The sequence below is a fragment of the Diabrotica undecimpunctata genome, chromosome 3 (genome assembly GCF_040954645.1).
Source record: "Diabrotica undecimpunctata isolate CICGRU chromosome 3, icDiaUnde3, whole genome shotgun sequence".
Lineage (NCBI taxonomy): Eukaryota > Metazoa > Arthropoda > Insecta > Coleoptera > Chrysomelidae > Diabrotica > Diabrotica undecimpunctata.
The window spans coordinates 136,917,044-137,382,188 of record NC_092805.1 but is presented as its reverse complement, the minus strand read 5'-3'; the positions used below and the strand labels follow the sequence as shown (position 1 = coordinate 137,382,188).

General features: G+C 33.5%; 5 protein-coding genes, 1 long non-coding RNA gene and 1 other non-coding gene across 12 annotated transcripts; 3 read left to right on the top strand and 4 right to left on the bottom strand.

Moving 5' to 3' along the window:
* Window positions 1-10,520: 10,520 nt before the first annotated feature.
* LOC140437468 (uncharacterized) lies at window positions 10,521-400,291 on the top strand. Of its 6 annotated transcripts, XR_011950379.1 has the most exons (31): window positions 10,521-10,799; window positions 172,122-172,229; window positions 188,181-188,313; window positions 211,891-212,054; window positions 218,873-219,131; window positions 230,817-231,040; window positions 233,918-234,194; window positions 236,233-236,393; window positions 236,825-237,028; window positions 238,811-239,101; window positions 240,745-240,900; window positions 250,370-250,666; window positions 257,440-257,623; window positions 268,870-268,962; window positions 291,151-291,282; window positions 309,950-310,070; window positions 332,681-332,905; window positions 336,299-336,459; window positions 336,989-337,200; window positions 337,352-337,559; window positions 353,729-353,892; window positions 357,551-357,712; window positions 358,029-358,166; window positions 358,224-358,410; window positions 359,138-359,344; window positions 361,753-362,010; window positions 364,471-364,728; window positions 369,821-371,158; window positions 382,070-382,187; window positions 390,644-390,716; window positions 395,517-395,582. XR_011950379.1 is itself a non-coding variant. In XM_072527014.1 (30 exons), exons 1-30 carry the CDS (start codon window positions 10,695-10,697, stop codon window positions 395,647-395,649), a joined length of 6,633 nt encoding a protein of 2,210 aa, XP_072383115.1. In that variant the 5' UTR covers window positions 10,522-10,694; the 3' UTR covers window positions 395,650-400,291. The 6 variants fall into 6 exon arrangements, 5 of the variants coding, with proteins under 5 accessions (XP_072383115.1, XP_072383116.1, XP_072383119.1 ...); XM_072527014.1 differs by lacking the exon at window positions 382,070-382,187 and having other exon boundaries at window positions 10,522-10,799; window positions 395,517-400,291; XM_072527015.1 differs by lacking the exons at window positions 268,870-268,962; window positions 382,070-382,187 and having other exon boundaries at window positions 10,522-10,799; window positions 395,517-400,291.
* On the bottom strand, window positions 230,894-291,192 carry LOC140437472 (uncharacterized). Its single transcript, XR_011950380.1, has 3 exons — window positions 290,842-291,192; window positions 262,130-262,382; window positions 230,894-231,029 (listed from the first exon to the last, which is right to left on the bottom strand). It is a non-coding gene; the product is annotated as an uncharacterized lncRNA (long non-coding RNA).
* On the bottom strand, window positions 242,368-242,485 carry LOC140437956 (U4atac minor spliceosomal RNA). Its single transcript, XR_011950433.1, has one exon. It is a non-coding gene; the product is annotated as a U4atac minor spliceosomal RNA (small nuclear RNA).
* Window positions 244,101-249,857, bottom strand: LOC140437914 (uncharacterized). Its single transcript, XM_072527703.1, has 2 exons — window positions 249,830-249,857; window positions 244,101-248,296 (listed from the first exon to the last, which is right to left on the bottom strand). The coding sequence occupies exon 2, from the start codon at window positions 247,584-247,586 to the stop codon at window positions 244,101-244,103; it is 3,486 nt and encodes a 1,161-aa protein (XP_072383804.1). The 5' UTR covers window positions 247,587-248,296; window positions 249,830-249,857.
* Window positions 400,292-403,962: 3,671 nt separating the features above from the next.
* Srp54k (signal recognition particle 54k) lies at window positions 403,963-423,410 on the bottom strand. The gene is made up of 8 exons (XM_072527013.1): window positions 423,226-423,410; window positions 422,987-423,163; window positions 422,666-422,895; window positions 420,254-420,404; window positions 417,242-417,390; window positions 413,937-414,198; window positions 407,305-407,497; window positions 403,963-404,575 (listed from the first exon to the last, which is right to left on the bottom strand). The coding sequence occupies exons 1-8, from the start codon at window positions 423,301-423,303 to the stop codon at window positions 404,289-404,291; spliced, it is 1,527 nt and encodes a 508-aa protein (XP_072383114.1). The 5' UTR covers window positions 423,304-423,410; the 3' UTR covers window positions 403,963-404,288.
* Window positions 423,411-423,660: 250 nt separating this feature from the next.
* LOC140437466 (protein zer-1 homolog) lies at window positions 423,661-446,731 on the top strand. Its single transcript, XM_072527012.1, has 8 exons — window positions 423,661-423,821; window positions 423,882-424,928; window positions 430,775-430,977; window positions 431,885-432,059; window positions 432,271-432,432; window positions 435,576-435,737; window positions 435,881-436,283; window positions 441,331-446,731. The coding sequence occupies exons 2-8, from the start codon at window positions 423,882-423,884 to the stop codon at window positions 441,480-441,482; spliced, it is 2,304 nt and encodes a 767-aa protein (XP_072383113.1). The 5' UTR covers window positions 423,661-423,821; the 3' UTR covers window positions 441,483-446,731.
* Window positions 446,732-449,992: 3,261 nt separating this feature from the next.
* On the top strand, window positions 449,993-464,720 carry LOC140437465 (sulfhydryl oxidase 1-like). The gene is made up of 2 exons (XM_072527010.1): window positions 449,993-450,645; window positions 454,262-464,720. The coding sequence occupies exons 1-2, from the start codon at window positions 450,306-450,308 to the stop codon at window positions 455,848-455,850; spliced, it is 1,929 nt and encodes a 642-aa protein (XP_072383111.1). The 5' UTR covers window positions 449,993-450,305; the 3' UTR covers window positions 455,851-464,720.
* Window positions 464,721-465,145: the final 425 nt, after the last annotated feature.

Genomic DNA, 465,145 nt, shown 5'->3' with positions numbered 1-465,145 from the left:
AATCTCAGAACAAAAGAATGCCCTTCCACTTACCAGCTAATTCGCGCGAAGCCGTTAGCCAGTAAATGGTGGATTGCTTATCCCGGCAAACACTCGGACGTCAGAGCCTCGTTGGTTATCTATCAGGATGCACCAGATGACCATGATCTAGATCATCATACAAGCAGGCGAGGTTGACATTTGAATAGGAGCCTATATTTTGCACTAGCCATTACACCCCAATAAGGGATATGGTTGGTTTGAAAAAGTCCCACTTTGTTGCCTAGTTCTTGTTCAAGATTCTTTTCTACTGAATCATCCTGTTCTTTATAATCAGTTTGTCATCAGGCATAATTAAGTTTAATCTTATCTTCAATCTTTAAATTGAATTAAATGTTAGATCGTTAAATTTCTTTTTTTTCCAGATTTCTCTTCTAAATGTGTGAGAATTATACTTCCTTCTCGATTTTAGTCAAATTGCCTGTTTTATGCTCTTGTATGATTAATTTATACTTTAAATAATGATGCATTAAAAAGGATTCCTATAGCTCAATATTAGGAGCACTGAGACAGCTAAAACAGCCTTAGGCTCAGTTTTAAGCGTTACAGGTTATATGAGTATACTGATGACACCCATTTTATATACTCCCCATGTAATTGGGTTATCGCTCTATTTCTTTCGGAAACGACTCACTCTCCAACGCTATTCTTTCCTATTGCTTTTCCTTGTATAATGAGCTATAGCAACTCTTCTTTGGTTTTCTCATAACGTGGCCAGGATATTTAAGTTTTCGTATTTATCATCTAGTTCTGTTCATTTTAATAGTCTTTGTGAGACTTTTCGACGGTTAAAGTCTATCTTCGTACGATATTTTTAGATGTATTTTATATAGCTACATCTCAACGGCTTCTTTTTTATCGTGGATTTATTAGGATATTAAGATTATTAAGATATTCCTCATGATATAAGATAATAGTAAATATGTAACAGTTCAGTATACGGATTTTAAAATTTATGTTCAGAGAGTTAAATATATTTTGTTGTATGTTTTTGCCCTTTCTCTGTCTCTTAGCGTTTTTCCAGCGTGTCTACGAAGACTGAGTATTGTTGTTTCCAGTAGTCTCTTGATTTTTGATATTTTCGCTCTAATTTCTGCATTACATGTCTATTTTTTCTTTTAAATCCTTAATTTGGCTTCAACGCAATGTTATTGGTTTTGGGTAGGGATGATAATAATCTCGAGCTTAGCTAGGCTTAGCTCGAGGCTCAGCTCGTTTGATGAGTCGAGCTTCGAGCTCGGATCGGTTTGTTTCTTGCGAGCCGAGCTTCGAGCTGATCCAATTTTTTTTTCGAGCCGAGCCTAGTATCAAACCACCATGAAGAGCCTTTAACAGATGACAAGAGGGTTGGTACACAATATACACAACAAGACAGCCCTAAGATGACAAGAACACACCTAAGCTGAATATAAGAAGAAATAAGTGTATTCTCAATTCTTCTCACACATAATATTTCTAATGAAAACCAAGTTTTCAAGTCAATCCGTTTTGGACATTACGTTTATTTTGTGAAAAAAAAAAATGCCTGCATCCGCCATTGTCTTTCGCATGTTGCCCTGACCGTGAATCCTTACGTAATGACACAAAATTATTTCACATTTTATTGGATATTTACTAGGAATTAGCATGGGTAGATACAGCTCCTTCCGGTGTATTATGAGGATCGTCATCGGCAGATTGACATTGAATTAGCGACATCAGTTAATTACGAACAGTAAACAAGCAATTTCCAGGTTTTCTCTAGTCTAATTATATGAATGACTATGGTTTACCAGGTATTGATACATATCAATTTTCTTAAATTATATGATGATTTTATTTGTTCTATTGTCCGAGAATATGTAACCAACAATTTCATACTTGCTTCTCTTTATATATTACTGCCGAATTAATGGCAATCGAAGTTTGTTTGTTATTAAAAACGTGATCCCTGGAAGAACACAAATAGACATTAAAATTTATATGCTATAAACATAACTATTATGTTTTGGGAGTAAAAATTAATGATGTCATTAATTTAAATAATAACTAAAAATTACTATTAACATTAGTAAAAACTATAGACTAATTATATATATATATATATATATATATATATATATATATATATATATATATATATATATATATATATATATAATATATATATATATATAATATATATATATATATATATATATATATATATATATATATATACAATGTGAATAAGAATAAAATCTCACTGTAAATGAGGATATCGGTCAAGGAGAAAAAACAATTAAAAAACTATTTCAATCTTTTAATAGAAAACGTTTCGTGCAGTATTTCTGCACTTCTTCAGTTCTAATGATTGATCTAAAGATGTCAAATGCATAGGCTTAGGTGTTAGAAAATACATTTAATAACTACAATAAAATTACAGTAAAAAACACAATTTTTTTAAATTTTATACAAACTTTAAAAAGTCACAAAAATGTCACAGTATGTTAACAAGAAAACAATATAATATAATACAATACTTCTGTTCTATCGCTGATGTACAATATATGATGTACATACATATGAAACATGAAGCCAGGGGAAAAAGTAACTTGTTTTAATAAGAGCTTAGTAAACAATTAAAAAAAACTTTTTTATATAAAAAAGCCTGAAAAGTTAACTTTATTGTTGGAGACGCCAAAGCAATTAAAAAAGGCAACTATTTTTGACAGAAAGGGCTCAACTATTACGAAGAGAAAAACAAAATATAATGTGGCTTTCTATTTATGGAAATCAGACTTTGTACGAAAAATCAACTAGATAACAAAAATACTCGTTTAAGCAGGACAGAATAGACAAGTTAAATTTTTTTATATAACTCTGATTAAAAAGGAAGGTTGGAAATATAAGGTACCGATGACCATTGACCACGAAATTGTGTTGGGGAACCATGAGGTTGCTTTTGGAAAAGATTTTACATTGAATGCGATGTGTGAAAATTGCTGAAGTTCTCGTTGACGAGAACTCATCTGTGTTCTTCCAGAGATCACGTTTTAAATAACAAACAAACTTCGATTGCCATTAATTCGGCAGTAATATATAAAGAGAAGCAAGTATGAAATTGTTGGTTACATATTCTCGGACAATAGAACAAATAAAATCATCATATAATTTAAGAAAATTTTCGTCTGCGTTGGCCCAAAACGTAATCAATGAGCAGTTCACTATCCATGTTAAAGGAACAACAGCAAATGAGAGAAATTTTTATTTTCGCTAGTTTGAGTATCAATAGAATTTTGTGGAATTCCCAAATAAAAATCAATGAATTGCATTTGCATTTAATACATCTATTTTAGATTTATTCTGTCAAATTACCAAATCTTAGCGTTTTGCAAGGGGTTTATTGTCTATACTTGCCACGGGGTGCAGGTAGGCCAGTGATGAGTTTACCAATCTCTCGGGGTTCATTTTAAAATCCCTAGTTTTATGGCGGTGATAAGTTTGTACTATGTACAAGGGTATTTATGCTAATTGGTGATGAGTTTACGTGTAGGTACCCATAAATATCAGGTAAGGAAAAATCTAGAAACATGCTTTAGGCTATTGATTATGTTCAAAAAAATAGGGCTAAAAGGAACTACAACGTTAAAGGGGTCTTAGTGTTTCGTATGGTCAATGGACCCACAAATATGTGTGGAGTGCTACCATTTAAAGGAGTGCGTTTTTGAGAAAGGGGTGAATTTGTCCCTATGCACTAGTGCGCATTTGGGTGAATTCTATGCAGTTTTCGTACGTAAACATCTACAGAAAAGATGTTCAAAATTAAATTTCCTATCGAAATGTCACTTTTTAAAAGTAATAATATTTTTTTTACAAAAACATATTAAAAAAAACGAAGCAAAAAAGAACAGACACACACGCGATTTTTTTTCGTCCCATAACGTTTTCCCACGGGGGTATAGGTATAGACATTGTGTTACAGAAAAAAACGTTTATCCTTATTGTTCAAAATGACATTTAGTAGAAGTCTTTAGGATTCACAGTATCCGAGATACGATTTTTCAAAGTTCGCCATTCACACCATTTTTGGGAAATTTTTCCTATTTTTTCGAAAAAATTTTTCTGTAATTATTTTCTGCGCAGTTTTAGGTATAGGCAATTGTAGATTAAGTAGAATGAAAAAAATAATTTCCTTTAAAATGGTCTACAGTAGAAGATTTTAGAACTAATTTTAGGCAAAATACGGTTTTTCAAATTTTCTACTTTTTACGATTTATGCTGTTTTATGGCTATTTTTTAAATTTCTTACTATAACTTTTTTTCTTGCACATGTAGGTATATGCATTACCAAATAAAAAGAAAGCTTATTTTTTGTACTTTTAAATACTCTATTATAAAATATTCTAGGATTAACGGTAACCAACGTATGGTTCGTCAAATTGTGATACGTGCAACGATTTGTATAAACTTAAATGTACAAGGAAAGAATACTCCAGTCGCAGTCGTTAGAGACGAAAATGTCACTGAATCTCTCAAAATTATACGAACAAGCCAAATTTTTAGGCCCTAAAAAACATACAAAAAAGTTTGCCACTCCTCCCATAGGCTTCACCCTAAATCCGCCCCTCGTAGGGGAGGGGAGAAACTGAAAACATCAATTTACCAAGAATCTGTACGCCATAGAAAAAAATATTTTAAACAAAAAATGGTGCTAAAAAAACGTTGAACAAACATGCGTATTAGCAGTTTTTCTGTAGAATGAATCATTCTCTCATCATTTTTCATTTCTTTATCATCATTTTTTCATCGAATCATTTTTTTAATTAAATTTGTATCTACTTTTCTTCTTCTTCTTCATCTTCTTCTTTTTATGTAGACATGACTCTGTTTTTCAATGTGTCTCCAGTAACTTCTTGTTCCATCGCTTACGTGGTCTTCCTACTGATCGTCTTCCTATTTGGGAACCGTCTCTTGCCGTCTTTACTATTCTATTTGATGTCATTCGGCTTAAGTAATCGTTCCATTCTACTCTTCTATTTCTTACCCAGTCCTTAATGTTCTCCACCTTGCATCTACGTCGTATATCTGTACTTCTAGCTCTGTCGGAAAGAATTATTCACCTACAAAAATAAAGGGAATGTCACCGAAACTACTATTCCGTTGCATCTCCAAAACGAAATTTTTAAATAATATGACGTGCTCTGTGGGACTAAAAACCTTAAATTATTATAGTGATGACAAATTTAGCATAGTTCTGATTAATATTCGTTCTATAAGATATAAAATAGATGAATTATTTTTGTTTCTAGAGGAATTAGGATTTCTCCCGATAGTTGCGGTTACCGAGCACTGGCTTGAAGTTAACAAATAATTTTTGTAGAACAATATACCACAATTGCTAAGTATGATCGTCCAAGTTCAGCTCATGGTGGCAGGTGGCACCCTAATTCTTTCTACAAATAATGATTTCTCTCCTATAACAAAATATGACTTTCTGTTGAATGAATCCTTTTTTGAGTTTTCATTGGTTTATAACAACAATCTTAATCTATACATTCTTTGGATTTATAGATCACCCGATTCTTTCAAGGTACTATTTTTTCAGAACCTGTTAAGTTTGTTAAACGACCTGCCCAATAAAAGCAGAAAGATTCTATGCGGTGACTTGAATATTAATTACGTTGTTGCTTGTATTACCCAATTATCCTTGGTCAATATATTCGAATCGTATGGTATCACAATGCACGATAATTCTCCTACAAGTTTTACTAAAACAACATCTACCATAATTGATTATATTGTTTCAGATTTCTCACCCAGTGATGTACGTTCTACAATTATTAATGCAGGACTCTCTGACCATGAAGCAGTATATACCAAGTTTAACTCTCTTAACAAACAATCCTCGAAAACCCAATGTTTGTGCTTGACTTCTGGGTGGCACTTTCCCTCTTTGGATGTGGGCTATAATTTCAGCGATTTTTTACATAAACTTACATAAACTGTCTGTATTTTGAATAAGGCATTTCCTTTAATTACAATTGAGTCAAAACATCACAAACCCTGGACTACCAAAGGTATCCGCATATCAGCCAAGAATATGCGTTCACTACTATACATCAAGAAATTTACTACCAACGTCTTTTTTCACTGAATATATCTCCAAGTATAGAGGAACCTATCTAAAAGTTATCAAAACAGCTAAAAAAATGTACTATGAGAATTGTCTGGGAAGCTCTAAAAATGTTGCAAGGGAAACTTGGTCCATAATAAACGATCTTCGAAATAAAACTAACACAGCTCAAACATTTTCTCTTTCAAACCCTGAAAATCTAAATAAATACTTTATTAATGTGAGTAAAAATATAACATCAGCTATTTTGCCACAACAAGATCTCCCCAATTCAAAAAAGGTCTTGAATTCTTTATGAGACCAGTTGATAAATCTGAACTGATCCAAACAATCAGTAGTATTAAAAGGAAATCTTCCTGTAGTACTGATGGACTATCCATAAAAATGTTCTTAAATCTCCCAAATAATGTGTTGAAAGTCCTGGTCTCACTAATTAATGATTCCTTTGAAAAAGGTATATTTCCAGAGTGCCTAAAGACAGCCACTATTATTATTCTTCATAAAGGTGGTGAAAAATCTAATGTCTGCTACTATAGACCGGTTCTTACTACCGGTCAAACTTACTACCGGTCAAACTTACTACCGGTCCTATCCAAAGTTATTGAGAGACTTATAAAAGCCCGACATATGTTCTTTCTCGTTAAGAACAACATTTTATCACAAAGTCACTTCGGCTTTTTATCTAATAAATGTACCAGCAAGGCTATGTTTTCTGTACTACATGAGGTCTATCACTAAACAATAATCTTTATAATGCCACTGTTTTTTGTGATTATGCCAAAGCTTTTGATTGTGTAAATCACGACATTTTGATAAAAAAACTAAATTTCTACGGAATTCGAGGTATTTCTTTGAATTGATTCCAATCTTACTTGAGAAATAGGAAATAACTAGTCTATGATACTAGTCTAGCAAATGAAACTGACTTTAGTCACAAAAGCATTGTTTGTGGAGTACCACAAGGTTCAGTACTGGGTTTTCTGCTTTTCCTTATCTTTATAAATGACATCACTAACTTAAAAATCGATGGAAAAATTTTTCTTTTTGCTGATGATACTAGTATTACCTGGAGGAACTCTAATATTGCAACTCTTCATGCAATTATAACTTTTGATCTACTTAAAATAAAAACATGGTCCGACTCTAATTTATTCTTCGTCTTCGATACGTCCTTCCTTTTTGGGGTTCTAGTACAATTCTAGCCCAATCTGATGTTATTTTTAAATTACAAAAAAGAGCAATACGGTATCTTTTTGGCCTCAGTAGAATAACACATTGCAGAAGCTACTTCAAGAATCACGGGACTTTAACTCTTCCCTCTTTATATATTCTAGAAACTGTTTGTTTAATTGATAAACACGTACATGTTTTTCCAGCAAGACCTAATCATGACTACTCTACCAGAAATTCAAGCTGATTTGTATTTGCCAATCCCGTCCACTGAGTTAGCAAAGAAATTTATATTATATTCGGCAAAAAAATTATACAACCATCTCCCTTTGCAACTTAAATCTACAACTTCTTTCCTTAAGTTCCGTAAATTGACAAAAGCCTATCTATCTGAAAGACCATATTATTCAGTGGAAGAGTTTCTTAACGAATAACTAAGAAATTACAGTACCTACGTTTAGGTACAAGCAACAAAGTACATATTTTATATATATATATATATATATATATATATATATATATATATATATATATATATATATATATATATATATACAAACAACACAGTTTATTAGGGCTGCAGTCAGTAGGTTTGGCCGGGATGTTATAGAAACACTCTTTTGACTTTTGGTCGAGCTTTCGGAATTCTTTTATTCCTTCTTCAAGACACTGTAATTAGAAGAAAGTGTAAATATTTACAACATATCTCAAATTGTCATTACAACTTACTAGTCGTTGAGATTATTTTTCTAAAGCTACGACACTCAACATTAAAAAAACACATATAAAATATAACATTTAAAATAATGGACAATATATATAATATATATATATATATATATATATATATATATATATATATATATATATATATATATATATATATATATATATTTGGGTATCACATGCAGCAGGTTAAACTTATTCGTAAACTAGTTCTTAAGATTTTATTATGCAATTTGCAATAAAAAACTGTAGAAGAAATCCCTGCTTTAAACATCAGCATATTTTCATCTGACATATCCCTGTAACTGATGGGTTTTCTATCTTTTTTCGATACTTTATTGGCTTGCAAATTTACACTAAGTGAACATACTTTATGGTCACTGAAGTGTCCCTCGAACACATTTGATTTATAAAGATGTGGTTCGATATTTGTCAATATGTAGTCCAATTTTGTAAATGATGTTTTACCCACTTTATCTACGAAAACTCTTGTAGGAGCCTCAGATGTGACTCTCAGATTATAACTTACTAAAAACTCGTTAAAAGATTGCTTATTATTAGACATGACAAGATAATCAATGCTTAGATCCCCCCTCAGTGACAATAAAGCATGTTTCTATTCTATTCTATTTATTTTCCGATATTTTTATTTCTCCATATTGTTTCATTAAAAAACCTGCGTCTCTGCTTGCTCTATTCACTTGATCTTCCACTTCTGTTTCGAGCTTTTCGTAGCTAGATAATGTGATGCCTAGATATTTAAACTCCATCACTTGTTCTCTTATCTGGCCTTCCAGCTCCAATTTACATTTTAGTAAATTTGCTTCCCGACCTAAAACCTTGTTGTTATTCTACTAGTGTTATAATTACATTCGATTTATTTGTTATCACTTTGGTTGTTAATTTTAGTATTGTTTTTAATAAAGTATTCCTGTGTAATTTTTCGGGTCCAATTTGTCTCCCTTTTTGAAGAGAGGTATTGGAATGGGTCGAAAAGAGTTATAGAACAATTTTTGCAAAAAAGTTGGAAAAATTGTCCAAAAATGGTGTGAGTGGCAAACTTTGAAAAATCGTATCTGGGATACTGTGAATCCTAAAGACTTCTACTGAATTTTGAAGAGGAAGAACGAAAGTTTTCTTTCTGTATAGCAATGCCTATAACCTCGTGTGTTCCTCTTTTTTTGTTTTGTTTTTTGAATATATTTCTGTCAAACAAATTATTTTTACCTTTAAAAAGTAATATTTCGATAGGAAATTTTGAGCAACTTTTCTGTAGATGAATATGTACAAATGCACTCTAGTGCATAGGGACAAATTTACCGCTTCCTTAAAAACACACCCCTTTAACGTTGTAGTTCCTTTCTAAAGTACATAATCACTAGCCTACTTACAGAACGTTATGTCAAAATGTCACTATTTTGACCATTCTCGTTTTTTATATGTCTTCTTCTTTAAGTATTATCTTCTATCAAAGGTTGGAAATCATCGTGGCTATGCGGACCCTGTTGAACGCCGTTCTAAACAGCTCTGGACTACTGCATTCATACCATTCCCTTAAGTTCTTAAGCCACTATATTCTTCGTCTTCGTACATTTCGCTTTTCTCGGATTTTGCCTTGCATAATAAATTGCAATAATGAGTATCTTTGTCCTCTCCTCACATGTCCCAAGTCCTAAGTATTCATGTTTTCTTCTTTTGGTAGTCAATATTGTTTCACCTTCATTTCCTGTTCTTTTAGTAACTTCTTTGTTTGACATTCTTTGAGTCCATGATTCTTCTGTAACACCAAAATTCAAAGGCGGCCAATTTATTCAGATGCACTTGTTTTAATGTTCATGCTTACAAGACATAAAAGTAGTGAATACGTAACACCGAAGCATCCTTAGGCATAGTCGTAACCTTATATCCTGACAACAAAGAATCTTTTTAAGTTATCTATTATTATTAAACTATTTAAGTATCCATGTTCCTAAGTATTTGAAGGTATCGACACTCTTAATTATAGTATCTTCACAAAACATAAATTATAACATAAAATTGAACAAAAAAGAAGTTTTTGTTCGAAAAAGAAGAACATATATATATGTTTATTTGTAATAATCCCCTGTAATTGTAATTAAATAACTTAATACAATCCAATTTTTTATATTTTTATAAACCTATTTTTTATTATATTTTAATTTTTAAATTTATATTTTTGAATTATTTAAAGCACAATGTGTTGCCTATCTAGAAGTAGGCGCTCTCTCTTCAGAAAAATTCATCTACTTACTGTAATAGTGGTTGCATAAATTCAAGTTGAAAATTGTCGGACTTGAAAAGATAAATATTAAAAATGTTTAGAATCACTGGCGTTCAGACACTTGCGCATAATGTTTCAAAGCAACTAGCTACGACGTAAGGTTAGCAAACTGAATTCTATATATCAAAAAAGGATGACAATAGTGCAGTAAGTCCATGTTAAATCAGGTCAAGAATAATGAACAGTGGCAAAAAACAGCATTTGGAAGTTGTTGTCGGTTGTGTTAGTGTGTCGGTGTCTGCTAAAATTTGTTGTCGGAAATAAGTGGCAATTGTGAAAAATGCTATAAATTGAAAAATAAACCTTTATGTTTGTTTATTGTGTTTTTCCTTTAAGTGTTTGACGTGTTTTATTTGATTTACAATGGCTTTGGGCAATGGGAGCACCACAAACGGGGGTGTTACCCAAGAAAAAGCCCCAGTGGTCAATGGGACCAACATGGAAACACTGCCCAGAACAGGAAAACAGGTAAAAAATGCTCTTTTGTTTAATTTACGCACCTCAACATTTCACAGTAATTGCTAACATTCAAGCATTATTTATTGAACGACAGAAGTACTAAGTCGGCTATAACCTTAAATGGAAGTAAAGAAGTGTTATGTAAACTAGAACCAGTTTCGATTCTTGTAAAAGATTCACTGAATCTATTTCAATACAATATGCACGGAAAAACCGGCGAAGTTGTTACTGAATTCTAAATATAAATTCATATTCCTCAGTAAACTTGTCGCACAGGGTGAACCACCTATTCGGCACAATGTCATGTAATAATTTCAAAACACAGCTGCTGCCTTTACCAGACATTTCGGAGGTAAAATGTTCCCCTTTTTCGTCATTAACCTATTAAAATTACTCGTACGCAATGAAATAATTATTTGCATTAATATTAATAGCGCTCGTTCTACAAGGTCTCGTACAACTAATGAGAAAACTACATTGGTTGAAATTGTTGATATAACAAATATTAATAGTTAAACCACAAAACCTCTCCTAATAAATACTTGAATAAGTGACAATGGATAAATATTCAAAATAAACAGCGATTTTCCCGGATGATTCATAAAAATGTTTTTATGGATGTTCTCGGGAATTTTGGTAACATTATGTGGTTATTTTCATTTCAAATTTGCATAGAACATAGTGAAAGAAAAAGCTTATCCAACTTTTAAATGATGAATATACATATAATTAACATTGCGGTTCAATTGCCATAACGAATCTTGAATATAATAAACAGCAGTTGGCTGTATCGGGCATTCAAGTCGAATAAATAATCGAAACAATTGAGTTGTTCGTAATAAAAGCATTGAAGGAGATTTTGGAGAACCCGATCATTAGAGCAACATAGAACCGTCAACTCTAAATTCCACACCACCATTTAGTTGTCAAAACTCTGAAGAGAATTGTGAAAAACAGACCACTGAAGATGGATCATTGATTGAAAACTGTGTTATCTCGTTCAGGAAAAGTGTTTCGATAATGTTTTAAAAATTTATGCAAAATATATTGATCTTTATGGAAAGTATTTTTATACGACGAGTTGTTGACATGTGGTTGATATTTCTTCTCGTATTCTATCTAGGAAATAAGTCACAAGTGTCAGTCTCAGATTTAGTTTGATCTTTGCAATTTAACTACTTAATTATATACACATGAAATGTTTATATTTAAGAGAAAATTCGTATATAAAGTTGCGCTAATACTACTCTACCAATACTATTCCAATGTATTCCGCTAGCTTTGGTTATGTGATCTCTAGTAATTTTGCTTTTGTTACTCTCGTTTTTATTGCTGGTTCCTGGACATCAGATCGTCTGACCTATTTGCTTTATTTTTCATCCTCGCTACCGATTAAGTTTCCTGGTAATCTCCTTTAAGGTAGCAATGCGAATTCCTACATCTTGACCTCTTGTATTATTGCGAACGGACGTGCTCATTTTCCTGCCCCTCAGCCTTATTTCGAAGCATATATCTTTCCATTGTTTGGAATTGGTTTCCATTGGTTTTTTTACAGACCGGGTTTGGTTTTACTTATAAACGTTTTGGTTTTAAACTTACTTTTGATTATTATTGCTATCTGAAAGAGCCTCTACAGACTGAGTTTAATTTGTGTTGGCTCCTGTAGGGTAAATTGCTTACCTCTATTTTTACTTACCTATTTTGTGACTGTAGTTCTATCTCTATAGTTTATTTCCCGAATTGTATTTGCTTTACATCTTTGCGGTTTACCATTATCTTCTTCCAACTTTATTCTAGAGGCGAATCGCCTGTTTAAAATTTATCCACATCACGTTTGGATTCTCGCTCTACCTTTTTTATCTATACTTCTACATCCCGTTGGCTATATCTCGAGCGATTCTTCTTTCTTCCATTCCATTCTACTAATATGTTCATTCCACTATTTTTTGCTGTTTAAAACCCAACCATTCTGTTGTTTCATGCAATCTTTTAGTTTTTTAAAAAGTTAATGGGATTTAATCACAATTGATTCTAAAGAAAATTACATTTTTAAGTAACTAATATTTGACGTTTGGATTTCCACTCCGAAAATCGTTTACAAAAAAATAGATATATCCAAGAAGTTGTCCTTAGTAGGTTATGTTTTTCAAAAATTGATGGTTGAAATATTAATTCTGATTCTGGTCTAGTTTCTGCGGTGTATGTCAATATAGATCTTATAGCAGCTTTGCATATTGTCGATTTTGTATCAATGCCAATGTTTTTATTACGCCACAGGTATTGTTTAGACAGCCAGCTATTTTTGTTGCTCCCCTCGTTTGTTCTCTTACTTCTGCTTTAAAATCGCCATAGCGTGATAGTTATATCAAAGAATATAGACGCTTATACGACTTAGACGAATAAGCGTCTATATTCTTTGGTTATATGCCCAAGTATTTAAACTTCATCTCTTGTTGGCTAATTGATCTTTATTTTCGTTTTTGATATTTTCATTTTCGGTCCTACTGTTTGTATCGCTCTTTGTAAATCAGCAATCATTTCGTGTTAGTGTAAAATCATGGTTTGTGTTAGCTATCTTATTGGAACCAGTAAGATCTATGGGAATTCGGCTTGATGTGTCGGGATTATTATTTCCTCCCTTATTTCTAATATTCTTAGGCTACATCTCTGCCTTCTGTTTCTCTTTTTAATATTTGTTGCAATAACTCACATTTCCGATTTTTCATTGTCTAAAATATCGTACTTTCCTTGATTTTATGAAAATAAAATATATCTGTCGCTAAAATGTGTAAATATCTCTCTGTTGATACATATTCTTGTAAGAATCTTTCCATCGCTCATGTGTGCTCTTAACGCTATAGCCCAAATCGAGCCTTGGCCTTATCCAAACTATGCCTCAAACCTTGCACCTCCCGCGCCGATCTTCTCCAGGTTCTTACGTCTAGCAAATTTTTCGCGTTCGCTGCCACTTAATCCTCCCACCATTTACGTCGCCTTCCTTTTGGTCTTGCTCCCTGCATTTTACTATCTAATGCTTTTCTCAATCTTTAGGTCTCCATTCTCACTACACGACTAGCCCATCGAAGTATTATGAAAATGTTGTGGACCTCAATGTAGTATTCTAATGATTTGTTTAGCTATATTTCGGCAAGGAAAAGGGGTACAGGGCCCATCTTGGTGGCATATTTCATTGCTAATTAATTGCTATTGATTGGTACATTGACCAATCCCCAAAAACGAATCCAAAGTTTTTGGCGATCGGTTAATATACCAATCTACAGCAATTAATTAGCAATTAAATATGCCGCCAAGATGGCTTATGCTATTGCTATAGCTATAGCTATGCTAGCTTTACCGTAATGTTTCGGAAACGGCTACAGCAATAAATTTTTTCTTTCCGTAATAAATTAGCAAAAAATTAGCAATAAATTATAGTGTTAGTCTGAATTCGACCTTTTAAAATAGATATGCTAACTTTACAGACATAAGAAATCATAGGTTTGATAAATGGTATACCTACTCATAATTTAAGAAATAGTGGAGGATTAACGGTCAACTTATGGGGATGAATAAGGGCTGAAGGCCCGGGTGTTTTTGTTCTCCTACAGAAGAAAAATTAACAGGATTAAGTATATTATAAACATATTCCTGAGAACAGAATGATGCCATCAGTGGTCTAGGGATTCACCAATAACATTTTCATCTTCCAACATGACGATTGCCCGGTGCATACGAGTAGAATTGGAAGAAACTCATGATAATATTCTTCTTTGTTTTTCGTTAGTCCACACAGTGTAGTCATAGTTGACAAAGAAATTAAATGAAAGAAACGGTCACGGAACAGAATTGAACTATGGAAACAATTGAGAAAGCATGGAAGGAGATTGGTGCAAAGTTGTATTGATAATAATGGAGCTTCCACCAAATATTAATTTTGTTACTGTTTATGAATATATAAAATATATTTAAAATAATATGGGTATTTTTAACGCAGACTTCCTTATTTGCGTTATTAAGAACATAATCCGTTTTATTGAAAAGAACTTCTTTCTATAATTTCCATCTTGTTAAATTTTGTAAAATAGATCTATTTTATTTTGTTTTTTTTTAATGTTAATCAACGTATTCTGAGTCCGAAACTGGTAATTAATGTCACTTTTACATAAAATGTGCGTTGGTACAAGGTAAAAATTAAAAAATCGACCAAGTACTAGATATATTATGCAACGATGAAAACTATTTAATGGTCGCAGCTGTACCGTAATCAAAATTTATATATTTTTTGGAAAAAATCAATCAATCGTAAATAAAATTGCCACTAAATATAATACATTTTACTACAGTTATTTGGAACACATAATGAATCATAGTACACTCAAAAGTACACAGGTAAACTTTTATTATGATACATTGACTATAGAAGTGCACCTTGAATTACTTAATTGGTTTTAAAAATAGCACAGGAAGTATAAATGATTTAAAATACTTGCTAAACATGCTATTTTATGATGATATTTTATAAAAATGATTTACTGTATAGCATATTTTCTAGAACAAGCTGTTTTTCTCACCTTTGTCCCCAAAAAATTTGTAGATTTTATAATTTTATGACATTTTCAAGGGTAAAATAAAAATGTATTTTCTCATTACTATAGTAATCAAACCGAACGATTTCCGGAACTTTTTGTACACATCTCATTTTAAGAAGTACCCATAATATAAAATGTTACTTTTTTCTAACATCTTACTTAAATATCTTTCAGAGTATGACATACTTTTTATCATAAATCATCATTTACGCTTATAACAATTTATACCTAATTGTTACACTCCAAATATAAAATATATTACTTAAGACTAAACATTTGCTTACATAATTAACAGAAATAATTATCATCATCGGCCGTTTTGAGTCCACTGCTGAACATAGGCCTCTCCCGTAAATAATTCCATTGCATCCAATCTTGAGCACCATGAATCCAGTTGTGCTGGATGCGATTGATGTCGTCCGACCAACTTGTTGGAGGACGTCCTCGATTACGATAAAAATTATGTCTAGGACTCCATTGTAAAATTTTCTTGGTCCATCTCTGACTCTGGCAACATGTCCTACCCAGTTCCATTTCAGCGTTGTAATTCTTAACAGCGTTCGCAACACCAGTTTTTCTCCTAAATATTTGATTTGAACCCCTGTCTCTGAGGAACATACTCAACATTGACGTCTCCATTGCTCTCTGTGCCACTTGTATCTTATTGATTATTTTTTTGGTAAGTCAATGTTTCTGCTTCATACATTAGAACTGTTAGTATAGATTGATCAAAGACTTTCCTTTTCAAGCACATGGGAATATCTTATCTTAAGTCTTCCCTCAGTTTTCTGTAAGCTACTCATGTCAGTCGTATACTCCTGTTTAACTCTGTTGTCTGATTGTCTTTTCCTAATTTATTCTCGTGGCCTTGAGGTATACACTTGTTCAATTTGTGTTCCATTAGTTGAAATGTTTTTGAGCAGGACAAGGTTAATCATGTATTATGTTTTGGAGAAGTTAATTTTAACACCAACTCGTGTACAAGAGCTCTGTAGGTCGTGAAGAAGTTGGCAGTCATGATCTACCTGGTCTGCAATAAGGACTATGTCGTCTGCAAACCTCAAGTTGTTTAGAATCTCCCCATTTATGTTGACTTCAATATTTTCCCAATTATTGTTTTATTTCTCATAGCACTCTGTAATAAAGCAGTGAATAGTTTAGAGATAGTGTCCTTACCTCATACCCTTGTCCAAGGGAAATGTGTTTGTGTCGCCATAGTACATTCTCACTGCAGCTGTTGGACTCTTATTTATATATTCCGAAGAAGAGTTGTGTACCTATGGTCAATACTGCACTCTGGAAGAGTCAAATACTTTCTCAAAGTCTAGAAATATTTAATATCAATGGCTTGTTGTATTCTATAAGTTTCTCCATCATTTTATTACTTGTAGGTGGTCATTAGTTCCAAAACCACTCCTAAATCCGGCTTGCTCTAGTGGTTGGGGAAAATCGATAGGTTGAATGAAATTGATAGGTCTGTAGTTTCCAATTTCTGTTACAGTCGCCACCAAATTATTGTAAAATTTATTATCTGCATGTTATTATGAAGTCCTTTCTATTTGATGAGGTTAAAGATAGTTCAAACACTCCTGACCATGGAGCTGCGCGAAGGCGGAGTCAAATTCACGTAAAGGCAGAAAGGTTTTATTGTAAGTGGAATTATACAGTGCATAGTACAATGCGCTTCGCATGGAAGTGGGGACTAAACCAAATTTGGTCTACTGCGCCGTGGTCAGGAGTGCTTGCACTATCTTTACTAACAAAAGCAGGTAGCAGTAGCATTGTGTTCATCTGTGACTGGACTATTTGTTTATGGTAGGTACCTCTCGAAACTTAACAACACCACTCAAATACAAACGACTTTGTAATAAGCTTAAGATAAGGTTTTCTGTAATAAATCGTTGGCAACTATGCATCTTCTCTTTTATGTAATATCATAACGGGACTATTCCATTTTTCTGGTGTAATTACTTCAGAGGTAGGCCTTATAAGGAGTTAGTTTTTATGACGCATTCGCCTCCTAGTTTTATAATCTTTCTTTTTAATAATCTTCTCCAAGTGTTTTGTTGTTCTTTATACTTTTTAACGCTGATTTAATTTCCTCTTCGGTTCTACCTGGAAGTTCCTCTGATCCTTGATGTTGTACTGTTGAGTTTTTCGACCTCTGGAATGTGAGCATCTCGACTATATAGGTACGTAATGTTTTCTAGTACTCTTCGATGTTTTTCGGGGTCTCTTGTTGTTCATATATGGCTTGTCCTTGTTTATTTTTTAACTTATAAACATTCCTCGTTCCTGTCTTGAAATTTCGTTTTAGTGCTTTTAAACTTTTGTTTTGTTCTATGCTACTAGTTATTTCTTTAGTGGGAAAGTTCCTTATGTCTTTCCTAATGGCTTTTGAAATGTTTTTTTTTTAAATTACTTAGCTCTGCAATGTTCGTTGTGCACGTATCTTTCATTTCTCTTCTTTTTGCATTTAGGTTTCTTGTGCCTCCTGTGGGTTTTTCATTTTTCGTTGTTTATCTTTCATTTCTCTTCCTTTTGCATTTAGGTTTCTTGTGCCTTCTGTGGGTTTTTCATTTTTCGTTGTTTGCTTGGCTTGGCACTTCTTCGGTGCCTTCTTTAGGGTGTCCACCAACATTTCGTTAAGCTGCTTAATATTGTTTTCATCTGGCACGTCTTCCTGTTACCATATTTCTTCTTTTCTTCTTTACACTTAAGACAATCTTTGCTCTAACCATTCTATGGTCACTTCCGGTTGAAAATTGTTTTAATACAGTTACGTTTTGAACAGCGTCTTTTTTTTGTTGGTAAATATAAAGTTAATGTCGTTCTTGTTTATGCCATTTGGTGATTGTCAAGTCCACTTTCTTTGGGAGCTTTTTTTAAATGAGTGTTTATGACAAATAGCCTGTGCTGTAGAAGAAATTCTATAAGAGTTTGACCCTTTTTGTTTCTATCGCTATATCCGTGAGGTCCAAGTACAAACTCTGAATCATCCTAACAGAAATATCGAAGTCATAAAATAACTGCGTTAGATTCAATTTTAGTTGTCTGATCTTAAGGCTGTAGTCGTATTTGACATTAACTGCCAGCTATCTCATTATCTTTTAATGGGCTTTAAAATAATAATAATAATACCTTAATAACTCCCTTACTTCATTTGCTAGAAAGTTTTTTTAATGATTTTTTTAGTACTTTAAAAAATATACTACAGATTTGTCCAGTAAAATTGGCCGTTTTTCTGTTATTCTAAGTCGAGTTTTTAAAATTTCTTGTTATATACGAAATTGTCACCTTCAATGAGGTGTAACTAACTGTTTGCATGAGTTTTTAAGTTATTTGTGAAAAATCGGTTGAAAACATAAGAAAATTTGAAATTTTCAATCACAAATAAGTCTAAAAGATTGATTTTTCAAAAAACTCCAGAACATTTTTCTATCGATTCTTGAGATGATTTTTAATATCTCAATATCTCAGTTGGGGTTGGATTCCGTCCCACAGCCATAAGATAAAAACACACTTTGATATGGGGTAGATTTTGAAGTTAAGGATAAATACAGGTTAAAAATTAGATTAGATTAGCTTAGATCTAGATAGATTAGATTAGATAGAAATTAAAAATTTTTATTGTTTTTTTACTAGGCTAAATGTTGAATTTACCTTACGACTCCTCTTTAGTTGGCTCGTTGGCTGTAAGTAATGCTAGCGGTATAAGTTTTTTCCCACGGCGAGACATATATGTTTGATAATTAAATATAAAATAAACTTCACGCAGAACAAGCAAAATATTGACACTGCACAAATTTGATCAACGTCGTTTTCCGCTTAATGAGGAAAATGTTCACACGACGATCATCACTATGATAATAAGTTTTTTAAATTTGTGTTTTGACTAGAATAAGAATTTGCATAGAAATGCATGACTAAGCAAATCCAAAAACACTCAACTAGAACAAGATACAAGCAAAAGTAGACAGCATAATCATTTTAAAAGACCATTTTCCTAAACAAGATGCTTATATAGTGACAAACTCCGCGTTAAACTGAATTTTTAAGAATTTATGAATACGTACTACATTTTTCCACTTATTTTAAAGTTCAAAAATTCAATAATCCATTTCGCTTTTATAAATAATTCATCTAGATTCTAGAAGCTTGACCGACAAATTAGAATCATTTGGTCGCTAACCACCATTGTTTCAAAAGTTATTGTGCTTAAGAAAAAATGGCAAAGCTACAGTTTTCAATGACTTCTTGACGATTTTAATGTTTAAAAAACAAAATTTCATTATTTTAGATCAGCCCAAGGTTTTTATGAAAACTAATTGGACAATTTCAGTATAGCAACTGGTAGATTAGAGGTAAATAGGCGTCACATTGAACATTTGTTATAAAAGGTTTAGTTAAAATGTGTTTTTTGATATTTCCGTGTTATTAAAATTGTTCTTTTATTTAGATTATAACAAAATAGTTCTTTATCTTTTTTTTTAAATCTAACAATAAAACACGAAAAAATTTTCAAAACATCGACAAAATTTATTATAATTTATTTTCACTGCAGCTGTTTCGGCAGAGTGCCTTTCTCAAGTGATCTTTTTTTGGCATGCGTTTACACTTTATAGTCTTTGACTGGGTAAGATGAGGTAGGGAGGACTGTTTATATCGAGTTGGCCATTCAGAATTATGTCTGTATTTTTTAATTTGTTAATTTCCATAGATTCTAATAAAGATAGCTTAAGGCATTTATTTTGAATGTGAAGAATTGGAAATTGGTCATTACATGAATGATTATGGTCTAGGGGGTGAAGAGCATACGTAGAATTTGTTTTTCTAATATTGAAAGCCCCTTTGTGCTCTGTTATCGGTTTGATAAAAGTTCTACCAGTTTGACCGATGTAAGTTTTTGGGCAGCGGAAGACGAACAACAACATGTCTTGACGGAGTCAAAAAGGCAATGTTAGAGAGAGATCTATGACCATGGGACTAAGCTGGGCTGATATACGGCCATCAAGTATAATATATTATATATATATATATATAACCATCATCATCATCATTCTCAGCATATTCTACCAATTATGGTGTAGCCTCCCTTACCTGTGTCATGTTGTACCGGCTTGGATACCACAGTGTAATTCTAGTGGATCAATTATTGTCAGTTCTTCTCGCTAAATGTCCCGCCCACGGCCATTTTAAACATTTAATTCTATGGATTATATATATATATATATATATATATATATATATATATATATATATATATATATATATATATATATATTGTTATGATATGTAAAATCGAGAAAAATATTGGGTTGATTAAAATATTTCAAGGTTCAAAAACATTAAAATAATTCAGATAAGTAGGATAATAAGGTGAGGACAATGAGGTAGGACAATGAAGGCACTGAGGGTGTCGAATTTACAAAATGGTATTTGTGCTAAATTGATGCCGATATTTGAAGGTCCATATAGGGTCAATACGGAAAATGGGGTAAATAGTTATGAATTAGCGCACATAGAGACAGGAAATATACGGGGTATTTTTAACATTCACGACATCTATCAATATCATGAATAGATTTTAATAACATAGTGAAATAATTTGATCCTGGAAAACTTTTGTCATTTTTAAAATTTAACAAAGAGTTTTCGGCAGATCAAATGGCGGGGATTTGTTATGATATGTAAAATCGAGAAAAATATTGGGTTGATTAAAATATTTCAAGGTTCAAAAACATTAAAATAATTCAGATAAGTAGGATAATAACCAACAAACATTTCGAAGAAGGAAAGTTTTTAAATTCTTGGATTACCTGTATTAAACAAAATGTAAGCTATGCATAAATTATTTCTTTGTTATACTTGAGTGACCCGCATAATTTTAAGTGAAATCCAAAGACAATTGAACCGGGTTTTCCAAATACATTAATGCAGTGATTAAAGACAATAGAAGAGATTTTAGAAAGAGGTTTTTGTTAGTTTTTAAGAATTATAGAAAAATATTATTTGTAAATAAGTTTTAGGAAATTTTATAATTATAGGTAAAAATTTGTTTGTTATCGAAATGAAAAAATGGGGGAATTGTGACGAGTTTTGATTGGCGGAGATTGAAAAAGGTGGGATAGGTATGTAGGAATGAAAGTTTAGCTAGATTTAGGAGAGAGAAAAGATAATCAGTTGGTTTTCCAAGTCTGTAAGACGAACAGTGATTGTTCTCTGGCGGTTCCCGAGAAGTAGCAAGCAGTAGTGTTGAATGTTAGTGAGTTTTTGTGGAGTTAGTGTATCTGACAGAAGCTGAAGCAGCAAAATATTGTAAGTCATATTTTTCTACTTATATTCCAAGAGTCACTGTTCAGGCCAACGAGAGATTCAGTTTATCGTAAAGAGAAGATATTCCAAGAGTCATTTTTCACTCGGGCCAACGAGAGATTCAGTTTATCGAGAGGAGAAAGGCTATCATAATTTGAATGATTTGTGCTTTTGAAAGAGATCATTAAGGACGATATACTTGCAACAATCTGTTGTAAGATTGCTGATTACATAGGGAGCAGTTGAGGGGAGATAATATAGTCTACAAGGAACAAGGATTTGGACCACTCATCATCAGAGAGAGATATTTTTGTTTTCTGCAGTTTTTTTCTTTTATTGATAACACAATTTTTACACTTAATTTAGAAAGGATAAAAATATTTTGATTAGGAGAGTTAGAATAGTTTGGGATTTTGAGATTTCAATTAATATTGTTTGTATCGTTAATTTTGATTGTTCACGTACGTAGAACAAAATTTTGAGAATCATTATATGAGATTTGTTTATTGAAAACTTTTGAGTGTGAATTATTTCATTATTTTTATTTCAATATATAGTGTTAGATCATATGTGTTTTTTATTATTCCGGTATTCTTTGGACCTTACCTTTCACATGTAATAGCATAGATATTGAAGCACGAATTTAACCCTGAGATAAAAGAATTAAAAATTGTGATAGAGTCATAATCATATCATTTAAATAATTTTAATTAATCAAAAAAATTAATTAGCTAATTATTGCTTGGCGCACCAAGACTTTAAATATCACAATAATATATATATATATATATATATATATATATATATATATATATATATATATATATATATATATATATATATATATATATATATATATATATATATATATATATATATATATATATATATATATATATATATATATATTCTATATATTCGGTATTATATGCTGCGATTAGGAGACGTTTTTCGACACATATTTATCCGAACTTTACGGATAACAGTCTGCTACAATGTCTATAAACTAGTTTTATTTAGTTAATAAACTAATATAACCAGAATTATTGCAGATTAAAATCGATCTCAGGAGTGCAATAATAAATTATGGCACAAGATGCATGCAAATTATAAATATAAATATCCTCTATTGAAACCATACATCTCAAGGATGTTTGTTGAACGTGAGTGGGTACTGCCATAAATATCTTGTTGTGTTTGCTTTAAGTAATAACTAAGTACATTGTAAAAGATAAGATTCACTTTCCATTTTTAACACGGGCTAATTTTGCAATGTAATACCCAAATAAAAATTCAGTGTTTACCTTGTTTAAATTGAGGTTTTCTGTTTCCCATAGATATGTATCTTAATTATAATAGGTCTGATTTTGCAATGTGTACCAAATCAAATTTATTAACATAAAATACTAAAATATCTTTTTCAGAGTGATGATATCTTAAAATAGAATAATAGAATCAGGAAAGTTATATTGGGCCGAAAAATTTTGTGAAACCAACAAAAATGGGTTGAAGTATAGAAAAAATATTACGTGGAAATAAAAACTAAACAATAGAATTTATTATAACAGATAATAAAGCCGGAAGAGATGCCAATACCATCGTTATTACCTTTCTTGTTATACAACTTATTGCGTTCTCTAGTCGCCTTAAGAATTTTCCTTCAATTTTCTCTATCCATCAACGTCGCCAATAGCGTATTCCCACGTTCTTCATGTGTTAGCCGATATTATCAAGGAATCTTGTTCTGGGGTCTTCGTCTTTTCCTCTTTACAGTCGGTCACAAATAAACTGAATGAAATTATAACACTACCAGAGGAACAACAAGGTTTTAGGTCGGGAAGATCATGCACCGACGCTATATTTATAATGTGGCAAGTGCAAGATAAATCATTAGAATACAACAAACCGGCATATCTATGTTTCATGGGCCTTAAGAAGGCATTTGGCCGGGTCAAATTAAAGGACGTTATCCAGTTATTATACGCAAGAGAAATACCTCTAGGAATAATCAAAACGGTTGAAACACAATAAAAGTAAAGAACTAACTGACCCTATTGAAGCTGGCCGTGGGATAAGACAGACAGATTCCCTGAGTCCTCTACTGTTAACCTGATTATGGATGAAGTAATAATAAAAGTAAAAACTAAAAAAGGATACCAAATGGGAGAAAAACAACTTAAAATAATCTGCTATGCAGACAACGCAATACTATTCTCAAAGTGAAGATGATTTACAACGTATGCAGCACCAATTTAATATAACCGCCAGAAAATTCAACATGTTAATTTCCATCAATGACAAAATGCGTGGTTATAACAGCAAATTGACTAAGATGTAAATTGGAGCTGGAAGGTCAGATAATAGAAAGTGATGGAGTTTAAATATCTAGGCATCCTATTAGTTAGCTACGGAAAGCTAGAAACAGAAGTTGAAGATCAAGTGAATAGAGCAAACAGAGCGGCAGGTGGCCTGAATGAAATACTATGGAGAAATAAAAATATCAGGAAAGAAATGAAGGACAGAGAGGACAAAAAGGATGTTGGAAACAGCAGAACAGCAAGGACTAGGTAAGAAATAAAGAGTAGACTGGAACGATCATATAAGCCGAATAACAACAAATAGAGTAGTAAAAACGTCAAGAGACGGTTCCCCAATACGAAAACGATCAGTAGAACACCACGAAAACGGTGGAACAACGACTTAATGTAGGCATATTAAAAAACAGACAGAGTCATGTCTACATAAAAGCAAGAAGGAGAAGAAGTCTTAATTTAGATTGTATTTTTAGCAGCTTAGATCTTAATAATGGTGATAGGTAGTATAATTAGGCTTACCATAATTATGAAACTCTTAACCGGGACAGTAAATGGTGGATAGGGTAAAGTATAAAAAAAAACGATTAAGCTGCTGCCAAAAATTTTTATTAATAAAATACCTATTTTTTGTACCATTCATACGTACTTCTCGCTTGTATGTACTTTTTTTAATAAAATGTTATTTTTTTTTTATTTTTTCGTAAAAATCGTTACATGTCATATTAAAGTTTAATTTACAGTATAGTAATGCTTGTACGGTAGACTCCAAAAATACGGCTTCTATCGTCCGACCAAATATGTTTCATTATCAAGAAGACACGCTCTAAAGGAACGGTGAGCATAAAATATATTGCACCATTTTTACCAGGTTGGGTGTATCGATGTGTTGTTCATGAAAATGTTTAAATAGTAGAACCCATTTGTCAACATAATCAATTTGTATCGTCGTGGAATTCCATTCATCATTCTTTGATGCTATAAAAACTTTCATAAGTGACAGCTCGTCAAAAAGGTCAGTAGGTATTAATATTTTGTTGATCGTCCGAACCGTGTATTTTGTTTATAATTTCAGCAGGTCCTTCGATTTCGTTCCATTTCAATACGTGATTCAGTCCAATCCATTCGAAAATGTCAGCTCCTCCGAAACTGTCTTCCCACAATTCAATGTATGAAATGCATCGTCGGTAAAATTCAGTTACTTCTGTTTGAAATTTATCAATATCCTGGCTACTACCAAGATTCTTTAATAATAATTGTTTCGCTCTTTGTGGTACAAAATTGCTGTCCATGCATTCTTGAAAATTAGATTTCAATCTTCTTATATAATTCCAAAATAATGTCAGTCGCACTTGCTTCACTTTTTTCCATGAGTAGTACAGTCTTGTTAAAATTGTTTAATTGTCCATGCACAAACCAAAAATATAACTCACACGTTTCACTTTCAAAACAATCTCGCATTGCACGTGGACAGTTATCCTGGGAAAGGAAATATGCTTTTAGTTCTTCAAATATATTTAGAATTTTCTCAATTGGCGGCAAAAGAGAAAGAAATCTGGTACTTTCATGTTGGATTAGGTTTTTATATACCACATCTACAGATTTACAGAATTCCTTCAACTAAGTTACTCGAACTGTGTAGATATGAAAATGTTTATATATTTTGACAACTAGTGCTTCAATTTCGATTAGTAAACTATCCACAGTGTTTTGAAGTGCATTGTGTAAAATATGTGCGCCACATCCAATTCCTACAATATCTACACCGAGTTCTTGTTTAAGTCTTCTGTGTAACCATTTTTTTGTCCTCTTCTATGCTACTACTACTACTACTTGTCGGTTTATAACGTTCTCCGCCGTTTTCCGACTTCCAATCGCCACTTAGACCGGTTGTTCCATAGATCTTCTTCTATGGCCCTCTCTCTCAGTTCTTTATTTATTCCTTCGCTCCAACTTTTTCTCGGTCTACCTCGTTTTCTCTTTCCTTCTGGTTGCCACTTTAGTATTTCTTTTGGCATTCGTTGTTCGTCCATTCTTTGTAAGTGTCCGAACCAGATAAGTTGTTTTGTTGTTAGGTCATCTGTGATTGTTCGTTTGATTCCCATTATTTCTCTAATGCGTTCGTTGGTAATCCTTTCTCTTCTAGATCTTCCTGCGGCTCTTCTCCAAAAATCCATTTCCGTCGCTTTCAGCGTTGACAGTGTTCTTTCTTTCAGTGGCCATACCTCACAGCTGTATAAAGTGATACTTTTTACTATAGTCTCATATATCCTCTTTTTATTTTCTTTGCTGATGGATTGGTCCCATAAAATGGTGTTTAACATTGTGATGGCTTTTCTCCCTGACGTATTTCTCTCTCTTATGGCTTTGTCTAATGTTCCATCTTGTGAAATAGTGATACCTAGGTATTTGTAGTCACAGCAGTGCTTTATCGTAGTGTTATCGTCTAATATGAGATCTTTTTGTTCTGCTCCAATGCACATCCTCTTCTATGCAAACCTCCAAAATTTGTATTACAATTGTCGCTAGAAAATGCAGCTACTTTTTTTGTAAGGTCATGACGACGTAATGTTGAAATTATATTTTGAGTCAATATTTCCGATGTCTCACCCTGAACGGACTAAAATTCAATAGTTTCACATGTACACCTTCTAATGGTAAAAAGTATCTAACAATAATCGGTGTCAGTTTGATGTGCTTTTTATTTGAGGTGTCGTTAGTAACACGAAAAAAGCCTTCTGTAAGTCGGTGTGTAACTCTGACAAAGACAAAGGTGCCAACACATTTAAAATGATCGCTTCACATTTGGTTCTCGCAACCCCAAATTTTTATTCAAAAAATTTTGAAATCAATTTCGACGTACAATCAGATACTTTGAAGCTTATATCATGCATTGGTGCGTGATAAGCGAATGTGACCTCTTTAGCTGCAATAATTAAACCGTTTTGAATGGGATCATCATTTAAAAAAAAAAAATTTGATAGACAAAGTACTTGCAATCGCCGTTACACCAGTCTTGTGTTTTGCACACTTTAAGCGATCTTTAATATCTGCTCGCCCAGCGTGTGCAATTGAAAATTCTGAAAAGCATTGCTGGCATTTCACCCTGCTATTGTCACTACAAAGCTTTTTTATAAAAGGTTAATCTTTTTCAAGTTCGCTTGTGAATTTGCAATTTCCTTTCGGCATTTTAAATCAAACACAGCAATTAAATAAAACACAGTGTTTTCGTATTTTACTACCGTTCACAAAAAAAAACGAAGTGTAATCGCACTGCAAATGATTAGGGTAAACTGAGATCTGTTTTTTTGTTTGTTTAAGAAATGTGATACGGTGAATTGCTGAATTGGTCATTTTGATGATTTCGAGAATTAAGCACGTCTTCTGTGGGAACCCTATTAAAATATCTTGTCAATCAGATGTGCAGTCATCAATATTAGAATTATTGTTTATATAAGTAATACGAACGTAAATAATCTTATTTATTATCAGTAAATACGAATCCAGGAGGAAAAAAATCATTCCAGTGAAATTACTTAATAAAAATTTCAAATTACAACAGTTTTGTCAAACCGGGACAAAATGACAAACCAGCCGGGACCCCGGGACCGATGTCTAAAACCGGGACAATTCCGGTTAAACCGGGACGTATGGTAAGCCTAAGTATAATGCTCTCTTTGTCTGTGAGTCTATAATTATAAATAATGAAAATATAGAAAAGTTTCACATTAAATGAAAGTGTTAAAATCTAAATTAGATAATAAAAGTGCTGCAACTAACAGCTGACGTTTTAACTTACAGCAGTGTTTCGATGAGAGAGCTAACCTAGGGGAAAATTACTTACCATTTTTACGAGTTTTTAACGCCGTAAAATGAATTTCCATTAAAATAATGAATCAACGAACTATAAATGCTTGTTTGTGAGTGTGTCAGTGAATTTTATTAAAATTTTATCGAAGTATATTTAAAATTCTATTTATTTTCGCAACACAGTTGTATAAAATAAAAACCAGGGAGTTCTTCACAATTTTTAATTACAAAACCACACCTTAATGGCCGTACACACGAATTTATTTATTAGCAGTTATAACAAAAATATAGTTTTCATCAAATTAATTTTTGTCTAATGCAGGCGGATTAGCTGCAAGGGTGTGCTCCTCCCTTTAATTAATCCAGATCAAAGTTGATATGAGTCACGTCGGGAGCATAATGCGACCGTTACATGCCACGTTCGTCCCAGCGTCTATTAAATAGAAATTACACAGCTGCTTGTTGACAGAAAACGGTGTAAAAGAATCATGACTATCGCTCAAACGGCGAAAGAGGGCTTTATGGGTAGGTACTTTTAAAACCGCATAATGGAGGCGTGGAGCTGAATAAAACTTGATGCGAGAGGATTTATAATTCCTCGAGAAAAATTGAATGGTGTCGCTCCTAGAGAACAGTTTAATAAAAGAAGACGTTTAACACTAGAACAGCCGTGCTTCAGACATTACTGAAATGTCAGGGGAGCCCTGGCCAAATAAGCACGCAACGAAATAGTGTTATAAAGGCTTACAATGTAAATATATTGTTCTTTTTTATTTATTACTACTTTTACTTTTTATTTAATTTAACAACTATTCGTTTAGACGTATTCTAAGTACACCACGGGGGTTTTTGCAGACAGAATTTTCATATACTCCATATACTTCAAAAACAATTATTAATGTTAAAAATCTGCCAGAATTTGTAAACAGCTTATTTCAGGCTATATTCTTTAAAATTTTAGTTTATTTGATTTTAATTTAGTAAAAAAATATTTACTTAACTTTAAATGTATAAACAGAATTATGCAATATACATTGCAACAACAATGCTAACTCATTTGAACAGCCTATATTCCTTTGAGAGATTATAATTTCAATGTAGCTCCAAAATTATTTTCTCTTAATCTTAAATTTTAATAAAATGTTTTCTATTTCATACTGTTGTTTTCTTAGATCAAAAATCTAAATATAACCTTCAAATCGAAAATTGTCAAATGTTGACGGACATCAGTTTTAAGGTATCTTTATCCAGAACATTGACATGATATGATGTCATTAATATTATGATCATTTATCAGTTGTTTCATCAACCAAAAATATATTGACGTGACAACGTCTTAAATTAGGTTGTCGCTCGGAGTCACTCATGAAAAAGTGTAACGCCCGCTCACGTCTGTTACGATGAGTCACCGAACGAGAGAGAGGCCCGCCGGACCGGCGAATGCCTTGCGTCTCTCTCCCACTCCAAACATAATCGGTCCGCTGCGCGCGCAGCACTAGAGAATTGGGCGCGTTGAATCGGTGCGTGCTTGTCAACTACGTTAAAAGGAACAACCATCGACTTGACTTTCGCAAGACACATTACAGCAGAAACACTTCCTTTCATTTCATATTTCTCCTATCATCGTCCTATCCTCAACAAAATCACTCAAATAGAAATTAGTTAAGTTTAAGTTTACATGTACAATGTTTTAGTAGACAAAATATATTTCTATAGTTAAAATTTGTGCAATTCTTATTTTCATTCAATTCCTTGTCCCTATTGTGCAATTTAATAATATTCATATCAATAAATATTCTACCGAGAAAAAGACGTTGTCACGTAAAATCTTCGCCCGTAAAACCGACTTTACAAGCAACCGATTTTTTTTATACACTGTAGATATAACGTTTTTAGGTATATATTTCTTAAGAAACTTACATGTCATTCTTCAGTTTGTTGAAAGGTATATTACCTGCGACGAGAGCTTTATATAATATGTAACTCTGTATGAAACTCATTTCCAGAGGATTGAGGTGCTGTTAAAAGAGCTTGACGTGGTTCATCACGATTTTGTCTTGATTAGTACATGCATGTATTATGGGAAATTAGGGAATTGTTTAATATTGTTTGGAGGCAATTAGGGGAAGTTGCAAAACAAACGCCATACTCAAGAATACAGAGAACTTAATAAAACAATTAGAAAAGAACTAAAACGCGACATACAAAAATGGAACGAGAACTTAATAGAGCGAGTCATTAAAAACAACAGAGGCTTAAAATGTCTAAGACCCGCACTGGGAGTTCAAAAAATCATCAAAATTAAAGACGCCAACAATAAGGAGGAGAAGGACAAATATAAAATAACAAATATTGTCGAAGACTTCTACACATCCTTGTACAGCTCGCAAGGCCAGCCTAATGAAACAACAAAGGAGAACGTCAAAAGAAAAATAAAAAACGTGGGATCAGAAGTAGGGGAGACCGGGGAGAGTTCGGACCATTTTTAAAAATTAATTTTTATTAGAAAAGTGTATTGATATATTTACCTTTTAAAGTAGTTAACTTAAGCTTCCAAGGTTCAGGCATAACCAATCAAGAGCAGAATATATCAAATCAATAAATTAACAACAAAAATAAAAAAATATTGCAGGGGGTCATTTGTCCGAAGTCTCCCCAGAAACGGGGAGACTTCGGACTAGGAACTGGGAGACTTCGGACAGTACTGGGAGACTTCGGACAGTACAACATATGTTACTTATAAAAATGTATTTAAAAAAAATAGACATGTTTAGATATTAAAAAATTAATGCAATGAATAATCTTCTAAATCTGTATTAAAATAGATCATATTTTCATATCTTTGACGTGTATCTTTCAAGGGCTTCGGTAAAATACATTTTATGTCTTCAAATATAACAAAAGCATCTTCTTCAGTGGAGATAAACCGATTAGAAGTGGCATGTTTTTTATAAAATTTTACGTCGTATCCTTTTATCTGTTTTTCCTGAATTTCTGCAACATAGTGCCGAAATGTAGCTGGTGTTTTTCCATAAACTCTGGCAATTATAAACTGACCATTTGCAATATTTGTTTCTTCTGTATCCACTTCGTCATCTTGCTCTATGAAGTCAGAGGATTTTTCATTGCTCATTATGTCTTCAGAGGAAGAAGAAGAAGATGTTTCAACAATTTTTTTAGTGACTTTCTGTCTTTTTTTAGGATTTACTTTCCTTGTAACAGATCGTTTTAGTTTCCTGTTGGCAATTTCGTCTTTTTCTGCAGTATCCGTGGCAATGATACATTTGCCCTTAGGCCTCCCTCTATTTGATGTTTTACGTTCTGGCGCCTTGGGAAACGGTCTAACCATTTCTGGAGAAATGATGTTTGGAGAAGTTGAGTGACTCGGAGAAACTAAAACTTTGCTTGGCCCCGGTTTGGACAAGCTATCAAAATCTCTTTTTCCGAGTTCCGGTTCTGTAGTAGGCATTGGTCTATCTGTCACGTAAGAAGATAAGAACTCTTCTTCTCCGAATATATTCCTGTCAAAAGGCCAAATACCTGTACACTTGAAACCACTTTTAATATTAACTGGATTGGCAGCTCTGTCCCAAGCAGAAGAACAAATAGCAGGCAAGTCATATATAGAAAGTGTCTGACCAGGATTAGACAACATCCAGGAATTAGCACCATCATTAAAAAACTTTTTGAAAGGACCAAACACTGTTCGGTCCAAAGGTTGTAACTTATTAGAAGTATGAGGTGGTAGTGTCAAAACAGTAATTCCATTTTCTTTGCAGTAATCAAGTCCCTCCACTGAGAGATGGGACTCGTGGTTATCCATGATTAGTAAAATTTTATTAGTATCAGAGCAGAGTGTATTTTTGACAACATGTTTAAGTACTTTCAAAAAATTATCACTTGTCATCCATCCTGAAGGAGATACTAATCCTAAAGCAACTTGAGGAACCCCTTTCATCATGCGGTTTTCATCAAAACGTTGCCGTGGGAATACCCATATAGGAGGCAATGCTTTTCCATCAGCAGAAATTATGCCCACTTGTGTAACTAATTCTCCACGTTCACGTGAGGTCACCTGCCCTATTTGATGTTGACCTTTTCTTCCAATTATTTTAGGTACACGCTGAACTGTAGTAACCCCAGTCTAAAAAATAAGTGATATTAATTATCAAAATAACTAAACAAAATTGTTAATTGACTCACTTCATCTAAATTGAAAATCGCTGAAGATCCAAAAGAATGACGACGTAAAACTTCTTCTAATTTATTTTGAAACGTCTCAACAGTAACTTTGTTAAAACTCGTCATTCTAGCGAGACTAGTGGCTTCAGGTGTTCTAATAGATAGTACAGGATGACGTTTCATGAAACCTGAAAACCAGTCTGTTCCAGCTTCTTCATTTTCGCTCCATGTAGTAGGCATTTTAACATGGTTTTTCTTGGCAAATTCAAAAGCTAAACGTCTTGCAGCTTTAGGCGTTAGTCCATGAAACATGGAAGAACAATCTAATAAATATTTTTCAAGCATTTTTTCCATTATATCGGTAAACACTTGAGATTGCTTGAAATTTGGAGAGAATGTTACGTTGTCTATACCCACAGCTCTAGCTTTCTTTATGTAATCTAGAAGACTAGATTTAGGAACGCCGTAGGTTTTGGCGCTATTCCGAATGCTCAATTTGCCGTCAAGCACCTCTGATGTGGCATTTTTCATAGTGTCTGCAGAAAATTGTCGTTCTGTTACCCTTGTATATGTACGGGGCATTATGAGCTGTAAGAGAAAAATAGAATAACTACAGATCAGGGGAGACTTCGGACACACAGGGGAGAGTTCGGACACTGTGTCCGAACTCTCCCCTAATGCAAACATTGGTAATACAATGGGTTTATAAAAAAACTTACCTAAATATTGCAACAACATAAACGCAAATTAATGAAATAAGTATAGTAGATTACAGCACCAAAGTTTTATACGTGGTAAGTCTATGTATTTTAAAATATATCTTCTGGATTGCACCGATATTTTTAGAACAAAACTCGACAAAACACTTCACAATAGATAACTCTGTGACTACGACCGAAATCACAGCTGTCAATACATAACCTATAATTATGTACAAATAAGGTTGTGTTTACCAAATGACAACAGTGCATCTTCAAAAATGTGCGAAATTCAAATGTGTCCGATGTCTCCCTGTGTCCGAACTCTCCCCGGTCTCCCCTACTACCAAATATAAAGGGATTCGAAATAGAAAGAGGTTTAAAAGAGCTAAAAAATAATAAAGCTCCAGGACACGACGGTATAATTGCCGAGCTCTTGAAAACAAGCAAGACATTAACAATCCCAGTACTAACAGATCTTTTTAATAGATGTCTCCATAATAGGAAGATCTCTAAAGACTGGGACGAGAGTCTAGTAATACTCTTACACAAAAAAGGGAACAAATGTGATCTACAGAATTATAGACCTATATCGTTGCTCAGTCAAGTATACAAACTATTTATGAGAATTATTAACAACCGGTTAACCTACAAAATGGACAATTACCGACCGGTTGAACAGGCTGGCTTCCGCAAAGGCTATAGTACATCAGACCATCTGCTTACAATGAGAACATTGATAGAGAAGGCAAATGAATACCAACTACCCGTATTCCTTGCCTTCGTCGACTATGAAAAGGCGTTTGATAGTATTGAGATGTGGGCCATAGAACAAGCTATTAATAATTGTAGAATAGATTTGAGATATAGGCAACTAATACATAATATATATGAAAATGCAACTATGATAGTACACAACTAGACGAAAATACAAATCCCATCCCCATTAAGAGAGGAGTGAGACAAGGAGACGTAATATCGCCAAAGCTTTTCAACCTAGCCCTAGAAGACGTCTTCAAAACTACAAATTGGTCAACCTATGGCATTAACGTTAATGGCAACAAGTTAAACCACCTCAGATTCGCTGACGACATAGTGATTATAGCGAGCACATTCGAGGAACTGCAAATTATGATGGGGGAACTAGCAGCCAGCTCCCAATACGTCGGCCTAAAAATGAATATGAAAAAAACAAAAATAATGACAAACACAGATGACCCCAGACGCATAACTATAAATGGCAGTGGGATAGAACAAATCCAGGAATATATCTACCTAGGCCAAATCCTGAGACTTGACAAAGAGAACCAAAGTGCGGGAATTACTAGAAGAGCAAGACTAGCATGGGCAGGATTTGGAAAACTTAGTTGGATACTTAAGAACCGCAAAATACCCCAATACTTGAGAAGCAAAGTGTTCAACCAATGCATCCTTCCTATCATGACATATGGATGTCAAACCTGGACCCTAACCAAGGCAAACATGAATAAACTAGCCACAACAGAAAGAATAATGGAAAGAGCAATGTTAGGTATAAGACTGTCAGATAAAAAGAGGAACGACTGGGTAAGATCCAAAACAAAAGTCGAGGACATAGCAACAAAAATTGCCAAACTTAAATGGAGCTTCGCGGGCCACACTGCTAGACAAAAAGACCAACGTTGGAACACTACAATACAACATTGGAGACCTTATGAAAGTAAACGATCAAGAGGAAGACCACAGATGAGATGGTTGATGATATTAAAAGAATAGCCGGAAAAAATTGCAAATATGTTGCTCAGGATAGAGACCGATGGAAGGAGTTGGGAGGGGCCTATGTCCAAACATGGACGAAAGAAGGTTAAGAAGAAGAAGAAGATGGGAAGTTGGTTATTTTTTGCAAGTATGGCTAAAATATGCATTTTATGAATTGTTGTAGAAAATATTTCAAAAATACAAATGTATACTTATATGTTCTTTATCCTATTTTTATAGAGGAATATCCTTAATATTTTGTATACTGCCATCTCTATCGTTAAAGTGATTTACGTCGTTCCACAGTATTTGTACACACCTTTCGCATTTCCGTTTTCTGTTTAATATTCAGTGTGCAAATATGGACTACTGGTATAATAAATATTCGGCAGACGTGAGATGTATTCAATAAAAAAACGGTACTTAAATTGACATATACATAAAAACTTTTCGAAAAACCTGAACTCCTGTATTATTCTTTCAAGTGTAAGATAAATAGTCACTTCCCAAAATGAATCTACCCCTTTCGAATAAATATTTAACGAATCGTTCGTGGTTTTGTTTTCAATGTCGACGTGACCTAGTTATGGCGTCGATGGCTACATGTACTCGAGAGAAGTTTATTTAAAAAGTTGGCCAAACATAAAATGCAGTCAGTGTCAGTGTATAAGCTCACTGAATTTAAATCGGATATTTGAAAATCATTGTTGTTTTATTTAATAGTTAGGGATGACTTTAATTAAAAATCCAATTTCACCAAACGAGGAATAGATTGTACAGATAGATTTGACAGGCAAAATTATACAAGGAAACATTCAAATTCAATACAGACAATTTAATTATCCAAAAGGATTAAAAATTTTAGATTTTCATTCTTATCAGACTATCATCAGTGAAAATATATTAATAGTGACTGAAACTAGCCATTTAGCAAGGTTTAATAGCCCATAGATTACATATTGAAAATCTTAAATTTTAAAAATGTGACACTAGGTTGATATTAGAGGACTTCACTTTAAGGGAACATACAGATGCTTGCTCAAAACAAGAACATTAGTCCTACGGAAGATACCTGCCAACTCAGTTATATCATATATCATCATTATACTGGCTTTACAACCTTGCGTGGGTTTTAGCCACCTCAAGAATTTTTCTCCAGTCGTCCCTATCCATCGCCTTCCTTCGCCAAGAACGTGTTCCCATATTTCTCATGCCTTCATCGATGTTATCAATGAATACTGGTATATTCTAAAAAGTTTAAAGTTGTATTGTTTTCTCCACGCTTCATTATTCGCCTTAGTGCTTTTCTTTCGAATTATTCTAACATGTTTTCATTACTTTTTGTCTCTAAGCCATATGTTAGGACTGGGCGGATTATTGTTTCGTTAAGTTTTACCTTTTGAGGATTTAAGGAAATATATTTCCAAAATAGCGTCTATATCATATATAGTCATTGTTCGCATTACTCCGCTGAACTTCCAATGAACTTTTACTTAATATTATATTAATTTGAAATACAGATTTAAGCCGCGTTTACACGATGACAATTGGCGAGACAAATTGTCATTGGTCAATTGTCATCACTTGGTTGCGGATTGTCGGAGGCCAGTCCAGTTGAACGAGAAGATGTTTATACGGGGCCAACTATTGCCATGGCAGTAGACAGCTAAAACATGGCCGACTGCTCGTCATCTGTTGTGTCCGGTGAGGGAACTGGCAAAAAACAAGACAGCACTTCTGGCCTACACCGTTCACAAAGCGCCAATTGTCGAGACAATTGAGATTTCGAGTAGTGGGGGGTTCACTGGGCGCAGCTCATTGTCCTGTCTACTCCCGGAGACAACTGAATTTTGGGTCAATTGTGAGGGCAGTTGGCAAGGCAATTGGCCTGAAGTGTTTAGACGAAGACAATAATTTCATGCCAGTCAGTTGTCTTCTGACAATTGTCTCGCCAATTGTCATCGTGTAAACGCGGCTTTAGTTCCAGGATCAGACTTTCTTTTATATTTGCGCTTACTGAAACGAAAAAGGTTAATAAAAACCAATGTATTACTGATGGGGTAAAAAGGTTCAACGTGGACTAAAAAGGTCCACGATGGATCTTTCTTAATTGTTTTTACTGGCTGTCGTTCAAACTAACTAAAAACGAATAATAAATATGAAAACCAATAAAATCACGGATACTAATAGGAGTCTCAGCGTCGTCTATAAGCGACATAAAACATGCTTTGTTTGGAAATTTTGTCGGGCTAGGCTGGCAGTCCTGAAAAGTAGTTCATTAGAAAGTCAGAGGTAGCAGCACCCAAATTTGAACCATGCTTTCCAGCACCGGATAATACTCCTTTAGAAATAAATGCTGTAAATCTTCAATCGCATGCATATGGTAGCAAGTATATATCTGAGAGTATTTCCAGAGTTGTAGATCAGTCAAACTGAACGTATGTGGGAAAGTTCTTTTGAATGGTGCGGAAGATGCGGAAGTTTTTTTTTTTCAGAAAGTTTGATATCTTTTATGGGATATCCTCGGATTAGGATGTATTGGGAATGCAAAACCAAAGTAGAATGTGTAAGTAACCTCATACCAAGGGATAAAGATTTTTGTATACGAAAGAATCTAAAGGTGTATGGTGGTGACGTAATGGATGAAGAAAACAACACCAACAAGTTTTGGAAAGTAGAACCACTGAACAGGACAGTTAAAACAGGTAGTTTATTGAATCCAAGGCCCCAAGTAGGGACTATAAGCGCACAAATGATTTATTTCTTGGGGCATTGCCCAGCCAAACAAGTAATTAAAACAAAGCCAAATCCATATTGGTTGAAAAATTTTGCCATAGCTGTACCAGATGGACTGCCGCTTTAACATAAAACTCAGAGAAAAATTGAAATTAAAAAACAAAACATTTCATGGGACTAAGGAGGTTAAGCCTGATAATTATAATAATGCAAAACATTTACTATTTTTTTAGACGCTTTCGTATATTTTGTGTTAGTGATGTTGCTCAACTCCCAGCAATACCTTGTTCTTGTTATGTCTCTCGCGCCTCCTTTTCTTCTAAGCCCCGCTCTACCCTACTTATCACCAACTTTTATTTATTGCATTGGATGCTGTTGAATCTCATCTGCATTGATATCGTCCCAAATTCGACAATTCTGTTTGTTGGCGTACATATCCATCCAAAAAAGCATCATCGAAAACATATTGAATAAATGACAACCAGTTTGATAGATGTAGCGTTAACAGTATGGCCGCTACCAACTGTCAAAGTTCGGAAGTCTTTATTATAAGACCCTATAATTGCTGCTACAGCTACCTTTTGTCTGTGTGGCTAGAAGAGTTTCCTTTTCTTGAAATTCATTTAGTAAAATATTGATTATGAAAACATAATTATAAAAACATATTACATTTATATCTTCTAATGCGCAAATGTATAAACATCTAATGCAAGAAGTACAAAGTGAAAATAAATATTTAAGTAAAAATGTCTTTAAGAAAGCCGCAATTCCCGTCAGGTTTCCAATTTAAATTAAAAATGCAGTCCACCGGTAACTGTTCCCAGCCGTATGGGTGTTCCCAATCATCCTAAAAACAATGAAATAAAGAACTACTGTTTACATTCTCCAGTGTTTGATTTATTACGTCTAGATATAAGGCACCTGTTTTTTGTCACAGTCGAAATGATATGCTTCAAAGCGTTTTAAAATAACCTATTACTTTTATTTTCTATATAGCGTATCCGAGAAATTCGAGCAAGCAACTTGGGAAAAGAAAGAAATAAATATATGTATATACATAAATTGATTTTGACACAGGTTTAATTGAAATACATTTTGTGTTATATGTATATAGTGATGTTAAAAATATTACAGAAATAATCTATTAAATACAATGTATAATGTATATCATTGATAATATTTGGATCTATTTTGTTAAAAATGTAGATAGAGATGTAGATATTTACTGCATTTCAAATCATAATAAATAATTTTTAATTAAATAACTAAAAACATTTAATAAATAATTTATCCATTTCCATACCATTTCGTGTCCACCAGGAAGGAAAAAGAAAATTGGTGCATTTGTTTTTTTTTTAATTATAATTCTTCAATAGACCTACACTTATTTGACACGTGGTTTTGGTGATGCAGATTTCGTGAAAACTTCCGCCCAAGTTAGGTGGGCCACGTTATGGGATCGAAGAAGGTGATCCTTCTAAAATAACCGTATTAAATAGGCCGGTCGGAAGAAGAAGAAGGGGGCAATCTAAACTCAGGTATCTGGACGATCAGGACGATGTAAGGGAGTTTTGATTAAGGGGATGGAAAAAACAGACTCGACAGGAATTTTTTATATTTTTAACACATGACCTTATTTAGTTATTTTAATTATTTACTTCATTGTTTATCTGCTATACATTTTCCACGTTTAACTTAATTGTATTGTCCACAATACAGCTGCCAACGCAGCAACTTGGCTGTGTTGGCACATACCACACGTCTGTGGGAAAATATTAGATTAGCCCAAAACGTTCGAGATAAGAGCTTTTTAAAGATTAACTGCTTGAGACATATCTAACTTATTGCATCTCTCGAAAAGGGTGTGAACGCGATTTAAGTGGTAAGTGTGTTTCTTTTGTGCTGGTAATAATTTATGAGTTATGCCAATTGAATTTTTTTTTTAAATTATATACATTTCATTTTACACGGATTTAATTAATTAAACAGCTAAACTTTATATTTCCTACATAAACACTTTATTTATTATAAGTTTGTCTAGACGAAGATCGAATCTTTTAAATAAATTTTCCATTAAGTATGATCGTTGTCTTATTTATTGACTTTAAAAATCTAAAAAATATAGGCATGAGCGATTTCTGGACCGTATTTTTGTTTTTTAACTGACTTTGGATTGTCAAGGATTGGGTGGTATGATAATATAATATGATCTTGATGTTTGGTTTGCTCTAGCAAGAGAAACCTGAAGATTGGTTTGTTATTTAACGTTACCATGATAAACATTGTTTCAAAGGGTTAGCCACAACCCTAAAGCCCTACAGAGATTCTGCGCAGGAGTACGCCCCTCCCAGGATCCTGCCATTGTTGCTAGTTATAGCTGTAAAAGTTAAGTAGCCTACCGAAAACGAAAAATACGAAATTTCTTATATTAAAACTCAGTTGCCCCAAAAAGGATCTTATATCTATTAAAAAGTATGAAAAATCTAGTGATTAAAAGTTTGATATAATTTAAATATTTCTTAAGAAAAGCGTATATTATTATGAACACAAATAATTAGAATGACCAATGAGTTTCCTTTTGAGCGACTTGCAATATCGAAGTAAAAAACATAAAAAAAATAAAACAAAAAGTTTAATGCTGTATAAATACGTGGTTGCCATCTATCGGCTTTTATCATAAAACTCCCGTCTTAATCAATTTAAAACTTTCGGCAATTAGACCATTTGCGAATATCCTTTCAACAAGCACGTAGATTTTATTTATGCACTTGTGAATGTAGTAGAGTGGTTTTAGAATGGTGGGTCTAATAAGGAAGGATCTTATTGAAGTACCGATTCTTCAATTGGACAATTGGGGAGGTTTATGCTTTTAACTCGTCTAAATACCAGCGATATTTAAATCTACTGTTTGCATTAATTCAATAAAATATTTTATTTCTAGCGGTGACAAACCGCAAAATAGTTTATTGTTATTGGTAGTTACGGCTGATGCTAATATTAGAACGACGTGTCAGATTCAATTTTTATAATAGATTTATACCGAATTATAATCGCTAAACTATTTCGATTTGATTTTATGCTTTCTAAGCAAATATTGTCGTTGGAGAGATAGAAAGTGTTTGTGCTAAAATTTTATATGAATCTGAATGTTCTAAATGCAACTTCCACTGCCTTTTTACCATATAGAACGGTATTCGACAGAAACAAGCTATTTGAAATTATGGAAGAACAGAATACCCAGTAAACCTGAGCAGTTTATATATAGGTCAAGTGGCATTTATAGGTAATCAATTTTAAAGCTATTCCAATAATTATCTTTACAGACATACCATTTTTTTGCCTGCTTGAACATTAACTCGTTCACTTCAGTCTCGGTCAATGTGGCCGAGCAAGTAGCTTTCACATAAACCAGCGTGGTCAATATAACCGAGAAATTTTTTTCTGTGTCAGTTTTTTGTGTCCCACGAGCCGGATTCTCGACATCTATGGTTTTTGATCGTGTAAAGTGACCGAGCCGACTTGGAAAAAACGTTTCGCACGGCCAGTTTTTTGCGTACTGATTTAACAACTAAGAAATAGCAAATAAAAGAGTACAATCACATAAATGGCAGTTTTTATTATGAAAAAACGTGAAAAATTATAAAAAAGAATAAAAATCCTAAATTTGTAAGATATCACTCTACACTATGGCGATGTTTTTTGTTGAAACACTCAATGCATAGACCCTCCTTCACATCCTTTGCAGTAAGTTCAAGTCCAAGTCCTTTTCATATTTCGTACTACTCACCAGCCTTGACTTTGTTTTGCTGCCTCGTAATACGACTGACACGGTTTTCGTTTCTTTACCCCTTTTTCGTTCATACCGTCAACAACGATATCTGCTTGGCGTAGCGACTTTTGGCGGAGAAGGCGTCGAATTGTATAAAACATAGTTAACAGTTTTTCGAAATTCGAGGATACCTATATCAACATGCTTGACTTATTTGAACATCAACCATGCATTTACCATAGCAGTATTCAGCAAGATCTCAAACGCCAATTTTCTATACCACTTAATGGTTTTTCAGTGTTGATTGGTTGATGTCATTTGATGTGACTGATCAACGGTCCACGAGCATTTTCAACTTCAATTTAAGAATCTGAGTAATTTGTAGAGACCATCTCGACATAGCGCTTGTCTCAGGATAGTACAGAGATTCCCTTATGATTTTATTCTGAAATACACTCTCCTTCAGGCTTCAGCTTCTTGTTTGGCACTTCGCGCGGGGTTCCTTTGCGATTTTTCCTTCAGGTGCCAATTAGATGTGTGTCTATTCAACAACTGTTCTGCTAATGAGAGGCTAGTATACCAATTATCCGTGATCATGATTCTTCCGGAATTCAGTAATTGCGCGGCTAGTTTCATCACTATTCTAGATGGAGTGGTTAAGTTTTGATCAATATTTGCCATTTGCCAATATCTTGCCAGCGTAAATTTTTATATTATAAATATAGCCTCTATTGCAACAAAATTTTTCGATTACTTAAGTCATTTTCAATCATAACTTCCGAACTAAATGACCAATTATAATTTTTCTTTTAAATACTTGTCTTTTGCTGAACTTTCGACATAAATTTAGAAAAAGTGGTAATTGAAAATTCAACAAGTTATTGTATTTGTTTATTAGTATAAAAATTGTAGTTGTTTAAAAAATCCCTGGGCTCTCTTATTTAACTGATTTCATTGGTTCGACTTTTATTTGGAATCTTGAATGCCCTTTTATATGCAGAATGCAAAAAACTTTCAAGTATTTAAAACTGTTTGTGTTGGCGCTGCATAAGTTTGAAAATTAATAACTTTTTTTCACAAATTTAGATTGCAAAATTATTTTGCAACGACTACTTATTCGATTGTGTTGAAATTTTGTATAATGTTTTTTTATATCTTAAAGATTTTCTGGCTAAATTTTGAAAGTTGTATGTGTCTGCTAAATACCTGAAAATAATTATTCAAAAAACATTGATTTTTGGCCCTTTATAAATTGTTTTTGCTAATTTTGCAATAATTAGTATTATTTTTTCAGTTTGCAATCAATTTTGTCTTATAGTAAATTTAGTTGTTGAACTTTTTTGTCGTTACCAATTGTTTTTTAAATTATAGCTGCCGAGATATAGCAACGAAAAGGAAGAAAATAATTTTTATCATTTTTTTCACAAATTGTTTTATAAAAAATTTAGCCCACCTTTTGAAGTGTACGCATAGATAAATTATTATTCCTAATATTATTTCAAAGCGATTACACCAAAAAACTAGGATTATATACGATTTACCTAACCCAAAACAGGACAGCTTTTACCTTCCTTTAGCATCTGGTATTATATCTATGAATTGGCCGTCGACCCTAGCTAGCAGGTATGCATAAACTCAAAGTATATACATATTATGTACTAACACTACGTTATTCTATATATTTTATTTGTGAGAAAATAAGTAACGTCTGGGATCTTGGAATAAATTATGTTCCAAACTTGTCCCCCTTGAAAGTAAAATGACGTACCTCGGAGTATCTCCGAAAAACCTCTTCCAATGAAGGGAGTTTCTAGTGGATTATTTTAATAGGACCATCCAAAATACATATGTTAAAGACCAAAAAAAATATAACACTTAAAATGTAGGCCTTCTGCAATTTTATAATGTTCAAATACATCCAAAAACAATTCTAAACTTTTAACACCCACAATGATGTCAGTTGTTACCCTTTAGCTGATGCCCCACTTATTACACCCTGTATTATACAAAATAAATGATGATAAAAGGTAAACATACCAATAAAAATTGTTGTAATCCACCTGATGTTTCATTATTTTCACAAAATTAATCAAATACATTTCATGCATATGCAAATCCATATAGATTGTTATAGTTTGTTCAATAAATGTAATAGAAAATGACAAAATCTCATTAAAATGGATCAATTGGGTCATGCTATCTAGTAAAATGTGTGTATCGTAATAATTGTTGATTAAACAAATCCTCTCATATCTAATATTTTATTTATAATTAGATTTTATGTGTATATATTTAATGCAGGTGTGATTTTTCACTCGTATTTTTGGATAAAAAACCAAATTAGTGGCTTAAATCAACATACAAAAAATACAGAGAAATTCTGGCGTTGGAGTAAACGAGCTCGCATTCAGGTAGACAGTTGAAAGTCTTTGGTACCTTCCTAAACATCCAATACAAAATAGACACTTGCAAAGCAAAAAGTACTTCAAAACATTAAGTCAAAATATTTGAGCCAAATACTAACCCTACGTTCATCGGGTGGCCATTCTGAAACACTTTCGGTCGGGTGTGGACTGTGAGGACCAAAATGAAATTCCGCCTCCCGAGCAACAGCATACATTTTATTACTAATTTCGCATCAACGTGTTTTAGACAAATCATTTACTATATAATGTTTATTACAGAAACAATTTCAAAATTTTTTTAAGTTGTATTAGGTAAATTTTAAAAATGTTTACAATTTCAACGCATATTTTTTCAATTTTGTGAACAGCGACTAAATAATGAAAAATAACAAAAAAAACATTTAAAACTTTAATTAGAAACAAAGTACTACAAAAACATATATAAACTAAAAAATTCAATTGTGGACACAAACTACAGTGGTCAAACATTGGTGGTCAAATTTTCTAAGCAATCTTTGCAGCATGCCATTATGTGGTCCATACATAGTCAGAATTTGCAAATTTTGCAAAAAAAGCGAGTTTTGCGTCTTTTGCAATATTTACAATTTCCTCTCTTACCTGGCTGGGGCTCTGGTACAACGTCGACCTCAATGCCTGAAAGTCTCAAGGCCGAAGCACGTACACCTTTTGTCAGATGCGTGTCAACTGCTCTCCTTCGTATACTCTTCTGTACCAATTCCATACCTAGGTTTTTTTGGAATGATCTTCGCGTTTTGGAAAATTCTCCATCTGGGTTGTTGCCTTTGTAAATTACAAACGCATTTATTGCTGCGAGATTAAGGAGATTATAAACTACTACCATTGGCCAGCGTTTCGTATTTCTGTAAACATTATATGATGTGATCATTCTGTCTACAACATCTACTCCACTCTTTGTGGAATTATAAACAGTAATTATTTATGGTGTTTCTGATCACCGATATCTTCATCAATCCGGTCAACAGTGGAAACAGCAATCACATTTTTTCCTTTCTTCGGTATATATGATACGGCAGTGTTTTTATCGGTGAACTGGCGTATTTTCTCGGAACAACCGAATAATCCAGTTCACAAAAATGCACAGGGTTGCCAATTGAAAGAAGATTGCAAGAAAAATACAATTAAGAAGCAGTGCAAATTTCAAAAACAGTTTTGTATAAAAAAAACGAATGGTATTTAGTTTCTAGGAAGGTACTGAAAAGGTAAAAATTTAAAAAAATAAAGTGAGAGAATTATCCAAAATTTTTATTTTGTCGTAGGCTCACAGACCACACCCGATGAACGGTGGGCTAAGAGCAACAAATCGCTATGGATATTACAAGAAAATAACGGACGTAATACTTCAAATATTTGGGACAAATGCACACAAAATTAGAAATGTTTGGAAAGGTTTTTAAAATACCCGCCCATTGTGACGTCAGACTTCGTTAGTCCATTAAAAAACAATGGTCTAAATTGAAATAAGCTCCGACTGATCTTCAGAATCTCGAGTTATAAGCGATTTGACATTTTTCAAATTTCAAATCGCTTATAACTCGAAAACTGTCAACTTTAAAAAACACTTAAGGGAAAAATGACAAGAGACCATTTTTCAATCATTTTTTAAATTTCAAGTTAACTTAAAAATGTTTTCCGAAGCAAAAAAGGCGATTTTTGGAATTTATTTAAACAATTTCTGCCCAAAAATTTCGCCCGGCACTCTTCCGATTTGTTGAAAGGGGATAATAAGAAGCATTTTCCTACGAGAGCGGTCTCACATGAACTATGTAAATATTTTTGATTTGATAAATATTGGAAAAAAAAATTCGCAAAACTGTGTGTGCCATTCAGGTTCAGTTTCAGCCAGTTTTATATGTTTTTTGAAAGGTACATATGTGTAAAGTGAATGTACCTATGCATTTTACTGTTTTTATAACTTTCTTCTGTATTTGCACTTCGATAGTTGTTGCTTAGATTTATTAGGTTTCTTCTTCTTCAGGTACCATCTCCGCTACGGAGGTTGGCAATCATCATAGCTATTTTAATTTTTGAGGCAGTAGCTCTAAAAAGTTGTTTTGAGCTGCATCCAAACCATTCTCTCAGTTTCTTGAGCCATGAAATTCGTCTTCTTCCGATGACCACAGACAAAACGGGGGAAGTGTCATCTTCTGGGAATCCATTATGATCGGTAAAAAACTCCTTTATTTCCATTCAATCAATTTTAACAGCTCGCAGGGATGTTGATTTGGTTCTAGGACCTGTACGCATCTCCACATACCAGCAAAGTGACTGCAGTGTTCGTAGGAACAGAAGATATCACTGTTCTGGAGTGGCCTGCTGGCTCACATAAGCTTAACCCTATAGAGCTTTTGTGGGATGTGCTTAAAAGAAAGAGCTCGTCGGGATAATCCACAAAACACCGCACAGCTAATACAAGCTGCTCTTTACGAATGGAGCAACCTACCACAGTAAAATGTTGACAATTTGTTTAGGAGCATGCTTGCGCGAATTAAAGCTTGCATACGGTCTAGGGTTTGTAACAGTGACTACTAAAAAAACATAAATAAATAAAGGGTGATTCATTTGGAGGTACTTTTTTGGTGAGGATTTGATTGGAGATCGTGCATAAATACTGTCAAACTGACATTTCGCTTTTGTTTAGTATTGTTTGACATTTCATGATGGAAAGACTGAGCCCGGCACAGCGTCTAGAAATTATTAAGTTGTATTTTGAAAATGGGAGTTCTGTGAGGAATGTGTTTCGTGCGCTTAGAGCAATTTATGGTCCACATAATCAGTTTACCAAACGTACAATTCGCTTTACGAGTAGTAAGTTTGAAACCCAGTTTTCATTATTGGATAACACGCGACCAAATAGACCACATTCAGCACGTACTGAAGAAAATATAGCGGCGGTAACGGTTCTTCGCCGATTCTTCGCCGTTCTCAACAGCTTGGCTTGTCATATGCAACAACTTGGCGTATTTTACGTAAGGATCTTGGTTTAAAAGCATACAAAATTCAATTAGTGCCAGAGCTGAAGCCGACCGACCTTCCTAGTCGTCACCGTTTCAGTCGATGGGTTTTTGATAAGCTTTCAGAAGATCCGCTGTTTTGAGAAAAATTTTGTTTTCAGATGAGGCCCATTAATGGGTACGTTAATAGACAAAATGCCCGTATTTGGGGTGATGAACAACCCAAAGAGGTTCAAGAGTTGCCATTACACCCTGAAAAAACAACTGTTTGGTGTGGTTTACGGGATGCTGGAATCGTTGATCCATATTTCTTTAAAACAGAGGCCGGCCAGAATGTTAATGTGAATGGAGACCGTTATCGTGCCAGGATAACGGACTATTTGGTACCTGAAATTGAAGCTCGTGGTCTCGGCGACATTTGGTTCCAACAAGATGGCGCCACTTGCCATACAGCCCGTGAGAGCATGGCTTTACTTCGAGAACGATTCGGTGAACAAATTATTTCATGATTTGGACCAGTGAATTGGCTGCCTAGATCCTGTAACATCTCACCTCTAGACTCTTTCTTTTGGGGCTACCTAAAGTCCAAAGTCTACATAAATAAACCAGATACGATTGAGGCATTGGAGGCCAATAGTACTCGAGTCACTGGTGAAATACCAATAGAAATGCTGGAACGAGCCATCGAGAATTGGAACTTCAGAATAAACCAACTTAATCGTAGTCATGGTCAACATTTAAAAGAAATTATCATTAAGAAGTAATTGTAAAGAATGGTTCTTTTATACGATAATAAATATTTTCAAATAAAATTTATTATTTCATTGTTTTTTCTTGTTGAAAAAAGTACCTCTAAATGAATCACCCTTTATAAACCAATTTAAACATTATTCGTTCTACATTGATTTTTTTATGCAATTAAAAAAAAATGTTTCAATTTGTTATTTCAAGAATTTATTGTTTTTTCTTTAATTTATATATATTGCTGATAAAATTGCTTTAAAAGAAGTATTGTTTGACTTCGTATGTTGTTTTTTTTTCAATTTGCTGGAAATAATAAGAAATATCAGATGATTTTATATAAGTTTAGTTGTGTGTACTATCCCGTTTGTAATGACAGAATATAATGCATTGTTATATCCTTTTTTAAAAATTGTCTAATTAAATTATCGATAAAATTATGTATATGTATTAGTTAATTTACATATAACGCCAAGTGTAAAAAGGCCAAAAGATGGAAGCATATAACTTTGACAAGCAATGACCCAGAGTGAACCTAGAAGTGAAATCGGTGTGGAGGCAGGAATGTAATCGGACGAAAAAAAGTCCCACAAAGTTGCTGCTCTATCATGATTGGATTTATACGAGTTCGAGTTCGACTACGAGTTAACCCGCTCGCTGTAAGCGATTTATGACTCGCGGGTGCTGTTCACCTTTGCCAGCCTAATCGAATACGATGTCTTATGATTCGGGGTTTCTTTTTTTGACAAATTTACGATGGTTTTCCAGATGAGCAGGAAAGGATTAATGCTTTCGAAATCCCAATGGATTATCGAGTAACTTTAAACTAATGTTCAATCACTTAAATGCGTCGTGAGAAAAATATTGCCCAAATTGTCTGACACAACCGCTAGAAAGTTCACTATTATATTTTAATATATCTTCACAATTTAGGTAATAGTCAATGCATGATTGTTATAGAATTACCAGTACTAATACAGGCACTTTGAAAATTTGAATACTATATCTTAATTTATAAATATACGAGATCAGTCTGAAAAGTTCTCATAAATATTTCTTGTCTGAAGTTAAGAATTTGCGCTTAATATTTACCATTAATTGTCTCATCTTTCGACAGGAAGTCGATTTAAAAAAAAATGTTCTTTGCATTACCAAAAATTGCCAGGCAAAACATTTTTGGTCGATGAGATAATGCTGTCTTGGTGTAAAGTAATGATTATCTATGTTTATACATATAATGTAATGTTTATTTTAATTTATTTAGTCTTTGTTACAGACTTTGTAACATATTGACGAAACATATTTCTCATTACTGTTCTGTGTATATTTCTTTCTTGACTAACAGATTTCTTATTTAGGGCCGGTTCTCTAGGCCAAATTACTTTGTGGAATTTGATGAACTAGAATTTTTCAAACGCTTCCGGTTACAGAAAAAAACATGTGTTCAATACTAAATTTTATTGAAAATAAAATTAAACCCTTCACAGACCGGAATCAAGCTATAAGGCCAGAAACAAAATTCCTTTTTAGCTTGTGTTTTTATGCTACAGCTAACTTTTTACTCACATGTGGAGACTTTGCTGGAGTAAGCAAAACCTCTACATGTGTTATTGTCACCCAGGTCACTGAAGCTATTGCATCTTTACGGAAAAGATACATAAAATTTCCAGAAACAGGCATGGAACATTTGGAAGTGAAAGAAGGTTTTTATGCCATTGCCAGATTCCCTCATGTTATTAGTACTATTGACTGCACTCATGTTCGTATAATGTCTTCAGGTGAAAATGAAGCAGAAAGATACAGAAATCGGAAGGAATATATCTCATGGAATGTACAAACAATTTGTGATGCACGTTTAGAGATAATAGATGTTGTTGCACGGTGGTCTCGTTCGTCCCATGATCAGGTAATTTATAATAACAGTAGAATCAGAGAAAGGTTGGTGAATGAAGAATTTGGAACGAGTGTTATTTTAGGGGACAGCGGGTATGGTAATAATAATGTTTTAATCACTTTCTTAGAGCAGCCCGTTGCTCCTGCTGAAACACTTTTCAATGAATCACATATACGAACAAGAAATTGTGTGGAAAAATTGTGGTTAAATATGGGGTGTGGAAACGTTGGTTTCCTATCCTCTCGATGGGTATGCTGGTGTCATTGGAATATTCACACTGAATAATAGTCGCAACTGCCATTCTTCACAATATTGCGATATAGAACATGAAGAAGGGCCACCCAAATGAAGTTCATTTTGAAGCTGCTGAAGTACATTTACCAGTTGATAGAAACCAAGGTATTATGCGAGAGCAGAACAGAATGAGGGCTTCTCTCATTTTAAATTATTTTGATAACTTACAATAACTCAAAATAAAATATAAGACATAATGAAAATATCTTTAATTTAATTTGTTATTTAAAAAAAATGTGGTAAAAAAAAACAAAGCAAACAAAACAAAAAAACAAACAACTCATGTTTTTAAGCAAGTCATTTTTCGTTTTTTCTGCCTCCCCATTTTTTTAGCAAACTCATTGAAAATCTATATACTGTATGTTTTTTTTGCTAGTTCTTCATATACAGTTCTGTTTTTTTTATTTTTGACGGAATTGATTCCTTCTTAGAAAACCTTTTCCTCTTTCCAGTATTAGCAAAACCTAAAAAAATTACATGTTTGATATTATTGATTTTGAAATATAGAAAAAAATTACCTTTTGGTATATCAGCAGAGTTGACTGGTTCTTTTTCTACAGGAATTATGTGGAAGTTTTCCTTACTTAATACATCACACTCTGCATCTAGAAATAAAGAAAAAAAATGCTTATTACATGCTTTAACAAATCGCTTACCGACAGCATTCAAAACTTTTAATGCTTTGCTCATGGGCTGCCTAATCTGTTGTGGACTCCATAATTTCCAACTACAGCCTGCTTGTAAATACAATACATTGCATTGCAAACAAACCAGAACTAGTGATAATAAATACCAGTTCTGTATTTACATTAGTGTCATCAATCTCACAAACTGTAAATTCTTTATCGATGTGAATATTGATAATTTCAAGAGTTTACTCAGGATCTTGAACATTAATTTCTGTATCTGTAAAAAAATATATTCATAGAGTTCTACCTTTAATATTTGTATCTACAGGATAAAAAATAATGTAACATATTTTGCATACCAAAATCAAACTGTGATATTGGTCCTGTTGTCCCAACACCAATTATAGCTAAGCACTAATATGCGATTACTAGCACTGCTAAGCCCTAAATCGTTTTTTGACCCACTACCTGTTTTGTATAATTGTTGCTTATAATCACCACATTCCTTTTTTATCGATTTCTTTAACGAGTCCCATTTACTTCTCAACATTTTCACAGCTCTACCTGTCCCACACATAGAATTAAATTGAATTTCTATTTTTGTGTGCACTGTTCTTCTTTCTCGCTGTTTGTTATAGGTATCCGTTTTCTTGCAAGTCTGAATATTCAAAAACAGAATTTTATAAATTATTTTCCGACAATTTCTTTAAATTTCTCTACTAAACTTACCAACACATCAATTTCATTTTCGATAAAGTTGTTGCAACCCTTTTTTTATTTTAATAAAACAATGAGCACAAAATAATATTAACAAAATAAAGACAAACAATTATAAAGGTAAATTATATTATATTCCATTTTTCAAACTAAAAACGTTGCACCTCACGATTTATACAAAGTGACGTCACTTGTATTTAAAATTTCCAGAACATCAACCTTAGATTTCAAATTTCCCTAACACAGCTAATAATACGACATCCATACGGAAATGCTCGATCTTTCATAGGCGTCAACATGGTGTAGTAATCAGAAAAATGTAATCATGATTATATTGGGAAGTTTAATATTCTATAAAATAATAATTTTAATTAAATAAATTAGACAATCGTACGCCACTGATACGAGAATACTTCAAATTTCAATGACAGTTCATCGTTTGGCAAAATTGTTTAAAGTGTTGCCGCTTTTTTAGATTAAGAATTTGGTTTATGTTAGGATTTCTCACACAATTTAATTCACAATATATTATGTATTATTAAATTGTATTTGTAAATACATATTTAATTTGGCTTAATAGCTTCAAAAACTAATTATTGTTGTGTATTGTGATTGTGCTATGCCAAAAACAACTGAATAGTCTGTAGAAAGGTGGTAAGCTTTAATAGATTATTTTGAACAAAAATAATGGCGGGACGTTTTTACTATTAATCCTCTAAAAGAGGTAAGTTTAAAATTTAGAATATATAATTGTGTATTGAAATGTTTTCTTACGTGTTTTAGTGTGCTGCAGTAGTCTTAAAACTAAGTGTATCTACTGTTAATAATATTTCTCGAGCTGTTAAAAATAATGAACTTTTAAAATCAGATTTGTTGAAATTTTGAAAATGTGATTATTTTCTTTATTTTAAAAATCCAATTGACTAGTGTATTATATTCTTAAATAGTTGTCTTTTTAAAAATTCCTCACTTTTTAGCTATTCTGATGTTTTGGCAACGCTGTAGGATTCGGACGTCCTAAATCTTGAATGACGTGCACTCATTTTTATATGAAAAATTCTATAGGTAAATATTATGCCCCTGTCAATGTCAGGAAAATTAGCAACTCGTGTCATTCATTAGAACTACAAGGCTATTACTCTCGATATGCATACTGTCGTCGCTCGTACATTGTAGAACGCGCAATCAATTATACTTCCAGTAACTCTAGCTATAAGTTAAACCAGTAATAACTATACTGTATTTTATACCTACATTGTAGAACCGGTCCTTAGTAGTACAGAATACGCCTCTATACTATAATTTCCTTCATTATATTTACTTTCCTGGCATATATAAGAAAATCAACAAAACTTGTCATGTATAAGAAAAATATTGTTTACATAATATCTATTATCTCGACCCTACTTCACATCTGCATTTCAGTATTCTTTTTTTTTTCTATAGATTTGAATTGCCAGTTACTTTAGGTCAAGCTTTATAAAAAATAATATGAGTAGACCCTTTAATATATTCCGTCTATCTAACCGTCTTTTGATATACCGTAGGTAACTGGGATGGGTGCATTTTCCTTTTAGAGGGAGTGACAGCCGTATGGCTAAATCTGGAATAATAATAATAATAATATATTCGGTAGATCCGCACCTGTGTACAGTATTTTTTGTCGAAATAACAAATTTAGCTTTTCACCAAAGAGTAATCATTCAAAATATCAATAAAAACCTAATCTATTATTTACAATGTTGCCACTTTCTCTTCTTTATGATCGGAATAAGCCAACCGCATTATTTTTAAAGCTTTTCTTTTCAATTACTGTTTTATACCAGCTTTTGTGTCGTATATTTTTTATCATGACTTTCGCATGAAAATGTTTACCATTTCTTATCGAAATCGTAAACTTTTTAACATTTCGCGTTCTAGTTTCGATTAATTGTAGGAACAGTAAAAACAAAAAGTGATTCAGCCAGGCATACGAAACCGCGTAACATCCTGTAAATTACTACTAAATGAAAACACAGTTACAGAGTTGTATTAAGTGATAATTTAATACTCTAAGCATTTTGTATTATCTAAATTATGTTGTTTGCCGTTGATAGTAGCACAAGTAAAATATTTTTATACGCGAGGCATTGAAATGATTTTTTTTTTGAAAAAAGACGCTTTTTTAAGTTTTCACAAACTTTATTATTTGCATCTGGGTATATTTCTAATGGCTCTTTTACTAGGGACCTTCAAATGAAAACTATTTAGGAGGAAATTGTGAATATTTATTGTCAAAAATATTATAGACAACTACAGAATAATTCTAGAAGGCTTCTTTTTTTTTTCTCTTTCTCTGGGCCCATCTGATCAAAAAGATTTCCATTATCACTGAAGCTAAAGCTTATTGTGTTTGCATTCCGTTATTGTTTCCTACATCTAGTCTATAATTTTTGTACCCTGTAGAAGTTTGTACAGGTCTTCTGCTTGGCCTGTCCTAAATATAACAGGGTCATATCTTAGTTGCCCATACAGTTTTTGTCTTTTACGGTCAAGCGACTCGCAATCGCATAATACATGTTTTACATTTTCTAGTTGCTCATCAAAGAGTCTGCAGTTAAAGTCTCCATTGTAAATGCCTATTTTATTGATAGTACGAATTCTCTTACTAGTGCATGCCCGATCAACATTCCTGTTACTGTTCTCAGTTTGTTCCTGCCCATGTCAAGCAGTTGTTCCGTACTTTTTCTACATGGTCCACCAATGAAGATTTTAAATGTGTTTGTTTTGAGATTCTCTGCCAATGTCGCTTATGACACTCTTTAATCCAGTCCTCAACAGCCCTACGAACTGCAGCCTTCGGTATTCCCAGAGTTACCGCCGGTTCGTTTGATACGGTCGATCCTTTTTTTTTGCAAGATGATCTGCTTTTTCGTTGCCTTCGATGCCCTGATGTGCTGGTACCCAGACAAGCTTAAGATTAAACTGTCTTAAGCACGTTCGTTACAGTAATACGATAAAAAATAAAATGACTTTAAATGTAAAAATAACGATAAAAGAAACGTTAGAAGAATGATATTTCTTTGATGAATTATTAAGGTTAGTTGTTATTAAGGCTAATGTTGGCTATTTTGAATATTTATAAATTTTGTTCGATATATTACAATATGTTACTTAACAGTACAGTGTCCGTTTTATAATTTAAAGTGTTATTTTTGTTAATGTGATTCATCTCAAGAAATAATCTACTTTTGTAGTTATCAGTCTGTGCCAAAATGTGAGCTTTGTTATAATCTAGCATATGACCGGTGTTTTCATATTTCCCAACTACTGCACAAGTATTTTTTCCAAGCGACAATCATTTTTATGTTGTGTGATGCATTGTTTTAGCCATTGTGATGTTTGGTCAATGTAGCTGTTTTGACATCCCAGACACGGTATTTCATAAACAACATAACAACATTACTTTTATATAAGATTGGTACCGGGTATGGTATATATATATATATATATATATATATATATATATATATATATATATATAGTAAACTCTTAAATATTGGGGAAATCTGCAAGAAAGACTCTAATGAGTATCAATTGTTTTGCCGAACGTTTTCGCCAAAGAGAATTAATTTGGCTTCTTCAGGGCTGAAAGAGAATAAATTATAATTAGCTACCATATATTATCTATTAAAAACATTATTGATCTTACCGTAACATAGAATTGTAGAGTTAGAATGTTAAAAAATGTTTGCTGATGATTTAAAAATCTATAGAATTGTCGAAGACGTCTCAGATTGTGAAAAACTCCAAATTGATATTAACAAAATTATGGCATGGTGCAATTGGAACCAAATGAGCATTAATGTTGGAAAATGTCACTTTATTAGTTTCTGTAGAAGAAATAACAACCTCTCTTATAATTACAAATTAGCTGAAGAACCACTGAAGGCTGTCTCAACTGTAAGAGATCTAGGTGTTCAATTAGATTCCAAACTAAATTTTTGCGCTCATTTTGATTATGTGAATAACCAGGCATTTAAAATGTTAGGCTTCATTATTAGAACCTCTAGATGTTTGCATAACATTAATTCCATCAGACTGATTTACATTTCCCTAGTAAGATCTGTTCTTGAGTATTGCTCAGTCGTTTGGTCACCCACTTATGAAGTCCATATAGCCAAGCTTGAAAAAGTCCAAAATAAATTCATTAGGTACTTAAGTTTTAAATTACACAAACCTTTAAGCGACCATTCCTACTCAGAAATTAGAAATACATTAAACCTTCCTAGGCTATCTTCCAGACGGATGTATGCTGATGTTTTGTTTCTTCATAAACTACTGAATTCAAAAATTAATTGCAATGAACTACTGTCTCTAATCGACTTTAATGTTCCCTCTAGAGTTACTAGAACATCTCATAATTTTGCAATTAAATTTCATCGCTCTAATTTTGGTAGGCATTCTCCACTGAGTAGAATCATTTTAAATGGAAATAGAATAGACTTTGATTTGTTGCTGTGCGCTTCGGAAAATGTCTGTAGAATGCGTTTAAAAAAAATTTTGTAATTTTATGTGATTTGTATTTGCTATGTGCTTTATATAGTTTTAATATTTGTTTTTTTTTCTATATGGCTGCATTGCCAATTCTTTTCATACATATTTGCTATATCTTTGTAATTATTGTATCACTAGATAATACTTGTAATACTTTGTGTATATATTGAATTGGGTGGTATCCCGTTAATAAATAAATAAATAAATAAATAAATAAAAAAAACATTATTGATCTTACCGTAACATAGAATTGTAGAGTTAGAATGTTAAAAAACTTTGCTAGTAATAACATAGTGGTGTTTTTTGTTACTATGTGCAAAAAAAGTTTTTTTAACGTTGGAAATGTATGGTAGGTAGCTTTGAACTTAAAACGCAAAGGTTTACCCAATGTAACTACATTTAAAAGGAGGTAATTCTTTGATTTGTCGGCAATAACTAAATTTTTGATTGTTAGAAAGTTTAAATGTGAGGTTCTGTTTTAACCAGAACGCATGTGCTGACAATTCAAGTAGTTCTTTTGAATCTTTATGTCGTTAAGGTTCATTGGTCAAATATATATATATATATATATATATATATATATATATATATATATATATAGGCAATAAAAATGAGTAGCAACATACAGAAAATACAATACACAGAACTCTGTAAGACAATAAGGAAAAGTATTAAGGAAGGCATAAGAAAATACAATGAAAGACTGGTAATGAGACTATGAAGAAGTGAATTTAACTAAATTCAACAATTGTAAATGAGTTGATGGTGAACAAACAATACTTGAGTAAGTTGTATAAGGAACAAAATACATTGGTAGAGTTGCACCTCAATCTTGACACGCATTTTCGCCGGACTTAAACTCTATCGAATTTTTTATCTTGTGCTACGTGAAGTTACTTAGTATACGAAAATATCGTCGAAATTGAATAAGTCCAAGCCTGATGTATTTTCAAAGACATGTTTTCCATGAGAGAATATTGTAGAACGTGCTTACAAGTAAACGGCTAACAGTTTCAACGTTCTTTAACCTCTTTGCTGCCAATTGGCTTATTGTACGTCCTCTTTCTTCTTCTTGCATTCAGTATCTCCTGCGGAGGTTGCTGATCAACATGACTATTTGCACTTTTGAAGCTGTTGCACGGAATAATTCAACCATTGCAATTCCGAACCATTCACAAAGGTTTCGCAGCCAAGAAATTCATATCTTGTGCATTTAGAGACGTGGCCAAGGAACTTAGACGTCCTCCATTTATTCATAGTACCTATTTCTGAATTATGGAATAGCTGTGACAGGTTTAGCAGAAGGATGAGTTACTGAAGCAGCCAAGGTAACTTAGTGACGTTAAATATAAATCAAGACAGTTGAAATAGAAATAGGGATGTAGGTATAGGTACCGACATCCCTATTTATAGGGATATATCCCTGTAAGTAGATGAAAATAAGAAAGACCTAGCGGACGTTGGAGGAACGTTGTGCAGAAAGATCTAAAATAGAAAAAAAATTAGAACTTGATCGTAAACGCAAAAAAAAAGGAATGATGGACGGAAATCCAATGACTTGAGCTTAAATGGTAAAAAAAACATATGAATTCTAGGTTATTATATGCAATGTTAATATATATATATGCTAGGTTATACGTAATGTTAAGTAAAGTATTGTCCGCTTTGGTGGTCTTATGCTTAGCTGTTAACCGATAATTCATTTTCTATTTTGACTTGCTTTTTGTCTTGATACTCATTCTCAAAAATCCTCCACTATGTTAATGAGTAGCAATACATGTATCAGAGACGGTCCTGCGTTAATTCACTCTAGTAGACTACTTTAAAATGACAAAGCTACAACATTATGCCAACTGTAACTGATGTGATGGTATTCCTTTTTTCGGTACGTTCGTTCACCTTTTTACGCTACAAGAATATAATGCACCTCGTTAGATTTTGAAGCCACGTGGACTACCAATTACATTAAGTGTGTAGTCAATTTCACTTCTAGTTTTTGTAATTTAATTTGTGAAATTAAGGCATACAAGTTCAGCTTGAATAGTTCTTAACAGAATTGTAAATAGAATGAATGTTACAATCACGAAAAACTTTTAACTGCAACTATTTAGAAACAAATGTCAAACATTTAAATGACCGAAAACATTAAATCATAGTCAGAAGGGAAAAGAAAAGAAGTGAATTTAACGATTTCAACGGAGTTATGCATTCAATACCTATTGTAAATGAGATTAGGGTGAACAAACAATACTTTAGTAAGTTGTATAGAGCGGTATGCAACTATTGAAGAATACATTAGAAAAGCGATCAACCCGGCATTAAAAAATCGAATCAAATTTTTTGTAGATAGATCTTATAATTGGCTTCATTAATAAAGAAGAAAAAGACCAAAATATGCAGATTATAATGCACAGAATACACAGTTAAAACGTAATACAGTGAGAAAAATGTCAGAGATTGACAATCTTAGAAAATCTCGGGCAAATAGCTGAGAAATAAAAAATAACGGGATAACCAAGTGCAAGGAATAGATAGATAGAGATAAACCACAAAATCTATTCAAATAACAACTGTCGTTAGACAATTAGACGCTAGTGATGTAACGAATGTCAGTTTTTGAACATTCGCGAATGCGAATATATGCCACCGACATTCGCGAATACGAATGCGAATGCGAATATTCAGTTTTTTTTTAATTTGGTAATGTTAATTGTCTTCGGCACTACCGGCAGTCTCATTTGCATGAGGTGTGTAGTTAGACAAGTTCAGATAAATTTAGTAATTCAGCAATTTTCAGAACAATAAAATTATACAAATCATGTACTGTATCACATTACAGTGTAGTGTACATTATAATATGTATCTTGTTCCGAAAATTGCTGAATTAATAAATTTATCTGAACTTATCTAACTGAAGTCGAACTGTTTATGTTTGTTTGTTTAAAATCTTTACATAAAAACACATAGACTATTTTTGATTTGTAGTTTAATAATTCTTAGACTTTTTCAAGATGATTGTCTAAAATAAAAAACTTTTGGATAATAAAAGTTTCAGAGAATAATTTGTTTTTGTTTGTTTACACTGCATCATTTATTTTTTGTTTTCTAATTTTATAGTTTTCTAGGCTTAAGGTAAAATAAAGTGAGTTTTCTTAATAAAAAAACTGAGAAGTGAATGGATTTTTATTTTATTAACCTAATCCTCAAATTATTTTTTTTTCTTATACATATTTATATTCGCAAAACATTCGCACAAATTTCGCGAATGCGAATGCGAATATGCAAAAATATGCGAATATTTGCGAATGCGAGTGCGAATGCGAATATTCGTTACATCACTATGAGACGCACTACATAAATACAATTATATTTACTGTAATACTGTGCGAGATGATAAAACAAGTGATGAAAAAAAATGGATAAAAAATGGGAACAAAGCAATAAAAGTTGTATGTTAGGCAGATGACGGAACTTTAATAGCCGAGAATGAAGACGACTTTAAATGCTATATTAACGTCAATGATAAAGAAGGATTCAGGAACCAGTAGTATTAAAAGAACCAATTCGACGCAAGCTCGAGATTCATGCCTTAACGATTAAAGCAGAATAGTTACAATAGTCCGAGTTAAGTCACCAATCGGAAGAAGAAGAACAGGTTTTTCTAGAAAAAAATGAAATGATAATGTTCTAATACCAAAGAGGAAAAGCACCCAATATATCGTAAACAAACTAGAAGAAAATGATCGTATTTTGTTTCGTGCAGCAGTCTTAAAGGGTGGACTAGCAGTCATGGTTAATAACATCAGTGAAAAAGTCGGAGAAGAAACTGTCACTCGGAAGGAGAAAGTTCTGTATTATTATATTTTAAAAGTGGTATCAGTAAAGCCCATATCGATTCTCATGGGAATTACCCAGTACGTGAAGTTGTCTTTCGAATAAGATGAAGATGAAGACAATTCATATTTCTGTGACTCATTAGAAAAACAGGTGAAGAAGTATATTACAGAGGTTAGTGCAACATAAGACAAAAGAAAAGGTGAATGATGTAAGTGGTCTAAATTATTCACTAATCTAGAAATTGCTTTCAAACCCTTTCAAACTTTTAAAAGTACCTGTGCTGCTGAAATAAGTTATTTGAATGCTGATGTGAAAATGGAATAACGATTATTTAAAATGAAAAACTATTGATAGTATAATACTGTATATAGTACACATTTTTTGTTATCACATCACATCGTTAGTTTCAATTTTTGGACATGTGAAGCAGCTTTCGTATAATTTTTCTGTTATGTGCTTTTTAAAGCTGTTAATGCTTCAAGTCGCTATTGATTTATTCATTTCAAGCGAGTGTATTCCTATAACAAAGGAGTTAATTAATATTAGAAATTTAAATTTTACTATTAGGAATTTTACTTGTTTTTATTATTATAATAGTAAATTATCCTGTCTGTAGACCGTCATTTTATGACTCATTATGGGTTGTGTATTTCTTTCAGTTGTTAAATTATTGCTGCTTGGGTCATTATTCCTATTATAGTAATTATAAAAGATCTTAAAACTATGTATAGGAAGGGAAGTAACAATCATAGGAGGTAGCTCTCTCGAACGTCTGTCAAGAAGTCAATGTTATACTTCAGATATAGTAAAAAACACTATTTTTAATTACAGTATGAAATTCCTATTATTTAAGAAAAGGAAGATTAAAATGTATAGCGTTAGGATGTTAAATATATTAATATCAAATAAAACAAAACTAACTGGAGGGGGAGGTACAACTATAAGATATACCACAAACACCAATAGATATCTGGTGGTAAAGACGTGATATCCCTCATAAAAGTAGGAAGACTAAGATGAACAGAACATCTAGTAAGTTCGTAGCAGAACAATCCTCCTAGACGAATCCTTAGGTCACAGCGGGTGAGAATTAGATGGAGAAGTAGGCCAAAGCTTAGATGGAGGGTTGATGTAGACGAAGATTCTATAAAAATAGGTGCATCAAACTGGCAACAAAACTAACACAAGACATACATATAACTCCTTATTTTCCCATCTAGCGAACTAAGTGATAAATGTATAGATAGTCGTTAGTGGGTATATGGAATTGTATGATTTTGGTCACAAAAACTATTCCAATCAAGAAAGAAAAGATAACTGTTGGAAGGATTATCAGATACGTGAGGTAATTAGTGAAATGGGAAAATGTGAAATTCTTTCTTAAGAGTTACCGCTAAACGATCTTCTGGAAGTGTTTCTAAATGTTGTATTTTGTTTTGTGAGATCAGTATAATATATAAGAGATCTTGATATTTTTCGTAACCCATTCTGAACTATTGATAAAATTTGTCTTGATGATTGATTAAATCAGAAAATAAAGTAGCAAATTCACTTTCCCTGTTTCGCTTCTTACAAATTTCATACACCCATTTATTACGCTTGCTTTTAAGAAATTTATTTTGTTGTTCCTTGAGTTGTTGTTTTTGAGTCCATTCTGCATTAAATATGTAAATCCACTTACTAAGCTGACGTGATTTTGCCGATAAATGCGCGGTATGGCATTTAATTCTGGAGAAGAGGAACGAAGACTCTTCGGTTCCATCTTATTATTTGAGAAATTCTTATAGTTCGGATTGTCTGGGGGACATGTACTGGGGACTCTGCTGACAAAGGGGTGCTACTGGCAATATCGGGTACTTTAACAGTTCGATATTTCTTACACTTAAATATATATCTTACATAACAAAGGTTCAAGAGTACTCTACACTCAGAAGGCCTCGATTGTTAAACAAAGATGCAGGTTCCTCCAGTCTCGATATGCAATCGGTACTATCTTCCTCAATGCGTAGGAATACCAGCAAAGTGTTGAAACTTTGATTGTTTCGCGAATTGCGAAATAATATCAAGTGCTTTCGAGAATTTTATTTATTTCGAAAATAATAATTCAACAGAAAAGTGTTCACTTCGCCTATTTACTCTTTGTGAAATAATTCCCTTTAGACTTTTATTGATTTCGGACGAATGGTTTAATAGCAAAGTGCTACTTCAACTGGTTCACCAACTCGAGAAATAATTCTAAAGTCCCTTCAGACTTTAGTTAGTTCTAACTGTTGGTGATATAGGGAAGCCCTTCGACCGTTCGATAATTAGTAACTCTTTTCAGACTTTTATTTATTTCAAACAAATGATAACAACGGCGAAGTGTTCACTTCGAGCTGTTTGCTATTTGCAAAATAAAGTCCGCTTCAGATTTCTCTTAATTTCCAGCAAATAATATCGTAACAGCGAAGCGTCGAATTTCTTCACTTGCTATTTGCGAAATAATTTCAAAGTTGTAAGACTTTATATTTATTTGCCAGCACATTTCTAAATATCGAAAGTTTTTGTTGACCGAGTCTAGAGGTTCGATGATTGGAATAGGCGAGAAAATAAAACGTTGAAGCGAGTTTCGTTGAAATGGGCTACTCAGCCCAAATAGGTCTTGCTTGTTGAGATTAAGAACTAGCCTGTCCTCCGGCCGAAGAATCCACAGTTCTTATCCTTTTAGTAATTGCATGTGCGTAGTGATCTTTCCGTCGAAGGACCAATGAAATCAAATTGGTCCACACCAAATTGGTGATACTGAAAAATAGTAAAATCAGGTAGCAAGTATATATAGCCAGGTATATATATATATATATATATATATATATATATATATATATATATATATATATATTAAACTTAGAGCTAAGATTAATATTATTATAAAAATTAATATTAAACTCACCAGTCTTCCGGGTTGAACCGCGTCGATATCCATTTTGCCGAGCTTTCGACATCCTCTCTGATGTCTTCTTCAGGGCTTCCGAGGTCTCAGTCTCCCGAGCCCCCAGACACTACTACACTCACTAGTCACTTCTAGTTCAATCACTAGTTCACTACTACATAATATATATATATATATATATATATATATATATATATATATATATATATATATATATATATATTTATTTATTTATTTATTTATCGAGAAATATACTTTTAGTCTCGAAATTGCATCTGAGTTCAACATGTTTCCTCATAAATATGCTCGTTTGCTCATTTAAATAAGCTGTAATAGAAATATCGTATTTAATTATTCTCGAAGCCGTAAAATTTTTGTTAACATTCTATTTAACGTTGTAATAAAATTAAATGGTCAGTACACATTCAGTTAGTAGTTTTACTGCCAATAATTTTAATTCATAGAGAATAATAACATTAATTTTAATTATTAGAAAATATGTACAATGATTAACTGGACTTCCTAAATGAGTTTTCAGTTATGTGTAAGAGTTATTTACAATGCATGAACATTTGGTATTTAAAATGTCTTTTCTTCAATTTTACGAGGCGCCATCTTTGAAAATCAGTAGTTTCGACGACAAGCAATTTTAAAATGACTTACGGCTTAGTTTTTGTATAGTTTTACTGTATCACGTTCTATAAAGATATAATAAAGAATAAGCATATGTAATAGCGGTGATTATCATAAACAAAAGTACCAGGTAATTTATTTTTCGTACTTACACAATCTGCATTATAACAGTATACTTAAAATGTTTACTGTGTCTTATTACTATAAAATAGCATATCTGCAGAAAAATCTTATCTACCAGGTATGGTTACAAAATATGAGATTGATGCTTTAAGAACTACAGTAGAATTAATTAAAAACTACCACAGAAAACTGTCGCTATTCGATTGATTTTATATAGAAAAAAAAACCCGTAGAGTTTATACCAATGTCGAATGATTTAAAAACTGCATAAAATCGGTCAAGACTTACCCAGGTGCCGATATTTGATCAGACCATAATGTGTAACTATTTAAAAACTGCATAAAATCGGTTAAGACTTACCCAGGTGTCGGTATTCAGACCATACTCCCTGTACTCATAATCAGTCTAGGAGAGTCTGTAAAAATCAGAAAACCTCCATTATATCACTAGATGCATTCTAAGAGCCATGCGTTCTAAATAAGGTTTCTCAAAAAATTAACAATTTTTATAATAAAAGATACCAACAACATAGATGATTGCAGGGAACAAATGATAACAACAATAATGACTGCATCTCAAGAAAATCTTTTATGACAACGAAAAATTAAAAATGACTGGATGACACAAGACATCTTAGACATAATGGACGTTCTGAGGTAGTGCCGATTCATATAGAGAGAAAAATACGATGAAATACGAGTACATAAAGAAATCCGAAACAGAATTAAAGTAGCAAAAGACAAGAATTATGTTTAGAAATTGAGAAACTGGAACAACGACACGACAGTTTAGATTTGCATATAAAACTAAAAGAATTAACAGTCAAAATATATTGCAAGACTCTGGTGGTAGACTTTTAAATGATATTAAAGAGAGCTGTGCCGAATGGGAAAATTACATAATAGAATTATTTAAAGATGACCAAAGATTCTACTAATAAATAACATCTAATCAAGATATTGATCCACCGTTTCTAATTTCAGAAAGCCATCGATCAAGCAAAACCAAGTTGCGATTATCACCTCCTTCTTTAACAAGATACACAGCAGCGGTAAATTACCAGAGAACTGGTTAGAATCAATATTTATAACTATGTATACGCAAGAATTAGAATAGTCAATTAGAAATGCAAAGACCGCAAAATCAGTAGACTCAGATCAGATACCCACTGAGCTAATTAAATGCATTGACGAAGAAACACTGCATATATTTTTAGATTTGTTCAACCAAGTATATACAACAGGAGTAATACCCGAAGGATTGGTTGCTGTCTACGTTTGTAACACTAACAAAGTCAGTACATGCGACATAATGCTCCCAGTGCAACAATTTCCTTAATAAGCCACACACTTAAGATATTTCTCAAAATAATACATGGAAGACTATACAAAAAAATAGAAGAAGATATAGATGACACCCAGTTTGGTTTTAGAGGAGAAGTAGAAACGAGAGAGGCTCTGTTCGCTTTTAACGTCCTCGCTCAAAGACGACTAGATATGAACCAGGATCTCTATGTCTGCTTTATAGATTAGCAAAAGACTTTTGATAGAGTACGACATAAGAAACTCGTAAAACTGTTAAAAGAAAAGAATGTGGATAGTCGAGATATACGGGTTATTGACAATCTGTACTGGAATCAAAAGGTAAATAGAATCGAAAATGTCGATACAGAAACTATAGAAATCAAAAGAGGTGTTAAGACAGGGTTGCGTGCTGTGCCCATTGTTATTCAATCTGTACAGCGAAGCTATTTTTAAGGCAGCAATATCAGAGGAACAACAGGGTATATCAATAAATGAAAAATCTTTAACAACATAAGATTCGCAGACGACACCGCTGTTTTTGCAGACAGTCTAGAAGCACAGCAATACTTGTGGACTACAAATGAACGTTAAGAAATTGAAGTGCATGATTATTTCTAAGAAACATACAGTAGGAAGGCTAGATATCGAATTAAAACAAGTAGAAAGAGTGAATAACTACAAATATCTGGGAACCTGGGTAAATGAAAAGGTAGAGAAATAAGGACACGCATTGAAATTCCAAGACAAGCATTTATCAAAATGAAAACAATGTTTGGTAATCGAGACCTTCCTATGGAGCTGAGGATAAGAGTACTAAGATGCTAAGTGTTCTCGACTTTGTTGTATGGAATGAAGAGCTGGACACTAAAAGTGGATAATATAAAGAAGTTGGAATCATTTGAGATGTGGTGCTATAGAAGGATTTTGAAAATACCATGTACCCAACGAGTTACAAATGCAGAAGTGTTAAGAAGAAATATAAAAGGATTGCGAGGTCATAAAGCACATCAAAACAAGAAAGCTGGAATATTTAGGCCACATTACTAGAGGTGCGAAATATGAGATATTAAAGCTTATAATGCAAGATAAAATCAAAGGTAAAAGATCCATAGGAAGATGAAGAATTTCCTGGCTAAGAAACCTAAGAGTGTTATAGTTGCAGCTCAGTAGATCTTTTCAGAGCAGCCGAAAATAAGGTACTGATAGCTGTGATTATAGCCAACCTTCGATAGCAGAAGGAACTACAAGAAGAATACCGAAGAAAAAGAATGTCAGACAGTGTAGCGACTATCGAGTTTTAAGTTTAATGAGTCACTCGCTCAAATTTTTTATAAAAATATTGCATTGTCGCATATAAAAACTTTGTGAGAGGATAACTGGTGACGAGCAGTTTAGTTTCCGAAACAGTATGGATAATCAAGAAGCTCATTTTTACATCCGAATACTCTTACAAAAGAGCATTGAGTTTAGGAACAGTTAAGTATTTTTTATAGACTTAGAAGAAGCCTTTGATATAGTACCACATACACTGCTATTTAAATGCTTGGACTCAGTTGTTCTCGACACTAATGACATTAGATTGCTCAAAAATCTTTACTACAATCAGACCGCTTGTATTAAGGTGAATCAGAGGGCTTAACAATCAACGCAAAGAAAACAAAATGAATGGTGGTTGTAGAAATTAATATCGAATCGTTTGAGTTGTAGTGTTACAGTCGCATGCCCAGAAACCCGTGGACAGCACACAGTCATATCTAACGAACGTGTATTAGAGCCAATGCACAAATAGCGAGAATTGTTCAACATTATCAAAATGAGGAAGGTCCTATACTTCAGTCATATCATGAGAGGACCTAACTCTTACTTAATAACCCTTAAGCTTTATTTCATTTGATCATTCAACACAGCGCTGTGGACAGCACACAGTCATATCTAACGAACGTGTATTAGAGCCAATGCACAAATAGCGAGAATTGATCAACATTATCAAAATGAGAAAGGTCCAATACTTCAGTTATATCATGAGAGGACCTAACTCTTACTTAATAACCCTTAAGCTTTATTTCATTTGATCATTCAACACAGCGCTGTGGACAGCACACAGTCATATCTAACGAACGTGTATTAGAGCCAATGCACAAATAGCGAGAATTGATCAACATTATCAAAATGAGGAAGGTCCAATACTTCAGTCATATCATGAGAGGACCTAACTCTTACTTAATAACCCTTAAGCTTTATTTCATTTGATCATTCAACACAGCGCTGTGGACAGCACACAGTCATATCTAACGAACGTGTATTAGAGCCAATGCACAAATAGCGAGAATTGATCAACATTATCAAAATGAGAAAGGTCCAATACTTCAGTTATATCATGAGAGGACCTAACTCTTACTTAATAACCCTTAAGCTTTATTTCATTTGATCATTCAACACAGCGCTGTGGACAGCACACAGTCATATCTAACGAACGTGTATTAGAGCCAATGCACAAATAGCGAGAATTGATCAACATTATCAAAATGAGGAAGGTCCAATACTTCAGTTATATCATGAGAGGACCTAACTCTTACTTAATAACCCTTAAGCTTTATTTCAGTTGATCATTCAGGGCAAACTTGAAGGAAATGGTTGGGTCGGAAGAAAACAACTGTCCTGACTGCGTAACAGTAGAAAATGGACAGGTTGAACGGTCGAGGAATTGTTTCATCTAGCTACCGACCGAGAAACATTTCATCAGCCTGTTAATACGACGATAACCAACGTTTGAAAACAAACACGACACTTTGGAAGTATAAAGGCCGATTCACATTATAGCTCAGGTCACGCTCCGCTTACGCTCAGCTTAAGGTTCGGTCAAGTATTCTTACACGCACCTTAAATGGTGCTATTCACAGTAAACACAACGCTCACGTTCCGTCCCGATCTTTTGACCGCGGCGATTCTCCAGGAGAATAGTTTGATCGTGACTTGATCTGAGTGGAGCGGAGCGGCAGGGTAGTGTGAATTAGTAACAGTCAGGTGAAGGTACGATTTTCGCAGCTCGATGGATGACGAACAGTTGATTGAATTGGTGCGCTGCTGTAAGGTAAAAAGTAATAGCCTCCCTAAAGGTGGTATTCTGTTTTCTCAAGTTGGCCGAAATTTTATTCAAAATGTAATAAAATTTATGTTTTGTCATTCGAAAGTACTGAAAAAATTTTGTTTCATCGTTACAGAGACCTTTATACAGAGTAAAAAACTCCCCTTCTCTTTTCCTTGTTTTTAAAATATTGTGCACCCATATTCTTGGCTATTTATTGGTTGACTGAAGCTCTTCTTCATCCAAACATAAAGCAATGACAGCCAAATCACTGTTAGAAAAATCTTTAAACATGTTAAACAAATTTATATATGCAAAGAACTGTACCTATTCTCTGAGTCCCGCCAAATTGAATAGTATACCGAAATTCTTGATCGTGAGCGGAGCGTCACCTGAGCGCCTACTGTGAATAGTGTACACAATTCTTGATCGTGAGCGGAACTTGAGCGGGGCGTGACCTGAACGCCTAATGTGAATCGGCCTTAAGGAATAAGTTATAAAGGGTCGCATAAAAATTATTGCGTTCTGAATTGAATAGAATAATGAAAAAATATAAGTTCTTTGGATCGTTACAGCTCTTTAGAATTATCGTTCCTTGGGGCTTCTTTTATTTATACATATTGTTTATTAATCATTCTATGTAGAACCATTTATCATTTCTAGCAGTTTTCGCTTCCTTGTTTTTGTATACTTTACGCTCTTTTCTTTTTCCTCTGTATTAATTGTTGAGATTAGTTTCAACTTTATTTTTTCAGATTTCTGAATTCGGTTTTTGTTAAATTTGTTGTTATTTATTTAAATTCCTTTTCTTTACATTTCTTGTCCATTGGCCGTTCTGTAAGTTCTCCGTATTACATTTTAGGCCACCATTTAGGTGGCCTGTTGAAGGTCACCAATGAATCTATAAAAGTATCCTCTTCTATGCATTTTTTTTCTATCAAGATCCGAGGAAATTAGTTTGTCGTTTGTTTGTTTTTTGTATTAATGCGGATTGTCTGCCCACCATCTTTCCTCGTCGTAATTTGTCTTAATATTTTTCCCATTATTTTTGTACAAAAACAAATTATGAAAGTCAATCCTTGAGAACTGGAATTATACGTACGATGAAACGAATAAAACAAAGATGAATTATTAGCTAACATCTGCTGTAAGGCGGCATCTAAAATCGTTACTATTTCTGTTACAATAAAACGAGATGAACAGTCATTTAGAATAAACTTGTTTCTTGATCTTGGCAAACTTTATTAGATCTAAAATTGTGCATGCGTTAGCTAACTTTAGCTTATTCTGCTGGATTACCTGAGTTCGCTATTAAGGGAACGAGTTGTCGCCTCTACTTCAGATTTATCTTCCGGATGCTAAATTTAAAGTCACTGGTCTTAATAAGCTTATTTTTGAGATAATTAGTTCGCGTTTTATCAAATACCCTTTTGATATAAACCACAAAATATGAAATAAATTCTTTATTTAATTGCTACATTAGTTGTTATGAACATAACTATAATGTTGAGTGACGTTATTGGAAGACACGTTTCTAAATCAGCATGTCACCGAGAGGCCATCAAATTAGGATTTGATACTTACAAAGTTTTATAGTTGAAAAAATTAGTACGAATTGGTTTTAATAAATTTCATTTTAGTTTAGGCTAAAGAAAAGCCACTTTTAACATTACAACAAAAGAAAAATATACTAAGATGGTCAAAAGAAAAAGAGCATAAAGATTGCAATGGGATTCAATACAATGAAGTGATGAGTCCAGATTTTAAATGTGTGTTCGAGACAGTAGCAGTCGCGTTATTCCCAGTAAAAATGAAGCTCTCCATCCCGACTGTCTAAAGAGAAAAGTCAAATCTCCTGCATCTGTCATGATCTGGGGCAACATTTCGTCTAAATGTGCGGGAAAGTTACATTTTATCGATGGGATTGTAAACACGGACAAATATTTGAATATTTTAGAAGAATCTCTTTTACCGATTATGGAACACTGTTTAACATCAGCGGAAGATTTTGTCTTCCAACAGAACGGCGCTGGTTGTCATACCTCACAAAACAGTTTAAAGTGGATTGAAGACCATGGCATACCAATTCTGGAATGGGTTTCTAACAGTCCCGACTTGTCCTCGATAGAGACTTTGTGGCGCGAAATGAAAAAAGCTTTGAGAAAACATCCTGCCAGATCCGTCAACGAATTGAAGGAAAAATTGCAAGAAATATGGGATTCGTTTACATTAGAATTTTGTCAGAACTTGGTAAAAACCATGCCTTGAAGAATTGTGGATGTCATTAAAAATAAAGGGGATGTAACTCAGTGGAAAACTTTCACTTTTTTTTGTTAATATTACATATTGTATGTGTTTTTTTTTTTTAAATTTATTATTATTCTGTTTAATCAATAATTTTCATTACGTTATAAAATATTTTCTATAATTAGGAAATTCAAAAATTTAATTTTCTTATCAATCTAACGTTGGACCAACTGATATGGGAAGGGGCTCGTAGATATAGAGACCCTTTCGTCAAAATATAATTCAACCACTTCTCAGCCAAGACGTTAACAATTTCTGGCAAAAATTCCGAATAGAAACCAAACGAAAACCAAAGTTTAACTTTTGCTCCCAAGTTATCAGTTAAATTGTTTCAAGCAAGCAACAATTTCGGAACAGAGTCTATTATACAGTGAACGGCTTACTTACGGAATATCATGAAATATTATCATTATTTCGAGAACCGTCGAGTTTTGAGGGAAATCCCGAAACAGGTCGATTTTTGTTATAAAATACCCATGTTACAACGTACATCGTTAATTTTTTTTAAATATAAATAGGTATAATGCGACACCTCATTTAAACGAGAATTTAATTTAAGTTAAATCTATTTAACGACATTACATTTTTAACTAAAATATTTTTTTAAGTGTACAAAAACAATTTTTTTTAATTTAAATTCAACTAAATTACAACTAATGATTTAATTCATAATGTACTTTAAAGTAACCAAATTATGCATAATAATTATTTTAAATTAAATGTTCGAAATGTTATCCATCGGTTTCTTGACAATATGCGAATCTACGGACACATTCATCAAGTACATTGCGGATGACTTCTGGAGTAATTAGACTCATGTCATGCCTAATTCTATCTTTCAAGTCCTGCAAGTTTTGGGGTCTATTGACATAAACTTTTGATTTTATGTAACCCCACAGGAAAAAGTCTAGAGGTGTTAGATCTGGCGACCATGCTGACCACTCTATAAAACCTCGTCTTCCGATCCACCTCCTGGGAAAGCAATGTTTTAAAAATTGACGTACTTTACGTGCGTAATGCGAAGGCTCGTTGATAGTGCTCTATCTTGTTGAAATCAGATATTTTCACTAGGTAAATTTGGATTATTGGCATTTGGATACATGTTAGCAAGGACAGGTATAAGTTGATTTCTCAAAAAAGTTAAATAAGGTTCTCCTGTTAGATTTTATTCAAAGAAAAAAGGGCCAATGATTCTGTCATTAATGATCCCTGCCCATACATTTACTTTCTGAGGATATTGCGTGTGTAACTCAGTCATCCAATGTGGGTTTTCTTGACTCCAATATCTGCAATTTTGATGATTCACGGTACCATGTATAAAAAATGTGGCTTTATCGGAAAAAAGGATTTAATTGATGAAATGTGGATTGCGGATACATAAATCCTGCATAATTTCAGAAAATTGAAGCCGGCGATCGGGATCGTCGTCGTTTAATTCCTGATGTAGTTGAATTTTGTAGGGATGGTATTTTTCTTTTTTTTAAATACGTAATACCGATCGTTGGGAAACTCCAGCATATTCACCGATTTGTGTTGAACTACTGTGAGGATTGTCATGTACATTTAATAAAATATCAAGTTTCACATTGTCTTCAATTTTAGGACGCCCAGTGTTTGGAATATGTTTAACGTGCCCAGTTTCTCCAAATTTTCGGACTATTTTACTTACTGTTGATTGGCTGATGGGTCTGTCTGGATATTTTGCGTTGAATAAATTGCATACCTCGTTCTGTGTTCTTTTTTTCTCTCCGCATCCACTAAGAATTAATATTTCTATGCGTTGTGTTTCATTTAGGTGAGCCATAATTTAGTATCCAAAAGTAAAAATTACAATTGACAACTGATGACAATTCACAAAATCAAAACATTTACGTCAATAAATATTACAGTATAAATGCCACTATCACTTGCTTGAATTAACATTTGACAAAAAGTTTCAGTGTTTATGAGATAACTTTTTGTGTCCATTATTATTTTTATTTATTTTTGCTTTTTTAAGTATTTACTTCAGAAAGTCATGGCAGGAACCGATGGATGGCATTTCGAACATTTAATTTAAAATAATTGTTATGCATAATTTGGTTACTTTAAAGTACATTACGAATTAAATCATTAGTTGTAATTTAGTTGAATTTAAATTAAAAAAAAAACTGTTTTTGTACCCTTAAAAAAATATTTTAGTTAAAAATGTAATGTCGTTAAATAGAGAATTAAATTCTCCTTCAAATGAGGTGTCGCATTATACCAATTTCTATTTAAAAAAATTAACGGTTATATCACTACACCCACACACGTCATCCCTACTCCATGTACGTTATAAGATGGGTATTTTATAACAAAAATCGACCTGTTTCGGGATTTTCCTCAAAACTCGACGGTTCTCGAAATAATGATAATATTCCATAATTTAGCCGTTCACTGTATAACCTCGATAGCAATATATCCTAATAATCAAATTATTACCTCTAATGAAGAAAAGACTAAAATATTAAAAAAATCACAACAACCTCCATTTACCATAAAACCCAAAATCCGTTCTGCAATTTAAACCAAGCACAAGCTTCCCATGTATTCAAATGTATTCGTAAAGAAGAAAGCGTTGATCATCCGATAGTGCCTCCTAAGGACCTCCTACTGTAAAGGAGGTGCGTTGCTACGGTAAAAGCACGGCCCAGTCCACAATCCACAGAAAATGCATCAAAATACTGCTGTAGTAGTATATTACCAAATCACAAAAATATCCAATGCCAATTTATTCTCCCTGGAAGATAACAAGCACTCCAACATCCAAACTAGAAAAATCCCTGATCAATGTTGCATTCTATAGACAAATTTCGTTCCTTAAACACACTAAGGAAAATTTATTTCGAATTTAAATGTAAGTTTATTTATCAGGCTAACCAGATCCTTTTAAATTTTTCCTCAAACCGTTTGTGCATTATGTAATATGAGAAGTTCTTAATATAGTTTTGATATTATCAAATGAATAACTAATATTCTTGTTTTTAATAGAGTAAAATATTCTTATAAAGCCTGGATGAGAAAAGATAAACCAAATCTACTAAATCGCAAAGTTTCCTTATAATATACCACAATTGTTTTAGAGATGAATTCCGACTGCATCCGAGAACTGTAGCGAAGTTACCAGTATACGTCAAACCACGACAAAGGCCATGTTTAATAAGGGAAATTCAATCGTCACAATAGAGGATCCACAGCGAATTGGTGAAACTAATTTCCACTCGAGTGCATTAGATTGGCCACAGTGGTATAGGCAACAACCGTCCTATTTAACGAACGGATATTAATACCGCCATCTTTAGCTTTGAAATTTAAACTACTATAGACCGTTATATTATGATCAGAAAGAGTCCAAGGAAGAATACCAAAAGAGTGTCTGTCAAATAGGTTTATTTAAAAAAATACAAATATTCGTTCTTCTTGGTTTAAATTACGCAATTTTCTCAAAGCTAAATGTAAATTAATATTAGTCATCCACCTATTTTTTTTTTAATAAAAATCAAAGAAGACTTCTTATATATAATTGTCGAGAAATGGTTACAGTGTGACATGATATTAAATTGTAAAACTACTGAGCCATCGAAAAAAAAAACGTAATTATAGTGTATTTTTATGTATGAGAGAGTAATAAAACAATAAATTATGTATGCAAATCCCTAAACTGTTGATACGGGTGACTCAATGAAAAACAGATATTTGTCAACAAGTTTACAGAAGTATATAGGAAAACAATTTTAAATTGAGTATGACCACCAGGTATAAAGGTTGGAGCAGAATAGAATACAATAGTTGTGAGGGTTACTAATCCCTAAATAAGGTTGCCAGTGTCGGAGTGATGGAGGTTAACAGGTACTAATGAATTTGCAAGAAATGTAAGATGTTTATTTTATTGGTTATATATAACCAATAAAAGTTTAATAAGTACCTACCTATTTGAAAAATAAAGTAATTCTTTAGATAAAATAAAACGTTTTATTTTATCTATTTGCAAAATAAAGTTTAATTCTTTGCATATTTGCAAAATAAAGTTTAATTCTTTAGATAAAATAAAACGTTTTATTTTATCTGAAATGAGTGCATTCCACGAAGTAAGGGTTTCAACAATCAAACATTTAATTCTTTAATTCCAGGAATCTACGACAGTAATTGACTAGATAATTACCTTCTAAACTTATTCCACAGAAAATGTGATAGTGAGTTTTTCCATTTTGTATATAGGAAGGTCCAAGTGGCGTATTCAAAATTCTTAACAGTTCACTAAAAGTAGGTACTTCAGTTGCAAGGTGCAGTTTATTGTGTATACTAGTGTTATGGAAAATTTGGAAGTGCCGTGTAAACGCCGAAAAATTGGTCCTCTAACAGTTAATGAAAAAACATTAATATTTAATTGTTTTAAATCATTTACAGACAAACGTTTATGTGAAAGTGTTGATGAGACCGTTGAGTTAGTTAGCAGTACACTTGGTGTTGGGAAATCTACGATTTACAGAGTTATTAAAGAAGAGAAATGTGGTAGTTTTCAAATGCCACGTAATGCTCCAGGGAAACCAAAATTTCAAATAGAATATCATTTTAAAGAAGGACTTCGACGGAAAGTGCATGAATTCTTCTTTAGACAAGAATTTCCAACATTGGATAAAGTTCTTGTCTCAGTTCGAGATGATAAGGATTACCCAGAAATGAGTCGAAGTACGTTATGGAAACTTTTAAAAGAAATAGGCTTCCGCTGGAAAAAGAATCCCAGGAAGTCTATTTTATTAGAAAGAAGCGATATTGTCATGTGGAGAAGACATTTTCTAAGAACCATAAAGGAAATGAGAAACCAAAAAAGAAAAATATTTTATCTTTATGAAACATGGATCACCGAGGGTCATACACCAAATAAATTTTGGCAGGATGAAACTGTTACAAGTCAAAGGCACGCTTTTGTAAATAACTTATCTACTGGTTTAAACCCACCATCAGGAAAGGGACGCAGGCTGATAATAGTACACATTGGCAGTTCAGACGGTTTTGTTGAAGGTGGTTTATTAACTTTTGAATCAACTCGTACCGGTGACTACCATGAAGACATGAACGCTGATTTCTTTCAAGAATGGTTCGAACAAATGATAGATCTTCTTCCTAAGAACTGTGTAATACTAATGGATAATGCAAGTTATCACTCCAGACTTATAGAAGGACTGCCCACAACCAAGTGGTTAAAAAAAGACTTGCAGAATTGGCTGAGTTCAAAAAATATTACGTACCATCCCGGATCTATAAGAAAGGAACTTTATTCGTTGTGTGCCCTTCATAAAGAAAAATTTAAAAAATACGAAATTGATGAAATTGCCAAAAATCGTGGAATGACAGTACTTAGATCCCCACCATATCATTGTGAATTAAACCCGATTGAAGTGGTATGGGCACAGATAAAGAGTGAAGTTTCAAGAAAAAATATCACTTTTAAAATTCATGATGTTAAACAGTTGTTTTTGGAGGCCGTAAATAATGTAAAACCTGAAAACTGGGAAAAGGCAGTAAATCACACTATTAAAGAAGAGGAAAAAATGTGGAAGCTGGACAATATTACTGATAAAATGATCGAGCCAGTTATTATAAATCTTGGTTCTGAAAGTTCATCTTCTGAATCTGATTTGGATTTGTAACAAGTAGCTGTAAGTTTTATATTAATATTTTTATTCATCTATTTAACATACCTTAGACGGTTTTAAAAACTCTTTTTCTCTTTTGTAATTTTTAAAAATTAAAAAAAATGTGAATTTTTTGAAACCCTTTTTAATGTAGGCCAGTCAGTTCTAATATAGTGTGTGATAAAAGAGGTCACTTTTGTTTACATACACATAACACTTTATAACACTGAAATAATTCATTTATTTTTTACAATTATTCAAAGTAATTTTTCAATTAATCTTGAACACGCCCATGGAGTGGTCGGCTACCAGAGAAAAGAGGCTACGAATTTGAAATTTAAATAACGTAGATCGGCAATTTAGCCATCCGCTAACTATAAACAAATGATATGACAGTTACGATTTGATAATGCCAAAATAAAGGTAATTTGTAAACGTACAGTTTTTTAAGAAAATTTAATTTAAACGTGATATCTAACTGTAACGATGAGCATCGCCTCCGTCCCGTCAACGCACCGTATACACGCACTCCCACCACCGAGTTCCACTTCCATCGATGCGCTCTAAAGGAGATGGAAGGCCGACGACCGTATAAAACAGGAACCGCTGCACGAAAGAGGAGAGTTTTGTCAGAGTGTTGATCTGTGAACAACTCCACTGGTCCTCTGATGTTGACTGAAGACCAACCGCTACTGCTAGAGTGTTGATCTAGTGGCAGTTCCTTACCGGTCTTAGAGTGTTTATCTGAGACAGACCTATTCTGGCTAAGTATTGATTAGGCACTTCTTGTCGGACGGAGTGTTGATCGATCCGTCCACCTCTGACCCGTCCTTTTTTTTCTTCACCGTGTGTGCATTCACACCGTAATTGTCGTTTCAACTTTATGACATTATATTTTATTTTTCGCAGGTATTAAACAGTCGGTCCTCGAGTCGTGCGTCGACACCGTCGCCGTGGGATTGGCATATCAATTCTGGACATAATATTATCTCGGATATAATTTTATTTTGTTATTTATTTGTTTGAAATATATTTTTTATTTGAATTAAACCTGAGTGAGTTTTACTGAGTCTGCTGTCTAAAACAGCTACCCGTCACACAACACAGCAACATTGTAATGTAAGTGTCAGACTGATTAATATGCCAATCTGCAAATGCAGCCTCACTAAACATGACAGTCGTTGGCACCTATTTTGAACGCAAGAATATAAGGTAACCTGGACCTCTAGTGATGGAAAAACAACTAGTCATATTGATCACATCTTAATAAATTCAAGAAATGGAACAGACGAAATAAACTGCAGAAGTTATAGAGGCGAAACAGAGACTCAGACCATTGCATAGTGATCTCAACATTAAGGGTTAGATGCATACCATGGTATGCATCACCATATGCAGAACGAATAGTAGGAAAATACTAGGCTGGTTTCAGAGGTGGTAAATCGAACATTCATCAGATAGCAACTCTTAGACAAATTTTATTACAGGAAAAGTTGTTCCCAATTTCTGAAACTTAAAGCAAACTATGGTATTGGGAACAATCTAATCAAATTTGGTGAGTCGTAAATTACAACGTTTTGCTGCATGGACAACGATATTTTTAAGGTACTACAACTAGTACAGCGAAATGACTTATCAATATTTCCAGAGGTTCGAAAAATTATTTGAGAAGACTATAAAGTGTTAATGAATTGACGGAACCTTAGGGGATTCCACTGAACAATCTTAAAACTTATTGTTTGTAATCGTTCGCCTTTTCTCGGACAGTGAACTGGTTTTTCAACTGACTCACAGCAGTGTTTATCCTATAACAATGGCGTATAGATGCACCGGATATCGGTCCGGTGACCAATCTTCAAGTGATGTACATTCAAAACAGCGATGTGTCTACTGTTAAAGGTTAATACCGTATGCTCCAGACACCAAATATTTATAAAACTTCATTAAATTACTCAACCTTCAATTACATTTAGTAGCAAAAATGTAATAGAGGAAAAATATTGTTTTGAAAAAGTTCTCTCTAATACTGAATCTAATAATTTTGTCCCTATACAAAACTATGAATACCAAAAAATTTGTTCTTAAGGATACTCTGACAATTATGGTTCATCTCTACTTTATAAATATTTTAAATTACTCAAATTACAGCAATCTTCTACGTACGTCATTAATAGTAGTTGATTATAAGTAGTATGCATTTCCTGATCTTCACGTGGTCGCCATATGCGATAAAAATAATAATATCTGTATGAGATGGAGAACATATTAAAAAATTACTTAATGTTTGGTATCATACAGATATTTCAGCCTCTGCGGCCGAATACAGACGGAGACAAAATTTTCTAAAGAAACTTCAACTTTTGCATATATAAATGTATAAAATGTATATAACTAGATATATTTGCGAGTTGTAAAATATAGAACGTAAAAAAACAAGTGAGTTAGTCTATCGAACATAGCGACTTAAAAATGTGACAATTTTTGTATCTTTTTTTTTTTTTGTTCTTGGCTTGGACAATTATTGTCATTTGCAGCCAGTCGCAATCTGCATGAGCTTTATTATCGAATTTAAATATGTATATAAATATTTAAAGAATTAGTGAAACATGATTAATATAATAATAATATAATTATTCCGTACTTAGCTAATGTACATACTATGTTAATAAATACTATATTATACCTTGAAATTTTTGTATCAGCAGCTCTATACAGCAAGGGAATGAGTTCGTCAAATACATACGACTTAAAAAATGTTTTAAAATTCGACAATTTTTAAAATTGTGTGTATTACAATAATAGTACAGTTCCATAGATGAAGTTGAATACAGAAATGGTGTGTAAAACCAAAAAGACTTTGATGGTTGGGACTCTGCAGAGAATGGAAAAAAGCATAATATCTAAAATTTACCTACTGGACGTTCCCAATAAAAAAAGCCGGCTAAGATTGGTATAAAAAGGTTTTAGAAGATTTAAGAACTATTGAAATCATGGATTGTAAAAAGGCTACAAATTACAGCAACAGAATATAATTATTGATAACCACAGTATGCCAAACGGCAATCATCATCAGTGGCGTTACAGCTCTTTATGAGCCAAAGCCTTCTTCAGAACAATCCTCCATTCGCCCCTGTCTCTGGCAACTCTTCTCCATGCTCTAATTCCGATAGACTTCAAATCATTTTCTAGGTTGTCTTGGTACCTAAGTCTCGGTCTTCCTCTTCTTCGTTGTCCGATCGGCCCTCTTCTTTCAAAAACTGTTCTGACTATGGCATCTTCCTCTCGTCTGATTATATGAACTATCCATCTGAGGCGTGCTACCTTAATGAATTTTACAACGTCAGGTTCTCCAAATCTTCTATACAACTCAAAATTGTAACACCTGCGCCACAAACCTTGTTCTTTTATGCCTCCAAACGGCAATAGACTACTTTAAAAAAGCGTAATCGAGGAAATTATTAAAAATAGACATTTACTGGTTTACAATTCTTCATATATATGAAAATACGTCTGTTATACCCACCTTAAAGTACATCCCTGTGGTAAAACTACCATATATTGTGTATCAATGAAAGTTTAACAAGATTGTTACAATAATTATTTATTACTTTATCTCTAATATTTAACTACATATAATGTTCGCTAATTAAATATTTATTAATACATAATATGAGATATCTATAATTATTATGTTACATAACTCAAAATATAATCAAATCTGTGGAATTAATAACTTTCATAATTTCCAATAAACATAAACACAACACAAAATTCTGGCAAGATAACTTTTTGGTATTTTTAGATCCTGACGTATATACATACCGACTCTCACATATTTTATTTGATTTAATTAAAGAATGATTCATTGTACAGAGTGTTTAATCTTAGTGTTGCATTTCAGTAATTATGACAAAATATGCTTTCCGAAAATAAACCAATGGAGCAAGAATTTAAAATAATAAGAAGAGAATGAGGCAAAGATGTATACTTGCCCAATAATAATATAAAAAACAATAATGCACAATTTTAGACTTACGAGACACATTGAAGTAATTTTTTGTAGAGATATTAATATTACAAAGTGCAAGTATACTTGCGCTCGAACGACGCGCTGGGTGCGAATCGAGCGCACCACATTTCAAATTACTGTATTTTAGCGAAAACTGCATCAAAATAAGTTTAGTAAAGCTCAAAATGTTCGTTTTCTATTGTACTATGGACCTCACTAACATAAGACTAATTTTTTCTGATGCCGTACCACCGAAAAATCGTTATAAACAAATTCGTTTTTTACAATTAAAATTGTATACTTCAACCTTCGTCAAAAATTGACAAAATTTAATTTTTCAGAATTCATTTTAAGGCTTATAAACATTGCTTTAAAATCAGGTGCTTTAAATATTTTTAAGTTAAAGGTCTCACGAACCAGCTGTTTTCTCTCTATAATCTAGCAGATCAAGATGTGTATTATCCAAGTAGTGGTGTTGCCCTTTAGCATTCAGTCCGTTTAAAATAACAAACAATTATTTGCTTTCGTCGCTGAAGAAGCACTGGTTCCTTTCTTTCATTCAGTTGTAAAGTGGTGAATCTAGGCTTAATCCAATGCAAGAATTGTTTGCATGTAATTGGTTGGATTCTTGTTAAAAAGATACAGCCATAACTGAAAAAGTTGATTTATATTTTTTATCGGTAAAAAAGTTAGATCTAATTAAAAACTGTTTTAGATCCTTAGATATTTGTACATTGTTTCTATTTTTAGTTTGCAAAAGGAATCATTCAGCTCCCTTTCTTTCAATAAAATTTTAAACATATTGACTAATTCCAATCCTGTAGATTCTCACTTTCAAATTTTACTCGGTTGGCAGATACGAAGTTAATACATAAACAACGTAATGTACTGTATGTGGCTAATGAAAATTTCACAGTTGGAAATAAAAACCTGGTTTGAGTATAATCAAACTGTTTAAAACGTGTTCACTGGTTATCATACAGGTTGTCCGAAATACAAAAATATAGAACATGACATAGGGACAATTATATTTCTGTTTTGCTTTTTGATTTCACTTATTGCCGATTTCATTAATGCGTTCAAATTAGCCAGCTATGTTTGCTGATATTCAAAATGCATTATTTTGTTTATGGTTTAAATTACCTAACATATATGCCATTTTTTTGTATTAATCTAAATAATACTGATTTAATGAATTCATCCACAACAGATTTTTGTTCTTTATTGATTTTTTAACACTTTTATGGCAGAAAACATTTTGGTTTGGTACATTTGGAACTAAGATTAATGATATCTTTTGGCAAAAAAACATTAGTCATTAGAGAAATATTTTATTTTGAATAGGTAATAATAGTAATAAAAATATCCGAATATTTATCGGAAGCAATTTAGTACGGTATGGAGGTTAGTTCCCTCCAAAGTCTCTCGATAATACAGTGGGTGGCCAAATTATTAGGGACAGAAAAATGATTTCGTAATATTCTAGTTTAACTGAATTTTTTTAGTATTTGGCTTTAAGGCTTTATTTTTTTGTATAACAGAGTGTAGTATTAAGGTCTTAACAGTTTTGTGAGTTGTGTTAGTAAAACCATTTATTTTTGACGTGACAACGTCTTAAATTAGGTTGTGGCTCGGAGTCATTCATGAAAAAGTGTAACGCCCGCTCACGTCTGTTACAGTGAGTCACCGAACGAGAGAGAGGCCCGCCGGACCGGCGAATGCCTTGCGTCTCTCTCCCACTCAAACATGATCGGTCCGCTGCGCGCGCAGCACTAGAGAATTAGGCGCGTTGAATCGGTGCGTGCTTCCGTGCTTGTGCGATCATCGTCCTATCCTCAACAAAATCACTCAAATAGAAATTAGTTAAGTTTAAGTTTACATGTACAATGTTTTAGTAAACAAAATATATTTCTATAGTTAAAATTTGTGCGATTCTTATTTTCATTCAATTCCTTGTTCCTATTGTGCAATTTAATAATATTCATATCAATAAATATTCTACCGAGAAAAAGACGTCACGTAAAATTTTCGCCCGTAAAACCGACTTTACAGGCAACCGATTTTTTTTTTTACAAAAAACAATTTTAACCTTCTTCTTCTTTCAGTGCCTATTCGTTCCGAATATTGGCAATCATTCTGGCTATAATTATTTTATTGACTGATGCTTTAAATAGATTCGTTGTTGTTGTGGAGAACCATTTCCTCAGGTTCTTCAACCATGATATTCTCCTTCTCCCAATTCCTCGCTTTCCGAATACTTTACCCTGTAGGATTACCTTCAGTAATCTGTATTTAGTGCTGTTTCTCATTATATGTCCGAGATATTCCAACTTTCTCCTTTTAATGGTATACATCACCTCTCTTTCTTTGCCCACTCTTCGTAATACGGTCTCGTTGGTTATCTTGTCTGTCCATGATATCCTTAGAATTTATGGCCTGTATAGCCACATCTCGAAGGCTTCAAGTTTTTTCTCCATTGCTTCAGTTAGTGTCCAGGATTCAACTCCGTAATACAATATTGAGAAGATATAACATCGTAGGAGCCTTACTTTTATCTCCAGATTAAGATTGTGGCTTTTAAAGAGTTTGGCCATGTTATTGAATGCACTCCTAGCCTTCTCTATTCTACATTTTATTTCCTGTGAGTGATCCCATTGTTCATTTACTGTTGTTCCAAGATAGTTATACTGTTTTACTCGGTCCACTGGTGTATTATTGATAAGTAGTTGAGCGTCTCTAACTTTATTTTTGCTGATGATCATAAATTTAGTTTTTGTTATATTTACTTGAAGTCCAAATCTTTCACTTACTTCATTTACTTTGTTTATCAGTTGCTGTAAACTGTTCAAACTGTCTGCAAAAATAACGGTGTCGTCTGCATAACGGATGTTGTTTAGGCGTTCTCCATTTAGAAGTATTCCATGTTCGCATTTTTCCAAGGCTTCACTAAATATTTCCTCTGAATATAGATTAAATAGTATAGGTGAAAGTATACAACCTTGTCTAACGCCTCGTAGAATCTGGATCATTTCCGTTGGTTCACCTCCAAAATCTTCTCACTTTATTTTTTTTTAAATTTTAACCTAAAATCACAAATTTTAATATTTAGTGATGCCACCTTTTGCTGCAATTAGATCTTCTACATACAAGCTTCTACATTGTTTTTTAAGTTTGGGTTAGGATACCATTCTTTAAGGGCTTCAATCAACTGCCGCTTCGTGGTGATAACATCTTTGACATCGACCGTTTGGTTAACTACCACATGTTCTCTACGGGGTTCATGTCAGGTGAGTTTCCCGACCAAGGCAGAACTGCAATATTTTCTTTGGTCATAAATGCAGTTACACTCCTAGCTTTGTGGCACGGCGCGGACTCGTGCATAAAAATGTATTATTACCAGGGAACCATTCTTTGAGCTGGATTAGTAGCCGAGTTTTAAGTAATCACTTATCCTGCTCCTGTCTCATTGTCCCGTCTACCATGTATAAGCGTCCCATACTCTTGGCCAAGATTACAGACCACAACTGGATGTTTAACCCTCTCCACAATACAATCTGGATGGAACTGCTCCCCAGGACGTCGTCGGACGAACGCACTATTGTCCCCCAAAATCTGGAATGTTGATTCGTACCTGCGAGAAGCATACCTGCAAAAATGATAATATTCGCTGTCCACGAAGTCCATTCGTTAAAAAAAGTTGTACTTACTTGACCCCAGTCTTCAACAGTCATATTTCGGTGTTGTTTGGCCCATTGGAGTCTCTCTTCATGGCTTTAGTGAGCCGTGGCTTTTTCATAGGCCGTCGATCTAGCAGATTCTCTTTGGCCGGTTGTCGTCGACCTGTTCTAGAAACATTAATTTCTTCATTATTAAACATTGTAGTTAGATGTGCCACACTATTTTTACGATCTTCGAGACAAATCAATTAGTACGAGGAGTAGTGATCCTTTTCCTGGCAAATTTATCAACACAGCCCGGTTACAATGCCTTGCTTGAATCTATTCTTATTTGTATTCAATTAATTACATACTTTGAAACACCTGCAGCAGTTTGGTATAACTCTTTGGAAAAGTGCGGTAATAACGTCTTTATTTCTCTATTTTTTTTAAAGACAAGTCTACAATTTTGCCCATGCTAAAAAAATAATTTTTATTTTGAACATTTTTTAAATAAAATCGTGCCATTAAATGTACCTGTTAAATATATCGGACACGAAAACCTAGCGAAAAACAATTTAAAAAACTTTTAAACGATTTGCAAATATTTTTAAGCGTGACTGCGATAACAGCAGATGACCAACTGAGATATAACAGCAATTATTATCTTATACATAAGCAGTCTAACACTTTTGACCTTATCAAAAATTTTAATAATCATACCAGAAGAAATACCAAATACAGGGTGTCTCGAATGGATTTAAGATTTGAAATTATTCTGGCGCCGGTCCTGCGCTGAGTAGGAGGGAGTTGAGGTTGGATAGGTTGCGCGAGCATGCGGATTTCAGTTATGATGGCACCGTTGGCAGCTTTGTGAAGGTGAACAATTGCGTGAAAAGATTCCAAACAACAGCTTCTGTCATAAATCACACACCAGCTGGTAGATCTGGAACCACGAGAACGCCAGATAATATTGACAGAGTACGGTGCGCTGTAAATCGCCATCCCAGGCGTTCGGTTCGTAGATAAACCTCCGCAGTCATTGCAATTGGCGCGCGCTTGTGTTCAACGAATATTGCGGAAGGACTTAAACTTTCACCCCCATAAAATTCAGCTTTGTCAATTTTTTAAGCCGAACGACCATTTAAAACGGAAAACTTTTGCTGCGACAATGATGAACAATTTTTGGAATGAAAGGGGTAAACATTATTTTTAGTGATGAAGCTCATTTCCATCTTAATGGATATGTGAACAGGCACAATTGCCGATATTAGGCCCAAGATAATTAGTGGCAAAAACATCAACTGCAATTACACTCCAAAAAAGTGACCATGTGGTGTGCCATGTCCGCCTGGGGCATAATCGGGGTACTTTTTTGAACCTACTCCAACATGATTCATAATTTTTCACTCCAATCCTTGCGACAGTTCCCTGGCTATGATGTCAACGGAACGTGGTTTCAACAAGATGGTGCCACGGCACATACTGCAGCAATGTTAATCAACAAAGTTACAGAACTGTGTCCTGGTACACTTATTTCCTGTAATGGAGATATTCCATTTCCTCCATGATCCCCAGACCTGACCCCCTTAGATTTTTTTCTATGGGGTTATCTAAAGAGTATCGTCTACACCGATTTAGTACCAGAAACGATGCAACAACTGAAAAACTGCATTACCAATGCTATAGGTGACATACCCATTCAGATGTGCCAGCGAGTTTTCCGCAGCTTGCGCTTAGACTAACAGGCTGCTACGAAGAAGACAGCCAGCATTTAAACGATGTTTTTTTTCAACAATAAATCTGTCTAAAGTGTCTTAAAAATGTTCTACAATGATTTGAATGTTTGTCTTATTCCTTTAAAACGTTAAATCCATTATGAGTCACTCTGTAAAATACAGATATGAAGACCAATTTTTTTGGTCAAAAAATAATTTAAAGTAGAAAATACAAAAATATGTGAGTGTCCCTAATAATTTGGCCACCCACTGTATATAACATGTTCGTGGTCATATTCCAGGTGATTGAGTAAATAATGGACACCAGCTTGTCTTGTCATCGTTAATATGATGTTTAGGTGGAACTTTTGTCAGATGACGTTAAATATTTTTAATTTGCACCATCTTTTGATGAGTGTATGTTCACACACAGCTGGAAAGGAATAAGAGATAATTCAAGTCCAATTTTTCACTTTTGTTCAAAACTAAACGTTTCGCCTCAGTGATTTTTGGCTTGTTAGTTTTAATTACAATTTGTTTAATTATAACATGTCAAGTCCCAACAGTTAGAACGATATCAAGAAAAAGATTTGATTCAAGAAAAACAATGGTTTAAATTTTACGTAAATATCTTTCTAGTATACCAAATTAACGATCGATAGGATTGTACGAATGTCCACCCACTCGATTTTGAGCTGATATTTACTTGCCAAGACAAGTAACATAAGCAGCACTGAATAGTTCTTATTTTGAGAACAACAGCTGTCATAAAAGTCATATATGCTCTATATTTTTTTTCTTCAGAATATACTAAAAAAGTTTCACAAATATGATGTTACTTCGGTAGAAGCTCCACCACCACTGATTCTAACCATCTGTAGAAAAATACGTTATTCTTATTTAGTTTTCCTTCTCCATCACAAACAATAATCAGGAAGATAATACCAAATTTGCCGGTTATAGTATATTTCACCGTTTTGTGTTCTGGGTACAGGCTGTAATTCTTCTCAGTACTCTCATCTCTGACGTTTCCAGTACCCTTTGCGTTGTGGCTGTGTCGGGTCTTGTTTCTGAGGCATATATCATTATTGGTCTTACACTGGCTTACACTGACATTGGTCACTGTAATGTAATGTACAAATTTATAAAATTTCTCTGTGAATCTGCTCATTTTATACTCTCAAAAACGATTGTGAAATGTGGTAATTTCAGTTGTTGTCAACTACGCAACATTTTACAGGTGTTTACAAGACAGTTTAGGGATCAGGGAAGCTTTCTGTTCGTATTTTTGTTTCTTTAAAACATTCTTCCACGCTGACTTGTCACTTTTTCTTATTTTTGATTTACTTGTCGGTTCTACATTTCCAAAAAACTCCTCTTTAACATTAATCTTACTTTTATTTAGGTAATATGATAAACATTTTGTTACACAATTTTTTTTAGAAACAGTTAGACAATCATAGACATATAATATAAATAGATTGAGCGTTGCAATAAAGCGTCGTTCCCCAGTAAGACAGAGAAAACTGACGCAAAGCAGTCCCTGCATCATTTCTAATGGGCCGGATTTTTTGACCACGTGGTCTAAACGACCTCAGTCAACAGACAAAAAACTCAGTCAACAGACAGAAACTTCTACAGGCTATGGTGGAATTTCAAATGCCGCTTCATCTTGTTCAACTAACGGAACTTACACTTACAGGCGTATAGGGTGTAGTCAGAATGCAAAACGACTTTTCAAGACCCTTCCATTATAAAAATGGACTGAGACAGGGAGATGGACTGTCGTGTCTCTTATTTAACCTTGCAATAGAAAAAGTAATTCGAGAGTGCCTTATCAATACGAATGGTACCATCTTTAATAAATCTGTACAAGTGGTCGGATATGCAGATGACTTAGACATTATTGCTAGGTCCACAGAATCTCTGATCGAAGTATTTGATGATCTGGAACTGGAAGGTATGGACACCTTCATCTACCTGGGCTCGTTGCTGACCAAAGACAACAATGTCAGCGAAGAAATTAAAAGAAGAATAGTGCTTGGTGCTGTTATGGCTTGAGGAAACAGATGGCCCCAAAACTACCCATAAAAATTAAAGTTACCATATATAAAACACTAATAAGGCCAGTGTTAACATACGGGCAGAAACTTGGTCATTTACACAGAACGATCAAGAATTAATTAAACGTTTCCAGAGAAATATTCTAAGGAAAATATATGAGGAGTCCAAGAACAGGGTTTGTGGCGTATGCGCTTCAACTTTTGGGGAATCTGACGTTGTAAAATGTATTAAATTAGCACGCCTTCGATGGATAGGACATGTAATTAGGCGAGATGAAGATGCAACAATCAGAAAAATTTTCGACCAAAGAGGACCAGTGGAAAGACGAGCCAGAGGAAGACCAAAACTGAGGTATCAAGATAACATAGAAGATGATCTAAAATCCATCGGAGTTAAAGCATGGAGAAGAGTTACCAGAGATAGGGGCGAATGGAAGATTGTTCTGAAGAAGGCTTTGGCTCGTAACGAGCTGTAATGCCACTGATGATGATGGTCTAAATTACCAATGGTAAGGTCACGTGGTCGATAAACCCGGGCCATTAGAAAAAGATGCAGGGACTGCGAACGGTAATGTATTGCAGCGATGAGTCTATTTGTATTATACGTCTATGCACACAACTTACAACTTTCTATGTGATTTATGTTAGATTTAGAGGTTAGTTGAAACTGACAAAAATGTTATGTAATCACGTATATTGCGTTTTATTGGCTAATATAGATTTGGTACCTTTTGGCAACAATTAGTGTACGGATTTGGTTTGGTACACTTTGATATAAAATAACTTTTTTCCATTCATTTTGTGTAGAATAAAGGTTGTTTTGGCACAAAAAGACGTGATAAACTTTAAGATCTAAGCAATTTGCTCGGAAAATACCATGGAAAATTAATTCGGTTTGTTTATATTTAAAATGGACATAACCTAAAAAAATTTAAATGACTTTAAATTAAAGTCACGTTAATCTGACGTTTTTACTTTGCTGTTAGATTGCTTAATATTTTTATAAACTTAATGTTTATATTTGTGCAAGAGTAAATCGCAAGTATATCTAAACTAAATGATCTTACAATTATGCAGAAAAAGCTAGTATAGGAAAAGTGGTTTTTAACATAATGGATACAAGTTATCTCTATTACTATATACCAGGACATACTGTATAAAGGGAAATCGGAACAGAATAAACACGACAACAGTTTATGAACTAAACATTCGCGAATTTTGTTTGGGTTATCATACAAATTAACATGCCGAATTTCTAATAAAACTTTCTATGTGTGGGCTTTGTTATACTTTAAAAACACATGTTGCAGTCTGTACGAGTACATCATGTGTAATTTTGTGTATATACAAGCCCTGCGGTAAAAATTATACTACCCATTTCAAGACACTTCAGCTCGTTTAAAAATTTACTAGTCATACACCGACTGGAAGCATAGAAATTCAAATATATACGTATAAATATATATATACACCCTGTGGAATATTCTAGCATATATAAAATATTGAAATTAAAACTCAATTATAGCCTCAGGCTTTCTTAACATTTTCCTTTTTGGTTCATTTGCTTGTGTTGGATAATAAAAAAGTTTTTCTGTGTTTTTCATCAATAAATGCTAATTTTCTGCTTAATTTCACCGGCATATTTAAAGGAACAACCATAGAATCTGAGTATTTTCTCTCTAGTCTATATATTGTTTAGATAATATCATAATACGAATGTTGATGAAGTATTTTGAATTTATATTACAATGATAGTACAATATGAAACCTGTTTAAGAAGAAATAAAACACAAAGATGTCAGACTCAAACAAAATACGGATTTTAACTTAACACATTAACTTTATTGTACAGTTTGAACTTAAATTGGTTTTTTTATGCATTTTTTTGGCTTTAATAGCGTGTGTTTCCCCCACGAGCCCTTACAAGTGCAGTTATTCGTCTTCTCATACTTCTGATAACGCTATCGATCAGTTGTTGAGGCAGTCTCTCCCATTCCTCAATAAAAGCAATTCTGACTTCATCTCTGTTTTGAATAGCAGAAACCCGTGCCCTAAGTTTTCTGCCTAGCATGTCCCACACATGCTCTATCGGGTTCAGGTCTGGGGAACAAGCTGGCCAATTCATCGTTGTTATACCCACTTGTAATAAGAAATCTCTTACACAGCCTGCGACGTGTGGGCGCACATTACGCATATACGTTGCAAAAGGTACCACATGGTCTTGGAGAATATCTCTGATATACCTATCTGCTGTTAATGCTCCATCATCAATCACCACTAACTCTGTTCTTGCTCCCAAACATATACCGCCCCACACCATAATTGAACCTCCACCAAAAGGTACGGTCGTAGTAAAATTGAAAGGGGCATTTCGTTCTCCTTGGATCGATACAATCTTTCTCTACCGTCGATGTAATTTACACAGAAACGGCTCTCGTCCGTAAAGAGAATTTGACTCCAGTGGTTATCATTCCAATTTTGATGTACTCGACCAAATTGTAGTGCTAAACGATGGTGTCTCTGGAGTCTGGGAGCTTTTATTGGCACATATGACTTGAGACGTAAAAATTATTCGTAAACAATCTTGTACACAAATAGAATCAACTGAATAATACATATGAATCGGAAGTTGCAGCAAAGGATATGATTAAATTACTTTAATTAAAATCAAAAGAAATACTTTTCAATTAGCGGGAAGTATTTTCAGATGAGATTTTCAGGAGCACCACAATCAAAACGCAAGGACAAACAACAAAGAGGCTTTATTGCACATAATTGCACTTGATTAGTAAGCCCTTTTAATTAATTATCAAGATGGCAGCGCATTTATTGCGGAAAATATCGACGACTTCGCAGATATTACTATTTAAAGTAATTGAAACAAGCTGAGAATTTAGTCTGTCACTAAATACGATGAAAACCAAATTTAAACATACCGGCAATTTCAAAGAAACGCAAAAACGTATATTTCCTACCAGACTCTATCTGCAGATATCCAACTTCTTATACTTCGAGTAATGGTATCGATCATTGCTTGGGACAGATTATCCCATATGTTAATTAGAGCAGGTGTCACTTCGTGACACCTGCCGAATGATAAATAGCCGAATTATTTACCTTAATATTCTACCTAGCACGTCCCAGTCTTACCCAGTTCAATCAAGTTTAAGTCCCGCGAATATGTAAATCAAATTTGGTGCCCTAACTTCAAAACCTTAATCGGGTCCTTCGATACTCCGTTGTATAGGTATATTTTTTCTCTTTTCCCTATCTCTTTCAGTATTTCTGGTCTTTATCTGCTGATATGTTTTTTCTTCTTACGCATTCAGGTATCTATTATCCTGCCTACCAACTAAAACCACCCTCTCTTACTTGTGCGCAGTTGACTGTCGCACGTTTCGTACTCCGAAAGTGGGGTGGCCACTGTAAGGCTGACGACATTTTTGGAACACTCCCTTCTCTTATCTAGATCTTATCTATTGTTCTGAAGCTATTTTCTTGTGACATTTTAAAGTAATTACTATTTTAATGGGAATAAGCCACAATTGAAGGTTAAAATAAGGTTATTCACTTTTGACATTAATCCAACTTGTAAATACAATACATTTTGGAGACGGCTATCGCCGTATTCCCGTTCTCCTCCGCCAATCCTCCCAGTCCAAGGCATACTCCTCCTCCAAACCTCTCGATTCCATCGCTCTTCTAATTTCTTCATTCCATGAGCGTCGAAGTCTACCTCTTTTTCTTCTTCCAAAGGGCTTCCATTTGGGAAGTTTTTGGGGCCAACGTTCGTCAGGCATTCTCAATAGATGTCCAAACCATTTTGAACCTCTTCTTTCTATTCTGTCAATGACCGTTTCTGTAGCATTCATGTCATTTCTTATAGATTCGTTGGTTTTCCTTTCCTGCCTTGATGTTCTAGCACTTCTCAAATAATCCATTTCAACTGCCAACAATCTTCTCTTCAGGTCTGCAATAATTGTCCATACTTGAGAGCCATAACAAAGAACTGATTCAACCATGGTTTGCCCTATTCTTTTTTTGTTCCCTTTGGAAATGTTGTGATCCCACCATAAGGAGTTCGGACATCCTACAATTTTACGTCCCTGATTAATTCGTGTTTAATTTCGGTTTCTTCTAAGCCGTTCTTAGCAATGAGTGGACCTAAATATTTAAATTTTGCCACTTGTTTGCTCTCCACGTCCTCGTCTATCAACACTTCAAACCTTGCATCTGAATTGATAACTAAGTAAATATTCTGTTTTCTTCATGCTGACTTGTAACACCCATTTTAAATATTCTCTCTATAGACGCTTTATCATAAATTCTAGGTCATAAGAATCTTGAGCTAGGATAACGTGGTCATCCGCAAAGTTCAGGGAGAACAGTACGTCATTTCCTATGGGGATTCCGATTCCCTGGGGGTTCTTCCAATTTTGGAGGACTGCCTCAATATATAAAATTAAACAGTAAGGGTGACATACTGCATCCTTGTTTTAGTCCTTTAGTTACTTTTATTGGCTCTGATATATCCGATTTTTAGGTAAGTAGTGTTATCCCTGTATACTTCTGTGATTATTCTTAAAAGGTATGGACTAATGTCGAGTTGTTGTTAAGCTTGCCACAATTTAAGTCTTGGAACTGTATCATACGCCTTTTCTAAGTCGATGAAGGCTAGATGTACTTCGGTACCAACCGCTATTCTTTTTTCTATTAATTGTTGGAGTATAAACAAGTTATCAGTGCAAGATCAAAGATCAAAAATTCAAACGTCAATAAACTTATTTTAACTGTCAATTGCGACTTATTTCCATTAAAATAGTAATTAGATCTTATCTCTGTCGTTAGCTCGGTTGGTGTTTCTCTTCTTCTTCTTTCTTTTTAATGACTACTTAGATCTAATTGTGAACACTTTTCCATCCCTACGTATTTCCCGTCATCTTCACGATCATCTCTCTTACAGTCACAGGGTTCATACCTATTTCTTTATACATTCTGTTTCTCTCCACATCTAGTACACTCCAGCATTGTGTGAGTAACAATGTCGGAATATTCACAGTACAGGCATTTATCTGTATCTGTCTTTCTGAACCTATGAAAATACGCCCTAAAACAGACAATCTACCCAATCCCTTAGGCTCGGGATCGGCATCTTTGTTCACTGAGCAACATCTTCCTTGTTGTTTCACTCTTCTTGTCATCTTTCCATTGATCTTTCCCTTTCTTCTTTTGTATAGCTGTTGTCAAATGCTTTCTTCTCCCATAGAGATGTTTTTTTTCTACTGCATGCAGAGGAACACAACCCGTGATAGTTCACAAGGCCGCCGCAGATACAGTCCTGTAGGCTCATGCTACTCGCAACAGACTCGTTCTGTCTACTTTTTCATAAGCCTAATATTAGGTATCGATATCTAAATATAATGACAAATATTATTAATTATTGTGTATTTATACAAATATACAATAATTATTGTGTTCTACATATTTAAAGTGGTAATTTAATTATTCAATCAGCGTTTTGGATTTTTTGTATTATGTGTGAAAGACAAGTTACATTTTCCTACTATTCTTTATATATTGTTTACTTTATATGCCCCCTGGGGGGGGGGGGGGGTTAACCCCCAAAACCCCCCTGGGTGCGCCACAGGTTTAGCGATAACTTCTGGTAAACAAACGGTTATATTATACCAATCACAAGAAGTAACCGTTTTTCGATCTTCTAAAGCAATTGTTGCCACATGACCAGATTTTGACACAATAGTTGCGACCACTTTCTTTGACACACGTCGAAAACGGATCACTTTTGTTGGTTGTTCCTCACCGTGAAACACCCACACAGGGATTGGCGTTTATTTTTCGGTTCGTAGGAGTAAATTCAAGATTTATCGCCTGTATCTCGCGGTATGTTACACGACGGACATCCTTAATTAGCTGACGAACTGCATCAGTGTTTTGCTGTGTGACTGCTATTTTGGGTGCACCTGGTCTGGATTCGTCGCTGAGACTGGAGCGACCACGTTGAAATTCGAATACCAGCGGCAAATAGTTGAATGGTGTGATGCTTCATTCCCAAACACACAAATCATTTCAGCGAGACATTGCTGTTAGGATAGTCCTCTCCGAAAATTGTAAAAAATTATTGCTCAAAAATGTTCTCGGCTAAGATCCATTTTTCGACCGACTTGCTTATTTCAAAAATTCACTGTATCTATACGACTTGTTGTATCGCTATAAAACTCTCGATTTATGTCAACAAAAGATTGAGGTTACATTTGTGCTGGAAGGTTTTATTGGTGGCGCCCTCTAAGCGGCTATATGCAAAACTAAAAAGACACACCTTGTACTGCACCAAAAACCATGGTAAAATTTGTACCTGCCTTTTTGTCAGACTGCACATAAACGTCAACAGTTTCGAATTTTACATTTTAATTGTTTGAAAAATTGTGTAAAATGTTTGAAACTTACGACAAAAATTGGCAACCTCGCACAGACGCTGTCATAATTCAATGAATATCATAATAAAGACAGCAAAATTGGTTATTTTGGTGAATATCAACCACTATTTCATTATAATCGAGTTATAATAAAAATTATGAAATATTCCGCACTAATATGATATAAATAAAATGTTAGTAGAAATATACAGTTTTGTTTTATAATTAAATTAAATGTTGTATAACGTACTCCACTTTCCAACTATTTCGTGTCATGACGATTTGCTCTGCATTCAACTATAGAGAAAAATTAATACAACGCCAAAGCTTCGCGCTTAAGCACAAACTTAAACATAAAATTTAAGTAAACATTTGACGGATAAGTCGACCAATAGAATGCAACTATTTATTCGCATGTATTTGATATTTGCATGTATTACTTCATTACTTTTTTATGGTTTGAGTGTAGTTGGATTCCCTGTAAAAGATTAACTAAAAGGCTTTATTCATTTACTACCTACAATACGTTGACGTGGCAGATAAAGAGAGATTATATATCGTTTTCTTTGGTCAAAGACGTTAGTGTTCAATGTCAGCATTTAGTTTGCATTCAATATAATTGCACTGTCATCTCCTATGATTAATAGTTCTACAAAATATTTACGTCTTTACCCGTCGACTATTAGTAAACTTTTCGATGTGCGTTGAGATAACATGTTTTCACTTTCAATTACATTTTTAATTTCTTCTAAAAATAACTTCCAGCATTTGCAAGTCAGAAGATTATGTACAATTTGAACGGGATGAAGTAAAGTCTGGACCGTATATTATTACCTGTGCGTCATCGCTTTAATCATACATGAACATGGCCGACTACATTAATTTCCAGTTTGCAACATTAGATGTGGCAATACTGTCAGCCTACCAAAAATGTAGTGCTGCTTACTTTTACGTGCCGTAGGGGACCTTTAGCAGAAAGGATATAATTATTAAGGATATAATTATTAATTACTATGTTTGTATGGGAATAAGCCACAATTGGTACATTTTACCTAAAAATTTGACGTTTCGATTTCTACTCCAGAAATTGTTCTTAAAAAAGATTAGTCAATAATTTAGTTAAAAAAAGCTGTGTATAACCGCTAAGATTGTTGACAAACTTTGTCGTGTCAACAAAATTGGAGGTTGATTCACTATTGCCCACAGTGTTTAGGCAACAGCCACATTTGACTGAAAAAAGTAAGGTAGATGTTTTTCCCCGTGGAAAATTCAAACTCAGTGTTCAGTATTGTTAATATGTGCTGTAAAGGTTTTTATGTCTGTAGAATGTTCCTGTTTAGTGAACGTGTGTTGTGTGTTGCATATTTATTGTGTATGATAATGATATCTATACTGGGTTTCTTATTCCGCTATTCTTCAATCTTGGAGGTTATACATACCTTTTTTCAACTAAATTATTTAATAAGCTTTTTTGAGAACGATTCCCGGATTGGAAATCGAGTAGGTAAAATGTAATTGTCATTACAATCAATTGTGGCTCATTTCCATGCATAGTATTTAATTTTACTATGAATTACGAATTCAGACGTGCCTTAGCATATAACAATTGTCTGATTGTAAATCTAATATTCTACAGAAAACACAAGAAGACCATAATATGAAATAAGGCAAGAGAGAATTTCGTCTTTTTCAATTATTGAAACGGCTGTAATTTTTCCGTTTTTTGACTTAAGCAAATAGGAATGTAGAAAATAAACAGTTCGTTTTTTTAATGTTAGATCAAACCCATTTCTACTTCACAAGCCGTGCCATTCGAATTGGCAACGATGCTCTGGTGCCTTCTGAAACACATACTTTGGTTATCTAGGTGCATGTACATGCATTTATTTAAAACGAATTTTTATTAGTACTGATTACATATTTTAATTATAGTTAAACACACAGTTTGGATTCCGCAATAACCTTGGCACAAGAGAAGCACTATTTAGTATTCAGGTTATGGTACAGAGATGCAGAGATGTCGAACACCCAGTTTATACGTGTTTTATTGACTTTTAGAAGGCCCTTGATCGAGTAAAACATACTGAAATGATAGCCATTCTTCAGCAGGTAGGTATTGATGATAAAGACCTAAGCATTACTAAAAATTTTTACTGGCATCAACGTGCAAACATCAGGATTGGCCGGGACACTTCTGAAGAGCTTCAAATACGAAGAGGAGTAAGGCAGGGCTGCATTTTGTCCCCGCTACTATTTAACATCTATTCTGAGTTCGTTTTCAATAAAACAGTGGATAATGTTCAATGTGGTATAAAAATGAATGGCGTCAATATTAATAATTTGAGATATGCGGATGACAGTGTTAATTGCAAGCAATTACGAAGAACTTCAACATCTAATTAATAGGATTACAACAACGTGTGATGAATATGGCCTTAAGCTAAACACCGCAAAGACAAAGGTGATGGTCGTCAGTAAAACGCCAATACAACCGGAAGTGGTAACAGCCTATGGTGAACAACTGAAGAGAAATAACAGTATCACTTACCTTGGTTGTAATCCAAATGAGAACTGGGACATGAGCAAAGAAATTAGAATATGGATAGAGAAGGCCAGAGCTGCATTCTTTAAGATGAAGAAACTGTTATGTGGAAACAATATTACTTTAAGTCTGAAAATTAGATTAGTGAGATGTTATGTGTTCTCTACTCTTTTGTATGGTGCCGAAGGTTGGACTTTAACGGATACACTTCTCAACAAACTGGAAGCCTTTGAAATCTGGGTGTATTGGAGAATGATACGAATAAGTTGGGTGGATAGAGTTCGTAACGAAGTTGTTTTGCATCGGATGGGAAAAGTTACGGAAGTCGTCAAAACAGTTAAAAATCGCAAACTTGAATATTTTGGCCATGTTATGCGCCACCCAGAGAGATATAATATTCTCCATTTAATAATACAAGGCAAGGTAGACGGAATAAGAGGGCCAGGTCGAAGAAGAACGTCATGGCTTAGATCCTCTAACAGAGATTGGTCTAACAGATCCTCTGCATCTCTTTTCCGAGCTGCCGTCAACAAAATTACTATAGCCAATTTGATAGCCAACGCTCGATAATCGAGCTCGGCACATGAAGAAAAGAAAAGAATTATAGTTAATCGTAATCAGTATAAATGTAATCATTAATCCTCTATCCGTTATGACCGTCTGTAGACGGTGTTCACTTTTTTCTAGTTAAATCCAGAATTGGCAATATATATAGCTTAGGTGGTCTTGTTTGATTTTAAATGACCTTCCAGGTGACAAGCATTTGAAAATTCCTTGCCGTCCCGTTTAGCAGGTACAAGCAGTTGCTTTTAGCCATCCGTCAAAATATACTGTGCGGCATAAGTTAAGGATATTGCCAATATAATGGTAATGGTGCTTCATTCTCCATCAATTATTAAATACAATATTAAAAGTATGTCTTGGATCCTGTCAGCTTTTAATGACGTGCGGGTAAAGATACACGGTCCCGATTGTAAAAATGTTGGTTTAGAGCAATCAATCACTGCTGAATTGTAGCCAATTACTAGTTAAGCTGTTTTTAAAATAAACACAATTTTAACTAAATCAATTTGTTTTGACTAAATAAATCAACTATAACGAGAATTTTGATAATAAATCTAAGAGTTGATTAGAAGTTGCGTATAAGTGCAATTGCAAAAATCTAATGTATTAAGTATGTATTACAAATTAAATGAAAAATTATCCTTCGACTTAACAGTCCGTTCAGACGGTATGCATGATACGATAAGGTATTCGAAATACTATCGAACCAAATATCTTTAGCCTAGAGGCCTATTAAGTTGCGCCAACGGTGAATAATAATTAATGTCATTACGTTTTTTACGATGTACCTATTGGTATCTAAAACGCCTAAAAAGACAAAACAGAAAATGTTGGGAACATCTGGAAAAATCTGTTATATATTTGACTTAAATTTTAGAAAAAACACTGGAATATGACATAGATACTCACCACATATGTATAGAATACACGGCAGCCTACGATTCTGTAAATAGAAGAGAAATGTTCAGAGCAATGAAAGACTTAGGAGTACCAAGTCAGTTGGTAAGTTTTATCTTAAAAATTTTGAAAGTAGAGTACGAATACAAGGGAAACTATCGGAACCTTTTAAAATAATAACGGGTTGCGCCAGGGAGATCCTCTTTACTGTATACTGTTCAATTTGGCTCTGGAATGGTAATAAGTATACCACAAATCACAACCACCACAACAAACCTGTCACCTTTCCAATATATAACATATCAGTGGTGGTTGGAGAACGGAAAACGCTAGACAAGAAGCGTATGTAGCACTAAAAGAAGTGGCTACAAAAATGGGCTTAATAATAATAATAATAAATACCAACAAAACGGAATACATGAGAAGCACGCAAACACAAATCCTACAGCCACTTGTTATAGAAAACTACGTCATCAAAGAATGTGATATTACTTGGGAGCGCTCGTCAACACTGAAAATAACACTACGGCAGAGATAAACCGCAGAATTTGCACGGCCCACAGGTGCTATTTTGGACCTTCTAATCTGGACCTAATCTTTTTAAATTCTCAATTATATTGAGGTATACAAAGGTAAACATATATTGCAAAGGCCTGGACTCTAACAACAAGTAATGAAAACATGTTAGAATGTTTCTAAAGAAAAATAGTAAGACAAATCTGTGGAGCGGTGAATGACAATGGAGTGTGGAGAAGAAGATAGAACTTGGAACTTTATATAATATACCAAGACCTAAATATCGTAAATTACATTAAAATAGGACGTCTGAGCTGGGTAGGGCATATAATACGGATGGAACAAACTAACCCAGCTAGAAAAACGCTCCTTGATAGACCCGTTGTTAAGAGAAGATGAGGAAGATCCAGAAGAAGGTTCCTTGATAACAAGGATGAAAATATTGGAAACCATGTTTGGCTGAGAAAAGCGATGGAAAAGAACGACTGGAAATTCTTGAGGAGGCTAGGACACACACAGGATTTTAAAGTCAGAATGATGAAGCCGTCTGGAGCCGGTGGTAGTAGTGCCACTTGGCTTATTGTATATCTTCCATTAGCTATTGTACAAGTCTTCGGCACACCTGCTACATATAAGGTCCCTTTCAACACCCGATGGACATTTTGTTTGACCCTAGTAGAGCTAGATCTCTGGTGTCAAGTCCACATCGATCCCTCCCATAGCAACAGTCAGTTTTGCGGAAGCTACCTTGCCTGTATTTCGCTTGAAGTATCCTGATTTTCGTTATTAATATCTACTTAGGGCAGAAATAGATTCCGTAAGCGAGCTCGCTTTTTTGCTCGTTATGTCATTGCCTACAGTTTTATTTGTAAACTCGTAAGTCCCGTGGAGCTATAATCCCCCAGAATTCGCCAGCATTCTGGGACATTGCTTAGGCAACAATTTATCTCTATGCCACGCATCTAGTAGTCGATATAGTGTTACAGCTCTGGATTCTGGAACAAATATTGCTATTTGATGAGTCAGTTATGGTACGGCTGCCGATTTGCTAGATGTGCACGTGTGTATGTTTAGTTTATGTTTGGGTGTGAGTGTGTGTGTGTGTACGTGTGTTATGTTCAATCAACAAATCTACAGTTGTACAGCAATGACATAGCTGCAGCCCCTATGTCACGTTTTCAGTTGATTCGCCGGTGTTTACTCGTATTTGGTGTTATTTTTTTTACACCTATATATCGTCCTATATACCCATTTGACTTCCACTATTAGCCATTGACCCGCGCTGTGTTGGGGATGAAAAAACTTCCCCACGCAGTATGTTCAGAGTGGTGTACTGACGAGCTCGAACTCACAGTCTAAGTGTGTTCATAACGAAGCACCGACCCTTGCTCCGACTATAGGATCGTACCATAATCGATCAATAGGTAAAATAAATGCTTTATTTTAAATGCAAGCGTTCACTGCCAGTGCTATGCTCTAGGCGAGGATACCGTGCGATGATCTCCGTAATGAACGCACCCTTAGATATGCACGGGCTCCAGATACTTCGAAATTGAATGAGAAGATTATTTATTTTCATTATTGTACCAAAAAGTTTATTTGAAGATAGATATTGCTTATATGCTCATATTTTAATATTTTTTTTTTATTTTCAGGTGGGTTGCATATTCATCATCTATGGAAAACCAATTAGCTTCAAGTAAATATATAACATGCAAGTACACTTTTTGCTCTATTATATTTCTATCGCTGATTCTGTCGATAAGTTTTTATGGAAATTTAAAGTAGTTAAAAAATATACATACACATCGTAGAAAGATTGTGCTTGAATTAGCGGTCACAAGTTTTGAGAAAACCTTAACGCTAATATAAGAAAAGAGGTAGAAAGATTGTAGAATTTTTAAAAAATCAATTATCATATTAACTTAAAGGTTTTCTAAATCTAAATAAGTGGTGACGATTAATTTCATTTGGGGTGCTAATTAGGGGGTGATTTTCACGATTTTTTACCATAAAAGGGTCCAACTTTATTATGAGAGTAACTTAAGTTATAAAAAATAATACTTTAAAAAACTTTTGATGGATTTTCCCCGAAAAGTGCTTAATTTTTAAAGCGATGAGCATTTTTGCTAAGAATATTTTTTCGATAAACACTCTTACTTTTTACTGTTATTTATTACTTTTTGAGTTATTTGTAAAAAACCGTCTGAAAACGTACGTTTTATTTTAAAAAATGAATATTTTCAATCTCACTTAACTCAAAAAGTACTGAATTTGTGAAAAAACCGTATAAAATAAAAGTTGTTTAGAATTAGTCAATTTATCCATTCCCGGACTTATTTTGAACGTATGTTTTTCCCGAGGAGTGGTGGCTTTCACCCCCAAGTAAAAACAACCCAGGGCTCAAGTCCAATAGTGCAGTAGAGGTTAAGAGAAACCTAAATCCAAATTTCCAATCAAATCCATCGTGACGAGGAAAATTACACCCCTAAACGGTCATTTACTATATATATTGTGTCAAAATTAGAAATCAAAATATCTAAACCGAGCCGAGATATCGCGAGTTAAATATAAAATTTTATTAAAATTATAAAATCAAAATTTTTGCTTTTTTCTTGTTTATTTATATATTCCCAACTCTCTAATCAATAAATTTTATTTAGAAAAGTTCTGCCGATTTTTATTACGAATACACTTTTGTACCAAATTTGCTCGGTAGCCAGCCAGCGTGTTACGGGTTTATCGAAAACTAAAGCACAAAGCACTCTTTTGGACGTTCGCTGCTCGTCTATAACATATCTTTTTGAATATACTCGTATTATAAAAAACATTTAAACGTTTTGGATTCCTTGAAATAAGTTCTAGTAACTAACTATTTATAATGTCATGTATAATAATTCGACAGTCCTAAGGTGATTATGCGAATTCTTCGATAGTATAATAACCTTTGGAAGTTTCGTAAGCGGTTGTTAGCTACCTGTTCGTTATTTAAAATTTGACATTGACAGTGAATTAGAAAGTACCTTCAACACTGAACATAGAGTGACATCATGCATAACACTAGTTTATCAAATCCGACCATAGTTTATTTTTAGAAAAACTGACTTTGAAAAAGATTTGCGTTAGAAAAACAGACTATTGATTTTAGAACCAAATCAAAATATTTATTAAATAAATATTTGTTGTAAGGTTTTTTGTAACGTCTATTACAAATTGTTAAAATAATTATTTTTAAAGAGTGTCCTTGGTATTTTCTTTTTTGGTTATTCGTTTCACTTGCGTTTCATAGGGTGGCTAACAATGCAAATCTTCCACAATTAATGCACATCCCGGCAAATTTTCTTCTTCGGATTTCAAGTGTCCTTTTGCTAAAGACTAATCTGCTCTAACTTTTCGTTCTGATTTATTTTCTATAGATTCTATTTAATCAGCTATAGTCCTTTTCCATCATATTGATAGCACATTATGTATGCAAATCCTCAACAGGTCAAAAAACCATAGGCGTCACCTTATACTTGTTTTGAAATAAATAAAAAAAATTAATACTTTAAGATGCCGTCAACAATTCATTATCTTTTAAAAAATCTTCTGTAAAATAAGTGTCCACTAACCTCACTATACCTTTTTTGTGTGTAAAAAACGTCGGTATATATGCCACACGATTATTGTTAATTATACACGGGTGATTAACGAGAGAATTCAATGTTTCACGAAATAAATTAATGTAAACAGTAATTTAAAGGTGATTATTGTTTTCTATACAAGTTATCGCCTGACACAAAAAGAATACTTTCTTTGAACGATTACCTGGAATTACTGATAAGGCTTCACTAATGATAGTTTAAGTAGTTTTTATGCCACATTACAGCTTATGCCAATAATATAAATTAGAAATTGTTTGCATCTTCCATTTAGTTTGTAGATGTACATTGTTCATGTCTTACCTACCTACGTTTTTGGTGTCGATATTTTGTTATTTGCATTTAAAAATGACGTCGACAACAGGTTTTATCCCGTTTAAGTGTAGTTTTAAAGGTGCCTTCAGTCTAAGAGAGAGAAATATAATATTAAATGTACACGACGCACTTGTACATCAACGCCCTTTAAGTAATGTTTGTGAAATCGTTAACATGTGTTCAAATATGACAGGGGTTGGAGAAGTGTTACGTAAAAATATGAGTCATAGTTTTAACCTTTAAAACATGTTTTTAATCTAATATGTTGTAGAGTTTACGAGAGGCCTCGATTTACCTGAGCGACCTTCCAGAAGCGATGCGAGGGAAATCCAGTTTGCTTTTACCGTTTCGCCATCGAAGGTTTTAGACGATTCGAGATAACGGCACTGGTATATAATAACGGAACTTTATTTGGAAGGGACAGTTAATAAAGAAGATTCGCGCTCGCGATATTTTTGTTACGCTCGCCTAAATAAATTATGTGTATTATTTAGTGAGAAATAAACTTATATAAATTATCGTGCCTTTTAATAAATTAAAGTAGGAACAATATAATAAATTAGTAAAGACATTATAAATTAAAGACATAACAATTAATAAATTCACAACAAATGGTGTCAGAGTGAGATCGAACATAAATTAGACTTATAATAATAATACAAGTGAATATAAAATAAATTGTGAAAATGGCTACGATTTATGAGCTGACAGTGACTAATTTAAGAAGACATCTTGAAGACAGAGAATTAGCTTCTACCGGAAAAAAGGCTGAGTTAGTCCAACGACTAAAGAACGCTTTGCTAGAAGAAGGACTAGATCCAGAGACTTATATATTTGAAGACAAACATGATGCTGTCCTCTCGTCGATTTCGAAAGTTTCCGGCGACATCGCATCATTAGAGAACAAAGTTTCCGACGATATTTCGAAAGTGTCTTCTGATGTAGCCAAAGTTTCCGGCGACATCGCATCATTGGAGAACAAAGTATCCGGCGACATCGCTTCTTTAGAAAGCAAAGTTTCTAACGAGATTTCTTCTCTGGAAAGCAAAGTTTCTGCTAACATCTCTAAAGTCACTTCTGAAATATCTGCTCTTGACGATAGAGTGTCTTCGCTAAAAAACCAAGTTGCTGCCGATAAGTTGGCCTTCGAAGAAAAGATTAAAGAGATGGAAAGGAAGATGGAAGAAACAGGGACAGCAGAGAGAGGTAACAATCCGATTACAGTGGAGATAAAAGAAGACGAGACGAAATTTAAGTTGGAGACACGGCCGAAATTTGAAGGAAGTGGAGGTTCTATTCATGTTAAAGTCCCAACTTTCGACGGAAAATCATCATGGAACAACTACATGAAACAGTTCGAATCAGCCGCAAGAGCAAATGGATGGTCTGAAAAAGAAAAGGCTGTAAACCTGACTATCGCTCTTCGAGGAGATGCCTTAGATGTGCTTCAGACCATAGCCGTAGAGGAGACCGATGATTTCGAACAACTGAAGAAGAGGTTAAATATGCGATATGGCCACGAACATTTGGAGCATGTATATCAGTCACAGCTTAAAAATCGTAGACAGAAGAAAGATGAGGCTCTTCAAGAATATGAGGTAGATATTGCCAGATTAGTACGATATGCTTATCCAACAGCTCCCGAAGACATGATGGAAAAATTGGCCGTTCAAACGTTTATTGATGGTCTTCGTGATCATGAAATGCAGAGAACACTGCGATTAGCTCGTCACAAGACGCTGGTTGATGTCCTATCCGCCGCCCTCGAATACGAGTCAGCTACGCAGGCCTCTGGCGGGTACAGTAAAGTTAGGACTGTAAAAGAGGAAGGAGATGAAGATAAACTTGACCAGCTCGTTAATATGATGAAAAGCATGACATACAAGAAAACGAAGACCATCAGATGCTGGAATTGTGAAATAGGACACGTACGAAGCTCCTGTAAGCACCCTAGGTACGACGCAAATCAAGAAACTCACCATCAGGAAAACTAGAACGGGTCAGCCTTAGGGGGGCAGCTTCGACCCAGAACTTTTCCAAAGACCCTCTCATACTAATAGCTTCTTTGAAATGTCGTGAAGATAGTGTATATGTCGATGGAGACATAAATGGTAAAAAGCATACGTTGTTGGTGGATACCGGAGCGACCAGAACCATTATACGCCCGACAGTTATAAACAGCCGAAAGAAACTGTTACCAACGAGGTTGCGACTTCGGACCGCTACAGGTGAAAATGCTAACATTCATGGAGAAATCCAGGTACAATTGGGAATTGGAGCAGAAAAGTTCGTCCATACTGTTATAGTTGCTGACATCGAAGAGGATGTTATATTAGGAATGGACGTAATGAATATGCATGGATTCCAATTGGATTTTAAGAATAAGGTAATCAAAGTTGGCAACGAGGAGGTATTTCTCCATCCACATAATGACAACACTGTGCAAGCAGCCATTACAGAAGATACAGTCGTGCCTGCGAGAAGCGAAACGATCATAGTAGCGCGACTACAGGGAATTGTAGACGAAGGGAGACCTGTTATGATGGAGCCTTGGAACCACGACGATGAGGTTGGCCGTGGAATCATAATTGGAAAGGAATTGGTGACTTCGGCTAAAGAAATTCCTGTGAGACTTATCAATGTCAACGACTACCCAGTGACCATAAAGAAAGAGACAAAAGTAGGAACTTGTGTACCTGTGACATCCATAATTCGTCAGGCGACAACATCTGATAATTCCAACGACAAATTCGACCAAATGGTTGCAGTTGCAGGACAGTCTCTAAATCAGATGGAGAAAAGGAAATTAAGGGAATTTCTTCGGCAGTATCGTGATATTTTCGTACCGAAAGGAGGAAAGACGGGAAGAACTACCGTTGTTAAGCATAAAATTGATACTGGTAATGCTAAGCCAATTCGTCAAACAGCTCGACGATTACCACAGGCGAAAAGAGAGGAAGCTGAAACGATTGTTCAGGAAATGAAGAAAGACGGGGTGATAGAACCTTCTACGAGCCCATGGGTCTCTCCGGTGGTCCTGGTTAAGAAGAAAGACGGAACGACGAGGTTCTGTGTGGATTACCGTTTGCTGAACAACGTTACCAAGAAAGATAGTTATCCTCTGCCTCGGATCGATGACACATTGGACACATTGGCTGGAAGTAAATTGTTTTCCACTTTGGATTTGAAGTCTGGATACTGGCAGGTAGAAATGGACCCAGTAGATAAAGAAAAGACAGCCTTCACCACAGGATCTGGATTGTGGCAATTCAACGTTATGCCATTTGGACTCTGTAATGCTCCTGCGACATTTGAGAGGCTTATGGAAAATGTGTTGAGAGGGTTATCTTGGAAAACATGCCTGGTTTATTTAGATGACATAATCGTCTTGGGGGAGACATTCGAAGATCATTTGAGGAATTTAGAAAACGTTTTTAATCGACTTAAAGCTGCCCAATTGATGCTAAACCCCAAGAAGTGCCAGCTATTTCAAGGTAAAGTCAATTATCTGGGTCATATAGTCAGTAAAGAAGGAGTGGCCGTGGATAAGGGAAAAATCGATTCCATTAAGGAATGGCCAAAACCAACTGACAAACATCAAGTGAGAAGTTTTCTTGGACTATGTACTTACTACCGGAGGTTTATTAAGAAGTTTGCAGATATCGCTAAGCCATTAACGCGACTTACAGAGGAAGCAAGAGAATACCGCTGGGATATAGACTGCCAAAATGCCTTTGAAACGTTGAAAAAGCATTTAATAACAGCACCAATTTTAGGGTATCCACTGCCAGAAGGAGAGTTCATCTTAGATACAGATGCAAGTAATGTGGGAATTGGAGGAGTGCTGTCTCAGATTCAAGGAGGACAGGAACGAGTCCTCGGATATTTTAGTAAAGTTCTTTCAAAACCTGAGCGGAATTATTGCGTCACGAGAAGAGAACTTCTGGCAGTAGTGAAATCAGTAGAGCACTTCTATCAATACCTCTATGGAAGGAAGTTTTTAATCCGAACCGACCATGCCGCCCTTAAGTGGTTGATGCAGTTTAAGAATCCAGAGGGTCAGATAGCCAGGTGGATCGAACGACTCCAAGAATACGATTTTAAGATTGAGCACCGAGCCGGAGTTAGCCACAGAAACGCTGATTCTCTTTCCAGACGGCCATGCCCAGCAGAGTGTCCCCACTGCAACAAAACGGAATCCAAGGAAGCAGCAGTGCTAAGAACGACGATTGTCAACGACGACTGGACGCCTACTAAGATAAGGGAAGAACAAGAGAGAGATCCAGTTATACAGAAAATCCGAAAATGGAAAGAGGAAAACCGTCGACCACCTTGGCAGGAAATATCAAACCTATGCTCAGTAGTTAAGACGTATTGGGCCCAGTGGGACTCATTTATCATCGAAGATGGCTTGCTTAAACGAGTCCTGGAAAATGATGACGGTTCAGAGAAGAGAAGACAGTTGGTGATCCCAAAGAGCAGAATAGCCGAAGTACTTCGTCAGTTACACGACAGTCCATCGGGAGGGCATTTTGGTGTAAGGAAAACCCTTCAGCGAATTCGGGAACGGTTTTATTGGATGAACAGTTCCGACGACGTAAAAGACTGGTGTAAGAAATGTACTATTTGTGCTACGAGTAACGGGCCTCACCGGAAAAGGAGAGCTCCTATGAGACAATATAATGTTGGAAGCCCGTTTGAAAGAATAGCTTTGGACATTGCAGGGCCATTTCCAGAAAGTGAAAATGGGGGCAAGTACATGTTGGTAGTAATGGATTACTTCACTAAGTGGGTCGAGATTTACGCACTTCCAGACCAGAAGGCCGCCACCGTTGCAGATAAGTTGATCCAAGAATATATCAGCCGATTTGGAGTGCCTTTGGAGATCCATAGTGACCAAGGCAGGAACTTCGAAAGTGATCTATTCCAAGGAATATGTGATAGACTAGGCATGAAGAAAACAAGAACTACCGCGTATCATCCGCAATCGGATGGTATGGTAGAACGAATGAATAGGACAGTTGGCAAGTATTTGACAAAGATGGTGTCCGATCATCAGCGAGACTGGGACCAATACCTTCCGTTCTTCACAATGGCCTACAGATCTGCTGTTAACGAATCAACGGGCCAGACACCAGCCAGAGTCCTATTCGGACGCGAAATGCGACTACCTTGTGATCTAGAATTTGGGTGTCGACCTGGAGAAGATGTAGCAGGTGAAGATTATGTGATCGAATTACGAAGAAGAATGGACGATGTACATGAGTTGGTCCGTTCCCACCTTCAGATCGCTAGCGACCGAATGAAGAAACGGTACGATACACAAGCCGAAAAGGGTTGCTTTAAGAAGAACGACAAAGTATGGCTGTATAATCCCAAGAAGCGAAAAGGTTGTTCTCCCAAATTGCAGCAGTTTTGGGAAGGTCCATACCTCATCATGGAGAAGATCAACGATGTCATCTACCGAATAAGCAAGATTCCGAGGGGAAAGCCGATGATAGTACACCATAACCGGTTGGCATCTTTCGAAGGTGACCACGACGTAGATGAAGAAGTGGAAGTAAACCAAGTCCAAGATGTGTTTGACCTCACGTTTGAGGAATTCATGGGTGCCTATGGAGGTACCGGTAAAGCGAGACATGGTGTTACCACTGAAGAAAAGCAAGATCTACTCGAGCTCCCCGATGACTACTCGCTGGCCCTTACCATCCCGGCCAGTATCAAAGACGCACCAGGGTTGGCATCCGTCTTTCGAAGGAAGTTTGGTCGAGTTGCAGAACTTCAATGCCAAGTGCCAGCTCCCGGTAAAACCTTGAAACTCCAAGATGCATCACGTTACCTTTTCTACCTGGTAACAAAAGACACTGCCCGTGACCAACCTACCTACCGAGATGTATGGGAAGCCTTACTTCAATTGAGAGGGCACGTACTAGAGTCCGACGTGCAAAAGTTAGCCATGCCAAAGTTGGAGTGCCGCCAATTAGATTGGAGGGTTATCCGAAATATGGTGGAGGAGATCTTTAAAGACACCGAAGTCCAGGTGTTAGTCTGTTGCAATCCGCATAGTTACTGGAGCGGAGAGAAAACCGTCCCTTGTCATTTTTATACAACTGGAAGTTGTAAAAGAGGGTCCAGTTGCCGATACCAGCATACCGTTCCAGTTCTAGTCCCAACAAGGTTCCAGGAGGAACCATCTTTTGAGAGGGGGGCAATGTTACGTAAAAATATGAGTCATAGTTTTAACCTTTAAAACATGTTTTTAATCTAATATGTTGTAGAGTTTACGAGAGGCCTCGATTTACCTGAGCGACCTTCCAGAAGCGATGCGAGGGAAATCCAGTTTGCTTTTACCGTTTCGCCATCGAAGGTTTTAGACGATTCGAGATAACGGCACTGGTATATAATAACGGAACTTTATTTGGAAGGGACAGTTAATAAAGAAGATTCGCGCTCGCGATATTTTTGTTACGCTCGCCTAAATAAATTATGTGTATTATTTAGTGAGAAATAAACTTATATAAATTATCGTGCCTTTTAATAAATTAAAGTAGGAACAATATAATAAATTAGTAAAGACATTATAAATTAAAGACATAACAATTAATAAATTCACAACAGAAGCAACAATTTATAGATTCCTAAAAGAAAGAAAAGGAGGAACTGTTTCATCTCCCAAGAAGAGTGGAGGGAGTAAACCCTTGGAAATTGAAGAAATACATAAAAACATGATAAGACGCAGCGTCCACTCATTTTTTTTTAACAAAGAATTTCACAAAGAATTTCCAACATTGGACAAAATTCAAACATTAATTAGAGAAAACGAAGAGTTACCAATCATAAGCAACAAGAAATTATGGGGACTATTGAGAGAGATGAGATTTCGTTGGCAAAAGAATAGAAGAAAATCCGTTTTAATTGAAAAAGATTACATTGTATGTTGGAGACGAGATTATCTAAGAACTATTAAAAAGTACCGAGAAGAAGGGAAAACAATTTTTTATTTGGACGAGACTTGGCTAAATGAAGGTCATACTGTACCATATCTATGGGTTGATACAAATGTGAAAAGTTCCCGTCAGGCATTCATCGAAGGTGTATCTACTGGAATAAACAATATTCCCGTTGGAAAAGGACGCAGACTCATAATAACCCATATTGGAAACGAATACGGTTTTGTCAATGGTGGATTATTAAGTTTTGCCTCAAAATCAACCAAAGATTACCACGAGGAAATGACTGCTGACGTTTTTGAAGAATATTTTGAGCAAATGTTGGATTTAATTCCAAAAAATTTTGTCATAGTCATGGATAATGCTAGTTACCATTCAAGACTAGCAGAAAAATTGCCAACAACGGCATGGAAAAAAGGAGGGATAATCGAATGGTTGGATAAACACGCAATTGAGTACAAGGAGAATTCGACAAAAAAGGAATTATTACCTATCGTAAGGCAACATAAAGCAGCTTATAAAAAATATATAATTGATAAAATGGCATTAAACCGTGATGTAATTATTTTACATCTACCCCCATACCACTGTGATCTGAATCCGATAGAATTATATGGTCCCAAGTAAAGGGTGAAGTCAGACGCAACAACAAAACTTTTAAATTAGAAGACTTACAACAATTATTAGAACTTTCCTTATCAAAAGTAGCTCCAGAAAATTGGAAAAAGGCTGTTAGGCATGCTCACAAGGAAGAAAATAAAATGTGGAATTTGGATAATATGACTGATACAATGCTGGAACCGGTAATAATTAACATTGGAGTTGAAGATTCCTTAGATTCTGAAGAAAGCAGTGAATCTGAAATGGAATTTGATTAAAATAATATTCATTTTTTACAAATCGGCCCCTGTTACGGCCACAAATTATTTTATATCCAATAAAATAAACATCTTACATTTCTTGCAAATTCATTAGTACCTGTTAATCTCCATCACTCCGACACTGGCAACTTTATTTAGGGATTAGTAACCCTCAAAACTATTGTATTCTATTGTATTTTTTATAAGAACATACATCTTAGGACATAAGCCTCTTCATCTTTCCTCCGTCGTTCTATCATGGGATATTTGTATTCATCTAGTCCAGCCTATTGTTTTATCTACTGATAATCGTGTCCATATTTCTGATGAGAGATGATGAGGTGTCGGGATCATCGTTTGGTCATCGGTATGTGTTCTTGGTATCCGAGACGGGCTCACGTTGGGCCACTCTGCTCTCATTCCATATAATCTTTGTGCGGTTAAACGAACTGCAAGCTCAATAGTCTATTATAGTCACCAACTAGACGTAAGCTTGTGGTACGTGTCCATTTTGGAGAAGAATGGTAAAGGAGTAGGCTCCTCGGTGGCGAACTGCGAGATCGGGACCTTATTCCTACCTGTGTTCACATGTAGGAACACAGGTACTACGAGGAGGATTCAGTCCTACGCGGTAGCAGTCAGCGTGCCATTCTTATGTGGTGTTGGACTAATAGGGGCAATGGTTTCACGTTTCACTAACAGTCATATGTCGAAAGGCTAGGAGGATCTGAGTCACGCTCCCCCATTTTGCGGCGAGAGATGACACGACCGTGCTTCATCTCACGTTTATGTCTGTGATTTCAAGGTATTCTTCTTAGTTTGTCATGGCTTTAGTTTTACCACATGTCATCTTTAATTCTATTTTTATGGATTCGTTATTTAAATCTTTAAATATAATGTCGTCAACATATCGCAAGTTGTTAAGGTATTTGCCGTTTATGTTAGTACCTAAATTATTCTGGTTTAGCTTTTCAGAGCACTTGCTTATCAGCAGTTGGAACAATTTTGGCGTTATTGTATCTCTCTGTCTAACTCCCCGGTTTTTTAATTGGTTCAATTTGTTTCAACAGTTTTTTTTTGGCTTAGACTTATCGTCATACAGCCAGACAATTTCATCAGTTTGATTGATGTGATTGTCTTCCCGTCAATATTCGAGATCAGATCTATATATCGATTACTAATTCTTCGGGTCTGTAAAATATTTATTACTTTCAAATGTTCTACGGTATAGAATACTTTGTTAACGTCTACAAATGCCATATACAAGGGTATGTGATTGCCTTCACGATTAATAATTTTTGAGTTAAAAAATGATCAATTTTGCTTAATTTCTTTATACAGCTTTCTTTTTTATCTGTTTGCCTAGTTTTGATGTTGATATGTTTAAAAAAATATGTTGTTGACATTTAAAGAACCTCTAGTTCTTTAATTTTCCTCCTAAGTCCCATTTTTTAAATAATAGCAGCTTCTGAATAGCGACTTTCCGAGCCATAAAAAGGGAACCTTTTTAGCCTATGTAAATAAACCAAACAGAAAATTCTGTTCTTCCAGGTTGAAAGAAATCGTAAGTATGTCTGGTAAGCGTATGTCAAACGTCTGTGAACATATTAAATTATTCTCTAGAGTTGTAATGTGATATATCTATGTTTTTATATTTTATATCTTAAACATGCAGTAGTGGTGGCTATTTATTATTGCTCTACTTTCCTCCAATTCAGGGGTACTTCTATTCAAACGTCAAGTAATTTACTAGTGTCCCCTAAAGTTATACGTGTTTTTTGACAGTAAACCATTGAATTCTATCGAGAAAAGAACTGCTTTGTGTTTTTTTGTGACTCTTATTTTTTAAATGTGCACACATTCTATTGGGGAAGAATGCTTCGAATATCTTGGACCGCCAGAAGAACAAGTACATTTGTTCTTGCAAATAATAACTACAACGTCACTCCAGTTTCATATTTTCACAAATTATAACATTCTTCGAATATACAAAGATGTCGGTAATATGGAGAGAATAGTAGGTTAACGAAAATCGGAGGGAATAAAAAGTCGAGGGTCATCACCGATTTGAAGGGCGGATGCAGTCGAAAAATTATCAAACACGAACTGTACGGTGTACTCCGAGTTCTGTACACGTGAATATTGATAGATGGAGAAACCAGTGAAAATAGCAATACGATCACTAGAAGAAACGTAACGTTCATAATGATTACGCCCCTGTTAAGATGTAGAAATTGAAAGGAGGAGGAGGAAGGGCACATTTTGAAACTCCGAAGCACAGGACGACTCTTTATCATTTTTATAAATGAAGATGCCATTGTTGGTTCCGAGAATCGAACACGTGGCGATAGAAGGCCAGTATGCTGGCAACTGATATACGGCCGCCCCTATTTTACATTTTAGCTAACAACTATTTTGGACAACTGCCCCTGATACATTCCTGTAATATAGTTGTTATTTGTGAAACTATACTGAGTTACAAAAATAGGTAAACACCTACCTACCATTTATTTACCAGATTTTAATAATTTTTAGTATACATGTTCAGTGTCACTTACTAGTAAAATGATTAAACTTTCAGCTTGCTTCGTCAGCTTAGTGTAGAAGCTGGTTCAAGAATGTGTTGAGGTTCCACGATTTCTTATACACTCATTACGTCTGGGCATCGTTCTGATGAGCTGATCGATATCCGATGGGTATCTCATTTCAGGCTACTGCAACCTCTTGAGTTAAGCCTGCTAAAGTCTGTGGAGGGTGTTGCAAATTCAAGAGCCTGCGACCTATCATGTCCTAGAGATGCTCAGTTGGAGATAGATCAGGAGATCATGGTGATCAAGGTAAATGATTGATGTGATGTTGATCTAGGAAGACTAACGATTCTCTGGCAACATACTGTCTGGCATTGTCTTGCTGAAAAATCGAGATTTAGATGGTGTTAAGGTATGAAATAAGGGGCTCCACTACTTCCTGAATATAGCGCAGGGCTGTCATATTTATTGCCTCTGATGAAAATTAGTGGTGATCTGCTATTATAAGCAATAGCACCCCATACCATAACTCTTACGATGTGGTGAATGTGCCGCACTTCGAGAAGAAAGTGACTCGGTCTTGTCCGACCATCGTGCATCCTCAGACAGAAGCGGGATTCGTCACTAAGACCACCTGATTTCATTTCCGGTCCTATAGAACTCTTTCTCTACACCAGAGCGAAAGGTTACGGCAATGTTCAGCTGTGGGAGGTAGCACCCAATGTGGGCGATAACAAAAAAGGTCGTATTCGGCGATATATCGTACGCATACCAACCATCCCTCCATGGTCTTCAAATCATCGATTTGCGATTGGCTCGAGTACTACTGAACCTGTCTTTTAGCACCAGAAGTCTTAATCAGCGATATTGTAGATCTTTGGTACCTCTGTGACGTCCAGAACCCCTCGCTCGGTGTCCTCGGCCTTCCTCAGTCTATGCTCGTTCACACTGCAGTCTACTGCGTAAGGATCTGTTAATCCTCCTAGAAACTTCTCTTTCAATAGACAAGCGTCACGCAAACTGACAATTCAACCACTCTCAAAGTCACTTAGCTGGGACATCCGGCAAATTCTAAGCATTTTGAGAACACCGTAAATTCACGAAAACTGAATGCTTCTTTATCATAAAACAATTCACACAAAAAACTGATTAAAGCTGAAAATTTTATCACTTGTTGTTTGTGGTAATATAAGTCGATATTTACCTTTTTTGGTCACTCTGTATAAAATCCCCATAAAATATTCAATTACATTATAAATTATCCGAATTTGTGAAATATTTTATAGTCGGCTACGTAGGATAATACATTGGCTATCTTTGCTGTGATTTGTTGGTATTTTGAGCCTGTCTTTTATGTTTTTCCTGGCATGTATCAAACTATTTTGAATTCGACATTTTACTTATTTTAATTTTCCATCGGTCTTGATGCCTCTTTTCTTTTCGTTTCTATTTCCTTTCTATCCATCAATTGTATTCAACAAGGTATTGTTTTGTTACGTAGTAGTGTAGTGCAGTACTCTTTTCTTTACCATTAAATTATCCATTCTAAATAAATATAGAAACGCTATGTGACGTATGGTTAGTTATTTTACACTGTATTTAAATTAGTTTGCATAATATTATTACTGGTTATTCAAGCAACAACAAAATGACGTAACCACTTATAAAACAAACGATTGACCATAAAAATAAAATAGGTGGCCTTGAACACTGGTACCATCATAAACTAGTTAATGGAGTTGCATATTTCTACGAAACTGTCGGTTTTTGGGTTATTTATGTCAAGTAATTAAAAATATACTCTTGTGAAATGGTTAAAAAGTACACAAAAACACAGCCAATTAAAATGGAAATTAATAATCAGGGACGTAGGCAGGAACGGGGTAAAATTAGTACTTCAATTATTTTTTCTTGTAAATTATGCTTATGGTAGCCAGTCAGCATTTTACACAAATGAATGGTTAAAGACTAGCCCAAATAGCAAGAGATTTAAGATCAAAAGACACCATACCACCAGGAAGATCCTATAAAAGATGGCGAGATCTAAAAAATGGCAGTCGACGTCATCAATTGGATTACACTCACCAATAGGACTAGTCTTAAAATCAGATAAGTCGAAGTTTTTGTTTCATGAAGTAGATAGGGTAGGGGGGACGCATTTTAGACCATCGATTTGTGCTGGTCCTGTCTTCTACATCGTACAATGTCCTTTATTTTACAGATATATCTTATTTCGTTATTTAATTTTGTATATCTTGATGTTTTCGCACCAGTTGATCTGAAGACTCTCATTTATGCCGTGCTAGTATTATTTTTGTTTCTTTATATTTTTCCCGTTTTTATCGCCTATGTCAATATTGGTCTTACATAATATAATTTAAATATACGTACTTTTCCATGTAATCTCATATCTAGAACGTTTGGGTTCTTGCCATCATTAAAGATCTTACCTTAGCTGCAAATCCAGTTTTAGCTACCTAAATTAAGCCAACTGTAAATTGTTTGGTGATGTTCTAGGCACGTAATCTTTTTAAATGGCGAATGGGTACTATTCGGTGATAATATTTTCATATGGCAAGTAATACGTGATTTAAAAACTTATAAACCAATAATTCAAACTAAAAAAAATAAAAATTTAGTAGTTTTTAACTTTTATGGAAAACGCTTGAACAGGCCAATTTATTTTAGGCTTTTCATATTCACATGACATAATTCATTTGTTTTTTATTTGCATCTGCTAATAATATGATTCTATCGATATTTTTCTTGCTTAATAATATATGACATGTAATATATCATTTGAAAAATTTTGTGCTATTGTGTGACTCTGTATGTATTTAGATTTTTGTGCCGATTTAAAATGGCGACCATTTAATTATAAAAAAAAATTTTAAACCATAGTTTAACACCCAGTGAAAGTCCTTCTTTTTTTCTAGGAGCATGCTGACTAACACAAGAGCTTTCAAATTATGTATTACATGTCACATAATGTCATTTAAAAAAGGCGGTGGCAGTATATTTTTGACAGACGTCAATTTAAAGCATATTAATATGTTCGAGCGTTTTCTATAAAAATTTGTAAAACTAAAATTTATTCTATATTTTTCCATTGGGCTATCATTTTGAAACATCGTGACGGATAGAAACAGATAGAAAAGATAACAAATAAACAGATAGAAATACACCGAGTGACAAAAGAACTTGTAATGAGTTTATGAGAAGATCAAATGGTTATCAGATTTGGTAAATTCAGTTGCGTTGGATACGAAACAAATATCATTTGTATTTCGTAGGATTAATTTTGTGTGGATAGTTGTAATAGATTTCTTCGTTGGAATCTTGAATAACTATTGGTTTCAGTTATTTCAGAAATCTCAGTGATATAGTAACCATACTATTTCACTTAATAAATCCGGTCCCTAACTTTTAAAACAACAATTTCTAGCCAATACTTGATCTTTTTCATCGGTACAATGTCCTTCTAGAGTGATTCAATGATTTCAACTCTTTTCTAACAATCCCACGTAATTTATTATTTTCACAAAGCTTTCAGGGTGCAATTACCTTATGCCACCCAAAAAACGAAACCTAACCAAACTTATTAACTGATGTTTGTCTGCATCTTTTGAAAGTTGTCTTTAGACAACTTTCACAAGTTGTTGTCCATTTAGTTGATACCGAATTAAGTTCAGAGTGAAGTGATGAAATTATGTTCCGTTCATCATTCCACATCTCTAAATCATCGCGCGTTGTTGATTGATTGTCAGCAAGTGCGCCACCTAATTTGAACATAACTCTCTCCTTTACCAATATTGATGCTGTATGGTGAACAAACTGGCTCACGTAGCTTTAATTTATGATCGGCAAAAGTTATTTTGTAGACCATTTTATGTTTTCTGGATAACTGTTTAATTTGAACTACTAGAGCGTTCGGCATGATTTCTACTACTGCTATTATAGTATATACCACCACTTAACCGTTGTACACGACGGAATAAAGTCCGAATAAGCCATTTCTTTAGTTGAACAATATTCTACTTTAGTAGTTCAGTGATTCTTTATAAACACATGAAAATACAGATTTTTCAGTGTTAATAGGATAATATTCTAATTGAGTCGAAATTTTAAAAATTGGCACTTTCTAAATCATGTGGAGTCACTATGTGTCGCACCATCTATAAATTAGGAACGGTACTTACTGAACGATGGATTAACTGCGGTCAGGACAATAGTTATCCGGTACCGGATACTAACTTATAAGAAAATATGTGTAATGATAAATACCGACTTCTACAATTGATTCTACAAGGCAAGATTGAGGGTAAGAGAGGCCCTGGACGTAGACGTATATCCTGGCTGGCCAATCTTAGAAAGTGGACTGGTCTAACGCCAACTGATCCATTTCGAGCTGCTATGAATAAAATAAGATGGGTCAATGTGGTTGCCAACGTCTCTAGAAGATAGGCACATTTAGAAGAAGAAGAAAATATAACGTTTACTTTCTTAATTTATTTCAACTTTGACTTTTTTGTGTTATGATCTGCTTCCACACTTACAGATTGATCCATCAATCTTGTCAAATTTAAACCTAAAAAAATATGATTGATTTTATTGTTCATATAATTATCTTAAGCACTGTATATGGTACGTGGCTTACAATAAAACTGAATAATTTCCTGAATATAAATGAACGGACAAGTATAAAGAATATGAGCTTAATATTCAAAAACCTACGCTCTTCTATAGGAATGAAAAATTATACAACACACTACTTATCAGACGTCATGTATCGAGATTTATTTTATTGTATACGCGGCCGAAGTACTCCTCCCATATGTAGAACTAGCTCCTCCTAGGATTTTATCTATCAGCAGGTACTTAACTCTCTTATTAATGATTTGTAAATGGAGATGAGATTAATACTACATATTGAGGGATTTTATCTTGCTATCACTAGTGGCACCAATCCTTATTCTTCATTATTGTTTATCTAACACAGAGGTTTCCAAACATAATCAATTTGTGCACACTTGAAGTAGAGTTTCGTATTATCGAAAAGCTGTGCCGCTAAGACACGACTATAAATAGTACGAGTAGTGTATTGCGTTACAAATGACTATAACTCGATTCGCTCATTTATTTTTACTGTAAATTTGAGTGTTATATTCAATAAATTCATTCATAGACGTAAGTAGGATGTTTTATATCTCCCTATTGAAAGAAAATTAGAATGGGCGCTCTTCTTAATTCCCCAGATATTCTGTTACCAAGGTACCTACTCTTTTTGGTATAAGAATTTTAGCTATTATACAACCAAAACGCATACATATTTTAAAAATTGATTTGGAGATTTTTGCGTGTTCTCCAATTGTCAGATTTTTTATCCAATATTAAATTTCGTAGTGCGAAATGTGTGGAAAATACTGTAAAAAATTGGAATATTCCGCAAGCGTAATTGAAGTTATTTTATTAATGTTTCGATTTTCGTTTTGGAAACCACTCTCAAAATAAAAATGAACAAGTTTTGTCAATTTTCAGATCTTTTAACACTGTTAAAATTCTTCGTTACTGGTTTGTGACATTACATTGGAGATTATTATTTTTGTGACACAAAGGGTGTTTCAGTTTCATTTTTTTTTTAGATCTCGCACCACTTCGACATTAGTGACTCGTTAAGCCCATTGTATGTTTATTACATTTTCGTAATACCACATTTCAAACGATTCTTGTTTTATATTTTTAGTCCTGACTCCATTGCATCTTTAGTTCGGACTTTTGTTTTTTATTTTGGCTATTGTTGTGTTCAGTCTAGGTTGCCAGATATTACTGCGCCTATTTGATTTTTCTATACCGTTAGGATTTAATCCTAACTATTTTTTCTTATTTATTTTCATTCCAAATCTATAACAATAATCATTCGTTCTGTTTACACGCTCTTATAATGATGCATGGATATCTTATAAGAGAACAGTGTCATCGGCCAATCTTACGATATATAAATACTCCGCCACTTAGCTCTGATATCGCTTAATAAAATAAAATCCCTGGCTAGCCTTTCTCTGTGTATAGATATTCTCTGATTTATAATTTTACATCTTTTTGTTTACTTTCTGCTGAAGAAATCCCAATAAGTTGGGAAGAAGCATGGATTACGGCCATTAACAAAAAGGTCCAAAATACTGTTCATCATCATCATCATCATCATCAACCTGTATGCGTCCACTGCTGTATATAGGTCACCCTCAGCTCTTTTCATCTGTCTCTGTCTTGTGCGGATTGTATCCAGTATCCAGATTGTATCCAGTAAAAAAAAAGAAAAAAGAGCGTGTGTTCCGACCATAGAGTCATCAGCTTAGAGCCATCAGCCTGAGCTGATGACTCTATGTCCGGAAAAGAGTGTGTGCTCGGTCACTCAGCCGCCGATTTGGCAAAATAAATTTTGTTCTCCTCGACGGCTGAGCACCCGAGAGGGGTCCGGCCACCAAGCCCATGTATGCCGCACATGACCTCAGTGCTCGGATTTCGCAAGTAGATCTTTCATTCGATCTGCCTTAAGGGCCTAGTCCGCGGAGCGATATATAGAAGGCCTGACGGGCCCCTTCTATATTTGCTATATAAGGTAAATTTCCGTTAAACGGTTTAATGAAAAGTATGAATATATCAATATGAATTTACGTTATTTAATCAGGAAACACTTTTTTTGTGGACTTCCTTGTGGCTTCGGGACTATAAAATGCCTGGGCAACAATTCTTTCCTTTTTTCCTTAATCATATTTGTGTGCGTGTATTGGGGTGTGCATTCCCAAGTGTATAATGCTCTCACACACCCCGGTGTATATTGGACTTATAATTACCTAAAAACCTAAAAAAGAAAAGCGTACCTTCTCGCCAGAGTTTTTTTGGTGTGTTTTCTGATTAACTGCATTTCCTTGTTCGTTCTTCTTGCAACCATCTCATTCTTTATTTATTCGTTCGGGTTCTCCCTATATCGAGCTATCTGTTGTTTTGGTCTCCTGTGTACCGTCCTTGTGTTTTCATTGTAGTTAGTCAGCTCTCTCAACATTCTGCTGGGGTGGTTTCTTAGTCCGTTGAAAATTTCATATGCTCTCTCGTCTAGCGTGCGTAGGATTCTTGTTTGTCCTGAGTCTCTATATACATATCTCAAGGGTACGTACCTTGGTATCTTAAGGGCATCTCTGACTATTTGATTTTGAGTGGTCTGTATCTTTTTCCTGTTTGTTTTACAGGTGTGTCCCCACGCAGCGGATGCATATGTTAGGACTGGCAGGATAATACTATTCGCAACCCTGATTTTGGTTTTAAATCGTAGTTTACTTTTCCTTCCAATAAGTGTTGAGAGCTTGCAGAAAAACGCGCTCTGGATCAACTCTAAATTTCCTTTTTTTTTTGCTTATCCCATATGATATTTTCAGTATACAAAAAGGCATAAGGTTTGATTTATTAGGAAATATCCTATCGGAAGAATTCATTGCAACTAAGGATTCCGACAGGAATGTTGTCTTTCTTTGGTTCTAATTAAATATATCTAGACCAATCCCAGAGAAGGTGGAGAAGATCCTGCTCTGGAATGGGCGTACAATTGAATCATGAGAATACTTTGTACGCCTTTCATTTCGCTGATAATCAAGTGGTTATAGCCCAGGACAAAGATGACATAGAATGTATGGCTAAAAGGTTACCTATTTAAAAAATATGACGAATGGGTTCTATACGTGAATCAGTCAAAAACAAAATACCTATGCGTTGGGAACCCAACAGAAAACTTGATCATGAATGCACAACAATTGAAGAGAGAATGCATCAAATTTAAGCACAACAATTAACCATAGTGTTACCAACCAAGTATTTCTCAAGTGTGTGGCTCATCAAACTGAGCAGTCTTAAGTCGCTGTATTTGGTGGGTCTGATTGTGTGGCTTATCAAACTGATCAGTCCTAAAGTCGCTTTATTTGGTGGGCCTGTTGACTGGGGACACAAGATCCTAAACAGGGTCAAAATTAATCAATTGCGGATTTTAAAATAACCTTTGTCATTCCCAAAATTAACATGGAAGATACTAAGAAACCGGCCCAATAACAAGCCAATCTAATGATCACTTAGTGCGTTAAAAATTTCTGCCGCAGTAGCTGTCTAAACGTTAGAAATAAATGTTTCTAGACTACGGCCTCCAAAATATTGTATTAGTTAACCTATATTTTTATTTTTTTATACTTGTTCATGATAATTTTTCATTACTCATCTCTTATAATACATTTAAATATTTAATATAAAAAATTGTGCATCTGCATGTCATGCATTTATTCTTTCCGTTAACTGTTAATCACCATTTTAGAGTAGGTGTAAAGACTACCGAATTAGTGAAGAAAAAAATGCGTCCACATGTTTTTATATATTTAATTTTTAATCGTGGGTTTACAGGTTATAATTATTAGGTCACCACATACAAATTTAGAAAATGTTCCGCACGTGATGCGAAACAAAAAAATACAACAATCCATGATGTATTTAAATACAGGTAAAAAACTACTCGACCTGATCTACAGTTATGGGCAAATACGTTATAACAAGATTGAATGCCTCACGGACGTATTTGTGACCACATATTAAATGGTTGTAGTGATGTCATTCAGTTGTCGTGCATATAACGCTACTCAGCTGAATTATTAATAAAAATATAATGAAGAAGTTAACCAAAAAATTTCGATTAAGTTTTTGTTTAGTTTCCCAACAAGAGATATTGATGTGACAAAAAATATGTTTGATATCAGCACGAGACAGTCAAGAAAACAACATTGGTATGGTTATATAAGCTGCACTTGTACACTGAATTTAAATTAGATTTAGGTAGAAAAGCCGAAAATATTAGTCTTAGCTTAATTAGTTTTGGAAGATGTTTTTGAAGCGAAGGTTTTACTGGCTACTGGTGTTGTATTATTTTTTTCTCTATAATAAAATGCTGAAGCTTCACGGAACTAACATCACAAGATGGGGTCGTCACGGGTAGCGTCACAGAAAAGCGGTTCTTCACATCGATTCACTACTCTCAATTAATTCGTTTCTATAGTCGTTATATTATATTTATTCTATGGTTTAAATTAAAAACTATATGAAAATAACTAACAAAATACAGACATTAAATGAGAAGTAAAAAATTAAAAATCTGTCAATACAAGATTCAAATGGAACAGACAGTAAACTAGAACCAGAACGGGTTCGCTAAGAACTCGCACTGTACGAGTACATATAAACCATTCCTATAGATTTTTAACACTATTGCATATTGATCTTTTAATCCATAGCTTATCTTATTTAAAGGTAAAGCTCATGTCGTATATTAATCTAGAGGATAACATGAAATGAAAGCTCATACTAACAGTATTATCCCTTAACTACCATGGCCAAAAATAGTAACATTTGTACCATGGCAGGGTCAAATTTGACCCCCATTGTTTTTTGTATCAAAAAATTTCCTTTTTTTTTTACTTGTTTTATTTTAAATTATTTTGTTTACAGCTACTTTTACATTTATATAAAAATAAACGAATTTGGTTAATTAGATATAACTTTATTTAAAAAAAACTTTTGTATTCAGTCAAATTAACATAGCTATGCTATGCACTTTCTCGAATTATAAGAAAAATAATAACAATGTTCAGTTTTTTATATCCAATGGTGAAATCTAGGTAACATAGCTCCTACCTAAAATAAAAAAATCGATTTAGATTTCGTATCTCAAAAATGACAAGCATGATTTTACCTTAATTTTCAACACAGCTTATGCATAACGTCTGTATGCGGGAATGATTTTTGCAAATAAAATCTCGACATTTATCGCACGATGAGCTTTCTTTCTTTTGGTTTTTGGAATATGGCATTGGTTCCTAAAGTCCGGAAACTTTAAAAATGGCACTACAAATTTCTCTCGGTAAACAAGTTTGCTGAGCTCTACGAGTTAATGGGCCTTAATAAGTTCTTGACCTAAAGTGGTTAGAAACAATCTTCTTTCCATTATTTGATTTACTGAACTCCATTAAAAATTACGTTAGCATTTAATCCTGCAATGTCCAAAATGCGAAACCATATTACTTGAGGTCATCTACGAGTTCTTCTGCCAGTTTTATAGCATGCACATTTCTTATCCAATGAATCCACCCCACCTTTTGTCTCGTTGTAAAAATTTATAATCTCTGGCTTTCCATTAACCATTGTATTGGAATGATGCATAGTTGACACTAACAACACTGCACGATTTTTCTTAGGAACAAAAGATACAAGGCTCTCGCTTCCTGTAAAACCAAATAAGGCAGAATTAGGTGGCCTGTTTTTTTGGGGTTTAAATTCAGCAGGAATCTCTCTTTTATTTCTTTTTAGAGTTACAACATATGAAATTTTATGGCTTCTCAGTTCTTTTATGAGCTCAATGGACGAAAACCAATTATCTGCTGTTATGTTTCTATTTGTACCAGAAATTGGTGGAATAAGTGTCAAAACATCTAGAGTGGGGATGGATAACTTTTTTGGATTTGCTCTGCGTGTATCTTTTCCAGTATATATAAAACCATTTAGCAAATAATGTGTCTTAGAGTCTACTAAACACTGCATTTTCAGACCGTATTTGTCTGGCTTATTTTTGAGATACATCCTGAATTGGCACCTTCCTCTAAATGCAATAAGCATTTCATCTATTGTGAGATATTCACCACAGCTATAATTGGACTGGCAATTAATTATAAACATATTAAAAATATTGGATATAGCTGCCAGTTTATCTCCGTGCGCAATACGTTCTTGTCTAGTAGCTGGGTCGTCAAAACAAAGGCTTCCAAGCGATAAAATCGGTTTAGTGACATGGTTGCTCGAAATATATCACGGCCAGTACCATTCGTAGCAAATAAAGACCTTAAATCTTCATTATTGGATTTAAATACCCCAGCTAAATATAATAAGCCTAAGAAGGCATTTAATTCAATTATGTCAAGATGATTGGTATATTGACACGATAAATTGTGTAAATTATATTTAGAAGCCATATTAGTTATTCGTTCATTGGTTTTCTCAAGAATTTTTTGCAATCTATCGTGGCTAATAATACATTCCCAAGCATCAACTGGTTTCTCTGGCATACTAGCTCGAGCTTTTCCAATAACACCAGGTAAATGACTAATTAAATTATGCTTACGTGTACGAGAAAAGGTGGGAGAAGTTTTAGACCACTTGTACACATCCCTTGAGTCAGCTATATCACTTTCTTCACCCGAATATTCACTACCAGTTTCGGAATTATTAATTTGCCAATTTTTTTCGTCATCATCGTCCGATTCCTCTTCACTGTCTGTTTCGTGATCACTGTGTTCACTAGCCTGGTCTAAAAAGTCACTGTCACTATCTAGTCCATTGTCCATAATTTTTTGTCCCTCCTCTTCAAGTTCTTTCTGTGTCAGAGGACGTTTGTTGCGACTACACCCCGCCATTTCAAATTACTCGTTAATTGCACTAGAAACACGCCCATAAGCGGGTCAAAATTGACCCTATGCGTGCCTAACTCTGCAGTAGTAACAGATAAACTAACGGAATTTTCGTAGATCGATAAATCACCTACCAGTCGAAGATTAGCAGAAAGCGCGCAATGCTCAATCTATGTTTCGGTAGCGAAACTTGGCTTTAAAAACGCGGGGGTCAATTTTGACCCCGCCATGGTACTTAACATTATATTAACAGAATGAGAGAAAAATAAGTTATTGGTATTATATTGCGTCTTTTTCTGTAGTTATCTTAACTCTTCAGTTGTTCTTTTTCGCCTTTATTAAAATTTCTTTTAATTACAAAATATCGAGTTTTTATTAGTGTGTACTCAAGCACTTAGGTGGGGACGCTTAAAATCGATGATCTCTGCTTCATACATCTCAATTGACGTATGCTTGTTGCTACCGAACACGTTCCAGAAATGTTACCATAGCGTCCACTTTTTTATGCCTGTCGAATCCTCAAATCGAGTCGTCGGGAGACCCATTTTTTACGCCACAACTCGACTCTCAATACCCAAGAGTTTGCTGTGGCACAAGGATTATGTTTCCAATTTTATCAGCTCTGTTAGGAATATATAATACGAGGGCTGATACTTAAGAAGCGTCAAGCCAGTAGAAACATTGGAAGTAAAAATTATCAAAACATGAAATTAAATTGGTAAGTACATACATTAACGGAGTCTTATTTTTTTTATGGAATTAACAACAAATGATTGTAATGAGAATTACATTTTTCCATTTATTTGGACGTTTTGTCCAACAATTTTTAAATTAAAAAATAATTAGATTTAGGGCCGGTTTCACCAACGACAAATAGCAGTCTATATAACGAATAAAGTTATTCGACCAATAAAACTGACATATCTGCATTTCACCAACGTCAAATAAGACATTCTATGAATAAACTCCAAATAAGTTATTAGTCCAATATCGGCCAAATAAATATTTATTCTTCGAATAAGTTGACAGCTAACCTCACTTTAAATATCAATAATAAAGAAAATTCATTAGTTTAACTTGAAATTATCAACAATGTATTGCAGGTAAACGTAATTATATCACACAATTTGAATTTTGTATACATAAATATTTATTTTAGATTATTATCTTCTTCATCATCATTCTCTGATGACGGAAATGAGCAGCAAAGGAGAAGACCACGCTTGCAGCTGCAAAGAGGAAACTCTTTTGCTGAATTTGATGATGTGGACTTTAAAACTAGGTTTAGATTATCAAAGTTGTCCATTTCTTTCTCTAGATAATTTTTGCTCCTCTCGTGTTTTTTCCATTCTCGTCCATTTTCTCATGTTTCAGATTCACTGATTCACAATAATTTACAATCACAACAGATTTTTTATATAAATTATGTATTGACATTGACAATTATTATTATTTTGACAAATTAATCAACCAATACCAAATATTATAGGTTATGTATATGATTACAGTGAAAAATAGTGCGATGCGCTTGGCCAAGCACCTAAGAGGTGGAGACCAAGAGAGGTGTCAACGAGTACAGTCTATTGAAAATCATTACACTTTGAACTTATTCGACGAATAACTAACTGTGGATTATAAATAGTTATTGAAACGGAATAAAATTTATTCTACTAATAAATTTTATTCGACGATTAACTATTCAGAGATTTATTTGTTGTTGGTGAAACCGGCCCTTAACCCGTCAATATTTATAAATTGGCTGGATGGTACGAAAATTTAACAGTTGACTTACTTGAACTCGATCTTTTAGGCAAATTATGAGTGAAATTCTGACAGGTGTTTGTTGTACCCTCGGATTGATATCAAATTCTGATTTTCTGTGCTACTGTAGTTAATTATAGATGATTTGTCTCAAACTCAAGACACAGAAGAGATCAAAGAACTGCATTTATAAATTATTTTGTGAATGCATAATTTTATCTGGGAAAACCTCAAGACCACTAAATAAATGAGTATGAATCATACATTAAAAACAGATACTTTGATAGATTCCAGATATGCAAATATACCGGGGATAATGAGCACAGAATATAATGGAAAGATGCATCAATAGTTATGACAAAAAGGAAAATCAAAGAAGTTTTCATCTTACTAAAAAAAATGTATAGCAAACACATCAATAGAATGTGACAGGCTCTGGTTACTAACACTGAAAGAAGAAGTCAACAATAAGAATATACCAAAAGGTCAGAGACACATAATCTATAATTAACAAATAAGCACAGAAAGATCAGAATTTCACTCAAAGTATGGTTATTTGTCTAGAAGATCGAGGCCAAGTAAGTTAACTGTCAAATTAGTTGTATCATCCAGCTCCAATTTATAATAATAATTTCTTAATCTAAATTTTTTTAAACGATTTCCAGATTGGAAACCGTACCGTCAAAACAAATTATGTAAAATGTAATTCTCATTACAATCAATTGTTGTTTAATCCCATATAACATAATATTTAACTTAAACATGCCACAAGGAAACAGTTTCAGATCCTATAAAAATAATAGCAATAAGATATTTGAACAAAGAAAAAATATTAGGGTCGTTGGAATGCTTCACAGGAAGTGTCACACCTTAGCAGTCCCTGTTTAATTAGAATATTCACAAAGTGTTATCGTTTGCTAGTGCTAAGTGCTATTAGAGCTAGTTTTTTTAATTGCAATTAGCACTTGAAAATATCTGTGAGTAGTCAACTAACTTAGTATCAGCCTAAGGCCCCTAAGGCGTCTATATCAAACTAATCTTCATGGTCAACATCCCCTTAGTTTTCCTCAAGGATCAGCTGAAAGTCAAGAAACTAGAAATGTAAGATCTCAAAAATATATTGAATTAAAAGAATGAATTGGACCAATGAAAACTGATTCACAGTTTTTGTCTATACGAGTAAATCAGTTCAGATTTGGGATCTACTAAGTCTTAAGAATACTGAAAGTTTTGGAGCGAGAGGTTAAAATAATATCTGTGATGGTATGGAATGGTAGGGATAGTACTAGAGAAAGAATTGATCTCGTTCCACGTTTCAGTTTTATGAATGTAATTGCACTTGAACCTTCCGTATTCAGCAGCTGTTTACCAAATAATTCTTCTAATGCATGATAATGCTCGTCCTCATGTAACTCAAACAATTTTTAACTATTTATTATTAAATAATTATATAGATAAAAAATATATGAAATTTAAGAATTAAATATTTTTTTTCATTCGTATCAGACTAGTTAAAATTTTCTAGAGAAAATTATCCCAGACGTTGTTTTTTATTTTCTGCCATGATTTGCGACATGAAGTAATATAATATTGTGCCGATCAACTCGTTTCTAATTTTGATTAAAACACCATGTAGGTTTACCGTGTTTAGTTTATTTCCATCCTATTGCTATACAGCCCAATTCGAGCCTTGGCCTCCATCATGAAACCTCTCCATCCGTTACGTAGCCACGTATAGCCATTCTCCTCCACGATTGACTGCCAAGTAGATTTCTGGCTTCCTCATCCACATCATCCATTCATCGCTTTTATGGTCTCCCAATAGGTCTCACCCTGCATTCTTGCATTCAGCGTCTTCAATGGCCTGCCCATTGAAGACGCTGTAGGCGGACATATTGAGATAAAGGCAGTTCTTTATAATATATTATACATTTTATAATTGTATCTGATTCGCCACCTGTTGTACTCATTTATAGAGCCTAGTATTTGTCTCAATACCCTTCTTTCAAAGATGTCCATGCGGTTTACAGATTTTTGAGTAAATATCTAAGTTTCACATCTTAACTTATGACTAAGAACATCAAAGGACTAAAGATCCTAGTCCTTTGAGGTCCATCTCATGATTTAAATATCTGGTTCATAGCATATGTATTGGATGAGTCTTTAGGGTGATTTTTCTGCTTAGCTCTACATCGTCAGTGTTGTGCTTTGTGATTTTGACTCCTAAATAGTTAAGCTATCTACTTTTTCTATTGTCAACTGTCAGATAGGGTCGTGATGCTCCCTTCTATCGGCTTTGTGCTATGATTTTAGTTTTTTTATGTTTATTGAGATACCTATTTTTTTAGTCTGTGAATTAAGTTCCGTATATAGATTCTCACCTATTGCTTTGGTTCTGTTTATGATTATTATTTCATCTGCATATGTTGCCGGTTGGACTGATTTATTGATTTGTGTGTTTTGCCTACCTTCTGACGTTTTCTAACTCCCTATTCTAGTGCTAACTTAAACAGTGTTGGTGCCAGCCCATCACCCTGCTTTTATCCTTGTGTTAATTGACATGGATCTGTCATCTCACGTTATATGTTATATTTATACCTGAGCCAATAAGTCCGCCATTCGGATGGACCTAATTATTTATAGTTTTGGCGGTATTTCAAATTCGTTTAATTTTTTCTATAAATGCGCCTTGTTCATGGAGTTATCGGCTTGTTGAAAAGTCAACAAAAATATTATAAGACATCTATGTCATGTATGCCCAGGCTTTGCTTAAAACTTGCTTAACCATGAATAGGTGGTCGACGGTTAATCGTCCTTGTCTAAATCCTGCCTGATATTCTCCGATGATCTTCTTTGCGAGTGATTTAAGTATACTGGTAAATATTTTATATCCACACACAGCAAGGAAATTCCTCTATAGTTTTGACAGAGGAGTTTGTCTCCCTTTTTATGGATTGGGCAGATGATACTCCTACTCCACTCTTTTGGTATTTCTTTTGTCTCCATATTCTGTCTATGACCTCATATATCCTTTTCGTTATTTCCTTCCTCCCAAATTAAACAATGCTGCGTGTTTCCATCACTTTCAGGAGCCTTGATATTTTTCTGCAGTTTGATTGTGTTTTCAACTTCTACCGTTGACGGTTTTGTTGTATCATTATCTTCATTGTCTGCTGCTGCCAATAGTTCATGTTCTGTGTGTAAGTTGTTGGCCACAACGGCGCACCGCATATCGCATAGTACAACGCACAGCAGAATACCCCGCACCTAGCTTAGCCTTTATTTTGAACATTAGTTATTGATGCACCATGCACGGCACATTTATTCTGTTTTCTTTAATCATGTCGGCGTCATTGTCTTCATCGGACGAAGAAAGCATTGTTTTAAATTCAAATTTTAAGACATGCTGTTTATGCAAACAACAAACAAAAATGGTGGTGCATACTCTAAATAAGACGATCTAAAACGTTGTCATAGGAATTGGATGCAAGAGGCACAAGATCGAAATAGTTGGAAAATTATGAGGGAGATCTATGTCCAGCAGTGGATAAGCGAAGATTGAATGATGACTCTAAATAAGAAGCAAATTGACTATGGCGAATCTCACCAACGCTATAAAGACCTTAGAAATGATTCTCAACGCTTTTTTGAATACATAAGAAAGAGTTCAAATACGTTTGATTATATTTTAAACAAATTTAAAGGAAAAATAAATATCACTTGGAAAAATTGCCATGCCCAACCCATACCAGCTGAAGAAAGACTTATGTATGTAGTAAAAGTTTTAAATAACCATTTTATTAAAAAAAAATGTAATACAAATTAGTATAAAAGGTGTATGTCATCAAAAATATTTGGTATACTTGGGTGCTGAAAATGCAGGTTTTTTGACGGAGCAAATTGGTTCACGCATAAACACATAACTAATTAATTTTTCTTTATCCATCCCTAGAATAATCACTGTGCGAAAATCAGAAAATACTAAGCTCAATTTAGTTTATGTAGTGTAGTCTCGCGCATTTACTTCAATGTTTGTATTTACTTTACTTCAGCGTTCAGCGACGCTTTGGTCAAGGTTAGATGCGGTGCGATGTGCTGTGCGCCGTTGTGGCCGCCACTTAACACATCATCGTGAGAGTTTTTGATCAGCAGTTTTTCAAAATATGTTTTCCTTCTTTAATTTCTTTAGTGTTGCTGGTTATTTCGCCGTTTTTATTCCGGCTTAGATTAGTTTTTGGTTTATAACCTTGTTTCATCTGTTTGATAAAACAAATGTTTCACTTATTTAGGATTGTTAATTGTATTTGTAAATTTCCCAATTTATTCAAAGTTGTAGTTCCTTCAGAACGAATTTGGTGACCGTCCAAAATCGCCTTATGTGCCAAGAAAACCTCGACGCTAAACTTAAACTAACATATGAAAATTTCCAGAGGTTCTGTTAAAGATGTTCTTGTAATTGGAATCTCGCGAAATCGATTTCGCTTAATATTTGATCAGTATGTTCAACCCACGTTTTTAAAATACTCAATTTTTCACTTTATCAATGTTTTGAATAAACCCATTATGTGACAATCAAAAACGAATTTGGGTAAGAACAGCCAATGAAAAATCACTTATTCTGATCCTCTTCATGTCAAATTCTCTTTTTTAAAATCCCCTCATCGAACTGAATACACAAACGCGATCTCTCTCGAGCTGGAGCTACTTGTAGAAAACCAACAGAACTTCGTCACGATGATATGGTTACAGGATCTAGAGATGGGCGATATCAAATTTTTTAGGAGTGATTGCCGTCGTGGATTACCAAGGCTCTAAGCAATATCTAGTGTTATTTTTTCTCCCAATTCTGGTTATATCTAATACATGATAAATAACTATATATTTTATTTTAATTTTTTCATTGATTGAAATGGTTGAAATCCGAAGACTCCTAGTTTTCGAAACCACAATTCATCTAATTGTCCAAATCTGTGCAAAACGGACGATAAATGGACTGACATGGGGAATCTACAATATGCATTCCACACCATATCAATTTATCTAGGCAAGAACCTTTCGCGAACTGATTTCTTATACTCTTATAATCATGTGCTTGATTAAGAACGCCGTACAGTAATAGGAAGTCAAATACTGCAGAAGATACAACTTCCAAAAAGCAGATTGGGAGAAATTCTCGAACCTACTGCATAAGGAGGTAGTTAAGATTGTTACAGAGCTCTAAGGAACTATCATATTTAGCTTTGTTGAAATTGTAAAATGAAGCTAAAGATAATCCATTCCTAGGGGGTGTAGGTGCAAATAAAGCAAAGGTTTTAGAGAGCCAGAACAGACGTAGAACACACGCATTGTCACCACAAAAATACTGATGACAACGGCACTGATAATCTCTTGTTCTGCTGACGAATATACTTCTTCAGTCTGGTTGAAGTCCGTCCATGCCAAACAAGTAGATGTAGCACTGTAAAATATGTATATCTGTAATCCTTGATAAAATCTAACCCTTAGCTGGAATCGCACCACCGGAAGTTCCACGGGAAGCTGCAACCTCTAATGAGAGAATAAAGTCGACGAAATCAGAACACACTGTATACTCCTCTATCTCCACGGTTGGATTCCAAAATCACGGTGTAGTTTTTTCAGAGTAACTGAGGACTACGTTCATCAAACTACATCTACAGTGGGGAAATTATTGTAACCACCTAGTAAAATTCAATTTTTTTTTACAAAAAGGGTATATAATTGAGCTGTATAATATATTAATGCGTTTGTTTCCATTTGATTACCTTGTAACACTTTATGAAAGTACAGTAAATAGTCTGGTAGTAGTCGCAAGACAGCGGGCGTGGCAATACGTGACTCAGATGCCATTTTTTGTCAGTGCTGTCCAGCCTAACTTGCAACTCGTGTGCATATTATTTTGTATTGTTGGTGTTTATTATAATAACTAGTTTCCATTGCTTTCTAGTGATATTCTGACAGACGTATACTGTTTTTTTTGTGAATTTAGCAAACATTGCATATTCGTTACACCAGTGGTACCAGAACATCATGGGAAAAGCCAAAATTATCTCACCAAGAAAATATCGAAAATAAAATCTTTATTATTGTATACTAATCACTCAAAACAAAAAAATAGCATCAATTTATAAAGTTTTAAGGGCAACGGTGGACCGTATAAAGAAAAATTTTGACGAAAATTTGGATTTGACCCCACGGCGCAAACAAAAGTGTGGTCGAATAAAAATTACCACGAGGTGAATGAAAAATTCGAGATATTGTCTTTGCAAGCAAAAAAAACTCAAAGGATTTTAACGAAAATGATTCAGGAGTCTGTCATCAATATTTCTTCAATGATTGGGTTTATTCGGCTAATAAAGGATCTGGGGTTTTCAACCTGTTGCCCTGCAAAAAAGGCGCTATTCGCACCAGCCATGAAGAAAAAAGGCTTTAATGGGCTGAAGATCATACAAATTGAACCATTGAAGATTGGAGTCATTACTTAACATTTTTTTTCTTTTATGTAGTTTACAGTTGATCAATTTGTCCATGATTCTAAAATAATAATAATATTCCAGGTTTGTTTTTCGGACGAATCTACCGTGCAGATCCTCATGGATAGAGCTGAATTTGTGACGAGAAGACCTGGGGAAAATACAAAGCGGATTGTATTCTAAAGACGGTAAAGCAGCTCTTGAGCATCATCTTGTAGTCTATCATAAGCAGTCAAGGAACTGGTAGACTCTACATTGTCGAAGGAATAATGCGACAGGACCAGTACTTAAGAGTACTGCAACCAAAAATGCTTCCTCAGCTCCAGGAGTGGTTCCCGAATAAGAGTTTCACGTTTATGGATGACTAGGCGCCTTGTCACAAGGCAAAAATTCCTTGTTGACGACCAGATAAAGGTACGAGACTGGCCTGGCAATTTGCCAGACCTGAATCCAATAGGAAATCTTTAAAAGCTCGTGAAGAAAGAAATTTTTAATGAAATTATAACCACAAAGCTTCAATTGATCGAGCGCTTAATAGCATTGCAAATAAGTGGAACAATTCAACAAAATTTCCAAAAATGCATAGAAAATATGCCAAGATGATGCCAGGCAGTCATTGTTGCAACGGGTGACACTATCAGGTATTAGGCTTAAGGTATGATTTCAAGTGTTTTTATGTAATTACTCGTTTTTTTAATATTTGTAACTTTTATCAGGTTCTAAATCGCAGTAAAATAGAATTAAGCACAAAAATATGTTTTATAGCTCAATTACATATAATTATTACAAAAAAGTAAAATTTTACTTAATAATTTGAACAACCACTCTAAATCAGAGAAAAGGATCGCATAAATAAATCATCACTGGATTGCACCATTAGAAGAACTAGTCACGATGAATCATGGTAAATCTCAAAATTATATTATAACGGAACAAATTATAATCTTATATGTAACTATTAGAAGGTTTTATGTATCGCCAATTAACAAAAAAAAAGTAAATAACATAAATATGTCACAAAAAAATAGCTTCAGAACCAGACTGTACATGATATTTGATATAGTAAGGAGAAGAAACTTGTTTTTTTTTTAATAATTCCTAAATTGCTCCTAAACTGCCTCATGTGGGGTCCTTTTATTGTTACTGCTTCCCTTTTCCATAATGGATTTGTATTAATTCCCTAATTTTAAATTTTGAATTATTTTTATTTATGCGCTTTTAACTTGTAATTTATTTTTCCTAACTCTATTTCTTCCGTGGTCTATTTTGTTTAGTACATTTTTATTTACTCAAGTTTTATCTTTCTTGGTCCGCTACTGTACCAGAATATAATTTTTAACCTTTGATCCTTTATGCTCTACACATTTTATTGACACAATAAGCCAAAAACATAAATATAAAAACGACCATCTCTAACAGGATCAGCATCAAAATCGATTTAGCGTGATGAAGTGTGTATGGCCTCGAAAACAGTTCCCGACCTGACCTACTTCTCTTCTCTTTGGCTGTCTCTATCCAGGTCTCGCTCGCACGCCTCTTAACCGGCTATGGTTACTGCTTAAGGCTCATTGTCGGATAGAGCCGAAGAGACGTTATTAAAATAGTTGTTCCAGTTTCGATACTGCATATAGCTTTAAAGAGTTCGATATATCTGAAGGGTATGCTTGTTCTATTTCTATACCAATATGTAGACCATGAGTAGTAACAAAAAAGTCGATATCAAAAAATAATTCATACCTGCTCTATTATTGTTGGATATCATCTATGAATAGAACAGAAATAAGAGGGTAATCTTGCTAAACAATTTGTTGTTGCATCCATCTTTGTAGGGGAGGAAAAGGCAAAAGTCCCGTTTTTTCGTAACATTTGGCAAATTGGAAAATGGGAGTTACATGTCACACATTTAAATTTTAATTATTTGAATATGACGCTGGTGACGTCGCCATAGCGTCTCAGTAAGATGTAGCCCTAAAAGGGAAGGTGAAATAAGTGTTGGAAAAGGTGGTTTAATCTCGAGATCGCTACAGGATCAAAATTGCTACATATCATCGAATAGATATCTGTCGTTTGAGCGATTATATGCAGATGAGACTAATTATTCCAGTCGTCAGATGAAAATGCCACTGAACTTCTAAAAATCATACGAACCCATTGTGTCAATTTTGGGACCCCAAAAAATAAGCAAAAATTTACTAACAAAGAAAACTAAAAGCAAGAATTGTAACGAAATTAGAAGATGGTTGGTCACAATCTGCCGTAGCCGAACCATTTTAACGTAGGCAGAACAACAACTCATGAAGATCGTACGCTTTTGGAGAGATTAGAAGAGAATCCTTTTGAAGATGCGAAAACTGCAAGAATTATGTCACAGTTTCCAGGAAGAAAGACAACAACTTGGCGCAGAATTAAAGCATCGCGTCTTAGATACCCAACTGCAGCAAAAAAACAAGCTCTTACACTACAACAGAAGCAGTCAAGACTTATATTTACTTTAAACCATAAGCTACGAAATCAAGATTTTTGGGACAGGGTAATATTTATGAGAAAATTTTTCAATCTTTTAAAAAGGGCAAAATTGGGATGTATAGAAAAGATAATAATAGATTTAATCCTCTATATGTTGATAGATATCGAGCAGCTGGTCATTTTAGCGCCAATATATGGGGATGGATTGCATCTAGAGGAATGGAAATGGTATAGCGTATTGATAGCAGTCTTATCTGAATATTCTAGAAAACATCATGTTTCCCAGTGTAGAACAGTTGTATCCAGAAAATAATTTTATCCTCCAACAAGATAATTGTCCTGTTCACACTGCAAATATAATAAACCAGTGGCTCCAGAATAACAACATCGAAACCTTACCATGGAACAGCTACAGTCCAGATTGGAAGTTTGGGAAGAGCTCTCTGAAGAAGTCACTTTTATAGTTCCTTTCACGCAGATAGACCAAAGACTCAGTAGCGCACCTAGAATTTGCCACTGGGAGGGGGGGGTTTGGTTGGTCACCGAATTTTTTTTTTATGATGTTACCTCCATTTTGAGTCTTGTTTCTTGTTCCCTCCATTTTTTATTAATAGAAAAACTGTGGTTCTGCTTATGTTAAAATGTTTTGCTGCGTGTGATAGTGCCCAGTTATCTTTTAATTTAGTTACAATTCTTGCTTTAATATATTGTAAGTCGTTTGTTTTATTTCTTAATAATAATCAAAATAATAACAACAACCCTATTTTATGTAAAAACTATCATTTATATACACTTTATAAAATGCAGGCCATTTTTAAGGTTTCTGTGGGTGCTTACTTTGGATTTGGAGCAAAGTATATATTGGTATTTGTCACTGAGCATATTTTCTATTAATCTATCGGCGAATTTACAAGGAATAGTGCATAAGAGTTTATAAATCATTACTTCTCGCCAGACGGTGTCGAAAGCTGCTGACGGCTTCTATGTAGGTACAGAGAGATAACACCTGGTCTATGCAACCTCGATTTGGTCTAAAATCTGCTTGCGCAATTGGTATAGCTTTGAGGATTGTTGGGCTTATTCTGTTAAAAATTAGTCTTTCGAGTAGTTTATACATTATAGACAGTAGAGTAATTGGTCGATAGCTTTTTGGGTGGTCAGCTGGTTTACCGGTTTTAGTATTGCTATGACTTTTGAGTGTTGGAATTTCCGCGGGTCTCTGCCGGTCAGAATTATGTTTGTGATAGCCAGGTTTTTGTGTATTTCCCGAAATTGAGTATGAATTCGGGGTGGATGCCGTTGAAACCTGGAGCTTCACCCGGGAAAACGTCTTTAAGGGCAATATCTATTTCTTCAATTGTGAAAGGGCGAGAGTGTTCGATTTCGATTGATTGCGATTTCAAGGTTTTTAAATGATTCTTTATGTCTCCTGTGTGAGCTTTATCTCTGGTAGCTCTTGATGTCGATTTAGTAGCTCTTATATCTGATTTCCGTTGTTGAATGCTTTTACCTTCTCCTAGTTTCCTTATTGGGGCCCAGGCTTTCCGACTTGATTAATTGAAAGTTTAGGTTTTCTACTGTCTCAGTCCATTTTTGCTGTCGTGTTGCATTCAGACTATGAATAAGTTCGTCTGCGATCTCTTGGTCTCCAGTTTCAAGAAAGTTCTGGTATAATATATCACTATTTTGACACCATCCCGGGATATATTCTTTTCTATAACCTCTAGGCATGCTCTTCTTGGCTGTGCTTATCACAGCCCCGACAAAACGACCATAGCTCTTACTGATAGGAGGTCTCCAGCCCAGGCACTTATCAAGGTCAGAAGCGAACTTCCCCCAGTTTGCTCGTGAAAAGCTCCATCTTGGTCTTGGAATTGACGTAATTAGGGAAATTTGTATACCCAGCTCTACAATGACTGGGCGATGCTGGCTGTGTGGAACATCTGGAAGAACACTTCTTGTGGCTGCCAGAGGGGCGTTGTTACAGTTGCTTGATACGAAAAATAAGTCGGGGTTGTACTCCCTGTTCCATGCGGCTGATTTAAATGTGCTTTTGTCTTTAGCATCAAAAATGAGATAGAAATGCTCATCTTCAGTCCATTTTACTAAGGCATCCCCATTTCTGTCATTCTCCCTGTATTACCACTGCTTGTGCTGACTATCGAAATCTCCTACATACACCGCTGGATGGGGATAAGTATCTAGAACATGCGTTGGCCATTGCTTGCCTGGAGGTTTATAGACGTTGGTGATAGTGATGGTGCCGACTTTTGTAACAACGGTTTGTATGTTGTCCTCGAAGGAGGTGGTAACAAGGGATGCGTTTTCTATATTTGTTTTTATGTATGTGACTGTGCCGTATGTTTGATGATAGGTAGGACCCAGTAGTTGGTAGCCTGGTATTTTTCCCCCTTTTCGGAGATCATGTTCTGTTACACAGTGGGTTTTCTCTATGGTACATACGTCGATATCGTTATATTTTAGTATTTTTGATAGATACTGTTTTACTATTTTCTATATTAATGTGACAAATTCGAACTTGTAACACTGCGTGCTACAATGATATATGCAAGGCCAGAATCGCTCACTGTCGAAGACAATTGGGCGGGGTTTTTTTAAACATATAGAAACTATATCGTATTTTAAATCCAAGCACAATTAGATAATATGAAATTATAATTTATTATTGGACGCCACCCCTGGTTTATCCTCGAAGGGGACGAGCAAAAAAAAATTAAGATTTATCGAAAGTTTACAAGAAAACTATTCTTTATTATTTCTTAGTAATGAACAAAAAGAAAACATTAAAAGTTACATCATCCCAAAGGGATACCAAAATACTATTTTATGTTTACATTATCATAAACAAAAAAGCTTTGTATCGTATTAAATTAAGAATTAGTTATAAAGAAAATGAATATATATATATATATATATATATATATATATATATATATATATATATATATATTAACCCCAAATTTCGAAATTTGTTTACATTGAAAATAATATAGTTATTTATTAACTAGGAATAATGAAGAAAATAAACCTTTAAATAAAATTAGAACACTTCACTATATTTTCATTTTTTTGAGTTCATAATCATTTCCGTTGTCTTGAAAGTAGGTATAATAAAAATTCTTACAACCTTAATCTGCTCTGTTTCTTTTCTTATTTAATCAGTCAACCAAATAAACCATTGATTCGGCTACGTCCTATATCAATCAACCACCATCCTAGATAAGAGGGGTTAGGTATTCCATAAAAAGATACCGCTACTGGGCCATGATCTGGAATAACTCCATACCAATACTATCTTGCGACATGTATTAGAAACATATCAGCATTATAGCCTCTCCAATAAGGGTCTAAAAATAAATATCTATCTGAAATATGGACAAGAAAAGGATTTCTTAGCTCACCTCTAAATGAGACCCACTTCGGAAACACGTCTTAACGGTTGGACGTTATTAAGAGAAAAGAGCGAGACGCTATCATGGCGCCTGATTCTGGGCGTGAGTGACAAGGTGATGAATAGGCTCATCTACCGGATATATTTGGGAATTACAGAAGAATCCTTGAGTCGGCTATAGGTAGGTACTTGACAGATAGATAGGGTTAGTAGTTTTATTTAAAAAAAATAATCGAAATTATAATGATTTTCTTTTAAATCTTTTGAAACGGTTACAAACTGAAGGCCCGATTTGTCTAGTATAACGTAACTGACCCAATTTTAAAAAAGGGACTCTCTTGACGAAGATAAGTGGTGTTATAAATTTAATCATATTTACACTGAAAAAAAAATTACCTAGAAAAAATAACGGTTTTTGACCGGGATGCTGTGCTCTTTTACGCGCAATAAAAAGATAGCATCTTGAAGAAGGAATTATTATAAAATAAATTTTGCAAGGCGGTCAATAAATAGTATCGTGAGAATTATGTCGAAAAGAAATAGTGACTGACTATAAGGGATGTGTTACAAAATTGACAAAGTAAAATTAAAATAAATAAATTGTACCATGGAGGCTTTTTGACTCGTTACCATAATACTTTATTTATATTAAATACTACAGACAAAATACATCAAGATAATATATCTTACCCGAGGCACCCACAATATCCTAAACTTTGTGGAAGTAGTAGAGCAGAAGTAATTACTAAAGCCACTGAGATGTCATCTGAAAATTAGAGCATAAGGGGAGACTTAATGAATCTCGTACTCGTATTTGTGTTATTTCTGTCTACTTCTAAAAAGTACAAGAAAATATACAAATATGAAAATCTCATTTTGTATGTATAAAATCTTCTTTGTCACTGATCCTTAATTTTCCGGTGGTATATCGAACCCTTTATAAAGGTAAATGGGACGTCCTCGGGAAGATACAGGCAGCATTAAGCGTCGTGTACAAGCGCGAAGTGCCAGAACTTTAGGATTAAATGAAACGCCTTTTCATAGAAAGTTTAGCACGGCCTGATTAAATGCTATCTTTAACTGACAGTGATTCTCCATTCATTTCGTTATTGCTTTTTAATTAAAAGTAAGGTTTCAAAGAATTTTTTAATCTTTTACTCTTGAGATTACAGATTACATTATTTGCGGTATAATGATACAAGTTATGAGCAAATCTTAGTTAGTTTGTGCAGTATATTTTATGCGTGCCATTATAGACAATTAGTAAAAAAAACATTTTCGTCACAACTATATAGATAAATATGACAATCTCATCTCAGAAAACTAAAACAATAGTAGTCAGCTGTTTTGTATAAAACTTCACATGTTTTGTGTATATTGGCGATACAAAATAACAAAAGAAGTCAAATTCTCCGTACTTAAAACATAATAAATGAGATAGCCAGTTTAACAATTTTACGAGATTTTATTAAATAACCGGAAACAATATATTTTAAAGAAAATCAGTTAGAATATGCCATTAAATTAGATTACATTATAGGACAGTTAAAGAAAAATATTGAATGTTAAATATGAAAATAAATACCACATACTTTCCCAAACATCAGCCATATGTAATATAGAAATTGATGGCATCAGTATTAAACAAGTAATTGAAATAAAATATCTGGGAATTACTCTGTCCAGCTATGGAGACCTGGACAGAGAAGTGAGAGATTAAGTACAAAAAACAAATAGACTGGCAGGATACCTTAATAAAACTATGTGGCGAAAGAGACACTTAACACTGAGATGAAGTCAAGAATTTATAAAGCCAGTATAAGACCAATAATGACATATGCCTCAGAAACAAGACCCGACACAGCCATAACGCCAAGGCTACTGGAAACGGCAGAGATGAGAGTACTGAAAAGAATTACAGGAAATACGCTGAGAGATCGAAAGAAAAGTGAAGACATTAGAAGAAAAAAATGTAACGTACAGTGTACGTTAGTACAAGAAATAAGTCACCAATCGGCAAACGAAGTATTGGACGAGCGCACAAAAGATGGAGTGACAACCTTCCATAGAGGTATTGCCATATATGCCAATGAAAAATCAGAATTGCTTAAAAAGAGGAAGAAGAACTGTATAGCTGGGTGTGTAGTATGAGATATTACAAAAAGACTTTTATGTGGGGATTCATTATTTTTTTAGTGGAAATATTTTTAAATAAACAATCAAAACGTCAAACTCATTATTTTGCTCATAACTTAAAAACTTGTTTATTTAGAAATTTGACGTCAACAGACAACTTTTTGGAAAAAAAGATACACAAAATGAGTTATGCTAAATTAAAATCGGATGATAAACAACAAAAGTTATTGCAAAATGAACAACAAAATCGCTGTTGTTAAATTTGTTTATTAAAATTTGTTTAAATATAAGTACCTGAACTTACGGGTCTTATCGTGTTTGAATTGTATGCAAAAGATAAGACAGATCGGTTGAATATTTTTTGCGAAATTTAATTTGCTTATAAGATTTTTTGAAAAATGAGCTAAATTATAAGCCTGGTCAAGATAATTTGACTGAATGGATCCAGGACTTAATTTTTTCTTTAAGGAAATTTAACTTATGGAACTATGGAAACGTAAATATGGAAAAATGTTTAAAACAATTACATTTATGTACACAAAATGATTTAATAATAAATAGCTCTTTTTTAAGCTTATAAATATTTACAACAAAAGTCGAATGAACTGAAAACATCCTGCAAAATTGAAGACATATCCATACACCGATCAAAAAACCTGGTTAAAATCCACTGTATTAATACTCCCCAAAATTATTGGGAAAAATTAGGCACTAAATTAAATGTAATTTGCCCAAAAATAACTGATGGAGACCTGGAGACTCCTTTAAACAGAAGAAACCAATTCATTATTAATCGTTTAAGAATTGGCCATACTGCCTTAACACACAAATACCTAATAACAAAAGAACCACTACCTATCTGCTCCAGCTGCTCTAACCCACTGACTGTAAAACACATCCTGCTTGATTGTCCTCAATTAAAGGAAAAAAGAAGATCTCACGAATTCACAGATGATGATCTCAAGACAGTTCTCACCAAAAAAATTTCGACAGTGTTAAGCTATTTAAAAGACATCAAGTTATTCAATTTTATTTAATGTAATATTTCATGTATTTGTTATATCCACTAAAAACCCTGCGCGGTTGATGTGGTTTTGTGTTTAAATAAAAAAAAATATTTACAATAACTCCGTAGAATTGATTTCAAATTAAATGGTTAAAAAATATTAGGAAAGCTGGTTAAAAATACAACTTTCAAAATAAAAAAAATTTTTAGGACCCTTAGGAACTACGATAGCCCCTTTTTTTTTAATCACTGTTACGTTAATTAACAACAATAAGTGCTGAAATTAACCAATATTTTATAAGAAAAGTCAAAGTTTTTGACAAAACTTATTAGCCAACAAAATGAATAAAAAACAGGAGTGCTGCAAACACAGAGTACTTTGCGTTACGACTAGAGTAAAAGGAATGGGGGTAACGACGGAAGTGCCAGTCGAGCTCTTCAAAAAATTCAACACAGTTTTAAAATAGAGCGCTCAAAAAAAAATTACATATTTCGGGTTCTCCTGGACCACATTTGCTATTTCTTGCTTTAAACTGAGATACAACGTTAAAATAATACCATGTGATGATCTCGGTGAGTAAATGAACAATTATACAAATTCTATATGTCCCGTGTCAATGGCCATAGATGTCGAGACACGTTATTTTCAAAAAAAAAAAAATCTATACGTAATTGTTTGGCTCTCGTAGATCTTCAAAGGATGGTGTGACGATATTTGGCCCGTGAATAATAAGTCGACGATGGGGGAATTAATCCGGAGTTACATTCATTTTTCAGAGCGAAATGATTGTCTACGGGAAGGAATGTCTGATTCAACACATCAGGCGATATAGAATTATAGATAGGAGGAGGAATTATCAGTTTGGTTCAACTCATCAAACTGATAGAATAGAACACTTTCAGCGCACCTGTTCTAGTAAGTAGTAGGTAGTTAGGTATTCTTTGTTCAAGACACCAAGAATGCCTCTAGTATAATAAAAATAAAAAATAAAAACATTTATTAAATATGTACATTTTTATTGTTCTGAAGCTATTTTCTTGTGGAATTTTAAAGTAATTACTATTTAAATGGGAATAATAATAATAATTATTCCCATTTAAATAGTAATGTACATTTTTGTCGTCTTTCTGTCCCTTTCTAATGTCCTGCATCTGCAGCATCTACGGGTCTGAACCGCATCCTCTTCGGGTGTTTGATTATTCCTGTCGTTGACTTCTTGGCGTCTTTTTCCGTAGGTACTTCTTTTGACATCTTACCTATTTTCGTACTTTTCTAATTACTGATCAGATGGTTGATCAGTCTATGTATGTTTGGTTCTGTACATACATCCTCTGAATACGATTTTAGTCAAGGATGTCTTTGGATTTCAGAAGTCTTCTGGTAGCTTGCCACCTAGCTCAGTGGTGTGTACTGAAGCCTTTCCTGGATGATATATATATTTCCTTGCATTTGATATTCTGTCTTCCCATCTCGACCCGTTTATTAGTCTGTGGCATGACGTCTCTGATCTTTCTAGTTTCTTCCAGTTGTAGTTTGCTTTGGAACTCCAAACCGGGACTGCATATAACATCATCGACCTAACGTATGCCTGGTATAATTGAATCGTCTTGGCCTTCGTGAGGAGACTTGTCTTGAAAATATAAGGAGGTATTAGTTTTTTAACTATAGTCGCTTTTACCTTAGTTTCTTGAACATGCTTCGTGAAATTTAATCCTGTGTCGAGGTGGACTCCTAAGCATTTGACTGATGTTTCCGAATGTATGGCGTTTCCTCTTATCGTGAGGTCGACAACTGGTAGGCTGGTTTGCTGTATGAAGATGATGAACTGTGTCTTCTTAGCGTTTATATGGATTTTCCATTTGTCCGTGAATTTTGATATCCTTTCCAAGTGGTTTTCTAACTTCTGGATGATCCTTATATCCTCTTTTTCTGATGTGTAGATTGCCGTGTCATCTGCATATAATACTGTAGTTGTTCTAGTATCTATTGGTAAATCTGAAACAAAAATGTTGTATAAAATAGACGATAGGATACTGCCTTGAGGCATTCCTTCTTGAACTTCTTGTATCCTGGACATCTTTTGGTCAGATGAACCTTGAAAAGTTTTATTAGTTAAATATGAGTCATATGAGGCAAAATCTGAAGATGTAGTGTAGCTGCAATCATCTTCTTCTGTAGTTCCTGAGTGCGATGTTGTGGATGTCTTTCGTTCTTGGTGCTCTGTTTCCTTTTAGTCTTCTGATGATTTTAGCAACTTCTGTTGGATTTAGGTGATCTTCCTCTACTCAAAATTCGTTCCTTCTTCTATTCTTTCGTAATCGTTGATGACTTCTTGTTTGGTTGCTTCGTTTGACATATTTTGATTTTGCCTGTGTTGCTGCCATTATGCCTTGAGTGGATTTCTGCTCGGCCTTTTATATGGCCAGTGGCGGTATAAAAACATGTAGCAAATTTGGTCCAGTGTATAACTCGAGGTATGCCATTTTTTTCCGAGCGCTCTATTTGGAAACTGTGTTGGAGTTTTTAAAGAGCCCGGCTGGCACTTTTCTCTATTACTAATAGAGTATATATATATATATATATATATATATATATATATATATATATATATATATATATATATATATATATATATATATATATATATATACAGATTGAACGAATTTAAAACGGAACATACGAAATCAATGTATTTCGGCTCAACTCCGCTCTAGGTGGTTGGCCAACAAAATGTTGTCAAATAATTATATTATAAAAATCCAATACTTCAGCGGGCTGCTGGATTCGGAACTCATTCAAGAACAAGTCAAAACTCTACCCAAATAGGTTGCCTAGAATCACTGAAAAAACGTAGACTAAACAAGCAGTTATTATGCTGTCAAACCACTTATCGCTTCCTTATAGTCCAAGAGATAGAGCCGAAATTTTGAACTGATCAGTAATATGACATTTCTCTATTGGAATATATTCATTGTAACTGGGTTAAGACTTTGCCTTACAGGCGGACGCCCCTCGTGGTACAGGGGGTGGCTATACAGGGATGAAGTTGTCATTTTTTTCGGAAAAATTAACGATCGATAATATGGCTGAACATTTGCCCAGAGTAAGATCTTGGTATAACTAGACGAAATCCCAAAGGGCGGACGCGAGAGTGAATACATAAGGGGTGGCGGACAGGGGTGAAATTGCAATTTTTTGGGGAAAAATTAACGATAAGTAATATGTCCGCCATTTTCATGGCTCCTTATTTAGCCCCTAAAAACTTTAAATCCAAAAGGGCGGACAGCTGGGTTGGTACAGAGAGCCACAAAACGGGGTCAAATGTACCACTTGCCTGCGCATTTTAGGTCTCGGTAACAATTTTCAAACTGATTTTATTATGATATTTTTATACCGATTGATTTGAAAATTTGTATGCTCACTTCTGTTACTATTCTGAGAAGCGCCAAGTAGAGTTTTCCTCAAAATTTTCCAAAAAAATTTCCGTAAATGAAAATTTTCGTAATTTTTTGAGGTAAAATCTAATTTGTAGAATCCTTTCGATTTTCTGTAAGTTATACCATGATTTTTTTCCAAAAATTATCAAACAGTTTTTCCGATAAGAAGAAAAACTTTTCTAAAACATTTGAGAAAACTCTACGTTATCGTCTGAATCTTTTATAGAATATTTTGTAGTTTTAAAGTGATATTATAATAATGTTTTTTTTTCAAACTACAGTCATATTTACTTTACAAATCACATTTTTTTCTTAAATAAAAATATTTTACGAATTAATTTTTAATTGAATAAATGTTTGATATTTAATATTTTATTAAATTAAAGTAATTTTATAATGTTAACTATTAAATATTTTTGGTATAACAAATAGTAAGTTTACTTATTTTTTATTACAATAAAAAGGTTTTTAAATTTATATTGTATAAATAATGATTGTTCAGATATAAGAAAAATTTGATTTATTATTACATTAATAATCAAATACAAAATATATTATTTCTATTTATCAATAGGTAAAATTCAATTTGTAGACCTTTAACATTTTACAAATAATTATTAACAAAAATCAATTTAATAGTGGAATTATCATTTTTTTAAGTTTTGAAATTTACTTTGTAGATATTTTCAATATTTTTTTTAACTTTCAAATTGATTGAATTTTTTTTATTAGTTAATTATAATTTTATAAATTCTGTTTGGACATTAATTTTGCATCATTATTATTTTAAAATATTAAAATAATAATGATGCGCGTTCATTTATATCAGTAATTCTAGACGCATGCGCAAAATGTAATAAGTATCAAGATGCTTTTATCCAACTTGGTGAAACTGACTTCGATTGTAATGAAGTTTTTAAAACCTTAGAAACTTTCATATGTCACCTATATGGAACAGGACTGACGAGAACAATTCCAAAAAGAAAAATAAACGATTTTAGATTTTCACTATTTAACCGGCAGTATAAGTTGCATGATGTGAACGAGCCTTTAAAAAAAAAACTAAAAAATTTCGATGCTTCAAGCTTACCACCATGTCAAGATGAATTACACCAACATCTACTGCGAGCTCATTATATTTCAAATATTTGGACAAATGCTCATAAAAAAGTACCAACAGAATTGATTGTTGAAGAACATGGTTGGGAGTTTGAAGATGAAACATATAAATTAAAATGGTTTAGTGGACCTCAGATGCCAGAATCAGTTCGAGAAGTAGTGATTGAAAATGAAGCAGATAATGAAAGTGATATTATTGAAAGTGAAAGTGACGAAGATGATGAATGTGATGACATCAATGAGAGTGAGAAAAATGACGAAATTTTTAAAGTTTTTCTAAATTTTTTTTTCTTATCGGAAAAATCGTTTGAAAATTTTTGGAAAAAAATCATGGTATAACTTACAGAAAATCGAAAGGATTCTACAAATTAGATTTTACCTCAAAAAATTACGAAAATTTTAATTAACGGAAATTTTTTTGGAAAATTTTGAGGAAAACTCTACTTGACGCCTCTCAGAATAGTAACAGAAGTGAGCATACAATTTTTCAAATCAATCGGTATAACAATATCATAATAAAATCAGTTTGAAAATTGTTACCGAGACCTAAAATGCACAGGCAAGTGGTACATTTGACCCCGTTTTATGGCTCTCTGTACCAACCCAGCTGTCCGCCCTTTTGGATTTAGAGTTTTTAGGGGCTAAATAATGAGCCATGAAAATGGCGGACATATTACTTATCGTTAATTTTTTCCCAAAAAATTGCAACTTCACCCATGTCCGCCACCCCTTATGTATCCACTCTCGCGTTCGCCCTTTGGGATTTCGTCTAGTTATACCAAGATCTTACTCTGGGCAAATGTTCAGCCATATTATCGATCGTTAATTTTTCCGAAAAAAATGACAACTTCATCCCTGTATAGCCACCCCCTGTACCACGAGGGGCGTCCGCCTGTAAGGCAAAGTCTTAACCCAGTTACAATGAATATATTCCAATAGAGAAATGTCATATTACTGATCAGTTCAAAATTTCGGCTCTATCTCTCCGACTATTAGGCAAGCTCCTCTTTCATTTAAAGGAGACAGATAGTTGAACGATATTTTATACAATGTCTATCACCGGGTATGTATTTATTTTTGTCCAAGTTTTATATTGGTCCACTATTTCAAATGCAGTTCAAACAGACATATATTAAATTGTATGTTCCGTTTTAAATTGGTTCAATCTGTATAGATATATATATAATATAGCTATTATTAATCTCTTTAATTTCAGTCTTAATGTTGTTAATTAACGTAAGAGTAATTAAAAAAGGTACTGTCTTGGCTCAATCCTGTTTGAATAACTGCTGAAGCAGTTATTCAAACAGTATCGAGCCCTAACAACTATATATTGAGAGAAATTAAAATATATAACAAATTCAGGTGTTTGACTATTAATTTATTATTTTTTTAGTAAGTAATTATGATAATAAAGCTAAACCAACAATATTTTAAATCATAATCACAAAACGTAATTAATATTTTTTATGCAACCTATATAAACCTGTTTATGTCAATGTCATAAGGATTATCAAAATATGTAAAAATTAGTGACAACTAACTAGTGGAACAGTATGAACTAGTTACTTTAAACAAACCCTAAAGTATTGTTATGTTGCATTTTTATTTGTTACAATTTTTACTGTGAGGACTTAATATATTAATAATTAAGTCTCTCGTCTTATTACATATTGTTTCCCAGACAAAAATTTCTCATTGTTCCAGTACTATGGCGGCCCACACCCACGCATTTTTGTCGGCCATGTCTATGCGCGTTTCAGCGCACGACCTTGATCCCAAAACCGACATGAAAATTATGATTGTTTATTTACTCTTTTGTAATCGTTGTTAAAGATCCACTTGTTGCCGCCGACAAAACAAATTGACCATACAGTCCTAGTCTACGCTGATGGATGGATCGACGAGTGGGTGGGTGGTTAATCATTGAAAATTATCGAGATTGTTGTGTACCTGTTGATTGATTATTAAAAGTTAATGGGACGGGTCGGAGGTAGGAGAGTTTGAGTTGATATAATTTTATACTATATAATCAATAAATTTTAATTGATGTTTAGGGGCGAGCGTAGAGGAGTTCGGAGAGGCGATGGTATAGCGTAACTAATTTTAGCTTTTCCTGATATATTATGACAACTTTCAATCAATATTTCAAAAAAATTGAAAGAAACGATGTACAACACAAATCGAGAACTAGTTTTTGACTAAATTAAACAATATATATAATTAATAAACAACTACAGGTTAAAACTCCTTTTTTTTGCAAACGGTTTTCGGATTGAAGATCGAAACGTCAAAACAAAAAATGTAAAATGTCATTTTGATTACAATCAATTGTAGTTTCAGAACTAGCAAATATTTCAACATTAAAATATCAAATTTATTCTAGCAAAAAGTTTATTCTTCTTCTTAATGCTTTTTAAATGTTGCAAAAATATTGTTTTGTTAATTTTTTGTACAAATGAATTTATTCTCAGTCATCTTACTGGAAATAATCCTAGATCAACTTTTTTTAATACATGAAATATTATTAGCAGCACGAATACGAAAGCGGCATGGGAAAATATTTATTTCATGTATATATATATACAAGGATTTCCACAGTTTTCACTGTATTCCTTCACTCAACCGTTTTCTCCAATTTTTCCTGTTTAGCCAGTCCCCTTCCCTTATTTCATGTGACGTTATTAAAATAATTTAAAAAGAAATAACCATATTTTTCAAACGCCATTTAAAGTACAGTATAATTGAAATTTTGATTTCTGATTTGATATCTTGAAAAATAGATCAAAATGAATAAAACGAACTCTTATAAAAACCTATACTCTATCGACAACAACCCAGTTTTTGCAATTTTTGCAAGATATTCTTTAATAAAAAGTTTCAATAAATCCTAAGCTATTGAATAAGGCTGGGTAGTTTCATTATATGCATAAAAATCATTGTCCAATATTTCAATATCAAATTAGTGAAACTATAGATTTTAAACTTTCTCTTAGAAAAGGAATAACACTCATTGCGGTGTAGTTAATACTTTTTGTATATATCTTTTGTGTTTTTGAAAAATCTCCAAATATACTTTTAAATATCATATCAAAATTGTTTGCAATAACTCTTGTGATGTTATTTGAAGGTAACAATTAGGACACTGATATTTGTTCCGCGCCAAAAAACGAATAAACAAAAATTGTGGATTGTATACTTAAAATACTCCAGTCGTCAGAGACGAAAATTCCACATGACCCCTAAAAATCATACGAACGAGCATTTTGTTTGTATGATTTTGCTGAGAATTTTAATTTTGGGACCCCAAAAATACGCAAAAAAGATCTTTCTACCTCCAGCTTCCTCCTGAAACCCGCTCTAGTAGGGGAGAAATGGAAAAAATCGATTTACATCAAAACTGTTTATTAACACTTTTTTGCATAGAATGAACCATTCTCTCAGGACCAGAAGCGACCGTCGATTTTGAATGTCAGGTATGCGCGTGAAATCATTTTTTTACATAAAATTTGTATCAACTGACTGTCTGTATTGAATAAATATCTTTTGATCAAAGTGTCCTATCGACAAAAATCAAAATCGTTTAATATTTCGTTTTAAATGTGAAGAATGCAGCTTTTGTATTCCATTTTTGCATTTTGTGGTCAATGTAAATTTATCATTTCCATTGACCGGTCACTATGGAATTTCCGTTAGTGCCTAATCTTTAAAACCTATAACATGACATTTGCCTGAAAACGCTGAATTTAAACTTTAATATTACAAACCAACTAAAACGTTTAAAACTCCTTCTTTTAATTTGTGTTGGGGGAATACTTTGATCAAAAGGTATCGAATTTTTACCTTCGAGTTGATACAAATTTTATTTAAAAAATTTATTTCTCCCGCGTAACTGACGTTTTAAATCGCCGGTCGCTTCAAACGTTGTTTCTGAAATCGCCGGTCGCTTCAAACGTTGTTTCTGAGAGAACAGTTCATTCTGCACAAAAATTGCTAATTCATCATCATATAACGGGGGTCCTACGGCGATTGCCGCTTCCTGCATTTCAGCCTCCATCTTTTCCTATCTCTCCAATCTCCCTCTTCTAAGCCTCTAGATTGCATTGTTTTTGGAATTTCTCTTCTCCAGGAATTTGGTGGTCTTCCCCTTTTCTTTCTTTCTGGCGGAACATACATTAAGGCTTTCTTTGGCCACCGCTCCTCCTCCATTCTCATCACGTGACCATACCATTGTAATTGCCTTCCTTGTATTCTATCTGAAAGAGTATCTCTAATTCCTGTACGGTTTCGTATTTCCTCATTCCTGATTCTTTCCATTCTCGATACTCGACATGACCTTCTAAGATAATCCATTTCCACAACGTCTACTTTATCTCGTTCATTCTTTGTCATCGTCCAACATTCGGCACCATATGTGGTAATTGGTTCTACAATTGCTCTGTATACGCGAAGTTTGGTATGCATCTTTATTTTATTAGACCACAGTAATGAATTCAGTATTCGGATGCATTTTTTCCCTTGGGTTATTCGGTTTTGTACATCTATCTTAACTCTGCCATCTGCTGATATGATGCTTCCTAGATATTTATACTGGTTGCAGCCTTTTATGACTGCGTTTTCAAGCCTCAGATCTGTGGTATTTCCTCCAATTTTTAAATATTCTGTTTTGCTTATGTTTACAGTAAGCCCCCATTTGGCATATTCCGCAAATAATTTTCGATTCATATAATTTATATTTTCCTCATCGGTTGCAACCACCACCTGATCATCTGCAAACAACAATGTATACAGAGTTTCTTGTCCCACTTCGATGCCCATAAATCTACATTTATTTCTCCAATTCCTCAATGCTTCTTGGACGTATATTTTAAAAAGTGTCGGTGACAAACAGCATCCTTGCTTTAGGCCTTTAGTGACTTTAAATTCATTTGAGGTTCTGGTTCCAATTTTTATACAACTAACTGCATTTTCGTACAATTTATATATCGCTTGGATATACGTCGAATCCAATCCGGACCTTTTGAGGACCTCAAACATTTTCTTTGCTAATTGCTAATTGCTAATTGCTAATTGCTAATTAACATTTTCAAAACATGTTCAGAATTATCTCAGATACGATTTTTGTTTGAAACATCTTTTTCTATGATATTTTCCATATTTCCCCCTACGAGGGGGGTTTTAGGGGAAGTCCGGGGGTAGGAGTGGCAAACTTTTTTGCATCTTTTTGGAGTCCCAAAATTGACCTTTTTAGCAAAATTCAGCTTGTTCGTATGATTTTTAGAGGTCAAATCTCTGACGACTGGACTAACAATGAATTTAATTATCTAATAAATGATTCGTGAAAAGGTCTTTAACAGAGAGCTCGTTGTTTTTCTTATAACTTCATGCAGGAATGCAAATGATCGTCTGGTGTAATAAGCTTTGGTTAAAAGGATTGGTTAAAAAGAGAGTGTGGAATAGAATTTGGATGTTAAATGAATTTTAGAATAAGAGTTGTAAATGCTGATTGGAAGAAGTTGCAATTTAAGATTTTTGCAGTATTTCTTTTAAATACATACCAGTTACTATTTGGGAGAAATATAGACAAGAACATTTCTGGCAGTCAAAAGAGATCGAAAAGATCGTTAGGACGTTTTATCTAGTGTCCGTGTGAGCAGACCAAAGGAAGGCGTTTAGCTACAGCTTTTTGTGTGTTTTGAGAACAATATTTCAGAGACATAAAGATTTGAAATTAAACAATAAAATAAAAGTATTTTGTATTAATTTTATCGTTAATTTTTAGTAAGATAATATCTATTTTAAGAATTAGTTTAATTTGGGCTACGTAGCTCAATTTGTCAGGATAGGATAACATTGATGTGTCTAATTGATTTGTTTTTATACCTGTAATAAATTTTCCAAGGTAGATATTCTAACATTATATTTAATTATATTGAACTTTTTACTCCTGTTTTCTTATTGAATACTAATTAAAGATAAAGGTATTTCTGAACTCAAATACGAACCCTGAATACAATAAAATCTAATTAATAATTTGGCGTCTGTAATTAAAATTATTCAGACATATTAATTAAAACTCAATAAATAATTTTTGTTTGTTAATTACATAAATTGAAATTCATTAAAATTAGAAATTATATTTAATTTTCTAATAGATTTTAAAACCATAATAATACATTTTAACTTACTTTACAACCTTTTTTTCAATGTTATTGCCTTAAATAACTATTTAACTATTACTATTATTAGATAACAGAAAGCTATTTTTTTACCTAAGCCCCAATTGAAAAAATTGAGGTTACAATCTTGTTCATATCACATGTCGGCTATTTAGCTGTGTGAATAAATTTAAATTCCTTTTAAATATGGAAACAAACAAATTATATTCAATTTGCACGGCTTTATTCATTTCACAACTTTCACTTTATCCAATTCCGCCGGGATTCTAGAACCTCGACTTTGCAATTAAGAAAAATACTTTTGTCTTTCTTAAAAAGCATTTCCACCGACTTCAGCCATTACGATAGCTATCAGAGCGCGACTGTGTCGGTAAGACGGAAGCTTTTTATTATCTTCATCGTCTGGCTAGGTAATAAAGTCAAATAAGAACTTATTACTCCACTAAGGGTTATAAAAATCATTTATGAATAACAAAGCTGCCATAAATTGTGCTTTAGTGAGCTACATATTGTTAAATTGGCATTTGTTTTCATTTTCGAAACTTTTATAGTGGTTTCATTATCCCTATATTTGTCTCTTTTTGTGTAGTATAATAAAAGATCCCTGCTAATAGAAAGATTTTATCCAGGGTCTAATGTCTGTGCTTCAAGCGATGCATTCATGTGCTACTAAAGCAACCCAGGCTCCGCGCGTCGTAGACCTTTACCGCTTCGGGCGGTATTTGGTGTAGTAGTCTGGGGACCTCCGTCTCTTGAGTACATTTAATGCCTCGACTAATTATTCATGGTAAAGGGTACCTACGGCTCGTTTAACTCCTTCGTCACTTCATACTCTATGCTATCTGCCAGACGTGAATAGCTCTGGTGTTATCTCAAACTTTTGTCCACTGGCATGTAGTATGAGGGGTACGCATGGAACTTTTTCATTACGATCCTATATCCCTGACCAAAGATGCAAAGACTCATCCAGCCTGTGACATAGTTCTCTAGTGCCTTTTTTTCTGTACGATTCTTTCTGTAGAGTTCTTTCTTTCGTGTGCGGTATTCTATTTCGGTTTGCTGGATTTGCTCGACGACAATAGAGTTTATCCCTGCTCTGGTCCTCGCCCTCTTCTCCTCACGACCTGGCGTTTGACTCACCATCCTCATGCCTTCGAGTTCAACTCCGGACGTACCAGATGCACGAACCGTGTTAGTATTTCATGCTCCGGTTATCAAGAATCGGATGTACCGATTTTCCTGTATAGTCTGGCAAGACCGACCAATCTTTTGTTTTTGCTACTACTCCTTGTGTAACAGTGGTCACATTGATGTACGTACCTGTACCTCTCCTCACGAATGTGGGCTTCAGGTTGGTGTTCAGTACCACCAACTCCAAAGTACCCACTCAATCAGATAACATTATACCGCGAGTATCAGTGATGGGGGACCCCTACTCCGCCACTTTTGCGTTGAAATATCCCAGCACGGTGCATTCTCGTATTCATCATCTACTTCATGATCTTATCCATCTTCCTCTCGTATTCACCCTCCGTTATGTTAGCAGAAAAAATAGCAGCACACTAGCTGCAATTCCTCCATCCGGGCAATCTATACCCTTCCTTTACCTTTATTTCTTATACTCGCAATTTTTCATGTTGCAGATTCGTACACCGGCCCTTCCAGTCGCATCCACAAACCAGCCTCTTCTCTTGACAGCTGTTGGGTTTAGCTCCGCTGTAACCAGTATGTCTGTGTTCTCTTCCACGGCGCCATCCTCGGCCGGATCAGGGGACAATCTAGTCGTTCCTACATTGGTTTGGAGTATCGTCGGCACTAAGATCCTTTTTTTGACAGTGCCCTCTTTTGCCGTCGTTCTGGAAACACATACTTTGCCCGAAAGTATTTTCTTTTCTTCCTCCGCCCAGTTATAGCGATATCTCTTGGTCTCTTGCCTGTCTTATTCTGCTGATGTTCACATCTTTACTTCTTGTCAGATTTTCTTTATTTTCCTTCATTAGGTTTGCGAACGACTTTTCTTTAGTTTTATTTATTATGACCACGCCCTTTTTGTTTCTTGGTTTGATGGTGCTTATCCTTATTATTTTTACTACTAGCTTGATTGTCACACCCTTTCCTCTTAAAGACCACTCTAGTATTCTTGTTGTTTCTATCCCCAGGGTAACCGAAGTGTGGATCTCGACTTTGTTTCGTCGCAGCTCTTTTATCTTTTGTACTAGCGTTCTAGTGGCCTTGAGAAACTTCATAATCTTTGGTTCTTCCTTCCTATTTAGGAGAAGCTTGAATCCATACTTCTCCTTATTTATCCATTCCCCATTCTTATGGACAAAGATTGTCACTCTCATCCCAAACCACCTTCCTTATTCCGTCGGAACAGCTGACAATTCGGGAATATGGTCCTTACTTTTTCCATGTTCATATTATCCTCTTCGTTCTTTGTGACGAAGACTGCCACGTCCCATTTTGTTTCAGAAAATCTTCTTTGACAACAGTGTTCGTGAAGATCTCCGGCCTGTCTTCGTTGAGCACTTCTGTATCATTCCTGCTTGCTATCCTTTCGTTAATAACTTTAACTCTTTTTCGATTGCTTCTGGATTCTCCAGGTCTACTTTCACCCTCCATTTCTCTACATTTTGGGACGGGTTACATATTGTTTTGTGTGTCCCTGGATGTTGTGCACACGGGCTTCCTCAGAAAATCTTCCTTCTTATTTGCCTTTATCTCATCAAGGTAGTCAGACATCCGGTTCCTAAGATGTTCTACTTCCTTCTTAACTCTCAGTTGAGTATTCCGCACCACTCTCCCAGTGCCGTAACGCTTTTCAACTTTGACTTATTGTCGGTGGATTGCGCCTCTCTCTCCGGGCAGGACGTATCCGAAATATCTTCCAGTATCTTCGAAGTATCTTCCAATAAAGTCGTCACAGGAACGCAACTCAAAAATATTGACAACATCCTTTAAAGTCATGTACTTTAAAATGGATAATATATGTCTGAATTGTCAATATGAATGATACAGATAAAATTAAATTATTAGAAAAATTTTTCACCAAGTAACAAAAAACAAAATTTGTTTAATATATTAATGTTTTGTATTTTGAGAACGATTTTAAGTGGAAATCGAAACGTCAAGTAAACTTATTTTAAGGTAAAATCGTGGCTTATTCTCATCAAAAATAGAAAATTACATTAGTTCATGCTTATGTAAATCTTGACCAGCATGCTCAAATGTGAGTGTAATAAAGCTTGTGTTGAGCTCACAGCGTTTTTAAACCAGAAATCTGTGTCACTCATTAAGTATGCAAGTTTTTTAACAATTCTGCCATGTATAATTTTCAGAAATACTTTAAATGAGTGACTTATTAACACCTGTTATCTGAGCAGTTCTTATGTTTCACTTTTTGGGGATTGCTACAAAGATTAATCGCAGACATTTTTTGAGGATTATGCCTGTTAAGTTAAATTATTTAACAATTACAATTGCAAATTTAATAATTCCATTGGCACATCGTCTACTCTAGTTTTATCATATTTTATGGTTCTAATAATATATTTAGTTATTGTCGTAGAATTGATGGTCTGGAGTCTTTTCCCATCTACTGTCATCATTAAGCAGTTGTTACATGTAAGACCCATTGCTCTACTCGAATGTCCTCTAGTACAACTTCCCTACACTTCTCCCGCTCCCTATATAACTCCCGTATATCTTGGGCCCTACAGGACTAAAATTGGGTATGGCACATTAAGATGAAGCAATCTCTCCTTAAAGTTTTATATCCTTTTAAAGTGGAGTTTCTCGACTGGACGTTAAAAGTGTGCTAAGCATATTTATCTATTAGCTTCTTCAGCGGTATATTTTTGTTTAAAGTTAATTCAAAACCAAGTATTCCCCGCTCCATATAACATAAGAAAAGTATTGATGTAACATAATAAAAAAAATTATTGTTTTATAACTTTTCCTGTACTCTCTTACATCAGTTCTGTCAGCTCATCTGATTGGCTCTGAATTTTCCAAAGTTTATTTTATATTTTTTTTTCATTCCTGTGTGCGTTTATTAATCCATTACAAAAAATATATCGTATATTCTTGTTTTAGTGAATGGTCTAGTAGTTATCGATATTGAATATTCGTAAAATAATGCTGCCATGAAAAGGAATGTCACGGGCATTAAACAAACAGAATAGTAAATTATATTCTGAGGCTTTCATTTTAACTACCACACCATAACGAATAAATGCACTGCATCCTAGATATTTGTACTGACAGTCTGTATAACAGTTCACTTGCTAACCAACATGACATAATTCGTTTATATAGATTCATTTTAAAAATAAGAAATTGATAACATAAAATATATAGGGTGTCCAATAAACACTGTGTAAAAAAGAAAACTGAAAATTTTTGGAAGTAGACTTAAATCCAGTTCAATATTTTGGATTGGTTTAGGAATACGGTTTTTTACGTATTCTTAAATTATTTTTATTTCGAGAAGTTGGTCATGATATAGCTATTACAAAAGTCTTTCTAGTAAAATGCTAAATTCTGTGTCTATTTAGGGGACTACTAAAGATGATCCAGAAAAGATCTAATATATCTCAGAATAAAGATATACACATAAACAGATCGAATATTTTGCAAAACAGCGAAGAATTGACCGTTTTATAAAAATTAATTCGCGATGTAGAATGCAAAAATTTATTAGCTAATCATTGTGTTTAAGCACCCAAAAGAGAGTTCAGCATTCTTCTACTAAGACAGCACAATATAATTTCCACTTATTCATTTTCTAATTTATATTTACAATTTGCTGGAATCCCTAGTGTTTTCATTCAATTTGATCCGTCTATCTCATTTAGATCGTCTACACACCTCACGTAAAGACATATTTTTATGCAATTTCTTTGGTCAATTATCAAAAAATACCTTCTTTGCACTGCTGAAAGCACAGACCTTTCCTGAGCCTTGGAGGACATCTAGGTTAGTGCTGCTCCCCAAAGCTGGGGAAAAGTATCGCCCCATCCCCCTTCCGTGCATTGCTAAGCTGTATAGAGGACGCATCGATTGGGAGATCAAGAGGTTTATCTCCGAGGCAATTTGGTTTTTGTAAAGGGAAAAGCACCATTGATGCAATCGTTAGTGTACTCGACGTATTGCGCAACAGAGGGGATGAACACCGCTAGGCGGCCCTGCTATTGTTGGATGTTAGGCTTTCATTCAATATGCTGCAGTGAAACAAGGTAATAAGGACTATGGAGGAGCGAAAATATCGTGGTTACCTGGTAAATGTGGTAGTGGAGTCTCTGTCCGAGAGAAGGATTATGTTGGGGAAGGGCATGATCGTTGACGTGACGGCCGGGGTCCCCCAGGTATCTGTCTTGGGCCGGATGCTATGAAACCTGGCACATGACGGAGTTATGAATTGTGAATACCGGGTTCAGAACGCAAGCAACGTCGTGAAAAAATGGATGACAAAGCTCGGGCTGAAACTCGCGACAGAGAAAACCAAAGCCATCATTCTGGCGGGAGAAGAACAGGCAAAGTGTGAAACTACAATGTGCAGGGGCGTGTCTAACACCCAAGAAACACGTAAAGTACCTGGGGGCGACTTTGTCCAAATCCAAAAGGAGGAGGGTCTTACACGGTGTAGTGCAGTCGATCGTCCTCTACGCGGCATCAGTCTTTAGTTGGGCGATAGAGATAACGACCTACAGGAGGCTCATTGCAGGAGTGGACTGAACAAGTCTGTTTAGTGTGACTTGCGTCTACAGGATTGTGACTTCCTCAGCCTTGTCAGACATCACTGGATGTGTTCCGCTGCATGTGTTGACAGTTGTTCCATGTTGGTTATATGAGAGAAGAGACCTAGACCTTACTATGGCCTAGAGAAGACAGTAAACGGAAAGGTCAATTGAAATATAGCAAGAAGAATGGAGTAACACGGGGATGTGGTACAGTGGAGAAAGAACAAAAGAGACCTAGGAGCGATGAGGGTTTTCCACGCGTTACCTGGAACGGGGTTCCTCTCAAAAAACGAGGTACTGTTTCAAACGTTAATGCTTGGTCTTACAGCGGCCGTTCAGCTTCCGGATTAGTGGATGACAGAGGAGGATCTATCATGTAGGCGTTCGGTGTAGACTCGGCGACGAGAGGGCGTTTCAAAGTACCTCGGGAACTATCGAAGAAACTATGAAGAACTAATCCTGCACTATGGTCAGTCAGGCGGCGTCCCAGACTGAGATGTCTTTTGAAGATTCCTGATCCCACCCCTCAAAGACGAAAAAAAAAAGACTCTGAAGGAAATATTTAAAGTTAAGCAGTACAAAGTCAGAAAATTTAGAATGTTAATTTAAAGATGGAGTCGAAAAGAGTAGAAATTTTAGGTTTGATCCAGATTATAAATATATTGTCTTATCAATAAATTAAAAACAAAAACGGAAAATAATCTAGTACATTGTACTAATAACATCTCTGGCAAAAAGTTTGACTAAATAGCGTGAAGTGATATTAGAAACATGAAAATAAAATATTAAATAAAGGCAGAATTTTAAAATAATTTTTTTTTAAATCGATTACCGAGTGGTAATCGATTTGTCAAACATTAGTTAAACATGTATGTAGTTTTCATTACAATCAATTGTGGCTTATTCCCATATAAACATAATATTTAACTTACCTATTGTGATGAAACTTCGCCTGCAGGACCCGGATTGGGGTCATTAAGGACTGTTTGGGATAGAGTACCCGACCGAGGTCATCTCTCTTCTCGGTCCCGTTAAATTTTTAGTTGTAGACGAGAAGAGTGGCTCATTTCTCAGTCCACTTTTGGGCCATCTCTTTTGTCTCCATTTTTTTCCCACGAATTAGGAAGAAATGCTGTTCACGTGCCAATCCCCCAAAGTTCGTCAGACATTTGCAGCCAGTCTTCTTGTTTTATTATATATAGATATAAGATTGAAAGCATATTACCTAACATTGGTTAATAATATTAAATTGCTAATACATTTCCCATATACGCTGTTTAATATGTATCGGGTTTTTCCCATGTGAAGAGTGGCGAAAAATGGGAGAGACCTATGTCCAGCAGTGGACAGAAGAGGTTGCATGATGATGATGATGATGATGATGGGTTTTCCCAAAGTATCGTTTAGCTTGCCGAATGCTGACAAATAGCGTATTTGTCTGTGGAGTTCATTTCTTTGATTTAAGTATCTATTCTTACATATTTTTACGCATTTAGTTGGTGTATCTTGCCTTTCATCCGACATCCAACTTAATTTTGTCTTATTGAAACCATAATTCACCTTAATCATATTTACAGGATCCTGTAAATTATGACCATGGAACATTACAATCATGGAGTGGCTTAATCGTAAAGGATTTAATCTTTGAATATCAATGTGTGGCCCGTATTCGTTTATGTTATAATTCCGTATCATGAATCTCACTTCTTATATAAAACTGAATATATTAAATGTACACCTTCCTACACCTCACTTTACTTCTACTATAAATCGTGGTTCTAACAAAGATATTCTCTTCTACACCAAGAGGTTTAAACTTTAATCGGCTTTGTCTGTCTTATCGCTCATTTCCGACTGTAAGTTAACTGCAAGTTAACTACATTATTCATCAGGTAAAGTAGTAATCTCTTTTGTGAGCACTACTACTACTACTACTACTGTAATTACGTTACTTTACCTTGCTGTTTTAAAATTGCATAATGAGTTGTAGTGGGTGCACATAGAAGTGGGAAGATTAAAATGTGAGGATTAGAATGTGGGTGTGATACATTAGTTTCTGATGTAAATTGTCCAAATGCATTTGAAAGCTATTAAAGTGTGTACAGAAGGCTTCCGCTTAAAATAATAAATTATAGTTTGGAATGTACACTTGGAAACATTAATCTGTATATTGTTTAAATTATAAGAGCGTAACAACTTCCTTTAGCCCACAAAATGTTTTTAAGGTGCATTTTTAAAATTAGCTAATTCGTCAATTGGTCCTTATTAGACAGACTAAAAAATAGTAGTACTTAGCTGCTTGATAATTACATTCCTGAAACTATAATCTTAAAATGCAGGGGCATTAATTTGACAATTAATAGCTGCTGTATTATTGAAACTATCTGTCAAGTTGTCTGAAATTTATTCAGTCTGTTTTGCCAATTTACCATGGATGCATATATATGTATATATATGACAGGTGCAATTGTCATAAAATATATGTCAAACTGTCATAAATATATGTTATTAAAAATAGGTGTTCTGTTCGGGCAACATTCCTTCGCCTATTTTACAGTCACCGTAATCGCCTTATCGCGAGAAATATTCGCAGAGTTTACTGGTTCTGCACACAATCAAACAACACCCGTACGTCAACGAAACGAAAGATCCGCCAAAAACATCGCCGCTGTCCGTGAGAGTGTCCTGTTGAATTCGAAGCAGTCAATATTACGTCGGTCACAAGAACTCAGCCTTTCAGAAATCACAACTTGGCGAATTTTGCGTCGTAACTTGGACCTGCACCTGTAGAAAATCTAGCTGGCCCAGGAGCTGAAGGTAAATGACCATATACAATGATATGTATTCGCTGAATAGGCTCTGGAGCAGTTGGAAACTGATACTAATATATTGAATGTTGAATGGGATCTGGAGCAGTTAGAAACTGATTCTAATATAATGGCAATCTAGATAAAAATCAATCCATCTAAAAAAAGTCACTGTTTGGTGTAGATTTGGACTGGCAGTGTCATTCGCCCATATTACTTTGAAGACAACGCTGACCAGACTATCACCATTAACGGTCGATGATTACCAACTTCGTTTGGCATACATTTGATGATATAATAGAAACCAATGACTTGTGTTTTCTCTACGTGCCACACAGCTCATGCATTATAGACTATTCTGTACGAGTGATATGAGGGCATACTCATCTCACGTGGAGGTAATATGAATTGGCTATCGAGATCGTGCGATTTGTTCCCATTAGACTCTTTCTTGTGGTCTAGAGCTAGAGGTTTCTGTGTGGTCTACTGGTTTCTTGTGGTCAAGTTTCAGGTATATGCGAATAATCCACAAACCACAGCGGCTTTCAAAGCCAAGAAAACCAGTCAAATTCAATCTGATTTATGCGCCAGTCATGGAAAATTAAACATTTAGCATGCGCGTCATGTGAAATTTAATTGATATCTTTACACATACTTGTTTTATTTAAATTTATAGATAGGAAGCGCTTAGTTAAAGACTGGAACAGTCTGTAACAAGACATTGTGACACTAAATAAAACAAAGAGTCATAACACGATTTTAATAAACAATGTGTTTTACTGAGAGTCAAAGCAAAGTAGATCTAGATCCTGTCATTCAAAATAGAAGTTGCTAAATAACGCGTCCAATCTCTACAGTGGGAAATTTTTCACTTCTAGAAAAAGTCTATGAAAAATGTGGCTGATATGAGGCAAAGTCTATAAACAAGAATATCACTTCATTTTTCATTGAAAAATGAAGTGATATTCTTCACTTCACAATTATGTTTTCAAAATTGATAATCTGATTTCAGTGCGCTTGATACAATACGGAAGCACTAATTACATATATTATTATTGCTACAGAGTCCTTGGACTAAGCCATATAAGTTAAAAAAACTTGTCACAACAAATGATATCGTATTAATCGTATAGTTTAATTAGAATATATGGATTTATGAAAACTCGTTGCCAATAAACAAATTTTTTTAAATATGATCATAATTTCTACAATATCAGCCACATTTTTCAATTTCAATTTTCCAAGAAATTGGAAATGGAAGATAATAATATAATAATATACAGGGTCATTGATTAGTGTGATTAAGCTCAGTATGTCTGCAATATATAAGAGATAGCAATAAAAGTTAATAACAAACCGTAGGCAGCTTTGAGGTTCATATTACAAAATTAGTTAGAATGTTACAGGGTGTTCGATAAGATAGTGGTAGATGAAACTTATGTTTTTTTTAACGAAACACCCTATATTTCATTGTATATTCGAAATCTTCACTTCCACATCACAGCAATATAAAGTTTTGTTATGTTATATAGGGTATTTACAAAGTTATAACCAATTTTGTATGAAAATCGTAACAAGTTTAACTCCCTGTATAATTAAAAAGAAGCACAACAACAATGATCTATTGCTGCCATATTTTTTATTGATTTTCAAAGTTTTCAAAAATTATTGATTTTGCTAATTTTCTTTACGTCGAATACAGGATGAGTCAAAACGCAAGTACATTATTTTCGTAGTATTTTAAATAGAACACCCTGTATTGTATGTCACTATCGAAAAGTACCATTACCATACTTCAATTTTTATTTGATGTTCCCTATGTCTAAATTTATGTTTTTTAGATATTTTTATTTTTCTAAAGAAATTATTAATTAGGTGTCTAAATTTTTACAAATTTTAATTAAGCCGTGATTGAATTGTCTAAAACTGACAGTTCGCCATAATGTTTGTGCATAAACTTACTAAATGAACTTTGATCAGATAAAAGGCATATATCGAGCACAGTTTAATTTAATCTTACCCAAGTACTTTCGATCCCTAGATCATCTTCAGGGGCATTTCGTCAATTGCGGCCTATCCGACAAGAACAAAATGTCATAAACATATAAATGTACATCACACTACACTACAAAAGGACAAACAAACACTTTAAAATTGTTTTGTCTTGTTTTGTTTGTCCTTTTGTAGTGTAGTGTGATGTACATTTATATGTTTATGACATTTTGTTCTTGTCGGATAGGCCGCAATTGACGAAATGCCCCTGAAGATGATCTAGGGATCGAAAGTACTTGGGCAAGATTAAATTAAACTGTGCTCGATATATGCCTTTTATCTGATCAAAGTTCATTTATTCGAGCATTCAACCTTATATTTATTTTTTTAACTTACTAAATAGTTAAGATGAATTTTCCTGTTGATGAAATGGTAGTCATGATCTGGATAGTGGGAGAATGCATTAAAAATGCATTATTATCAGTAAGAATTTATCATAAACGGTTTCCTAAGGAACGACAAACTATAACAACAAGGTTTGAAATATTGAAAAAAAAAGTACTGTGGCAGAGTAAAACGAAATAAATGTGTTGCTGAAAATCCACATACAAGTATACAGAGTATGTCCAAAGAAAAAGAACTAACTACTCTGAGCAAAAAATTCCTGCAAAAAAACAGAATGCACCTTTACCGTATTGAATTGCACCAAGAATTAATTGAGGAAGATTTTAAAAAGTGAATCGTATTTTTTTGAATGGGCCGTAGATAAAATGAATCACCACAGAGATTTCTTCGATAATGTACTATTTGGAGATGAAGCTACGTTTCATAATAACGGTTCTGTTAATAGACATAACTTTCATCATTATGCAACAGCTAATAGATGCTCGCTGGACGTGTGGGGAAGTATGGTTGGTAACCATGTCGGGGGACCATATTTTAAAGAAAATTTAAATGGTGAGATGTATTTAGATTTCTTAGTAAATCATTTGCCCATATTATTGGAAGAAATTGCACTTGAATACTTGTATACTTGAATAAATATGGTTTTTGCATGAGGTGCTCCTGTTCACTATAATGCATTAATTCACGGTGAATCACCAGAATTTAATAAAATGGATTCATTTTTTTGGGTTACGTTAAGAATGAAGTTTATAAAATACCTCCAACAACAAGAGATGAGATGAAGACAGAATACGAAATGTATTTCGAAGTGATAGTGTACAAATGCTTCGTAATGTTAGTGACTCATTCGGTGACCGTTTTCAGGCGTGCATAAATGTTTTAGGAACACCTTATGTAATTAAACAGTAATAAAAATATTTTTCAATCAAATATATGATACCAGTGAAATTCCATCGGACTGGTTAAAATCGATCTTTATTCCTCTACCTAAGAAACCAAACGTTAAGAAATGTAGCGACTGTAGACTCATTAGTTTAATGAGCCATGCCGTTAAAATACTGTTGCATATTCTTCTAAATCGAATTAACAACAAGTGCGAAGAAATAATTAGTCAAGAGCAGTTCGGGTTCCGGAGATGCCTTGGAACTAGAGAAGCACTATTTTCTATGCAAACACTCCTTCAACGATGTTGGGAGGTAAGAAAACCCGTATATATGTGCTTCATTGATTTTGAAAAGGCATTTGATCGCGTTCAGCATACCAGACTAATTACCGCCTTGCAGAGCATCCAACTAGATGAGAAAGATATCAAACTTATTGCCAAACTTTACTGGAACCAAACAGCCATTATTAATACCAACAACAGAGAATCAAAGCCAATCAGTATTGAACGAGGCGTAAGACAAGGCTGTAAGATCAAATCAACAAGTCAAACACTCTGTGCGATACGTACTTCTCAAACTACGACACTGGCAAGCAGTACACTGGTCGCTTCCATGGTAACAATAGTAAACACGATTCACTGCGCATCGTCGAGGTATGAGTCATATTCCCAAACTTAAGTTTGTTGCATAGTTTATCGTTATATTATTGCATTGTTATAACAGAAAATCTTGGAGGCACATTAAACAAACGTTGGTTGTTTAATTTTTGTAGAAGTAATGTAACGCGCCGTGTAACATTTTTACTACCTAAAGAGAGTTGACACTCTATTTCCGCTCTGTTTAATCCAAACCCAGTGTTTTATATGCAATTGTGAATAAATAACATTGCACTGAATAAAAAGCATTTGATTTTATACAATGCATGTTTATATTATTTTATGAAATATGGAGGGCCCTTTCTAAAGATCCATTAAAACGATCAAACTTAAATTAGACCACCCCGTTAATCCAGTTTTGCATATTTTAGTATCGGTTTAATTATCTATCCTGATATTTTAAAATCTATTTTGATAACATTGAGGTGTCTTTCAAAAATTTTCATTGGCAATTATCCAATCGGGTATAATCGAAAGAAATCTTCTAAAATTATGATATCTTAGTAAACACCATTTACAAACATACTGACTGAGAGATGTAATATTAACATGCAATGTTTGATTACTTTACATTATTATGGCTTGTTATATTTTGAGTCAATATACATTTAGTGGATAAATCTACAGGATGGTTTCTATAAACGTAACATTTCACATTATTCTGTAAAATATGTATTACTGGAAAAAACTGCGTTCGTTTTGTACACATCGTACATGCTTTAGAATTTGGTTTTATTCGGGTCCTCACTTTTCTGCAACTCACATAATGGTGGATTTACATCAAAACGGCCCACAGACTATATATTACTGGAAAAAACGCGTTCGTTTTGACTACATCGTAGTACATCCTTTAGATTTTAGTTTTATTTGGGCTATCAGTTTTCTGCAACTCATATCAGAGTAGATTTACATTAAAACGACCCACAGACGATACGATCTATCGTCCAACTTGTACAACTTAAGTCGATACGACCGTTTACAACGATAATCGTAACCCAATTTAACCGAATGACAATTTGCCAGAGTATGTTGTTTTGTTTAATTCTTTTTGTACAAATATGATTTTCAGCTAAAAAGCACAACGTTTTAGTTGACAAAATATTATTTAAATGTCCTATTCTGTAAAAATAAGTATTATGTTCTCGAATGTTGTCGTATGAATTTCCAGTTGCCAATTATCTTAACGTAACAGTTATTTTTTCGAAATGGTTGGTGATATGATGAACAATTTGATACTGAACTAGATGTACAACAGATGTCTTGAAACTTTTTCACGTCTGAGGGCCGAACGCTCTACGATCTGCCTTTACGATTCCTGTGCAACTGATCGTACGATCGGTAGATCAACAAATTGCTTCGTTTGTAGTCCGTTTTAGTCGCCGAATTTAGTTTAATCTAATCAATTAACGGAATTTGCCTAATATTTTGGATCTAGCCGAATATGGTCTAACCGATTAATGTAAACTGACTGTTACCTACACTACCAATGGGATTCTTTTAAATGTCTACATACTATACGTAAAAAAGGGCTCATTGTAGTTTACATGCGTTTGAATAAAACTATGCGAATGCATTTTCTTCCTCCTCATTCCTTGAGCTCTTTTCAGGGCATAGTGATACTCTAGATATTGATAGCTTACTGCATCCATTGGCTGCGATACTGTGACAGATGGGCGGCTTCATGTGGTAATTTTCCCACCAGTCCTCATTCGGTCTCCCCATCTTGATGGAAAATTTTCTCTTGGTTTTCGGTCTTTTACCTTTCCCTGTACTGTTTCATATATATACAATGAACCGAACTATTAAGAAGTAGGCTCAGAATACTGGACGAACTTGACTCAAAGGCACCGTTGCCCCCCTCTCAATCTCTCTCTCTCTCCCCGAATTTTTTTCACCCCCTAGAAAAGGTAGCTTTCACCCTCGAGAAAAAGTAGCTTTCTAAGAAAATCTGCCCCACTATCTTCTTAGCCCAAGCTTTTGATAAAGTTGACTTTAGAATTAAACGAAATCCCAAAGTCAGACATTTCGAATACGAGAATATTTTAAAATAAAGCAAGAAGTTGACACATATTTGAGAGGTAGGTATTCGAAATAACGAATCTTGTAGTTAGTCCTTTGTATATACATACGTATCTGGATAATCTTCGGGACCTTAGTATAAAGACTGTTCATAAAATAATCAAAGAGACAGCATCAATCACAAGTAGACTCTATATCAATGCTGTTATTAATAATAGTTATTAGAGTAATAAGAGGATATGAGCCATTAGTTTTAGTAAATTAGGTTAAAGATGAATTTCCCACTAGTTGTGCCGAAGAAGCTTTTACAAAGAAAAAATCTCTTTGAAATTCTTAAAAAATCCCTATTATTGTTTAATCAACCAATCGTTCAGTTCAGTGAGCTACAGAAAGGGAACACTCGAAAAAATTAATCTAATTGATTAACTTTAAGAAATTATTAATCAATTAAATTAAACGCTGGATAGAGTTTCTGAAGTAAAACTCATTAGCAGGAGTACACATTGGATTCATTGAATATTCAAGTGTTCCATTTAGATTACCCTAAAATATTCCACCAAACTCTCAAAGTGCTTGGAATACTTTTCTTTATACTAGCGTACATGCTCCTTTAGTGCATGTTTACCAGTGGGTAATTACTATATGCAGTACATAACGTATATACTTAACATCGCATATGCGAGGATATAAGAGTTAAATTAAATTTGTATCAGTTTTGTGTAGGCAAATAAGAAAAAATAGAGGTAGTTTTCGTTGATTATCAACGTTTTTTCTTCTATTTTAAAAATACCCGATGAGATATTTTATACAGATTATATAGAATAATAAAAGAATAGCTTTTCAGCGACAGTCTTGCCACAAACCAGCCTATGAGAATACGTATCAAATACCTCGATACTTTAGTATGCTAGTTAGATTATGGAATGAGTTTGAAAATGTTCAACTAGAAAATGAGCATTACTGTCAGCTGATGATGACATTTTAGTCTATCAAACGTTGCTTGTACGAGGTTGGATATTCCTGTGTGGCGTTTACAGTATCTTGCAAGCTTGCAGGTTCTTCTATGCCTGTATATGTCTGCAGATTCTTTAACTTCTGTGTGAAAATGTAGTATTTGTTTGTATTTATTTATTAGTATACAGTAGCTGTATTTCCGCACATTGTTTCGTTATTAATTCGTCCTTAAGTCCTGAGTCTTATTTTAGCAATCAGTGGGTTATAGTCTGACTTGTTGTCAGCTGCTGAGTATGTCTTGGCTGATGTTATGGAGTTGCAGAATTCAATATTAATCATAACGTAACTATTTAATTTCTCACTATATGCTCTGGAGTATACTGTGTTGATTTGTAGGTGGTATAATCTGCCGGAGTAAGTATAAGTTATTCTCCAGACTGACAGTTAAGGTGTTTGATAATTCGCTAGAGAAAACCTCGCTTATCTCGTCTGGTTTGTCAGCTGTAGGGATATATACTTGGATAACGTTATTGGATAACAATTAGTTGTTATTGAGAAAGTATGCAGTTGAATGAGAAGCAATCTCTCCTCTATTGATATAAAATGATAAAAACATATCTGTTAATTTCTTGCTATAAGATTATACCTACTCCGTCTTCGTGCTTTCTTTTAGAGTTATTGAACAGTATATGTGATATTAGATATAGTTATGAATTTCACATTACCTAGAATCCGTTCATCCCATTGCACTTATCTCTATTATGTTTATTGACAGTTCATTCATTACCATGGTTGCAGTATGAATCTTGCTTGCCTCGTATAATGATTTAATATTCCATGTACAAGATCGTGATGTTTTGATTCGCGATAAATAGGTAAGGATTTCGTCTGTTAGTGGCCGAGAAGACCTTGACCTCTTGTGATTGATCTTTTCTGTCGGATATTGGTATGGCCGTGATCAGTAATATCTTCTATGTTATAATTTGTCATAGCCATGTTAATTGTATTAGGGGTTCTTTACGAATCTTTAATTCAGTGGCTTCCCGTTGCCTTATCATTTATACCATTGACGATTATTTATAGTTTCATCTGGTTCAGAGGTTCACTACTGTGAAGGAATTGCTTATACCGGTAGTCACTCGGTGAAATTTTTGCCGTATCTGATTACCCAACATATAGAAACAATGGAATTTGCACGTAAAGCCACTAATAAATTCCAAATATCAGAACTATTTATGAATAGGACTATGCTGGCAATAAGTTTTAAGTAAGAAATGAAGAAGGTCATATGGCCTCTTAGTTGAAGTCTTAGAGAAACTAAAAGAAGTATAAGAAGATCCCAGAACAGATGAAGACTTGACATTCAAAATATCGCTAAAAAATTGAATTCAGACCGGCATAAACAGAAAGTGAAAGTCTGAGAGGCTGGCATACCTCCTGCAAGTCAGGAATATTGTTAGAAAGTTGTAAAAAAATTTTAGACATAGATGGTAAACATTTCTATAATCAGTGAAGCTATTGAATGTCATAAATCCATTACCAACCCAAAGGTTTCGAAAAAAAAATTGGAAAAATATAAATACTAACCAACAATGAATTCATTTTAATATCAAATAATTAATTTTTCAATAGTTTGTCTTCCAATAAATTTAATAACTACTTTTCGACTTATTTTCATCCTCTTCGACGAGTTTTAAAGATCTTGTTAAAAGACGTCGTGAGCATTAATTGATCTCGAAAAGCCTTCGACTAGAATTGGTACTGAAATCGCAAATCTTATCGTATTAAAAAATCTATTCATGATTTTACAGGTATGGTTGACATTCTTCGAGCCGATAGTTAATTTTCACTCGACACTAGAAAAGCTACCATGTAGTAAATTTACCTCTATATTCTACACAAATTACAAACAGACTAGACACTTGCAAATGCAATGATAAAAATAACCAAAATTGTTATGGCAAATGTTTTACTTGCACGCTAGCAGTATTCCTCACTTTGTAAGTTGGCATTCAATCTTATCCTCAAAATATACATGAAAGGACATACCAATTTTTGTTCTATTTACTTTTGGAGGAATGGTTAAGCGAAACGTACACTTTCAAAAAAAGCCTCAATGAGTAAGTATTTAGCATGCAAGGGCATGAACGAAACGGTGTTTAGCTAAGCTCTCTGCCTTTAAAAACACAGGAATGTCTTTTGTTGAAGTAGTCAAAGGGTTTTTATATTTTTACCGCTTCTTGCGGTGAATGATGCTCCAGGCAAAATTGTCAATTTATTATTTATGGACTATTTGCGACTGTTTTCGCTTTTTTGTTTTGTTACAAAAGTTGCTGAACGAAACTGGGACATTTTAGAGAAGAATATATGAAGGTCAAACTTGCACATAGGTATAGTATGGAAATCACCTATGGAATAAAGTTATTTCTGTCCCTGTTTAAAAAAAATGTAAAAACGCTGAGACCAGTCCACTTTTATATATAAATGTTACGTGGCGATTCACGCAAGCCTATAGATTGTCTCAAAGTGACTAGTCTGTACAGGGTAAATGCACAACATCGATGCCATACTTCTTTGCAAACTTGTATTAAAATAAACGTCACTTCTTACTACTTAGCCTAATCCATTTTTTGTGTTGAGGGTAGCTTAAGTACTAATGCCCACTAACGACCCTGCCTGACTTCCTTCTGTCAGTGGTTCTCAAACATAAATAATATTTGCTACAACATACTTGGGTTAAATAGAAATTAAGAAATGCCTTTTATTTATGTCACACAAGCAGTTTGTTTTTAATTCTACAGTATGTGCTAGCGATACAAACCATTTGTTTATAGATTTAAATAAAATCGAATAAAATAAAACTAAAATATAAAGAAACATTTTATTTATGTACTGTTCCGTTCAAAAGTTAAGGGGGGAAGGACTTTTAAAAACCGTACTGTATATGTTGGCAGTAACAAAATGTAGGAATATCCGAAAATAAAACTAATAAATAAGTTGAAAATAAAATAAGTCATTGTATTTAATTTCGTGTGTAAGTAATCTTAATTGTACACCATTATATTTAGTTCCTTTTTCTGTCAATCGCTGTCACATTTAGTTTCTGCTTCATTATCATCATTATCATTATTATCGTCACTGTCATCACTATCTCCGTTATTTATATTTATAATAATTGGTTCGATATCATCCAACAAATTGTCAATTTCCCACATTTTTTTTTCTGTTGCTATTACGTAATTTACGTAGTTTTTCGATTTCTCTGGCGTAATGACCTGGTACGCTAATTACCACAACAGTTTTTTCGATATCATCAGTTTTTTCTGGCCAATTTAGCATTAAGTTATTTTCGAACCATTTCGTCGTGGTAGTCCTTAGTATTTTTCTTTGAAAAAAACGTGAGCTCTGCTCCGTCAACAAATCCACTGGTAGATCCTGCGTGCAATAAAACGAACCGTGCACCACGAGCTGTTGTATCTTTTAATCCTCTTGTCAGACCACGAACAAAAGCATCGCGATGAGATATAATTGTCTTATCAACCCATTCTTTTTTCACACTGTGCCCGATATTTACTTATGATTCATCCAAATGCACTATGTTGTATCCTTCTGCACGGTATTTACGACTTGCGCGTAAATAACGATGACGCCACGAGATGATTTCTGGTTTTTCAATCAAAATTGAATTTCTGCCACGTTTTACAAACACAAAATCCATATCACTCAGCAAGCGATGTAGCGTGGCCCGTGAAAAGTTGGTCAAAGTTTCTTCGACATTTACAACAGCTAATATGGTGTTTATTGTTGGTGGTATGTTGTCACGAAAAAATTGATGAACTATTCTACGAATTTGGCCCCTGACACCTTCATCGTACTTGTTGTCACAAGAATTACCAACCTTTCGCTTCTTGGGCCTGCTCTTTGGAGATTGTAATCCAGCAGGTGATGAATATTCCTGTCGTATGCGAAACAGAGTCTTTTTGCAAACACCACTCATTTCTGACACTTTCCTAATTACACTTGATACAGAATCGTTGTTATCCTGATTAAGATGATAATTAATAATATTCATTAGTATCTGCTTCTCTGAAAGTTTCAGAGCTTTTCCACGTTTCCATTGAACAATTTCCTTCATTTTGCGCAAAAAATTCGGCGTCAAATATAACAATAGCCAACAACAGCAAATCACAACAACAGCCACCGACAAATAATAACAATAACAAAACAGTAACAGTTCATCCAAGATGGTACAAATAATCGTAACTCGAATATGTTTACGCGCTACGAAGAACAAATAAAGACTAATTAAGGCCCTGGATAGAAAATTACAAATTCCTTACATATTATGGCAGTAATTAGCACCGCAGGGACATAAATAACATTTTAAATTTGGCAGTTAGTAGAAATTACCGGAATTATTTTAAACTTTGAAACAAATGTTTATTTAATGCACATTTTATTATACTACTGCTACTAATAAAGGATGATAAGATACTATTAGAAACAAATAATGTATAGTATTATGTAAAATTATTAGCAAACTATATTTGTAAATTACATAAAATTCTACGTGAGGACTTGTTGAGAACTCCTGGTTTATTCCGTTTATTTTGAAAGCTAAACAATAGAGAACGCCATCGCTCACTGCATAAAACTAGCAACGTCTTGGCGAAATTAGGGAAAGATTAGCATTGCATATCTTACCCTGTACAGACTAGTCACTTTGAGACAAAGTATAGCATAGTTCCTAAGCTTTATTATTAATGAAACACCCTGTATATTTTTATATTTTTAAAAGCTACTTAACGAGCTGATTTCAACGAACTGTATCGTGTAGGGTCTGTTATGAATAATACAGAGTGAAATTTTGAAATTATAAATTGTTGAAAACACAATAAAATTGTTTGTGTCCGTTTTTAGAAAATTATAAAAAAATGCTGAGACACGTCAACTTTAAATTCAAATGTGCGCTTTTTAGACATAAATTTAAATGTACAGAGTGGTTCACGAAAGTATAGCATAGTCCATGCTCATCATCTTTATTTTTAATGAAATATCCTGTATATTTTTATGTATATCACTGTATATCGAAAAATCACCTCCAATTAGTATATTCTCGCTACAATGATATATTACAGAAGTTGTTTTTCTTATATCCGGTGCTTATTTGTTTTATCATGGGTTTGAGATGTGTCTTTTCCAATTTTTAGTTTATGATTTTTTTAGATTTTTTTTGCTATTTTCTTTTTGTTCCACCATTTATCGTTAATTTGTTTTTTATTTTTCCTTTTTATGTTTCACTATTTCCAACAACCAAACCCAAAAGTACCACATTATTTTCTTATTTTTATTTGCTGAAAACATATATTTCGAAAGCTACTTAAAAGATTTATGTATTTGTATATTATTTTTAAAATAAATATGAATAATATTGATGTTTATTTTTTATTTCAGACCGATCCAAACACCGCCTTTTTGAGGGCAGTTAGAGCTGGACAACTAGACAAAATTATTGAATATTTAGATTCTGGCACAGTTAGGGACATTAATACATCAAATGCGGTGAGTATATTTTTTAATAATATATCAAAATAAATAATAAATTACATATAATCTACCGCTGGGCAAACGTTACCAAACAACGCGACAATGATCAGTTGTCAGCTTGAATAGGGCTAATTGCTAAATGGAGCTTCTGAAGACTGAGGAATTGTCAATATTATTTGACTGGTATGTTGGATTTTTGTTTTTGTTTGGCAGTGGGTTTGTTTAGCACTAGTGGTTGGTTTTTGTATTTTGAAAGGTTAAAGAAAAGAAGAGAACGTTTGTTGATAATATAGACTCTCTTTAGCTAGCAGTTTTTGTTTTTTATTATTTTATAAACATCTTTGGGGGTCGGGAAACTGCACAAACTGTTTGTTTAATTGTCATCTCGGAGGAATAAATAAGGGTTTAAACACCTTCTGATATCCCCGGATGCTCTGTAGAGGGCTTTGGAATAAACGTCGAGAGCTCCTCTACTTAGGTCCATTTCCAGGGTAAATATTTCGGTTTTCGGTGTCTTGCCTTGAGAAAGGCAAGATATTTTCTTACATGACAAAGGATTGTCGAAATAATAACACCAAATTACAGTTGAATAATAACTCTCAGCCACAGAATATGGAAAATAGAACAGCAGCAGAGCACCAAGAGCACTAAGCTCTCGGAGAGCCCGTGAGGGACTGACCTGGCTCACCTGGCTGACCTGAACATCGCCAATATTTATATGCGCTGTTCGAGCGATAAATAGGGATTTCCAGGCCAAGAGCCAATGAGAAAATGAGTTTTGCGCATTACTGCTCGTTTTAGTAGAGATTAGACGTTTGCTCTATACTCAATAAGTAAGCACAGGTAAGTTGTGTTCGTGTTTAAAGGTATTTTAGCATCTGTCTACTACCACAATTTCAGCACAGAACGTTGAAGAAAAAGAAGAATAGTTCGTCTTGCCGTCAGTGAAATAAGGAGTTACACCACTTTTTAAATTTCCAACTATAGTAAAATTCCTACAATATATACGGTCAATTCCTAATATGTACAACGATTCTCTTTATTCGTTGCTTGGTCGATCTTAGACTTCATACTCGTATATAACAGAATACACTAGACATTAGTGACAAAGTTTTTTATCCTTGCTTTTTACTCATTAATTATAAAATCGCACGAATTTTCATATAAAACAAAACTCACGATCAGATCCGCTCTGTCCTGAAAATCTATTAAAAAAAGATTCTGCAGAGTAATAAAGAACATTCATGCGAATTCGCGCCATTCTTTTTGTTACCTAGTTCACATATTATCAAATAATTCTCTTCATCATGATATAATGAAATATCACATAAATAATTTCTTTCTCATTGTTTAAAAACTTCTCCGTATCCTTAAAAAATTTAATTCTCCTTAAACACGTCAGCTCAATTTGAGTTTATTTTTCGTTTGTAAAAACGGGAGAAAATTTATGCCTGCCGAAACATTCTAAAAGCCAATTATTCAAAAAAAAAAATGGGAAAATGGGCAGAAGTTATCTTGCTTTCTTTGTTCTTGTTTTTGTACGTAAATGAAAAAGATTCATCTTATACTCAAGTTTTTGAAGTATTTGATTTAAGCGTGCAGACGGATTTTTTAAGAGAATATTAAAAACTTATTTTCTTTAATAATAGGTAATTTATTAATCTGCTTTAAGGATAATAAGAAAGTAAGGTGTTGGGAGATTGTAACTTAACTACATGTTACAAACACTACTTTTACTAATTTTGTTTTGTCGTAACTTACTAAAAGATACGTACAAATAACGTATTTTCATGTTGTACCACCTAGTACTTAGGTCAGCTCAAATTGAAACTCCAAATGCACCTCCATATCCTCCATATCTTGTTATACGGGGTAGAGTCTTAAAAGTAAGGTAGAGTAAGTCCTCAGAACACTAATCTTAGAGACCCAAAATACATAGGCGTGCATAATTAACAACCTTTGCGTTTTATTTTATTATATACAGCAGAGTCCCGGTTAACCGAAATAAAAGAGGAACAGTTGTTTCGGATAACGAATTTTTCTGTAAATATAATAATAAATAAATAATTATGTTTCAATAAAGAGCATTTTTCTGTCGTTTTTTGAATTTGAAACTATGTTTCAATCGATATTTACATTAGTTGCCTCATATTAAACTCACACTTATATATCAGTTTAAAAGAACTCCGTTATTTGTTTGTTTTGTCGTTTGTGTTTCAAATCATTTCCGAGCTGCAATGTCTCGCCATATTTTTATTAACAGAACATCAGCAGATGTTGATTTTTTTGCAGTGTTCAACAAACTTGAGGGCAATCTAAAATTATAAAATCGAATGTAATTTCAGACTGTTATTAATTAATATAATTAAGTTCAAAATTAAAAAAAAAGGTTACTACAGCAAATTTACTAAGATGTAAATTGGAGCTGGAAGGTCAGATAATAGAACAAGTGGAGTTTAAATATCTAGGTATCACATTATCTAGCTACAGAAAGCTCGAAACCGACGTGGAAGATCAAGTAAATAGAGCAAACAGAGCCGCAGGCTGCCTAAATGAAGCAATAAGGAGAATTAAAAATATCGGGAAAGAAACGAGAGGCAGAATTTACAAAACAGTCATCAGACCAATAATGACATACGTGGCAGAAACAAGACCTGACACAGAGAGGACAAAAAGGATGTTAGAAACAGCAGAGAAGAAAACACTTAGAAAAATTGATGGTAAGACACTATGGGACAGAGCTAGAAGTACAGATATCCGACGTAGATGCAAGGTGGAGAACATCAAGAACTGAGTAAGAAATAGAAGAGTAGAATGGAACGATCATATAAGCCGAATAACAACAAATAGAGTAGTAAAGACGGCAAGAGACGGTTTCCCAACAGAAAGACGATCAGTAGGAAGACCACGAAAACGATGGACAACTTACTGGAGGCACATTGAAAAACAGACAGAGTCATGTCTATATAAAAAGAAGAGGAAGAAGAAGAAGTTTAAAATTAGTGTGGCTCAAAATAACGAATGAGTACTGAGTTACTGCTTCATTTAGGCCTACCTCTAATACATTAAATCCATCGTTAGCAGTTACTTTGCCGATTCCGCCATCCACGTAGTCTGCATTGGAGTTTTTTGTTATTAGCTAGCTGCAAAACTGTCTCTAAAATATCTTGGTCTATGAGTTCTTCTGAATTATCCGCAACGATCCATTCATTCACTTCATTTTCATTCAAGTCTTCGCTTCCAGGAATTTTATGAACCATCTCTGTAGGTTTTCTAAATTGTATGTCTCTTCTTATTTCAGTCCGTCGTTCATTTTTATCTTTTTCCCAAGCTTGTGCACAGCAGTATACTACATGCTGTTGAATGACTTTAGCGCTTCATTCATATCACGTGTTTCGAAATCCCGCAGAATGGTTTGCAACAACAACCATCGATATTGTCGTTTAAATATTTTTATAATGCCTTGATCGGTAGGCTGAATTAGGCTAGTGCTGTTTAGAGAAAGGAAGCGAACAAAGATATCACCACTTTTTATTTTACTGGGATTGAAGGACGCGTTATTAATTAATAAAATAGCTTCTTTGGGCAAACCTGTTCCAGCTAAAAGCTTTTCCACTTTCGGCAAAAACTGATCAAAAAATCATTCTTCAAATAGTTCAGAAGACATCCACGCACTTTTTGTGCTCTGTAAAAAACTGGTAAAGCATTGGGCGAAATATCCTGTAACGCACGTGCTTTTTTTTGACCTGCCGACACACATTGGTGGTAGTTCAGTCGCTGAATTAAGTGATTTTTAGACATCTTAAAGCTTACTCCTATTTCGTCTTCATTATAAATCTGGTCCTTACTATAGCCTGGGGTAAAATCATCAAACTCTCTTTTGAAATCATTCACCGCGTATGAATCATAGAAGATAACTTTTCCCCGCACAAGTTCAGTTGTCGAATGCCATAACGCTTTTTAAATATGTCTAACCAGCCAAAGCTAGCACAAAAATATTTTCTTTTCTCGCCTAACAAGTCCGGTAACAGATTAGCTTTCTCTTGCAGTATTGGACGTGTCAGCGGCATGCCTTTTTTCTCTCTTGTGTGAACCACAAATATTAAGCTTCATTTAATTTGTTAAAATCTGATGACTTCAAAGTTTTTCTGTCAGAATTTCTTACGACTTGTTCTTGAAATGTAGATTTGGATTTTACCCAGTCTGAAACAGTAGAAACTCCAACTCCATAATTCGCCGCAACTTCGTCCCTTTTCGACTTCTTTGATGGCAGCTAATCTGTCGGCAGTAGAAATCACAACACGCTTCCGCTTGGATGCCATCTTACAAGAGACTACTTCAGAGCACTACACGAAAAACAACTCTGTTTCGCAATAGCTCTTTCACTTGAACAGCTTTATTACGAGACAATACTCAGGAGTTACTGGAACGTGTGCAGGGATATGGCGGGGGTAACTATAAACACAAGCGGCAAGGTCAGGTTACTAGCAATCGCGATGGGTTATGCATTGTTTGCTGTTTGCATATTACTGTAGGTATATTTCGCTTCGCGATGTTTTTCGGTGAACCCGGCTTTCGCTTGACCCGAACGGAACGGTTGGTAATAAAGAAGAGCAACTAGCAAAGCAGATTAGGGAAGATTGAAATTTCGCTGCTAGCGTTGTAGTAACATTGAGAATTATGATATGTAATTGGTGAACTCTGTAGGTTTTATAGATCTGGGCCATACTAATTATCCTATTAAAGATTGAGGGCAGGAGAGGAGTAGGTCGCAAACAGATGTCGTGGCTACGTAATATAAAGAACTGGACATGCATAAACAGCACTGGCGAGCTTTTGCATGCTGCAAAAGACAGACGTCTGGCCTTAAGATAAATCGCCAACGCACCGTAGGTGCACGGTACTATAAGAAGAAGTATTTTCTTTTATTTCTCTTTTTTCAGTTAATATTTTAAACTACTTTTTTGTATCTGGGTTATGCCTTTCACTATCATAGTTTTTCTACAATTACAATTAAAACATAATATAGAAAAATAATTTTTATAATAACGGAAGTATTAACTGCAATAAACCAGCTTAATTGAAAAGACTTATTGTTTAAATAAAAGAAAACAGTATATCCTCTCTAATCGTTTCCCATCGTCTGCGGTCATGTTTTCGATCTGATGTAACAATGGAATTATAGTCAATTAAATTATGGGTATTCGATTAAGCGGATTACATTACATTGAAGGCTCTCTCAGAATATAAAACCAGTTTTTATAGTAAGCAGTAAAATTTATATAAAACTCGGATCGGATTAGTTCCTAATGCCCTTTGGAATATTCCAACCAATATCTTGAACTTGGCACGACTACTTTCTTGCTAAAATAATTGGACATTTGGGGACGTTTTAATAAAATTATATAATTTTTAACCATCACGGAAAAAGCCATTTTTTCACCTATATTATTAGAAAGTTTCAGATTTTTAATATTATATTTTATGAATTTATAAAATCAAATTGAATATAATATCATGTTTCTTTGATCAAAAATATTGACGATGGTTGTTCTATCAAAAACAATCATTGGGATTATGTATCTCGAAAACTAAAATTGACATTTGTTTCATCAACTCGACATGCTTTTCATAGTATTATTTATTTCAGTTACTCCGCTTTTGTTTACTTTTCAGTGAAAATCAACATTAACTCACCTTTTGTTATTATTTTGGTTAAAATCACAAAACAGTATACCGAACCAACACGCTTTAGTTACAACAAGCATAAAATATATTAAACGAATAAAGGGTTGCCTATGTGTTAGGTACCTGTTAGTACATTTATAATATCTTTACGTGGATGTAGTAATAATAAACTTGAACTGGGGGAAAATAAGTGAAGCCGATTTTTTAAAGTTTAGTTCTTTTTGTGATTCTAGCCTTTATTTCTTATTCTTTACATTCGTTTTCTCCTATTGTACTCACAAATAGGTGAAACACTTCATTCTTTCAAATATGTAATTAGTAAAATTTACATTTACTATTAAGCAATAAGGGCTCGTGATTATCACCTTCTCATCGATATTATTTATTTTACCGTCGATCAAGTTTTTCTGTATTGACCATACCGCTAGAGCATTTAGTCAATCATCTCGCATACTATTTCTTAACTAGTTTTTTAGCGCTTAAATATGGAGAAAAAACGTTCTGATTGTAACATGAATATAAGGCCTGTTTTCACACTACGTCTTATTGTACGTTTTGTGGGTCATATAAAACGTACGACCAAATGTACGTTTTGTCCAGTGTATACACACTTTTTCCTTCCGTTTTCTACCTCATTTCAGAGTCTTAAGTTGTGTGAAGTTTGTTTAGTGTTTTTTTTTATTATAGAGGAAACACGGCTGCTTTCTTTTATTTTTTCAACTGTAAAGATACTACGACTGAGGAAAAAGGGGATGAAGAGGGAAAAGACAAGATGGTCAAGAGAGTGGGCTTCTAAAAAGAAGCCAGTATTCCCACGTCTCGTTACTAAAAGAGGCGAACCAGATGACTGGCGCAATTATTTGCGAATGGACACCTCAGCCTATTGTCAATTGCTAGAGTTGGTAACACCATACATATTGAAATAAGACACCTCATGAGAAAAGCCATTACACCCCATGAAAGACTCACAGCAACTCTCAGATATCTTACAACAGGACGCGGCGTCAAGGACTTGGAGTTCACAATCATAATATCCAAACCAGCGTTAAGCCAAATAATTCCTGAAACCTGTAATGCAATCTACTTGGTTTTAAAACATAACTACTTAAAAACTTTTATACAATTCAATAAATTCCCCGAGAAAATCGTGGGTGCATTGCCGCAAATCTGACATTATTAGGCTTTTTTTCGGAAAAATGAAACGAACTGCAGTGGAACTAGTCGTCAAATAAGTCAAGATCGGACGACTTGTCTGAACATGTATTTTCACGTAACGTTTTATCCTATCAGTTCTCGCAAAACTATGCTTCTCCCATCATTTCTACGATCTGACCTTGGATTTCATTTCGATTCGACAAGACGTACGTTTTGCTGTTTACATGCCACGTTTTATTGTATAGGATTTGTCCTATCCAACAAAACGTACAATAAGACGTAGCGTGAAAACCGGCCTTTAGAGTTCACACATTAAAAAAAAAAATTAGCATTCACTAATATTACATAATTATTATTCGTTAAAACAAAAAATAGTGTTAAGTAAAAGAAATACCAAAATTTTATTTCACACACCAAAATTTGCTATGCATCGTCTCTGGAAAGGTAACTTAAAGGAAAAAATGTAAATTGACACTATTCGGAGGTAAAATATAAATTATGCCAATATTATGTGCACACAGTTTGAACCTTTTTTGATTTTCTAACGCTGTTCTTAAACTTGAAGTTTCATTTAAACTAACAGCTCTATCACAGGTCCCTTTGGTTTTTTCAAATACTTTCATAATTTCTCACGATGTTCACAGACTAAAGTTAACTAAAAGAATGTTATTATATCTAGTAGCACCTGCAGTGGGCTATAGCATTAGGAATTTGATTATTGATTCTTGTAACATATCATATCAATGGAAAGAGTTGGAAAAAGGGTGGTATGACAGGTTATTGGTTGGTATTAATAGTATCATTGGCTCTTTAATAAAAATATGCACAAAATTCTAAAAAATACGTTTCTGCATAATGTTATTTAGCTGCTGTATTTGTTGCTCCTGTTTCGGCATACTATACTCCATCAAAAAAATAATGAAATGAGTCATACGCGTTGTCCCTTAAGTTATCGTATAATTTATGAGTTTTAACAAGAGGAGTGTCAGTAGCGGATAATTTATTTTTTATTTAGCGTATGGCATATTAAGAACGCATAATTAAAAGCAATATTTTTATAAAAAAACGTTAAGAGCGTAGGCCAACAATTTCGTGACAATGCTTTTTAAATGCATTCATTTTTTTTTCGAATCCTGAGAAAACTAATAAATATTTTTTAAAACAATTTAAACGCAGAATGAAAGATGAAATTATTACCGAGGGCTGAAAGTCCTTTAGAATAAACAAAAAGTTTCTTTTGAATGAAATATTTGAAATTAAAAATCAGTCTTAATTTTCTCTTATTTTTTACCCGTGTAACTTACTAAAATACACATTATAGAAGTTTTCAGGGACTTTCGGCAGTCGATGATACTAATGTAATCTTTCATTCTGCGTTTAAATTTTTCAAAAATACTAATTAGTTTTCTCAGGATTCGAAAAAAATGAATGCATTTAAAAAGATATTGTTCCAGAAATGAGCTTATCGTTTTAAAATATAAAATAAAAATATAATTCTTTACACTTTTCTTAGTGTAGAATAAGTAAAATATTCACTAATATCAAGTTTGCTCGGGATACCCGACTCATTGGCGCCACAGCCTCTTAAATAGTTTTCACACCTAAATACAAGAGGGGTAATCTTCACCTTTACGCATCAAGTAGTATTTTATTAGTTCATTCTCACATCGCCCTTGAGGCATGTGCATTTTAAAACACTCTCAATTCACGTATAAAATATTTCTCTACGTCGAAATCGGGCATTTTTCTCATAAATACGGTTTTCTCTTTTACGTGTGATAAAGAAAGAATTATTTGATATTGTACTGTCAGCTACGGCCGTATTGAGGCTTCTCTACTCTAAAAATAGTTAATTATAAGTCGATAAACTAAAAGTGATTTTACTTCTCTGGAGCTATATTTGCTCACATTAACAATCCTTATCCTTCAACGGTCACTGAAGAACCAAACCTATGGAGATACATCCACTCACAAGTCCTTTGAAGTAAGGCTTGGAATCAAAAGATTTCCAACCCTCGAATGTAGGTAGCCAGTTACAAGGCCCCCACAGATATGAATCCCAATCCCATTCAGGAATTCCATCTTCTTAGTTTTTAGCTGTTCTGTCATTGTGTCATTATATGTCTTTGTTCATATTTTCTCTCTTCTTTCTGCGGTGGATTTTCTTTTCTTCCTTACGTAGTTATGTATATTCCTCCTCTGCTTGTCGGGTTCTGTGTCCCTGTTGCATCAGTAATAATGCTGTTTTTTCTTTCTGTTATAATCTGACATACTTCGTCAAAACTGTCATTAGTTCTTATTCTTTTTTGTTTACCTTCCATGCATAGTAATTCTTCAGTTGCTTCTTTCGTGATGTTTCTGCAAACTTTCCACCCTTTATTTATGCTTTCATATTTTAGTCTGTTTTCTAGTTTGATATTTATGTTTTGTTTATATTCTCTATTTTTGTTTGTATTTTTGAGTCTTTTATATTGTATCGTTTATGTTTAGAACCTATTTCCTTTTTGAAATGTTTAAAATTCTGGCCCTTACCCTACTTTCGACCCAGTAGTGATCAGAATCCGCGTTTCCTTCTCTTCTGGTGCGGACATTTATTATATTCGATTGGTGTCTTGAGTCTACAATAGCATGATCTATCATATTTACTGTAATTCCGTCTGGTGATTTCCAGGTGCCTTTGTGTATATCTTTTCGAGCGAAGTTAAAATTATACAATCGATCCTAAAAAAGACTACCATGAAAAAAAGAAGTCATTTTTGAAATCAGATCATCAAAAATATTTAAAATTCGTTATTTCTCAATCACCAAATTTTTTCATTTTGTTGGGCTGTGTTATTATTCCTGTTCCATACCATGCAAATTAAACGTTTACTTTGTATTCCAGTACTTCCTTTGACGGAAGTTTTAGTTTTTTTATTGACGCTTATAAAATGAAAGTATTTGCTTCGTTGTGTAATTGCAGCCATCCGCTGATTCAGCTGTTGATTCATCTGTTGTACCTTTATTTTGCTGTTGTTAACACATTTCGACATAATGTGAGTACATTAATTCCGTTATTAAATAGACTTCTCGGTTATTTGACACTTAAGGGAATTAAATTTTTCTCAGAGATAAACTTTGAATTTTGATGCGTTTCGTTCTGTTTACTGTCGTAAAAGCAATACGTAGAATCAGTTGCAGGGAAGGTTGTATTTGTAACAATATGATTCATGTAATGCATAACTCAATGTATCACTTTTTCCAAATAAACACTTTTTGGCATGTTTTTGGAAGACATCATGTACATACAAACCAAACAAGCATCTGCGGTTGCTAGTACTTTTTGTATTGACAGACTAAATAATAGAATATCCTTCTGAAATAAAAAAAAATATTCTAATTTGAGTATTTTACATCTTTAGGTATATAATCGACTTCCACTCATCCGTTCAGTCGACACATTATTAATGTGAATGAAAACTTATTTTATAAACTAGATCCAATGTATTATTTTTATTATTACATATTATCAGAAATATAATATTTTATGAAAGCACCACGAAGATTTTTTGTCTTTCTAAGTTTTCCTCCTCTACCAGTAGGTTTTTAAGTTAAAAATTCTATATGAACCGTTTCTAACATGCAAACACATTTTTCCTGTCGACTCTTTTAACATCGTTTAAACTTTTCATAATTGTTTATAGTAACTTTATTGTAATTCAATTTGTACGGTTTGTAATCTAATAATCTCTAAGTACAGTTATCCCAATTGTTCTTTCATTTTAATGCCGCATAAGCAACAGATGTCATTGACGAAGGAAAGCACCAGCTGCATTAGATGTAATATCGACCGTATGATGAATGTTTCAGTGGTTCGGGTTCAACGAACATTTTGTACTAGACTCAAGTCATTTATGTGATTCTAATAATGGGTTTACATGCGCTTATATGAATTGGTAAATTAAACAGTATTTATTTTTTTTATAGAGACCTCACATGTATTTTATAATAACGCACATGCATTGAAAGTTCTTTGAAGATTTAGATTGTTGTGTATAAACAATTCGTTATGTAAATTACTTTATTAAATTAAGAAAATTGGTTGATAACAGCTGACTCAAATTTAAATTCAAAGGAGGGATAGACAAAGTATACTCTTTTTACTATATTCAATATATTTCGCCTATTTTCATCAGCATCATGAGAGAAAGCTACAATGATGGTCATTAGGTATATCTTACATAATATGATGAATTAGTTTTTTTTACTAAGTGAAGATGGTTGTCAAGATGTCTGATTGGAAGCAATTATACATAACAATAAATAAAAAAATAAAACTAAGGCTATTACAGATAAGCTAGGAATATTACAGATATTTGACGTTTACAATTTAAATTAATGTGTATAATGTTAAACTAAATAAATTTTTTTATTGTACCTTATTTGATGTACAATTTTGTTTTATATAAATAGCTAGTTTGTACAATTTTTTTAGTCATTATCATATTAAGTTAAACAGTTTAAGTAGTTTATCAGCAATCAACATTATTAATAAATTAAGCGACAGATCTTAGGCAAACCTGTTACTATTCTTATCCAAGGCTAGTAAATAGGAGTATATTTCACTCAAATGTTTAATATCTGATTTTTTGTTGATATAATTATCACACTCTGCTATGAAAGCCGTCTCTAGAAAGATTCTCTTACTAAGTTAGTTTCAAAACCTAAAATTTTAAAGGAACTGTCATGTACGTGTGTGGCAAGAGTGCATCCTTCTGGGTATAACGTACAGTCACTTTTGTGGGAGGTAATCCGATCTTTTATGGATCTTGAACTTTGTGCTCTATATTCTTTACTACAATCTGAATAAGGGATACTATAGATTATATTTGTTGTTAATTCTTTAGTATGTCTATCGTTCAATTTTGAGAACATTTTATTTATGGTTAGAACTGTTTTAAAAAACTATATATACCCTCCATTCGGTCAAAACATTTACTGCCTCATAAAAGTCAAGCTGCACTGTAGTCTGTCTAGGAAAGTCATAGTCCGTAATGGCTTAGAACTGCGAATGGCCGCTTAAGAAACTGGCGAATTTGGCAACTGCATCATTTTCATACTAGACCATAAAGGAATTAGTAAAATTACTAAAAAAGTATTCGTTTTATCGGGCCACAGCCATTTTACAATATACCAAAAAGTCACCTAGTGGAGGTTGCCCGAAAATAAGAAAATAAACTTAGTTTGGCCCTCTGGAAAAATTTTCCAAGTCAAAGGAAAACAAAAAGGTTATTACAACCCCTTCCGCTCGCTACGCAAAAATATTCTTAGAGAGTCTCAGTCTCTACAAGACTGAATACAAGAGTAACTACAGCTGTCTTTACTGGGCCTTACTCACTGAAGGCTGTGGCCTCCAATAAACGCCGTACATCACGTGTAGCGTTACGCTATACATCGCATACAGCGTTTGTCGGTCAAATACAATACAACATCATCATCATCACCCAGCCCTTTGCGTCCACTGCTGGACATAGACCACCCTCATTTTTGTTCATTGTGCTCGATCTTGAGCACTTTTCATCCAATTTCTTGAGATCGTCAGTTCAACGAGTAGGAGGTCTTCCTCTACTTCTTTCGTCTAACCTCGGCCTCCACTCAAGCAATGAGAGAGAGAGAGAGAGAGAGAGAGAGAGAGAGAGAGAGAGAGAGAGAGAGAGAGAGAGAGCGCAAGAAAGAGAGAGAGCGCGAGAAAGAGCGAGAGAGAGAGAGCGCGAGAGAGGGAGACCTGTTACTTTTGGCCAATTCATCGTCATTTTTTCTTTTATGAATTAATTGACTCATTGCGCTAGGTTAAAACGCGTACCAGCCTTTACAATCCTCGAAAATAACTAGAGACGCGCCGCGTCCAACATTTAAAGCCGGGTACAGCAGTTACACGCTGCGTTCGACGTACAATAGAGATCAGATCCATTGTTTATTGTATAAGGCATACAGACGCCACGTATGGCGTATTGCTATACGCAGCGTACGACGTTTATTAGAGACCACCGCCTTATTATGCAGTAACTATGTAGAAACGTATAATATCATTCATTGGAAGCTTAAATATGTTGGACTGAATTTAGATATAAAGTATACTTCTTCTTCTTTAAGTGCCGTCTCCCGATCGGAGGTTGGATATCATCATCACTATATTTACTCTATGTACTGGTGCTCTGAAGAGTTCTATAGAACTGCATTTAAACCAGTCCCTTAAATTCTTCAACCATGACACTCTCCTTCTTCCTATACTCCTTCCTCCTCTTATCTTTCCCTGTATTATCAGCCTTAGCAGTTCATATCGCTGTCCCTTCATTACATGTCCCAGATATTGTAACTTTCCTATTTTTATTGTGTTTATAAAGTATACACAAAAGATTTTTCAGGTCGCAGTATGGAAAGGTCTATAATGTCAAACAACCCTTTTGAAATCACAAAAAGATCAGATTAGACTATAAATTGAAGCACATATATGTTTTTTAAAAAAGAAGAATGCTTATGTTTATCATATATCATAAATGAAAGATATTTTTCCCTATATTTATGAATTAAATAAAGTAGTAGTATTATTACGAGTAGCACAATATAGACAAGATTTTATCAATTAATTGTTGTCAGTCTCTATTGAGGAAACAGTAGTCAGAAGAAAAACTATTGTAAAGTAAATATTAAGATATTTGTGCAATTATTATTTCTTGTTACTCGAACTTATAGTTTAGCTGGCAATAGCATTGAACCTGGGCGATTTTTTCACCCTAATATATGGCTGACAGCTTTATCGAATTAACACTACTATAAAGCAAGGTTGTATATATGTTACGCTTCACTTGATAGGTATGCTAATTCCAATTTGTGGTATCATTCTAATGTGAGATTAATTTGAATACAAAGTGTGAATACTAGACTATTATATTACAATACATGTTTCTATCTTGAAGGCGGTTCAAAGCAGTTGATGACCATCGTCATCAACGATGTGCGTTTGTTAAGTTTTTTTTTCGTTAAACTTGAATTATAGCACACTTGTATAACGTATTCTCTCTATTGTGGAGAGGATAAAAGAGTAAAAAGGTTCTGAAACTGTTTCTAATACCCTATAAACCTAATATTTAACCTAGGTAAAAGAGTAATTATTATTAATTAAAGTTGGTTTTGTTGTTTATTTTTTTATGTCGCTTTAAATTGTTAAGAAGTAAAATACAGCCAAAAAAATCAGGCAAAGTAGAAGTACAAGATGTTGGACTTTTGGAAGAAAGTATGAAGGCAAAAGTCTAGCTAGCTTTGAAAATAATGAGGATTTGGGGACTGAAAAATGATTCATATACACTGAAAATGGGATATAGTAACAGTTTTTTTTTGTCCATTACAAACTGGTCGTACCACAGCCAATTGGCTTATTGTACATCTTCCATTTATTCATGATACCGCTTCCAGAATTCTGGAATCTTTGTCATGGGCTAAGATAACTAGGTCATGTGCACAGCCCAGGACATGATATCCGTTGTTGTAACTTTGCATATATCACACGACTCTTTAGCATGAAGTGTATCCACTTGTAGCTTGTTTTGTCTATTCCTTTCAGCCGAATCACCCTTGTAATTGCTTCGTAGGTATCGAATACTCCATCTATATCAAGAAATACATTACCTCTTGGTTTACATGATCGTACTCCATCCTCCGAATGTTAAGCTACAAGTAAGAACAATTTTCACAAATGCGCAGAAACGGACCTTAGGTAGCAAGAGTTGCTGGGCCAGTAACCCTATTTGGGAGTTTTACGTTGCCATGAAGTAAATCTCTTTAAAACTTGAACATCATATAAAATTATCAGCAACGGTGTAATATATAACAAATTTAACAACATTAAAAGCGTTTTTGCCGATTTATTTTGATGGCTTCACTCATGTATATCTAGTAACAGCACTGATAATGGAATTATCATTTCGAAAACGTTCTCTAATGTAGCCCAAAAGGGTTCTTTTTTTAAATAAATATACCTTTTTATGATGAAATTGACTTATGGTATACTACTGACTACAGGAAATTCATTTTCCTTGTGGACACCAAACATAGATTCCTGAAGTAAAAAATGAAGAGCTAATAGGCAGTTGAAAATGTACACACGGTTTGTATAATCCTGTGAACTACTAGTGGCGTTCCAAAAAGCAAAAAGAAAATATCACAAAAAGCATTCTAGATCTTATTTTTTGAGAGGATCAGACCCTTTTGCTTATATGTATTAACTTCTTAAAAATCTCTCTCTACATTTTTACTATCTCTGTCATTCTCTTACATTTACTTTTCCCTGCCATTCTCTTACTCCTGCGCGAAATCTTCTTTAACTCTTTACAGCGTCGTTAATCTTGTTCTTCCAATTTTCTTTCTTCCTTATGGATTCCAATCTATCATCGCGTATGTCACTGCTTTATGTCTTGCTTGCTAGATCTGTAGAACTTGGATGGCTAGATCTTGTAAAACTAGCCATCCAGTTCTACATTGCTTTATTTTGGTCACGATATCTTCTTGCTCCTTTGGGCATCTATATTAAACCTCTAAAATGCGGTGATACTACAGGTAGGGACATCTTGATACTTTAGGAAATTTGTGGGAGATACTCCAGCCTTCTAGGTCACCTAAGGCTCGATACTAGCAAAATAGCCAACTCGGAGCTCAATTTGGGGATCATAATAAGCGTTTGTACATAGAATTTATCTGCCTCGTATAGTGTAGGTCCAAGAATAGCAGACTACCTTGCTGTATCTACTAATAATTAAAGTTAGATATTATTTTATTGGGAAGAAGCCACATTTGAATGTTAAAATAAGTTTATTGGCGTTTATATATAATAAGTTTATTAACCATTAATGTATTTTGAGAACGATTTCCGAAGAGGAAATTGAAACGTCAATAAACTTATTTTAACCTTCAATTGTGGCTTATTCCGAATAAAATTGTATCTACTTTAAAATGCCACAAGAAAATAGCTTCAGAACAATATAATTAAAATTATTATTAAAATAGTAATACTTATATGTTATAATATATTATATATATTATATTGGTGTATTACAAACAACATTTAAATTCTTTTTTTTTTTGTTATAGAATGGTTTAAACGCCCTTCATTTGGCGTCGAAGGATGGTCACATAGAAATAGCTAGAGAACTATTAAAACGGGGTGCTATACCAGATGCGGCGACGAAAAAAGGAAATACCTCATTACACATAGCTTCCCTTGGTAAGTATGATTATTTTTTCTATTAACGTATAAATATTAGTCTTTGTGTGTCTGTCTTAAGGGTTTCTTAATTTTTTTATTTTTTTTTTTATTTTGAGGTTTTTTACGGTACGGTACATCAACAAGCAAGGAGAAACGATTGCATAATTATTTCCTATTCTTAATAGTGATTCGAAGAAAAATGATCGATAGTCCGTGGAAAGCCTTCGACGGACGAGTGATACTAAGAATCTCCACGAAAAATAATACGGATCTCCCAAAAGTGGAATATATTTTGACCCTTGACAATGCAGACACAGAACAATTTTATAGAGAAATCAAACAACTGCTGAAATACACAAAGGCAGAGAACATCAACTGAATTATATTTAATTTAAATGCTAAAGTGGGCGTAGGAATAGTCGAGGTCATTGTCAATTCATAGAAAATACATGTCGGAATCAAGTATCTTCGGAACAATCCTAATGAGATAATGACAAAACAAGCATACATTTGTCTCGTCTATTCTTTAATTTATATTCGGAATGCGTGTTTAAAAGAGCCACAGAAAATAACACCGATGGCATTAAAGTAAACAACTTCAGATATGCAGACGATACTGTTATAACTGCAGAGTGTTCAACGAGTTTGGAACAACTTGTAGATGCAATTTCTGAAAAAAGCGACAATCTGGGTTGAAAATTAATTTTAAAATAATTCAGTTATAAACGACAATAATGACAGTTATCAGAAGATATAATCTTATATGATTAAAATGATATTTCCGCCTATGAAGCTAATGTTTCAAAAGTACATGTCATATATTATGTGGAAATTAAAAACAGTGTTGTCGTTTGTTTTGCGTTAAATTCCTCCTCCTAAGTTCCTGCTCTGTTGAGGTTGGCGATCAATATGGCAAATTTCTCTCAGTTCTGGGCTTGATGAATTAATTCATTTTCTCTTGTGTTGGTCCAATCTCTGACGTTTCGTAGCCAAGATTTTTTCTTTCGTCCTATGCCCTTTTTACTTTCAATCTTGCCTTCTAATATTACCTGGAGCTGCTCAAATTCCCTATGGCGCATTATGTGTCCTAGATATGACGTATTTCTAATTTTGATAGTATTGACCATATGAGGGCATGTGTTCATTGCTCTCAGTACTTCTTCATTCGTAGTTCTGCTGGTCCAGCTTATTCTTAACATTCGGCATACAATGAATTTACATCAAAAATATGTTAAAAAAATACTAGGATATTCGAGTGATAGGTTGCCAAAATTTCTTTTGAAAGAAATGATAAGAGCAAGGTGTGGCTGGTGGAAAGATTGGATGAGCATGGGAGACAAATTTGGAATTGAGGTAAGGTGTGAATGGGAATGGAGAGAAAGCTGGCCTAGTATGATTGAGAATATGATAGAAAAAAAGAAGGAGGAGATACAGCGTCAGGCTGAGAATAGGGCACTCGAATCAAATTTTTGTGGACACTACAAAGAACTGCAAGAAGAAGGAGTAAACATGCATTATCTACTGGAAATGGAAAATTTTGGGGACATTCGATGGCTCTTCAAATTAAGATGTGGAGTTCTATATTTGAATGATCGACCTGGCAGAAATGATGAAAGAAGGTTTTGCTCAATGTGTAATACGAAGGAAAGGGAAGATGTGATACATTTTTTGGGAAAATGTTCGGTGTTGAGACATATTAGGTTAAAGTGGTTGGGTAGACATGAACTTAGTAGAGTCGAAGTAGTTACAATGATGAGACAGGGAAAGGCTGAGTTAGCAGGTTATTGTAGGGAAGCATGGGCGTATAGGTATGAGTTAGTGAGCCTATTTAATTATTAAATCTATTAGCATGGTGTTATGTCAATAGTATTAAAATATTAAAATTAGTATTAATAATTTGTTTGCGAATAGCTATTATCTTTTTATCTGTCTTGTCTATCTTGACTATCTTGTTATTATTATTATTATATCAACAGCTTTCACCCCCTCTAAGGGACACATTCAATAATTTTAAATGCAATATATACCTTAATGTTATACTTTGTTATTACTGTTTAGTCTAGGGCGAAGTGCTACTTAATAGGATATACACATTTAGTTTATTACTTACATTTATATGAATATTTACTTAATTTATTTTTTATTAATTTTAATGAACTTGTTAGATGTAATGAGCCTTTGTAATTTTTTGTATATTAATTAGGGAATAATATTAGTTTGCCAACCCTCCTGATGGCATGTGCCAAGGAGAACAAATGTCACTAAAAGAGAAAATTGTATTTTTTTTAATGGGAAATAAAAAGACATTATTGATTGATTGATTGATTGATTGATTGATTGATTCTTAACATTCGGCGGTACATCCACATTTCAAATGAATTTAATTTGTTGACGTCATACTGTTTTAATGTCCAGGTCTCACAGCCATATAGTAATAGAGACCACACATAACATTTTAGTGTTCTCAATCTTATTGAGACTGATAGTTTGGGGTTACAGAGCATTTTACGCATATTCATGAAACCAGATCTTGCTATTTCAATGCGTCTTCTAATGTCTTTTGAGTGGTCTAGTTGACTATTTAGTTCTCTGCCCAGGTATATGTAGCTTTGGGAACTCTGAAGGGTGATACCATTTATTTGTATGTTAGGTGTAACTTATTCATGGGGGTTTTTGTGGAATACCAGAATTTTGGTTTTGGAAAAGTTAATGTCCAAGCCCAGCATATGACTTTCTTCTGATAATATGTTCATCAATATTTTTAGTTGGTCTTCTGTTTATGCTAATACTACGGTGTCATCGGCATATTTTATATTGTTAATGATGATTCCATTGGCTCTGGCACCTTAAGGGCGATCTTCAAGAGAAGCTCTAATTATATGTTCGGCATATACATTAAATAATAGGGGGGATAAAATGCACCCTTGACGCACTCCTCGTTCTATGTTGAGTACTTATGTTATATTATTGAACATGAATGTCTATCAAGTAATCGCTAATTCCACCAATAGCTTAAATAATCACCCTTATGAGATTAATTTGCCATATCAATTAGAATGTGCAACGTTATAAAATAACGCACCTTATTATTAGCTAATAATAATAGCACCTGTCTGACTCAACCTCTTTACTGATGCTTTCCCTAGTGTGATTGATATCACTGGGCAATAAAAAATTATGTTGTAGCTAAAGTTTTATTGACTGATTCTTACTCGAATAGTACTTTTTACACTTAATCCAAAAATGATAATAGTTTTTTTCTCTCACATATGGCTTTTTGTTGCAAGCAAATACAAATAATACATTGTCTTACCTATGTACAGCTACACAAATATGGGTTTAATATATTAAAAAGTGGTTGTGAGGGATTATCTTAAGTATTTTGCTTGTGGCAAATCTGTTTTAAATATCCAGCAGTAGTCAGTAGTAGTCAGTAGTATCCAGCCAGCATTCTCGTAATCCATTTTCCTTGATATCGTTTTTCCACACTTGTAATATCTTGATGGAAACGTTCTCCAACATGTCCAAGATTTTGTGGGAAAAGCCCAAGTGGAAATCATGGAAATTGATTTTAAGATACATGTTGCAGTCCAAATTACTGTAGGCTTTCAGTAAATTGTTGAAATATTCCTTGTAGTTGTCGCCTTTATAATTTCCCAAGAAGTTTTTAACCAAGTTTTTGAAACAGGTCCATGCTCTTTTTTCTGATTCATTAAGTCTGCTTTTGAAATTGTTATCGTTTATCAAATCTCATATTTATGGACTTACAAAGATGCCTTCTTTGATTTTCGCTTCACTTAGTCTAGGAAAGTTTTCTTTTTGTTTTTCCTTTTCCAGCCTGCAAGCCAAGTAACTTAGCATTCCATTAAGATCTCCACATAAGTTCCATCTGTATCTATCGTATTGGATATTTTCTAAAATCAGTTTCATATTGCCATATTATGTCTCTTTCATGTTTGCAGAATGGGCCAAACAGACTGAAGGGAATTGGTTACTGTTATGCAATAGAAGAATTAGAATTAAGGCTAACTTTGGATGAGTCTAAAAATAAACTCCACTCTGCTGGTGTATGCCCATGACCTAAAATGTTCATTAGTGCTGAAATATCATTAAAATACACTAACTTCCTTTCTAAGGAGAAAAAATCCTCAAAATCCTCTTGCTTGTTTCTTAAACCAAATCATTAAGGTCACCTTGAGTTAACAAATGAGGCTCAGTGGCTACCTCAAAACTGGGATCTTATATATCATAATTTTCTTCTTGATCTGGTTCACGATTCGTAGTGTCACTAATTTCTATGGATGTTGGGGAGTATTGGTAGTTGTTGACTATGCGTGACAGGTCGCGGAATGCAATTAAGATATTTTAAAGTATGTTTTGACTTAATTGTTATCCTTGCTATATTTTTTATCCAAAAGTAACAGTCTGAAGTATGATCCGTCGGTTCCCTCTACACCATTGGAACTGCAAACGATATATTGCAAAAACCGTTGGCCCAGTCAACAGTCTACAGCATGTTACACAACATATGTATGGGGCCCCAGTTTTTGTCCTGGTCACCCATCTTACAGCCAAAATAAAGTTCATAACACTTTTTCAAAGATGTAAAATTTGTTCTTTGCGATTTAAAGGTAAACTCGCCAGACACATGACAAAACTTGTCCAGGTGGTTTAGACATCTACAAAGCATGTTTATCTATGTACACAAAACAATTTAAAAGCACTATCATTGGAATGAAGCCTACTGTTTGGGACCTTACAGCACTGACTGAGCTTGAGTCAACAAGAGCGAGCGCGTCGCGACGGGTCTGTGACCTTGTACGCGGACAGACAGGCAAGGCTCCTTAGCATAGCATTGAATATACATCCTTATGATACTTAAATATAACTTAAGTAAAAACTTTTCACTTAGTAAGTTATTTGTTAGGCAAGGTGTTATTTTAAATGGGACAAAACGTTTGTTTACCAGTGTATTCGTTGAAATGTCCTTTTAAAAGTTTTCAGATATATTGTTACGATAAATATACTGGCCTAACTTTTATGACTAATTATTCTGTTTTATTGTAGAAATTTCGGTGGAAGTCTAGATTCAAATTATGGTGAATTCTCCAACTTGATGTTCTCGACTATTCCAGTATATCAGGATTTCGTATATAAATACAACATTTTTATATGGAGAGAGTTAATACTCAAGACCCGCGCTCGCGAATTTGTACGTACGGATATAATAAATTATTGTCAGATAAGTTAATATAAATAAAGAAATAAATTAAATCCGTAAGTGTTATAAATATTGAACCTTTTAATAAATTCACAACAAATGGTGTCAGAGTGAGATCGAACATAAATTAGACTTATAATAATAATACAAGTGAATATAAAATAAATTGTGAAAATGACGACGATTTATGAGCTGACAGTGACTACTTTAAGAAGACATCTAGAAGACAGAGAATTAGCTTCTACCGGAAAAAAGGCTGAGTTAGTCCAACGACTAAAGAACGCTTTGCTAGAAGAAGGACTAGATCCAGAGACTTATATATTTGAAGACAAACATGATGCTGTCATCTCGTCGATTTCGAAATTAGAGAACAAAGTCTCTGGCGATATTTCGAAAGTTTCCGGCGACATCGCTTCTTTAGAAAGCAAAGTCACTTCTGAGATGTCTGCCCTGGACGATAGAATATCTTCGTTAAAAAACCAAGTTGCTGCCGATATGTTAGCCTTCGAAGAAAAGATTAAAGAGATGGAAAGGAAGATGGAAGAAACAGGGACAGCAGAGAGAGGTAACAATCCGATTACAGTGGAGATAAAAGAAGACGAGACGAAATTTAAGTTGGAGACACGGCCGAAATTTGAAGGAAGTGGAGGTTCTATTCATGTTAAAGTCCCAACTTTCTACGGAAAATCATCATGGAACAACTACATGAAACAGTTCGAATCAGCCGCAAGAGCAAATGGATGGTCTGAAAAAGAAAAGGCTGTAAACCTGACTATCGCTCTTCGAGGAGATGCCTTAGATGTGCTTCAGACCATAGCCGTAGAGGAGACCGATGATTTCGAACAACTGAAGAAGAGGTTAAATATGCGATATGGCCACGAACATTTGGAGCATGTATATCAGTCACAGCTTAAAAATCGTAGACAGAAGAAAGATGAGGCTCTTCAAGAATATGAGGTAGATATTGCCAGATTAGTACGATATGCTTATCCAACAGCTCCCGAAGACATGATGGAAAAATTGGCCGTTCAAACGTTTATTGATGGTCTTCGTGATCATGAAATGCAGAGAACACTGCGATTAGCTCGTCACAAGACGCTGGTTGATGTCCTATCCGCCGCCCTCGAATATGAGTCAGCTACGCAGGCCTCTGGCGGTTACAGTAAAGTTAGGACTGTAAAAGAGGAAGAAGATGAAGATAAACTTGACCAGCTCGTTAATATGATGAAAAGCATGACATACAAGAAAACGAAGACCATCAGATGCTGGAATTGTGGCGAAATAGGACACGTACGAAGCTCCTGTAAGCACCCTAGGTACGACGCAAATCAAGAAACTCACCATCAGGAAAACTAGAACGGGTCAGCCTTAGGGGGGCAGCTTCGACCCAAAACTTTTCCAAAGACCCTCTCATACTAATAGCTTCTTTGAAATGTCGTGAAGATAGTGTATATGTAGATGGAGACATAAATGGTAAAAAGCATACGTTGTTGGTGGATACCGGAGCGACCAGAACCATTATACGCCCGACAGTTATAAACAGCCGAAAGAAACTGTTACCAACGAGGTTACGACTTCGGACCGCTACAGGTGAAAATGCCAACATTCATGGAGAAATCCAGGTACAATTGGGAATTGGGGCAGAAAAGTTTGTCCATACTGTTATAGTTGCTGACATCGAAGAGGATGTTATATTAGGAATGGACGTAATGAATATGCATGGATTCCAATTGGATTTTAAGAATAAGGTAATCAAAGTTGGCAACGAGGAGGTATTTCTCCATCCACATAATGACAACACTGTGCAAGCAGCCATTACAGAAGATACAGTCGTGCCTGCGAGAAGCGAAACGATCATAGTAGCGCGACTACAGGGAATTGTAGACGAAGGGAGACCTGTTATGATGGAGCCTTGGAACCACGACGATGAGGTTGGTCGTGGAATCATAATTGGAAAGGAATTGGTGACTTCGGCTAAAGAAATTCCTGTGAGACTTATCAATGTCAACGACTACCCAGTGACCATAAAGAAAGAGACAAAAGTAGGAACTTGTGTACCTGTGACATCCATAATCCGTCAGGCGACAACATCTGATAATTCCAACGACAAATTCGACCAAATGGTTGCAGTTGCAGGACAGTCTCTAAATCAGATGGAGAAAAGAAAATTAAGGGAATTTCTGCGGCAGTATCGTGATATTTTCGTACCGAAAGGAGGAAAGACGGGAAGAACTACCGTTGTTAAGCATAAAATTGATACTGGTAATGCTAAGCCAATTCGTCAAACAGCTCGACGATTACCACAGGCGAAGAGAGAGGAAGCTGAAACGATTGTTCAGGAAATGAAGAAAGACGGGGTGATAGAACCTTCTACGAGTCCATGGGTCTCTCCGGTGGTCCTGGTTAAGAAGAAAGACGGAACGACGAGGTTCTGTGTGGATTACCGTTTGCTGAACAACGTTACCAAGAAAGATAGTTATCCTCTGCCTCGGATCGATGACACATTGGACACATTGGCTGGAAGTAAATTGTTTTCTACTTTAGATTTGAAGTCTGGATACTGGCAGGTAGAAATGGACCCAGTCGATAAAGAAAAGACAGCCTTCACCACAGGATCTGGATTGTGGCAATTCAACGTTATGCCATTTGGACTTTGTAATGCTCCTGCGACATTTGAGAGGCTTATGGAAAATGTGTTGAGAGGGTTATCTTGGAAAACATGCCTGGTTTATTTAGATGACATAATCGTCTTGGGGGAGACATTCGAAGATCATTTGAGGAATTTAGAAAACGTTTTTAATCGACTTAAAGCTGCCCAATTGATGCTAAACCCCAAGAAGTGCCAGCTATTTCAAGGTAAAGTCAATTATCTGGGTCATATAGTCAGTAAAGAAGGAGTGGCCGTGGATAAAGGAAAAATCGATTCCATTAAGGAATGGCCAAAACCAACTGACAAACATCAAGTGAGAAGTTTTCTTGGACTATGTACTTACTACCGGAGGTTTATTAAGAAGTTTGCAGATATCGCTAAGCCATTAACGCGACTTACGGAGGAAGCAAGAGATTACCGCTGGGATACAGACTGCCAAAATGCCTTTGAGACCTTGAAAAAGCATTTAATAACAGCACCAATTTTAGGGTATCCACTGCCAGAAGGAGAGTTCATCTTAGATACAGATGCAAGTAATGTGGGAATTGGAGGAGTGCTGTCTCAGATTCAAGGAGGACAGGAACGAGTCCTCGGATATTTTAGTAAAGTTCTTTCAAAACCTGAGCGGAATTATTGCGTCACGAGGAGAGAACTTCTAGCAGTAGTTAAATCAGTAGAGCACTTCTATCAATACCTCTATGGCAGAAAGTTTCTAATCCGAACCGACCATGCCGCCCTTAAGTGGTTGATGCAGTTTAAGAATCCAGAGGGTCAGATAGCCAGGTGGATCGAACGACTCCAAGAATACGATTTTAAGATTGAGCACCGAGCCGGAGTTAGCCACAGAAACGCTGATTCTCTTTCCAGAAGGCCATGCCCAGCAGAGTGTCCCCACTGCAACAAAACGGAATCCAAGGAAGCAGCAGTGCTAAGAACGACGATTGTCAACGACGACTGGACGCCTACTAAGATAAGGGAAGAACAAGAGAGAGATCCAGTTATACAGAAAATCCGAAAATGGAAAGAGGAAAACCGTCGACCACCTTGGCAGGAAATATCAAACCTATGCTCAGTAGTTAAGACGTATTGGGCCCAGTGGGACTCATTTATCATCGAAGATGGCTTGCTTAAACGAGTCCTGGAAAATGATGACGGTTCAGAGAAGAGAAGACAGTTGGTGATCCCAAAGAGCAGAATAGCCGAAGTACTTCGTCAGTTACACGACAGTCCATCGGGAGGGCATTTTGGTGTAAGGAAAACCCTTCAGCGAATTCGGGAACGGTTTTATTGGATGAACAGTTCCGACGACGTAAAAGACTGGTGTAAGAAATGTACTATTTGTGCTACGAGTAACGGGCCTCACCGGAAAAGGAGAGCTCCTATGAGACAATATAATGTTGGAAGCCCGTTTGAAAGAATAGCTTTGGACATTGCAGGGCCATTTCCAGAAAGTGAAAATGGGGGCAAGTACATGTTGGTAGTAATGGATTACTTCACTAAGTGGGTCGAGATTTACGCACTTCCAGACCAGAAGGCCGCCACCGTTGCAGATAAGTTGATCCAAGAATATATCAGCCGATTTGGAGTGCCTTTGGAGATCCATAGTGATCAAGGCAGGAACTTCGAAAGTGATCTATTCCAAGGAATATGTGATAGACTAGGCATGAAGAAAACAAGAACTACCGCGTATCATCCGCAATCGGATGGTATGGTAGAACGAATGAATAGGACAGTTGGCAAGTATTTGACAAAGATGGTGTCCGATCATCAGCGAGACTGGGACCAATACCTTCCGTTCTTCACAATGGCCTACAGATCTGCTGTTAACGAATCAACAGGCCAGACACCAGCCAAAGTCCTATTCGGACGCGAAATGCGACTACCTTGTGATCTAGAATTTGGGTGTCGACCTGGAGAAGATGTAGCAGGTGAAGATTATGTGATCGAATTACGAAGAAGAATGGACGATGTACATGAGTTGGTCCGTTCCCACCTTCAGATCGCTAGCGACCGAATGAAGAAACGGTACGATACACAAGCCGAAAAGGGTTGCTTTAAGAAGAACGACAAAGTATGGCTGTATAATCCCAAGAAGCGAATAGGTTGTTCTCCCAAACTGCAGCAGTTTTGGGAAGGTCCATACCTCATCATGGAGAAGATCAACGATGTCATCTACCGAATAAGCAAGATTCCGAGGGGAAAGCCGATGATAGTACACCATAACCGGTTGGCATCTTTCGAAGGTGACCACGACGTAGATGAAGAAGTGGAAGTAAACCAAGTCCAAGATGTGTTTGACCTCACGTTTGAGGAATTCATGGGTGCCTATGGAGGTACCGGTAAAGCAAGACATGGTGTTACCACTGAAGAAAAGCAAGATCTACTCGCGCTCCCCGATGACTACTCGCTGGCCCTTACCATCCCGGCCAGTATCAAAGACGCACCAGGGTTGGCATTCGTCTTTCGAAGGAAGTTTGGTCGAGTTGCAGAACTTCAATGCCAGGTGCCAGCTCCCGGTAAAACCTTGAAACTCCAAGATGCATCACGTTACCTTTTCTACCTGGTAACAAAAGACACTGCCCGTGACCAACCTACCTACCGAGATGTATGGGAAGCCTTACTTCAATTGAGAGAGCACGTACTAGAGTCCGACGTGCAAAAGTTAGCCATGCCAAAGTTGGAGTGCCGCCAATTAGATTGGAGGGTTATCCGAAATATGGTGGAGGAGATCTTTAAAGACACCGAAGTCCAGGTGTTAGTCTGTTGCAATCCGCATAGTTACTGGTGCGGAGAGAAAACCGTCCCTTGTCATTTTTATACAACTGGAAGTTGTAAAAGAGGGTCCAGTTGCCGATACCAGCATACAGTTCCGGTTCCAGTCCCGACAAGGTTCCAGGAGGAACCATCTTTTAAGAGGGGGGCAATGTTACGATAAATATACTGGCCTAACTTTTATGACTAATTATTCTGTTTTATTGTAGAAATTTCGGTGGAAGTCTAGATTCAAATTATGGTGAATTCTCCAACTTGATGTTCTCGACTATTCCAGTATATCAGGATTTCGTATATAAATACAACATTTTTATATGGAGAGAGTTAATACTCAAGACCCGCGCTCGCGAATTTGTACGTACGGATATAATAAATTATTGTCAGATAAGTTAATATAAATAAAGAAATAAATTAAATCCGTAAGTGTTATAAATATTGAACCTTTTAATAAATTCACAACAATATTCTTATATGAAGTTAAATGTGTCGATAGCAATTAAAGACACATTTAACTTCATCTTTCATCACTAGATGTCTCTAGTAGCATACAATAGTAATTATTTTTTCTATAATTGCCAGAGTAGTCGGTGCGTTTTGGTTTGGTTTGAGTTTTCTTACAAGCTCTATCTGATGACGGGAAGACCCAGAAACACGTGTCAGGGAGTGGTAAGAAGCTCAAATTAAATCGAAACGCAACCATTTTCGTATATTCTTATATCGTATTGTATAAAATACTTACAGTAATTTCTACATTGTTTCGAATTGATATTTACAACTTTATATTTTGTCGACAACAAGGTGCTTCAATTAATCTGGTATATTTTTGCAGCTAATATTTCGGCATGTTCCATCAAAATTCAGAGTTTATCACATATTTCATAGTTGCCATTGCCAGATCAAATGGTCCGTATACATGTATAATATTAAAAAATTCATATGATAACTTGGATATTATTTGGAAACCGGTCAACTATTCCGATCACAACATTACATGATTTCCAAACATATGAACATGCACTTTGCGATGTTTTACAATGGTTGGCACCGACCTGGTAACCCATATCCTGCAAAGAAATATGCAATGGCCCATTTATGTACAACCCACAAGAGAATAAAATATTTTATAAGCGGTTATAATGTCAAGGAGCATGATATTACTAAAATCGATACATAATTATATTAAATAGAGTGAATAGAATATATCAACCAACACTGATGTGATACTGTTTTGACTGTATATTCAAATTTATATTAACCTTGCATATTAATGTACAATAGACAAGATATAATAAAAATACAGAAAATTACAATAAACAAAAAAAAACGAAAAAGTACAAAAATATACAGGGTGCGGCAATAGTTCGTCGATACGAAGTACGATATATTTTTTATTATATAAGCTGAAGAAATACCAACCAAAAAGAATGGCTTAAGCCTGAATTTATTCTTCTTATTGCGCCGTCTCCTTTCGAAGATTGGAACCATCAAAACCATTCAATGGTTCAAACCATCTCCTCAGATCTTTCAGCCACGAGTTCTGGCATCTTCCAACTGATCTTTTGCCCTGCATTTTACCTTCCAATATGATTTGGAGTAATACATATCTTTCACCTCTCAACACATGACCCAAGTATTATATTTTCCTCTCTTTGATTATGCTGAGCATAAGAGAATGTGTGAGAGTCAAATTTCCTCCGATCAGTTCGGGTTCATAAATTATGTTGGTACCAGAGAGGCTTTGTTTTCATTATGTCTTATTCCAGAGATGCAGAGACGTCAACTGCGACGTATACGCATGTCTGGTTGATTACCAGAAAGCGTTTCATCGAGTACAGCACGCCAAGATGATACAAATACTAAAAGAAGCAGGAATTAACAACCAAGATCTGAAAATATATAATTAAAAACCTTTACCGCAAATCTCAGAATTTAAGATGAACACACCGATTATGTGAAAATCATGCTTGGAGTGAGGCAAGGCTGTATTTTGTCTCCTCTAATCTTTAATCTCAAAACTCTGAAACAATATTTAGCAAAGCTTTGCACGAAACTTAAAAAGGCGCTATACTAAAAGCGTACAGGCTAAATAACATCAGATATGCAAATGTCACCATAGTATTTGCGAACAACCTAGAAGTGTTTATAAACAAAATCACGTATTACAATAAACAATATGGACTCAATATAAACGTAAAGAAGACAAAGCTCATGGTAAGTAGCAATAAAAAGATAATAGGTCAACCAAATCCCAGCAGAAATAGTGATGCACTACAACTATCTCCGCACCCTAATAAATGAAGAATGGACCAATAACCAGGAGATAAGAGCGCGCATCGGAAAAGCTAGATCCACGTTCAACCGGATGGGAGCCTTCTTTAAGAGCCACAACGTCTCTCGTTCTCTTATTATAATAGTAAGAATGCTGCGATACTACATCCTCTCTGTCCTTTTTTGTGGTGTGCTTACGTGGTCCTTGAACGAAGATATGTACAGATTTTTGGACCAACACAACAACAAACACCGAAGTTCTTAACATAATGCAGAAAAACAAGAAACTTATTCCAACGATCAAAGAGCGCAACCTAACGTACATAGGCATGTAATGAGAGGAGACACATATGAAATTCAGACACACATTCAGAGCTGCTGTTTCGCTCATAGCTGTAGCCAATTGTATCGCCAATCTTCGAAGGGAGACGGAACGGAGAACGAAGTACTATGGAATAGACAGATTACCAGAATCACAAAAAAGCGAATTTACAACACCATGATTCATAGTATAATGGCATATGGAGCAGAAAATTGGTTAATGAACCAATAAGAGTAGATACATACACACGGAGGAACGTAATACATAGAGGAGACACGTTTAATTTGGTATGGACACTTCCAATAAATTGTTTGGTAAAACCTTTCAGAATATTCCTCATAGACTGCTGCAGATCTTAGCTGCACCTTTCGCCGGCGCTTTACAAGCCCCTTCCTACACCCCGTATGTACTTCGTCGCGTCAAAGAGTCTAACCTCAAGACTTTAGAAGTGAAAAATTGTCAAGCAGCAATGTGAAGTGCAGACATTTATTCAGCATTCAGGCAGTTCTTCAGACACAGTTGAAGATCTAGGTCTTTTTCCTGACCAAATCTATAATGCAGGCATAGGAGTCTGTTGCCCAACAAAACATTCGTATCCTCTAAAGAAATAAGCGCACCAGGTCGTAAAGTGAGTACATATAGAATCACATTTATATCTTGTACAAATACGACTGGAACACACGTATTGAATTTATTAGTGATTGGTAAAGCTAAAAATCCCAGAGTTTCCAAAAACATTTGACTGCCACTCTGCTAAAAATAAGGACCAGTTTAAAAGTTGGGTTACGAGAGAAGTATTTAATGAATGTTTCCCTAAAGACTGTGTCCCAGAAGCAAAAGAAGTTAATGAAAATATCCAACTTGCCCTATAAGCTGTACTTGTACTTGACAATGCTCCAGAATACCCAAATTAACAAGAACTCAGATCAAATGTAAAGTCTTGTATAAAAATAAATTGCTCATCCATATTATGTCTCAGGATTGCAACATAACATAGAGCCTAAAAAAAATAATTTGAATGATGTTGTATTCTCTCTCGCTTACCCAATGCAGCTCTGTTTCATCTTACTTAATCCAATCATCGGGACAAGTGAAGAAGACCTAAAATCTTGGTTTGAAGGGACCGAAGAAACAGAGCAAATTATGGGAGATGAATAAATTGGTGAAACAGTACAAAAAGAAGAAGAACACCTAGTAGAAATGTTGAAGCCACCAACTAATATAACTGTAAAAGTAAAACCAGATAAGTAAGCAGTTATAAAAAAAACTAAATAACTACATTGTACCTATTCCCTTTATGAAATGCTTTATTTTATTATAAATTTTTTTCTACAATCCAGTAATCCGAACATTCCAATAATTCGACCCCCTCTGGTTTTTATAGTGCCGGATTGTTGAGATTCTACTGTATTTACATATCAATGTGTACCTATGTGGGCGTTCTTTTATCTGTTTTAATTTCTTCGCGGAAGAGAATTATAGAAAGAAGCAAACTCTATTTTTCAATATAAATCTTATATAATAGTATAAGTACAACGTAGTGAGTGCATTGTGCATCATAATCCCTAATTGAAAAGTCACAAATGTATCAACGAGTCTATTTTTGTCAGAATTTCACAATAGGATTAAAGCGATAGATAGCGTTTTCTTAATAGCTCTCAACAATCAAACGAAATTCTTTAACAACTTAATTATTTCCATAAAGGTTTGTATAATTTAACCGTATAATTTATATACGAGGTGGAATAATTGAACAGTATAATATATTTATACCTTTCAAATATTTATACGATAAATTTGACGGACAGTTTGCATCAGTCAGTATTAACATTTATTTATAAAGTTATTAGTGGCATTATTATAGATTTTATCGATTTCTTATGCTGATATTTCATAGAATTAAAGAAACAGCAGCAAGATAGCTGCAACAGAGATGGAATACTATCTAAGATGAGTAACAAGGATGGACAGAATAAAAAAAAATGAGGAAATAGGAAAAAGAACATCGATAGAATTAAGAATATTCACATATACGAGAAAATATTTAGCTATACTCCAACAAAGAAATAATGAAATGAGTCATACGCATGATCTCTTAATTTATCGCATAATTTAGCTGTCCCTAGGAGTTTTATTAAGCGTGTCAGTAGCGGAGAATTTATTTTTTATTTAGCGTTTGGTATATTAAGAACACATAATTAAAACCAATATTTTTATAAAAAACGTTAGAGTACCTACGTACCTACCTTAAAAATGGGTAATTTTTGATTTCCTGTATCTCCTAAACCTGTTGTCCGATTTAAGTTATTTTTTTAATATGTTATAGCCTTATTTCTTGACAATATCTTTATAATAATATTGGTGCTAAACAGGTAAATTTTCATTGTATACCGGGTGTACGAATCAAACTGTGTTTTTTTCTTAAAGTTTGCATCACCCTCTGGAATATTCTAGCATTTCTAGAATACTGAAATTAAATCGTAACTATAGCCTCATGCTTTCTCAACATTTTGTTTTTTGATTGATTCGCTTATGTTGGACAATTGAAAAGTTAGGTGCTTTAACAACTAGACATGTTTTTTATCAATTTTTATTTCTGCGGAAGATAAAAAATAATCTTTTTGAAAAAAGTCATTTGTTACAGTGAAAATCCAATGAATAAAATCTTTGAAGAAAATTCAAATTAACAATATTTTGGAAATCAAAGTCTAATTGAAAAAAAATTGGGTATCAATAATGGGTGTTGCTGCGTCTAGCCCTTAAGACTTCTTGGAGCCGGTTTGGCAATCCATTCATGATATCCTGGATATCATGAATGGGGGATATTGTGCCACTCCTCTACCGCAGCTGTCTTCAGCTCTTCAAAGGATGCAGGGGCTAGTACTCTTGCTCTTACCCATTTTTTGAGGTTGTCGTGCATTAGTCTGAAGTTATCACCAATGAATGGTGCAAAAGGCATGACATGGTCTTGGAGAACTTCTTGCACGTATACTTGGGCATTCACACTGCTTCTACCGAACACAACAAGATCAGTACGCGCTTCGTAAGAAATACCTCCCCAAATCATTATTGACCCTTCTCGGTAAGCCACTGTTTCGGTTATAGCGCATGCAGCAAACCTTTCATTTTGATGCCTATAGACCCGTTGGCGTCCATCTGGACCTTTTAGGGCTATTCTGCTCTCATCAGAGAACACAACAGTATATTCTTCCATTCCGCCATAGTCCAGTTAGCATATTCTCGCGCAAAATGAAGTCTAGCCCTACGGTGTTGTGGGAGCAGTTGGTTGCGCGAGCTGGACGAAAAGCCCTCAAGTTTATTTCTGACAGTCTTCTTCTAATTGTTTGTCTACTCACACTAACGTTTCTCACCTCAAGAAGAGACCTACGACCTTCAGGAGCGGTGCAAAAGCGATTTCTCAATACTTTAGTGACAACGAAGCGGTCATCTCGAACTTAAGTGCATCGTTTTGGGCCTGACCTGAATGTTGAGAAAACATGACCTATAGTTAGGTTTTAATTTCAATATTTTATAAATGCTAGAATATTCCACAGGGTAATGCAAACTTTAAGAAACAAACACAGTTTAATTCGAACACCCGGTATACAATGAAAATTTACCTGTGTAGCGACCATATTATTATAACGATATTTTCAAGGAATAAGGCTATAACATATTAAAAAATCACTTAAATCGGACAACATGTTTAGGAGATATAAGACATCAAAAATTACCTATTTTTAAGGTGGCCGGTTAATTTTGGCCTAGAGTGCATTACAAATGAAAATCGAATATATCAATATAATCTAAAACATTTTTGGTTGCATTCAGGAATTCTATCTTCTTAGTTTTTCTTTTTTCTTTACTTCTTTTGTTTGAATTCTTTTTTCTTTACTTCTTTTGTTTCAATTCTTTTTTGCTTTTATTCAGTTTATAGTAAAATTTTTTCATCTCTATTGGCTTACTTAGATCTTATAGTCCTTGAAGTTCATTATTCATATTTTCTCTCTTCTTTCTGCAGTGGATTTTCTTTTCTTCCTTGCATAGTTATTTATATTCCTCCTTTGTTTGTCGCGTTCTGTGCCCCTGTTGCATCAATAAATAATGCTGTTTTTTCCTTTCTGTTATAATCTGACATTCTTCGTCAAAACAGTCATTCGTTCTTGCTCTTCTTCGTTTACCTTCCATGCCTAGTAATCCTTCTGCTGCTTCTTTCATTATTTTTCTGCACCCTTCCCACTCTTAATTTATGTTTTCATGTTTTAGTCTGTTTTCTAGTTTGATTTTTATATTTTGTTTGTATTCTCTATTTTTGTTTTTGTATTTTTGACTCCTTTTACATTGTATGGTTCATTTTTAGAACCTATAAATAAATATAAATAAATATATAAATAAATAGTTTCGACCCAGAAGTGATCAGAATCCGCATTTGCTCCTCTTCTAATGCGGACGTTAATTATATTCGATTGCTGTCTTGAATCATTGAGAAATCTTGGTGATTTACAGGTGCCTTTGTGTATATCTTTTCAAGCGAAGTTAAAATTATACAATCGATTCAAAAAAAACTACTATGAAAAAAAGAACCTTTTTGGGACTTTTCGGTTGTTTGACCCTCAAGAGAATAAAATTTTTCTCAGAAATAAATTCCTAATCTTAATATTTGTGTTTCGTTCTGTTTACTACCGTGAACGCAATACGTAGAATCAATTGCGGGGATTTTGGCATGTTCTTAGAAGATATTATGTACATGCGGACCATATAAGCATTTGCGCTTTCTATTGACAGACTAAATCATTGAATATCCTTCTGAAATAAAAAGAATATACTTGTTTGAGTAATTTACATCTTTAGGTATATAGTCGAATTCCGCTCATATGCTCAGTTTACACTTTATTAATGTGAATGAAAACTTATTTTATAAACTAGATCTAATGTATTATTTTTATTATTATAAACAGAAATATAACATTGTATTGTTACAACGTAAAGTGGCCCGCAAGGAAACATATTTTCTTACGCGCCGCCATGACCGAATTCAAAATTTTCTAGAATTCATGTTAGGCACGTGATTTCGGCTACATTTTACCACTGATGGCGCTTGATATCGGATGACTAATTAACTTCATTTAATATTTGCCAGACTATGTTATAATTATACATGCAAGAAGAACCAACGACAGAAAATGGATAAAAACAATCACAAAATGGAGCCAAAAGGATAGAAGGAAGAGAGATTAACATAGAAAGTCCTGGTGAAACGAAGTGAAGCATAGTATAATATTGGGAATGTGGCAAGGAAGGGAAAGATATATATATATATATATATATATATATATATATATATATATATATATATATATATATATATATATATATCATCAACTAGCCTCTAACGTCCACTGCTGAACATAGGCCTCTCGCATGCTTTTCCACTTAGTCCGATTTTGCGCCATCTGAATCCAATTTGAAGTCCCTCTTTTTATATCATCTGTCCATCTCGTTGGGTCATCAACTGATCTTGCTACATGACCTGCCCAGTTCCACTTTAGTGTGGTTATCCTTTCAATAACGTCTGCTACTCCTGATCTTTTGCTTATAGTAGCATTGGGTATTCTATCACGTAGAGAAATCCCTAACATTATTCTCTATATTGCCCTTTCCGCAACGTGTAGTTTACTTACTATTGTTCTTGTGAGTTTTAGGATTTCTGCGCCGTAGGTCATCACTGGCAAAATACACTGATTAAATACTTTTCTTTTTAGACACATTGGAATCTTAGACCTAAAAATATTCTTCATCTTTCCAAATGCACCCCAAGCGAGGTTTATTCTTCTTTTCAGCTCGATTGTTTGGTTGTCTCGACTTATTCTGATCTCATAGCCCAAGTATTTATAGGAGTCAACTGGCTCAATATCTTTGTGTTCTACTGAGATGTTTTTGTTGTGGACTAAATTTGTCATAAATTGTGGTTTTGAAAAATTTATTTTAAGACCAACTCTTTTTGTGGCAGTATGGAGTTCTTGGAGCATTATCTCTGCCTGGTCAAAGCTGTCTGCAATAAGAACGATATCATCTGCAAATTTAAGGTTATTTAAAAATTTTCCATCTACATTGATGCCCTTTTCGTTCCAATCTATTGTTTTACAAGCGTATTCTAGCAAAGTGGTAAATAATTTAGGAGACATGTTGTCTCCTTGCCTAACGCCTCTTTCAATACGAAAGGTCCCAGTATCTTCATTAAGTCTTATACAGGCTGTAGCATGCTGATAGATGTATCTGATGAGGGATATGTATCGGTGATCTATTCTACATTGTGTTAGAGCTTGAAGCATTTCACTTTGATTGACCGTATCAAATGCTTTTTCGAAGTCGACAAAGACAAGTATCAGGGGTCTATTATATTCAATGGTTTTTTCAATCAAAGACTTAATGGTTTGCAAATGATCATTTGTTCCGTATCCAGCTCTAAATCCTGCTTGCTCGCAAGGTTGATAGAAGTCTAGTTTTGATATCAACCTATTAGTTATTATCTTCATAAACAACTTATAAACGTGAGATAACAAGCTAATAGGTCTATAGTCTTTAGCTCTGTTATATCTCCCTTTTTGTGCATGACTACTATAACAGCTTTATTCCACTGAGATGGTGTAACCGCTTTTGAAAGGCATAAGTTATACAATTGTGTCATTGCTTTCAATACTGTCTTTCTTCCTGCTTTAACTGCCTCAATAACGATTTGGTCATCACCAGCTGATGACTTTGAGACTTCTTCGATTGTTATTTCTGGGATATCCTCTGAACCCACATTCTGGACTTTTCTCAACTTGGTGCCGTCTTTCTTACCCCTTTTCTCTATATAATTCTGTGTAAAATTCTTTAACTACCTTAATTATCTTATCTTTATCTGTTACCACTTTTCCATTTCGATCTGCGAGCTTAACAATATTCTTCTTACCTAGATTGACATCTCTTCAGCACCTTTAAACTCTTATTTTCCTCGACAACCGTTGTAATCTTTTTTGTGTTATATTGTCGTAGGTCCTTTTTCACTGCTTTATTAATATCTTTATTAAGTTGTTGTAGTACGCGTGCATTCTTATAGTTTTTGTTCTTAAGTTCTCTTCGTGTCTCCATAAGTCTTTTTGTCTCTTGACTGATTTTTTCCTCCTTATCTCTCCTAGGATTTGTATTGCACTTTTTCGATATTTCGAAGGACATGGTGTTTTCGATTGGATTCCATCCTATTGGGTGTGTTTTTGTTATCATTTTGTATCTTTGTTTTTGAAGATTTAGCACGATCTTCGCTCTTACAATTCTATGATCATTTCCCACTGAACAGCTATTAGGAACTGTTACATCATGGACTATGTCTTTGTTGTTGGTTAAGACAAAATCAATTTCATTTTTGGTGACTCCATCTGGACCAGGTCCATTTTCTTTGGGGACTTTTTTTGAAAAAGCTATTCATTGCAAAGAGGCCATTTCGTACCAAGAAACCCAAAAACATTTCGCCTCTTTCTTTTCTTTGTCCCAATCCATAGGGACCTATTGCAACTTCGGTCCCGTCTAGTTTACATCCCAACTTAGCATTAAAATCATTAAAGCATTAAAGTCCAGCAAAGTTACTAATATATATATATATATATATATATATTAGTAAGTTGACAAGTAGTAAGAAATGATATATCTTCACACTTTTTGGTGTAAACTTTTAGAAATACGAGTAAATCTTAGTTAATGATTTTGGTAAAAAATCTTTTAGTTTTTACTGTACTAATAAAAAAAGATTATACTTAACTTTAACTAAGCACTTTCTTTACAAATTTACAGGATTAATATTTATATGTTTAATTTAGGTCAGCGTAAGACTCCGTAAATATTCTCGACTCCTGAATTATGCCACAACTAAGAGATGAACACAAAGATAAATCTGAGCGAGTATTTGCTTTTCTCAAAATTAATATTCCTTTCTACTGGGAAGTAGTCGTCAGTCTTTTCGCGAATGTATTTACCTTGTAGAAATATGCTTTGGCTTGTAATTGGCCATTCGTTTGTTTTAGTACCTACTAGCTTTTATCACTACTTGATTATTTTTTTTTTCGTACTCCCCGGATGTCTTCCGAAAAATACTTGGAAGAAGTATAAATTATCTTTAATGATGTACTGGTGGCTTTTATGACTTAATTTAAATAAACTTACAGTGAGGTAAAAAACTTCTAGTGTAAAATTTAATAAAAAAATGAAATTTTCCAAACGATTAAATTTCAGGATTTAACGCCGAATAGCCTATAACTATTTGCTTAAATGTTCAACATGATATTCACCAACGTCCATAGAATTATAAAGTCGCTGTTCGAAATTAAGAAGAACATTTTGGAGCATTTTAGGGGTTACCACACTACAGAGCAAGATCACCGATTTAACTGTCCTGGACTTCTCCATATGGGGTTTTTTAAAAAGCGAGATTTATACCTACAATTTCAGCTTCATTGGAAGAACTAAGAAAACGAATAATGCATGAATGTAGTCCAGTAACCTCTAAAATGGTTTAAAATGTTCTCAAAGTGCTGGAAGGAAGGGGGTTGACATTTGACAGATATCTATATCGTTAAAACATGATCTTTTTAGAATAAAAATCGACCTGTTTTAGCATTTTCATAAAATCCAGAGATATGTAAAAAGAGGGAATATGCCACAAACGATATTTCTGTATTTACTAAATGGGACCACTTAATTTGACACTATGTGCAGGTCCATAATATTATAATTATATAATTATAATATTAAAGCCATGCTAAAGTCACTTTGAACTAATATAAAAAATCACACAAAAAAGTTTAAAATATTTATAAAATGAAATTTTTCATTCACCACTATTTGAAATTAACACTTTGACAGAAAGTACTATCCAATATGGCGGAAGTGAACCCATCTACTTCACCGTATATTATATGCCCTCTCTTACATATCATTACAAATCCAATGAATATTGCCAAATATAGTCGGTTCGCTATTCTCAGTCCGAACTGTCTTAGTAATTATTTTTTTGCAAAGTTAGTTACTTTTTGACAGACTAGAAGTGGCTGGAAATTACTATACATCCAAGTACACGTGCTCATATCCAATATTAATGTAAATAAAATAGAACGAATGGACCATCAGGGTGGAATCTTTTGAGTGGCTAACCCTATATATATATATATATATATATATATATATATATATATATATATATATATATATATATATATATATATATATATATTAATTGGGTGTGCAGTGGAATAAGGAAAAAAGAATACCATTAGAGTGTTCTCATTTAGACCAATGCCTTATATTTCGTTTTATAGTCATCATAGGCATCATCAGATGCAAGACTACAATTACAATATTGTTGAAAATACAATTAAGAAATTAAAAAGATTGCATTACTTACTTTACACAGATTGCATTGGTTTAAATGAGAGCACTCTAATGGTCTTCTTTTTTCCATAACCAACTGCATACTCAATTAAATTAACGATTTAGTGTCTAACTGGTCAGTTGTAATCACACATAATATATATATATATATATATATATATATATATATATATATATATATATATATGTTAGTTTTGATATTTCCTTCTTCTTCTTTAGATGCAAATCCACTAATGGATGTTAGCGATCACATTTTCCATTAATTCTCTATTTCTTGCAATATGTATCAGAGATTGTATGTCGTTAATCCCTGTCCATTGCCTTATGTTTCGGAGTTGATATATTTCCGCGGGAGCTGTATGTTATATCAATGGTATTCCGGGTTTGACTCCGCGTTAAATGTTGTTGGTTTTGATAAAAACCATTTTGACGACGTTTCGGCAAGATCTCACTTGACATTTTCCAATGGCAAGTGAGATCTTGCCGAAACGTCGTCAAAATGGTTTTTATCAAAACCAACAACATTTAACGCGGAGTCAAACCCGGAATACCATTGATATAATATATATATATATATATATATATATATATATATATATATATATATATATATATATATATTGTATAAAGAAATTGAAATTTTAATCAGACAAGAGTTGTAATTGGACAAGATTTTTTTTATATAAACCATGTGTGATACACCCTGTATGAATGTTTAATAGAATATACTAAGGTTATTAATGTAAACCCATTTTTTATAAATTATTGAAAGAGATATATAAATACGTTTTTAATACCTATTGTAATAAATTAATGACGCACTGGAACAATTAGAAATACTGTTAAGTGTTTAGTTGGTTTATTTTCTCTCGCTCACAAGTCACAAGTTTCTTTCTGAATAAATATATTTGTATTAAATTTTATATTTTTAAATTGCAGCCGGTCAAGAAGAAATTGTTCGGCTCCTAGTCCAACATGGTGCTTCTCTAAATGTTCAATCCCAAAATGGTTTTACCCCACTTTACATGGCGGCACAAGAAAACCACGATGGCTGTGTTCGGTACTTGCTGTCCAAAGGTGCCAATCAAGCGTTGGCGACAGAGGTAAGGAATGCTGTTGGAATTTTATCAATTTGTCGATTGTTATTGAGTCTCTTATCCGAAACGGTCTTATGTTGAGTTCGGTATATGTATTTAATAACTGCTGATAAAATAATAATAAAACACTGTAGGCATTTAGTGGTTGATCGCTTATACGTTTCGAGATGTTGGCGTGGGAAGGTTTGAATATGTTATTGCTATTGTGGTAGTGACAATGACGGTATTGTGTAAAAAAATCAAACACGGAATTGTTTTAAAGTGACTCAAAAATCTCACGAATAATGTCTAATTAGGGTGCCACATTTTAGTTAAGAAACAATAATTTGCTAAGGTATCACTTATCACAAGACTGTAAATACGTTCTTACATTATTTTTTTAATATTACATAAAATATTAGCAATACGTCGGTAAGTTTTAACTATTTTTTAACTTATGCAATATATTTTCTTCAAATTTCGTAGTAATAAAACATGTAAAAGAGATCTCCCTAATGAACTTTTATAAATACTCAAAATACAAGCTCTGCGGAATCTTCAGTATCTACTACTACATCAATTTTTGTACAGGAGATTATTTAGTTCGAAATTAGCACATTCTATTTCAGTTTAAACAAAGTAAATCGTAAATGTGGATATAATTAACGTTTGATATTGCTAAGATTTTTCGCAGTGAAGGCATCCAAAAATCGAGTATTTTTAAACATATTTTTATGTAAAATTTACATAAACAGCTCGTTTTACTGCATTTATTGCAGAACTTCTCTGTAGAAGTTCTCTGACGAACTTCACCTGAAACATTAGTAAAAGTTAACCAGCTAATTAAGTATTCTTCCATGAGCCGTACTCTGGGAAGAAACATCAGTTTTACCTTTTAATCAAATATTTAATCCATTTCTGCTCGAATATCCATTTTTTCTGATTTGTTCAAAAATGCCATACTAAAAGGTACTAAAATGGTTACATTACCTTTTTTGGTTTGGTACCTATATGGTTTGAAACACAAATTCTTCTTCTTCTTTACGCAGCCAGGACAGTTGTTTTCTTCCGACCCAACGTTTTCCTTCGATTTTGCCCTGAATTATTAACCGGAGTAAGCGATATTTAGGTCCTCTCATTATATGACCGAAGTATTGGACCTTTCTCATTTTGATGATGTTGATCAATTCTCGCTCTTTGTGCACGGTCTCTATCACGCGTTCGTTAGATATGTGTGCTGTCCACGGGATTCTGAGCATGCGACGGTAACACCATAACTCAAACGCTTCTAATTTGTTAAGATTTTTTATTTTTGTTGTCCAGGTTTCACATCCATAGAACAAAGTGGACCAGACGTAGCACTTCAATACTCTTAGACGTGTGGTCAACGACAGACTTCTACTGCATAATAAAGAACGCCAGTTAATAAAGTTTTTCCGTGCGAGTTCTATTCTGGTCGAAATTTCCTCGTCACTTTCAACCCTGCAGTCAATCCAGCTACCCAGATATCTAACCCTTTCCAGGATTTTGTTATCTAATCTTAGTACTGAGTCTTCGATATTAATTTTTCCGACCACCATCCATTTTGTTTTTTTTTTTGCGTTGATTGTTAAGCCCTTTTCAGAGCATTCGTTGTTTAGAGCATTCAACAGGGTTTGAAGATCTTCTAGACTCTCTGCCATTATTGCGGTGTCATCGGCGTATCTGATGTTGTTAATAATTTCACCACTGATCTTAACACCTTCGCGACGATTATGTAACGCTATTTCAAAAACTGGTTCAGTGTAGGCATTAAACAACATCGGAGACATAACATATTAGAAGGTACTAAAATGGTTACATTAGCTTTTTTGGTTTGGTAATTATAGGCCGTGACCCTATGGATAGTACACGCTAAAAAGAAGTAATAATAGAGTATGTTTGAATATGTATTTTAATTTATTTAATAGTTTAAAAACCATTTATCATTTTTTTTGGTGTGAAAAATACAGAAACACTCTATACAGAGTGAAAAGTCACATTTCGTACATTATGTACGTCCTACAGAAGTAGAAGATTCGCCAGAACATCGTCTTCTTTGATGATTCGGTACAGAACCAATCAAATGGTCCAATCGTACTTAAGTGTATCAGATATTCTATTTATTGTTACACTAAACGTCTGGTCGCTTTGGTATATTTTGATAGAATGTTAAGTGGGATCGTGCAAATATCCGTCGAAAATGTATAGGCGTTCATTTTATCTTCGGATAGATTTCTGCACAGCACCCAAGCATTGTAAAGCGCATTTATTAGCCATGTAAAAATGGGTGTGCTATTTTTTCCCACATGTGGCTAGTCGATACTTGACAATATCTTCATCCGTCCTCTCTATACCACCCATATACTTGTTATACATATCTATGAAATGAGAACGTGAAATTTTTTTTAACTGTTTGGAAACACGTTGGGCCGTAGAAATGCGTTGTGTTCCATACGTTGCTAACACAACTCTGTTACTACCGTGTTATCTACCCATGCATCGCAACTATATCATTTCGTTATTTTTGGAAATTGTTTTTCCAAAAACAATGTTTACCTTTTTATGTAGTAACTTTTTGGTCTCCAAAGGAACAGTTTTTTGTAATTTATTCGCTTGGAAAGTAACTGTCACACCAGATCCTTTTTCTTTCATAGTTGTCAGCAAATTAAAACTTGTAAATAGATTATCAACCAAAATCTGAAAACGCAGTGACTTTATATCTCTCCCTCCAATGGCTCTACAACTCAAATCGAGGCTTGGCCTCCTCCAAACTATGCCTCCACAACTTGCCGGTCCCGCGCTGATCTTCTCCAGGTTCTCACGTCTAGCAAATTTTGCGCGTTCACTGTTAGTTCATCCTTCCACCTTTTCCGTGGCCTTCCTTCTGGTCTTGCGCCCTGAATTTTACTATCTAGGGCTCTTTTTGCAATCTTTTAGTCTCCATTCTCACCAGCCCATCGAAGTCTCTGAAATTTAACGAATTCTGAGATCAGTGCCTCTTTGAACAGTTGGTAAAGTTCATTTTTGTACTTGGATCTCCATACTCCGGTTTCGTTAATAGGTCCAAATATATTTCTTAGGACTTTTCTTTCAAAGACTTCCACCTTTCGTTTTGTGTCTTCTGTCATCACCCATGTCTCGCATCCATAACATACTATTGGTCTGATAATAGTTTTGTGGACCCTGATTTTCGATCTCCAGTATGTGTTTTTGGAGCGGAACCCATGATCAAGTGAAAAGGAAGCTTTGTTTCTCTTTACTATTTTTCTTTGAATTTTTGGTTCTTCTGTTACATTCGTGTCTAATGTAACTCGGGAGTGACTTTATATGCGTATCTTAAAATTCTTTAAGCGTGGTTACTAATGGTGGTGCTGTATATTTGTCAAGATGTACAGCACCACCAGAGTACAGCAAACCACTCAGTGGTTTTCCTTTTATAAATTCTTTGCACGAGTGTCTTGAAAAAAATATTGAAGCGAAGCTTCTATACTGTCATTGTATTACTTTTCCTCTATATAGTAAAATATCGCTGATACGAATGTCACGGACGTGGCGCCACTAAATAACGTATTTCGTGGCGCTATTTCTACTACAGAAGCGCCTTGGTAAGGCGCTGTAAGCAGTTGAAAGACTTCCATAGCGCCAAGAGCGGAGTCCGTTATATAACCTTTTCCAATTTTATTAAAATCTATAAGAAGGATATTAACTAACAGTGGTTTTATGTAATTCTTAAATATTGTGTCATATATAGATTCACCACCTGTTTATTAAAATTACACGTCTAATTAAAATAATAAATAAAAATTAACTTAATTTAATTTTAATAATTTGAAGCTTTGCGTTAGTCTACAGTACTGCCTACTGTGCCACTTTTTGTATCATCTATTTGTGGTAACTAAATATTCACGGAGTCATCTAATTTTACGTTATAAACACAGTGAATAAATCGCATAATTTGTTAAAATCGGTTTCTCCTCATTGCATTTTTTATCATGTAATTTTTCATATCTCCCCGCTGATCCTATTAGTCTTTTCTGCTGGGTAGAAGCTTCCAATATTTAAAAAAACTTATTGTTGTGATTTTTCTCCTTTCTATAACACAAGTAGCGGATCAGACGTTGGAACTATGTTAAGCTACGGTTTGTTAGAACAGTGCGCAGCGCACAGCATACACGTACAGCAGAATCTGTTCTACTCGACTCACGGCAGTTTTGGGTGAGTCGGTTTGTTAAGGCGGGTACACATTTGCGAGCAGAACTGTTCGCGAACCGTTTGTGAACGCTATATTCGTTAATGTGTACGGCAGAAAAAACCGCTTGCGTACTGTTTCATCGTGACTCGTCGCGAACCAAATTGTTGCGGTTTATTTCACGACTTCAAAGGAAGCTCGGCTTTCAGTTTGGACGGCGCTTACTAGACGCAGCGAACATTTTTATTGTGTCATCAAATCGACATTGTGTGAATGACGTGTTCCTTCCTAGAGAGACGTGAGAAAACAGTAAACTGATTATTGTCATGGACGTATAAATAAAGATAAAATCTTTATTTATACGTCGATGATTACTGTACAGAATTATATTTTTGTTAAACAAGCAAAAACAGGAACATAAATCAGTACCCAAATTATAAATAAAATGAATCATTTCGCACATGTGTGTTCGTTGTTGGTTTGTCGCTTTCCATGGATCGAGATAAGTATGCGATTAGTACGATGTAGAATATTTTTCAAGGATCTGTACGCGTACTGTACGTATACCGTTCGGCTCGCATATGTGTACCCACCTTTAGATTAATTCGCATAAATATTCTGTCGCTCTGAAAACAAGTTTTCAGAATTTTTTCATGTCTTAATACAGAAAGTGCTTTTAAATTAACAGTCGAAGAAAGATTGTTTCAAAACGAGGAAAAATTTCGAGAATATTTTAGGCTTTCCAGGGATTTGTACTAGATCCACTAGTCTTTCATCTTCCTCGGAAGAAAATTAGTAGACATCACTTAATTATTACAATAATAATAACTATATAAAAATACAATTATAATTTCGGTATAGATGTGTACGCTGTGAGCTCAGCTGAACGTTTGCGTCCAAATCAAATCGCAGTTGATTCCAGCGCACACCATCGACGTATATGACTATCGGTCTGCAGTGCGCGCAGCTCAGCAGAACCTAACAAACCGTTCTCATAAGGTTTGTTCCATCCCGTCACAAATACCGTTCTTGAATGGTTATGAATATGCTCAGTGACATGCTCAGTGACGAAAAATGTGTTGCTGCTCATACCATTTCTTTGATTTTGACGAACGAGCGCGGCGTTCGACTGACTGTGAGTTATGCGTCGCTCACTGTTCTTACAAACCATAGCTTAAGTATGTAGACTTGGATTAAATAATCCTTCGTCGAAACGATTTCTTAAGTCGAAGTGGTAATAATAATGCTTGATGAATTTAAGGGCACTTTATTTTAAGTTGTACTATTACAAAAGATATTTATTTACAAATGTATTTAATTAAAACTTCTTATTTTTCTGCTATGTGGGAACGAAAATTTACGTAGGGCGTGTGTATTCGCGAACTGAATTGAAATTTTTGCCGCTGGGATGACCATTCCGCATGAGAAATGAGAGAGGAATCTTTTTACTCAAACGTTGAGAGGTCGAGATGTACCTACTGTCAGGTACGGGGACCAAGAACGGATTCTTGAATGCCACTACAATCGAAGATTTTGTAGGAAAGAGATCCGCCAAATTTCCACTGTCTTTAACGAACTTAAAACGTTCCATTGGTGGATTATAATAAGTCACTCTTTCTATACATTTCCGAAGAAACTGCATAATAATAAAATAATAAAACTAAAAGATTAATTGCCCTTTTACGAGTTCCGAAAACAAATAAACAGTACTGACCCAGTTAGGTAGACAAAAAAAGTTAGTGTTTTTTTCTAATGAATTAGCGAAGCGGTTGGTACTAGGAAAAAACATTCATGACCAGTTGTGGTCGCAAAAATGATAACTTTTTATATTGAGAAGGGGAGAATTGGTGGTAACATAATATCGAAGCGTGTTTAGATACCAAAAGAAACGACCTGTTTTTTTATCAGGCGTCTCAGCGGAAAACGGACAAGACAGAAAACTCGTTTTATTTGAGCTGAGATATATCGAAAATAAATAGAATATATTTTCGTGTTTTATTAATAACTGTAACAAAGATAATGAGAGATTATTGGTGATATGTTAAGACTTTAACACATATTTTTACATATGTTTTACTGTTTATATTACCCTTTGTACTCGTCTAAAAATAGTTGGAAAATAGTTGTTTATATTTGGAATAACTAAGTCAATTATGACATGATTGTTTTCAGTTGTTGCATTTTTTGTGCGTCCTAAATTACGTAAATCTTTGACTGCGTCTGTTGTGTTAACCTTTGTTATCAATTTTTTAAAGTTCCTTGTTGGCTTCTCTATTAATTTATTATCATATCCTAAGATCATTAATGTTATTTTTCGGAGATTAGGACTTTTAACTTTCAATAATTCTTTCACGATCGGGAAAATATAAACATTTCATAGAAATTAAAAAATAAATATCTTTATTGTATCTGATAACAACAGAAGATCTGACAACAAAGCAAATATACGAAGATCGGTAATATTACACAACCCCTATAAAACAATTTTCATAATTATTCCGATAGCCGTTTTTGAAATAATTCAAGCGTTATATAAATTTACCGTCACCTTGTATCTCGTTGATTTTTGAAATAAGGATTGATTTTCTGTATATTATTTTCGGCTTTTAGTTCAACTGTTTATTTATTTTTACAGGACGGATTTACACCGCTGGCGGTAGCAATGCAACAAGGCCACGACAAAGTAGTGGCGGTCCTATTGGAGAACGACACTCGAGGCAAAGTCCGTCTTCCCGCTTTACACATCGCTGCCAAAAAGGATGATGTCAAAGCTGCCACTCTTCTTCTCCAAAACGAACACAATCCTGACGTCACGTCGAAAAGCGGATTTACGCCATTACACATCGCAGCTCATTACGGCAACGACAAAGTTGCTTTGCTTTTGTATGAGAAGGGTATGTTTCTATTTAGTACACTGAATTTTGTATACTATTATTGTTGTAACTACACTGGATAAAAATGGAAGATAAATTTAATTTTTCATATTACAATTTTCGAACTATTTTCATGTGACACTCTCTTTAAATATAGGTTTACATTACAGGGAACATCCGTAAACAATACATTAATAAACATTATTACTCAATACTAGCTGTCCCTTCGAACTTCGTACTGCATTAGAATTAAATAATGTGTCAAAGTTCCATAACTAAAAATTAAAAGGAAAATCTAAAGGAAAATACTCCAAAATATTATGTAGAAAACAGTTGAATCAATTTAATGCTTTCTAATAAACAATATTTTTGTTTTTTTGCGGTGCGTAAATATACAACGATGGCGGATTGATTAAGGTCAGTTATTAAGGTCAGTCATTAAGGATAAATGTCAGTTAGTAGTTCAGATTTCGTTCCTAGATGGCGCTAGGAGTTATCGTCCCGGACAAGCACGAAAGATTTCTGTGGATGAGCGGTCAAACCATCTCCTCAGGTCTTTCAGCCACGAGTTCTGGCTTCTTCCAACTGAACTTTTGCCCTGCATTTTACCTTCCAATATGATTTGGAGTAATTCATATCTTTCACCTCTCAACACATGAATCAAGTATTGTATTTTTCTCTCTTTTATTATGCTGAGTAATTCTTTTTGTTTACTCATGCGTCGAAGTACCTCACCGTTGGTAACTTTTTGTACCCATGGAATTCTTACCATCCCTCTGTATATATACATTTCAAAGGCCTCTAGACTAAGGTCTGATCTTGTAAAAAATGTTTTCATGTTCATGAAACTCGCTTGTTCACTCGCTTGTTCGATTCTTATTAGGATTTATTTTTTTGTTCTGTTTCTGTTTTTTGTTCTATTAATTGTCCCTTGGCATACAAATGTACGTTTGTTAGTATCTTTGAAAATACTAGAATTTTAGTTTTGGACACATTTAGATGTAAACCGAACATTTTTTTTTTATTTAATTTAACATGCTTGTGACAGCTTCGGCATCATTAGCATGATGCACCGTGGATACAATTATATATAAGGTACAATTACATATTATAATATACTATAGTTATATATTATTTAGTAAGTTTTCTAGCTTCAGGAACTGGATAGCTGTGAGGACTTGGCTCTGGTTTGATAATATATCTGTGATATATCTTCATGCCCAGTTCTTGGCGTCGTTTATTGTAATGAGTGCAGTCCACAAGGATGTCTAGAACGCTTAGTGGAGATTGGCAATAGTGACAGATTGGCTTAGTTGTAGAATTCATTAGGTGACCATGTGTAAATCTGGTGTGACCGAAACGCAATCTTCTAGCAACAACCATCTCATTTCTAGTTATACCAGGGATAACGAACCGCTCAATCGTCTGATCTATTTGGTGTAAAAATGTAGTGGATTGTTTCCAATGATTCTGCCAGTAATTTCGTACGAGTTTCTTTATACTAGTTTTTAGGTCACTGGCAATTTGTATATTATGTAGTGTACAATTGGATACAACAGCTTCTTTGGCAAAGCGATCGGCGTTGTCGTTACCCATAATACCGATGTGGGAGGGAATCCATATGATAGTGATATGTATGTCGTGGATGATAAGATTTTGGTAAGTGTCATGGATTTTTTCTACAAGAGGGTGATTAGTAAATAGATTATTGATGGACTGGATAGAGGCAAGGGAGTCTGTACAGATGGCAATATGTTGATTGGGTGCTGTACAGAGTTTGAAGGCTTGGTAAATAGCATACAGTTCACCAGTGTGAACGCTGCATGTGGCAGGTATTTGACATGAACTAACGACTGTTTCCGTAGTGGTAACCGCACAACCAACCCCCGTTTCGCTCTTTGATGCGTCAGTGTAGAGTACCCGATCGAATTTCTTAGAATTAAGAATTTCTAGTACATTAACCTGGAAATGTTTATAATTGGCGGTGGGTGTTATACCAATTTGACAGTTGACTTACTTGGCTCGATCTTAAAGGCATTAGCAATGATTTGAAGTGAAATTCTGAGAGATGTTGTTGTAGGTTGTACCCTAGGATTGATATCAAATTCTGATCTCTTCCGGTGCTTATTACAGCCCGTGAGTAAATGTGCTAAATTTTTTTGCATTTTTTTGGGGTCCCAAAATTAATATTCTCTGCAAAATTCAGCTTGTTCGTATGATTTTTAGAGGTTCAGTGGCATTTTCGTCTCTGACGACTGGAGTATATAGTAAGATTTAATTTTTAATTTATTTTTTACAGTTTAATTATTGGTATTTACAATCTCATAGACTTGATAATAACTCGTGGATGAGAAATGCAGCATAGGTTTTATACACTGGAATGCAAAATTAACCAGGCATACAGATTTTTCCTAAAAACTGGCGTTTAAAAAAGTTTAAGATATTTCTAAGTGAGTATTTAATAATACATAAAATTTAATAGTAAAATTTACTACAAATAAAAAATTTAACAAAAAAAAAGAATAAAAAATTTGAAAATCTGCAAAGCTTAAATTTTGAACATTTTCACGAAAAACGATATTTAGTAAGGTGTATTACCTCTACGACCCCTATTTACGGCTCTCATTCGATCAAGTATACGTTGGATTAAGGCAGCAAATTCTTCCTGAGGTATTTGCTCCCATTCGTCACAAACTGCTTGCTTCTTCTTCTTCTTCTTTTGGCATCATAACCCTGGATGGGTCTTTGCCTGTCTGGCTATGTCCTTCCATTCAGATCTCTCTTGTGTCCTTCTTCTCCATTGTCTTATGTTCATTGTTTTCAGGTCGTCTTCCACGTCATCCAACCATCTCGTTCTGGGCCTTCCTTTTTTTCGCCTTCCTATGGGCTTCCATTGTAACATTTTCTTTGTTGTTTTTGCATCGTTTTGTCTCTGCACATGTCCCAGCCATGACAGTCTTTGACTTTTCGCAAATCTTACAATGTCATAACCTTCATTTAACTCATTAACCTCGTCGTTTCTCCTGATTCTCCATGTGCCATCTTCTCTTGTACCGGGCCATATACTTTCCTCAGTATTTTTCTCTCGAATGTCCTGAGTTGGGCTTCATCTTTTTTCGTCATTACCCAAGTTTCACATCCATAGGTTACTACGGGTCTAATTAGTGTTCTGTAGATAGTCATTTTGGTTCTTTTGTCTAATAATTTCGATGTCATCAATCTTTTATTAGCATAGTATGTACGATTCCCGCTGGAAATACGTGCATTAATTTCGCTACTTACGGAGTTCTTCTGATTGATTTCTGTGCCGAGATATGTAAAGGCATCCACTCGTTCGATAGTATAGTTGTCTATTGTGATATTATTTTCATTGTCAGTTATTCTTTTGACTGTCATATACTTCGTTTTTGCTTCGTTTATTTTGAGACCTCTTTTTCTTGCTTCAGGATCAATTTGTTTGAACACTTCCATTAGTCGTGGCTTATTTCTACTAATGATGGCTACATCGTCTGCATATGCAGTAATTTGTACTGATTTGGTGTTTATATGGCCGGTTATATTGGTTTTTCTGATGACTGCCTCAAGAACTAGGTTGAATAGCATGGTTGATAGGGCATCTCCCTGTCTTACTCCCATGTTGATGTTAAACAGGGGAGTCAGTTCTCCATCTACTCTGACTGCGGCTTTTGAACCATGTAACGTCATTTTTATGAGGCTGATGTATTTCTTAGGTATACCTAGATTACAAAGGTCTTCCAGCATTCTGTCTCTTTTTACACTATCAAAAGCTTGTTTAAAGTCTATATACATATTATATAGGTCACAAACTGCTTGCTCCAAATCATTAATGATTTGAAACTCAACATAATTACATCGAATACGTTGTCCCAGAATATTCCATTCATGCTATAAATATACATTTAAGTCCGGAGTCCTTGGGGGCTGTGGTAATAAAGGAATTTTAATTTCACCCAAGTAGGAATCTTAATTTCAGTCAAGTAATCCCGTCTTATTCTTGTAATGAGCGGGATCGCTTGTCAAATAAGACAAACATGTTATCGCTAATAAGACGTAAAACGCAATTCAAAAAACAAAATAAGTTTTTGTCTAAAAACGAAAAAAATTATAAAAATCTGAGTGTCCCATTAATGTTGCACTCCAGTGTACGTTATTATAAAGCGATGACTAAAATTTTAGGAATGTACCAATAACTTTTACTTTCATTTAAAATCACTTTAAACGTCGTTAAACAAGACTTGAGACTTTTAATTCAATTGAATCAATGAGTATCCATCAGAAGATTTATTTATTTATTAGTATTGCCTAGAACTAGAATATTATGATCTACGAGTAGATAAATAAACCTGTAGGAAACCAAAACCTGCATCATTTATCTATGCTTGAACACCGGAACTTGTATTTGCATAATTTATGAGCTGTGTAGCTCAATAAAAAATACATACGATCAGATACGGATAATCTAGTAATAAAAAACTGTCGGACGGTCGATCTAATTCGCTCATTAAAGTTTATACAATGAATAATATATCAATGGACTTTTGTTGTGCAATATTGTTAATTTGGGAGTTTTAATGTAATAGAATGTAATGTTAACGCTTTATATTACCTAACGTTTTATATTGACTCTTCGCGGAATTGTTTGTGGTTCCTCCTCTTTTCGATTTATATTTTTTTATGTCTGCTCCTTTTATTAAAAATGCCGCTATTTATAGTGGATCACTTTGTCTTTTTTCTCTTTTTGTTCTTTTTTCATCTCTTGGTGGTTGTCTCATTTATGAACCGTCCGTCGATATTCGCATTGCTCCATTTTCAGTGTAATAGTTTCATTTCAGTTTTATTCTATATATATATATATATATATATATATATATATATATATATATATATATATATATATATATATGTATATATATATATATATATAATATATATATATATATTATATATATATATATATATATATATACATATATATATATATATACATATATATATATATATATATATATATATATATACATATATATATATATATACATATATATATAATATATATATATATATATATATATATATATATATATAATATATATATATATATATATATATATATATATATATATATATAATATATATATATATATATATATAATATATATATTTATATATATAATATATATATATATATATATATATATATATATATATATATATATATATATATATATATATATATATATATATATATATATATATATATATATATATATATATATAGAAACCGAAACCCAAACTGCGAATCTCCAATGTTATCCTCGCATTTTTTGCTTATTCTGTTGTAAATAACCTTGGTGTATGCCTTCGAAATGTGGTATATATATTTCTCTATCTAGTTTGGATGTTCTGGTACTTCAATATATCCTAAAACTAGTAATTTTTTAGTAGTTAAGGGAGAAATAAATCTTGTCTTCACTGAATTTATTTATTTAAATATTATTAGATTTTTATTCTGAAACATTATTATTAAAATAATAAGTACTTGAAATACGTAAAAAATGAAAATAAAAAATCCGTATTTAATATTCCCGTTTTTATGATCTGTAATAATTGTATACACAATTTTGACCCCAAATCTTGTGTATTTGAATTTTTAAAGCTTTCATCCTAATAACACCACTAACGAAATAAAAAAGACTCGTTTAAAAATCCATACGAATGGCAAATTCTTCATACATTTAGACGAGTTGAATGCGAAGTAATGAAACATCCGTTCTCCCTGATAAAATTCGTGACACGTCATCAACATCTAGTTAATTGGATATTTTTACAGGGATGGCGTCCAAGCCCTTTAGCAGTGTAATATTTGCGAGCTAATGTAAATAAAATAAATGCCAGACGAAGTTTATTTTGGCCTAAATCACAGCAAATAGTATGAGTACGTATGTGAATGATTTATTTGCGCAAAAGAAACATACAATAATGAAATTTTTTGTGTTAAATAAAAAAATTCAAGAAGTCTGTATTAAGCATTTCACATTATGTTAATATCATCATCATCCAGCCTCAAGAGTCCACTGCTGAACATAGGCCTCTACAGAGGATCAAATACCTTTCTCTTTAGGCATGTGGGCAGCTCACTTTTAAAAGTTTCTCTCAGTTTTCCAAATGTTGCCCACCCAAGGCCGATTCTTCCCTTCAGTTCATGAGTCTGGTTATCCCTGCCAATCATAATTTCATGTCCCAGGTATTTATATCTATCTACGAGTTCTATTTCTTTCCCACCAATACTGATGTTCTGGTTGGGTACCAAATTTATGATTATGTTAATATATATCCAATGAAATTTGACACATTTTAACGAATGAATACAAAGGTATGAGTCATACATGTTTTAATGTTTCTTATACAATTAATGGGAGAGTGCAAAGAATACAGTACAAAGAATGGGAGAGATACATAAGTGACCGTTTGACGATGCTTCTCGAGAAAATGATACATATACAAATACTATCTGTGACAACCAGTTAGACAGAGGTTCCTCAAATCAGAAGTCAGAAAAGCAATACCATAAAGGACCAGATCAAATCTCTGCTGAGCTACTTAAACTTTTGGACGAGGAAAGCATTACCTACTTAACCATTGTCTTTAATAAAATTTACAACGAAGGAAAAATACCAGATAATTGGTTGGAGTCACTGTTTATCATTATCAAAGAAAAGCAGGTCCGCCAAATGCAGAGATTTTAGACTAGTAAGTTTAATGAGCCACACACTTTTAGCTAGATACTTTTTCCGTCGACTATCCATTTATGATCAATTTTAACACCCTCAAAATCATTGATTAATGACCCCTATTAATGAATGATTTTCTATTAATGAACGATTTTATTATAGGCAACACAACATACATTGCTTGCATAAATTAATTTAACCACATTTAACGCTCTGTGATTGGCAGTTACCTGTGGTGTAGGCAACCAAACATACCTATTTATATTCCCACTAACAAATTATTTAAAATGAAGTAGCCGCTGTAAGTACTGTCTGTCATTGTATGTCATTATTTATCGTTAAGTAAATAAAAATTTAAACTAAGATATTTTTATTTCTGAAAAGTATGGTCGACGGAAAAGTTTTGTAACGAACTCTTGAATTAAAATGGCCATTAACAATCTCGAACATTAACGCACTCGCTTCGCTCGCGCGTTAATATATCTCAATTGTTAATCGCCCTTATGAATACACTTGTTGGTTAAATAACTATTATACAAGCTGTGAGTTTCGAAAGAACGTTTATGTTTCTTTTATTGACTTAGAGAAGACATTCAACCGAGTACACCACGGTACACTTTTCAATTGCCTGCTGACCACTACGATATAAGACTGCTAAAATTCTTATATTACAATCAAGTAGCCTCTATCGAAATTGGAGATAGTCATACTAAAAACCTACCTGTCAAACCTTTTATTTATACTCTGAAGAAATCTTTAGGGAGGCTTTGGGTGACAGACAAGATGGAGTAAGACTAGGTGGAGAAGTAATCAACAATAATAATATCAGATAGGCTGACGATGTAGCCGTTCTTGCAGAAAATTCACAATATCTCCGGAGATTAGTAAATCCAGTCAGTGAAGCAAGTTATCGAAGAGGCGTTAAAATTAACATTTCAAAGACAAATTCGATGGCGGTTGGAAAGATTAATGTAGATCCAGGTCTATGTTTGCTTAATGTAGAGGAAATAGATCGTGTAATTCATTTAAAATATCTTAGCAGCTAGTTAAATGTAGATTGTGACTCTGATGTAGAGCTAATTACCAGGATCGAAATATCACGTAAGGCTTTTATGACCTGCAAACCACTTTTATGTAACAGAAACCTGTGGATGCATATTCGCAAGAAAGTCCTGCAGTGTTATATGTGGTCTATCCTATTATATGGTTGTGAGACATGTACATTAAAAACCACAATGCTTAACAGATTAGAAGCATTCAAATTGTGGTGCTATCGACGGATCCTAAAAATATCATGGGTTTCGCATCCTTCCAATTTTAAGATATTCTTAAAATAATGGTTTAGAACATCTTATAAACATCATAAAGAGGAGAAGAACAGAATACTTTGGCCATATAATTAGAGAACCCAAATATCATCTACTTTGCCTTATAATACAAGGAAAAGTGGAGAGAAAGAGATGGATTGGTCGAAAGAAACTTCCATGGCTGCGTAATATTAGACAATGGTGTGGTTCCACAGTAAAAGAATTATTTCGCGCATCAGCCGATAGAGAAAGGTTCCAGGAAGTTGTAAACGTGATGACGGCTAACGTCTGAATATGGACACGGTACATAAAGCCTTTGAACACATTTATTTCGGTATAAATAATTTTAGTTTTCATTATTTGTTGCAATTAATACAAACAAAAGAACCAGTGTCTCTTGTGAAACATTTTATGTGTGCTTTTATCTTCCAAATAATAGATTCTACGTATTCGCATCGACAGACATTCATGTCTGGAATGTCAGTATTTTTGACGAGCCCCATACAAGCCGAAGGGTTCTGTTTTTAAATGGAACTAGCAAGTTCATGGCATTCAATTACCAATGAACCTCCCGATTCGTATTATTTTATGCATTATAAGCTTCACTACAAGCTATCTTCTCACGTTTTATATTCCGTACAAGTTCTTGTGGAGTCTTACTATTCTTTGCATTTTTCAATGATTTTTACCTTTGCGTTGTTGCCAGTTCCATTTTCTGTCAAGCGTCTCAATCTTGTGTCAATGCTTGTGTTCTGTGGTATCATTTATTCAGTTTACCTAACTATACTTTCACCTCATCGTTACGCCTTCTTGTTCTTATTATTTTTCATGATGAGAATGCATGAGAATAACTCTTCAAATCAAAACTCTACAAATCAAAAAAAATATTCCAGCTTTATACACCTTTACGTATATCCCAGCGATGAAGATTGTTTTAGCTTCGCTGAATGAGTCTAATGAGCACAATTAAATGTAAAATGGGGTGTTTTATACCAGCCCGTTCTCCCAGTGCAACAGGGAATGACTAATGAGAAGGTCATCATCATCATGCCAACCTCTTCCGTCCACTGCTGGCCATGGGTCTCTCCCATTTTTCGCCACTCTTCACGGTTCTGTGCGTCTTGTTGCCATTTCCTGGAAATTCGTTTAATGTCGTCCATCCAGCGTGTTGGTCGTCCTCTGCTGCGTTTGTCTTCTCTTAGGCGCCAGTCAATTAGTTTTCTGGTCCATCTTGAGTCTTTTAGTCTCGCTATGTGACCTGCCCAATTCCATTTCAGCTTGGCTATACGTTCGACGACATCAGTGATATCTGTTCTTTTCCTTAGGTATTATTTTCCTTAGGTATATTCCTTGTTTTGTCCTTTTTTTTGTCACGCCGAGAATCGATCTTTCCATGCGCCTTTGTGCCACTCGCATTTTTTGTGCTGTTGTTTTTGTGAGAGTGAGAGTTTCTGCTCCGTATGTCATAATAGGAAGGACGCATTGGCCAAATGTCTTCCGTTTCATAGCTATCGGGATATTGCTCTTAAATATGTCTCTTAGTGAACCATACGCCGCCCAAGCAAGTGTTATTTCGTCGTTGAAATTCACAGGTCTGATTATTCTTTTTTATTCTGATTTCATTACCGAGATATATGTACTTTTCTGTCAATTCTACCTTGATTTTGGATGGTTAGGTGTTTGCTGGGAACCAAATTTGTCATAAATTTGGTCTTACTGATGTTCGTTTTTAGACCTGTTGTTGAAGATACGTTTTCTAATTCTTGCAGAATTTGTGCTTCACGCAGATCTTCTGTAACAAGTACTATATCGTCGGCAAAACGCAGATGATTGAGCATTTCCCCGCCTATTTTTATTTCTATATTTTTCCACTTTAGCATTTTAAAGGCGTATTCGAGGACCGTTATAAATCATTTAGTTTAGAGAGTGTCACCCTGTCTCACACCTCGCTTTATATGAATTTCTCTGGTAGTATCATGTAGTTTTACAGGCATTGTGGTGTTTTTGTATAGTGTTTGTACTAACTTTGTATGCCGGTAGTTATAATACTGTCTAAATCCACGATATCGAAGGCTTTGTGAAAGTCTACGAAGATAAGTACCAGTGATCTGTTATATTCTATCGATTTTTCTATTAAGGTTTTTATTGTTTGTAGGTGATCGTGTGTTCCGAATTTTGAGCGGAAGCCAGCTTGTTCTCGGGGCTGGTAGAAATGCAACTGTTTTCCTAGTCTTCAACCTCTAGTGGTTCAATGAGCTGATTGGTCTATAGTTTTCTAGGTGCGCTTTGTCTTCTTTCTTGTGTAGTAAAATTGTTACTGCATTGTTCCATGTTTCCGGTATGCAACAATCTGTTAGACAAAGGTTAAACAAAATTTTTATTTGGTTGAGAAAGGCACGTCCGCCCATCTTTATAGCTTCTATTACGACTTCATCTTCTCCTGGTGTTTTGTTGTTTTTCATCTTTTTCATTGCGTCTGGGATTTCGCTTAGTGTGATCTCTGGCATGAGCTCTGAACCCTGGTTGATGATTTTGGGTGATGCGGAGGCTTCCAAGTTCGTTTGGTCTTCTCTTTGACTTGTGTATAGTTCTTGATAGAAGTCTTCTGTGTGTAGTAGTTCTTTTCTATTTGATATGGGGACTCCTTCTTTGTTCTTTAGTTTGTGTATTTCACATTTTCCATTGTTTAGCCGTCTTCTCAGGACTTTCAGACTTTTATTCTCTTCTATAGTTCGGTGGACCTTTTCATTCTTAAATCTCTCCTTATAACTTTTGATACTTCTTTATTTATCTTTCGTAGTTTTTCTTCGTCAATGCTTTCGTTTCCTTTGATTTCTCTTCTAGTTTCCATTAGTTGCTTTGTTTCAATGGTTATTTTCTTGTCTTGGCGTCTTTTAGGGTAGCATTTTACTTGAGCCCCTCGAATAGCTTCTACGATATTTTCGTCTAGGGTATTTATATTATTTATGCATTTATTTTGTTCTAGGATTTTGTTGATATTGTCTTGGTATTTATTTAAATTCGTTGGGTCGTTCCATATCGGGTTGGCTTCTTCCTAATCATTTTGGATCTTTCTATTATTAAGTCTAATTTTAGTTTGGCTCTTACCATTCTATGATCGCTGCCTGTGGTAAAGCTATTAAGGACTGTGACATCGTTGAATATATGTTTTTTATCACTGACTATGTAGTCTCTCTCGTTTCTGATCTTGCCATCTGGGCTTTTCCACGTCCATCTTCTGTGATTTTTTTTTTAGAGAAGAAACGATTCATCTGGTATAGATTTTGTTGTAATAGAAATTCTAGTAGTGCTTTTCCACGCTCGTTTCTGCCTTTGGATCCAAATTTACCTAGTGCTGCCTCTATGCTGCTGTGGACCATGTGACCCTAGAGAAGGTCACATAGTCCATAAACCCGGTCAATTAGATAGAGATGTAGGGACTGCGTTGCTTAAGTTTCTGTGTCGCACTGGGGGAACGCGACTTGTATTGCAGCAGTCAGTTAAAAAAATTCAGTTAGGTACAGAAAAGTACTAAAAGCTATTAAGACCAACTTAAAAAGCCGGTAAAGACAGTAATTGATTTAATTACAACATTTTAATTATTATTCCATTTTTGTATCAAAAATTTTAATTATTGTTTTTTTTAGGTGCCGATGTCAATTATACGGCAAAACACAATATCACGCCTCTTCACGTCGCTAGTAAGTGGGGTAAAATTAATATGGTCACTTTATTAGTAGCAAAAGGTGCAGATATTCAAGCGAAGACCAGGGATGGTTTGACTCCATTACATTGTGCAGCTAGAAGTGGACACGATCACGTCGTAGATCTTCTTTTGGAAAATGGAGCGCCCATGCATGCTAAAACAAAGGTAAAACTTTACTTTATATACTGTTTATAAAATATTTTTCTTTACTTGGACGTTACAAACATATGCGACTACTAAAACAATTATATATTGCCAGTTTAAAATTATTTTATAATTTGTAAGTTTCAAGTTTAAATCCTGGAAACGGTACAGCTGATTTCAACCAAACTTATTATACTTTGTTGTACTTTTCTTTTTACTGCAGTGTACCGTATAATATTCTTTTTTACTATTGGCAGCCCGACAGCGGTATTGACCAATTAATTTATACTTATTATACATTAAAGTTTTGTTGTGATTATCTTTGATGCTGATAAATACTATTTACACCATCTGAAGAGGGCTCGACTATTAGTTAATAAATAATAAATATATTGCAACAGATCATATTATTTTTTCCTGGTCCATACGCGACACCTAGTTTTTTATTTCTATTTCTTGTCTTCGTCTCTTCACTGGTTCCAGGAATTAAAAAATCAGCAATCTATTAGTTCACATTAAACCAGTTCTTCGTCCATTTGGTGACTTATCTCGTGCTATTCGTACTATCCTTTGCCATTCTACCAATGTGTTCGTTCCACTCCTGTTTCCGTTTTGTCACCCATCCATTTATGTCTTCTATATTGCATGCCCTTTTTATGTTTTCGCTTCTATCCCTATCCAACAGACTTTTTCCTGATATTCGTCGGAATATTTTTATCTCCGTTGTTTCTAGTAGTCGTCTCGTTTTAGATGTGTCAGGTCTTGTCTCCGCCGTGTATGTTAATATAGGTCTAATTGCTGCTTTATAGATTCTAGTTTTTGTGTCTTGTCTTAGGTGTTTGTTCTTCTAGATTGTGTCATTAAGAGATCCCGCCGCTTTACTTACTTTTAAGCTTTGTTGTCGTAATTCTTCTTCAACATCTCCGTAACTAGTTATATCTATTCCCAGATATCTAAACTTTGATTCCTGCTTTATTATTTTCCCATCAATTTCGATTTTACATCGTAGTGGGTATTTTGATGTTGGCATACGTTGGTTTTTTCTGCTGATATTATCATATTGTATTTCTTGGCTGGTGTATTGAAGATGTGTGTTAATCTTTGGAACTCGTCTTCTGCTTCGGCGATTAATGCGGCGTCGTTTACATAATATAATATTTGGATTTCTGATCGTCAATTGCCAGATTTCCAAGTAAACAAGAAATATAGCAAGTAACAAGCCTTTGGGCAAAAATACTGGTGATGGGTTTACCCATCTTCGGTGATGAGTTTATTGATCTTCAAAGGATGCCGGTGATCAGTTTGCTAGAGCTCGGAGTATCTAATAATTTTATGGTGGCTATAAAGTGATGAGTTTGTACACGTTCAAGATACTAACAACATAAATGATTGCTCGGAACAAATAATTTGCTCATCAATTTATAGCCCCCCATAAAATTATTAGACCCTCGGAGATATAGTAAACTGATCACCGGCATTCTTTGGAGATTCGTAAACTCATCACCGCAGATAGGTAAACTCATCATCACCAGCATTTTTGCCTCGAGGTGCTGGTTTCTAAAGAGGAAGACTGAGGAGAGTTATTGTCATTTTTATTTGTGCCGAGCAATAATTTATGTTGTTAGTATCTTACAGTCTAATTTGGTACAAAGTGCTTCATGTCTAGGAAATGACGCTGATTTAGTGTGCATGAGTCTTGAAGTGCATCCTGTGATATTGTAAAGGCTTTCTGATTTTTGGGAACTATCTTTAGACGAACACTAATTTTAGAGCAAACTAGCTTTATGGTCTGATCGAATATCAGCACCTGGGTAAGTTTTGATCAGTTTTAAAGTTTTTAAATTGCTCAATGACTGGCATAATAATCAATTCGATTTTTTACAATTTTATTTTCCCTCCCACTTGCTGACTTTGAAGATTACAGTTTAGCAGACAAAATCAAGTATTTGCACCATCAACTGCACCAAGCAGTTCTCCTCTTTCATTTCGTTGTCCTAGACCAAACTTTCTAGTATTATTACGAGTACCTTATGATCCAGTCTTGCTATTAAAATTATTCATATTCATTATTAAAGTAAGTTCATGTTTTTTGTCAAAAAATTAAAGCCTTCTGATAAAAGTTTGTAAAATATTTTAATCATGGTATCGTTTTTGTCCGCACTATATGCTTGTATTGAATTTATATCCACAGATTTTGCTTACAGTTAGTTTTTTCATGTGAAAAAAAAAATATATCCGATAGTCTTGAGATTTGTAGTGTCTGCTGTTATACATCATATTTTCAATAATATTAAATTTATAGAAAGAATTTGTTACTCAAAAAATAGAAATTTATACTAAATATAATTGAGAAACAGTGCGCCAGCTCACCTTTCATGTCTGGGGTGCAAATGACAGTTAAAAATTGTTGGTATTATTTCTAGAACTACCATGTATTGATGAATTTTTATTATTATCACAAAGTTTTGTGAAATGTAAACAATCCTGAAATACTGTAAACGGCAATTATTTATTGTATTTCATAAAAAACAAAATGCCTCATACAAAAAGAACTCAGAACAGATGAATTTAGAATTTATAATAATACATTTCTAATAAGAATAACGTTATATTAGACCATTTGATAATTCCCTACATGTTCTACTATCCTGATAATATGACAAATTAATTCTAAAGAAAATAATGTACTTTTAAAATCTATAAAATTCCTTTTTAATATCACAAATCCTCTTATTTTTAGTCTAACGCCATTAATTATTAAATTTTAAGCCTACAATTCTTCAACTCACTATACATTTTTTATTTAGTAAAATATATAATATGGGTAATTTTACTTTAATTAGCTGTAAATTATTCTTAATTTTTAAAATACCGACTAATAGCAATTATCTTTTTTAGAACGGACTCGCACCTCTACACATGGCAGCTCAAGGAGAACACGTAGACGCAGCTAGAGTTCTTCTCTATCACGGCGCTCCGGTCGACGAAGTGACGGTGGATTATTTGACAGCTCTTCATGTCGCAGCTCATTGTGGTCACGTACGAGTCGCCAAATTGTTATTGGACAGAGGAGCAGATCCGAACGCGAGGGCGCTAAATGGATTTACTCCTCTTCATATAGCTTGTAAGAAGAATAGAATAAAGGTTGTGGAATTACTACTTAAACATGGAGCAAGTAAGTGAATTATGTCAACAAAAGACGAATAGTATGTGGGAGTTTAGAATAATTGGAAACAGTGAGCTATATAAAATGGTTCAAAATAATTATATTGTATTTAGATTCTCAATAAAGGAAATAGTAGTACTGCAATTAAAAGTGCAATTTGGATTTGTAATGTGTTTATTTTAAATTGTTTATTCATTAAATAAACGCAGTATATTCTTGAACAATGCTCAAGACTAATAATATCACGAACACAAATTGAAAACTATCGTACAGAATCATAAAAGATATTTTCCATAAAGTCTTAAAACATAATGCCGAAACTACTACACACTATGTCGAAAGGTACATTCAGTTTAAATTTAGTAAGAAATATCATGCCAATAGAAAAAATGCCATCCTAATCAATAGTCAAAATCATTCCTCTATATTAATAAAATAACAAAGCCACTAAATATGAGAATTCGTCAAAAATCCTTCTGGAGATGACGATTACGAAAACAAGCTTCAGTTGACTTGATGTCACTATCATAAAAACTCGCAAAATACTATATTATATTAGCGGCACTTCTTTCTTTTTCTTCAATTGCACACATTGTATTATCTTAATTTTGAACCTCAAGTCATTTCTGTGATTTGTCCCTATTTAACACCATTCCCATCAAAGATTCTCTCGTTGTTCTTCCAGATAAGCTGACCAATGACAAGTTTTTGATTCTGACTTACTAAGGTCCTACTCCTTATGCATCTGTTGCCTTTCTTCCGTATATTAGCTCTGTCACTTTTCACGAAAAATTTTGAATTTCTTCCTGTTCCCATATATTCACCACAGTTTCTCTTCTTTTAATGTAAATTCCTTTTTTTGTCGCCAAAGATATAGCGACGAAACTAGTCGCTCCTATAAAACTCAGAAAAGAGGAGCAAAGATTTCTTAAACCTGATTCTTCCCTCATTCTGCGGTGACCGGACGTTATCAAAAAACCGTCATTTAATACAGCAAGATGTGAGCAACATCTGAAGAAAAAGGACAATGGTCGATACATTTGTCCTTATTTTCAATCCAAGAAAGCTCCCCTCCGAGTCGAAGTGTTGTGAACTGTTTTTATAAATTTAATTTATTAACTTTATTATAAAATGTTCTACACTTTATAAGTTTATTTACATACATTTATTTATTTAAGACATTCACACCGGTTACAATTTAAATAGGCGCGCGAACAATTTTTTAATCGACACTTGTTTCAGACTGTCCTTTTAAATCTCAAATCGTCCGTTTTTATATCTGATTTGTTTATCTAGAAGTTTCTGCCCGCTTCTTGGACCTTTGGTCGGAACGCCAATGAATCCTTCGACCCTCATCGGGAAAGTTCCAATCGCAGGTATAAGAGGGGACCCGTAGGTATTACCTGCTACAGCTTCTAAAAATACTTGTTAGAAAAATATGTTTACAGCTTAGGGTATGAGTCACATTTATCGTAACAGTTGATTCATAGCGACTGCTGCACAGTCGACACTTTGCTGCGTGACTTTAGCGGATTCGTACTTCACCTCTGGTTATGTCGAGTAATATTGATTACTGTTAGTGAATTCCTCTCTTGGCAGTTTGTTTTTGCCTCAGGTGGAGTTTTTCACAGCCTATCATCTTACTCCTGAAGAATCTAAATATGAGCCGAAGAGACGTCGACACACATGATTTTTCCAAATATAAAGTCAAAAGCTGAGAGACGAGTAGTAGATAATGCAGTCAATGTAATTGCTAGGAAACTCAAAATAATTTCTATTTTTTGCAATTTTAGCGACTGACAATTTATTTCTATGTGTTTAGATTTAAAGAGTGCAATTAGAATCTTATCCCCCTATTTCATAATTTTTCTGTTTCTTCTTCTTCTTAGCCTTCTGTCGTCCATGCCTGGAAATAGGCCTCTCCCAACTCCTTCCATCGGTCTCTATCCTGAGCAACATATTTCCAATTTGTTCCGGCTATTCTTTTAATGTCATCAACCCATTTCATAATTATAGAACTGAAATACATATGTGTTAACTTTTGTAGGTATTGGTGCTACAACAGAAAGTGGTTTGACTCCTCTCCATGTCGCCAGTTTTATGGGATGTATGAATATTGTTATTTATTTATTACAACATGATGCTAGTCCTGACATACCGACTGTTAGGGGCGAAACTCCTTTACATTTGGCTGCTAGAGCGAATCAGGTAAGTCATAATGCCACTATTATTTCTTCCGATCATTTTATATATTTATTGAACGTGTCATCACAGAAACAATGGGTAAATTTAACAATTGTTCTTGATGTATCTAAAACTTGTAAAAAATATGGGACTTGATTTATAATCATAAAATTTCTCTTTATTATTTTTGCTTTCTATAACACTGATCTTCGGTAAACTCACGAATTTTTATTTAACGCTACTATGTCAATATATTTCAATCTCTTTTCCCAATACTTTTTTCAAACTTACCAACCTATTTTGGTTTAAACTTGTCTTTAGACTAACAGACTATTACTTTGAGGTGCAAAATAAAGTTAGATCGCAAATAAAGTGAGATTAAATAAAAAATACGTTGTTATTTTACACTAAGCAAAGATTTACTTACTTTTTCACTATCTTTTTGGTGTTTTTAGACGGACATTATCAGAATACTTCTCCGAAATGGTGCAGCTGTGGACGCAAAAGCCAGAGAAGAACAGACGCCCCTCCATGTAGCTTCTAGATTGGGAAATGTTGATATTGTTATGCTGTTACTTCAACATGGTGCCCAACCTCAGGCTACAACCAAAGATCTTTACACTCCTTTACATATAGCTGCCAAGGAAGGACAAGAAGAGGTAAGATAATTTTTTTTTAAATTGAAAGAAAAGCAGTCCCAGTAGTAGTCGATGCAATGACTATGAGACCCCGATCAGTATGAAACCTAGGTTTGTCACTATAAGACCACGTTTTCTTCTTCGTCGTGGTGATTTTTAATCATAAGGTATTTAATACATTGTTTATTTGTTCCATCTATCATTAATTGTATGCTTGTCTTCTTAAATTTAGTCAGAGTCCTTTTGGGAGGACTATGTGTTAGAATTTGCCGAACTCATCCTGAAACTCTCCTCCACACACATAAAACGTTCATCAGAAAAATCTGAACTACTTTATACCTAAATATTACACGCTATACTATACTATATACTATAAACGCTAAATTATACTATATACCAGGGCATCCTATCGTCACATCCCATATTGTCATATCCCATATTTCGATTTCCCCACGTTCGGTCTCTCCAGTTCTCTTCATCTATGGCATTGTTCATCATAATTTTTTAATTCCGTCCATTCTATGGTAGGCTTGTGTAGGTCTCTATACACCAGTCTATCATTGATTTCACGTAAACATCTTATAACAGATATTTGAAGGATCCAAAAGGTATATAAGGGGTAAATGATGAAAAATCAATGAAGACGTGCAGCTGATTTTGCTTTTTTTTAAAAACAATCTTAAATAGTGAAAAAATCATTTTTTGTCCATAAAACGTATCTTATGCATTTTAGAGAAAAATGGTTCAAATAAAAATTGTAGATCTTAAAAAGTTCTTTAATTGGCGAGTTTCTAAATTTAAATACATAAACAATTCACCAAGATAGTTAGTTAGTAATTTCTAAATGTTAATAATGTTTTGCAGACTGGCATGTAATACAACTAATCAAAATTGTGGCAATTAATGTGTAATTATGAAAGTGAGCTAAATTTCAAATGGATCGAATAAAATAGTTTATAAGTTATTTACTTTGTTTATTCCGGAGAGCGATTATTTAACCAACTGTACTTGTCCAAGCAGTCACTCTAAAGGTATTTTGTAAATCGCAATCGATTCTTTGAGGCTTTATTTTTAGGGTATATTAAAAAAACCTCAATATTTTATTAAATTTATTATTAAAAAACAGTTTGGAAAAGCACTGACTCTCTAGCTTATAAAAATTTATAATAACTTTGACATTTTTTACCTCACGCTTGTAGTAGGCTCAATGAAAAGCTGGTGACAAAAAGCACTTAAATAAAAAACACAACCTTCTATGACCAATAAGAAACAAGATAACATTGTTTTTCTTAAAATCATATTTCCATTGTTTATTAACTTTAAGAGCTAAAACTTAAACATATTGTAAATGAAAAGTTGTATGATTCAACTTATACAGTGTAGGTAAAAGTTTATGGTCGGTATGGTAAAATTTAACAGGATATCTAACACAGATATAAAATCATATTTTCAGCGAATAGACAAAGATAACAATCCTATTTCCTCTTGGTCTCCCCTCCATATTTCTTATTGACGCCCATTGCCCATTAGAGAGACGATTAGTTCTGATCAGAAATATTTTACATATTTACTATTTCTTCTTTATTACACATAGAAAAACAATAATAACAAGCCTAGCGAAGATATTTTACGTACTGCCAAATCATTTTAATTCCATATTTTTCGTGGTGTATTTCCTTAACGTTCTAAAGCCTTATTTGAAAATTTTAATGTTATGGTTTAGTGTACGATCTTTACAATTTGACATGTTTTAACCTATGAGAAATATATTATAAACTTACCTAAACATTCATGATTTTTTAGGTTGCCTCAGTTCTTCTAGATAATGGAGCGGACTTGACTGCGACAACTAAAAAAGGCTTCACTCCTCTTCATCTTGCCTCAAAATACGGCCATCTCAATGTTGCCAGACTTCTGTTGCAAAGAGACGCTCCCGCCGATGCCCAAGGGAAGAACGGAGTGACTCCTCTACATGTTGCTGCTCATTACGATCATCAACCTGTTGCACTCTTACTGTTGGACAAAGGAGCTTCTCCGCATGCGACTGCTAAAAACGGACATACGCCATTACATATTGCTGCTCGAAAGAATCAAGTAAGGTTTAATAGATTATTAATTGTAAATATTAAAGATACCTCAAATTTTTATAGGCACCTTTATAAGAAGTATTTTTACAAATTACGCTGTAGTACAGTAGACTCCCTCTATAACGAGAACTGAAATGGCAGACTAATTACCTCGTTATAAGCGGATCTCGTTATATCCAACTACAATAATATTGTGCATACATATGAATATGTAGTTTTCTAAAACATTAACTTTCTATAGTGAAGCCATTCGGAGGAATATAAGATGCTAATAAATATTGTTTGAATGGCGTTTTTAAAACAAAGTTGTTTATTTTTATTGTCAATGAAATGCATTAAAACAAAAAAGAGTTGTTTACTTTTACTGTCAATGATATATGTTAAAACAAAAAATTCTGTATTCTGTAAATATGTATAAAGCGTATAAAGTTATTTTATCATTTTTGACCGCTTTAAATTGTCCAGTATTCTATCTATCATATTTTCTAAAGATGTGAAACAGTTTTATGCTTCTTCATTTGCGTTTTGTCCTTGGATAAAGTTTCTGACAACCTTTAAAACACTTTCAACATCTTGTCTATTAGGACCCATATTATTAGGTGTGAATGGTCAACCCAATACAATGACACTTGTGAATCATAAATTTTACATTTCCGACTAAGAATCATAAATTGTAAGAAGTTTATTGCGGGCGTCCCGCAGTTAAAAAGGGTATTTATTTATAGCTACGGCCGGGCAAAAACGTAAAAAACACGTTTTGCAATCTTATTTTCTCTCGTTATAAGCAAATTTACCTCGCTATAAAAGGTTATAGTTCAATAGAAATTTCACAGGACATCTAATGTACCTCGTTATAAGCGAAACCTCGTAATAACCGTGTTCGTTATAAAGGGAGTATACTGTATTAAATTCTACAAAACTATTGTGGTTTCTTATTCATTCACTGGAGTGCATGTTAGATAAAGGATCAAAACATAAAAGAACAATTAGATAATTTCTAAGAAGAAAAAGAGTATGCATAACAATAGATAGACGTAAAACGAAAGATACGGCCATAACTAAGGACAGAAACCAAGGCCTGGTACAGGTGCTTATCTTTCCTATCGCTACCTACGCTTCAGAAACATGGACCATCAAAAAGTCCGACTGACAACTAATGTGGGTGTCTTTAAAATGTGGCTCTATCGTAGAATGATGCGCATACCCTGGACAGCACGAGTCATACACCACACAAAACTAGGCTTACCACAATTATCAACCAAAATATATTGAGGTATTTTGGACACACAACTAGACGAAGGGAACGTATGGAGGGATTGGTAGTTGAAGGAAAAGTAGATTGTAAAAGAATTCGAGGAAGATCGCCACTTTAAGTTCAAAGAAATATACCACAGCACGAAATACTATGAAAATACCATCCTGGAATACCACGAAAAAGATGGTCATAACACCCATGTGAAGTCGGAATAGCAAGACGTTATCCATGTAGTGAAGCATAATAAAAATTACTATAGTAATATATTCCAGCAATTCTTGAAATTACTAAAAACATTAATTTTATTATAAACAAAGTAGTTTTAGGTAATATTCTCTTAAATAATAATTTATATTAGTTTTCACTGTTAATATTTACCATCATATACATTTTAGATGGATATTGCAACGACCCTCCTCGAATACGGAGCCCAAGCTAACGCAGAAAGTAAAGCAGGCTTTACACCTCTTCATCTCAGTTCACAAGAGGGACATTCCGACATGTCGTCGTTACTGTTGGAACATCAAGCAGATGCGAACCATGCTGCCAAGGTAAGAGGCTATTAATAATAGTAAATTTGTAAATGAAGACATGAGTTGATGAACGTGCTATGACTACCCTTTGCAGAAACTGATTGATGCATATTTGAAACTATATTAACTAATACAACTAAATAAGCGAGAATTGCTAAACATCCCCTAAAATGTATATATAAGTAGTATGTCAGGTGTATATTACAAATTTACTAGTAGATAAAGCTGCTATATTCGGTTTTTGGACAGGACCTCTATCCACTAAAGATGCCAAGTTCGATATGAAAGTTTAGCTAGCGCCAAGTATTATTTTGAGGTTAGGTGTGCAATATTTTTATTTTCACAAAGTAATTTGAAAATAGTTTTTTATTAAAAAACACATATCATCAACAATAAAAGGAAACTAATTAATTTAAAGTATAGAAAAGGTATTAAAAATGTATTATAAACTCTTTATTAACTCCAAATGGTTTTGATTTTTGAAAGCTTTAATATTGAAGAAATTAATCGTCTCCGGCAAACTGACTGGTCTCGTAAAAAAAATTAAAACGAAATATTTTAAATATGGAGTTTTGTACAATCAAAACACAGTAACAATATAACAGTAAAATTTATTATTTAGATGGAGTTGAATGCAACAGAAAATAGACAAATTTTAAAACCTTGTCTTGTGGCTCTCTTGCCAGATAATCAAGACTATAATAAAAATTCGCAGACGATATGAAATTATATTGTAGATCACATTAAAAGAATCACATTATTTTAGAAATATAGAAAAACAATAAAAAATATAATAATTTTCCATTGTTCTCATTTGTTTAATTCGAATCGAAGTTTCCGAAGTATGTAGGTCAAAGTTACTTCACGACCATGACTTTGGTGAAGAAAATGCCCTTCAAGTGAAAATTTTTATATTTTTTATTAAATATTTTAACAAAATACAGAGCAAATCCAACAATAAAATGACATTCGTATCATCTTCTGCATTTTTGTGTTGTGTTTTTATTTAATAACAAAATATAAATAAATATACAATTATTGTAAAAACTGGTATCAATGTTTCCAATCTAGAAGCTAATAACCTGTTTATCAGCTGCCAATCAAACTAAAGTGTGTTAAAATTTTAGTGGCAAAAAGTGCTCTTCACAAAAAATTAAAAACTATTTTATTTGAAAACCTAAAAAAGTTACCTTTTATTTGATGAACCTAGCAAACTAAATTTACAAAAACTATCTAGTTTTGGGACAGAGTAGTTGTTAATATTGAAAAAATATTAAATATATTTTTGCATTTACTTAAAAAAACTGTATAAAAATTAAAAAACCATAAAATATGGTTGGTAACTAACATGGTCACATTTATTATATATATCACTTATTACTTAAAGCATTTATTTTATTTTTTCGTTCGTAGTTCGTATACTCATACTGTGCGACATTTGTTTCATAATTTCTTAATTATTTATTGACCCCATTAAGTAGGGGGCCTTCCAAAAATTGCACTCGCTAATTGTAAGCGGGTGCGGGTATATTTTACTTGGCTTCAGCAGAGTTGTCTCACTAGACGATCATGGACAGACTCAGCTCCCCAAGACAAGGATAAATTTCGAAGTACCTGTAACTGTTATCCATAATTTTGTAAAATCAATGTAGGAAGAATTTAAGTGGCGCCACCTATTGACCAAAAGCAAAATCATATTGCAGATTTCTTTATTAGTATTTGGTATAGAATTACAGGAATATTTTCGGTCTGAGATTAATAAAAAATGTTAATTTGGATTAAGCGACCAAAGATTAATTTCTTTAAAAGAAAAAAAAAAAAACAATTTAATAGATATTTTGACAAATTTTAAAATTTATCATTTACATGTCCTTATCTACCCACAAAATTTCGTAAATGTGCCTCAAAAGCTGTAGAATTACCAAAATTTTGAGAATTTTCTATATAAAAAACAAAACATGCTTCTAATACTTGGAAAACGTCATAATGTTCATTACTAATTTTGTAAAAAAATGTGAATATTAGAAGCTTTTAACTTTGGCAACAGTAATTTTTTTTATTAAATTTACTGTTTCATAAATATTAGTATAACATTTTTATTAAGCACCCGATAGTGTCGTTGTGTCTCCCTCTACCTGTGTGTGAAGGAAAAGATCAAGTTTCTTGAAACTTGGTTCATATGTTCTTGGTCTAAGGACGCACCTTATTTAACTTGGGTTCAATAGATTAAGAGTAACGAAAGTTACAGATAGTTTCCATTAGAGAGAAGTAGCCTTAAAATTTTGTATTGCTACGTTAAAAAACTTTACCCGTAATTGTTACCATAATCAAAACTCAACTCTAAGCTCAGGCTACTAAGAATTAAATTTGTTGAGAATCCTTAATCTCCAAGGGGAGTATTCTCTTAGGTAAATTGCTTCTTCCTTCAGAGTTTTAAAACGAATCCTCTAATCAATAAATACTCTATGGGCGCCAGATATTCATTTATCAGCCTGTGATTTCCTTTACGTATTTAAATAAGTACTCGACATTAAAACACATAAAAAAAGGAATATGTATGGTTCGTAGATCACCCTTGAATAAAATACATCCTGAGTTTCTAGGGTAAACTAAAAGTTATATGATAACAATACAATAACCTTAAAAAATCTAAACAGTTTATTCATAAAAATCTAATTTAATATTTTTAAAGATCCTGAAAAGAAAGTCAAATTCTGACATAAATTGTTTCAAACAATTTGGCTGAAAAATTAACAAAATCTTTTCAAATTTTTATTAAAATAACTACAAGCTTAATTCACTGTCGGATCCTTCGATATTACGTTGTGTAGGTTTATTAAATTAACATTCTACTTTCTTAAAAGATAACTCGTCTACTTTTGTTATTGTTAATTCTGACTTCAATATAGATGGACTGTAGTAATAAAAAACTGGTGATTGCACTATATTTGAGATTTTATTAACACTACTGAATGTACTCATAAACTAATATAATTAAAACGAAATATGTATGTCTTATTTTAATGTAACCAAAAATTGTAATGTTCTAAAAGTCCTCTGTCTTTTTTCTTGCGCATGCGGTTGTTTTCACACTTCTTTCAATGCGCCACTGCCGTCAGTGGAGTTCAGCCACACACAGGACCGGCTTAGTTTTTAAGTGAATAAATCACAATCTTAACATACTCCCCCCTTTTGAACAGCATGTTCAAAAATTCTTATCAAAACACATCGTCATTAGGAGAAGGGAGCGGACAAATTTTCGAAACGCCCCGTTTAAAAGTATTGTGCGAAGTTTTTATAGTCACTACCCGCACTACACCATCATCGCCTGGATGGACATCAACAATTCTTCCCAAAATCCATTTAATAGAAGGCAGGTTATCATGCTTTACGACGACCAGGTCACCAATATTGACATCCATTTTCCCAGTTTTCCATTTGTGTCGTTTCTGCAGTTCAGATAGATAAAAACAGGACCATCTTTTCCAAAAGCTTTGATTCATTTGCTGCAATAATTGAAATCTGGACAGCCGGTTAATTGTAATACTTTCATATAGTGGGTCAGGAGGTGATGTGAGAGCATGTCCAATCAATAGGTGAGAAGGGGTAATTGGGTTTAAATCATTGGGATCTGAGGACATAGGATATAAAGGTCTAGAGTTTAATGTTGCCTCAATTTGCGTTAATAGTGTTGAATACTCCTCAAATGTTAAAATAGATTCTCCTATTACTCTGTGGAGATGATGTTTAATGTTTTTGATATTTGACTCCCAAAGACCTCCAAAATGTGGAGTATTTGGTGGAATAAAATGCCACGAAATTTTTTGCTGTGAACAGATTGTAACAAACTCAGATTGAGAATTTTCTAAAAACTTATATAACTTTTGCAGCTCTTTATAAGCTCCAACAAAATTAGATCCATTATCGGAATATAAATGATTAGGAGTACCACGTCGAGCGGCAAACCTTCTAAATGTAGCAAGAAATGCTTCACTCGTTAACTCAGTGACCAGCTCAATGTGAACACCCTTAGTGGCAAAACATATAAATAAACAAATATATGCCTTATAAGTTTTATAAGGTCGGCCCTTTCTATCACGCAACAGTACTGGACCAGCGTAATCAATTCCAGTATTTGCAAAAGGTTTTGAAATTTGAACCCTATGTTTAGGGAGGTCAGCCATGATTGAGGCGGTTTGTCTAGGTTTATTTTTAAAACATTGTATGCAATTTCGTACCACCTTCTTGGCAAGACACATGCCAGCAGTCGCCCAGAACTTCTCACGTACTGAAAACAATAAAAGTTGTGGACCTGCATGTTGTAATCGTAAATGTTCGGCGTGAAATATTAATTTAGTGAATAAATGTTTACCATCTAGGAGATATGGATGCTTTTCATCAAATGACAAAGAGGAATTTTTAAGTCTACCCCCTACTCTCAGAAAACTGTTTGAATCTAAAAATGGACTTAGAGAAAGTAACCTATGTTTATGAGGCAAATTTTTTTGTTGACTAATAATAGAAATTTCATTTTTAAAACTTTCCTTTTGTGCTAATTTAGTTAAACATAACATACTGTTTTCCATCTCTAGAACGCTAAGAGGACCTTTTGTCCTTGTACGTTCCTTTAGGTTTGTAATGAAGCGTAAGCAATATGCAAAAACTCGTTTTAATCTATTAAGAGAGGAGAACCGTTGAAACAATAATAATTGTTCGGTAATAACAAGCGTGTGACAAATTTTACGGATTTCTGGAAGCTCCTTGTTATCTCCAGCTTGAAATAATCGTGGCCAGAATGGTTTTTCATATAAAAATGAGGGTCCATTCCACCATACCTTGCAATTGGATAGTTCATCTGGATACATGCCACGAGATGCTACATCAGCAGGATTTTCTTTAGTATTGACATAGCTCCAATTCGATATATTGCTCAGCGTTTGAATTTCTGAGACCCTATTGCTTACAAAAACTTGTAGTTTATTGGCCTCTGTATTCAACCACCACAATACTATCTGAGAATCGCACCAATAAAAAACATTGCATTGACATGTAAGTGCGTTTGACACTTGATTGACTAAGCGAGCTAGTGCTAAAGCACCACACAACTCTAATCTAGGAACCGTTAATACTTTTATAGGTGACACTCTGGTTTTGGAACATAGCAATCTGACATACACTGTTCCATTTTCATCAACCGTTCGAACATATAAAACTGCACTATAAGCATCTTTGCTAGCATCACTGAAGGCATGCAGCTCCATGTGAACTATTTTATCACACATAATATACCTGGGAATATTTATTTTATTAAGAACAGACAATTTTGATTTAAATGTTACCCATTTATTGAGCAGGTCTCGTGGTAGTTCATCATCCCAATCTAAATCAAGCAACCATAATTGTTGAATTAATATCTTAACTAGAATAATACATGGACTTATTAAACCTAAAGGGTCATATATCTTAGCAATATTACTAAGTAAACTTCTTTTAGTAATAGGTTGTTTATTACTGGATATTGAAACATTGTATGTTAAGACATCAGTATTACTAATCCATTGAATTCCTAAAGTTTTAAGCCTATCACTCTCTCCTAGTTCCAATATACTAAACTCATCAGATGTATCTTGTAAACCCTTTAAAATATCTTGGCTATTAGAAGCCCATTTTCTTAATTTAAATGAAGCTGATTTTAATATCATCGAAATTTGATTACAAATTTCTATTCCATGTTCTTCACTGGTGAAGCCAGTTATTAAATCATCTACATACATGTCACGGTCAATCAATTCACTAGCAATTGGGTAATCATGTTTATAGTCAGAAGCTAATTGTTTTATGCATTTTATGGCCAAATAGGGAGCACTAGTCGTACCATAAGTAACTGTTTGCAACTCAAATGGTGCGAGGTCCTCATTAGGATTTTGTCGCCAAAGAATGTTTTGTAAATATCTTTCTTCAGGGTGTATCAAAATTTGACGGTACATTTTTTCCACATCAGCAATTACAACAAACTTGTGCTGTCTAAACCTCAACATAATTTTAAATATATCATTCTGAATGGCTGGCCCAGTATATTGGATATCATTTAATGATATCCCAGAATCGGTTTTAGCCGAACCATCAAATACAATCCTAACGTCAGTAGTAAGACTGTCTTCACGGAAAACAGCAAAATGGGGTAAAAAACATCGAAATTGACTGGATTCCTTTTGTGTTAATTGCCTCATATGTTGCAAGTTTAAATACTCATCCATAAATTTAGAGTATTTGCTTTTTAAAACATCATTCTTTTCCAATTTTTTCTCTTGAAACAGCAGTCTTTTAACAGCTAAGTTTTTTGATTCCCCTAATTGAGTGGCTTCTAATTTTAGTGGAAAACGAACAATAAATTTTCCAGAAGGATCTCGAGAAACTGTTTTATTGAAATAGTCCTCACAAAACAAATCTTCCTGTGACATCTGTTTCTGTTCATGATGAATCTCCTCGACAAACCAGAACTTTTGAAGATCGTCATTTATTAAAAAATTGCAATTAACCTCTTTTTTCATAGGAATATTTATCGGACCTGATACTACATAGCCAAAGACAGTATTAACTAGATGAGGTAGATTTCGACCGAGGTTTATTCTTTCATTTAGTACAATCTCCCAAAACAAATCCGCTCCAATTAATAGATCAACATTTCTAGGACAATTAAACATAGGATTAGCAAGTGCAATGCCTTCAGGAATGTGCCAATTAGAAATATCGAAGTTACAAGATGGTAAATTACTTGAGATTCTTTCAACAATGATACAGTTTAGGACAGTTTGAAAGTTATGAATAGTAGATTTTATTAGTACCTCACATTTGTACCGTAAATTAGAATTAATACCAGCGATACCAGATACTGATACATCAATGCGATTGGTTTTCAAATTTAATTTTTTACACAAATTGTCAGATATAAATGAACACTGACTACCCACATCCAAGATGGCTTGGACTTTGTGAAATTTACCTGTCTTATCTTGAACATCAACAATTGCAGTAGGTAAAATAACATAATTGTCATTAAATACAGTATTACCACAAATAATGGATGACCCATTGAACTGATCACTTTGTTTAGATTCTGAGTTAACAAAATCCTCAGAATTGTTTTGATTATCAGCAGAATTGTTATTAAAGGAGTTAGATTTCTTATGATGTAATAATGAATTGTGCTTACCCTTACAAAACTTACAGTTTCCTTTCTGGCAGTGTGTATTAAAATGGCCATGACATAAACAATTAGTACACAGTTTCAATTGTTTTATTTTGTGCCATCTTTCAGCTACTGACAATTTTAAAAATTGGTCACAAGTATAAATAGAATGTTTTTGTTTGCAATAATTACATTTTAGTTCCCAAGTATTTTCTGAACTGCTAGCTAAAAATGAATGATGACGTGTTTTACTTTTATGACCACTTAGTCGCGTGTCTTTATTTTCTCTAGTGCTATTTGTTTCTATTGTTTCCAAAAAATCTGCTCTATTTTTCAAAAACTCAAAAAAACTAGCTAAACTCGGCAACATCTTATCTGTACGTGATTGCTCCCATTCCCGATTTGTATTTTTATCTAGCTTTAAAGAAATCATATGAACAATCACAGCATCACAATGCTCAGTAGGAAGTTGCAATGTTTTTAACGCTCTAATATGCTTGTTTACATAATCAATAAGCCCTCTTAACCCTACTGCTGATTCTTTGGGTAAGGACTCAATTTCAAATAAATGTTTTAAATGATTATTAACTAACAATCTTTTATTGTCAAATCGGTCACACAATAACTGCCAGGCATCCTGGTAATTATGTGCTGCAAATTCTAAACTTTGGATAATTTTCAAGGCTTCTTCACCTAAGCATGACCTTAAATAGTGATATTTTTGAATTTCTGAAAGCGTAAGGTTGTTATGAAAAAGTGCTTCAAATGTATCTTTGAATTCTAGCCATTTACTAAATTCACAATTAAAAGAAGGGCATTTAATGGGTGGTAATTTAATTGCATTTTCGTTAAAAGATTGACTATTATTATTTACTGACCCTAAGGTTTGGGGAATTGAATTACTTTCAATCTTTTTAACAACCTCTTGTGTCCTAGCTACACAATCTATTAGAGTGTTTAAAAATATGTCTGCCTCTTCACGTTGTGCCTCAAGTTCATCGTCTGGACAAATGTCCTCAATCACGGCTTGAATCTCTTCAAATTCCGTTTCTAATGATTCTACTTTACCTAATCTGATTTTTAATTCTATTATCTCTTTATTATCAAATTCTTGATTTGTTAGAAATCGATTATATAATGGTTCAAAATAGTTTTGAAATTTAGTTAGCTTATGTTTAATACCTCCACGCTTCCGTATCTTTGCATTTAAATTAGCGGCCATCCTGTATTCTTTTATGTAGAATAATTATTTAGTATATAATAGTAATAGATCCAACTTTATTAGAGCTCAATGAATAAATCGATAACTTTTATAATTATAACCAATATATTTATTACAGCAAATAAGAAGTAGCTGTTAATGTAATATTGAAATTGTAATTGTTTATAATCACTTTTTATTGTTGTTTTGCCTTAGGAATTTGAGATGACTATAATTGCGTTTAACTGTGTTTAATGGTTTAATTCTCGATATCATACATGAACATAATAGTGAGATACCCTTATAATAGCTATGTGTATTTAATATAGAAATATTAAACTCAAAGAATAATAAAAATGGAAATAAAACATACACATTTAAATGGAAAAAAACATTGAAAATAGCTTTACAAGTAGAATTGATATTATATTATATATTTGATTTTGTATTGATAATTGATATTGTATTATATGTATAGACAATTGTTAAATGACTGCAAATTGAAACAGCATTAACTCTACAACGACAGGAATTTAGGTAAAATGGATTTGACCTACTTGTATTACCGGCGCCATTCCATAAACCACGTGCAAAATCTCAAGCTGCAATCCAATTTTATCCGGCTCGAAGGACCAAATGTTAATTCTGACTTCAATATAGATGGACTGTAGTAATAAAAAACTGGTGATTGCACTATATTTGAGATTTTATTAACACTACTGAATGTACTCATAAACTAATATAATTAAAACGAAATATGTATGTCTTATTTTAATGTAACCAAAAATTGTAATGTTCTAAAAGTCCTCTGTCTTTTTTCTTGCGCATGCGGTTGTTTTCACACTTCTTTCAATGCGCCACTGCCGTCAGTGGAGTTCAGCCACACACAGGACCGGCTTAGTTTTTAAGTGAATAAATCACAATCTTAACAGTTATAATCCATGCTTTATTATTTGACAGAGGAATACATTTTGAAACTTACTTTAAGAGTAATGAATTAATTTTGTCTATTAGTTTATATAAGCTTCCTCTAATAATATAACTTTAATAGATTTTGGTCCACAAACTTTTTTTACTAATACCAATATTTTTTTTAGAATGGGCTCACACCTGTTCACTTATGTGCTCAAGAAGATCGGGTAGCTGTTGCTCAACTCTTGCTAAGAGCAGGCGCTCAAAAGGATGCACAAACCAAACAAGGATATACACCCCTCCATGTGGCTTGCCATCACGGTCACGTCAACATGGTTCGTCTTCTCATTGATCAAGGTGCAGACGTCAATCCTACCACGGTCGCAGGATACACTCCCCTTCATCAAGCTGCTCAGCAGGGTCATGTGCTGGTTATAACGTTGTTGTTGAAAAATAAAGCTGATCCTAACGCTCTTACAAACGTGAGTACATTAATTTAATCTGATTTCAATTTGTTGGTTGTGTAATAGTAAATGGAAGAGAGAATGAATTTTGGTACTGATATGATAATACAAAATTGTACTAAAGAAACTAATAACAATGAGTCACTGGAATTGATTCTAATAAAAATGGAATAGGACAGGAAAAGTGATAGAGTTTTATAAGTTTCTAAAATAGTTACACTTAAATTAAATCAATTCTCAATTCAAATTCTCTACACAGCACAAGCTAGGATTACCCAGTTTGTATTAGAAAACCATTGATAATAATTTATATTTCATTGGATCATAGTAGTACAAAACTTTAGTTCAAAATGAACTAGAAACCAACTACTTACTTTAGAATCGATAATTTCAGTGATACCATTGGTGTTTTTGGTGAAGCAGTGACTTCTTCTTCTTAAAGTGCCCTCTCCTCAATGGAGGTTGGCTACTACAATTTTAAAATCTTCTCTATCTTCAGCTGTTCTTATTAGCTGTTCAAAATTTAGCCCTGTCCATTGTCGGATGTTTCTGAGCCCCGATAGTCTTTTCCTTCCTAGGCCTCTCTTTCCCTCGATTTTTCCTTTCACTATAAGTTGAGCATATTGGAAGTTATTATTTCTCAGTATGTGGCCTAGGTATGATGTTTTTCTAACTTTTACTGTGTTAAAAAGTTCTCTTTCCTTGCCTATTCTATGCAGCACTTCTTCGTTTGAGGTATGCGATGTCCATGAAATTTTGAGCATTCTCCGGTAGATCCACATTTCAAAGGCCTCCAATTTATTTACGGTTGATGTTTTTAGGGTCCACGTTTCAACTGTAAATAGAAGAGTCGACCAGACGTAGAATTTTGATAAACGTAGTCGAATTTCGAGTTTTATTCGAGAATCACAAAGCAGTTTTTTTATTTTTTCGAAAGATTTTCTGGCCTGTTCTATTCTCGATCTTATTTCTAGATCAGGATTTAGGCTGCTATCGATCCAACATCCCAGGTACTTAAATCTATTGACCTCTTCTAAAATGTGCCCATTTATTGTGCAAGGTTGAGGTACGTTTTGGTTTTTTCGGATTGACATCACTTTGGTTTTTTTAATATTTATTTTCATACCAAATTGCTCACAGGTCGAGTTGGTCTTGTCGATGAGTCGTTGTAGACCTACGTCGGAATCCGCAATTAACACTGTATCATCGGCGTATCTGATACTGTTGATATTTACGCCATTCACCTTGACTCCATCCTTGGAATCCTCCAATGCTTCTTTAAATAGAAACTCGGAGTAAAGATTAAACAGCAGAGGCGACAGAACACATCCTTGTCTAACTCCCCTCCTAATTTCTACTTCTGCGGATGTGGAACCTTCGATCCTAACTCTGGCGTTTTGGTTTCAGTACAAGTTTTTTAAGAATTTGATGTCTTTTCCATCTAAACCGACTTCTTGCAAACGTTCTAATAGTAGGTCGTGTCTTACTCTATCAAATGCTTTTTCGAAGTCTATAAAGCATATAAATATATCTTTCTGTTGGTCACAGGGCTTCTCTCGTTCCCATGCCGGCTCTGAATCCAAACTGATCATCTCCGATGATTGTTTCGCACTTTCTATAGATACGATTATGTACGATTTTTAGTAGGACTTTTACTGCATGACACATAAGGCTTATCAGACGGAACTCATTGCAGTGTTGTGGGTTTGGCTTTTTTGGTAGTGGGATGAATATTGACTCCAGCCAATCTTGGGGTATTTTACCTGTATCATAAATGCGATTGAATAAAAGGACAAATATTTCGATATTTTCTTCGCTGATTAATTTTAACGTTTCTGGGTATATTCCGTCTGGACCTGGGCTTTTATTTGTTTTAAGATGATTAATTCATTTATGATTTCAGATTTCAGAATTGTTGGCCCTTCGTTGTTATTTTCCAATCTTGGTTCTTCTCGTATGTCGTGAAAAAGAATTTTAATATAGTTTTCCCATTCTTTCAGTTTGTCTTCCGTTGATTCTAGCAGTTTGTCATCCGTGTTCAGCATGGTGTGAAAAGTCGTTCTCTTGGTAGTCGATGTAAACTCTTTTACCTTTTTATGTAAATTAAAAAAATCGTGCCTTTGTTGTAGTTCTTCTATTTCCACGCATTTTGTTTCCAGCCATTTCTCTTTTGCTTCGGTTATTTTTTTTCGAATTATTCTATTTAGTCTTTTGTATTCTCCGTCCTTTTCATTTTTTCCTTTGAATTCTCTTCCTTTGTTCATTAATTGTAAAATCTCGTCTGTCATCCATTCCTGTTTGTTATTTCTAGGTGTTACTTTTAGATGTTTTTCCGATACATTGTTCATTTGTTCTTTAATAGTTTTCCACAGAACGTTTATGTCATCGTACTCGCTAATTCTATTGTGGTCGATATTTCCTAAATTTTTGTTTAATTCTTTATTTACTGTCTGATGTATGGTGTCGTTTTTCAATAATTGGATGTCTAATAGTTGGTGTTGAGGTTTTTGTTTCTTTATTAGTTTCCATCTTGTGCGAACTTTTGCAACAACAGGATTATGATCGGAATTGATGTCAGTTCCAGGATATGTTTTTGCATTGTGATATCTTTTGTTCACCAATATGTAATCTATTTGGTTACGGATTACTCTGTTTTCATTGTGTTGTGGTGAAGTCCAAGTGTACAATCTGCGAGGGTGTAATTTAAACCATGTATTTGTCGCTACCATGTTGTGTTGTTGGCAGAATTCTGTCATTCTCTCTCCCCTGTCGTTCCTTGCTCCAAGTCCGAAGTCTCCAATCAATCCAGAAACTTTTCCTCTACCTAACTTAGCATTAAAGTCACCTAAGATAAATGTTAGGTCTCGTTTTTTGGTCATCTTTATAAGTTTTTCTACGTCAGCATACCACGCTTCTAGCTCTTCTATGGGTTTATCGGCCGTAGGGGCATAAGTTTGAATGATGTTAATATTTACTGGCTTTCCGGATAGTTGAATAAGAAGACATCGGTCCGAAAATGGCACAAAGTTTGTGACGGCATTGTTATATTTGTCTTCTAAAATTACTCTAACCCCGTTACGATGAACCGGGTGACTATCTTAGATAATTTAAATTACTTCTAATACACCTTGGATCCAATCTTAAACCCAACAAAATTGTGAAATTTACAAGAATAAACAAAAAAAAATACTACAGAAGAAATATGGTAGTCGTTAAAATTAATGTAGAAGTTCACATAAATGTTTCATGTTTATTTGGCCAAAAAATTATAGATATAGATAATTATAGAAAATATTTTCAAGCTCTTTGATTAGACCTCCTATTTGTTAAAAATATAGACCTGTCTTAGGTCAATGTGAAACCATTAATGTCACATATTGTAAAGTTACCTATAAAATTATAACTGAATTTTGTCATTATGTCAACGTTTTTCAATCCTTCGGTTTTTGGACATTGTATCGGTTTGCTTTCTAAGAAAATAAAAACGTTTAATGCCCTGAATTATATCGGTTTTCTGTCTAAGAAAATAAAAACATTTAAATACCATTGTAAGGGGATAAATCCTTGCTTGAAAGCCTGTGGTAAATCTATAGGATTCTTTGAAAAAATATCAGAGAAATAGAAAACAATTTTTGGTGATAGAATGAATCTTGTAATATAAGTGCTTTTTTTGTAAAATTCAAGAAAGTAACATAAAAAAGTAATAAAAGTGTTTAATGGCACAACTAAATTCCACTTACTAATCTGGATAGTCTTTGCAAAAGCGAAAGTCGGACGTCGCTAATTGTAACGGCGCCGTCGTCGGGATAATTTTCGGTATTTAAAGTAGCTGCCCTGGTATAATCACGGGAAATCCAGGAATCGGTGATTCCCCGGCTCAATTCTTTATTCATCATTACACTACGAGTAGGAAAAGATTTGATGAATAACTATCAGGAAAGTTAGAAATTTTAGAAAAACGATCATGGATCGGAATTTCTGCCTCATATATCAACAGACGAAATAAGGAACGCACTGAAGAAAATCAGGTCGGTAACAGGTAGTTTTTAGGAAAAACTTTGACATCAATGACCACCCCGCTGTATACAAGGGATTACAGAAAAATTCATCGAATCCAACCGACCATTGGTTCTGACTTTCGTAGACTTTCGCAAAGCATTCGTTACGATAAAAATTAACAGCGTACTGCGAGCATTGGAGGAAAGTCCCATAGATTAGCTGTACTTCAACCTGATCGCGAATATGTACAATAATGCAACCATGACCGTAAGACTACACACAGTTTCAAAATGTATAAAAATCAAAAGAGCAATCAGATAAGGAGGCACTTTCAAACTCTTTACGAGAGTTCTGAAACAAGCTTTCGAAAAATTTTAGTGGGAAGCCAAAGGAATCAAATGTTCAAAAGAATACGAAACTTTCATTGAAATAACATTGGATTCATCATTGCAAAATAAATTTACATTAATGCCATTAACGGGATTGTAATGCAATATAAAAGATGAATATCCTCAATTGTCACAAAAGGCTTTTACCCTTAGTAACCACATATATGTGCGAAATTTGTAAACAAAAACTAAATACCGGAACAGACTATACAGACATACTGCCTAACCTGACATAAGAATTTAACTTTCATCAATTAAGCCTAATATTAAGTATATTTGTGATAATCTTAGACAAGGAAAGCGAGAGGACCGATAACGTTTATTTAATAAACCTTCGAAAAGTAAAGCCAGTTTCGATGTCGCCATGTTTTGTGACTGTACGTTGCCCATTACTACATCTCGCAGTATTACCAGGTCTACTAATTTTTCAGTAGATCTACTGATTTCTACTTAAATTTACTGATTTACTGAAAAACTATATCGATCTGCTAAAAAATGTGTAATGATAAAATCATGTTCAAAAAGTGATCATTATGTCAGTGTTCAATTATAAATTAAAAAACAAATCTATTTATTGATATATGTCCATTATTCTCAATCTACTGAAGAAATAAAATATGACCTGGAAACTTTTTTGGTGTCAGTTGGTGCCAATTTAGGCTTCAGTCAATTCCATAAGATTGCGCGTACTCCCTCTTTCCTTGTCTAAGGTGATAATAAACAACAATGTCACCCATCCCATTAAAATTAAAATTTATCTTTTTCTTCAGGTGCCATCTCCGCTACGGAGGTTGGCAATAATCATCATAGCTATTTTAATTTTTGAGGCAGCAGCTCTAAATAGTTGTTTTGAGCTGCATCCAAACCATTCTCTCAGGTTCTTAAACCATGAAATTCGTCTTCTTCCGATGCTTCTTCTGCCATCTATCTTTCCTTGCATTATGAGTCGCAAGATGCAATACTTCTCGCCCCGCATCACATATCCGAGATACTGTAGCTTTCTTTCTTTAATTGTTAGTTCAACTTCCTTCTCTTTACCTATTCTGCTCAGTACTTCATTGTTCGTAACTCTACCTATCTACCCAGGAAACCGTCATAATTCTTCTATAGGTCCACATTTCAAAGGCGTTAAGTCGTCTCATTGTGTCTAGATTTAACGTCCATGATTCCACTCCATAGTATAGTAATAGTACACTGTATACGTAACATTTATAAGTTAATGTAGATGGAAATTAGATTAGGTTGTTTTAAGAACGTTATGTGAATTTAGAATTACCTTTTGAACAAAATAAATATTTTTTTAAAAATAATGTCATTTTTATAGCATATAATACATTTACAGAATGTTACATTAAAAGCATACTATTGAAATAAACCAGGGGTTCCACAGTAAAAGTGACTACTAAAAAGGGTTCCACTTATCAAAAAGATTAAGAAACGCTGTGTTAGAATAACCATATTATTTTAACAACCAAATTAAACTTATATGCTGTGGACATATTGACAAATTATCACAAAAAATTATATATTTATATAATTAGAGTGACTATTTGGTTCAAATAAATTTTATTATAGACCATTCGCTCAGCTTGGGAATATTTTGACAGATTCATTGTCGGAAATATACAACACAAAAATTCCTACCTGTTAGTAGGAATAGCTCAAATAAACTTAAGTTGCAGACTTGTGTCATTGAAAAAAGAAGAATAATCATAAATAATGGTATATTCATTAATTTTCATTAAACTTTCCATTTGTATATATAAATCTATAAACGACTTTATAATTAACATTTAATTGATGCAGTTTTGTTTTGTGAATTAATGAACTGAAAGTGAATATTTGTTTGTTTAAATATTGTCTATAAGCATGTAAGCTTGGTTGTATTTTCCAGCCACTGACAGTCGGTCAAAATTTAACCCATGCAATTTATCAAAAAATAATTACTAAATTTAGTAGACTATTGGGACTGGGATCAGTAAACCGAGTATTATTATATAAGAAAAGAAAATGTTAAAAAACATAACCTCAAATAAGCAGTTTACAAGTTCTGACAGATTTGTAATACGAAGTGATACGAATAGTTTGTCAATACTTGTCACATACTCAGAAAGACGAACAGACACAACGTTTCTGATAATTGTTTTTGTAAATATATAGATTGTTTATTTGGCAAAGGCGGTTTTTGGTAGAATACTAGAATTTTAAAATAATTAAATTTAGCGGAGAAATTTGTTAAGTTTTTGGCATCATTTGGTACCATTAATTCTTGACGTTATAAAATTTATTACTTTCATCATGGTATGTTTTAATACAAGTATACATTATATCATTTATTATTTATATTTTCATAGTTAAGAAAGGATCAACAGTCAGTTACTTAACTCTAATTTTTGTTTTCAGAATGGCCAAACTGCTTTAGGCATAGCCAACAAACTCGGTTACATCAGCGTCGTCGAAGAACTAAAAGTGGTAACGGAAACCAACATTACGACCTCCACCACGATTAACATTGAAGAAAAATACAAAGTTGTGGCTCCAGAAGCTATGCAGGAGACTTTCATGTCGGATTCCGAGGATGAAGGAGGTTTGTATCCATTATTTTTACAAATATTTGTTTAGGGTACCGATAAATTTAAAATAAGTTCTAGATTGGTGTCAAAAGTCAAATAAATGTTAATATTAACGATTGTCGAGTATTATGGAAGTTGGTTTAAATATAAGATGACTTATTCATGGATACTGAATAAATTATGGGTTTCTGAAAATTCTGCTCTTAAAGTTGTGAGTGGTTTGTTATTTCTAGTTAGTGTTGCCAACAAGTTTTTCTTCTTTTTACAAGTTTGTACCTAAGGAGAGTAGCTGTCACAACACTTCAGAAAACAAAAATATATACTTATAGTTAAGCAACAGATAAAAATACTCATCTATAAAATTAAGAATATACAAAGAGGATCCATTGATAACAATTATATGCAGTGCAAAAGAATTATAGCAGAAACTTAAAGACACTATAGCAACAAGAAAAGACAGCATTAGGAAATTCATAGAATCACTTCTCTCTTGCAAGGGAAAGAGAACTTGTACATACCTTAAAACATGGTAAAGATCCCCAACTTAACATCAGTTACAGATACGAGACACTTGTCCTATCATTGGGAGTAGGTGAAACTCTAGAAGCAATGATTAAATAGGATTTGAATTCGATTCACTTGAATCACAAAGAAAAGTACTCAACTTCAAATGTGGATTTGTGAAATATGGTAAGTTTTGTTAGTGAACAAAAACCATAGCAATACTAATTGACGCGACTACAGGAGCTTGGATCATGGCCATAGTAAAAACGTCAAAACCCAACTGGTAAGAATTAAAGAAGTACCCAATCAACATATCAAGTGTATATTAAACTGTTTTGTTAAAGAAAATTACTTATAGGAAGTACTTTACACCAACTTCGGACACAGTATAATGATGAACAAGCACACTGGAGAAATATATCAGCACCAGATGTAATGGAAGGAATATACACTTTTTTATCTTGATAATACATAAAAGACACAAAGTGATGATTGTTATAGATATGATTATAAATTACAAGCAAAAACGAAATAAGATGGGTAAACTCTCAACCAGACAAAGCAAAGATGTGAAAAAATGACAAAAGACTACAAGAAATTCTTGAAAAAGAAAATACTTTGAAAATTAAAAAAAAATATATATCGATAAATAACGCAAACGGAAACTTCGGAATAGATATAAATGACTAGCAAACATCAAAAGAATACTCTATTAGAATCAACAAATATAAACCAATATGCCCAGCAGAAATTAATGCAATATATAAAACATTTAAACAAAGCCCAAAGACATTAAACAAATTATGACAGATGCCAGATGTGCGTAACAGAACATAATACAAACCTAAATAATATATAGTAAATCAGACAATAATTTGGACACTAGGGGGAGTAGCCAAAAGACGAATGGAACGCTCACTACTTAGACTGATTCTCAGAGACAGAGGTAGAAAGAAAGAAATAAGAAGAATGGTCGGCGTCACAGATGTCATAGAGCGTATAGCATGGCCGAAGTGGGACTGTGAGGACCATGTAGTCTAAATGAATGGTGGGCGGTGGACCCAAAAAATTACAGTGTGGAGATCACGAGCTAATAGAAGAAGCAGATGTAGATCACCTACACGATCAGCAGACGAAGTCAAAAGAATCGCTGTGAATTGGTTGCAGGAAGCTCAAGACCGACAGAACTGGAAGAAATTCGGGGAGGCCTATGCTCAACTTTGGACGCAGAAGACTGGATGATGATGAGAAAAGTGATGGAGGAAAAGGGTAAAAAATAAAACTGATGTGGATACCAAGCCATACAGGCATCAGCGATAACGAAATAGTAGACCAACTGCTCAATAAGGTAAAGGAGAACAAACAAATATATTTAAAACTGCATTATACCATTACAAATACCACAAATTAAAAGATCCTTTTGTGAATTTTGGGAAAATGCAAGGAAAAAATACATATAAAGTATGAAACCTATCCTGAAATACAAAAAAAACTATTCCCACAACCTTGGTTCAAAGAAATGAGGTACCTATTACTCAGTACAAGTAGCTGCAGAATGAGAAACTAGTACGATATGATCCCGAAGCATCTAAATAGTCTTAAATAAAAAACACCAAGGTGTAATTGTGGAAAAATTTAAAATCTGAATCATATCTTTCTTTGTTGCACTGTGAGACATAACCAAAATAAATATCTGCGTGAAACTCTATTACAGACAACAGCAACTCCAGTAAATATATACACTATATTAAAAGAATCCACAAGCAACTACTAATAGATTGCAACAAATAAAACAATATAAAAATTTAGAAAAATTCAAACAAACAAACAACATAATAACACAAGTATTGTAGTTAATATGATTACAAGAACACATCCCTTCTTGTGTCTGGTTGGAACAAAAGTTGAACGGAATAATTTTATTCTTATAGAAAGGCACGTGGCTATCTAAATCGATAAGAAAAAGAAGAACAATATTGTCAATTCGATTGAATTATTTTTCCTTGACACTAGGAACAAAAATAGAGTGTTTTTACATCTAATAATTCTAATTCACATGATTCGAATGGTTGGAAGTAGTTGGGGGTAATCTACACTTCAACCAATAGAATATTATCTATATAAGTATTGTATATGCCTGAAAATTTTTAGTTTTCATGCAGTTGCAAATTTTAAATGGCGTCATAAGCTAACAGTTTCTCTATTCTTAACGGCATTAAGTATTCTAGTGTTGGTTGTGGTTTGTATCATTTTTGGTATTCTCTATATATATTTGATGAAACGTATTTAGTTGGTTTTTTGATTTATTAAATAAAATGTTTAAAGTGTCGTTATGTAAATTCGCCAAATCGATTAAAAAAATATATGTATGTAAAAAGTTTATTTCACTTTTGACAACTTCATGATTACTAGAACTTTATTTTACCCGAATGATATAATACCGTTAACTTCTGTTTTGGTTAATCTAATAAACAGTTAACAACGTTTTGTTGAATTAACTATTTCTGTTTTTGGTGTGTCGTAGGTAGGCTTGGAAAAATGCAAATGCAATAAAAGTGTATATAAGACTATCAGTACTTAATCAAATATCCTAAAAAAATTAATTTATAATACGGAGTTTATCGAAGTTAACTATAGTTCTTAGTGATTAATATAGCTTTAACCTATTTTTTGGTAAATTTATTTGGTACAGTGTTGACAGATGTCTTGTGGAATCTGGTTTCCTCAAATATTTCGATATTTTTCTTAAAATCGCAAGTTTAATATCACATGATGGTTTCTATGTGTAGTTGCCTTTTTCTTCTTTAGTAAATTAATTTTCATGTATCTATGTATTTTATCTATAGGATTTTTTTAACTAAAATATTTAAAATTACGTTCTCAAGTTCTTTATTTATTATTCATTTATTTCTGGGATATGTTGGGATATTTTCTTATCTTAATTTATGTTTTATGTTACTTTCTAATAACACATAACATTTATTTATCTGCCAAAGGCCTACTATACTTATACTTGTATAATGAATCGACCTCTCTAATTAAAATAGGCAACACTGTATCACCTGGATTTGCTGTGAGGACAAGGGCTAAAAGTGAAACGTGGCGATGAGAGAGAAAAACCGAAAAAAGATACAAACCACGAGAATGGATGTAATAAGGCTAACGCTATGGATTTCGAGAAGAAACAGGATAAGAAATAAAGAAATCAAGGAACACATGGGAATAGAAGGTACAATAATGGATGACATATAAGTCAGATTTATATGCCTCTATGAGTTTGCTAATGTGTAATCTGTTTTTCCTGATTTGGGAATAGACGCCACCCTCGCTCTTCCCCAAGCTTGGGAATGTATCCCAGAACATAGCTAGCTCGAAATGATTTTTTCTAGTCCTTCTTGGAGTAGCCTGGGAAATATGCCATCCGGTCCCGCAGCCTTTGTATGGTTTAAAAATTTCAATATCCCATCTGACCTTGAGAGAACCAAATATCACTTCAGAGGCCAGTCAGTCACTTCTGGTTGAGCTAAAGTTTGCTTGATGATTATTACAACTAGTCAATTGTGTCGACCCTGGGAATGATCTGCAGCCTTCTTCTCTTAAGGAGTTATCTCCTTTGAGGATTTTACTAACCCTGGCACTTTCAAGTATACTTCCAATGTTTTTTCATGAGATGACCGTATGCTGCAACCAGTCTACTGCCAGCTCAACTTCGACGTTGTTTTTTGGCCTTTTAGGATAATTTCGTAGTCTTGTTTTAAGGTCTCTCCTAAAGGATTTCCAATCGGTCACCTTAAGGTCTCTATAAAACCTTGGTTACAGTTTGACTTCATCTCAAAGCATATTATGTATGCATGATCCGATAAGGATAACGTCTCCGACACATGCCAGTTAGATATCATATCCCCAATCCCCATAGAACATAGGACTGATTCTGCTCTTATGTCCTGACGGTGAGTTTGTTACCTCTGTTAACAAATCAAGTTCAGTAGTGCAAAGATAATCAAAAAGTAACTTACCTCTGCTGTTTAAATCCCCAAATTGTAGGTGGGCGTTGGATTCGACTCCTGTAATAAGCTCTGTACGCTTATTTTTGATATATTCTAGAAGTTTCTTTAAGTTAATCTCTGGAAGTTGTTCCTTAGAATCAATAGGAAGGTAAAGCGAAGCAACAATCATCTCTATCACCAACTCGTTGTAATTCAGTCTAATTCTGGCAGCTGTCATGTGTCCCCTATAGAGCTCATAATTGGTACCAGGTTAAGGTCAGACCTACAAAAGATACAAGCTGTTATTTTAGTGTCTGGTACATCCAAAATTAGCTCACATCCCTTAACATTTCGTTTATCCACAGTTCTTGAATAAACACCACGTCAATGTGTTTCTCAGCTGTTTGGGATATTAATGGCGACCAAGTTTAAACGGTATTGCTGAAGATTTTGATGATACTATGTATTTGTTTGTTTAGAACATTAATGGACGAAGTAAAGTATGGTGCCTGAAAACTGAAAATAAAATATACGGCAATAATCTTTGCAGAAAAAGGTTTTAGACATGGATGGAAACGTTTTCAGTAATATAAATATGTAATTGAAGACGACGGAAAAGATAATAATAACAGAAAAAACATAATGAGAAAAATAGATAGAGGACGAACCATCACAAGTGAGTTAAATCCATTATTATGTGATAAAAATATACAAAAATGAACAAAACACATATTTCGAATCTTTGACTATAACTTGTAACTTGGTAGTAGTATTGGTAGTAAACAAATACATCCAATACAACAACCAATAAACGTAGTTGAAAACAGTTTTTGTCGAAAACACTATTGATATACCTTACACGATGACATAAGAACTACTGAAAATAAAGACATCACTTACATTACGCCATAGAAAGAAAACAGGTCTACTGGTAGGATCTACAAAAATATTTTGTCATTTCAATTAACCACATTAAATTACTTAATCAAATGAAGACATTAGCAAAAATCGATCCTCAAGAGACGAATACCAAAATCATAGTACATTGATATTGGCAAAACCAAAGAAAAAATTACAATCATATACTTTTCTTTTCATATTAAATATTCTGCTGTGACTGAAGTACTTCTGGAATGCTTCTTATAATGTAATTATTCAGAGGATGTGTGGTGATGATGATTATTATTGTTTGTAACTTGTAACCTATTATCATTAGTCAGTGAATATTTAAGATCAAAAAATGACCAATGAAAGTAGGATATTTGATTAATTACTACCTAGAAGCTACGCCTATTTTACACAAACTGTATCAACTATTTTTATGGTATGGGAGACAAACTAATTTCAAAGATGACAAAGATTAGTTAATGAGATTTTTTAACATGTTTTAAGAGTTTTAACTGATTGTGGAATTCCAATTCATAACAAGTATATACAAATATCCAGTGTATCAATTCTGTAATCCAACTTAACTGTACTTTTTCAATTATTTTTTGATATTGACTGACTTTAGCCTAATGTGTCAGAACTTTTTCAAAAAACAAATAAAAAAGTAAACTAAAGAAAATTTATATTTTATATATCGAAAATAAAATTTACGAGATAATAATTAAATTAATTCATTATAAGACCATATATTATTAGCGTATAATCTAAACCTGTTAAATGTGTCGATCTAGCAATAGCATCTGCTTTTTCTTCCGTGGAATAGCTCTATGGTATTGGTCAATGGTCAAATTGGTCAAATGAGGCGAAAATAATATTAACTATCAAAAGACGAAAACTTGAGTACTTAGGACATGTGATGAGAGGGCAAAAATACGCATTATTGCAACTTATTATGCAGGGCAAAATCCGAGGAAAGCGAAATGTGGGAAGACGAAGAATATCCTGGCTTAAGAACTTAAGGGAATGGTTTGAATGCAGTAGTGCAGAACTTTTTAGAGCGGCAGTCAACAGAGTCCGCATAGCCATGATGATTTCCAACCTTCGATAGAAGATGGAACTTAAAGAAGAAGAATTGGTCAATGAACATAAGATACTGCAGAAAACCGATTGGTTTTGCAATGATCCGATTAGTGATTTATTATTCTTTTTCCAATGGTGCTACAACTGAACTTGGGATTTGCTCTTTTATAATTTAAACCCCTAATCACTTCTTTTTTAGTTTTCCGTGGATTCGTTTTTTCCTTTTATCTCTGATTTTATTGCCTAGAGCTCTTTTGGACCGTTATCCATCCTCACTACCTAACCAGTACATCGAAGCCTTAGAGTTAATCCTCGATAATTCTCTTTGAAATTATGCTGCGATAATTTTCACATTTTACATTGTCCCGTTTTTTATAAATTGGTTAAATGTTCCTTGTTTTCCAGTCGCTAGGAATTTTCTTTGTATTTCAATCTCAGCTTCCTAATTTGAACAGTCACACAGAATATGTTTATATTCTTTAAGTGTTGGGGTCATATCATCATTCCTTCACTTCACATGCGCAAGTCCAGAAGCTAGTCATTCTCTTGTTTGCGTTCATCCCTAAGATACATAGATGATGAGTCCGGTACACAGTCCAAATTATTAAATCCCTTCAACTACAATTAGCAGCAAAGTTAGGTAGGACCAAGAAACGAAATTAACTAGCTGTCCCAATATGCACTTAAACCATAAATTGTTTTGATGATTCGTCCTTAAAACCAATTGTTTATACAACTCCAAAAGAAATCAATAACTAGTAAATAAAACTACATATCCCGAGAACTGCATTTCTTTGAATTCCTCCAATTTTGGAGACAATCTTTAAGATCTTAAAAACTTCTATCCATGCCTGGATAGAAGAGTAGGCACCCCATAGAAGGAAGTGGAGTACACCAATTTCAATTGCCTAGCACTTGTTTTTAGCCTGCCAACATTTGTCAACAGTCTAACCAGGACGCCTAATATTTTATCATTTAAATGTTGTTGAATATTAGTGTTTTTCAACGTTGTAATTTTTTTTGTACAAAACATCTTCATTGTGTCGTTTTTTGTTGAGGATAGAGAAGAAGTTGAAGCGATACCCACAAATCTGCTGCTCCTGTAGAGACAAAACCTTTTCTAAATACAGAATAAAAGGAATGTATCTATTCACCATAAATTGGTTGTTTTAAGGTGCCCAAAGGGATTTATAGTGTCCAAAGGTTTAAGAATGTAGTCAACAGAAAATAACAATGTTAATTTGTGTGTATTTTTTGACAAATCTTCTGTTCTTGTAGAGACGAAACTTTTTCTATATACAGAATAAAAAGAGTGTCTTATAAAGGGAAAATTCTAAAAAAACAATATAGATATACCATAGCATTTATCCACTATCAATTCTTTGTGTCCAAAGGAATTTATAGTGTATAAAACTTGTAAGAAACCTGCCAAAGGAAAATAAAAGTGGATTTCTCTATCAGTTGAACTAAACCCTTACGACATGTCAAAATATCAAAATTTTCTAACTGTTTGCATATCAATGATATTTCTTTGTCTCCTAGACAATTAATCTTGTTTTATTTTGTTTTTATTTGCGTTTTTCTACCTAGCGTATAGCAGCTTGTTGGCTAAGTATTTATTGTCACATATTCACGATCTGTGTATTGAGTAATTTGAGTACTATTTTTAGACTTTTCATTAACAAATTTTAACACGTTATATTTAGATTAAAATTTAATTTTTTATTTCTTATACTAAAAACTTGAACTATATTGAATATACATTGATTAAGAACAATGAATTTTATCTATAACAAGATTTGAACATGACCAAATATGAATAAGATGAAGATAATAAATAGTTTTAGTTAAAATATCTTTTTAAAAAGATTATAAAATCCTTTTTTATGTTTTTAAGCTTGCTCCTGCCATTTTTCATGACGATCTTGCTAAATCATAATGAAAATAGGTGATAGTACACTAATCTCTTTAAATTTCGTAAAATATTCAATGCTATAAAGCTCATATATTCGGCTGATATTTTCGCTGCTTTCACTTCCACGTTAATTCAATTGCTCAAATCTGGTAGCCAAAAATATTATTTTTAATATAGAGTACTTCTTGGAATGTGGAGGTTTTTTTGCTGTTGTATATTAAGAAGTCCGCTCAATGTTGATGTGATTCTAATGTCATGTTTCCGCACTATATTGTAATACTACGCAGGTCGAGTATCTCTTCGACAGATTATATATTAGGCTGTTTAAAAAGTTTTGCGGTTCAATAAGAGAGAGCGTTGCTACTAGCCTATTTTTTTTGTTATGTTGGTATACCCCTTACATGAACGTATGTGAAATTTCATTTTAATCTGTCAGTTCATTCTTTGTTTACAAGCCATTTAGTATCGACGACACAGTATTTTTTTACAATGGAAAAAATCAATCAATTTTTATTTTTGGAAGGCAAAGGAAATTTATGAACGAACGGTGAATGTATTTACGGACGTTTTTGCCGTCAGTAACTACAGTAGAAAGATGGGTTGCTGAATTTAAATGTGATCGTACAGGCCTTGAAGACGGTTCATGTCAAAATGTCATCCAAAAACAGCAACAACACCTACAGAAATTATAGAAAAATACAGGATATGGTATTGGAAAATCGTCCAGTGATTAAAAAAGATTTGGTAGAAGCCATAGGCATCTCATTGGCCAGTGTAAACAATATTTTGACTGAAGTATTGCATTTAAGTAAGTTGTGTTCACAAAGGGTGCCACATTCGCTAACAATGGAACAAAAACATATTCGAATGCGACTTTTTCAGCAACATTTAGAGCGTTTTTGAATGGATAAGGTGGATTTTATGCGTCGATTCATCATTCATCAAGAGGCTAAAGAGTGCTGTGAACCTGGTTCTTCGGCTCCGAAACGAATTCGTGTCCAAAAATCGACCAAGAAGGTGTTAGTATCAGTTTTTTGGGATGGGAAAGGAATTTTGTTTATGGATTACTTGTAAACTGGTAAAACGATAAATTCTGATTATTAGTATAACCTTTTAGACCAGTTGAAGGAAAAAATTCGTGAAAAAAGACCCGGTTTGCAGAAGAAAAAAATCTTTTTTATCAGGAAAATGCACCGTGTAATATAAGCATTTTGACAATGGCTAAAATCCATGAATTGTTGGAGCACCCACCGTATTAACCAGATTTGGACCCTAGCGACTTCCTCTATTTCAACACCTAAAAAAAATTCTTGCGTGGAAAACGTTTTTCATCAAATGATGAGATCATAGCAGCTGTGGCAGCTCTTCTAGATTCCCACTTGTGGGATGGAATTCGAAAATTGGAATTTCGTCGGAACAAGTGTATTCATGTTCAGAGAGAGAGACTATACTGAATAATAAAGTGTATTTAAAGCCATAACATTGTGTTTTTCTTATAGAACCGGAAAACTTATTGAACAGCTTATGATTTGGATCCGTATTTCCTCGAAATCCCATCTTTAGTTTACTGTTGATCATCCAATGTCTTCTGCAGTTAGTTGGTCTATTTTTGCGGTAACTGTATCATATTTTCTTTTCCGTGGTGTTCCTTTGTGTTATGTAACTTTATTTCCTTTTTCTATTTATCTTTTTTGTTAAGTCAACGGTTTGAATTATAGTTAGTAATTTTTTTTTATCGTCGAGTTTTACTGATGTTCCGTCGTTGAATATGTACTGGAAGAACTTTGTATTCCACTAATTAATTACATCCACTGATATTTATCCAATAAAGTTAGTACCCATCTTATATATCTAAGCATAACATTAAGCATTTAAATTAAAATTATACAGGGTGTGGCATTAGTTCGAGGAAGTCCAATTACTCATTTGTCGTAAGAGATACGAAAAAAATTATTTAGGTAAAAGTTGGATCACAGATAAGATCATATTCTAAAAATAGTTTGAAATATACAGGGCCACCCATATTGACGGGGTGGAACATACTTATCTTTTTTTTAATGGAACACTCTGTATATTTTTACATTTTTGGACTCTTTTTGATGTTCTCGTTATTTTAATATACGGCTTGGCAGTGTTATACGTGGTAATTTAAAAGATAATTTCGTTTTTTTATCAATTAATAAATACTCATTCCGAGTTTCTACCCACCCTGTATATCAAAATTAACAACAAAGGTAGAAAATATTTTGAATGCTTTGAATATTTAGAATTTTTGATATCAAATCTCTACAATTATACAGGATGTTAATTTTGCTACGAAATTAATAAAAAAACGTAATTATCTCGAGTTATCTGTAAGAGGTAAATTTAAATTACCTCGTACAACAGTGCCAAACCATATATTAAAAAAAATCGGGAATATCGAGGAGAGTCCAAAATCGTAAAAATATACAGGGTATTTAAAAATAGATAATGTTCCACTCCGTCAATATGGGTGGCCCTGCATATTTGGAAATATTTTTTGAGTACGGCCCTATCTGTGCTCCAACTTTAACCTAAATAATTTTTTTCGTATCTTTTACGACAAATAAGTAATTGGACTTCCTTGCACGAATGCCGCACCCTGTATCTCAGTTGTATGTTGTTTCTTTATCTATTCTTTTAGAAGTCTTTTTGTTCCATAAAATTGTTGCTAACATTAAATATGAAAGATATTTTAATTGAAAGCTATTCATACTGTACCCTTTAAATAACTTAGTATTGATCAACAATAAAATTCATACATCTTGGCCATACGTAACAACCTTGAGGTGTTGTCGAATAAATATAAGATAAATAAACAAAAATAAGCGCGTGTCCGCTAAGGGTGGTGGTTGATTGCATGCAGGCGGAGTGGACGAGCATCCAGTTGCTTATGGCCGACCGACGCATGCTCAGCACATCTATCTACCCTTCTACCAAGGACACATGACCTATACACGTAAGTCCCAATATTACTCTCAATGTTCTCTGTTCTCTTTCCTTCGATGTTTAATTTAAATAGGTGTCATTTTTAGCATGAAAACGCCAAAGTAAATCATAAAATCGTTCAATGTTTGATGATTTAGTAGTTAGTAAACGACAATGATAATAAACTAATCTAAATTACACTTTTTAATAGTTAGATACAAAAAATGCGTTTAAATGATAAATAGAAGAATTTGAGATCTGCTGAGATAATATATAAAATGATGCATAAAGTACAAAGAACTCCACATCCTCTTCGTAGACTTCAGACAAGCCTTTGACTGCATTGTATATCGGCAAAATTACTATGGGTGGATCCCGAGCTAAAAAAATAACAAAGTAGAAGGTAGCACAAACACAATTGCAATAGAAACAGGAATGCGACAAGGTGATTCTCTCTCAAACACACTATTCAACATGCAGTAGAAAGTTAAGGTCATGGAGATTAAATAAAGTATAGCCCACTTTTCAACGCAAATCTTAGCATATGCAGATGACATAGTTTCTATGGGAAGACATAAAGAAAGATTAAAAGAAGCACTAAAAATCGTGACAAATGAAGCACGGAAAAGAGGTCTAGAAATTAACGAAGGAGAAACAAAATATTTAATTTGCTCTAGAGGAGAAGATAACAAGACGAGAGAACTTAAGATAGATACACTTTTGCAAGAGTTTAACAGTTTAAATACTTGAGTGTAATTGTGAATGGAAATATAAGAAAAGTGATGAAGTAACTGAGCGCATACTAGCAGGCAACAAAGCATACTGGAGATACCATAAGCTAATGAATGACAAAGCTGAAAATATACAAAGTTGCAATCAGAGCAGGAGTTACATACGCAGCTGAGACAATGAGCCTCACAGATATAAATGAAAGATTAAGAAGATTTAAAAGTAAAATACTCCTAAGAATTCTTAGAAAAGAATTATTAATTAAGAATTATTCAATAAGAATGTAAAGCATTATTTTTGGTCTCTAAAGGGACATAATGAAGGGACTATAAGTTAAATTCAACTATAGTTAAATTTAATAAAACGCGGAGATTGAGACGGCTGAGAAACATAGAGAGAAGGAAAAACGACCTACTGATTAAGAAGGTAACCAGATAGAAGCCAGAAACTGAAAGACCAAGGGCAGGATCTAGAGAGATGGGAGGACTAGGTCATGATAGGTATCAAAATCCTGAAAGTGAGACACTGTAGAGACTTATATACATATCGGAATGGGTGGAAGAAAATTGTAACGAAAGCTGTCACAACAAACTTTGACAATACACAAGAAAAATACGACGTGATCCATCGCAACAAGCGAATGAAAGTAAGAGCGACACACACTCCACCAGGAATGAAAGGCCTCGATAATGATGACTGATGCTGAAGATCTGTCGGGAATTAAGATAGGCGAGACTATATTTACTTAAGAGGAGATATCAGGGTAGATAAAGATAACCAAACTAGATAACTAGACAGAAGAATAAGAATGGGATGAGCGTAATTTGAAAGGCTTTCATACATTATTAAAAACCAAAAATAGTTTTGAAACTATCAACCAATCCATGTGTCGTATGTGTTCTGAGATAATTCATGGAAAGACGGGAGTGTATCGTTGCTATAAAAATGTAATGAAAGAATAGAAAACTATGGGAAAAAAAATGACCAGACGCCATGACCAGACACGCTGTACAATAAAAATGAAGATAAAAATATGCAGACGGAACGACGGGCATGGACGCTGGAAACCATATGATTGAAAAGATCAAGAGATTGACTGATAATGAAATGATATGGAATGAGCCATTGAGTGAGAATAGTGAATAAACAATTTCTCGTAAACAATTAAACTAGTCGGAACGATGAGCATAGATGCTGGAAACCATATGATTGAAGATCAAGATATTAATCCTAAATGATATGGATCGAGCCATATTGAATAAAAAATTACTCGCAAGCAATAAAACTACATGATAAAAGGATGGTACAACAAATAGTTTTTAAGTCGAATCTCAAGAAAAAAAGTTAGAAAACATTAGAGCCATTGGAAGCAGAAGGGAAAAAAGGAAACTAGTTTATTACTGAACAATCATTAATTAAAATGTTCCAAATATAGATGCTCTATGTAGGCAATACTGTGTAGCAACTAAGGTAGTAAGGCTTGTTTAGGAAACTGTGTTTAGAAAAGCTTTGCTGAATGTTTTTAATTGTAGACTTTAGTCCAGGAAAATAAGTATTTCTCAAAACGTCGCAATGGCTAGCTATTTAACTATTATACTTAAAAGTATTTCTCAGAACGTCGCCATAGCCAGGTATTTGACTAGTTATACTTAAATATACACATTTTATCTGTTAAGAAATAGAAAAACCTTCAAAACGGCGTCTTTTAAAAAATTTTAAATTTATTTGTTGCTCCACAAATAGCAAAATAAGGCTTTAATAATTTAATTAATTGTTTATAAGTTTTGTAAAAATTAACTAACACTTTTGTGATTGCTCTCAAACTGGGATTCTCGTAATACCCCTCAAACCCTCAAAATTTCAGACTGATTCATCAGTTAGTTTAAAATTTTTTATCCCAGAGGTCATTTTTTTGCAGGTATCCTATGAATGTAAAGTAAAAACTTTTAATTTTAATGTGTACAAAAAAAGTTAAAATCTCATTAATACTCGTAGGGTGGCCGCACACAAAAAGAGCAAAACTGTTTTAGTCAAAAACGTTTTTGTTTGAAACGAAAACGTTTTTGTTTCCACAAGAAACATTTTGTTTTCAAAAGAACTAAATGAGCCTAAACATGCTTTAGACACACGACTAATCAGTGTGCGTCAGCTCATTTCATTTATATGGAAACATCAGCATCAGACTCGTTTAGTCAAAAACGTTTTTGACTAAAACAGTTTTGCTCTTTCTGTGTGCGGCCACCCGTAGACTAAATATAAACCTGACAATTTTTTACAAAATTTAAACAAAAAAAGGATATTCTGGGACAATTAGGTAAAAAGTAGGTGTTTTTAATTCTCAGCTAATTTGTTTATAATAATTAAGAACCGTAATAGGTCCCATTTTTAAGATAAAGATTTAAAGTTTTATTGTTTCAACTTCAAAATATTGTGAGTTTCTATATTCCCGGTTGTAGTTAAAATGGAATTTGATCTTTATTTGTAATTTGTGTGTACTTTTTGCGTACATTACAAATGTGCAATGTGTTAATATTACTAATTAATAAACAGTGTACTTTGTTTAAATATTTTAAAAAAATTCCACTCCGGTAGGAAAAATGTTACTGATTCGGTTTCTTTGCGGATTGTTGTCCCAATGTCCCTTTAAAACAAATCGTAGGTGTGCCGTTCTAAATTTTTAAGTAAAAATTGTTCAAACAATTTTAAATAAATTCCAAAAATCAATTTTTTGCACCGGAAAATATTTTTTGTTTTTTGTGTCATTCTGAACAAAAAAACTTGTTATTTTTCTCTACAGATAACACTTTTGGACTTAAAATCTGAAAAATGTTAATATACGCATTTTAGAGGCTTGAAAACTTATTTATAAATTATTATTTTGAGGTTGTCAAGTGCCTAAATTTAAGTTCAATAATTAATTTTCAAGAATCTGAAGAGCAATCGGAGCTTATTACAATTTAGACAGTGGTTTTTTAATTGTTAATTATGCGCATCTACTCGATTTTTGAGCTGTGCATCTCTGTCGCACTTATACATATTATACTTACGTGAAAAATTCCCAACAAATACATATTGACATTTATTAAAATTTTGTAATTTATTATTAACATAGTTGATTTTATCTATGATGATGAAAATTTTAATAAATATCCATATTTGTTGCGAGTTGTTTAAACAATGTCTGTCCAAAAATTTAGTCCAGCACCCTTCAGATTTGCTTAATTTTTGAATTTTTTTGAACAAGAATCCGCAAAGAAACCGAATCAGAAAATTTTTTCCTATGTTAGCGGTCTCACAACATGGATTATTCAAGTCTTTATCTTTATAATAAGACTAATTACGTATCTTAATTACTATAAACAAATTAGCTGGAAATTTAAATAAAAAAAAAACCACTTTTTACCTAATCATTCCAGAATAACATTTTTGTTTAAATTCTTGTAAAAATTGTAACAAATATGAAAAAATATTTTGTCCACGAGTAATAGTTTACCAAGTTATTCTACTTGTTTATAACTTACAAATAACAATATCTTTTTTCATAATTATTTTTGGTTATAAAAATGTTTTCTTTAATTTTTTTTGCATATTAAAAGTAAAAGTCTGGTCGGTCCACAATTCGTCCCCGAGCAGGTACTATTAATTTCTACCGCTGATAATTAAGGTATTTTAATGACACTGGTCCTTCGAGCCGGATAGTCTTCTTCTTTGACTGCTTTGACGTGTGTCTAGGGTTCTTTGCTAGTAGATACTTTTTTTCTACGTTCTTATCTATGCCCAGTTGCGCTTTCTTTATGGTAGGAGCCTTCTCGGTTATGATGACCATTTAACTTTCGTTGCTTACGGTTTCTTTATGATAGGGACCTTCCCAATTATGATTACCATTTTATGTGTCTTGATTACTGGGGGCTATCCTTTAATAATTATGTTGCGTTCTGCACATACGATGTCCTCTTTATAACAATTAGGGTCATCAGAAGCTGTTAACAACAATACTAGGCTACATTTATTGTTTCCTGACTATTTGGTGGACAATTATATTTCCCTAAGATGCCGTATTTTCGCCTTGTTCATGGCTGAACTCGGCAATAGTATAGAAAGGAGCACAAATATAATGTGAATCTTTCCATGCTAAATTTAATGCCCGTCTCTATTCGGTATATTCGTAAATTTTTTTATTTTCTTACGTACTTGTTTTTGTAAAATATTGATGAATTAAAAGGTACCTACATAAAAAGTATACACATATACACATTTTAAAACCAAAAGAACTCGTAGCAATACTACATAAGGGAAACAGTACATTAATTTTATTTTTGTATTAAAAACTCCAACGGTGACATGATACTTTAATACTGATTTATAATTTTACGGGGACGAATTCATGAATGTGTTTTTATGTATCTGCTATTCTCGGGGACGAATTGATGTTGATGTTTCTTCAGGTAGGAGATTAACCAAATTGGTAATTTTAGTCCCGGGTATGAGTTAATGCACTTTCAAAAATCTTCACATTTCATGTGGTACCCGTAGCATTATTTTAGGTCTTTGTTATTACAAAAAAAATTACATCTGGGATAAACAATTTGAACAACTTGTAAAGTAGTTGATGGATCGGTCTGAAATTTTGACGGTTTATAAGAACTACAAGAGCCACATTTGAGATCAATCACAAAAATATAAGTTCATTTTAACAAACATTATAAAGAATTAACGAATTTACCTTGTTTTGCTGTTTTTGGAGCAACACATTAATTTACAGAATTTTAGAATACCACATTTTGAAGGTTTTTCTATTTCTTAAAAGATAAAATGTTTATGTTTAAGTATAGATACATTTTTAATGCTAATCGAAAATTTCGAAATTTTTTTGCACTAAATTGTTGCAGAAAACTTAACACGTCAAATACCTGGCAATAGCCAAGAGTCAAGTCCTGAGCACGGTTAAATTTTATGGAGTACTTCTACGAGTGAAAGTAGTATAATCGTTTTCATCGTTCTTGGCGTGTGCGTGTAAAAACACTTGCAATAAGTTGTTTCATCTGTCTTTCCTTGTCTAAGCTCGATTCGTTTACCTCCTCCAGTGGCGGAGCAAAATGTAGCATGTCAAACGAAATAATAGTTATAAAAGAAAATTATAAATTATTTTTCATTAAATTTCTAATAACGGAATATACGTATAAATTGCGAAGAAGTATTTTTCTAGCTTGCAGTACAATAGGACAGGATATAACGAAAAGTACATTTTAAAAGGATTTTGAAATATACCCAAAACAGTGTTAATTATTTAACCAACTTATACAGATTTTTTAAGTTTTAAGCACTGTAGCGAATTCTGAACTGTTACAACGTACTGACCTTGATTAATTAGCTAATCAGTCAGCGTCTTCACTGGAACTGTCTTCATCATTGGAATCTTCCGCCAAATCGATGATAATCCTACTTTCATTTTCATCATATGTGACCATTTTTGCCCAGTCGTCCTGAATTAATTTTTCAGTATGGTTAACACAACTCGCTCACACTGCAGGTGTTGCCTCAGCTAATGCGTCGCCCCAAACTTTTTTCACTGTTTCATCTCCACGTCCATGTTCTCCAATATGACGATCATATTATTGTTTAGAAATGCCCCAGACCAACTCAATCAGATTATATTGACAGTGATATGGAGGCAATCTCAAAACCTGATGCCCATGTTCTTGGAGTAGCTCGTCTATAACGTACCTGGTATTTTGTGGTTTATTCTGGCGACAAAGACTCAATAGCTCTGTCTTGCCCGAATCGTTAAAAATTATTTTTTTCGCTCGTAACCATTCTTGTAAGTCCGATTTTTTCCAACTGGCATTCGGTAACTTTTCTAAAGAGCTATGGTATCAGGCATTATCCATAATAATCAGAGATGGTTCCTCCAACATTGGTATCAGCTTTTCGGAAACCCACTTTTTAAAAGACTCTTTATCCATAGAATCATGATAGTCTGCACTCTTCGATTTCATAGAAAACAGTAATCCAGCATCTTTAACAAATCCTTGCCTACTTCCGGCATGTAAAACAATAAAGCGTTTACCTGTATTTTCGTGTCCTTTTCTGATACTTTTCACACAGTCATCTTGCCAAGTACGTTTATATGCCCCTTTTAGGAATATCCATGTTTCATCTAAAAAAACGAACTGAAGTGGGCTTGGACTTAAAAAATTTCTCATATAATGCCTCAAAAAATACAGTCGTTTGGAGACAATACATGGTTTCTCACATAGCACTCGTCTACTATTTTCTAGTTTGTATGAAAACCCACAATTTTTCATAAGACGCCACAAACTTGTATTAGAACCGTCATAGAGATACTTGTTTCTTAATTGTGTATTTAGAACTTTAATTGTAACGTGCTCTCCTTTTGCTTTCAAGCCATACAGTACATTTCTAATATCTCCTTTTATAGTATCGCTGACATCATTAGTCTTTTTTTTGTACATTACGTGACTCTCCTGGTGTAGTAAGAGCCCTGTCTTGTATTCACTCTTTATTCTTGTCACTGTGCGAAGACTGATTTTCAAAGCGTCCGCTACTCGTTCATGTACCGATGATAACGAAAGCAAAGGTCCGTTGTTTTCTTTATTAAAATACTCCAATAAATGAACTACACATTGTCGCATTTCTCCTGTTATCGTTTTTCCCGGCATTTTTTTTTTATTAAATAGAACAATTAGTTATTCACAACAAAAAATAATAAGTAAAACTGTTCGGAACAAATTCCAACAATGACTGACTAAAATCGACTAAAACAACATAAAATATCAATGGTAATTGCTACAATTATAAACCTATTAGCCAGCTCATTCAAGAACAATGCCACAAGTCATTATTGCAATGGTTATCGGAAGAGAGAGAGTTAATTTATAATAAACTGGAATTTTTAAGGTGTCGAGAGTATTATTTTATGTAATGGAATTCCACACAGTAAGAGCTCAAACTATTAATTAATTAAAAACTGTTTACTTATAAAAACTATTTCATCAGCTACTTCAAACCTGCACAGATCAGGGTAACATGAAAAAAAAAACCCACGTCACTGCCAGCTATCTGTATTCGTAAACAGGCCGAACTTATCACCGACACCGTATCGGCCAAACGCATCGGTGTTATTGCTACAATACTGGGAGACGTGAGTGGTCTCTTCATTCCTTTCTCATCGCACTTTACCATGACGAACGTGACTCGCACAATTGAATTACGCATCTGTGTATCAGAGAGAGACGAATATTAAAAATTCCGTAGTAGCTTATTTCAGGCACACGCCAAGAACGATGAAAACGAGTATACTAAAGGAAGCATATTACAGACGCAACGAAAAAATCATCGCCTTTTAACGTAATATGTAATTTATCAGTATTGCTATTTATATCAATCGGATGGTGTACTCGCAAATAATTGTAAAAAAATGAATTTCGTTCAGTCCAAGGTTAACTACCGGGAATGTTAATTAATGTATCTAATTAACTGTACTACCGAATACAAACTTTCCCCTTGATCTTTGACTGGTTTATTTTTGTCAGTTTACTTCATCGTTTTGTAGTATATTATATCATATTATTAACATAAGTCTTTTGTTATCAAAATACAGTCTCATAATATTTTAAAATAGTATGTTACTGAAATAGATTTGATAATGTATTATTACCTAACTGCTAAATCATCAATTACTTATCGATTGGATTATTTGTTTTTCATTATTTATTTTTACATTTTCAATAAATAGTAAATAAATAAAAAGTAAGAAAATAAGACTCATTTCTAGATTTTGCACTACAGTAATGTGCTACCAATATACATAGTTGATCTTTTGAAATTCGTATTAATCAAATGAAATCAAAACATTGTATTGAGTATACGTTGATTGGGTTTGTCTTGTCTAATCAGTTCTTAGATCAGTTGTTTTGTTTGTGAGAAATCACAAAAAAATGCAGTGTATATTTCGAAAGTATATACAATAACGTCAAACAGAAGATTTAAGCAAAAAAAAATGGAAAAACGTGACATTTTATTTTTAGGTTTGCTTTTATTTTCACTAATCGTTGCAATGAACACGTCGTGATCCGATTTTACGATCATGAACCTACATTTTTGGGCCATGGTTAAATATACCATTAACTTCTAAGAACAACGATAAGTTGCTGTGAGTTGTTGCGGTACTGTTGCAGGTGTATGGAGTACCTTATAACCCTTTGGGTTTGATAGTTACAATGTGTAGTATGTGATATTACAAAAAGACTCTCATCTAGGGATTCATCAATATTTTAGTGTAACTATTTTTAAATAAACAGTCAAAATGTCAAACTCATTATTTTGCTCATAACTTAAAAACTTGTCTATTAAGAGATTTGACGTCGACAGACAATTTTTTCAGAAAAAAAGATACATAAAATGAAATGTACTGAATTAAAATCGGTTAATAAACAAAGAAGAACTTTTATATTATAAAAGTTATTACCAATCTTCAAAAACAGTGATTTTGTTGTTATTTAGCAATAACTTCTTTGTTTATTAACCGATTTTAATTCAGTACATCTCATTTTATGTATCTTTTTTTCTGAAAAAATTTGTCTGTCGACGTCAAATCTCTTAATAGACAAGTTTTTAAGTTATGAGCAAAATAATGAGTTTGACAACAATAATATTATTATTTATTAAAATTTGTTTAAATGTACTACCTGAACTTAACGGTCTTATCGTGTTTGAATTGAGTGCAAAAGATAGGTCACATAGGTTGAATAGTTTTTGTGAAATTTATTCTGTTTATAAGAATTTTTGAAAAATGAGCTAATTTCTAAGCCTGGTTCAGATAATTTGACTGACTGGACGTCAATAATTCGGGACTCTCAAGGCCGGGTACTTTTAAACAGATAATAAAAAAGTTATTAATGTAACAATAACTTTTTTGTTTATTAACCAATTTTAATTTAGCATATCTCATTTTGAGCATATGCTAAATAGTTCCATTAAAAAAATTGATGAATCCCTAACCCGTCTATACACTTTGACGAAAACTACTTATTTTTTACTAATTTGATTGACCTATTAGAGGAATATGTAGGCACTCTTATGAAAACCGTAGTTATAATATGCAAAGTATAGGTCTTAGTTCTACTTCACATTATTCCTTCTTGCAATTTTATCGGCCCCACTGTACGTTTGCTAAGTTTAAAATATGTACGTTTGTGCACTCCTTCTTAAAATAAAAAAACATGATTTTCAGAAATTCTACAGTGTCAGCTTTAAACAAACATGAAATCGTCTTATATTCCAAAAAAATTTCTATAAAAATTTTCTTTCCACCCAATTATCCTACTGTAATGACCAATATTCTGCTTCCTACTCTGTTGAATATCCGCTGCTTTCTTCATTTCCACCTTTTTTATTCCTTTATGAACCATTTCCGCTGTTTAAAATTTTTTCAACTTTGCTTCAACAGTTTTATATGGATATAGTCTTCAGTTCCGCTGTTTAAAATTGTTGTTCTTGGGATATGCTGCTCTTGTTTTTATTATTTGAATTATTTGCTGTAAAGTATCAAAAACAAATGATAATACAACCAGTACGTCATTCTGTAATTGAATTATAACAAATTTAAATAGTATTTCAAAAATTATTTTTTACAGTAGAGTACAGTTTTCGATAAGACAAACTCAAATCAACCCCCACTTGCCCCAAGACTGAATTTTCCATCTAATACCATAAAATAGGTTGGTTGTCCACCGGTGAAAGATGTGTATCATACATCCATTAGTAATTGCTTGTAGCTTTTGTAACTCATTGTATTTGTCTTATAAAACCAATAAAGTTGTTTCAAAAAATTAAATTCGCATAGAAGGTATCTGTACAACAACAAAAAAATGTAAGTCTGTATCGAAAAGCGCTGTGGAATATTATATAAAATTTGCTTTTGAACAATTTACCACACTACATTTAGATGTGGTCATATGAAAGATCTTTCTTAAAAAGTATTAGAAGTTAATTGTCGAAAAGTCAAGTGGAATAAAAGAGTTGGCTCGAGAGTTCAGCATACTAACGGTCTCATCTCGTTTTGTCTCTTATCTTCTAGATAGATAGATTTAGAGAGGTGGCCTTTTGGCCTATTCCTCTGCGACCTTTTCAGATCTGTTGTGGTCCTCTAATCCTAAATAACATTCTCTAGCCTGCCCCTTTTTATAAAGTCTAATAGCTTGAGACTGTACCTTCCATGTAGCTATTTGCCGGTGGATTTTCTTCTCCTAATGCAAAGAACCGCACATTGACATAAAATGTGCTCTGCTGTTTCTTCTTCGGGGTGACAGAATCTGCACAGGTCATCATCTGATAATCCCATCAGCTTCAAGTGCTTATTCAGCTTACAGTGCCCTGTTAGAAGACCTACTATGGCTTTGACTGTTTTCCTGTCTTTGCTTATTAGATCTGCCGTAAATTTTTGTCGAATGTTCTGTAATGAACTGTTTCGCCTGTCTTTGTCCTCGTGAATTCCTCCACCATTCCAGAGATTTGTGAGCTACCCACTTCCTTTTATTTAGGGCACACACACACACACAATTCCATACCAGCTTAGAATTGACCTCTACAGAATTGAGTGCCTTAAGCGCTGCCTGACTATCTGTGAAGATGGCAACTGAACAGAACGTTCTTTCCTGCCTTTCTATTTCTTCCACGCAGTGATGGATTGCCGTTATTTCCGCCTGGAAAACTGTCACATCCTTAGATAGACTTACCGGGAAATGTATCCCTTGATTTGTTCCTACTATGCCGGCATCCACACCTCCGATGTTTTTGAGCCATCCGTGTACCAGGTAGCTCGTTGTGTGTAGTGAATAAAACAAGTGGATATGCGACTTCAAAATGAAATTCGCAAGTGTATGAAGTAAACCGATGTTGAATTATGACGTGAGGAATTATCTTCGTAAAAAAGTAGCAGAATACTTCTAATCAAGCATATTCTCTCTTCTAGCGCTACACTTCCTTCTCCTGTTATCCACCCTCAATATCTCTTTAGCATCGGTTCTCATTTCGTCTATCCGTCTCTTCCTTGGTCTTCTTTCTGACCGACACGCCCCACCATAGTTCCACTAATCGTTCTACTAGGTGTACTGTTATTATACATTCTTACAAGGTGACCTGCCTAGCGCGTTCTTTGTAATTTTGCATAATTTGCTATAGAGGGTTCTTTTGTAATATTGGTATATCTCGTGGTTCAACCTTATGCTCCACATACCATTGTCGCAAATGGGTCCCAATATCCTTCTTAATATCTTTCTTGCAAAAGTATTGATAAGGTTTATTGTCTTTTTGGTCATGATCCATGATTCGACACCCTGCTACAGGAATAAGTATGCTTTGTTAGCAAACATTATCCTTTTCCGTATTTCCTCCTCCTCGCTGCCGTCTTCAGTTCAGGCATATACAGAACTTATTTTAGAGAAAATCATATCTCAAAACAGAATTAAAAAGTCCAAAATTATGGTAGTCTTTTCATACTCTTATCAATAGTTCACTCCAACTATCATTTCTTCCAAGTTAGTTCATGAAAAATATCAAATATTAGACTGATGGTTAACATTTTAAGCGATTTAAAAAATTAATAATAATTTTAACTCTAGACATTATGTTTTTCTTTTAAATTTCTTAATTTTTTAATATAACAACATGGTTTGTACCAAATATTCCCAAAATTAATATTTTAATCGACTATCGGGCACCAAAACAATAACAATTAGAATTACGATGCTTTAAACAATTAGTAGAGGATCCGATATAATAAAGACCTTTATCGACTCTTTAATAGATAAAAATCATTTGATATGTAATTTAGTATGTTAAAGATTATAAAAAACAAGAGGTGCCCGATTTCATTTTCTCCAGACTATAATTAATTAATGATTAAAAAATGATTTTTTTTTTATAAATTCTACTAGGGAGTTTAACAAAAAAATTTAATATTAACGATAAGTACAAAACATGAGTACTCAGCGACAACATGAGGACAAAAATATTATCAACTGTGAAAGAAAATATTAGAGTAACTCATAAAGATGATACTTCACACTATTTGCAAAAAAAATTCAAAAGGACACAAAAAACTTATCGTATATATCGTTATAAAGGGACTAACGGAAACGATGAATTCATTTGATGATACAACTGATCGTTAACAGTTGTTTAATATTTCGACTGGCAAAGCTACATTTAAAGAAGTTGCCGATTTCCTGCTAAACTCCAAAGAAACTGACAGTCAAAAAAAAATTGAGTATATTTCAAATTGCTCTACAACTCCTGGAAGACTTGAAAAACTTATAAATGTAACAAAATCATCAATTTTGCTTCTCAAAACATCACAAAAGTTCTCATGACTAAAGAAAAAAGTAAGAATGTGTTGATGAAAATGGAACGAGACACCTTTGGACGACTTCTGGGTGTTAGCATACAAAAGAAAATTAATCTAGAACATTGCTTGACTTTTCCAATTACATCCATACCGCCTGCACTTTTTTCGTATACTGATGAAATGTTAAAAACTCCTAAAGCAACATTTGCGAAAACTTTGAAATCGAATACTGAAATGCTGTAGAAATCCATTTAATATTTGAATACTATTTGTCGCCCTTAATCAAAGATTCTGATCGTCAAGGTCGAAAGGAATTCGATATTAAATATAAAAATTCAGGACCTCAATAAGTTAGGCCTAAAGATTTATGCCGTGAATAGCTGAGACAGAGTAAATGATGCAAGAAATTGCATTTTTATGAAAGCTTATGCTGCGAAAAAAGACAGCTAACAGTTATTGAAAAAAATTAAAAGTTTTGACTCCAACACTGTACCGCCATGATGGAAATCGTTAAAACAAAAAATTTTAACTTATATTTTTGGTAATTCCATGTGGCTTAATCGAACTAAGACGGAATGGTAAAAAATCCAGCCTGAAAACTATGGTTGGCATTTAGATGGCATTGTTGGAAAGTTGGCAAGACATTCTCGAAATGACGGAAGATGATGGCGAATGCAGCAAAGGCAATAATGAAAATTTTATTTCCGATGAATCGGAACTCGAATAAAAATCAAAAATTTGAATCAATGTTTTACGAATATAATATTTATATCTACGATCTAGAATAATAAAAATTTTGTACTGAATAAAATATCTTTAGTCATTTTTGAATTATTAATTAATTATACAGTAGACTCCCTCTATAACGAGAACTGAAATGGCAGACTAATTACCTCGTTATAAGCGGATCTCGTTATATCCAACAACAATAATATTGTGCATACATATGAATATGTAGTTTTCTAAAACATTAACTTTCTATAGTGAAGCCATTCGGAGCAATATAAGATGCTAATAAATATTGTTTGAATGGCGTTTTTAAAACAAAGTTGTTTACTTTTATTGTCAATTAAATGCATTAAAACAAAAAAGAGTTGTTTACTTTTACTGTCAATGATATACGTTAAAACAAAAAATCTGTATTCTGTAAATATGTATAAAGCGTATAAAGTTATTTTGTCATTTTTGACTGCTTTAAATTGTCCAGTATTCTATCTATCATATTTTCTAAAGATGTGAAACAGTTTTATGCTTCTTCATTTGCGTTTTGTATTGGATAAAGTTTCTGACAACCTTTAAAACACTTTCCACATCTTGTCTATTAGGACCCATATTATTAGGTGTGAATGGTCAACCCAATACAATGACACTTGTGAATCATAAATTTTACATTTCCGACTAAGAATCATAAATTGTAAGAAGTTTATTGCGGGCGGCCCGCAGTTAAAAAGGGTATTTATTTATAGCTACGGCCGGGCCAAAACGTAAAAAACACGTTTTTCAATCTTATTTTCTCTCGTTATAAGCAAATTTACCTCGCTATAGAGGGTTATAGTTCAATAGAAATTTCACGGGACATCTAATGTACCTCGTTATAAGCGAAACCTCGTAATAACCGTGTTCGTTATAAAGGGAGTATACTGTAGTATGAACAAAATTATATCGGACATCTCTTGTTATTTATAATTTTTTTCTGCAGCCGTCCCGAAAATAAAACTTTCGGTATATTTTATTAAATCGAAAGCATCATTTTACACAACTCATACCGAACGTAGCGACTTTCGGGACTAATATTTTCACTTTCGGGACGATTTTGGGTAGCGTAACGGCTTTGACAATGACACCAACTTTGTATTTTATTATGACAACGCTTGTCATTTAAGATTCGTGTGTTTTCGCTCAGTTTTTCGTTTTTCAATTCCAAGAAATGGAAATCTGCAGTGATAGTGAAGCCGAAATGATTCCAGATGAGATTAGGAAAACTGCTAAAGCCGCTATTTATGAATTATTGCCGGTAAATTCAAGAAAGAGGTATGAATTGGTCTACAATTTATTTCAAAAATGGAACAATATTAAAAATGTACATACTATAAATGAAGAAGTCATTCTTGCATATCTAATGAAAAAATCTAATATCTTGAAGCCATCAAGCCTTTGGAGCAATTACTCGATGCTTAAGTCCACACTTAACATTAAAAATAATATAGATATAAGCCGTTATCCAGAAGCTATTGCTTTCCTTAAAAGAAAATCCATCGGATACAAATAAAAAAAATCGAAAGTATTGAATAAAGAAGAAATAGATAAATTTTTATCACAAGCTGAAGATAAGATCTACCTACTTAATGACAAAGCTTATATAAATAAATCTAATTTCTCTTTTTTTGATTATTTTTTTTTGTAAATTTTACATTGCATTAATAAATGGTTTGGCAGGCTCTTGTCGTGAGGAGCTTTGCAAAATGAGTTTAGATGATATAGAAGATAAGATAATTATGTTAGTGATTAAAATTCCTAATTCTAAAACGAACATGGAAAGAACCTTTGTGGTTATTGGAGAAAATAACATTTCTTTATACAGAAAATATTTGTCATTACGTCAAGCAAACACACCGTATCGTAGATTATTTGTATATTACAAAAATGGAAGGTGTACTATACAACCTATTGGTATTCACACTTTTGGAAAAATCGCCTGCACTATTGCTTAATTTCTTAAATTACCGCATTCCAAAGAATACACCGGGCACTGTCTACGAAGGAGCTCAGCCACTTTACTGGCTGATAGTGGTGGTACTATAACCAACTTGAAAAGATGTGTGGATGGAAATCAACTAATGTAGAAGAAAGATACATAGAAAATTCTTTAAGAAATAAAATTCACATAGCTTCACAGATTGAAAATGGCCGCAACCAAGTTAATATCTCAAAAAATAGTAAAAGTACTGACACGTCTAACACTAATTTCAATACTGCCACTTCTGTTAATATTCCTAACAATATCAATGTAAATAATTGTTATAATTGTGTTATTAATATTCATAAGTAGATTTTTCTAATGTTGAATTCACGAGAGTAACTTTAAAGTGTTTAATAAAATGAAAAAGACAGTAAAGATTCCATTTCACGTACAAATCGTCTATGTATCTGTTTATACGTATTTCGCTTTAATAAAGCTCATCAGAACAGTTATTCATAGGCGTTCTCAACGTGAAAAATAGATCTTTTCTGTCTTTGGGAAGCAACGATAAAATGGCTTCGAAACGGACGCAATAGCGACATCTGATATTAAATCCGTAAAATAGTTTCGAAACACAATTCAGATTTCTGCTTTAATCTGAACCTTCTATAAATGCAAGGTATAACAGACGTTGATAAAGATGTTAATAGAGACATGGGGAATCTAAAATTTGCATTCCACGACATGTCTCCTCAACTAAGCAGAAATCGTTAGCGAATTGGTTTCTTGTACTCATACAGAGTAGATCCGAATAAAATGAAAATAATATGTGTTTAATAAAAGTTCATAAGTAAAGTTTATCCATATATTCTTTTTAACATACAAAACGGCTGCAGAAAAAATATTGTACGTAACACGATCCAAAAGTAATTTTACGAAACTCACAGGATTCTAGGACTCGCCTACGGCTCGCCCTGGAAACTTCCTACTCGTCTCGTAAAATATCACTTTCAGAACTTGTTACGTAAATTACTAATAACATACTAAATTACCTATCAAGTAATTTTTATCCATTAAACAGATCGAACAAGAATACGATCGTTAAGAATTCAAAACGAACATTTTAAGCTTTAGTAAATGGTTCAATGTTAATTTTTTGCCGAGATATATTGAAAATTAATTTACGCGCGTCCTTATTCGTAGTGATCTGACCGTCCGGGTAGGAGCGCGTTATTAAAAGTTCCCTATCTTGGTCAAAAATTAACATAGAACCATTTACCAAATCTTAAAGTATTCATTTTGAGTTGTTCTATAACTTCCATTAGCCAGATTTTCAAATTTGTAGCTTAATTTTGTTTAAATCTCTATAAAAAAATTAGTTCGCAACTTTTTAGTGACATTTTTAATAATAGTTCTTGTTTATTAATAAAGATAATAATCTTCGGTTCAAAAAATCGGATCAAAGTTTACCAAACGCCATTTTGTTAATTTTTTCAAAAGGAACAATATCCATTTTGATAAAATTAAATATCTAATAGTTTAGGGGATACGATAATTTAAACAATTAAATTGTTAATAACAAATTATCTGACTGTTTTTCAGCCTAGTACCCCCTAAAAATCGATTCTAGGGACCAAATAACATAAAAAAAAAACATCATGGTACATGACTCCCATTCGCCTTTTTTTTAAGAAGCATCTTTTCCTGATTTCAATATGTGCTTTGAAAAAAAAAGGTCCATATAAAAAATTATTCTAATTCTTTAGAGCTCAAAAATTCAGTAATTATTAACGAATGTCCGTGGGCTGGCCTTTAATTAACGAATTTTAATTATTCAAAATGGATTTGAAACTTTGAATGCCCTCCTTTCTATATGTCATAAAATTTTAAAGTATCTGAAGACTTCAATTTTGGCATAATTTTGAAAATTATTAACTTTTTTCGATCGGTTTTATTGAAATTTTGTGTGATGATTGAACATATTAAAGAGATTTCTTTCGCGAAGTATGAAGTACTCTTATAACTTATTTATCTATAAGAGAAAATCTGAAACCTAAGGGTAGTAATGGAAATAATAAAATGGTATTTTTAATATTGTATGATTGTGTCTATATTTTATATAACTTCAATCAAAGCACTGTTTTTAATTACCACAGAGTATCTTGGGCAATTTAACATGTTTCGCTGTAACATCAGCTCTTTCAAAAGAAAAAAAAATAATTTTAAACTAATGATTTGTATGCTAAATTAGCCCAGTCTGGTTATACAAAAATCATTGATTTCACGGCAAAATGTTTCGCAGATATCTGAAGCTTTTAAGACGTAGGTGGAGGTTACTAGATGACGAATAGATAAAAAGATACTCCTATTTTTACCTTGCGTTTTTTTAAACAATAATTTATGGTCAGAATTTGATTTTTTATCTATAAGTTTTTTCCCTTATAATTTAAATAAACAATATTTATAAGTACCATTTTTTTATATCAAGTATATCTTTATTTTCCCGTTTTTTCCAATTAAAATTGATAAATAATTTACGGAGATATTTGCAAAAAAGCAGTTTTTTTGCACTAATTTATAAATTTAATTAATTTTTTTATTAACAAAATATAATATTATTAATACATTTCAACATTGAGGAATTACCGTCCTTTAAATTTGTGCGAAATTTCCCCATCTATCTGTCAAATAGTTTAAAAGTTATTCAATTTGTTTATCCCTGGGACTAATTATTTAAACCATTGAAATTGCCCTATGAATGATGATAGACACATTTAACAAATTTCATAGCATTCTTTAAAACTTATACTATCTCAGAAGTTAAATGAATATTGAGTTTTCATCGAAATTATTTACAAAATAAACGTTTGAAAAAGGGGTATGTTTTTTACTTATAAACAATTGTAATAACTTCTATATTTTTCAAGCTACAGACTTGTACGTACAACCATTAGATAGCTGGTAAAAAAACTCACATTTAACAAAAAAAATAAACATTCTATAAACAATAGGAACGAAGTTAGCGACATTTTTTTTGTTAATTATATCTCCATTGTTTATAAACATTAAGAAGTAAAATTTGCACAAATTTTGAATGAAAACCTAAACTTTATATTGAATTTTATAGCTATAAAATTCATCCAATTTTTCGAAACTTAAAACCTTTCGAAACGAAGTTACTTTCGAAAGATTGACATAGGAAAGTGGAGGGGAAACTGTTTTAGCTCCTCGCTGCAAAATTTAATATTATGGTTACGGATTTATCATTCAAAAGCTTCAACAGTTCTGTAGGAATTTTATCAGGTCCATTTGCTTTTCCATGTTTAGCGTTTCTTATTGCGTATTCTACTTCTTCTTTCAATATGTCTGGCCCAGTTGCATTCATTATCTGAGTTAAGTTGTTTCTATCGTCTTCAAATAATTCATTCAGGTATTCTGTCCATCTTGTTATTTTATTCTCTAGATCTACAATAAGATTTCCATCTTTGTCCATCTTGTTATTTTATTCTCTAGATCTACAATAAGTTTACCTATTTGGCATTTCTTTATGCTTCCTGTTATCTCTTTTACTTTTTTGTGCATATTTCTTCACATTGTTCTTTAATCCACTCCTCTTTGGCTTCTTTTATTCTTTTTTATGTGTTTATTTATTTTTTTGTATTTGTCTGGGTAATTCTTCATCTTTCTTCTTTGTTCCATCAAGTATAGTATATCTTGTGTCATCCACCCCTTATTCTTTGTTGTTGTTTTTGTAAGATGTTTCTTTCCTGCTGTTTGTATAGCTGTATTTATGTACTTTAATTTTTGGTTAACGTTGTTTGTATCGTTAATTTGTTGCTGCACTGAACGGAGGTTTTCATTTATTTCTTCTGTTTCTTGTCGTATATTTTTGTTTCTAAGTTTATTTAAATCTAGTGCCTTTCTGTGTGGTCTTCTAATCTTTTTTGGTCTCGCCTCTATCACAGTATCTACCAGGTTATGATCTGAGCCTATATCAGCTCCTGGGTACGTCTTAGTACATTTAACAGCATTATGATACCTCCTTGCTATCATAATGTAGTCTATTTGATTTCTCACTATTTTTTCTTTGGTATGTTGTGGAGATGTCCATGTATATAACCATCGAGGAGGTAATTTGAAAAAGGTATTTGTTATTACGAAGTCTTCACTTTGGCAAAATTGAATCAATCGATCTCCTCTGTCATTTCTGTTTCCAAGCCCATATTTTCCTACTTGTTCTCCTACCTTACCTTGACCCACCTTGGCATTAAGATCGCCTCTTAATATGTTAATGTATGGAAAGACTGACTTAATAGGTGAAGACAAACAACCTGCAACAAAAAGGTTCAGACCTGACAGTGAAGTCTAATAAATGAACCAAATTTTAACTTTTAAACCAATGTATGTAAAGAAAATAAAAAAAGTAAAGTTCAATAAACATTGCAAAATTTAATAAGGTAAGTGATGAAAAAATCGACTTATTTTATCAAAGCAGTAAGGCAGATTAGATTAATATTGTATATCATGTTTGTAAGAAAAATGGAATAAAAATCAATATTGTTAATTATAAAAATACAAACAATTATAATTAATATAAGGAATATAATAATATAATGTGTAAAATATTTCCTGAAATTTCATTTATAAAATATATAAGTATTATTACATCATTGATATAAAATGAAAAAACATATGTTGATGTTCCGAGATTTATGGGGGGTTTGCAACAACAAAAGAGATAATGTAAATTTTTCCTACGCGTTGCAATCTGAAGTTCCGATGCCGAAAAAAAAAAACGGAGCTGAAACAGATATCCTCTCCACTTTCCTATGTCGATCTTTCGAAAGTACCGTCGTTTCGAAAAATTAGATAAATTTTATAGCTATAAAATTCAATATAAAGTTTAGATTTTTATTCAAAATTTGTGCAAATTTTAGTTCTTAATGTTTATAAACAATGGAGATATGATTTTTTTAAAAATAGTCACTAACTTCGTTCCTATTGGTCATAGAAGGTTTTTTATTTTTTAATGTGAGCTTGTTTACCAGCTATCCAATGGTTGTACGTACAAGTCTGTAGCTTGAAAACTATAGAAGTTATTACAATTGTTTATAAGTAAAAAACATACCCCTTTTTCAAACGTTTATTTTGTAAATAATTTCGATGAAAACTCAATATTCATTTAACTTCTGAGATAGTCTGTCTTAAAGAATCCTATGAAATTTGCTGAATGTGTCTAGCATCATGCATAGGGCAAGCGCAATAGTTTAAATAATTAGCCTCAGGGATAAACAAATTAAATAACTTATAAAATATTTGACTGATCGGGGGGAAATTTCGCACAAATCTAAAAGATGGTAATTCCTTGATGTTTAAATGTATTAATACCATTTTATTTTGTTAATAAGAAAATTAATAAAATTTATAAATTAGTGCAAAAAACTGCTTTTTTGCAAATATCTCTGTAAATTATTTATCAATTTTAATTAAAAAAACGGGAAAATAAAGATATTCTTGACATAAAAAAATGACATAAATATTGTTTATTTAAAATATAAGCGAAAACATTTATAGACAAAAAATCAAATTGTGACCATAAATTATTGCTTAAAAAAACGCAAGGTAAAACTAGGAGTATCTTTTCATCTATTCATCATCTAGTATCCCCCACCTATGTCTTAAAAGCTTCAGATATCTGCGAAACATTTTTCCACCTTTTTTTTTTTAACCGGACTGGGCTAAATGTTTTATTTAGCGTATACCTACATCGTTTAAATCATCTATCTTCTAACAAAGCACGTCGACTTGACTAAGAGATTTACTGTAAATTTGTTTTTATGTTATTTTATTAAACATGAATTTCCATAAAATTGTTTTAATTCAAAATAGAGTAAACGGAATATTCTATAAACCTTAACATTGACTTTCAAAACGAAATCTAATATTTAAAAATAAAAAATGCAATATCTCAAAGCACCGCACATGTATTTACTTCATCTTACGCTTTTCGTCTCATCACTGTATATAGTATATTATTAGATTTAATTTATTTCCCATTTAAAGTATCTTCGAACAGATAGTTTAATGTTTCTTTATATTATGATATAAAAACATACACTAACGAGCAGTCTTACCGTTTGTTTTTCTTACACTAACACATCCTCTCCCGATGCAAACACGTATTATATCATCTTGCAAAGCGTGCATTAGTCCAAACACTTAAAATTTAATTTCAAACCAACTACACAGCAAACATCAGTGTAATACATTACGAAACATAACCGCACCGCATGGAACCTTATCGTGAAAACGAAATAATTATTGAAACAACTTTATCGGTCTATTAATATTTTTTTATCAGCTAACCATCGATATCAGTACGAGAGTGTGTATTATCTTCAGTATTGTGAGAGGTTTCAGTGTAAAAAATCGTTGTGATTTAGGTGATGATCCTCTACTAGACCAACAGCAGTACAAATACATGACGGTGGACGATATGAAGAGCTACGGCGACGATTCCATGAGGCTGGACGTTACCAACGACGAGAAGAGTGAATATAACAGAAATTCTATCGGTAAGTAGGTACCGTTTTTGTATGTATTCTAGGAGTTTACAGGTTAGGATTTTTTGTTAACATTTTGAGAGTTGGATAGGACTGTCAAAAGTCGAATAAATCAGCTGTCTTGCTATCATGATTCTCGAAATTTTACACGACGATTATACGATGACACTTATCTATGTAAGATATTAAGTAAATTAAATATTTTATACTTCACTTTTAGATATCGGTAACAATAATTTATGACACTAAAAAAGTGCGAAAAAGGAAAATTTTGGATACGACAAAAACGAATGTTCTATTTTTTGATACTTCGAGAACACAATATTCTTTTTTGCTAAATATACGACATATGAAAATGAACTTTCTAACAAATCTTTTCAGAAGACATCTTTTGTATCATTTTCTTAAGATTCCTTCTCCTCCTAAGTGGTGTTAAATTTATTAACACCACTTTTAACGAGCTCCAATGAGCTTCTGCGTGGGATGTTGTGTATCTTCCTAAGATTCACCTCCTTTTATCGCTCCTCTTTTATAGTTCGTAATTAACATCATGCATATTTCTCCTCTCTATCTAGAATAATGTATTCAAGTTTCCATATTTTAATAGTTTTCAGAATCTCAATCATTTACTCTACTATTAATTATGTCTGTTTATTATTTGATTTCCAAGGAACTAATCAATCTATGTTGGAAATAGTAGGAAAAAAAGTATTAAAATAAACCTTTTAAGATAAATGGGTTGGAAGAGAGCAAATAGGGAAGCCATTGAACCATCAATTGAAGTCCCAAGGAAAAAAAGTAACTTTCTTATAGTTCCACCTACTGCTTCCAAAAATGAACAGGTGCAAAAAAAAAGAAATACGAAAAGAAAGTATTGCTAGCTAAACTTAAGGTCTACGAAGGCCTGTGGTGCTGCTATTCTGTCAAGCCGGCCACTCACGATACTGCGACGTCGTTCAATTTTATCGAATTCGACTAATTGACAAACATTTTGATCGTCTGTGACCGTGCATCCAACAAAATCGTTACAATTTTACCACAGAGAAACTGGTTTCTATGATGAAGTATTGCAGAATTGATATCATCGACGATTTTGTCGAACGACACCGCAGTATCGTGAGTGGCCGGCTTAAGGTTTGAATTATTGTGTGTGTGCAAAGAATTGTCATTCTTCTTCCTTATGTGCTATAGCACACAAAATCAAAAATTGACGATAGATAAAAGTGCACGGCCTTCTGCCATATGAAAAATTGTGTTATGCACTGGAATTTTGGAGCAATATTTTTCATCCAAGATATTTATTTACTGTCTGGGCCACTTCGACCCTCTATTTTTCCTTTGATAATCAGTTTTTTCATTTGACAATAAAAGTTTTATCGTATTGATTTTCTTTCACATATGTTTTTCTACTTTTATGTTTATAATATCTCTATTCTTCTCAGTACTTCTTGGTTAGTTTTATGCGCTGCCTAAGGTATTTTTATAATCCATCTTCATATCCATAATGCTTCATTCAATTCGATTCGTTTTCGTTTATAACCTAGCACCAAATATGAAATGAAATATTCATGTCTGGATATAGTTGGTCTTGTCTATCGATTAATTGGGTTTTATATGAACATAGCATAAAAGGGGAGCAAAGGCTCATTTACTTTTGTTGTTACAAGATGTTGTGTGTATTTGTTAGTTGATAAATTTGCAAATAGGAATTTAATTGAAAAATGTCAAATACAAATGTAGTTGCTCTAAACCTAGCAGATAATGCAAAATTGGATTACTTTGGCATCTCACTTTCAATAGAAAAGAGTATTGAGTTGAATAACATTTAAATTAACGCAAATACAACTGGTATCAGAGCGCAAACATAACTCACGTATTATTAGATCTTCTTCATAAATTAAATTCTTCTCCGTGGTGGTTGGTGATGAATTTTGCAAATTCTTTCCGAATTGTGGGCTTTTTTTATTATTTTTTTGACGTTTGATTATGTTTATTACAATTAAATTACATTACAAAACCTATAAACAAACACCATATTTGTTACGTTAAACATAACTGTGTTTTTGTACACGACTAATATTTTTATTTCATTTAAGGTATTAACACAAAAATAAATAACAATTAGAACCATTTATTACAACCACGCCAAATTTTGTAGTGAAATGTGTTACACGAAGATTTAAAACTGAATTAATGAAAAATTACAACTTTGTGTTATTATCGCTATAACTCAAAAACAAATGAAAATCTAATAACAGTATACAAGTTATTTTTATTTTTAGTTATTTATACTTTTTACGTATATTATACACCCCTATAGTTGGGTGCATTTTTCCCCACTCAGCCTGTATATGTTGTATTTTAACACTACGAAATCGTGTTAAAATGTCGGGACAGCGGTCTGCGGCTTAAATTAAATCTACATTTATTTCTGATGTTCGATATTTCGTTGATTCTTTTATTTTTTCAAATTCATCAGGAACATACTACAAAATAGACTATCACTTAGATACAAACATAACATTCACGATATTATTACCTACGAAATGCTGTATTTTATTTTATGGATCTTTTTTATATGAATCATCTCCAATATGCATCTTTTGCTGTGATTTTGTTTTTTTCCAAAATCTGTACATTTTCAAAATCAAAGGAATGGGTATATGGCAAAGGAATCTAGAGATTGTTTGGCTAGGGCTGTTGAGTTTAATCTGTTGGTTTGTACACTATGTTTGTGTGCAACAACCCTTCTATCCAGGTATTGGTGTGTTTGCCTAATATATGCTGAATTACAGTCTTAACAATTTAGTTTATAAATAACATTTGATTGATGATCTTTATTAACCTTTGGTTTAAATTTTGAAAAATATTTTCCAAATGTTTTTAATGATGTATGTCCAACATTCATATCATATTTTGCTAACATTTTTGACATTTGTTCAGAAAATCCATTAATGTATGATTTGTTTTGTAGTGTGTTTGATTTAGTGGCATTATTATTATTATTGCTAGGTATAATTTCTGTTTATTTTGAAATTAGATTGATTTCTGATAATACAACTTCTTTTTTTAATTACATGGTTGTAAAATTCTGGTCGATAATAAAAGTAATTTTATTTTTTTCTTCTAGTTCATAACGTTCAATTTACTTAAACTTCTAGAATTTACTACAATGCACTAGAAGAAAACAATAAAATTACTATTCTTCATTTAACTTAGAATATACTTAACAACATTAACCGAATGATAACAACTAACTGTTTACCAAAGATGTTTGGTCCGGAAGATATCTAAATTTTAATCCAACGCACCCATAGCCCATAAAAGAAGTGTTGCATTCAGTCTTACTGACAGAGCAATTAAGCTATCTAGCCCACAATACCATTCCGCAACTCTGAGAAAAGTTAAACATATCTTAGAAAAACATAATTATCCACCAGAATTTTACAACCATCTAATTAAAAAAGAAGTTGTATTAATAGAAATCAGAAATTGCAATACCAGTCCAAAACAAACCCAAACCATACCTAGCAATAATCATAATAATAATGCCACTAAATCAAACAAACACTATATACACTTACCATACATTAATGGATTTTCTGGACAAAAATGTCAAGAATGTTAGCAATTGATTGCTTTTATTTTGAAAATGTAGAGATTTTGAAAAAAGAACAAAATTACAACAAAAGATGCATATTGGAGATGATTCACATAAAAAGATCCAAATTCTGTCAATAATAAGACTGACATAATAGATCTTTCCAATAAGTATTATAATTTAATAAATTAAGTTGTTTTTAAATTCACCAGGGCAGATATTTAAGATACGACCCTGAACCACTCGTTCTTTTTCTTCCATTCATTTGCTTGGCCTTAGCTACCAGGGCTATCCGGCCAGGATCTGTGTATTTATACTGAATGTTCAAGAGCCGTACCTAAGGTACATCTGGACTTAAGTTCATAGCTCCTGAACCTGCAACAATAGTTAAAGGAGAAAAAAACAAATTAAAAATCAAAAGTTCTTTCACATAAATTCCAAAATTCTATTATTCTAGTCCTATACTACTGCACCAAACCGCACCAAACACATGCAATCCAAGCAAGCAGATTAAATCTTAAAATGTACATTAATAAACTACACTTGCGACCTTGTTGATGCTTAAAACTTTTGCAGTTTAAGTAATGACTTTGAGTTTAAATTTTTGAACAACACATCAATAAATGTTGGATCACCTTGTAATTCACTTCTAAGTGACTGGGACTCCCTTTGATATCTAGTACATTCCAACAAAACATGTTGTAAGCTACCTAAACTGCCACATGAACACAGATTTGTATTGATCACTTTCAATCTAAATAAATGAACCGGAACACTGCAATGTCCACTTATCATACGACACATTTGTGCAATTATACCCCTCCCAGGGTGGGAAACATTGTAAACCAGACCTTTGTATATGGAACCGTAACATTTGTACAATACGTAATTCCTTTTACCCGTCCTATTTGTTGGAACCTATTTTTACAACTACTCCATAGGTTTTCTTTATACTTAGTTTGAAAATCTTTAAAGGAAGCCTTTGGTTCTTCAATAACAGGTAGCTTTCTTCCAAGTTTAGCAAGATGATCAGCTCTATCATTCCCCACGATTCCGGTGTGACTTGGAATCAATGCGAATTTAATTTCTTTATTTTGTTCATGAAGATAACTAAGTTTTTGTTTTAATTGAAGAGTTTGTGTGTCTGCTGCAGCCTTATAACTTGGTCTTGTAATTTTCTCCAGAGCACTTTTTGCGTCACTACAAATAAAACTTTTTTCAAAATCATTCTGAATTAAATCTAATGCCTTTTTTTATCGCAAATAATTCTGCTGAACAAATTTAATTAGCAGATGGTAATCTTGCTGTTAATTTGGTGCTTTCATTAAGGTATATACCAATGCCCACATTACCTTGTTCATCTTTGGATCCATCTGTGACGATAAGTTTATATTCAGACCGGTTATCAAGGTACCATGACACAAACGGCTTGGTTATCTTCTTTCCCTAGGTTGAGAGTTTCATAAACCATATTTCTTCTTCTTCAGTGCCTTATCCGGTCCGGATGTTGGCGATCATCAAGGCTATCATGGTTTTGTTGACTGCTCTGCGAAACAGCTCCGCTGAGGTCATCCCAAACCATTGTCGGAGATTTTTCAACCACGAGATACGATGAACCATATTTCAGATTCAGAAATATTTTATGAAATTGCCCAATTCAGGAATATATTGAGTTGTCATATGCTACTACCTTTAATATAAATTTAGATGCTAGTCAAATCCTTCTAAGATCTATCGGTGTTTCCCCGCATTCCGACAAAATAATATTAACTGGAGAAGCTCTCATAAATCCCCCTACCACTCTGAGAGCTCTATATTGAACTTTATCTAGTTTTGTGAGTAAGGAACGGGCACAATTTCCAAGAAAAATCGATCCATAATCAAATTGTGGTCTAATATAGGCCTTATATAAAATGAGTAAAGTAGCAGGATGTGCTCCCCACCATGTTCGACACAGGCACCGAATGATATTGACTCCACTGGAAGCCCTCAACGTCATCTTTTCGATTTGGCTTTTCCAAGAAAGGGAACTATCTAAAATAACTCCTAGATGAGCAACTTCGTGTTTCCAATCGGGCAAGATGTTATTTACTAATATTTGTGTGTTCGGAGTGTTATTTCTATTTCTATAAAAAAAAATCGCTTGAATTTTGCTACATGACAAACACATTCCCATGTCATGAAGTTTTTCAGATATATTATCTACTGTGTCATTTAGTTTTTCCACTGAACCACTCCTGTTTTAATATACCTGCCAGATGTCATCTGCCAATGTCAGATAGCAATTTTTTAATCCATGTTAAACTGGTTAAACTTCTAAAGAATGTAAATATGAAATATAATTGTATAATGTAATGTTTATAAAGGCGGCGCCAGATATGCTGTATTTGGCAAATACTGAACAAGTGCTTGCTATTTGCCTATTAGTGTGGATGGGTTGCTTGCTATTTGGCATTCACCAATTTTAGTATTTGTCGAACATTTGTCGTGTTCCCGTACGTTGTCGGTCTTTTCAACACTTCAAATAAACAAATATTCGCCGTTTGAATATTTTTATTTACATCCACATATTCGTGCGAGCATAAATAAGTTTTTGAGTGGTTAAAGTTTATATCGTTTATTAACGTAGTTTAGTTATTGTCACAGAGTGTAGAAAATACTGAAACTAGTAAATATGGAGCGGACCAATGAAAGTATTTTACAATTTTTGGAATGCGTATGAAAATGAACCCGTAATATGGAAAGCGAATCTTTTAAATCATAAAAATCGAAATGATGTTTACGATGCATGGAAACGAATACACGCTAAGATGGGTGAAAAATGCACGATAAATGAGTTAAAAAAGAAAAAGAAATCATTAATGGCATCATTTAGAGCCTGTTCGTAAAAAGCAAAACAAAGCTTAAAAAATGGTGTTGGGACCGACAAAATATACAAACCAATGAGGTTTGCATATGAAAAAATGGCCAGCTTTCTTAAGGACAAAGATCAACCAAGGAACACAATCAATTCAGGAACTATCCGAGAAATCACTTGTGGGGAAACTTTGAACAAGTAGTGAAGGTTTTTGAAACTATCTCCCGTTGCTAGAAATCGGAGAGAGAGAGAGAGAGAGAGAAAATTTTGAAATTTTCCAAATGGTTCTTTTAGCAGGTCTGCCAATAAGTATGTGCCACTGTACCTAAATCCAATTATCTTATTACGTACATGTAAATAAAACAGTCTGTCATTTTAATACCTACCGTTGTCTACTTTGATTAACTGACACCATCCACCATCTTCTTCTTCTTGGCTTTTTTTTCTGCTATTTAATAATAAACTTCCACCAGAGATAATGACAAAAGCAGCTGAATTTAAAATAAGCTCTGTATCATTATTTGCTCGGTTAAAATATATTTGTTGTTCCCACAGTGACTCGATACACGAAAAATCTCGAATATGTGGTGCAACGTGCTTGCCGTTTAACGAACACTTTCACAAGCACTCAAATATTTGATATTTAGCAAGCACTGTTCAACCATAATTGAAACAACCATAATACTAACTAAATCTTGACAGTAGAAGGCCAGCAGATCGAAAGAGTAAGAAAGTACACTTACCTAGGAACACTTATAACAGAAAATAATGACTACACTGCAGAAATCAAAGTCAGAATCGAAAAAGCACGTTCTAATTTTATGAAAATGAAAAAGGTTCTATGTGGCAAAGATTTAACATTAGCTCTTAAAGTACGCCTAACAAAATGTTACGTATACAGTGTACTATACTATGGAGTGGAATCATGGACGTTAAATCTAGACACAATGAGACGACTTAACGCCTTTGAAATGTGGACCTATAGAACAATTATGAGGGTTTCCTGGGTAGATAGAGTTACGAACAATGAAGTACTGAGAAGAATAGGTAAAGAGAAGGAAGTTGAACTTAGAATTAAAGAAAGAAAGCTACAGTATCTCGGACAGGTGATGCGGGGCGAGAAGTATGGCATCCTGCGACTCATAATGCAAAGAAAGATAGATGGCAGAAGAAGCATCGGAAGAAGACGAATTTCATGGCTCAAGAACCTGAGAGAATGGTTTGGATGCAGCTCAAATCAACTTTTTAGAGCTACTGCCTCAAAAATTGAAATAGCTATGATGATTGCCAACCTCCGTAGCGGAGATGGTACCTGAAGAAGAAGAAGAAGCACTGTTCAGTATTTGCCAAATACCGCATATCTGGCGCCGCGTTAAAATAAAGTGCTTATTGAAAATGGCAAATAGCCGAAATTTTTAAGCAATAGTTAAGTATTTTTATTTACAACAGACCTACAAAGCCAGGAAATAAAATTTTTTTAATGCTTCTGGACACTCCTATTTTACATTGAGTTGGACAGTATAAAGATCAACTTTACGTATAAAATATAAATTAAATTAAATTAGTTTTTTGGCATCAATTTGGAGTAAGTACTTGATTGTTTGATAAGTATATTAATCAATTACATTAGCAAATTGATAAATATTAAAAACGTGCATATATTTTAACAATAACCTATTTACTTAATTTTTAATTTAAAATAATTTATTAATATACTGACAGTTAAAAATTATGTTTTTTTAAGCCGTGTTTTAAATTTATTTCTTAAATAAATATTGTACTACTTAAATAAATATTTTTAGAAGTTATCAAATATTGTGATAACGTTTAGAGATTAGTTCAGTAGTGCAGGTAGAAGTAATCGGTGTGTTATTTTGATAAAGTTTGTTTTTGTTATTATTATGTTACGATCGCACTATTAAAATAGTTTCCTTCGCTTGTAATTGCATTTAGTCTAGTTTTATTGCATCCGAGGATGAATAAGATTGTCGTACGCTGAAATAAAGTATCGTCGGTGTAGAAGGGAAAGTATATTTTCTTATATCTCTTCTATTTCGTCTTTAATTAAGAGCTTCATATATTTAAATTTAAATTAAACGGAGTGTGTGTTTGTGTGAGATATCATCGATTTTTTTTTATTCATTTGAAAGGCTTCTCAATCTCAATGCCATTTTGTATGGAATATACAGGGTTACGCAATTGAACTGTTACCAGCTTCACATCGATATATCTGGCAAATCGATAATGACAGCTACGTCAAAGTTGGCCTGATAGCACTTCAGTATGTTTATAAGCCGTCAAAAGCATTTGCATTTAAGTTTTATACATACAACAAAAGTTATTCGCAATGGAATTTAAACGTAATAGTGTGATTGCGTTATATTTGGCTGGAACATCACAACTAGCTATTGTTCGTCAGCTCAAACACCTCAAAGTGACTAAAATTTTGTGTATCGCACCATAACTCGTTATAATGATACTGGTAGCATTGCCAAACGCTATGGTGGTGGACGAAAAAAAACAGCAACATCACCTGAAATGGTTCGGAAAGTGAAGGCTCGACTTGAGCGAAATCCACGTCGTAGTGGTAATCAAATGGCCAAAGAACTGAAAATATCCCAGCGAAGCATGCAACGAATATTGAAAAAGGAGCTCAAGATCAAGCCTTACAAGTTCCAAAAAGCACACAATCTTACACCAAAGCAAAAAAAGTTCGGCTTGAAAGAGCAAAGGAGCTGTTACGCCTGCGCGAATGTGGCGAGTTTCCGAACATAGTTTTCTCTGATGAGAAAAATTTTCCTATTGAGCAGTTCATAAACTCTCAAAATAATCGTGTTTACTTGACCTAACGCACCTACGAAAGTTTGAGCTTACGAACGGCCACCCGAAGTAATTTCCCATCGCAAGTATGGGCAGCTGTAACCGCCAATGGACACTCTCTAATAGTTTGTAATGAATCTGGTGTCAAAGTCAATGCAACTCATTATCGGGAAAATGTTTTAGAAGCTGCTTTAGAGCCGTGGGCACGCAAACTTTTCGGTTGTAGACCATGGACGTTCCAACAAGACTCGGCACCGTCTCATAAAGCTAGTGTGAACCAAGAATGGTTAAAAAACCATATTCCACACTTCATTTCATCCACACAATGGCTTTCGATTTCGCCAGACGCAAATCCGATGGACTATTCCATTTGGTCCATTTTGGAGAGTAAGGTGAGGACTAAAAAATATGCCAGTATGGATGCGCTGAAGAAAGCAATTATTCGTGAATGGGCCAAAATACTGGAATATCACATTCGTGCAACATGGAACTCGTTTTTTGATCGTTTGAAGGTCATAGTCAAGGCAAAAGGTGGCCACATAGAGCTAAAGTGAGTGGATTCTGAAATTTTGATTATTGTAACACATTTTTGTCATTTGAATCAAGTGACGAATATCGTCAGCTTGGGAATATTTTGACAGACGTCATTGTCGGAAACATACAATACAAACATTCCTGCCACCCCTTATTAATATCTGAAATAAAATTACTGTTGCAGACTTCTTTATTTGAAAAAAAAAGAACCACCATAAAAAATGGGAGTGCATATTCATAAATTTGGATTAAAAACTTTCTCCTTTGTAAGCAGTAATCTATAAATGACAAAAAATTCAAAAATAAACGTTTAAACCTTTGTTTAATTGATACAGTTTTATTTTCTTGATGACTTCATCTGAATAAGTGTGTGCTTGAAAGTCCAATTCATTTTGGCTATGAACACGTGTGCTTGGTTTTTGCCACTTTTAAGTGCAAGTCAAAATCTGTAAAACGTAATAGAGAATTAATTACTAAATTTAGTAGACAATAATTGGTACTGAGATCAGTGAACTGAGTGAACCGAGTATACTCCAACTACTACTATAGATTCAGGGAATAGCAGAATATCCTGCAACACTTCTAAACAGCTCTAATGATATAAAGGGAGACTGTGATTTTTTTATTATAAAAATGCAGACCAGATTGACTGCAAATAAAAATTTGCTCTCGAAAATAAATTAAATCTATGAAACACGCTTTGTACTAAAAAAAAGCAGTATGAGATTTATTGATGTTTTTGAGTTCCAATGTATTACTATTGATAACTCACTAGTTCCAAGATAAAACTTTTATGGTTTTTAATGTTATTAAAATTTGCATTTTTTATATTAACAAATTATTGAATATAAAAAGATATTACGGTTTTAATTGCCTTCCCTCGCTCAAACTCTGTTACCTATCTATGTCGCTCTATTCCCAATCGCTCGTATCTTTCTTTATTACAACTTCGTCCACCTTGTTTCTTCGGAATCTTTTAGATCTACCTATTTCCATTCTATTGTTTTCTTTATCCTTCTGCGGTTTTATTTAGTATTTTTTGGTATTCTCAGTATTTCTGTAAGTATGATGTAATATAATTTACCATGCATGATAAATCACCAACTTAAAAAACAAAAATTATAATTTTTAATGTGCCTGGAAATCGCATTTTTTTGTTAACAATATTGTAATGACTTAATAATTAAATATACATCGATATTATGTACTGTACGAGTACCTTTTTTTATTTTGCACTTTGTTCTTCAAAACAAATTCATATTATAGTTGTTATTAATTTAATGTCAAAAATTTCGGTCTATACAACTTCACAACTGAAAAAACATTAGTTTTTACTCTGAATATTTGTTCTTCTGAACAATATGTGCTTTAATGTCTTTATTGGTCTTGGTTTATAACTTCTTCTTTTTATGTAGACATAGCTCTGTCTGTTTTTCATTGTGCCTCCAGTAAGTTCTCGTTCCATCGTTTTCGTGGTCTTCATACTGATCGTCTTCATATTGGGGAACCGTCTCTTGCCGTCTTTACTACTCTATTTGTTGTCATTCGGACAACAACAACTTATATGATCGTTCCATTCTACTCTTCTATTTCTTACCCAGTTCTTGATGTTCTCCACCTTGCGTCTACGTCGTATATCTGTACTTCTAGCTCTGTCTAATAGTGTCTTGCCACCAATTTATCTAAGTGTATTCATCTCTGCTGTTTCTAACATCCTTTTTGTCCTCTCTGTGTCAGGTCATGTTTCTGCCGCGTATATCATTATTGGTCTGATGACTGTTTTGTAAATAATTCTGCTTTTCATTTCTTTCCCGATATTTTTGTTCCTCCATATTGTTTCATTCAGGCAGCCCTCGCCTCTGTTTGCTCTATTCACTTGATCTTCCACCTCAGTTTCGAGCTTTCCGTAGCTAGATAATGTGATGCCAGATATTTAAACTCCATCACTTGTTCTATTATCTGGCCTTCCAGCTCCAATTTACATCTTAGTAAATTAGCTGTTGCAACCATGCATTTTGTCTTTTTTGGGGAAATTAACATGTTAAATTTCTTGGCGGTTATATTAAATTTGTGCAGGGTGGTTTATAACAGTTTGAGCAAAAGTAATCATCCTAGTAGATAAGGAAGCGGGGTCCTGAATCACTTTGGTAACCTGTCCATCAGGGTCTCCGATGCGAAGGTATCGATGCCATGATTTGACCTTGGGGGTGTACAAGAAGTACAAGAAGTGATCGACAATGACCAGAGGGTTGTAAGAACTGGTCGCTTATCGCTTGATCTCTTCTTCTTCTCTCCCGAAGAAGTGATCAACAATGACCAGAGGGTCGTAAGAACTAGTCGCTTATCTCTAGATCTCTTCTTCTCAGCCGAAGAATTGTCACCTACGTTACCTGTATGTTTTTACACCTGTCTCACTTGTCTCTTCTTTGTCTTACCTGTCCTGAAGAAGTAAAAGAATCGGTCGACAATGACCAGAGGGGGTGTCTTTGAGTGGAACGGACCACCTTGTATGTCGAGTGCAAAACTCATCGCTTATCGCTTCATCTCCTCTTTTTTTCGTTAAATTTGTACAGGGTGATCGAAAAAATAAATTTTGTATTGAGACTTGGAAATATTTTAGGTGTTGTTGCGTCAAAATTTTTTTTTTGTGTACGATGCTTAGATATATCTGTATAGCCTGCCTAGCCTAGCCTGCCTAGTCTTATCTTTACTTTTGAAACTTGTAGGAAAAGGAAAAATAACTATGTATCACATAAATGCTTTATTGTGTATATATATTTTAATGATATATGTGGGTAGATGTAAATAAAACAATATTGGATTGATACTATAAATTTTATTTGTTTTGAAACAAGTTATTTATCTGATTAAAAATATACACTCTACTGTTATAATGTATATTTTTCTTAACCTGTCGATAATAGTCCCTCGTCACAGAATCCATGTAACTCGCTGTCACCAAGTTATCATGATGTGAAGAATGACCCCGTAATATTTGGGACTAAATTTTTTGTGATCTTCGATTATATTGTCATTTGATTCCCATTTGTAAATCTCTACGCCACACTTGAAACACTTTACTATATCTTCCACTTGGAGAAAGTAAAATCCACAAGCAGCTAACTCTATTTCAGATTTATTCCCCTTCCAATTGTTAAAAGTTGAGAGCCTTGAATAAAACTCGTCTAGCATGTACATTTCAAGACACATCTTGATTACTGACAAAATTTTGCTGGATACATTTATTTAAAATAAATAACTTGTTTCAAAACAAATAAAATTTATAGTATCAATCCAATATTGTTTTATTTACATCTACCCACATATATCATTAAAATATATATACACAATAAAGCATTTATGTGATACATAGTTATTTTTCCTTTTCCTACAAGTTTCAAAAGTAAAGATAAGACTAGGCAGGCTAGGCTAGGCAGGCTATACAGATATATCTAAGCATCGTACACAAAAAAAAAAAAATTTGACGCAACAACACCTAAAATATTTCCAAGTCTCAATACAAAATTTATTTTTTCGATCACCCTGTACAAATTTAACGAAAAGAAGAGGAGATGAAGCGATAAGCGATGAGTTTTGCACTCGACATACAAGGTGGTCCGTTCCACTCAAAGACACCCCCTCTGGTCATTGTCGACCGATTCTTTTACTTCTTCAGGACAGGTAAGACAAAGAAGAGACAAGTGAGACAGGTGTAAAAACATACAGGTAACGTAGGTGACAATTCTTCGGCTGAGAAGAAGAGATCTAGAGATAAGCGACTAGTTCTTACGACCCTCTGGTCATTGTTGATCACTTCTTCGGGAGAGAAGAAGAAGAGATCAAGCGATAAGCGACCAGTTCTTACAACCCTATGGTCATTGTCGATCACTTCTTGTACTTCTTGTACACCCCCAAGGTCAAATCATGGCATCGATACCTTCGCATCGGAGACCCTGATGGACAGGTTACCAAAGTGATTCAGGACCCCGCTTCCTTATCTACTCATCCTATTATAAAACGCTATAACTTTTGTAAATAGCGCCAAATATTAATTCGGTTTTGACATTTATGAAATAAACAAACGCAGAATACAAATAAACAAGCTAGAAATCGGATTACTCCGCAAGAACATGTATACTTGTTTTTTTTGCGCAGCAATTCATCGGTTGTGTTAGCGCAGCGTTAATCTCGTCGCAGATTTCTTGACTGTCCGACACGAACTGGGCAAATACTGCGGCGTTTAGACACTTATCTTAAAGAGACTGGGACAACACGAGATGCTCTCAAGGTTGGCTGGCCCCGGAGCAGCCGTTATGCTGAGAATATCGCTGCTGGATGGCAAGATGTCGAAGAGGAGCTCGTAACATCGACAAGACGACGTACTACGCGATTTTGCATCAGCCTATGCAGAATTTTGTTGACAGATTTAAAGTTGTTCCCTTACAAAGTACAGACAGTGCATCAGCTGTTAGCTCTTGACCGCCAAACGCGTTTAACCTAGGCTGCAGTCATCCTAAATCTCAACGAAGAGGAGGAGGATTTTTATCGACAATAATTATTATGAGCGATGTGGCTCATTTACATATTAGCGGTTACATGAAATAATTCTGAAGTTGCTACGTGAAGTTGCTATTGAATACCCATAGAGATACCGTCTCTTGGGTTAAAAACCTCCTGGGAGTCTTGCGTTGCCATGATGTAAATCTGTTTAAAACTACATCATTTAAACTTTACGACAAATATGTATTAATTAACAAAGTTAACATAAGTCTTCCCTCATGTATACTGTATACATGGTAACTGCACTGATTATGGACTTATTAGTCCGAAAACGTTCTGTGATGTAACCTAAAGGCCAATTTTAGAATAAATATACCTTTTATAAAGAATTTTTTAAATAAAAGTTGTATAATAGTCACTTTTATTTTACAAAATTTACAACAAACAACTGAAAAAACATGTAAAGTAGATACCGAAATAATACCGTGACCTATTCGAAACACATATTGTAAATAATAATATAGGCTAATAATTATTTTTCCGTGGTGATTGCGAAAACGCTATAGTCGCTTACTATTAGTACATTAACAAATCGTGAACAACCCATTTGCTTGTTCAAACTTTTTTTTATACATATTGCAAGTGGGATTTTGTGAAATGAAACCAGTTGATAGTCTTACAAATGATCTTACTGGTAGAGATCTGATTTTCCGCTTCCACATAGGTTAATTATATGACAATAAAGAAGCTTGTTTATTAGTAATCCGATTTTAGAATAGTTGTTTTGGATATTCAAGGGTATTCTCATATAATTACTTAAACTAACACAACTATGTAATATATTTATATTTAACAATACCTTCTCTGACTTAAAAGTTCTAAACATAGCAAGTAATAGAATAAATTAGTTTTACAAGTTTTATATTTGTTTGTATTGCTCACAATATACTTAAACATTATTAGCTTGTTTATAGTACTGAAAAATATGTGTTTAACCTAAATATCAATGTTTAAAAAAGATTTTCTAGTGTCTGCCAATACAACACGCAAATAAAGGTATAAATAGCTAGATATAAAATGTGTCAATAAGTGTTATTCAATGTTGATATTTATTTTATGGGCATTTTATTCTGTTATTTAAACGCAATGAAAATACCTGTATCGGAGATAACGGCAGCCAGCGGTTAGAATGGGTGATAACCGTACGATGAAATGTAACCCGGCACGCGCAATATGTTAGTCAATAAATTTTCCAGCCAGATAAAATTATTAATCTAAGATAAAGGGCTAAAATAAAAGCCTAAATTAATGGCACATCTACAAATGGAATTATTATTTCCTTTTGCTAGCATTTGTTTGCAAATTTATTGTTGTCTCTTGTATTGTACCTCAGCATTTCTATACACCTTTTATTTCTCCCGTAATTAACTTCTCGACAAAGGTAATGTTTCACGTGTAGTAAATGACAAGTCGCAAAGTATTAGGTGAATAAATTGGCAAAAATCATATGCATGAAATGTAACAAATTACATTTTAACTAACTTTTGACGTGATAATATGTAGTGGCTTAACCATGCTATCTGAGGCCCATGGCAAATTTATTGGATTGGCGACAAGAAAAAAATTACAGGCGCCATATAGTATCCTTTATAGAAAAGTCACAGATAATGACATAATAGTAGGTTTGCTTCTGCATAATTCAGATTGCACTAGTCATTGATTCACTGAAATGTTTTGAATTAAACAACGATATACGAGGGTATACGATATACTATATCTTACGAGCTAATAATAGCAAAATACGTTTAATAGAATGGCAGATTGACGAGTTGTGAATATTCCTAGTCGTACATTATTTACACATTATTTTATACTTTGTTTAAAGTAGAAAGGTGCAAATTATTTCTACATGATGGACGTTCTTAAATATTTTATGAAAAATATCAGACTCAGTAACCCAACAGTAATATTGTGTAATCTTAGTTAAATATCTCATTTTCAAAAGCATAGGTTATACATATTTATAATAAAATAATTGGTTAATGTTAACATTTAATGTTAATATTTATTAATAAAATTCTTTTCTCCGAACTTTCTGTTACCCAAAAGTATCAATAACATTATCAAAGTTTAAAGATTGGGTCATAGAATTTTCTTCTTCTTCTTTCTTGTATGTAGTCTTTAAAGCCTGTTTCTTCTTGAATGTTAGCCTTCTAAATTGTTTAAATTATCGCACCATCTTTTTCTTGGTCTGCCAATACTTCTTCGTCCATTTGATGACTTATCTCGTGCTATTCGTACTATCCTATCCTCTGCCATTCTACTAATGTGTTCGTTCCACTCCTGTTTCCGTTTTGTCACCCATCCATTTATGTCTTCTATATTGCATGCTCTTCTTATGTTTTCGCTTTTCTCCCTATCCAACAGACTTTTCCCTGATATTCGTCGAAGTATTTTCATCTCTGTTGTTTCTAGTAACCGTCTAGTTTTAGATGTGTCAGGTCTTGTCTCCGCTGTGTATGTTAATATAGGTCTAATTGCTGCTTTATAGATTCTTGTTTTTGTGTCTTGTCTTAGGTGTTTGTTCTTCCAAATTGTGTCGTTTAGAGATCCCGCCGCTTTACCTGCTTTTAAGCTTTGTTGTCGTACTTCTTCTTCAACATTTCCGTAACTAATTCCCAGATATTGCCTTGCTTCCTGCTTTATTATTTTTCCATCAATTTCGATTTTACATCGTAGTGGGTATTTAGATGTTGTCATACATTTGGTTTTTTCTGCTGATATTATCATATTATATTTCTTGGCTGTTGTATTGAAGATGTGTGTTAATCTTTATAGCTCGTCTTCTGTCTCGGCGATTAATGCGGCGTCGTCTGTATAACATAATATTTGGATTTCTTTGTTCCGGATTCTGTAACCATGTTTTCGTACTACTTGTATTATTTCGTCCATTATTATATTAAAGAGAAGTGGGCTTAACGAGTCACTCTGTCTGGCTTTGTACTGGTATACACTGTGTTAGTTTTCCATTTATCTTTGCCTGTATTCGATTATGGAAGTAGATGTTTTCGATGGTTTGTATAATGTTGTTTGGTATGTTTCTTTTATACAGTAGGTGTAAGACGTCTTCTACTTGGATGCGATCGAAAGCCTTTGTCAGGTCTATAAAACATAGATATGCTGGTTTATTGTACTCGATGGCCTTTTCTGTGATTTGTTTCAGTACAAATACGGCGTCTACGCAGGATCTTCCGGATCTGAATCCTTGTTGTTTATCTGATAAAGTTGTTATTTTATTGATTTTGTTGGTTAGAACTTTTGTGGTAAGCTTAAGTGCGGTGTTGAGTAGATTTATACCACTATAATTGTTGGGGTCTTCTTTATCTCCTTCCTTGAACACTGGTATCATTATGCTTTTTCTCCATGCGTGTGGTATCTTGCAGTGCAATATTAGTTTTTGTATAAGTTTTGTCATCTCTAGGGTTATATTTTCTCCTCCGTGTTTTAGAAGCTCGTTGGTTATTCCGTCTGGTCCTGGTGACTTTCTATTTTTGAGTGAATTTATGGCTGTCTCGACTTCCTGAAAACTGATTTCTATTTTGTGTCTTAATTCAGGTACGTTATTGGGTTGATTATTATTTTCCTTTCCTTTAAACAGTTCCGTCAGGTATTCGTTTGCTGGTATGTTATTGTATTCCTTCAATTCTGCCATTTCTTTCCGTTGGTTTCTTATGAATCGCCATATTTGTTTTTGTGTACCATAGAAGTCGCTTTCCATCCTTTTTGTAAACTGTTTCCAGTGTTCATTTTTTGTTCTTCTTACCAACTGCTTTGTTTCATTTCGTATCCTTTTATAGGTGTCTCGGGATTCTGGAGAATTCAATGTTTAGTACTTGGTGTAGCCCTCTGGTTTCTCTTTACATTTCTCTTTTATTTCTTTTCTGAACCGTGGTGTATTGTTGTTGTTTCTTTTTGCGTTTTCCTAAAGCTTCCGTTGCTGCTTCTTCAATGTTGTTTTTAATTTTCTCCCAGCTCGCGTTTATATCTTCGATGTCGTCTAGAAGAATTTTCAATACATCGAATAGCAAAGTTACGTATCCTGTTTTATCCCATAGAGTTTCTTAAATAGGCTTTTATTAATTTTATCCCTTTAGGTGGCAAGAGACTGGCTATAATATTTTTTAAGATATTTTGTCTTTAATTGTGAAATGAGATTACAAAAAACATGAAACAACCGTTGTTTACGCAATTTATTAAAAAAAACAATTTTTTTCAGTGGAGAAATTTTTAAAATATCATTTGTCTTTTTATTGTAATGATCATATATATTAAAATCCTTTACTAATAGTTTATTTTTTTTGCTTTAGCTCCTTCTCAGATCAGCAATGATATCATCATTACACCACAACATGTCAAAGAGTATTACGCTACAAATGCGTATTCCGCTCCCGATAATGTTGACATCAATCGACAGCCAATCACTGTTGGGTAAGTTTTCTTATGGGGCTTTTACTTAAAACTTTAAGCTGACAGCTTTAAATAAACATTGAAAAACGAAAAAAGGTTATGATAAGCTGGATGATTTTTTGAAAAATTGTTGCTAGGAATGCTGTAATATGGTTCAGATGTTTTTAAGCATTATTAAGGCTATTTAAAATTAAACTTGTAAAAACTCTTTAAAAAACTACTATAACAATTCTGAGGGAAGTTTATAAAAATACGATTTTAAAGTGCATGTCGCACAAGCAATTTGGACAATAAATAAAATACTGCAAAATAATAATAAAACACGAAGCCGACTTGAGATATATACTGTTAAATCTTGAAAACAAATGAGTAAGTATCACCGAGTGATAATACGCTGCCCCTTATCTTTCTACTTGTGAGACCTTATTTGTGATACATATCCATTGGCTGACTTGTTTCACTTACAATTCCAACTCAACATCGCATATCTAATTGGTATTTTATACTGTGCCGTTTAAAAAATTTATGGTCTGACTGTGGCTCAATCCAAATAAACCACTGAAGTGAGCGTAGTATTTGTTATACATATCCATTGGTTGACTTGTTTCACCCACAATTTTAACTCAAAATCGCATATCCAATTGGTATTTTATACTGTGCCGTTTGAAAAATTTCTGGTGTTACTGTGGCTCAGTTCAAGTAAACCACTGAAATGAGAGTAACTAGTTCGTTATATTAACGAGCTGGACAGCTGGTGCTATGCCATTGAAGCGTGGGTTTCCTTTACGAAAGAGGTGGAGCGACAGATGTCTGAAGATAAAACAACCAATTTGCCTAATATCAAGAAGTAAGAAGAATAAACTCAAAAAATTCGGATGAAAAAAAAATTGCTCAAAGGACCAACACTAAAATTTAACCTGTCCTGACATAACCTAAAAATTGTTTAAACACTTTTCTCTGTAAATTCCTTAGTACAGGCTTTATTCTAAAGGAACAATACAACGATGATCGAACCATCAGTGATATTCATGCATTGAAATATTTTTTATGGATAGTGCACTCGAGTAGTTTGGTTTCAGAAACAACCTTGGATTCAAAGAGGCAATATTCAGTTTACAGGTTAGAGTTCAAAAGAGGGTTTTATCTATTTTGGAAGATATTGTCTGGAAAAATCACAAAAAATTATGGTTGTCTTGCAACAGATGGTATTTGATTACCAAGACCTCTGTATCATCAAACATTTGTATTGATATCAATGTGCAAATATCCGAATTGATCAAAGCACAACACAAGTAGTGGATATATCACAGAAAGAGGGGCAGAGCTTTTATCGCCTGTACTTTAAAATCGTGTCAAAATGTATCTTTAAAGGAGTCTTGGATGAAATAAAAAGAGGCATTAAGATCAATGGAATTAACGTCAATAAATGTAAGATACGCAGACTCTAAAGTGTAACCGTGTACCTTCCATAATAAAAGGAAAAATCGTCGGAAGAAGAACATCCCGGCTCCAAAATCTCTGAGGGTGGTACCATAATGACATTCGCTGATCTATTTCAAGCCGAAAACAAAATAGTTGGAGCCAGTACGATCGAGAATGCTTGAAAATCCAACACAATACTAGAAGAAAAATACTAAAGTGAAGACATTTATTCAAAGAATGCATGGTTAAAACGCTAACATGTCTCGAGGTACTCTCATTACTTTACGATCCTTCGGCGGAAAGATGATTATGGAGTGCTCAAGCATTTAGCGTTGTTTTTCTTGGCTGTGAATATATTGAAGGTGAGCATCGATCTTCCTTAGCTTATTTCTCGATTCGGTCCTATTCTTGTAATTTGAAGTCTCCTGGATTTTCTTAACATTCTTACCTTCATCTCAAAGTTGGTCTTCTTTCTAGACTTTCTAAGATTTCGTTAATGGAATAAGACTTGTAGAGAAGCGTCTACTTGCTCCATCTAGATATCCCGCTCACTGCAGGCATATAATTCGTATTGTAGTGGTTATATAATTAAGTCTTAACTATTTTTTTGTACGTATTATATAGCTCCTAGGTATATCAACAACCGGGTTCCGTTCTTTACGTTTATTGAACCTGGTAATTTTCAGAGGACTTTTTTCTCTCGTAATATGTTAGCATTTATGTTAGGAAGTACCCATATCTCATATCCGTACATTAAAACTAAAAGTTTTTGTGTATCTTCAAGTTTTTTTTTCTTGTCCGGTTAGTCCAATGATACCATCTGTTTGAAAGCGTTATTTATAGTCCAAATACCAAAGTGTTATGTTTCTGCTTTTGTGATTTGCCCTTGGTGCCATGAACTTAATTTTATTTGAATTTATCATCAAGCCCCTATTTCCCGCTGCGTTGGAAAATATTGCGAATGTTTCCTTTGATTTATAGTCCATTTCGTGCGTTCGACTTTGTCTAGTCTGCGCAGTGTTAAGAAACTGGCTCTACAGCGCATCCTTCTGTGGCCATTTCGTTTATGTATACCAGACTATAAAATTTATTAACGTAATAAGAAAAGAGACTCAAAATGCTAAATAAACTTTTCCTCTGACTATAAACTTTTCCTATAAAGCGATCAATATATTATAATTATAATAAATTATGTTGAAACTTTTCTGTGCTGAAGAAGAAAGATCTTCAAGATACAAAATCCTGACCTAGTTCTGAAATAAGTAAAAGTGTGGGTATTACGATAAAACCAGCCGCTTACCATAATCTTTGTTTATCAGTTTGTTAATTGTTTAATGCTTGTTTATGTTGGTGTACGATAACAAATCGGTAAAGAGGCCTTTGATATTTTTTATATGAGGCAAAAACAAAATTATATGTCACAATTTGGAAAAAAAGTACTTTTAAGACGCATTACATTTGTATTCATTAAAAAATGTTAATAATGTCTGCATACATGAAAAATATGAGTAGTATTAATTAATTTATCATGTCTAAAAAGTTTAAAAAATGGATAAATGCTGTTTATTGGAATTTTATCTCGAATAGTTTTACTTTTATCCACAATTTTGTAATGCGTCCCTCTGCTTAATGTTATATGTTAAACATACCTTAAATCCATATGAAGGGTACAAATAATTACTTTAAACATTATGATACAAACGCAGCCAGTTGTAGCCTAGTTCTTGAATATAACACGAAGCGTTATTCGTTTATTACCAGAAAATAAAAATTCTCTTTTCACAGTATTCTAAAATTACACATTGCATCTGCTTCACATGAATATTTACCGTTTAGGGAAATATTGTTACAATACTAATACAATACTTTTGTTTGTAGATTGTAGATAAAAGGGTCGTTTGTGTCCTTTAGATTAATTTTGTGTCTACTGCCTAGCCTCTTTTCTCTCCGCTGGACCTTTTTCGATCCTTGTTGAGTTTCATTGCGGTTTTGTTTTAGTTTCTCATCCAATTTTGTCCCTAGAGAACCTTAAGAATGGATGGTCACTCACGACAGAGTCCTGTATGCATTGATACGGCTAATAAAACCTGTTTGATAATAGTCGAAATTGAATCGTCCTTAACTTCCACGACCAAACATGAAGTGCTTTAATAATCATAATCGAGGACAACGAATAAGTAATCTATACAATATCGTTTCATATTCAAAATGTATGATCGATACTTTGCCAAACTCTGGTATACCTTAATTAACCTTTAAAATAATTCCAGTCGAAAATAATCAGTATATTTGTTGACATTTGGATATCGCTATTCTAGACGCGACATTGCATTGGTGTTTGCCTTCCATAGGTCGTCCATGGAATTGCACAGGAGCAGGTGGTTTATGTCCTGTCGTTGACCGCACGTACATAAGGTATAATTTTTATCAAGCATGTTCCATCTTGATCTGTTGGTCTTCACAGCGGCCACGCTCGATCTCATTTGGTTCATGATTGCCTATGTCTTCCACCAGTTCAAACCAGTTGGTGCGTTTGGTTTGGGAGAATACCAGGCTGGAAATTCCACGTGGACGCCATTCAGAAAACGTTTCCTGGATTTCAACCGCAAGCCGTCGCGTGACCGCTCCTTCGCACCGAACATCACGTGTCTGTCGTCAAATGATTGTGCACTCGGAGTACTCTGTGGTTCGTCTTCGCAGGTCCGTTGCGGCGTTGCTTTCAGTCACCATGTTGCTATTAGGTACGCTTTGTTTAGGGCCACGTCCACTATCTTAGCGTGTATCTTACCCGTGGAGGGGTAATAATAAGATTTCTTAGGAGATTGGGACTTCTGGATTAAAACATAGAAGTACAAACGATCTTTGGCAGCGTGAAAAGCTTTACGAGGCCAAATGATCCCTTTGAAATCTTAAATCTACAATCTAGCTATCGGTATGAAACCTGAAGCCTAACATTCATTAAACTCATAAGTATTGACGGTGAGTATAACAAAATATTTCCAAACACAATTAAAACATATCAACATGGTATATCATAAAATATATCACATCTTTCAATGACCGAATAGCGGTGACACAATAAGCATACTGGCAAAAAATGTTTGATTGATTTGACTAGATTGTTGTTTTATTGAAGTAATTATTTGTATATTCTTCATATGATTATCCCTAATCCTTTACCGGAAACCTAAGTAGCTAGTGTATGTATTCAAGCTTAAGCAGTGGAGAGTGGGCGCGCCTAGAGCAAACTTTGAGTCGTTTGGGTGTCAAAAGCCGTGGATCTAGCCTGTGCAGAGAAAGGTACTTTTATAGTGGTACTTATTGTTTCGGTACCACGAATCTATTAGCACTGAATGATGCACAACAGATTAACCTGCGTGATTTATACATTATTTTACCTTTGAAACAGACCGTTACCCAAAAAATGTAACCAAAAACTTCTGTGAGAAATATAAAGTATCTTTGATATTTTAAATAAAGCTATTGAGTACTATTTTATTTTACATGAGCCAACATTTTTGTTGATTCAGATATTTTTTCTGTAACATTACATATGATTTCTTTTATAGGCCAAACTTTTTCTAACTTGGGATATGAAGAATAAAAAATCGCTTCCTTTGTAGTTTTCTTTCTTTTGTCACGCAAGTTATGACAATCGTTTTCTGTCATGAAAGAAAACCCGCAAAACATTAACTATGTAGGTACGAATACATTTTGGAAGCATTGTGACTAAAATGCGAAATTAGGCGGTGGTATAAATAACAGGTCAAAAAATTAGGTTGCAGAATAAGCTGGCCTATGCTTGTACATAGTTTTGAGTGAATCGGAAATAACAAGAATCTCTGAAAACGAAAAGTAATAAAACTCCTGGAAAATACTGAGTTATCGTGGAAATTCTTAAGAACATAAAAAATGTGTCTTAAATACTCTCCACATAATTTTTAATAAATTTTTTTTGATTGAAAACGCACTAATAAAAAAGGAACTAGACAGGTATGCGTACTGCCACCATTACTATACAACATATATTCTGAATTTATAATGGGTAGATTACTAAACGAATTGGATGAAGGAATCACTGTTGGTGGCAGAAAAATCAGTAATCTACGATACGCAGATGACACACTTATACTATCATTGAACGACTAAGCCGGATAGGCAAAGAATCAGATCAACATCGGAAAAACAAAAATAATTATCGTAGACAGGGCAAATAATAATCTACTGCACATACGCCAAGTGGTGAATTTGGAAATAGTAGACAGATTTGTATACTTGGGCTCCATGATAACCAACAATGGAGATAGCTCTTCACAAATCAATCGTAGACTAGCAGTGGTCCGAACAGCCAAATTAATTAAAATATGGAGAGGCTGAACAATAAGAAGGAAGACTAAGCTCAGGTTGGTCAATGCCCTTATTTTTCCTTTGAAAGATTGAAGCCTTTGAGATGTGGATCTACAGAAAAATTCTACGCATGTCCTGGACAGAACACAGAACCAACTTGTCCATTCTGGAAGAGCTTAATATAAAAGACAACTATTAAAAAAGGTGAACTAGGGGGACTATGGAACTATTGGTAGTAGAAAGATAGGTAGAAGGCCGAAGACCAAGTAGAAGATCTTCAACAAGGTGATAAGGCCAATGGAAAACTGTGGTGGAAAAATCCCTACTTGAGGGGATCTGGCATAAGAGAGAGGGAGGCATTTGGTAAATTTGATTATAAACAAAAAATACCTACAACGTTGTTGAAACAGAAGGCAAATAGATGGAGTAGAGAGAAAACTAAAGAAATGTCGAAAGAGGAGTAGCAAAACTAAAATAGCAATTTGCTGGATAAAACATCAGATATGAAGATGAGAGAATGAAACAGAGAAGAATGGACGAATGTATGTCTTATATTACGCAAATTAAACTGAGATAGATAGATATATGCTTGAACATAAAGAGATGGGCACAGAAATTAAAAGAAAGGTTCACTATGCAATTGCAAACCTACTATGGACCTAAGCAAGCGAGAACTAGACATTCCAAAGAGATATTATGGAAGTGATAGACCAAAGATAGGTGACCGAAAAACCGAATAGAAAAAAATAATTAACGAAGATATCAAATAATAACAGAGAGTAAAATTATAATAGAGGAAATACATTAAAAAACAAACAAACCTCTTGAAAATTATGAATGATTAGATTCATTAAAGAACAAATTGTAGAATTATTAAAAAATATTCTGAACAATTAAAATTAATTAATATCTGAAAAATAATTATTTTTAATAGAATAAAAATGTTAGTGGCTTCAATCATAAACTTAACCTAGTGCCAATTTAGTCGTAAAAGTATCAATATTAAGAACTTAAATAAAAGTATTTACATTGATTTATCTGACATTTTTGGGAAACGGTTTTTATGTCTACCTAATTGTTATATTTTTTAATTATTTAGTTTGATGGTTTTCTGGTGTAACCCTCAAAATGCACCCTTGTATATTGTATAGTTAATAGTTGTAAATATGTAGATACGTGTATAAGTTTGTTTAGCACCTCGTAGACCCCATTCCGAAATAAAATCTAGAAATGACTAGAATAAAGACGAAGCAGAGGTGAGGGGTAATAAAATATGAATATGATTATTTGCTGTTCATACTTAAGATTTTATCTATTGTATATGTTTATGAATTTTTCGTTAATTTATAAAAATTTTCGTGTATCCAATATATACCCGTATATGCCCATAAAACTGTAACTTTTCTTTCATCATTATCCAGCCTCAAGAGTCCACTGCTGAACATAGACCTCTTCCTCATGTTTCCAACCCCGTCTATCTTGCGCCGCTCTCATCCAGTTTTTATTGAGTCTTCTTAAATTGTCAGTCCATCTTGTAGGTGGTCTACCGACGCTTCTCTTGTCTTCCCTTGGCCTCCATTTCAATAACCTCTTTGTCCATCGCCCATCTGTCATTCTGGCTATGTGTCCTGCCCATCTCCATTTTAGTCTGGCTATCTTCTCGATGATGTCAGTCACTCCGGTTCTTCTTCTGATGTCTTCGTTGGTTATTCTGTCTCGCAGAGTTACTCCTAACATGGACCGCTCCATTCTTCTCTGCGTGACTCTCAGTTTGGTAGCTGCTGCTTTTGTTAAGGTAAGTGTTTCTGCTCCGTACGTCAAGACTGGGAGGACGCACTGATCAAATACCTTTCTCTTTAGGCATGTGGGCAGCTCACTTTTAAAAGTTTCTCTCAGTTTTCCAAATGCTGCCCACCCAAGGCCGATTCTTCTCTTCAGTTCATGAGTCTGGTTATCCCTGCCAATCATAATTTCATGTCCCAGGTATTTATATCTATCTACGAGTTATATTTCTTTCCCACCAATACTGATGTTCTGGTTGGGTACCAAATTGCTCATGATTTTTGTTTTCGCGATATTTATATTTAAACCTACACTTTCTGTAGCCACAATGAGTTCCTTTTCATTGGGGCTTCCGAGTAACTTTTCTTTGGGGCTTTTAATATTCTCATGAGATTTAATCTATAATTATTATCTTGTCTTTGTCCGCTTTGTTGTGCTTTATACTATCCGACTCTATATTTTTATGCCAACAGTTTTTTAATATTTGATACTGATGAGGTACTGTTTCATTTTCCCCTCCATCTTTTTTATATATTTTCCTAGTTTGTTGCTTCTATAATTTTTCTGATTTGCATAACCCTTTTTGTTCAAAAAGTGTTTCCCAATCATCTGAATTCTTGTTATTCGTATACTATGCAGTTTATCTGTTGCCTTACCATATCAGCCAATCAGCAAACCGATAATTTTCATTCTAAAATTATTGTTAATAGCAAAAGTATTAAACAATTAATACAGCTCAAATTACTGGGAAAGCACACTTTCCACAGCTACAATCTAGTAAGCAAAACATCACATATTAAGTGAAACTTCAACGGGAGAAAAATAAATATATCACAACGTGAGATGTGAGTACACAAAGTATGTGTTATACTTATAGTATAATATGATATCAAAATCAGAGCGATACTCTAATAGTTGCTAAAGATATATTAATATGCCCGAGCTGAAGTCTAACAATGAGAACCGAAAAGATTTTTAGAAACAGAATAAAATAGATAGAAATAAGAAATAAATATGGATTAAATAACCCAGTAGCCATTAAACATTAGGAAACCCCAAAGTTTAGAAGTTCCTTGAATCGTTTCATTTATTTTCTCTCACTATTTTGGAGCATTAGTATTGTTAATGACTCTTAATTAGTTACTAGTGAGTGTTAGTTACAGAGTGAAGTAACTGTTATTTATCTGAATGTTCTTGTCATCGATGAATCTCAACTCTATTGTATTTTCTACGCAAATCCTGAACTTAGATTGTTAATGCTCAGTGTCAGTCTTGGACGGATTTAAATAATGACAGCTGTCGTCTGTCTGGTAAATGACAGTTGACACCCGACTCTAAAGCGAGCCAAAGGAATAAGTCATCCGAGAACAATAATAATTTAACATTGAATATGTTTCATTAAAGGGAGCTACGAAATAAAAGATTCTGTTGCAAGGATAAATTATATTTTATATAAACGTACAATTTTCGCATACCTATAGTATTAACATTATTCAATTTTTGAACAATTCAAAAAATACAGGGTGCAATTAAACTAATATTAATTCCAGGAGAACATTTGTTTATTAAAATTAACTAATGACGTAGTTTAATAATATATTATAAAATATTAATAAAAGCCAAAATGGATAGTTTTAGATTAATATGAGTTGACCACAACTAAAGACAGAAGTATACAAGATGTCTTTGTCGATTTGTTCCATTTTGAAATATAACATTTTGAACTGTAACATAGAAATTTCTTAATTGGTTTCAATATAATACATCCATGACTGTTAATCACGCCATAAAAGTTTGGGAATTGTCTTCTTTGCTAGATTTACTTCTTTTTTTGGGTAACTGTTCTTAACTTTACACATTTTCCAAACTGTAACCAAACAAAACCAAAACTGTATTATATACGATTATATTGGAAACTTTCTGCAGTAGAGACTTGAAAATTTGGATTTCTTTTACTGTTCAAATGTGTAATCTTCTGGAATGGAAAAATATTTGTAGACATTTTGTATATGCTTAATAATTCTTTTAAAACCAGTGTTTATTGAAAAATATTTTTATAATTCACATATTATCTATAAAAAATGGAACTTTAACCAATATGATAGAAACTTTTCATGTCCTTCACGGCAAAAAGGGTTGATTGGATCCGTAGTGAGCCATTTTTATGTTATTTTAGTATAAATTTCATTGGGAACATAACGACAGAACTCCTGGCAGGCAAAGTACCTCCTGGTATTATTTTTATATATGCTTCAGTGATTTGTGCTTCGATTATTCCTTCTTCTATGCTATTTGTAGTTTTCTAACTTTGTGCTTTTTGTCTTTCTTTCTTGTTGTTGTTGTCTGTACTTTAACTTATCAACTTCTTTATCTTGTTCATTTAGCCAAATACTTCAGTAAAAGCAAAAGGAACTTCAAAATGAGTGTACGGACCTACATCTTGAGAAAGTCTGGGCGAAATGTCTAGTATCATTCAAGTTCAAGAAATTCACGCCATTGAAAGATTCCTCCAGTTATATTTGGAACTAATCAGGGAGAATTTAAATATTATGTTTGTGTGGGGTTAAGCTACAATTATTGGTTGTAATTTAGATTTTTTATTAACGTGAATGCGAATTCTACACGTAATGTGAATTCCTTAATTTCTACGTGGGAGAAACCTCAAGACCACTAAGTGTCAGGATAAACGAGCATGAAACATACATCAAGAACAGAAACTTCTAGAAATCCCAGATGTGCAAACATACCTGGAACAACGAGCACAGAGTACAATGGAAATATGCATCAATAATCATAAAAGAAACAGACTTGAAAAAGAGAAAAGTCAAAGAAGCAGCTCTTATCCTACTTAACGAAGAAAATGTGTAGCAAACCTATCAGCAGAATGTAGCAGGCTTTGGTTACCAGTACTAAAAGAAGATGTCAATATCAAAAATATACCAACAATAGCGAAGTAATAGGAAGTCGGAGAAACATCGTCTACAATCTTATACATAATACATATGCAACGCACAATACACCAACATATACCACAAAAAAAAACATACACAAAACAGTCAGAATTTGATATTCCTAGACAAACAATTTTTTTAAAATAATCTTTTTTGAGAACGATTTCAGGAGTTTAAATCGAAACGTCAAACAGTTAATTAAAAATGTGATTTTCATTACAACCAATAATAATTGTGGCTTAATCCCATACAAACATAATATTTAAATTACACATGCCACAAGAAAGTAGTTTCAGAACCTTGTTACCTTGTTACCTATAGATATCTCCTATAGATTCCTGAACTTACCGGTGTGGACTGAAACGAAATTGCGACGAATTAGCCAGAAGCAACCATTAATAACACCACAAAAGGGTTCCTATTAATGATCTTTCGGTTCCTCCCACTATTAAGCTGTTAAGCTGGAAATACAAAGATAATTAGATCTCAGAAGAGGTTCAAACATTGGAAAGACTTGCATGGAGTTAGACACTAAAAAATACTTCTAGTGAATTCTAACTATAGAATAATTAAAAGTTTGCATTAGTTTTAAGAAAATGGGACTTTGTATTGTAATATGAATAACTTAACATAACATAACATGCCGTTGTTGTATACAGATACATTATACAGATTTTGTGATGTAGGGAATCTAGCCTCTATAAAGATACTCTCAAACTGCTGCGCCCTTAGGATCTTCAAATCCCGTCAATTTTAATCACGTGAGATAGAAGAGGAATTACCTAACATAATACAATACAATAAAGTCTCTAGATGTACCAAACTTCTTAGAAATAATAGAATACTTGAGCTGGTTTAATCACTGAGAAACCATTAGAGAAGGCAAGAAAACAGAAGATATCTTTCACCAGTCGTGAAAGCTTACACTCCTTAATAGCTTTTCTCTTTAACGAAGATCTCGGTTTCCATTTTTCTCACATAACTATTAACGTACATATTATTCCAGACTATGTCTCTAAACATTTAATGCTTTGTCGGTAAGGTTTTTTTTATATCTATGATTCTATCTATATCTATCATGTCCCAGAATTGCAAAATCCTGTTTACGGGAAACGCTAATTCTTTAATATTTGAAGTAATGCATATATGTTCTACTTTTATTGTTGAACACAGGATCTTATTATTATTATAGCTAACTCTAGATATGGTTATGTAAGTTGCCTTCCTGTTTGATATTTTTATGTTGGTTTCGCTACGTATCTGGTATTGATGGAATTATGTCTATAGATCGGTTTGCGTTATAATTATGGTGTCATCTCCAAAGCATACATTTCTGAGTATTTTGTTCTTCGTTCTGTATCCCATTTTGAGAGCGCTTATGTTTTTCCTGTCTATGGGATATGAAATAGGAACAGCCGTACGCCATTAACACATGTCCTTAATCAATTTCACCTTTGTGATTAAATAATGAAATTGCTGCTAGTGTATTTTGGAATCCTACGCAGTTTCGTTTTCTTTCTTTGTGATCGAGAATTTCATATACTCTACCATTTAACAGTTATTTCCATCTTACAGTCAGAGTGTACTTATTACTTTTATATATAATATTTTAGTTAGCAAAATCAATATACTAAGTAAAATCTTTTTCAATTGACACAAAATGGTTAAACATAATCTACTTGAATAAAAAAAATGGGGGTTAAGATAGTTTAGTAGTAAAATTAACATGGTTTTTTGTGTTGTCATGTGTTCTACAGTGTCTCCAACTGGAAAAAGTAAGTTTTTGTATAGTATAACCCGTAGTATCTGTTTTTCATTTTGAATATTTTTTGTGTTAACATTTTTGTGTGCTTTTATCTGTTTTACGCAATATACACGTTTCATTTTTTTAAACACACATATTGGGGAATTGGAGTACTTTATTACTATTTTATTTTAATTTAAATGCTAGAATAGTAAATCATCCATGTTCAATAAAACGAAATTATTACATGATAATCCACATATTACATTCACTTGATGATAACACAGTAGTTCAATAATAAGAGTATATAATATTCCTGTGTATTTGGTTACTTATATTTTGCATTGTTTTAAATATGATAGTAAAAATAGGTGATTTAAAATACAATATGTAGTAGCATCTAAAAGCGCCTAGTAATAATGCAGTAAACTTAAAATAGTAATTGTTTTATTTTAAAATTCAAGCATAGAGCAAAATATTCTAATGATCGTTGTATAAATATATATCGACGGTTTCCGAATTTTCTAGTGAAATTGTGGGACTGTGTCACTATATCAACACAATTTAAATTACTTATGAGAATCAATAATATGCTCAAACTCATCTGGAACGCGAAACGTGGAAACTTGATGTTTGAGACGAAGAGTCATTCCTAACCCCAACAAAACACAGGTCATCGTCTTTAGACATCCCAAGCTTAGTTGCTATTACGCCAAACAAAAACGAATTAACCTCAGCTTTGGGGAGATCAACATCAACTCAGCCGCTTGATCAAATATCTCGGCAAGGTGTACAGCAGAAAACTAAACTGGGGTGCAGATCTGAAAGCCGCCCTTGAAAGTGTCAACCTCCTCGACGCTTGATCCTATAAAAACGACCGCACGCGTATTTTTTTTTTTTTTCGTTTTTATAGAGAGGGGTCTGGAATCTTCAAAAGACATCTCAGTCCAGGGCGCCGCCTGACTGACTTAGTGCAGGATTCGTTCCCGAGGTACTTTAAAATACCCTCTCATCGCCGAGTCTACGCCGAACGCCTAGCTTCTAAACTAGACCCTCCTCTGTCATCCAACGATCCGAAAGCGGAATGGCCGCTGTAAGGCCGGCATCACTTCCGAACCACTACCTTCATTCATCCACAGACTGTCAGCAAGGAGGCTCCCTGTCCCGTTCCAGGTAGCGCGTGGAAGACCCTCATCGCTCCTAATACGGCATCATTCCCAAACGGGCATTTCCTCCTTCCCCACAGTCTGACTCACACAGTCTAACTCACACAGTCTAACTCATAGTCTGACTCACGTACTTAAAACTTTTATAGTATAAACATACAGCGGTTTTTTTAAGTTATTGTTTGCGACTTTTTCTTGTTCCCAAAACTGAAAGCCATGAAGGGCGAAGGTTGTTTTCTCTGTACTTGGACCACGAGCACCATCATCAACAATTACATCATCCAATGCCAACCTCAAAACCCAGAAACACGGGCAAAGATTCCTTGAAGAAGCAGGAAATGCCTAACCGGGTTACAAACAAAACATTAAATATAGTCCACAAAAATATATAAATCGAAACAAAAAAAGTACGTTCATTTTCTTTTTCGAGTATGTTGAGCCTTGCGTTGCTTCGTGTCTGTTTAAGATTGCAGAAAGAGATTTGGAGATTCAGAAGATGGCAAAAAACGGAAATAAAACATTTAATAAACGCGAACCATGTTGATGAGTGAATAAACTATCTCAAAAAACTGAGCCAAAATGAAACTAACAGAAACACTGGAAATAACATCAAATGAATTAACGCAATTAAAAAAAGTCAAGTGGAAGAAGCATTAACGAAACTAGAAAGGGTATGGGTAAAGATGGAATAGCGAACGAGCTCATATAATCTATATATATATATATATATATATATATATATATATATATATATATATATATATATATATATATGCTTATATAAACAGTATCAGACGCTATACATTGAATATCATTAAACTGATAGAAAATATATGTAAGAAACAAAACTGAAATAAAAGCTCAGGCACAAACAACAGAACCCATCAAAATAACAATTGGAATCAGATAGGGAGATTTATTAAGTCCAGTAATATTCATAGGATAAGATGATAAAAGATCTCAAAAATAAAAAGTGGACATCAAAAAAGAAATACGGAAATAAAAATAGGATGACTAAGGAGTTCAATATGTCTCTTTCCAATGGCGCTACAGCCCAAATCGAGCCTTGGCCTCCTCCTTAATATAACTCCAATCTTGCCGGTCTCGCGCAGATTTTCTCCAGGTTTTTACGTCTAGCAAATTGCGCGCATCTGCCGCCACTTCGTCATTCCACCTTAACCGTGGCCTTCCTTTTGGTCTTGCGCCCTGCTTTCTAGGGCTCTTTTTGGCAGTCTTTCTGTCTCCATTCTCACTACATGGCCAGCCCATCGACGTCTCTAAAGTTTAACGAATTCTGATATCGGTGTATCTTTGAACAGTTAGTAGTGTTCATGATCTCCATTCTCTGTTTTTGTTAATGAGTCCAAATATCTTCCTTAGGACTTTTCTTTTAAAAACTTACAACTTTCTTTTTGTGTTTTCTGTCATCGTCCATGTCTCGCATCCATAACATACTATTTATGTCATAATAGTTCTGTAGACCGTGATTTTCGATCTCCAGTGTGTGTTTTGGGAGCGCAACATATGGGCGAGTGAACAATATGCTTTGTTTCCCTTTAATATTCTTTGAATTTCTGGTTCTTTTGTTCCATTCATGCTTAATGAAACTCCTAAATATGTGCAACTTTCCACAGTTTCAATATCGTCCTATAATTGCTCTTGCGTTCTAAATCTAGCTCTTGCCTGTGTTAGCATTTTAGGCATTTGAATATATTTCTGCCACCTCTTCCGTTCTGCAAGACAGAACGCTGATGTCATCGGCATAGGCGGCAATCTGTATTGATTTTTTTGTCAGGACTCTTTCTGAATTGAGGTCATTTTGTATTCCGACAGTTACTGTTGACGAGTCAAAAAACAAAATGTGTAGTAATATGTCTAGGTCTAGTAAAATAAACGTATGTAAATCTGTAGTTAAAACTACCATGACAATACACGGCTGAAAGGTGAACAGAGACTAGCACAACAGGCAAATACCTGGAAGCCTGTTAAATGACAATAAGACACTTCAAAATCAAGAGGTAATGATATCAGAAACACGTACAGTGTAGACAACATAAATGAATGGGTGTAATTTGGAAAGGAAGAATGGAAGAGTCAAATCAGCAGAATGGCAGAAAATAGAGCAGTTAGAATAGCCCGAGATAAATCAGGCAATATGTCTTAAAAGTAGAAGAAGGAAAACTTTATATAGTTTAGAAAATAACAGTTTTATTGCCTCTGCTAAGTTTCTTATTGAGACCTTCTTGGATAGAACGTAAACTCTGGTAAATAAGTAAATAGAGTCACAGTAAAGAACTGCAACATAATAAATCGATACATACTTTTGCGCCCAAGCATTTGATTTTGCAACCAATAAAAACAGTTATTTGAGAGGACGAGGTAGTAGTTGACTTGAAAGTAGCAGATATTACTTATAAAAACTAGGAGTAACTGAAAATTTTACAATCGGCACACCAAAGCCGACTTCCGCCGTTCATCGATAATTTTCTCTCCGAATGCTTTCTCTGTCTGCTCTCTGTACCGATGGTAAGAATTCGAAAGGCGTTTCCAGTCTTGACAGGTTAAGTGGTGACTGGTTCTACAAATTAAAAGAAGAGATAATTTCAAAATTATTGAAGCTTTCTTACGAAAAGTACTGTCGTTGTACTAAGACAAAGATTAAGATCACTGGCATGAAGATGCTGGTCCTGAGATACCTGCAACAAAAACCGTTTTACAAATTAATAATACCCAATTTTCAATATTACATTTTAATTTAATTTTAATAAAAGTCGTAAATAAATCTTAATTCATTTTTACTTTTGTTTCTCAGGTATTACGCCAAAAAATATACGTAACCAAAAAGTATTTAACGAAAATTTTTGAGTCATTGTTTAAATATAAATATGTCTATTTTAACCCATAAATAAAATGTCATTTATAAAAAATTGTATATTTTTCATAACATTTACTAAAATAAAGTCACTATATGGAGTAGAATAGATCATACTGTTCATGAAAATGAATTTTTAATGAACGGTTCAGAAGTGATTCAAGCAGAATTTTATAATTTTTCATACTTTTTGTTACCATTTTTAAAAGCATGTAACCTTGTCTTGAAATGTAGGCATGACAAAATATATTAAATCAAAATCAGCTCAAAACATCGCTAAAACATCTTAACAAAGTTAAAGAAGAAAATATAAAGAAATTAAAACAAATGTTCAACCTACTATTATTATTATTATAAAATTGTTTTTACATATTTTCAGGGAAATAATATTGCCAACTTTGTTGTCCATCTGATATTTGACATTATTCATTGGATTCTGTGAAAATGCTAAGACAGGTCGATTTTTATTCCAAAGAGTTTAATTTTTAACAAATAGACATCTGTCGTTTGTTAACCCCCTTCCTTCCGATGCTACAAATCCTTAATTTTAAATAGTGAATATACCACATCATTACACAGCTATTTCGCTGGAGAATTCAGGAATCCATGATATTTCTTTTCATATTAACTCTTAACCCTACAAAATATACTTACAGAAAATAAATGAAGATGATCAAAAACAGGCGACTACAGAAAATAAATAGTAAGGCAAAGTTTTTATTAAATATTTTTTTTGGGTGAATATTTGTTTTTCTAAATAATAAATGGACCCAATAACCGTTATTGGGCTAGTGAAAATCCTAGAGTTTTCCACGAAACACATACGAAACATCCATTGAAATTAAACGTATGGACACTAATTTATGGGGATCGTATTGTTGGGTCATTCTGTTTGCAATTGAGAAGCATGTCTTGAATTGTTTAAGGACACATTTTGATAGATATAATCGAAAGTGATAACAGGTACTCAGAAGATGATTTGCTTTTCCAACAAGGCGGCTCACCTGCTCATTATAGTTTAAACGTGAGGCGATACCTTAATGAACGGTTTCCTAGGCATTGGATTGGACGAAGAAATTTTATTGAATGACCAACAAGATCCCCCGATTTAACTTCCCTGGACCTGTTTGAACACCAACTTTATAATTGTATTTATGGACGTTGGTCGATATCGTTTAATGTGGTTTAAAGAAGTAAGAATTCGATTCCCATGTCATTTGTTTCATTTTATGACAAGAGTGCCACGTTTGTTCCCTTCTGTTTCAAAACTGATTTTTTAGAAGACCTTCTTTACAGCTTAAATAGGTTTGCTAAATATATTATATTGCACTTATATATGCGATGTACTTAGATTTTGATTTAATAACTTAAATAGAAAAACGAGTTATTTAGAAAAACGTACCAAATTATCCGCTTTATTTTATGTTATGTCGACTCGATTGGCTGAATATTAGATCATTGTTTTCAAAATTTTTTTTTGGCTTAATGAAAAAGTAGATGAGTTATGTTGAATTCTCTACAACGCCGTGAGATCTACAATGTAATGTGCGATCAACCACACAATAGGTTGGTATCCATTGGTAACTTTATAGTTTTTTCTATAGGTTTAATAAAATAGAGATTTAAAAGAAGTAACTACGTTGAATCAATTAAAATAAAACCTTAATCACTATGGTGTAATACTAGTTTTTTTTTATTGTTATCAGCAAATAATATGACTGAATTTTAGCTTGATTAAAAATCAACCTGAATTAGTAATAAGAAATAACGTATTTACCATTTTGAACTTGTTCTTTTGCATTCTGTTAAGTACTTCGGCATTTGTTATTCTTTTCGTTCAGGAAATGCGTAGTATCCTCCTATAAAGCTACGTTTCGAGAGCGTCGATGCGTTTCTCTAACCAAGGATTGAGGGTCCAGCACTCACAACCCTAGAGAAGGATTGGAAACACATAGCAACGTCTAGGAAAACGTATGATTGTCAGAAATTGTTTTGCCGTTGATTTTGATTCCAGTGCTTGTGTTTTTAAGAGCTTCAGCGAAGATGTTTTCCGAATACATATTAAAGGGTAGTGGGTATAGTATGCGTTCCTATCGTGGATAGGAACGCATCCCATATGGCTACTGCTTGGATGTGTTGCTCTTCACTCTTACTTGAGTTACCTGATGCTAATTGATTTCCGTAATGACTCTTAAGTCATCCTCATCGACACTCGTTGCTGTTAGTATTTCTGCTAGTTTCTGGTGTTGACGTTCATGTCCAGGGCTTTCTGTGTAAGTACATTGTGCGAGAATAGAGCCTCTCCATCGTGTTTACCTTACAGAATTTGCGCCCATAACCATCACCAAGAACCTCTTCACCACGACAATGTCTCACGGCTCTCGGAGGGAAAACGAGAATGTTACATACCATTATTTATTGCAAGAGTTTTATAGATGAAGAGATGTGCATTATAAGTATAGAGTGGATGGTGTGTCACCATCACCATAGTTATGTGTGACATTGTATATGAGAAAGAGAGAAAAGGATAAGGATATTATGGAATTCCATTGTCTTCTTCAATTAAGTATTTGTAAAGATTGTATATAGTCGTATTTATAAAGAATAAATTGTATAAAGAACATTATTTCAAAATGTTTAAAATACAGAATAAAATAAAAAATACAAAATAAAAACAACTCTTACAGTTGTCTTATAGTTTTTTCTATTACGTCTAGTCATAAGTTGCTGATATTTTTCAGTTTTTTTGATTCAATGTAGCTAGTATTCTTTATAAATATAATGTAATATTCCATTAACATGTTTTTAATATAAACTGCACAAAATTAACGCATCATTGTTTACTTGTACTGTTTTAGTTTACGAAATATAGTGAACTGGTGCTAAAAAAAAACTGTTAATTAAAAATGAGTCTCTTTAACTTTCTTTATCATTAGTGTTAAACCTTTTTTTAATGAAATTGCGATCGACGTTATCTAAATCGAGAGGTTAAGGTCGTAAGATATCTACAAACAGCAGATACAATAGATTTCTGAGACAGTTGGTGTTAATATTGATAAAATGCGTTAGGCTTTCACGGCCATCGTCTAACTTGTTAAACTGCTTGTTCGGGCTGTTAGGCCGTTGTCTTCCGAGATTAGTTCTCGACGCTTCGCCAATACTAGGGGTTGTCATCTTCTGGAGATATTACTGCTTCGCTTGTAAGCTGAAACTGACAGTAGAAGTTTTGTTTTCGGATAAAACACGAGTCAGTTTAAAATTGCAGGAACATAAGCATTTTTTAAAAAGACCAGGTTTTCTGACTGAATATGAGCAGAATATATCCACAGGGTACAACAATATCTTAATATCTACCTTCGTAGATTCCCACAAAGCATTTGATATTATTGAACTTCTAAGGACCCTGAAAGAGTGTCAGAATTGATTATAGGTACACCAATATTATAAAACAATATATGGCAATGCTAGAACAACCGTAAATCTGCACTGTCCTACCACCAAGATAAAGATCAGAAGATATGTTTGGCGCAGGGAGATATTATGTGAAAACTGTGCAAAAAAATAAAAATGATTGTCATCGTAATAGAAATTTTTGTCAGCTATTTTTTGACGTTTTTAAAGGCGCCGAATCAATCATTTTAAATAAAAGAGCCTTAATCAACATGTTCTATCTGTTCTTCATGCATACGGCGCAGAAACATTAATTCTCACAAAGACATCCAAACGTGAAGTACAAGTGACGCAACGGTGAATAAAGAGGTTATTGTTGATAGACATATATGTTTGATAGACAGAGTAAGAAACGAAAAAAATCATAGAACTGGTGTAGAACATATAGCTAAACTTAAATGGAGGATATATTACCACAATGAAAGGAGATAGACGAATAAGGACGAGATGGGTTACATTAGTAAGACTTAAAAGAAAAGTGTTCAATTCTTGTTTTCTCTCTATTCTTAAGTACCGGGCTCAGTATTATAAGTAATGAAACATTTCTTAATACAATAAAACTAAAAGATGATGCCTAACAAGTAGCCAGATTAAAGTGTTAATGGGCTAAACACAAGGCTAAAGGTTTCGAGAATGATGAATGGCTTAAGGAAATGTGGAACTGGCAATCTTATGAAGCGAAAACATAAGGGAATCCTCACATGCGTTGAAGTGACGACATCCACAAAGGTTCTTAGGGTCAATATGAAAAAGACTGATACCTGGAAGAGGCCTATTTTTGGGCCAAACGAATAGAAGACAGGCTAAAAAATATGATTTTAGGCCTGTTATTAGTAGTAGTAGGCCTAGTATTTGGTTAGACTATGCATTAAGTATAGGTCGTGCTCCAATATGATACCAATATAGTACATATAGTACCTGCTCATAAACATTATTACCAAAAAATAATAGTCAAATTCCGAATGTTCTTTTTTTAAGTTGAGCAATAATATATAATATTTTTATTAAATTAGCGTTGTGTCAGGTTGATACTTTTCTTAAAGTTTTTAAAAAACAATTTATTAGAATTCCTGTGGCATAATTTTACTAATATAGATTTTTTTGGTGAATTTTGTCATTTACTATAAGTGATGCTTTAATTTTCTCCAATAGTTAATATTATATTATTATCTTTATTACATATTTGTAAAAAAATATACGTATTTTCACTAACATGTCAAATATTTTACTTTATTTTACTTATTCAAACATTGTACATTGTTATATTGTGTATAGTATTAATAACTGAGTGTGAATATTATTTTGTATGTAATTGAAACTGTTAAGACAAGTTTCATGCTTTTTTTTACTTAAACATTTTTCATTTTCATTTTTAGTGACTTTACATTTCGAACTGACTAATTACATCGTTGTATCAGTAATGGCACAAAAGTTTTCTCTTAACCACAATTTATATCAATCAAATGAAAATTAAAATTGTATAATGTCAAGACTTTTGTTAATACAATCCAATATATCGATGTGTATAGATAAGCAGTTTTTGTATTGTCCTATCTGACAATATTTTTTCTTTCTTATTACATCTTAAATGGAGGGTGTCTGATTTTTTGTAGTATTTTTTGTTTTACACTTATTATATATAACACAAATATATATATATATATATATATATATATATATATATATATATATATATATATATATATATCATGAATGTGTTGCTTGTGTGAGTCCATTTCAAAAGGCAAAAGAAATAATAAATTAGACTTACTCCAATTGATTGTAAGTAAGTCTAATTTATTATTTCTTTTACCTTTTATATATATATATATATATATATATATATATATATATATAAAAGGTAAAAGAAATAATAAATTAGACTTACTCCAATTGATTGTAAGTAAGTCTAATTTATTATTTCTTTTACCTTTTATATATATATATATATATATATATATATATATATATATATATATATATATATATATTCTGTTCCTAAACATTAACTTACTGAATCGTAGATAATCGATAAAGGTCATAACTCTTTTTAGCAACATTCTCATGGAAACAAGAAGGTGTCCTGTCTCTCAGTATGATTAATCTATTCATATATACAATATACAAAATATAAAAAAAAACTTACTGATATTTTTAGTCTATTTATTGTTTCTTTTTCAAAGGTTGCTACCATCAAAATGATTGTCTGTTTTTCTACTGCTATAAAGTATAATGTCAAAACAATCTCTGAAAACAAGCAATCATGATATCATTTTCGGTGTTTTCTTTAGATTTTCTTGTAAATTATCAATTGCACGAACTTGAGTTATCTACCTCCCATTATTCTTCTTCTTCCAAGGCTGTGTCCTAGCTGAGTTTAAATATCACCCTGGCTATTATTATTGTAACCACTATTGCTCTAAATAGTTTTTTTTAACTGCAATGGAACAGCTATTCCCTTAATTTTCTAGCCATAACAGTCTACTTACAATACTTATTGCTTATTGCTTATTGCTGTCAATCTCAAGTCAATGATAAAGTTTTTAGTTTCTTTTCTTAAAATTCTAGTATTATTTATATGGAAGGTATTCATTTATTATACATGTTTGTGTTGAATAATGAGCAAAACTCTCCATGTTTGATAGTAGCCATGATAATTTTAAAACTCTATTTTTTTACTTATGTGTTTTGCTTCTGTTAAAAATTGTTATAAAATAAATTTGATTGATATACATTTTCAGAATCATTTGTATATTATGGTAAAAAATAATGCACAATTTACATTATTTTTTTATATACTTCTGTCAATATAAAAATGCACTTTATTTTTTACCATTCTTTCATTTTCGTGCAGTTAGTTTAACAAAAAATTTACTTACGACATAATGTTTTCTTAGTTTCCTGGTGTCTTTCATTGTTGATGCTCGAGGTGGGGCCATGAGAGGATGTCGTCATTCCGGTGTCAGAGTCATCGTTCCCCCAAGATGTGCTTCTAGTCCTACAAGAATTACTTGTCGCTATGTAAGACCTCAAAGAACTCCAACTCCACCACCACTGATGGAAGGCGAAGCACTGGCTAGCAGATTGTTGGAACTTGGTCCTGTTGGCGCTAAATTCTTAGGGTAAGTTTTCAGTATTATTAACTAAATAATTTAGAAGTAATTTGTTTATTTTTATATAAATCTCTTTGTGTTAAGAAACCTAATTTGGATGTGATATAGCTAAAATGGAAAAGAAGCAAAGTTTGAAACTGTTTTGCTAGTTGCAACAGTAGGGTGTGCAACTTCAACTTCAGACTCCAAAGTAATAAAACTTGTTAGAAGAATAACCAGTATGCTAGAAACTGAAATTATTTAAAGGGTATTTCTATTATTCTTTGAAAATGTCTTTTTTTATTTAAAATTCTTTGAAATTATGTCTTTATAACCAACTTAAAATATTGGGACTTACCTTCGACAAACAAACAAACTGGAATCGCTAATTTGACATTAAACAACGTGCATAATACGGTTTTGCGAATATGTCTGGGAATTTTCAAATCTAGTCCTGTTGATAGCTTATCTATACTGCGAAACCAACGAACTGACATGACTTTGGCGACAGCAATCACTTTTAACAAATACCTTACGAGTGTCGGCTAATACCAGAAATCCTCTATATCCTTTAGTAAATATTAAGTCTTTAAATATCTTAAATCTGCTTCCACAGACTAGTCTGTTCAACACAAGCCCTAACCAACCGTCTCCCATGCGATCGTGGTACCCAACAAGTACCCAAAATTATCAGTACTTTCTTCAACTATCCAAAACATATTACTTCCCAACCAGTCCCACGACAACCATTTTTAGAAATTCTTGAACACAACTTCTTGAACACAACTTCTATTAAAACGACTCTTCTACCTTCACTAGCTACTGTATACACAGATGCATTATAATAAATTATTTTAGCACCAACTTCAATAAACCTATCGTCTATTACATATATTACATCTATACAAGATATACCATTATTGTCACCATACATTGAAGGGAATATCGATAACATTCATATTCGTCCCCTCACATATGAATATCCCTGAAAATAAGACTGCTGATTGCAGTGCAACGAGATTTTAGCGTCAAACTAACCTTTAATGATTAAAATCTTTCTTTAGAAAATCCATCAAGGACAGATTTGATAAACCCAATCAAGTGGAACACCTTCTAAATTGAGAGAAATTGAGAAAAATATTTAATGTCTCTTAAAAACCCACCATTGTGTTTAATTATAACTCTACAATAGATTAATCACATATTTACAGAATGCCCACACTTTGTTAATAAAAAGAAAAAACACAATCTAAAGGAAACCTACAGATAATCCCAAGCTTCACTTTAAGTTTATTATAAAATTTCATAAAATGGACATAATCGGTCATGTCTTAAAAACAAATATTCATTGCAAATTAATCCCAGTTTACATCTTTATCTAATGTTACATATTAATTTCTCTCAATGATAGAAAAATAGACAAAACTATTAAAAAAAAAAGAACATTAAAATTTACCTTGGTCATTATCATATCATGATATGCATGTAGAAGAATTTACGTTTCTTATAATCTTTACAAGTTTTATGTTGTACATAAACAACAAAGGTTATACAGAAACAGTAAAAAAAAAATAGGGACATACCCTGTACAAAAAACGAAGCACTGCACTAAATACATATATGAAAAATTCAAAATAAAACCAGGTATATTTCCTTCCTTCATCGTTAGAAAATATGCTTACATTGTTTTTGAATATGATGTAGCAAGTTATAAATAAAGTTAAAAACTTACGAGGACTTCTGCTCTTAACACCATTAGAGATTAATTCATTCGGCACTACTTTAACCACTTAATTCGATTTCTGTTTAATTGGTAATTTCATCTCTTTCAATGAAACTATTAAAGTACGTACTTAAATAACTGTTATTATCGGAACTCTGATAATATTGTTCCCATCTTGTACCGGGGAAGTACAAAGTGTCGCGATCTACGAACCTTTTTCTGGGTTCCGACGACAGAAGAGATGTGACGCGATGTAAAAATTCATTCTCCAACCAGAATGAATGGAAATTTTCTAAGTGGATTTTATTTATTCTCCTGCATAGATCGCCGGTCCATTTCGCTTGAGAACTCAGCAGTTATTTTAAAATCTCTATAGGCGAAACAGAAAAAAGACGAATTGAAGAGCTACACAGCAAATAAATCTCCTATAATCTAAAATATAAAAGATATTAACTATTTTTGATTTTTATGATTTACAGAGTGATTTGTATAATCCCATATAAACATAATACAGTCAACTCCCGTTTATCCGTTGGGTTGAGTGTAATGTAGATACAAAAAATAAAAATGTAGTTTCACCTAAAGCTTTAATTTACAATGTTCAATTTGTACTTACATTTTTACACTTTTTCAAAGTAGTCTGTCTTATTTCTGCTTCTTTGAGTGGAACCTGTTTCCTTATTTTACATTGCACTTTACTCAGCATCAGTTTTTCACCGAGTAGCGCGTCGTCCTAGTCCTCTAGGTATTCTAGAAGTTCATCTGTTCTTTGTTTAATTTCTGGCCATCTGATTTATCTTAAGAGGTCTGATTCATCTGCAATCTAAATTTGTTTGTTGCTCAGATCATTTGAAGAAAGGAACTCTTCGAAAATTCCTATCTCCTTTATGCCATGGCGTTGCTTAAAGCTAGTCAACCAACCAGATGATGCATTAAAATCCCCTTCTAACCACAACACGTCAAAAAACTGTTTTGCTTTTACAGCAATTATTGGACCTGCTATAGATGTACCCACGTTACGAACTTATGCTCTCCATTCTACAAAGCATTTTTAATGGCAGAAGAGCTTTCTGAGATTGATGCAAATTATAGAAGTCTTTCCTTTTGAAATGTCTCGCACTGTCGACTCACCAATACCGTACTGAAGGTACATAAGTTTACGGGAAGCACCATTTTCAATGTTGCTTACGAGTTCTAACTTTTGATTAATCGTCGACACAACTTTTTTTATTTTCTCGAAAATGGTAACAAAACAATAAAAAAATGCATTTTAGCTTAAAATAAAACACTACCTCACAACAACGATCAACTGAACGAACTTAGAACTAACACAAACAAGTTAACAGATGACGATAACAAATAATGATAATACATAGATCTAGTTTATAAAATAATAGGTTTTCATCAGTATTAAAAAAGCTCTACATAATCCGCTCATCGGATAATCCGCTCAGCAGATAAATCTCTCAACGGATAATCCGCTCAACGGATAATCCGCTCGCGGATAAACGGGAGTTGACTGTATTTAAATTAGACATGCCACAAAAAAGTGGTGTCAGAACTTTGAGTATAATGTTATATTATGTCATTTTTGGTATATGGTTTTTTCATGGCTTACTTCAATAACGTATAAAACACTACATAATCCCATATAAACATAATATTTAACTAAATAATCTTTATCTTAATTAAATTTTTAGGCCGGTGATAATTGAAGTGCCGCATTTTGCTTCACTAAGAGGTAAACAGAGGGAAATAATCGTCCTGAGATCTGACAATGGCGAAACATGGAAAGAACATACTTTGGAGGCTAGTGAAGAAGCTATACAAGATGTGTTAAATCATAGTTTTGATGGAGAAGGTACGGTATCAATTTATTTTTCATAGCTAGCTTACTTTCAAACTCAGAACTCAATACTCTGACACACTCAATATTCTAATCTTCGTCTCTGACGGAGATTGCTCTTTTTACATTGACATTGATATTTTTATTAACAAACTACAAAATTGAACACTCAGTATGATACGGTACAGCTCTTTAAAGAAATATACAATATATTTTTACTTAAGCAACAACTGTTGTTATATTTATATTAGGCCCATGATTACATTCAAATTGACGTAGAGTACGTTATAAAATTAGCGTACTTCGTTTGTAAGAGCATATTCTCATCTGATATTATTTCTGTTCTCATATTTATGTTAGTTTAGTTGGAAATTGGAACAAAATAATTTTTTATAGTGTTTCCTGTAATTCCTTTTATTTTTAGATGTAAGTTTGAGATGTATTAGTACCGACCTGTTATTATGCTTTTCTAAGTTTTAATGTATTGGTTGTATTACTTTTATATTTTTGCAATCAATCGTTATTCATGTATATTTTTTTGTAGAACTTAGTCAGATAGAAGATCTACACACCAGTCGCATAACTCGCATTCTAACAAATGATTTCCCACATTACTTTGCTGTTATTTCTCGTATCAGACAAGAAGTCCACGCTATTGGTCCAGACGGTGGTACTGTGTCCAGCATTGCAGTGCCGCTTGTACAAGCAGTCTTCCCTCCGAATGCTCTAACCAAGAAAATAAGAGTTGGTTTACAGGTAAGTGTTTAATATTATCGGCTCATCTTATGTTAGTTTTTATCCTTCGATTTCACAATCTTTTCTTTGGCAGTTTTTAATCTCCGTTGTTAAAATATGAAAGTGTTCGTTTTTGAAAATTTAAATGCCTTGATGTTTTTCTATCTCTTAGGCACAGGCCATAGAACCCGAACTCGTATCCAAACTCCTAGGTCATGGTGTAGCTGTATCGCCAATAGTGACTGTCGAGCCGAGAAGACGCAAATTCCACAAAGCCATCACCCTCAGCATGCCAGCTCCGAAGGCTCACTCTCAAGGAATGATTAACCAATATCAAGGAGCTTCCAATACAACTCTTCGACTTTTATGTTCAATAACTGGTGAGTTCTTGAAGATTCCTTTTACGAATAAATTATTTGTACTAATTGTTCCTCTGTCTCCCAAACCACGTTGATATCCAAAATTCTCACAATAGAATAGATGATTTATAAAAATGAACTCATTTAGATATGTATAAATTTAATTTTATAAATAATTATTTGCTGAGTACCTTACAGTACTGCATACTTTTTCACTAGTTTTATTCAAAATATCAATTAGAATCTTGTTACCTGCCCATTAAATAAAATTGCATATTAATTTACAATCGGAATTATAATTATTGTTCTCAGTTATATTGGAGCTTTATAATTCTACAATTTTTTATATTGTTCCATGTTCTAATCTAAGTAGCATTCGTTCTACTTATCATTATCATTCATTATTCGCTTGTCCACGTCTGGACATAGATCTCTCTCACAATTGTCCCTTTGTTTCGATTGTGTGCCTCTTGCATCCAATTCTAATGCAACGTTTTAGATATTTAGTCCAACGTGTTGGCGGACGATTTTTGCTTCGGTAGGCTCTTGCTCTCCATTTCATTGCAGTATTCCCTTTGTTCATTTGTTATCTGTCATTCGAGCCACGTGACCTGCCCAGTACCACTTCAGTGTTGCTGTTCTCTCTACAGCATCAGCCACTCCTGATCGTTGTAGCTGACGGTTTGAGCCACACGGATCTTTTTCACTGTTCTCCTTGTCATAGTCAACATTTCCGCTCCGTGAATCAACACTGCCAAAACACACTGGTTAAAGGTTTTTCTTTTAAGACATATTGGTATGTCGGACGATTAAAAAATGTGGTTCAACTTGCCGAAGGCTGCCCAAAAACTTGCTGACCTACTACTGCTGGTACTACCTGGCCGGTAGTCGCCACGTAGTTCTTTTACCATAAATGAGTTCATTTTAATATCTACTTTCATCGTATTTACCTTTTGGTATAACTATTTGAACGAAAGATATTATTTTTAACTAAGACAATCTTCTTTCAGAGCACATTTGTACTAGCACCTGTCTAAGCATTTTAAATTCACTCGTGTCACCAAGCTTTTTGCTCTTTATTTTTAATATTACTTATTTTAAAAATATATTTGGATTGTGTATTAACTTTTTAGACATTTCATTTTTTATCAGTTTGTTAAGATATATACTGGCTTGGCACAGCTTCCCATCTGCTTCACATTGCAAAAAATTTAAAATATTTTATCCGTTTGTATGTTCGATGCTTTATATTCATATTAGTGAGCTTCCTAATCGTATATTTACATCAACCACTCTAATTAACGTGTTTGCTGAAATAAGAAAAATGTGATCCCTATTTTAGAGAATAAACAAAACGTTTGTTATTTTTTGAAGTTGTGAATATTCTTTGTGCTATTTTTGCGGGCTTTTTGTCATTTGAAGTATTGTTTAATATCTTTTCTCTTTCTTTTTGCTTTTTATTGTCTAAAGTTGTATTTTATTTCTCTTTCACTCTAGTTAAGAAGTTATTCAGAAGTTGTAAAAATCTGAATTGTTTATCAGACAGTCAATTGATGATCTTAGATAATACTTTGGATTATTTACTAGTTTGTTAATATGAAGAAATTTGTTTAATAAGTTGATTTGTAATGGGCTGTTGTTTCGTAGAATTTTATATTGTATTTATTAATACCACAGTAGAAGAATTATTTCGCGCTGCAGCCGATAGGGAACCATTTCAATGGTTCCGAGGGAACCGATGATGGTCAACGTCTGAATACGGACACGGCACCTAAAGAAGAAGAAGTTATTAATAATTCATAGTTTTTTTAAATAGCTACGAGCTTGTCTAGAATGTCGCTTTTTCAGGTGACCAAACGGATTACATATTGTTTACATACCTTAACTCCATTAGGCTTGTATGTCATTATTTTAGACTATCTTAAGAGTACATAGGCTCACTTCTTATTACTGTTTTATTTTTCTCCATTCTTCTACATTCAGAGCACGTCATCGCCACGTGGCAAAGCCTATGTTTCGAAAGTCTTCTTCGATGTTATATATCTAAACATAACAATGTTTTTTGGAGCAGTCGTCGAGTGTAGTAGATGTTGAAATACACTTGAATTAATATTGACCTGCGGATATATGCGATGCAGTAGTGACCTACAGATATATGGAATTCATTAGTGAATAAGGAGAAGCTGCATGTAGGAATTGTCTAGAGACATTAGTGTAGAAGGTTCTCCATTCGTGATGTTTCCGGAACATGTCAGTTTTAATAAATAATCATTAAATACAATGTTCATTTTTAATACTGTATATTATGGCCAATCTTCTTGTTGGGTAACTCCTATAAGAGATTGGAAATCATCAATGCTATCCTGATTTTATTTACATTTGATGTAAACAGCTCACTCGAGGTGCAGACAATCTACTCTCTCATACTTCGCAACTATAACACTCTCCTATGGCCTGGATTACTTTTCTTTTTCAAAGCATTTAAATTAATTTTAGAAATTATTATTCTTTTTTCACTATTTTCAGTTGTAACATAGGTTACAAATGGATTGGTTGAAAAAAATTGTTGTTTATGGTGTTTCGATAAACGGTTGAAATAAAAAAGGGCTCCTTACCCTAATTCCTAAAAATCATTATCAGCAAAGTTTTGTTTCTGTGGTTTTAACGCCAATTGTAAATTGTTTATGTACTGTTAACACTGTCAGTGTATTGCAATGAGCATAAATTCTGTTGTGACGGCAAGAATTATGGCGGCGTTAGAAGATGGTCACGATCAGCGCAAAACTGTGAGAGACGTTGGTGTAAGTCTCTTGAGTGTGCAACGAGTATCGCGACAGCACAAAGAGACCGGTCTGCTTACTTAAAGGCCTAGTTCAGGTCGAGGCTGAATTACAACAGCTAGAGATGACCGCTTTGTCGTTTCTGGTACTTTAAGAAACCCAAAGGTCACGGCATTTTTCCTTCGAAATCATCTGCAAGAAGTAAGAAATGTAAAGTGAATGAACAGTTAGGAGACGACTTCATGTCACTGGTTTATCTTCTTGAACCAAAGTAACTGGACCGCCGCTTTCCCATGAACACGTGAATTGCCAGATTGAATTTTGCACGAGAATACTTGGCTTGGACAATACAGGAATGTAGTCGTGTATGGCTTTCCGATGAATCGAGGTTATGTGTTACGGGCTCAGACAAACGTGTAAGAGTGTGGCCAAGTCCATGGGAGAGATATGCTCAAGCATGTGTTGCCGAGTGACTTCCATTTGGTGAAAGGTCAGTTATGGCATGGGGGAGTCATATCGTTTGACGCTCCCACGAAGTTAGTCTTTATCGAGAACGGGACATTGTTTTACCGTTTATGGTTATTCTTGGAGACAACGCAACATTTAGGCACGAATAATGCACGGCCCCACACTGCTCGGGTAGTTACTGAGTATCTTAAAGAGGTTCAATTCACAAGATTTGTTTGGTCTGCTCACAGTCCAGATATCAATACCATAGAACATTTTTGGGGTGAGATGAAGAGACGTTTACGGAGTCATGTGCCGGCCCCCAAAAATTCAAGAGATCTTAGCGACATGTTGGTGCAGGAATGACCGAATCTTCTGCAGGAATGTGATCCAAAATCTGATCCAAAGCATGCCTCTTGGTTTGCTAGTTATCACTGCCAGAGACGAAAATACTGGCTATTGAATTTCTTAATTTTTTTTTTGTTTAAAAAAAAAGCACATCAACTTATAATTGTCCCTTTTCATTATTTAGTATATCAAAGGCAAATTGTTCATTTTCATGACTTTCCATAAACTAAAGGACATAAACGTTGTTGTCTTTAGCAGTCCGTTAGGAAACTATGTAACAACCGAAAATAGTTAGAAAAGAATAATAATTTCTAAAATAAATTTTAATTACGAGGTGACCCTAATTTTATGCTCGGCAGTCTATTTTGAAATAATGCGTATTTTATCTTCGCATTAGGTAGTCCAAATATTTGAGTTTTCTTTGCTTTATAGTTAACATAACCTCCGGCTCTTTTCGTATACGACGTAGCACTTTCATGTTTGTGTCTCTGTCAATCTAACTTATCAATTCCAGGTCTCTACTCTGTAGAATAGGGTATTAAATACATAGCCTCTCAACATTTTTAATCGAGAGATATTTATGGTTCATATTGCAGAAGAATTTTTTCATCTTAATGAGAATGGCGCTGGAAATTTCAGAGCCGAGTGTCATTTATACCAATTCACGTTGGTTGTCTCATGTTTTTACTGAAGATCATTTACTTGTTTTTCTGGAAATTCATTTTTTGCCATAATTACTATAAGCAATATTTATATTTGTACGCAGTCGTTGTAAGTTTTCTGCTATTCTTGAAATTAGGACAGTATCGTCTGCATATCGAATATTGTTTATAATATGTTCGTTGATAACAATTCCTTCGTTTTCTTCTAAAAGAGCTGCCTTACAGATGCTTTCACCATAGACATTAAATAGCAATGGTGACACGACACGATCGCTTCGTTTCCTCGGCCTATTTCTATTTCTTGAAGTGCTTCATTTTCTATGTTGATATTACCCTTTCGTGTCACCATTTAATTGGACAATGTTGTCTCTGCTATCTTCAAAAAATTCGCTTTTGTATTCACTCCATCGTTCAATTTTTTCTAATAATTTTTCCTTCCTTGTTTTTGAGCAATCCTATTTGATATCTCTTGGGATCTTTTGATTTCACTTTTTTGTGTTTATTAAATTCAAAATTATTTCATTCATTGAGTCCCATGCTCTTCAATTTGATCATGGATGAAATCATCAAAAGCGTTAACAAGGGAAGAGGATACAGAATGGAAAACAAAGAAATCAAAATACTCTATTACGCACACGATGCAATGTTGATAGCCCAAGATGAAGATAGTCTGCAAAGACTGACCAAATGTAACATAGAAATTGATGGCATCAGTATTGAACAAGTAATGGAAATAAAATACCTGGGAATTAAACTGTCTAGCTATGGAGACCTGGACAAAGAAGTGAGGGATCAAGTACAAAAAGCAAATAGACTTGCAGGATGCTTTAATAACTCTATACGGCGAAACAGACACATTAACACTGAGATGAAGTTAAGAATTTATAAAGCCAGTGTAAGACTAATAATGACATATGCCTCAGAAAAAGACTCGACACAGCCACAACGCAAAGGCTACTGGAAACGGCAGAGATGAGAGTACTGAGAAGAATTACAGGAAATATGCTGAAAAATCGAAAGAGACGTGAAGACGTTAGAAAAAAATGTAACGTACAGTGTATAAATGAATCAACACAAAATAGAAAAAAAGAATGGAATAACCACATAAGCAGAATGGAGGAGACTCGTGTCAAAACAGCTAGAGATAAGTCACCAATCGGCAGAAGAAGTATCGGACGACCGTGCAAAAGATGTAGTGATAACCTTCCATACAGGTGTTAATCCGCTAATGAACAAGCATAAATGCTTATAAAGAGGAAGAAGAAGAAAGAAGAAGTGATTATTAAATGTATCGTTCTTCCAGTTTTCCATTTATACACATTATGGCAAATACTATATTTCTATTTTTCTGTCATTTCCGTTATTTTTATATATTTCAATTGTTTCAAATATTTCTGTTGTCCACTTTTGCCTTCTTCCTTTAATCTGCTTTCTAAATATTTTCCAGCTTTAACAACAAAAGCTTAGTTACATAGTTTTCGGTTACGAAAATACATTATTTTACTGGTTATAATAGTATATTTATAACATTCTCATACTACAATACACCTTTATTATTAACTTTGCCAGTTTTATATTTCCCCACTCAGTATTTTAATAAAATATATGCTATTCCTATTTATTCGTCTATAAATGATTGATAGATTCAAGATTTCCTTCAAATAGTTTCCCGGATTTATCATTTCACTTTCACTTTGATGCATTAGTAATCACACTAGAATAGTTTCTTAGAGATTATTAAATTTAGTCAATTAATTAAAGTATGTGTACCTACATAAAGAAATATTTAACTAACTTAGCTACCTATATAATTTTTAAATGATAATTAAGTCTTGCACTTTTCCCTAGATGCTTAAATTTCACATTCTCAGCATGTTAGATGTAAATAATGGACATACCAAAAAAGACAAAATAAATTGTTGGATTAAACTATATTTACCAACATATAGAATTTTTCATATAAAAATGGTTGCACGTCATTGCACAAGATTTACGACATCAGAACCCCACAGCGTTGCCAAAATATCAGAATAGTTAGTAAGTGAGGAATTTTTAAAATGTCAACTATTTGTCAAACTGTTATATTAACAGTAAATACACTTAGTTTTAAAACTACTGCAACACACTAAAATACATAAGAAAACATTTTAATACAAAATTATATACCTATTCTTAATTTTAAACTTACCTCTTTTAGGGCTTTAATAGTAAAAACGTCCCGCCATTATTTCTTGTTCAAAATAATCTATCATATATGAAAGCTTATCAGCTTGCTATAGACTATTTAATTGTTTTGCATAGAACAATCACAATGCACAACAATAATTAGTTATTAAAGCCATTAATCTAAATTTAGTATGTATTTATAAATACAATTTTTTAATATATAATATATTATGATCAAATTATGTAAGAAATCAAGACATAAATAAAATTTTTGCTCTAAAAAAGCGGGAACACTTTAAACAATTTTGCCACACGCGGAACTGTCACTAAAATTTGAGGTATTCCAGTATCAGTTGCGTACAATTGTCTAATCTGTTTAATTAAAATTACTATTTTGTGGAATATTAGACTTAAAGAGTTATTTCATAAAATTTATATTATTAATAATAACAAATGTTGGTTATTTAATCAATATAATTCTAAAATTCCCAATATAATGATTTCTGATTATTATACCATGTTGACGCCTATGAAAGATCGAGCAGTTCCGTATGGGTTTCGTAATATTAGCTGTGTTAGGAAAATTTGAACTCTTAAGGTTGACGTTCTGGAAATTTTAAATATAAGTGACGTCACTTATATAAATTGTGACGTGCAACGTTTTTACTTTGAAAAATGGTATATATGGATTATTTTTTGTAGTTCGTTCAATAATGAAATAAATGAATAATTAAAAGAATCGTATTTTTTCCATACTGGTTTTTTGCTACTGATGGTTTTTTAATTTAAGTTTTTTAATCCCCGTTATCGATGTGTTAAGACTTGGTCTCTAGTAAGCATAACCCTGTCGTAATCAACGTTTGATGAGTAGTTTTTCAGTACCACTATCTTCAATTTGGATAGAGGCTACTTGATTGTAATATAAGTTTGAGTTGAACTTGCTCAAATACTTTCTCAGAGTCGATGAAACAAACATAAACGTTCTCTCGGAACTCGCAACTTTTTTATACAAGAATTTTCTACGCTTACAAAATAGTGCCTCTATAGTTCCTAGATCATTTCTAAATCCAAATTGCTTTTTATTACTTCTACTTTCGTATAGAAGGAATATTCGATTTTGTATAATTCGTAAAAGGGTGTGGCTCATGAAACTGATAAGTGTAAAATCTCTGCACTTGGTAGGTCTGCTTTTCTTTGGTAATGTTATAAACAGTGACTCCAATCAATCATGTGGTATTTTTCATTCGTTGTAAATTGTATTAAAGAAAGTGGTTAACTACGTTATATTTACCTCGTCCAAAAATTTAGGTAGCGCAGCAGGGATTTGACCTGGTCCAGGTGCTTTATTACTTTTGTCTTCTGTATTTTTTTCTGACTTCTGATTTTATTATACTTACACCTGTGTCTATCTGATTGTCACACGTAGTATGTATATGTGTAGCATTTTCTCGAGAAGCATCGTCAAAGATGTATCTTTCCCATTCTTTGTACTGTTTTTCGTGTGCACAACTTTTTTCCGTCTGCTTTTTTAAGTATGTAAGTTAGCATTTTTCAGTTTTCTAATCCCGAAAGTATATTCTAAGTTTCTTGTGGAGGTTGAAACTGTCGTGTTTTTTTTTGAGTTCTTTTATTTCTTTGCATGAATTTTTCTAGCCAAATTTCTTTGGCTTGTTTAGTTTTTTAATGAGTCTGTTGACTTATTATTAACTTCCATCAGGTCTAGGATTTTCTGCCAATATTTTAGGAGTTATCAGAGACTCTCTTACTTCTTCTAAAATTGAGTTTTGTATGTCGTACCAACATTCGTTGATGATTCTGATTTCGTTTGGTATACTCTTTATTTTGTGTATTTCTCTGTTTATCTGCTGTGATATATGTGGTTTCTAAGGGGATCGAGGTATGTCTTACTAGGCTTAGTTGGATTTGTTTATTTCTTTAGTTTAATTTATATTTTGAAGTAGAGTAAATTATGATTTGAGTTTATATTAACGCCGGTTTAAGTTTTTACATCCTTAATATTATTTAAAGGATTGTGAGTAGAGAATTCTTTCCACACAATTTAGATGACTTCACATCGGCAACTATTTCATAATCTTTAATATTTAAAATCAATAGTCTAATAAGATAATCTATTTGGTTCTGTAATCTTCTACTCTAATGACTGTCTGAGTAAGCTTAACTTTTCACAGATGGCAATTGAACCTACTTTCTAAATCATATAAATCATAGTGGCTAGTGTCGCCACTACATCCGGGACCTATTGAGCTCTGGGTTCAAACTTATATACTAACAACAATTTTTTAAATTAAACCTAATTAACAACTACTATTAACTTGACGTTGGTAATGCAAACGATACAATCTTGATACATAAAGCTCTCCCCAAATAGCGTTGATTGTCAAGTGTAACTACAATAGAAACGCTAATTTGGTACACAACATGTAATATATTACATACATAAACTTTTTGACACAATTCCATATTAATCATGAAAATTTATGAGCAAATACGTCATTTTTGGTTGTCCCCGATATAATGTACTTAGTTAACCGTTATCAGTGTTGTCTTTACTGTTGCAAACTATTATTTTCGTATTCATGCTTCAATAGGAACTAAATCAGGTAAATTTAGTTCCGTATATGTTATGTCATTGAAGTATGCTTGTTCGTTGTTTAGAATACTTTTATTATAAAATTTAGGATTGTGTCATCTAATTTTAAATTAGATTAATCGTTCGTATGTATTTACAATACAAATGTGATTATTGATGAATTACTAGCGAAAATATTACTGCTACATATTTTTTAATATCTGTGAGAAGTATTGATTAAGTTCTGTTAATAATAGCATATTGATACTGTGGTTGACAATGTACTACCTAACAAAATTTGTACTCTTAAAAACCTAAAATTAACTAACGTTTATTCATTATTTTTCTCGTTACTAATTTGGTGCTGTTTTTGCTGACATTTTCATTATTATTTTTACCTTTATATGCGAGGTCAACTTTCGTAAAAACATTTCTTCATAACCTTGTACCTTGGGTCACAACAATATTAATTCCCTTTACAAACACGTCCTACTTAATCAGCTCCCATCAAGTCTTGTTTGGCTACCATTAATCCTTCTCATCTTTCTTATTCTTAATGTTGGCCATAGCTACAGCCAATTGCTCTCTATCTTGGGCTGTTCTTATAATCGAATGTGTGTCCATGCCTCTTCGGTCTCTTACATTTTTCAGCCAGGAGCATTTTCTTCTTCCTGGACCCCCTCTTCCTTCCACTTTCCCTTCTATTATCAGTCGTAGGAAGTTTTATTTTTCTCCTCTGAAAATATATCATAGATAACTCGTTTTTCTGGTTTTTACAATATTTAGGACTTCTCTCTCAGTCCCCATTCTTCTCCGCACCTCGTTGTTGGTCACGTGCTCTGTCCAAGAGATCTTCAACATCCTTCGAAAATCCCACATCTCATCTTTTACTTATGCTATATTTTGTTTTGTCTATTTCTCTTCCAACTCTTCTATCATTGCATGCGTGCATTTGTTCTTAGGTAGCTTTGAAAACTGTTCTTTTCATATATTAGGTATCTATGTTTTTCGGGCTATTCTACAGGGCTCGTTAGAAGTTACTGAACGCTTTTTTTGTGGAGGTATATAACTTTTTTGAGGTGCTAAATGGTAGGCAAATACATTCAAGTAATTTTAATCGACATATACTTCAGCTAAACCAATTTTTAATAACCCTCCCCCTAGTGTTATCGTTAATAACGTCCAGTTAGCACCTAAAGTTAAAAATTCAATTAAAAAATATAAATTAAAGATGAAAAGGTTATAAACTATACAAAATGTCTTTACAGAGATATAAGAAAAAAATTATATATAACTGAATAATGTGTGGCCTCCTTCAAAAATAATTGGTGCGGTACACTGAGGGAATATCTGTAAGCTGCTGGATCATATATGGTGCAGCCGGTATTGCAAACGTAATCTTCTTCTTAGCCTTCTATCGTCCATTTTTGGACATAGAAGTGTCCCAAATCCTTTCATCGATCTCTATCCTGAGCAACATACTTCCAATTTGTCCGGCTATTATTTTTATGTCGTCTGGCCGTCTCATGTGTGGTCTTACTCTTGGTCTTCTACCTTTGTAGGGTTTCCAATATTGCACTGTAGAGTTTTATTGATTTTTTTGTGTAGCAGTGTGGCCTGCGAAGCTCCATTTGGATTTGGCAATTTTTCTTGTGATATCCCCGACTTTTGTTTTTGATCTTACCAAGTTGTCGTTCCTGTTTAAACACTTTTCTTCTCAATGATTGGTTCTGGTATTGTTTTCTGCTAGTAGTTGTCTCTTTTCTTTCATTAGATGCTTAGATTAGTTGCTTATTTTGTCTTCTTTAGTTCTTGTTTTCTTGGTGACCTGTAGTCCGAGTTCGATTCGAATTTGTTTAATGTCATTAATTTGGTCCTGATTATGTGAAGGATCTGAGTGGGACTTACTTTCGTAAGCAAACGCATACTTCAAACATATTTGACATGTGAACAATGAGATTTAACTTTAGGATCAGCGCTGACTACTGAGTTAACTTGAGTTTACTATTCTTGTAGATATTCTCGGGAAATACGAGCGATATGTAGCTTTCCGTATCATTCGTTAAGACAATATCAGGACCGTATGCAGTAGACACCGCATATTCATGAAATACGTAGTAGATATAATGTGGAACAAAAGGGTGACTACAAAGCCTGTTTTATTGTGCTCTTAAATATCGTGGTTACACTTTCTGTTATTAGCAGAATTTCGTGTTTGTTACTCTTAATCTTCTCGATACGATCTCATCTCCATGACTCTAGGGGTAAATGTACAGCAAAAGCCAATTATGGTGATGTGTCGTTGGGCATATTTAAAAAGGTCCCTTTTGGCAGAATTGGTTAAGTCAATCGTGCCAATGAAACAGTGGTGGGTACAAGTTTGTCTGTATATCAGGTAAAAATAACTAACATTTCACAGTATCCAACACCTCGCACATAAGCCATTACACGAATATCAACGAAACTAACCTTTCCGATCAAAACATGTTGTTTCGTAGATCCCTCAAATGACGGATTTCACGGGACCTTCCATATTTGGCATTTGCTATACCAGGATGTAAGGTTGGAATGAGAAATCAATGCGGCTGTGGAATCGTTTTTCTTTTTCGATCTTGCTTCCTTCTTTGTATGTATCTTCAATCCATAGTTACTCTGAATTTGTTTAACTAATATATGTATATTAAAATGACAAGTTTATTTACTACATAACATCTTTTCAAACCAGCTCAGTATAGTATTCCGCTAATTTTATGGAGTACTGGACTGTTCTACAAATGTTCGTCGCTCTGAGCGTATTCTATTTCTTCTATTATTCAAGCTTTATCTAAAATTGATCATATGCTTTCGTTGACCTAGCGTCCAAAAGTTTAACAAACTGTGCTTATCATTTAAAACGAAAAATTATAAAAGGTATAACCATAGACCCAAACATAGATATTAAATAACCAAAAAAAAGTATCAATCGCATCGTATTTATTAAAATATAACTTCTTTCAGTGTGTAAACATATGAGCAGCAGTAAGCTAGTAAATTATAAATAAATAATACATAAAATATAGTGCAAAAAATAAAAAAAACACTAACACGACTACTTCATAAACTGATATATTATTGTATGAGTCCTTGATTTCGTTTATATTTTAATTTTTATTTTATTTCTGATTTTTTACTCACCTTTGATTCTATTTTATGTCGAAGTAGTATATACATGTTATGAAAAATGTCGCAACTATTGAGATATGTATACTCGTAAGTCTACGATATATTTTAAAGGTATTTACAATAAGAAACCCATTAAATACTTTCAAGTTTCTTGATTCTACCTTATTTGTATTCAGAACTAGATAATTTTTCACAACAGTTGTATCTATTGAATTCTGGTGACTTCTGACCAGGCAGTAGTGATAGGTCTTTCTTTTTTATGTTTAAACTATATTTGAAGCGCTACACGTTAGGTTGTATCCCTACAGTGCCAGGATGTATTATTTTTAACGGCGATAGAGTATTTAGAGCACATTTGTCTTCATCGACGCTTTCTGAAACTTCTTTAAAAAAGTACGAAGCCTTCAAAATGTGGTGTTACAGTACGCATCTTAAGAAGTTGACTAATTTTGAGGTTGTATGTAGAATACATACAAACCTGGGACATTAAATGAAAAATTAAAAGCGATATAACTTTTAAATCATGTATAAAAACAATGTTTTGCAAGAAAAATAAGGATAACTATTATACCAACCTGTAGAGCTTTTTATAAAGTGATTCATAAAAATAAAAAACCAAAATGGGTACACAAATTAGCTTTTCCCGAATTCTATATGAAAAAATCTAAAAACAATCATCACTCTTCCATTTAGAGTAAAAAATCTTAATGTAATAATAATTTAATCGCAATACTGCCTATGTATGTATTATAGAGAATCAAAAAACAAAGTTTTTTTTTATAAAACCTTATCGGTGAATTTTTCGCAGAGAAAAATCGAAATAGCTACTAAAATCGATCATTTTTCAAAAAATTTATAACTTACGTCCTTTTAAAGCTGGAAAGCTAATTTATTTTCTGGATAATATTTATTCATAATATGTTGTTTAAATAGGCACAAGGTGGCGCTGTTCGACGAATAGTTTTTTAAATCTTGGTTTAAATGATTTTCGCCGATATTTTGGATGGCGCAGCATATTAAGGTACTATTATCGCCTAGAATGCTAAAAAACACATGTTCAACATTTTTTTGTATTTTTTTTATTATATATGGCAATTAAACTTCTTTTATATTCTCATTCAACTTTTGAAGATTACAAAAAAAAATGTTTTTTTTTTCATTTTTCGTGTATTTCAAAGAAGGCGCCAAAAATTTTTCGTCCTAAAATTACAATTCTATGGTACATCGTTAATCTCAGGAACAGTAAATCTTCTTCTTCTTTTTATATAGACATGACTTTGTCTGTTTTTCAATGTGCCTCCAGTAAGTTGTCGTTCCATCGTTTTCGTGGTCTTCCTACTGATCGTCTTCCGATTGGGAAACCATGTCTTGCCGTCTTTACTACTATATTTGTTGTTGTTGTCATTCGGCTTATATGATCGTTCCATTCTACTCTTCTATTTCTTACCCAGTTCTTGATGTTCTCCACCTTGCATCTACGTCTTATATCTGTACTTCTAGCTCTGTCCCATAGTGTCTTACCATCAAGTGTTTTCATCTCTGATGTTTCTAACATCCTTTTTGTCCTCTCTGTGTCAGGCCTTGTTTCTGCCGCGTATGTCATTATTGGTCTGATGACTGTTTTGTAAATTCTGCCTTTCGTTATTTCTCGATATAACAGTAAATCTGAAATATAAAATTCGAGAAGGGTTTTAAAAAAGAAGTGAAAGAAGTGATAATTTACCATAAAAATTGGAAATTCTTAAAGAAAACAAAATGGCGGACATTTGGAGTTATTGTTCAAAAATTGATCTTATTTTCGACTTTTGTCACTCACAAAAATTTTATTATTGTTTTTTTTTTCTCAAATTGTGGTAAAATATCATAGAGAAAACGAAAATAAACAAAATGCATCAGGGTTTATTAAAATTGACCGATTAGATCCGGAGATTAAGGATTTTGAGAAAAATTACGTTTTTAAAATTAGCGAACACTTAATCCAAAAGCAATCCTGGCAAATTACCTTGGCATATTTCTTTACTGGTAATACCTCTTGTCAAACAATTTATGTTTTCATTCAGTTAATATTGTTATGTTCATGGTTGAAACCTTGAATGTAATCCTAATTGTGGTTTAAATCTTTAACGGTCAATATTTCACAATAATATTAATATCTACCTACTACATTGTGCAGTAGGATTGGTTTTTGTTATATCGAAAGAAGATGAAGCAAGCATATTTAGATTGTATTGCTAAGATATATCAAATTTATATATGTTTTTATATACACTTGAGTGCAAAAAAATTGACTGAAAACAGATATTTTAGATAACACCTTCTGTTTTAATGTCAGAAGTATGAAAATAACAAGATGTAATGCATTATTGCATTATTTGGGAGACGCATTATAAGATCAATATGCAATACGAATAGAGTTTCCTAAATATTCATTATTGGAACTAACGCAAGAAGACGTTATAAACAGAGAAATCATCAATTACAAAATGAATTTCTTTATTTTTCAGTATTTGATATTACCACTCCTACTCCTATTTAAACATTCCAATCGATTTCACATGGATGGATGACTTTTCTAATAAATTCTTGAGGCATTGCTTTCCATTCATCATCAATTCCATTATTGTCCTTGGTGCATGATTTCTATCCCGAACCCTTTGTTTAAGCTCATCCCAAACATGCTCTATTGTATTTATGTCCGGACTTCACGCAGGCCAATTTATTGTAGGTATACCGATCTCAGTCAGATAGGTGGTGGTGACTCGTGCGGTATGACATGGTGCATTATCGTGCATTAAAATAAAGGCATCACCAATAAATCCCGCGTATAGAACTACATGTTTCTCCAACGTGTCTCTGATGTGACGATCCACCGTTAAACCTCCTCCACCAGGCACGAAATTCAACGCGGTTTTCCCATCCATCGAAATATCTGTACAAAACATACAAGAACCGCCTTCATATGACACAATTTCTTGTATACAACATTGAGCAAATCGCTGGCTTTCTATAGACTCGACACCTCTTGTCGTTGCTATTTAGGCAGATTCTACTTTCATCGGAGAATAATACCTCCACTTCCAATCCAGATGTTCGCGAGCAAATTGTAATCGCCTTTGCTTCTGTGCTGCAGTTAGCTTGGGACCCGTAGCTGTCCTTTTTGATGCGCCTTCAGTCTCCTTCTGACTGTCCAAATGCTGGTAACCACACCTCGGACCTCTCTAAGCTCTCCTTTAAGATTAGCACCAGGCAAATGTCGATTTCTCTGTGATTTCGATACAAAAACTCGATCATCTCCCACCGTTGTTATTCGTTTACGGCCTCCTCCTTGTCGGCGGATATAATCACCAGTATCTTGGTACCGACGATACACTCGGAACACAGCAGATTGGCTTAAATTTAGTCGATTTGCCACGACCATCTGGCTCAGTTCTTCTCCCAATAATGCTACTGCTTGAGCTGCTTTAACGGATATGGTATCCATTTGTAATGTAGTTTCGAACTCAAGTGACTGATGTATTAGTGGGTTGCTATAGAAATTGATGCGTACGATGTTAACAGAACGCGTAAGTCGGTGCTCGATTTCAATGAGTCCAATTCTGACCCCCTCCCTACGTGTTGCATTATTTATTTTTAATAAGTCATCCGATTCACCAAAAAACAAAACTACAGTACAAAAACAATAATGAGGTTAATGATTGTACACTAAATATTTTTCAATTTACACTGTTTAGATTGAAACAACAGACGTACTTTCGCAAAATAATTTTAAGCGATTATTTTGCACTCTTGTATATTTAATGATATTTTTATTCAGTTAAATAATCTATTATTTTGATATTGCTCATCATTATTAGCATATTGTCGATATGTATGCATAATTACATTAATATTTGTAAACACACTAATTCTATATAAAAATGACATTTTTCGTAATATGTCTTAATCGATTCTTTTTATTTATCAACTACACAAACTATTTATTATAGTAGATATTAATTGAATTTCAGTTTTTGTTAATGTTATTCGTTTGAACAGGGGGTCAAAATAAAGCTGTGTGGGAAGATGTCACAGGATCTACACCTCTTACGTTCGTTAAAGATTGTGTGTCATTCACAACTACTGTATCTGCAAGATTTTGGCTGATGGACTGCAGAAATGTGGCGGATGCTGCCAGAATGGCGACGGAACTTTATAATCAGGTATTTTAAAACTCTTAATTTTTTAACATGCCCTTCAAGTGGATAAATATTTATGTCTATTTGGAAAATAAAATCGTTAAATAAATTACTTATTAATTTGTAATAAGCAAGATGTTAGCATCAACTTTTGCCATACTTATATTAGTCCTCTTTTATTTATTTTATATCATCGCCTAGCATAGATTTTAAAGTGTACGAAATTTGTTTCTGTTTACTTTGCTCTTAATGTTTAAGTGTTTTTATTTCTATCTTTATTCGACATATTTTTATAAGTCAGACCAACCTTTTATACTATTTAATAATAGGTAAGTGAAAACAAAGTCACATAGTAGTTAGTATAACGTTGCTACGTTCCAGATTGATAGGGAAAAAGATCCCTCCAGATTACGTTTCTAAAGAGATTTGACCCCTTACAAAAACTATAAATTCTCAGAGACAGTGTGGATGAAGGATAGATAAACATCATAGAGATCATAAGAAAGACGGCGAAAGAAAATTTTAGTCCCAAAAATGACGGGAAAAATGAATGGATGGAAAACGAATGGAATGTGGGACCAGGGAGCTTAAGAGAGAATTCCAGAAGAAGTACAATGTAGTAATATGCAGGTGGTATAATGTTACGTATAGAGAAGGAAAAGAGATTGGATAGATGGACAATCCCAAAATCAGAAGAGGCACCAAAAAAATTATGCAAAATCATTATAGTTCTTAAGGAAGTATTGCCAGGAATCCTCCCCCCTAGAAACAAGCAAGGGAGTTCCTGACATCAACCACAGAGTAAATTAAAAGATAGGAAGATGAAAGTGTTAAGGAAAATGATTTTTAAAATGCTTATGCTAGAGATATTGCGGATATTGACATTACCTCACCGTAAGTAGTAAAGGACTAGTGATCAATCTGTTAGAAAAGACATGTGACTAAAGGCAGCAACTGATAGAGGCAACTAACAGTTTTAAATAAAACATTTTCACGAATTATTTTTACAGAGAACAATGGAACAGAGTCAACGGAGTCATAAAAGAGCAGGCTGGATATAGAAACCATACTATTGGTTCCAAGGTTTTCAATATTTTTAAAATAATTATTATTGTCTACACTAGGGATGCATTATATAAGTGAATGTTCTTTTATTCAATTGAGCTTGAACGGGATGTTCGTCACGGTTGAATATTTTCGCGTATCGTGTTTATTGTTGTGTTAGATACATAATAGGGAATACGGAATGACTTAAAAAACTTGAATTTTACAGATGTTATTTGCCCTTTGTCGCTTTCTAAAGCCGCAGAATGTAGAAACAAAGGAAAAATTCTATGGATGAGGGTGAAAGTAATGACAAAGGATTGTCAGGCATAGAGAGTATTCACAGATGCCCTATACTCCATTGTAAATTAAAGGATTAAAGTCATGCACCGTACAGTACCAGCCTTCATAGATTAATTATATATGTCCCTTTTTGGAAGTATAGGTTTCGCGCAGAGGTGTGAAAAAATAAAAAACAAAAGAAACGCAATGAAACACAATGTAATGACAGATCACGCTATCACAGACTACTTGAGTAGCAAGCGCAGTCAGATCCGTGCTTCTTAATAAAATAAACTAAAATAAAATTAAAATAATCAAATCGTATTGAATCGAATTAAATCGAATCGAACTGAATCTAATTGAATTGAATAGAATTAAATTAAAAACCATCGCTCCTTGCGTAGACGATAAGAAAACTATGTTTTCCCTCCTCGGTTACTCCCGTAGTGAAAAACAAAAGAAACGCAATGAAACACAATGTAATGACAGATCACGCTATCACAGACTACTTGAGTAGCAAGCGCAGTCAGATCCGTGCTTCTTAATAAAATAAACTAAAATAAAATTAAAATAATCAAATCGTATTGAATCGAATTAAATCGAATCGAACTGAATCTAATTGAATTGAATAGAATTAAATTAAAAACCATCGCTCCTTGCGTAGACGATAAGAAAACTATGTTTTCCCTCCTCGGTTACTCCCGTAGTGCCACATCCCGTTTTTTATGTGTAACTTACATACAATGGATAATTAAACATTGAGAATATTTGCATACACTACAGATATATTCGCTAAACTTGCTTTAAAAATAAGTTTAGATGAATAAAAAAAGTTTAAAATTTTATAGTAATTTTTAAAGTAAAAACCAGAATTTGCTTGTAAAAATTAACCAAGTTGAAGCCAACTTAAAATCCAACAAAACCCCCGTCCGAATTAGAAAATGATTTAACGTATTATGATAACATTGCTACAATCGTTTTTATTGGATATTAAAAGAAGACTCAGAAGAAGTGGTATGTCTTAAATCGTTAGTTTGTTAGGTAAATTGTAATGGGAGCACAAATATTGCAAATGCTCATTTGCATTATCTGACCTGCATTATATTCTCTTCTTCTCTCATTCCCCTTAAGATTTTGACTGGATCTGTATATTCTCCATCTATTCGGAGCACTGCTGATTGATTCCAATACAGGTTAGCTATTATTTTTAGGTCTCTTCCGCCAATCAATGTTCTTTTCAGCACTTTCATCATTTTTTCATGCCTGACTCTATCGAAATCCTTCTTGTAGTCATTCAGGCATGCAAATACATCACAGCTGACATCTCTACAATTCTCAAACAATACATGCACGCTAAATAAAGCTTTTCTTGTACCAACGGCGTTCAGAAATCCAAATTGATTGGGCGCAATTTGTTCCTCGCATTGTGTAAATTCTTTTGTGGATGACTTTTATATACAGCTTCAGCAGATGGCTCATTAGACTTTGGTCCTATAGTCTTCACAAACTTTTGCTCCTGGTTTTTTGTCAATGGTACGAACTCCAATTTGAGCCACCGTACTGGTATTTTTCCTGCCTTATATATTTCATTAAATATTTCAGTTATTATTTTTATTTATTCTACGTCTAATAGCTTCAGCAGTTCTGCAGGAATTTCATCAAGTCCCGGTGCCTTTCCATCCTTCATTTGTCTGATGGCTGCCGTTATTTCTTCTGGTAGGATTTCGGGACCTGAATCTTTTTCAATGGTGGATTCTTGTATTGTCCTAAGGTCGTGGAAAAGTTTCTCCAAGTATTCTTCCCATACTTTCTTTTTATCTTCTTTGCTTATTTCTAAATTACCTTCATCATCTGATATTTTTCCGCTGTTGCGTTTTCAGAACTTTCCAGCTATTTCCTTCACCTTTCGATGGACATTAAAGCTATCATATCGACTCTGATACTACTTTATTTCTTGACATTGTTCTATTTTTTTTTTCACTTTGTCTTCTCTTATCTTTCTTTTGACGATGGTATGTATTCTCTTATATTCTTGGAGATTTTCTTTGTTTTTTTCTCTGATCCATAGGTTCAAGTATTTCATCGGTCATCCACGATTTCCGTTTCTCTGTAACTTTCTTCCGGTTTGTACTTTTATTTCTCTTACTGTTTCTTGTATGATGGTCTGACCTTCTTCTATAGTTCCTGCATTTCTGCGTTGTAGCACCTTTGTATTGAGGTTTTCACTCATCTTCATTTGAACATCGGGATATTTCAGTTTTCTAACATCATACTTCTTTATCAGATCAGATTATGCACTATATAAGCTTTACTTTTATTTTTTGATAATCAATTAAAACATAATTCTTTGTTTTAGGCAATGCATGTTCCATTTATGGCAAAATTCGTAGTTTTTGCCAAGAGAGTTTCACCAGTTGAAGCAAGAGTGAGAGTATTCTGCATGACAGATGATAAAGAAGATAAAACTCTCGAACATCAAGAGAACTTTACTGAAATAGCAAAGAGTAGAGACATCGAGGTAAGTATATTTCTATTTTAGATGCTGACTTGCTTTTTTTTGGTATTTTTATTTTTACTACGGAGCCGTGGGAGCAGCAATGAAAGATAATGAATTATGTGTGTCAGCATTACAATATTTTTTTTTGAATTTTGCTACAGACGCATAATTTGATTATATTAAATATCTTAGTACCGAGTATCTTAGTACCGGATTGAAAAATATAGGCTCATATTCAACAACACTAGCGAATACATAAGAAAGCAAATATTCCTTACAGATTAATAGTAAAACCAACTCTTGGGCAATTTTATTATAATGTTACAATTTGTTTTAGGTTCTTGAAGGTAAAGATGTATTTATGGAATTTGGTGGAAATATAGTACCAGTACTACAATCCGGTGATCAACCAAAATTAGGTTTCAAAGCTTTCAGAGAAAACCGTTTGGCGTTCACAGTAAGACTTAGGGATCAGGTAATAACATTTATTTTGGTTTTTAAATACAAATTCTTTACACAAAACTCATTTTAGGACGAGGAATCAACTGGACGCATTATATTTATGAGCGACGCTAAAGTTGCCAGAGGAGAACCCAATCAAACTCCATTGTGCACTCTAAACCTTGTCCTACCAAAAGATGTTATCCCAAGTAGAGATTCGCAATCGGACCTACTTTCTTTGGACAAAGATCACAGCTATCTTTTACATGGAGGAATAAGTAAGTAATTGACATAATAATAAAAATATGTGGAGAAAAGAAAACATATCGAAAAGAATGGTCAAAAGCAGTATTATGTTTAAAAAGTTAGACGCCATAAACTGCAAACACTGCAGAAACATAGATATCCTCAATATAGTGAAAAAATACTGACAATCGTAATAAAAAATAGACCGAATCAAATAGTAGGATAGTCTTATATACTAAAACGCTAAGCCCTTTTCTTGTCCACCACTTTACTCAAAAACCATATTAGATAATTAAAATATTTTTTCGGAATATTATTAGTATTACGTATGAGATTGTCAAGATATACTTTTGGTACAAAAATTCACTTCCGGTTTTGAGATGACCGGAAGTTAAAATTTACTTTAAGTTTTAGACCTCACAATGTATATATGGATCGAAAGGTCTCGTCGAGACGAATCTAAATATGTACTTCCGGTTGCGATCCGACACCGGAAGTTACCCGAAACGCGCATAAAACGTCAAGATAGAGCAAATCTATTAATTAAATTTCATTTAAAAAACTAGATGTCGAGTTGGTCCGCTAGTATGCTACTAACAAGGCTTTTATACAATTATTTACTTATCATATTTGTCTTTTAGACGAATTTCGTTACCTTACGAATATATAAAAGATTTACATCTACTTTATAATGGAACATACGAAGTTTATAATAAAAAAAAGTGTTATATATTTTGTGTTCTTTTTTGTTGTGTATAGGTAAACCAGATACCATTCATAGAGCAGATTTCCGGTTAACAGATATTTGTAATTTGTTGGACGACGATTGGGAGAAACTAGCTCTGGAACTGGATATTCCACCATCTGATATTGACCTCATTAAAGAAGAATATCCTGAGAACCATCCTCAGCAAGCTATGATTATGTTTAGGTTGTGGTTAAGACAGAAGGCTAACAAAGCTACAGGTATGACATTTATAATTTGAACTGTAAAAATCTGGATTCTTCTCTCATATCCTCGTTTTCAGAGAATACTGACTAAACGCTGATTTTACTTTTTTATTATTGACCGATTTTCACTTCTGTATATCAATACTAGCTGGTTTTATAGATCTTAGTTTTGTTCCTTTGCCTAAATTTATTTTGCAGATTTCTCTGTATTATCCCACAAACTTTGAATTTATTGAATTTTTTGTGTATGTCATCATGTATACAGGGTGAGTCATAACTATTGGGACAGACTAAGGACAGGTTATTTGGACCAAAATATGGCTAGTGGGCCAAATATGCCTTAATAAAATGTTGCTGAGAAAAAAGATACAGGGTGTTAAAGTTAATTTTTGTTTTTCGTTTTTTGCTAATAGTTTCCCTGTATATTTATAAATTGCTATCAAAATTGGCACAGAGGCATAATCTTAGACAAGAAATAGTATTTTATTTACAATTCCACTATCAAATACCAAACTAATAAACAAAGTTGCAACTAACGTAAGGTTTCCGTTTTGACGATAAATCAAAACTAAAAACACTTTAACTTAAAAGAACTCACAAAAACTCAAACCAAATGTTCTACATGGTCTCCTCCGATTTCTATGCCTTTTCTAATTCTTTTTATAAAGGATTTTCGGACGATAAAAAAATATTATTCTGTCCCCTTATAAAATTAGCTGCATTTTGAATGTATCGCCAAAGTTCGTCTCGTGTATTAATTTCATTGGCATAAACTAAGGACTTCATATGTCCCCAAAAATAAAAATCTTGCGGGTTGTACTCAGGACTTCTTGGAGGCCATTGAAAATCACTGCCTCTGCCAATCCATCGTTGAGGAAATACGTCATTAAGATGATTTCTAACAGCTAATGAAAAATGAGGTGGCGCTCCATCCTGCATAAACCACATTTTTCTTCTTACATCCAGTGACAGATCATCTAAAATATCACTAAGAGTATTTTCCAAAAAGAATAAATAAGAATCTCCATTTAAAGTCGGAGGAAGAACATAAGGCCCTAGTAGTTGGTCGCCTATAATGCCACACCAAATATTCAATTTAAACTCATATTGAAAATGTCTAGCTTTAATAGTATGCGGGTTTTCTTCTTCCCAATAATGACTATTTCGCCAATTAAAAACCCCTCGTCTGGTAAAAGTTGCTTCGTTGGTGAACATAATATTCTTAATAAAGTGTCTGTCATTGCGATGTTTATTCAGAATACGTTGGCAAAACTGTAACCGTCGTGGAAGATCTGAAGATCTGTTGGAAGTAAATTTTGAACAGGAGTGAAGTGATAAGGATGGAGGTTCTCTTTTTTTAGAATTCTAACAATAGACGACTGACTTACTCCTGTTGCTGCTGATAGATGTCGTGAACTTATTTCAGGATTTTCATCTACTCGAACCAAAAGTTCATCTTCTTGATTAGGTGTGATTTGTTTCGGTCGACCACCCCGATTTTTAGTGTGAAATGACCCAGTTTCACCTAAACTACGATATAATCTTGCAAAAGTTTTGTGATTTGGTTGCAATCTGTTTGTGTATAACATTCCATACCTTCTGGCTGCCGAGCGACCGCAAAAATTTTCTTGTGCGTATGCGCAAATCATATCTCGCATTTCTTCATTAGTAAAATGATTATGACGAGGCATTTCAATCAAAAAAAGTAATGATTACTTTTAAAAAATGCAACATTACACTACACTGTCACATCAAAAATAATATTAATAATTATGCCTCTGTGCCAATTTTGATAGCAATTTATAAATATACAGGGAAACTATTAGCAAAAAACGAAAAACAAAAATTAACAAGAAAAAGATACAAGGTGTTATTGTATCTTTTTCCTCAGCAACATTTTATTGAGACATATTTGGCCCAATATCCATATTTTGGTCCAAATAACCTGTCCTTAGTCTATGTCCCAATAGTTATGACTCACCCTGTATATGTTTCATAATAGGTTTCTATCAGCTCGATTATTAGGTCCAGTCGATCTTGTCGAAATTACATAAAAACTGTATGGATTTCACAATTATATTCACGCCTTGTCTTGTGCGTCTGTCGTTTTTGAGTATCGATACATATTTGCCCATTTTCATAAGAACTCCTTCATTTGATATGTGTTGTATCCATGAAATTTATAAGTTAGCCTCTAAACGTCCACAGTTTAACTTCCTAATGTATGTTCATCTCCCCAGCTAATTTTCAAGTCCACGTTTCTGCACCACACAAAAGAACCGAATGCACAGATGCTTTAACAACTCTTTATATTTTTTCCTAACTATATTTAGGACAAGGACTTATTCTTAACTATTGTGAAATATATATTTTCAGACATTTTTGTAACATTAATATGTTATCTAATAATTCTTTTTTTAAAGGCAATAAACTGGAACAAGCTCTAAACAAAATAGGACGGCAAGATATTGTAAACAAATGCATATGCAACGTCGAATTAGTAACTGATGATATGGAGAAAGCCTTAGCGAAGATCCACCTCGACCAATCTGGTTTTGAAAATCTGAAAGAAGAATTAGGACCTTCTCGGGATGCCTCTCTTAGACGAGATGCACATGTAGACAAGTCTTTCCAAAACAGTCAAGATGAACTAGATAAAAGTGAAAAAGTAAAAAAAAGAGGTAAGTATTTTATATATTTCATTATTAAACCTAATTTGAAAATAAGAGTTAATGTTAATAAAAATAATCTCTAAAATGATTTAAACACTATTTAGTTACTAAGGTCGTGTTTGAAATTTGACTTTAAAATTAAAAAAATGTATATGCAAGAAAAAGTACAATATATAAACAGCATAAGCTGGAATATTTTTCATTTGTTTCACTTATTGACCTTCGAAGTACAAAAAACGATCCCTGTGTATATTTTTATAATGTATATTTGAAAAACTTTGCTGTTGGTATATTCTGTTTAGCTTATTAGACCCTAATATATAGATCGGTAAGGCTACTAACTTGGTTATCTTACTTGGATAGATTGATTGGCTACTATTCATTTTTTATTGTTTTTATCACGGGAGAGGAAAAATATTTTTATCCTTGCCTAATAATAATGGGAATTTTCTATCCACTAAAAACTTCCACCCATTTAGAAGTACTCCACCTCCGCTGCCTTTCTTTCATTACTATTACTTACTCACAAGGTTCTCGACTTTCTCCACGGACTCCAGAGTGATTCTGTCGCCGATGTCCATCTAGTACCTTGGTCTTTCTCTCGCCGAACTAAAGAGTTTAAACCCAGTATGCACCACATAATCTTTGCAGTGTACAGACATACATCAGTCTCCCCTTAAGCAGTCTCGTACAGGTGTGAATCCCGTGAACACCTGAGTTATTTCTTTCTATTCCCTTAATATCTTGTCCTGTCATTCTTCGCCCTGTAAGTATGGTCTTTCCATAGCCCCGTCTACTTTATCCCTCCAGGAGCTCCTGGTCTGTCTCTTTTTCTGCTCCCCATGGGACTCCAATCTGTTATTTTGCATATCCACCTATTCATATCTGTTCTTCTGACGTGCGTATACCAATTTAGTCTTTTCTTCTATATATTCTAGCTCATTCTTAATTACTCCCATGGTCCTTTTAATTTCGTCGTTTGCAAAGACTCGGACCCCCCATTTCTTCATATTTCCTTTTCCAAGGTTTAGGGATCTGGTCAAAAAATATGTTAAACAAAAGAATTGACTATTTGGAGCAGGCCTGTAGCAACCCCTTTGTTATCTTAAATCTGTTGGAAAATTTCGTCCCCATTATTACTTTTACTATATTACTTCTATACATGTTTTTCACTGCTCTTATCAAATGTTGGGGTATATTTAGACCCTCCATAGCGTTCCACAACCTGGATCTTGTTTCTGAGTCATATACTTTCTTTAAATCTATAAATGCATAGTAGATTATCCCATTTTTTGCCATTTTCTTTTCGATTACTTGTTGGACCGGGTATATTTGATCAATACAGGACCGCCCTGCCGTAAACCCTGCTTGGTCTTCGCCAATTTTACCACAGATATCTTCTTCTAGTTTAAGTCCTTTGCCATACACTCGATCCATTGATGAGATTATGCTTATTCCCCTGTAATTTTCACATTTTCGTGGGTCTCCTATTTTAAATATTGATGTAATGTAAGCATTTGTCCACTCTTCAGGTAGTTGTTCGTCGTTGATGGCTTTTTAAAACATTTGATGTAATATCCGAAATCTTTCAGATGTATATTTAATCAGCTCTTTGATTTTGATGTTCTTTGATTTTATCTTGATGTTTAAGATTCCTTGTTTTCTATAGATAAATCCATTTGGCTTTGGCTTGAATGTCTTTCTGTATTTTCTACGAAATTGGGTCGATTTTCATTACGAACTTAATTAAGGCTTAAGGGCGTAGGCGCAAAAAATCGGGCCAATGCTTTTTAAATGCATTCATTTTTTTTCGAATCCTGAGAAAACTAATAAATATTTTTGAAAATTTTTTTATTTATATTATTATTTTTATTTATTTTTATTATTTATATTTTTGAAAAATATATTTAAAATTAAAAATCACACTTAATTTTCTCTTTGTTTTCACCCCTGCAACTTACTAAAATAAACATTATAGAAGTTTTCAGGGATTTTCGGCCCCCAGTAATAATGTATTCTTTCATTCTGCGTTTAAATTTTTCCAAAATACTTATTAGTTTTCTCAGGATTCGAAAAAAATGAATGCATTTAAAAAGCATTGGCCCGAAATTTTGCGCCTACAGTGACTGATGAGGCGCTTGATTCAATATTTACACACTGTGGATGCTTTGATACTATGTATTTTAATATTTGCTCTACAACTGCCCCTTCACTACATGTAGGGTATCATTATGGATCAATCTTATAATCCGACATCTTAAAGTACACATGAATAAGGTAAAAAAACGATTAAAAAGTAGTGAATGTAATACATTTGGTACCTACGCCACTAATTGATAAAATTTCAATATAAAGAAGATATTAAGATTCAATTTATTTAAACCTTATCCAAGGTTTTTTATTATATGTTTCGACATAGTTATTCACTATATAAAAAATGTTTAAATTAACAGTTTATTTATCTTTTAGTGCATATTGAAAATCATAACGCTATTAACAAAGCGCCTCCTGCGAACGAATCTTCCGAACCAATAGAACCGACGACACCTGTAAAAATACAGAACGAAGCCATAGAAGAGATCACCCAGCAATTGAACCAACTGCATTCAACTCCGAAGATAAGCGATCCACATGCCGGGACTCCTCCTCCGAGCCCTGCTGAATTCGGAGTAGCTGAGCCGATTTTAAATAGCAAACATGTCCTTATAGACGAATCAGTTCCAGAAGGTATGTGAAAAGAGATTTATTTGTTGTGCAAACTCATTTATTTATTTTATTTCATTGTCGCTTCTTTTATTTTAATTTCAGCCAAATTTAACCAATACCTATGAAAACTGTTGCAGTTTATAATTTGTAGTCATATGAGTCAATTTGTCAACATATATTAACCGAGTATAGTTTTAAATATCAAGTAAAACTATCGAATATTTGGGGTTGTCTAATTCTAAACTCAGAATCGTGGTAATGATACTCCAATTTGCTTTTTATCTTACCAGTGCTGCAATGCGAAGTATTCGAAGTTGCTTATCTGCTGTTTTGGATCTTCAAAGTGCAAAGTGTATTGTAATGAAATATATGAAACCAGCCCCCTCGATGGTTCAATGAGCTGACAAACTTGAAGCTCACTGAAGTGAGTAGTTTGCAATAAAATCCAAAAGGGATCTGCGGCTTTGAAATGGAATTCGCGGGTGAATCCAGTCAGTGAGAGATAGATGCCATACTGCTCTTTTGTAACCATGCTTCCTGCTATTGATATCCGAACTAATCGACTGCTTGGTCTTAATCACAATAATTTTGGAACTTCGTTCGATGTAAGATCAATCCAGACAAGGCAAAAAGCTCGGGTTCGTTCCAAAAAATATTCCCATGAGATTTTTTTGCATAATCACTTTCCCGAGACATCCAAAATAAGGTTCAAGAGGTCGCCCAGGCAAAAATTGTTTTAAACAAATTGTAACAATAAATTTTTTCGACCCGGATAATTTTTTTAGGTTTTTTGAATCATTATGAACAAAAAAGGCCTGTTGTAAGTTTTCTCTAAAATTGATCGTTTTCGAGTTATAAATAATTTAAAACTTAAAAAAACCCAAAACGACGATTTTTAAGGCTCAAAAACACAACTAGAAAATATTATTTTTGAAATCATCAAGTACCTAAATTCAAGTTCAAACCTTCTTCTATCAGTTTCCGATGAAAACTCTGGGCTTATTTTATTTCAAAACATTGTTTTTTAATTGTTAATGACTCGCGTATGGCAGGCCGGGTGCTCATTGTACAATGCGAATTTGAACCAGTAAAAATTTGTATTATAGATCTTGCTTCTCTCTCTTATTTAAACACGCTGCATCCTGAGCGCCCGTCTTGTCATAAGCGCTTCATTAATAATTAAAAAACATTGTTTTAAAATTAAATAAGCCGCAAAGACTTATCGGGGAATGATAGAACCTGGTTTGAACGTGAATTTAGGTCCTTGGTGAATTCAAAAATAATATTTTTGAAGCGAAGCTTCTATACTTGCGTTGGAATACTTTTTTCTCTATAGTAAAATGCTGGCGTGAGCGTCATGGAACTAGCGTCATGGCGTCGTCACGGGTAGCGTCATAAAATAGCAGTTCTTCAGATCGATTCACTACTCTCGATCAATTCGTTTCTAGTCATCATATATTTGTTCTAAGCAGGTTTACATTAAAAACTGCATAAAAAATAACTAACAAAATACAGACATTAAATGAGAAGTAAAAATTAAAAGAATATTTGTCAAGAAAAGATTCGATTCGCAACGATTGTCAAAATTTAAAAGTCATAAACGTCATCCGATTAATAACAATATTGAATCATCTCTTCAAATTTTTAACACACTTCTCGTTTAAAAATAAGTTTAGATAAATACGATTATTATTTTTAAACATTATTTAGTTTATATAATAATTAACTTTACTATTAAATGATATTTATTTATATTTTATTCTAATTTAATATTTCGTTTGAATATGACAAGTCTGTCAGAAGTAAACAACGTATGCTTTGTTAATACGTCAACAGGTGGCGTTAGGATCAAACATAATAATTCATTGAATTATTTAAATATAATATAATATATAAATATAAATATAATTTAATATAAATAATAAATAAATAATAAAATTACTTTATTCAATTTTAAAAATATAGAAAAAATAGTATAAAGCTTCGCGCTAGTCTACTATACCGCCTATTGTAACATCTTTTTTTTAACTTCTGTTTTTGAGCCTTGAAAATCATAATTTTGCGCCTTTTTCAGTTTTCAATTGTTTATAACTCGAAAACGATCAAGTTTACAGAAAAATTACATGAAACCTTGATTTTGTTCAGAATGATACAAAAACTTCAAAAAAAAAATTGTCCCGGCCGAAAAATGGATTTTTCATGGCTACAATTTGTTCAAAAAAATTTGAACAATGTTTCGTCTGGGGTATCTCATGAAAGTTAATATGCAAAAAAATCTCATGGAAATATTTTTCCGAACGAACCCGAGTTTTTCGCCCTGTCTAATCATACTTGCTGCTGATATATTTAGGTTAAAAACATACAAAAATATCATTGTTGTATGTTTTTCTAACAGAAATTAAGAAGATTTATAAATAATTTATAAATAAATTTCTAACATAAGTATCACGTTTAGTTTGAGTAATATCTCTTAAAATATATAGAAACCTTCATCACATCGTTATAATGTAGCTTCCGGTGGAGCAGACATTTACCTTATTATATATGGGTTATATAATTAGATTTAATAAAATAGAGCCCATTCGGGGTCTATTTAAGGTTGGTTTTAGTGAGTTTGATCGAAGATTTTTCTAGAAATATCTCCGGAAAGTTGTTTATAACCTGAATACACATTAATATACTCGAGTTAAAAAAGTTGTGACAATTTAGGAAACTTTTAGAACAAAAAACAAACTTGCAGACCTCTACATTTCAGCATTTCATCTCGGAAAGAAGAGTATCGAAAATGGGGTCTGAAAGTCAACATAGGGAAGACAAAAATGTGTATATGAGGAGACGACGAAAACGTAATATTGGAAGATGGAGGGGAAATTGAATGTTGTCCAGAATGTAAGTACCGAGCCCCACAGATAACTAAAGATGGAACACTCGACAAGGCCAAAAAAGAAAGAAATACGGAGGGCAGACAAGCCATCTACATACTTAATAGTATCCTTTGGGACCAGATCATTTTAAAAGAAAATAAAAAAAGGATCTATAACTCGAATATCACGAGTATAATAACATATGGAAGTGAAGTATGGCAGATCAAAGTTAAGACAGAAAAAATAACTATAGCTGCAGAGATGGATTTCTAGAGAAGAGCAGCAGCAAGATCGAAAATAGAAAAGTTGGTGAACGAAAAATAAAATAGAAGAGAACGAAAAAGGAGATGAAGTATCTCGAAAAGTATCATATGCTCTACAAAAAGGAATAAAAGTAAAATTATTTGTAATTAAATTTCCTATCAAAAGGTACTTGCGCTGCTATTTAGTAAAAAATCCAGCGCGGAGAAATACAAAATCGAAAAAAAAATTTTCTAAAAATAAAAATAACGTTTTCCAAAACGATATTTTTATAACATGTTTTACGGATCTTCATTGTGACGCATTAGATTTTTTTGCTAATCAAGCAAGCAGTTTTTGAAGTGAATACTTCTAAGCGCTCCTTATGATGTTTGTGCACGAGCCCGAAATCATATTTAGCGTGCATCGAAAAAATCGAGACGCGTGCAGTAACCTTGCTGTATACAGTAATATAGATAATACACATGCATATACACTTATATATAAAAATGAAATATAATATTTTAAATAAAATTAATTAAAATCATATAGAATTAAATACAATTAAATAAAATTAAATAAATTGAAATAAAATTAAATAAAATCGAATCGACTCGAATTGAATCGAATCAACTCGAATAAAATAAAATAAAGTAAAATAAAATAAATTAAAAACCAACGCACCGTACTCCTCGGTTTTTTGTTTTTTTTTGTAAATCCAGTATAATGAAATATAATGATAACCAAAATGAAGTAATTAAACATAAATACAAGAAAATAATGAAAATGTAAATGACGAACAAATTCTATATTATATTTAACAAATTTTGAAAATTACTAAAATGATGAAACAAAATTGAAAAAAATTAAGATTTTTGAAATTTTAAAGAAATTAAATTAAAGAAATTTTTTATTATAAAAGATAATACAATTCAGTAATAAGCATACATTAAATTTCATCCAAGTATAGTAATAACTTGCTATAAGAAGTATTCGCTGTCGTCACTCCTTAAGTGCCTCGTGCCCTTTTTTATAGCTAGTTTAATTGTGAACAATTTTACTGCTATTCCTTTTTATCCTAGATATGATATTTTCTCAGATATTCGGGATAAAAGGTTAAAAAATAGGAACCTGATGGGAACAACCTTCCTGAGATTTTTATAAAAAAAATAGATGGCTTGACTCACTATAACCAACCTAAGCGATTACAGATTTCGACTGAACTATCACATAATCTAGTAATTTTAATGTTGTTAGTTTCGCGTATAATTTTAGATAATCCCTTGTGTAAATAATAAACTAGCCTGCATAATAAACCCACGTGCGTCTTGAAGAACGGTACTTCCTATCCCAAAGTTTCCTGGACACTCTCTTCCAGAAGTTTTGTATTATGGAGACTACTGAACAAATACTTGTATCTACCTGTAACATGTTTATTGTGGACATCAACGATATTAGCATATGGGATTTCGTGGAGCGCTTTATTCTCACTAATTTTTACGGTTGGCTGTATAGATTAGTGGTTCCTTTATATTAATCGCAGGTTCGGCGCATTATTTTTGATAACTGACTGCGGTGGCTCTACGGGCGATTTGTCTTGACAGCTGTTTATATAATACAACCAAATATCTGACCAAATCAATTATGGGTAATTTAGTTTTAATTTACTTTAACAGTTATGATATATTTTAAGGATTACAATTAGTTAATAATGTAATAAAAACTTAAAATTTTATTTACTTGTGATTTGAAACATGTTGACACTTTGACTCGGCTTATTCTAACCTATAATAAGAAATCACTGTAACAACAGTAGGTCATGCCCATTTTAATATTAGCTTTTTAACACTTGCAGTTGGTGTAGGGTTTTCTTTTTTCATTTCTTTATACAATGCAGGGGCTAGAGCTTAAGGGTTTTGGTTTTCTTTGCGTATCACATTAGCGCATGTTAGCTAAGCGTCACCATTTCCAAACTTTCGTAGATTGTTTTACTTACTATTTTCCAAAAGGCACTCCGAATCATCAAGAGTCTGAGCCAGCGTTCTCTACGCCTTTCAAAATCGAGCATCCTGATCCAGACCCCATAGCTACTTTAAAGAGAAATGTTCACGATACGTTGACTTTTTTACACCAAGAAAGAAACGATTTTCTTCCTGAAGACGATATAATTATTCCTAGTCGGAAGGATGACCATATCTCCAAAAAGATCAATTTAGATAGTATTCATTTGAAAACTCCAAAACGTTCTGCTAGTGACTATGATGACAGTTTTCGCGAAACCGTAGAAAGTGAGGTAGATGACGTGATAAAAGAAGCCGAAGAGGTTGTTAATAATAGATTAAGTAATTCAGATACTTTGTTAGAAGAAAAATTCAGTAGAAACTTCACAAATAGGGATATAGAAGAAAAGGTTGATAGTATATTTGATGACGTAAAAACCAACACAGAAGATTCTTTAGATAACTTAGAAAGCTTGAAGGATGACTCTATTTCTATAATACAGGAAAAGAGTGAAGAAGCATTTAAATTTTTAGAAAATGAAGCATCAAGTCCTCTAACTAGTAAATATGATGATAGTAGATCGTTTATAGAAAGAGAAATTGAGGATTCTATATTTGACGATGTTTCTCAAAAGTCTCCTAAGACTTCTCGTAGTTCTATACCAGTAGCAAAGCCTAGAAAGAGTGTAGAAAAAGAGAGGTCAGATATTATGGATGAAAGAGCCGTATCACCGACAGATCCTGAATTGTTATCAAAAATACCCGTAGTAAAGGGTGGTAAAATCAAAACTATTAAAAAACATTCAAAAGATCCCTTAAAAGAGTTCGTTACTCTTTCAAGGGATGTTAATTGGGACGATGATCTTGAAACAGACAAGATTATCGAAACAGTAACGACAGATCCTATAGTAAAAACCACAGTCACTAGAATAACAACAGAAACCACATCAGAACCGACAAAAAGTAAAATACCGATACCGCATCCGGATGCTTTAAATTTAACTTCGACTAGTGAACCGATAGATTTGGAAGCATCACCGAAAAGTAAAATTCCAGTTCTCAGAACAGAAACTACTAGAATAAATTCTCCAGAAACCGTTCACGTAGAAAAAACTACTCTATCGCCGGATGGAGTAAAAGTAGTCGAAACTACAACCACCATAGCATCACCTGGATCCAAGGTGTCAACCAAAAGCAGCACGTTAGATTCCGAATCCGATGATGACAGTAGAAGAAGTCCTCTAAAGGGGATACTGAAGAAAACCACAGTCAGAACCATCGGTAGCTCTAGCGGATCTGATATAGCTCTTCACGAGGAGGGAGCTGAACTGAGCGAAGACGATTCAGGTAAATTTTCTACTATTTAAATTTTCTCTTATCTTTCTTTTCTTAATTAGTTGCTTTTCGAGCCAAACAGAATACACATTACGTAGTTAAGAGAGTAGTTTCCTGACTTTTTATTTTATTTAATTAATAATTAGTCTCCTTAAAATGAAAACACAACAATATTCAGTATTATATTGAGAAGGATTTTTTATTCAAGCATTTACGTTAAGGTGTGCCACAGAAGCCAAATTTGGGGCATAAATTTAAGCTTCACTATTTGGTTTTTCCTGTTTACACTCATAATTATAAGCGTGTCTTTTTGCCTTTGATAATATGCAAAGTCGGCTTCCCTATACTCGATTTGATAGCACTGTTTTTTTTTTGGCAAAAGATTACTACACTTACGAGGAAAAAAACGACTCAAAAGTAAAATAAGTTATAATTTTTGACTACGCTGTTTGGCAAGTGTCTATTCACATTATGTGTAAAATTAGAAGTAAAATATTGTGAACAGTAGTAATTTTTATTGCAATGGCACTAATATTTATAAAGTTAGTAGCTAGAGAACATAACAACCATAACAAAGATAACTTAATATTATATGTTACATAAAACATGTTATGAATGAAAGTCATTATGTAATGAATATAAAAGTAAATTATCAAAAAAAATCAAAATTAATACTGGGTATTTCATCCTCTACGTTGTATTAGACTTTACATGCGATCTCTTAAGGACCTTATTAAGTTTCTGACTGATTTCTGAGGAATCGCTTCCCACTCTTCATCTAATTCAGTTTTTAGCTCCGCCACTGTTGCCGGTGCTGGATTACAGACCCGAACCTTGCGTTTGAGCTCATCCCATAGGTTCTCGATGGGATTCATACCCGAACTCAATGGAGACCAGTCCATTGTAGTTATATTGGTGTTGGCCAGGTAATCTTTCGTAATCCGCGCTGTGTGACATCGAGCGTTATCATGCGTTAGCATGGAGCCGTCTCCTATGTAGCCGACGTAAGGACATGGTCTTGGAGAATATCCTATCGATGAAGTATCTATTTGTAAAATATTCACATACTGTACTTTGAAATGTACACACACGTCAACATTTGAAAATCGACTGATCACCGGCAAATTCATAGAGGTCTACATTGCTTAGAACTTACTCGTTACAATGCTTGCTGAATTCTCTATACCATACACAAGTAGACAAATTTTACAGCACGTTGCCAATTAGCATAAAACTATTATTTTTTTGGAAGCTCTATAATAGACAATATTTTTTGCATTAGTTGTTTTAATTCAAAGTAACACAACATAAAACTAGTAAGCATAAACTACAATTTATCGAGTGAGTCTATTTTTTTCTCGAGTAAGTGTAGTATACAGCAAACAAAATCATTTTATTATTCAACATAATCATCATCATTGCTTCTGTCTATCTACTAAGCCATAGGCAGCCTTGAAGTTCAAGAATATATGGTGAGTGTCGACGTCACATTCCAAGGTGTTCTCAAGAATCTGTCTCACTGTGAAAATTTGATCAGTTGTTGATTTAATTAGGTCAAACGCCGCAATGATATCCCCCTACTATTTGTTCGGCCTATAGGAGGGATTCTGCTGTATAGTACTTTCGATAATAATTTGTGTGCCATTATGTAATACCTCTATAGTTGTCGCGTACCATCATGTGGGCTTAATATACCTAATTTCCAGTATCGGAACCTCTATCGGATCTTCTTCATTGTTATTACTTAACAGTTCCACTAAACCACATCGAATCAGCATATGTTAAGCATCAAGCAATGTTAGTTTGCAATTTCTCTATTGAGTGCTCACCGTAGAACCTCTCAAAGTACCTTATAAAATACTTTCCTCAGATCAATAAATACCGTATGAGCGTTTGTACGCTTATTTATATATTTTTCATATGTATCATCTGCATTTTAAAGAAAGAAGAAATTTGTTATTGATCTGCTTTGCTCTCGCATCCTTCTATCAGTAAGTAGTTTTATGGTCCTGTAATTTTTACATTATATAGAGCCGGATAGCTCAAACGGTAGAATGACTGTCTACAGTACCGCCTAGTATACCTTCTTGTTATTCGTGAACAATCCATCGCTTATGGCTTATGTGACTCTCCGTAAAAACTATTTCAAAGTATTGTACCAAATTATCATTTTTCATATAAAAACAACTCACTTTTTAACTTTTTCTCATAGATGTATAATTTTACTTTTCTGTATCTTTAACTGTATATTTATTATGATCAACATTGTATTAAACGTAGTTGGTTCGGACCATTAAGTTTTTAGATAGAAGAATCTACAACATTTCTTCATCAAAAGAACAGCATGTATACTTCTTTTTTTATATTTTTGAACGAACGAATCATCTTTTGTTTTTCTAGTTCTTATTATGTCTTTTAGAGTTCAATATTCTTACTCTTTTACCAAAATAATACTTGTTTATTTTTACTAACCGCTAATTTTTAAATAAATGCTAACTTGTTTATGTCTAAACCTGGCCTAATCTCCTGCCAAAACCTACACAACATAAAGTTCTATATTTTTAATATTGTTCTGAAGCTATTTTCTTGTGGCATTTTAAATTAATTACTGTTTAAATGGGAATAAACCACAATTAAAGGTTAAAATACGTTTATTGACGTTTCAATTTCCACTTCGGAAATTTTGAGAACGATTTCCGAAGTGGAAATTGAAACGTCAATAAACGTATTTTAACCTTTAATTGTGGCTTATTCCCATTTAAATAGTAATTAGTTCTATATTTTGTTGTTCCTACTAACAATAATGAACTAAAAAAGTCGTTCTTCTTTAAATACCTCTAGCATTAGTAAACAGATAGCATATCTGCTATCTGTGTACTAGATTCTATCGGAAAATAGTTAGCACTATACTAATATAAAAGTGGAAGTAAAATTCTCCTCCTAAAATTCTTCAATGGCTCCATTTTATATTAATACTTACGGAAGTATATTGTGTATATTTATTTTTATAAAAAAAAACGTATAGTTTTGAAGCTATTTTCGTGGGGAGGTTGATCTTTTTAGTTAATATATGCAATGGCAATTGCACAACTGGAAATGCTCTATTTGACGTTTCGACTTTTAACTCGGAAATCCTTTTTCAAAATACTTAAAAGCAAAACTTCAAAATTTGTATTTTGAAAACGATTTTCGATCTGAAAATCTAAACGACAAATAAATCATTTTTATTATTGTTTAAACAACAAATTGTCACTAAAACACTCGGAGTCTGAGAAGCCAAAATGCAGTCTTTATAATTTTATAATCGTGAGAATTTATTTTTATATCTGACCATAAACAAGTATTAAAATTTAAAGTCAGCAAAAATATAGTTAAATAATGTGTATTCTGTCTTTTTCCAATTTATGTTAGTTACAATTTTACAGCTTTTGCAAATATGCTTTTTTAGATACAATAGATACATAATATATTTTTACACAAAAAATAGAATTTTATTCGTAAATAAATATTTGGATTTCTTTTAAATATCTTAAAAATGTGTTCAAAAGTAAAATTTAAATGGGACGGAATATGTAGACCTCAAATAATCTTCAGCTGTATTATAACATGAATTTATTAACGTGGTACCTACTAGTGATGTAACGAATATTCGCATTCGCGAAATTTGTGCGAATGTTTTGCGAATATAAATATGTATAAGAAAAAAAATCATTTCAAGATTAGGTTAATAAAATAAAAATCCATTCACTTCTCAGTTTTTTTATTAAGAAAACTCACAAGCTTAGATAACTATAAAATTAGAAAACAAAAAATAAATGCAGTGTAAACAAACAAAAACAAATTATTCTCTGAAACTTTTATTATCCAAAAGTTTTTAATTTTAGACAATCATCTTGAAAAAATCTAAGAATTATTAAACTACAAATTAAAAATAGTCTATGTGTTTTTATGTAAAGAGTTTAAACAAACAAACATAAACAGTTCGACTTTAGTTAGATAAGTTCAGATAAATTTATTAATTCAGAAATTTTCGGAACAAGATACATATTATAATGTACACTACACTGTAATGTAATACAGTACATGATTTGTATAATTGTTCTGAAAATTGCTGAATTACTAAATTCGTCTGAACTTATCTAACTACACACCTCACGCAAATGAGACTGCCGGCAGTGCCGGAGTCAATTAAAATTGCCAAATTAAAAAAACTGAATATTCGCATTCGTATTCGCGAATGTCGGTGGCATATATTCGCATTCGCATTCGTGAATGTTCAAAAACTGATATTCGTTACATCACTAGTACCTACTACGTAGGGTGTTCCTTACAATCAAGTATGCCCATTAAGTAAGCTCAATTTGTATTTTTAGTGAATACTTCTTGCATTTAGCTTTTACTTTGGAGGGATTATGTACTGCCAACAGTACGGTTATTATGCAGAGCAATTTCCAAACCAATCTTGGAAATACCCCCAAATGTGAAAAAGACACAATTTGAATTTCGCTTTATTTCCTTAAATAAATATAGTATAATTTGGGTAAAAAAAAATAAATAATAGACTTACAATCACTTTATTCTACCTCCCTTCAATTAAGTAATGTAGTGCACCAACTACAAATATTTTAAATTAAATGTGCGTTAATTAGTTTCTGTGTTGTTTCATATATTTTTATCAATTTCAATCACAATTTCAATCTCCACCAAAACCTGAATTCTGGAGCTCCACTTTTTTGTTTGTGTCCTATAATATACACCTTGGATGACTTGCACATCCGGTACTATTAATAAATTAAATAAATAAGACATATTTATAAATATATCTCTTCAATATATAAAAATAACTTTGAATAATATAACATCACAAGATATGTTCGAAAACTTCAGCGCTTCAGCACTTCGCTCCTAGTACGGCATTACTCCCAGCCGGGCATTTCCTACTCCCCCACATTCTGACTCACGCGGTCTAACTCACTTTTTCGCCTCTTATCAAAACGTATTCCCTACTACCTTCAACTTATAGCATCTTTCCTTCTTTTCTTTATCGTTGGGCCAGCTGTCTTTCTTCCTTTTATTTCTCTTTGATCACTGCATGGATATAGTTGTGTATACTAGTCCAACCTACTTTATTTTCAATCATTATCTCAATAAATTCTGTCACTGTAACAAAATTCACACCTGTCTCTTTTTCCATTATGTTCCTTCTACTATCCATCTGTAGGGATCTACTATCCATGTGAATAATTCAGTCCCCTGTGATCAAAGTCTACCCAATCTCTTATGTTCGGGTTCAGCATCTTTGTCCACTGTGCCACATCCTCCGTGTTGCTCATAAATTCAAATTCAATAAATTCAAATCAAAGAAGATGCATGGGAGCAAATTTTCGCCCTAATAAATTGACAAAAGAGTTTTGCCGCAAGAAAGTAGAAAGTCCGAAAGGTTAATACCAGAAAGAACGAGCAAAAATTTAAAAATTCTTCTATAGCTTTTTTAAAAACAGTGTCTTTTTTCCCATCTTAGCTCCAATACTATTGAGGAGAAAGTCAAAATCCACTCGTGACATTCGAGTAAAGTTTCTGAAATTGTCTTCTGTTTCGTGCCCAATAGTTGCTAACATTTGGACATTCATTTCCCTGTATAGTTTCCTCTGCCACTTTCGCTTTTCTGTTGTTTCTTTTTTATCGTTTGCTGTTTATATAATGTAGGAAAACTGTCAACTAGAAGCTTTCAGCTTCGGTTTACCATGACTTCATAGGGCAGACTGGATTCTATGTTCGGGATTTGGGCCTCTACTTTCGGCTCAGTGCTCATTTGGGGCGCGACCGTGCATGTTCGCATGCCAATTTTTAAGTGACGCAGGAAGGACTGACTATTCGACGAACCCTAAACGCTGGCGCAAATAAATACAAGAGATTTCCAATAGGGACGGATCGATTCAATGATCTTGTTGGGTTTCAACCTTAGATAACCGATTGTTCAACAACTGATGACTGTTACTCAATGCCATAAACGTATATTTGGGCGTTCAACGAACTGAAAGCTAACTGATATTCACACACGTAGTTACTAGGAACTATGTTTTGCATTATTTTGTCTTTTTATAGCCAAGAAGATTTGATAATTTGACTGTCTCTATATCACATGCTCGTTATCATGGAATAATATTATTTGAGGTTTACATAGAACTTTCTCTATCAACGATAATACTTTTCGAAACCAATTTGTTATATATTGTTATTGTTTTAGCTAATTGTACTCAATAAATGTACGTATCGTGTTAAGTGAAATCTAATATAATGTCTAATTGACTAATTTTGACAAAATTAATAATAAACTAATAACGAATGTTTGTTTGTCTTTTTCTGTTGTTATCTATTGTGCATGTAGAGTATTTTTTTATATTTAATATGCAACTTTTTGTCGTTTGTTTTTCTCTTATTTATTAACCATTAAAGTTAACATTAACTTACCTTACAACGAAACTAAAATATTAAAAACTAACAATAGCACTGTACTAAAACTATTTAGAATAGTTCTTCTAAATCTCTGATTTTTACTTAAACTCTCCAGTTCTCTAAAAGAAATAAATCGTAATAAAAAATGAAATCAACTAGTACTACTGAAACGAACAACAACAATATCAGTTAATTATCACAAAATCTCACTTATGTTAGCAAGGAATGGAAAAGAAAAATATTAAGGAAAAGTTTTCTTTTCACTGCTTTCTTAATTCTGCGGTACATTTTTTTTTGTAAGTAGTCGTGTTTTTTTTTATTTCACATTGACTAAGTCTGCTGTTAGGGTTTTCAGTCGCGCAAGACTTAATAACCACTTACATAGCCGGAACCGACAGCTTTACGTGCCCTACGTAGAACGATGACGTCGCGTATAATTTTTAGAAATGCAAATGTCGTTGTCAGTGCTGAGTGTCGAACTCGTGAGTTCCGGCTTCTTCCTATTATGACGTCTTCTAACGAAGGTTAGCGATCATTTCTTTAAACGCTTCCCTATCTTTTACAACGAAAAATATCTGTTCAACACTGAGGTTACTCCAATCTCTTGATATTCCTCAGCCAAGATTTCTTCTTTCTTCCCAAGCCTTCTCTTCCCTCTTCTCTTCCTTGCATAATGACGTGTAGAAGATAGTATTTATCGTTTTGAAGTATGTGGCCCAGATACGATGTTTTTCTTATTTTAATTGTGTTCATAAGCTTTCTGCCATGTTCAATTCGTCTTAACACTTCTTTGTTTGATACTTTTGCGGTCCAAAAAATTTTAAGAATACGCCTACATAGCCACATTTCGAATGCCTCCAATTTTTTACGGATTGGACTTTCAGAGTCCAAGCTTCTACCCCATATAGCAGTTGCGACCATACATAATATTCGATGAACCTCAATCTGATAACCATACTCAATTTCTTATTTGTAAACATTGACTTGTATTTTATAAATACTTTTCGAGCTATTTCAATTCTAATCTTTATCTCCTCATTTTGATCTAACTGTGAGTTTATAATTGCTTTAAGGTATTTATATTTGCCGAACCTCTCTAACAGTTTACCCTCCAATGTCAGGTGTATATTGCCAACAGAGGTTTTCGAGATTACCATGCATGGTTTTATCTATATTCATTGTTAGTCCCATCTTTTTACTTTCTACGTTAATGATTTCTATAAGAATTTGTAAATCTTCTGTTTTTTTGTCATGATTGCGGTATCGTCTGCAAATCTTATGTTATTAATGATGCTCCCTCCACTCCTTACACCTTTAGTTCTTTCTCATAGTGCCTACTGAAATATTGGTTGGAGTACACATTAAATAATTGTGGTGACAACACACATCCCTGTCTGACTTCTATTTGAATTTCTACTTGGTTTATCTCACTATCTTCCACCTTTACGGCCGCTGTTTGTAGTATAGATTTTTGATTAAATTAATATCCTTGGGGATATTAGAATGCCAGTATCTTAGCTGCTGAGCTACGGCGCCATTGTCTGTTTTATTAAAAAATCTGTTCCATTCCTTCGCTTTACATTTTATAGTAACTTCATATTATACGCATTAATGAAGTTTAATAACACTGTCAACAGTTAAAGGTTTTGTGGGGTCTATTAGAACCAAGCAATACATAGTCATGCTAGAGGAAGTACTATGTTAACATGCTGAAGGATATGTAAATTCTTCTGTAATATTACAAAGGCCAATGAAGTCATTAAGATATAAGACAGAAGATCCTTTAATGGTGATGTTTTTCTTCTAAAGGTGCTTCTTTTCTAGTAATGTTGGAGACCACATTGACCCATCTTATTCTATTCACAGAAACTCAAAAAAGACCAGTTTATTTACTAAGATTGGCCAGCCAGGATATACGTCTGAGTCCAGAGCCTCTCTTGCCCTCAATCTTGCTTTGTAGAATCAACTGTAGAAGTTGCTAATTATTATTACGTATAATGTGGCCGAAGTAAGCCAATTTTCTGTTCTTTGCGGTGTGAATAATTTCTTTGTCTTTTCTTAGCCTCTGTAAAATAGTTATGTTAGTTGTGTGGTGTATGTAAGAGACCCTTAACATACGTCGGTAGTACTACATTTCAAATGCCTCTATGGCATCTTCTGTAAGACTCAAGCTTTATGCCGTTAAAAGAGCTTCGGGCTTTTTCAATACAAATTTTAGTTCGTAGCTATGATCCGAGGCATCCTTAATGTTGCATTGTTGATGGTATATTTTCTACACTCTTTCTAGCGGTGTATCGTTCATTGTAATTTGAGAGTTTATGTTGGTGTTCGCACTAATGATCATCGTTTTTCTCTTCTTACAATTTAGTTTTATGTCATATTTGGGTATCGTCTACATATCTAATATTGTTGTATAAGTTTTTTTACTGCAATGATTTTCTGATTCGTCCAAGGTTTCTCCTAAGATGTTTCCAGAGTGATTAAATAATGCTGGTGACAGTATCCAAACCTGTCGAACTTCTCTTCCGACTGTGAAGATCTCAGACATGTCATTTTCGAATCGCCCTGTTGCTTTTTGTTGGAAATATAAGTTTGAGATTAGTCTTATATCCTTTGTGTGAATGATAGTAAGGAGTATTTTAAGTACGTGGCTTATCAAACTAATTAATCTATGTTCCTCACATTTCTTAGCGTTGGCTTTTTTGGGAAGTGGAATTAATATTGGTAGTAGCCAGTCTTTTGGTAAGTGACCAGTCTGATATATGTTGTTGAATAGCTTAGTGAGAGCTGTGATTTGGTGTGCCCTTATAGCTTTAAAAGTTCACCATGTACTTCATCAGGTTCTGGTGATTTCCCATCTTTAATTCACTTAATGGCCATAGTTACTTCTTCTTTTGTTAGTTCTGGGCCGTAGGGTTTGTCTATTTCAGTCGGTCTTCTTGTTGTATCTTCGAATAATTCTTTCCATCTTTTTAATGGATCATCTAATTGTAGTCAAAATTTGGCCTTCGATGTCTACAATTCTACTGATAGTGATATTATACTGACAGTTAAAAAAAGGTTAGACGTCATTGTATATATCTTTAGATAAAGATTTTCTTGCAGCTCTCATTCTCTTATTCCCCCGTTTATGCCCTCTCTGCAGCTCAAACTGGGTCTCTCCTTTTTCTTCTTTGATGTGGAGTCCACCTTAGGATTTGCTTTGGAAGCTGATCTTTGGTCATTCTCTGAATATGTCCATACCATCTAAGTGTTGGTTTACGCTATCATCTACTATTGTGTGTTGTATCTTCATGATTTCTTTTAATTTTTCGTTAGTTACTCTATCTTATCTAGATTTTCCTGCTGCATATCTCCAGAAATCATTTCTGTTACTTCGAGTTTCCTATTATAACTTTTTTAGCGGACAGGCTTCGCTGCTAAAAGTCATTATGCTTTTGACGATTGTGTTATATATTTTATGTTTGCTATTTGCTATTTGATATCGATCTGATCCCAATGCATAGCGTTGAACATTGTGACTGCTTTCTTTCCTCGGTTATTTACTTCTTCTGTCGTCTGGTCCACAATTTCTTCTTTCGTTCGTAATCTCTTTTTCTTATGTCAATTTCCAGTCCCCCTTTTCTTCCTTCATCAACTTCATATATTCCATATTCTCATAACTTTGCGTCATTACAAGTTGATCGTCTGGAAATCAAAATATATATCCTTAGATTTTAAAATCAGATAGCTCGAAGAAACCACCTGAATCGCTTTGCTATCGTTAATGTGATAATGTGCAACCGGATATTACGCCTTCATAATTAATTAAATAAAGTAGAATTTAGTTATCGGTTAGTAGTTTTGTGGCAGTAGAATATTACAGAACAGGCCTTCCTACTTTACAAAACACTGTATTAAATGCATATATGATCTCCAAGAATGTTGCAGATCAGTATATCTTGTCATCGAAGTTGTTTTTATTTATTTTACCACTCTGTGTACTTGTTTTATTCTAGAATATTTTGAACGGAATCTGAACAAGTAATATTGGATTAAATTTTTGATGGTTTCACTCACTATTTCGTTAACTTGCTTCTGGTTTGAAAAATTCTAAAACAGAAAAATAGAAAGAAATTTCTATACTACCTTCTGTCTCCAAAAATCTGCTATATAAAGTCTTATTTGTTTTTATGTGGAACATACGTTTTGGAGGTTTTGCTTACGAATGATTTTCTTCAGTTATCTATCAAAATTTTTAATGATATTCTTTTTTCTGATATCTATTGTATCATAGTTGATTTCATTTTAAACAGTAACAAACACTAATTTACTGCACCAACACAAAGCCTCGTTTTATAAAACAAAAGTAAAAGAAAAAGTGCCTACGACTTACTGAACAGATCAGCGAGAGTAACTTAATGTTAATTGAAATGGTTTATTTTTAACGATGTTTGAACATGCATCTTGACAGAATCTTTTGCCCAGCATCAAAAAATCCAAAAACCTTAGAGACCTGGCATGTTCTTTACCCTCTAGTGTGGTCGTTTATCGCATTGGCAACAAGCATGATCGTGTTGGCACTGCTCGCACAAAATTGACAATGGTATGCAGATATTTTGCGTTTTTTTATTTACACAAACAATATATTATACGAACATTCACGAATTCAATAGAAAGACATATCAAAAATATTTTTTACAGTAATTTAGTAAAAAATTATGATCAATAGTTATTAATTATTTATTTAATCAGCAAAAACAAATACATATCAGCCAAAACCAATACACCTAGCCGAACGGCTGTTACAAGATTATTGTTTATTCCTACATTCCTTGTTCAAAGGACTTATTAAACTAAATTAGCTTTTAGTGGATGATACAAGTGCCTAATTTTTTTCGGTCGCTAAAGCTAAAATTCTGTATCTATCTAAAAACACTGTACTTATAAAAGAATTAATATAGATAAACCAAAATATGTAGAGTATAAGATAAAATGAACAACAGTAAATTCCAATCTGGGACCATCCTTGAACTTTGCTGGGGCTTGATTATATTCCGGTTTGACTTTTTACATTATCCTGGTCATTGGACCATCTTTCTTATTCTTTACGAGCTTTAATATATCTTTGTAGTCAAGTGGACCACTTCTTCGCGAAATCACGGTCTAGCGAGTGTGATGGTGGCTGATCTTTAGAATCTTTAATGAAGTCTATTATCACCTCTTCTATCCAACCTACATTCTGATCACATATTTAAGGAACATCTAGCTAGTTTCGGCGTTAAGATAAATGAAGTGTCGTTAACTACTGTACCATACTTAGTGATGTAGATTGTGAAGAAATAATCTTAGAACACCGCTGATGGCTGATCCAGAGTCATATTCAATGACGAAATCGAAATTGGATGTTTGCGTGAGAGACTTTCAAAAACTGGTTATCAGAAGTAAAAATGAAGCATTCCTTAAAGATTTACTCAAAAGAACTGTGAAGTTTCCCAAAGGAATTATGACTTGGGGGTGCGTGTCATCAGCTGGTGTAAGAAGATATGAGGTGGTGGAAGGCAGAATTAACGCAGAAATTGAAGTATCAAGAAAGTGCTCACGATCTCTACACGGACTTGAATTTTATATTCCAGCAGGACGGTGCTGCATGCATTCCAGCTAAAACAACTAAAAAATAGTTTGGAGACAATAACATTAAAGTGCTCGTATGGCCTTCGAATAGTTCAGACCTTAATTTTATTGAGACATTGTGGCATAAGATGAAACAGAAATTGCGAAATGATATCCAGAGAACCGTCGCCGATTTGAAGAGTAAATTAGGTGAATTATGGGATAGTTTCGACCCTAACTTCTGTAAATCCTTAGTACGAACAATGCGAGACAGAATTGTTGCGGTTTTAAAGTCGCGTGACGATGTAACCCTATATTAAAGTAGTAAGTTCTTGAATCGTCCGAACATTTAGTTGTAATGATGTTATGCAACATTTTCGTTGTATTTTGCCGCCAACGCTGCAATTCAAAGTTTATAGAGACTGAACCATTTCAATATTTTGTTATTAATGATAAAGTTTAATGTATTGTCGATCTTGTACTTTGGTTTAATAAGCAAAGTTGTGAAGTTGAACGTTTTCAACAAATTTTCGTTTGTCCGAACATTTGGTTGTTAGGGCTCGTAGATCTGCATTACCGGCTGACGCGTACGGTTCAGAACCTTACTTAGTATATGTGATATTTACCAAACCACAGTTCCAAACATGAATGTTTCTTAGCGGTTTATTGCTCTTTTATACCTTGTTGAATTTTTTAGAGATACAAAATAATTGTTAATAATTCAATATTTTGAAAGTAAACAAACTCTTTTTGATATGTCTTTCGCTCCATAGTTGCACATTTAGTTTATAAAACATTTCATGTTCACAACCATCGTCAAATGTTGGTTATATGAGTATTAAATATAGAAAATTTAGTGATTAGCAGTAGTGTGCATGTTCTGTATCTGCAAAAATATGGTTTAAAAAAAAATATTAAAATGAGGCATGAATATTTACTATTACACAACTTATGATATGCTTGCACTTGTCACACTGATCTGTATGCAAAGAATAGATTTATTTCTAATAACTAAACGCTTTCTAACTTCTCTTAGCTTTAGAACCTTTAGAGCTTTGTTTCTATTATGTGTTTAAACTTTGTGTTCGTTCTTTTCGTACAGATGTAATTCATCTAATGAACTCATCAATATCTAAAACAAGAGTGACGTCATATACTATACATACTTCAAGAGTTATAATTTATCTACTTTTTCAGACATTGTTCAGCATTTGTATTGACTTAACAACGTTTAAAAAACGTATTACCGTCTCTTGCAAATAAAAAAAAATAAAACAATTATAATTCAAAATATTTTCCAACGATTACATAATGACTAAAGTAGCAGTCACTGTTGTTTTAGAAAAAAACTTATAATAGATTGGTAATGTAAAAAAAATTATACCAATCTATTTATATGTACATATAATCAAATAATTTATTAAAAGTATCTATTTAGTCCGTTTTTAATATGAACTACAACAGAGATAAGCAGTAGGTTTTAGAATCGCTAGAGTACTGTTAAGCAGTGTATTTTCTACGCTTCAACAGTTTTAATAAATAATTTAGTTATTGTCATGTTGTACAGAGTTAGTTTAATTAACAGTAGAAGTAAATATATTGAGCTGATTTACTTACCGCTGATGTTAGCTAAAACCTCGAGCATGAGAAGTACATGCAAGAAACTTTTTTAATAAAAGAATGGATTAGTATATAGTTATAAAATGACTAAGGGGTTACATAGACTTGTATTTTCAAAAAACCTTTAAATTCTATGTAAATCATTAATGTACAATTTGTAATTTCATCCGTAGTCTCTACTGTCTTTATACGTCCTTAGAAGTTTATCATTTTGTATATTGTGGTCCTATATCGTATAATTTCTATATACTCTCATTTTTTTCTTTTAATTTAAAAAATTCATCTAAAATCATTTATTTTACGATTACTATATTACAATATACGTATTTAATCAATTTGCGACTGTTTTTACTTATCCCCGGCTATATATGCGAGATGCACAGACTGTATACGCCCTCGCAGAGTAGGGTCTGTTGATACAATTGACCCAGCGATGCTCCAACTACTTTAACCCGACTGAAAAATACGTTTTCTCCAAGTCTGCAAAGTATGCCTCCGAGGCGACGATGATCTATTCATTCGACTCAAATTTCTACCCGGTGAGTGACTTTTTCAAGTTTGAAAACAAAAAATGCCAAATCTGGAGAATACTGTGGATGGGGAAGCAGTTCGTAGTCCACTTTGGCCGTGGCCACAGCTGTTTTAGCCGGTGCGTTGTCATGGTGAAAGAGCACTTTTTTCTTCGCCAAATGGAACCGATTTCTGCAATTCGACGTCGAATAGACCCAATAATTCGGCATAGTAGAGCCTTGCGACCGTTTTACACTTTGCCAGGTAGTCGATGTAGATCACAAATTGTGCATCCCAGAAAATAGTGGTTATCACCTTTCCGGCCGATCGGACCTTTTGCCTTTTTCAAAGCACGTTGGCTGGACGAAGTTCACTTTTTCGGTACCAGTGGATCCATCGTTCATCTACGGTCACGAAACGACGCAGAAACTCCTTTGATTGTACTCAACTAACGTCAAATGCAGCTATGAAGTGGTCTTACGGTTGCGCTTGTTGTCCGGAGTGAGCAAATGCGGCACCCATCGGCAGACAGATTTTTCATGTCCAAAATTTCATGCAGGATATGATCCACGTGGTCTTTTGGGATGCCTACTGTCTCAGCATCTCGCACATCTTTAATCGACGGCCTGCCAATACGAGATCATGGATTTTTCTCACGTTATCCTCCATGATAACCGTTTTTTGAGCATCTAGGCGTGACTCATCAAAACTGACGTGCGATCACGTTGAAACTCGTTAAACCAATTTTTAACGGTCACTATTGTAGAAGAGGAGTCACCGTACACATTGCTCTGATATTGTTCTTTTTTGCATTTTTCTAAAAATCCTTTCTAAAAACCAATACGAAGCTACTACATTCCGATTCGACAGAAATTTTGACATTAGCGTTCGACAAATTATCTATGATAATGTACTTACCACACAATAGTAAAGTTCTCTTGCGATAGTGGGGCTATCGGGCGGTGAGTAATGAGCGTAATTCCTCGTATATTGAGGACGATGAGGAAACAGTTGCAAATTGATTCAATAAACTTATTTTAAGCTTTTTTTATTATTCAGCCTAGCCATTCCATATATTTGCTACTAATAATGTATACTACTTACAGATATTACTATGTTCCTACAGTAGAAATTATTAAGTCTAATCCTAGATTTTCTTTTACTGTCAGCATGGTTTAGTATATTTTGTGAAAAGTTTTTTCTTATTTTATTCTCAAATTATTTGATTTATTGCATCAGTAGTTGTACTTTAATAAATAGTTTTTTATTTGGTCCTCCCCTCGATAGTTTTATACTTAGTGAAAAGCAAATATATGGTAACGAAGACTTTTCCAATATCTTTCTCTATATCATGGGGAAAATGTGAACCGCCCTGCCCCTAGGAAGACAGCAGAGACAGTGAGATTCTAAATTTATCATATATGAGATATAAAATAAAAGTACAAAGTAGAACTTGAAAAAAATAATCAAATAATAGTGCTAAAGTAACTCACAACATAAACAATTCATCACAATTTTGATTTTTTTTAAAGGGAAGTTTTAATATCAATTCATTGTTTTTCATATTTTTGTTTTTAATTATATTCTGTCTTCATAAAATATGGTATTTATTAAAAAATATATTTATTTTCTTGTAAATTAAAACGTGTGGATGATATGCATGCATTGTGTATATAAGACTGATTTTTAATGACAAATGAGTTTAAGAGAGTTCGTTTTACAATATGTACAAAAATTGAGTAAAATAAAATTACAAAACCATATTTGTATTCATTAGAGTATATATTTTAAAGAATTTTTTACAACAGGACACCTGAATAGAATACCTGATATTTCACCTGAATAGAATAATATAATAATTTTAGATCTAGGTATTTTCGATAAAATCAGAGATATTAATAAACAATTAAGAGCGCAGTACTGGTCCCTTCTGTGTAGTGTTCTTCCTGTTATTTTGATATATTTGTCGATTTAACCTTCTGAATTGATATGGCTGCCTTTTTCTTCGGAGTCCTACTGCCATTCGTCCATTTGTCGGTCGATTCCTTACTTAATTACGTATCCGCACCTGCCATTCTTTCCATATGTTGACTTGATTCAATTGTTCTGTTTCTAGTCCACTGGTTTATTTCTTCTATCCCACTTCTACCTCGTTCTAATTTCCTTGCTTCTTATGCTATTTTTCAACGTTTAGTTTGATATCTTTCGTAATACAGTATACTCCCTCTATAACGAACACGGTTATTACGAGGTTTCGCTTATAACGAGGTATATTAGATGTCCCGTGAAATTTCTATTGAACTATAACTCTCAATAGCGAGACAAATTTGGTTATAACGAGAGGTTAGATTGAAAAACGTGTTTTTTTTTAAGTTTTTGGCCCGGCCGTGGCTATAAATAAATACCTTTTTTAAGTGTCCCATAATAAACTTAACTGCCGCCCGCAATAAACTTCTTTATAATAAATACAACTGTTTCACATCTTTAGAAAATAGATAGTAGATGATAGATAGAATGATACAGGACAATTTAAAGCAGTCAAAAGTAAACAACTTTTTTTCAAAAACGCCATTCAAACAATATTTATTAGCATCTTATATTGCTCCGAACGTCTTCACTATAGGAAGTCAATGTTTTAGGAAACTACATATTTATAAGTAAGCACAGTATTATTGTTGTCTGATATAACGAGATCGGCTTATAACGAGGTAATTAGTCTGCCATTTCAGTTCTCGTTATAGAGGGGGTCTACTGTATTTTTATTTCCCGTCTGTTTTCCTTATTAACTTGTTTTTTAGTAAATGACTGTTTTGTGGATTAACAAATACACTCCATCACTAGTTCTATAAATTTTTTGTTAACAATAAATCTACATTTTCTTGATTTTCCTAAACTAAAATTTTAGATTTTAGTTTTTTCTGTTAAAATCACCATGTCACTTTGGAGCGTCATATCTTCGAACTATTTAGTTAGTCTCTATAGGTCATTTGCAGTTTCCACTATTCGTAGTCATCGAAACAATATGGTCTGCTGATCTTTTATTTTATATCTTTTTATTTTTTTTTATTTCTATACTATTTCGTCTGTTATCTCATTGAATATTAGCGATCTCAACGAATTTCTCATCTCTCGTCGCTGTCATATAATAAATGGAAAGCATCTTTATATATCCTTGTCCATCCTTTTGTAATTATCAGACAAGTATATGCTGATTTTATACTCCAGACACTTTTCTTTAATTTGCTTTATATTGAAAACTTCATCCAGAAAATGAGCTCTCGTTTTTTTTTTTTTTTTGTTAATTTGAGTGTTGTATTTAATAAAATGTATTCCTCATACTACAATTCCTGAGCTATCGATTAAAATAAACGACATAGGCAAGCATTACGACTTAAAAACAGAAATAAACCCAATATAAATAAAATTAAATCTAGAATTCTGGAACCTTGTACCAGCTTATACACTGGATGGGTACCATATCCCACACGGAAGCCTCCGAAAAGAGTTAGCCGCCTGCGATCTAGTACCTTACAGTTACGGAAAATACGGTTGACTGTTTCAGGTTCTCTGCCACAGAGTTTGCAGCTAAAGTCTCTATGAAATAGCTTCATTGCAGGTATGCAGGAGTCCCTTGACTGCCGCATCTCCAGTAAGAAAGCCTGTTATGATTCGGAGCTGACTCTGCTTGTTTTCGGCAGTAATTCAGCCGTATTACGCACACAGTGCGTTTTAGTACTCCTAAAGCCGACTCTGGGCTGAATTATTTTGTAGATGATCCTCTTTTAACAAGTTCATCAGCTGTCTCGTATATTCCTCGATGACCTGAACATAAGACCAGTCTGATGCTGCTATATTCTGCCAGTTTATCGAGTTCTTCTCGGCGTTCCCTAATTAGCCTAGATACTACCTAAGGCCCCTGAAATTCACCATATCCGCATATATGTGCATATATTGATCCGTTTAAGTTCAAAAGCCCTTAATTTTTCCGTGTTAACTTGTCTTGCACAAGTCGAATAATAGAAATGCTGACACTTCCACCACTACTATAAATTCTTGCACCCGACCTGCACTTTTAGACCCTGTGTGTACCACATGAAACCCTGCAGCCTGGGTTGAGTGTGTACTCTGACCCATTCCTCTAGTAGCAGATGACTACCTAAAAAAGCTTGATATCCCAAATTTCCTGATGTAATCATTAGGTTACTCTCCCACTCTTGTCTCTCCCTAATAATGATGTGCAGTAGAGGCCACAATTGCTGCTGTTAATGTGCCTCTCAGAGCTCTAAAAGTAGTCATCGCAATAAAGCTTAAATCTCAGAATGAAATCGATGTTTTCGAAATGTGGACATTACGGAAGCTTCTCTGAGTCCTGTGGACATTAAATCACATCACAAACCAATAAATTCACAAAGAAACAACGTAAGTCTTATTGGCCACATTCTGAGAAGTAAACAATATTAACTAATAATTAAGATTATTACTAGTAAGGAAACTACTGGCTGAAACACATAAGGAACTGGTGTGGAGTGACATGTGGAGATTATATTCAACGGAGCAGAGTAAGGCACATTCCGCATAACAAACGGATAATTAACGTCTATTCTCTACAAACGTAAGACACTAGAAGAAAAAGAATCCGTTGTGGTAAAAGTCAAAACTTTGGTATCTATCTAGCTCGTGTTTTTGTCCTAATTTTTTTTCATTTTGAGTGAAAAGGTCAATAACCTTTTGGAGTTTATAACGGACCAATAATATATATGGGTAGAAAATCCCAATGTCTGAGAAGATCAAGTTCAAATGAAATAGTTGCTTATATATTAAAGACTCTTAAAGAAATGATTTGTATAAGATATTAAAAACGTGATTGTTTCTCTTAAATTAAGAAATATTAAAAATAGATAAAAAAAAGTTAAACTCATAGTGTTAAACGCGCAATTGCCTTACATATTTGCAGTACCATATTCCAAGCTAGTAGTATATTATCTATTCTGGAATTTGTGATTTCTGAAATGTGGGAAAAGATAAATGCTGTTTGTTTTATCCAAATGAATTCTTTCTTCTTCTTCACGTACCATGTCCTTTCAGAACGTTGGTTACCGTCATTGCTATCTTAACTTATTCACTGTCACCCTAAATGGCACGCTTGTACGTATTACATTGTAATACATACAAGTATTACATTGGCTCTAGAAAACAGTTTTAGTTTTTGTACCCGTTGTATAACGAATTGCCTAATACATTTCTGTTTAGAATCGATAGTAATAGTTTTTTTAATAGAACTAGTTAGATGTTTAGAACATAATTTTGAATGTATTGTAGAAGACTTCTATCAGCAAGAACCTCAGTTTTCAATCGTCACACAAGAGGTTGTTGATCCTGTTACAGGAGCTAAGTAAGTAGAATATTTAGTGTAGTTAAAGATAAAGGGTTAACAATTAGCGTACCTGAATCGATCAATACCGAGTGTTTTGATAAATAGGTTTTTTTTTACTTAGTAACACAAATAAGTGCCGCATTAATTTAATGGTAGCAAAAATAAAGAAACAAAGACAGCAAAACAGCAAACAGGGAAAAAAAAAACAAATCTGTCAAAAAGTATGAAAGATATGCACTTGGGTCCTAAGGACTGGGCAAAATCAGTATATATTCCTATATACCATGAAATTGCCAAAAAGTGGCTTTATGTGGGTAATAAGCCGGTCGTAATACAAGGACAATACGAAGGCCTCGTGTCTCATTATCGGTTGGGTCAGTGGGGTGGGTATGAATATGAATAATAGAAAGATAGCAGTTTGACAAAAAAAAAAAACAAGAAACACTGCTACGAAACTGCAATGAAAAAGGGCGCCAATAAATCTTAACCAGATATTGATAAAGGACTCAAATTCGTTATAAAATATATCAAATCATTACATAAACCAAACATATTAATAGTAACATGCAAACAAATAATCAATATAATAAAAAGTGAATTAATTATTATTTAAATTTTCAAAAATGAAAAATGACGGGTATGGACCACAATTTTTTGAACTAACGAACGAAAAAGCTTTTTGGTTTGTAAAACATACACGTAATACACTCAATACACAAATTAATCTTATAATTATATGTTACTTCATAATTAACGAAATTAAGTTGTAAGTCATAATAAGTGATTTAGTCCTAAAATGAATTATAAACATATATTTCCAATTCAACCATAAAAATATAACGTAAAATCTCTTCAGACTTAACTCAAAATTACCCGGCCGGTGAATTCAAGCTCGTTCACCTTAGATGCCATGTATCTTGAAGCAAACAAAGGTAGGCACGACCCTTCAAACGCAGGTTGAAATTTAACCTTATCTGGTCGACCCAACTAAAACAATGGAACAGGAGATGTGGTGATACGATAATGATATATAATGATAATAAGGTTATTTAGGAGGCTATTTACTTAATACGGTCTGCAAAAGGAAATATGGCGCTTCATAAGAGGTCAAAGAACGGAGGTAAAGGAATTAATAGAACCAAAACACAACATAGAAAATGATACGTGGATTGACTTCCTAAAAAAGCTCTATGTAGAGGAAGAACAAACGACGCTAGAACCGGAAACACCAGAAATTACCACAAATGAAGAACTTAATAGAAATGTACAGGAAGTTTGGAAAATATTTGAAAACTGGAAGAACAGAAAAGCAGCAGGTAAAGACGGGATACCTAACGAATTACTGAAATATTGTGGAGCAGCAATGATCGAGAACGAGCGAACTAATTCTGCTGTTCAAAAAAGGAGATAAAAAACAGCCAGAAAACTTCAGAGGTATAAACTTGTTAAATACCACCCTAAAACTCACAACTAAAATTTTAGCAGATGTACTGGGGTTAATGTTAAACAGGGTTTTCGTAGTGGAAGATCATGTACAGATGCAATATTCGTCATAAAGCAAATTACTGAGAAATCACTAGAGTATAATAGACCAACATTTCTATGTCTGATTGACCTAAAGAAAGCGTTTGACAGAGTAAGACTCAAAGATGTAATCCATCTTCTGTATAATAGAGAAGTTCCCCTAAACATTATAAAAACTATCGAAAACATCTACCGAAACAACAAAATGGAAGTTGGAATAGAGGGACAACTTACAGAACCTATAGAAATAGGCAGCGGAATAAGACAAGGGGATTCATTGAGCCCCATGCTCTTCAATTTAATCATGGATGAAATCATCGCGTTAACAAAAGAAGAGGATACATAATGAGAAACTAATGTAATAAAAATACTCTGTTGCTCAGACGACGCAATATTGAGAGTCCAAGATGAAGATAGTCTGCAAAGACTGATCCACAGATTTAACATAAGAGCAAAAGAATTTAATATGACAATCTCATCTCAGAAAACTAAAACAATAGTAGTCAGCAAAGAACCAACCAGATGTAAAATAGAAATTGATGGCATGAGTGTTGAACAAGTAATAGAAATAAAATACCTGGGAATTACACTGTCTAGCTATGGAGACCTGGACAAAAAAGTGAGAGATCAAGTACAAAAGCAAATAGACTCGCAGGATGCCTTAATAACACTATATGACGAAACAGACACATTAACACTGAGATAAAGTCAAGAATTTATAAAGCCAGTGTAAGACCAATAATGACATATGCCTCAGAAACAATCTCGATCGAAAGAGAAGTGAAGACATTAGAAGAATATGTAACGTACAGTGTATAAATGAATGGACACAAAATGGAGAAAATAATGGAATAACCACATAAGCAGAATGGAGGAGAACCGTGTCGTCAAAATAGCAAAAGATAAGTCACCAATCGGCAAAAGTATCGGACGACCGCGCAAAAGATGGAGTGACAACCTTCCATAGAGGTATTCATTAAGAAAAAGAAAAAATTACTTAATGTCTGCAGCCATCGTACACCAAAACTAATATGCCTCAATTCTGGGCATCTGGGCATTATGTATAACTTATAGACGGACAACTTGGAACTAAATGTTACTATACACATATTTAATAGGTACTTAGAGAAAGAAAGTGCTTCTATACACGTCGAAAGTACTACGTACTTTTTAACTAGACTAAACACAGACGAAATTAATTATAGAGGAACTGAAAATACGGCGTAGTTATACGGAATAAAAACAGTCTACAAAATATTATAGGTGTATCGTGGTACAGCACTATCAAAATTTAAGGTTAGTTATACTAGAAAAGTGAAAAAGCTACAACAAAAAGAGAACTAGGGATTCATGTAACAATCATGACCCTATAGCCCTAAACACATTGCAGCAAAATACTCTTACATATAATACTAGAGAAACTTGATATAGACAATAAACCTCTTTTCGATAATGGATAAGAAACGCAAAAATACAGGAGGGCCCCAAAGAGCAAATATTGAACTTAAGATAGATTATAGAAAAACCAGCGAATTTAAATTACAATGCGCTTTTTTTATACAAAATCTGTAGAATAACAACTATGGCGGAGTTAGAGTAATTGGAGAACTAACTCAAAATTTCCGGCTTATTAAAAGTGTAAACAAGTCTCATTTTGTTCAATATAATATATGACGAATGGATAATGGGGATAACCATTAAAAGATGGAACGGTGGCATCACTATCGGCGGAAGGAAGATCTGCAACTTGAGATATGCACACGATACAATGTTCTTGTTTACTCCAAAATGGAAATGAATGAATCAGTACACTGGCGGGTTTTAAACAACAGTCAATTTTTGTAGGATTTTTGATAAATAATTTTGGAGTGTACAATGAAAAAATAAAGCGAGATCAACAATTGACAAAATCGGTTTGAAGAAGTAAGGTTTTCTCGGTTTTTCTGTATACTGCCGAATGTTGAATTCTCAAGAAGAAAGATAAATGATTCGTTCGAGATTTGTACTAAGCAAGACAAGAATATGTACTAGGACAACTAAACATTAAGAAAAGGCCAATTACGCAAGTTAAACAATAACAGAACAAATAATTGGTATTTCGAGTACGTTTCCCCAGAATCTACTATACAGGGAAACATCGAATGTAAAATAGGTAGAGGCAGATTAAGATACACGGACCATATTGTCGTAATATTAGTAAAATTTTAAAGAACAACTCAGTCGGCATGATATTACGATGCCTGTAGCAAGACGACTAAAAATATGTCTATTAAAGGCTGCTTTAATTTCAGCATATTAGGAATACTTTAATTTGAAGCAATAGTCATTTTTTAAAAGAATTAATAAATTGTTGGCTCTTTTTCCGATATTTAGATGCTGTTGTCAATTTTGTAGATTTAGTCTTAGGTTAATGTATAAATCAGAATTTAGGAAACCATGTACGAGTATATTAAATGTAGAACTTAAGAAATTTTTACATATCTTCTTCAGATGTACAAGTATGATACAACTAGTTCTATCTTATAGTGAAGTTAAACATGTGATGTAGAGGTGTATTACAATGGAAATTTTTCATTTATTTCTTGTAGACATTCTTTATCTTATATCTAGGTAAAAATGCTCGAATCTTCGACTTAAGCTATAAACTTTACGGTCAAGTCGTAGGTAGCTCTTCGAAAAAAAAAAGAAGCAAATTAAGAGGATCTTCTTATCATTGGAAGCCAAACAAGTTATATGGAAATAAAACCAGAAGAATTATATAGAAATTGATTTTTCGATCTATTTCAAATTCGATCGTTGCCACATTGTTGGTTAGGAAAATGATAAGATTTGATAAATAGTTTGATTTGTTAAAACTATTCTACTATAAATATTGTTTTAAAGCATGGTTTTCTAAATGTGTGGTTTGCTAGCTTGTGAAAATATATATTACATGTGTGATATATGCTGAAGTAGATATTTGAAATTTTCACTCTTAGTTACTTTGTACAAATAACTGCCTTATATTCTCTTCTCTATTACTTATTATAGCTGTATATATCAGTGTACTATTGATATTTATCTTCTATCATGCGGTATACTAGACAGAAGATCACTACAAATAGGGAAAGTAATCAAAGCATTGAACGCCCTCTTTGTAAATAATGAGTATCCATATAATAACCAAAAACCGATATTCTCTAAAAAGAAAACAATATTTTCACTCGCATAAAATGAGCCACATTTAACCTAACGTATTTTTATAAATACGTACAATAATAAAACTCCAATTAATATTTGTCTTCACTGTTTCAGAATTACAAGAACGATCAAAACAGCCACGCAAGTCATTACATCACCACTAACCATCCAAAACGAATCTGACTTGAGACATTCGATGCAAACCACACTGGATCAGTTCATGGAAGAGGAGAGGCATCCCCACTAGGCACTTCGATTTCGTTATCGCGACAATATAATTGTTACTTAAACAAACTTTCATACTAACTATTTTCAATAATATTCGACACGCCAGTGCATGTGTGTTATTTTTTTTATTTTTTCGGAAATATTTAAAAATGTTAAATATGTAATTTAAACACCATATTAAATTGTAATATTTCACCACCTAAATAATAATAACTTTGTAATATCATAACAAAGTGCTGTTCTATTCATTTATATTCCTCCTATTAAAAATAAAGAACTCGAAGAAAAGAAGAAGCATTGATGATTTTTTTTTCACTCGAGAATAATTAATTTTTGGGCAATGATCTCAATAAAATTTTCAGCCACAAAATAGTACCCCGAAAAATATTGCAAATAGTTTTTAGGTGGAATTAATTGGCTTCCGTCTGGTGATTTGCTTTGTTAAACAAAACTGATTAACTATATATCTCGGTAGTAACTGTTTTTCTGTTGACCGATCCTTTTTGTACTTCTCCATTCCTCGTCCCTTTGTCATTCTTATAAAAATTGGTACATTAGAGCATATATTTCTTAAGCGAGATAGCTTAAAATAATAATTCTTTCAGGAAAAGTACGACACACTATTGTTAAAGACCTTGACAATTCAGACCACACAATTTCTGGGAATCACATAGAGATCCAACAGATATTGTTATCTCATGTATGAAATGACTATATAATTTTTTTATTAAATATATAGTTTTCGAATATGTTTAATTATGATTGAATCCCCTATTGTAAATGTACGAGCTTAGAGCTAGCAATCGGACAATTACTTACTTTGAATGAGATGTACCTACATCTTCATGGGATCCACCACGTAGACAGAATGCGTTTGCAGCAACATTAAAAATACTGTACACATTGACTACAGGTCGGAAGTGATATCAGTTATCTGTCAAATACAGTCTTGAAACTGGTATCATTTATTTTTCTACTTTTTTAATCACCTGTTAGTATAAATACTAGCTACAGCTCTCTAAATTAGCGTAGTGTGAAGCCTTCTTTACTTTGATTAAAACTGCTCAGAGATCAAAAAATCTAAATAGATATTCTTCTATATTTTAGTATGTCCTCTTACCTTCCGGTACACAGGCATTTTTAGTCAACAAATTAAATATTTTAAAAAGTTAAAACCATGGTGAATTTAAATTACTAGATTTTAACATTTTGCAAATATTTGTGAATTTGAAATGGAACCAAACAGTATAAATTATATTTTGTGTAATATTCTTAAATTTTTCAAACATAAACTAGAATATAGGGTTAAAATGTAATCAAAATGTATGTTGATTTAATATTGTAGATCTATAAGGAATACTGTTATAATATTTAGCAGTCTAAAGTTTAAATCACAATCAAATTTAAAAAAGTACAAGAATATCGAAATATGCTTATATTTTGCTTGATCATGACTTTTGTGTTCCTTTATGATATTATGAATTAAATTATTTGGGGGAAAACTTTTGAGAATTCGATAAGGGATTTGACAAAATGGACGTTAATTATTTTTATATTTTAAGCATATAACCTCATTTAAATTTGACAAATTACGATCTTTGTCCCCCCCCCCCCCAATTTATTTCGAGTGGTGATTATCATTTATGGATTAAATTAATAAAATAATTATATTTAATTTCATATTAGACCTTTTTTCAATTTTTATTAATAATAATGAAATTTTATAAAGGTATCAAATAGTAAGTGTTCAAAATCACATTACAATAATAGTTTTAGTCTTCGTCAGTATCTTCCTTTATTACGAGATCAGTATCTGATGTGATAAGTAAGCCTGAAAGTATTTTTGCTGGTCTAATAATGTTTGACTTATACTTTTTGCGGCAGTGTGAAAACAGGACCCTCCAGTTCTTAATCCATAGGCACAGTGGCGCAAAATACAACTGTACTCAATTGAATTAGGTTTGTATTGGATATAAAATTTGTAGGTCCACTATTTATGTGCCCTGACCTAATTAAAACTGTAATATTGGGTTTCATCCTAATTGATATTATCATTGTCATCCATAAGCCCGACTGAGTAGGTAGCAAATGGCTTTAATGGCTCTAACTGGTAGGTCCCTGAAAAAAATACTTTGAGGTCCCTTTCAGTTATTTCTGGAAAATCTTGACCCACTTGACCCCGTTTTTAGAAAAATGGAAAAAATAGATGGAAAATTCATTCACATGCAGTTGAGTTTGTGTGATAAAAATATGGGGAAAAATATCAAAAAAGAGGGTTTTTCGTATTTTGAGCATATTCTGGTCTGAAAATGAAAATTTATTGACATGCAGTTGAGTTTATGTGCTAAAAACATGGGGAAACGCCAAAAAATAGGTTTTTTTGTTAATTACGTTGATTTTCCGGAGAGAAAATGGCAAATCTAATCCCGCCATACCAAAGAGCAAAACAAAATTTACGAAAAATAATTATCTAGAAGTTTGCCAAAAATTACCTACATGACCTAAAATTTTTTTGAAAAATTCGTGAAAAAAATGTTTTTGTGAGTTCATTTTTTATCCAAAAATATCTGAAAAAAGTCGAATGGGTGTTTTTGGGCATTACAATGTATGTTCATGAATTTTTTTTAGATTTATTAAAGCAAAGGATCGCTCAGGAAATCTTTTTCGAAAAAAAACTCATTTTTTTGCAATAGGGGACCCCTGTGTTTATCTAGGGACCTAAAAATTTGGCTAAAGGGGTTCCTAATTATGTTGTTTTGAGTGCTCACTCCCAAATAAGAATCTTGTTGAATTCTAATCGTAATCGGATTACTTTTTCTCCAGATATATCCATAAACATATAACAATAGTACAATGTACTGTTTTTGACGATTAATCTGATTCTGGTAATAATACTCCATACTAATATAATACAAGCACCTATTTCTTCAAATCCCTGATCGAGTTTCCCAAATAAATATGATTTGGTTATAATAAATCAAAGATATCACGCACACATGCACAGAAAACTATGCTTCATCCGATATGATATTGTTGAATTTCTGTTTTGAATACTGTTCTTTATTTTATTTTTTCAATTTTGGATTTTAAAATTTTTACATGACCAATTTGCGAAGTTGTGAGATTTTTAAATGTTTATTGTATAGCAGTTAATTAAGAATACTTTAGATATATTGTATATTTTACTATTTAAAACACTTGAATTTATATATTTATTGACAAAATCCGGAGGTTATCACGCGAACGAAGATATTTCCAAATTTAGTGGTCGATATGTATATTCAAAAATTATGTCTTCTGATTATTGTTGAATCTTTTTCGGTGGTAACCTCTGTAATTTGAGGTTCAGCTTATATAGAAACTATTCCAGATGAGACAAGTAAGATTAGCAGTTACATTTGCGGGATATACACTTTCTAATTTGAATTCAAGGATATTTTTAAAAAAGCGAAACAGCTTAAACAGAAATTTTTAAGAATAATTGTTCCAAAAAAATTATTTGTACATCAATAGATTTTAGTAAAACCTGGTTTTATGCCATAATAGAAGAGACCATAGGAAAATATAGAAGATAAAAAATTTGCTGCGGGAAAATATGGTCGAGAATCACTCGAGATTGAATACATGAAAAAAACAGTTGCCAACAGATAGACCCATACCTATACTACGATAGAATGAAGTAGCAACATTATATCTTCTTTTCTTTGTTACTGATATGTTGGCCCTTCGGCACGGAGCTCAGTTCATTATTTTTCTGTCCGTAAGTTAATTCTTGCAGACGTTTGACCATTTCTCATTTTTGGGAACATTCATATTGCTTATTTATTTTAATCTTCTGTGAAACACAGCACAAATAGCTTTTTATTTCCTTTTGTCTTTTAGTATATAAATGGCTTATAAATGAATCCCCATATCAAATTAAAACGGGTGTAGTACACTCCAGCACTATTATGAATATCATCAACAACGGCTTTTCGGTAACAGTCGAAGATAAAGATGCGATTACCATAAGTGATCTGTCATTTTTGCGATCTTGCTCTTGGCTAAGTTCATCCACTTGTATTTTTATTACTATTTATTCATTGTTATTCTCTTGTAGTTGTAGCCGAAGAATATGACAAAGTATGTATTGTGTAATATCTTTTTATGAGACTAAAAAATCGAAAGGATGAAATTCAGCATAGATGATCAATTCGAAAAAGAAAACGATGTTAAATATAACTTTTCACAAGATTAAATTAGTTTATATTGAGGATAAAGATACGACGAAGAGCAAAAAAGTTACCTATATAATTTATTTGTGGTATTGTGTAATCTAGAGATACTAGTGATGGTAGATGATTGGACATATTCACGAAAAACATAATTTTAAACATTCTTGAAGCTCGAATTAAAAAGTATACGTCCTGAATAGCGCATAGATTACGGTTTTTACTTAAATATACTTTTAGGTAAACAATTCTGTTTTTTTGTCAGTATCGATTTATACTAAGTAGGTGCATACAGTTTGTTGAATTCGAGGGTACTAAAATTTCCGTCTAGTACATAAGTGTGAAAGTTTTATTATATAGATTTTAATATATATTAAATAATTATGCTTTAAAATGAAATTATTGTAGAGACTACACTGTTCTGTAATATATATTTTCTTTTTGGAATTAGTTTATGGTTTTATTTAATTTTGTATCCTCGCGATATAGTTCCTGTGTGGACTGGCAACGTAGCATTGGAAGCGTTAAAGTATTTGATTTTTCGCCAACGATAATCCTGAAAATTTAGAGAGTTGTTGTGAAAATTAAATAATAACTGACAGTACCAGGTAATTTTAAAGTAGTGAATAACAATAAAACAATACAAATCCACTGCGAAAAAGTAATATTCGGTGTAAAAAACAACACTGATAATAATATAAAAAGTATATTGATAAGATAAACAAAACAACTGGTTTTTAAACCGTCCACACACGTCCCGACTAAACCATCCAACTTCCTTGACAGACAATGTTGGGCCCGACGGTTGGTGTGTGTAGACTTGTTGACCAATAAGACTTCTCCATTACCCAACCTGTCGAGTCGGGACATGACAACTATTTTTGTAGGTCAACAAGCCTACACATATACCATCCGTCGGTCCCGATAGTTCGGTGGTCTTGTCGGGATGTGTGTAGGGGGTTTAAACCGAAGTCCGAGACAAATATAGAGCGATGTTGACAAACTTCAATTAAAGTGAATGGTTGTTGGAGAGCGAAACTAAACAAAATCTAGTGAGAAGCTGATTGTACTGAGAGGGGTAAATGTCTCTAGACGGTAGACCTGGTTATCAACTCCTACCGCGGTGGAAGGAATATTCACGCAAAACAAGGATAACATTAAGAAAAGTGGAACCTTATAAGTATGGCAGACTTAGATTATATGTATTCTGATCGAGAAAAGAGAAAATAAGGAAGTTGGGATGATGTATTCAAAAAATCCAAGAAAACGATTAGACGCCAAAAAAGGTGATAACCCAAACCCAGATATGCTAGCCCAAATTATGGGTTTACTGAAAGTGCTGACTGAGTATACAAAGGAAATAAAAAATCAACAAAAAAACAGGCGGAAACCATGAATATACTATCTGGAGAATTGAAAGAGCTCAAACAAGAACAAAAGGAGTATCGAAGAGAAATGGGAAAACTAAAATTAGCTAATGAAAAAGGGATAGAAAAGAAAAATCAGTTGCAAAACGAATTAAGTAATACTAATAAGATTACAAATACTAGGAGAGAAAAGAAAATATTGTGATCTAAGGACTTCCATTTGACACGGACAATCCAAATATGATAAAGAATACAGTGGGAAGTTAATAGAAAAGAAAATGGGTGTTAAAGTAAAGGATAATGATGCAAGAAAGCTGGGAGCCAAATATGTCTGATAGTGTTGGATAACAAATACGAAAAGTACAAAGTAATGCAAAATTAAATGATGCTTAACCAAGCAAACGGAAAAATACGTAAATGATGATTTAACAAAGGACGAAAGGGAAATAGAAGCCAAAATTAGAATAATAGCTAGAAAGCAGAAAAGAAATGGGAAAACCACAAAAATGGGGTATCAGAGGTTAATAGTAAACTATGAAAGTTTAACAAAGAAGACATCTTAAAAAACTCGAATAATATGCAAACGAAGTTGAATCGACAAAGACGACACATCAAGGAAAACGGAGACGAAAAAAGGAAAGCAAAGAACAAATTAATAAAAATAAAATAACAAAAGAACTAATAAAAGCATCTCGCTACGAAGAGGATCCCCACCAAGAAGGAAAACTGAAGCATTTAATAAACGAATTTAGGAAATATAAGTTTCATATAGTAGCTCTACAAGAGACAAAACAATTAGGATAGGGTAGCCAGGAAATAGACGACTATATATTTTTCAATAGCGGAGTCAGTAACAGATTGATGGTTACAGGTTTTATAATAAGCAAGAAATTTAACGAATTTGTTTCAGACTTTAAAGCAATATCGGATAAGTTGAGCACCCTCAGACTAGAAGGTAAATACCATGAGATAAATATATGAAGATTATTCTAGGAGACGCTAATGCCAAAATAGGCAGAGCAGAATAATTTCCACTAAAGGCAAGCACAGTTTACATGCAGAGACCAACGAAAATGAATATTTCCTGGTGAATTTTGCTAAAGAAAAATGACTTATAATAAAAAGTATGTACCACCAACAAAAAGATAACAAGGGAACCTGTAGATCTCCGGACGGTCATACAGTCAACCAGATTGATCATGTTTTCATTAAAAAAAAACGAAGAAAACTGCATATAGGTTGGAATATGGATGAAAAAATTAGTACCAAATCTTCGAAACAAAAAGAAATTAGAATGCGAAAGAAATAAGCCAATCAGATTTCAGACATAAAGTGAGCAAACGTTGTCTGGACCAATTATTAACAACAAATTAAAGAGTGTAGTTAATGAAAGGTTTGTAGAGTGCACGTGGGGAACATTTCGAGATGTTATAAGCGAAATTCCGAATATTAAATTCCTGAAATGATTAAATTTGGATGGCCAAAGGACAGTGAATAAAGTCAAGATAAACAATAGTATGACAGAAAGCTTTGAGGTCAAAGAAGGACTATGGCAGGATGATCCATTATTATCTATGTTTAGCACAATCTTAGAAAAGGTTATACAGGAAGCAAACATTATTAGAACACATTCTGATCTACCACAAAAAACATCAGTGTTTAGCATTTGCCAACGATTTGATAATCTTGTCTCTAAACAGTCATGAAAGTCGAAGAGAGGGCATAACAATGATAACAGCAAAGGGATCACAATATAAATTCGAAGAAGTTGAAAGATTTGAGTACTTAGGAAATGTTTCCATAAGAGAACCTAACTATGAAGAAGAAATACAGAAAAGAATTATATTGGGCAATTGTTGACAGTACCATTCGGTTGGTATATGACCTGTTTCGTATATTTTATTTAAGGGGTTTAGAAGAGAATATTTACCTTTATCGTCGAGTAGTTTAATTATTTCGCTGGAAATTTCATCTGGCGTGGTTGCTTTCCTATTCTTTGATAGTTTTATAGCTCTTTCCATTTTATCAAGGACATTTAGCTCGGTAGATCTATTTTTCATTTGAATTTCTGTTCTTTCGTCATAAACAGTTCCTCAATATATTCCTTCCATCTCTCCAGTTTGTCTTGCTCATTGAATATATTTTCTTGTTTTTCAAGACATTTGCTGCTATACCATTTTTCTTTTGCATCCTGGATTTTTCTTCTGATTTCTTTATTGATTTTGTTGTATTCTTCAGTGTTTTTATTTTTCGGTTTTCGTCTGTTTTCCATTAGTCTTAAGATTTCATCAGTCATCCGTTGTTGTTTTATTTTGTTTCGATTTTTCGAACTTCTTTCCCATCTCGCGTATAATTTCTTGGCTACTATTTCAAACACAGTCTGTGTTTATTTGGTTGTTGGCGCTTTTCTTTTTTAATATTAAGTTTTATGTCACTGATCTAAGTTGTGTTTTAGTTATTTTGATTGAATTTCGGTATCTTTCAGTAATTGTTATATAATTGATCTGATTTCTTACTTCTATGGCTTACTATTCAAAGCAAATCCTGAAACCAGTTGACTAAGATCGAGTATTGACGAATGTGTGGTTCTGTGCTTTGTTCCCATCTATTTTTCCATTTGCTTGTTTGAAACTGGTATTAGGGACCTTGGAATTAGCAGAGGCGGATTTCTGGATTTTAGCCTGTCTCTTTCTAAGTTCTTAATTTCTTGTTCCATGTCAAACTGTGGAGTAAGCCTTATTAACAGATAACACATTATTAGAAAACTGTTTATTTGTAGGAATAAGTTACAAACAGTGTACCGTTTTTACAATGTCAATATAAAATATTTTCTACACATTCAAAACAAAACAAAAATACTCTGCTTCCTCATCCATTTAGAAACAATTCACTCAATAATTCTTTCAAATGCCATTAACTTTCTTTATACATATATATTGCAGCAGTTTGCTTCGGTAATAATAAAGTGGGTGTTAATTATAAATTATTCTACAAATAAAAAATGTTGCTTGACACAACATATGGCTTCTGAAAGAAGTATCAAATGGCAATTCAAAATAATCATAAAAAACATTTAACAATCATTTATTACCAAAACCCCCCATAAGATTACCTAAGCCCCCTAAACCACCAGCTGCGCCTGCTTGGAGTTGTCTCATCATATTTTGCAAACCTGCCATGCCGCCCATTTGTTGGAGGACTCTAGGATCCATCATTTTTGCCATTTGTTGATTGAGTTTCGCCATCTGGTTGTGGTTCACGTTTTTAGCCATATCGCCACCTTTGAAGAGACCTTTGATGCCTCCCATTTTCTTTACTACCGCTGCGAACTTTGTGTACTGTGTGATGAGATCTTTTACTTCTCTTTCTAAAATACAAATAAAACGGATAATTAGGATGCAAGTATATCAATTATTTGAAAAATAAAACTGATCGAAGCATCAGCAGATCATAGACCACAGAAGTAGCACCATTAACGCCTTAGCGCTATTCAGCAAGTAGAGAAAATTCGTAATCCCCAGAATAACACAAGATAAAAGATTACTTTCATTTCCGTCAGATTACTGAAGAGAAAATAAGGTGAAGCCTTAGTAAAAGCCTAGGTAAATCACTTCACTATCATCCAAACAGAAAGGAAAATATTCTCACTCCCAGAATTCATTTTTTTTCATTTTTTTATGTTCTATGTGATTAAAAAATAAGACTAAGCACGATTTTATTCTGCCACACATATTTTTTGAATATGAATTAAAGACGCATTGATTCAGGTTAGACGCAATTATTGAAAGTCCTTTAAGAACTCAGTTCATCATCATCAATCTCTATGCGTCCACTGCTGGACATAGATCTCCCTCAGCTCTTTCCATCTGTCTCTGTCTTGTGCGGCTTGCGCAATTATAGCTGGATAACATTGGAGGTAACACACATTGGTCAAAGATTTTCCTTTTGAGGCATATGGGTAGGTCCGATTTAAATACATAGTTTAATTTACCAAACGCTATCCAGGCTAATCCTATGTGAGTTGGGAGCTCAAATGTCTAGTTATCTCTGCCGTACTTATACGATGCAGTCTGCACAATATCCCTTCCATCAACAAAAATATTTCGATTTAGCACCAGACTAGTTATTATTTACGTTTTGCTCATATAGTCCGACCTCCAAGAAGGTGATATAATTTTTCAAACATTATTATTGCATCATCCATACGATCGGCTATTAAGGACGATGTCATCTGCAAATCTCAAATGACTTGGCTTCTCTCCATTATGTTGATACCATGTTCGTTCATATGTGCCTTCTTACAAGTATGTTCTCTGTGTAAGGACTCAGTTACTTCAAGTTATATAACCTATAATAAAATTTATCAAGTCATGTAGTTAATCAAACTCACATTTTTACATACATTTAAAATAAGGAGAATACATTGATATTAGGTTGTCAGTCAAAAAGTGGCCGCAAATATTTTAATTATTATAATAATTTAAGAATTAATATTAATATGTAGTAATTATTTCTGAACAAAAATTGTATTTCGTTCATTTAATTTTTAAATAAAATACGCTGCTCATGACGTATATGCATGTTTGTTGTATCAAATTAAAGCTAATTCTTTTTTTTAATATGATGAAAAAAGGTTGCCTGAGAAAAAATGGTCGCAAATTAGGGTTGCCATCTGTTAAAAACTCGAGGTATCAAATATAAGTATAAGTAAGCGCGCAACGATACTGGTTTGACAAGTGATAGTATGTATATTATTACACTATCTATCAACGCATGCTTTAAAAACTCACACACCTGACACTTCAAACCAATGGTGTTGGTTTGATTTTTTATTTATTTATTTTTTTTCATTTTTTATCAGGCGACTTATGTCATCGTACTAAAAACAATTGCTTTAATTTGATATAAAAAGATGCATATACGTCATGAGCTGCGATTTTATTTAAAAAATAAATGAATTAATAAAATTTTTGTTCAAAAATTAATTACTATTAATCGAATTAACAATATTTGCGGCCATTTTTTGACCGGCTTTAAAAATGTGAGTTTGATTAATTACGTTATGAACGTAAGTGATCTTGCAGTGGGATCTTAGACAAAATTTTTGAATGTCCTAAAGGACTGTTACTACAGGTTATATATAACCTATATAAAATCCTTGATTTGATCTATTTTAAAGTATATAAATTGGGGAAAATCCCCAAAAACCACTAAAAACCAGTTATTCGGGTTTTTGAAGGTGTGTCGCAGCTTATGGGAAAATCTGGAAAAAATTAGACCTGCAGCCATCTCCAAAAAGAAATTATTTTGGGAAAAGCCTCAAATATGTGTGTGTTTTTTTTTAATCTCTTCAAAAAACAATATGTTTTAATACTGGGAGTCGGGGCAAGTTTACCCTGGGTGCCTATTTCACGCCGATATGTTGGATTTTTCGATGCCATCGTATTCTACTCGTTAAATCCTATCCTGAGGTATGTCGTATGCCCCTGTATGTTCAACTGTTTAGTTACAATTTTTGGACTACATGACTTATTCGAACGGATCTATCGATCGAAGTTGCTCTTCGGCTATTCCTTGCAGCGATCTCGAAGACAAGATCACGCAGCTTGAAATAAATTAAGTTAAATAATTAATATCAGCACATTGTTATCATTATAACGGATCTATCGATCTAAGTTGATCCTCGGCCATTCCTCGCAATATACTGATCAATCTGTGATAACACAGAAATAATTAAATAATAATTCAAAATTTTTGGTGTCCAAAATGAGCACTCAACTGTGTAAGAAATGCATTGAATATCTCAATAGATACGCTAAAACTTAGAATATTGACTATAGAAATATGTCATAACAAAAGTTAATCTAATTCTACATCTATAAATAATTATTTTATCACTTTTCATCAAATTTTAGCGGTTGATATATTATGTTGTTTCAATTTTCTGTCATCCAAGATAAATGATTATTATGAGCCCCAAATAGAGTGAAAAATGTCAGAATGGATGAAGCAAAAATCTTTTACACAGAAAGGACAAGGCATTCATCCGTTCTCTATGTTCTTCTAGACGAACCAATATCCGGCATTTACACTTACCTGTTACACCAGATCCTTGTGCAACCCTGACCACTCTCCCAACTTGTTTAGTAAACAATTTTGCGCCATCCCTGTTGTCCAACTCGTAATCATTCATACTGTCCATTATTGTCATTAATCTTTTTAATCGTGCCATTGATTCCTGTTCGCTTCCTTTTGACATAAAGTCTTGGCTAAATCCTGGGATCATACCCTTAAAAGTGTCAATTGATGTATTAATAATTAACCAATAAATACAAGTAAATCGTAATATAATAAATAAAAATAAAACTCGAAGAAAGTTGAAGAGCTCGTTGGAGAAGGTAAATAACAAATAAGTTTTGAGATGCTAACTTCCAAAAGTAAATGATTGTTGATTTATTAGCATTCAATTTATCTGTATCAGAATAATTTTATAAAAATGGTTGAATCATGCAGTGCATTTGGTTGTACCACAAAAAATTCCAAGACATGTATTTCAGTGATTAATTTAAATTCTGTCTATCATCTTCAATAGTGTGAATTTAATGCTTAATTTGCAAGAATTTATGCATGAGGTATCTTGTTCCTCAAAGCACTGTACATAATATCGGATATAAAGGGGGTAAATAATGGCCAACAGTTTATGGAGCATTAACCTACGTTTGCAACTTGCCGCTCATTAGAATTGCAAATCTTCAAATAGGGTCACCGTCACGATCAAGAAATATTGTCGTACGGATGTAGTTGAAACCAACAAGGTTTTTTTTTAATTAAGAGTTATGCATTAATTTGTTTAGTTATACAACAATGAAACACTGAAAACTTTGTTTTCAAAACTTCCACAAAATTTATTATGCCGAAACAGCTGTAGTGATAAGATATAATAAATTTTGTGGAAGTTTTGAAAACAAAGTTTTCATTGTTATATAAAATGCAGTTCCATCAACTAACGGTCGAATCCATCACTTGTTTAGTTACATATACTTAAAAGATCCCAGGAAATTAAAAACTCAATACGAAAATAGAAAGCACGAATTTTGTAAAAGTTGTATCGTAGGCAAATAATTACCTGTATTTTCTTTCCATTCTTTTAATTTTTTCACGAAGCCACTTCTCTCTTTTAATAGTAGTACTATTTTTGGATTTATAATGCATATCTATACTAATACATTCATAGACTACTTTGTCTCATTAGGGGATAATGTTTTATTAATGACTTTGACAAAGTTGACAAATCATCTTTGGGGTGCCTGCCTACCTGCTGACCGAGTAACTGAAGGTTGTGACGAATTTCATACCGTCCGTATTATCAGTTAGCAGTTCAGTCCATGCGTTAAAATGGCATCATCGTTTCATCCATCATCTAAACTTAAAAACTCTCTGATTTTTATTCTCTGAGAGTTGCCTAGAGAGAAATGGAACGGTTTATCCTGGGAGTGACGTTGCGGGACCGAATAAGGACGAGTATTGCTGATGTTGTGGAACGTATAGCGGAACTGAAATGGAACTGGGCAGGCCATGTAGCGAGAATGCATGACTCACGATGGACGAGCAAAATAACAAATTGGAGGCCAAGAGCAGATAGTCGTAGTAGAGGAAAACCACCTACACGTTGGGCTGACGACATCAGGCGTATCACCAAAAATTGGCAACTCTTTTCTCTTTGTCAACCGTTTTCCATCCACTCCTGAATGTAGGTCTCTCCCAATTGTTTCCATCTTTCCCTATCTTGCGCCAATCTAATCCACTGTTTGTCTGCCACTGCTATTATGTCATCTACCCATCTTTTTTGAGGTCTTCCCATGCTTCTTGTTGTCGTCCTTGGTCTCCATTCTAGAATTCTCCGTGTCCACATGTTGTCATTATATCGGGCTACGTGACCTGTCCAGCGCCATTTCATTTTTGTAATTTCTTCCACAATATCCCTAATCTTCGTTCTACGCCTTATCTCAGTGTTTCTAATCTTGTCACTGTGATATTCCAAGCATGATTCGTACCATTGCTCTTTGCGTTGTTCCTAATTGGCAACAAAGAGCACAAAATCGCAAAGAATGGAGGAGTTTAAGGGAGGCCTATGTCCAGCAGGGGACGTGATAAATGAAGGCTGGATGATGATGATTCTCTGAGAGAAAAACTATTGTATTAAATGTTCATGACTCCCTTGTTCATTAACAGCCTTTAAAAACGGTTAATAATGTAGCATTTTCGTCTCACCCCGTATATCATAAGAACCAAAAAAGATTTTTAATCTTTTTGCGTTTCTGAGATTGATAATATAAACATTTTGGAGTCTGTTTATAATAAACAAATTACTCTTTCGTTTAATCTCAAGAATCTTTCCGCTTATGCTGGCAAAGGAATGATTTTTGAGAGTGATGATGTCACTTCTTGGAGAGCAGACGGAGAAGACGATGAAGTCTAGCTCAAGCTTGGCCTGTTTTTAGTTTTTATCGCAATTGGGCACGTAGCCCGTAAGAAAGATGGGAAAATCAACAATGTAGGCAAGTACTACGAATAAGGTACCACAGTTAAACCACAGAATAAATAACAAGCAGAATGCCCATTCTCAGATGCCGCCTTTGAAGTGTGTCAGCACGCGATCGCCATATTTTAAACGGAAACATAGACTCGGATTAAGAAATTTGTGACAAGCTACGACAGAACTGTAATTTAAATTTTTAGAGAATAATAATTTAAAACATTTAAAATAATTTAATCTCTTCTTCAACTAAAAGTACGAATAAAATAGTGCATATTATGTCTATGATTGCCGTAAATAAATTAAACTGGGTTAATTTTTCTATGCATAATAGATAAAATTTTACTGAACAGCACTGGTTCCGTTTAAAACATGGCTGATTCCGACTAGGCCAACGAGATGCTCGTACTTATCTTTTCAAGCAGAGTGGGTATTTTGATTGTTTATTGTTCTGTGGTTAAACAAAGATAAAATAAAGTGGTAAGTTTTAATTCAGTTGAAAATTAGTGAAGTCTACAGCAGCATTATGTAAGTTGAAATTAATTTTAAAACTTGTCCGAATGTTAAAGATAAGATTGCTAAATGTTTTCTTTCTGGTCAACTGAAGAAACATACCTATTAAATGTTATTGCCTATATATCTAGTGCAGTGCGATACAGAATTTTTCTACAAATAGGGTATGCATTTTTAATTTTTCTGGGATCCCGTAATAATATTTGTAACTACAGTAAATAAAGTTTGCATGTCAGTGCTCTGGTGATCAAAGGGAATTGTTATACCCTTTTGTTCAGCTAATTAATATGTAAAAATTTTTTTTAGATAGTAAGATATATAATGCCTATATCATGATAGTATGCTATAACTGAGGTAGTGCCTAAGTATTTTTGCTAAATTTTAATATTTGAATTCATTTTGCAGTTTTATCCAGTTATAAAGGTATTCCACCTAATTTTAGAATTATTTACTTGATTTCTCTAAATTTGTATTTTTGTCTTTTTGCTATATGTTTTATTTTTTTTTTATGTTAACTTGGCTAACTTGTTATCATTCCATCATACGTTCATCCTGTTGAATTTTTGAGTAATAAAAATTGTTAATTTGTAGCCATTATTTGTTTAATACTCTCCTATAATCTTCCTTTCTTCTGGTAACTAATAAGAAGGTAAATCTGATAGAAATAAAGAGATATTATAAGGTAAGTGTGTTTGTTTTTTTTTTAATATGTATGCATATTCGTTTTTTAGAGGTTTAGCCTATTTTTTTATCCTTAAACCAATCTTCTCATAGGTCAAGTGTCGAGTTTTCCTTGTCCCTCGAGAAAGGACTAGGTGGCGCCCCTTATTTTTCCCTTTTCGTTTAGTACCAAATTCCCTCATTTTCATTGGTACGTTTCAACTCCAAATTTTTTTAAATACACCCCCTTCCCAAATCTATAGTCCCAAGTCCCAAAGTTAACCATTGTGTCCTTCACAAAACCTGAGTGTCGATTTGAAAGGTGAACTAACTTGCACCTGGATTTTCTTCTACTCTTTCCATCTCATCCAGACAAGTTACGATACAATAATATATCAATAATCAACAATAATCTATGTGCTCCGGTATGATAGGTATTAGTGAGAGAACGATTTACATATTTTTAAGTGAAAGAAAACATAAAGGAAAAAAGACATAAAGGAAAACAACCAATGGAAATTGATAACTTTCATAGAAACGTCCTTTGGAGAAATGTTCATTCGTTCTATTTAAACAAGGAGATTCCTACATCGGATACAATATTAAAGGCAATAAGAGCTAATAATTTTCTTCACTTTGGCCAAGATAAGTATTGAAATTACTTAAAGAAATCTGTTTTTGCTATTAACATCTCAAATAAAAAAAAACCTATACTTACTGAACGATACAGAAGACATTCTTTGTTGACGAAGATAATATTTGAGAACGATAAAAAGATTTAGATTAGAAGATGCAATGTCTGTTTAGATGAAACCTGGCAAGTTTTCGGCAAGTCTTTCTAGAAGGATATTCTACTGGTTTAAATGGTCCCGTAGGAATGGGTCAAAGATTAATAATCACGCGCATTGGTAGCGCACACGGTTTTGCGGAGAATGGTTTATTTGAGTTCGTTTCTAAATCTACTAAAGATTACCACGAAGAAATGAATTCCGATGGTATTGAATTTTCTACCAAATAATGCTGTCGTTGTTTTCTATAACGCCAGCTATCACTCAAAATTAGTGGAAAAGTTACAGACGGTCTCATGGAAAAAAGTAGATATAATTGACTGGCCACAACGCAAAATGATACCGTATGATCAGACTATGCTTAAAACGGAATTATTACGAATTGCAAGTCATTAAACCAATAAAAATTATGTCATGGACGAAATGGAAAAACAAAAGGAATAACGGTATTATCTTATCATAGTCAACTAAATCCAATAGAGTTAATAGTAAAAGGTGAAGTGGCCAGACAAAATACAATTTTTAAATTGAATGATGTCAAACAACTTTTATTAAATTCCATAAAAAACGTCACGAAATATAACTGGATCAATGCCTTAAACCACGTAAAAAAAGAGGAAGAAAGATTGTGGACCATTGATAATAACATTGAAGAACTTTGTCAACCTATAATCATTCCAAACGGACCGGACAACGAATCTGACACAAAAGAAGAGGAAGAGATGGAAATCCATAATTTATAAGTACATCAGAAAGTTTTTAATGTATACACATTGCTTAAATGTTAGATATCAATACTAAGTATCCACTTTAACATTTATTTGAATTAACATACAAATCTGTCCCTTTTTGATTCTCCAACACTGACCCATGATTTTCATACCTCTTAGGTATATAATCCATGGGTTTGTATTTTTATTTCTATGTGAACAGCATGGACTCTTTGAAAAATAATATCTAAAAATACATTTTAACATGAGAGGATATTATTTTGAGTGATTTTAGTTGGACCTGCTGTTTGGAGATTAGTGAAGATTTGCATTTGTAATGAGTTGTTAATTGCAAACAAAGTATAGTAATTAGTTTAAATGGTAACCTTTCCCAATAAATGTTATGTTGTTGGTAGCTCAAAATAAAACAAGTGCCGCATATTCTGTTTTTACATCAACGTCTTTACAGATAGAACTTTCAACTTTACATAATATTCTATATGTAATTGGTAATATTAAAGATTAGATCGAGGGTTTTGAGTTCTAGTAATACTGGTAACATGAATATAAACAATTTAATTGTTTAGCAATCTCTACCATGACTCAAGTTGTCAAATTGTGGCAATTAAATTATGAATGAAACATCTCAATTTATTGCGATGGTTTTTTATAGCCAGTTACAACATGACTAATACCTTAAACATATAAATTTTATGACCATAAAGTCCATAAAATATCAATAACGAAAAGCTGAACAATATGCTTTAAGAACTAAAATTAAAATAAGATACAAGTTAAATATAGCACCTTTTCAACATCATCAGTGTGTTCAAAAAAACGGTACACATAATATAATTCAAAACACTTTTTGTATTATCTCCTTTTTATCTATATTTACATACAAACAAGATGATGAGGTTCTCAGAGTTCCACAGCAAACTCTTGAGCAGCTATCTACTCAATCCGACAGCTTCTTTGCTGTGGACTGTCCAAGTTGCTTACCACAATTTTGCATATACATATATTTTTTTGATAGTAGATACTACAAGACTATTTTGGTACTTGACAGAAATTTTACTAATGCATTATAAATTCTCTCATTTCCATTAGCTAAGAGACTAAGGATATTAAACGGGGCGTGCACATTAAAATCATGTAATTGTTGAATAAATTGATCTGTTTCATCCTTATATTTTTGGTATTCAAAAAAAATATGATCTAAATCACCTTTTTTGCCACAATTTTAACAAAGATCATTTTCGAGAACATGAATTTTATGTAGATGTGTGGGATAACAGGCGTGGCCAAATCTAAGACGTGTTACAGTGGTGATATATTTTCTTGAATAATTATATGGCTGGAACCACGTTTTATTCGGTATTTGATTTTGTATACTGCAGTATCTAGAATTTTTATATAGCGAATGTTAAATAAAAAAAATAATTGCCGAATAACAAAATACTTCATTGGTCATATTACATTGGAAAATTAAGACTAAAGGTATTTTTAATTAGTACTTACCATAATTTGTGAAAAAGGTCCCATCTTCATTATATTTTGAAATTGTTCATACATATCTCTGAGCGTAAATTGACCATGCTTAATTTTTTCTAATAATTCTTCGTTATCTTCTAACTTTAATTCATTTACTTTGTCAATTAAACCTTCTATGTCACCCATCCCCAATAATTTACTAATGAAAGGTTTTGTTTTAAACGGGTCTAAATCGTCTATGTGCTCTCCTGTACCTATGAATATAACTGGACTGTTCGTGGCTGCAACACTGAAGAATAAAAAAGAATATAGAAATAATAATAATTTAGTGAAAATCTCTATAAGACCATACAAAAAGTGGTACTAACCACGACATTTAGATACGGAAGACAATTTCTAGGAGATACTCAAGCATATCAGGTCAACTAGGGCTTTATTACATAGTTACCCCCAGTGCTCAATTTTTTTGATACTACAGATATCTGGAGTATTTTTCCCTAGAGCGAAAGTCGTATGACTTAAATCTGAATAATTTATATATTAAATACTATTTTACACTGTATCTGGATGCAGAAACCTCTCCATGTGCACCATCTCGATGACACTTGCCAGAACAATGTCAACAACTCGAGTGTCTGAAGATGTTTCTCAAAACGGTTTCCTACTAGCTATTCAGGATTAGCTAATCTCAACCAAATACATCGGAACATAATATAGAAGCCAAGTCCAAGAAATCATACAATATCTTACTGGGGCTGCTAAGCATTTTCTGCCATTGAATATAAGAAACAACATGACATTGTGAGAAAGGTACTCCATTAAGAGCTAGCTAACATTATAAATAAGCCCATCATAGTATGTTTGATAATGACAACTATACTGGGACCATAGTGTGCTCACACAGCAATAAGTGGCACATAAGAGTTATTTTCAGACCCTACTTGGTACACAAGTAGACATGGAAGATGAAATGGGTACGAATTATGTAGAAGAGAATGGAGTAAGAGTCACATCCATCAAAGATATATGACAAGAAGAGAAAATACCCGACGACTGGAAGAAAAGTGTAGTATGCCCGATCTATAAAAAAGGAGACAAACTCCAGTGCAAAAACTACCGTGGAATTTCTCTACTATGTACAGCATATAAAGTCCTCACGTATATTACAAACCAGCGGCTCCAACCACTAGCAGAAAATATTATTGGAGTGTATCAGACGGGCTTCGATGGGGAAAATCGACACTGGATCAAATATTTACAGTCAAACAGATCTTGAGTAAATCATGGGAACATGACATTGATGTTCACAACGTGTTTGTAGACTTCAAACAGGCATACGATTCATGTGTATAAATACAAAACCACCGGACAGACTTTTTCAAAATTTCGCAGGGACTAAAGCAGGGAGATGGGCTGGCCCCAACTTTGTTTAACCTGGCACTGGAGTATGCGGTTAGGCAAATGCAAACTGGACGAGGAAACCTACTGACCAACCGAACGGTTCAACTGGCCGCTTATTCCGATGATATTAATATTATGAGTAGAACATCAACAGGAGCACAGGAAACATACACAGAGTTAAAAACGCAAACAAAAAGGCTAGGTCTGGAAATTAACACAGAAAAAACAAAAATAATGATACAGACGAGAAGAAATATAGTCCCACAAAACATTATACATGAAGATGGCATTGAAACGATTGGAAAGTTTACATACCTGGGGGTAGAAATATGTGCCGACGGATCAGAAGATGGAGAAATACGGAAGAGAATAACGCAGGCAAACACAACTTATTTTTCCCTCTCCCATATATCTTGGTCTAAAAATGTCCACCGAAATACAAAGATGAGAATCTACAAAACCTTAATTCGACCAATATCATGTTATGGCAGTGAAGCATGAAAACGGAATCTTCAGAAGTCGATACAACAACGAGCTTTATCAACTTTATAAGGAAACACCACTGTCAGACTTCATTATAATACAAAGATTGCAATGGGCCAGACATGTGATAAGAATGGCAGAGGATAGGCTACCAAAAAGAGTACTGAATGCTAGAATACAGGGCAAGAGACTTACAGAGAATACACAGTAAACAGCGACGCACTAGCCCTTTTAGGAGTCCGTGTATGGAGAAGATCAGCCACAGACAAGCAATGGTACTAATGCCGTAGAAGAAGAAGAATAGTTATTCTTCCTTTCGATAACAATATGAGTGTTAAATACAAGAAAATGAACAAGTATATTCGCTCCGTGCGTGACTGACGTGACATCTACCGCCTTCATCTGACAGCTTTGGACCCCTCAATTTGAGGTTAAACATATATTAAATAGATACGAAATTGACAATTATTAATAATTAGTTTTTTAATTATATTTTTTCATTTTATGTACAAAATAAATTTAGTATTAAAAACTGGGTTTCTAAAAATTCATCAAAATTATCTTTTCAATCCCAAACGGAAAAGACAGGGAAAAATCTAGTACTGACAAATCAAGATTTTCATGTGGAAGAGGATGTAATTAAAAACAATAATAGTAAAAATTATGATATAATAAAAGCTGAAGTCATCAGGCAGGCTGCAGTTAGCTTGAAGCCTTATGAAATATCATTTAAGGTAAATTATTTAAATTTTTTCTATTTCAATTGCATAAAAATGAAATTATGTGATATTTACTTTTTCATATTAATAGCACGAATCCATCTTTTTCTTTTCTCTAATTTATATGTAATCTTTGGAAACCTATAAAAGCTACACTCACTATTTTTGCTATTATTAGCACAAGTAAATACGCAACATGTATTTGCACCCATTTTTGATAAAATTTATGCGTAAAAAGGTCCAATTTTGTCATATTTCGCCGTTACGCATGCTGGCATCGTTTCAAGGTACCCCTACCATGGTCACGTACAGAGCGAATAGATTTTGAAATATAAATAATAAACAATTGAAAATACCAGATCACAACTATAATTCTAAAAAGTACTGGTGTCAGAAGGACCTCCTAGAGAACAACAAATGGCTTAGTCCTGGTAAATATCATTATAACATCATGCAAAAAGCGGTACTTCTCATGACATCCAGGTGTGTCGGAAAATTTGTGTGAGATACTCCAGTATACTAGGTTACCTAGGACTCGATAATATGGACAGAACTCAATCCTTTTGATGTCCTAGGTATTTGAGATGAATGAATTTCCCCTTATCAGAAAGAGTCACATGGTTTAATACCGTGATAAACGGAAAAATATTGGAAACATGTAAGATAACAATAAAGAAGAAATTATATAAAGTAAGATTTTTAGTAATAATCTATTGGAAAAATACTTACGCACTAAGGGCACCACCTCCTTTTGCGTGACCATCCAATTTTGTGATAATTACAGATCCTACATCTACTTTTTCTTTAAAGGCTTTTGCTTGGGCTTCGCAGGCTTGACCAATTGTGGCATCCATGACGAAAATAATATTGTCTGGTCTCTAAAAATAAATTTTGTTCATAGAATATAACATATTTTAAATCAAACTTCCAATAATTATGGTTTATATTACTTGTAGATGATATACTTTATTATACAAATGTTATATACAAAGGCTATATGATATTACGTTGGTACATGTTAATAGACGCCATGTAAAACTACTAGTCATTTCAAGTAGTGGTTGACATTTGAAACAGTTGAGGTGCGTGTGGTGCTAAAAATGGAAAAAATCGACTATTATTGTGTATTAACACTATTCACAAAAGAAAATTAACACTGCGCATGACAGCTCTTCACCTTCAGTGAACAGGTAAAGAAATGCGCGGCCTAGTTTAAACAAGGCCGTGAACGTGCAAGGTATGTCCAATAACTACATCGGAAATCATCTATTGCTCGACAGACATCAAAGAAAGGTATTGACACACCTTTCACCAGGAATTAGACATTAAAAAGCTTACGCAAGATAGGGGCTGCATAGATCACAAATTGAGGAAAAGTGCTCGGCACATTTTAAGAAAAACGAAAGTGACTTTTTGGATTGATACAGTACAACAATGTTAACATCTGAAACCAAACAGCAGTTTAAGGCCTGTTTTTTTGAAGAGACTTTAACAATGATCACTTAGAAAGGATCTTTCAATGCAATATATAATCTTATGATAACAGCTACTTTGCAAAAAATGTCTATTAACACAACGAACTTCAAATCAATACATGTGGGAAAAAGCAGCCCCAGGCTGCTAAAGGTGATTTTTTCAGATAAGAAGTTTGTTGGTGAAAGATCTCTGGGTAATAATATTAGGATTAATGTAGATCCAACAATACTGCAACAAAAAACATTGAGAGTAGTACAGAGTGAGCTGAAAACTAGAAGAGATAATGGTGAGACAGATCTGGTTATTCGACAAATAAATGGATAAAAAAACAAATACCCACTCTCACAATGGTAACCACAGACATCCCAATGGTGAAAATTCCAAAAGTTCCGGATAGCCCCCCATTAACAGCATATTTTCATAATATGGGAGGATTACGAACAAGATTTCCACAGTTAGAGATGTTAGTATTAAATTGCTCATATGATATTATAGTTATTATTGAATCATGGTTGAATGACAAGTTTTCAGAACATGGAATCAAATTTCGTTGTTATAGTATGTATCGTTGGCGGGGTGAAGGAGTAATTATTGCAATAGTTGATAGAGTTAGGTCAAAACTCATTCCCTTTCCTAATAATACCATTGAACAATTATATGTGAAATTAATGTTAAGTTATCAACATTACATTATTGGTGCAGTCTATCTACCACCTAGATCCTCAATGGAATGCTACATAATTCACTGTGAATCTGTCAACCGGATCTGTATACCAAGGACACACAGATAGCAAATTATACTAGGTGCCTATAATCTACCTGAGGCGATATGGTATAATGATGAACTGGGAGTTTGTGTGGATTGTCCTGAGAACTTGAATGTATTAGCAGTTGCTGAATATTTTTCTTTTTATAATTTTTTTTAAAAAGTAATACATCCAAATGATAGGGCTAAATACTTAGATTTAATGTTTACAAACATATCTGAAGTCAAATTAGAACTAGCTGTAGACCTTCTAATGCCTTCTCATAATAATCATATAGCTTACTCATATTTTGATCTTTTATGTACTACTAAAATTAACCTAACATATGAAGAATACTATTTTGACTTCAGAGATGGTAATCATGTAGCGATAAATGATTATTTGGCAGGAATTATTGGTTTTACTTTTTGCAGATGACTTAAAGTTATATAGATGTATAAAATCTATAGCTGACATACATATATTGCAAAAGGATATTGACAGGTTATGGGACTGGAGTATACAGAATAATCTTACATTAAATATCGATAAATGCTTTTACATCAGTTTTTTTTAGGGGGAATAAACAATACTACAAAACTTAAGATATAAAAACCAAGTTAGAGACCTGTGCATCACTTTTAATGAAAGTATTAATTTCAATAACCATATTTCACAGATAACATTGAAATGTCATAAACTTCTTGAATTTACATAAAGAAACTGTAGTTAGTTCCCAACTGATGTAACGAAAGTTGTGTATTGTTCTCTTGTATGCTCTCAACTAGAATATGGCATGCTAGTCTGGTCTCCTATCTATGACCAGTAATCAATTCCATTGAAAAAGTTCAGAATAAGTTTCTTATTGGGGAGAACCCATTGTTGAAGTTTCAGTTGCAAATATAGACAAAAAAGTAATTTTAGATAGATTAAATCTAACAACACTTTATAATAGGCGAATTCACTTTTAAGTAAAATAAGTTTTAATATTCCACAGCATAGACTAAGATCTTTTGAACTTTTTCATATAAATTTTCATGCTACGAATTATGCCTGCAATAATCCATTTGATAGGGCCTTAAGATTTTTAAATAGTCGCTGTGATGTAGATCCTTTTAATTTAATAAAACCATGATTTATAGTAAACCCAAGAATTATTTCTAAGTATTGTATTTTAGAGTGTAGTTATAAGATAAATTCGATTAAAAAATATAATGTTATTATAATGCTGTAATGGGTTGATCCCATCTATTTAATAAAAAAAAATATTATGGAACGATAATAATGTTTGTGTACAATTTTTCTCGGAATGTCTATAATTCATTGATAAGTGCAAGAAAACAATATTTTACTCTTGTGTTTACCTTTTGTTCTATTTGCTTGTTTTACATTTGTTCAGTAGTTGTACTTCAATGAAATTGAAATGTCATTGACATTCAGAGAAAAACGGCTCTATAAGAAATAGTGTTCTAATAATAACCATTGACATGATAGATGTTTCAGATAAAATATTTCTTACCACAGCATTAGAAACTGCCAACATTTCTTCAAACAAAGATTCTTCTTGCTTGTGTCTACCACTTGTATCTACTATTATAATTTCAAAACCTTCCTTTTTAAACATATCAACACCATCCTGGGCTATGACTACAGGATCAACTTCTGTGTAACTATAAATAATAAAAAATACATTATATCATATTAAAAAAAGAAATATGCCAAAACCAATTGTTAATTGCTTGTTTTTAGGATATAAATATATCAGTTTGTCTTTTAGATTTAAATGTTTTATTGTGCAAAATCGTGGAAAAAGAAAATTAAAAAGTTTATATAGAATATAGCTTTTAATTGATATTTGCCACAAAAGTATCTGACCTTCGTTCAGGCTTAAACTTTTCAGTGCCCTCTGTGGGGTTTCATTGGTATCACTGCAAATGATGGAAAGACAATGAAATTGTATTTCTTTGCTGAGTTTCCACCCAAAAGGTTGGGTGACAACTATTATAATGATACCAAATTTCTTTGAATAAAAGTATGAGCAAAATGCAGATACCAGAATGGTTCAGTCAGAATAAAAACTGCTGTATGTGTTTTGAAAAAATATTGAAAATTGAAAAAAATTATGTTGGATTGTTTGTGAACTAAAAAGTATTCTTGAAAATGCAGAGACTTCTGTTTAGAGGATTATAACCTAGAATACCCAGAGTTTGGGGATAACCCAAGCTTATCCCAAACTTGCTTATGTTATAGCAGAACAAGATTGGCTTAGAAGTCACTCTAGAGGCCAGTTTCACAATCAGTGGTTAACCCTAGGAGTTAAGTAACCTTTACCCCTAGTTTAACTGACAGATGCCGTTTCACATTCACAGATTCGGTTATGGTTCCTTATCTTTAGGTTTCGTTTTATTTTTCTTATATTGGTAGGAAATTATGGGCAATAATCAGATTTTTATGGAATATTGTCAGTAAATATTATGGATATTGATCAGTATAGATGAGTTATGATACATTTGTCACATTAGATCGAAAACAATATACAAATATTCTCATTTTCAAGTTCTGTTCTAGTGTGGTAGTTTGTTTTAAGTAGTGGTTGTTTGTTCTTCCAAGTTAAAATTAAAATTATAAAATGGAACACACAAAAATGTTCAAGAGATCTATCTTCAGAGATGTATCTTCAATTTGCTCCAAAATATTTTCAACTGTGTTCTTTGAGAATCTAAACCTACAGAAAAAATCTTCATGGTCTAGTTCTTCAAAATGATTTGTTCTGTGCCTAATGATTTTTAGTCTGCCAGCTTCCTCGTCACTGCTAAAAGCATTTACATCATATAAATCTATATCTGATTAATTAATCATTTACGTGTCTGTGTACACTCTGTCAATGTCAACAAAACGAAATTCGAAATTAGGTTAGGATATCCTGGTCAAGCTCTAAACCACTGCTTTTACTTTGGGTAAAAAATTTTGTAGGTTAACCACAACCCGAGCTGTTGATCTTATATTGTGAAACCTATATTTCAGGGTAACCCCTGGTTATCTCTTAACCGCAAGGTAACTTTACTTTGTGAAACCAGCCGTAGATGGTTTAAGTTTATCATTCTAAAACAAAACAAGAATTTTTACAACAAAATTTTTCATCCTAACCACTATGTTGACTGTCTTTTTTTTATTTTGATGATCTTGTGCACCATGACTGTGATTCAAGTAGTCAGATATTTAACAATTGCTTTTACATTTAAGTTCTAACCATTCATGTGGAACACAATGAGAAGAAAATAGTGCCATTTTTGTGCAAGTAGTGAGTTTCCTAATCACAATGATGTGTGAGTACATTTATTGAATCTTGTACACAGTTTCTGATAAAATACAAAGTTATACAACTCAACAACTCTTTAGACAGAGTTCTGACATAGCCTTCTATGATTTTTTTGTGCTTCCAAAACTGAAAATTCTGCATCATATTCTTTATTTGTAATGTATATCTCAAGGCCTTTGAAATCTTCTCTATACAGTAACATATTTCCCGCTAATTATTATTTATAATAAATATTATAATTAAGAAAATATTATTTACTTATTACTAAAAAACTGTCCAAATTATCTAGATACTGAAGTTAGAAAGATTGACTTATGAAGACTATACTGTAGTTTCATAAACATTTATGGAATAAAACTTCCAGTAAAATATAATGTCAGTTTATTAATACCACAAATTATTACACATCTAAATCATAAATAACGTAAATTGGATATAGCAGGTTCACACAACTCAAGAATATTTTGAGAGAGGTATTGTTGAACTATATTATATTTAAGAGCTGTGACAGTTAAGTGACACTTATAAGCAACACCTGTAGTTGTCATGTTTATGATCTCAAAATATGAGTGCCTTTAAAAGTACACCTATGCAAAAAAATAATTCACTTACCTTCCATAAAAGGGTATCCTAGCCTTTGTACAGTTCTGTTTTACTTGATCATAAGCACCAGCTCTGAATGTATCTGCACATACCAAACATGATTTCCAGTTCTTTTTTTGATAATGATAGGCTAGTTTAGTACAAGTGGTTGTTTTACCAGAACCTTGTAAACCAACAAACATAATAACATTTGGTTTGCCTTTAATAGGTTGATATGGCTTTACTCCTGGGTCTACTAACTAAAATATATTCATAAATATTAAATTATGAAATGATTTAATTTGTAAACAAACAAATATTATGCCGATATAATATTAACATGATATTTACTTTGACGAGCTCTTTAAATACTGCACTTTGGATCATCCTTCTCTTGTTGAGACCACCAGCCATTTCATCAAAGTCAATAACAGATTTAACATTTTCCCTGAGAGATTTAACTAATTTGATATTAACATCAGCCTCAATGAGTGCCCGACAAATATCATTTAGCATTCCATTTAAGACCTAAAACATCACAAATAATAAATATTTACAGTCACCATCATGTGCCATCTGGACTGGCATACCTCTTCATTGATAATTGTTGCCTTGCTTAAAGACTGCAAGGCGGTCGTAATTTTACGACCTAAATCCGCTAGTACCATTTTGATTTAATATCTGAAAATATTATGATTGTAAAAAATTATTTTCTCATGTCGTTAAGTTGATGCGACAAATACTTGACGTTGTTAATAATGAAAAACAGGGTTAGAAATTTTGACGTTTTAAATGACAGAGACAGATATGATGTGAGACGTGTCTTTCAATTAATCATGTCGGTTTATTTTATCACATAAAATACATATTTGAAAACAAAATAAAAACATAAAATTTAACGTATTTTATAAACAATACGTTTAAGTACTACTTTTAATATAAAATCGTTTGATATTTAATTCTGTTATTAAATTAGTACGCCACTGGCGATCTAGAATCTTGGGAATTTCTTGAAAAAGCAGTTGGTTGCACTTGTATTTCTGATTGAATTGTCAAAAAGAAAAAAACCTAACAAAAATAAGTTGTCTACATATGGAAAAATTATACAAAAGATCGTATTTATAATAATTGCTTTTCAATTTTTAGTTTAGTGATGTAATGTAACAAAACTTAAATTAAGTCAAAGGTTCGTATGTGATTTGATAATAGCGTGAATACTTTACAAAGTCTCTAAAATTTGTTGTAGATGCTTCAAAATAAATGTCGTCATTCTCCTGTGTTACCACATGAAATATGTTCATTTTGCAACACAACAACTCCAGAAACTCTATTAGATATTTGCTTTGATTACATAAATAAACACCCAGGAACAATATGTAATCCTAATGGGTCATCAAAGGAACTGCAGCTGATGGATGGTTTATCTTTACCAGTGGAGATATGTGAACGGCTGTTAAATGTTCGGAACAACAGTTTAACACCCGTTGATTCAAATTTTATTAATCTATTTAGCAATACAGACTGTACTAGATTAAAAAGGGTAAAGTTAAGACAAACTGAGATACAAGACCAAGATTTAGAGACCCTTCTAAAACACTACTTGATTGAGTTAGATTTATCCTTATGTCCTAATTTAACTTCAAATTGTATCCATTATATTAGTTACTACAGCTCTAATTTACAGTCTTTAAGTATAGGTGAAGAGACAGATATTTTTCCTGTTAGGCAATTTGGAATGTCACCTCTAGATCAGGAGTTTTATGAAAAAGGCTACATTTTCATGGCACCTAATCTTAGACGACTTACATTAAAAGGCTTACATCTAATAAATCCAGATTTTTACAAAATTTTATTACAGCCCCTATCTTCTTTAACTCATTTAGATTTATCAAATTGTTCAGATTTATATAATTTTTTATATACACAACATCTTGTAAATTTAACCTCTCTAATATTATATAATGTTGAAGGTATTGAATCCAAAATACCTGCTATTTGTAAATTGACAAATTTAAGGCATTTAGATATATCTACATCCCAGTCAAGAAATGGACAAGGAAAGTATAAGAAAGGAAATACAATTTTGAAAACTATTGTAGATAGCTTACCTAAGTTGACATCTTTAGATATTTCTGGTACAAATTTGGCTGGGAGAGGTGTTGCAGAAACTACTAATGGTACAATGTGTGATATCCCTGGTTTGAGTTCAAGAGCCAATAATCCATTTCAATATTTAGGCCTCTATGAGACATCCCATGATGCTTGTTTGAGACATGACATACCTGCTAAATTGGTGAGTACTAAAGTAAAAATAATTTTATTGACAAGACTTGGTTGAAATAAATAACTTACATTGATTTCAATTAAAGTTAAAAATTCGATGAAAAAGATATATTCTTAATATTTGGGGCTTACTGATATTATGTGGCTATGTACTAGCTTATACACTACTCAGTGGCTATGTACTGGCTTACCAAGTTAGACAGACATAAGTTATCTTTCAATTTCTAATTTTATTTAACTGAGCTAATAATGTGCTTCAGAAAATACATAAGGCTGTCAGTTCTAAAGGTTACACATATGAAAGATACACAAGGTTGTTTTTGATCTAATGTACAAAATTTTTTCTAAGATCTATTACAGATTTCAAGTGTGGAAAAATTAATATTCTATTTAGAAACTGTCAAAACTTCAACCCTTCAATAATGTTTATATAGTGTTTATATATCTAACCACTCTGTGAGTTAAAAAAATATCTGGTTCTATTGATCAGTTTTTTTAATTATATTTTTCTGTTTTCGAACAAAGTACTTTTTTATAGTTAAAAACAACAATGTTATTTTATTGGTTTATATACCAAAAAAAATAGTATTTTTCTGACAGAAACAGAAAAACAGAATTGGCTATATGATATTTAGATAAATAGATTTGCTCATATCGTTTTCATTGAACTTAACTAGATTTCTGTTTAATAACAGCATAACTAGAGTATTTAGCGAATTGTCTTGAATCTATTAAAACAAGTTTTTACGTGGTTAAGATTCACATCCACATCATCATCCACAAAATGATTTGAAATATTAGTGAAAATACACTAGAGTATATAAAAACATAAATGTAGCAAAAATTTGTGTAGTTGTATAATAAAAAAATGTAATTTTCGAGTTTTATAAAACAAAACTACCCCATTTTTATGTAACTGTCAATGTGATTTTTTATTGAATTTAAAGAAATATCAAAAAATAAGAACTTAGTACACATCATGTATAAAAAGACAAATTATAATTAGAGCAAAACACTATAAAAACTTAACATACAAGAATGAGGGAATTACGATTGAACCTGCTGCCAATATTTATAAAATGATTTGCAAACCCATGGTGGAATATGGAGCCACAATTTTCTATAATAAAATTGTAAAAGTTTGCCAAAATAATATAAAAGTGAGTGAAACAGCCAGCCTTCGACAAATTACTACAATGCATCATCCTTATAACCCACTTAATATGAATGTACACTGAATGTATATTATTTTCTAAAAATAAAGATATTGTTATGTTATGTTATGTTATGTTAATAATCCATTAAATAGAATGCTTTACAATAAAACTAAGTCTTATTAAGTAAATAAAAAAACATACAATTGATTGAGTCTCACATTATGAAGATACCCTAAAACACTCACTGTAATGAGTCAGATACAGTATGTTAATTTTTCATTTAGGTATAGATGGATATAGCAAACAACACATGCAAATCATAAAATTGTTTTATCAAAATGAGTCTTTTGTTTAAGCAACATTTGAGTATACAGGAGAATCTGATTTCACATTGCCCACAAGAACTCAGTCTTTCATAGATTTGCTGTATTTCATGTATTTGCTTTACAATTTGGTGTATTTTGCTTCAATACTTGGGTCTACATTTGTACAAAATTCAACGGACCCAGGATCTGAAGATAAACAACCATAGACAATGACATGTTTTTACTGAATGGGCTCTAGAACAATTGGAAACCCACGATAATTTTCATTAAAAAATTGTCGTGAGTGCTAGAGTATATTTTTGGTTGAATGTGAACATCAATAAACATAATTGTTGGATTTGGGACAATGCTAATCTAGACGAGATCCAGAAGCATCCAATACAACACCAAAATGTTTTGTTTGGATTTTGGGCTGGTGGCGTCATCAGTCCATATTTCTTTAAGAAGACATTGACCAGGCCATCACTATCAATGGCGAGCTCTATAGTTAGATCTTTTGGCCTGAATTGCCGTGATCTCACATGGAGGTTATGTGTGAACTATCCACTCATGTCGTGAGATTTTACTCGAAGCCTCAGCAGACATTTGAACAATGTTATATTCCATACAGGCTGGCGATATTGCAGCAAAAGTGAAAGTTAGTATTTTGTTTCTCTCTTTAATAAACTCGAGTATTGAGAGATATAACAACAAATAATTATAAGAAGTAGTAGAGGAAAGGAGTCAAAACTGGTTGAGGAAATGATAAAAAATAGAAATACTGGAAATAAATGAAGACTGCTGAGAATATAAAAAGCTGGTGTACTTCGCACATATAATGAGAGGTCGTAAATATAGGTTGCTACAAAATATTATGCAAAATAAAATAGCAGGCAAATGCAGTCCAGGACGAAGGAAGACTTAGTGGTTGAAAAAGTTTGTTTACTCTTGCGAAGAGTAAACAAAAACGGGGAAAGAATAAAAGAAATATGTAGAGAAACAGACTGGTCATAACAAACACGAAATTTAAACATAAAAACGTACACAAATATACAAGAATAGCAGAAATCAGAAATGAAAAATCAATAATAGACTATTTTCTGGTGATCACTAATAAATGGAATAGAGTACACGACACAAAAGTAAAAAGTGAGGCAGAGATTGGAAGCGACCAATACTTGGTAATCATGAGACTGAAAACAATAGAGGAAAAGAGGAGAAGGAAGGTAAATGAAAAAATCCCTAGACCTAGAGAAGGCGTTTGACAGTAATTTAAGCGCGATATAAGTAAATACCATATAATGAACCTGAACCAGTCAATTAGGTTTTTAAACAATCATTATTTTCGAAATTAATTAAAATATTAAAAATACCTTTATAATAACACTTAATAATTTAGCATTTTCTGGAGATATGCAAAAAGACGTTTTTAAAATGTTTTTCTCACATCATTATTAAAATAAAGAATATTACTATATACTTAAAGCATCTAATACGAGTCCACCAAGCTCTGGGTCGTTACTTTTTTTTTATAGCCTTTTTTCTATCCGAATTGTCGAATAAAGGCCTCTCCCATTTCTCGCCATTCATCCCTATTGTGTGCTAGGCGTTTCCACATTGGTCCTGCGACTCTTTTGATATCGTCGCTCCAGCGCATTTGAGGTCTTCCTCTTGGTCTCTTCGCATCGTACGGTCGCCAGTTTCCGACTTCTTTGTTCCATCTACCATCTTCGAGACGTTCGTTGTGTCCAGCCCATTTCCATTTTAATTTATCTGCTTGTTTCGTGGCGTCCTTTATTTTTGTTTTGTTCCGGATTGCTTCGTTCGTTTGCCGATCTATTAGTGAGATACCAAGCATCTGTCGTTCCATGGCTCGCTGAGTTTTTCGAATCTTGTCCATGTTCTTTTTTGTGAATGTCCAGGTTTGAGCTCCGTAAGTGAGAACGGGAAGGATACAAGAATCGAACACTTTGGTTCGAAGGTTTTGGGGTATCTTTTTGTCTTTCAGTATGTATGAGGAGCATCTCGACCCGGGAAGCTAGCACCTGCTAAGGGTCCCTTGTCCAGGGTCACGGATGAAGTCCAGAACGGTATCCAAGGCGACGAAGAATACTTTCGATACGGCGAAGATGGCGGAGCTGGCAACCCTTAATTTTAGGGATAGTATAAGATCACAAACTGTAGCGTCTGATCCAGAGTGGACGGCTACGAACAGCGTCTGATCCAGAATGGACGGCTGAATACACACTCACCAACACGTCTGGCCAGCGCGGTGTTTTAAGGCTAATAACCTCCCCAAAATGAAGGCGAATTCTAAAACGATGTATTTGTATTTAGAACTAATTGGTTAGTTTATAGAAAATAGGTATTTGATCTTCATTTTTCTGTGTTTAGCAATTAAATTTATTATTAATATTGGTTTTTATTTTGAAATAGTTTTTAAACTATTGCAACTATGAGAATGACAAACTTATTTTTTGAAATATATCTGTCCCAAATAATTCATTTTGATTGTTTTTTACTTGGTATACACACCCAATCCTAGAATTCTTCTTTTGGTGCCTATTCGTAATATTCGTTTCGAATATTGGCGATCATTCTGGCTATAATTATTTTATTAACTGATGCTTTAATAGATTATTTGTTGTTGTGGAGAACCATTTCCTCAGGTTTTTTAGCCATGATATTCTTCTTCTCCCAATTCCTCGCTCTCCGAATACTTTGCCTTGAAGGATTATTTTCAGTAATCTGTATTTAGTGCCGTTTCTCATTATGTGTTCGAGATATTCTAACTTTCTCCTTTTAATCGTATATATCACTTCTCTTTCTTTCCCCATTCTTCGTAGTACAGTTTCGTTGGTTATCTTGTCCATCCATGATATCCATAGGGTTCTTCTGTATAGCCACATCTCGAAGGCTTCAAGTTTTTTCTCCATCGCCTCAGTGAGTGTCCAGGATTCAACTCCGTAGTATAATATTGAGAAGATATAACATCGTAGAAGCCTTACTTTTATCTCCAGATTAAGGTTGCTGCTTTTAAAGAGTTTGGTGATGTTGTTGAAATGCACTCCTAGCCTTCTCTATTCTACATTTTACTTCTTGTGAGTGATCCCATTGTTCGTATACTATTGTTCCATGATGGTGTATCGGTCCACTGGTGTATTCTTGATAAGCAGTTGGACGTCTCTCCAACGTCTCTCCATCCGCAAAAATTTTATTTTTGCGGATGATCATAAATTTAGTTTTTGATATGTTTTCTATTTCTAAAATGTTCCATATATATATATATATATATATATATATATGGTACTCCAAATCTTTCACTTACTTCATTTACTTTGTTTATTAGTTTCTGTAAACTGTTTAAACTGTCTTCGAAAATAACGGTGTCATCTGCATAGCGGATGTTGTTTAGGCGTTCTCCATTTAAAAGGATTCCATGTTCGCAATTTTCCAAGGCTTCACTAAATATTTCCTCTGAATATAGGTTGAGTAATATAGGCGAAAGTATACATCTGGGTCGCTTCCGTCGGTTCATCTCCAAGATTTGTTCTTATTGTGGCTGATTGGTTCCAGTATAAATTTTGTATTATACGCCGGTATTTATCATCTATTTGGGCTTTAGTTAGAACATTCATCATTTTTCGGTGTTAAACTGTGTCAAATGCTTTTTGTTAGTCCACAAAGCAGGTGTAGATATCGCAAGTCATATCTCTGCATTTTTGGAATAACATCTGTAGACTAAACAGTGCATCTCTCGTACCTATGCCTTTCATGAATCCAAACTGTGTCTTGTATTCTCTCTTTGCATAGCTTGTATATTCTGCGATGTATAATTTAAAAAAAAAGTCTGTGTCAGACTGAGTCTGACAGTATAGAATATTGCCTGTGTCATAGATATTATTGAAGATTTTACATAGTATTCTTAAAGATTTATCATCAAGAAGTTTAAGAAATTCAGACTATACTCCGTCTGGTTCTGGAGCTCTCCCTTCTTTTAGTGATATTATGGCTGCTCTTATTTCTGCCACTAGTATAGGCGGTCCTGTTTCCGTAGGTATTGCGGACTAATAATCCTAGAATTAATGCACTATTATGAGATATCAAAATATTTATTAGTAAAACTTTGGATGAATGTTAATAACCAGAGATAGTGTTGGGCAAAGCGACAATGGCCACAAAACGTTAATTATATTTTAACCGTTAACTTCTTTCACTAATCGTAACTTCCTTTACTTCAATATCAAAATTAACTGTATTATTTTCAACAGATACATTTTTTAAACAAAAAAAAAACAGCTTAAAATGTTCAAAAATCATGAAAACATGATTTGCGTTATAATAATATGCTTTGAATATTTTATGAATTGTTTATGTTTTCCTGTCTCTTTTAGATTGGAGGTAACGCAAATGAGGAGCAAATTTTAGTCGCAGCTTTAACATACTTAGATAGGACCGATATGTTACAGAAAGTCATGAATGAACTGTTCCATTTGTTCAGGTTAGAAAACATCGAATATCTAGGACAGGCACTGAATATAGTATTGGAAGCAATGAACAGGCATTTACATGAAAGGCATATTCAAATATCTGGAAGGTAAGATAAATACTTGACAAAGAAATAAATAACATACTGTTAACTTGTATAGTTATAACTCAGTCACACTTCTACGACATAGATTTCTAGCTAGCGTTATATAACCGGGTTTCCATCTACTTGTGGTTAATTTTCCGAGCTTGCTTTATTCCGAGATAATTGTACATATCATTTTTACCCATGGCCCCGATATTTTGCCCATTTTCCATATCGAATCCTCCGGGCTGAACTGTTTCTCTAAGACTCAAACAAAGTGTAACCAACATTAGAAGTAATTCATTTTCTAAAGTAGTGCTTCTCACAAACACCAATGGCATCACTAAAATTCCCGATTCTAAAGTAGTTAGTTAGTTTCTTATTTTAGTTCAATTTGCAGGATATTCATAACCTTCAGAACTTTCGAAAATACTTAAAATATACCACATAGACAAATGAGGTTTGACTTTGAATGAACTTGTTTATGAATTTTATTACATCACTGATAAATAACTCTCCTATATATGATACAAAAGTAACACAAAGGGCGAAATGAGGTTTTAGATGATCCCATTTTCTTTAAATTTGCGTTTTAAAGAAAGCAAAAAGTTGTTAATTAACAATTTAGGTTATTTCTTGAATTTTTTGTGTAGGAGTGATTATCTATCCAAAAGAAGGAACGCTTATTCTGTTACCAGTCCTACTTAATTAAAATTTTTCAATGTCTCTTTTTCGAAATCTTTCGAATATGTTACATTGTATTAAAAATTCAAAATAATAAGACTTTGAATTGTCGCAATGTAAAATTTAATTTAATTAATTGTTCACTGTTGTTATTGTGTTCCTTTTTATAACGGCTTTCTATCCTATATAATTCTATCATATATAAATATAATTCTTTGATTTATTTACGGACTTTGTTCTTTTCTAGCGCTACCTTATTTTATATTGTAAAAGGTACTGGAAACGAATTACACGATGATGTAAAAGTGAAAAGAAAAATAATAACAACTCTTTTAAACGGTATGAGTATTTATAGAAATGATGAGACCATGATGAGGAATGGTTGCTTGACACTATGTCAGTTTAGGATACCAACAGATGTAGTAAGTAAAAATATTTTGTTCCTTATTATATTACAGTTATATGTATTTATTATCTGAAATGTTCTTATATTTATAATGTAAGAATAATATATACAAGAAAATTCGTTGCGGCCTTAGGTGTCGAAAGAAGTTAATGTTGGGAAATTTCTAGCTACATTTTAACAATATTTTCAATGGTATATTTTATAAACATACACTTCCTTTGTTTCAGTTATTTGATTATGTGAGGCTAGTTGACATTCTTCTCTATTCAGTATATGGAATGGCGCAGGAGAGTTTTGTGCAAAGGATAGGAATATATTTATTGAATTCTTTGGCCTGTCAAGTGGATGGACAGCAGAAAGTCAAACTTGGCGCATTAGGGGCTATAAATGTGAGCATTTTACAATTATAAATAACATTTATACTTGATATTACACGCGTTGTTTACTTATGACATGACAAACCTGTCAAATTCCGACCAAATATTAATAATAAAATATGTAGAATTTTTCATATAAAAATGATTGCACGTCATTCAAGATTTACGACGTCAGAACCCCACAGCGTTGCCAAAACATCAGAATAGTTAGTTAGTGAGGAATTTTTAAAATGTCAACTATTTATCAAACTGTTATATTAACAGTAAATACACTTAGTTTTAAGACTAATGCAACACACTAAAATACATAAGAAAACATTTTAATACAAAATTATATATTCTAAATTTTAAACTTACCTCTTTTAGAGCATTAATAGTAAAAATGTCCCGCCATTATTTCTCGTTCAAAATAATCTATCTTATATGAAAGCTGCTCAGCTTTCTACAGACTATTTAGTTGTTTTGGCATAGCACAATCACAATACACAACAATAATTTGTGGAACAAAACAAAACAAAATGAGTTGTGGAATTGATGAAATACCCACTAAAATCCTTAAACTTTGTATAAAGGAGATAGTGAATCCTCTCACTACAATCATAAATAATTCACTAAAATCTGGTGTATTTCCTGAATGCCTGAAAACTGCCATAGTAACACCTGTTTACAAAAAGGGTGATCCTAAATTAATTAATAACTATAGACCAATTAGCCTTCTATGTTCCTTTTCAAAAATCTTAGAAATGACTATGTATAGGCGGATAACAGAATTTTTAACAAAATGTCATATTATTAGTGCAAATCAGCATGGTTATCAACAGGGAAAATCAACTCAGACTGCGATTTTTCAATTTGTCTGGGATATTTTGAAATGTACTGAGATTGGTCATATGGCTTTGGTTCTCTTTTTGGACCTATCAAAGGCATATGACTGTTTAGTGCATGGCCTATTATTTGATAAATTGGAGAAATATGGTATACGTGGACCAGCATTGAACTGGTTTAAGTCCTACTTGGCAAATAGGAGACATTTAGTAAAAATACATAAAAACACTGAAATAGGCATCTCATCTGAAAGCACTATCAATATTTTAGTACCACAAGGAAGTGTGATTGGTCCTTTACTGTTTGTGATCTATATCAATGATCTTCATGGTCTAGTGGCTAATACTACTTCCAGCATAACAAATTATGCAGATGATACAAACATTTTAGTCAGTGGTAAAGACATGTCTGTTCTAAGCGTTAATGCTAATTTAGAGTTCCAGAAAGCTAAAGACTGGTTTTCTATGAATAGGTTGGTTTTAAATCAAAATAAAACAGATCTTCTTTTGTTTAAGACAAATTATGCACATTCAGATATGCCAAACAGTATTATTGTAAATAATGACACTTTAAATATTAGCAGCAGTACCAAATTTTTAGGATTATATATTGACAGTTTTTTATGTTGGGATAAACATGTTGACCAGTTATGTATGTCTTTGAGTAAAGTGATTTACAGCTTTAGAGTTCTAAAAAAATACATGAATAGTAACTCATTAAAAACAGTGTATCATGCTAATTTTGAAGCAAAATTTAGATATGGTCTAATAAATTTTGGCCACAGTAGGGACATAAATAATGTATTTCTGGTTCAGAAAAAAATAATCAGAGTTATGTTTGACTTAAAAAGTAGGGAATCATGTAGAGGGCATTTTAGGAGTAATAATATTTTAACAGTTTACGCTGTATTTATTCAAGAATGCTTACTGTTTCTATATAAGAATAAAATACTCTTTAGGAACTTTGAGCCCAATAGTATAGTAAATACCAGGTTATATAATTATAAAATTCCAATACACAGGTTAAGTATAACAGAAAAAACGCTCTTTATTGCTGCATCAAATTGTTTAATAAACTGCCTGAACTTATTAAAAGGGAGGAAAGATTAAGTTTGTATAAACATCAAATATTTAAATTACTGGTAGCTCTTGAGCCATATTCTGTGGAGGACTATTTGTATATGTAACGGTTAGGAATAAGTAAATAATATTTTCGTTTGTGACACTGTTTTTTTTTTAAATAATTTTATGTTCACGGAATGTATATTATTTTCTAAAAATAAAGATATTGTTATGTTATGTTAATTAGTTTTTAAAGCTATTAATCTAAAATTTAATATGTATTTATAAATACAATTTATTAATATATAATATATTATGATCAAATTGTGTAAGAAATCAAAACATAAAAAAAATTCTTACTCTAGAAAAGCGGCAACACTTTAAACAACTTTGCCACGCGCTGAACTGTCATTAAATTTTGAAGTATTCCCGTATCAGTTGCGTACAATTGTCTAATCTATTTAATTAAAATTATTATTTTGTGGAATATTAGACTTAAAGAGTTATTTCATAAAATTTATATTATTAATAATAACAAATGTTTTTGGTTATTTAATCAATATAATTCTAAAATTCCCAATATAATGATGATTACATTTTTCTGATTATTATACCTGGTTGACGCCTATGAAAGATCGAGCAGTTCCTTATGGGTTTCGTATTATTAGCTGTGTTAGGAAAATTTGAACTCTAAGGTTGACGTTCTGGAAATTTTAAATATAAGTGACGTCACTTATATAAATTTTGACGTGCAACGTTTTTACTTTGAAAAATGGTATAAATAAATATTATTTGACAGTAAATTTGATTGTTATATAAATTATAATAAGTTTAACAATAATAATTGTATTTAAAATTTAAGCAGATTATTCAATGATGTTATTAATCCGGTGACATTTATGACTTTTATTAAATATTGACAATCGTTACGAATCGAATTTAGTGACAGATATTCTTTTAATTTTTTACATCTCATTTAATGTCCATATTTTGTTAGTTATTTTTAATTCAGTTTTTAATTTAAATCTGTTTAGAGTAGATATATAATGACTAGAAACGAATTGATCGAGAGTAGTGAATCCATGTCAAGAACCGTTATTCTATGACGCTACCGCCTCAGCATTTTACTGTGGAGAAAAAAAGTAATACAACGCCGGTATAGAAGCTTCCTTTCAATAAAAACTTAATGATTAATAAAATATTACCCCACTTTAGATTATTAGGTTAATCATTTTATTACATGGTCATCATTTCTTATTTTTTTTTTAGAGGATGATATGGTTAATTAAAGAAAGACTGGAAAGAGGAATATGTGATGATGTATTGGAAGTAGCTTGGTCAACGATGTGGAACGTGACTGATGAAACACCGTTGAATTGCAAAAAGTTTTTGGCTCAGGACGGAATGCAACATTTTTTACAATGTCTTGAAGTAAGCGTTTCTATTGTTATATCATTTTAAGGATGAAAAAGTAGGTTTTTGATTATACTTACAGCAGATATAAAGTGATATTTGACCTACTTTCTTAAATTTTGTCTTGGCGTCTCTCAGTAACTATTTATTTTTATTTTTAGAAGTTTCCCAATAAAGAAGATCTCCTTCGTAACATGATGGGTTTACTCGGCAACGTCGCTGAAGTCAAAGAACTCAGGCATTACCTTATAACTCCAGAATATTTATCAGTATTTGCCAGGCTATTGGAGTCTCAAAGTGACGGCATCGAAGTTAGTTACAACTCAGCAGGTGTCATCTCTCACATAGCTTCAGATGGTCCGGACGTGTGGACGGTGCAAGAACCATCAAGACATTATGTGTTAAGCAAAATGGTCGAGGCCATCGAGAGTTGGAATATAAATTCTCAAAGAAATATTAATTATAGATCTTTCGAACCAATACTGCAGCTGGCAAAAGTTTATCATACACCAGAATGTCAGCATTGGGCAGTTTGGGCCTTAGCTAATTTAACAAAGGTTTACCGTAAGTATTATTAATTGTTTCTTATATTATTACTTACAGGGAAAAATCAGAATGAAAGCAAAAGAAGTTAAATCGGAAGGAAAATGTGTCAAGGTAGAATTCTAAAAAATAAATGATGAGGTATAGATATGAAATAAATGCTAGGAAAACTTGAAAAAACAGAAAAGCCATGCACAAAATTAACACTTGCAATGGACAAGGCGATGGTTTGGATTAAAAACAAAAAGAAAATTAAAACTAACTTAAGTACATGGAATGTAAGAGTGTAATTTGAGCAAACTATTTACTTAACTACACAAACAATCTAGGCCTTTTTTGTTGGGGAGAGTCGGGTGCGGTTCCTTCAAAAATCATATAGAAGCTGTTTGGAAGAAGGAAACGAGCTCAGACAAAGAAATAAATTGAAAAATTTAAAACAAAGCTAGCCTTTATTATTTTGTAATGAAAAAAGTTATTAAAAGATTCTACGTTATAAAGTTACGTCATCCGAGAAAAGAAATAAACAAGTCTGTGTTTACGGTATTAATTACAAATACTTATACGAAACAAAAATTAAAATAACATCGTAAGAAAACATTTTATATCTTGGCATTAGATTATGAATGAGAAATATATGAAAATAAAATTTTACTTTATCCCAAATTTTGAAATTCGTTCACATAAAAAATATTAAAATATAAAATATTAAGTAGAAAGTAAATTTGTATTGTAATTAAAAGATCAATAATAAATCACTTCAATGTTATTTGGTTCATAGATAATCTTCACTGTTCAATAAAAAAATATAAAATGGATACAACCTGAATTATCCAAATGCTTGTGTGGCGTGTAGTCATCATCATCATCATTTGGCTCTACAACTCTACGTGAGTCTTGGCCGCGTTTACTATTCCCTCCATTGTTGTCGGTCCTTAGCAGCTATTTTCCATTGCTGTATTCCCATTTTGCGTAGATCACTGGCTACTGCGTCCTTCCATCTCTTTCTTGGGCGACCAACTGACCTTCTGCCATCGGGACTTTCCCAGAATGTGGCGTTCAGGAGTCTTTCCTCACTCGATTTTAGTACGTGGCCGGCCATCTTATTCGGTAGCGGCTTTAATGTAGCGTACTATGTTTTCATCTCCATATACTGTCTGGAGTCCATCATTGTGTCTTCTTCTCCATTCTCCTATTGTCTCTTTTCTGCAAGGCCCATAGATAGTCCGCAGTATCTTTCTTTCCAGCACCAGTAATTTTGTCGTTTCCCGCTGGTTCAGAGTCCATGTCTCGCTTCCATACGTTACTTTGGGACGAATTATTGTCTTGTACACTCTTATTTTTGCTGGTATTGAGAGTATTTTTGATTTAAGTACGGTCATTTTCATATTTATTTTCAGATGTTGTGATCGCTCCCAGATACTTGAATTCTTTGACAACTTCAAAGTTGTATTCATTGATTGTTAAGTTTTGTCTAACCATTGGTCTTGGGTTCTTCGTAACCACCATGTACTTGGTCTTGTCCTCGTTGACCTTCAGACCAACTTCCTTGGCTCCGTTTTCGAATATGGTGAAAACTTCTTTTGCATCTCTGGTGGATTGTGCAATTGTGTCCACGTCATCCACAAACGCCAATAGTATTTTTGATCCTTGGGCGGCAAATCCGTTTGTCAGTTGTGGTTGAGCTTTCCTTACCGCATGTTCTAGTGCAAAATTAAATAGCAGTAGGGCGAGAATATCTCCTTGTCTAAGCCCGGTTTCAATGAGGAATTCCTCCGACGTAGAGAGGATATAATTTTTTTTATCCTCTAGGTACTCGGGCTAGCAGAAACGTTGAATCTATTACAGCAGGAACGTAATATCCACCATAAAAATATATAGGATTGGGCGGCTAAGCAAACGGGATATTCTTCGGATTGTTGGCTTCAGAATACATACCATAAATCCATAGCTATTTAGATAACCTCGGCCAATATAGTTCTAGCAACTATTAGGGCTCCCGGTAAGGGTCTAAAATAAATATTTATTTGAAAATATATAAGAGAAAAGGAATTTTCGGCTTACCTCGTCAAGAGAGCACTCAAACAAAATGTTCGTTCTGTTTGTTGGACGTTCAAAGAGAGAAAGGGAAGATGAATTTCGCGGTCGGAGCTATTAGGCACTACAGTAGGGTTCTTGTGGTAATTTAAATGCACTCGGCGGATAGATGGGGTGAGCAACATTGATTTAAATATTTACTAGGAATTATATTAATAAATTTTTTGAAACGGTTACAAGAGGTACATATGAAACAGGAAAACTTTAGGAATTAATTAGAAAAATAAAAAAATATGAAATAGACTTAATAGCTTTACAAGAAACGAAACAATTAGATAAAGAAATAGTAGAAATAGAGGATATAGTATTTTTCTTTAATTCGTGGGACAATTTTTTTTTGGTGGTAAATCTTCTAAAGACCGTACCAGGCCGTGTCCCCGTTAAGGATGACCTGGCGTGAGTTGGATTCAGGGTGGAAGGATCCATCCGCACGCAGTCCCCCCAGAGGAGTCGTGCTCACAGATACACCCATAGCTCCCTGCCTGCCAACTAAAGTCCACCCCCTTTTATACAGGCTACTCATGCGGTAGGTCCTCTTCAGACCGGTGCATCGCATGAATAGCCCATCCCCTCTCTCTCTCTCTCTCTTTCGCCCTCTCTCTCACTCTCTTACCTACCTTTGCTGTAGATTCCTCTCCAATATCTCCTTCTTTCTGACAATTTGAGTTACTGCCTCCAATATTACCTTGTACTCAGTCTCTCCTCTCATTGCTACCTGCATTATGGTATTTGTACTTACCCTACCTAGCTTTCTGTACAATTCGTTTCTGTCCTCATTAAATCTTCTGCACTCGAATACACAGTGCTCGGCCGTGTCAGCCACTCCACAGTCTGTGCAATTTCCATCCGCAACCTTCCCTATCCTTTCTAGATAGGCCCTGAAGGAGCCGTGCCCTGTTAGGAACTGGGTGAAAAAGTAATTGGTGTCTCTGTCCCCGCACTTCATCCAGTCTGCGATATTTGGAATTAATACCCTCGTCCAGGCCGCTCTATGCTCATTTGTCCATTCTTCCTGCCATTCCGTTATGCTCCTATTCCTGGCTATTATTTTCTCCTGCTCATCCTTCCCGTAGGTTTCTGCCCTTTCTTTCACCATCAAGTGGATGGGTAACACACCCGCGATCACTTGTATGGCCACCGTTGATGTTGTTCTGTATGCACGTGCTACCCTTAGTAGTGCTTTCCTTTGGGCGTTCTCTAGCATTCGTCTATATTTCTTGATGTTAAGCACTTGTTGCCATACCGGTGCCGCGTAAAGTATAGTAGAGTGGACCACTTCCATTAGAATTCTCCTTTTGGCGGTCCCCGGACCCCCCACATTGGGCATAATCCTTGTCAGCACCGCAGTCCTCACCTCTGCCTTGCTAACGACATATTTCACGTGCTCGCCAAAAGTTCGCCTCGTATCTAGGACTACTCCCAAGTACTTCACTTTTTTGGCAGGTACGATCCTTTCTCCCTCCAGGACAAAAACTATATGGTCTCTGGCCCTCGGACCCTTGAGAATCATAGCTTCAGTTTTCTCGGCCGCTAACATGAGATCTCTGCTTCCCATCCACGTCTTCACTTTGTTAAGGGCTCGATTCCCTCTCTGCATGATTGACCAGTTTTCATCGTGTTCCACCAGTACCACCAGATCATCCACGGGATCCAATCCCGTGTGGCTTTGTGTCCACTCCGCGATGTAGTTGTCTACTAATTCGTTTTTCTCTCTTTTATCCAACGCAATTATCACATCTTTGTTTCCTGTTGGGACAATTTCCCTTCTCTCTGTTGTTTTTGTCCTTTTAAAGCCATCCTCCGGCCATTTACATATTTCTCGTATTCTTCCTCGCTCATACCTCTCTCTAAACAAGCGGCAATCTCCCCCTCCATTCTTTTTTTCCTCCTTTCCATGTCCTTTTCTATGTCCTCTATTTCCACTTGGACACTCATGTCCCTTTTCTCTATTGTTTCCATTATGAGGATCTCAGGTTTTTCTTGGTATTTTTCCATTTTGGTCTGTAACGACTTAGACATGTTGTGTAGGGCCGTTATCGCAGTCTTAATTTCAACCTTGGTTTTTACGTGCTCCTTTGCCATGTTGAGGAGTGCCTTCGATTTCTTTAGGACCTCTTCCACCGCCTTTCTTATCGCGCTTAGTTCTTCACTTTCTCTCCTCTCTTCTACGGCCTTAGCTTCTCTTAAGTCGTCCATATTCTTACTCTTTTGCTCTTCGGTCCCTGCCTTTTTTCCGATTATCCCGTTCTCTCCCAAGCTATCAGTCCTCGCAGGTGATTCACCTATGGAGTCTCTTCTTCCCAAAAACTCCGATTCTCTCTGTTCATCAAACTGTTTCCACTCCGTGTCCTCGTGCCGGTCGTCATCGTTCTCCTTGTGTTTTTCTCGTTTCGTATCCATGTATGTTCCCACGTGTCGGGAAGAATAAAGGTCCAGCTGGACAGTGCTCCCTTATCCAGCTAAGGCATTTATCGCCCCGGGAGGGTGCCAGGTATCCCGGGGGCACCGTTTGCGACTGCTTTCCGCGCAGCCATTCATCCCTTGGTCACGGTGGCTCACGAGCCGGGATTGCGGGTTTTTTATCGAGGTGCGCTCCTCTTGATTTGCCTCGGTTTTCTCCGGTAGCAGTGGCAGCAACGCTCGTATACCGCCTGGTGTTCCTCAGTGTAGCTGCTTACCCTACACTGTGGGGAGAAAGGATAATGGATGGATAAGGAGTGGGTGATGCTATCTGATTGTACTCGGAGTTCAGGTCTGATGTATTTTGGAACAAACAGATGTTAGGAACAGGTTTTATGATACAGAAAAGATAAAAAGATAGAGTGATATACTTCAACCGGATATCAGATAGAATGTATATAATCAACGAGACATAAGCGTAATAAATGTTCAAGGCAAAAAATCTTAAAAGATAATTTTAGCAGAAATATATTTTTGTTTTAAATATATTCATAATGAATTGTTTTTATTTTAGCTGAAAAATATTGCGGTTTAGTGGAACGAGAAGGTGGCTTATGTCTCCTCAAAGAATTGATATACCAACCAATGGTACCACCGAGAGTGAAAGTTTTAGCATCAATGGTCGTAGAAAATTGTCGAAATTTTCAAGAAACTTTGGACGGATAGGTTTTTTTTATATAAAGTAAACAGGTGTTAAAATACTCATCAAAGCATTTTAATTTTGTTTGTGATCTTTATGGGCGAATATCAAAATGGTACCTTAATCGGTACAAATGATATGTTGTCCAATAAACTATGTCGCGTCTAAGCTTTTAGCCGGCTTACTAATGCATTTTCAGATTTTGTAGCAGATTTGAGGTGGAAACTGAATCATTCTATTAAGAGCAAATCTGGACTACTATCTACAACTCAGCATGAAATAACTTACTAATCTTGTGACATCACTTTAGGCAAATGTATTTAAACTATTAATAACATATTAAAGGCCATGAGGAACATTTTATTTTAAATTTATTTGTTGTAAATAACAACATTAGCGAGATTTTGTATAATAGAAGCTATGTTGAAGCATTTATCACAAAATATTTAGCAAGATAAATCGTTCTTACTAACTTTTAAAAAAATTTTGCATTCTCTGTAAATATCATCCATGCAAAATGATTCTACACAACAAAAAGAAGTAATAAACTAAACTTTAACTTCAAATTGACAAATAAACCTATTTAAAATACCTAATGATTTTATATATCATAATGATTTAATTTTATTTATTAAAGGTATGCTTAACAAAGATATAGTTAAGATAGTAGAGAATCCATTACGTCATATACTTTTCAGTTTTATCTCTCCGTGTCATTTCCATTACTGAACGTTGGCTATCATAATATCATATCTGGGACTTACAGACCTACAGGTTTTAGATGGATACGCAATATTCCAAGGTTATTGGAAACGCAATTTAGAATGAGGTTTCGCCGCGCAGTATTTAAATACACCATTTTAACTTAATTAAACTTTTCTAGCGTTGCTGTCTTTATACGCGCTATCGTTTGTCCTGTCGCAGCGGACCAAATCTGGTAAATATGCTGACTGAGGGTTGTTTTTAGACAAAAAATCACGAAAGAGTAATGAGGTGTGAGCTTACAATAATCATAACTTGTTACATAATTCCGGGCGTTTTTTCGTATTGCTTCACGCAAATGGCGCGTAACTTCCAAATAATATTCCTTTTTTTTTTTTCAAAGGCTGCCCTTTAGCGAATTAAAACCCATTGTCCTTACTCCAGTTTTCTGACAGTGAGGTTTAGAATAATGTATCCCTATTCAAGACATCGGAACTCCATTTTAGACGCCCTGTCTGCTTAATGAAGCCTGCAAGCCTCTCAAGCTTGCTCTATGTCATTACCTCTTTGAGGGTTATTTGGTGAGAGTAAAACCATTCCTCGCGTTAGCAAAGACTGAACAGTCGCTGACAAAGTGTTCGACTGCTTCTTTCCTCTCCTTACACCTGGGACACATTGCTGATTGGCTAAGCCCACAGATGTTTTGATGTCTCGTCAGGTTAGCGTGACCTGTGAGAAATTGTAGTACCTCCCAAAGTTAATTTCGACATTTCGAAGCATTTATTTGGTTTCCTGACAAGAGTGAACCGATGGCCTCCATAGTCCTCCCGTTCCATCTTGCCAGGTGTTGATCTAGGGACCACTTCCATATATCAATTTTACATTTCTGATGCCAAACTGGGTAAAAGTGTTCAGATCCAGAGCAGAAACACATCTGCTCTGTACATTCCTTATCGGCCGTCTCATTCCCCCCAATGCCGGAATGCCAACAAACCTATCTAACAACAACTTTGTTATTTTTAGCTTGCAACCTAATCTGAACTTTAAAACAGATTGTTATGCAACCCTGTCGTTTGATAGGATTTATGAACGCTTTCAGAGCTGATTGACTATCCGAATAAATTATTTTAGGCATATAATTAAGCACGCCAACTTTTGCACCTTTTGAATGGATTTCAAAGGACTTCCCGAATTGATTCATATATCCATCTTGTTTGTTTTGGGTTGATACCCCAGGTCCTACCTGTCACTCTTCTGTATTGCGTCAGAATCGGTATGACATTTCGACTCCTGCTTACCACAAGTGGTGTCCACGATAGTTTACTATTTATCACTTCTCCCAGATATCTCACTTACGTCTGTAATAGTATTCCTCTTCTATCATTGGTTTACTGGAATGCGCCTCCAGAGTAAAAACTCTTTCTTGGCACAATTCTCAAGAAGAAGTTTTGCTTCCACTATTCCAAGGCTCGAATTGTACTTTATGCTATGTTATTTCGCTAGTTATATATTTTGCAGAACAGTAAATAAAACTTCTAGAAGTCAACGTCTATGGAATTCTGGTCTATTCTGGAATTTAATTCTTTGGGTTACTATGAGTATTCAATAATGTTAGTCCACAGTTTCTTATGTCATGTGCTATTCTGTCTTGCTTATATGAATGTGTCTTCTTAATATTGCAAAGAAATTTAAAAAGAATCTTATTTTCAAGTCGACAATGAAAATTAAGTAAACATTAACATAAAAGTTAAAATTTACAACCACAACCTTCGTATAATATTAATTTTGCTTCTATATTATCAATTCTATTTAAAAACCGACGGTATTATACTTAATCTAAAACGGTTTGATATTCGAAGACTTTCTGCTGATAATATCTTTTGTATTGAAACTACGTACATAAGTATACTTGATAAAGAATTTTAAGTTTCGCATAGAATTTAAATATTTTACACCTATAAATCAAAGGTAACAGTTACATGGAAAGCTAACAAACCAAAGTAGTAACCAAATGGTTACTACTGGTTATTAAATAACCTTTAGATTATCGTATACAGTTAGCACACATGCATTAGAAGCATTTTTATTAAAATTAACTCTTAACGAAGTGACTTAACAGTCAAAGTCACAAAACAAAGCCCTAAAAGACAATAAAATGATATACGTGTTAAATTACGAATATTTTGTTGGCAAAATTTATCAGTGTTGTTATTTCAATTCTTATTAGAACTGTTACAACAAATTTATTAATATATTCATCTTTAATGAACTTTTATGTGTTATTATAAGTTTATTACACCTATGGTGACTTCTGCAAAATGATTATTTAAAATCAGACATTTTGATCTAGTTTAATAATTGCATTAATTACTCCAACAAAGAAATGGATTTCAACAGTCTAAGAAAGAAATAATGGACAAACTGTAGTATTTCTACTGCTTAAATATAGTTTGAACAATAATGATGTTCAATTACAATTAAAACAATTAAAATTGTTTGCCGTGTCGTGGCAACAATATTCGTTATGATAGTCCTAAGAATACTTCATCAAAGTTTTTTTTACTTTGATAAATTGAAAATTGAATATGTACCATGTATGTAATGTACTCAAAATGTTTCTGTCTGAGATGTTTTCTGTTTATTTAGATATATAATTAATATATAATATGATAATACTGAAGTACTGTAAATTTGCTCTTTGAACTCAACTTGTTTGGGTTTGTAAAATAAAGTAAAAATTATGCCGTGATTGCATTTTAGATTTGTTCATGGATTTCCTATTAGACTAGAATGAAAATATCAACAAGAGTCATGATTGAATATTAGTTATAAAGTGTTCTCCTGTCAGTGTCTACGCTGTACGGATTTTGACCCTCACGTCTAAATAAAGCTGTTGACCACTGATCTGAACAGAACTTTAGTCCTAAATCGGGTTCACTGTTTAATACTAATGGTATTACACTGGTAACTCATCATGTTTTTCTTCTACAATATTCTCGTTTATCCTCGATATTTCTTTGTAATATTAATTAAAGGAGGTTGTATTTTTCTGTTTCTCATAACATACCCAAACATTCCCAAAGTTCCTGGTTTTTATGGTGTTTAATCATTTCCAGTTGCATTTATCATCTGAATTTCTTGACATCTAGTTGCGTGCTCCATAATAGGGTTATTAGTAAAACATTTTCGGATTTTATACAATCACAGAGGAAGAGTCCATTTGTGTAATATTAATATTAACAATGAAAATATTTTTTTCACAGCGCTAAAACCTACCCTAAAACACCTCGGAGGTTAGGCCCTCTTTGTGCTTTGTTATTCATTTTTTTTTATTTGTATATATTTTTTCTAATTTATTTTTTTTTGTATATAATTATTTTATTCTTATTCTTTTTTTATTTATTTTTTTTTAAATATCAATTTTTATATTTTTTAGATGGTTATTAACAATTTTGTAGAAATTTATAGTACATGTACATAGAATGGCATTTAAATTGTTAGGGAGAGTAGCTCCTGCTGTTTGTAGATTTTTGTATAACGTTCGGTTTAGTATCTAGAAGTTTGCCCAATCGAAAATCACATGCTCTAATGTACTCAACTCTCCGCAAATGCAGTTTTGATATGTGACCAACCCTAGTTTATTTTTGTGGGATATATGTGTAATACCGTAAAACCACGGTTTTCTATGAGTTTTTGGTTGATATCATGAAATCTTATACCTTTCAATGAGATGTCATATTCCTGTTGCCACTGTTCCATTTGTTTTTTCTTAAACCATTGTCGTAGATCAGTGATTGGCGTTAATGGTTCTTCCATGGTTTCCCCTATTGTAGTAGCCTCCTTTGCTAGTCTATCCACTACATCATTTCCGTTCATTCCATAATGACCGTTAATCCAAACCAAAGAGATTTGTTTACCTTTATTTGTAAGTGACTGGACCGTTTCTAAAATTCTTATAATCACTACTGATGAAGAGCTTTATAATTTAGTTTATATTAATGTGTCTATCTATGTCTATCGAAATTTTGCTATCTGTTAATATAACAAACCTACTCTTGCGATAGCCATTAATATAAAGCATGAAAAAGGTTAAAAAAGACACACCTACAAAAACTGCTGCTTCGTATAAATTTGATTGAAAATATTATGAAATTGTAAAGAGAATAGTAAAAACGGCAATTTTGTTGATTAAACTATACTCATTCTATATCACTAAAATAAATAGGATACAAGCAGACAGAAAACTTTAGTACTATATATGGTGCGTATACATGGAAGAATTGTGTATACATTGATAATACATACAAGACAAGAGAAAAATCTTAAGATCTTTGTTATTCATATGAAGATAGCTTTACTCGTATATTATGATCATACAAATAATGAGTACTTTTTTGATATTGGGCCATATAAAAAAAATTTTTTCTCCACACTTTAGAGCAACCTTTCATGGACTGTTATGATTTCATAATTTAATACTGTCTTTATACTGATTTTACATTTTATTGCTGTCTTTGTATGTTTTGGAATAGAGTATGTGATTTTATTTATGCAATATAGATATATTTATTGACTTGTTTATTTTTTTTAACCCATCCTTTAAAATAGCTTTAATGAACATATAAATAAAAAAGGATAAATGGACACAATTTTTCTATGGAATTGAAACAACTGCCGTGGTATGGCACAAGATGATAAAGAAGGAACGTTGGCTAAATTTAAAAGAAGCAGATATTTTGCAACGAATGTTGCCAGTTAAAGAAGACGAATGGTTTGACAAGGAGTGCCAAGAAGCAACAGATAACAAAAATAGGGCATACCTAAAGACAAATCAAGCTGGATGCACAAGAAGAGCAAAGGAAGAATACCGGACCCTAAGAAGAGAAGAAAGACGATTACATAGAAGAAAAAAAAAAAGACAATTTGAGCAAAAGCAGTTGGAAAGCACAGAATGGCTAAGAAATCAAAATGAAACTCGAAAGTTCTACAGAAATCTAAACAAAATGCGCAAAGAGTTTAAGCCAAGAATAAGGAGCTGTAAGGATGTAGAAGGAAACATCCTAAATGATACGGCCTCAATCCTAAACAGATGGGTTGAATTTTTCGATGCAAAATTTAATGGCCATCATATCGAAGAAGCAGATAACACCCTAGCGAATCGAAATGATTGGAATCCTTTCAACCCAAACGAAAGACCACCTACCATCGAAAACGTTGCCCAAGCCATTAAAAAGCTTAAAAATAAAAAATCACCAGGAATTGATAAAATTTGCAGTGAGCTCTACAAGAATGGTGGCGATGCCCTACTACATAAGCTTTTACTTCTTGTTTGGCATAATGAGACCATGCCTTGTGAATGGTCTCAAGGCGTGATATGCCCGTTACATAAAAAAGGTGACCAGCTCCAGTGTGACAACTATAGAGGTATAACCCTGTTAACAACTGCTTACAAAATACTAGCAAATATTCTCTACGAAAGGCTGCAAGTTTACACAGTGGGCATAGTTGGTAAATATCAAGCTGGATTCACTCCAGAAAACTTAACAATTGACCAGATTCATTCAATAAGACAGATTCTCGAGAAAACATTAGAATTCAATATTGAAACCCATCACCTATTCGTCGACTTCAAGGCCGCATACGACAGTGTCAAGAGAACAGTGCTATACCAATCAATGCATGAGTTTGGTATACCAGAGAAACTTATCCGACTAACGAGAATGACAATGTCTACCTTAGAAGCCACTATTAGAATACAGGGAGAGAATTTAAGATCCTTTGAGATAAAGGATGGTCTCAGACAAGGGGATGCTCTGGCTTGCCTCCTATTTAATATTGCCTTAGAAAAGGCAGTCCGAGATACACGAATTAGGGATGGCGGTACTATTTACAATAGATCGATATAGTAGATTTGTCAAATGAAATCTAACCGTGCCCCTGGTGAAGACGGAAATATTAAAGAACACTAGGCAATGAGAGTTCCCCTGAAATAATGTTTAGCAGATGAGAGAGTCCCAAACAGCTGGCAAAATTCCCAAGTCATTTTATTGTATAAAAAGGGCGATAAACAGAACATCGAGAAATGTCGACCCATAAGCCTACTCCCGCTTCCATACAAAGTTCTCACAAAAATTAGTACTACCAGGATATCTGTCAAATTCGACAGCTATCAACTTCCAGAACAGGCAGCTTTCCACAAAGATTATAGCACTATAGAACAGATTCAGAACATTCGAACATTGATAGAGAAATGCAAGGAATACAATGTCTTATCACCCTTAGCTTTTGTTGACTATCACAAAGCCTTTGATTCAGTTCAACGGTGGGCCATATTTGAAGCACTGGATATCCCAACGATAGATTTGAGATATAAAAACCTGGTAAAACATATATACGTAAAAGATAGATTACAAATAAAAATTGATGAGAACGCAAAATCTAGCAAAATATAAATTATTCACCTTAGAGGACGTTTTCAAACAGCTTAACTGGGAGAAAAAAGGTTTAAGTATTGACATAATTGATATTGTCATAATTATTAGCGAACTCAACAAGCTACAAGAAATCCTTTCAGTATCCAGAAATGTTTCTGGCTTAAAATTAATCCAAAAAAGATCACGATTTTTACTTTGTAGGAAGTACCAGTTACTCTAGGGGGGAAGTGATAGAAAGAGTAGAAGAATATATTCACTTGGTCACCTAATAAACTTGAGTAGAGGACAGATAATACCAACACATGGAAGTAGACCGTAGAATCCGCATGATATGGGCTGCCGCTGGCAAACTTGAAATTGTTCTTAAGAAAAATATGTAATATTTATTCCCATAAATCTCAAGGCAAAGGTTTTCAATTAGTGCATTCTTCCAGTGGTGCATTCTTCCACAATTACGTTGAGCATAAAATCCGGCAGCAAAATGAGAGTAGGTAAGTAACACAGCACGCAGTGGAATGACTTATGTTGGGAATAACTTTAAAAGATCGCATCCGCAATGAAGAAATACCTAGAAGAACAAAAGTAAAGGATGTAATAAAACGTCCTGCTATTAAAGTGGTCTTGGGTAGGACATGTTGCCGGACAAGATGATACCAGGTGGACTAACGCATCGTACATTGTAGATTACCTACCTACATAAGAGAAGGGTAGGTCGACCTTTAAAAAGATGGCTGGTGGATGTGAAAGAAAAGGCTGGAAGACAATGGCACCAAGCAGCAAAAGAAAAATTAAATGAAAACGCCAAGAGGAGGCTTATGTTAAGGAGTGGACAGTCAAGGGCTGTTGAAGGAATAAGAAGAAGATTTGCTAACCTAATGAAAATAAAAACTATCACACACAATTGTGTTGGTACCATATTTTTATACATCTAGTAGGTAGATGAAGAAAGGTATTTTAATTAATAAAATAAAATATTTTTGCAATAATTAGGTATCTACTTTTTTCTTTTTAATAAAAGAATATATCTAAAAATACAGTTAAAAAATAATATTGAACACACTCTAAACAGGATTTCTAGGTGAATATTTTATGTTTTATTTAAATTATCTTTACAGCTACTAGAATTTTGTATGTAGGTATTATAAGTATATTTCTCCCAATTTTCATGTTTCCTTTCTTTGGATCCTACGTCCAAACCTACGTTCATGTGCAAAGTATAATTTTAATAATTGCACGGAATTTTTCATTTACGATGTATAAGTTCAGTTTAATTTATTCGCATTGTATTCAAAAGATAATGTAGATTGCGCCACATTAATCTGATTTACGTGCTAAATAATGATTGGATAATTAAATTTATAAAAAGTAATAGTCGAATAAAAAGTTTAATTAGTTTATAAATGAGTTTTTAAATTATTAAAGAAATTGTAATAATAACATCATGTACAATTTTAGAATTTTATTTAATTTGTAAATAATGAGACGTTGTAAATAATAATATTCTAACCAGTCATTGATTCTAAAAGAAATTTATCCCTCCTTCACTGTTTGACTGGTTTGACAAGAGTTGTCAAGTGATATCAACAAACAAACCCTAACCCAACTTTTTCCGTTTTTTTCTTAGAAAACATACACTTTTTCAAGACATATGTTTATGTTTTCAATAAAGTGATAAACAGATAGTTTCATCGTAAAAGATAGTTCCTGAAAAATATGTCACATAAATATTCGTCTACATTAATCTATAACTTCTTAATTTTGTGTGCGCTTTTTGGATTTTCCAACAATGCAGGCATCATGAGAACTGTGAAGGATAAAGCTAATGTAGGTATATTTTCCATGAGTTCAAATGATTATAAGAAGTATTCAGAAAAAATTGGTCTTTATTATTTAAATGACGACGTTGAAATTCTAACAGTAGATAATTTTAAAAGTGAACTTTATGGTAACAAAAGGGCATGGATAATTGAATTCTACAATGCTTGGTGTGGGTTTTGCCAACGATTTGCACCTAGTTGGAAAGAGTTTGCAACAGACATAAAGGACTGGAAAGGTAAATATAAAATATTTTTTTCTTATTTATCTAGTGCATCACCTGACTGTAAATACCCTAGTTAGGTACTTGGTATTTGGAAGTTTATTCCTCACACAAATTTTTCAATGTAAATCATCTGTGAACTGATCTAAAAGAGTCTATGGCTACAAGTTTGTTTTTCGGAACAGCAAACATAAAAGATAAGTACATAATTAAAAAATATATTATTTAAATAATAAAATTAGATAGTATGGTTACTTAGACAAGAATAATTTTTTTTATAGAACTCTTTACAATTAATTTCAAAACAAAGAAAAAAATTACAAGTAATATGAAGGTGAATCAAAATCCAAATACTAAATGTATAGAAAGAAAACGGTATGGAATTGGAACTTGAATCAAAATAATACAGTAACAGTGCTGTTACGTTTTTTTCTGTATTATTAGATGAAAAAATTTTATATGGTGTATTTTAGTTGACTAGACAAGTAATAGAAACCAAGATTTATTGTGAATGGGGCTGGCAAAAATAATAGAAAGACAAAATATGCACTAAAGCTTTATTACTAGTCAAGACCATAAAATTATACATAGAATTTGTTCAAAATGATTGTCTAGTGTTCACAATTTGGAACATTTTTTATGTAAACAGCACTAATTTGATAAATCTGATTTATAAACTATTTCAAAACAAACAATAATTAAAAATTTGATATTATTCTGGTTTTCCCATATGTGTTAATCTTGTAGATTGTGTAAGGTTGTATAGTTTATTTAACCTCTCTGTGCACCTTCTAATAATATTTTGTGTAACCATATATTATAGTATAGACTATAGAGCCATAACAATAGTAATTAGAGGAGGCTGTGAAATAACATATATTGAAGGATGTCAGTACAGATGTCACTTACAGATGTAATAGTTTTCCAGAAGAAAAGTGTGAATTAGATTTTGGCTAAATAGTGTGCAAATCACACATAAATAAACCAATTATGTACAGTGTTTTAGAAATATTGGGTAAGAGAAAAAATCTGTATATATTTTCGGATATACAGATAGCACTAGTTAAAAATTTTTAAGTAGACAGTGGTATAAATGTACAGCTGAGAGTAGTCAATATGGAAGATATATTGAAGACATATTTTTGAATGCACTCTTGCTGCTGACACTTACCCTAACCCAACTTTTTCCGTTTTTTTCTTAGAAAACATACATTTGAACATAGAATTGATTCATAAATCAACTTGGTGATTAGGAATTACGAAATGGATATTAATTAATCCTTTTTCTAATAAATAATAATAATAAGTAATTAATAAAAGCAGTAAATAAATTAATCTTTATTGTGTATAACCAAAACAAAAAAATGTACATATAATGATAAGAAATGCAGCTAAGCATATTTATAGAATAGCATCGACTGCTAGCGTCGATATTCCCCACAAGATAAACAAATATTTTCAAAATTGAGATTGAAAAAAATAATTTACTACACCAAATTTACTTCATTTCTCCTTTTGATACATTGTAATGTTCTAAAAATGTTATCCATGCACTGCTTTTCTATATTTTCTTGAGGTTTGACTAACATCTTCTCTTGGTGGCTAATCTTTCATAAAATGAATACATAATTACAAATTTGAAAGAGTTCTACATGATAAATACTGAGAGTTATACCAGTACTATATTCATTAAATACATTATTGACAAATCTAAGCCAATGACTGTGGACTTAGTATCCAGTTGTTGATTCATTATATAAGTTTTACCACAGTTCTTTAATTTAGTTTTTTGCTTTAAGAATAGGTCAAAAGGGGTAGTTTAAGATGTATGAAGTGTATTCAAAAAATACCTGGAATTTTCGTTTTTTGAAAAAATATTTATTTATTCAGATTTATTGGGATAGCCTTTAGTTCTATTAGCGATGTGCTTTTAATGTCATCTATGCTTGTGAAACGATGGCCCTTTAAAGTTTTCTTTATTTTTGGAATCAGGAAAAAGCACACAAAGCCATGTCTGGCGAATATGGATGCTGGGGCATCATTACAGTATTGTTTTTGGCCAAAAATTTACAAACAAGAAATGAAGTGTGAGCTGGTGCATTATCGTGATGCAAAAGCTACAAGTTGTTTTCCACAAATCTGGTCTTTTTTTCTGGTTGAACTTGTAGGTACTTAGTACTGTTTATTGACAGTTACTTACAGTCACTTTACCATCACTTATAAATTAAGCAAATTATTTTGTTTTGTTACTTGGTAATACAAAAAAGTTCTTCTAATAATTTAATTTTATCTGCCTCATTTATATTGACAATTCAGACATATATTATAAATTTTGTAGTATATGACTTTAAAATGATACTGTCAATATTTTTGTGGTGCATTCCAAACTTGTACCAACAAGGAGAGGAGACATAGCGCATTATGCACCCCATTTTCTTTAGAATGAGTTCGCACTTTCTCTCACGGTTTTCTACCCAGATGGCAAATTCGTCAAGTCTAAAGCTATATTTGAAAAGTAGTACTTCGAACTACTGAACTATAAGGATATGTGAATATTCTTCTCTTTGGTTTTTACATCAACCCCTTATGAAAATTTTTGCACGCTGTTGAAATATCCAGAATAGCGCTGTAACGTCACTATCGTTTGTAAGAACTTAACACCTCATCATCATCATTGGTGCTACAGCCCTATAAATGAGCCTCGACCTTCCCAAGTATATTACGGCAGTGAGTTCTATCCATTGCCAACTGTTGCCAGTTTGCTGCGCCCATTTTTCTGCCATCCTCATCTACACCATCGCTCCATCTAGTTTTGGCCCCCTACTTCTACTTCCCACAGGTTGTGACATAAGGATTCTTCTAGGAGGGTTGCTCTGTTGTGATCTTGCCAATCTTAGTCTTCCTATTTTTATAAGCGATACTACGTCTTTACCACCAAATATATGTTTATATCTGTGATATATCTCGTAGTTGTACCTCTTTCTCCAAACACCATTTTCACAGATGCCACCGAATATTCTTCTAAGGATCCTTCATTCAAATATAAGCAGGAGGTTTTCATCTGCCTTGGAAATGGTCCATGTCTCCGACAAATATGTCAACACTGGTTGTATAAGGGTTTTGTATATGGTTATTTTTGTTTTTTTGCTTAAGTTTCTGCTTCTTATATGTCTACTCAGTCCAACATAGCATTTGTTTGCTAGGATTATTCTTTGCTTGATTTCTTCCGTCATGACGTTCTCCTTGGTGATCAGGGAGCCTAAGTATGTGAATTTTTCCACCCTCTCAAAGGTAGAGTTATCAACCGTGAATTGGTGGCCGATGTTTCTGGCTCTATTGTTGGGTGTTGATGCCATTATCTTAGTTTTCTGCTGATTTACTTGCAGGCCCATATTTTTTGAGGCGTTTGACAAGGTGGTATACATTTCTTCTAGCTTGCGTGTTGTGCGGGCAACTCGATCAACATCATCTGCATATGCCAAAATTTGGGATGATTTATTAAAGAACTTAACACCTACAATTTTGAATTTATACAATAGTTTCATTATTTCAATATAATAGAATTGTTGTTAAGTATTTGAATTTGTTTAAATTATATTATTGTAAGCGTTTTATCTCACGCATGTTTTAGGTTTAGTAGGAGTAGGTGCCATAGACTGTTCAGATGAAACCAACACCGCAATATGCAGAGAATTTGAAATAATGGGCTATCCAACTCTTAAATATTTCCATGAGATGTACGAAGAGGGTCCCACAAATCTAGGACTGAACCTTAAAGCAGGAGGAGATGCAGCAGCACACAAACGTATTCTTTTAAATACTATAATGAATGAACAAATTGCCGATAGGGGTAAAATGTTCCCTACACTTCAACCTTTTACAGGTAGTCTCAAAGATTTGTTTACATTGGACAATGATCTCGCGTTTCTTGTTGTACAACAAAATGTCTCCGATTATGTAGGTCAAGAAGTTATGATGGATTTACATAAAGTTAAAAACGTTAATGTTAGATATATTCTAAAAAATGAAACAGATTTAGTAACTAAATTTGGCGTTACAAGTTTTCCAGCATTAGTAGTTATAAACAAAGATGAAACTCACAAACTTTTAGATGCTAAAGCCAACGCTGAATCGATTAAAAACGCTATTCAAAAATATATAGATCCACATAAAACAGCTAATAGTAATGAAGAACTAATTAATCATAGAGAGGATAAACAGGTAAATAATGTAGCTAATTTCTTAGAAGAAAGGGAGAGAGCCAGGTTGAAAGATAAAATAAAGAAGATGGGCGATGTAGTCTTCCAAATGGATTTAGAATCGACTCTTAGGTATTCCCTTAAACATGAGGTGGGACTAGTTAAGGAAATTACTGACGAGAGACTCCAAGCACTTAAAAACTATATAAATGTCCTCTACAAGTATTTTCCGTTTGGAAGAAATGGAAAACTATTCCTTCACGACTTAAAAGAGTTTGTGTGGTACAAAACTGCAGTTAAAGGATCTGATATTGCAAATTTTCTTAAGCACGCGGAAATGGAAAATCAATTAGTGTTTTCTTCGCCACAACAGTGGTTAGGTTGTAAAGGTAGCGCAGATAATTATCGAGGTTATACTTGTGGCTTGTGGAAGTTATTCCATTATCTGACTGTCAACGCCGCTGACGAAGCTATTGGTTCAAATCCTAGAATTGTTCTCGAAGCGATGCACGGCTATATCAAATCCTTTTTTGGTTGTTATGATTGCAGTCAACATTTCCAAGATTTGGCCAGAAGAAGGGCTCTATTTAATGTATCGTCATGGGATGACTCTGTTTTGTGGTTGTGGAGCGCCCATAATGAAGTAAACAAAAGATTATCGGGAGACGAAACAGAAGATCCCGAATATCCCAAATATCAATTTCCCTCCAAAGTAAATTGCCCGAGGTGTTACACTAAAGAAAATACTTGGAACATTCCAGAAGTATTTTACTATCTCAAACACGTTTACACTAGTATTAATGTGCGATATATTGGTGCAGATACGAGAATATTGCATCTAGGACTTGATGGTTCTCCAGATTACAAATCTGAACCACGATTTTTTAAAACCGTAGACACAGCATTTTGTTTTATACTTTATTTAGCCTGTTTTATGTTAATCTTAGTACTAATATATCTATTTTCGAAAAGAGGTTATAAGAAAAAAGTGTATTTGCATGATATACATGGAAAAGTATGATTTTTACGGAATTTGTTATCATTTTTAGTTAATTAATTCAAAACAAAGTCATTTAAACTAGATCCCGATTAAAGATATACGTTAGCAAGACAAACCACACGGATTAAAGGTATTGTTTATTAATGTGAGATTTGGGTAGAAAATTTTGAAACTATCATAACTAAAATCTAACTTCACTTTCTATCTCCTACTCATTTTTGTTCTTGTTCTTTATCTTATTATTTTCTTCTCTTTTTCTACTTATTCTTTGAGTATAACCATTGTTGTAAATGTTGTCAATTATCGTGAATACATTTCCAACGGCAGATCTGATGGTTTTGTTTTAATTTAGTAAGAAAGAAATATCAGATTTTCAAAATAAATATTTCGTTTGTGTCTTTATTTTAGAAAATATAAAAAACCCTGGGACCCTTCAATTTTGGAATTCAAATGTGCGCTTTTTAAACATACATTTAAATGTACAGAGTGATTTACGCAAGTCTAGTATAGTCCATATTTGAATTATTTTTAATGAAAGACCCTGTATATTTCTATGTTTCTAAAGTTCCTTAACAACCTGATCTCAAGGAACTATATTACGTAGGGTCTATTGTGAATAGACTTAAGGGGCAAATCTGCAAAAAAAATTAAAAATAAATAAAATAAAAATAAAAATGACATGCAAAAAAAGTAAATAAATAAAACTAATTTACCCAAAAATATGCATTTTTTTAGAAAATATGCATATTCTCAATGGACACATGTTCATTTTAATAATTAGAACACAAATATAAATAAATTTAAAAACTATGTAGGTAATTGTAATGTACTAATTAATTGTAATGAAAGTAAAAAAAGTAAAATACTATTCCTTAGAATTATGGAAGCAATAAATGACCAAATGTTTTTCAAAATTTTCCAATAAAAACTTCATGCTTCTATCTGTGTACTCAATTTGTAAATTGAGAAACTTCTTTCCTCATAAACGTATGTAATGGGAGCATATTTTAAATTCACAAAAATATTTGGTTCTAAATCTATTTCTTGGCAAAAATTTCCAATAAGAACGTTAGCTACCTCAGTAAGTTTCTGAAAATCATTGTTTTTTTTATTGTTTCAAATTTTTTAAAAATATCTTTTCCAGTAATAGTTTTTTGAACCAAACTAAAACTTGATTTATGAATGAAAGTTTCTGCTGAAGATGGGAACTTTTTTTTAATCTACGAAATCGTCTGAATAGAGACAAGTGGCTTCCAATCATGTTGCTCATCATGTTAGAACGAATTCTGGTGTTAGTGGAATATTTATAAGCATTTATTTATTAAGTTGAATTCTTATTGATTGATTGATTGATTTCAGAGTTTACAAAAGGAAATCTTTTTCTAATTTCTTCTGCAACTCTGTTCATTTCATGTGCTAAACAAGTAACGTGTATTAAGTTAGTATAAAATATTTTTAAATTTTGTCCTGTATTGACCATATATGGTGCATCATCCGATAAAAAAGTAATAATTTATGGCTAGGAACATCTGCAGGAAGAAAAAAATTTGATATTTCTTCTTGTACAAAACGTGATATTGTTGCAGAGTTGTTTTTTTCTAATTGCTTGCATGAAATTAAATAGGATATTGGTAAGATCTGATGGCTTAAAATACAAATCATTAAATGAGCGATATATCTTTCTGATGAATCAATGATTTCGTCAACACACGTAGAAGTAATTGTCACTAATATTAGTTTTTATATTATCTATTACTAACGAGTTTACATGGTTTCTATTTAGAGTCCTTTCACTTGGAATATTCAATTTACAATATTTTTTAAAAAAGAAGTAAAGTTTTCATTGGATAATTTTGAAAGCGGTATATTTGAAGAGACTAATGCATGGCACAAATCTTCATTAAAAGTATCTTGTTCGTTTCTTTCTTTAGAACTTGACAGGAAGGACTTAAAAACCGTTTGTTTTTTTTTTGGCTAAATGTGACGCAGTTCTGACATGTTAATCTATCTGAAATTTCTTTTAGCATGCAACCGGTAAAAAATTTTGTTAATATAACTAACTACAGTTAGAACCGATTTTTTTATTATCTTAAACTAAATACATGAATAGAAGAAATTCCATTCACATAACTGCACGATTATTGTATGGCAGTCACTGATATTTCAGCAATAGTTAAAATATTTATTTTATGATAAAATATACATAAATAGGTATTGGTATTATATTAAAATTTAATTATATTATTCCCGTTCTATTAACGTTAATTTATGCAATCATTAAAATATTTTAAATAACATAAAATATATAAAAGTATTAAATATTTAGTACTTACAATTTTGCCACAAACTGAGCAATAAACTGCCCATATCCATACTTACTTTACTTTATCGTGTCCGGACATGCCATTCATAAAATTTCGGCACAGTATCGGGCTACGTCGGTTCTATCTTTGTTGGCGAGCCACAAATCTTCGAGGGTACATCGATGAGGACAGTTTCTGTATGTAAGAAGATGTTCCATATTCTGTATTTCTCCATAGTCACAGTTCACATCATCTTGGTCTATTTTACCCATTTTGCCATGTTTGATTTTACTGGAGCGACCCCCGTTTTTATCCTATTCATAGTTTTTCTCGTTTTAAAGTCTAGTCCGGTCTAGGCCGGTCCATTGAACCTGAGGAAGAGGAAAATACTCAGGCGGTTCATCCTGCACTGTTCCAAGGAAGCTTTTCCTGGATTTTATTCGCTTTCGTGGTGTTCGAGCTTTGTATAGGGCATGCCGCTCGTCCGCGATCTGTTTAATTTTCTCTATGTGCTCTGCAACGCCTCTGCGTGTTGCGGGTTCTGTAAAACCCGCTGCTTTTATATAGATTTGAGAGTGGCGTTGGTTTCATGCACCCCGTTACTATCCTGCATGTCTCATTTAGCGCAGTAATAACTTGTTTGGTGTGGGTAGATCCAGGACGTGCACCCCATTTACTTCCCGTTAGCTTTCTGCGTTTGCTGTTCCTAGTTGTTACTTTCCCTCTCGTTTTTATGCAATGTTGTCTGTAGGTGAGGGACCGTTCCAGAGTTACTCCAAGATATATAGGTTGGTTTGTGTGTTCTAATGTATTACCATTCCTCGCAATTTGGAGTTTTCGCTTGTCTTTCTTTGCGCGAAGGTGGAAAGCGCAGACTTGGGCTTTAGAGGGATTGGGTCTTAGGGAATTCTGCAGGTAGTACGCTGTCATTGTTTTTAAGGCAGTTTCGAGTTTCTCCTCCACTTCTTCAAAACTATTTCTTTGAGCACATATTGCAAGATCGTCAGCATAGAGGAAGTGCTTGGTTTCGGTGCTTGTCGACATTTTTTTCTATTCTGGCGAGCATGAGCTCGTATAGTTTGAAAAATTTACGCAACAGCGAAATAGGTCTGTAGCTACTGGGATTTTCTGGATCCTTTCCTGGTTTTAACAAGGCTATTACTGTAGATTTCCTCCATGATTTTGGAATTTCGCAGTCTTTGCAGCACGTGTTATAAAGTTGCAAGATCCATTTTTTTGCTCCTTGGCCTAGATGCTTTATTTGTTCACTGCATATATCATCCACACCTGCAGCTTTCCCGTTTTTTAACCTGTTCATACCGTCGTGGATTCTTTTAGTGTAAAAGGAGTTCCTAGATGGTTTGTCTCCGAATCCAATCTTCTTCTAGTGTTTGGGTCGTTATATCGGTTCGTAGTTCTTCTAGTCATAAGGAGTTGAGCAGCGACGGTTTGCTGTAACCTTGCTAGATGGTTTATGCTCTTCGGATCACCGCTAAGTTTTGTTACAAGGTTCCATGATATTTTACTACTATGTGTTATGTCTATTTTTTCCAGGGTCTCAATCCACTTTTCCTGTCTGACTTGACTTCTGTCTCTTGGAGTAGTACTGCTCCGCAGTCATCCGTTTCTTGGCTAAAAGAGTCAGTGGAATAGAGGGTTTCGTAGGTTCTCTTTAGTTCTTTGGACGTCCCGGGAACATATTGTTGTCTACATCCTCTGGGGATAGCTTTTCTAGACACATTTGTAAGTACCTCTACAAATTTTTCCATATCCATAGATAGCTCTTTGTAATGTTTAATCCAAGTAGCGACACTAGTTATTTTCGGCATTTTAAAATCAAAACAGTTAACAAATTAAACAAGCTCGACTGACGATGTTGTAAGTTTTCACTTTCACTTTTGGGAACATAATGATGTGCGAAAGGACAATTCTATTCATATCCCACGCAATATACTTTTGAAACACCCTTTTATTACTGGATTATAATCGGTTACTTGCTACATCCATACCAAGAATATTAGGTAGTATCTATAGGTACTATTGGTAATGTAGAAGACTGAAATATTGAAATAAAATGAACATTGGAATTTCCAGTTACGTAATCATACCATTCTCTACGGTTAGATAAATATTATTTAAAATCCGCAATTCGAAATAAATTGACGTTTATTCGTCAATGACGTCATTTTCTTTTGTATAAATATGCAAAATCTCCAGATATTTGCATAAAATATGCAATATATGCACTTTGCATATTTGTCTAAGTATAATTATGAATAACACAAGGTGAAATTTTGAAATTATTTATAATTTTCTTCAAGACATTATAATAAGTGCTCAAAATGCTCCACTTTGTTGTCGGCAATAACACAGTCTCCTATAAAATTCGTCCCGAACTTTGTTTAAAGTTTAAGGTGAAATAATCCGTATTTATGTAGTTATCCTTTCTTTGAGTTCTGCAATGCTACTTGACTGTGTTGTATTTACTTCGTTCTTAAGATATCTGCACAGAACAAATCCAAGAGCGTAAGATGTGGCGATCAAGCTGGCCACTCATTAGTACCTCTTCGTCCAAACCATTGGGGAAGATTTTGTTAAAGTAAGTTCTTACAATTAAAGCATAGTGGAGTATTGCCCCGTCCTGCTGGGACCAGATATTTTCATTAGGAAAGTTGAGATCTATTGCGGTTCCACATAAATAAGACCTGCTTCATTTATTTTTCAATATTTCTTATAACATTCTGTCAATATTCTATATCACCTATGATACCTGCCCAAACGTTCACCTTATGAGGATACTGAGTATGTCTTACGCATCCCATGAGGACTCTCTGCTGACCAATATCTCCAGTTTTGTCGGTTTACCTTCTCGATCAATGTGAATGTTGATTCATATTGAATTGTTCAGTTTATTCATAATTCTTTCGAAGAAATCTATTCTACGATCTGGATTGTCTTCTTCTGCTCAAAAGTCAAATCTGTATGGATTAAGTTTTTCTTCATGGCGACGCCTTAGGAATGTTTTATGATTCAAATTATTTTGTCGAACAATTTGACTTGAAGCCAAATTTTTCTTTTTCTTTTAAACTTTCTTTTTAATGGTTTTGCATGTCCAAATTCTCTTAATTGTGCATTGAATTTTAGACACAGCACCTTACGAAATATTAGGAAACTGAGGATACCTCTGATTAGTTTGATTAGATGAAATTGGTTTGCCATTTGAACTTGACTTCAATTATCCGCGTCACCGATCTCATTAATATCTCAATTCGGTGAGTCTCAGTTAAACATTTTATTATTACTTCTGTAAGAAATTAGTATTAGGTATTACTATTTACTATTTTAATGTAAAATGTCAACAAATACACAATTGACAGATAACAATCCACATTATTTACGTATTTAGTTTAATTATTGGCATATTTAGACAGTTTTTAGGTGCTCATGAAAAAAAAAAATGTTAACAAAACCCAATATATTGGTAATTAATTTTGAAATTTGATGTCTGTATTTAGCTAATTTAAAAAAATACCATTATTCAACGAGTGACAAATTATTGAATTCAAAATGTTATATATTTAATGTCTTGACGAAAATTATTCAAAATTTCAACTAATAATATCCATAGTGTTTCATTAAAAATAAAGATGATGGACTATGCTAGACTTACGTGAATCACCCTGTACATTTAAATTAATGTGTAAAAAGCGCATTTGAATTTAAAAGTTTAGGGTTCCCAGGGTTTTTTATACCTCTTTAAAATAAGCACACAAACAATATTATTCCTTAAATAAATGATTTCCACATTGTGTAACTGGTTTTGTCACATTTTTCAGTATTCCTTTAAATTATTTGTGCCTATAGTGTAATGTTTCCAGTTTCGTCATTTTGAGTAGATTATTTTGAAAATGGAATACCTGAGTTATGACTAAACCATAATTTGTTTAAACACTTTGGCATTTCTACCTCATTCAATTATTATAGTATATTGCAACTTTTTGCTTTTTTAATTCTGTTTATTTTTGTGTTTTCCATCTTTTATTCTTCTTTCATTTTGTAGTAGATTATAAGGTTTCTTTAAATTTTTATATTTTTTCAACACATTGTCTAGCATCCTTACATCTGTGGCTATATTTTTACTACACAATATATGAGATTCCCCATTTCTCCGCATGAACAATTTGGGGATTCTATCAATTTTAATTTAACACATTAAACTCCACGTGAGTTGTATTTAACTCACACCCGGTTTGGACAAGGTGTTATGTGAGTTAAATATAATTCCATAACTATTGAGATTCTCGATTTGGAGGTTGAAGTAAAAAAATATTTTAATTTGGCGGTTAATGTGTTACAACAGGCTTTGCGCGGTAAGGCATAGTCAAATCTGAGTCTACAATCTCATCCACTCTTCACAGCTTTCGTAGGTCTTAGCTGCCTGTACAACTTGCTTTCATCTACTTCGGTCAATCATACCTTTTCGCAAGTTGTGTATTCCCATGGCATGCAAATCTTTTAGAATATTATACATACCTAACGTTAATACAATTTTTTAACTGATAATTCATGCGGAGTCTCTTCTTTTCTATTATTAAAGATGGTTTAGTGTTTCCATATTTTGATAGTCTCTATTAATATCCATATATTGTAGTTTAATGCTATTAAGCAATAGAGTTTCTTCAAATAAAAATTGCTGGTTATCTTGTGTGATTGTGTATTTTGCAACATCTGTACAGGGAACCTGTGTGACAACCTCAATTACTACCTTCTTATCCAGTGAATAATTTTTAAGATAGAAATATAATTTTCTTGCATTTAAATTGTCCTTTTAAATTGGTTACTTAGTTTTAATATTAGTTATACAGTAATAACATTAATATTATGTAATGGTAATTGATTCTGGTTTTGTGATGTGGAACAAATAATTAATTATTTTCAATTTTTGAAATTTCTTATATATCGTGTACAGAAAAATAAAAGTTTTAAATATTTCAATCTATGACGATTCTAAAGAAAGAATTTTAGAATAAAACGAAAAATATTATTATTTTGACAAAAACTTTTGAACTGCCGAATACTTGTGGTAAGTCCGTGTACTTTGAGGTCCATTAAGTAAAATTGCTTCATAAAACATGTTTGTAAATGAAATGTACAAAGTTGAATTGAGATTTATCCTATCAACTACAAGATCTCCTTTTTTCATTTATTTTTTATAGTGCTATGTCATATTATATTCAAATCTTGATCTTTTTAATTATATTCTTCTTGAAATTTGAATAATTTGTTTTTTAATCTGTTCGAAATGTTATTAAATAATATATTATAAATAGACGTTTCGAAAACAGTTTACTAGAATATTCGAATTTTTAACTTTTCTTTAGACGTAATACCTACCTTATTTGTGACCTAATGAACGGAACTCTGGGGTGTTTTAAAAAGTCAACAGTCAACAAGGTTTTGGTATGCATTTAAAATAGTACACCACAAGTAATTATTTTTTATAATAAAGAAATATGAGACATATTTTTTTACTGCTCTGAACACTACGACTGATGTTTTGGCGGTCCACTGCCAAAATTTTTGATCCAAGATATGCGTCGTCTTCCCTCCTGTCGTTAATTCTTCCTATTATTGTTCAGAGCAGTCTTTAAGTTAAGGTAGGGCAAGGCAGCCTTAATTACAACTATCTTTCAATCCGAATTGATAGGATGCATTTATATGAGTATGACATTTGTATGAGTATTGACACAAATTATGATTTCAGATAGTAACTCTAAATTAATAATATCTTCTTCATTAAGTTAATGAAACAACATTGTAAGAATTAAACTCCAACTAACGTTGGAACCAATTGTTTCGGTTTCAACTAGCTCTAGTCTTCGTAGGTAAAAGTTCGTCTTATCTTAAATGCAAATCTGAAAATGGAGCTTGGCTGGGACAAATAAAACAGAATATTAACTGATTATATTTATTGTTTTTATTTATAAAACATGAAATGAAGTTTTAATATCAACATTTGATGGCTTCATGTAGTTGACAGGATAACTTGTTGGTGGAGATGCTGGGGATCGAACCCGTTGTAGTTTCAAATAGCTATTATTAACACATGTTGTTATCCCATGTGTGGTGCACCACGAGACTTCAGGAAGTTCCACCCATATATAGAATAAAGTAATAATTAAGATGTATGAAATTTGTTATATTTCTATCGACAGTTGTAATCGTTTTTAATCGGGAAATCTTAAATTTTAAACAGTAACGGCATGGTTACGGTTTAAAATTTCTAATGAAGTCTGCGGACTACCATTAATGCCAAAATAATTAGTTGATGCTGCATCACACATGAAATACATAGTTCCATGAAAAAGGTATCATTTTTAAAGAAAAGTTAAATGTATCGAATTTGACTCAATTCCATCAAGAATTGTATAATATACAGAAATGTTATGATTTTTAATGATTCCTCATTTTGTGATTTTTTATAAAGAATGTAAGTGACTGAATTTATATTTAATTTATTTACTATTAAAACGAATGGTTGTTGTATATTCAGCGTATAGAAAATTTAATATATTATGATGTTGATTATTTGGTGTTTTATTTATATCAGTCCTACATTAGCCATTTATGATTTTTAAGGGATCAGTACCCGTTGATGTCTCAGAGACAAACATTTAAATAAAGGCATTATCTTTAAGAAACATGGAAATATGGCGAACTAAAATATAATAAATATAAATAAGGCGTGTGGTTAAAGATTTGGCGTATCCAGCCTGCGTGAAAGAGTTCTAAATTAAGTAGGTATGTACTGAGGATATGGCATCTGCTATATTATTAGTGACTCAAGCCTGACGAAAAATAATTCATTACAGGATTGATAAAATATCGATTTAATCGGTTATAAAACTGCGGTGCAGAAAGCAATTGGAAACTACTCCACTTACCCCCATGCGTATTATGAAATGTTAATGAGTATAATACGTCCTGCAATCCGATAATGTTCTGCTTCAAGG

Bases quoted from the DNA above. Each gene is read 5' to 3' on its own strand.
- LOC140437914 (XM_072527703.1), bottom strand. From the start codon at position 247,586: ATGTTTAATTGTCCTAGAAATGTTGATCTATTAATTGGAGCGGATTTG.
- Srp54k (XM_072527013.1), bottom strand. From the start codon at position 423,303: ATGGTACTAGCGGATTTAGGTCGTAAAATTACGACCGCCTTGCAGTCT. The intron at 423,164-423,225 runs GTATGCCAGTCC...GTGATGTTTTAG, and splicing joins CAACAATTATCAATGAAGAG to GTCTTAAATGGAATGCTAAA. The intron at 414,199-417,241 runs GTAAGTATTTTT...TTTATTCTTCAG, and splicing joins GGAGGTGGTGCCCTTAGTGC to TGTTGCAGCCACGAACAGTC.
- LOC140437468 (XM_072527014.1), top strand. From the start codon at position 10,695: ATGGCTTTGGGCAATGGGAGCACCACAAACGGGGGTGTTACCCAAGAA. The intron at 291,283-309,949 runs GTAAGTAGGTAC...TTTTTGCTTTAG, and splicing joins ATATAACAGAAATTCTATCG to CTCCTTCTCAGATCAGCAAT. The intron at 358,167-358,223 runs GTAATAACATTT...AACTCATTTTAG, and splicing joins CAGTAAGACTTAGGGATCAG to GACGAGGAATCAACTGGACG.
- LOC140437465 (XM_072527010.1), top strand. From the start codon at position 450,306: ATGTCACATAAATATTCGTCTACATTAATCTATAACTTCTTAATTTTG. The intron at 450,646-454,261 runs GTAAATATAAAA...CGCATGTTTTAG, and splicing joins AGACATAAAGGACTGGAAAG to GTTTAGTAGGAGTAGGTGCC.
- LOC140437466 (XM_072527012.1), top strand. From the start codon at position 423,882: ATGCTTCAAAATAAATGTCGTCATTCTCCTGTGTTACCACATGAAATA. The intron at 424,929-430,774 runs GTGAGTACTAAA...TGTCTCTTTTAG, and splicing joins ATGACATACCTGCTAAATTG to ATTGGAGGTAACGCAAATGA. The intron at 435,738-435,880 runs GTAAGCGTTTCT...TTTTATTTTTAG, and splicing joins ATTTTTTACAATGTCTTGAA to AAGTTTCCCAATAAAGAAGA.